The sequence below is a fragment of the Nesoenas mayeri genome, assembly GCF_963082525.1.
Source record: "Nesoenas mayeri genome assembly, chromosome: 1".
NCBI lineage: Eukaryota > Metazoa > Chordata > Aves > Columbiformes > Columbidae > Nesoenas > Nesoenas mayeri.
The window spans coordinates 78,457,070-79,033,785 of record NC_137541.1 but is presented as its reverse complement, the minus strand read 5'-3'; the positions used below and the strand labels follow the sequence as shown (position 1 = coordinate 79,033,785).

Sequence of the window (576,716 nt, the reverse complement as noted above, 5' to 3'; positions counted from 1 at the left end):
AAATATTTTATACTGGGAAACTACTCTGCCCTTGTGTAATTTTTTTCTATCTTTGATAAAGCAGTGGTTCAAGTTAGTGGTTCTTTCCTTTGTGAACTGATGAGAATTTGTGTGCATATTGCCTAGAGTAAGTCAAATCAACATACAACAAATATGACATCCCTAAACAGTGTTCCCTTCTCTCATTGTGATACGTTTCCTACACCAGAATTTTTATAGTATGTGAAATGTGAAGCAGATACTCAACATATAGTGGGTTTCAGTGTCACTTGAAGCAGAGGCTATGGGGGTGACTGATCCAGAGCCTGCATTCCTTGATTTAAGAGTCTCAATAACTTGTCATGCTCTGTTGCTTTTCATATGCCTCTCTATTTGTCATACCATTAATATTCATACTAAGAAATTTCCAATGAAAAAAACACATCATTTATCTTCTCTCCAATTTTTCTGCAATGCCATCAAATGCAATTTTTCTTCAAGTAACGCACATTGCTTAAAAAAAAAAAAAAAAAGTATATCTCTTTATGTTGCCATTGATTTCAAAAGAGATAAGGTCTTTTATTGAATTCACCATAGACTTGGGACTTCTGACATATAACACACACCCTTGAGTTCACAAAGGGACAAATACACCCCTGAGCAATGGGTTATCATAAATCTTACTACTGTATAAGTGTCTCATAAATCTTCAAAATAGGAATTTTCTTTTTACGAGGATGAATTTTGTCTAACTCAAAGTATACCTTGTAATAAATGTGGATGTTTGGAAAGGTCTTTAAACTATAATTACAGTTAAGAAGTTGAGAATAATGCAGATACAGATATTTCAACCCACTCTTTATTAATCAGTCATTACAATATGGACATATTAATGAAGTTCAAAATATCTTACCAGACCAGACGCTAGATGTTTCTGAGTGCCTAAGTGCAGATTTCCCATTGTTTCATGCATAGCCAGGATGAGTCACTTAAATTTTGTAGGGATGAAAAATGCACAATAGTATGCATAAGAATATTTTCTTTGTGTCTAGCATGGCAGCAGATATTAATTAGTTAATGTGTCGGCAGCTTTATAAGGTATAAGTAATAAACAAAAGTAGCTTCTGTGGAGTTCTTTCCTAAAGGTATAGAAAACCATGTCTCCTTCGGATTAATTTTATTTTCTCCATGTTGACATTTTAAATCTTAAAGGGCTGAAATTCAAGCTGTGTTTCTGGATTATGACTGGTCACAATCTGTAAGACTTGTTTATCTCTGATTATGCAAAATTAATTCTGATCCGATGTTTCTAGACAAACTGCTTGTGGAAACAAGATTTAAAATTTGATTTCCATTAGTATTTAAGCTTGAGATCAAAATTTGTGCTAAAGAAATTCAGATGCACAATTTTACATAGAAGCTGAATATGGGAGGATCACCAAGCTGGCTGGGAAAAAAAAAAAAAAAAAATCAGGTAAATATTTACATGAAATAATTAGACATTACTTACTCAGGTCTAACAGACAATTTAGAAACAAAAAGTATTGTCATGGATTTTATTATGCTCCAGTGTCACCTGGGGTTTTTGTTGTCAATTGTTTGTTTTTCTGAGGTTGGATTTATTTACATTCAAGCTAATTTGGGATCACAGAGCCACAGAATCATGAAGGCTGGAAAGGATCTCTTCAGATCATCTTGCCCAACCCTCTACTCAAACAGGGTCACATATGGCAGGTTGCTTAGGACCTTGCTTAATCAAGTTTTTAATATCTCCAGGGATGAAAACTCCACAGCCACTTTGGACAACATATCCCAGTATTTGATCACCCTCACAGTAAAAATGCTTTCTTGTCCTAACAGGGAATTTAACGTGTTTGAGTTTGTGCCCATTGCCTCTCATCCTGTCACTGGGCACTACTGAGAAACAATCTGGCTTAATCTTCCACATTCCATGTACTGGTGCCATTCCTCCTCAGGTGTCAGACTTGGCACTTCCCTGTGTAGAACTTCATGAGATTCCTGTTGGTCTGTTTCTACAGCCAGTCCAGGTCCCTCTGAACAGCAACACAACCACCTCGTGTATTGCTCATTCCTCTACTTTTCGTATTATATGAAAACTCACTGTGGGTGTACTCTGTCCCATCATCCAGGTCATTAAAGAAGTAGTTAAACTGTAAGGACACAGTATTGGCCCCTGAGATACACCACTGATGATTAGTTTCTGTCTGGACTTTCCATGGTTGATTACACTCTTCTGGGTACAGCTGTTCAGCCAGTTTTCAATCCACCTCACTGACACGTATCTAACCTGTGCTTCATCAGTTTGCCTATGGGTATGCTATGGGAGAGAGTGTCAAAAGCCTTACTGAAGTAAAAGTAAACAGCATCTGCTGCTCTTCTGTTATCCGCCAAGTTAGTCACCTCATTGTACTAGTCTATCAGGTTAGTCATGCGTGATTTTCCCTTTGTAAATCCATGCTGACTGCTGCTGATAACATTTATCTCCTTCATGTGTCTGAAAATGGTTTCCAGGATTATTTGCTCCATCACCTTCACAGAGATGGAGATGAGGCTGACCAGCTTGTAGTGCGTTGGATCCTCCTTCTTTCCCTTGTTGAAGATAGAGGTGACGTTTGTTTTCTTACGTTCCTCAGGAACCTCTTCCAATCACCATAACCTTTCAAAGATAATAAAGGAACAACATCAGCTAGTGCTCTCAGCTCTCATGGCTGCAGCCCATCAGGTCTCATGGATTCGTGTATGTCTAGTTTGTTTAAGTGTTCCCTAACCTCGCCCTCCTTGACTAAGGGCAAGTCTTTCTTGCTCCAGAAGTCCATTAAAATCAAGATAGAGCAGCATGCAGCCATTAATATTAAGACTTTTGATTTAATCTGATGGAGAATACATTTTTTTTTCTCATTAAAGTGATCCTGGAAGGTGCTAGGGATCCCAATTTCCTCTGGCAGTCCCTTGGCATCTGGATTCTCAATACCATTTTGTAGGATCAATCTCTACAGAATTGCTCAAGAATTTAATGTATAAACTTAAGAAAAGAACCTTGTGGATATGACGTACATTTTGTTTGTTATTTTAGGTCTCTATGCTTGATCTGATCTTCAAGGTCAGTGTTCTTTTCTCTTTTTTAGAATAAACAAATCTGTATCCTCCTTTGACCAGGACATCACATCTTGTGAAAGTATGTGTGACGGAGCTGCAGTTTACATTACAGCTGTTCCAGCAGTTGGTTCTGATAACCAATAGGAAAGGAGCATAGTGCTGTTCCCTGCCTGGATTTATGACTGTGCCTTCATCATTTCTGTAATTCTTTATTGCAGCAATGTTCTGGGAAAGTTTTTATCTGACTAGGGTAGGTGATAACACAGTGGTCACACCATTGTGAAAGAATGGTAACATTAATGCACAATTGGCAGGATTTGCAAGATGTTTTTATCCCTCAGCACCATATTAGTGCTCTTTAACAAGAACCTTCACATGGAAGGATACCCTTACACTATTCTAAAATTTCCATGGTAGGCTTTTAACAGAAATAATTTATGACAGTTATCCAGACAATCTATATATATGTATCAATATATTTATGTTGCAGTTTCTGTTTGTGATCTTTTTGTATCTTGTTTTATTACTCTTCTCTCACTTTTCAGTTGGTCCACTACGACTTTCTGGAGTTTTCCTACTGTGTGGTCCCCATGGACCAGAAAGCTCATCTAAAATCTTGGTCAGTAAATAGAATTTCTGGTGGGAAATGCAAAATTTCAGAAATTCCCAAAATTACAAAAAGTCACCTTTCATTGTGATTCATTGTTTAAACAAAGCATTTTATGTAAGGTTTAAAATAGTGGTGGCACCAAAGAAAACAAAATGACAGAGTCCAAACTATGTGCTTTCTTTAGAAAAGCCAAATAGGGATACCAAACCATAAGAAATTATCACATTTCATTTGAAGATTTTTTTAATGTTGAAAATAGACTGGATTTAGGACATTATTTTAATTTTAGTAATTTCTCCCTGGGAAATGGATCCTTCTTTTATTATCATTGTTATTTTATCAGCAGCAGCATTTGCACAGGTTTTTGCAGGATATTTTGTGTTCTGATGGTGAACAAGAAATGATAAGAAAAATTGTCTGTGTTTACAGAGAGTTTCATCCAAATTCTGTAGTCTGTTCTTCTCCACTTCTCTCAGCCATTTAAAAAAATTCTAGATATATTAACAGTAGGTCATTTCTATGGGATACTGCTGGGAAGAGCTGGCAATCTAAACAAAGAAGAGAAAGAGAGGAAGAAATGCAAATGTCACCATTTTACTAATGGAGTTATGATAAACACACTGAAGTCACTGATTAACTCTGTGACAGAGCCAGAAACTGAACCCTGTGACCCAGCTCCTGGCTTTAGCAAAATAATGCCATCTTTTAATAAGGAGGTTTGCCATAGGTGACAGTGAGTGGGAGCCAGTAAACCTAAACAACCTGCTGTTTATTTTTTTATGATGCTTACATCTTATAGCCGTAGCATCAATACTGAAATACACTTATAACGATTAGATTGAATAATGCTGTTCTCTCAGCCATAACCTCTTTACCATTTTGGATCATTTTATTTCCTTATTAAAGCACCTATATGATTTAGTACTCCCCCTGGACCTGCCAACCACCCCCCAAATATTCCTTGTCATGGTCTGACAAAAGTAATTAATGAAACACTGGTCCCTACTTCACATTGTAAATAGGTCTACTCCTCTACTTCAGAAAGTTACCGTTCTAGTGAAGCAATGAAAACTTCCGTCTATTGTTTGTAAACTGGAGGAGGCTAAATCATCTATTGCATTGTAAACAGCACTCACACACAAATATTCACATATGCTTCAAAAGAATTTGTGCTTTGTCTAGACTAAAATGAAGTCCCAGAGGTAATATCTGTACTGTGTGGGAAATAGTCTCCTGCAGGAAATTTATAGCCATTATTGTTTAAAAGAAATGAAAAATATACTATTAAATGTTTTTAACAAAAGCATTGAATTGTGTCATATTTTTCATCTGACTCCTAGCACTTCCAATTTACAGAAGTTATACATCCTGGACAAAGTTTTTAGTTCCTTCATAGGAACTAGTTTGACTAATTCCAGTATATTGTTTTGGTCACATTATAAAATGATTTCTTGAATATCATTTAATTTGAATTAATTGCTAACCTACACTGAAAATAATAGACTTTATAGCAAAGCCCAGAAAAAGCCATTCAGGAATAGCATCAGAAAATAGTAGAAATAATTATTTCGTAGAAATAATTATTTATTTCATTTATAATAACTATTCATAATAACTATTTATTTCATTTTGTTAATGAAACTCTTTAAGAGTTGTCCAAGAAATAACAGATTTGTCTTGAGAGGGGTCTTTTCCACCTTTACTTAGATGTGATTAAATGCTATAGGTGTAATGATGAAAACGGCAAAAGTCTGTCACTACAAATCCTGAGGCAACCATTCAGTTCTCGTCCTGGGCTGATACCTTCAGCCTCCTCATATGACCCTGCTGTGGCTGGGTGGGAGACTTGAAGGTCATCAGATATTATAAAAGTTATATGGTCCCTTGCACATTGTTTCCTATAGAAACTGTCATCGGTATGCTTAGCCTAATGAGTTTTCTCATCTTCATCTGTATAGAAAAGAGGAAATTCTGAAATGAAATTCAGGTTCCTCCTCGTTTTCTTCAATCAGAACTGAGCATAATGATTTTTTTTTTTTCCTGAGAAGAACAAAATATGCTTTCTCAACTTGATTGCTTTCTGAAAAAAATTAGAAATAATCCATTTCAACATGTCTTTTCCTCTACTTATCCCAGAGTCCTCAGCACACTTGGGGTGGTAGATCAAAAACCACTCTCTTACCTTTACTGTCCTTTCCTTTTCCAGCTATCCTTCCCTCTGAGGTCTCAGACAATGTTTCTATGGAGTTTGGGGTGATTATCAGCACGTGCACAATTTCTCTTTTGCTTTAGCTTCTTTGTCAGTAAAAGGAGCATAAAAACAGCTTGGCTGTTCCACAACAGCTGTGAGCCAAAGCTCATGCTTATAAAGCACATTAAGCTTGGTACATGCTAATGTCAGATAAGGGTAGGTTAGTGGTTGTTGTTTCTTTGGATTAATTGATAACAGAAATAATTGAAGATGAAGATAAAGTTTAACCCTTTGGACTTACGTAGGTTTGAGAGGCTGTATAATTTTAGTCCACTGACTCTTTCTGCTGAGGTGAATATTATCCCTAAGGAAAAACAAAACAAAAACAGAAAACAAACCCATCAATCAATCAATCAATTAAAACAAACAAACAAACAAAAAATCCAGCAGTAACACTATAGAGAAATCCTGTAATATGCAGGGAAAAGAAAAAAACTCCTATGTGCCCTTTAGATCCTCTGTGCCTTTCTCCTTAAGTCTGAATCCACTTTTCCTTTATAGGAGGCTGCCATTGAATTGCAAAAAGCTCAAGATACTTATGGTTATGCAGTTGCCACTTAAGGGCTGCAGGGAGTCAGACAGAAGCACTAAATTGCTTGCCTAGTGATTAGCCAAAGCTATCATTCAATGCATGGAGTTTGGACCAGGCAAGGGACTTATTTTAACTCTCTACTTGCAGAGATTCCTCATGGTATCTTTTTTACTGCATTTAAATCTTTTACTGTTATCTAGGTAGCTCACTGAAGCCCAGAGCAGCTTTTTTGTTGGGCTTTGAGGAGAGCTGGGAATTGTAGATCGGTGATGCAGATAGAACAGGGTATTTCACTGCAAAATATCTATCCAACAGCTATTCAACCTCTCTTGTTTAGTTAAACTAATAATTTAGAGATAACCATCAGGCATTTTTCAGTGAACCCCTCACTGAAACAATTGCATGTTTCATAGTTTCCAAAAGCTTCCACAAAGCCAGCAGATTTATGATTTAAAGAAAAACACCATATCACATTCAGCAGCTTGCAAAAATAAACTTCCTCCCAAACCTGACGTTCCCTGATCACAGTGTAAGCCTGTTTAAAGGGCAATTATTGCATAGGACCTTTGTAACTGTTTAGTTGAAAGTTGCTTGTTGTCTCAGTGAAGTGTTCACACTGAGTATCTACTTCTGTTTGCTCTTGTAATGCACTTGAGCTATGCTTACTCACAGCACTAAATGCAGATCATTGCGAATGGGTTGTGTAAAAGCTGACCTTTAGCAAAAAGGAAATAATCTTCAGCCCTTGAAGACTTAGAAACTTCCGCAGAAATTAATCATCACTTCTCTAGTAGGTCACCAGTCCTTTTGGCTTTGGATTATGCTTTTGGGACCGAGCCTTAATCTCACAGGGTCACAGTTCTTCCCACACACCACTCTTACTCTTGAGAAAAGTAACTGTGAGCAGTTCTGGAAAAGGGGCAGATTTTTTCCTCTCCAGGTACCCAACCCAGTCTCCCAGGTGGGAGTATCTCCATGATACTCCCATTTTTTTACTTAATGACTGAAAGTGACGTGAGGAAAATTCAGCATTAGGCCCAGCCCAGTATCTGGTTAGTGTGAAAACTTAATAGGGTCTTTACAGTCTTCTGCCTCTTCCTTATTAAAAAGAGATGTCCTTTCTTCTTTGCATAAATAATCTTCCTTTGCCTGATGCATGTACTTGTTAGTTATAGTCCCAGTGTTTCCCTGCCCCTTAGGGAACTAAGTCTACTTCCATCAAAAGATGGCAGCAATGTTTGAACTTGCTTATATGGGCTTGGCTAAAAATAAGAGTGCAAACAAAAATGCTTTCAATTGCTCACCGAATCATAGCCCGTAGAATGTTGCATAATACTTGGGAATATAACCACAGTAAAATCAGCAAGCTAGGAGATCTCTCAGAAAACAGAACTGGACTCTATTTCACTTATTCTCTGAGGTACCTTTAAAAATTTAGTTGTGTGATAAATGTGGTCAGGAATTATTTGTTGAAATGGTGAAATGGTTTATATGTGTGTTGGAAAGCGACATTTCATCAGAACCACAACTTTTTTTTTTTTTTTTTTTTTTTTTTTCTGAAATATTCCAGCTACAATAAAACTTTCAACAACACAAATTCTTTGAGTCCAAGGCAGAATTTGGTAGCACTAGAACTGGGGCTGGTAGCTGGGAATGCCTGCACTAGAAAAGTTGCTAGCCCAGAGGCTGCAGTGTTTGCATAAAATGAGAAAACTCATACTCATATTCGTGGCCTGATCAAGCATGAGTGTCCTAACTACTAATAGCTAGTCTACTATAGGTATCCATTTCTCTCTTGCTTTCACTGATGTAAACAAAAACAAATGAATGTACATGGCCCATAAACGTAGTTTAACTGGAAATTAAAACAGAATGTGCAGCAGTGAGAAGATGAATGTAGTGGAACGGCTTTGCAACAGGACTAGCAAAAATAGTAATATGCTAAGGCACAAATACTAATTTAGTTAACAGAGAACGTCATAAAGTTCTGTTTGTGAAGTGGATTATGTATATATTTTCCTACAATTGCAGAGATGGAATGAGATATGCCAGCAGGCCCATTCTAATAATGTATTTTTTAAAAGCCTCCTAAATTTTTGTCTTCATCTTACTGCATCATATGAGGACAGTTTTTGAGCTTAAGGTGAGATGGAACAATAGAACTGTTCGCTTTGTATGTCTATTGTATAGAGTTGTAAACTCAGGCTTCAGACAGGTGGTGAATTAGCCACCCAAATGGTAGCTCAGCCTGCTAACATCTGAATTTTGTGCATTTTCATGCAGTTGCATTCGTGGTTAAACTCGGTTTTCTTGAAGTACCAATGCCAAGATACAGGGAAGATGTGACAAAGAGCAGATGTGAGAGACAGAAATTATCAGCATGAGAATCCTGAGAAGCTTATAATGCTCTTCATTAGCATAAAAACTATTCAGTTTCTCTTTTCTGCCTATTTCTGGTCCAGAAAACCTGCAAAATTTTAAAAAGGAATGCATCATATTTTCAGCAGGAAAATCTGTGAAAACCTTGAAAGGCACAATTACAAATGCAGTAAGGGACATTATATTCTCTTTCTGTTCCTTTGAAATGAAAGGCAGAATTAAGAAGTTGTTATTTATGTATTGTGGCATTTTAGAGCTTCATAAAAATAATAGTTAAGTTAAAAAAGTTATGGTACAGTGGCTCCTACTGAACATAATTGTCTTCACAAGGCCAAAACTGACTCTAAAATTAAATTTAAGGTCCATCAATTTTAGTCTTCAAAGATAATATAAAATAAATTGAATTCTAAAAGAGTAATAATAGAAAATGACAGAAGGTTTGTTCTGTATTCTCAAAAAGCAAAAATCTTCTGAGAGAAGAAGAGTGTGAGAATTAGACAGCCTATTCTGATAGTGATGTGTTATGTGGAGTACTTGTTTTCAAACTAACACAGGAAAACACGAAGATTTACAATTAATTAATCTAAAATAGTTACACATACATCTTATGTGCTGAGTGGTTTGTCATTCACATTCTATAAAACTAAACAGTTTTAGCACCTAAAATGTTAACAGAATGAAATATCTGATAAGATGTACTAACAAACATTTATAGAAATGGGTACTGCATAAGGTGAATTTAGGTCTTGAATGAATAAAGTAACTATTAATGAGCTCTCATTTTTTCCTTCCACCTTTGAACACACGATGATATTATTCTAACAGGATACAAAAGAGCCCATTCCTTCTTACATGATTTATGGAAGGTCAGTACCAGTAATGTGTCCTAGTTGTATCATTTTTAGTTGACAGAAGAAAAATGTAAGATTTTTACCAAATCTTAATTTAACTTAACTATGTCCATAAAATACCCAGTGCCATGAACACAGCCATGTTATTAATTCCTCCCTCCTCCATAGTGCTCTCAACCAGCCAAAATCCTGCATTAAAGCCCTGACCTAATTGCTGCTATGCCTGGGAAGTTTGAATTTGATGGTAATTTTTCTAAGTTTCCTAATTTCCTAATTTTCCTAAACTGACTTTACCATCCTAACTTGGGCCACCTGAAAGTTAGGTCTCAGTGTAAGCTGGCTGTCCATGGTTCTAACTTTGTCAACAGAACAGAGAAAACAAAACAAAACAAAACAAACAAAAAACCTCAGCCAACAACAAACCCCACAAAACTTTCAGACGGTAATATCCTTGTATTATTTTACTACTTTAGGGATAGACTTAATTTCTCCATCTCTCTCTATTGGTCACACAAGGGGCCTAGATCAGTTATAACACTTCATGTGGGAGAGGTGTGCTGCTGCCAAAGCCGTGCTACTAAAATCCAAGATAGACCTTCTGGGGATACAGAGCTTTAATAGCAACTGCAGTCTTTGTGTTTACCTGAAAAGTACAGCTCTGGAAAACATGTGATGAGATTGAATCACTCTGAATATTGTTCTTTTATCTTCATTGTAATTTTTTCTAACCACAGCCTAGATTTTGGTTGTTCAGGCTGTCTTCTTGGGTCTTTTAGGAGAAACATAATCACCCAGTGCAGAATTACATTTCTTTCAGAGAGCTATTTCTTTGCTATTCCTAACATTGAAACAGACATTTGCTTTAATGAAAGCATCATAGTTATTGCTTCATGTGCCCCATTACGTGAGCAGTTTGGATTTCTTCTGCCTGTTAGGTCTCTGTGAAGTTCAAGATTTAAAGTGCAATTCTGAGAACGGTCAAGGACAGGTCTAAGTTTGGGTTCACTAATAATCTTGTTTCCTTGGGACTCCAACCTTCTTTAGATACTTCCTCATTTTACTTGAATTAATGCCTATTTCAATAACACTTAAAATAGATTATTCATTTTGGATTTTTCTGTACTTCTAAAGCCAGGGCGGGGGCGGGTAATCCTGAAATAGAAAAGGTGGTTGACACTGTGGTTTACCAGTTACACAACCAATGGTGGTAGCACTCAGAACTGAAAAAAGACACTACAGCCATGCATTAGAATGTGGTACCTTTAATCCTACTGTGGAACTTATTGGTTAGGGACAAGACATAAAGATTTCCCCAATTTGTCTTGGATAGCTGTTTATTTTTATTTTACTTTTTGTTGAATGTTGCAGAACCCTTCCTATTGAGATGAGGAAAGGAGTGTGTTTGAGAGAAAGGGCAATCGCAAGAGGATCATCTAGGGTTGGGAAATCTGTGCTCAATTTCCAATGCTGAAAGGCTTTATTGACTCAATGTGAGCACTTAGCTTTTCCTTGGATTGTTTCTGCACTTAGAAAATGAGCCCACTCCTGAACAGAGAGACTACATTAATCTTTGTGGGGTTCTCAGACATGGCACACTAAGCACCTGGATAAATGGCTGACAGCCAAGTCTAGGAAGCTTATTAATTGCTTTCTCTCAGCTCAGGTTTTTGGATTGCTTTGTGACCTTCTGCGTGGAAAGACAGCAACATATGTGATTTAACCATTAAGTTTTTAACTGTAAAATATAGGTTTGTTTATGACAGAGCTGTGATATTACTCAATGACAAAGAGATACTTCATTTTTCTGCTCTATTACCTTTCTTTACACAGCAGAATGAGTGTTGGTTACATGAAGATTTGAACAATACTGAGCAGAGACAAGATAGGAAGGAAACTGAAGAATTCTGTCAAGACTACCTTTCTGGGATGTGATCCCTCTTCCAAATCAAATTCATAGTGTGACATAGTTATGCATTAATTTCTGCAGAAAGTAGCAAAGCCAGCTTTTGACTGCCTTCTTACAAAGGCTTGCATTGAACTAGAACTCTTTCCAGCATAATTTTCCTTTCAAGGAAATCTATAATGCACATTTTCTTGACTAATTGCCTACTGTATTTTTGTATTTTTGTCTTACGCTAGCAACTGATTTGTTTCATTGAATACTTTGTTGGAGTTACTGTTCTACAGAAAAAAATCCCTGGACCTCATAGCAATACATAATCATGCTTCTGACACAGCCATTGCACTTTTAAAATGTAAGTGTTAACAAAACTAAAGAAACCAAAAATACCTGAAGTACCAGTTCTGGAGGTGAATCCTCACAGAAGTATTGCTACGATATAGGAAATCTGAAACTCCATTTTCATGCTAAACATTAACAGCAGCAACACAGTTACTGTTACTTTAAAATGTTGACAACGGCAATTGAGATGTAAGTTATATATAGGCTTCAACTTTTTGGGCTTTTGACCTTTTCAGTATTTGTTTGCCATTTCATTCTTCCACCTATAATCTGAAGATTTATGGCAGAGTAAGTTTATTAATCCTAACAACCGTATTCTCATTTGGAAGCTGGACCGACTGTCAGCAAACATCAAAAGAACTACTTGATGTTCAGGGGATACCTGTTAAAAGAGAAGGTTCATGCGTGACACTGAATTGCTAGAGTAAAACACTTTTATTGTGCTGCTTGATGGCAATTATCACTTGGGAACCTTGTAGGTCTCCCCAGACATTTTTTTCTGCATATGTCACGCATTTCAGTAAGGTCTTCATCTTTCATATTAATCAGAAGTGGATTTTAGATGTAGGTCTACAAGTCCTCCAAAGACAAAGAGTCTTTACAAAGTTGACTGAAGCTGGCTGATGTTGGTGAGTATGCCTCACATGCTATGGACCCAGTCCAAAACCCATTAAAGTCAACTATGATCTTTCCACTGGCTTCTGTGTATTTTGCCTCACATCCTTGGGGCAAAATACTACCATTGTGAGTCACATGAACGTATTTTGCCCCACAAGTAATTAAAATGTATTGAACTCCTGAGATGACTCATGAGATCAAAATGATAATCAAGGCAAGAGTGAGGAATCTGCAATGAATGTTGTCACTATCACTATATAGTCCATATTTTACACATATCCTTTGACTTCTGTGTTATTTTATGATCAGGAAGTAACGCATTTATTTTGGGTGTATCCTGCATACTTCTGTTTGTGAAGTGTGCATTTTTATAATATTTATTCACCAATGGAATTTGTGATATTTAGTTGAAGTTATATCTCTTTAAATTTTAAGCAGTTTTAGTGCAGAAATTCTATGACATTGCAAAGATGTATAAAATTTAGGGCACTAGAATTACAAGCAATACCATTGAAGTAAGTGGTCTGAGCTTCAAAAATATTCAGTCCTTTCAATACAAGGATAATAATTTAAATATTTGTGTTTGAATGCACCTTTTAAAAATTATATTTTTTTGATGAAGCTTAAGCATCTTGACAAGAAATAGTTTTAGACTTGACAGGCCATGGATTTTATGTTCCATTTATGTACAGGATTTCTAGGTGCCAAACCCTACTCTTAGAGAAATGAAAGTTGGTTATCATTGGTGCCAGCAATTCAAGTACTCATCTACATATTTTTCAATATTTGTATTGTTTAATTATGATGTTTATAAATAAACAGCTTAATGCAACACCAGCTGTGAAAAAAAACAGTGGGGAATGCTATCCACACTCTTTAGTAATATTATGCCAAGTGAAGTGTGCCTTATGTTTTCTCAGACTGCTTCAGAATGGCCTCCTAGGCAGACTGGATTATCCTACTTCCTAAGTGTCCCAAGTCACTGCCATCAACCTGACTCGTGCAGCCCTCTTACCTTGGATGCCTACCTGCCATCAAGGTGACTCCAGCATGGAACGGTGTTCCCAAGCTTGCTTAGGTCTTGGTGGTTTGCACAAGACTACTATGATTTGCAGTCCAGTGTGGGTGGCATGTGTGTCTCTGGGAGTACTTGAGCAGCTCTGCCCTTTACTCATGCTCATGTTTGGGAGAATCCATGCTGCACTGACACTTCTTGGCCACTGTGTATGCCTGCCTGCCAGAACATGCCATCCAATGAGTGTGAGCACAGCATCCAATAATAATATTCTATGATGTTGAAGAGCGTTTCCATTTCTGGTTATAAACAATTTGCCACAAAACTGAAAAGTACCTACTGTTCTTGGAACTTTTTTTTTTTCCTGCAAAATCATACTTCTTTAATCTTCCTAGGATTTTTCTCAGTTTGCTTTTTGGGAGTTTATTTGATTTATGGTTTTATTAATTTTCCAAGAACTTCTGCTAGTAGCATGATTTGCCTGTGTTTTTCCAAAAGGAAATGAGATCAAGAATGGTGCATGATGCCAATTTTCAAAATTTCATTAACAGCAGAGAAACGTTTCTTGGAGAAAAGTGGAGTTTTACCACCTGTGTTCTGAGTCTTGAAGATAGTTTTCTATTTCTTGGGCAAATATCTTCACAGCACTCCACCTCAATTTTCTTCTGCATAAAATGGGGATAATAATGCTTTATCCAGCCTAGAAAAACACAGTTGAAAGTACAAATGAAAAGCCTGATGATAGGAATGAAAGCTGTTCTATCTAAGCCAAATCTTGGAGCCTTGTTGAGGTTTTAACAAAGTAGCTTTTTATGTCCTGTTCATGATTCTCAAGAGCTTAAAAAACAAACAAACAAACAAACAAAAGGCAATAAAGCCAAACTGAATTTGACATAATCTCTCACACCCTTTTCACTTGGACAACACCTAAACTGTCAGCCAGAGTTTGCTTCCGTGCATGCTGAGCAAAAAATATTAAGCCATTATTGCTGGAGTCCCTAGAGGAGTAAACCATTTTTTATTGTAGTCTGTGAGAGTGTCCTCTCTGACATCCACTGAATTGGATGGGTTGGATTGAATTGTACAAGAAGAGAAGAAAAAAGGCAATCAAACCCCAAACTCAAATACCACATTACTCAGTGGAAATTTACTTCCAAATGTTTTCAGTATTTTCAGAGTTACCTTTGTTAAAGAACAACACTTGCTTCTTCCAGCCGGATAGTACAAAATGTCTCCTTGTACCAAGATAATGCTAGCAAAACTTTTCTTGACTAAAATATACTAGTTCTACTGTGGTTCTTTTTTTTTTTTTCTCTTAGGTTACAGTTATCCTTTTTAGAATTAACACAAGTCTCCTAATACAGGTAAAGAACAGAGTTCTGTTGTCTGTCTTAAAGCTGTGCCTTGAGTCTTCCACAAATTCAGGGAAAATGCAAGGATGGCTATAATCCAATATGGCTATGAGATATTTTGGAACTTTGATAGTGGCAAGAGATGGACTAGGGACTCACAGTGAAAGGATAGGTTTGTTAGCAAACTCCTCAACAGGACTATACTGACTTTATTAAGATAAACTAAAACAGATATTAATTTGAACCATCTCTAGCCTTAACAAAATAAAAGAAAGAAGATATGTTTTAGGGAGAGATAAAATCAAATTAGAAGATTGTGTGTAAAACATATATAATATAATGTTGACAAGCCTGAGCAAATGCACTGGAACATGAAATATAATCCAAAATGGATTTAACTGAGGTTCTGAAATTGAAGACTATAAAGCATATCTTGTAGTCTAACAGAAAAATCAATAGCTGTTTGAGTGTTTGGAACTATGTCATCCAAGTATTGATTTTAGAGAAGATAGTGAGGGTGTTACAACTCTCAAACTGCTAGAATTAATATTTAAGAAAATTACAGTAGACTAATTAATCTTAAAAACTATGTCAAAGAGATAGTTTTTCTTCCTGACACCACTAGCAACAAGGAAAATATGAACACAAGTGCTCGTCTTTCCATCACTAATCAGAGAGCTTTTCTTGTCTCTACTGGATTGGTTCACAAAGTGTCTTTTTAGAACAGGTTGTTTTGATTCCATTTTCTGCATATAAAACTTTCTTCTGTAAAATATATGTATGTTTGCATTGCTAGTTTATTATACTCCTGTTGCTGTTCTTAGTGGGCTTGTAATATTTACAGGGTGAAAAGAAGAGGGAACTTGTTTTTAGTACTATATTCTTTGTGTCATTTGACGCAGAATTAGGGAAGACTGATTTGGGTGTGAAAGTTGTGCATGACAGGTCTGAGATAACATACTGCTCTTATAGCCACAGGGAGAAAGCAGTGAGAAAATCCTTGGAGCTCTATATAAATAAAATCAGGATTTTGATGGCAATATATGGAAATTCACATTTTCTCTCCAGAATTTCTTTCTTCTATGAGTTTTGGAAGAAAGTCATGCAGGCAGTAATATCTTTTTTTCCATACCAATGGATCCCAAAACACCTTATAAAAGCACATCTATGTAGCAAAAAATATATGCTTCTGCATGGAATGCAACATAAGCTACACAGATAACTAGTGCAGAGCAAACTTGCAAATATAAGAATTTTTTTTTCTCCACCCTTTTTTTATCCTTATTAAAACAACCTACTTTATCAATGTACCACAGACATAACCAGAAGTGTTAAGGTTTGCCAATTACGTTTAAACAATGTAGGTTAAGCAGATACCTTGTTGTAGACGCTGCTATAACTGCTGACACTAAAGCAGTGTAACCGAGAAATTTATCAAGCCCTTTTTTACAGAGGTGTTTTTTTTTTTTTTATTCACTGTTATAAAATTGAGTAAGACACTTGTGAATTATGAATAATGGCATTAAAAATTGTGGATCTACATAGCTAGTACTTTAAGGGCTACCTCTACCATTAAGTCAGAAAGAATCTCCTTGAAAAAATACATTTAAGTCTAGCTAACGTTTCATAGGAAGCAGAGACTGTGTTATAGAGCTTTTTATATGGAACAGAACCTATTAAGCACCTCACGATGTGGACGCAATTCCAAATTAGATGAGCAGAAACTTCTTGATTTACTGGCAATGCTATTTTTCAATGCTACAACTAGTGGCCACCGTCATGGTTTAGAGCCAAAACAACGTTGAAGTTGTCCCACCCTGGTAATTTTCTAGCCTGGTTTTGGATTCAGTAACTTAGAATTCCACTTCTAGTAAAAAAAGCAAAACCAGCTTCTCTGTTCCTTCTTCATAGTACAACAGTATTGTCTTTCTGGAAAACATACTCTTGTATTTCAATGCTATATTAATGGAAAATGGCCAATAAAATAATCTTTTTAATCTGAATCATATCTCATTTTAAGAATCCACTAAAAAACAGTACACACTAATTCATTTTGGACTCCATGATGCATGCAAGATAGGGCAGAGTTGACCAGCTGCAGTGAGCCTACTGCTAAGCTTGGCCAATAGATTGCTCCATACTCCAAGCAGATGTTTCTCTTTTAGGGTAATGGAACTCTTGTGGACCATAGCCATTCCCAAGAGAAAACACCAACACAGCTGGAAGCTGGAAGGACTCATCTCAAGAACAGAAACAAGGTGCCAGCAGCATCAGCAGCAGTTTATTAAGAAAAATCCATAAATGGAACAGCACTTGTATTTTGTTTTAGCTTGTTGTTTTTGTTTGTTTGTTGTTGTTGTGTTTTTGGTGGTGGGTGGGGGAACAACAACAACAAACCACACAAAAAATCCCAAACCCAACCAACCAACCAACCAACACCACACACACACATATACACAAAAAACCAAAACTCAAATCCACAACCAATCAAAAAGCCAGATACCAAAAGCAAAACGACACCCATTTTCTTCTCTGCATAGCCCTCTTAGATGTAGCATTTATTTTTCCTATAACAATTGACTTTTGGATGAAAGAAGAGGAAATTAATCTACTGCTAATAGCTGTACTGTTCCTGTGTGCCAGTCACAAAATGGGAAGAGAGAACTGCATTTATGTAAATATTCATTTTATAATTCACACATCACAGATGATAATTGATATACTATAGCTATGTCCTAGTTTAAAGTAAGGAGAGCTTTATTATACTTCAAGAGCATAGACTGGATTTTATTTGAATCTTATACCAAAAGTACCTCTGCTAATATCAGTAAACTCATACTTGTTCATGTCAATGTAGAAAAGAGTAATGTTCATTATATTTGCTTTAGAGGATGAATGACAAAGAACAGACCTAGGCTTCTATATTAGACTTTGAATAAGAATTGTTTCCAGTTCCTGGAAACCTTTTCTTTTCTCTTGGGACTTGTACATCCATTTTTGTCCAGTCAATGGTACTTACGAAACATTAATTAATGCCAGGGTTTTTATCTTATGTAAATGTGACCTGAATTATTGGGAGTCAAGTTCCATAGAAAGGACATAAAAGACAGGGAAAATTGAGGTAGAGTGTGTCTTGCTCCACTGCTGTTTTCCAGAAGCAGTGGTAAAGGATTGAATCTCTTCTCTTGGTACTGCTGTTGAAGAAAATGTTATAAAATTCTAGGAAGTCTTTGGAACCAAAATATCTCTCTCTCTTTCTTTCTTTCTTTCTTTGTCTTTTACAGTATTTAACATAGTGTGGTCCAAACTCTACCTGGCTTCTATAATGCATACGTTGCCCCCTGGGGAGAAATGTTGGAGTGGAATTTTCTCTAATGGCAAGAAGACAAGAGTGAGGAGAAATAAAATGTTTGTATCAGAATACTCTTTTCAAAGTATTTAGGGAAGGTACAGCACCCAAGAAAACCTCACCACAGAATGGGAGCTGCTGCTCATTCCAGCAGTCCGGACTGGAACCGTTGGCCAACTTCTCTTTTTCTCTTGCCGTACATGTTGTTGTGCTTGTTAGAACTCAGATGTTTGGGTTCAGCTAATCAATCAGAGCTGCACTGTGTCTACCAGCAACATTTGTAAGCTACTTCATCCTGTTGAAAACTCTGCTATTGATGTTGAGGGAAGGAGTGGGGAAATAAGTAGTTTCCATTATAGTACTATTGAAGGGAAACGGCAAACAAAACAGTTCACTTTTCATTGGTTGCATAGAAGTGTTGGCTTTTAATAACATCTTCTTAAGATTATTTATGTAGTTTGTTTGCCATTATCCATATCAGTTCATGCCCTTTGTGTGTTTTAGATAACATTGTTCTACTTCCTTTGACTTAACATTTAGTGTGCTGTGAACTTGCCAACAGTCAGAGTAGTGCTGGGCTGCCTCTGTCTGATCACTTCCATAAGCTATTGATTAAGCAACCATTTATTATTTTAGATGGTAAATTCAGATTTCACACTGGAGGTCTCTGTAGCTACAATTGCAGGTTCTCTTTGCCTGTGTTTCTTCTGATTACATTTATATCTGGTACGTAAATGCTGAGAAATCTTTCTATAGTGAAAGCAAAGAACTCAGGCAAATCTTAGAATCCTTTCTGATGGATTCTGGGAGACTGTGCAATGATCAAATCTATAATTCCCTAAAGCCCATTCTTCTTCAGTTCTGAGATTTAGACTTGGCTTTTCCTAGAAAACTGGCCACACACATGAATTGTAATCAGAGCCAAATATCATCTGGCTGCTGTATGGTTCTCCAGCCATTCTTCATGCAGCATCCATGAAGATCATTCAATATACTGTTCAGAGCATGCCCTTGTGCATCGGTAATACTGCTGAAGAACTAGGACAGATCATGGGACACAATCACCTGAATCAAAAAAACATGTACACAAAAAAGCTCAAGAAACCATCTAATCCCAATCAAACTATCCTAGCTCTCCCTGCCTGCCTAAAAGTAAACTTTAAAAGTGCCTGCATCAAAGACAGAAGAGAGCTCTTCTCACAGAGATGATGGCCATCATGATGGCCTTTCTCCTCATTTCTGACTCCCCAGTCATTTGGGAGTCCAGGCTCCGGTACAGGATTACTATAATCCTTTAGAATTAGTGGAGATTAAGAAAGATATTTTTTGGTTTGGCTCTTTTTTTTTTTTTCCCCCTCCTTCTGGATCTCATACTGCTCATGAATCTGATAGGCAAATCATAATGGTGAGACTGCAGGAGTTTTACTTCTGACAGTGAGGCTCATGGCATTTTGTTTGTTTTTAATTTCTAGTGTTCTTAAATACTATTCTGAAGCCTAGACTTCAGTTTGTGTTACAAAACTACCTGCATCTACCAGAAGAAAAACAATCTTTGACCCAGAAATTCCTCTGATAAAGGTTTCCAAAAAAAGAAACAAAAGAGAAACAAATGACTCTTTCCAGAACCTCTGCCAAGAAAGGCTCAGATCAAGTTCTGTCAGAGAGACTACCCAAGAAGCTACTTGTCTCTTTTTTAGGACCAGAAAGGCAAACTATGGTGCTCCTGTGCAGTAAAAATCAAGAACAGTGGGGAAGCATTATTTGAGGCATTCTAGGTCATTGCCTCCCGATAGTCACCCCGACTCAAACAGCAGCCACTGCCATGCACCACAGCCAGCATGTGTTCCTCTGACTGTACTTTAGGCATGTGACACACCTGTCTGTTGTCTCTTGGTGTGCTGGAAAAAAGCAACTGTGAGCAACATACCTTTCCACTGGCAACACCCATCATCCATCTGAGACGATAGCTTAGGCAGGAGGCATTGCACTAGGACTGAATCCAGGGAACACGGGATAGCAGACTGGTGACACAGTGCTGGAGGAATGACATAAAAAGTGAGTGCCATCTGGCAGTTCAAATGTGGATCAGAGACCAATGTTGTTAGGAGTTGCATTCGTGCCCAAATGAGGAGCTCTGCTAGCACCTGTCATGAAACTAAGAAAGAAATGCAGCAGAGGGGGAATGTAGTGTCAAAGGCCATTAAAAGAATTTGGACAAGTCCACTGGGCTAGCTAGCAAGAGTGCTTGGGCAACAGATGACAACTGAAAAGAGGGAAAGTGTTACTTAATGTTTGTACAAACATACAATTGATCCACAGATGTATTTTCCCAAATCAATGCTGTGATCCTTTCCCCTTAATAAAATTGTAGGTATGCACGCAGAGCTTCTGAGCTCTTTATGCTCAAGGAAATGTGTTTGCTATTTCCTGTAGGCTGGGTGGTGTTTTGAACCAACAGTGCTGGTAATTTAAGAAAGAAACATAGATATGTGAATCTGACAATTTTCCTGCCAGGTACCCTTGGCAGAAGGATTATATTTCACCAATCTATTCCCATTGACACCTTTCCACTGCTCTTGCAGCCCTTCACTGGTTGCATCTATATTCTTTCAATAACAGGAATTCCTTGTCCTCAGCCTCAAGGCTCTTCACAGTTTTTTTCTTTGCTTGTATCTCTGCTGTTTCTGCCTCCTACCTCTTGTCCTCCATTCTTTAGGCTCATCTACTCCAGCTTGTCGATCATTGTCTGCTTTCCCTACATTGTTTTGCAGTTTCATGTTTTCTCCCACTTCTTGTGCAACACATCTGGGTCCCTCTTCAAAGTTTTCATCAAAAGTCTGCCCTTTTCTGCATTGCCAGTGTCTTGATCACTAGAGTCCTTCTGTAAGTGAAATGATGATCCTGTTTGCCCAGAACAGACTAAGTGCTTGATAGAGGAGACAACTGGGCAGTTTTACCTACTGTAAAACACCAACTCCATTTTCAGCTTTTTGGTATTAATAAAAGACACATAACACAAAGGACTGTGGTAACATATGGTGCTGCATGCTCCTGATTTTATTGAACTGGTCTGAATGTGAATACTCTGAAAGACAACAGAAGTTAACCTGAGATATGCTCTAGGGCTTTGTGATAATGGAGAGCCAGATTCATTTGTGGATTTCAAGAGAGAGTTTGCATTTACTTACTCATTAACTCCTCCCATTTCCTCCATCTATTCAGCAGAGAAAGCTGCTTTCTAAATCAATAGCTGCTAGATTTAAGATAGTTCATATAATAGTTCTGGAACAAAACAAATTTCATTTGTTTCAAATTGGAGTAATTCCCAGTTCTTACTGGTAAAAGGAATATATAGACATTCATACATACACAAAGATACATGCTAAGAGTTGCTCATGCAGTGGAGGAAGACTAGATGTAGAAGACTAAATGTGAAATATTGAATCAGAATAATTACATTATATTCATGAATTAATTTTTACATCAACAAAAAGTAGTAACCTCTCTAGAGGATGCTATTTCTTTACAGAATCACTGAAAAATGAACGTTCACATCAAAAAAGGAATGATTGTCTTCTGAGACATTTGGAAGATTTATACTTTAATGTACGCTTATACTACTTTACATTTTTATTTCCACTGTAATTTAGTTCAGGGCTAGAGTTGGGATTTGAAGAGCAGTGGTCAGATTCTGTTTCAGTTGAGTGTTTCAGCAACTACTGCTGCTGCTTTTCTCTTTAGCAGAGTTGTCATGGGTCTGAGTTAGACATCACTTTTTTGCCTTTCCCCTAGAAATCTCTCAGAAAAATTATCAAGGTGTTACATGCCTCTCTGACATCACATGCAATTGCTTTTTTTTTTTTTTTCTGCTTTGCCCTCGTGTCTTAATTCTGGAGGAGGACACCCAGCTCTACAGACAGCATCATCCAGCACAGAAATCCAGACTTTCTTGTCAGAGTACCTGCTTAAAAAGCCTTCCAACTCTGTAAGCCACAGTCCTTTCTCCAGAGGCTATGAGCATCCACCTTGCTCTTCACTGATTCCTGTTACTGTTCTCTGGCTTCATAAAGTAAATATACTTTTCAAACTGCAATTAGTAACATATAACTGACTCTCTGCCATGCCAGTTAGACAAAGTCACTAACAACTCCACCTCTACTGGTCCCCTCTTCTGCTGCTCTTCAGTATTATTCCTGTGCATTTCAATATGCCTCTTTTTTTTTTTTTTCTCTTAGAAAATGGCATGCCTTTCAGTGTCACTTATGCCAATATCCAGTTATCAAAACCTCATGTTAAACATACATTGTTTCTTGTCCTATCTACTTCACTTGAAAAGTTATTCCAGGATTTATTCCTTCCAACAGCTAGTACTGAGTAATTTATACCCTACATTTATTTGTAGCTGATATATACACTCACATTTCAATTTATTCTTTATCTTTAATGGCTTTTAATAGCAAAGTATTTACAGACATACCCCTTAAAATAACTTTTTGTTAACCTAAACAATTAAAGATTTTGCTATTTGCTTTTAAAATAGACTTTCTATTTCCTTGCTGATTCTAAAGGACTTTATCTGTACCTGTTCCAGTTTGAATTAGTACTTACTGAACATGAGTGACCATATATGGGAATTACTACTATATCTTAGTTTATTTATCTAGTAAATTCCAATTTCCCTTCAACCACCTTCAACTCATGTAATTTTCTCCTACAGCTACTGTTCCCCAGTATTCTCTCTCTCAGAGTGCCTTTACTGAGCAATTCCTGGTCTGATGGTTTTCTAAATGTACATCCTAACATCCAGATGTTATTTTTCTCTTTATTTTCAATGCCTACCTTAATCCTGCTTTTCTCTATTTTTCATTCATGTCTACTTCTATTAGATTTAACTCAATAATCAAATCAGGCTTTGAGGTGCAACAAAGTGGTTGCCAAAGATTCAGAGATTTCAGGTGGGGTGAATAAAGCTTAGTCCATTTGCAGTAGTGAATTAGTGTGCCTACACCTGGAAAATATCTAGTGGAGAATGAGTCTTTAAGAAGCTGATTTGGTAAAACAAAACACACTGCTTTTGAGCTTGTGTTAACTGTGAATTTTCAAATTGCTGTAACCTGTCCACATTTGGTGAATTTTCAGAGCATGAATAAAAGATCAATTTGAAGAGGTTTTTCCCTTTTAGTGTCAGAATTGCTTCCCCCAAGCATAAGAACATTTTTTATTTCTTGGAAAAAGGTAAGTAAACTGTCTTTATAAAGAATAAGTAGTCTCATTTTCTTATGCTCTAGTTTTTATCAATGATTGGGACATTTTGCCTGAAACCTTACATCTTCCCTTCCATTTAATTGAAAAAAAAACATCAGTTGGAGGAAGAAAATGATCCTGGAAACTCTAAACCAGAACAGTTAATTTAGTAACACTGTAAGTAATGGGAAACAATGTTCAGTGAACTTTAAAAGTACAGGTAGTTCCAATTTTACTTATAACAAGTTTTTTTTTTTTAACGTAAAATGTGTGTGCGTTTCATTAAATATGGTAAGCTGAAGTTCCTACTATTTTGCTATGTAATGATTATTGTATATTTAAATGCAAGAAATGTACTGAAACCTATGGGAAATCACAAGAGTACGCTAGCTCTCAAGGTCTTTCATTTTAATTAAACCACTTCCATAGGACATAATGGATAGTAAATTCTGGTGTAATTCATAAAACAATGTGTATTTTTAAAAATGATATCTTGTTAAAGCATAAACCTGGCGGAAAAAAAAAGAAGAATTTTGGCTTCCATTCTTGGGTCTGCAGTGGATTTCTGATGAATGAGGATAGTTTTTAGCTGTCTGTTTACATTTGCCTTATCTTTAAACACTTCTTTATAAGTAGTTCTTCTACTTTTTCTGTTTCTTAAAAATGCTTCTAGAGCTAGGATTGTTCCTTAAATAGACCTGTAGTAACCTGTATGTTTGCTGGTCCTACTTCTTCTCTTGACTCTTGGCAGAATTTTAAATGCTGCTTACAGCTAGCTTTTTCTAAACCTGTTCGGATTCCATATGACACCATGCTTGCCTTTAATTTTGGCTTAAAGCTGTCCTTCAAAAATGAACATAATCCATTGTTTGGGAATCACAGAAGTGATGCTATATTGTTTCTATGCTCCTTTGCTAGTCTGACGGAGGCAGCATGTATTTTGTACTTGCATAATGCTAGTGACTGGTATTAGTCTGTTCCTTCCTTCCAGACAATAGACAGACATTTCATTAATTCTCTACAGACTCTGTGAAACTTCAGATCGAGTTGTCATGATAATGTTTATTAACATAACTCTGTGGCATACGTTCCTGGAATGCTCAGCTGATTGCTGATCCCATAAATACATGTGTGTTACTTGTTGTGAGGTGCATGTTCCTGTTCAGTGTGTGCCAGGAATTAATGGGCTGGATGAAAGAGCTTTGTCCAACTGTTTCATCAGTTCTTAGATATATGTTGTTCAGTATGTTTATTTACAATTTATTCAGCACAACAGGTTCAAACAGATGCTATAGCAATCTGAGATCACAAGAAACTCCCTTCCGTCATCCTTCTGTAAGGATCTGCACGTTGATTTACCTCAACCAGAATGTCTGTAGTGCATGTGTCTTTAGTAAGATGTTCTTTTATAGTAAACTGGAGTAGATTAGCTCCAGTAGTCTGGAGTAGATTTAGAAACCAACAGTAAGAGAGAAGATGGTGAGTGACATACATGTTTTTCCATTTTGGCTTTTTAAACCTGACTGCTTAGATGTTTTGTTGTCTGTGCATGCCTGTTCCCTACTGATGAGACTTCCTTCAGGCAGCAAAGACTTCCATTAGGAAAGCAAAATCCATGGCTTGTTGAAACCGAGCTGTGTTGACCAAGCTGCTACAACATTATTTGCTTTTTCAGTAGATGTGTGAATCTCCTGTGGGCTCAGTGTCCTGCTTAACAAAAACATCTTGCTCCAAAATCATGTGCTTCAGTAAAACCAAAAAGGTGTAATGTTTATCTGAATGTTTCATCTGGTGCAATCCAAGCATTTAAGCTTCTCTTGCAAAAGAGCTTTCCTCCTCTCTCTTCCCAAGAAAAACTCAGGAACTATTGCATGAGTATTTTTAAGAATTATGAAAATACTAGAAAACAAGGGGGGAATTTCTTGGTTTACTGTAGTGCTTATACTACTACCCTAGAAGCTGGGATCTGTGGTTCTATTTCTACCTCTGTCCTGCTTCATATGCTCTTTTAATTCCTCAAGCCTTTGCTTTTCTTGTCACTTCTTTTTGTTGACCAAGATGGAAGACGTCATGGTCCCTACATGGAAATTCATGGTTCATCCACGCTTTTGAGTAATGAGTACATTTCTTTTCCTTCATATCAAAAGATGCAGGTTCAAAAAAGGCAGCAGGGATGATTGATTACCCAGCATCTGCCTGAAGAATGACTGAGTAATTCAGACTTCTTGACCCTGAAATAGACACAGTTTCTAAGAGAGAGACTATATGTTGACAGTGGTATCAAGACAGTTGATACAGGTTTATTATCTTCCATTTCAATTGAGTGGACTTATTAGGAGACCAGCTCAAAACAAAATGGGGTGGTTCCTCAGGAAACTGAGACCAGACCTGTGGAACTCTTTGAAAATGTATGTGGATGTGAGACATCTGTTTAACAAGGGAAGCCTGCAATAAGTGTTTAGAAGACTTAAATAAATCACATCAGGTTCAGGGAATAACCTGAGCTGAAACAGGTAGAGGTAGGAGGATAATTAGTGAGATTGTCATATAGCCTTCCTTTGCTCATTCTTCAGCTACTTATGGCTGTTCTTTGTTGCAGGATCTAAGTTTCCACAGACCTTTAGTCTCAACCAATATGGCGATTCTTTTATTTGCTCTATTTTTTAATAAGTGCAATATTGAGAACAGTTCTCTAATGTCAGAAATTATGGTCTTTTTCATACTTAACGATGACAATGTTATCTTGATAGCAACAACACTGTTGTGTCAGAAGAGACCTTGTTTCTCTTACGGCAGAGGACAGCTTGGACAAAAAGCATCCTTGGAAGTCATTCTAGTCCCCCTCTTATTTAAAAAAAAGACAAAACTCAACAATTAGAGGGAGCCTTCTGCTTTGCGTGCTAAGTGTATGTGGAAGCACAATGTATTCAGTATTACCTTACTAACACAAATGTTTGGTAGACAAAAACTTGATTCTCTAAGTATGTGTCTGCACCTTCATTTAGCCTGGGAGGAGGTAGATCAAAATGTACTGCCTAGATGTCTCAAGAGGTTTTACAGATTACCAGTTGATAATATAACTTGATAATGGGTCAGGAGGTGTTGCAAGCCACATAAAAACAACAACAACAAAACAAAAACAAAACAAAAACCACAAACAAAACAGAAACAACCAAACACACACACACAAACAAACAAAAAAACCCACAAAACCAAAAACACTTGAGAAAACAGCCATAGGCAACACCTAAAGTTTCTGATTAAGCTTTGGGCTATTTTAAATGTAATCTTGACATTGTCATTTAACAGCTGTAAATATCCCAAGTATTTTTGGTTTCTGCAGCTTTAAGAGTAAGCAGGAGTTATTGTAATATGGCCACAATTGCATATTGCCAATACATATGTAGTGGGTTGAAATCCTCAGGTGAGTGAAGTAAGCAGGAGAAGACTGATAGTCTCAAGCAGGTGAACAAATTAAGAATTATTGAAATCTTTGCAATTAAGTCATGTGGTTTTAGCTAAATCACGTGAAGAATGTGTTCTTTGGAGACATCAGAGTTGGCTGTGCCAGACTAACAAAGGTGTTTCCTGTTCAGAGTATTCTCAAGAAAGCAGTGCTACATGGAGATTTCTGGTCACACTTCAGTCATGTTGCTATTCTTCAGGAGGAAGAAGAAAAGATTAATTTGTGGTCAGTAATCTTGGTCCTCCTTTCTTCTCATGTTTTGCCTCGTATATCATCTTTAGGTGTTTCTCAAGAGGAGACACAAAGCTCTATGCTTATGCATGTTGTTTTGATACAGGTAGATGAAAGTTTCCATGTGCTTTTCCCCTAACTACTGACCTGTTAAAATAACTCTCCATTTTGAGTCAGATATTCTGGAGACAAAGCTGTTACCAACAAAGTTACTCTTCTGTTATCTCTTTTTCTTGGGATCTATTCCATGTTCTGAGGTGAGCTTACTTTGAGAGTGTGCTACAGTTGTATTACTTTTATCTGAAGTTGCTTTTAATATGTAATATGAACTAAAGCAAAATCTAGAAGCTGAAGTCCTCCTAGGTGAGCTCTCATGCAGACAAAAAGTAGTGCCAGCCTATAAGACCTCATAAGCTAAGTGTCAGATAAAAGGTGAAGGGTGAATGTGACAAGTATATGGCAAAGTGGGAATACCCTACAGTATGACACCTGTTTCAGTTCATATCAAATGCCAAGTAGGTAACCTGACTTATGTGTGGCTGAAGATCTCCTCTGAATGAGGATAGCTTGGGTGACATACAGATGCCACGGGAGATTGTCCTGTAATGTAAGTGGGTGAGTTTGACAAGTGAGCAGCCATGGTTTATCTACTAGTGAGAAAAGATAGGAGCTAGCAACTTTATATAGCTCATAATGTCCTGTAGGCTACAGATATGTCATGAAGTGTGCTAGAAATCAAGACTGGAATCTTGTACCTGATGCAGTTAATTCTTTTATTTTATTTTTCTGCTTCCAAATACCTTGAAACATAATTTGACCTGTTTTTTGCTAAAGGTTCAAATAAAAAATCATCCAAACTTGAAGAAAACATCCTAAAATAGATTCAAATGTATAGATGTCAGTTATACATTACACATTTCAGCAGAAATCACTTCAAGGTGCCATAAATTAAAAGCTAATTTTTCATTGTATTCTGTATCAGGAGGATAGGGACCATAGAAAGCACTATTACCTTACAATCTTGTACTATTAAGTGACTTTTATTAAGTTTCATTTTCTGAATTGAGTCTGAAGTACACACCCCCAACTACCTCAACCAAGTGAGACTGCAAGTTTGGGTAAATATCTAATAAGAAAAAACTTATTTCTATCTAGAGAAATTGTGTATACTACCTCCCATAGAAACTTGACTACTGAGTGAGAGTGGATTTGGTTTTAACTAAACTGGTTCAGGTCATTGTGTTTTCTAACAAAATAACTTGTGAGTCGTTTGGATGTTTTTGTTTGTTTCCTGAGTCTAAGGCAACTCTTGCAAACATATTGATATTAGCCTTACAGTGATTGAATCTAGGGAGCATTCAAAATCCCTTATGAATCCAAATTTCTAGTCCATTTCTCATTTAACTTTGTTATATTATACTTTGAGATGTAAATGGGCTGTAAGAGCTCTAGTCATGTGAGTTGAGTGTGCCTTCTCCAACAGAGCAGGAAGGGAGTGAGGGACACTGGTGGGCAATGGGCTACTGAGGCTCCGGACATAGAAAGCTACAGAGAGATACAGAAGATAGTGAGGCAAACTTGGAGGTGGAACACCAGAACTTCTAGATGGAACAAAGCTTAGCATAGCAAGAAAACAAGGCAACATTTAGTAATCAGAAGAAGAGGGATATGCATAAATTATAAAACATCACTCAGGTGAGAGACAGAGATGAGTCCAGCAGAAGAATCAGTACTCAGTGTTGTGCTGCTGCTATTCCTCAAGCAAATACATTCTTCCTTTTTCTCAGTTTTTTCATCTGATTGCTGGGTGCAAGCAAACTGCCTCTTACGGATATGTCTCTGAAGGTTCCTATTTTTATATATCTATAAAAGAAGGTAAAAGACATAATTGAAAGACTGAGCAACTGCTGTTACATGTTACTTAAGCCGTAATACTCTGCCATTGATAAGTGTTGTCAATATTGATGTACTCCAAAAACAGCTGTCTGAAAGCCAAAGTGTCAGGCTTCATTCTTATTAGAAGAAAACTAGGCTTTCAAATTTCTTAAGCTTCTTGGAACTGCTGGATTTTTTCTGTGTTTGTAAATTGGATCCACTTTATGGGGCTCTTAGGTCGTTTGCTTTTGTCATATTACCTTCTTTTGATTAACTACATTAGTAAGTAGTTTAAATCTGTGCTTAATTGAAAATAAGTTTTAAATTAAGCCATCCAAGTTGAATAAGTAACACTACACTACAGGTAGACAATGCAAAAAGACTCAAATATGAAGTGACGACTCATTGACTTTAAATTGGTTTTAATATAATTTTACAGAAATCTCATTTTTTTAAGCGGAATTTCCAACAAAAGTACGTTGACTTTTTAGCATTTTTAGAAGAGTCTGTTGATTTCTTCCTGTATTTTTAATATGTGCATGTGTATTGAAGACATTAAAAAGGACCACTATGCCTGTCTTTGAAAATGACTTTCAGGATATTGAAAAGAAAAAACATCTTCAAAGGCTTTTCAGTTACAGTTGTACATAGGAAATGTGAAAACACTTAAATCTTTGTAAAAATACACCTATTTTGAGCATTTCAGAAACTTTTCCTTTCTTCTGCCCCTCAAAACAGGATTTCGCTTGCTTTTTTCTAGTCAGCTGTTGCCATTTTTACATATTGCTGTTTCAGTACCTATGTATTAATGTCAGTTCTGTTTACTGTAGGGCTGTATGAAGCTGGCTGGTGCACAGGGACAATGACTGCTGGAGGGCAGCAATGACCCAGCCATTTTCTGGCAGCAGCAGGAGACATGAAGCCCTACCTGGAGCTCTGAAGTAGCTCTAATTATTGCTGGGCAGTAATGAGACAAGATGCTTCCAGGGTATGTAATTTCCAGTTTTATTCTAATACTGTAATTTGAAGCGCACTGGTCCAGAACCTGCAAAGTTGTGGCTGTGCCTGTCACATCCTGCTCTTTCTTCTCTCCTGGAGGTGAAAGCACCAAACCTCTGGAACAAGTAGGATATGTGTTTTAGCTAGGGAAGAATGAAATTATTTGGATAGAAAAGGAGCTAGAACTGAGCTTTTTAAATTGTGATTTTTTTGCAATTACTTTCCAAACAAGGGAAAAAGTAACTTCAGGTTACTGGCAGTCGAATAAGGTGCCATACCCCAATCTTCTTGGAAGTTCAGCATTCATCTCTGACTTGACATCATGAATCTCACCAGTGAGGCACTATCCAAAATGGTTAGCTTGTAAATGTGCTTGTGTGAAAAGGTGCGATTAAATATGGTTCACCCACTAGGGCAAGCAAAAGTGTTCCTGGATGAAAGGAAAATCAAACTAATGGTGGACAAGCACCTAGCAATTTCCTGTTTTGTACCTTAAAACCAGACACATTTTATTTCTTTTCTTAATGTCAGGATAATTATATGTTTCTGGAAGGCATGGTCTTCATAATGGGGACTTAAATTCTGATCTGAATTCATATTTAACAATTTCCACAGTCCAGTGGTAGTGGCTGCAAACTTTTAATTTGACATATTATAGAAAAAGGATGGAAACACAAATCCAGTTATTCCTAAAATTCATCAGGGTTCAGTTCTGTGTTTCAGAGTTGCAATTTCCTCTGGTCTACTGTAATGTAATGTAAGTAGAAAATGGAGTTGACAAGAGAGAGAGACCACTTGTTTTGTTTTCCTCCTCTTTGGTAACATTTTATTTTGTGCTCCTGTATTAGTATTAATATTAGTTCAAGGAGTCTTTCAGAACATAGTTTTATTATGTCATCTATTAATCAGTTAAGATGAATCAAAGCAGTATATTATTTCTTCTGGATTTCCAGTTTTTGCCTTCACTGCTTTACTTGTATGCATGTTATTATAGGCATCTAGTTTGAGTTAAGCATATGGTAGTTAAACATACATTTTCAAGTTTTGCAAATTAATTGAAATACTGGAGAACCAAGATGTTACTCAATCTGAGTGGAGTGTATTTGAAACTAATGTAAATGAACTGTAACACTGGCATTGCAATTGCTATAATCACTTCAATAGGTTTTCCTCTATCTTCAAAAAGTTCTTGAAACTTTTTTTCAGTAAAGACTGAGTCATCTGACATATTCTGAATACACTTTTCTTTTAATACTGAATATCAGAATTTATTTTTTTTTTTTCTTTTTTTGAGCAGGCAGTCCAGATGAAATATCCTATCATTTTGAGGGATTTTTTTTTTTTTTTCCTTCAATTCCATATTCAAACTTCTCTTCAGGGCTCTATGTTCATGATCAAACTAAAGAACTTCTTGGTCTTCATCTCAATTCTTTTTAGAAATGTTTGGGGTTTTTTCCAAGATTTTCAAGGTTGGACTGTAATTTCTTCAAATACTAACCATCTGGATCCACATGTAAGGACACTCTAAACAATGTGTGTGTAACAGTTACATTCACACCATCTTGAATTATTTAGGTGAATTTTGATAATTTATTTTTCTGTACTGTTTGCTTCTCTTTATAATAATCTCTAATGGAAGGTACAGCACTTAGCCTGTTATTTGTTCTTTCTTACCTAACTTCCAGACTTTACTGATTATATTCAGTTCAAGGGCAGCAGAAATAAGAGGTTCACCCATTTCCAAAGCAGCAGTGAAATTGTTCTGGTTTTGTTAAAAACAAAACCAGTTTCTCTTTTAGTGAATTTTTCTTTCAGCAAAGTTCTTCTTAGTAACTGCACTTTTCTGAATTTGGCTACAACGTTCTGGTAGACATAACAATGGAATGCAAGGTCGCTGATAAGGATGCACGTCCCGTAAGTGAGAGGGGCAAGGAGGAGTGAACTAAACAGGTAACTGAAACTGACCAGCTAAGTATTCCATCCCATTCCATCCACTTCATATAAAAGTGGAAGATCATGAGAGTCTAGTCTCTCTTCAACTACGGCCAGCATCTGGGGAAGACCCTGTCTGCTTTCCCCTCAACCTGAGGCCTAGTGACAGACCCTGCATCCTTGAATCCAGTTCCGGTTTGCTGCAGAGTACAGCCCAGGACTTCTGGGTGCCTGCCCTGCAGTTACTGGAGCAGTGCTGAGCTTTGCTGGGGAATTCAACATTGGTTTTGTATATTTTGTATTATCTTCTGTATTAGTAGCATTAGTAAAACATTTTTAAATTTTTCCAACTTGCAAGTCCCCTCTCTCTCTCTTTGCCTCTCCTTGCCCTTCTATTGCCTTTTCTTAGTGGGGAGCAGGGAGGGGCGTTAATAAAGCATCTGCCATGGTTTATTGTCGCCCTGCAATCAAACAGTGACAGAAACCTAAATAGGTTACTAATTCACTTTACCCCCCAGCTGCTCATTATAGTTATCCTTGCCTGGATAAAGTAAGAGGACTCCCTAACTTTCATTTTCAGACATCTTTTGGTCAAAATAATCAAGCTTGACTTAAACAGTGGGTCATTACTAACCCAACTCAGGAATGTGTTGCTAACGCCTATGGAATTCAGTGCCAGACTACTGTCCTGAGCTGGTATTTACTGTTTTATATGTAATTATATTCTTATTGGTGTTGATATTTGTCCTTTTGTCATGCCTGGGAGCATAAAAGAGAAGTCAGCAGTCTGCATGTAAATTACAGACAGTTCAGCAAGATATTCTAGGAATGAAAATTATTATAATTATTGTCGGTGTAATAATATACTACGACATGTTCCTTTTGAAGGGTGATGGTGATTCAGAGCACTGGGAAGAATAAGTCAAAAGAATTTTTTTTCCCCTTATCCAAACACAGTACTATGAATTTTACTCACAACTAGTTGCTTACTACAGAAGGGTGCGTACTATCTCTTCTTAATGTAAGTATAGCATCAATCTCTACTGCTCCCTGTTCTGCTATTCTACAATCTGGAAAACAAATTGTCAGGAAGGAGTTTTATATCATTAAGTGTTGGACTTTTGCAGCAGAAATAACCAAGTACAAATCTTAATTTGGTTATTCACACTGTATATTGCCAGTTGTAACTTTTGACAGTTACATAGTTTAACAAGCAATGTGAATGTACCAGTCTATGAGTCAATGTAACCAAAATAACTGTAGAAAGAACTACATGCAGTTTGAACTCTCAAATATGTAATTATTTTCACAGTTAAAATAATTTCAATATAGCCAAATAAATTTTTAAACACTTCATTTAGAAATACTTTTGCTGACCACAGTAACCACAGATTTTGAGACTTCAGAGCTTGCATAAAACATAGAGGAGACTTCATTTTATCTTGGATGATTATTTTTGAAAAGTGATATAAAAGCCAATTGTCTGCAGAGGTGACAAAATATTGTTTGTGGCTCACCTGCTCTTTATTAGAATAACTGAGCTTCTGACAGTGCCCAACCATGACAGCACAGTTTCTCTGATTTTACCTGGCTGCCAGCAATGTCTCTCCTTCTAGTAAAGTATAGTCATCTGTCAGAGATAGTTGTAAGAAAGCTAACTTGTCTTCATTATTGAATTCCTCATGTAACCTGAGCAGACTTGGAATATTTGGGAAGGGTGTAGGCACAGAGAGCTCATTTATCAGTAGTCTATTGAATTTAATTAGTGGTTGCTGATCTTTTTTTTTCAAATTATTCTATTTTTTTTCCCCCTACTTTTCTGATGATCACAGACTCATTTGCATTTTGACATCATATATGACCTACAATTTCTAAACTCTGTTGAAAATAAATTTCCATTGCTTCATCCTGGCAGAATAAAGACCTGCTTCACCTGTCTTCATGTATATTTTAATCTTAAAACATTATCTGTATGAATATTTTTTTGCTTAATTCACAGCAATACCACATCCACTTTGAGGTGAATGTCTGCTCTCAATAGTGTTACTTAAAAAAAAAAAGAAAAAATCAGTACTGTTGTGTTTGTATCATGCTGATTCCAAGGAAGTTGTTTTAGATGCAGAAGGGACATGTGTGGAAATTTTTGTAGCAGTACCATTCCCAGAACAAACATCAAAACTGCATTTTGTTTTTAGAGGGGATATAAATACAGCAGAAAAAAATGGCAACGACTTGTTCTGATCAAAATAACCTGCGGCTTTTTTGATTTGCGTGTTGTTGGTGGTGGTTTCTGAAAGCTGCAGCAGGTGAACGAGATGAGAAACAGCATGCAACAGTGAGGGTTTGCTTGAAATCAGGTGTTCACCAACCATTAGAGAAAGCATAGGTCAGGGGTGTCAAACTCATTTTCACCAGGGGCCACATGGCCTCACATTTGCCTTCAAAGGGCCGAATGTAATTTTAGGACTGTATAAATGCAGGGGTAGTTACATTTACACAGTCCTAAAATTACATTCAGCCCCTTCAAGGCAACCACAAGGACAATGTGGCCCTTGGTGAAAATGAGTTTGAGACCCCAGCAGAGGCCTTGCAAATAGTTTGCCCCACCCCCTACCTTTTTTTTTTTTCCTTCTCAACAGTCACATGCTTCAAGAGGAGCTGCTTTGTTGAACCGGGGCATTATCTGGATGTATTGTGGGTTTTTTTTGAAATGCTTCTGTTCTAAATTTCTATGCTACATTTCTAAATGCTTGACCATAAAGACAAGGAATTGAGGAAACTCTTCCTTTCAGACTTAAATATGTTCAAAACTTTCTGCTATGTTACCAATAATTAGTATCTTGACCAAAGTAAAGCCATTCTCATTCTTTGCAGGGCCTATAAGGTGTTCCTCAGCATACTTGTTCTCTGACCTGTTTACTCTTAAACTTCCCTCATGCTAGACCACCTTCAGCAGCATCTATTAAACAGTTATGACTATAAACTCTTTGCTATTTTAAAGGTGATGAACTTCATGACTCAAACTTTTCACCCAACATGTATGCTTCTGAAGATTTCTGTTTTTCCCGCCTTTTGAGTATTATGGTTTTCTGTTGGATGCAAAACAGCTGAGATACGTAACACAGATTTTTTGCAAGTTTCTAATACGATGACATTTAGTTAGGAGTACGCAAGATATAAATGAAGCAATAAGTTGAGATTTTGTATTTCTCTACTGGATTTTCTTTTTCCTTGATTTTCTCATTCATCCTCAAAAAAGGAAAATATGGTGTAGTGGCTTTGGTGGTGTGTGTTGCATTTTTGGTGGTTTTGGTTTTTTGTATTTTGTTTGGGGTTTTTTAATACAAATATTAAAAGGAAAAAGTTTCCCATAGATGCCTTTGGACGTCTTTAGGCTCTTGTGCTCAGATAAACTCATCTATTATTCAAAAAATCTATATCCATCTGTTCCTATTACATCACTTTTCTAATAACAGGAATCTTACGCAGCAGGTAATAGTATACAAAATCTTCCAAGAGCACCAATTTCACAATTTTTAGCCTAAACAATAGTAAGTACTTATTGTCCCATTGGGTTTAAAAAGGTTAATCTGTAATGATCCAAGGAAAAGCAATATAAATATTAGGATGCTGAAGAGCAGGTTTTTACTTTTGGGGTTTTTGGTTGGTTTGTTTGATTTGTTGTTGTTGGTTTTTTTTGGCTTGTTAGTTGGTGGCTTGTTGTTTTTAAGAAAAACATGGTGAACAGACATAACACCAGCTGCCTTAAGCAATAGTAAAGTTGGTTGTTTTTTTTAAAAAAAGTACCAAATCTGGACCAAAGCAGTTATGAGTGTGTAGTATTAATGACTGATACTCAGAATAATTAGTACAAGACTAGTTTCTATTTCTTTTTCTTCCATGTATTTGTTGCCTTCATATGTCTAGGAATAAGTTTTATGAGTAACAATTTATAGACTGTAAGACAGAGGAGACATGTAATATGGTCAACTAGACTTCTCCTGGGCATAGAATATCACTTACAAATATGTCTAGTGAAACTGAAGCTCATAGCTCTTGCTCACAGTTAATCAATTTTTTTCCTATATTTTGAGTCAAGATAGTGAACTCTGTTTTACTATGGCAGAAATGAGGCAGAGATGTGGAATGCCTGAACTCAGAATGAAAAAAAGTCCTCATCACAAGCTTAAATTGACTGTATTCTTTGCCAGGATACTAGCTCGAGTGTGATCCTGTCCATGCTTCAATTCTAAAGACCCTATTCATATATATTGATGACTACCTCAGAATCCTAGAAATCCTCTTCCTCCTTGCTTTTCCTTACAGATTGTCCAAGTCATCCATGATAGAATTCTCTAACCTACTCTTTACGAGTCCTCCATTTCTTTTGGTAAACTAGTCACGTACTTCACAGTCCTTACAGTTAGAAATCTTTATCGTTGTGTCAATGCTTAACTGCCCTTCCCAGCAATTTAAGCTCATTACTTCTTGCCCTGTTACAAAAGAAAAAAAATAAACAAACAAACAAACCAAACAATCCTAGCTTTTTTGTTTGTTTTGTTATTTTTTATATATTTGGATAACGTAGTTCATCTCAAACGTCTCTCAGATTTAAGTGCTTTGGTCACTGAATCTTTCCTTAGGGGCTGTGATTTCATCTGTTCTCACGGTGGCAATAAGAGCCTCTTTCACCATTGTTTCTTTGTGGTTGTATCTGCTACTAGCTTGCAGGTGCATAAAAGCATTATCAGAAAAGACTCAAGGCTGAATGTATGTAATATGCTGACGTCAATAATCCAGGCTGCAAAACAAACCTATAACCTGAAAAAAAAACCACAACAGAACAAGTCTATAAAAGCTGTGTAAGTAGAATCGGTTTCTCAGTGCTTGCATAATCCTTCCTCAAATACAGTAACCCCTGCAGCAGACCCACGTGGCTTGCTCAGCCTCTAGCTAGTCATACATGTTCAGACTTGACTCCTTCCTCATGTAAGGAGATGAAATAACTGTGCTCAAAGCGTGTCTTATTACCTTGCTGGATGCCCTGCTGAATGGATGTCCTTGCACTCCCTCAAGACAGTGACTGACTAACTCTCTTTGGCATGAGACAAATCAGCACCCAGTCCAGTTGCTGCCTTATGGATGTTTTCTGGTGTCTTCATGTCCACCCTGATCTTCTGTGACTGAGAATCTGTAATTATCTTTTACAAGACAGCTACCTTAGCCCTTGAAAACAAAAACTGTGCAGGAGGGGTTTTCCAGACCATCTAGTTCTTAAAAGCTACATTTGTTTTTCTCTTGGAGTGTGTGGTTTCAACATTCACTTTAAACCCACATCCCTGGGGCCTATCAATAAAAAGGGTGGGTCTCCCCCAACCCTAGCCACAGATCCTCCTTTGCATTGACTATGTCATCTGTATGGTGAACAAGATCATTGGACTGATCCTGTTGAAAATGAGTTCAGCAACAAAGTTAGCCATGAATTTTCTGCACAGTATCGTTTATGTTTTGCTGTGGGATGCCACAAGTACTATTGGAGGAATAAGGAATAAAGTGAGGCTGGAATGGAGTCAGTGCAGAGCAGCAGCCTGGACTTAAATTCACTGAAGTCACTGTGCATCACCATTCTTGGAGGAATCTGATTCTTATTAATCTCAGCTAGATCATGAAACATCATTCTTACCCGCTCACTAGAGTGCTGCCATGGGTTAGGCTTCCTTCTTCATCACACCTCTGTGTGATTGGTGTTCTCCATGCCATTTCCACATGCTGTTATACTATTAGCAGGGCACAACCCTCTTCTGCCTATGCCAGCACACCTGCAATGCTGGGAATGTTGTTTCAAATGTCTTTCTTGCCACTGTTCTGTATCCTTAAAAGCTGTTGCTTTTATGGGTTCATTTCTTTCCAGCTTGTCAATGTTTTTGTAGCTTATAACTGAGACAAAGCTTTAATGCAAAGCCAGGCAAGCTCAGGAAAAAAATAAAAGCAGCAGCTTAAGAGAAGGGGACACATGCACATCGTTACCTTTTTGGATACCAGCAAATTTCTCTATACCAAACCAGTTCTGCTGAACTGCTTCTGAAATGCTGTGTTTCAGCATGAGCTGCATTGTGTTCTGGATTTCATGGGACTCTTTTTTTTCAGAGCCAGGTAATTCAGTTAATGTTCATGTGTTGCCTTTCTAACACAATGTACTGTACAATAACATATGGTACTTTCCACCCTCGCTTTCCAAATAATTGCATTTCAAGAATCACCTTCTGCTTGCACTGGTAATAACAAAACCATGCTCAAGTCTTCTGCTGTATAATTTTTCTTAACAAAGTCCTCTTCCCATAAAATCTTATGTTGAAATATTCAACAACCTTATGAAACCATATGACTTCCCACCCATCAATTACTGCCTATCAGAAGTTGGCTCCCCTATTTAAAATTAGACCTTTAGACTATTTGGGGTTTATCTCACAATAAGCCTACAGATGAGAGATTCCTCCTTGACCCTGCAGCTGATTGTGAAACTGTCAGGAGAGATTTATGCACTTCAAGAAGGCATAAATCAGGTAGTTAATCATAATTAAACCTGTGGAAGTTAGACAGGAATCATTTAAAGGAACAAAACCAATCTAGCAGCCATTGCAGCTGCCCTTTTTGCAAATCCATTATTTGGAAAAAGATAAGCATCCGAGGAAAAATAAATGCCTTTTGCTTGAATGCACACAATTTCCAATACTAAGGTGGTTGCCTTGAAATGCCAGCTCTAAATAATTTAATTTGCTTTATTCAAAACATGAATTAGAGATGAGGAAAGGCTGGGGCGGGGGGGTGGTTGTTGTATGTGTGTTTGCTTTTATTTGTCGTTGTTGTTGTTTTAGTGTTGTGGTTTTGGCTATGGGGTTTTCTTGTTTGTTTTATTTTTCTTTTTAAGTCATAGAATAGTTTGGGTTGGAGAAGAACTTCAAAGGTCATCTAGTCTAGTCCAACCCCCTGCAATGAGCAGGGACATCTTCAACTACATCATGTTGCTCAGAGCTCCATCCAGCCTGGCCTTGAATGTCTCCAGGGATGGGGCTTCTACCACCTCTCTGGGCAACGTGGGCCAGTGTTTCACCACCCTCATTGTAAAAAATTTCTTTCTCATGTCTAGCCTGAATCTCCCCTCCTTCCATTTAAAACCTTGTCTTATCATAACAGGCCCTGATGAAGTCTGTACCCATGCTCCTTATAGGCCTCTTTTAAATACTTGAAGGCCACAATAAGGTCTCCCCAGAGCCTTCTCTTCTCCAGGTTGAACGAACCCAACTCTCTCAGTTTGTCCTCATAGAACAGGTACCTGCAAAGTTCCCTGTCCTGCCTGATCCTATAGAGATTATTGGAAGAGAAGGTTTTCTAGACTTCTAAAAATCAATAGATACAGGATTGAGTAAACACAGACCTAGGCTCAGAGGGGTTGTGGAAAATTCAAGCCTGAGTTTTCAGTTTGAAGCTGAAACTCTAAGTGTAAAACTTTCTATACTCGGAGACTTTTGAGTCCACCAGTAAGCTTGCTGGTAAACCCAGCCAGCACCTGGTATACTGGGCATTAAGGTGTATTCTGGGGTTACATTCACTTTTGACTAGGAAAAGGGGAACCTGAAACTTCCTCATGTTATGGAAGTGCCTTAAACACTGGACTTTCCTGCTATTGTTTTTCTTCTCTGTGCCTCTCATCCTGTCTCTTTCTGGGTTTTTAACTGGAAACTCAATTTTTCTTGATGCAATTTGCTTTATGTCTTGTAGTGTTTCATGAAAAGTTTTGCTCTTTATGTCAACAGTTTCTGGCAAAATAATTAATTTCATTAGAAAACTTGTGATCAAGCTGTAATTGGAACACTGCATCCCAGAGTGCTTCTATACAAAAAGAGAGAATGCATATTGCTGTGCTCTACTCCTTATGATTCTCAACTCTAATTAAAGATGCTTTGCCATCTGTGAAACAGTTGCAGCAAGAAATGTGAAGGCAACTACAGCTACAGTATAATAACTTCTAGCCTAAATGTTCTTTTAATGCTAGCTATTTTGTCTCCAGATGATTTGGGAATAAAATCCTTAGTGCAAATACTTTTAGGGCATGGCCATTTCTGACCTGTCTGGATTAGTGGTCTCTGTTGCTCTGAAAGTCAGATTAGATGATCACACTACTGCCTTCTTGTCATAGGCCCTATTGAACACTTAACCTTTCCCTTACCCTTTTCCTTTACTACTTTCAATGCACAAAATGAAGGCTTGACACTGCAAGAGCTCTGTGTGGAGCATCTCTTTGTCATCCCACTCTTTTTTGGGGTATACATTTTCAGATACCATTTCCCAGAAACTCTCTAGGGTAACAAAATATGTAGTGGAGGTCTACCATCCCAGGAGAATATGCTCAGCTACAACAGCTCTGATTTCACAGTATGCTTTACTTTTTTTGGAGAAAAGACCTATAGAACTGATAGGAATGGTTAAGGAAGGTGGCTAAATGTTGCTAAAGTGCTGCAGTTGTGTAGCACCACCCCCCAGACCCCAGAAAAACAAACAAACAAACAAAAAACCCCAAACAAACAAGCAAACAAAAACCACCAAAAAAAGCACAAACACCTAACTCACTCCCCCCTCCTTCCCCCCCCCCCAAAAAAAAAAAGGCAAATAATAATAACAACAACAAAAAGGCCAAGATTAAACAATATTTCATAAGGCCTCTGCCTTCTAAAATAAATTTGTTAGAGAAAAGTCATCCTCTTTAATTTCAGAGGGTGGCAGAAAAGCAAAGGTTTTCTGTGATGGTGTCCAGCAGATGGTGCTGAGGAAAGCAGAGGTTTCTTATTATACTTATAGAAACAAAAGTGGATGTTATTACTGGGTGTGCTTCTCCCCATTGTCCAATGCAATCTTCACTGCATCTGCTGCATGCATGCCAAGTGGCATGAAGAAATCTTCCTCAACCATCAGCCACCGGAAATGGAAAAATATAACTCTGTTCCCCAACTAGGTGTGTAACATTCTCTGGGGAAGATTTAGCACACAGTCATAGATCTTTGTCTACCGTAAAACTGCAAAGCCAGCCATAGGCATTTTGCAAAATGCATTCTGTGCTCTGAGAGATAGGGGTTGGACTAGACTAGCACAGCTATATTCCAAAAGCCATGATTTTGCCTTGCACAGATTTACCAGAAACAGAAAGGTTTCTGCCTTTGGCTTGCACTGACAATGATGTTATTAGCTAACTGTACAATACGTTACTGGCAGAGCCAAACAAGTAGATTAAAAAATTTGAAAGCACTTGTGACATCAAGGGATAGATGAAATCACCAAGACAATTGGATCATATTTGTAGCAGAAGATAACTTTACAAAATTATTAAATCCACAGGCCATTTTGGCTGCCTTGTTTATGTCCTATGCTTTAAAATATAGAGGCCAAAAATACTGGAAGCCTCTGCTGCTCAAAAAGTCAGCTTGAATAGTTGTCTAGGGCTATCAATTCTTCTCTGACAATAAACAGTATAAAGGCTTCAGTGTTCAATAAGATTTGGGATATGGAGTGTTTATAGACTTTGCTCCATAGAGGCTTGATCCAAACTACTTGGTGGAGAGGGGGTGGGTGATACACCCATATTTTCTTATAAGAACCGCTACTCTATTTGTACCCTGGCCATGGCTAGTCCTAATGGTTAATCACCTTCACTGGTTACCCAGTTATCTGGACATAGCAACCACATAAGTCTCATTTTATACCCTGAGAAAAAACAATCCAACCTACAGCAAAACTGGAGCTAGAGAGGAAAGGACAGAGGCCGCACAGAAGAAAGTTGAGCAACCTCATGGGAAAAGAAGCAAGCGTGAATCAGGTGAGGTTTGTGCCTTTAGGTAGTAAGATGCTGCCATGGAGGACTCAAAGAAGACAGTGGTGATGGTGGCAGGAGGTGGTCACTGCAGATATTACAGGCATTTGTTTGTGAATGATCAACCCATTTGGAGATCTTTCAGCAGGGCTTACATGCCTATTCTTTACTTGGATAGGAAATGTAAAGGTGGTGTCCTGGGGTCACAGTTAAGGCTGTCGTGTTAATTAGGGTTAGGACTTGTGAATTTGTGTTCAGTTCCCTGTTTCACCCAAATTCATTCTGTGATAAGCAAATGCTCTAACCTCCCTGTTTGTCACTTCCTTATCTGTAGTATACAGATAAAAGCCTCTGCATTATCTCGGCATGTTTTTAAATAAGTTGAAGAGTGGAAGGATCATTCCAGCAGTAGTAGGGGTTAGAATAAAACATGCTGCATATAATGGAGAATGGATACTCCCAGAGAGGGAGAAAAATATTGCCTTTTAGAAAGTAAATGCAATTATTAAAGTCTATGAAGGAAATCATCTGATGTTTGAAGATAAAACAGATTTTTCTTTCTTCATCTTGAGTCTCTGAAAATAATTTCTTTCTGATTCAACTGTTTACTGTCTAAGTATTAATGTCTTACTGTAGGCTTACCAGCTCTTATTTGCTTTGATATGGCTCTAACTGATAACACCACATCCTGTGTTAATTTGATTTGGAAGGAAAAGTATTGAATGGTTCCATTATGTAATTTGCAGAATAAAATTGTATCCATATCCTCACTGGATAACCGGAATGTTTAGCACCTTAATGCTAGGCTCAGCAAGCTGAAATATCAACACATACTATGCAACAAAGTTCAGTGAGGAGACTCCAGAACTAGTGCAGGCTACAATGTGGTGTGCTGTGCAGGGAAACTGGCTGGAGTCCCACAAATGTAGTTGCCACAGTAGTCCGGTAGACATCTGCACTAGTAAGTTCTGCCTTGCAATTACTGCTGTGTCTGTGTGTCTGATCGTTTTGCGTAATGTTGGTGGCTTCCTGTAGGAATAAATGTATGCACACAAGGAGACAACGTTGTAAAGGAGGACTAAGGCTGGGATCTGATGTGCTACAGACCTGTATGTAGGGGATGCAGTCCACACAGCACCCTAGATGTGTGCACTGCAGGGCAGGATACCTGGTGGGAACCTGTGCGCTCCATCAGTACTACAATGCCCATGAGCCCTGCCTTGCCTGGAAAGCTGTAACTGGCACTTATCCCAGAATGTGGAAGTATTATTTTACCTGGCCAATATCCACAGCTTAAGTGTAAAGCCCTCGTCTCCACCTTTATGGTAAAATATATTATTTGAAATTTCTCTTCACATTTGTTTAAAAGGTTAATGACACATAGATGGGGTATTGTCTTATCCATTAGGGTATCTTTTCTAAAAATACTGCATATTCAGTGATGTTTAACCATGTATACATGCAGCTGCTTGTATGTCAAATGAAAAATGAGTTTAGTATGTTGATAAAAGGCTTAAGAACCATCTATATATTTCAAACTAAAATGACAAAACAACTTGGCGTATTTTCCTAGCATGGTCACATGGTATTAAAAATGTTTTCTGGAGGAATTATTTTAAGCTATAAAATATTCTGTTTGTTTTTCCTATCTACTGAGATAACAGCAGAATGTTTTGTCTATGCATATCCAATCTTCATTAGCTGCTGGAAGATATAAAATTGATTCAAACCTCTTGGAACTTCAGCTCAAAACAGGCATAGTTTATAGTGCTTTGGTTGGGAAGTTTTTGAGAAAGGAGTTTACTTTAATAATAGCGGTGTTTGTCAGGTTTTTTTTTGTTTTACATTTTTGGTGTTCAGAATATACTTTGGACTATTTGCTGTTAGTAATTGTGTTACTTTTCTTTGGTTTTGTTTCCATCCATATGCGTAGGCCTCTTGCTCATAGCTGACCTTTTGGTGCTATTAATTAGTCTTATTGCTGGTGGTTATCTTTATTATGGTAAGACCTTGATGCCATTAAGGAATATGATTTTGTTTCATTAGATGTTGTATAAACAGAATAAGACAATCAATGGCTAGGGACTTCACAGGTTAAGTTTGCCAGAAAGCATAGCAGTGCAATAGATTATAATAAACAAGCAGAATAAACATCACATAGGGACAGTAGCTTTTTGATTTGGTTTATTTAATTTGACTTGGTTTATTTCATTTGTTTAAATCTTAAGGAACATGTTGCTCGGTAAAAATGGAAGGAGATCATTTGATTAGGAAAACAAACACTAGAGAAGATGTGGGAAGGGAAGCACTGAAGTGAACCCAGCAGGGAATAAGAGAAAGGGAAATAAGGCATGTAGATACACTAAAGGCTAAAGTGTCAAAGAGAAAGCTGGAGGAAAATAAGTAAACTGAAAACTAGACTAAAACTCCTGAAGATATCGTGAGCATATGATATTATCAGTTGGCATTGTACTTCTCAGTCTCCAGTTTAGATGCGTATTTTGTTTAGAAAGGCCTCTTGAGGTTTCTAATACCAACTTGCTTCACAGTGCTTGTGCAAATGCTGGTAGAGGGCTGCGTCCATTCTTGTACTGCTTGAGTAGTCCTCTGCTGGACCAGTGCTTCTAGGCTCTTGGCAATCTGCACAAGCTTAACAGCTATGGGGTTTTCTATTAAATATGAGGGACCAAACCAGCATAAACTGAACTTCACATCAGGAATAAAAAGGGAGCTTAAACTCACTTCTGTAATCTTCATCACCAGCTGAGGACCCTGATATCTGCAGTTTCTTCTGGTAAAGGAAAGGAGCTTTGCTCATCTGACTGTAAGAAAATAGATCTGTTTTCCATCATCTCTCATATTTCTGTGGTTGCTTTCCATGCCTCTTTTGTGAAAAATCTGGTCATGATAACATGAAAATTGTGTGAGTCCTTTGGCATTGGCAATGATTTCATTAGTACATTGGTTGGTCCCTATATTGATACGCATATGAATGTTTGGAAAAGTTAGTTATTTCCATATACAGTTTTTAGAGAGGAAATCGTAATCTGGAGTCTGGTCTCATATTGCTGCTTTTTTAATGTAGCTGAGCCTTTGCCATCTCCAAGTGACACTCATTACCTGGAGAACTTTCACATTGTTATTCACATAATAGTTAATACATAATTTGTTCCATGCTAAATAATCACCCTAAGGCATTTCTTAACTGACTGCAGTGAAGACATAAGTTATTTTTGTGGTAGTCACTCCATCATCATTACTTTTTTTGAGCAAAGACTTAAAGGAAAACAGTTAAATACATTTCCTGTCATAAACCTGAGATCTTGAGCCAGTACCTTAAAATACAAAAACAAGCCATTAAAAACTGCCCACAAACATGAAACAACTGTTTTAATTTGTTGCCAAAAACAGTTTATGAGATTAAGATAGATGACTGGCCTTCCTAAAGTTTGTGCTTCAAACTTTTTTCTGGTCTGTGGCTTGCTACATGGGATGCTTTTATGTCACTGGTTTAAGAGCCTGACCTTTAGTTACGAGAAATAAATATTTTTTTGTTGTTGTTCTGAATAGAACACAAAGCGAGTATAACTTCTTTTTTCACTGTGCTACCTTTAACTTAAAAACTCCAATACAGCTGAAATTACAAGATTCCTACAATCTACAGCAGTGTTACTGAATCCTCCCTTCTGTCTAGAAGGAATGTTGAGTATTGGCTGACTACACAGAGGGACCATTTCTACCCCGAGATCTGGTATCTTTAGTAATTGTTTGGCTACTCCTACAATGTTGTGAAAATGAACTTGTATTTGAAGAGGCCTCTGAGATGATCAGATGAAAAGCTCTGAATAAGTACAGAGTATAATTATTAGCCAATGTTTAACAAGAATTTATGATTACCATGCTGTCTACGTAAACAATATTCAATCTAGAGTTAACATAGAGTGAGGGCCAGTCACCCCACTTCACTACATGCTATCTTTTTTAGTTGCACTGAAACTCATAATATTTGATCTTTGTCTTCAGTTTGATGCTGCTCATTCTAAAACTCTTAAATAAGGCTACTTTGTTGATAAAACATTGTTTACGTAAATCTTGAAAACAGGCAGGAAAGAACTGCTTGATTTCAACAGCTACTTTTATGAGGGTGTTTTGGCAAACAGTCCTCATGTATTCAAGTATCAAAATTAATATGTTAGGGTAAAAACATCAACACAGAATTAACATGTTAGAGTAAAATTCAAAAGTTTCTTTAGGTTCTCCAAAGAAAATGGGTATTTAAGAGTAAAGCTCTGTAAGTTTGACATATTCATATACATTGTAGTACACACTGGATGAACCTCTCTTTCTGGCTTAAATTAGCAGTTCTTGAGTTTCTAAAGCATTTTGCTGCTTTGTGGTGTGTCCTTGTGGTGTGTGATTAGGAAGGAGACACTTTTGGTATTAGAACACCACAGGAACAGGCTATATGGCATATATCACTGGACAGTGGTCAAGTTAGAAATACTTTGGTTGAGGAATTTTTATCCAAAGAACCATACCAATATTTCTTGTGATTATTAGTGCTCCAAGTAGCATTGTGGATGCAATTCATGCACTTCATATTTTAAAAGAGGTATTTAAGATAATAAAATTCAGCAGGTAACAGAGGTACACTTTCAATGACATGAATGTCATGATTGCATGTGCGCATTAATTTTTCCATTCAATCTCACACAGAGTTGTTGCTCACTGTGTTTGTTCAAGATCTGTGTAATAGTTTTGATGGGAATAGAAACTTGATATGCCTTTCTGCTCCCTGTCAGAATTGACAGGCAGAAATTTATGCTTAAATGCCTATAAGTTCACTAAGATTTTCTCTGTATGCTACTTAAGCTGTTTTTTACCTCACTACTTGAGAAGGAAAAAAAAAATAATCTTTTAATACAGCTGGACAGGGGTTAGAGGGAAGAAAAAACTTGGAAAAAAAAAAGTGTTTTGAAGGCTTACAGAATCAAAGAGAATTCACTTGGTTTTGGTATTTCACAGTGTTTTCCAACTTCAGCATGTGCCTTCCTCTTTGCTTGAAACCTGTCTGATTTCCATTCAGAAGTTGCAGCTGCTTCTAATGTCTTTTGTTCACTTACATGTTCAAGCAATTCCAGCATACTATAAAGGAGAAGAAGGGAGAGGATGAGAGGAATATCTTGACAAACCGTAAGGCCTTGTCATAGCTTATCACAAAGTAAAAGGTATATTCCTGTGACGGTCATCCCATGGATGGTTAGAGCAGCAGCATCTCCGTGGGCTAACACGGCCCAGACCAGCTATGAATAGAAAGAACCTCTTCTCTCCCTAGTGCCAGCTAGATGCTAGATTTGTGATCATGGCATTTTACAGTCCAGCTCAGTTCAAACAGATTCTGTGCCAAACAGTAAGCAAAAAAAGCAAGCAAGCTTCTTCAGATAACAGCTCAGGCGATGTAAAAAATTAAATGATGAATTCATTATAAACAAAGAGACTTTGTGGCTGAAGTAAATATTGCTCCTGCATCAGGTCCCTTCCTATCTTCCCTGATAAATGAACTGGCATCGATTACTATATTACAAAGGCTTGATATTTTGCCCTTAGTTTATTCACTTATAGACAGAGGAAAGTCATGCTTTTTTCACTCAGCTGAAGACCTCCATCTCAGCTTTGTTTGAGTGAGGTCTGAGGAGCCAGGCACAATACAAAATGATTTATTATTTTTTTTTTTTTTTTTTAATTCAGTGTTCTCCCTTTTACCAGTTTGCTTTACAATGTGCATTTCAGACTAGATGATCTTTTGAGGTCCCTTCCAATCCCTAACATTCTGTGATTCTCAAAGAGAGAAACAAACATTAGTAGATAACACTCAAAGCATGGAATCCTCAGCTCTGGACATAGGCTGCAGATTTCCCAAGCATATCTGTATTTTCTTTGAACTTGAGGCACTAAAACTTTGTTAATCAATAGGTTATTAGGGTGGAGGATGGATTTTTTTTCTTTAATTGGGATTATTTTATCAAATCCAAAGACCTCTGGCTTTGTGCACTGAGGAAAAGAGGGGAAAAAAAAAATTAAAAAATTGTGCATGTCTGCATGGAGTAAAATTTTTAGTGACCACTGGGTGTGTTTGCCTACAAAGTGATGGTCTTTACTCTTGCAAGCTTACAGTCCAAACGAGGGAGAAGGAACAGCAGGAAATATGGCAAATGTAATGAAAGGTCCAAGTAAGAGCAGAGCAAAAGATTAAATAAAAAGAGCTTCCAAAAGAGCAAACATCTGTCTGTTACCAAACCTCTATTGCAATAACATCTTCAAAGGAGAAAAAGAGAAGGCCGTCTAGAGATCTGTTAGCTGCGTTTAAACAGCCTTTAAAGCATTAAAACCATTCAATTTACAAGCTTAAAAATAAGACAACCGTCTTCTTCCCAGGCCTGCTAATTCAGCTAGTAGCCTTGAGCAATGCTCTTTCATGTATTTATCAGTAGTAATGTGTTACCCTTGCTACCAGATTTGCTTTTGGTTGTGCTACTTCATGACTTTTAATTAGGGATCAACTGATTTTACTTAGCTTTAAGAATAAAAAAGTATCAACAAAGCTTCGCTTGCTTTCACTAAGGTTTGACTTTGTAGGACTAGCAAAATACAGTATAATATATTCAAAAGCTTTCATGGATGATTCAGAGCATACGTGACAGTCATGTTCTAAATAAATTGATACTGTATAAAGCTAAAGTTAGCTTCTATATCACACATAAATATCATCAGTAGAGGCTTGTTAACACCTCAAGGAGAGAAAGAGCCTGCATGCCCTGGAAGTAGTAGAGTTGCAATTGTGAATGTGCTGTTTTAGCTTCAGTGGTGGAGAACAGAGGAAGGAAGGTAAAGTCAGCTATATTTTTTTAATAAGATTTTATCGTGTACCAAACATCAGTCTGAATTCTTTGAAGGCAGTACTTTAGGTCTTTGAGGCAAATTTTCCTGCTTGTCTAGATACTGATTTTATATCGTAAACCACTTTTTTTTTTTTTTTCTTCTGAAGTAGTTTCCATATCTTTTTGAATTGGTCAGACCTTTCTGGCTTTTGCCTCTTAACATGGCTGTGCCAATTTCTGAGTTGTTGCTATTTTGGGGGGCTGCTATTATACCCTGAAAAATTTTGTTGGGCACTTTTTGGGAGTGAGTGGGCATAACTACTTTAGTTTCCTTCTGTGCAGTGAAACAGTCTTCTGCTTCCTGGGGCTTAGAAAGCTGTATCGGTTACAGGATTGGGAGTGTCTTCTGTCAGTGTAATGAAGTTGTACCTACAACCATGGTGGTTTAATGAAAGACAGGAGGTGATGATGGAATGAGTTACCCAGCCCACAGTATGTGGAGTCTGGGTACAGTCTGTTCCTATAGTCTCCACTAAAATCTACCGATTCATAACTTGAGGGACAAACAACATGTTGTGGTGGACTGAACTGTTCTTAGCACCTTCTTAGTTTTTCTCATGGTACTAGAACGTTAGTACTAAGCGTTATCTTCTTGAAGTTAGAAACTAGAACCAATTGAGTATTCCATATTTTTTTTTAAAATTTCTCTGCACCATCGATGAATTTTAGAGTAGCTGCTTATGCTCCTGTCTAGGAGGAGCAGCATACTGGTGCGTGATTCGTGTTTAAACCTCTACAGTGTGTTTTAGGAGCGTTAAAGTAAAAGATTGTGTTGATAAAGGTCTTTGAAACTTTAATAAGAGAAATTTAACCATTTCCTGGCAAAGTGAATGCTACTGCTGTGTGCTTCTAAGCTGCCAGGAGGTTTTGTTAAAGTGGGTGGTTTGTTTGTGTGTTTTGTCTAGAGGAATGGAAATAGAAGTAGGCCAGCAGATTAAGACCTGTGCTTGAAGGTATCCTTGATTTCCAACACCACCTACCCCCCAGTTAAGGAATTTTCCACTCTTTATTTCAGGTCTCTTCTTGATCTTAGAGGTGGGCTTCAGGATAAAAAGTATATATTTATAAATTTATAAAAAGGCTTCTTATAGTCATGCTAAGAAAGTTCATGAGTTCTGGCTGACTCATTATCAGAACTTTTACTGGGAGTCAGTAAAGGGGACAACTGATCAACAGTTGTGTCCATTTTTCTAAGATGTCTTTTGTTAGATGACAGAGCTAGTTAGGCTTGACTGAAGAAAAATTCCTGTGCAAGAAACTACAGGACCGAGTTCTTTTATAAGATATGCTGGTATAAATCTTGAGAAAGTCTGCTGACATCCAACAGTGACAATACAGTGGACTTCATATGGCGTTACACACGGTTTAGAATCACAGACGCCTTTGGACAAACAATCTATGCTTCAAGCTTTACTCTTGTGTATGTCTCTTCCAAATTGTTTGACTAATAAAAGACACTGGTTTAACTAAGCTACCTTTTGTTAATTAAGCAAAGGCTTATGCTGCAGTCATGTAGCCTTAATTGGCACAAAAGCTAGTGAAAAAAACCAAACATAACTACTAAGCTATTGTCCAGATTATTAAAGCCTTCCCAAAAAGATTTTGCCATTACTACTGTCCTTAGTTTTGTTAATTGCTTTAAAAATATTTACAGTGAGGGCAAATATTTTTAAGCATGCCAAAAAGTGTTTTATTAACATAATCATTTTTCACATGCTTATATGAAGAATATAATTTGCCAACATATGAGCATGTGAGAAATGAAACAGGAACATCTATTACTTATGTGCAATATGGCCAAACTAACTGTGAGAGTCATTGGTTTCCACTGTCTGATTACTCAGCCTTTATTTTCTGTGAGATGGGTTTATAGCCAGATGTGGGATATAGGAAGCCGCAATTATTGCTTCTTCATACATAGGCAGTTTCAAAGATGATCTTTTCTATGGGTTTTAAAATACTTTATCTGCATTTTGTGCTTTGAGCCCACCTTTCATTTCCAAAAGAAAACTTTGCATTGTGTGTGAACCAGTATGGCAGAGCCATAGCCATGAGCTTTTGCCTTACTGTGCTGCTTTGCCAATGCCTACTCCCAGTCTGAGACACCACAGACCTTCTATCTAGTATTTATACTTTTAATTATGGCAATAGACATTGTTAATCTTCAGCACTTTCACCTTTTTTTCAGGAACAGATAGATGTCACTTGGGGCAAAGGTAGCAGCAGCGCTTACTGGAGAAAATGACAACAGATGGCAGGGGCATATGTTGTGTAGGGGAAGACAGATGCACCTGGCCCATCCTCATCAGGACTGCATCATGAGGAATTTTAAAGCAAATGTAAAACAAAGATCCATGTATGAAGCCACTCCTTCATCAAAGCATGTGGCAATGCAGTGGACATGGAGGTTCTAAGGCATTCCATGAGACTTTCTGCCCATAAAGGTGCTGTTCGTGCACAGTAGGTAGAAGTGTGGAGAGGGTGTGGAAAAGGACTTGGTTTTGAAATAGAGGGCTCTATATATCTTTCACCAATTTAATACCAAGATACAGCACAGTACCCAGAGCGCCTGTGAGAAGAAGCAAATACTGGGCTGTCTGAAACAATTCCTGTGCCTGTGTACTCATCATTGTATACCCCAGCTCTTCCAAATCCTCTTCCACTTTCTCTAGAGGAATTGTCTGCTTCATACACTAAATAGCTTCCTGGCATCCCAGCCCCCTTCATCCCATCTCCTTTCAGACTTCCATTGTGCACCTTCCCTAGGCTTCCCTACACTGATGCCGTGTGCCACCTTCTCCAGTGCCATAACACGGTCTTTCTGGTTTTTACCTCTGCTTAGCCTTCATACAACTGTAATTGTGAGTGCACAGCCACTATCTGGTGTATGGGATTTGAGAACGGACTAGGGACCAGCTTTGCATTTTCCTAGGAAAAAATATCTTGTGGAAGAGTCTGTTTGCTAGGGCTTCTTCTGCAGGGAGAGCTTCTCACGCTTGGCTCAAGGCAGACATGATGGTCTGCCTGCAACCCTCTGAGTGGCCAAGCCTAAACGTTTCTTAGTAAGAGCATGTTTACTTTAAACAAACTTGAGATGAGACTTCTGGAAACTTGATTTTAATAAAAGCTAAAGGTTAGCTAGATATTTATAGGGGTACAGAGATGGTTTACTTTTTCCTACCTTTAAATGTTAAGGATAGTTAGTAGAGCAAAGTCTGTGCAGAAATTAATGGAGTGTATACATAAAATGGAAATGCTGTCAGAGCACATTTTTTCAGGCAATGTGAATACTACTGACGTAAAATGAAATTATCTTTTTTTCATTGCTGTGCTGTTATGAGTGCCTATGAGATTGTTGGAAAGTCAGAGATGAAGTTATGGGTACTTTTTGGAGGGCATGTACAAAGACTAGGTACAGATGATGTCATTTTCATGTTTATAAATCACTTCAATAGTCTTGAGTCAGAGGAGAAGTTTACTGAATGTAGTGCTATCTTTCATGTAAAATAGTATGCCTGTAGTCTACAGCTTTTAAGGATCTATTTTTTTTTTTTCTCCACTGTATATTGTAGAATTGTATTCTTTCCTAATATGGTGTCTGAGAGATGTTTTAAAAATAAATCATATTGACATCTGGATTTAATTATAAATTTCAAAGATAGGAACACATAGTTTATATAATATTTCTGCACAATGTTCATCTGAGTAGTACACGATGAAAACAAAGTTTATGAAATTTACATTAAGCAAGGAGCCCAAATACTTAAGTTTTCAAGAACTTGTATATTGATACGGAGAAAGGTCAAAATAGTGGTCTCTTGACATCAACAGCAAGCTCCTAATCCTCTAAAGAAATAAATCTGTGAGGCCTGTGCAATTTACTTGAGCTGGGGAGTGAATGCAATTTAGCTTTCCTTCATCATTTATTAGAGGATTTTGTGAGAGAGTAATAGAGAGAGTAGTTATAACACTGCTGAATTCTAAGACAGTATTGGTATACTGCTCATCTTTGGCCAGTAGTATTTCAACATGTTAGTTTTGCTGCTGCAAAAGCTCAGAAGGATTTCTATCTAAGGCTTTTTGGAGCTGGATCACTGCAGGATGACTGAAATACTTGACATAAGATTTGTTTCATGACTTTTACTGTAGTTTGGTTAAGTGGCAACAGAAGCTTGTCCTGAGATCAGAGCTCTGCCATGGTTGATATTCCAAAGTCTTGCAGGGACCAGCAAATGTAGGACACCAAGTACAGAAGAAGGGTTTATCTAGCATGGTCTCCTATAGTAGTATCCTTATAGCCAGACTAGTGAGATATAGATTGGGTAAGTAAACTATAAGCTGGGTGGAACATTGGCTGGACTGTTGGGCTCAAAGGGTCATGAATGCCAGCCACCAGTGACATCACTCAGGATTGATACGGGGGTCAAAATTTTAAAATATCTTTATGAATGACTAGGAAGCTCCAATTCAATATAAGAAAAAAAATTAAACCTTGAGGGTGATTAGACATTGCAACAGGGTCCTGGAGAGTTTATGGACTTTCCATCCTTGTAGATTGTCAAAACTTGACAGAACAAGGCCCTGACAAACCTGCCACAACTTGAATAGCAGGTTGGATTAAGTGGCCTCCAAGCATCCCTTCTCATCTGCGTGGTTTTGTGGTTCTCAGTGAGTGGGTAAAAGAAAATAAAATGCAAAACTCTAGGATTGTGACAATTATATAGACTGATTAGCACATGACATTCTTACACTTTTAATATCTATGTATTTCTCCTTTTTCACTAAGTAACGTGCATCCCAAAAACTGAGTTAGTGCTAGGGTGAGCTAGCTCTTGTCTAGGGTGTCTCTGCAACCACCATACAATAAAGCATGTTCCTGATGTACAGAATTTTTAATTCATTAAGTATATTTCCGTTACAAGCCATCAGTTAAAACATTTTTTCTTTACTGTAGATGTTTCTCCCAACTTCTCAAGTTCCTTTATACTTTCAACTTTATTCATTTATTTGCAGACCTGTCACCTTCTTTTATAAAGTTGTAGGCTCTAGGCACACTATTTTATGCAAAGTATTGTGATAGATTCAATAAACTTTTTCTTTAAGACTATCAAAATGATTTATCAGAAGACCCATGTGTCATACCTCCTAAAATATCCTGACAAATGGGATTCTTCCAATACTACAGTCTCCAGGGTGTCTCTAATGACTTCCTGAACGTAATCCAATGTATTGCAGGACTGTGAAGCATACTTTGTCTTCCTAATGTTACTGCTTCCAATATTTATCATCAGTTCAATTGCATTTTCAAAGTCCCTTCCAAGAGCCTTGTGATTTACATGAACATTACAGTTTTCTTTTATTTCAGGAGCTTCTGTCTTTTATAATAATGGATGAACTTAAAATACAGTTACGTAAAAAATATACAAGAAGAGAGAAGAAAGATGGGAATGGTGAATTGGCACATTCCTTCTATGCTTTTTTGAAGGAAACTTATGAGACTGAGGAAGCAAGGGACTGCTTGAGGCATTGTATCAGACAGCTGGAGGAGGGTGAAGGTGGAACATCTGGAAATGCACATATAGAATTCTGTTCCCCTGGAGAAAGGATTTGTCTAGCTAGAATAGGAAGAAGGAAAGAGGTGGGAAAGCAAAACAATGCAGAGAATGTAGAATGCTAGCCTGATCGTGGAAGCCTGGTGAAGCTGAAGAAGGAGAAGTAGATGTTAAGTTGGAGGTGGAATTCAGCAAGAGTAGCCCTAGTGATGGAGAACAGTAGAAAAAATTATTATTGAAACCCATAAGGCCCAAGGATAATCATGCTGATGAAAGCAGCTTGCAGATTTTAAATACTGTGGGCAATAATGTTTTTTGCTCTTGCTTACATGTTGGTGAAAATACAAAATTATTCTAGTAAATTTAGTATCATAAGATTCTGACACAAAGCCAATGTGAAGACACACTTGGATTGGTATAAATAGTGACAAACATACTGCTGAGACTGCCTTCTGCAGGTGTGCAATAGGTAATTTCACTGAAACATTCAACTGTCTTTATCGTAATACAGATCAACATAGTGGACGAAATTATTTTCCGTGGCCAATTAACTACATGAATAATCTGTAATTGCTTTAAAGACACTGGACTGAATGCTATTATTATGAAGAACTACAGTTGAAATGTATTGATTAGCTGATTCTGCATAATGTAACTGTTGAGCATGTCCAGAAATGGCTTAATCTGTTGCTATCCCATTGGTTTACTTTAGAAAACTTGGGGTTTGACTCTTCATTGGATGGGCATCTAGTCTTTAAAATTATAACAAGAGCAGTGAATTGTTCTCTATCATGCAGTCAAAATGGACAGTTAGTCATAGAGAGGACTGGGTGGAAGGGGAACAGTCCTCAAGATATAGTACAATGGAAGGTATAGTCCAGTGGACAGGGTTGAAGTGAGGCTGAAGTACAAGTTCCTTCATTTAAAAAAAAAAAAAAAAGACAACTCCAAGAAACAGCAATGAAGCTATTTAGACTATATTTTTACAAGGGTAGATGTGAGCCCTGATCATTATAATTGCTATGGGCTGTATTGGTTTTCACTGAAAAGAAAGCCTACCAAGATACTTATCAAACTTTGAATACCAAAGTGCTCTCCATGTTTCCAGTGACTGAATACTTGTTCTGCAAACTTATCAAGGCAAATCCTTCAAAACACAAATTAGTTCTCTTATTTGCGAGTTTTGTTTTTGGTTGTGTTTTGGGTTTTTTGTTTTTTTTTTGTTTTTTTTTTTTTTTTAATGAGATATTAATGAGATCTAATAAGATCATACCTCAAATTTCTTTAACAATTGGTTATGAACTGGAGGGGTGTCTGATGAGTTTTTATTTTAATTAAAGCACCAAATCTGCATTTCTGAAATTGTCATTGAGGTTGCTGGTGATATCTTCAGTGGCTGAAAGGAGTTTGATTATATTGAATAACATTCAAAGGTCAGTCTGCACCTGAGGTAATTTTTTTATCTGTTCGGAATATAAAAATATTTCAGCCAAGCTCAGCCTTCCCCTGCCTTATATGCATGAAGCTAATACATCACAAAGTTTTAAAATTTGATTTCCCTTCATTTTCCCAGTATATAGGATCCAAAAATGGCAGTTAGGATCTCTGAAAAAATACTGTCCTACAGTCTATAAGTCATTTAAAAAGCTGAGATCCAGCAGGATCTCAGTTTCTTCTGATTAATAAGGGACTGTCTGCTAAGACAGAGATTCTTAAAGCACTTAAAGTATTCTTTCATATTCTTAATTTTTATGTGTATAATTTAATCATTGTTAATATTGCATAACTCTTATTTCATACTTATAAAGTTCCTGCCTTATGCAGGAATTCAATAATATTGCACAATTAAATTGCTTTAAAATCTCAGCAAAACAGACACTGAAGAGTAATTCAGTAATGCCTATCTACATGCATGTGCACCTTCTACCTGATGTATTAAATGTGTCTTGCAAAGATTGTGTGGTTTGCCACCACTATGACTTACAATGGAAGCAGTACCCCTTTTTATTACCTTGATTCCTCTTTGCCAGTGCACTTCATAGCTACACAAGCACTACAAATCCTGGACTAGTAAAAAATAAAATAAAAAAAAGATCCATCCTGCATTTAGGAGAGGTGTCATGAACTTTAAACCAACTGAACTTCAGGGATCTGTGGACTCTCACATCTGCCTGAACAGCAGAATCATTGCACTTATTCTGGGGTTGTTATTCTCAATTTACACTGGTATGAGTAAAAAAAGTGGCTTGGGTGTTTTACCCGAATTCAAATTGAAAATAACCTCCTATGTGAAATAAAAATTCTGTGCTTGACTTTCATGTGGAAACAATTACCAACATAAAGAGAAGATAAAGAAGCAGGTGAGTGCAGCCAAATGCCACTACACTTTGCACATTTCTAATAAAGGAAATAGCCCCTTGACCAAAGGGATGGTAGCTGCCTTTTTTTTTTTTCAGTAGGAGTGCTACACCCATCAACATCTCTGGCAAATGGCAGCAAGTCTAAAACAAATAAACTTCAGTGGCAATTTCCTGACCTGGCTTTCTAATATCAAAATTGCAAGTGTCTAATTAAAGTCTCTCTAGAAATTAAGTAAATGGAAACACTAACATAATGGGCTCAGTATTGTGCTGAGCCTGGTTTTAACGAGGCTTTGTCTTCAGCAGAGATACAAAAATAAGGGCAGAATCTGCTCCATATTTGGAGACTCACATTCAGAAAGTGCACACAGCTGTTAGATGCTGGTATGTAAGAGAAATGAAGGAACTGGAAACATGGTAGTGATAAATCAGGATACACCCTTGTCTCTGAGAAATCCCAAAGTAGATACCTTAAAATGTGTTCAGTTTTGCCTTGTGATAGGTTCATTTTTCCACATAGTGGATAAAATACCTACAGGACATGGTGTGTTGCATTTATCCATTATATTGATTTTTAGCAAAGGTGATGGAAGGGATTGAAGTCTTTCATGTTCCTTTGGGTATTCTATGTACCCTGCAAATGTGTAACTGATATGTCCTGCTTTTATTTAGTGTGGTACCTACAGATTTACACTGGACTGTCGATTTAAAAAAAGAAAAATATACTTTTTTTTTTTAATTCACTAAACTTTTACCATCGTCACAGGAATTTCTATTTGACAAAGCATCATCTTTATTCAGTATATTATGATTTTAATTTTCTAGCAACAGGTTATCTATCTATCTATCTATATTTTTTAATCTCAACAATGAAAAAATATCTGGAGAGTCTGTAACTTGTATCCCATCTACTTTTCAATTGTTTCTGTTTGTATCCCATAAATATTTTGAATGCTTTTACCTAGCCTTTTGGAGGATGTTTGCAATCACTACATGATATTAAAGGGCTTTTGTCTGGAGATTGCAAAGGCTCAAGTGTGTCTAACTTTCATGTCAGCTTTTAGATACTTGACTTTGATTATACACAAATATGAAATAAAAAGAGTTTTTCCACTGGATTTCTAATTAAGTAGTGATATTTCTGCTGGCAGGAGGTGGATTATTTTATTTTCTTGCTGAAATGCTGGCAAACTTTTTTGTATGTTGAGGAGGTTTGGAGCAATAGAAAATATATAGTGAGAAAATTTGGCATTTAATTCCCTCCTGAACATGCTATTTTTAGTAACAACAAGAAATATAGCATAGGTAATAATTCAGCATATAATCACCTGTGAGGAAAAAAAAAAAACAACAAAAAACAAAAACCGAACTCTAATCTTTCCATTAGGTAGTGAAATTAATCAATAATTTTAAGTTCTTTTCAGGGTTGTTTCATTGGGGTGGGGTGGTTGTTTTGTTTGTTTGTGGTTTTTTGTTTGCTTGTAGTTTTGGTTTTGTGTTGTTGTTTTTTAACTAGCTGTAACGATTACACTCCTTTCAAAAATCTAGGAAGAAATAAAAGCATTTACCATATATCCATCCTTTATTTCTCAGTCCTTTGGAAAAAAATCAATCTTAAACCACTTGTACCCTTCTTTACTAAAATTTTCAGAAGAACAACAGATACACTGTTACATGGTGTGATGATTGCCATTCAGTGTGACTCAATAATTCTTTCTATTTTCCTGGAAAGATAAGTCAATACCTGCATGGACTTGCATAACATTATTGCACATCAGTGCAGTGTCAATAGAGGCAGGACAACAGTGAAAGACAAATCAACAAAATTGGGAATCATTGCTAATATGAGTATAAAGGGAGAAGAGTGAGAGCAGACTAAGAGTGGGCTTTGGGTGCTCTTTCAAGAATAATACCAAATAGATATGCCTCACCCTGACCAGTTTTTTCCAAAAATTAACTAAACTGCTAATAGATTGGGGGGAAATTAAAGGAAAGGTTACTCTATTTCTTCTGCTTCTATCTCTTCCATAATACGCAAGAAAAGAAAAATGGTTTAAAGATACTTGCTGCTTTTGTTGCTAGAATGTTTTGCTGTAGCTGAGGACTTCTGCTGTTGAACTGTTACATTTCTGTGCATTTCATTTTCCAGAGAGGAAATAAACTAACACAGTGATCATGACACCCCGGGTTGACCACAGCAAGCTTGCACTCCCGGTTCTAGACCCAAGAGCTATGTTTGAAGAGCTATGCTCCTTCTGGAAAGCTATAATAACTCAAGTCTTCCTTCTTTTTCACTATTTTTTGTGCTTTCCTACACAACCTTCTTGACATACTTCCCATGTATAGGGAAGTAGATATAGGGAAGAGATATGTTGAAGCTGTGCTTTCTCCTGCAGAGCACCACCTTTTCTCCTTTCTCTGATTCATGTGCTCACTAGAGTATCCCCGGTCTTTTGAACATTCACAAATGAGCTATGAGGGTAGGAGAGTTGAGACCAGCAATCCTCTCCAGAGCTTCTCTAACAGAGACATTCAATCATTACTTATAAAACTGTTTATTATTTTAGCTTGAAATTACAGAATGCTAGGATAACTAATAAGGCTGTTAATAATCCCAGCAACAGCAGATTTCAATTTCTGTAGTTTTGTTTATCTATGTCAGTATAGTTGGGCTTATGCTTTGTAAGATACAGCCTCTTAACACACTGCTTTATAAAAAAAAATAGAAAAATTAAAGCAATCATAGAATCATTTTGGTTGGAAGAGACCCTCAAGTTGATTGAGTCCAACCATTAACCTCACTCTGACACTAACTTGTGTCCCTAAGGACCTCATCTATGCATCTTTTAAACACCTCCAGGGATGGAGATTCCACCTCTTCCCTGGGCACCCTGTTCCAATGCTTGACAACCCTTTCCATGGATAAATTTTTCCCAATATCCAATCTAACACTTGAGGACATTTTCCCTCATCCTATCACTTTCTACTTGGGAGAAGAGACCAACACCCTCCATGTTACAACCTCCTTTCAGGGAGTTGTAGACAGCAATGAGGTCTCCCCTCAGCCTCCTTTTCTCCAGGCTAAACAGCCCCAGTTCCCTCAGACACTCCTCATCAGACTTGTGCTCCAGACCCTTCACCAGGTTCATTGCCCTTCTCTGAACTCTCTCCAGCACCTCAAGGTCTTTCCTGTAGTGAGGAGCCCAAAACTGAACACAGTATTCAAGGTGGGGCCTCACCAGTGCCGAGTGCAACTGCTTCTCTAGTCCTGCTGGCCACACTATTTTTGATGCATGCCAGAATGCTGTTTGCCTTTTGGCCACCTGGGCACACTACTTGCCCACGTTCAACCAACTGCCTATCAACACCGCCAGGTCAATTTCCACTGGTGAGCTTTCCAGCCACTCTTCCTCAAGCCCATAGCATTGCATGGCATTGTTGTGATCCAAGCGCAGCATGTGGCACTTGGCCTTGTTGAACATCATACAGTTGGACTCAGCCTAAAAATCCAGCTCTTCCAGATCCCTCTGTATGGCCTTCCTACCCTCAAGCCGATCAACACTCCCACCCAACTTGGTGTCATCTGCAAACTTACTGAGGGTGCACTCGATTACCTCATCCAGGTCACTGATAGATATTAAACATAACATGTTTTCTTGTCTGCAGATCTGTGTTCTAAGGCCACCTGACTTGTTTTGGATAGGTTTTCTGTTGCATCCAAACTACAGAAAAGCTGCTTGAATTCCCACTGGTTTGTTTCACTCAAAGTCCTATTAAGGGCAGAGGAAACACATCTTATATGTGAAGTTCATTGTTCATTTAGTTAAGTTCTTCACAGTCTAATCAAATACTTATTATTATCCAAGCTACTATTATAATAATACTTAGAGTTACAATTATATGCATATAATGCACAAGGAACCTCTATGGTATCTATCCTTTTCTCTGATACTATGCTTACCCTTCTACTGTTCCTCTGGGTCCTAGGGTTAAAGTCTTCAGTATGGCAAGGGTACAGGGCTTGTCAAGTGATCAACATCCCTTTACCAGGGGGAGGAAAAAGACAGGTTGTTTCTTCCTCCTTCTTTCAGTTTCCATATGTGTTCATTTTTATGTTTGTCAATATGCTCTACACCCTGATTTTTATTTCTATTGTTCTGCAGTTCCAGGTTGCATCCAGAATTACTGTATCTGTTTTATGTATATTGAGTCTTGTTCTATTTTACTCCCTAAAATGATTTTTGCCCAGTTCTTTAACCGACTGTGGAAGAGTGGTTTATAGCCTTGGAATTGTCCTGTACCCTTGTTCCTAGGACCCTGTACCTGTAACTTTTCCACACTGCTCCTCCTCTGCTATCATGCTGTGCCTATGTTCCTCCAGGAAGAGTTTTTGTGCTGGGGTGATTGATACTTAATTATTCATGAATAACTTTTTCTTACTACTGCTAATTACAAAAGTACATATAGTAATAAAAGCTGTCACACAACTGTACAATGCTAAACAAATGAAACAAACTGTTAATGGTCAATGGGTGTCGTGGTTTAACCCAAACTAGCAATACAACCATGATAGCTGTTCGAACATGCCCCTCCACATGCGCAAATAGGGGAGAAAATTGAAAGGGAAGGGAGAACCTAGGTTTGAGATAAACACAGTTTAAAAATAAAGTAAAGAATACTAATACACTACTAGTAAATATATATATATAAAATAGAAATGGAATATAAAATAAAAGATACTTAATGCAATTCCTCACAAACTCTTGTCTACACTGAGCAGCCAGTCCCAGGAAATATCACCTGGTCTGAACAGCTGATCCCAGAGAAAGAAAAAACAAAAAAAGGCAGAAAGACCCAGAGGCCTCTTCAAAATGGCAAAGCACCTAATTAAACATCCCAAACAGAACTCACCTGGCTCCCAGAAAAAGAGCGAAGAAGAATGTGAGACAGAGAAACCTGAAGATCCTGACTCTTCTTTAATATGAAGCATGATGCTAATGGGATGGAATACTCTCATTGCTCTGTCTGGATGTGTCAGTCAAGCTCTTCCCCATCTCTACCACCCTTCCTCAATGCCTCACACCTGTGGGCAGAGTGCTTAGAGTGTCCTTGGCTCTCAAACCAGAGCAATTAAGACCCCGTGACAGAGATAATGTTTTTATCTCTTGTTCTCAAACTGAGTCCGAATAATGACCGTGCTAACTATGAAAAAGAAAGGTTTCTAACTTCATGAAGAAAATTCACTCATTTTCAGCCAAACCAGCACGCTGGATTATTAGATAATTTCTATTACAAGCAAACAAGTGAAAGCAAAGCTCTAGATAACTCAAGACAAGTCCAGACAAAGCCTGAGAAGCCCTGAGGTGTGGGTGGTCCATATGATGCAAAACCTGCTGCCTGTTACAAGCATTGGCCATCAACATGTCTACTGGTCTGGCTAAGGCTCTGTCTAAGGCTCTGTCTAAGGCTCTGGGTGTTTAAGCACCTTCACTGGCACAACTTTCTAAGGGTTCTCCTTTGTGGTACCCTAAACCACCCCAGCGTCAGTGATGCCTGCTGCTGCATGTGACCCATTGCAGGGACATGGGACCTCTCTTCCCACAGAGTGGTCTGTCACCAGTGCCCCTGGACCTTGGTTCTCCTTCCTCTGATCTGTGCTTGCAAATCTTGCAAATTTTTCTGCCGTATGTGGGTATGTTTCTTGCTGCAACTGATTCAAGATCATTTTAGCCAAAGATTCAGAAGCTTTTTTCCCCCCTATATTTTCATCTAGGAGGACTGGTACTCCAAATGAAGACCACTTCATTTTGGTATAATAGGGTATGGCCATGCCATTTTAATAGAGCAGGCTCCGCAGTTTGTGTATGCTTTCAATGAGAGGTGAAGGTCAAGAGGATCCCCAAGACAAGTGGCATCTGTGAAATAATACCTCATTCCTCCCTTCTGGATGGAGATGTGAAAGTAAGACATCCTCTATTTTTTTTCTCTCTTCCTTTTTTTTCTTTTTATTTTTCCCCCTTCTTTACTTTTTGTCTGATGCTGTTATTTCCGTAGTCTTTGTATTGCTTTACTAGTTATTCATTGCTTCCTATTGGGACAGTGGACTTCAAAGCAGATTCTTCTGGATTCTTAAGGATTTGCGAAGGAATTACTTGGAACAGACTGCAGTTTTGGGATAGACAGAGGAAGTGGCTGCTGACAAAGCATACAAGTACCTGTAGCTATCAAAATTGCCACTACTTTTGGAAGTAAGCTTTTTTTTTTTTTTTAGAATATAACTATTTAAAGCTAGCTCCTGTTTTCAGTGTTGCAGGTGATAGATGAACATTATTTTCATTAGGACACAGGTCTAATTTCTCTCTAGTTAAATGATTAATTATTGTTTATTCGAAGAGCCAAAGAGCCAGGCTATATCAAAGGAGATGAGCATATGGCCCTTTTTCTAATTAGCTCAGTCACTATGCTCACTGTACACAAGAACTGATTCATAAAACAGGCAGTGGTGTTAAAGTGGTGTTATACTAGGCTTGCCAGCACAAGCACTTGTACCTTGCAACTCTAAAGGCAATTTTTTATCATGTTCTTACCTGGTTTATTTTTGATGTATTAAAATTTGACTTTTAATCTAGATAGTGTAATAATGATTGTAAACTGGAGAGTAGCAGCATATCACCTGGTTTGTTCAAATTCACACAGTTTTCCTAGTCTGCTGTGTTTATGCAGCCACTTTGGACTAAGAATGGGCTAAGAATGCCCCATCTGCATTAAATGGTTATTCTTATGAAATGTATTAATCAGAAGCCTGAGAAATGTACTATTTTGAGGTAAAAGGCAATTAGCAGAGAGGCAATCGTGTGAAGGAATGAAGAACAGATACCTATCTGTAAATTTGGTGCTATGACTCAACAGAAAAAGTTGGCTCTGCTGGGGTATGTAAGTGCAAAACGTGATTTATAGGATTGAAGTAATTAACAACTCATTTTCTGTTTTGAAAATACAATCAAAAAGGATCAAAGGATTAAAAATTTGGGAAATGGTATGCATGCTTCACCTGAGTCCTACTTAACTTTTATTAGTAGTATAAGACTGTGGAATGTGACAGGTTATGAGGAAGTAGGCAGTGTTAGAAAGACCTTTTGAATGGTAACTTCAAACATAGTCTCTTTTCTCTTTGGTTATCAGTCTATTTAGGCGTGTTATAAATAGCAAAGATAGATTGTTTGATACTTTCACTAGGAAAGAGTGGGGGCAGGACAGGGAAGTAATAAGTTATATGAGATACCAATCATATTTCCATCATCAGAAAATGACTCATGATTTGTAAAAGCCTTCTTTATACTAGAATACATCACTTAGAATTTTGTTTAAAAATTAAACAGAACATTGAACTTTTCAGCAGCTGTAAAATTCCTGGCCTGATTTCCAAGGGACATTCTATAAATAAAATATATATTTCAAAGCTTGAATTCTCTTCAGAAAAGCCTATAGGCAGCTTTGGTGCAATATTGTTTTTCAGCACAGCCTTATTAATTTGCCAGGTGAACAAAGCTTTTGCAAGGAAAGCAATGGGTAAAAAGTGTGTTTTGATTTGGCAAGTGAGAATAAGGCATCATGTGAAAACAAACATGCAAAAGAATAGGATCTCCGCAAAATCCAAAGCAAAATTTGTGCCAAGATTGCTGTTCTGAATAACAGTGTACAGCAGCACAGTGAGATTTTACTCAATTCACCACCTGTGAGTAATCCACTAAATAAAAGTATAAATTTCACAGTAAAGCCTGCAATGCTTTCAAACCCCTGCACATTAACAAGAAAATATTCAGTGCACAATTCAACATGATCTATGGGGAAAAAGGAAGGCTAGAAGATAATCCCTCTGTCACTTTTTTGTCACGCAGTCTATTTGCACATATTTACATAAAAGAACCAGTTTCTTTCCTGGTGCCTTTGCTGATGTGCAATATGACTATAATAGAGAGTGCATCACAGGCACTGGAGGGCAGAACTTAACTAGACACTAAAAAAAAGGAAAGTTCTTTCTAAAAAGGCTTTCCTAGCCTTTATAATTAAATTCTGGTGTCAGTGATAGAGGCTCATGATATCTTGGGAACTACCTTGGAGCCAACAGAGGCAGAAGACAGACACATCATGCAGTGCTTGGCAGGCTCTTTTACAGTAGGGACAGAAGACCAGAGCCCAGTAATATTTTTCTACTTATTATGTATGGATGGATATATATTTGTTTTATTATTTGCTTGTTTTAATTGCCTATGCTTAGCCCTTACAATGTATGACATCTGGTGTATCTCCTAACTTTAGTAATGAGTTTATCTGTGCCCTTTAATAAATGGGCCAGGTATGAATCCCTTGCCACATGGCACAATGTACTGTGGTTTGTGTCTGTCCACTTAAGCTCTCATCCTTCCTCATGCCCCCTGCCTCTGACTTCCCCAGAGAAGGTGGCTACATCCAGGCTGCAAACCATGAGCAGTGCCTCACATGAGCTAACCCCTGAACGAAGGCCAAGCACTGACTGGGAGAGTAAGCCTTGGAATGAGCCATAACTGCACCAGGGAAAATGCAAGATGGTACAGATTATTGTGGCCCAGCACTCAGTCTGTGTCCTGGTCTTGTTTTGTTTACTGGAATAGACAGAGTACATAGCCAAAGGGGTCAGGATGAGAGCACAGCACTGAATGTTTTTAGCACACTGGAGACATTTGCCCTGCTGGCCTTGGTAATGTTTTCTCATGCACCAATTCTGTGCATATGCTCAATCTCTTTCTTGCTTTCCCCGACTTGCACCCTACCTTTTCATGCACATCTGAAAGAGATGCCTGCAATTATACTTTGTCCTGATTGTACCCTCTAATAATTAGAAACTTCTTGAATTTTAACCTGCGAGGCTATATGAAGGTCAGGCACATCTGGTCTGGGAGCCCCAGTCACAGACTTGGAATGAAGGACTGAGGCTCTACCAGCCTTTAAAAAATAATGTTCCCAGGAATGTACAGGACAGTAGAAGGCTGCCTGCTACCCTGCCAAGGAGCCTGCAATAGTGTGTGCACTCCTGAGAACTTCTGCAGAAACTGCATGGTTTAATTTTTGACTTGGTTTGATCCCAAGGGAATACAGAGCTCTAACCCGGGCCACCCTGTGTTACACACCAGCAACTTTCCCACTGATGAGCAGTGTATGCCTTTGGGGTACAAAAATATGCTGTGGGCAAAAGTAAAGAGAACCTCGCTTGAGTGGAATAATTGTTATCACAAGTAATAATTTTCTCCTGTAGTATTTTCTCCTGTTAATGTAGCAGCAGCATGGGTAGTAACACCATCACAGAAGAGGAAGTGGTAGAAAGCATGGATTTACTATACAAGTGACTGAGGTGAACTATCTCTATTTCGTGTGAGTTCATGAAGTGAATAAAATGCTCCGCCAGTGATCTACGAATTCATGCCCTAGTGCCTTCCAGCAAGACAACAGCTCCCTAGTGTCCGAAACATTTTTTTCAAAATTCTGAGTAGGACCTAGAATCACTGAAGTGTTTGTAAACTTTCCCACACTAAATTCATCTCTCTGTTATGGTGGAAACCTAGTGGCATGGTAAGAATTACTTTCATGGTGTCCAGGGCTAGACTTTAAAAGCTGAGAGTACAGCTTGATTTAGGTCAGCAATCCTATGGGCACACATTGGTTAAGACATGCAACCCACTAGCACCATTTAGAAGAACTGTCAGTAAAAGGGTGTGCATGCTTGGAGGTTATTGTAGTTCTTTTTATAGTTCACAGAGCAATTAACTAAAGAGAAGTTGTCTTTTTTAACAGAATACCGTGGTGAGTTGTCTTAACCTGTCAAAATCCAGAACAAGGATCTGGAACACTAGGAAACAAACACAGGAACATGGACATAAAACTATGCAAGGGGGAGGAGGCATGCACCATCACAAACTCCTACACAGGAGAGTTGATCCTTCTCACATTGAGATCAAGGACAAACTGTCTACTGGATTTGAACCAAGAACTGGTTCAAAATTTAGATAATAAGAATATTTCCTTTTTATTTGCTTCTTTTATTGTTCTAGTGTTTATTGTTTTGCTCATTCAACAATCTATTGCATCCATTCTAAGAAGGTTTGTGTTGGTTTTTTTTCTTTTTTTTTCCAGGATGAGAGATGTCTTACATTCTTCAAGTGCAATTCATTTCTAATAAAATGCTCTGTGTTCCATATCAACCAATAACATTTACAGATTGTAAACCTGACAGATTTAACAGATTTATTCTTGTTTTTTATTAGTGTGAAGCTAAGATCGTGAGGTTAACATTTAGCATGCATTGGAGACTGAGCCACTCTTTCTGTGTCCATAACTTTGCTCTGTGGTGAATCTAAGCTGTAAAATAAATAAATAAATAAATAAATAAAACCACAAAAAAAAACCTGAACAAAAACCCACAAACCAACCAACCAAAACAAACAAACAAAAATCCCAATCAAACAGAAAAAAACCCCAAAAACAAATGCATAAACAACAATCAAACAGGAAAAGCAACTCTTTATTGAAGCAGCCAAGGTTTGAACAATTGTAGTTTTAATATTCAATACAATAAAGTGACAAGATGTAAAATATTCTGTATATTAACATTCAAAAAAAGCAAAAACTTAATAAGAAAGTATGGTGTAACTGAATATTTACTGGAAAACATATGGCTACCCCAGAAAATAGAGGTAGATGAGAACTATACAGAACAAGGTCGGTTAGTGCAAATTTTCATTATTTTCTTTATAGTGAATTATGACACCATGGACATGAGCAGCCACAGACTTGAGAAATGTCATAGGCTGGAACTGTGGGTGACTGGAGCTCCCAAGTTTCCTACCTGAGTCATGGGCAGAGAAGGGATTGCAAATGCACTGTTTCCTGATATTGATGGAAGGCAGATGGAAGTCTCCCATCAGTAAATTACTGTAACGTTGTGTCACAGTATGAAAATGAGTGAAATAATACTTTGTGTAAGCTCTTGAGCAGTTCTGTGCTGGACTATGGCATGGCTGGGGCAGAACCAGGGATAAATTAAATCCTTTTTATTTGCCTGATAAGAAGCTTTGGTTGTACCTATTGAAATATTACCTAAACCTCCCCAAAACTTGCAAACAAACAAAACCCCTTGTTGTTCAATTCCTGGTTAATGACTGAAACTGCTTTAAGTATTTACAGGAAGCTGTGATTGGATTCTCAAGGGATAATGCAAAGCTTATGACTATAAACTAAACACAGAATCTGATTGATCGTCCCAGTGTGGGAGTAGTGCAACTTACTATGAAAAGTCACATTAAGGGCTTTTTTTTTTTTTAATAAAAACAAACAAACAAAACTTTAATTAGAATTATATTTGTAGGTTCATTAAGAGGAATAGCAACAAAGTAACGTGGAATATAGGTTTTGATCCAGTATATGAATACACTGTTAATAACCCAGCCAGTTCTAGATGTCTTAACACTTGGGTTGACTGGCTGCCTATGTTTAATGTGACATATTTCCTATTTAACCCCCCTGTCACTTAAATGCCTGTTGATATGGGAAGAAGTTTAAGTCCTTTTGAAAACTGACTTTAGCGTAGCTCGGTTCCTATAAGTCTTTCTTCGATTTTTCTACAACACTCAAAATGTAAAGGAGTGGTTGTCTGATACTGGGATCATGTAGCAAAGCTTTTTAAGAAAGCAAGAAGTTCATGTTAACTTTTAAGGTTAATTCAGTGCACTTAATTCCACCTCCACAGGCATATCTAGAGAGCGAATAGACATGAATTAAGGAATTCAAATGACTTTGCCAGAAAATTCTATAGCTAGAGAAACTGACCTTTGTTGTTGGAAATAATTTGGTGGAAAGGTTAAAAATAGTAAGTTGGATCCAAACAAGCTCGCATTTGGATCCCAAGACTGCAACTTAGTTTCATGTCTAATGTTGGAGGTGGCAGGCAGGTGCCATGCTCAACCAGAGTGCTACAGCAGAAGGAACACCTTGGATGTGCACCAGTCATTACTTAAATCTTTATTTTCCTAAATAAAAGAATGAGTCTTGCTTACTGGCTAAGCCAGAAAAGTCAAACAAGAGCATATTTACCTGCCTGAGAACAGACAGATTTTTTTTCTTATGCTTTGAGGTGAACTTATGTGAGTAAAATAAGTTGTTGGGTTTTTTTTTCCCATAAATCATATAGCATGGGTTTGTATTTATCTCAGCAGAATGAGTCTAATTAGGTCCAGTATTGCCATAAGTTGATAATACAGAATTCTGGTCTAGAGCCAGTTAATGTTTACTGCAGACGTATCTCAAGACCCTTGTGGGCCTGCAAATATGGAGCTGCTGAGGTACTCTACAAAGCAATATACTTGTGTTCCTGGTGGAGTAAGTAAACTGTAATTTTAGATGTATTGGATTACTAGACATGCTTCATAGGTCAAGTCATGGAACAATGTCAGCTAAAGCCTCCCAACCGTGATTCTTGGTTCTCCATCTCTTTCTCTTTCACTAACTGGGTGAGAAAAAAAAAAAAAAAAAACAATAATTAAAAAAAAAATCTGGCAACCACAGTATAGAGAAGATTCTGGTTGACTTGTCATGAACAGTTCAGTGTCCTTTCCTTTTCTGCTATGTTTTTCTCATCTTCATATATTTCAAATATGCTAGCAGTTTTGCTACTTTGTAGCTCAGTTATGGATTATTCATCACACTTATTACTTACGTGGTTTCTTTGTCCTCAATTTAATTTGTATATTAAAATGGGTTTATTGCAATATGTGAGCATGTGTGCAAATTATGATTATTTTTAAAGTACTAGCAGCAATGCTTTTGTTAAGAATTTCAGATCCTGACAGCTTCCCCTAAAATGCTGAGTAGCAAGATTTCAATGTTCAGTTTGCATAGCAAACAAGACACAAGATGTGTTTCATTCCTAGAAGCTATTATTAACTCATCCTTTGTGTAACAGGGATTTGAATGAATATGAAAAATGTTCGAAAGTTAACAGACAATTCTGTATTTTTACAGATGTGTTAAATATTAAATATATATATCAAGGTGCTAAAAAAAAAATCTTAGTGTTGTGTACAACAATTTCTTAGAGCAGAGCCACAGGGAAACTGCTTCATCTTTTTCTTTTCTAGAAATTGGCAACATTTTTAAAACAGCTCTTTCACGTCAGCTCTGTACATAATTGTTCTGTTTTGGCTGGCTAGTATTATTTGCTGAAATACCACTTCTTATCTTCCATCTCTTTGCTGGCTTTTGTCCACTTTTCAGCTACTCCTCTGCATCTTCTGACTTGTTGGACTTCTTTCGGAGGCAATTTATAGTGCTTTAAATTGTCTTTATGTGCTGCCTGGTTTTGTTACTTTTTCTTAGTAGTATGTCCCACTCTTGTATTACTTAAGAGCTTTCAGATCTTTTTTTTTTTTTTTTTTTTTTTTTTTTGTGAAGGTGAAGGTGGCTCTCAGTGTGTTGCAACTATGTGGCTGTGATGAAGGAATAAAGTTATTTAGTTTGGATCCGTAGTTCTTAAGGCATTAATTACTTCAGATTTTCTTCTGATATGACAGAAAAGTTTCCATGTTTCCATTTCAAACTGGATGCCTTACTGTTTTCATTGTCACCATTCTATAATTTTTTGATGACACTAAGAACAAGAAATATCTCATACTTTATTTCTAGGAAAGAATATAGAAAGATGTGTCCTCATGAGGAATGATAGAGGACAGTAAAGGATTGTTGTAATTCTTCTTGCCCTTTTTTTTTTTTTCACCGCATTTCCATGAGTAATAAGTAAGGAGCAAAATTTTTTTTTTAAAAAAGCTGCTTTTAATAAGAACCTGGAATTACCCGTGTGTACTCCATCAAGGTTTTTATGATCTTCAAAACAGGGAATGCTTTTTGTTCCAGCTGAAGTCACATACCAGAGTGATGAGCATCAGAAACCCTAGAGAGACAGGAAGACAGATGTCCTATTAGGTTAAATTCTTTTCTTTGTGTTGACTTTTTCTGTAGAACATACCATGATGTGGCTTTAGCTACAGCTCTAATTTTTAAGAGTAAAAAAGAATCATTATTTCAGGCCATAGTCATATCGTCCTTTATTTTAATTTCTGGTCTTATATGTGTTGTAAAGCTCAACAAGACGATTTCTGTTGTGAGACCCAAGTACAACTTTATCATAGTGTATTAAAAAACATGATGATGGTTATTTGGTTAGCCACCAAATTTCCTTTCTCATGCTCTCGGTCTCAGATTACTAAACTATCATCTGGCATTCTCAGACATGCTAACTAATTGCCCTGTAGTAGACAAATAAAGAGCACGTTTTACAAGTAACGTGTGGGACTTACTAACTAATGTCAATTCATATGTTGCCTGGATACAGCTTTTATTTGTTTCTAGGATTATTTAATTAACCTCTTAATTGTAAAGTACAGAGAACTGAAGCATAAAGTCCAAAGTCCAGTAAATGGAAAAACTCAATAGACTGTAATGAACTTTGGCGCAGACACCTACTGCTGTAGTCATCAACTATATTGTAGTTGCAACATAAAAGATGAAAATTAAAAGGGTCTTAGGTGAAGTTGAAGGAGGCTGTGTGGAGGGGGAGGATGTCATTAGGCATGCCAGATTAATGCAAATGCATTTGTAAAGAGCATGGTTCAACATGTGTCATATAGAAGAGTTAGAGTGTTGAACAGCTGCTCAAATGAATGTTGTTAGTCTTTCTAATAGGTTAAGCATGAAGGTCCTGTGGAAGAAGAAATATAATGTTGTAATGGGTAGTGATCTATGCGTTCTTTATATTGGTCCTTCTTATGTTTTTGGAATGTAGGTTGCAGGAAATAATAGATGTCTGATATCAGCATGTAGTGTTCAATGAAGAGACAGAAGTACAGAAGGCATATAGGCAATGTTTAAAAGTGAGTCATGGCTCCCTCTCTGTAAGCTTCTAGAAACACATAGTGTAGAAATGCATCCGATGCCTGAGTTAATTGAGGAAGATGGCTAGGGCTGAGACCTCCACACTTAAAGATGTTGATCTGGGAAGAAGAGAATTCTTCATTCATTTGCCTTCAGGCTATGGTGAATTTCCATTCAAGAGGAGTAGGAGAAACAGAATGATAAATTGTCACATTTAAGGTATTGATAACACCAGCTAAAACATGAGTGTATCATCAAGCTGCACTAAGCTGCCTGTACAAGATGAGATGGGGTCATCAGTTGCTTTTTTTTCAAACTCAGAGGTACAAAAAGTCCACAGAAACTTAAATGTAGCCTGTCTAATACCCTCTTAAGCAGGTTTAGGGGAGATGAAAACACCATAATAGTAGTGTAGCATTCACTATGGTTGTGTCTGCCATACCTGGTTTGTGGTGAAATGAGGGAGTTTAGTGTTAAACATCTAATTTCAGCATTGCCATGAGTAAAAAGTAAGGAGTAAAAAAAAGTAATTGATAAAATGAACAGTGAACTGATGACTCAGTTTAAGAATATGGTGAAGGACCATTTTAGTAGATAGCAGAGATGAAAAAAATCTAAAGGAAGGCTTTACACATGCAATGGTGTGAAATAGCTATCCAAGCTATATTGTCATTTCCAAAGCACTGCTGCCACTTAGCCATACCTTGGTGTGTCTCGGAAGCCGGGTTTTTGTTATTCTTTTTCTCTATAAATGCACAGTGTTACATGAGACCAAGTGCCTTGCAAATCATCTATAGCTTAACTGAGATGTCAGATGCGAATTCATGGCATTACCTGGTTAGATTTACTTAATTTACTAAGCAGGGGGTGGGGCGGGGAAGAAGGGGGGATTTAAAAGAAAGGCTCCATGTACTGCCTTGACAATCTGGAGCCAAATATGATCCCATGAGTTATGATATGCAGAACTGCTGGATGGTAAAATTCCAAGTATAGTGTTCTAACTGTGTGGAAAAGGGAGAGATGACAACGGGCACTGAACCCATTCCAAGAGCGCTGAAAATCTGAAGGATAATGGATGCCTGGTGCCAGTAATGGAGAGGATGCAGAGATGAGGGCCAGGAATCAATAGGCACAGAGCTGGCAGCCTCTGTTCCCTGGGACTGGAAGCAGAGGCAACCCAGAGCAAAGTGAGCTTTTCCTCTTCTCTGGAGGCCTGACTGATGGCTTGCTGCCTCCTGTGCTCATCGTTGTAGGGACAAAGACTTTCCCATTGCTCAGTCTATTTTGAATGTGCAGCATGAATTAAGGCAGTGGGAACTTTATGCATGGCATGGATAGATGAGCTGCCTTCTCTGCAAAAGAGCCATCTGATGGGATATAAGGTCACTGTATTTGTTTTCCAAAATGTTTTTTTTTATAGAGGCGATGGTTTACTGACTATGAATACTTTCAAAGACCTGCTTAAACAAAAGCTGTGCTTTATCAGAAGCCAAAGGTTTGCATTTGCTGTACTGAATGGAATTTTCTACTGCCCTAGTCTGACTGGAATGGAAAATAAGATAAAATTTGCACATTTAAAAATGAGATTAAAAACCACATATTTTTTAGCAGTTAAAGTTAGATAGCTCTAGACATGCACACGTACGTGGGTTGAACACCATCTTTTTCTACACTATTCCAGAATTTTGTTCTCACACTAAATCCCTTCTGACTTGTTACAAGAGAGAGGCTCAACTCTTCTGCAGGGATGCCATAGATTTGATTCACAGTTTAACAGAGTTAAGGTGTTTAACGTACCACAGCTTAATAAGAAAAATAAAATCCTCAGGATGTTTATTTGAGTGTTATTTACCAGACTTTGTTTATACCAGTACTGAATCCATCTGATCCATTGGATTTTTTGAGATTATGTGCAGCTGAAATACTAAAGACTGAAGTCTTTCAGAAAGATGTTTCTTTACTTCAGTACAATCTGTCCCTAACCCAGCTCTTACAGACTTTTATGATAGCTACCTTGCAGCCTATTAGTCCTCCAGAAAAGCTGATCCAAGTTTTGTAACATCTTCTTTTTTTCCCCAGATGATTTTTTTAGAAGCCAAGAATTTCTCTATAAAATCTCTTTCTTGTCTCATTATTTCCTGGCGATTCTGAGTTGGTTCTTTGTTTCTTATTCCAAGAGTCTGGAATGCCAGAGTATTTCTCATTCAATTTTTGAGGAAGAGTTGTCTGGCTGTCACGTAAAAGTTTCAGTGTCCCATTCCAAAAATCCATAATAACTTTATTTAATATTTTAATACACCAGTGTTGCACTTAAAACAATATATCTAGTGTTTTTGTAACAGTGATGGCATGGCAATTTAATGGAAGTAAGGTATATAAGGATGTATTGCCTCCCTTTCTACAACTTCTTAGAAGAAAAATGAAAAGAAAATAAAATTAAGAAAATTGCTTCACACAGTGCTGCCTTGTGCAGCTATCCCTCAGTAAATGGAAGGATATATTTTTAACAAAATATTTTAGAAGAGTGCCAAGTCATTCCTAAAAGTCAGTTCCTGTCAGAAGTCCTCTTTTCACGTGTTTGTTGCCCTTCTTTTGCTCTTCTGAGCTTATTCAAATGATGAATAACTTTTATTCTTTTTTTTCTTTTTCTTTTTTCTAATTCTGTGTGAGTGATATTTAGTATACTCTAAGTATCCACATCAGGACACGGGAAAAAGTGGCACATAAAACTGGAAGACAGTATGTCCAAGACACATATTTCCATGGGAAAGAACATGTCCCTAATCCCCCTTTCCATCATCCAGTGCTTCAAGCAATTACGGCTGTCAGATTGCTGACCTGTAACAGGCATCTTTCTGTAAAACCTGAAGTGTGCAGGCATGGCACGCAATGTCCATTAAATACCTAGATGAATTCTGCAGAGATGCCCTTGTTCACCATCAAATAAAATGCAAGTCCCTGAATCCAATGTAGTTTAGAATCCTAGATACTTGTTGAAAAAACCCTCGCATTTTTTTTCTCATGGATTGACACAATGGAAGAGGTGTTAATATAACTTTGCTGTCAAGGGAATTTGCAATATGAAAGTGCTCCACAAGCACTTTCAACTTGCTTTTCTTTGGCCTTTCACCTTGAAACTCCAAATAATAAGATATTGAATAGAATAATGCTGGAACTTAAAAAAAAATAGCTAAGAAATGCACTGTCTTAAAAAGCAAACAAACAAAAAAAGACAACAACAAACATTCTGCCTGTCACTCTCTCCTTCACAAAAAACCCTCTGGACAAATCAAAAAGAAAATACTTTCCTCTGCCCATTTCAGGCTACAAACCAAACAATCCCTTTGCTTTTTATTTTGGTTAGCAGCTTGGACTCCCTTACTCCATAACTAACCTGAAAAAATATTATGCCTTAGATAATTTCAAGAGAACAAATTCCAAAACAAGCAAAGAAACAATAGACAACAATTTATTTCTCAAGGAAAGAAATTGGTAATTAATTATCCTTCTTAGAAGGATAGATAATCATTTGGAGGCCATTTCCTGATAAATCAAAGTACAATTTATATAGATTTTTAAGTCAGGAAGGAAAAAAGAAACCCATACACAGTAGTTTTGAACTAGCTTCAGCCCTACTGTGCTGTGTACACAGTGTAATAATATCCTTAGCAAAACAAGGACTAATTTATACAGCTCCGTGCTGCATAGGAACCCTGTAAATACTGGAATTTTACATAATGTAAAATTGTCGTGCTTTATAAAAAAGTATTACATACTTTTGCTACCAGGAATGAAGTTTTGTGGTTAGTAAAAATATTCACCTATAGACCTGTTGCTGGTGTTGAGAAATACTGACTTTTAGAATACTTGTTCAAGCTCAGATCCTTGCATATCTCCCACTAAGCAGAATGTGCAGAAAGTGATGGCAGTACTTCCAAGTGTGTTGACCCTTTCCAATTCCTTCTGCTGATCACTTGACATAGACACAACGAGTGTCTCCTGATGTCATGATTCCTTTGAAACAGAAGGGGAAATAAAAGCTTCCGTGGTAGCTCCAAGGCACAGCTCAAGCTGCCACTCTGAAGGACAGCAAGGTGCCGTCACTGAATCCCTGGGAGGAGTGCAGTTGTCCATACATACTGCAGCTTTTGCACAGGGATCCAGCCTGAGACTGGATATGTCCAAGTGTTTCCTGCATGTGATGACGATTTATAAGTTTTTGTGTCACTTGTTACCTTCTGAGAGCTTCTCTGGGAAGATCCAATCTTGTTAAATGCAACAGGGAAAAAGAACTCTGTGATGAAATAAAGAAGGTTTGCTAATCAGACTCAGTGACCATAGCAAATGCTGTGACTGGTAAAGAACAAGTTCAGGACTTTGGCAGCTCTCTTGGATCTGCAAATCTCTTGTTATTTTTGAGCGTGAAATGTCTATGGCTAAGAAGTTCCTCAGGAAGGCTTGTGCTTTTTGTTTGTCTGTCATATTGTCCCTTAAAACTCTAACTAGAAACCAAAGCTTTACAGCCCTGGTGCAAGGCTTGGTTGTCTCCAGGGGAATATACCAGAGGAGTTAGAAGTCTGAGGAGGAAGATTAGGTCCACTTGTTTGGGGATTCTAGGTGCACAGGACCCTTCTGTTGGAAGAGATGCCAGGCAGGAGGTCTCCAAAACAATGTACTTGAAGGCATATTTACCTGGATACATGCAAGCAGTCATGCATTCTTTTTACCTACGATTTGAGCCATCCAGGCACAATTTGGCTCGGAAGGCATTTAGTTAATCTGCTGTGTTACTGTGTATGCCAAAATACTCATTGGCTGGTATGCAGGGTTGCATTAACATTGCTGTCCCACTTCAGCACAGGACTGGTTTGCTTCCAACAGATGTGGACAGTCAGTACGACAAATATGTGAATGTATCACACCAACAAGAATGATCAGCCCATAGCAGAGGAAACTGGAAATCATTTCAAGTCCATGACTGGGGGGAGGATCAGACAGCACCTCTAAAAATCTTGGTACTTATTCAAGTTTCTTACCATAGATCTAGATGCCTTGTTTTGGGCTTCCTATCCCTGCTTAGGTTGTTTTCACTTCTCACCTGGATATCTACACTGTTTTTCATGAGCAGATCTTTCTGTTTGTCTCTAACTAGTATATTTTGCCTGATACTTAAACCAAAACAACTCTGCTATTGCAGTGAAAGAAAAGCGCATCACTGTTCCCAAGGGAATGTTTTCTTCCCATGATTGTAACAAGATACTTCTGAGTAAAAACTCAAAATAAGCTGTCTTTTTAATATGACACAGTGTCAGATTACACTTTCCTATCTAACACACTGCCTTACACCATCCTTCTTTCTTTTCCTTCCTGCCTGAATTGATCTGCCTCCTGTGATTTTTTTTGTCATTGGAAGTCTTCCTTTTCCTGACACTAAGTGTGAGATCACATGAAGTGTAAACATGACAGACAGAGCACCTAGTCTCAGCGTAGCGTGTTGCGAAGTGAGCATACTCTGTTGGGTAGCTCAGCTGTGTTTTTAAAAACATAAAAAATACAGAGTTTAAACATAAAATTGAAGAAGACCAGAACATTTCAAATTCATTTTTGTTGTGTTGCTTTTTGGCAGCTTTTTGGCCCCATCTTCAGGAAGAAAATGTGTGGTGAACCCAACTAGTTAGAAATACAGGGCGCTTTCACACAATGCATTGGGGACTGAATACAGAACCAATGAAGTTTTTTTCTTCTTCCATGGCATATTTGGGACCTGGGGAGTCAGGGTCTCTACTCAGTGCTTATGTCACACTACTGTCTTTATAAACATCAATAGGGAGAGATTCTGTGATTTGCGTCTGGTTCTGTAGTAGGCTGGTGACCCCTTAGAAATACCATCCCATTCCCACAGGGCCTGAAAGGGAGATCTTCACCCGATCTCCAGAGTGAGACTCTACATCCATGTGTGACAGGCTGTGTCTATATGAATGTTTTGTTTCCATATAGCAACTTATTGTATGACAGCAGAATCAAGTTGAGTACTGATGACTTGGGGCTGATGCTGGGTTTTCAGGACTAGAATGTGAACTGCAGTATGCATTCAACAGTAGACTAAGATACTGAAGTCAGAAGACGTTAGGTCTATTATAGCCCTCACTTGCAGTGCTATTTCGAAAATTACTTAGTTTTCCCTTATTTTCATTTTTTCAGCTGCTGAATAAGAACAATATTGTCTCAGTGTAAAGTGCTTTGATAGCTTCCAAATGGAATTTCTACGTACACTGTGGGTTTATTATAATACTGGACTTTGGATTTCACTCTAGGGAGAGTGCATTAATTGTGTAAAACAGACCAAAATTTAGCAATGCTAATGGAGCTCAATCTATTAAAAAAATCCGAAAGATGTCTTGGGACTTTGGACTGTTGTTCCTATACTTTTGAGCTGACTCAGAGATGACGATAAATCTGTTGTGCTCTTCAGATGCACGGTTGAACTTCATATGCTCTTAATTTTAAGTGTGAGTAAGCAGAGATGAACATTGTTACTGAAGAAGAGTGGGATGACAGGTCTGTGTCTTCTCTATGTTGGATCTGTATATGCTCATTTCTGTCCTTAGTCTTGTAAGCCACATGGAAAATCTATCCTCAGATGGGAGAGAGAACCAAGTGGATCTTTGTATATTGCTGCAGTATTTAAAATGCTGACAGGGATGTTCACTTGGATGAGTAAAGAGGTAACACTAGTTTGCTGTCTGCCCTCTAGCAGAGGATAGTTGTATCTGATAGATCAGGAAGAACTGAACAGGTGTCTCTAGCAGTGCTCAGGGAAAAGTTCAGAAGGACCAAGAAAGATGATCAGAAATTTTGAGTATCCTATCCTTTTGCAGTGAGATAAGAAGGGGAATGTGGGCAAGCATTCAGCCTGCAGCATGAACAAGCGTGAATGTCAAGAGTTTCCCATTGGCACAGAATGAAGAGAAAGTATTCACTGACTCCTGCAGACTCAGAGCTGAGGCACAGCAACCAGAGCATTGTTTCTGAGCAAGGACTTTGCAAAAATCATAGACTAAAATCCTCAGTCTGAATGCCTAGAGGCTCTGGCAAAACTTAGATCCTAAATCTGTGGCTCAGGTCTGTTTCTGAAACAATATCTACCTGCCTAAGTGAGCATTAAGCTGTTCCTAGATTTTTCTGCTTTGCTGTTTTCCTACATTATGGACAAAAATGCAAAGCTCCCACAAATAAGATCTTCATGAGTAACCTGAGATCTCAGAGTTGGAAGACATGGGAAGGAATTACAGTAGTCCCGAGGAAGGAAAATGACCCAATTCCAGAAAACAGTGATGCAGAGACAGACCATTTTGTTTAATTGAAGATGGGTAAATCTCTGACAGAATTGTTTCCAAACTTTGGAGGTCAATCCAGTTTATTTTGAAACCTTAAAAATTTTGATTAGAACAAGCATCACAGAAATCCTATGATCAGAGTATTTTAGGATTAGATGTTACGATAAGTGTTCACTTTTGAATCTTGTAATAGTAAACAGAGGAGAAGAGAGGAAGGCACCTAGCACTAGGAGTGCCTCATTTGATCCATTGTAGATACGTATTTAAAAATGAAATTAATCATACCTTAGAAAAAACTTTCCAAACAAAAGTCTAGATGAGTGTCACAAATATAGATATATGCATTTTTTACAGAATCATCCCACTGCAGATTGAGATAGAAATGGATTTTCTGTAGTGTTTTTTCATAGTTCAGCTTTTTGGACAGAACTTTCTCTCTGCCCCTCTCTCAACTGGTGAGTTGTTTTCTGAATGTTGACTGTGAAATAGAAGAATGCCTATAAAATCACTGGGAAAGGCAAACATATCAGAATCTATTCAAACAGGTCTCTAAAAATCAAATGAAATTTGTGCCTTCAAAAAATGTGTTGCTTTAATAGATATTCTAAAACTGGGATGTCTCTTGTTTACTTTAAGCATGTAGCTTTCAACAGACACTCTTCTACAACTCTATTAGCCATGAACAAGGCAACAGAGAGTTTAAAAATGTATAATACAGATGTTAGAATGCTGTGTGTGTTTCATCTCTATCTTCTAGGTAAATAAAATATGGAAATATTGAAATTGAAATTTCCTTTAATTTACAATTATCTGAAAAACACTGACCACTTGCATAGCAGAGAACCACTTAAAACCAGTCTAATTTGTTGAAGTGACAATTTTTAACTACAACTTCCCATACATGTACCCATTCATATTCTTTACTGACATTGATTTGTATGTCCACCTAGAAAATAGTACATTTTCCCCTCACATACCTCAGATACCAAAGACAATAAGCTATTGAAAAATAGCATGGGGTTGGTTTTTCTTTTTTTCCTAGTGGTACTTCCTCTATATGTGTGCTTCTAGGATTAGATCAGGACAAACTTGCTCCAAGGCAACTTTGTTTGACTTTGCATCTTTAACGTTATGTAATGTCAGTTCTGCATGTAATATACATCCTGCTGACAATCTGAGTACTTGCTGAGTAGCTCCCACACACTGGTCCCTGGCCAGTGAGTGAATGAGCCACTTTTTAATGCTTCAAACTCCTTAAAGCTCCCACTTTTTTCTCATCTTCCGAGGCGACGTAGCTAGCTGACAAGTAAGAGGTCTCAGCCTCTCTGTGGCATTCTTGCCAGCTGAGGGTTAGGTACAAGCAACGATTTATATTTTGTCAAAAGCAGAGAGGTGATTTTATGGTGTTTTGACACAAGTGTAAAAATGTGAAGTAATTCAGCTTTTGTTACTTGTGAAGCCAGGTTAAAAGCCCAGTAGGTGCTGCATGTCACTCTAGTAAGCGTCTGGTTGAAACTGAGGAGCATCCATCACCGCCCCAGTACAAGCATTGCGGCTTCACCCCCCTTCCAGATGGGAACAATCAGTACCATAGATTTATATATCCTGTTTAGTCTGTGTTTTTTCACCTCTGATTTCTTTTATCACTCCTATGTGCTCTCTGTGTTTCTGATAGCTGGGACATTTGTACATGTGTTGCCTATTATTTGAGAAGTTAAGTGGGAAAGAATCAGTCAGTCCTGGCTGAAAGGGAGACCTCCACACAGTATCCTTGTTGTGAATAAGTTCTTGTGGGGACTGTGTTCCCCTTGAGAAGAAGAGGAGGAGCAGGAAAATGATCTGTCAGGCTGCAGTGTTACCTGAGTGTTAGGGGGCAGATGGACAGGGGCAAGACTCAATCCTTTTGAGTTGAGTTTGATTTTGGAAGGACATTTGTCACACAGCCTTCAGTGGGTCTGACTGCCTCTGCCCACCTCCTGGGGCTCTCCCCACCTGTCCATGGCCCAGGACCCCATTTCAGCCCCTGCCCCAGTGACGCCACAGCAGCAGCAGTCTCTCAGTCCCCACAACCCTGCCTGGCCGTGGGGTCCCTGAGCTGGACCCACCCGGAGCCCCATAATCTGGCTTGTTGCAAGACCATCCCTAGGGATGTGCCTCATGCCCAGGACTGAATTTGGCCCTAGTGCCCTCCACTGTCCTGCTGTTGTCTGGGGTGGTGGGACAGACACTGGCTGCCAGGCCCATCCCAGGTGACCTGGGGGAGTCCCCACAGCTCCTGGACCCCAGGGACCCACTGGCTCCACCTGGCCTGAGCCATCTTTTTGACATTGGTGAATTAGCCACCATGAATGCAGGTGGGTAGGAAAGTCCTCTTGACCTGAGCACAGACCAGAGACATCCACTGCAATGAACTCATCCACAAATCCACTCATTTTATTATCGAAGGTCAAACAGGCTTGTCAAGTATGACTTACCCATGGTAAATCAATGCTGACTGCTCCTAGTCACTTTCCTCTCTCTGATCTGCTCAAAAGTGGTTTCCAAGAGGACTTAACCTATGATTTTTCGAAGGACTGAAGTGAAGCTGACGAGCCTATAGTTCCCTGAATCACTTGTTTCAGGTGAAGACTAGTGTGGATTAAGTTCTCTCAGCTAACCCCTGACTCAGCCTACACCCGCTGCTGGTATTTCCTTTCCTCCTCCAACCCTGTCTGCAGAGACCTGGAAGGTCTTGATGGCAGAGACTGGGACAGAGGAGGCAATATCTTTATTTACAGACTCTTTTTGAGTGTTTTGTTTTGATTTTTTTTTTAATCTCAACAATTCCTTTAACCTTCTTTTACACATCTGCATGTAAAAGAATTGCTGTGCTCACAGTAGCATTCTGAATTGGTTTAAAGGGATTTCAGAGCTTTGCCCATAATGTCATGGAAGTGTTTATATTGCAAACATTTTCTTATAGTGCACCTATTCCAGAGCCGCAATCCAAATTCTGCCGGTGGAAAATCTCTTTGATGCCTTCCAGACAGAAGTTGTTTGTAACTATACATTTCTATGTGTGCATTCAAATAATATGAAATATAAGATATTTTGAAAACAAAAGGTGATTTTAGAAGGTTTTTTTTTAAAAAAGATAGGATATATAGTCCTCAAGTATGTAGTTGCTGAAACATGTATCATGTCTTGTCTTCCTGTATATTCATACAGCACTTACCCTGATGAGCTGTTATTCCATTTAATGTCTTTGTTCTTTCCATATACTGGCATTAGATCATTGTTGTGTATGCGGGCACCTGTTCCAAATTACTTCTCATGACCTTAGTTAGGCTTTTTGAAAATTTGTATTGTTTTTTAGCCTCTATTGAGAATCAGATTCCTGTTAATTTGTCAGAAATTGCAGTTGTAAAGTTCCACACAGTAACAACTGCTGTAGCAGCTGTAAACAACATCCACTACTCTCATAATGTTCTTCAAGTTGCAATAAATTTGTTTCTCTGTTGCCTTAGTGTTTTAACTGTTTGAAATCAAGATTTTCAAGCAACCACCTCTTACTAAATCTTTGCCAAAAATTAGTGTAATAACTACTTTCTTAATGGTCAAAGAGTGCAGCCAAAACCAACAAACCTGTTCCCTGAAGGAAAACATGTACACATTGATATATACTGTAAAAACATGTTATCAACTATTTTCCTAAATAGCTTTGTGGTTTTTTTACTTACTTTAAAAATGCTAGGCTGAAAATTATCCTCTCTTTCCTTATCATGGGTAGTCACGTGTATGACCATGGGCACATCTTCAAAAACCTATGAGGTCCATATATGCTGACAGAAAAGAGGCTTATTAGTATTAGTCACTCACTTAATGAGCTTAACCCTGTTGGTTTCCTTCCTTTTGCACACAGCTCTGTCCTTGGAGTTAAGAGCAAATTTGGAATGGGAATCATGGAGGTCAACTTTTGATCATCCCTTCTTTTCTGTACATCAACCACTTTGCAGACTGTGGAAACTCAACTTTCAACACTTAAAATGCTAGAGATTTGCTGTGTCAGCAAAGAACAACACCAGTGGGGTTTTATGGTCCTTCCATCCCTCTTTACATTGCTCTGGTTTCTTTTGCCTATCCCCATTAGTGAGGGAGGAACCAAGGCCTGAATCACAGGACCCTTACTTCAGGCATAAGGAATGTGGTTTTCAAAGTTCAGCCAAGTATGAGCTAGCAAGATACAATGCTCTTCTAAATTGTAGACTTTCAGCCAGCAGCACCTTATTCCATCTATCTGTAGTGCTCAAAACAAAGCAGACCTGCTCTTTACTGGAGAATGAAGGAAATACTACAGAGCTACTGAAAGTACTGAAAACTTAGCAGAATTATACAGCATTTGTCTTTTGCTGCAATATTGTGTGAAGCTGAAGAGGAATGAACCTAACCTCTTGTGTAAACAAACGTTTCTGATAGAGTCAGCAGTAGCTTTATCTCCACTCTGATTAAAGAAACATTATCTTAGTAAATGTTTCTTGTTGATTGTACCAGTTTATAATCTTGCTCATCTAAGTATCAGAGTGCTTCAATGTTTCTTTCAAGCTCATCAACGAGGACGAATGCTAGGGAGTGAAGTAGGGTGGCCAAACTTTTGTGGGTTGAAGGTCAGTCTCATCTCTGCATCAGGCAAGATCATGGAGAAGATCCTCCTGGAAATTATACTAAGGCACATATGAAGTAAGAAGGTGATTTGTGACAGCCAACATGGCTTCACTAATGGCAAATGATGCCTTGCAAATGTGGCAGCCTTCTATGCTGGGGTTACAGCATGGGTGGATGAGGGAAGAGCAACTGACATTACCTACCTGCACTTGTGCGAAGCATTTGACATTGTCCCACATGACATCCTTCTCTCTCACTTGGTGAGATGAGGATTTGATGGATGGACCACTCTATGGATTAGGAATTGGCTGGATGGTCACAATCAGAGAGTTGCAGTAAACATTTCAATGTCCAAGTGGAGACCAGTGATGAGTGAGATTCCTCAGGGATCAGTATAGGGACCTGTTTAACATCTTTGTTGGTGACATTGACAGTGGGATTGAATGTACCCTAAGCAAGTTTGCCAACAACACCCAGCTGTGTGGTGTGGTCAACATGCTGCGGGGAAAGGATGTCATCCTGAGGGATCTCGACAAGCTTGAGAAGTGGGCCTGTGCAAACCTCATGACAATCATCAAAGCCAAATTCAAGGTCCTGCACATGGGTCAAGGCAATCCCAAGCACAAATACGGGATGGGAGATGAAGGGATTGAGAGCAGCCCTGTGGAGAAGCATTTTGGGGTGTTGATTGATAAGAAGCTCAACATGAGCCACCAATGTGCACTTGCAGCCCAGAAAACCAATCATATCTTGAGCTGCATCAAAAGGAGTGTGGCCAGCAGGTCAAGGGAGGTGACTCTGCCTCTCTGCTCTACTCCCATGAGACTCCACCTGGACTCCTGCATCCAGCTCTGGGGCCTCTAACATAAGGATATAGACCTGTTGAAGAGTCCAAAGGAGGACCATGAAGATGATGAGAGGTCTGGAACATCTCTCCTACAAAGACAGGCTGAGAGAGTTGGGGTTGTCCAGCCTGGAGAAGAGAAGGCTCCAGGGAGACCTAAGAAAGATCTACTAAGATCTAAGAAAGATATACTTCACTGTGAGGGTAGCAAGGCACTGGAAAAGATGTCCAGAGAATCTGTGGAAGCCCCATTCCTGAAAGTGTTCAAGGCCAGGATGGATGCGGCTCTGAGCAACATGATCTAGTGGAAGGTGGGTTGGAACTAGATGATCTTTAACGTCACTTCAAACCCAAAACAATCTGTGATTCTATGATACATTAGTTTAATTTGATTATCACTTGTCAGTACTTGATCATAGGTTACATATATTTCAAATCCAAATAACTAATCAGTAAGTTATTCTAAAGGACTCTGATTTCATTTCACTTAGACATGATTGCCAAACTCCAAGAGTATAACTTGCAACAAAGAGTATTTTCTTCTAGGAATTCTGGGGAATTACAGTAACTTTTCAAAATACTGCAGAAGAGTTACTACTGAGAAATTTGCTGGGAGATTAGAAATACAATGTGGTTTTGTACATTTACTGTGAAGCATGGTCAGCATCAACTTGGGGGTGGCAGTAATCCTTACTGGAGTACGGACTATGGTTATCTTTTCGTTAGCCTTCTGGTTTTATAATTCCTTTAAAAATGAATGCCCACATACTTGCTTACCCAGGAAGAGCAGTGTTTCACAGATAGATGTAAGAAGTTTGTTTCACATTAGCATTTGCTACATTTTATTTATATTTCTTTTCTCATTTGAGTCAAGGAGGATATGTTAAACAGCCTTTTGTTCAAGCTGATAACATATGGCGATTTAACTCTCTGTATTCCAGGATTTGTGCATCTATCATCTGATACCTATAAGACATAGTGTGTCTTTAGTTTATTAATTACAAAGGTCTTTCCATTTTTACATAACATCTGTCCTTTTGTCCTTTTTTTTTTTTAATCTTAAAAGAATATATTGTGCACACCTGTATTTTAAAACCAAGGTGTTTATACCCTTATATCACTGAGAATTCTTAAAAATAAATGTTTCCTGTGTGCATTACAGATTAGAGATAAAAATTACTAGGTAGCGAAAGCTGACAGTAAAATATTCAATTTTTAATAAAGGGTTTCTCTGATGGTGGCAGCAATTACAATGTTACGGTTAGGTATGTGGCAGGTTTTGGAAGTTTCAGACAAATTTCAGCTATGCTATTATTTGAGATATTTAGATTTCAGATTTTTTTTGTTTAGGATGATATACCCAACTGTATATTTTTCTTGGTGATTGGACCAAGTAAATATGAAATCAAAGTGATTTGTTACCATCTCAAGCTGTTGGTAAATAGCAGCAGAGGTATGGTGTGGAACAGATAGATGTTCTCACTTGTTTAGCAGGTGAGTAATTTCTCTGCAAATGGCAGGCTTCCAGCTCAGCTTTGTGACACTGCAGCATAGCATAGTGTACAGTGCAGAATACGGGTATCTATCTGCCTAGTTTACTGATAATATAATGAAAAGGAATAACCAGTTCATGGTCAAGAAAATGATAACCTAAATAGTGAAGAAAACCATAAAAAATATCTGAAGGTACCAGAGTTGGTGAGAAACAATGTGATGGACTACTACTAGTAAGATTTCCACTGAGAGATATTTGACTATGGTGTGTTGAATTATTAGCTAGCTAAATTAGTATTATCTTCAGATAATAATGTTTCACAGGAAAATGCATCCTGCTTGGAGGGGAAAATAAAAATCAGAATTCTTGTAGGTTTGCTCTTTTTATTAATAGCATTTTTATTGTAAGTTCTTTCTGGTTTTATTTTCTTATTTTGAATTTCATGGAGTAACAACAAATCTGCCCGTGTGTTTTTTCACACAGGACTTATTCCCAAAGTGATTAAACACAGGGCACTGCATTTCACTTCCTGCCTGTTAAAGTTTAATCCTTAGCCACTTAGTTGTTCTGTTACGTGCTTTGGACTACCGATACCATAAAGCTACATGGCATCTATTAAAATTAAATTGTAACAGACTGATAGAATATGTCTGAAACACCAGGCAGAGTTAAGACCTAGCATCTGTTAATGTGAATAATTACTGTCTCAGACACGTCTAACGTCTCTACTCACACTATTGGCCTCAGCTCAGTTGAAGGCCTACAGAGCTGAAAGGTAAACTGAACTGCTCCACAAGATGCTCTTGGGAACTGCTGTACTTTTGTGAGAGTTTCAGATGACACTGTTTATTGTTATTTGTTATTAAAACAAACAATCAAACCCAAACTCAACATATCTAGGAATAACCTGGAACATGGAAGATCAGAGGGGTCAAAAATCCCAACAAAGGAAATCAAGTTCAGAACTGAGTTGCTAAATCTGTGCAAATTGCGAAGGGCTCTGGTCACATATTCAAAGACGTGTACCTGCATACAAGAAGATACATTCAAAGTGAAATCTGGCAGAAATTATGGTAGTAGTTATTGGACTACACTGATACTTAGAATCTTAAAATAATTCATTACCAAAAAAAAAAAAAATCAAGTAAAATGTTATAGCATCTTTACAGCTTTAGCAGTCACAAAGGTGTTGGGCAAGGTATGCAAGCTAATAGACAGTATTAACTACAATGAACTGATGTGTGTTGAACTGAATGCTTAGAGATGTTATGCAAGTTGGACCATTTAGAAATACACAGCTTTTTCTTGTACTGGAAGGTCTATTTGAATCAGGACTTGAGAATACAGTTTAGTTTCCTGTTTTAAAGCCTGAAGATATTGGAATGGAAGTCCTGTCTTCCAGAGTTCTCCAAAAGGAAGCAGATTTTGATGATTTTTTTTTTCCTATTTAAAAGGATGTAACATGGAAACTTTATTTAATCGGAGTATACTGATACTTCCTCCCAAAGTGACAACTGTTGGGATGGCATTGCATGATAGTGCTCTCAGTGGCACTGATGCCAGTACTGAGCAGATACCATGTCTAGACAGTTGGAATGTTTGCTTTTGTTGTATTTCCAAAACTTGGTTAAGAATACCTGGCACATGTGCCAGATCTACAGTAGAGTGAAAGAACATTCTGGCAATTTGACTGCTTTTGTAGCAGGGTGATTTTGTGGCTTTTGTTGGCTGGTTCTACTTAAAATATTTTTTTTTTTTTTTTCTGAAGACTATTCTAGCAAGATATCCCTTCTACTATCAAAATCACAGCATTTGAGCAGCTGTGAACTTACCTAGAGCCTGGTACCCAAAGAGGTACCATTGAGGGTAGTTTGTTACATGATGCCTGTAACTGGCTAAAGGGTTTCTTTTAAAGATGTGTCCGATTATCCAAACCCTCTCAGGAATGAAGCAGCACATATTGCTGAGGACAAATTTGGAGTCCTGTTTCTCAGATTTCAGTCTTAAACTGAACTTTAAAGTGCACTCTGGACCCAAAGGAGGAGAAAAAAACTAATGATATAGTTCCCAGAGAGACACTTTTGAGCAAGATATGGATTCAAATGAGTTTTCTGTAGCTGAAGGTTTTCCTTCTAAACTGAATTGAAAGACAGTATTGCCTAATCCCAAGGAAAGTGGAGAGGAGGTTTGTTCATCAGGGTGAGTTTGTTTATTCTTTTGTTTGTTTTCTGTCATAAAGCTTAGTTATTCGGTTAGAATCCATCTTATGGAGTTATTAGGCATAATACGATATAAATAGAGACATGAAACCCAAGGTAGTAGGACAGAATATGGTAAAGGACACAATTTAAAGTTCAAACATGAAAGAAACAGTGATAAGATGCACCGCAAGATGCCACTGCAGAACCATACTAGGTACATTAAAGGGCAGGCTTTTTGAAACACAACAACAAGCTCTTTAAGTGGTGTAACTTTTTACGAAAGGCTGCTTGAAGTACCAGTTTGATGGAGAAGACAGAAGTAGAGCACTACAATGAGTTTGGTACAGCCACCAGCCAGCTCAGCTGAGTATGCATCGCCTATTGGAGTTCTTTTCTTTTCTACAGGACAGAATTTTATTATTGCTAAGCAGCTTAAATAAATTGGAAGTGAGGGAGCAACAGTGCCATGAAATAGCATCTGTAATAATTCTGATGTGCACTACCACTTCTATAAGCCTTCTACGTGTTAAGCAATCCAAACCGAATGTAGATATTCACATAGTAAAACTACTAAGAATAAGGAACGGCTGCTGATTTCATCTGAGTTTGCTGGTACAGACTCAGGACACCAGCATCCTGATGTCAAAAGAAGAGCTAGCTGGTTTCCGCAGCCATGGCAAACTTTTGGGAAATAGAAATCATATTACTGACAGTTGGAATTGTTTCTGCTTAAGCACAGATGCTTTTTATACAGTATTTATTTACAACTATTGATTTTTTTAATATTTGTTTAGGAATAATTAAAACATCAAGTTAGCACTTTCTTCATAAATATGTGTTTCCCTCAGCAGAATCTAGTTTTCAAGAACCTCACAGACTTGTGTAACACCATGTAACTAAATTGTTTACATGGCCAGCATTTTTAAGATCTCCAAATGCCATTTGGGGAAAACAAATAGTTCCTGAAATAACTCCAAAAATCCTTGAGCATCCTTTGCTTATAGATCCATAAGTCTCCCCATCCCTTCTAAAAATACAGACACCACAGTAAAACCTCTATAATGAAAATGCATTTTTTGTTGTTCCTATAGTAAGAGAGAAGGAAGGTACAGAGGAAACTCAGTCATCTTAAAGGTTGAACAACCCCGTTTCAACAGTGGGAGAATAAATAAAATAACAGTAGGCATTTATCAAAGTTGTTGTCTGGGCTTCATCTCCCAAGATATGCTCCATGCCATGAGTCTGCTTAATGTGCCTTACACTTTTGGTCCCCTGCATCTAGATCCAATTCGTAGATGTCAGCTTTTAGTACCCTAGCAGGAGGTAGCCAGATACAAATACTAACTTAGAAAGTGCTGTGCTACATCAGATCAGAAATATAAGTGAAGAAAACACTTTAGGTCAACTAAAAAACAAAGTAAAACAAAAAACACTGTTCATTTGTTGGTTAAAAGCAAAACAAGCAAACAAACAAATGAAACGAACAATAACCTTTTGGTTTTCCTCAAAATTTACTTTTTAAAAATGACTCACTGCAGAAAATTTCAGTTTTGGGGATATAACATTTATTGTTACAGGGGCTACTCAGAAGAACATTTCTGTCTGTTTTTTAAAATAGTATTCACCTCAAAAAGTAATTCTGTCTCTGATAATTGAGAGGTCCAGTAATATGTCTTGGGTAGTATAGCTAGTTGGTACCATTCCTACAGCAGAAGAAAGGTGGTTTTCATTAATTTTAGCTGACACAAAATTCATGCATGGCAAACCTAAAACCAGGAATCTGATGGATGGAAATACCCAACCTGATGGAAAATTTCAGTGGAATGAGAGGATGGTTAGATGTTCTACTATTTTTCTTTATTTTATATCCTAAGTGTGGATGTACCTTTTTTTTCAATATAAACGACAAGCCTTGACTGGATAAGCTTAATTTCAGTGAGAACAGCTACCTCTGTCTTTGAGAAAATAAAAGCAACACCAAAATGCACTTGCTCTCTAGATCTAACTAGTAGGACCCAAACAAGAGTTAATATTAAATGAGACTTTCAGCCATAAGGTAAACAGAAGTGAATATGCCTGTGTCATAATGAATATCTTAGTTATACTTGTGAAGCCCAAGTACGTATCTATTGTAGACACTATCTCATCTTACAGTGACTGTCTTAAGGGTTTCAGCAGACTATGTGGCTTAAGTGCAGTTGCAAGATGCATCATCAGGGTAATTTATAGCACGTATGTAGTGTTTATCAGAATATAAATATAAAAGATAAGACATTCATACAAAAGATAAAATACAGAGACAGTCAAGTAAGCTTTGCTGCCTGAAAGCTAAACAACTTCAAAGAGATATATTGTAAGGCAAGTAATTTCAGAATGCAATAAATGATAACCTGTTTTATGAAATAGTTTTAGACATCTCTCATCCCATTGCATTGACTTTCACTTGCCTAAGGAGCAGCTACTTTTTTATGCTGATATAACTTCACTAGTTTATTGGGAAAGATGAAGAAACACTGGTCAAATGAAAGGGAATTAGACACATTACAAGAGGGAAAAGTGAAATAACTGCATGTGCAATCATTTGATGTGTTTTCTGCAGAGAGGTGTTTTTGCTTTCTCTTTCATCCCTTCCTTTCTAATTCTTGAATGCCTTATTCTTTTTAGGAAGATGGCAGAAAGCATGTTGATTTTTTTTAAGTTAATTTTGACCAATAAGCAGTGCTTGGCACAAGATAGACAAAGGTGGCTTTGGCTAATTTATGAGCCTTTCAGCTTGATCCATGCTGTGGTTCCACAGGTGTTCACCTTCTGATAGTAGCAGAAAAGGAGAAACCTGATATACTGAGCAACAGCCACTTCCTCCTCCTCCTTTTAGAAAACTCAGCTTTCCTTCAGAGAACATGGCTGCAGTTGTTGCTCATGAAATCATTGCAGGATGTTGACAGTCAAGTGAGGTGCCATTTTATGCCAGTACTTCCTTACTCTTCAAGCTCGTGAGCAAATTTCAGTTGAGTTACTTGCACTTTGTTGCCCAGGTAATCTGAATGATAGTCCAGGGGTCACACAGATGGTGAGTTTGACCATTTAATATGTGTTTTTAAAGTCATGATGGTATCATTAGAGATGTTACTTATCTTATCTCTGACTTCAAGAGGACATTAATTTCTCACTCGGGAATATATAGTCAATGTGAAGTGTTTTCATTCTTCATGCCATGTAAGTGGGATTCTAGAGAACAGTATTCAAGAGGGTTGGTTTTTGTTTTTTTTTTTTTGTTGTTGTTGTATTCCTTACATGTGCTCTAATCATGTCTTTTATGGAAGATTCATTTTGCCTTCCTTTGCGTTTACACAATGGGACAGCTCCAAGGCCAGTAAGAATGATACTGAACAGTTAGTGGTTGAGATGTCATTCATCTATGGTTGAACCCATTGTTTGCTTTTTCAGATGGTTACATCCCAGTCTCTTGGGGAACATCTACCTATTCTTGATAGGCTGAAAATCATAACAAAATTGATTTTTTTTTTTTTTTCTCTATGATGAGGAGTGTTTCCTTGCATGTGTTTGTAGCTTGAGAATACAACCACATCTGCAGCTATTCTTGGGTGACAATGATCAAGCAGTGGCCAGGACAGCTTTCTTTCATTTGAATTTGGCTGCAGTTGGCATGTGGTCTTTACTTTTGGCTGCCAGATCCCAATGCCTTAGTCAAGCCTTTCTCATCTGAGAATCTGATTCTTGTAGACCTTTCTGTTTGGGACTGTCTTAAATATATTTGGAAGCAGATAGTTATTAGCTGAAATCTTTCCTGATTATTATGTCATTAAGTTTGCTAACTCAGATTTCAGCACATTCTGAGATGCTAGTCTTGCTCTCAAAGCTCCTATGTAATTTGATAATTGACTAAAATTCTGCATACTGGCTTAAGACAGAAATGTTAAAGTTGGAATTTCTTTGATTTGAGAGGACCTATGAGCATCTCTGGACTTTGGAAACCTTTTTGTTATCTCATGGGCTTTTTTCCCCTGTTAAAGACATCATCAACAATATTCAAGGAGAATATTTGCTGCTGCTGACTTACAGGAATATCAAATGTGTCCAGCACACAGGATAAATATTTGTACATCTTCTCTTGAACCTGGAGAACAGAAAGAGATAATTACAAAGGAAATTATGCTTTAAAATGCTTCTTGGAGTATAGCTTTAAAATTGGAATTATGCTTAGCATTCAGGTATGCAGCAGTCTCTTCTTCATTGTGGAGCATAGTCAATATAGGCAACAATATATGTATAGCTGTCACTGAGTTCAGTAGTACAGGATGTAGGACCCTATGAGTGGCCTTTGCTTTTCAAAGAACAGTTCTTTGTCACTTTTGACAGTCAGTCTTCGCTTTATAAGGAACAGACAGAAAAAGTCTGTGTGGAACAAAGTGTCTTTGAAGTGTACAGTTCCAGTTTGGGTTTTTTTGTTCTTTTTGTTTGCCAGTTCAAAACCAAATATCCTAAATCATGTCATAATTTCCTTTTCTGTAATATAGAAAAAGAAATAATAATAATGGACTTTTTGCTGTAAATTAAAATAAAAAAACAAATCTGATCTGAGACTGAAACCCCAGAACATCTGAGTTAAGATATATGTCTGACTTCAAGACTGTAGTTGGTCTCCACCTACAAAATAGGATGGTAAAGAAGCCTAAATGTAACTGTCACCCCCAGGCTTTGTAGGTGATTGGATCTGTCTCTGACTTGCACAGAACTGTAAATATACAACTTAGTAAATATGAAGGCCTACAGTTGCATCCAGGAAACCAGTTGCATGCAAAATTCAGTGAGGTTTAATTCTCAGCTTTGATCAGGGATAGAGGCCAGATTTTTTTTTTCATTTTATTCAAGTCTTACGTAAGTACACTTTCAGAAGCCTCACTGTCTGTATTTTGGAACTGAGTAGGGTCCTATTTTACTTTGCAGCTGGAGTGGAATTATTTCAGAAGGATGTCTGTTCTGGGTTTTGGCTTAGCTTAAGAGGCCACAGACTCAACCCGATGGCAATTCTCTGTGTGTCTGTAAAACAGTAACTTCCTAACATCACATCTGATATTTTTCAAAGCTTTAGGGATTGTTACAGATTTTGATAGCCAAAACCTTGTTGATTTCACTGAAAAACAATACAAGAAAATGGGAGACACGTGGAGCTTCTGCTTTCTCTCAAGTACAGCCACAGCTTCAGTCTTCTAAGTCACAGACCTACTTAATGGTTCCTACACAGCAGAGTAGAAATGTAATCTCCTTCTCACAGTCATTTCATGTATTATTATTCCGATGGACTGTCTCCTACAAAACTGGTGGTGGTGGGAGATGGAGAAGAAAGTGGGAGATGCCAGAAAGTGTGGAAGAGTTGATTGTGGAGTTAGAATATCCTAGTAGAGAGAGACAACAGCTCAAATACCAGCACGGACAGGAGGAGTGAACAGAAGCATGTAAAGCTAAGGAAGGTGATTGCTGTTATAGGAGACGAATGAGTTGCAAAAAAGCAAATTTCTCTGGCCCTTGTGGACCAGAAGAAAAGGAGATTCATCTGCCAAGAAAGAAGGAATACTGGGACAAGTTCAAGGCCAGTAAGGAGGTAGTAAGAGTAAGGGGTGGGAACTAGAGAGGAGTCTGCAACATCAGGAGTTTCTGTAAGGTGCACCTGGAGGATCCTGCTATGCCAGAGATGAACAGGTGCTGTGCTGCATGAGGGAGGACTTACTGCTGCAGAATGAGACAGTGCAAGCAAATGAGGAAAAACGTTGTGTATTAACTGGGACAGTAGAGGAGACAAATATATGGAAGACAGAGCACCTCTGGGAAGGGGAAAGGAGGCTTTGTAGCAAAGGTTGATTTGGACAGATGGGAAGTGTGGAGGAGAGGCCCGGGAGGACGGCAAGAAACCTCCATGGCATGCTGCAAGCTCGGCTTACAGAAGCTACAGAGTGTGACCCCCTCGTTAACTTTATTTCACAATGTTCCCTACATACTTTGTATGGCTTCCAAGTAATGCATGACATCAGCAATCTTAATAAAAACCACCTGCTTGGTACATTTTATGTTCAACTCTGTTAAACTTTCCTAGTTCAAAATATCCAGTGTTATCTGGAACAGCAGTATAATTAGTCGTCTCTAAATTAGCTGAGCTTTGTTAAATCATTTTTTTCCTTAAGTAGGAAAATGGGAATTTATATACTTTAGCTCTACATATTTGAAAAATCACCTTTCAGCTGTTCAGCTTTGTACACTGATAAACACGTATGTCAAAATTAATACCTGGTTCTCCTCTCAAACCTTGTCTGCTTGTAGCCATGCATGTTCATGACCTGTGTTTCAAGAATGAATGAATGACCTCTGTGCACTAGGGAGGTACAGGGTGTAAATGGCCATAGATCTAGTGGGAGGCAGGTTCAACACTCTCCAGAAAATCTCTTTAAGCTTCAGGAGTTCTGGAGTCTTTCAAGTCAGACAAGAAGCTATGTTTATACATCCCTCAGCACAAGGAAGAAGCTGCTGTGGGCCAGAGGTAATTAATACCAACAGTTTAGCTGCTTCAAGAAAATAAGTAGCATTAGAAATAATTGTTTAGCTTTCCACTATTGTTCTCCAAAAATCTCAGGTTGTGATGTTGCTATCTGTTAAATATTGGCTTAATATCTCTCAATACATAACAAAAGAGAAGAAAGACAACTTTTTTTCACTTGGCTACTTTGGAAAGTTTATAATAAATTTCTTTTTGCTGTGACAGAGGTTCACAAGGTTCTGAGTATGGAGACAGGGGCAGGTCTTTTTTAAGGAGTCTGAATTTTCATTGAAGAGTCACAGCCAGAAGTCAGAGCTCCTTCCTGTGGCTCCCTTGATCTCCAGTTTAATCTGTTATTAGTGACTGAGGAGTGTTTGCCTGAAGGGAGGTTTTCCATTTTGAGTGACCAGAGCCATTTGCGGGAGATTTTTGAATCTTTTTTATCAAAAAAGTCAGGCACAAGGCTGGATTCTGAAAACTTATTTTAAGACAAGGGAAGGGGTCATAACCTTGAGACTTTGCTGTTTAAATCAACATAACTTCTTTGGAGTCTAGCTAGGATAAATGAAAGGGCATGGGCTCTGATGGTTGTGTTGCAAAGTTTCCAGAGTGTTTTTTCTGAACATGCCAGAAAAAGATCTGCCTGAAGGGACACATGAATATGAGGGACATGAATAACTTTTTAACGTAGAAGTTCTGGGGTTTTTGAGAGGGAAGAACAGAAGGACTAAAAAGTGGATACCATAGAGACTGGTGGAGAGGAGGCAGCATGATGTTGACCTCTGGGCACCTTCAGTAGTGTGTGCAGCATGGCAGTGAAGTTGGGTGGTCTTCTGAGACTGCTGGGCCCTCCTTGAAATCTGCTGCCAGAGCTCAAAGCTTCAGGTACTGAAGTCCCTGTCCAAAGCTTAAAATAGGGGGCTCAGTCTGAAAGTAAAAAGTGGGTGAGATTCCATTTCCCCTGGTCTCCTTTGAATTATCTGCAGTGAGGAGGCAATGTCTCTCTCCCTGAGTGGAAATTTATTGTTCAAATCTTTTGAAAGAAATTGAGCAAATTGATCCTTCTTTACTCTTAATAGTCTGTAATTAATACTGCCCTCCTTTGCTGCCTTCTTGCAAATGTTCTTCTGAGGATGGACCACGAGGACCCTACCACACCTAGTACAAAACAAAAAAGGATTGTAAATCAATCCTTATGCACATGCTTTTTTATTTCTATCTTCACATTTCCCCCCTATTTTCACGTTTAGATATGGGTAGCTGTAGTGTAAAACGGAGGTATATATTTTTGTCTACGTAGGACATGAGAAAGGGCACAGTGCTCTCTGTTTCAGCAGCTGTTCTCAGAGACCAGTGTGCTAACCGTATTTATTTATTTGTGGGTTGTTTTGGTTAGGCTATTTTTTTTCCCCAGTATAACTAGTTGAAATTCTGCTGTAATCAGTGGACGTACTTATCCTTTCTTACACCAACAAAGAGATTGGCCCAAGAGAATTTCATGGATTATTCCCTTTTGACCTCTAAAGTCCCCAGGTTAAGATTTTTTCCTACATGGTTCTTCCATTATCATCTTGCTCTGAATGCATCCTCTTGGTATATGAAATAGCAGAAGTAGATACCACATTTTCTGAGGACATGAGCCATAACCCTCAGAAATGAATTTGCTGCTTCTCTAACCCAGAAGCAATTGAAGAAATTACATCTGGGTAAATAATACAAATATATTGTAGACAAAGAAAAACTGCAGATTTTGACAGCAACCGTAGTTTCTAATGCTTCCTTAACTTTCACTTACATGTATCTCAAGTGATGATTAACCAAATGAAATGTGCAAAATTGCCTATGTAAATCAGACTTTCATAAACAGGAATTATTTTAAAGTCTCATAAAGTGTTCCAACATTCATATCTAAACTTACTTACTTACTTTTGTGATACTAATAAATATTATGTATATCTCAAATTCTCAAATTTCTAGTAGTTTTGAAGGAAGAATTCTCATCTATTTGAAAACAGCATCTTTCTCTGTACAGGTTTACTCAAGCAAGAGTAACTGTGTTTCTTCTGAACAGCAGCAGAAATGTGTTTCTTGCTCCTAGATTAAAAAAATATCAAGTTGAAAAATGACTTCCTCTCTCCCTGCCGGTTCAAATTGTGAAGCTGGCTTGAAAAAACATTTTTTTTTTTCTTTCCTGTTTCTGGGTAATTATGATGCTCTGTGTTATGATCCTTCTTAAAAAATGAAAATGAGAAATGGTGGTCCTGTTGATTCCAGCTGTTCAGGCCTTAAGATAAACAACTATCATGCATATCACAATAGATGCTGAAAGCTAGTAACACAATGGAAAAAATGCAATCAGAAGCTGTGCAGAAATGCGCAAATGGAAAGAATAGCTTGAGGGCTGATAAAGTTTTTGCTGACTTTTCTTCTGGTGCCTGTCACATGACATCCACCAGCATCTAACGGAGAGAGCAAGAAGCAGCATATTCACCTATAGCAGCTGGGGCCTGCATGGTTACCTGACCTCACTGATTCTCTACTTTTAGGTCCCCAGAGATAAGTTAAGGGAGAAAAGCACTAATTAGTATATGAGTATACACCAGATCCTAGTGTATAGACACCTGTAAAATTGTTACTTAGGCACACCACTTTCAAGAATGGGACAGTAGCTTCTAAAATTTCTCATGAATCTTGTAGTGATGGTCTGGGTTCTGAGATTAAGTCTGCCAAAGCAAGAGATCTTCCACTTGCTGTGTATTTTCAGTGAGTACAGCTACTTGGGCTCTGCTACTCCTGTACTTTTACATAACAGGTTTGTTGCATAAAAGACTTCAAAGAAAAACCAACACAAACAGCAGTCCATGCAAATATTTCCCACTTCCAAGACAACAGAGTCTGAGGTTTTGAGCACATGCTTGTGCCCTTATTAAGATGAAGAGAATTCTGATTTGAGAAGACAAAAAGCTTGTGATCAAGCAAATACAGTCACAATAATAACAAAGGGAAACAGAAAATTACTGTCAGCATAATTATTTTGGGAGCCTCACTTCTCTGTCCTGTCCAGTGCTGCTTCTTTGTGATGCCCTTTACTTTAGGACAGAATACATAGTTCATTCTAACTGAAACCTATAGGTGTCATAATTTTATTAAGTAAATTTTTACTGTAATATTCAAAGGAACAAAACTACACAAAATGAATTTCGCAGTCCAGAATTTCTATGAAGTGGAAGTCAGTGCAAGCACTTCTGAATATTATCAAAATGGCTGTCCTTGAAGGATCACAGATATGAAGATTATTTGTATAATTTAGAAAGATACATAAAATGTGTGATAAGGTTTTAGTAATTCAGCATTGTTCCTGTTAGTAATTAACCCTACAAGCAGCACCAAAGATCACTGCAAAAGTCATTCAGTGGCTCTTCCTCTCGAACATGGAATTTCAAATAGATGATATGTAAATGTTCAATTGTTTATTGTTTGGCCTTTTATTATTATTAACATTGTGTTCCTTTCTGTTATGCTACCTATGATGAAGGTAGCACATGTAAATAAACCTAAGAAGAGATGGAGCTGGAGACAGCTTGTATACATCAGTGTTCATTTAAATTTATAAATGAACTGGTCGTTCATCTCAATTCCTTATTCTTCCTTCTTTTCTCCCCAGAGCAAAAGAGAGACGTATGCTTCCTGGCTGCCCTCATGAAGAGGGTAGATTATGTCATTCTAGTGGCCAGATGGCCAGACCACAAAATCCACTATGTCAGCCTTCACAGTCTCAGAATGGAAGCTCCCAGGAATTTTCAGAAGGTAACCTGAAGCTTTGCAGGAAGCACTTGTTTTATAGAGGCTATTATTCAATTGATACCCCTAGTAAGTGGCAGTTTCTCCAGTGTTCCTTATCTGTCAGTATAAAGGAACTGAATAACCCCACCAGTGTGCATGGCTGATACAGGAGCACACAAAGCAAGTGTGCTACAACCTAGAGCACAAGCATGTGCACCCCTGCTATCCTTAGACTGAATTTTGAATGCAACATTTGTTTTGGACTATCGTCCTACCAGGGTTAAATTTTGCTGTACATGGGTTTTATCCTGCCCTAACTCCTGTAATTCTTTTGTGTATATAGGGCAAGAACAACCACATTAAGAAATAAAATTAAATTCAGGAATTTCTTTTCCTTGAATCAGAGACACAGATAGAGAAAAAAGGTAAATGGAAATAAAGCACAGAGATGCAGTAGGAAATTGTTCTTACTATTCCTGTATGTGTCATTCTAGCTTGATTCCCTTAGATACCAGAGTGCATCTTCAGCCAGTATACAGAAACTCTGTTTCACTGACATCAGCCTTGTTCTATTGCTGTTAACTTACAAAGGCTTAAGGTTCAGTCACCTGGATTTGTTCGGCCCTCAATTTAACAATGGATTTTCCTCTCTTAAAATCCACTTGAGTGTTGGTATGAAGATGCTTTGGAAAGAAAGGCTTCTGACAGATCTTGTTTAGTTTAATCTACTGCCAAATTAGTTCTCTTTTTAAGGGAGATTTGTAAATTTTAATTATGGTATTTCTACAAAATCCTTGAAGTAAAGTACTAGTTTTATGCACTTTTTTTTTACTTTTCAAGAAGAAAGTAGTAGTTATGGCTCAACCACAGATCCTAAGATGTTTGTTCAAAAATATATATCCTAAGATTTCTGCAATCTAAATCCATATTTAATGAGTCTACAGTATGTGTTTTCTAATCTGTTTGCATTGCTGGTGATGTGTGACAGAAACACAGATTTGCTTAAGCTGTAAATGAAATCCATCCCTAAAAGTATAGGTGACAAGGCAGTGTTAGATTTAATTCCCATCGCATGAGTCACTTCATTTTCACCTCTCTTTACACTTGATTTGACACACTGATATTTTAAATGCATTATAAATTTAATCAAAAGCACCAAATAACGTACACATTGTTGAAATTACATCCAGGAAAACATCTGGGACTACAGAGTGGGAATTATTCTTGCATAAAAAAATAGAGATTCTGTACTTTACTAGATTAATTGAATAAACAAAAGGAACATTGAAGCTCCTCAGAAGCTTATAGGGAAGGTCAACTCACGGCATTTCCCAGATTGCAAAGCAGTGCATTGATCTTGGATAGACTTGTGTGTTTAAATAACTTCAAGGATGACTCCCTTGGACTGCTTCCTGTGCAGACTGGTGACATTGCCCAGATGAGATCAAGAGCACTAATGTTACATGAGAAGTCATTTGGAGTTATAAGTGTTGTCAGGTTTGGGAGGCTGAAGATTCAGCCTTGTAAATGTCATTCACACAGATATGTCTATTACCATTTGAATAACTGTAGTTTAGAAAGGAATAAGCTTTTGAAGTATGGTTGATAATATGGTTATTGATTTACTATCAGGATAGAATATCCTGAAGGTATATGAAGCTATGTTCTTTAGCTTCCTGTACAGTATATAATCTTCCTTATATTTACAAAAGGTACTCTCTTCAAATCAAGCTCCAAAAAAATTTTTATTTTCTGTCCAGATTTGCTCCATATGGAAAACATGCCAGACTATGATAATGGCAAGAAAAATCAGAACATATATAAGTTAAAAATTCTGTTCAGCTGACTAGATAATTTCAAGTAGTTCAGAACTGGCCTTCTCCACAATCCATTCTATGTTATTGATACATTTCTATTGATTTTTTTTTCAATGATTTAGACTTCAGAAGTAAAGACTGAAGAGATTAAAATCAATTGGAACAACATAATGAATATGTATAATTTTCTTTCTTGCTATGTGAGCAAAATTTTTAAGTTGAAAGCATCACAAATCTCATCCCTGACCTTGTTCAATAAATTTCACATGTGCACTGCATGTTGAAAGAAATAGATTGACAAGTTTATATAAAACAAAAGGTGGTAAAATTAATTGCAGCTGATATTAGAAAATTTTCCATTCATTGCTTATGAAACAGGTTATCACACTGGAAGAAAGCTATATTAAACATTTATGTTTCTGAGCAACTTCAACTGTACAAAATAAAAAACATAATCTGCCAATATATCTGACCAGGATTTTCTTAATTTCTTGCACTATAAGCCTTTTCTTGATTTGTCTTTTTCATTATTTCAGAAATAATTTATACTATCTCAGGTATGAATATTTACACGTAAATAAGGAAACAAATAGTAAGTCTTGAACTGGTATAAGTCAAGAGTAAGAGGTTTCTTCTCCCATAGTCTCTTACTCTACAGACTTCATTGTTGCAAGGTGGTTTCAGTGAATTCCTGTTTTGTGCCTTAGTCATAGACTACTTTGGATATACTTTAGGATATAACAAAATAAAATACCTAGGTCTTAAAATTATATACATGAAATGATTGCTACTCAGGAGCTGCTAACCTGGAGTTTCCATTTACCTTTTCTTTTATTATTAGGATCAGGTTCATGTAAGGTGAAAGAATTTGAATTTTTGGTACATGGAAGGTTGTTTCTGCAGAACAAACAGGTGAGCAACGACATACTCCTCCATAATGTATTACTGAAACCAGGTTACCAGAACTAAAACCAATTATGAAATCTGGGATGAAGAAATATTATAATTTAATGACATTTATTCTGTAAATTCATGTATTCTTTACCATCTTTCACGTAGCAGTCTCAGATTTGCCTTGCTCTAGCCTAAGCTGGAAGGTATATTTTGAAACAGGTCAGTCCCTCATTTTATTTGATGTGGCAATATTCAAACCTATTGCATTCAGCTCCAACTAGATACAAGGTATTCTTTTAAAAGGTGCTTATTGCTTTAGCTTGATCCGTTTTTCACAGAAGAGCAAACCGAGAAAAATCCAAGGTTCAGGTTTTCATCAGGTATGGAGTATTCTGTCTTTTTTTTTTTTTTTACTCAAACATGAATGAGCAACTTCTGTGACTATTTCAACAAAGTGCCTAAAAGCTGGAAAGTATTTGAAAACCAGACATTTGAAAAGCTTATAAACAAGTTCCACCTCCTACTGCTCTGATCTGCCACAAAGACTGAGGGCCAACATTTTCCCTTTCTTCCTCTTAGGTTAAGAAGAGATGTTGAAAACTATGTTCTTCGTATATAAGACTGAAAAGAAGGCCTGAATGAATAAATTGGATAGATGTGGCACCTTCAATTATGTAGATAAAATAAATAGCTATGTTCTGTAAAAGCACTATCAAATTACCAAGTACACAATGTGAAAATACTCTTGTAGAAATTAGCAGGTTCACAGCACCCATAGTAAGCTCAGGAGCTGTAAACCTGACATTTTCTATGGTTATGTGCTGACTTCATGCCCCTTTGATACTGAACAGCTTATGAGCTCTGTCTTTGTTTGGGTTATAAATGTTTTCCAAATCCTGAGATATTTGTTTAGTTTAATTTAGTCTCTAATAGTCTGATTGAAATGAGACAATGTAAAAAAAAGCTGTTGTTTTCACTGTAAGAATAAAGTGAGTATAATCAGATTTATTTGTTTGGGTTTCTGTTTATTCTCCTGCTTTGCAGAGGATTTTTCAGTGGAGGAAGCTTGCCTTTAAAACAGGAGAAGTCAGAAGTTATCCTTACATCTAGTTTAGAGAGAGATGAACGAGAAAAATGGATTCATTGAAGTCTGGCTAAGGACCTGGTTAAAATTCTGGCTTTCTCCAACAGTAGGGAATGTGTTCTATTACTCACTTTCTTGGATTAGATCTAACAAATCTGTCAAAGCAAAAATACAAGTTATTTCCTTCTTGCATTTGTAATACAGGCTGTTCTAAAGCTCATACAGAATTTGTGCCTCTGAAAAATTTCTTGCTAGAGTTGCAGTGTTTAGGGTGACAGTAAAAACCTAAAGTTCTCTCTGTTTCTGGAAAAGTAAGGATCTCATTACATTTTTGTTTGTTTGTTTTGGTTTAGGTGTGGCAGTCCGGGGGTACAGGGAAAATTCCATCTTGGTTAATTATGTTCTGTCTTTCCAATTGTCTGCAATTAGACACAGTCATTTCCTTTTCTTCCAGCTCTGTTTCTCACTGTGATGTTTATATGAGATATTAAACAGCTGCTTTCTTAAAGTCCAGAGGTAGATATATTTACAACACAGGTTAAGCAATTCCTGTTAATGCTCTGTACTCTAGAAGGTTGGGTTTGTTGTTTGTTTTTCATTTTGTTTGGCTTGTTGTTTTTTCTTTGTTTTGTTGTTTGCTTGTTTGGGGTTTTTTTTTGTTGTTTTGTTTGGGGGTTTTTGAATGTTTTTTATTCAACATCCTTTTGGGGAAGATGTAAACATCCTTTAGCAAGTTGTGCTTTTAACCTCTGAAAAAAACAGATGTAAAGGCTCATTTAATAAACAAAAATTACTTTGACACCTTTGGTTAAGAAAACAGGAAGCAAAGAGCGTCGCTGATGTATGCTGCACCTTACCAAATTGGGAGGAGCTGACTATGGACCTTGTTAAAGTATCAGTGTGGAGTCAGGCATTTTGGAGTGATCTATAATAGATGTAAGTAGGTTGTATGCAATTGGGAATATGCATTCTATGCAAGTTTGTGTTCATTATTACAGCATGACCTAGCTTTGACTCTGCATAGTCAATTAAAAGAAGAGCTAAGTCAAGTGAAAGAGGCTGTATCTGTGCATGGAGAAACTATCCATTCCTTCATTGTAGATTTTAAAACACTAACAGTAAGTGAGATTTTTTTTTTTTTTTAAATACAGCCTTATTAAGCTTGCAAAATGAAGAATCCATGAAGTAATTCCCTGTCTGCACCCTCCTGCATATGTAATTTTAATTCAGTCTTTTTGACATATATGAGGCCAGTTTTAATTATGACCCTGTACTCTTTTTCTGACAGGACACCTGCTTCATTTAGTGCACAAGATAGATGATTCTCATTTAATAATCTCATATTAACTTCATTCTTTGATGCCAAACTTTTGTTCCCCTTTAATAAAACCCTGTCTGAAAAGAGACTTAATTATTTCTCCTTTAGCTTTTACGGAAGTGCCCATCACTGAATGTCTGAGCACCGCATAGGCTTTCTTCTAGCTTCACACCAAGGTGAGTGGCTGATATGGTTTCCATTTTATGACTGGAAAAATGAAGTCCAAGGCAGACCTGAGTTCAAATGACACACTAGTTTTTATTATGGGAAGCCTGCATTTTTTGAGGTTTTTAGCTGTTATATTGGGATTTTATTATTTCAGTACCTAGCTCCTTGTATGAGTTGCAGCTAGGATTTTTTCAGAATCATACATTTGACATCCATAAAACCAAAACACAGTACTAATGGCTACTGCTAAAATTTATATTTTTAATGATTAGTCAGCCTTTGACAGCCACAGTCCTAAAATCCAGGTTTTGGTCAGCTTTCACCTGCCTTTTCTTCCTGCAGAACTCTGTTTCAATACCAGACCCAACCAAGAAACGATGTCCCAAGTGTATGAATATTTTCTTGAGCTTCAGGATTTTTTCATTCAAATCCAACCTAACACATCTTCCCTCCACCTTTTCCCCTAACATCCAGCAACTGCATTTTTTGCCCATCCAAAACTCAAGAATATTTCATTTCAGAAAGCAGAGGCTGTTTCCACAGCACAAACAGTTCAGTGTTTCAGAAGCAAATTATATTCTGCTTCTTCCCTGGCTCTCAGACTGAAGGATTATTGAAACACCAGAAATTCTTTCTCCTCAGTGGTCTACTCCATCATGTGGAAAGAACAGTTTCCCTGGCCAGCCCTGGTGTCTTTTCTCCCCTTCCTCCTATTGATCTATGATCCTTGCCCAGTCCTCTCTTTTCCTGCCCTGAAATCTCTTTTCTGTATTGCATTCTGTGGAAAGGCTACTTGCTCACAGGGCTGGAATAGAGAATGGGTGAGGGAAAAGAGACTACAGAGGACAACCTTCACACTTACCACCCAGGCACCCATCTTCCAGAAGCTGGAAATGCTGGTCATGTATTTCAAAATTTTGAGCGCTTCAAAACACTAAAATGACCTAAGAAAGTGCTACCTGGTTTTAGTTTTTTGGTTGTTTTTTTTTTTTTTTTGGTTGGTTCATTGGTGGGGCTTTTTAATTTTTTTTTGTTTGTTTTGGTTTGGTTTGGTTTTTTTCTTTGTGTTTTTGGGTTTTTTTAACAGATGAGGAGGGAAGAGAGTCAAGTACCAACAAATCTTTCTCTGACTTTGTACTTAGAGATGACAAAAATCATTTTGGCTAAAAATGTCCAAACAAATTCACCGTGAGGCATACCCTGAGCATGGGGAGCTTTAGTCTCAGTGGCTTCAGTTCTTTGTAACTTCCCTGGACTCAAAAAAAAATCGTATAAATCGGAAGTATTATGCAATCTTAATAATAGGCCATGTTACCAGTCTGCTCACAGCAAACTAGTCAGCATAGCTGAAATTCCTAGGTATGCTGTGGTTATTAAAAATGAGTTTTCTGTGACTTGCTGCTGGCCTTACAGTACATCATAAGTATATTAAAAAAAAAAATACACTTTTGCTCTTTAAACTTAACTTGATTTTCTGCAGCTTAGCCCAAACCATAGTGGGTCACATATTGCAAAACAAGTTTTAGTTGTAATTGGCTTCCTACTCCACCCCTATAAATGATCACTTTATTTTAAATGATGGTCTCTCTAAACTTGATGTTAGCAAAGATGTAACTATCACAGACTGACTTTTCATACAGATGAGACAACTTTGTTCTGGTTGTATAAAAAGTCTGAGGCAGTGGCCCTAGTGGTTGCTGTGAATAATTCAGGGATATAGTCTATAGATTTACTATCTAGAGGCATCAGTATCTAGTACTTTATTTTTTCCTGTGATGCAGATGGAATTCCCAAATAAAGCAGCCATTGAGATGAAATTAGTCTTCTGAAACAAGATCATAAATTTGCCAACACAGGTTTCAGACACAGATATTAAAAGCAAACTGAAATAATGACTGTGCCAGCAGTAACAGGGTCTGGTTTTTTTCTTGAGATTAGTAGAATGTAACTCAAAATAGTACTGAGTTGGTATTGTGGATACATACTGCGATACCCGATGACTGTTTACTTACCTTGATATCAGCAGTTTATTTGTCCTAGGGATAAATGAAGGCATAATTAACATGGATTTAACCAGCAGTGAAACATGTTTACTGGCTTTTTAGCTAGGTAAACAGCTGAATTCAGGCTCAGATTCTTCCACAGGCTTGACTTCCTACCGAAAGCTTAATTTAAATGACAGATTTCACCGCTTTTTGAAATTTGAGGTAGCCAAGCCAGGGTAAGCACCCACAAAGACAGGCATTCCTCCAGAAAAGACAAGATATGAAGCATATTCCTGCACAGTATGGTTGAAGTTTTGGAAACTATTCTTTTGGAGGATCAGTGAAAGAAGTTGCCATATCTCAGTCTCCTCTGAAGCTATAAGAAAAATATGGTTTCAGCCATATTCACTGTAGGCTGTTGATTTGTCTCAGCTACTGTATTTTGTTTTCTTGTTTCATACCATTCCCAGGGGCTATCAGAGTCTTTATTTTTTCTTCATCTTCTGTTTAGCAGAGATATTCTGGGACTTGTCTTGAACATGCCTGCTGTAAGAGTTCAAGGCAACTTTCGGAAACTTTTATGTGGCCATTTTTCAATTAATGAATCATATTAACAGATGCTGAGTTTTCTAAGTACATTTTCAGGAGAATATTCTATTTTCAGTGAGGCATCTCTGAAAAACAAGAAATATAAAAGAAGTTCCAGGCTCTGCCATTGATCTGCTGAAGACTTTGAGCCAGGTGTCTATTGTCTCAGTTCTCTCACTTGTAAAAGATGAACAATGGTATTTTTTACCCAGATATGTTACAGTATTGGGAAACCTATATGCAAAGTATCACATACTTGACAAAATGTCCTTTACTGTGGGGCAAAGAAGTACATGTTTCAATGTTTTATGTTTCATAAACAATACTGAAAGCTCTGCAAGGTACTGTTCATAGTACTGACCATCTATTCTTACTTCGTATTTATTCTAGGCCTTTTCTTTTTGATATTGGCTGTATTTCACTATGAGTTTTGCTGACATCTCCCATTTGTTGGAGGAATGTTGGTGCATATCTCTCTTTTACAGTTAGGTCCCGAAATAAAGAAATGAAGCTACTGTCAAAAAAAAAAAAAAAAAAAAAATAAAAAATAAATTGTATCATTTATGAGAGTAGAATAACATAGAATAACATTTTGTAAAATCACTTCCTTCTAGGTGATGACAGATTTCAGGGATTAAAAGTAAATACAAATTGTGTAATTCCATTTCCAGTCTTGCAATTCCTCCCATAATAATAGACTGATTACTCTCTTCATTTTAAGCTTCTCGGCCTATTTCTGAGCAGTGCTGAATATCCACTGCTTTCAAGGAAATCAGAGTTGCACATGTTCATTACCACTCTGAACTAAATGTCTAGAGCACAAAGCTATGTGATGTAGTCATGGATAAATAATAAATTACAACAGCAACCATGATGAGTTAGTCTATGCATTTTGTTTTACACTAATTAAGATAATTGGAAACATTTTTATGACTGTTCATTTAATGCAGACTTCTCTGTTAAGTAGCTGTACCACAAATCGCTATCTATACAATAGGGCAGAATAGCAATGACTAAATTTTATTCCATTCCCGGATGTTTTCACAATTGACACAAGCAGATGCAGTCTATTGCATTGGTCTTGAATTGAGTTCATTCTCATTTGTGGTTCTTCTGGATGCATTTTTGTAGAAGAGAAGAAACTTTTTATATTAAAACGTTTCATTATATGAAGTATAATGAGTATACTCTGTGAAGTATTGTGAGAGATTAGCTGTAAATTGCTGATAAAATGAGATTTTAAGGTAATGGGTAGCAAGGTATTGTCATGCAAGACAGCTTGGTTTACCAAGAGTTAGTACTACTTCATATGCAAAGGCTTTGCTTTATCCCTTCCAGAACTGGGGTCTGAGTTGCAAAGCTTTTAACTCTGGAGTTGAACTCCACTTAGGGTATAACATTGTCTGGATTCCGCATATGTTATGTCATACTTTTTTTTGTTTAAATCTGGACTAAGTTTTGTACTTTTTAGACACAGATAAAATCAAGCAAGTTCTGCGTAGCTCAGGCAAATGTTCCGCATATATTGCTGCTGAGCTGTATTGTCGTGGAAGAGTAAGCAGAACTCATCACTGTTTCTTTGTAGGTAACACTGACTTACGTGGTAATTCAAAGAGTTTACTGTCTACATTAGGAAGTAAAATATTTTTCAGTTTCTATATAATTAAATATAATATTTCTTGCATGAATAATTTGAGATTTAAGTTAAAATAATAGAAAATCAATTATGTGAGGGGAAAGAAGATTATCCTTTTTTTAAAAAAAAAAAACAGCTGGAGGAAAGGTATTTGTGTACTAAAAGGTCATATGCTATTTGACTACAGAACTATCAAAAATATTTTTAAGGTCTTGGGTTTGTTTTTAGTTTTGGGTTTGTTTTTTTTTTTCAGTAATCTTTTAAGAATCCTGATATTTTTCCTAGAATTGAATTTATTTCTGCACAGAAAGCAAGTGTCAAAGTCTGAAAGACAGGACTGCTGGGAATTTAGGTAAGCAAGCCACAAGTCTAGAACTGTTTCAGTCGTTAAGCAGTGAAAAGATACAACCAGCCATAAACTGGATGTGTTGAGAAAAAGCAAAAAGTTTATGAAAATTATGACCTCAAGTGTCTTCTGTCATTTAGGGTTAATCCTACTGAACTATCTGGTGCCCTTTTAATTGAACTAGAAGCCTGGCCAAATTTCAAATCTATGTCTCACATTACAGTTTCGTTGAAGTCTATAACCAAACAGCAAACCTGTGGGTCCTTTGTGAGGAGATCTTGGCACTGCACCATGGCTGTGTTCCTTTGCCAATTGTGGGGAACTCTATGGAGGCACTTTGAAAAATTGAGTTCAGTTGGAAAAAGTGCTAAGGGCTACGTATTCTCAATCTTTTTTCCAAGATTGGCCAAATTATTTTCCAGGGTGCAGAAAATTGTATAATTTCTTGTAGCAAGCAGTGGTAGTACTCTCTAGATTAAGAATACCTTTATTTCCTTTACAGAGTAAGTTTAGCAGAGCTGCAGTAAGTGCTCCTTGATGGTATATATTAAGGAAGGAGCCTCCCTCTAGCTGAGTCTGTGGGAGCTGCACTAGCCTCTTGTCTGCCAGAGACATTTATTTGCACATCTGACATGACATTAAAATGCCAATGAACACATTTTTATATATTTTGGAGCTTTTTATTGTTATCATAACTTCACATAGAATGAATGTAATTCTAGCTGGAGCTGAGCTCATTCAGCTGAAGTAGCATAACCTGTAGTTCACACTCTTTCCAGCTTCAGAAATTCAGAGCATCCATTTGGTGCTTAAAACCTGAGGATGCCTCTTGGACTGGTAGGTGCGCTGTGTCAGCTGTGTGCTGTTCTTCTTGCACCTGCACTTGTGGACATCACTGGATTCACAGTATGGCACTGCGATGCTACAAACCAAGTTCATGCACTGCAATGCTGATATGGGATTGATAATTGTTGTTAACAGTGAATTACACGAAGGCAGCAGCACAAGTTCAGTCTCCACTGCATCTCCTGTACAATGATGGCCTAGATTAAAATGTGCAATAGCACACGGCTGACATTAGCTATCTTGTGTTTTGTCAGTGTGCATATTTGGAAAATAACAGGAAAATCTCCTGCTGTGGGCTAATATGCTGGATCAATGGTGGCTATTGAACTTTCACTGAATATTAACTTCTACTGCACTTTGCAAACATACTTAGCAAAAGGTGATAATGCCAGCCTGAGCTATTGATTTAATGTAGATCTGCTACCACTTACAGCTGCTGGTTCTTCCTATAGAGAATGCCAGGCTAATGCTCTGATATACTTTTCGGTGTCATGGTGATGGGGACCTGTGAACTATTCTTTGTTTCATGTCAGGTGGTTTCATTTACCTTTCAGGATAAAGCCATCTTTTCCTAATGGTTGTAACTGTTAGCAACCTAGTATTGACTCTGTTTCATGCTGTGCCTCTTTTTTTTTGTAGTTTGAACCATCTTACAATGCTGATTAAGGGTCAAATTTAGCAGTCTCTTCCCATAAACTCCAGAGTAAGCCGTTTTGATATCAAGGGGATTGTTTGGATGTAACTAGTAGAATAATTTGATCCTGTACTCTTGCTCAAGAGAGAAGTCAAAAGGCTGAAGTCCACCTAAAGACTCATGTTATCAGAAATGCAAATAAAGGAGATGGGAGTCACAAAGCTGGGTCAGCATCTTGGGCACTCCCAGATGATGGCATGTGGAAATCCTAGACTGCACTTTTAGACACTGGATCCAGGAATGTCATAAATTAGTTAACTCAGTAGACTAGTGAGTTAAAATAACAGCTCTTTGCAGTGTGTGGGATCACAGCAGCATGAAGTTTTATTGAGATATTTCTTGTGCTCCACGCTAGAGAGGGTAGATAAGGCATCCTGTATTTTACCCAAGAAACTCGCTATGCAAATCCTGCACTCTTTTCCCATGAAGTACTTCCGATGACTGCAGTCCACTACTTTACATTTGAGTATTTATATATTTGAGTATTCAATGTCATTGTTTCATGGCATTTTATGTTGAAGTGTATTAACTCTGCAATATGATAGATGCATTTAATTAATAAATTAGTCTTAATCTTCATAATGTAGTAATAGTACTCACCACATATTTCCTGATTGTCTTCTCAAAGAAGTTGCGGTTTGAAATGAGTAGATCTACATTTTATTAAACCTGCAGAGATGTATTTGAAAATAATACTTTTTAAATGTCAGAGCACTTCAGTTATCTGGTTTACAATCCTCTCTGTTAGTGTGATAATGACTTTGAGGTACAGTGAAGCAACCTTTGAAAGCTGGTTCACTGGGACAGCTTCTAATAAAAGGTTCTGTGTCAATAAGCATTATATATCTGATAAGAGTCTGTGACTTGAAATACATGGAAAAGTGAAATGAACTGGTGTTCCTACTGATCATGATGTGCAAAGTCAGTACAAACTGCTGAAATATTGGATTGCAAAACAATATGCTCTTGGCAGTAAAAGTGCAAATTCAGTACAGCTTGATCACTACAGGGAAGTATAGAGCTGTGTGATAAAATTGACACTGTGTTTGAAGTCAGTTTCTGAGAAAGGTTTACAAAATCTGAAGGAAGTTTTAAAGTATTTTGTTTTCTTGTTACCTTTTTTTCTTAATGTTCTGAAATTATCATTCCTATGCTTTTTTATTTGCGCACTTCACCCCAGTGACAGTAGCAGCTAAGGAAGAAAGACCTGCTGAAGCCCAAAGGATTAAGGAAAGAGAGGGAGAGGCAATTCCCTTTTTTAGTGTGTTGGTGTCTTTTCTCAACACTAGTGGTGAATGTGAAAGCAATAAAGACTGAGAAGCTAAGAAGCTGGGATTTGAGAGAAGGAGCTACTTCCCATAAGGACAGTAAACACAGGAATGTACTGTCAGTGAAACTGCTGGAAGCAAAAAAACAAGTAGAATCAAGTTTAAAAAAACCCACATACACATCATTTTTTTTTTTTCTGTTTTTGTGAAGATACAGCATGATAAAAGCAGGACAGTGGACTTACAATTGGGAAAATAAAAAGAAAAAAAAATAAAGGCAAGCCAGAGGCTACATTTTGTCTATAAATTTCATATGTTCTTTCAGCCATTTTTAAGTGCTTTTAGCTCCTGTAAAACAATGGTCCAAAGGACTGAAGACTTTTCCATATTAGTGGAAACTTCACTGAAGTTAAAAGAACTTCAGTATGAAGTTCTTACTGAATGATTCATCATATTTGATCATTTTATTAGACCCTGAGAGGAGGAAAAAACTGTGAGTCTGATTGTTCTCTACTTTTTAATCCCCTAAAACAAGCAAAGCTTTCGCTACTTATCTAGCTCTACAAAAGATGGTGGCTATATCATGCTTCAGTGTGTAACCTGAAACTCTGTGATTTATGCTCTCAGTTATATGAGTATAAGGCACTGGCAGTACTGCTATTGCTCTAGTTCCTGGATCCTTGCTGTTTTCCTACTGGCTGCTATAATATAAATGGGGCTGGGCTAGCAAACTTGACTAGTAGTGACTATTCAGATAGCTGAAGAGACTTCAACCACAAAAAAGAGGGTGGCAGGCCTAGCCAGGCCTTGGACACACAACAGCACAGCTCCCTCAGCTTAGGAACAGAGATTTGTTCGTCCCGGGGAACTCCTCTCTTGAGAAAGCACTGCGGTCAACCTCCTGAATGGTGATGTTCACCTTTTGTTAGCAAATGTGCATTAATTTTCATGACTGTATGTCCCAATGCTCCCAGCATGTTGGTCCACATAAATAACAGCTGGTAGGATTAACATACAACCATGTCTGGCAGAAGTCTGATGTAGTAGCTTCAACAGGTCCAGCCTAGCTAACGGCCACAGGCAGAATTTGTTCTTTTTCTACCCTAGAGTGTTACGTGTCAAAAAGACATAAAAAAAAGGGAAATCAAGCATAGGAAAACCAAATAAACTTAATTCCCAACCCTCTTCGGCCACAGTTGCAGTCAGCTTTGCACAGTAATGTTAACTGATTTCCCTATGCCTGCAGGCATGTTACCTCCCCCAATTACTCTTTAAGAAAGAGAATTTGAATTGACTTTGCTGAGAGATGGACTTCCAGTTCCAGGAAGGAGATATGATGTTCTCCCAGCCCAAAAGGTTAAGGCTCTAATCCATCCCCTGGAGCTAAAACAAGACAAATATAAAACTTTCCCACTCCTTACAGAACATAATTATTGTCAGAATATTTTGAAATGAATAAAGATTACTGTTAAAAGTTTCCATTCACATGTCTTCCCTGTTGGCTTGGTTGCTGCCATTGTTCTGATTTTGAGAGTACAAGGATTCTGTAAAAACATCTTATTTGTCATGACACTAAAGAATTACTGCTATTCACGTCTTGGGGAAACACCATCCTCCTCCTCCTTGGCATGGTTGTAACAGTTACTGCGTTTGGACTCACTGCCAATCCTTCACCAAGATCCATCTAGGGCTGCTAAAAGTGCCCCATCTACCCAAAAAAGGGCAAACACTGCATGAATATGTGTATACATAGAAGTTCCTCTTTTGTTCCCTTTGTCTGTTACTTTGACTGAAAAACAGATTTATAAAGTCAGCTTAAAGAAGTTATAGAAGAAATTACTTTCTTCTTACACAGCATCTAAACATCATTCTGTGCACCTCTGGACTACATTTTTATTTAAGAACTTTTCTTTCTTGTTCCTGTGTTTAAGTTTTTCTGCCTTTTATACGATGGCACAAAGGATACTGAGGAAGTATCATGAATCAAAATCAAGTGTGGTTTGGCCATGTTCCTTTTAGGGACCCCATTATCATAATGTGTCTGGCCTTTTTACATAGCTAAATTACTCTGGTTTGAGTGGTGAGGAAAGAGTCCTGATGTGTTTTCACTGTCAAACTTTTCAGCGCCACAGAACATTTCTCACCAGAGGATCCTTGGAAAGAAAAATCCGTTGTTGCCATGTGGCTAGACTTTAGGCAACTCTTTACAGGAGGAGGCATATTAACAGAACTAGAGATTAAGTTTTTGTCTTTTGAATAACTGAATGCAGTCTCATAACATGATTTTATTGAAATATTTAATGTAACCCTATACAGCTGTTAGTTTATAAAAGGAGATAGAAATACAAGTCAAGCTAGCATAAGCAAAACTGAACTAAAACATGCCCGTAACTTGCAGCACTAAAACCTATTCTCTCAATGTCCTCTTCAAGCAAAAGCCATAAAGCTCTATCTAATCATTCTTATTGATGATTTAGTTTATGGATTAACCAGCCTGGTTGCTATTGGAATCAGTGTGCTTGCCAAATTCTTATGGTCTACTTCATCCACTGATAATGTTAGCAGATTTGTAATCAGATGGACTGAACTTTCAAGGCTATTTTCTATCGTGTAGATTAAAACCTGTGAACTAACCCCATCAGTCAGGCAGTTAAGTCTTCAGTGTATGGGAATGCAAATACATCTTTGAGCCCAGACTCCTGGGGCTGGGGAGAAAGTGAAATCCAAAGTGAAACTGCAGAGGAGTATCAAAGCTACTGCATTTTCAGGCCTAGATCCCCTCCTTAAGAAGACAGTAGTAGGAGATGGTAGTCTTATCAGTTGATCACCAGTCTCCAAATTCCAGGACTTTGTCTATCAAAACCAAAATCATAGTTTGGCAAAAGATAAGCTCATAATAAGCCAAATCTTTTGTTGCACTTCTTCCATGCACCCATCCTTGCTTTTTTTCTGGATTTATTTGTTAAGAAATGTGGAGTTTAATTTTAAACAGAAAAATGAGGGACAAACTTTTAGAAAACAGGTTGAGTTGTATTCTGCAGTTCTGACAAAGAAAAGTCAGACCTTAGTTTACCTTATATTTTAGTGGGGTGTTTGGCTGGCTGTGGAACTGACTGGCTCAGGGTCGGCCTTGAATCTTTGAGTAAAATTGCCTTGTAGGTATACCTTAACACTGTTTTTTCAAATAATTGTTTTAAATACTGTGAGGTTTAGTCAAAATAATGGATTTTTTTAATATCTGTCAGTATGCAAAGGATATTTCTAGCTTTATTTGTCCAAGAGCAAGAATTGTCAATTTAAGACAGTACGGATAACATGATACATTTTATTGAATCAGGGATAATTAATCTACTCTTTAGATAATAATACATCCAGAAAAGGATCTTCTGGGCCCTCAAGCTTGAATGTTCTAAAATATTTTTGTTCCAATAAGAATCATCACATATCTACCTCGTCTACTTAAACACATGTTCAAAATGATGGATTAGTGGCTATTTTGAGTGCATTTTTACTGTGTGGTTATCTTGATTCTCATTTAAGTTACGCAACTGTTTTCAAAGTCATAAACATGTACTCTTTATATGCCAAACTGAATCATAATCTCATTTCTCTCTCTGCTCTAGTTACACTTTTAAAAGTAGAGTTTAGACAGTTACAGAGTGTTGTATGAATGTGTTCTTGGTTTATTTTTACTATAGTTTATTTTTGTCAGTGAGATAAAATACTTTCAAGAAAATTAATCTTACACAGGAAAACAAGGTAAAAAATAGCTAAGAGCCTCTATAAAGTGATTATTATTGCAAGTGTGGTATCTGTGGAGACATACTATAGTGACCTTGGTGTAGATGTAAGATTGTGTTAACTATCACTGCAATTATCATCATGGCACGATTGATAACATTTGCAGATGCCAGCTTTTTAATTGTGGTCTTTTTATTGTTTGAATCACTAGTTAGCTGGATCTGTAGAGATACATAATAATAGATCTACCTTACTTGATCTACACATGATCTACAAGCCTAGTTCACATCAAATAGAGACTTAGGGCATAAGACAATTAGAGAGGCAGGAGTAAAATACAGGGGCTACTATGGCAGAAATGAATCCTTGGTTAGTACCCTGATACTTTTACATGGCAGTATTCCCAGGGACCAAGTTCTGAAGGGCATTTAGATAGCACCATTAAGGTGAATTAGATGTTTAAGTGCAGTTACAGACTGTGTCCTTCATGCACAAATACTCTCACTGAAGTAAGAGGACAGTATTGTCTACTGAATAGAAATTTAGTAATAATAGCAGGTCCTGTCCCTGAAGACCTAGCTGACAAATGCATGACGTGCAGGTCAACACTTAATATTATTATTTAATAGGAATGAAAAGTAAAATCACAGAATCACAGAATGTTAGGGATTGGAAGGGACCTTGAAAGATCATCTAGTCAAATATCCCTGACAGAGAAGGAACACCTAGATGAGGTTACACAGGAAGGCATCCAGGTGGGTTTTGAATGTCTCCAGAGAAGGAGACTCCACAACCTCCCTGGGCAGCCTGTTCCAGTGCTGTGTCACCCTCACTGTGTTCTAGTTTGTACCCATTGCCCCTTGTCCTGTCATTGGTTGTCACCAAGGACAGCCTGACTCTATCCTCATGACACTCACTCTTTACATACTTATAAACATTAATGAGGTCCCCCCTCAGTCTTTTCTTCTCCAAGCTAAAGAGCCCCAACTCCCTCAGCCTTTCCTCATAAGGGAGATGCTCCGCTCCCTTCATCATCTTTGTTGCCCTGCGCTGGACTCTCTCCAGTAGTTCCCTCCTGTCCTTCTTGAACTGAGGGGCCCAGAACTGGACACAATATTCCAGATGCGGTCTCAAAAATAGAGAACTTGTCAGTTTGGGTTCAGAGAGAGTATGCGCAAAGGATGCAAACCAGTCCCCATTGCACTAACAGGGAAAATGTAAGCAGCATTACCATTGCAATTTTTCTCAAGGTCTCACTGGGGGAGTAATTTGAAACTGCTGCCAGGCTGCTTTTGGAGCACTTCTAGATGGGGGCTGTCCAAGAGATGTGCTTCACCAAAGCATCTACCCTGCCAAGCCTGACCACTTTGTGGGCTGTGGCATCTGGCTCTAGGCCTTCTGGAAGAATGAAACTTGCGATGAGTTTTCGTCACTTCATCATCACAAAAGACACAACCCTGTGAAGTGAATGATATAAGGCTGTGAGACTTACTGAGGCCGTTATAAGGTACTTTTTTTTTCTCATCTGAGGACTTCAGAGTGTTTTATAAATCTGAAAGCTCCTCTGAAAAACAGTGACAGGTTGTAAAAGCTGGTTTCCTGCTAAAGGAGAAGAAAAAAATATAAAATCTGAGTATACACTATGCTGACTAAGCTATGGTTAGAAAAGAACAAGAAGCAGATAGATTCCCACTCTGCCCTTTTCCCCATTTTCCCCTCCCCCCTCCACCTTTTTTCCAAATTTCAGTGAAAATTGTAACGCTCTCTGGAAGCAACTCTACTCCAAGAACCTTGTGTGCCTGGAGAGATCCAGCGTTCTATACTGCTTTGCTTTTTGATAATGGAATCCTGAAGTATTTCTTCTGGTGTAAAAGTGTTTGAATAGCAAGAGATGTCTACCTCTAGAACAGTACTCTGGTAAATTCTGCAGTAGTATTTAATCTCTGACACCCTCAGAAGGTCCTTCCAATTTGTAATACACAATGATCACACAGTAAAACTCTGTAGCTTAACTGCATGTATGCTATGCAGGAGCGTTTGCTGGGAAGCAAAGAAGAAACAACTGAAGTTGTCAGGAGTACATGAAGCCAGCAGCAAAAATAAAACTCAGGGCAAAAAATTCAGGAATAATGCTAATGTTGCCTTGGATGTCCTAGGTCTCTTAAAGACCACGAGAGAATTAGAACTTAACCAAAACCAAAATGAAGCTGAGACCAGGTATGGCATGAGTAAGTGGGAAGTCTGCGATCAGCTACAGAGTTCCTGTTCAGCTGTCAAAATGCTCCTAGCAGAGAAGCGGGATCTCAACTGCTGAGCAAGAAGCCAAGTTTGAGAGGTGTAAGGAAAAACAACAGCTGCCACAAAGCTGCTAGTTTTGCTGTTATCGTCTATGTTGCTCACTTCTGGGCTTTAAATTAGGAACCCTTGGGACACCCCTACATCTGTGAGAAGGGAGCAGACACCGCAGCTGGATTTCTGCTTGGCGGCCTGAACATGCACGTCTTCTGTGAGACTAGGGAAGGGAGTCTGCCTGTAAAAGCTGCTACTTCCACCTACGTTTATTCTGGCTCCTTTCAGTTATCCATTCCTAGATAAATTCTTTCAAACGTGGTGCCAAAACTGCAAGGTACTGGTCAATTTTTGCAAGCTGCCTTAATGACTCACCTCATTTCTCAGATTACTGACAAAACAGGAAAGCAAAAAAACCAAAAAAGCCTAGTGAAGCATTTGGCAAGCCTGTACTGTCACTTTTGTGAATCAAAATCGCTCATTTTGGTGTCTGTCTTATTGTGTAGCAGTTTTTTGATAGTGGCTGTCAAGATAAATGTATGGCAGAGGCTTTGCTAAGTGCAAGGTGGTATTAACAGCAGTTAGGCCTACTGTGTCAGGAAGACACTGTTGCTGCAGATGCTTTCCTGGTGATAATAGCATAGTGACTCTGCCAGATACACAAACTGCTCAGGAGATGAGGTGTGAAACCATTTTGGAATTTCTAGTTAAGGCTGTAGGGTGTCCCCTGACATGACAGGGTTTGGGAGAGAATCCCAGAGGATACGAGTATGGAGTATCAGAGGCTGGTGGATCCACTGGGAAGCCCCAATGTACTAGGGTGTGATAGGGTGTATTAATGCACCCAGCAACCCTGGAGCACTCACAGCAGCCACTGTACCACCCCTGGCTTCAAAGCAAGGACCACTAGGGCTTCCCAGTCAATGTAGGGAAGCCACATTGTTTCTGTGGGATCTGCACAGTGTTGTGAAAGCCTGTCCCCAGTCAATCATTGGAAGAGCTGGGAGGTGCCTGTTTATGCCAAGTACCTTTAAATGCAGGGGTTTTTATAGAGAAGAATCCTTTGAGGATGAAAGGCAGTTCAATGGCTGCCTGTTGCAGATCTGGTCCCCTCATGTGTTTGCTGCGGATGGCTCCCATCACTCATTTTTCAGGCACAATTATTTCTGGTTGAGGTGGGCCTGTGAAACATGAGGCTGAACTCATAATGGATGTGGTTTGGGTTGAATTAGAGGGATTTACGTTGGTGACCAAAGTCCTGTCTGTAGACATAAATGAAAAGCTAGTCTTGAGCTCCCCTGTTGCTGACTATGGTAGCCTTTTTCTGTGAATATGTGCAGTAGAGGGCACTAGTATGTTAATTCGTATCTGGTTACACACCTTGTCTTCAGTGAGATTCTCCAATAATATAGTGAGGGCTAAAGGCTAATTAATACTAATTATGTGTTATTAAAATATATACTAGTCTTTGTTATAGAAATAGGTTCAATTATTCATAAGTGAATAATGGATCATCATCCATGTGTACAGCCTTCTGAACTTTAGGCTGAATTTCTACATAAAGCCCTGCTGACAAACGGGCATTTCGATGAGTTGGTATGAACACTTAGCTAGCTGCCACACCAAAACAGCAGATGAACTCTCAGCAAGTGGTGTGCGTACAATTTAATTAAGACAGCTGAGGAAAAGATTCTGCTAGGAAGAATGTTCCTGTATATAATTTTATCATGGCCTAGAGAGCAAAATAAATGGCAAAACACTACTGTATTCTTCCAGTAAGCATGCAAAACTTAGTAGTTATCAAAGATAAAGGATGTAGCTTACGGATGAGAATTCATAGTTTGCTTGATATACCTTTAATGAAGCATTCCAACAGAAGTCTCTGAAGCAGCAAATAGTTCAGTCAGGTTGCTTAGAAATCATGTCAGAAAGCTGGCTGCCAAAGGGAACTTGGAATATGATATAAAGCAATGTAGAGTGTGATACTCATCAATGGTTCACATCCAGCCCAATTCTTTGGTAACTGGGACTTATCATTTCCTCATGATGGCTCTGGATCTTTGTGAAATAGGTTTGCTAGCCTGTTTTGTTGTAAATATGCCCTGGTATGAACAATTCTGTAATGACCAACATTTCCTACACAGAAGTCAATAAGCAAATAAGCTAGTTAAAGTTCCTTCTCATAATAAGCTTCTGCAAGGACAGTGTTCAAAAGAATTCAGGCACTTCTCTCTTAAACGGATCCTTCTTGCCCACAATTGTAATATGGTGCTGATCTAGGATGGGGAAACGCTGTCCTTGGCTACTGCTCATTTCTAAGAAATAGCAGATATCAAGCTGGCACTTCTCTCAGGTATTGGAAGTAACTTGGTAAAACTGAGGGAAAAGATTAAGATTGGCACTTTGTAAATGTATAGGCAAAGAAAACAGAAAAAGGTCAGCTGGATTTTTCCAAGATCTCGTATATTTTGTTGCTTTATTTATTGAGCATTTCAATATCTTAATTTGTCTTCATAAATCTGTTATATACGTTAAAACCAATTATAGTTGCAGCAGTGTGGTTTTAGCAGAGGTTAATGTTTCAGATTGGGCAAATTTTCATTTTTCTTCTCTGCATCATGTAATAATATCCTTGAGTCCTTTCTTCCACTGTTTGTAGTAACTTTTTGTCATGTGAGGAGATACTAATTTAAATTCTGGGAGGAGAGGTCATTGTTTCAGTGAGTGATGATAAGGCCCTCAGCTTCAGTGTCCACAATTCTACACTCTAAACACACATATTGGAGTTTTCTTCGTCAGTGTGTGTGTCTTCACATATGTGTTCTCTTCTTCTCCATAATAGTCAGCAAAGAGAACTCTCATAATTCAGAGTAAAAGAGGAGTGATTAAGATTCATTATCCAGTTATGGATGAGAAATAAGACAAGGAATTTTCTTTCACACTGCAACCAAGAAAGACCAAACTAGCCCTTAGTTTTATTTCAATCCTTTGAATTCAGTGGGTCACATTTATAAGTGATACAACTCCAGGAAAAACACTTGGTGTAAACATGGGCAAAAATTTTGTGTTAATTTTGCCACACTTTCCAGTTAATCACAGAATCACAACAAATTCAACATAAAGTCTTTGTCCTCTGTCTGAATAGATGATGTCACCACATACAGCAGCTCAGACACTTTCTATATCTGAACAGTAAGAGGGGAACCAACATGTGCCTCAGGCAGGAGTGGAAGAAGGACCCTAGTGAGGGCCATGTCCTGCGTGAGGGAGCAGGAAGGAGAAATATGCATGTGTATAAGTGGAGGGAATGATGAAAGGCCTGTCTTGCCCAGCTAAAGGGTCAGTTTGGGCCACACCTTCTGGGTATTTTGAAAGAAAAACCCAGGCTCAATAGATTTTAAAATTGTCTTTGAGGATGTGAAAAAAAAAAAAAAAGAAGGTTGTTTTTGGATACAAATCTACACTTAAATCTACACTTTAAGAATCCAGAATTAAAAGAATAGAGGTGGACTACCAGGGAGAAATCACAGAAATATTCATGTCTCATCCTATGGCCAGGTCAACTTTGTCAACCCTTTCTTTTCATCACAATCACTAGTAATTTGAGCTGTTCATATAATTAGTCCATGATATATGCATACTTTGGAATAGAAAAACATTATGGATGGTTTAACTATGTTTATGATTAACTGTGATTAGCTAATAAACTATTTATGGCCTTTTTACTGTATTAGTTACAAAAGTCTCCCCTTAAAATATGTCCCAATGGACATCATAGTAAACATTGTAGTGTGTCATTCTAGCTCTTAAAAGAGAAAAATCGTGAAATAAGAAGCAATAAAGGGAACAACATAGTAATTTTGATACGTGTTTTTTGTTTCTATGGCTGACTAGTATGGCCACCAGAAAATCCTTTAACCTTTCTTGCTGCAGTAACAAGTCAAGATTACACATATCTATACCTGTCCTGAGCTTAATTCAGGTTAATGCATTTCTATAAAGTGCTTTGATCAGATTATTTAAATGCAAGACATGACTGAAGCAAAGTCTCCTCTTAATGTTAGATTTTCTTGTGCTAAGATGAATGTTGATAGAACCAAAAAAAAATGAGAAATACAGAAGCAACACTACACAACAGCCTGGAAAAATGTTCTGCACATTCCTTGTATGTTTTATCTTTCGTATTTTCCCCCAAGGAAATAAAAGTAAGATGTAATGTCAAAAAGTAGGGTATTTGGCCAATTTTTTTATAGAGGAAGAAAGCAAAACACCTTACTGAAAAGTAGGACAATTCTACCACAAGCAGGACAGCTTACTGCACATTAAATACCTTTGGATTACCCCTATTGTATCGTGCTTACTTTACACACACAATTAATTCCAGTGACTTCAAAGTGGGACTTCCCACATGAGCTACCCAAGGAAGATTTATCCCACATGATAAAGCTGGAATACCATATTAAGCAGGGTCAGATAGTGCACCCATCAGGAAAAGAATCTGGAGAACACCTTTAAGTGGGTGAGCTTCTGTAAAAAAACCAAAATGTCACTGGCACTTAGCCTAGAGATCAAATCAGATGAGAAAAACAGAGTGGATCGATGGTGTTGGAGCAGATTACACAGATGAAAATTTTAGATCTAAGCTAAATTTAATCTCAGAATAACTGCAAAACCTGTGAACTTTGTGTGCCTTTTAAAGTAAGCATGAGGATGAGATTATTTCAGTGTTGGCAAAGGGTGCAAAAGACACAGCATGATGGAGAATTTTTTTCTTAAATGCATTTTTTTTCTTAATGAATTGATTAATTTTTAATGTTCCAATGGCATTTTGAGGTCAGTGTTTGCAGAAGTCCTTCTCTAGAAAGCAATGGGTCTGTAAGTGTATCACATGCAGCCATATCATGTACATTCCATAAGGTAGGGTGTTTGAGTTGTTGGTTTTTGTCCTCAGAGGCTATGTGTGCATGGTGCAAGAGTATCACTCCTGGCTAGACCTACAAAGGAGCCAAGCTCCAGAGGAGAACCTAGAGCTTTGAGTTAGGCTTCTTAGCTCCTTACACTGCATATGGGGAGTTAGTTCATACAGCACAGGATTCACAGGGACCAGTGCCTTGAGAGTAGGTATTGCCTGAGCAGGAAATAGAAGTGGCTAGGGAAAGGATAACTCTTGAGTCCAGTTGCTCTTGGGAGCTTAATGCCACCCCAGTCTGCTGTGAGGTGCCCTGTCAACCTGGGATTTGCAGCCTCAAATTCTCATGGGTGTGGATTCTTAAATTGCTGTCAGGGAGTAGTGTAAGTGGGGCTGCCCCATGAGGAGGGGACAAGCTGGAAAGCAAGGGCAGCCCATGCACAGGCCGTGCCCTCGCTGACAAGTGAAGTCCCACAGGGCTGAATATGGAGGAGGACTGGTGACTGATAACGGAGTCATTGATAGTCTCAGGGATAGTAGGTGACGGACCAGATCCTGGTCCATCCAGGGAGTCAAAGTAGGAACAGCAGGAGATGGGACCAAAACAGGGATGGACACAGGCCACATGCTGCCTGGATAGATACAGGTGCTGTTGAGATTTCCAAATATAGATGAAGTCCTCGGTATACACCATAGCCCAAGTTAGCCACTTAAGAACTAGCAAAAACTCATGTATTTACAGACCTTTAGGCTCTTAAAGCAGTGGTTCCTATCATGTGGGTTATGGCCTACATGATGTAGGCTACAACTCAACCTAGAGGCTTAAGATGTGAATTTCATTTCTACATGATATTATTTTTAATGTTGATTAACAGGGTAAATAGAGAGCTCAGAGAGAAACAGAGTGGTTAAGTGAGAGCAATTGAAGCTGGTAAATTACTTGATATAAAACCTTGAAGGTTGCAGCAGGTAGTGTGGAAAAATCAGTCCTGCAATTGGTGCCCAAAGAGTATCTAAGTCCTGTTTAGTTGCCAGAGTCCTTATTTGGATATAAGTCCTATGCTCTGGGTCTCAGATCCCCATTTCTAAAATACCATAGTCAACAAAGCAATGCTATAGGTGATGCATATATAGTCTTTTACACAGTATCAGGACCTGAGGGCACTAATAGACCTTAATGAGTGGTGCAGTTGATATACCTGAGGGAAAGGAAGCCATCCAGAGGGACCTCGATAGGCTTGAGAAGTGAACCAAAGTGAACTTTATGAAGTTCAACAAAGCCAAGTGCAAAGTCCTGCACTTGAGTCAGAGCAATCACAAGTATCAGTACAGATTGGGTCGTGGATGGATTGAGAGCAGCAGTGCAGAGGACTTGGAGATATTGGTAGATGAAAAATTAGATATGAGACAACAGTGTGTGCTTGAAGCCCAAAAAGCCAATCCTAACCTGGGCTGCTCTGTTCTCATGAGACCTCCACCTGGAGTACTGCATCCAGCTCTGGGGTCCCTAGTGCAAGAAAGACACAAACTTCTTAGAGTGAGTCTGGAGGAGGTCCATGAAAATAATCAAAGGGCTGAAATGCCTTTCCTATGAAGAAAGGGTGAGAGAGTTGTTCAGCCTGCAGAAGAGGAGCCTCTGCAGAGATCTTATTGCAGCCTTTCAATACCTAAAGGGGGTTTATAAGGAAGATGGAGACTTTTTACCAGGGCCTGTAGTGATTTGAGTAAGAAATGCTTTACTATGAGGGTGGTGAGACACTGGAACAGGCTGCCCAGAGAAGCTGTGAATGCCCCATCCCTGGAAGTGTTCAAGGCCAGGTTGGATGGGGCATTGAGCAATGTGATCCAGTGAAAGATGTCGCTGCTCATGACAGAGGGGATGGACTATATAATCTTTAAAGTTCCGTTCCAACAAAAAACATTCTGTCATTCTATAAAGATTACAGTTTTTGTCATTCAGCTGACGTTTTATCTCCCCACAGCAAATCCTTTCACTAGCTTAGAAGCACAGGAGTTCTGATATTTGAAGCTCTACCTTTAACATCACCTTAGCTCTTCAAGGAATAAAGGCTGATCCCGATCCCGAGTTCTCCATTTACAAGAAAACATTAATAAGATGGCTCATGAACTGAAAATACCTATCTACAGATATCTCCAAAGAGAGTAAAACATGAAATGACACCTCTTCACAATCTTCTATGTGCTGAGTGAAGCTATCTTTGTCTAACAGGTAGGAAAATGGGGTATACCATGTATTAAGTGCTGAGACTATAGAGAGAAGCTAAATCAGATTCACAGCTTCCAGGTACTGTGCTCAAGCTACATTCATTTGCACACAAAAAAAAAAAAAAAAAAGAGAGAGAGAACAAGGATTAGATCCAAATCTTATAATTTATTCAGCTATACTGTCTACTAATGACTGAGAATATAAATGTTTGAAAGTCTCTATAAAAAAATTGCACAGATCTAGGGAACACATGGGTTACTTTTTTCAGTGTGAAACTGGGTACTTTAAAGGGGTAGTGAATGGAAAGCCAGGTAATTTTTAAGTCTAATTGTTCATTATAGTTCTTTGTTGACTCAATTTTAAATGGCTCTTTTTTATTAATTAACAGTAGAAGATTAAACTTAATGAATGTGTTCGTTAATAAAATACTGCTGAGCACTAAACCCATCCATTTCATATACTATTTTACTATGTACCACTGTAATAATACAGATATTTTAAATGTCTGTTAAAAGAACAGTAACTGAACTGAGCCAGACTACCAACATTCAGCAGTGCTATACTAAGTGAGAAATGGTTGACAACAGGCAAAACAGATGCAAAGAGAACTGGAGTTTGCATTAAAGCCAACTAATGGGCAAAGGACATTTAGAAACTCAACTGGAGGGATGATCAAGTGCCCTTAACATAACAAAAAGTGCTGAGGGGATGGATCTACTGCCAAAAGAATTCATCTGCATGTAGGTCACACCAGAGCTTTATGGACTGCCCCACTGTATACAAAGAGCCTGGTTATTGCCTGCTAACTCTCTGTGTTGAAAGCAGAAAGCCAGAAGAAAAATTTGGGTGCATTTTGCCAAGTGTATCATAACCCTCAAATTCTCCTTTGGATATAAAGAATCTCTCAAAGCTCTGAATTTAGACTAGTGTCTCAAGCCAGAGAGACTATTCTCTACATGTTTTTAATTCCTAAGGTTTACAATGAAATATGCGAGACCTCTCAATTGGCTTAGATGAAATCTGAGGAGCAGCATTTTATTTCCCTCAGTTTGTTATTTTATTTCCCTCGGTTTGTTTTTTTGGCTTTTTACACGTCTGAGTTCTTCATCTTGCAATCTCAATATTGTATTATTGTTCAATACAGCTAGAATGCTAAAGGTGGCTACAGAGATGCTATTGTGAAAAGAGGCACAATGCTTTGTAATATGGCATTGAATGGCTCTCTAGAACTTCTAGTTGAATAAATTTGAAAAAATTACTTTGGGAAAAGGGGCAGTTATTTTTTAAAAATGTATTTTTATTTTTTGTTTTTATCAACTGTTTTCTAAGAAGACAAAACTAGAAATTATTACAGACTTCTAAGAATAAGTGGGACAGTTGGAGTCTCTCCAGCAAAGAGCCAAACATTTGTCAGCTATCAGAAGGACTAATCTTCTTCAAATGTTTGAGGAAGTATGATCAAGATTAATTCTTTATTCTCCTTCCCAAAAGCTCTGTCTGTTTATCTGATGGGAAGGCTTCAAAGGGGTTATTCCACACAGTAGAGGAGACCTATTGGTCCAAATACTGTAATATCCCAAAAAGTCAAAGTTAGCATAAATGTAATGCAACTTTCTTCTTGTCCAAATGCTGTGGCTTCTGAGACAATGGAGCAGCTTCATCTAAGTATGAGGATTTCCACAACTCAGATAACATGATTGTGATCTCTGAAGTGCTGTAATGACACTGAAAATACTTTCCCCAGAATCAAATTACAATACATAAAATAGCTGGAGTTTTTTATGTAGATGTGGTTTTTACTTACAATTCTTTAAAATATTACCTTTTGTTTCTGCAATGTCTCATTCGAATTTAACTAAAATTGAAACATGCATGCATTATACAATGCTTATATTCATCCTTCTGCAAGTGAAAGATTATTCAGTATGCTATTTTATTTATTTAGATGAAGTCATTCTTACTCTGTTACTTTCAAGTTGATTTCTGTTCATATTACTGCACTTTTGCAATTAGTAACTTCTACTTCTTATGATTTTTTTCAAACACGAATGCATTCGTTAGGTCTTGTTTAGTTACTAGATGATCCAGCTGTGACTATTTAGTAAGGCATAAGCAGAGATTCAGTTTTAAGGGCGTTAATGGCTTGAAGAAATTAGAGAATTGTTCACTACAGCTCTAGTGAAGTTTTGGACCAGAGTTATTAAAATATTCACCGAAACAGGTTAATTTCTGCAAGCTGAAGTGTCAGGTATATCTAAATAAACAAATATTTAGGCTCAGACACCTCAGACTTTAAATCAAGTAACATCCCATGAGGACTTTGTGACTTCTAAAGGCTACACAAGTTTGTGTTTTGGTTTTTTTCTTTCAAATTTTAAACTTTCCTCATTAGTTTGTCCCTTCTGACCTTTGTATGATGAGGATGTTCAGGGGAAAAAAAAAAAAAAGTAGTTCAGCATGCAATGGTGAATGAAGAACTTGTAGCTGTCACTTCAGCAATTCCATTATCTGTTTATGCATTTTTAATTAGATAATTAAGCCATGTTTTCTGTACACACTAACTCTAATGACTATGATTGAAACTGTCATCTGCATCCTAACTGAGAAGTCACTAAAGCCCTTGAATGGACACAATAATTTCTCTGTAACCTCTGGAAAACCTTTCTTCTGCAAGTGTTTACCACCACTATTATTCTCTGCCTTTGTGGAGAGACTATGCAAAGTACATGTTGCATTTACTACCCTTTTGCTTGCCCTTTCATAACACAGAGTTGCTTGCTAAGCAGCTGCCAGTCTTTTTTCCACTATTTTATGTGTGTCCATCCACCTTGTAATTCTCTTCTTCCTTGAGCTGGGTCTCAAAGGAATTCCTTTCTGCAGATCATAGGAGAGGTTTGCATCTGTCTAAGAATAAAAACCACTGCCAAACATGCAAATTGCAAACAGGTGCCAAGATGTCTTGGTCTTTTCCAGCATGAGGGAGAGGTTCCCAGTACAGCAAAGAAGGATCATTATACAGAAGAAAAAGTAGGGTCTGTTGACAGAATCACAGTTCAAGTGCCATCAAATGTAGCTTATTCCCTTTCCTTCCCAGTCTTTTCTCTTTCACATGACTGCAGTTCAGGATTTCACTTTCAAATAAATATTTGGCACTTGTATCCAAAAGAGACAAACAAACATGCAGAGAAAATTTTGCCTAAGTGAACACTCCTATTCAAAATTCTGTGGCTAGATGAATGGATAAGTGACAACAGTGATGAATAAATAGTGCCTGGGCCTGCCAAAACCCAGCATTAGAAAGTATAAACAGAGCAGTACTGAAAACAGATGGATTCAGTTTAAGTTTTATCCCTTTTCAGTCAAGAGATGCTAATGAGGCAACTTCACTTTTTACCATGACCCTGACACATTGTGTGCTAACACCAGCAAGGAACTGGATGGACGCGGGGTCTGAGTGCCAGCACACAGCTGCCTTTCCACAAGACTCAGTAATTATTACCAAAACTACAAAAAAAGCATGAATTTTCCTGCTGAATAATGACAGCATTGAATCGCAATAGGCATCAGAGCTATGTAGTTCCAGTAATTAGGTATTTGCAAGAATTTGCATGGGATTCATTGCAGAAAGCTAAAATATGGGGATTTGTTTGCTGTAGGGGGAAAAGCGGAGGGTTGCTGAGATGAATTGAAATCTGGTAAGATTTTGCAAGCATGAGAACTGCTTTATCAAATCAGACCCATTGCCTCTTTACTTTGACAATTGCCAAAACTTGGTGGGTATCAGAAGCAGGTACAGTCTGTTCAGCAATTGGCAGCAATACAATATGGCAATTTTTCCTGAGGAAATCTTTCTTTTAACTCTTCCTCTTAGAATGCAAGTAACAAAGGTTGTTACAAAAAAAAAAAAAAAACTAAAGGTTATAGGAATTTCAATTTCCAAGTAGTTAAATCAAATTTTAAATATAATCAAGTTCTGCTTGAAATAAAACTCCAGTTTTGAAAAATGTGCATATTTAGGAAGCTCTGTTCCAAATACTCAACAGAATAATGTGTCTGGACCAAAAAAAAAAAAAAAAAAGAAAAAACATATTTGCTCCTCTGGACATGTGGATTTGGATACTGCTTCTAGAAGAAAATTACAAGAGAAATGACATCTCCAATGACAGCTGCTTAAAGTTCACAAAGGAACCGAGAGATGCTGTTGCCTCCTGCTGTTCTGCCTCTTATCTCTTCCCTTGCTGCACTTCTCCAACTCTGCCTCCTTCTCCCCTCTGCCTTTGATATTGTTTCCATTAGGAAGGAGAGTTGTTCACCTGTTTTCTCTATAGCTTTCTCCTTGCGTCATTGATGGTTCCAACAAAATTATTTGTATTTTTTTGAAAATTCTATTATACAGAAGTGATGTATCCAACCTGTGCTCCTAACAGATAGAATACCTTCTGATAGAAGTATGTAAAGTCACTTTTCACACATATTTTCCTTCCATGCTTTGTGAAAACTACTTCGGGCCTTTGATCCTGTTGTGGGAAGCTCATGGACAACCTGCCTATAATTATGACCTTCACAGCCAGCACCGGTGGGATCTGTGTTGAGACACCTGAGCTGGAATGTGTCTCACCTGTTGAAATAAGTATTTTACAGGTACATGAAAGGAAAAGGAAATATATAGCTGTAGAAAGTAAGGTTGTGGTTTTTTGTTGTTTTTTTTTTATTATTATTTTTTTAAAGAAAAGCCAAGAAAAAACCAAGCTTGTGACTTCTCAGCCAGCAGGGAAATCAAGTCATAATCCAAAAACGTTTAAAAACAAAAACCATTACCCATTACACTCCCTGATTTCTCTTCCACTTTTTGTGTGATGCAACTCATCTTCAATACGCTTGGTTATTTTACAAGTGTTGTTGTAAAGTAAAACATTCATATATGTATTTTTAAGTATATTTTTAAGTATATTTTTAAAGTATATTTTCTGTACAATAATTCTCTAGTACTATTATTGGTAAAGAAAGAATTTACCCTAATTCTTTGACTGCACTAGAGCAAGAGGCCTAAGGGCTTTTTCTGTACTGAGACTTATTTGGTGAAAGGAGTTTAGTAACATAATAAAGTTACTGCCTTCTGCTGTCATTTCTTAGGTAAGCTATCATCTAGTCGATTTGACCAAATTCCTGAAAGAGTTCTGATATTCTAGATAATCTCCTAATCAAATAGGGTAATGTTACTTATGTAATTTTCCTTATCCTGCAGGAGGGAACACATGTTTATTATTGTTCATTCCATGGAGATTTTGAAATCAAAATCATATCACAGTCCCATTTCCCATCCTTCCCTATCCTTGATTCACTTTTGTGTAGTCACCTGGAGAATGCCATCATACTTGTACTTTCTTACAAAGGAAATTGTGTTATTAAATATATATATAATTTGTTGACCAACAGCAGGGGCTTCATGAGATTGCAAAACAGCCATATACCATATTCATAACCACATGTGGTAAGTTTTCTTGATTGTTTTTGCAGCATTGTTGAATCAGGTGGCCCAATGGTTTTCCTTCGGCAAGGAGATGATAATGGTCATGGAAGGTGAGCAATTACTAAGTTTCCTGGGGACAGTCCAACCCCAGGGAATATTCACAATTTAAAGAAGCTATATTTGCCAGTACATATTTTTTTCTTAAACCTTTCTAACTTTGGCTATCACATGCAATAATAAATTGTATTCCCTGTTGTTCTCGTTCGGGGACTGTGTCTAATCCTGGAATTACTGGCATCTGTATATCATTTTAGTGGTAAATTACAGCTGGGATATGCTAACCCCAAAGTGTAAGAACTCCTAAATGACTGGAAGCTTCTTGGCACTTTAGAGTTGGTCTATAGTAATTAGTTTAGTCTTCATTCTCTTTTGCTAGTTTGTGTAAAATTTGTGTTATTTTCTTAGCACGAAAGCTGATTGTTTTCTCAACAGAAGAATGGTCTTCCTGGTGAAAATTAGATTTCAACTAAATCTCATTTTATATTAATTGCCTTTCCTCCCTGACAACTTCCTCTCTTTCTCCCCTGCCCCCAGTATTAGCAGAGAAATGATGGAAACGTGGAATATCAATTTTTCATTAACATTTCCATGGGGAAAATGTAATTTCCTGACCTGCTCCAACTTAATTTAAATTTCAAAACTCTTTTAACTACCAATTTGTCCAAAAAGATAATAAATAATATAAATACATTAATGGCTAAAATTCATTATCTCGTTTTAGATATCTTCTGCCCAGTTCTCTAACAACGCATTCTGTGATTGACTAACAAGAGACTAAACACAAGAAACACAAGAGTGTAACTCAGAGAAAAATCTCTGCTACTTATTTCGATCACTAGTGAATAAGATTAGAGTAACTATACATCTGTTAAAAGCTACTTCCCTTTAAAACAATAATGAATAATGACTTTGTCATTTGAAGGATGATGGGAATCCTGTAAAGAGGTTAGAAACTGACTTTATTTCTCCAAACAGATGGATTTCAGGGCTTATGCCCATGACATGTCTATCCAAGAAAAATAAAATTAGAGCTCTATTTAGACAAGGGCTAACATTTTAAATAGTAATCTAATATTCACATGCATCAGTGAATTTGGCCTTTGACTGCCATATTTTGTATTGTTCTGTTGATTTGTTTAATAGCAATTGTAGGTTAGCTTTGTTCACCATTGGAAACACATGTTTTCATAATTCTATACTGCTAGCTGGGAGTAGGATGAAAAAAATGGGCCACAGGACAGGCTTTCATTGGCTTCATTAAGAATATCACACACTTGAGAAACCCTAATGAAATTTAGGATAACTGTTCCAAATTGCCTTCCTCCTTGGAGATGTCTAAAATCTGGAAGTTTGGAAAGCTTCTGAAACTTCTCAACAAATAATATTTTGTAAGTGTTGAACTAAAATCTGAGGAATAACACTTAGAAGAAATAGAAACTAGAGGCTATTTTTAGCAGGTGATCCTTATTGTAACTTTATACATAAAGGACACATGATTCTATTTGTGTAGACATGGTGCTTAGGGACAAGGTTTAGTGGTGGACTTGGCAGTGGTAGGTTTACAGTTGAAGTCAATGATCTTAAAGCTTTTTTCCAACCTAAATAATTCTATGATTCCATAAAATAAGTCTTCCTGAAATCTGTAGGATCTATTTCCATAAAGTGCTGGGATGTTACACAGACAATAGCTAGCTCCACTTCCAGTGGTTCAAAATTATATTATACTTGGGTCAAAATAAATATTTCTTCTTATGTCACTTGTTCTATTCAGTATATATATTCTCCTTTAATGACTATTACCTGTTTATTAGTGGTTTTCAATAGATTATATTGCAAAAGACTTCTTCAAATAGCCATTGACTCCTAACTGAAAAATCTGTACCCTCTCTAGAGACAGAAGCAGAAACGACATTGTAAAAATGTGAAGTACCCCTATTATTTCACAAAATATACGTAAATTGGGTTCACAAATCCTGTTTCCCATTGTTCAGTTCTTTGTTGAGATTTTTTTCTTATATTTCCTAATATTCTTTTATAAGATCCAAATTATATGTAACACTTCAGAATGTGTCAATTTAAGAACACTAGCAATGCTGTCTCCGTCTAGAAAAAAATCAATTTTACAAGTGCCTAATTCTCACATTAACTAAGTATTTTCTGTCTAGAAAAGAGAAGATCTGAGTAAATTCAGAAGGCCTCAGCACTTCGGTGGAATATTGATTTCAGCATAGATCTCTGCCTGCATTATAATTTATTGTATGCATTTTATCTTTCTAAAACAGACCAGAAATAACTCCATCATCTTCCTAGCACTGATAATTATTCTGTGCTTACTTGCTTTTAATTTATGCATTTGTTCGCTCTCTGGGACCAGTCATAAACACCATAATTTTACAAGATTTTTATAATCAAAAGAGTCCCTTCCTTCTATATTATAAGCTTAAACAGTAATGGCAAACTGTTTCAAAATCAGCTTCTTGTTGTCTCTATGAAGATCCCTGAGTGCCTTATGGAGTTCTTATGAATCGCGGGCATGGGAAAAGAGTTTAATTAAAACATTTTTTCTTAATCTAAGAAATGAACCTCAGAATAGCCTTTGAGAACTTCTCAGAAACTAAATTTTCTGAGTCAAGATTCAACTTGGATTCTCCCATAAAGGAACCATTAAATGAACTAGTGAATTGAAAATGCATATAAAGTGACACGAAGTTTGACAACTTAGCAGGGTAATTCTGTTCTAATTTAGAAGAAAGCAACAGTCTAACTTCTTCATCTTCTTGAAACAGCGATAAGAGTCTAAATCTATTCACATCCTCCAAATACTCAGAAACCTTAATGAAAGTTATGCTAATCAATGAGTCAAACAAATAGCACCAACTGTGAAAGCAAACCTTAATAATATGCCCTTAATAATGTAAAAGATACGGTATAGCCAAACTGGATCACACAAGTTATAAATTCATTAGCTCATTCATCCTTTAAAAGTTGGGGTTTAAATTAGTAGTATAGATAATGCAGACCATCAGTGTGGTTTGTTTCATTTTGTGAAAGTCTAAATATCCTTGCTGCTCCATTTTCACTGAGGTCACAGTTTACACTTACGGAAATTGTAGCTGGAATGAGTTTTCCATATATAATCTACTAAGGTATAAATATACATGTATATATGTGTGTATATACATACATCTATGTGTATATATATGTATATATGTGAATATTTTTGTCTTGATCCAGTCAGGCATGTAGTTCAGTAAGCCTATCCATACACAGAAGTTCCATACATGTATTTGCAAGACAAGGAACAAAATATTGAAAGAATATGTTAAAAATTGAAAGGCCTATATGTTTTTTGGTTTATGCTTTATTGGATTTTGGCCAGTATCTGAAAAAGCATCTGTTTCATATAAAATACTAAGAGGCAAGAATGGTAATGCTGGCCATGTATCTGAAAAGCTTGTTTTATTTCAAGTAGCCAGGAGCAATGTCTTCCCTCCCTCTTCTCCGCATCATTTCTTTTTCAAAACTGGTTCTAAAAATAATTAGTTACTTATCAAATATGAAAATTATTAGATAATGTTATAATACCATATGTAAATGGCAAGATATTGCTATTATTCATTGTCAGTGAATGATAACAGCACATTTTAAGAGTATACAAATCACCTATGACTCAGTGCTGCAGTTTGTAGCAGCTTGATGAAGGCAAGATTCAGCACTTGTTTTTTTAAGTAATTATTCTCCTAATGTATGTAGTTGCCCTGAACAAGGCTATTCTTCCTTTGTGTCAAACATTTTCAGAAACATAACTTTTAATACGGGGAAAAAGAATTACACAAAAAAATTACACAAATTTCTTCCATTTAATAAAGTTCATAAGTAGTCTTACAAAATAATCTGTTGGGGATGTATGCCCCAAATATTGTGCTTAGAAACCTTTTCTTCATGAAAAGTGCAGGAAAAAATGGATGGTTTTATTGAGCTATAATTATATAATTTAAAGGTTTGTCTGAAAGAGAGGAATTGACTTCTTATCTTCATATTCATTTTCATATCTTAACTTCAAATATTCCTTTGCAGTCATAGCCCAAGAGCAGAAATTTAAGGCAACGAGTAAACGTGCTTGTGACCACATACTCAGGATGCAGCAATACGTTGGTTTTCTATTGTGCTGTAACAGTTGAGCACCACAGGGAAACTCAGGAATATTTCATGATGTGCTGTGATGTAAGAACTATTTTTATATCCTCAGTGGATTTCAATGTATTTGCAAGAAAAGAGTGCACTCTCTCACTCTTGTGTACACACACATTCTGTACGTTATCGGAATAAGATAGGAAAATATATTCAGATCCTTCTGAATTTTTAATTAAATGTGTTACTGACAACTCAAAAAAGCCAAAGAGGCTGCATAGGACATACCATCCTTCTCCATCCAGATCAGTATTTGAACTTACATGCAGACTTTTCTCTAAACTCTTAGGCTTTCTTGTTTTGAAGTGGGCTGAACATGACTTCATTAATGTTGGCATTAAACACATGGCTGAGGGGGTTGTTGGGTTTTGTTTTGTTTTGTTAGTCTTGAAAGACAACTTTCACTCTGACAGTAAATTCCAGTTTGGTAGTTGTATGGGAATACTGCAAGAATGGCGAGGAGGATCACTGTAAATATGCTCAAGCGACTGCAGCTGGGGTGTAGAAAAAACACATAGATCACACTAATTGTTTTACCGACCTTTTGTGCTTGACAAGTAGAACCTCTACATTAGATAATATAGGCCTGTGAGAAACTCTAAGGCACCTTATAATTATGCCTGAGCTTCTTGCTTTGTTGTGAGAAAGAGTGCAGTGGAAGGCTGCACGTGCTTGAAGCCCTAAAAAACAGGTGAGCTCAGCAGACCCAGTGATCTTCTACCAGGGCTGAATTCTGCAGCACCTATATCTCCGCTTGTGTCACCTCTGCCCAGGAGCTTAAGTGCTGTTTGGAGATCCCCCAGTAGCGAGGTAACTAAAATAAATTTGCTCTTTGCAATTGTATTAGTGGTCTCTGGTTGGTTGTTGCAACCTGCCTGCATTGGCTCACACAGTATAGTGAAGTTAAATTGTTTTACCAACCAAGACAGGTTGCTCCTGGGTAGGGGGTGGGGTCTCTTTGGCTTTGGTTGTTTGGGTTTTTTTGTTTTGATTTTTTTCTTTGGTAGCGATACATCAGTATTTTCTGAAAGTAGTGCTGCTTTGGAGCCTGGAACTCTACTTAATCATTTTAATTTTCACAGAGTTTTCTTTATTGCTTTTGCATTTGAAAGAAAGTAAAGATGTCAGATACCATCATAGCTGTAGCTGATCTCTAGGAATGTTTGTATTTCAGTCCCTAAAGGTAGATACCTAACAAGCATTGGCTGGGGACCTATATGGGTGTGTCATATCATCTGTAGACTTCATCATGTGAATACTAAGATTTTGTTGTTGTTGTTATTGTTGTTGTTGTTTGTGGTTTTTATTTGTTTCCTCTCTTTTTTTCACTTCATGGGACTTCAGCTTAAGTTGATGAAGTGCTGTAAATCTCACTTCGTGTTTTAAGGCACTAAGCCAAACAAATAATTTTTGTAAGATGAACCAAACCTGTAACAAAGAGAGAGAAGGAAATGAATAGGATAGGATAGGATAGGATAGGATAGGATAGGATAGGATAGGATAGGATAGGATAGGATAGAATAGAATAGAATAGAATAGAATAGAATAGAATAGAATAGAATAGAATAGAATAGAATAGAATAGAATCGTTTCAATTGGAAGAGACCATCAGGATCATCGAATCCAACCATAACCTAACCTAACTCTAGCACTAATCCATGTCCCTAAGAACCTGATCTAAACACCTTTTAAACACCTCCATGGATGGCAACTCCACCACTTCCCTTGGCAGCCTGTTCCAATGCCTGACAACCCTTTCCACAGAGAAATTTTTCTTAATATCCAATCTAAACCTTGCTTGGCACAATCTGAAGCCATTTCCTCTTATCCTATCACTTGCTATTTGGAGAAGAGACCAACACTCTCCATGCTACAACCTCCTTTCAGGTACTCCGTAAGACATAACTCATAAGACTTGTCCTCATCAGCTTTGTTGCCTTCCTCTGCACTCTCTCTAGTACCCCAATGTCTTACAATGAAGGGACCAAAACTGAACGCAGTATTCAAGGCAGGGCCTCACCAAGCCTTGAGGAGTTCTGTGCTTTCTCTCCTGATGCTGGCATCAGCCACAGAGGTACTATTAGAGCACCATAAAGCACCCCCAGAGCTAGAACTCATTCTCTTTTTTAATTAAAAACCAATGACTCCTTATTTATTTTTTTCTTACAACAATAATAATCTACTCTGTTACCTTCATCTTTCCAAACTTCATGTTCTCAAGAACAGAGTGAAGGTATTAGCATATTTTCTATGGAAAAGGAAAGCCTGTTTAACTGGGCTGAAAATCCATCTTTGAAAGAAGTTTCTTTCTCTGGATGTTTAAAGTTACAGATAGGTGCTCATCATAAAGGAAGGCAGCAGTATTTTTCTCATTAAATGTGATGATGTTTAGATGGCAGATGGCATCTTAGATATTTGTTCGTCTTCTTGGCTGAATCTCTTTCTGAAAAGGTAGTAGTGAGGGGATTATCCCTGTCCTTAGAGCCCCACATAAGGCAAGCATAATTTTTAGCCTTGATTTCAGAAATTGTACTGCAAGAGCAGCTTGCCATAATTCCTGTGTGTGCTGCTGCATTACAGCTTTATACAATATCATCTATCAGCTAAAATAACATGGGCCACATCAGCTACCAGGAGGGGAGGGAGGGGAGGGGAGAGGGAAATGGTGATCTGAAATGCAAATTGAAGCCTAGATTTTTGCTAGTTTTTTTAACCAAGCCAAGCTCAGCGTTGTAGGCTTTCTCCGTAGAAAAGCCAAGGGAGATAGTTTCCCTGAAAGGGACATTCAGAGCTGGAGTCTGATCTAGTCACTTAATTGTTGCTCAGAAGAACCTTCCTCTCCCCAATTCCAAGCTTGTTGGAGGATGTGCAGGAGATTAATCTCCCCAGGATAAAGTTATCCTTTGTGAGAATTTCATGACACCTTGCTGTTCATGACAATGGATGCTTCAAAGCTGCATAAGGCTCCACACACTGAACTTGGTTCACAACCCTCAGTCTGACCACGTTTGTGTGACAGCAGACGTGAACAGTAACGTGCTGCGTCTGTGTTTCATGAATGTCCTAAATCTGGGTTTAACAATGTTTGCTCGGGCACTGAAAAAGTCTGGGAATTTGATCTTGGCATGCACTTGAAGCCAAAAATATAGAGCAGCAAATGGGCATACGAAAGACCTGGCTGAAATTCACCCCTGTTATCCCAAATGTCACTCTGAACATTCTCAGAGACTTTTAGACTCCCGATAGACCCAGTCATGCCAGTGTATCTGAATGTAAGGAGCTGGACCTGTCAGAAGCAAGTCCCAGTAAGCATATCAATTCACTAGCTTTACAAATGTGATTCTTTAAAAGACTTTTGTCTTTGTATTATATATAATTTTTTGAGATTTAAACTTTGGATTAACACCTACTGTAATATCTGCCCTAACTACCTATATCCCATTACACATACCTGCAGTCATGCTTAGGAATGCAAATTACTGTTACTGGAGGGATATTTTAACTACCATAACTCAGTAAAACATATTCATTAAGTGGGAAACTGTGTCTAATTTCTGAGTGCTCTAGCAAAGTCTCCTCAGTTGTTCCATAAGACACTACAACAAAGATATCCAGAATATGGGTATACGTTTAAACTTTGTTTGCTCAAATGCTACATTTCACTTAAACTGGCCTTCAATCCACAGTAATCTCTTCAAAGTTTTCCTTTATACATTACAGTCAAAATAAAGGAAATTATATATGGTAGTAGACGCCAAATTCAACTTGCTAAACCATACCTACTGTGATGAGATAATAGTAAGAGCTAGACTAGTTAAGAGCTTGTCTTAAAAACACCTCTGATAGATCTAGGTAAGTTTTGACTATATTTCAGAGCTAGCTGCTGACTACAGGATGAAATCAAAACCACCTCACAATTCACAGTTCTGCTTGGCTTTAGGCTTAAAGCCAGTCCACGGACAGGAAGGGCTGAATGTTCCACTCCAGGATTTGTTCATCTCTTTCGGACCTGTAGAATACTGGAGAACAGTTATTTTCAGCAATGTCACTGAAAATGTTACTTTTCTCCCACACAAGGCACTGCTTTAAATAAGAAGTTCTTCTATAGTTATTGTCATATTGTTGTATTGCTAAAATACTCTATTCAAATATGAATGACATTGCAGTAAGTCCTCCAGGAGGAATACAGAGTTATGCTGCTATCAGAAAGACATCTGAGGAGAGGAAATCCGTGGAGTAGTGGGTCCTCTAGTCACAGCCTTCTCACATTTGCTGCTTTCCCCTTGTATGGATCTTCCATACATTTGGCCAGCATTGAACGAAGTCTGTTTCTTTGAAATATACAACTCTAGATTTTTTTTCTATTCTACATGGTTTTGAAAATGCATATAAGTTGTCAAATAGACTGCACTTCACCCAGATTTCAAGTAGCAATCTTTAAATGCTGCTGTGAATAGGATTTATGCAGCAGTGATAACCTAAACTTACGGTCCCCCTCAGACTGAAGGTTCTCAATATATTTTACAAACTCAAACTATAAATGCGGAAAACAGAAGTGAAAAATAAAGTGACAAAAACCACACCAATGCAGATATTAGTTACACAGCATGTAACTGCTGTGACATGGGAATTTATACTTCATAAACAATCAGAAATAGTTACAAGAGTTTTAAAACCAGCAAACGGTGAGACATTGACCATAGCTTTAGCAGAAAATTAATTTTTTGTATCAAAAGAATATCTAACATGACAAAACTAAGCTATTATCCACTAGTAATATTAATAATATTATTTAGTAAAGAGAGAAATTAACTAAATCACTGGAATACTTTACAAGGAATAAACCATGCATCATCCATGTGATGGCCACCAAATATTGGTGAACAAACTAATGTCTTATGTAGTGATTTTATATTGCACTGTATTTAAGAATGAAGATTTGTTCTTTGTTTTAAGCTTTCATTCTCCTGTTTTAGTCCCCTGTTAGTGTACCTTCTGTTTGAGGAAACCACATGTTTTAAATTAATCCTTTTTGTCTCTCTGCAACTGGAATTACCTAATACAGTTTTCTGCCTTCCCTGGTTCACCTCTCACATTCAGTACTCCAAAAGCCATTTAAGTTTCTTCCTCCTAGACTATCAGGATGGCCAGGGCTTTCCTGAAGTTGTAGGATGAGAAGGGATGGCTTGACTCCCAAACTCACTTGGTCATGAAGGTTCATTTAGCCACTAATGAACTGAAATGTGGGTGGAACCCCTGCTCATGTTGTTCTAAACCCAAGAAAAAGACTACAGAATTTTAAAACAATGATTAAGAGAAAGAAACATCACTCACTCTTTTAGGGTGAGATATTGCTGATTAGAGGTGGTGCAGCTAAAATTTTAGAAATGTTGTGGAAAAGTCAAAGCTGATTAAAACATTTTTTGAAACATGGCAGACCTGGCTCAGATTCTGAGTTTGTAGCAGTCCATGCTCTGTTTCACTTGATTCTGGTTACTTTCCACAAGGTACTGGGTATGTTCAGCATCTTCCAAATTTAATAGGATATTTTAAATAATGTAACAGACTAAATCCTAAATTTGGGGCTGTCATTTTGCATTCCATTTAGTTACACACTGAAATCTGCAATCTGAAAAAAAAATAAAAAATAAAAAAAATCATACAGTACTTTGTATGTCAGCATCTCTCCTGCTGGCTGGGTAAGCATGGGAACACTGCTGCTTCCTGCCTGCTGCCACTGTCACCTCTGCCCCACCAGGTTGCTACACAGGTACAGGAGTTGCAGTTACAACCCAGCTCCTATGTTCAGTCACCCTAGAAGAACTTCAGCTGGACGAATAATCTTCTCCACAAAGAGGCATCAGGTAGGAGATAAAACATGTCACGTCTTCTGATTAACTCTTCACAATGTTTGAGCAGAAATGGAAAATCAACCAAATCCTGAGCTCTTGAGAACCAGCTACCGGTGAGGTAAAACTCTGTGCTGGCAAGACTCTGTGTGTGCAACAGAAACGAAGATCAAACTAAGTAGTGCCAGTTATCTGTGCCTTATTGAGAACTTCTATAGAGGTGACAAACTTATAATAAAGCAAGCTTAAGGGAGGATATCTAAGCAATTTTCAGATTTTTAAGTAAGGCTAGAATACCCCCTAAATTTGTTTCAAAAATGGTTATTGAAGCAGTGCTAATTAATGAAGCATGATCCTGAGGAAAACGACTTCAGTCCATGGTGCATCTTTGTTTTTCCCTTATGTCACAGAAGCTTTCTCTTAATTATTCAGGCTTTTTCTTCCCTTAATCCTAAAGCAAAGAAATGGCCTTTGATGGTCTTTTCCCCTGAAACTTCTGGTTTTGCTCTTTTTTACTTTAAAAAAACAACAACAAAGACCTCTCCAAAAAACTAGTCCACCACAACTACTAGTAACAGTACTGGTAGATACTCCTTTGTTCATTTGGTTAAATTACACCTGTAAACAATTAAAACCAAGGTGTTTAAGGGATTGCCTCTCTCATTGGCATCCTTGTATGGGCAAGGATTGGCATCCTTGTATGGGCAATGCCTTCTGGGCATTGCTGTCTTGCTGGAGTATCTGCAGTGCAGCTGTTGACCACAGCAGCTGCCCTCAATAAATGGCTCAAGTTCTGCAAAGTGGCTCATCAACCTTCTCGTTGAGCAGAGCAAGAATCTGGTAGAGGCACAAGTGACTTTGGCTTGTAAGGCCATCCTCTAAGCCTTTCTTTGAATACGTGGAGTGGGGGATATGCCTGAGAAGTGAAGGGTAACATGGATAGGGATGTGCTGTTGTGGAGACTCTGAACGCAGCTCCAGCATCAGGTATCCCACAGTCAAGATCCAAGAGACTTCCCAAATTGGGACAAAAGTGTCTTTTTCCACCCAAAGGTAGATAGTTACAGGTCACAGAACTTGCACTTTGATCACTTAGTGATGTTTCATCAACTGAAAACAGAAAACAAAGAAGTCCTCATCTTTCACAGTAGAGTGAAAAAGCATGAACTCTGTCAGAACACATACCAACCAGACATTAACTTCATAAGTCTCATTTCTCTGCCTGTCACTGTTGCATCATCTAGGCATTTTCATTCATTCTGAGCTTTTGCTATTTTTATCCTAAAATGCCTCTCTGTGCAATTCAGTTGAGATATTCCCATTTTCAATAATACATTTGCCATAATGCTTTCCTTCCTCCTTCAGACATCTCTGAAATCAAGCACTGCAGTCTGCTGACATGTTGACAGTTTTGCATGAATTAATGAAAAAGGAGTTGGAAGTGGCTGACAAAGATTTCTTTCTTATTATTAAACTGACTGTGCACTCAAGTTGCTCTTCTGAAAAGAAAATGAAGAGTAGAAGAAACTGAAAAAAGTGTTTGAAATGTATGATTGAGAATACATACTTTTCCTCAAACTACAATATATAATTTTAAGAATCAAGGCGGCTGTCTGGAGGTGGAAATTCTTGCTCTAAATTGTAAGTAAGCAGGACTGCCTTACTGGTATTGCTGAATATGCTGAGAGAAAATGCAAAGGGATGATTTCAACACTGGGAAAAAACTAGGTCCAAAGTTGGTCATTTAATAGATAAGGGTTAACTTTTATTTAGTTCCTTTTGCCTAAAAAGAAAAATATACATCATCTTAGTAACAAAATACAAAGATACAAGATGTAAACATACCTGCTCAATATTTTCATATATATTTCTTCTGATAAAAAGCTAAAATTCACAAGCCTAAGTGATCCAAGTCGAGAAATGATACCTAATCTTTTCGAAGCAATGCACTGTGGAATGTTTTAAGTTAGTATATCATACAAGGTTTGAGCTCCCTTCATTTGCATGCACTCCTATTTCAGAACCATATTTCCTTTAACACTTCAGCCTTCCCTGTACATTCTGTGTTTGGCTTTGCACTCGCCTGATCTGTGGTAATAACCCCAGGCGAAGAGCACAAGGGGGGCCGGCTGCCAGCAGCAGAGGCCTGGCGCTGACTAGGCAAAGATTTGCATGGCACATGCCAGCTCAAACATGGACACTTCCTCTTTCTGTTTTCCTGCCTTTAGAGGCCAGCCAACCAAAGATGAAATTTCTCCATTCCTGGAACATCTGGCTTAGGCTATCAATGCTCATAATTATCCTCCCATTCCCAGCTCTCTGCAGGTGCAGGGAAGTGCAAGGCAGGTTCTCCAAGAACACAGCACTACGGTGGATAAATTCATCCATAAATCTTCGGTGAACACATGCCGTATGACTTAACATACATTTATATTTTTATAATTTATGCTGAGAAAGGGTCTCTCTGATAAAATGCCAGTTGGAATAATATTACATTATAAGGTTATGAAACCAAGGGCAAAATATCCAACTCTTTGTAAATTTAGGGCTTTGTACTGCCATCAAAAGCTGCATGTCAGCATCTTACACTGCCATATCACTTATGCCTTTACCTTCCACCCCTTATCCCTTTTCTAAACACAGGCTTTCCCTTCTCAGGCACTTATTTACCTTCACCCACTGTTCCTCCCTCGCCAAGCGACCGCTTGCTGTCTGTACCTTGTACAGTAACGCCAGGAAAACAGCCAGGTGCTGTTTTAGTCCACATTGGCTCTTAGGGGGGCTCTGACCCGTGAATGCTGTTGGAGCTGTGACCTGTTCCTTGCTCAGCTCAGCACGGCTTGCCTAAACAGATGGTGAGTAATGGCATGCAACGCCTACTTATCTTTCTGTGCCTCTCTCCATATGGTTCCTGTATTAGACCTTGGAACAAATTGAAGGAGTTAGTCTGACTAGGAAATGAATCCCACAAAGTTGCTGTTAAAAATTCTTGTGTTCTCGTACTGATATGAACAGCAGTGTCAGCAGTTTTAGATTTGAGATGGGAATATACAGGTCCATTGATTTTATTTGGGTTAAACACATCTGTACCATGCCTAAATCTTACTCTGTGCTGTGTAAGCCCGCAAGCCACTTAAGCACACATGTAGGTCTCTACGTTTCCCATTAAAATAGTCTCATGACAGGTGTGAGATCTTGCAGCACTAATATAATATCTGTACATGTTCTGATACTGCATAGGAATACATAGTCTTAGAAACGGAGAAGGTCACTTGCTCCTTTTGTTGGTGGTAGGAGAGATAGTATTTGAACACATGAAACAACATGATATTAAAATTGATGTGTTTATATTATCTCAGATCTAGTTATATCATCTTTATGCTTAAAAGGAAATGATTGAAAATGTCAAGATTTCAGAATTTAACAGTTTCAAAAGGAGCCCATAAAGGCTCATGAGTCTATCTGCCATTACAAGATGTAGCTTTCAGCCTCAAAGGTCAAAACAGTTTTATGGATATTTTTGACATATTTGTTTCTCGGTCACTTGGGATCAAATCCCAAAGAGGGAGCTACAACATGAGGGATGCACAAAACCCAAGAGACAGTGAGCAAGAAAGTGCGATCTTGCAGCAGCCCAGTAAAGAAGGAATACATCTGAGGGTAAGGAAAATGGGGAAAGCAAGTTTTGACTTCTTGTACCTTCTTTAGGGTTGGCTCATGGATTTTACATTGAAAAGTCACAAAATTAAAAGGCACAGTCAACTGGGTTTAATTTCCTTTCCTGACCCCAAACCTCTCATGCACCTTCACATATCCTGCCTCAATCACTAAGTCTGTAGTAAAAGCTGTGGAGGAGGCCATTCACCCCCCTCCCACCCTGGCATGAAATGAGGCCAACTTGCAAGAAATAATTAAGCATTCTTTGTCTTGAAAGACAGCAAAATTACCTATAAAACACTGACATATATACTATATACTACTGAAAAAAAATGTTGTTTACATCATTAGTATATGGCTAGAATTTATTTTCTAAATCAAGATAAAATAATAGAGATATCTCCCTCTTGAGAAGAGGCTCACACAGTACTGAAACAGCCTGCTCTGGTGTTGTGAGTCAGAGCAGTGGGTTGTGGAGTAATCTGAATTTCTGTTTGTGGGGTGGAGTCTGGCAGCCCAGGCTCTTGAACATGATATTATTACATTGATTCAGGACCCCACTGTATGGTTAATGTAGTCTGACCCAGCAATGGGTTGGTGGAATTTGAGAAGAGCCACAACCAAGTGCTGCCGGGAGCTTCTGCTTCCCCTTGCTACTCAGCATGGTTGTATATTGAGGCTTCCAGCCATACAAAGGTTTGGGTGTGCTGCTCAAGAGGCAAAGAAGCTAGTAACCATAAAAAGTAGGGGTACTTATGAAGGAATAGAGACATCTTTCCCTGCTCCAGTGGTTGCTTTATGTATTTTAAACACATTTTTATCTTATATTCAACATCTACATTACAAATCTTACATAAACCAGTCTCTGGAATAGGGGTTGGGATGAGGTGTCTCTGCCCCCCAGTGAATGTTCCTGCCACAAAGCTGCAGAATCGTACTTGTTGCTTCTCTCTTTTTGCCACAGACAAAAGAGAACAATTATTTATTTATGTCAAGCGAAACAGATTCTCCGACAAAGTTTGTGAGATTAATAAAATATTCCTTAGCCAGGAATATAAGCCATTTTTTTGAAGAATAAGAAGAATTTGCTACCCAGCACTCTGCATTTTGTGACTAGTGATTTTGGAAACCCTCTGCATGTGCCTACCACATGCTTCTGGGATACAGTTCCCCAGGCGATACAGGTGGAGGAACTGTGCTTGTGGATCCTGCCAGGCATGAATTACACATGGAGAATTCAGCTCTGCTGACACTGAAAGACTCCTAGACATGCCCAGAAGTGAAACATTAGGCACCTGTTTTAACATCAGAAGCAGAGGACTGTAGGGGTAGCTAAAGCATTTTTGGATGCAGACACCTTATTTGAACAATGTATTTGAAAATCCTACTTATTTACATCTTCAGATACCTATCTAACTGCAACAATTTAATTGCCAATCAATTTAAGCTCTTGTGCTTCTTGCATGTTATTTTAAGACTTTGCTCTTACAAGCTTTTCCACTCTAGAAGTAGCTTCGTAACGTGACTCAGAGGGAGGCTGCCATTAGTAAGTCATTAAGGACCTTGTAACTTTGTGTGCATTACATGTCAAGTGAGAATTATTTCAGTGAAATTAGTTACTTTTTTGGCTAATCAGTAGGACACGTATTTATTCTTAGAATCCCTTTACTCTAAGAGATTGGGTCATTTGCTAGGAATACACAGTTAAAACTTACTTTCAGCCCACATTTCTGTTTCTCAGTTATTTATGCAGAAACACATTTTGTTTGCCTTATGAGGAAAAGATGGTTTGAACATATCTGTCCCATTTCCTGGGGTGCCTTGTTAAGAGGTTGTGTAACACAGTTATAAATCACAAAACCAGGGAAAAAAAGCATAAAACTTAGTGTACATACAAAATTATTTTAAAGTAATAGTTGTTTGTGAGGTCTGGGACACAAGATAAAAAGGAACTGGCATGAAAGACACTACTGTCTATCAGTAAATATCACAGGGTTTTTCAGCGTCATCTCCCAGGACTGTCACAAAACAGGTTATGTTAAAGAGGAAAGCCAGCATCAGGATTGAAATTCCTGTCTGATGAATGTGTGACCTTCTTGCACCTTATGCAAGGTACTTTTAAGCATCAGAAAAAAAAAAAAAAAGGTTAAGAGAAAGTATCAAGGGAATACTTGGTCTCTACAGGGCCATATAGCTGGATACTATAGTGACATGAAAGCCCATGGGAAGTAGGGCTCCATCCTACAAACATTTATATAACCACTTAAATCTGTTGAATTGTTTGCTAATAAAATCATGCATATCTAGGGGTATTTGCATGTTAATGAAAAAAAGGAACAGTGCTAGAGTTAACCTTAACCTAGCTATCAGGAAACTAAACACCATTTGAAGCATCAAAAAAAACAGAGGGTCCTTTTCAAATTTGAACCAGAGCACCAAAGTATTTATAATTATTTCTTTTAAAAGGATTTGAATATTTGCTTTCAAAACTAGTACTTATAAAGTGATACTTCAGACAGCTTCAAAACTATAACATACATAATTTCTTTGGATATTTTTTCCTGAATGTACATATATGAGAGAGATACAAATTTATGGTATAATTATCTAATGTTAGCAAAAATTAGCAAATCATATTTCTGGGACAATCATTCTAATATTATTAATTCTGATTACTATCTAAAAAAAAAAAAAAAAGAGAGAGAGAGTGCTTGTGACTATATCATTATGTCATATTTCTTCAAAAATAACAAGATACTGCTAAAAATATTTGTGTTCTACCTACTTGTTGTGGTTTAACCCCAGCCAGCAACTAAGCACCACAAAGCTTCTCACTCATTTGCCCATGGTGGGATGGGGGAGATAATTGAAAGAGTAAAAATGAAAAAACTCATGGTTCGAGATTAAGACAGTTTTATAAGTAAAGCAAAAGCCACACATGTGAGCAAAGCAAAACAGGGAATTCGTTCACCACTTCCCAAGGGCAGGCAGGTGTTCAGCCATCTTCAGGACAGCAGGGCTCCATCACGTGTAACTGCTACTTGAGAAGACAAACACCATCACTCTGAATGTCCCTTCCTTCCTCCTTCTTCCTCCAAAATGACATCATATGGTACAGAATGTCCCTTTGGCCATTACAGGCCAACTGTCCTGCCTATGCCCATTTCCAGGTTCTTGTGCACCTGGCACAGCATGAGAAGCTGAAAAGTCCTTGACTACTACTTAGCAACAGCTAAAACATCACTGCATTAACATTATTCTAATTCTAAAAAGCAGCACTATACCAGCTACCAGGAAGAAAAATAACTCTATTCCCATCAAAACCAGGACACTACCACGACGGGCAAGACTCACAGCAGCGTCTTGGAGAGCCAGTCCTTGTGGACGAGGTTCAGTGCATGTCAGAGGGAATGGACCTCTTTCTGCCAAGCCCTGGGAGGAGAGAAGAGCTGCCCCCAGGGCCCTCACAGGGAAGTCGAGCTGTTTGGAAGGATTTCAGCGTGCCTCTGGTACACCTCATTTTCTTATAGCTCTACTTGCTCTATACTTGTCTGTATATGAAAGCTAAATGTGCATTGTTCCAGGAGAGTACGTTTTTAAGGTATTGTTTATATACATAGGCATAAGCACAGGTGTTTAATTTTCTGTAGACTAGCATCATCTTCAGTGTTGCAGTAAAAATCTAAGCAAAATGTGAAGTCTCAGTTGTGGTAAAACAGTATCACGCTTTGAAAACTAGTTTTCCCTCATGGGCATCATTGAACACCTTGCATTTTTAATAGCTGCTAAAATTATGTGTCAGTGACGAACATCCTGTGACTTCGTTGTAGTTAAAACTAGGTGGAGGTTTGCATTTAAAATTGGGAAGAAATCCCTGAATATGTTACTCCAACTTTGTAAGCAGATTGTGTTACCTTCACTGGGAATCCACCTGAGCACAACATTCAATACCTGTGTATTGACAAAACATACATAGACCAAAAAAAATACACAACAGCTACAAAAAATACCCCACAAGACGCTCCAGTCCCACCCTTTTCTTCCCCAAACCATAATTTTACTCTTTCATTACAGCATGATGGTTCTAACAAGCTAAAAGTAATCCATTAATTTCTGAATAGTATTTATTATGAAATATAAAGTCTGTACTTTCTTAAATGCCTCTAATGAGAGTGTAACAGAATTTCAGCGACTGAAAAGCTCACTTCTATACTTCAGCAACATCTGAATCACAGCCCACTGTTCACAATGTATGAATATTGTAGTTGTTTTCCTAATACAGTAATTGTAATTCTTTCTACACACACCACAATGAATGGCAATAGAAATTTTTATGAATGAGTAAATTTGATGAAGGTATTTGTCATCAAATGAATGTTCTCCACAATATAGGACTTCATTTTTGTTCATTAGATACCTCAGTCATCCTATTATGAAAAAAAAAAAAAAAAACAACCTTGAAAATGTGAATTACATGAAGCAGATGCAGTGTGGGTGTTGTGAGTATGCCTGCACTCAGCCCCAAAATAACATTATTTACTATCTCTCTGCTGAAAAATGGTTTAAAAATTAATCTAATTCATATGATAAATATGTTTCAATGCCACATTCACTATCAAAATCATTGAATTGGTGAGGCAATTCACATTATACAATCTTTTACTACCTAATAATCTGGATGCTTACTGAGTTACATGACAAATTTATCCTTTTCAAAACTTTAAATTGAATTTCGTGTGATATTCTTTATGAAATGCCACTGAAGGCAGAAAAATACTCAGTTTAAAAGTAGGCATATTTTTAAGTGCTCCAGTAGACAGACATCTGTAAATTTGTCATGCAACCTACTGGCCATCACCTAAACTTCTGAGGATTTAGATGGCTTAAACAGAGGTGATGTGAATTATTCATTAATGTTTGTAAAATAATTTGAGATTCTAACAGAGAAAAGTATCATTAAAGTTCAGAACATTGCCATTATGCATAGGTTTTAATCACAGTGTATTTCACAAATTAGGTAAACTTAACTGTATTCAGTTAACTAATATTCAGCAGAATTATAAAAATTCATATCCACATATCCACACATGTTGTGCAAGGTCGTAAGAAGATGAGAAAAGTTTAGTTACAAGGAAGAAAGAAGAGAGAAAAATTATCAAAATGCATGAATAATCACCTCCAGTATAGACCAAGAGTGATACAGGTAAAATGGGATGAATAAGTCATAGGGACCATCTCTATTTGTCTTTCCCCTGGCTCCGTGGCACTCTCTAGTATGACATGGTGTGGAATGTATTTGGTTTTCTCTATGGCTTCTTTACCCCCCAGAAGAGCCTTCAGCTTGATCACATCATTGCTGCATGATTTGGGACTTCCGTTTTGTCATATTACTTCTTGGAGGACAGTCCATGGAACCCATTATGGGATACAGCACTGTACGTTGTGGTTTCCCAGACCAGCTGTGGCCTTCTGACCGTGACCACAATCTAGCAGTGGTATAAGAAAAGACCGCGAGGAAGTGTGGACAAACAAAACAAATGGCAGTTGTGTGATCTGTATAGCTGGGCTAAGCAGCACCTTCATGAAATCTTTCCTCCTTAATGATCAGGAAAGCCATTTTTTCCCCATTTAGATCGAGAATCATGTATCCTGCATGGATCCTTCATGCAAAGTACCTTGAGTGAATTAGATAAGTGTACAACCTGCTGGACACAGTAATGAATAAAGGGCATTTCATCTTCTCCATTAATTTAGCATTTAACTTGGGATAAAAGATGTGTTGCTTTATCAAGAAATGACAGCAGAGCCCATGACTATTAAGGAAGAAGTGATTCTGAGACAGACAATTACATCTTAGGAAACTATCAGCTGTCCAGAACCTCTCTACATCTCATTCTCCCTGCTGTCCATCTCCTGCTCTTCATTATCCAGAGGAAGCTGCCTTTTTGCAGGTCAATCCATTTTGAATTTCTTATCTAATTGGACATTTACCTTTATTTTCTTTCAGACTTTTCTGTAATGGTAATTGTGAAACCTCCTCGGTTTGCCTCCTTTGAAGTCTCTAAGAAATTTCTACCATTGCCACACAAGATTGCTCTCCAAATGGAAAATAGTAGGGTATTGCTAGGTTTTCATTACAGCACGATCTTCTGCAAGTGGCAGTTTCTTTGGTGAATGGCTGATACTGCTCCAGTACATTCATACAATGACTTTATTGTATGTAATGGTTTCCATTTTATTTGGGTTACTATTGATGTCTGTTCATTATAAAGAGCCTGATTCTGGGAGTGCTGAAAAGCCTACATTGCCAGAACTTCAATGAAGTCTTGAGTTGTTCCCCATTTGCAGGGGTAGAATCTGCCTTCTCAGAATTTCTCTTTACTAGAGAAGGAAGACAGATTTTCAGGTGCCTGTAACTATGTGTTCAACATACTGTTTAAGAGGTACCTATCATCTGTAGACAGCTCAGTCTGGTGGAATCATTCATACCTCAAAGAAGGAACAGACACCAATGCCCTCCCCCAGTTCTTTTTTGTGTCTCTGCACAGGAAGTATCCTAAATGGTCAATATTTCTCATTTTCTGTGAAACTCACTTTAAGTTTGGCTCATCACCTACCACATTCTCCCACCTGATATTGATTTTGATTGAGATGCCAACATTACATGACTGCTGCCTTTTTGTTAAAGATCTTCACAACTTAAATGCTTAATACACCCTTAGATAATCACTAGATGAATAAGAGACAATTGCGTTGCTTAACTCAGAAACATGGAGAAGTAATTTTGATCAACTCCCACACAGTACAGCAAAGTTCAGCTTCCCATGTACTGTTCAATATACAACCTTGGTGCTCAGAAGAATGAGCTGGTAAGAGTCTGAGCCATGCTTCTGGGAAATCTAGAGGTTATCATGTTTGTGCTAGTTGTTGAAGTTGTTTTTGCAAGCCTTGGCTTTCATCATGTCATCTGAAAGCTCCCTGATATGGAAATCAGGCACCAGGAAAAATAATCAAAATTTGACTTTATTCTGTAAACTTTAGTGTAGAATGTGGCAGATGGCTTAAGGAGGTCTAGTCCATTCATGTGAGACTGAAAAGATGCTGTGTCTGGCTTAGAGTTGCCAGCTTCAGGCAAGCTCATCCACTGATGGGTCAAGCCCTGATCTTTGGTGAAGCCCAACACTCATAAACCTCTCTTTGGTAGCTGGGCTCACAGTAACCTCGGAGATGCAGGCAGGCAGAGATCAGAAATGTGTTTCAATCATTTAATAAGTTTGAAGTAGTCTTGGAAAAAAACCCTACTATTAGGCTCAAACCACTATTATAACAGCTATTACAAAGAGTCCAAGTTCCTTTACAGTAACCTAGAATCTGTCTAAATAAAAAATGCTGCTGCTTTTAATCTAAAGTCAATAATTCATGTTTTAGCTTAAGGAATTAAAAGAACATTAGACCATTATCTGCTTTGATCTGTGTAATTAATACACATTTAAAGGGGGTGTGCAGCAAGAAATAAAGGTAGGGTGTGTTTATTCCTCTACTTCTGTGTTTGTTTTTTTAATTTTTTAAAAAGTTTTTTATGATTCTATTTAAAGTGTCAATATTTCTGATATCAGTAAGTCTACTTGTAAAATAACAAAGTGGAGATAAATTAAGATGTAATTGAAAGCTACTTGGTACAAAGGATTAGGTCAAAGGTCTGGTCCATCTGAACTGCAACTGATACATGTGTTGCCATCCATTTTGCAGTATCAATTTATCTGCACTCTGTTTTGATGCATCTAGACTTAAAAAAATATCCAAGAGATGCATCTTATTTATAAAAATCTGAAAACTAATTAGGTGTCATATGTTTATTGCTATCTAGACCCTAGTTCTGCCTCTGAGATGGTGATGCTTGGGGTGGATGGAACGCAGCTATGTTTTTCTAGGTGTATATGGCAACCTGCTGATTGCTGTCTCACCAGAATAAACTGTAAACCTTCCCAGATGTTCTTAATCTGGACCCTTAACCTTTAAAAAAAGCCAGAGGCTTTCCATTCCTTGGAGCCAAACTTCACTAACAATATCTAGGCTGTTTTCAAACCAAGCTTCAAACATAAAAATGACTAATAAATCCATATTCCATAATAGTTAGGCTGGAAAACTATTATTTTAAAACATACTCAGTTTTTATGATCCATTTCTAGTAAAAATCCAAAACATGCTTCACTAATGCTACCATTTCAGATACTTAGATCCTGGATGATAGGCATGATATCCAGATAGATACACCAATAAATATGTAAAGGCTATAAATCTGTCTGAAATTAGTGATTTATGGATGTGAGAGGTGGAAGAGCGCTGGGAAATTCTGTTTTCTAATCTGTTCGTTTCCTGACTCTTAATGTTGTGTAACTTCACAGCTGGTGATGTATTTTTCTGTTGTTCATATTATTATATGCTGAATACATCACTCTACACCCTTCAGTGGGACCCAGGGCTTTAAGAATAAGGCCTTCATCTTGTATGGGCTTTCAGTCTGCACCTGATCCTACTCACGCAAAGAGCAATTTTTGGCCGCCCGGGATGGAGATAGCCCCCAGCACGCTGCGGATCTCGGCTGGAGGAGCCCTCTGGCCTGAGGGTGAGGCAAGTTTGGAGGAAGGAAGCAGCGGGGTTTGGATGGAACCGCAGCCCAGAAATTAGTAACGCTTTGGAGAACTGTAGCCCGCTGGCTTTGGGATTGCAGTGCGGGCTTCCCATTAAAACAACAACAATAATAGTAATAATCATTCATAAACATCCATCTTTCTGACTTTTTTACGGTCTCGTAATTGCCCCCCTCCCTGACAGGCGGATTTATGCCTTCGCCGCCAGCGCACGGTGCCGGAGAGTTCCGCCGCCCGGGTGGCACCGCAGGCTCCCGCGGGGCGGCAGCGGGGGGAACACGGGCTGCGCCCCGGCCCCAACCGGAGCCGCCGCGACCCTCGGGCGCAGAGTGCGGAGCCTCCCCCGCCCCACTCCGCGCTGGAGGCGAACGGGGCCGGCGCAGCCCGTCCCCGGCAGCCGGAACGGCCGTTTTTGAAAGTGGCAACCTCCCCTTCCCCGGCAGCCTGCTATGCTTCGTTATCGCCTCCAACACCCTCTCCCCTCCGCCGCTCTTTTTTGGTGTGGTCTCCTGTTCGGGTTTAGGTTTGCTTCTGGGCTTTCGGCAGCATCCTCTCCCGGCTGGGGGGGAGCTCTCATCACTTGTTTTTTTCCGTACAAAACTCAAGGACTATCCCGGCAGCATTCAGGCTGCTTTCCTTCTCTCTCTTCCCAAGCAGCTTCCCTTCAAAGTCCCTCCCGCTGATCTTTCTCTAGCCGTCCCGGCACAACTTCACAACTTCTGTCCCCAACTCCGCTGGCCTTTTATTTGCAATATTTTTCTGGGCGTTTTTGTTTTGTTTTGTTTTTCGTCATTCCTCCATCCCCGCGGTCCGCAACGACCGGTACACTCCTTCCCGGCGACCGCGGGGCACGGCCGGGACAACCGCGGGCCGGGCGCGGACCCGCCGGCGGGCAGCACTGCCCCTCCCTCCCTGCCTCCGCCAGGAGCGCCTGTGAGGGAGATGATGGCCTAGAAATTAAACAGCACTTCTGAGGTGGTACATCTGCCTCTCCCCCACTTACCCCTCCCCCCCTTTTCTTATACTGTTTAGGATTTCTCTGCGTCTCTGCCTCTCTTGCACTTTTAAAAAAAATCTCTAATTTACTACTCCCCCTCCAAGCCCGAGGGGGTCGCGGAGGGGGCGAGGCGCTCCCCAGCCCTTCATGTGCGGCGCTGAGCTCTCGGGGAGGAGGCGAGCGGGGGGCGAGCTCCGCGCTCCGCAGGAAATGCCGGCGCTGCGGCGGGGAGCGACCCCGGCCCGCCGCCCCCGCGGCTGCCCCCCGGCCGCGCGCCGCTGACGGCCGCCGGGGGGGTCACTCCCGGCCCCTGCCCGGCTGGGAGTAAGTCCAGCGAGGCCCGTCGGGGCCATGGCCGGCGGCGAGGCTCGGAGCCCGGGCTGCAGCGGCCGCTGCCCGCCGGCGGGGCTGCAGCCCGGCTCTCCGCGGGGCGGCGGCGGGGCGGCGGAGGGGCGACCGGCCTCCCGAACCGCGCTGTCGCCGCCGCGGGAGACCTGGCGCCGGCGGAAACTTTCCTCGGCGCTGTGCGCCGGCTCCCTCTCCGTGCTGCTGGCCCTGGTGGTGAGGCTGGTGCGGGGGGAGCGCGGCCGGGAGCTGGCGGCGGAGGGCGGCGCGGGGCCGCGGGGCTGGGGCTGGCTGCCCCCCGGCGCCGTGCCCCTGGGCCTGGCCGCCGCCTTCTTCGGCGCGGGCCGCTACCTGCTGCGCGGCGGCGTGCGGCCGCGGACGGCGGCGCTGCTGCTGGCCGCCTGCTGCGGGGGGGAAGCGGTGGCGCAGACGGCGCTGGCGGCGGGGGAGGATCACTTGCTCTCCCTCGCCGCCACGGGGGTGGTGCTGAGCTGCCTGGCCGCCGTGACATGGCTGGTGCTGAAGCTGAGGCAGGGCGTCCTCATGCTCGCCGTGACTAGCGCGGCCAGGACCACGTCCCTCGTCGCCTTGGAGAGGGTCCCGGCGTCCTGGCGGCCCTACCTGGCCTACCTGCTGGGGCTGCTGGGCATCCTCCTGGCCGGCTACTCTGACCGGCTCTGGCCCCCGCGGCGGGCCGCCCCGCTGGCGGAGCCTCCCGCCGCCCCCGCGGCCGCGGACGAAGCCCCGGTGCTCAGGCGGCGGCGACGGTCCAGCTCCATGATCTCCCCTGAGATGTCGGGCGGCGGCGGCGGCAGCAGCAGCAAGACCCACCGGCGAACCTCGCTGCCCTGCATCCCCCGGGAGCAGGTAGGGCAGGGGCAGGGGCGGACGGGTCCCAAACTTTGCTGCTGGCGGGTGGGAGCCCCGCCGGCGGCAGAGGCGCGGGCAGACGTAGCCTCCCGGTCGCTCCCCGGTGGAGGAGCTGAGCACGGTGCGGGCATTGCCCGGCTCCCCGCGGCGCGGAGAGCCCCGTGCGGCCGCCCCGGGACGGGGCTGGGACTGGTGGGAAGGGGGACTCCCCGGACCCAGCATGACTTGTCTCGGCTGAGGGCGACGGGGAGAGTGCTCGGGGTTTTCTTTCTTTTACAGCCATCACCGGCGCTTGCTTTTCTCAAAGCTGGCAGAAAGTTGCGTCGGGTGGTACCCGCCTGCTTCTCGGAGCTGGTGGGAACCTGCTCTCTACACAGCCCTAAGGTTTCCCAGCATCACTTACGAGCCTTGCTTTTTCAAACCTAGGGTTTCCCCGAAAGGTAGCTTAGCCCTATTAAACTTGCTTTAAGCTGTAAAGGTGTGCGTGCGTGAGCCAAGCAGCTTGTCCTCAGTGGGAGAAGTCCCTTATCAGGGCGACAGCGTGTCCTCTGGGGCTGGCCCGCACAGCGCGGTGCTCATCTTTGCACTTTGCCTTCCCAGGGCTGTTCCTGTGCGTGTAATCAATAGCTCCCGCTCTGCTGTGGTTGTGGGAACCGGTTCGAGGCACACGCGATTTATCTCAACTTTGTTTCCATTAAGAGGCGGTGATTTCAAGGGATGAGTGAGAACTTACTCTTTTAGCAGCGATGCGTTCTTTTGAATGTGCATCTCAAGAACAAAAAAAAGAAAAAGAAACAAGCAAACATCATTATCTTTACTGCACAGCTGTATAGAGTCTTGCCATGGACACACGGTTGGCTTAGTTCTGTGCTCGAAATGTTTTATCAGTTTTTTTTTTTAGATTTAAGATTGCCCCAGGAGGGAACAGTTCGATAGGTCGAGTGTAACTGAGTGTATTGAAAGTCAGTGCAACCCTCACCGAGCAGTGGAAGGGGAAACCTGGGGGAAAATAAGTGGCAAATGGCATTAAGCTTTCTTTTCCAATTAATATTGAAAATGTGTCTGTGCACTGTGGTCAACTGAAGCGTGTTGCCATACACCAAAGGTTTTCTTTCAGGTTGCTTGCTGGATAAGCAGCTAAGTATTTTCCAAGTGATGGCATCTAACCATATGGTGTGGGTGGCTAGTTTGTTTCTAGAAATGGTTTGATTACATCCCTATGTGGTTGGTTATGACATTTTGTGGAAGAGGGCCTGACAACTTTATATGCTTGAGGATTATTTTACAACAAATGCACTTATTTATTTAACGTTTTTGCTTAGATAAAATAAATATTTACCACAGTGTCCAGGCAAATACAGTGTGAAAAAGTAGACAGCAGACCCAGTTCTGACTTTAATAGGAACTGAGAGAGGGAGAAGGGTGTAAGAATAATTTGTAAATACAGTATCTAAGGCAAGAAATTAAAACTGTTTATACTTGGTGACGCTAGACATTTCTGATGGTTTCTTACAATAATCATTTTTAAGGTTTAAAACGTATTTCCAGTCACTCTCACACTTAAAATAAAAGCAGCTTTTCAGTTAACATCTGTAAATGCAATCATTTGGAGATAGGGCTCACTAGTTTGAGATCATGTCCTCTTTTCTTATGGAGGGAGTTACAACCATCTCTGTATACCAAGATGTCAAACTGGTGATGGATAACAAGGTAGCCTTCTTCCCTCTCAGTGGTGTGTTGCTTAGGGACATTGGTCAGCTTTGCCCCCAGCAATTCCCGCTTCCAAGCTGCGGAGCTGGAGTGGAGTTAGCTGGCAACTGTGAAGTTTACTCAATGCAGTTTTTTTGGCAAATTTGTCTTTCTTTTGTTCTCACTTGCTGTTAATCAATAGTGAAATCTGGTATTGCTTGTGCTGCTGCATGATAAGAAATGGATGACGACTTTTGAGTATGGGGAGACCTGTTGTCTTTCTTTTTTTTATAGCACAGTATGGCTGCATGTATATGCGACCCCCCCTCCTCCCTAAAAGCTGTCCTCTTAAATAAATGTTAGCCAGATAGAAAAATGGAAAAGCTGAAACAAAGCTCTCTGAGGGCCTTGAAGAAATGCTGGGAGAATTGGGACTCTGTTGCAGCAAAGTTTGTGTTTATAGCAAAAATCAGTTCCCTATAGACTTAAAGAAACCGTAGGTAAATGTTTCTGCGTTGGACAGTTTTTAAATATAACATGTTAAAAATAGAGATGAGGACTTTATAAACAAGACCAGGCCTTCTCTCACCCCCTGTATTTAAAAAAATATGCCCTGAATGTTTCTGATGTGAAAGATAGCTTGTTGATACATCTGGGAACTGCCAATAATTTTCATCAGGAAATAGGTCTACTTTACTGCTTTGAAATACGTGCTTTCATTTGGTGAATAACATTAAGTGAATTTTTAGAGATGTTTCCCATTACTTCTCACGTAATCTTTTCTGTTGCTGAGCATTTAATTAAGCTTTTATTTTTCCGGAGTGTGATTCCCTCCCCGTCTGTTTGTGATATGACATTCTGCAAAAGTCGGAGTTCCCGAATTTTTTTTTTCTTAGTCACACACATCTCATTTGTTAGCTGGATTTTTCCTTATTAGAACATGGAGTTGAATCTATGTGGTCTTGCAATCTAAAAGACAGTACTAGGAGCTGCAGACTAACATTACAGAGGTATTAGAATATTTAAAATTAAATGAAAAGTATGCTCTTTAAGCTGCTAGTCGGAGTAGCTGGAAATGCATATGTCACTAAATTATTCCCTCTTTAGAAGTGTCTCACCTTAGTTTCTAATCAGTTCCAAAAATAATTTAAAAAGAAAAGCTGCTTTATTAAATAAAACACCACCATCCAAAATCAAACACATCAAGATATAAGCTTTTTTTTGGTGCCAGAAGTGGTCTTTACTGGTTTTTCTTTTAATTCTGGTTTGTTTTTTTTTTTTGTGTGTGTGTGTGGTGGATTTTTTAAATATATGTTCTCTCTTTCTCAATTTTGGTAAATTCTTTGAATTAAAAGCTTCTAGTTTGGTGTGTGTGTAGATCTCATTGAGAAATGTGTGCTTTGTAATAGCCTGATCCTGCTCTCAGCTGAGCATTGTCTGCCTGTGATTTCATTAATGCCGGCTAAGGATGCTCAGCTCCTTGAGGGCTCACTCACCCAGATTTGAAAGAGGCAGCAGAGAGAAATTGTGAATGGATGTATAAGACAGTGAGTGAATGAACAAATGCACGTGCTGTTTTTGTTTTTTTTTTTTTTTCTTCTGGTAAATACACAACTACCTCCAGGATGATGGCTTTTGGAGTTTCTTCTCCATGTTTTTGCAAACACTTTAGTTTTCCCTAAAAGCATGGAGAAGGGGTCGGGACGGAGGGAATAGAAGTGTGTTTTGCGTTTCCCATTAAAATATTATATGGCCTTTGTGTTCTAGAGCTTGTCTCTCTGATCTGCGTGTCTTGATCTTGACATACGACAGTCTAAAGGGATGATTTCACCTTGGTGGGTAAAATACTCCACAGGAGATAGTAGCTGTACAATTTTAAACAGTGCCGAAGACTCAGGATTTTGCTTTTAAGCCTTGCTTGTTGTTTTGTTTGGGGGGAATGGGAAGCTTTCAGCTAGCTTAGATTTATTACAAGTGTGTGTTAAATGAGCTAGAGCCGCTGCTACAAGTAGTTCAAATGCTTAGCCTTTTTTTTTTATTTTGTCAGAAGACTGTCACAGGTACAGGACACCTCAGGGTCTGAAGTACTTTCCAGTTCCCAAGCTGGTGGGTGACACAGCATTGTATGAGAAGGCACTAGCGAGGTGCTGAGTCTTGCCCTGGTCCTCAGTGTTGCTGGTGGGCACCAGCAGGATGGAGGAGTTTCTCCTCTGGCTGCAAGGCCAGCACTGGCTCCATGTGCAAACTGCTGTCCGTGTCCTCTAGCTCCTGGGGCAGAGCATGTTTCTGCCCATTTCCCTTCCTTGTTTCTCTTGTGGGCACTTGGAGAAATAGAAAGCTTTTTGCCTCGCTGAGGGACACCTGAGGGTCTGTCACTTATTTTTAATCAGTTTGAGATTTGGTAGCTGTTCTGTGCTGCCACATCTTTCCCTGCCTGTTTCTCCTTTTAAAAAGCTATTTTTTCAGATCAACAACTTTGATGACAGACTCCTTTTGTCTTCCGTCTGCAGCAGAAGAGGGTTTTTTTGCTCGATTTGACCGTTTTTCGCAGGGTTCTAGGTGATGACTCTGCCTGTTCCCAGTCTGTAGCCTGGGAAAGTTGTGAGCCAGGACTGTCGTTATCACTGCCTGTCTGTGGAGTTGAGAAGACAATACTGTTAACAGTTCACATGGTCGAAGATATCTCTTCAGCAATAAGATCTAAGAAATGGAGGGGAAAAAATATTATTTTTTTTTCAAGGGAAGATGAAGGCTTTATCTGTTCTTCTCATTGTTTGACAGTGAGAGCTTTCTAAGTGCCAGGAATGCATTGCTTCGCCTCCTTTCCTGGGTCTCTATCATTCTGTTCAAAGAAAAGGGCAGCTGTACCCTTATCTTACAACCAATTTTCAATATTACGTATGCTGCCTCTGGCCTGAAAATAGGAGAGAACGGAGTGCAACGTACAGAGATTTAAAATTTTGGAGGGGAGAGGGCAGATTAATATCCAGATCTAGATCCAATATCTAGATTCTAGATCGAATATCTAGAACTTTTTGTATGTCAAAGTTCCTATTAGGCATGCAGTGTTATATACCACATACCTCCTGCTGCTAATAAGCATTATTGGGCTGTAATTACTCTGATAAGATTTGCTGGCATTACCATTTAGGTCACTAGAAACCAAGGAATACTGCGGAGTTATGTCATCTGGTGACTTGCTGAAACACGACTGTGTAAAATATTTCAGTAAGGCTCCAGGAAAAATCACCCGGGGATTCCAGACATAATACTTTATTTTCTTTTGCATGGCTTCATTTACGCAAACCTGCTCTACTTCGATTTTTTTTTCCTTTTTTTTTAAAAAAATATTTTTATTTTTAACCTTACAAAAATGTAAAAACTGCAGCTGCAACTCTCACGATTGATTTAGAATCTATTTTCGTCAATCGGTTAAATCAAGAAATTTATATTAGGGCACACTGGCAAAAAAAGTAAAATACAGTAGTGACTTTCTACTCTTTCTGCCTGAAGTGTGAAAATGCAAAGCTGGGGAACTGAAAGAAATCCTGTGTACGCTGGGTTGTCATGTTAATTAAATAAACAGCCAGAACAGTGACCCTGTGTATGAACTGTGTTTTGAGAAGCTTTTTGGGGGTTGGAGGGGAAAAACAGTGACACATGATGTTTTGGATGTTAACTGCGACATTTGTATGAATTTGTCCTGATCTGCTGTTACTGTGCTTGCATTCCAGCTCTTTTTTTGCAAGAGGCTGAGACACAGCTGTATTTTACAAATTGAAGGAATATGCTTGGGCTTTTTATTGCTTGGGCTTTTTTCTTTAAAAAGTAATATATAAAAAAAATTAAAATGTCCTGCCCTGGAACTGCAAAGGTTGCTGAAATCTGGTGCCTGCAAACTGCAGGGCTTGAGAGAGGGGTGAGCTGACTGCATCCTGTGTGGTTTGAGAATACAAAGAATGCTGCTGCAATTCAAGCTTTGAGACCGTTGCTGTGATTTGCTTAGATAATCTAATGGGAGATGTATTGTAGACTTGATGGATAAGGAAATAAATGTAAAGATCAGCTAACAAAATAGAAGTGTTTTTTCTTTGTGCAAGGTTTTTCTTCTCTGCTTGCTTTGAAAAAAGTTTCTTGATGAACCTTTCCTCAAAGTCCCTTCTGTGTTAGAATGCTGCTTGGAAATAAATGCCTATCCTTTGGACTCCATAATTTTTCAAGTTTTAGTGTGTATTTTGTGTTTTCTCTCTAGTCTTTTGTGTGTGTGTGTGTGTTTGGTTTGGTTTGGTTTGTTTTTGTTTTCCCCCTTCCCAGATTTAGCTTGCTGCAAGCCCTACTGCAAGTACAGCGGTAGCATCAGGAGTTCTGTGGAAAACAAAACCAAACAAACCAACCAAACAAAAAAGTTACGTCCGCCCAGGTTTTACGCTGTGGGGAATGTCAGTGTTTTCCTTTCTTTGGAGATTGAATGAGGTGGTGGGAGGAAGAACTGCTGTACTCCTTTATCAAGCTCTATCAAGATTTTCCTTTATGTTTTCTTTTTGGTTACAGAAAAGTTTGAGCTTCTTCTCCCTCTGTGTGGGAGCAATTGTTACAAGCCTCTTATGATGATTATGATTATGATGATGCTGATGCCGATACCGGCCCAGCGGCGGGAGGGGGCGGGGCCGGGGCCGGCGGGGCGCGCGCTGGCGGGGCCGGACCCCTAGAGGGCACGAGCGCCCCTCGCTGCGCGCGACCCCGCCCGCCACGTCGGTCACCGCCGTAATGAACAACATCTGTCCGTGGTACTTAACCCAGCCCGCCTTTTTATTTTACTGCGATTTTACTTTATTTTACTTTATTTTATTTTATTTTATTTTATTTTATTTTATTTTATTTTATTTTATTTTATTTATTTATTTTTTAACGGTTTGGTATCTTTCCCTGGCGATACCAGCGGCGTTGCCCGCTTCTTGTACGTCCTCCGGGGTTCAGTTTGCCAGCAGTGCGGCGCCATGAGGTAGGGGCAAACCAGCCAAGAGAAGGTTGTGCTGCTCTAGTCATTGGAAAAAGAGCGGTAGTAGGTTTTGGCCTTCAAAAAGGCAATTAAGAATTCAATTGGAGATCACGATACAAAGATGAAGCTGCCTCCAGATCTGTCAAGAATCCAGAAGAATAGGCTAAACCACCATTGCTTTATGTATTGTGGCACCTCATGGCTCTGTTCACACACACACAATGTCAGGGATTGGAAGGGACCTCGAAGGATCATCCAGTCCAATCCCCCTGCTGGAGCAGGAACACCTATGACTATGAATAAAAAGGGAAGCATCATGTGTAGATTGCAGCAGCAGAACGTGCTGATGAGACAAATGGTCCTCCGTTACTGCTGAATGTAGGAGGCAGCTGGATGTTTTCCTGATGTTGCCTTAAGGGTTGCCGAATGAAAGGTGAAACAAAAAGCACAGGAAGGTATTTGGTATAAGAGCTTGGTTGGTGAAATTACGTTGTTAATTTTGGAACCTCTCAGGGAAAAGACTCTATGTCAGCTGGCAGTGCTGGTCACTGAAAAAGTCTGGTTTTGTGTGTGTGTGAAGTATTATAGTGAAATTAGATTAGTGAAGCACTGATATGGAGTGTTGTGTTGAGTTTTGGTCAGCCACAGTGAGCAGTTGGGGTCTACACATATAGCCTGAACCTCTTATTATCACCTAAGAAGAGACTGGAAAATGTGTAACAATAGATCTGATTGAGGAGTACTGAATAGGCATTCTCCTAAAAATTGAAGAATAGCAGGGAATTTGGAAAAAAACCAAAAACAAACCAACACTTTAGTGTTAAACTTCTAGCAAGAAGCCTGGATGGGCAAGATATAAGTAAGCACTGATCATGGAATGTGTTGTCACAAGGTATGAGTAAAGCATTTCTAACATTGTTAGACATGTGTATTTATTATTTATTGAAGTTTAGAGGTTTCTTTTTCCAAGGAGGTTGAAGACTGGAAAACTGGCTTTATGTTTTTTTAGTCTGATACTAGTTAGGAAGAAATTTCCCACTTGTTTACTCTGTTGTGGTGTGCTTAAGTGAAATTACTGTTTTATCTGAAGTGTCCACTGACCAGGACCTATTACAGCATGGCTGTGTTCATAATTTTTACTACAATTAACTACTGAAAACAATTAGGGAGAAGATATTTATGAGCATCAAGACAGCTAAAGGCTCTCCCTCTACCCCTGCATGAGAGTGGAAAAAAACAAAACCTCCATGTATCAGAAATAGCTCAGACCATAGCTGAGGCCTGCTTGTCTAGCATCTCTAACCCTCCAGTGAAATATGCTGTGTTAAAGTGACTTATTTATATTTTGTGCTTCGTGGGTTGCTTAAGTTTGCTCTGTTTTGTAGTAAGAATTTATGCATTGGTTTGGATTTTAAAATAAAATAAATCCCTATTCTGCATCTTTATTTTTAATGGGATTTTTGTGTGCCTGACTGTAGGAGTGATGCTTTTCAGACATATTCAGGATGCTTTTCTGATGGTTGCTGAACTCCTGACACAAACCCTGGTGACAGTTTAAAAGCGACCATTCCTCAGACTGGTTGGTTCTCCTAGAAATATCTCAGCCTCATTAAAAGATGTGTAAAATATAGCTGTGGTGAAGTTTGATGGAAAGTGGTATTGCTTGCCGTGTTTTGAAGATCAGGTCACTGATGGCAATTTTGTTTATTTGGTTTTAGTTGTGGTTTTTTATGTTTTGTTTTGTCTTAAAGAACCTTTTCTTTAAGTAAAGTTGCAGACTCGTTTTCTTGGCATAAATTATTATAATGCAGGGGGAAGAATTATTAATCATCTCCAAAACTGAACATTGCTTATTCTGAGCAGCATCCTTTTGACGGATGTTTGACTAAATTTGTCCATGAGTGCATTTCTGAAATGAATTCCAGAAGAGGAAATAATTGAGTGTTTGAATGCCGAAGGTTGATTTTTTTTTTTTTTTTTTTTTAATTATTGTGCTTCCAGCAGGTTGCTGATACCTTGCTAATATCTCTGTGTCCACCAGCAATAACCAAAATTATTCCTCACCTTGAAGTACAGGTACTTTTGCTAGTCTTTTGCAATTACTTTTGCTATATGGTTTTAAATAAACCAATATATATTTGTATTTAATATAAAGGAGTGTAGGTAGAACATCAACGTGTTTTGTTACCTGTGTTACTTTGTCCTCAGCAAAAATATACACCCTAAATTTACCTTAAAATGAGAATGTGTGGCAGCTAAAGAGGCCGGAGTGGTGGGCAGTGAGCCCTGTGGTGGCCATGGAAGCCACTGGGGTGTCAGCCTGCAAAGGTGCCCTCACGGGCATTTGTGTTTGCGCTCTGACCAGCAATGGATGAGGCAGTTGGAAGTGGTGATGTATGGGTTGAGAGGTTACGTTCAAGCAATATTTTCTTCTATGAGCAGTAATTTAGATACGCTTGTCCAAGCTTTTTGTTGCCTGTGGAGTAAAACTTGTGAAAACTTGTCTATGTTCATGTATTAGATCTCAATTGGAATGGCAGCTGTAGAAGGGTACAGACCTCTGTGCAAAAGTGTAGACTAGAAAGGGCTGCATGAGCTTGTCTTACATGCTGCCCCCTCTTGTCCCTGTTATTGCAGTTTGAGTGCTTTTGTTACGAGATTCTTGCGTTTTCTCACTGTAGCCTGTTAGAGCTCACCAGCTTACTGATCTAACTTGGTCTTCCTTCCAGAATAGATTATGCAGCTTCATTTCCACCACACTCCCCAATGCAGGCAGGGCTATTTCTATATTGGTAATACTGAAATCCTTCCCCTGACAGTAGCTTGGCGAGTGGCAACAAAAGTGTTGGATGCATGTAGAGTTCTCAGGTGCATTTCACTTCACTTTTGTTGGTGATGCTAACCACAGGTTATTCTTGACAAGGTCTATTCACTGTATATTATGTTGATAAGGAACTTAGGTGTGTTTGGGTGCATTTATAATTGCAAGATAACTGATAAGATATTTTACATGTGGCTGTAGTTTTAGTGTGAGTCTGTAAGTGGGATTGTTACAGGAATACTTGAGCTGAGATGTAGCTCTGCATCTTGTGAGGCAATGAATACCTTTAACTTCTCCTGGAGGTCATTCAGTGATATTTTAAAATTTATATTGTGCAAGTCAAGGTTTGTTAAAAATGTTCTTTTTGTAGTGATTACTGATAATCTCCTTCCTGCCTCCGCTGACTTCAGTGGGAATTGAGAGTGCTCAGTCCTCCCAGGGTAACAGGCTGATCCTTTCAGTTGAATCATTAGTGCCGGAGGAGGGTGTGTTCCCATACACAAATCTGCAGATTGCTCCTTTTTTTAAAAAAAAAAAAAAAAAAAACAAGCTAACTGTTCTTTTTCTTATTTTAAAGTAAGTAATTCAAAGCTAACATTGGTTGTGCTGCTTGAAATGTGACCTGAGACTTTGTAGCATGTTTTTATAGATGTGTATGCACACACATACATCTTTATATGTAAATATCCATGTGTTTGTGTACATATACACAATCAAATTAGTGTTGTGTAGCCTAGAGGAATGAAATTCTTTGACTCTGACAACATAGTCTGCAGCCTGAGTTACATATGTCACTGTTCTTTCTTGATATTTAATAATATTTTTCGGATGTTTCTACAGGCGAGCATGTTTCTTAATATACCAACTTCGGTGCCCATTGCTTGAGTTTTAATTTATCTTAGTTTTAGTCTTTTCGTTTCTTGACTTGCAAACGCATACCAAGTTTTGCAAATTTTTTCTTCTTTTATTTGTAAATGTTTGAGTAGTGATTTTGATCAACAAATAAATACTTGTGTCTTACTAACACATGCTGTTCCAATATTCGAACTGGAACTTGGTGCTACAACTCTGTTCTAGAGGTGCAAAGTCATATAGGTGCTTTACATGATGCCTGGACTTACTTGCTGCTGGATTTAGCTATGATATGGAGCTCAGGTTTGTCTGGACAGGAGGAACTGATGAAGTCCCTGTGCAGCCTGAGCCAGTGTCCTTCTTGTGGGCACACATGGGGGCTGTTACAACCGTGGTAAGACCAGCTGAGATAAATAGTTGACGCGCATTTTTACAGATAAGGATGATGATCTTTAGCTGGTAAAACTTACTCTGTTATATGTAGTGTATATGTGATTGCTGCTATGTACCTATTCTCAAGGAAGCTGTGGACTAGTTAGTATTTGTTATTTATTAGGACAGTTCTGAAAATTCATTGATTACGACAGTTCCCTGAAATTTGCTGCTTTTCTGTTGATTCTGAATTCTGTATGAGGTGAAATGCTGCAACATAATTCATATGCCATTACTTTTTTTTTTTTTAAGACCAGCTTCATTCATATGCAAGTGCCGTTCTTAAATGAAGTCTTAATTGTCTACTGATTATACAAAACTGCAAATGAATAAACATTTTCTATTAAAGGATTTAATGCTGTACTTCCCGTGTGCTTGTGAGGAACTGAGCTGCGAGGAAGCCTCTGCCAGAGGTTCAGAGATTAAAAGGGGGATAAGGGTGTAAGGAGGGCCCTAACCTTTTCAGTGACAGACTTCTGGTCAGAGTTGAGAGAATTCATCTTTCCTCTGACTTGTGAAGAAGCAAACACGTTTAGTACTGCCTAGAAGCAGACAGGTATGCCAATAGATGTACACAGTTTGATTATTTTAGGCGGTGCTGGCTCTGTATGTGTTTCATTATAGACACTGTAGTGAGAATATGTCCAGTGGCAAAGGGGAATTATTGCCTGTGGCATACGGATACTGAAAACTGACTTCGGGGTTGCAGGATACAAAATGTTAGTTGTTACTAAGCTTGCTACGTTTGTGTCAAGCAGTATAGTAGAGGAGCACCTGATAATAGTGCAACAATTAGATGGATTGGGGTACCAGCACTAAAGCACATGTTCCAGCTTAAATTCCAAGCCTGTTGTTCCCTTTTGGCAACGCACATTTGGAGTCAGACAGCTGATAGGAAATACTAGGCACCAGAGCTTAACTGAAATGTAGGACATCTAAACCTAGCTTTCTGGGTACGTGTGATGTGGTGAGACAGAGGGAGAAGGCAAAGCAAAGTGTTTCTTGGAGAATTCTTGAACATTTTTAAGAGAAGTAGTAAAAACAGATTGTCTGTCTCCTTCCTCTTAAATCTACCTAATCTTTATTCCAGCTTTCTCTTCTACTGTGTGTGATGTATAAATTTAGTCCTAATATGAGTGATGTTCTTATTCAGGGTTGATGGATGGTGTATACTTGTGGACAGCGGTGACTGAGGCATAGATTCCATGTTTTTTTCCTTCCAATATTTTAGCTACCATCATCCTTGAATCTAGATTTTTTTTTTTCCTTTTGTATGACACATAGACCAGAGAGAAGATCCTTAAGATTACCTTAAGATATTCCTGACTTGGGCTGTGATCTGCCACTTGAGCAGACTTTTTGAAAACCCAGAATTTTGAAGTCTGTGTTCATGTCTGGACATGCTGTTGTGTGCAGATATTTAGATTTTATTATTCTTTTGGGAACTGCAACTGATCTGTGATCAAAAATGATAAAATTCTTGGCCATGTATTAGTATAACTCCTTAATGGAAGGGAGTTTGCAGCTGCAAATATATGTTTATTCCGTGTTCTGATTTGCTTTATATGTTGTCTCTTCTCAAATGAAAGTCGAAATACGATGCTGAGGAAAATGTTGATCTTTAAACCGAAGTCAGTGTATTGCAGAATTTACTGATATGCACTTAAAAAACCCAGCCCAAAAAGTCCTCAGCTAGTGGGAGCGGTGACAAAACATCTTCCTTTACAGTCATTCAGTGTACTCATGAGAACTTTGCCTACGGGCCTCTGGGTCTTTTATTTGTTTAAAGTTTTTAGGATTGAGATAAAAGTAACAATCAGATTGTTTTAATCGTTCATAATAGCAGTTAAGTAGATGAGAACTTAAGGCAGAAACTTGATAACCCAGAAAGGTGCTTTCTATCTTACCTATGATCTTAATGGATTGCTATCTATAATAGTGAATCGGTGTTTGTAAGCATAATTATGGCATACACTATCTTTTGAATGCTTGAATTTGCAATCTCAGATGGTTTTAATGAAATTTTTTATATGTAACTTCTTAGGTCTATGTAGGTTTTTTTTTTTCCCCCTAATAAAAAGCAAACTTAAGACAATTCTCATGATATTGATGCCCGCATGCTTTGATTTAACAGCTTCCTTAGTGCCACTCTAGTGAAATGTGATGAATGGTCAGATGTTCTTTTTTGATTTAGGAATGTTTACATCAATGAGCTAAATTATTCCTGAATTGTTCCCTATCTTCTAGCCCAGAAAATCTGAAACCTCTTTCCTCTCTCATGGAAGACAGGCCAAGGAAGTTAAGGGTGGGTTTTGGACGCTTGATTCTGCTTTCACGTTTAAGAAAGGTGGGTTAGATTTGTTTCAGGCTATGAGTGACACCCAAGAAACACTACAGTTTTGTGTGGTGATGTATTTTTTCCATAGCTCATCTCACTTATTTCCCTTCAACCAGATTCAAGAATATCTGATTATTTGCTTTGTTTTCCTTTGATTGATTTTGGTTTTGTTTCTTTGTTTTGGAGGGTGGATGTTTGTTTGCTGAGCCAGAGAGATCTGTCCATGAGTTTGAATCTACGGAGATGCCATCTCACATTTTAGGGGTTGATAGTGTTACCTGCCTCTAAATGCAAAAGCTTGAACGCAAAAATTTGTTGGTGTCTTGGAGGAAATTTCCATGCATCGATGAAAGATATGAAGATGCAGGGCTGTGATATGAAGATGAAGGGCTGGTAAAATAAATAGGAGAAGAATCAAAGAAAGGCAGTTTCAGATAATTACAGGTAAAATTTCCAGGAAGCATGTGAATTCTGTCCTAAGAATGTATATTAATTGGAGATAGATGCTCTCTGTTTTTGGTTTGTTAACACCAAAAAAAGAAATGCATTTAGTTGATTCCCACTGTTATTTCCCCTCTCCCTCTCTTTTTGGAGTCTCTTAATTCTAATGATATATATACATTTTTTAAATCCTTTGCTTTCCATAGACTGTAGTGGCCTTTCACCTTTTGGGACTGTTTGTTCCGAGCGATGGCTGGAGCGATAGTGAGGCTCGTGTGACATCATAAACATTTGTGTTGGCAATCCTTCCTCATAGAGGACTCTCAAATCTGACAGTGGTGAAGATGACTAAGTAGAGACAGATTTATGTGGAAATCTTATTAATACCCATAAAAGAGAGAATGAAGGCATAAGAAATTTGGCTCCAAATAAACAACCAAAAAATGCTCTGTTCTTAGAAGCATTTGGCGCAGCTCCATCGTGCCTTTTGTGGGAACTGGCTCTTTGTCTGGCCTAATCTTGACTTTATTTTTTTTCTCCCTCCCCCCCCCCCACCTCTTTTTAGAGATTACTGAAGACTTCCACTTTTCCCAAACTTTCTCACAGTAGAACAAAATTAATTTTCACTTTGGTAACGCACAAATCAGTTAATTATTTCAAAGACAATGTAAAACAGATGTCTTGCCTTGTTTCTCAGCAAAGATTTAACGGTAGCCTTGCTGTGAGATATTTTACTGCCACCAAATGTCCCTAAATGTTATATGGTGCTCATAATCAAAGCAGTTTACAAAGAAGGGGAAATGTTTGTCAGCTACAGCCATGATGGCTGGAAAGAAATTGTATCAGAGATGTGAAATCATAATTCAGTGTTCTGGTACTTGGATCTAAAATTTACTGAGACTTTTAAAGAGCAGGGTCTGAACTTCATAGCAGAGATCCGTCTGTCTGTAATGGGTTTTATGGTAGGTGGTTCTGGTGGAGTCACATTTTGATTCAGCTTTCTGGAAGCAGACCGTTAGCAACTAATGGAGCATTGTGTGTTTGTTCTGTCCTGTGTATATATTCATTTTATGCAGCCTGTAGCTCTGAGAGTCTCACAGTATTCCCTGCCATTCCTGTCAGGGCTCCCAAGTGCAGTGCCCTGCTTGGCACACCCGGCCCTCTTATTTCACATTTGCTGTTGGCAGCAGAAGTCCCTCTGTCGTACTGCTGGAAAGAAAACCTCTTTTGGTCTTAACTCATTTCAGCCCAGGGGGTAGTGAATATTGAAATGCATGTGCAACAACAGGAGAGAGAGCTCAGCGCCTGTTGGGAAAGGCTTGCCAGCGATCAGATGAAAGGGTCTTCATAGCAGTTTCAGTATTGGCCTTGGGAGAGGTGCCTGTGACACTCAGTGCGTGCTAAGACACGTGCTCTGGTCTGTGCAGCTGCAGTGGGGTTTTCTGCTTGGAAAATTCATCCTGATTTTTACTATGATATGTAGTATGTACAGGAAAAATTCCTTTATAAATTAAATACCTGCATGTGATCTTTGCATGTGGGCAGAGCCTTTCGTCCTGGAAATTATTTATAATATTCTGAACACTGTTTCTTCCCTGTTCCTGTTAAACGTGTAATTCAAGCAATTTCTGTTTTGTATCAGTGAGTGTCTTGTACTTTTTCCATGTGTGTATTATTTTTCCCAGCAAGTACGATATGCCGTGCTCTCTCCTGATGTGAGCACATACTGATTTGAAATAGGAAGCAATGAATTAGCTTTCAGGGCTGGCTTATTAACAAGATCTTATTCTTTATTTGTTTACTTTTGCTTCTTGAATGCATGTAGTTTCTAGGCCTGCTGTTAACACTGCCACTGGAATTGTAACCATTTCAGAAGAACAAAAATGAACAACAAAATGAAGATGAAAATAGGAAAGAATCCCTATCGGGGTTAGAAGATCATTTGTATCTTCTAATGTTTGCCAAGGTAAAAATCTTCACCATGAACTGTTGCTTATGGACCTGGAGAGGCAGCTCCCATGCATTGGTCTTTGGTCCCCTTCCCTCATCTGGTAGCAGTGGGAAGCATCCTGCATTGTGGGTGAGATTGATATCCTGCAAATGGCTTGTTGAGTTGTTATCTTGGATTTGAAGTCCCAGCGCTGTGCTCCTGTGGTGGTAACACTTACTGTGCTCCTCAGGTTCCTGAGATGGCATGGTTCTTCTTATTGACTTCTGGTAACAATTCAGATCTTCCATCTACAGTCATCTTCTAGTTCTGTTATTGCACTTTTGCATAATTTTGGAGAGCAGTAATGCTGCAAGAAAACAAGTTTCCCCAGGCCAGTAGGTATTATGAAGTGCCCTTGTCAGATGCTTCCAAACAGAGCTGCTAGCATTGAAATATTTTATTCCTTTGGTGTTTGGATATCAAATAGGAAATTGGTCTCCCCTCTGCTAATCTTGCTTAGCATTTGTATTGTTCTCCTTACTTTTAGAAAGTCCTCTGGACTTCTGGCTTGATGTTATGAGGTGTATCATGTATTCTACTTGTCCTGAGCTGGGTGGGCAGTAAGGGCATTTACCATCTCACAAGAATGAGTATTCTGTGATAGCTTTCATATTAAATGTTGCTGCAGAAAAGCTGTAGCTGCTAGTGTTCTTTCTTCTGGGCCAGAGACATGGTTAGAAAGTGGGTACTGAAACTGTTAGCTCTTTCTTAATGGTGAGCTTCTCTGGCCTGCTGCCTTCTGAGTTCAAATGTTGCTGTGTATCTCTGTAGGTTTCCAGGAAGCTGAAAGTGAGAGAAAGCCTGAGACCTCTTCCTGTCGGGTTGACTGTACCTTGTCGGCTGTACTTGAGGCAATTAAAATACTAAATCGAGTGAGTTGAATTAGTGCTGTTTTCTTCTTGTGTCCCATCTAACTTCCTTGCTTCAGCTGTGTGATTTGCCCGAGACCAGCTAGCTTCAGCTGGTGCAAAATGAGTGTGCAGAGGTATTGGGATAAAATCCGGTTTCAAAGGAAGCATGGCTCTGTCTTCCCTTGTTTGCCATGGAGGCCAAATGCATCACATCCGGTCTCTGCTGGATGAAGCCTGGAAGTCCAGAGTTCCCTCTGAATTCTTCTTGTACTTCAGAGCTCTATATATACAAACAACATTTGAGAGGGCTAGAGGGCGGGAATGGCTGTGAACAAAACCGGTGTCCTTTCTGATATGTCAGAAGATAGAGAAAATAATAGTGTGCTCCATGTCTGCTGGTAGCTGATTTCTTCTCATCCTGTTCATTTTATAGGAAAAGAAGGCTTGGTTGGATATCACTGTAAACTTTTCCAGCAATAATGGGAGTAGCGCACTGCAACAAGCTATCTAGGGAAATTTCATGTGTTTGCACAAGAGGTTCCTTTGGAATAGCCTTTTAGAGGGTTTTCCAAGTGCATCTAGGTATCTGCTTTTTCTTAGGCAAGTGTAGAAGTTGCTGATGATGCTTCCCCCCAGCCTGCACTCCACTGCCTACATGAGCTTGTGAGCTGCCTCCCCCAGCTGCTGGCCTGCATCCTCGTGCAGTGCCAGTTCTGCTCACTGTTGGGATATGGAGCCCAACCAGTAAGCCCTGTTTATGTTCCATTCTGTGCCCACTGTGCAATGTTAATGTTAGGCTGGAACCAGGAGCTTGCAGGCTAGGTGCCTGCCCTTACACAGGGTTGCTGAAGAGCAGATCAGATTTCTTGCAGGTCTTCTGCTGTTGCCTTTCTCTGTTTCAGGAGTTGCTATGCTGTTTGGTTTGCATTATCGAGTTGAGATTGGTGGCAGTGGGGTTTTTTTGTTGATTTTTTTTTTTTTTCATTTTCTTGCCCTTTAATTATAGCATTCCAGTCCCAGGTAGGCTCCTAATTGCTCTTCATCTTAGCCAAGCTACAAGTTGATTTATCAAGTCCACTTGTTAGCTTAATGCTTTTATGACTGCCAAAGAGTGCTCGGTGGTGTGAGATGAAGTGGCCAGGAGTTGTTAGGCTTTGTGTGTAGGGTGGTTCCTTAGCAGCCAGATAAGAGACAGCAGTTTGAAGGACACGACAGAGCACCAGAGGGCCAAACCTCCTGACCCTTGCTCGCGTGAGTTACCAGCATTGGGCTTGGGAGAGAACTGTAGGAGGAAGGGCCTGGGGATGTGTGCGTGTAGGGAACAGCATGTCCTGCGCTTTACACCCTGCCGGCCAGCCCAGTAGTTCTTGTCTGTTTGGCTTTTTAACATTCTTGTTGTCAGTTCTCGTTGTGTTTTTCTGTGTGTGGTTGTTGTTGTTGTTTCCTTTTTTGAAGTCACTTCAGTCTGAACTAACTGAATGGTTTTTAAAGGCTGTTAAAATCTCAGCATGCCAGCTGTAAAATTGCCTAATCAACTCCAGGAGATAATTTTTCCCAGGGGAAACCTTTGAATGCATTTACTGTCCATAGGAATAGATCAGATGCCTCCAGGTAACCTTCTGGGAAAGGGACTCTTGTTTTCAAAACCGTATCTACCTGCTTTGTTAAGATCTAAGTAACTGGTTAGTGGGACCTGTAATAAAAGTCCTCTTTTAAAGTTGTACTAGATCCTCTTGAAGAAAGCAAATAACTCTCTTGTTAATGTTGCTCGGCACAGAAATAAAGCAGCTGTTGTGATTGTCAGAGGCGTTAAGAAAAACTTTGAATCTGAAAGAGTTTCTCAACTTGATCAGTTGATGAAACTCAGTGGGCTGTGGCAGTGCGGTCTGGTTGTCTCCAGCTTCTCCTTGGATTCTGGAAAATGTGTTGAGTTTGGGCCTGAGAACTAGTTCAGAGTTGTATTTTAAGTGAGTAGGTGACACCTGTGGGGAGATGAGTTGTGACAAGAACTAAGATTTTCATAATTGCATGTGAAATGATAAAAAAGTGTGGTGAGTTTTGGTGTATTGAACTTAAAGAATAAATCTCTTCCTTCCTTTCTATGCTGAACTCCAAACTTCAACAGTGGAAATACAGGAGAATGTAATTTGGAAGTGATGCTGACCATATTGGTAGTTTAAAATGCCTGGCTAAAACTACTTCCATAGACTTCTATAGCTTTGAAATTGCAAAATTGAATAGCTCTGAATTACACTAAAGCTTCTTCAGATGTTTCAACTCCCTCTGCCCCTCCCTGAGCTGAGGAAACAGAAGGAAAAAACAAACAAACAAACAAACAAAAAACCCAACCCCAAAACCAACCGAACAGGCAATATTTTTCAGGCTTATGCTTCTCTTGTTTTGCCACTTCCACTTGTGAGCCTGTGGTGGCTGCAGGGCTGTTAATTGAATTACCTCCTCTGTACCTCTGGCTCTCCCCCTGGGCATAGGGCTCTGTGCAGTCTGACATCCTTGGGATCCTGGGCTGACAAGAGGGACTGTAGGGTCATGCCGTGGGCTCAGTAGTACAAATGCAAACAACACAGTTCAGGACCAGGATGATGTTATGTTGGAAATTTGATTGCAAAATGAAGTGTTCACATATAGAATAAATATGCATGTATATTTTTTATTGATGTGTGGGTACATGCAGGCCTATTAATAGATAAAAATAAGGGAAAGGGAGAGAGGAAATAAAGCACCGCAGCTGTGATTTATCAAGATTGACATGAAAACAAATATTATTCTAGTAATCAGAGGAAATTCTTTGTAAAGCATGTACAAGAAAGGTATTTTAACCCACCTCAACGATTTCCTGCCCAACTATATCCAAAGAAAATCAGACAGACTTCTCCCCCCGCCCCCTGCAAGGGTCACTTTTAAATAGCTATTTCTCCCCTCCTCCATTTCTGTTGACATTGAGGTTTTTGTTTGCTTTGGTTGTTTTTCTTTTCTCTTGTCAAATGCTTCTTACCTGATTTTTGACCTGATGTGTAAAACTGCATCTAAAAAATACAGCTGGGGGTTGGGGAAAGGGTTTGGTTCAGCGTTCAACTGCAAGATGTACTGAAGCTGAAGGAGAGAGACACGTGCATGCTGCCTCAGGCGTTTATGTGCCTGGCTGGCAGGATGCATCATCGCTTTTTCAGTGTGCTCTGCCAGCCTTCTCCTGATAGTGCTTCCACCAAGGACCATAAGGCTCAGCAACCTTGGTACGTTTGTCTGGTGTGCTCCATTTAGTGTTGGAAGAGGTGGTACGTCTCAGTCTGTTCTAGAAAATCGCTGCTGAGTTTGCCACAGCAGTTCGGGCAATGCACCAGCTTTTGTACAGTTGGTCAAAGGAGGTAAAAAGAGTAACTTTATCCTCTTTACATCATAACTGTTTCCCACTCTTAAACATCTGGACTCCTAACAATTGTGTGGGAGAAAAATGGTGAGGCACGATATGTAACCAGAGAAATGGAGATAAATGCTTTAAGTGAAGCCACCTGGAAAATGCCTGGTGGTCCAAGGGGGTAAATCTGGTGACACTTTGCATAGAACCCTGCGAGTCCCTTGCATGAAATTATTTTTATCTCTGTTATTAGAAAGGATTTTTCTAACTGTCTTTAATAACATTCCTGCTTCAGTTGTCTGTCAAAAATGGGAATCAAGGAAATGCAGCCAAAGGCCTTTATTAGGTGAAAAAGGGAAAAAAATGGAGAAGAAAAATAAAAGGAAAATACTACTGAAGTGGATGCTCTACTTTCTGCTGCCCAGAGAAGTTTCCCATTTCTTGTTGGCAAAAATACTATGAATCCCTTGTGCTAGTAAGTCTTCCTTCTCAATGTGTATTGCAAACCACAAACACACCATTTATCTGCAGGGAATGATATTAATAATTTGAAGAGTGACTAGAAATAAAAACAAATCTGGTTAACATCATCCATGATCTGACTTGATTAAAAAGAATTTTCCCCTTGAAAAACTATTCAAATGCTGTTTCTGAATGAAACTGTAGGTAATAACAATGGCTGATAATACAAGACAGAAAAGCATTTGCAAGAAGTGTAACCTTGAGCTGCTTTCTTGAGCATGTAGATTGGAAAAGAATGATAGATGAGGACTAAGCAAAAGGCTTTAGGCTGGGGCTTTTTATATTTTTCTCCTGTGATCTTCTTACATTTAATGATGAGATTGATATTTTTGAATGTTGGTTTATCTTCTACGTATATTGCAATAGGCTAAATTGTGGAGAGAGTGGAAAGACTGAGGGACAACTGTTTCTGTAGTGTTGAAATGCAGCTTTGGCTCCAGCATTTAAGGAGTCAGAGGTTTTTGCAGAAATCTGCGGTTAGGGGCATTTTCTGCTGCATCACAGGTGATCTGGTCTTACGAGGAGCCCAAGACATTTCTTTGGGTTCTTCCCAGATAACTAAAACCACACTGCAAGGGGGTGTGGGGCTTTTGGCTCCCTAATGCATATTCCCTGGATACAGCAGATTCTGCATGTGCCAGCACATCGCTTTGCTTGGCTGTTGAGCCGCGTGTGTCGGGAGGTGGGCAGAGTCCTGGTGAAAGCAGCCTTTTTGGAGCATGTTAGTTACCGAGCCTGGGTGGAAGGGAGGACAGGGAGGGAAAAGAGCTCAGTCATTTGCCTGTGTAGGAGTGGGAGTCAGCATGAAGGTAAAGGAAATGACTCTTGATGTGGGAACAGGTCAGGAAATTGCAGACAGGGACGGAATAGCTTTGGTGAACTGCGTCAGTAGGTTGCTTTTATTCAGCGTCCTGCACAGTCTTGGGACTAAATGTCAGTTTGGGACTTAGATTTCACATCAGTTCTTGCCTGTTTCTCAACTGGTTTTGGCAGTTTACGTTAAAGTATCTGCGACTTGCATTATAAATGGAATTAATGTGTCATTCCCCACGCCCCTCACCCCCCCCTTTTTTTTTAATCCATTTTGATCTTAAGTCAGCCTTGCTGTGAGAGACTTGAGGGAGGATATCAGAGGGCATGTGCACGTGATAACAGCTGACATGTGGGTCTCTGGTCTCACAGGGAGTTTGGAATTGCTCAAAATTGTGTAAGAAAATACGTCTCGATAGTGCAATGACTGTACAGAACTTTAGTGATGGGGGGGCAGGGAAGATTTTGCTCAGGAATGTTACAGTCTTTACAGACCAGCAGGTTTCCAGGACCTGATTCATTATCATTGTGTAATGCTGCAATATACAAGCGGGTGGGCTAACTCACTCAGGACAAGGTATAGACATCTCTAACATTGTGCTTCCTGGAGTGGTACAGACTTAAAAAGACATGGAAACCACACCTTGTGCCAGCCTCAGTTGAGGCCACTAGATCCATTCCTGATTGTATACCAGATGTGGAATGAAGCAATCAACCCCCAAAGTAGTGATGCTTTTAAAAGGCATAGGAAAACTTCAGCTGCATGAGGTTTCCAGCATGATGTCAGTATCTCCTACTTGTTTCTCTTTCTGGGCTGTAACTGAGCAAACTGCAGTTAAGGCACAGAAGACTATTTTATTGACTAAGGGACTAGTTTGTCCTAAAATTAAGTGTCTTTTGATATTCAGCTATTGATACTGATAGTTACAAAGTACTATTACCTCCCTTGGTAGGCTACAATCCATACTAAAAAGATGTGTGGCGACCACACTTCTTCAGTAAAGTGGTGGTAAGACCAGGAGGGATTTCAGGATGCATTTTTTACAGGAAGATTGAAATAAGTCTTTTTTCTTTCTGCAGTGCCATGCCTTGTTACAAAGAATGGCCAGAATCCTGGCTTCTCCCTTGTCTTGCCCTCAAATATTTGTATGCTGTAGGACACGCGAGTTCTCCAGGTCATGCTCAGTGGGGTGAAACCAGCCTGCAGCAGCACCTCGAGCATATCAGCGGCTGTGGCTGGTGCACACACACCCCCACACACACAAGTGCATCCTCGGCAGGAGGGAGCCCGCTCTGCTTCATGTGCTGCCTGCAGGCAACATCTTTCCTGAGGGTGCTGTTGGCGTGATGTCCCTCTGCTGTATCCTGCTTTGCTTACTTTGTGGCTAAAACCTTCTCTGCTGCTTGTTAAACGACAGTGAAGCCACCACTTTTGGTCTTTATTACTGTTGGTAAGTGCATTAAAATAGCTTGGAGGCCTGGCAGTAACCTTACAGCTGACATTTAAATCTGTCCTCTTTTTCTCCAAACCCGTTTTTCTTTTTACTAGCATAGAGGTCTGAATTATGTTTGGCTCATCCTGCCTCCTGGCTCCACAGATGCTGGTGAATGCTTTGGTGAAGATGTGGAACAATTCTTAAGGGTTACCCATGAGGTCCTTGATATAGTGGCTTTCTTGGGGTTGCAGGAGCAGCCAGTTTAAAATGAGTTGCTACTACTGCCTGTACTTGCTGAGCATCAAGGTGTTGATTTCACTGCTAATGCACAAGTATCTGTTCCATGATGTTTCATCTTCTAATAGAGATTTAATACTCTAAAATGCCCTGTCATTTGTCTCACCTTATTGGGTCAGGCACATAATGTCTTTCTTTTATGGTAGTGGATTATCTTGCTGACACTCTTGCATTTTCCATCAGCAGCCTAATGTGTGGATGCTCAGGTCCAGTGGTGTGGGTGGCAGCACACAAGCAGTTAACTGTGGCTCAGCTGTTCAGAGGTAACACCTAGTTCAGTCACCTCAGTTAACTTTGAAGCACATGGCAAATTTTGTGAAATTAATGGACTTGTACTCAAAACATTGCATACAAAGAAGAATTTTATGTTCCAGATGTTTTAAATTGCCTCTGTATTTATAAAAGTGATACTTAATCAAAGTAACTCTGAATAGTTTTTTGATGAAAACTGAAATTTATTTGGAATGTTTGTGTTGGGGAAAATGCTAGTAAAACTTTATTCTGCTTGATACAAATGATTTATTTCAAGAGCACTTTATGAATACATTTCTAGATTTTTACAGAATTAAAATGTAGGAAGAGGGTTCGGAAATACCTGGGAGTAGCTGTAGTGGGAAAAGTAGCTTGTCTATGTGGAGAATAACTGTTTGCTTATAGAAGGAATTGTGCTGTTATCTCAGGTGGGAGATGTACCTAACAAGCACTTAAAGGGCATCATTTGGAGCTGCTGATGATGCTGAGATTCCTGGTGACTTCCCTTCAAAATAAAAAGGCGTTTGTGCAGTCAAGCTAAAAAAAAAAAGAAAAAGTCCAGTGTTACTGAACAAATTCTTTTAATGTTTTGATATTTATGTAAGCAACAAAAACAGGGTAATGAGTTTACATGGAAATATTATTTTAAAGTGTTCTAGGTCTCCCTTTTAAATCCGTGACAAGCACCAAGTATCTGCAGAGTCTGGACTTGACTGACATCCTCGAGAGTGAGAAGCAACTGGGGGTGACATCAGCTCGTCTGCCTGCTAAGAGGTGCAGCCACTCTTTGGCTGCTTGGCCGAGAAATGGGAAGGAATAAGTAGTGATATAAATAGGTCAATGAAAGGCTTTAACTGCATAAGGAAGGCTGTTCTGTAAGCCTGGTGATTCTGTAAGTGGTGACCGTATTGTCTGCCACACCGGGAATTCTGCTGTTGCTGCTTGGTGAAGCGGAGGTGCCGTGGGGACCCGGGGAGCTCTGTCCACACTTCACTTGCTGAGTCTGTGCGACTGAGGAACTGGCGAGTTTGCACAGCAGTGGCGAGGTGGCGCCTGCCTGTGTGTGCAAAGAGTCCTTTGGCCACCTCAGGAGCTGAAATGTGAGGAGGTGCTGTAGAAGGGTCAGGGCAGGAGTCTGTGAAGCTGACTTCTGCTGATAGAATAATGTTCATGTATTGGTTTTTGGCTGAGATGTGGGCATTTTTTTTCCGTTCAGCTCTGTAAAGTGGTTTTGTTTTTTCTTTTTGTTTTTTCTTTTTTTTTTCTTAATAATAGGCATTGTTACCTTAGGTGGGTTAGCAGGTTTGATTTCATTTGCTCTTGAAGAGCAGTAATATGCCATACATCTTCCCTTCATGTTGAATTCCAGGGTTTGGTTTACTTTTTTTTTAATCTTTCAGCCACTGAAAGAACGATGCATGAAATTTTATGGGAAGTCACTTTTTACAGAGAGAGCCAAGTATCAGAGACGGAGGTTAAGTTTTTTCAGTTCTTCACTGCAGCATGTTTGATGTAGCCTTCTGCCTTTTGTTCTGTGCAGTGGTATAAAATCGAAGTGCAAGAAACCAAGGAAATGACAGCGGTGACTTGTGCAATAACAGGTCTGAAATCAAGCACCGCTACACTGCATGTTAGGACCTATTCATTCTTTTGCTCTTTCAGCCTTATTTTTCATAACCTTTCAGTTTATGCTAGATACCATGTTTCTTTCCCAAATAACCATGACATAAGTATTTAGGACCTTTACCATTTTTATGTAGACTAAAGTTTTCATGAATACCTAAAGCCTAAGCAACTTTACCCCCCTATTGGCTGTTCTTTTATGTGATCAATTTCTAGGCTGTTCAGGCAATTTCTTGATAACATTTTGCTCAAAGAATGAGTGATGTGTTGTGCATGGTTATAGCAATTTGGACAGTACTTACTTAATTCAGTTTCTTTGAGATGCAACATCTTCTGAGAGATAGCAAGAGATTGCTAACTGCCTTCTTTACTTCCATCAGAGATTCATTTCCGTTAGTCTTTTCATCTAGTATTAATACTTAAAAATAAGAGATAAATTTACTAATTTCAAAAGGGACTCTTGTGTAATTTCAGTGTCTGTACCTTCTGAAAGTCTATCTTGACTATTGAGTAACACCCTACATATGTCAAACTCTGTAATCAGAAGATTAAACAATTGCTACAATTAAATGGGAAAAGGTCTGAGAAATGAATGTAATTACTAACACATTTCCTGATGACGGGAGAGCTGTATTTTTACAATCGAAGAGGAAAAAAGAAGGCACTTTGTCAAGACTAAGCATTGCAAGATGGTCATGCAGCATCCAGAAAGCAGATATTTGAACAGGGGTAAAAATTGCAACTGCCAGAAAATGAATCAGCAACAACATCTGCATCATTCTCAAGATGGCAGATTGTTTCTAAGAACTTGCATACACTGGATATTTTTATAAGAAAACTCCTAGTGATCTTGGACACCCAGTTGTATAATTGTTTAATCTCTTCAGAACAGTTGGTATAAATATGCTGGTACATATAATGCTTCTTTGAACAATGGTAATTCTTACCTTTGCTTCTTGATTTTATAGTTTGAGTGTTTTGTTTGGGAGGAGATGTGCATGCCTGGAGGCTTTTTCTTTAAAACTAGTGTTTTTAAAGGACTACTACATATGTGGATTCTGTTAATAGGGAGTGTTACTGTGTAGGACAGTGATTTGTTGTGCAATCAGGATATTGTTTACTATCAAGGAAAAATAAATTGCCTTGATCAATTGGACAATTTGATCAATATATTATAGGAGTAAAAAATTCTATTTCTGTCTTAGAATTTGTTTTTGTAATGGCTGTATGTGTGACTTAAATCCTCCATGTTTTAAAGATGATGATTGTGCCATTGTTGTTTGACAGCCCCAAGGAAAATGATAAAAGCCATAAACAGTAGTTAATGTGCCCACCCCAAGTACCAAAACAGCAACATACAGGCAGTCACTGCCCAGCTTTTACTGGTTGTTGATCCTGAAGCTTTGTATTTCCCTGTACTTCATTTCTCACAGATAGGAATACAACACACGTTGTTCCTTGAACTGCATTGTGATAAGGTGCAGTCAGAAGTGTTGCCCTCTGCATGAGGGCAGTAAACCTGTTCATTCTGTCTTTGAGCATGAGGCTGCTGTTGTTTTGCTTGGTCTTGCTGCCGTGGCAGTAAATGCTGGTTTTACCACTGCCTAAATTAGGACAAAAACCAGAGACTCAGTTGTTCATACTTAACTTGTTGCTGAGGAGGCCTTTGCTGCCGTTTCCTGCAGAGCAGCTCTGCCTTACAGCTGTTTATGTTTATTCTGTGTTTCTTCTTGTGCAGACCAATCCATGTGGGCAGGACTGAAAGGTGCAGGTCCAGTCTGTTCTAAGATGAATAGGAGTTAGAGCAGAGTCTTGCTAAGGCAGGGGGTTGCATAGGTTTATGTTGGTAGAGAACTACAGATACAGGGCACTCTGACTGTAACCTCATTCCCAGCTTGCTCCAGTTAATCCCAGCGTGAAGTACTGCCTTTTTATTTATCACACTGGCTTTTCTCTCTCCTTCCCCTCTTCAGTTTCTACTGCTCCCCAGTCAGGATGACAGACCCCAGCTCCTCCCAGCCTCCAACCCCACATTCATATACTCAGCCTGGGGTTGCCTGGACTAGGCCGGCACGTCGCTCACTGGCTGCTTTTCAACTGTGGTCCAGAAGATTGTCATGTAAATAGTGTGACTTGGAACCAGTTCCATGTTTTTGGGTTTGCAGCACAAAAGAAGAGGTTGCTTGGATGTTCAGGTCATGAGCTTAAGGATGCTCTGGCAGGGGTCATGCTGGAACCTTGGGTGGCTGATACAGTGTCCCAAGAATTTTCTTGAAACACTTTTTTCTTCTTTTTTTTCCATCCCTGATTGGAAAAAACTTTTTCAATGGAAAAAGGTTAAATCATATTATTTTTTTCTAAACATGAAAACAGTGACATTTTCTTGATTTGCCAATGTTTGTCCTTTCCTTTCTGCCATCCTTAACCTCTTTCCTTGAAGACAGATGCAGAGGTTTCTGTAAAAGAGGGGGAACTGAAAAACAGATGAAAAGAACTTGTCAAAGCAAGCACTTTTTGTGAACTCGAATTAGTAGTAACTCTCTTTTTCTGTCCTCCAGAAGGCTTGTTGTTGTGTTGTTTCATGCCTGGGATTGCTGAGGGTGGAGGTCTGTAGAGCTGCTGTGAAAGGGCTGTGTGTGATAAGACTGGGAGGCACAGTGTCATAATTAACACTGTCAGAAAGTTGATTTGTTTTGTTTTTAATGTGACTAGTGTTGTATTTCCAGCATATTGTATTCATTTTCCTTTTATTGTGATCTGATAGTACACTCTGAGCTCAAACCAATTTTTTAATCCTGAAAATGCTCTCAAGTCAAATCTGGCTGTGGGAGTTTAGGCCTCTAGTAGTTTAGCGTTGCTTCACAGCTGGAAAAAGTTACTTTTTTTTCTATTAAAACAGGCATTAACTGGCTTTAGGAGACTTAGGATCTTTTTATCTTAAGAAACCTTCTCAATAATAGGAAGAGCTTAAATTGTGATGGTCTGCTAATCAAAATGAAGATGTCCTGCTTTATGGTGTTTCCAAAGCATTGAGTATAATGAAATACTATCACAGAATCACAATGTTAACAGAAACAGGATCTCCATTCTTTATGATACTCAATGAGAAAAGTTCTGAATTAAATGCATATGTGAAAGCTTTTGAATCCTTTGGTTGATTGCATGTTTAAAGTTTGATCCTTCAAGCAAATGGCTTGAAGGAATCATGAGCGCAGGATTGTTTCTGCCTTTCCTGTCTACAGCTTTCTGGAGGCTATGCATACATTGGCATAAAAATATTCCTGTAGCCTTCGGGTTTGTTTTTCCTCATCAAGTTTGTTGTGTGTAGCTCTCTTATGTGACATCTCATATGTCTATCCGAAAGTGGTATCTGACTGCAAGCTGATTTTAGTCTTTGCAAAAGCCATATTCAGGATGGTTAGACTTCTTGCAAAACGCGCAAGTGTGTGTGCTCCCCTGCTTACTCATTTCTGATTGCCCATTTCTTAAACAGCTTTTCTCCTTAAACAGTTTGCTGGTGCTCCTGTTTGGGGTTTCTGTTCTTGTTTGATTTTTTTTTCTTCTTCATGGAGAGTATAGAGTATTTAGGCAACATGTAGAAACATGTGAAGCTGGGAATACTTCTGGTTTTAGATATACATGTATACACGATGTGTAGAAATACATTTTGTACTTTATATGTAATATTATAATATTCAATTGCATTGATGTACATCCTGACATAAGGCTCTTTCATACCTGGGTACTTTGATATTTCCTCTTTGCTTGAGTTTGATTGCAGGTCACAGCATTAATTCTTTCTATGCTGACAGTTGGTCAAGGACTTTGAGAAGTGGAACTGAAGTAGGATCCTTTCCACACGCTATATTGTAATGAGAGGATGTATTTATCCAGTGGGAAACATGAAATAATGACCCCAGAACAACTACTTAGGCATCTCCAAGTCATACAACTAGCTTGTTATCCCTGTGGATTTATTTTTTTTTTTTTTTTTTTTTACTGCTTTGACTGGGCATTTGAAAGCATTGACTGTGAATCAAATGTATTAATTTTTGTTATATCCCCATCAGAAATTTGTAGGTCCTTACATTAAAGCATTCAGTAGCTCGGATTTTGTAGCAGGTTGGTGGTTTATTTTAACAAATGGCAGATTTTGCTCTCTAACTGGAAGATGCTAATATGTAAATGTACTTGGGTGGGAGGAGGATTTGTGTGTTCATTTTGGTTTTGAAGCTTGGAAGTGTATGCTTGCAATTAAGAATATGATATATTTTTATACTTGATTTGAATTACCACTTTGTTCTCTGGTGAAGAAACTCTATTCAAATCAGGAGTCAAACATCCCTCTTAATTATTCATCATGTTACAGTGATATTTAGAGGCCTTAAGAAGATCAAGATCACCTTGTACCTGACAGTATATACATGTTTTTAGGAGATGCCATCCTAATCTGATTCTTTTATTAAATATAGTGTAAATAAACAGTGATATAATGGGGCAAAGTCAAACTTCCTAACATGATTATTACCTCTGGCCTCTAACCTAGAGATATGCACACCTACCACTGGGGAAATAGAGTCTCATCTAATGTGAAGGGGAATCTACTCCCTCTTGTATGGTGGCTCCTCTCCCTGCGGCATTGTCTGTCTGTGGGTGACTGAAGCCCTGTGGGCTGAGCAGGGGTGACGCTGCTGATGGTGGTCTCTGTCACTGGTGCCCTTTCTGGGGCGCTTCCTTTCCTGCTCCCCTCCCAGAGAGAAACAGCGGGAGCCTTTCTGCTTGACGGGACTCAGAGGTTGTTAAACCGATTGAGTTTTAACTTCAGAGGTGTGTTGAATTTCCTCCTTCTCTGAGGCCAGTCAAGTTGGTTTACATATTATATGTCTTAGAAACCCTCTTTGTTTGTGATACTGTTTACCTACATCCCTTTCATTCCTGCAGAGGCAGCTGGGGCCGATTTGGGTTTCTCTCCCTGATGCCATGCTCACGTGCTGCCAGAGTCAACGCCGTTCACACCAGGCAGCCCATGGGGCTTCCCTTTGCGCTGCCGTGCTGAAGGATGTCCTTTTGTATCAGTACAGTGCTTAACCTATTATAAGCATTTGCTTGATGTGTGGTATTTCATTTTTATCTTACTAGTCACCTGTATATCAATGCAAACCTGGGTAATTTTTTTGTGTGTGATTTTTTTTACCTCTGTGTGTGATTTCTGAACTCTATTTTCAATAAATGGAAAAAGTATTTTGAAAAATAGTGAGTCAATTTAATTATGCTGCGTTCCTGCATCTTTTTTCTGCAATGGTAGTTGGACACCTTAATAATTTATTGTGCTATTCAAAGGACCCTGAATGTCAGAGGATGGGAATTGAGCACCACCTAAAAATCTAGGATCTTTTCAATATGTATATATTGGGGTGGGTAGATAGATTTAAAATCACAGACCATCAAATGTTCTTTTATTCTGCTCTTCCTGCTGGTATTTTGATTCATGTGATAACAGGTTTTCCATTAAAAGTGTTTATTTCTAGCCACAACTTCATAATGTGAGGTCCTTTACAATCCTTACACCTGCCTAAGTCTTTCTTGGGACAGATAAAAATGTTGGTGAAAATATAAATTTTGTTTCTTGTTCCTGAGATCTAAGTTGGTTGCAGCTGCTGGAGTTGCATGGCTCAAACCATGTGAGTCTAGCAGCTGGAGGGACCAGAGGTGTTGTAAATGCGAATGATGTTTATGTCCCTTTCAAGCATACATTTACAGTTGGTTATGTGTAGTTATGTAGTTCAGTAGGACTTGTGCTGACAAATACTTTTTTCAGGTTGCTTTTAATGGGCCCCTTGGTGATGAAGGTTTGGGTTTCTGCCAGTTAGTGTTGCTGTTGGCACAGTGGTATTCCTTTTCCAGATGGAAACTGTTGCCTGCTTCTTTTCTCCTGGAGGAGGTGGGCAGGAGGCTTGTATGTGCCACCAAGTCTGTCCTGAGGCCATGGGAGCTAAGGTCACTCCTGTAACTTTGAGTTGTGTGTCACAATCAGCTTTTCAGCTGGGAAGGAAACTTATATTTATTGCTGTCGTGCTTCTGAAACAAAGATTGAAAACGTAGAGAGATTTGCAAATGAACTTGGAAGAACAATTGGTTCACTTCACAAACTGTCCCAGAAGAAGTCTATATGCAGGAGGAGGAAGAAAATGAGAAGAAAAAAAGAAGAAAAATTAGAAAAAAAAAAAGAAGAAGAAAAAAATCTCCTCTAGCACTAGAGGAGATTTTCAAAGATCCCAGTTTGTGTATCGACACATCACTGGTGGCTGAGACATCTGTGAGCTCTCAGACTGAGCCTCTGAGCAGCTTTCCCAAGGAAGGGGTGGCAAGAGCCCTTTGCAGGCAACCTCATCTACTAGATAGCTTTGTGGGTGCTTCTCTCTCTCTGCCTGTGCTGCTACAGGTTGTCCCACATGAAAAATAGGCTCTTGGTCAGAGTTAGGTCTGGTCTAGTGGTCATGTTTCCTTGATGTCAGTGGTGTTGCATGTCTTTACCTCCATTATGAATTTCAGCTGTTGCATAGCACACTTCAGATACCTTAAATCCTGTTGTTCATATGTATCTATGAGCCTAGCACTGTGAAAGGCCCGCACTAGCTGTTGAATGTACTTCGACAAATGGGAAGAATAAAAGAATAGCAACAGAATAGCTTTTTGCTCCTTAGAGATCTGCCGTCATTTTCATCTCTCCCCTATATAAGACAGGTATGTTGCAACCTCCTAGAGAAGTGAGAAGATGTGCTATTGGTTGTCTAGATTGCTTGTGTCGGTTTTATGCTGTTGCTGCTACTACTACTATTTAGAAAATTGCCCCTCTTGGCAACCCCCGTCATGGAGCTTACGCATATTTCTGTTCAGCAAATGTCCTGGCTGTGCATTTTTACTGCTGTTGCCAAATTACTGTTTTCAGAACAGTTTCCCACACACGTGCAGTAGCTGACCAAATGTGAATAGCTGTATTAGGAATAAATAGGGTTCAAAAAATTCAAAGTTGTAAATAAATGTTTCTCTCTTTTTAATGCTCTTCCTTTACTGTCTGACTTGTAAATTCTGGCCTGTCATATACATGACAAACAAGAGGCCATTGAGGTATTGAAACTATAGCGTTAGATAAAGTATAATAGTAAAGAAAATGCAGGTTTCCAGCTATGCTCCTCCTAATACAGACTCCTTTATTTTTCAGTATCTTATGTATTTGACAACAGGACACCAATTTTATGTGCACTGCAATGTAGTGGAAGACTTCATTAGCTCTTGTAGTTCTTACTAGTTTGAAAGCATTCTATTCTCACCTCTTAATAAGAGAAAGAGAGGTTATGGATATTAGTTCAGGGTGGCTAGTGGTCTTTGTGCCTGTGAGCTTGCATACAGCAGTAATGCTGGGCAAAATGCTCTTGTGCTCCTAAAGCATCCTCCTCCATGGAGATCTGCTCTCTTTTGTGTCTCTTGTGAAATATCAATGGCTGCATTTTGTTGCTTGCTGGGCTGTAGGACACCCTTCTTTTGCTGAACTCATTAACCACCCTGTAATGTAAATTAAGGAATTTCTGGGTAGGGAATTGTGGAGTGTCTTTGTGAGCACACAGTGGCAATGCTGGAGGTGCTGGCTCTGTAGTAGGCCCATGGAGTTTGGTTGGGTTTATTTGTTTGTGAGTAGAAGGCTATAATGCTTTCATGCAGGTTTTGGCAGGAGGTCCATGTGTAACTGAATCCTGATACTGGTGACACCATCTGTAATGCTCTGTTTTGGTTGCCACCTGTGAAATACAACTGTGGTTGTTTTTTTGTTTTGTTTTGTTTCTTAATACTCGGTCTAACATAGGTCAAGACTGAGTAATTACAGTTTTACTGTCCAGAAAAAGAACTATTGCTAAAAAAAAAAAAAAAAAAGAATTACAAATGCAGGGGGTTTTTTCTCCCTTAAAAACTTGTAAATGCATTATATAAGAAATTCAAGTAGAAGTAGATCTGCTCAATACATGAGTGTAGCCATAGTAATCTTAGTGCCCACAGATCAAAGGAAGGAGTTTGGTGTTTAGTAGGCAGGAGTATAGATAAATTGACTCATAAAAATGCTGTAAGGTTTAATATTTTGGATGTTACTAAGCATTAATTTTTAGGGAATGTATGTGTGGCTAACATTTGATTTAGGGAAGACTGCTAAATCAGCCAGAAAGAAGTAAATCATATTTATAATCACATATGTCTTTAAAAAAGGTAGCAAGTGAATGACAGAAAATAGGGTGGATGTTATTGTAAGGAAAATTGGTAACTGTTTGTCTTTTTAGATACATATTAATAGTTTCCATAAAAGCTGGTATAATGGTGGAACAGGAAAAGGATACATCCTGTCAGCTTTAGGAGCTTGCATGTTGAATAATAAGTGGGTCTGGCTGAAAAATGAAGGCTATGCTAGATTGAATGATGAAGCCCTTTTCAGCTTCCCAAAATGCAGATGGGTCTTAAAATATCGAGCTTTTACATATCTGAAGTTCCTGAAGTTGCTCTATTCTCTGTCTGTGCTCGAGAAGGCGGGTGTATGAAGTGGAAGACACCTTGCTGCTTGCCCAGCGTGCCCGTGCTCTCCTCCCCACCCACCCGGGTGTTAGGCCAGGCTCTGGGTCTGGGCTCAGCACTGCGTACCAGCAGCTCTCTGACCCAGCTGCTCACGCACTCAGCTGGGTTGTGAGGCTTCACATTGAGGGGATTTGTTTGGTCCTATCAGAATACCTTTGGTATGCTCTGGAGATCTGGCTGTCAGCATCTTTGCTGTCTGCAAAATGAGGAAATGCTCATGGCAGGGAAGAAAGCCAGAAGTGTTAGTATTTTAAAGCGTGGGAGACTTATTTTATTTTTGTGTTGTATGCTTACTGCATGTAAGTGTGGATTGCAGCAGTCGATGGGATCCTACTGAGAGCCTGCCTGGCTTGTTCTCCTCATTTAGCTTTACATTTTCCATCCTTTACTTTTTGTGAGGGCTGTCCTGGCTGGCCAGACTTGCTCTAGGACCTGCCATTGAAGAAGTGAAATTTTAAATGAGCTTGCTGCAGGAAGGAAGGCTGGACGAGTGCTCCTCCAGGAACGCTCCAGACTCGCTGTTGGACTTCGCACCTACTTCTCCATGCAGCAATGTGCACGGTCTGACTTCCAAATCAGCTGTGCTTACTCATATTCTTTGCCTTGGACTAGAAGCTTCAGATATCGAGGAAAAGCTACGTGACTGAAGAGAAAATAAAAAGCACACAGATTTCCCACACTTCTGTATTTGGTTTCCTTGCCAGTGGCTGTCGCGTGAGATGTTGATACCGCTACACCCAGTCCTGCACAGTTGTGCCGACGCTGGATGTACTCCAGCTCGTTGAAGGAAATATTATTCTTTTTATCCCTTCCCTGAGGGTAAAAGTCCTTCCGTGGTCCATTTAATTACTGCAGGTTATTGTGATTGAAATTTCCACTATAAAGATGGGTGCCAGGAATCACAGCGTGGTTTCTTCTGGAAACTTGACCCTATGCTTACTGATTTTGCTGGCATATTTGGGTTGATCAGGAAGCCTTTTCCCCTCCTCCACTCTTACCTGCATAATTCTGTCAACAGAAGCTCAGGTGTAGCTGCACTTATTCCAAGCACGGAAGTCCTTTTGGTGCTGTTGCTAAACCTCCTGCAGAGTCTTCTGCCAAAGTAAGCTGCGTCTTGGCTAGGCAATGGCATTTACCTGTATGGCAAAACTAAACCATCAAATCCTTTCCAAGACCCTGAAGCAAGCACTCGGCACTTTCCTGGTGTGTGGATGAGATGAATGCAGTGTGAGCTCCAGTCTGGACTGAGTTTGTTAGCTGGAGCCGTAACTTGAACAGCCCTTTCCCATTGCAGCTAGGCAAAATGTCCCAAATGGGCTGTAAAATCCCTGTAGCTGATGTAGGGAAGATCGTGGAAGCTGCTTCACAGCTTCCAAAAGTTCAATTTGCATTTCCCTGGCCTCAAGCAGGTCGGGAGTAGGAGACCAATCTGCTGAGGTGGTTGCATGCAGGAAAGATTTTGTTCTGGAGAGCTATGCCAGCTTCACAGAGTTGGCAGGATATGTCAGTCTCTGTTGAGCCTGTATTGTCATGGGCTTGCTGTTATCGGTTCCTGAGCTAGCTAGTCATGTCTAGACGGTGGTGTAACAATATACCATAAATCATGCTCGGGATTTTTCCAGCCTCACACAGGAAACCTGGTGCTCTGCACAAAGCAAATGTCCATAGGCATAGTCACAACAAGACTGTGTTCCCGTGTGCTGTGATGGGTAACAAGTTCAGCACCTACAAGCATCTTAGCAGGTTATTGCTTGGAAGTAAAATAATTTTATTTTTGGATCAAGTAAATAATTTATTTCTAAATGTTGAGAATTTGCGTTTTACAGATGTGGATTTATAAGGGAGAAGGATCGGTTGGGGACGTAGCACCTTCATCCTCTACTGCAGTATTGGCATTGCTCCATTTTCCACCATGGTGTTGTAGCATGTCCCAAACTTCCACAGAGAGATCAGGTCTGCAGCAGGTAGCCTGTGCCTGCACTGGCATTGCCATTCCTTGATCTTACTCATACAATATGAGTCACAGGTCTCCTTTCCCTTCAGTGCCGCACCTCTCCTTAATCTAACATCCAAGACATTTAGTATTGCCAAGACTTAAAAATATTTCTGAGAATGGAAATCAGTTTTCTGACATTTGTGTGTAACTTATAGCCTCTTCAGCATCAAATAAGAAACAGCCTGAAGTTCTGTGGACTGTAATTTATCTTCTTTTTTAAAACCAGTTTAGTTTTGTTTGTTTTATTTTAAAAACTTGTTTGATTTCAGACCTCATTATTGGAGGCTCTAGAAATATCTTGTGAGTTGGAAGAGGAGAAAACTTTTGCCCAACTGGTTTTATAGTTAACAAAAGAATCTGAGATTTGGGTAATATTCAAAATAATTTCATAATTAGCGCAAAGCTCCAGTGCTTTTCCTTTCTGTTTGAGTTGAAATATGTGACCATGTTAGCCACCTCTACAGGAAAAATGACATAGAACTGCAGGGTTTATACTCTGATTCATCCTTCTTTCACACATGCCTAAAAGGTTTTGAAATCTGATAAGTGTTCAGGCCCTCTTTGGTAGCAATAAACAATTGCAATTAATACAGTCACGTGTACATGTCTTGACTTTTTGTTTACTCTTCTAAGCTCCCTTCAACCTTATCGTGGCTTCTGGCAAGAGAAGTGATCAGCACGTACCAGAGTACTGTGCTTTCTTGGTGCCCTCTGGCACGCCTGCTTTAACTGGAGGCTCGGCAGCATCCTTGGTGCAGGGACCACTGCAGGGAACCTGTGCCAATACCGGCGGGTTTCCAGAGACCAACAAGGAGGAGGCCAAGAAGGCTGTGCCAGCCAGCTCTCTTCCAGCCCAGTTTGCTCTTACCACTTCATGATTTATTTTATCTGTTTTTCTTCTGGTCTCTTTATAAAAAAACTTTGAGAAGGACAAGTTTCTTCCAAAGTGCATAAGGGTTTTGAAGAAGTGTAAGGATCCCAGCATCCCTTTGATGGGAATCCCAGGTGGGGTTTTCAGATTTTTTGTAGTCTGGTTCTCTGGAAACTCTAATCTTCAACCAAAATCTCTTCTCCCTGCACACTTTTCTTACTTTGGTACCACTGTGCAGTCCCTTCTGCTTCTGTAGCACTGCTGTAGGACCTCCTCATTCCCTCCTCCTTTTTGGGTTTCCTGTGCCATATATACTTTCCTGGGGAGGTAACCCTACAGGGAAGGTAACATCTCACCTTTAATCTGTTGTGTGGTGAGTGCTGATTAAGACATCAAGCTCTAGTGACTTGACCATGTTCCAGTATGTGTACATACGTTTGCACAACTGCAATTCTGTGTGTGTATTCCATTTTTTTTTCCATCTTCTTGGAAATAAATTATAATTGACTTTGCAAGCAAAAATGTCTACATTTTTATAATTTTTCCCCTCTTCTCTATGCCAAGTGTATCTTGGCTCTGCCCAGAGACCTGATTAAAAATGTCAGAACACACTTAGCAGTGTGCAATGGCTACATTTATAGCATCTGACTTGAATGTTTGTTTCAGTCTGGGTTGTAACAATCTGATTCTCAGACTGCCATTGACGTCAGTTTAATAGGAAAATTCAAATAGAACCTGTATTAGATTTTCACTATTAAGTTAACAATAAAAACTTTCTACAGATGCCTTACGTAGACAAGGCTGTTAACAGAAATATTACATTAATGAAAATCAGGCCTCCAGAAACGCAGAGACTAGCTTATTTTTTTAAAATAAATAATTTTGTTTTCCATGTCCTAGTTCACAAAAATATTTCCTTTTTAATAGTGCTAGTGGTTTAGAAGTTAAGTATTGGGAGGAGGCAGCTTTTGGCCATTTGCGGTCATGTTGCAAACCTCTTAGCTTTTCCAGAGCAGAAGAGCCCTTGCAAAAGTCCTCATTTAACTGATTTCATTGCTCCCAACCTCAGATTTCCCCCTTGGTTTCTGTGGCACACCATGTTTATCAATTCTTTCTTAACCTATTCAGTCGTGGTGCTCACGATACTGATACAAGATACAAGATAAGGAGAAGATACAAGATAAGTACAAGATACTGATATAACCAAAAGTACTCTGGAGGTACCAGCTCAGGTCATGACAAATCTGTTGGGGTTTGCACTATTTGTAGTGGTCACTAGTCCCTGCCTTGAGAAGTGTGCAGTGTACTTTAAGCAGATGGTGTAGTGAGGAAATTATGTTGTTGTCCTTTTAGAAGTGGATAAATTCTGATGTAGAGCAAGTAGGTGACATGTCCATACTTAAATCAGGAGCTCCAGGTGTGGACTTAGCAAGGGAGCCAAAGAGTATTTTGCCTCCCCTGTTAGCATTAATTAGCACTCTGTGAGACGTGAACATGATAAACCTTATCTTGCAGTCTTTATTAAAAGACTATTTCCCTAATCATAGAAAATTGACCTGGGGACTTCTGAAAGCTTGTTTAGTCTTTTTTCATCTTGGTGATAGGACTGACTCTGCCAAGCACGTTCCAAACTTATGTTTGTCTCAGTTAAGCTGCGGAAGCTCCAGCAACGGGCATTGTTTAGAGAACCTGTTCTAGCACTTCTGTGCTCATCTTCTACCAAGGATCCCCACTCGGCCAGCCAACATCTCCCAGCCTGCAAGCTTCCAGCAGGCATACAGGGCTGGTTGTCCCATCTTTCTAATGTATATGAAGGCTGTGGCCTTGTCTCTCCTTGGTCTTATCTTTCCTTAATGTATTTTTCTAGCTTTCACAGTTCTCTAGACTTGTGCAATCAGTTCGTAGAGTTTGGAAAATCATGGGAAACTTGCTTGCAGGGTAGGACTATGGAAGTGTAGGCCATTTCATTGCTTTTTGGAACAGCCTTACATATCAGTGTGGCCTTGACTGCACTTCACAGCAGCAAAAGATGGGGTTTCTGGGCTGCAGTTCGGTGATGAGTGTGCACCGTTTGATTTTTGAACTGCACTTAAGGTGTGTAGGGGGAACCAGCTTTCTTATTATTTATATGGCCTCTGATAGGGTGGTGAATCCTATTCAAAGTTAGAGCCTTGTGAAAGGCCTGGAAGGTTTGGCTTAGGCTTAAGGAATTGAAATTACTCCAGAAATACCTGAGTCATAGTTTGTTAGCTTCACAGTTCAATTGCTGCCCAAACAAAATTAGGTATACCATCTTACTAAGTTACAAAGTTTTGCAGGAGAACAGCTGGTTAAAATCTGATGACTTTGTTTTGGCAATTTAGGGTCCATGCGAGACTGGCCAATACTTAACATTCCTGTGTGCTAAGTGGTCTAGACAGATGGTACTTATCTGGGCATGTGCTCTTTGAAAAAATGAATCTCCTGATGGCCAGGGTTTCAGTTACCTCCATTTTTGTTGTTGTTGTTGAACACTACATGGGGATGGAAGCAGAGCAATGACAATGTCCACGCACATCACGTAAAACACAAATGTATTTCTGTCTTTTCTCTTAAACCTTTTAATAAAAATGAGTATTTTGAGGGTGAGAGGTAAAGGTGAAAAAATGAAAGAAAATGAACAGGGAGGAGGTTTGGAAGAAGAGAAGAGGCTTAGCTAATGACTATGCACATATGTCTTACTGCTTTAGTTCTCCCTTTATACATAAATAACTTGCCTCTTACCAATGTATTTAGCTAACATAGATGTAATTAAATAAGTGGTGATTAAGCTGCTCTTGTGCAGGGTAAGTGTATTTGTGCTAAGCACCTTTTAAACCAGAGAACTGCATCTGTGTGAAATTTGTCGTGATTTAACTCTTTGAGGAGAAGAATTGTAGCTCTGGGAGAATCGTTTGAGGCCCATATGCATTTTTGTCCCTAAAGATACATAGCCTTTATCTTACAGATAAAGTGGCTACCAAAATGGATGAGGGTGATTGAACATCATGTGCTGGGTTGCAGTGGCTGGTGTAGAGTGGTAGAATTTGAGCTATTTCTTTCTCAGTGCCAGGGGAAGGGCTCACTGATGTATCTTTTCCTCGCGGGGAGCATCTCACAGTCACAAGACACCCGTTCCTAATGAAACTGGTGGATCTCCAAAGCTCGCTTCCCCACAGCCTTGAGTAGAGTTAACAAAGGCTCTGCACACGTTTCTCTCCATAGTGAGGAGACCAAGGGAGATGTCCTGAAGGGGCCAGTCATGGTCCTCAGCAGGGATAGCAGGGGTCCCTGTGTCAGCTTTAAGAACGCAGGTACATGTGTCCTGTTATCCTGCAGGATAAAACTGCCTGTCATCCCCAGAGTGGATGCGGACACACTTAAGTGCCCAAGATGTCCATGTTACAAAGTAATGGAGCAGTGCCATACTGGCACCAGCTCGTTTCTATGGTAGGCTTTGAATCTTCTCCATTCCTTAACCAAAACACGGGCCCAGCCTAGCAAAGCACTATAATGCACCAGTGTATTTTCTTTTTAGTTTCAATTTGTGTTTGCCAGCTGAAATAATAATGCTTTTAAGACATAGCCGCGCTATGTTACTGTGGTTTAGGGATCTGTATTACTTCAGCTGTGTTAGGCAGGTACCCTTCACAAATGGGCACAATGGTTGCATTAACGTCTTTGTCATGGACTTTCAGTGTGTGGGAAGGGCAAATGAAGGGTGCTTTCTATCTGTCCTCTCTCCACCCCCTCTTGAGAGCCTGGAATTTCATGAGGTGTGTTTTGGATGAATGTAGACTTGCATAAACACTATTTTGCTTGTCTGCTGCGGAGATGACAATGTTCCATTGAAGTGTTTGACAGCCTGAAGTAACTGACGATTATTTCACGTGTGCAAGGTTTATCTCCATGGTACGCTGTGTGATGGCTCGGAAGTGACACCGACATTCAATGTGAATCTCATGTTCCTCCCATCAGCTGTCCTGGTAGCCTGCAATGTTTTAAAAACACTCCCTGGTTTTTATATCTGAACAGAGGCTCCCTGTTCAAAGTCACATTAGGTGACTTTGTGTTTCCTTACCTTTTTTTCATCCCCTGGCAGGACTGTATGAAAAAAGTACATCAGATGGAGGGCACTAGGGTTTTATATATTCATAAAAATAGAAACTAATGTTCTTAATTTTGACTACATTGGTTTACTGGAGATCTTGTGAAAGCTTGTGCATATTTATTTGAAAAGTTCGAAGGACCAACAGCACCTGTTAGTGTGACTTGGGGATTAATACAGTGTAGGTCTTTTGACACAGCCCTGCTGGAGTAGCCGAGTACTGTCTTCTTGTTGCTCACTTCTATTCCGTTTGCAGATTCCCATACAACTGTGTAGGTCAGTGTCCTTGAAATTGTTTTAAACATTTGTTAAGAAAGTATAATCATCTGTGCAGAACCCTCTGGTGATTTCATTTGCTTGTGTAGTTACACAGTCAAACTCTGATTTGTACTATTTGACTAGGGATGAGCTTTTATCTCAGGCATGTAATGCATGTGTTGCACAGGCACTTCAAATACAAACTGGCTACACAATTACTGGGGAGGAAATGAATGCTTACTGGGAAAGTGATTAATAGTGTATTTTCTGTAAAAGGCACAAATATCAAAAGATAGTTTGATGGCAAGTGGGGAAAATTGATTTTTGTCAGTTATATTATATTTAAAAAATCAAAACAAAACCCTAAACCCCCCCACTTTTCTCCTGTTTACCACTTACAGTAAAATGTGGGCTGATCTGTTTTCAGGTCAGGTTGGCTTTTTGATTTTCATGGTTAAGCATGGTGCTTTGCATTATAAAGTCAGAGACAAGCTGTAATACATTCAGTATCTCTGCCTCCTTTTACAAAGTTAATTCTTTGCATTTTTGGCAAATTGACTGTTCATTTGTCAGTGTCACCTTAATCTACAAAACAGATAGTGAGCAGCTCCTTCATCTACTTTTTCTCTTCTTTGTTTAAAGAAATAGAAGAAAAAGTGAAGAACAGTTTGCTGTGATGTTCTCTGAGTTTATCCATATTGTTGTCCATATTACAAATGTTGCTTTCTGTTTCTATAAGGTGGTATTAAGTATTTATGGTCAAAGGAACTTGTTAAGGCTGCAGGCATTGGCATGGTGTGATTTTCTTCTATACTGACAGGTGGAGTGCAAAATGCAGAGTTTATTAGTGAGCCAAATGCCTATTTTGAACGTGGCTGTGGATTTAACTTACTGTGCTTGGCATACTGGGGCTCTTCGAGGTTTGAGTTATCCCACCCTTAAATAATACCAAACAACTAAGAAATATTGCAGCTATTTAGACTGAAAATTAACTTCTCTCCTATTATCAGCTGAGATTTATTTTTCTGTTTAACTAGCTGGATCTTTTGTTCGTGAGAATTGGCATCCTGCTGCGGTATGGTATGTGTCCAGCGGTGGATGTGAACCTGCATTGTAATGTCAGGGCAGAGACGGCAGCCTGATTTATAATTGTACTGGGCAACTGTTGAGCTTTGTGCAGCTCAGGCAGCCCACAGAGGTTCAGGGATGGGTGACCTTGGGTTTCCCCTTTCCTCCTGCTGAAGTGAAGCTTGGGGCAGAGCCAAGGTGTGGGGGGCCGTGCCTGGTGCTGCCCTGGGGCTCCGTCACGGCACCACACGCCTGCTGCCTCACAGCTCCCTCCGGGCCCAGCCGCGGCCTGCGCAGGCGGCACTGGTTAAGCCCAATTTACACCACAAGTGTTTTATCAGCACGTTATTTTAATAATGCTGTTTTGCTCTGTGGAGAATGACGCAGTTGCATGTTTTTAATATTATCTGCAGCGAGCATATTGAGACCATTGTGTTTTTCTTCTTTTCCTCGTGCAGCCGGCTGACTACAGTGCTGTTTTCGTTCAGTGCAAAAGTCCGAATTGAAGGTGATATAATTTGACAGTTAAGGTTCCCCAGCTGCTGGTCACTGGTGAGCCATGAGCCACCTCAAAGCAGTTGGTGGAGGCGGCTGCTGGCCGGGTGCCTCCAAGCAGTGGTGGCTGCGTGGGCTGCGGGGACCTGCGCCTCCGTGGAGGTGGGTTCCCCTTTACTCTCGAGGTGGGTTCCCCTTCGCTCTCGGCAGCTGCTGCAGAGCCCCAGGCACAGCTGGGACCCATCGCATCTGCTGAGGACATGGCAGCGAGGGCGAGCACGTTGCCAAGAGCAGCTAGGCGTGAGCTGATGCTACATGAAAACTTTTGAGGAAGACAAGCCGTAGTACTCAGAATATTTGAGGTTACCAAAGGTTCTGTTACCCTGGGTAATGGCAGTAAAACACCACCTACCATCATGGAGGTCATTCTGCTTTATTCCCTTTTTTTCAGGATGGTAGCATACTTGCAGTAATTCCTAGGTGGTCTGTGTGTGTGTGTGTGTGGTGATGTCAGCAGCCTGGGGAATTACTTTTGCTGAAGTTTACATCTGCTGACTCATCTGTTTAAATAAGTTGATTCTTGATTTTCAGTGGGTAATAATTTTTTCCCCCTCATACAACGGTTGAGGAGAAAGCGATGGTTATGAGGTTTAGCAGGGGCTACCACATAACATGGTTCCCTTGCAGTCGTTCGACATACTGCATATTTTAATGGCTGCAATATACAGAAAGCCTCATTTTCATAGTTCTTCTTGGACCTGGTCCAGCTTTTACCGTGAAAGTACAATTCAGCAGAAGCCCTTTTAGAATATTTATTTATTTTTAGTATCCAAGAGTTCTGCATGTGGTATCCTGCATCCTCACAAGAAGAGTTGGAGCAGTGGTGCCTTGGCACTAATGAATGCCTTGATAGCACTGTTTGGGATTTTTTTTCCACTTTTTTTTTTTTTCGTTGAGTTACAGAAAGTAAAAGCACTCTCTGCTTTCCTGCTCTTAAAATCCAGTTTTGCTCTTCTATCTCTCCTCCCTACATCCTTTTGGAAATAAGAAGGAATGGTGTCTCTGGCAAAGAAACAGGTAGGATTTGGTTGGTAAGTGGAACTGATTTAATTAAATCTCCTTTTCAGCCTCACAATGCATTCCTTCAAGAAGGCAATGGAATAGAAATGTGGCTTCTGATTTTATTTTTTTTTACCCCTTTTCTTTCTCCCTCCCTGCAGTCAATGAGGATAAAGTGGCTTTCAAAAGAAAATGCTTTTTGATGGAATTTTCTCATGTGACTTTAAAAATAGGCTATGCTAAAATTTACGTCTAATTTTGATTAACCTCTCTTTGCGTCTCTGAAAATATTAGAACTTTATTGCATGCATAGCATTTGCTTTAGATGCATACCAGTGTAACAGTGAAGATTACAGATCTATTTAACACCACCTGAAACCTCACAAACATTGAGCAATACCAACACAAAATCACAGAAGTCTCTTTCCTATCCTAATTAGCTCATGCTCTTGTATTATTAGTTTTTCTCTGCCAGTGCACTTTGGTTTTGTTATCTTGGCAATTGCTTATGATACTAGCTTTACTCGGAAAACCTAGACTGGAAATTTTGTTGAAATGTTTTTTCTTTTTGAAGCCAAAGTCTTTTGCAAGATTCATCAGTTTTTATATTTTTTTTTTTTTTTTTGGAGGGGGAATGTGTTTGGAAGAGAGTTCTGAAGAAATTCGAAGAGAAAGTGCATGCACGTGAGTGTGTAGATGTGCAAATTGTGGTAGGCAGTTAAGGAACTGGCTTGAGATTTGGAAGACTTGGTTCAGCTTCCTGGTCTGTGGGGTACATAGTAATGTGGGATGGAAAACTATTCTCTGACCTTTGAGTTGGGTGGAGTAAAAACTCAATCAGTGGTTTCTTACTGCCAGGAGATTGCTCTGACTAATGGTTTGCTTTCTTGAACTGGAAAGCAGGGATTTTTTGTTTTCAGAATGAAGTTGTCACGCTGGGATCAGCTATAACTGTTAGGCAGAAAACCTGGTCTTGCAACAGATGGGGTGACTTGTGTGAATAAATCTGAAGGAACTAAACATAGGAATAAGACAGTCGTTTATAGTACTGATATAGTGTCAAAGAAATATGTGTACACACTGACACATGGGTAAATCTACACTGACTTCCTTACCAGAAGCAATGTAGCTTTTCGGTGACTGAGCAAATGAACCCTGTCTTACTCCTCAGTTGTATCATTTCAGGTATTTGAACTAGCTCTGCACTGCACTGCATCAGGTTGAGAAGACGTTGTCTTGGGTCTTACAATATTGTGCCTTTAACTATGTGCTTGTATATGACCATATTCAGAGGTGGAAAATTGATTGCCAATATCTTGTGCTGTCATACTTGCTGGAAAAGATGACTTCCCACTTAGTTTGCTGCTGTTTTGGTTGTTTATTGTTGCCCCAAGGAAACAGAGAGCTGCACTGCCTATGAATTGCTGTGAGTTCAGTGGAAAGTCGTATTCTCCAACGTAAGGTAGATTGAACAACCCTATGGCTGTGTTATGGCTCTGCTCCTTCATTATGCTGTACCTCACCCGTTTCCTACATATTTGCTTAGTTGAACATCTTTTTAATGCCAACCTAACTGTTAATTAACTTCTTGTCTTCACATCTCTGTGCAGGAGTGGATAGGTCAAGAGATTACACATACACGAAGTCAATGCACATGCTGAACATGCATAAGAAGTCCAGAGCAAAGTGGAACAGCTTGTTCTCTATTTTAGAATGGAGCAAGGGCAATGATTTACTCAGTGTCTGCAGTTTATAATAGTCTGCTCTCTAATCCATATTACTGCTTCAAAGAGGTAAAATTCGTTGTGCATAGATGTCTGACATGGTAAATTGAATGTTGACATTGTAAGAATCCTGACTCCAGTCTAATAATCTCAGTACACACCTTCCAACAGCATCAGGTTGGTTGTTTACTTAATGTCATGGTTTAACCTGAGCTAGCAATGTGACCATGATAGCTGTTCGCTCACTCCCCACTCCCCTACCCTTCAAATAGGGGAGAGAAAGGGAAGGGGTAGACTTGGATTGAGATAAACACAGTTTAATAAAATAACAAAATAGTAATACACTTCTAGTAAATATATATATATAATAGAAATAGAATATAAAATAAAAGATACTCAGTGCAGTTCCTCATGAACTCCATCCACACCAGTCCCAGGAAGCAGCACCTGGTCCTCAATGGCCAATTCCAGAGAGAGAAAAGAGAAAAAGGCAGAAAGGCTCAGAGGCCTCTGCAAAATGGCAGGTTAGCAAAAGGCTGAATTAAAGAACCTCCCAAACAGAACTCACCTGACACCAGCAAAGAGAGCAATAAAGTGAAGAAGCAAGAGAGAGAGAGACTGGAAGATCCTGACTCTCCTTAAATATGAAGCACAACGCTAATGGGTGGAATACTCTTATTGCTCACTCTGCATGTCAGTCAAGCTCTGCCCCACCCACACCCTCCTTCCTCGCTGCCTCACACCTGTGGACAGAGCACTCAGAGTGTCCTTGGCTCTCAGACCAGAGCAATTAAAAATATTAGCTCTGTGCTGGGGTGTTATCTGCTTGTTCTCAAACTAGTCCAAATAATGACTCTGCTAGCTATGAAAAATAGAGGTTTGTAACTGTATGAAGAAAATCAGCCCATTTTCAGTCAAGCCAGCACACTTAGAACTGCTGTAGATCACTGTTTTGTTTTGTTTTTTTTTTTCCTTACAACTAATAAGTCAAAGCATATTCCCTATGTGTGCATATTCCTGTATTGTGCAATACAGTGCATTTCTTTATTTGGGAAGTGGCCCTATGTAACTGCTGACTTTCTGAATGCTGTAGAACAGCTGTGCTAAACACAGCAAGGACTTTGTTTACTTGCACATTATTTATTCATTCATTCTTTTTTTTTTCCCATCCTTATGTGCACCTCCCCACCCCCGCCCTGTAATGGTGGTATACTTTTCTTTCTTTTTTATTTTTTTTTCCTGAAACTGCTTTGGTGGGGAATTCAGCCTCCCCTATGCAACACCACATTCAAGGGTTTCATGACTCATTTGTAGTTGGAATACCTACTGTGGCAGTATGAGGGGCTTGGGATGCAATAAGATGAATCACCATGACAAGCTCTATGTAAGAGCTGTTTGGTTGATGCTCCAATACAAGAGAATGCCAAATGAAACAATTCCTTCCTTCCTTCCTTTGGTCTGACAAGTCATTATCCTGAAGATGAAAGCAATTGATAGTTAATTCCTTAGACATGTAATAAAAAAGAAAAAAAAAAAAGGAGAAAGAAAAAGGAATTGAGGATGCTTCAAGAGTAGGTGCTTCTTTTTCTTTTTTTTTTCTATACTGTTTTTTGTGTTATGCAATCTATGTAGAAAAAAATAGGTAGGGTTAATGAGGGCTAGACTCGGCTTTAGCATTCAGGCTAAGATGAGCGTTCACAATAAATTTTTGGGGGAGTCATTAAGTGTTCTTGTAGGGGAAGTGGAGAAGATCTTTTTTAATAAGACTTCTTAAGAGGTTTTGTTCTGTGAGAAGACAGGGTTCCATCCTATTCTGTATAATTTTTCCAGCTGTAGTCAGTAGCATTTGATACTGCAGAGAAGGGAGAGAAACCTAGCAGCACAACTGAAAATGGCTGGATTTTTTTTTTGAAGCACCTCTGTGAACTGAGTAGGCCCAGTTCAGCCAGTCAGACTTCTGGGACTGCAGCGTAATGATGGGATCGCAGTGCACCTCTCCTCTCTTGCAAGAGTTAACCTATTTAGCTCACACAGTGGTCTGAGTGAATTTTGGTAGATGTTTCCATTACTGTTATACAGCTGTAGCATGCTTTGCTCAGCAAACATCATTAGAAAGTATTTTTTAATTAGCTGCATGCAATCTGTGTTTCAGTAGTGGGAGTTTAACTGAAAAATTAATTTGGCCAAGCTATGCTTATGCATAGCTTAATATGATAATACACATACTCCCTTGCTTGCACTTCATTCTGTCTTTCTCTCTCTCTTGCTTGTCTTTATTACTGGTGATCCTGTGTGGCTTATTGGGCTTCAAATCTGTAACTTGAGACTCCTGAAGCTGGAAACTGTTTAGAAAAAAATATGTTCTTTTTCTCAATGAAAATAAACACGTTAGAGCTGGATGAAGTTCTTTCATAACAACTAGGAAGAAAATAAGTTCTGACAACTAATATTACTCTTCTGATGGAGGAGATACAGCTGGCTGTCTTGCTAAGATGCTGTATGATGCGGTGCTTGTATTGTTCTTCAGTGCTACCATATATTAATAAAACTCACTGCATCATTACGGTACTATTCGGGTTCTAAAGGGCATTTTCAAAATCAAATAAACCCCATGAACCAGGTGATGAGACTTAAGACATAGCCAGAAAATAATTTGAAATAATCATTAAAAAGTAATGAAGTGATTTTTGAAGTATTTTTTTATTGAAATTAATGGTGTTGGTATTGCAGATAAAGCATTCTAGTGAATTCCCACAAAAATGCCCATAGAGAGTGAAGTAGCTTAATTCTGTGCCTGCCCATACATTTATTGTTGGTATTGATTAGGTAGTAGGTACAAACCTGAAGATGAGCTGTGGCCTGGTCCCTTTGTTCTGGGGCAACATAAATGTATTATTACCTTTTTTATATTTTATCTAAAAAGTTTTGTGATCCTAGACCCATGTCTCTCCCTCTCATCTGCAGCATGGTCCCAACTAACCCATAAACGATTTTACATCTTCTTATGTGCATGGGAGAGAAAATTGACTCATCAAATGAATGGTCACTTTCAGTAAAGCTACAGAAGAATGGGCCCTATAATCTATCACTTTTATCAGGAATAGTTCAATTCTGAAAAAAATTGTTGTTGAAATGAAATCATTGCAGAATAAAAGCCACCAAGGATTTAGCAGTTAGGAAACTAGCTTAAAAGAATCATCAGCCTTTTTTAAAAAACGGTATTTTTTTATCCTCTGCTGGTGTCTGAGCATTTAAGGAACTTGCAAGTCATGTTTTCAACCTTTTAAAATTTATTTATTTATTCTCCACTAGCATGAGAACTTGAGATATCTTTTAAAATAAACAAGACAAAAATCCTGCAACTGAAACCCTTAGATTCTCATGAAGTCTTATGGTTCCAGCAGCTGGAGCTTTTGGAATAAAAAAGGAACCTTGTAATAATAGTCACCCCACCCAAATGGGTTAATGTCTGGACTTCCATGGGATTACAGTTAAGTGTAAGATATGGTAATGGGAGCAAGGTCATGAGCTGAGTTCCCATTACAAATGCTTATTCAGACAGACAAAAATTCAAGTAAGGGAGTGCAAAGGAAGTGGGCAATGTTAGGATGTGTTAGGTTTGGAGAAATTCTTTATTTGGTTGTTGTCATTCCTTTCCTTTCTTCTTAATGTCTTTGCTTTTACATCAGCATTGCACTTCTGATTCGCTGTGTTGCAATTGCCTTTCTTTGCTTTTAGGAGTAGGAAAGTGTATAGATTACATAGCCTCTAAACCCAAAGGATCTTTTCTTTCTGCATCTGTTCTGTCTTCTGCAAATCAAGCTTGTTCTTATGATCTTCAGGGACTTGAGGGGGTGGGGTGGAACATGCTTTCAGGTATTCCAGAAGGTCTGTAGAGCTCTCATGGTTGGGATGCAGAAGGAAAATGGAGAACAGATTCTTGCTGCAGTGGTGGTGGTTCCCGTGTTTGTTTTCTAAGGCAAGCATTTGGTTTCAGTAGTTTCTGGAGGTTTTTTTGGTCTATGTCAGGAGCCACTGGAGAACTGGTTCTGAAATATCCTTGATGAACACATCTCTGCCAACTGAATTTCCATTCCGTTCATAACCCACAGCTCTTCTGCTTCCCAGTGCCAAGGACCGCCATGAGCCACTACCCTGAGGTGGCTCAGGTCTCTTTTGTTGTTGTTTTTGTTTTGTTTTCTTTTGTTTTTTCTTTCTTTTATTTTTTTTTTTTTTGTTTTTTCCTCCAGTAGTGTTGTCTTAGCATGATAAAGGGAAAAGATAGTTCAAAATTGCTCTGTGTTAAACTTGATAAAAGAGATACCTATGCCTAGTCATGGCTTTTGCACTTTTTAATTAAATGAACAACAAAAAAATCAGTCTGTAGGTTGTCACCCAGAAATACTACATGACTAAACTTGCTGTTGATTTCTTACAAATTGCAGCATGTATCAGAGATGTAGGTTAGTCGCAATTGTTTAAGCACAACTTGTTAACCCTCTTTGATGTTCTGAGTTTGGGACATAAAATACTATGGCATATAGCCCATAGGGATGCTCAGAAATGTTAACCAGTTGTGGACCCAGTTAGCGCAATAGCAGGTGGCTGAAATGGCAGCTGCAGTTAGGACTTGTAGTAGAGGGCTGCATGGTGCAAGTAGTTTATTGGCACTTGTTGTCCTGAGGATCATATCGTGGGGTCCTTAAGGAACACATCAAAGTAACTGAAAACTGATTAGCTATTTATGTGGGAGAAAAGAGTGAGTGAGCAGCAAGGGGGCTGAGTTGGAGAGGTGAATATTATGTTTAAGTGTAACTTGCTTTTACTTGGTCTCAGTGGTGACAGACAACAGCCAGCCTGTGATTAAAACCTGGCAGGGCAGCCCTATGGCTCCTTCCCCCACCTCCTTTGAGGTAGCTCCCTGTTGCTCTGCTTGTCTTTCTGGCCCTTTCGCTTCCCCTGTTTCAAAGTCTTGCCAGGAATAGCACATTTTATATGATGCCAAATGTATAAATTCCTCAGACCACTTGGTCTGAGAGGAATGTACTAATGGTGTGGCTGACTGAGTTTTAATCTGGGATGTTTTTAATTTTCAGACCATGTTAATTTATTTTAATCTGCAAATTACACAATTTGTTTCAATTCTCCTATTTATTGCTTCTTTTAATACTTATTTGCTTTTTTTTTTTCCTTGAAACAATTAACTCTTTCTAGTCTGCAGTCACACTTCCATTTTCTATCATTGATAACTGATGAAGGAGCTGTGTAATGCAGTAGACTGTGAATGCCCTTGAGATGGGAAGATCAATGTGTGTTGTCTGGTTGGTTTGTGTCACACATAATTTTTATTCCAGCAGGTGTTTACTAAACATCCAACTGGGGCTCATCTCCATATTATTAGCACCTATTTACATGCTGTGTGATTCTGTGATTCAGAAGTGCTCTGTTCTGTGGGGTGAGATTTGGTTTTTTTTTTCTGTTTTATGGCTCTCTTTGCTGGAAAAAGGAGGTAGACTCCAAGCTGAAGGAGTGAAGGAGCATTCTGTGGTATTTTTATTTTTCATTGACAAAAGGTCTAGTTTTGGCAATTTCCTTTTAGTATATTCAAAGATTTGTATTATACACTAATGCCATAGACATCACCTGTTATCACTGCAGTATCTAATTCTAGGATGAAGCAACTGACTTTACTGACGGAAACTTCAACCCTAGTTACTTGCAGAGTCTCAAACTGAACAGGAGAGAATAGCTGTCTGTGTGCCTCCCTCTAAGCCCTCAGCAAAGAATTTCCCTTTCTGGAAAAGCTTTTGACCATATTGAAGTTCTGCATCCTTCTCTTACATAGTTTTTGCCTGTGTCAACTCATTTCACACAAACATATTTGCTTTTTAATTATGGTTTCTTCCCAGTAGCTGTCTTGTCTTCCTGCCTGCTGCAACAGGAAAGTATGACTGTGACAAAACTTCCACTGTGATGCCATTAGCAGGTCTATGATGCAGCTGCACCAATAAAGAACAATTAGTCAATCAGACAGCACTTTTATTAAAAAGTGCTGGAAACCTGGATGCGCAGACTGCGTGGGTCCATGCCCTCCCAAGGACAGGCTGAACAGCCCCGCTGCTCCAGCAGCCACAACGGCATCGTTGGAAAGGGAGTTGCTATCTGAACAGTGGGGCTGGCTGTAGCAATATGTGCAGGAACAAACCCAGAAATATGGGCAGTAGTGAATTTATCATTCACTTCAAGGGCTGGTGTAAGCACAGGCAGTAAATAGCTGGAATTGCAAGAGACTTCTAGAGTAGCTGTAAGTCAAGGAGCTTCACAGAAGGGAGATGAATGAATCTTTGGTTCCTACATGTCAGTTCGATTTTTGTGCTGCCTTAGTGTTTTATCACACATGTAGTTGGATGGGGTCTTTTTTTTCCTTCTTCTTCTTCTTTTTGAATAGGCCCTTCTCCAACTCTTGATTTAGTCTCAACTCTGTTTAAATTCTTTCTCAGAAATGAGAAGATCTTTTGCTGGTTTTAGCCTTTGCAGACTGCTGACTACTTGTTGATGTAGAGGCTGCCTGCTGGGTGCCAGCACAGGCCTCATACTGGCTGGTGAAGAGAGACAAGCTCTGCTTTGTTCTGTGAGTTTTCAAACCTCACCACCAATATGGTGGGCAGATGGCAGAAACACAAGCCCTGTGTAAATGAAACCACGGTGCTCGTTGTGAGAAGGGTTGGGAGATGGAGAGCTGATGGCCTGTTAGGAGGAGCGGTCTGCCGAAGGGCAGCGAAAGCCTGGTGTCCTGAAGTGTACCGCAAAAGATGGAGGAGGCGTCAAAGTTTTCCGAAATCAGCTAATTGTGACAGAAACTTTGACCAAACCCATCACAGATCAGTTGAATGTAATGAAAAGCAGGGCCATCACTATGCCTCCAGTTATGCCAAGGGAGGATGAAATTTATATTATTGTCCTCTCTAATCACATATCCTGTTCCTGTAATGATGCTCTTGATGGGGCCATTATCATAGGTGAGTAAAACAATGTTGCCTGTGCTTTTGCCCTGCAGAAATTGCCTGTTTACAATACATGGAAGATTTAGTACAGCACGTTTTGACCTTGCACGTAAGGTAATTATGTAAATGCCTCCGTGGCGCCTGTTTAAATGCATTTCTGTGCTGTTTGAGTTCTGTGGATGGACTAACTCATTCTAGTCTTCATCAGATGACAATTCAAAGGGAGAAACACACCATTGGCAGTAGGACAGGGCAGGCAGTATGTTTGGAAAAACGTATGCTCGTCTCGGTTATGGTTGCCCCTCTGGCAAGTTGTACCAGTTTGGGGGCTGGCGAAGGTTTTCTTGTCATTTTTCTCACTGGAGAATTCTAAGATGACTTGTCCATGTATATAGTGTTTTTATATATAAATACATCAACATGGGAGCAGTGGTGGTAAGAAAGAGTATGCAAGTTACGTCCTTTTGTTTTCAGAGACTTCAGGCCAACCCCTTGCCTCTGGAGGCTGGGAGCATATGTGTTTAAAGAATTGGCTCAAGTAAAGCTAACACTAAATTCCTTGAGTGCTTGCTATAGCTCTCTCAAAAATCAGCATCACTCAACTGATAATACAGCATTAAAGCAATACTAGTCTTAAAAGTTTGCATGCTAGAAAGAAGATGGTAAGATTTTGTGTGGTGGAGCTGCCTAATGACTCCCCTTGGGACAGGCTGTTGTCCTTCTAAACTGAGAAGTGGGAGTAGACGGATTTTTATCCCTGGACCTTAAACTGTTAGTGTCCAAGTCACAGTATGCTGCCCTAGGGCAAATTCTTTGTCATTTAAAGCAGGGCAGTTTGTTTGAAGTTGTACTGATACATGCTGTACAAACAATTGTTTTGACTGTGTAATTTTTTTCTTGCTCTTCTTTTCTGTTTGGGCAGCTAGACCCAAAAGCTGAAACTGGAACAAGGCCCCAGAGTTAACAAAGCCTGAGTCGATTACTTTATTTCTACCACCATTTTTGTTTTTGCCTCCCTCACCTCCATAATTAAGTTAGATCAAGGTGAAATCAAAGAGGAAAAGATGTTGTCATTTATTATCTTCTTGAAGACAAACATGGGATAGTCATATCCCACTCTCACCATGCTCACAAAAAAAAAAAAAAAAAGAAAGAAAAAAAGAAAAGAAAAGAGAAAGAAAAGTATTGGGTCAACTTAGCAGGACTGTTTTACCTCTTTCATTGTTTGTGCTCTTCTGTATGGAACTTCATGCTGTAATACAGCAATTTACACTGTGACAGAAAGTGTTCAGAAGCCCTGTTTTGAGTAAATGTTTAACTTTTGTTAAATGCTGTATTGTTCTAGCCAAACAGCAGTACAAACATGTCACCATTTGGTGCCTTTCCAGTATGCATGTCTTGTTCTTCTGTGATGCTTTGGCTAAACTTGAATGAAATCAAGGTACATTAGGTACCCATCTGAAGATAGGCGTGGAAGTCAGCCAACTCTCTTCATAGTCAGGTTCATCCTTGGTGTAAGATTCTCACTGCTCATGGAGGAATGAACTTGTCCTGCTCTTGCTAGTTGTGTTTGAGAACATGCACATTTTTCTGGATGTGGTCCCATTTGTCTGGGAACATCTCTCTTGTCCATAAGTCTGTGATTAGTAGTGATACCATCATATTGTTTTCTCTTCTCTCCAGATAAGACCAGAAGGGTGGAGTGTCTAGGTGATAATCGTGATTGAAATATTGCTTTGGTAGTCAAAGGCTGAGATGGGCAGTGTAGAATTGCGAGTGTCTCAGAATGTGTGGGGAAGAGCTCTGATTAAGCAGATTAGCAGAACTGAGTTGCATTTGAAGAGTAGAAAGAGAAAGTAGTCATACTTTAGAGACCATAAAATAGAGCTACTATTTCAGGAAAGGGAGACTGTTTGGTCTAGCCGGTGGTTGCCTCTAAAAATACATTAAATATCATCCGAGTCAAAAACAAAAGACAAGGCTATATGCATATTTAGCAAAAGGAGAAAATTAACCACCAAGCATCTTGGCTTTTGGAACATCTCACTGTAGGTGGAAAACATGGTTATCCTCCATGTCTGTCAATATTTCCCATGACAAACTTGATTAGAGTAAGTCAGCAACTGTGAGCCCAAAAGTACATTCTAGACCTGGCAGGAAATGTGTGAGAATAACTGTGATACAGAGGTTTCTGCCATCGTTTTTCCCTTTCTGCTGTCACGCTGTTGCTTCTCATTTTCTGGAAGAAGCATGTTCATGAGCAGAAGTCATAGTAACCCCTTAGAGCAAATAGCTTGATCATGAAGCACAAGATTGTGTACTCACAAAAATGGACAGATCTATGCTTTAAGCCAAAGTTATTTGGTATGTTTAAACAATGCCCTGAATATGGAAAATACTGTATTTCTGGCTGACTAATTGTGCACTGGTGGCAGAAATGAGCTCTCCCCAAAAGAGGGCAGGACTGGCTGAAAACAAGACAGTATAGATGAGAACCTGCAGCATATTCACCCAGTACAAACAAGTAATGTAGGGAAAATAATTATGGAAATTCCAGCAAAATTCTATCTCAGAGATTTATTTTTTGTATTACTGGATGCTTGTTATTTGAACAAATGAAACAGTGCTTCAGGGAGGACATTTTTTTTAAAAAAAAAAAAAGTCTTAAGTGTGGTTTCTGTAAAATGCAAATTTCAGCAGCATCAGACATTTTTAAGCAATACTGCAAAGTTGTCTGGAAGAGATTTACCTTTTGCTCAAGAAGTTAAAGCAAGCAAAATCTTTCACAGCTTGCATTTTCCTAGGAATTTGGTGGTGAATGATCCACGTTAGTAATCCAAACCTTACACTTCTGCAGCACTGTAAATACAACTAGAACAGGGTACTCTTTTAAGTTAGGACATTTTTATTTTAGGCTTTTTTCCTCATGAAAGTAGGGCTGTGTAAGCATTGGTAACACGCATATGAGTACAGTATAATGAAAAATGTCTCATGCTCCTTGCTGTCCTTTGAGTCTGGTGGTGGAGGTTGGGTGGGGGAGTGGATTTATCCAGTTGTTGCATCACCAGCACGTGGCTAGTGCAGGTGTAACGTGCTCTTGAGTACACAGTCTGAACGTGTTTTGCATCTGAATTTGTCTAGTGGTTTGCTGAGGGCTTCAGGTACGTACTTCAGACTTTCTTCCTAATATAATAAATTAATGTGTTGTTTATGATTCTAACTGGTGGGCCTCTCTTAGCGTGTTGGGCGCTTTCTATAGTTCATTTTTGCTTCTATATGGAAAAATATTTTTAGGCATGATTTCGGTTTGATCAAATGAACATCCGGTACTGCTTAAAGAAAAGTCATCCCCTCCCCTTATCCTCACTCCTTTTTCTCAAATATTAATGTACTACTGCATTATCGATTTCAGCATTGCTTTTTCTTTTCATTAGAAGCAAAAGGTCATTACCACTAGGTGATGGCACTTCTCAATATAAAAATGTATTTATAACATGCTACATAATAAACAATATCTAAAACACTCTGGGACCATCTAATTACTTAGACAGTATGTAAACAGATAGACATCTTAACGAAAACCTCTAAACCAGACATTCAAAACCAGTGGGGCTATAAATCTGAAGGAAAATGTTTCTTTAGGAAAAAAGCGTTTTATACTGAAGCTTAAGATGATAAACTTGTGTGTGTATTTTCCAGTCCAAATCAGTTTTGGTCTGGCCATAGTCATTGTTTTCCTGGCAGGGGCTGGATCACAGTGATTGGTTTCACTGTTTGGGAATTCCCAACAAGACAAGCTCCTCAGTCCCATGCCCGTGTAATGGAAACCACTCTTGGTTTTGTTGTGGGTATCCACCTATGAATGCATAAAGAAGGGTATGTATGTGTGAGAGTTATTGCTCAAATCTAGGGAAAGTTGTCCCCAGGAACTTGACATGTATCACTGAACCTGCTGGTCTTCCCCTCGCTGCAAATGCCACGCGTGACTCTTTGATCTTGTATTTATTAACATAAATGTGCTACCTACACCTAATCAATGACCAAGGCACTTGAGCCTTTCTGCTGCAGTAACCCACTTTAACATACAGAATAAATTGGTGGTGCCCATTCATCCTCTTCAAGGAGGGGGCTGGAGAACAGGAAGAAGCAATGGTGATTTTGCTGCCTTAGCACACTTGTGGGAATAACTCAGGTGATTAACTCGATATGGGAGTTTTTGTTTCTTAAACTTGCCTTTATTCTACTTAAAATTATTTATTTTTTTTTTTTTACTGTCTTTCACTGTCTCTGAAAGTCACATAATGTTCCAGTGTGTGGCCTGGTAAGCATGTTTTTGGGCAAGCAGAAGTGGGCCTTTAATGATTTTTTTCTAGCTGGAAGAGTAACAGTGAAACTGAGCTGCAGCTTTGCATACGTGGTTTCTGCAATTAAGGGCTGCAGCTGTTCTACTTTTTCTGTCTCTGTGACGCAAATCAAAGCGCAGCAATGGTATTGCCTGAGGGAAGAGAGTAAGCTACTTGCTTGCTTCCCCATGTTGATAACTAAGCAGTGATGACAAGAAACTGGGGCAAAGGAAAGTTCAAAAGCAGAATCTGAATATTATAAATGATTAAAGAAACACAGGTGCCTCTTGTTCGGTGCAAAAGGGAAAGAAAAATGTGCGAATGTCAGAAGAAATAATCAACTACCCAAAGGAAAATATGTAGGGCAAACTATGTTGAGCAACTTTTCTGTTGCTAAAAGGAATTCTGACACGTACAGTAGCTGGAGTCTGTATACTATCAAATATGTTTGAGTCAGCCTCATTTTAAACATTATTTTTTTTCCTAGTGAATTCAACCTTAAGAACCTTGATTCTCTCTCACTTTCTCCTGTGAGTCCCTTTTTCACATGTTTAGATATCAGCCTGAATTATGAGTTCCTATTGTGTATCCTTGTGCTCTTCTTCCATCCATAACTTTCAGAATGTCCTCCACAGGTGGAAAACATAGGGAAAGAGAGGTACTGAGAGCATGAGTAGCATTATTGTTCTGAGGTCACGCAGCTAATGGAGGAGAGGGTTCAAGTGTCCTGATGCCTTGAATCACAACCCTATTGCTTTCTCCACTAACTTCTAAATTGATTTTTGTGGCCATCCCAAGTTTATGGATTTGTTTGCTTCTGTTGTCTAAACTGAAATTCATAGGTGTTTTATTAAAGATTGATTTTGTGAGTTTGAGGCTAGAGCTTCCTTCAGGCACCAAAGTTGACTAAACAGTGAATGCAAATTTCTGCCAGGTGAGCTAGTGAAGTCCTTTCTGCTGATTGTTGCCTTCTGCGCACCCCAGCCCTGGCAGCTGGCAGCTCTGCAGAACATGAGGGATTGAGGACTAAGGCATCCAAGACTCTGCTCAGGACTTCCCTTGCTCTCCTGTCTCACGTCAGCTCTGTCCATCCCTACTTTGTTTCTAGTCTCCACTGCCTTCCAGTGCTGTTCCTTCACCCTGAGCAAGTGGGGAGAGAAGTCTGGTTTTCTGCCCCTGTCCATTGCACTCTCCACCATGTCTGCATTCCCTTCTCGTTTCTTTTGTTTCTTGTCTCCTGTGTTCTCAGTCCCGTTCATCCTCCTCTATTTTATCTCCCAGTGCCAGTATCCATACTTCTTTTGCCTTGTAGCGATTCTCATGTTTTTGTATCCTCCTCTCTAAGCTTTCCCCACCTTTTTCTCCCAGATAAAGAAAACAGTTGTCCCTTTATGTGCTTTCTGTAACTGACTGTATATTGTGCTTAGGATAGAGAGGGAAGCAAACTCTGTTTTAATGCATAGTCCAAGATTTACCTTGCCTACCCAAGTGTTAGTCTTTTGGAGCACCTCATGTATTTCAGTTCCATGCTCTGGAGCCAGTCAAGTGTGGGTGAGATCTTAGCAGCAGTCTTGAATTCTTTGATGGGTCTCTTTAATAGTAATTTTGAGGTACTGTACTTTCATTAGCTTATAACTTGGCCAGTTTGGGGGTGCCTGTGAGTGGGATAGCAAATGACATGTCTCTGATACTATAGCCTGCTCCAAACTCTCAAATTCATGATCTGAAACAAGACCTAAGAGAAAGTAGATTCTGTTTTTCGCATGGGTAAAATAATGTGTTTTTCTGTTTCAGCCACTCATATACATAATCTCAGGCCAAATAATGAAGAATCAAATGGTGCAGACACAATTTAAAATGAATTGTGTCATGGAAAGTGTTGGGCCACTTTAAAGTTGATGCTGCTAGCCCTGCCAGTACTACAGTTGCTGTGAGTCAAGTACGGAATTGAGTCAAGGCTTTTTCTTCCACTGGTACTTGCATCAGCAAAACCCACATGCTATAATATGAAACAAATCCAAGGCTGGGATTTAAGTTTTTCTTTGTTTTTTTTTTTTTTAGCTCCAGCTTCATTTTTTCAGCCAAGGCAAAAAATAGATGTTAGGTTTGAACAATTACGATCAGTCTAACTAGTTTACAGTACTTGACTTAAAATAAAGAAATTGTTTAGAAACATGTTCATATGTTTGCTACTAACAATTTTATTGGTAATAAAGAGGCTTGTTGACTCGTTTGCTGGGTATGGGATTTATGTCTTGGTTTTCATGGCTGGAGGCTAGGGGAGTATGAGTGCTTTATAATCGTACTTTTTGTCAAGATGAATCTTTTGTGCATCTTTTAGGCAAGATGAACAAATGTACTCAGGAGCTTTTCAGTCATTTGAATGTTATTGGGTAGCCCACAAATTACTTACCCACACTTGTAGTTATTCTTCAGTCCTAAAGCATTTAAAGTTTTTACGTATGGGATCCCTTCGCTGTAAATTCAATTTCCTCAGGCTGATGCAAAAAGGCTGTATGAATTATGCAGTTTCTCATTTTGATAGGTGGTGGCTCGACTTACTGTGTTGTGATACGAGCATATTTTCACCAATCTTGTCTTTTAATGTAATTTTTATTCTCACATGTTGTGTAGGATGATAAGGGAACCATTCCTTTCTCTTTTATCTAGTTGTAACCATAATGAGAAGTGAAATTAGGACTGAAGATCAAGCATTTTTAGAACTACCTCTCTTTGTGAGGAGAAGGTGGAACTTCAAAATCTGCTGGATACTGAGTATTTATTAATGATATTTTCCAATATTTGTTTCCCATCAGTTCTGCTGTCTCCAAATTAATGAAGCAATAAATACTCTTTAACCTTATTAGGGCAAATCAAGATCGAGCCTTACAGTTTCTGCTGTAAAATGCTTTAATATAAACTTCAAAAGCAATATTAAAATTCATTAATGATTTCTTAAAGCAGATTGATGTGCTAGGGAGCTTCACAGAAAAAAATACCTACATGAGATGCATGCACTGCTAGCCTGATTTCAATAAATTTTAAAACTTTTTCCTGCTGTTTATAGTTATGATAATTGAGTGTTAAAGACTTTCTACAGAGTCTGATGCTGACTCTCCTTCTTTATTACTTCCTGCTTCTAATCACCCTTGAACTGGATTCATCTCTACCACAGACATATTATTTAGCATGAAAAGACCTTGCTACTATTTGTAGGATTTTCCAGGGCTTTGGTACCTATTCGTCAGCAGACAGACTGGCTTTTTGCGGTTGTATTTTTTGCAGCCGGCTTATTAAATGTCACTGAATGTGGAGTTCTCAAAGGACACATGTGCTTTCCATTTCTTCGTGAGGACTAAGTTGTTGCCATGTCAGTCACAATCTCGCTTTTCTCTGATAGTGCTGTCCATGTGCAGCTTTCAGCTTCATCTCTGGGATACTTTAGGGCTGCACAAATAATTGTCAAGATTTACACCTTGTCATGTTGGAGATACCCATATTTATTATTGGTATTATTTTGAAAAACTTTTTCCAGTGTGTCTGGAGTGCTGCTGAAGTGCAGAACCACAGCTTGTACTCTGCAGGCACCATGTACATCAGCACCTGGCTGGGCTGCCAGAGCTGGGCTGTGGCATGTTTATACTTCTTGAAGCTGCTCTATGGAAAATTAGCAGAACTTGATAAAATGATTCAGTCTAACTCAGTAAAAAGAATGGATTAAATTAATTCAAGACCTTGAGAAATGTTTAAGGAGAAAAAAGCAGGAAAGCAAAGGAATTATAAATGGTTTTATAAGTTGTCTAGCCAAAGGCATTTGTAGACCTTCCACTTTGTATTCAGCTTTATGTAAAGTTCTCTCCATTTTGTTAATAGGAAAAGAACAAATATTTTTTTTACCTGGTCTTGCAACAATACTTAGGGCAGAGTGCTGGTTTGACTGAAAGTGAATTAATTTGCCTTCATTCAGTTAGAAACCTTTATTTTTCTTAGCTAGCATGGTCATTTTGTGGATTTAATTTGCAAACAAGAGATAACACCCTGGACAGAGTTAACGTTTCATTGTTGTCTGCCAAGGACTTTTTCTGAGTGCTCTGCCCACAGGTGTGAGGCAGTGAGGAAGGTGGGCACAGATGGGGCAGAGCTTGACTGATATTCAGACTGAGCAGTAAGAGTATTCCACTCCATTGGCATCATGCTTCATACTTAAGGAGGTCTCCAGATAGGATTTTTCAGAGCAGGGCTGGGGACACGTTATGGGGAGTTCTGTTTGGGAGTTTCTTTAGTTCGTCCTTTTGCCATCCTGCTATTTGCAGAGGCCTCTGGGCCTTTCTGCCTTTTCTCTCTCTGGAACTGGCTGTTCGGGACCAGAAGCAGCTTCCTAGGACTGGTTGCTCAGTACGGACAGAGATTGTGAGGAATTCCATTGAGTATCTTTTATTTTATATTCTATTTCCATTTTATATATATTATTAGTAGTAGTGTATTAATGTTATTTTATTAAACTGCATCTATATCAATCCACAAGTTTCTCCGTTCCCTTTTGATTCTCTCCACTATTTGGGAGTGGGATTTGGGGGAGTTGACTGAGCAGCTATTGTGGTTATATCGCTAGCTCAGGTTAAACCACGGCAGGTAGATATCCTCATTCTGCAAACCTACACAATCACATTTTAAGTTTGTAAGTGATTTACCCATTTTGTGAAGATAAGACTTTGTCTTCTAAATAACTTGGAGATACTGCTTGAAAGCCTTTTCCGATGCATGAGTAAAGGCTTAAACAAATCAAGATTTGTCCACTGTTTGTGAAAATGTTTGATCTACATTCGGAGTATAAAACTGTAATTTGGTCCTCTGGATCATTTATTGGAGAAGGTTAGGTCTTAGATTTGTAGAAGAAATATTCCCATGCTTGCAGTTCAAACTTGCTCTAAACAAATGTAAAAAGACAGTTATATCTTCTGAGAAATGAGTGAGTTTTAAATGTATAATGAAATCTGTGTTAGTTTTAAAGGATTTTAAATAAATTCCAGTGACTTACTAAAGGGAAAAGTTTCTTACCTCCCCCCTGCCCCTTGCTTCTTCCTCCTCTGACAGGTTCCCCAACCTGTTTGAAAAATTCCTGTAAATAGGAACTACAGTAAAATAGTTCTTGTAACTTCCGAATAAGAGGAAGAGTCCTCTCTTGGCTTTCAAAATCACTGAAATTTGTATTCATTAAACTCTTGGATGTAGGAATGATTCTCATCAGTATTCCAGTAGAGTCATGGTCAGGTACAACTTCATGACATGTCAATTAGACAACTGCATCAAACACTGCTAAACAACATAAACTACATGTGAGATGCCGGCCTCTAGTAGAGGTGGCAATAGTTGAAAAGAAAATGCTATAGAAGATGTCACTGCAGCCTCCTGGTTAACTGGCAGATATTTTCTTGCAGTCTTATTTCAGCTTTGGTGTTACCCTATAAGGAGACCTCCCTTAAGGCATCCCACTTCTCTGTGTTTGTGCCCATGTAATCTCACATTTGGAACATAGCACTGATACCCAGATCTGATTTTTATGGACTGCTGTGAGAATCACTTTCAGGTTTGTACATTTGATACCAGAGGGCATGGAAGGGGGCAGAAGACTGCCTCTCAGATGTACCTCCTCAAAAAGAAATCTAGGAAAGATGAGAGTAGTTAAATCCTGTTCTCAGTGGTTCAAAAGTATTAGCGTTTCTATTCAGTCCAGCTGGGGTGCTGAGTGGGAGTTCACTGAGTTAACAGTGAACTACTGGAAATAACCATGTCAGTCTGCAAAGATATTGGATACTTTTTTTTTTTTGTTCAGCTTTATATATGATAACTAGCAGAATGTACATCTTCCATACTATGAGTAGTGTTACCTCTGTTGTGTTGATATGTTTATATGTTTTCATCACCAAGCGCATGCCACTGCTAATTGTAATGGAGATTTAGGACAATCTTTGCACCTTGCAGCAAAAGCAATTGCTCTTAGTCCTGACTATGGTATCTTCTCTTTGGAAATCCAAGCAGTTGCATTAGTCAGCACAAATGATCACTTGTGTGCTTGTTATCATAGGCATTTGCATAGTATTTTTCCAAATTTGGGACTTCAAATACTCGGCATCTCTTCAGATTCAGTCTAATAGAAGCAGGGAAAATTTGAATGCTAAAATGCCCCATTTTCTAAATCTATATCTGATTGTGTATGTTTTCAAAATAACTGTGCTTTTGTGGTTTTTGTTTTTTGTTTTTTGTTTTTTGTTTTTTGTTTTTTTTAATGTGAACTGCAGTTAAACTTGTTTTTTTTCCATTACTTTCAATGGTATTTAACTTTCAGATTTTGTTTGTTTCCTTTTTCCTCTTAGATAAACTTACGGGCAAGAACTTAGGGTTCCACTCCTTTCTTTTTACCTAATGTAAATGTTAAAATATTGTCACAGGAGTAACCAGCATTAGTTCTTTTTCCCCATGCTTGCTGTTTGACCACTTAAAACATATGATTTATGACCCTTCAGCCTCACTAACTAAATGGCTTGGTGGACTCGTTATGGAATCATCTGTGATTTCTTACCTGCCTGTATGAGACTGTTTTTTACGGTGACTGGAAAGGAAAGATGAAACCTGGCAGGAATCATAACTACTATAGTAGTGCATCTTGTGTATTACATCTGGTATAAACATATTGGATAAACAGTGAGCATGGGAGGGAAGATGTTTCAACTTTTTTTTTATCTTTCCCCTGCTAGTGACAGCTCTTTACTGGCCTATGGCTATTTTAAAAATATTGTTATTCTATTCTGTATTTGTATTATTGTAGTTCTCTTTTGTCCTTAAAACTAGGATTAAAAATACCCAACCGTATTCAGAAAGTGGCTCTTGGAAACCGTTTTTCTATAACTTGCACAGCTTTGGTGACTTTAGAAGGCCCAGGCCAATGGATCTAGAGGTGCAGGCACACCTTGTCTTGGTGTTGTGGTCACCTTCATGAGGGGCCTTAGCACCCGGGTTTAATTTCTATTGACTTCAATGAAAGGTACTCAGGAGAACAGATGCAGAGGGCCTTTCAATTGGGCTCCACATCTTTACAGAGAGAAAGAATATTTGTATGTTTTAGTGAGCATAACATCTTCAGCTTTCACCTTCTCATCTTTTCCTCCTCTGTTAACCGATTTCTCTTTTCCACTGTCTGTTGTCAGTAATGAGGGAGATTATTTTGGTTTAGGGGCAATGTTAATTGCATGTTTTAAGTAATTTTGCAGCTGGACATAAGCCATTTTCCCATGTCAACCACACTACTTGTATATGTACGTAGCTGAAAGGAAATTGGTCATGTGAAGGTGTACATTAAGATAAACAAGAATACAAGAGCTGTACTTCGTAAGCCATGCTAGGATATTACTGCAAGATTTTTGTGCTTATTAAATGCAGCAACCAAAACATTCATCTCTGACTTGAGTGTCTCTATTAAGCTCAAAATAAGTGAAGCATTAGATATATTAAGTACAAAATAAGAGAGGCAGTCAAAAGAGACAATGGTGTAGAAAATGTAATCTAGTGTATTCCCCCCCCCGCCAAATGTGTTGATTTTAAATTCATTCATAGAGCTTCATAGCTCATTTCCAGTTCCTCATAATTATCAAATGAGCTCTGCATAGGAGCAGACAACGGTAATCAGACAGTCGATTATTTACTAGTTCCTCTGCTTGCATTTGCATCTGTTTTCATTTGCAATATTACAAGAAATTTGAGAGGACTCACAAAGTGTGGAAGCAAAATGAGATGAAGATTTAGTTTGGCTTTCCTTTTTCATTGCCCCCAATAAATATATTTTAATGTTTGCTCCCAGATGTACGTTTGCAGGTGGGGAGAGAGAGGCGGACACGCAGAATTTCTCCTGATGATTTCCACCTAATGAGAAAACTCAGTGTGCAACAAAGCACTCAGCATGGAAAAAGCTTTGGAGTGCACCGACTGTCCCTTTCGTAGTGACACGCTGGCCCCCCTTACATTGATAGTTAACAGAAGTGAACGAATACACATGGCTTTTGTAATACAATGATAAATTGGTGGACAGTTGGACCATGATGGCTTCAGGAGTTACGTGTTTGCTATCAGTGCCCCAAGGCCATTTATGTTCTGTGTCAGTGGGGTGCATCTGAATACCATATGTCACAAAGACTAATGTCCTCACTCTTCCTTCTAATGGGCACGGCAGACACTGCGTGCTTGGAAATTTCCGTGCCTGCCTCCGACTTAAACAGTAACAGGGCCAGCTAATTGTGTATGCTGTTAAACACCAGAGCTGCTCACTTGAAAGTTGGACCCTGGCAATTAATGAGAACCATTAAAGGGGTGAACAGCAAATAAAAAACAAAAACAAAATCCATTTTTTTTCCTGACACAGGGTGTGGTGTTAGCAAATTAGACAGGCTGTTGTTCAGACTGATTGCTGCTTCACTGTTAGGGGAGAGGTACAGGTTAGGGATGGGGATGGAACTGTCATGATTTTTTAAGGCTACCAGATGATACTTTAGGCACTTGTTTTCAGAGACTGATCCAGGACAACATTTCAGAGAATGACGTTTCATTCTTAATAGGGACTGAGAAACTGAAGTGTTAAAAATATACAGTGGTGTGCAAAATCCGCTCTTGGCAAGAGGTTAGGTTGCAATATGTGTACTTTAAAGATGAGGGATCCTGGTGCAATACGTGTATGAGTAAGCAAAATGTTCCGGAGTGAGGCTTTCGGGTGAGCGCTGTGTCGCACATACAGGGTGGAGTTGATTACAGTGATGCACTCCAGTTTTAGTGAATTTTGGAATGAATTCATTTCTAAATTGACAATAAAGTTGTGCTGTTACCTGTGATTCTGTTGGCTTTCCTTGGCTTCCAGTCTTGCTTAGTGTAACAGATTTAATGGACTTCAAAGTGAAAAGAACTGTTTCATAATTTATTTCAGATGCTGGATGTTCTGGAAATGCCTGTGTTCAACTGTTGAGCCACCAGGACTGTAAATCATGAGAAAATGGCAGCAATGCAAAGAATAAAACATATTGGTTACCCATACATTTCATCTGTCTTTTTGTGAGTGTCATGAAAAGGCCATCTATACAGCAACTGCTATGACCAGAATGACTCTGTGACATAGATGGGACTTTCATCCATTGACACTCATCCTTCTATTCGAATGTATTGCTAAACAAAGGCAGGGGAGTAGGTTTCTGGAGCAGAAAATGACTGATATTTGTCCTTTAACCAGAGAAGCTAAAAGCTGTGAGGACAGGGAATCGTCCATGTAAATGGAAAGAGCAGAAACCAGCTGGAAAAAGAGGTGTTCGTTTCCAAACCAGGTCAAATGTAAAAAAGCTCACATTACATAGTCTTACGTACTTGCTTGTATGTGCTAAACCATTTAGGATTTTTAGAGCATATTTAGCATGCAGGAGAGAGGTTCCAATGTTCAGTACCTGTATTTGCTGAATGCTTGAGCACATAATCACACAGTATTAGTAGGAATGGCCAAAAATGCACATATATTAGATATGCTAGAATTAAAACTCTAATGACTCTGGAAGATTTGAACAATGTTATACATTTCTTACAAAACTTGGTGGTTTTGGAACAGTCTTTTCCTTGGGATGTAAACTCACAGTTTAGTGAACTTAATTTTCAGAGCATTCTAGCAATGCGATGTGGTAGAATCCGAGTCCGCTTCTTTTGCTACCTTTTTTTACAGCTGACTTTCAAATCTTATCTGATTCACTACCATGCATTTATGCTTTATATTGTTTCTTTCTCTTTCTTACTCTTCAAAGCATCTTCTAGCTTTAAAGCTTCTTCAGACCTCAAGTGATGTAGATCTTCATCCCCCCCATTACAGCTGATTAAAACAAAGGGAGAAGTTAAATGACCTGGTCAGTGTTATGCAGTGAATCAGTGCTGCAACTGGGAATGGGAGAGAGGGGCCTTTCTCATGAACTTGTGTTAACCATTAGGCTGCTGATGGTGAGCTATGGAATGAGACACTATGAAAGTGCGTTCCTGGTATTTCTAGTTTTGCGTGTTTGTTTGGTTTGGTTTGGTGTTTGTTTTGGTTTGGTTTGGTTTTGTGTGGTTTTGGTTTTGTTTTGTTGTTGTTGTTTTTCTTTCCCCCTGTAATGATGGGCGCTTTCGCGTTCCTAGTCTGTGGCTTCTTAGTCCCTAAATGAGTTTTAGGGTGCTAAAGACAAGCTGTGCTGCTGGACTGGACATCAGAGGTGGATGATGTATGGGAAGAAGGTGGCAGAAGTCTAACCATCTCCTAGATGCTACATTGTGGGTCCAAAGTAAGGGCTTTATAGCATGAGACTAAAAGGTTTCCTATTTAAATACTAGATGACGGTAATGTTTTTCCTTGTAGGTGTGATCTTGTATTTGAGCTAGTAATCTTGTGGGGTAAGTGGTATGTGCTGGAAAGCTTTGTTACTGGTTTCAGTCCAGCAAAGGTGGCATGAAGAATTCATGGTTGCTGGGCAGGCTATGGTCCACAATTTACAGAGCCTGTGGCCACATTTCAGTCCTTTTTCCTGCTGCTGTTTGATTTTGCTCTGGGGAGTGTACGTGAATGTGTGGCTTGCCGAACATTTTTGAAGGACCCAGGCAGCCCTCAGCCCGTGACCTTCCCTGGGGAGATGTGAGGAGCAGAAGGGGGTGTGATGTGCCAAAGCTGATTGCAGATCTGGAGAGTAAACCCTTCATCCTCCCTGGTTGCTGAGGAACAGAATTTGTACAGTGTGTCATGAATTTGTGTGTTTACGCAGGAGCCCTGAATTGGGAGGCTGATACTGAGGTGGCATAAAGCACAACCCTTGTCTCTTTTAGGTAGTTTGTCACCTTACTCCCAAACCTTCTGGCTTAAACTGGGAAAAAATTCATGTAAATATCCTGAATTCTAGTCTTCCCATTATTCTCAACATATCCTATCTGAGGATGCTTCACATTGAAAATATTATTGTTTTAAATAATATATTGCCTGATTTTAACTTTTTCTCTATTTTTTTGAGGGAGAGGTATTGTGGGGGTTTTTTTCCTTCATTCAGTCTAACCCTGCCTCTTGTCATAAATGGCATTTCATGTAATGGGTGCACTGATTACTCCATGGCACACATCTGCTAAAGGATGCCTTTGAAAGTCAGGCTAATTTGCTGAGTAAGTGGCAGATTTCTGATTGCAATCTCTTTTCAATACAGATGACTTAAACAAGACTTTAATCCTCTTTTTTTTTTTTTCTTTTTTTCCTCCAAACCTTGGGTTTTCTTGTTTGCCTGTTGGGTTTTTTTTGTTTGTTTGGTTGGTTGGTTGGTTGCTTTTTTTCGTCTCTGTCCTCATCCCCCTACTCTAATTTTTCCTGCTCTCTAGGTACCCTTCGGTTTCTGTCTCTTCATAAACAGTTATCAAACATGATTGCTAGCAACTTTGGTGTAGTGCAGTTGGCACATAACATTGACACAATTAGGAACTCAAAAGCCATGCTAAATGCAATTACAGGATTATATAGTCCACTCTGGATTCAAAACATAAACTACCTGTGCTGGATTCTAAATTCCAAATAAAAATGGCAATTTTGGAAACAGCTGTCAGAGAAATGCTTAGCTAAATATTTTTAATTATTTCTGGAGAGGTTTGTGTGGAAAGGAGTGTCCTGTCTCTCTGGGTGTTATGCCTGCATCTCTGTGTCAGATGCGTGCATAAGGGCAGACAGACTCAGTATGACACAGACTCAGTATGACATGATTGTATACTCTAATAAATGTCAAACGTTAAGCTCCACCTCCAACCCCCCACACCCCTCTTTTTTTTTTAATACACAAGACAAAATGTTTTAGTAGCTCTTAGGCTGAATCCGTGCTACAAACTTTCAGAATTTAGGGATGGAACTTTATTTTCTCCTTTATTAACACCTACAAACCTCTGTATTCGTGTAGCTGTCACAGCTAAAACTGCTTTTATTTAACAAAAGCCTGTTTCACTGCACAAACTGGTCATAAACTGTGTGAACCAAAGCACCTTCTGGTGTCTGGGAGCTGCACTAGAAGGCTTTGCTGGTACAGTTGGAGCATCAGATCTCAACTGGCCTTTTTTAGCACTTTGCAAGCCTTATTTTCAAAGAGGGTAGGTATGGGTAGTTGGAGAAACTTAGAGAAAGGTGGTAACTTATTCACCTTTCAGTGTAAGTAAATGATAATGGCCCAAATGGAAGCTGGGTCTTTTACCTAATGCTGTGACCACCACATCACACAGCCTACATATATAAATTTATTTGTATTTCACACATATGTGTAAAATATGTAAAATGTTTCTTCTGAAGATCTGCTTGACCAGGCAAAACTATTGCTGTATATGGGTACAGAGAAATAGAGTTGACAATAAAGAGAACTGAAGACTGGGCAGAGCTTCCTACCTTTACTTTTGCAAATCTGCAGTAGCCACTGGAACATTCCTTTGGCCTGATATTGCAAGTGCTCTGCCAGTGATGCAGTACTGATTTCGGACACAGCTGCATCCTAGAGGAGAGGCCTCTGAGACTGCCTCATGCTCTTACTGGTGCACTGGAGTTAGTGCTGAGATGGGGTGTTTGGCAGCAGGAAATAACTATTTCTGAAATACAGGTACAGTTAGGTTAAACTGATCTCTTACTTGCTTATCACAAGAACTACAGATGGAGAAAACCTTGAGATTTTCATTATACTCTGTTTTTTCTTTATGACAACTAGCAATCTGTTTTTTAAAGAAGAGTGACTAGAAATATGGTTCATCAGGTACTTGTATGTTTTCATTCCTGGCCACTTTATAAAGAACAAGTTGAAAGCTCTGTATTGTTTTTTGTACTTTCTTATGGGTTTATTTTGAAGGTTTTTTTCCATTGTACTTCTATTTTTTCCTTTTTCCCATAATAAAGTTTGAATTTGGAAGTGTGTATGAATTTGAAGTAGCAGAGTTAATGATCATCTTGTCTCGCTTTCTAAAATAGTGCAAAGCACTGAGTCACTTCTTGCCACTAATAAGTTGCGTCATTTTGCCAGGATCAGAATGTTCCAGTCTCAAAGCAAATAGTTTTAACAGTGAAAAACCAGTCGTTAGCCTATATATGTGTGCGTGTATATATATACACCCACGCTGTCCCTCTAATATGTCTTCTTATCCAAAGATGATGATTGATCCTACTATGTGGAGGGCAATGAATTAAAAATCACCATTTCTTTTTGCTTTACCTCTGCCTTCAGTTTCAGCAAAGGAGGACATAAAAACAATTCAAATAGCAGTGTTTTCAAAGGTGATGTTTATAAGAATGAATGAGGAAAAATGAGGGGAGATTCTATGGAAAAAAAGAAAAAAAGAGGCAATACTGAGCTTGTCAGATTACCTTTTTATGGTGATTTTAATTCCAACATGTTGGATGCATCATGTTTTATATCCAGTCTTGAGGTGATTTCTGTCATAATCGTGAATTCTGTTGCAACGCTCTTGAGGTAAATTCTGAAAAACGCCACGTGTGTTACTCCTTCTGGGTGTGTGCAGATGTTTGCGGTGCTGAGCATTTGATATGTTGATTTTGCAGACTCAAATGGGAATGAGAAGCACCATTTTTGCGCTGTTCATCTTCTTGTGCTTTGCCAGCAAACCAGGCACATTTTGCCATCAGAGTTTCGTCAGGTTAAGTCAACGTTAGTGTTTCAGTGGCCCCACTGGTAGGAATTTTCCCTCAGATGGGACCTGCAGCCAGAGAGGCTCAGGTGCTGGAGGAGGCCAGGAGGGGCTGGGGCAGCTGGGGCTGAGGCAGGGGTTGGCAGTTGCCCAGAGATGGTTTAATCTCAGTCCTTGTGCTAAACCCCTGGCAGGGACTCTGAAGTGCCAGCACACCAAATCTCATCTGAGAGGAGTCAATTTGTAGGGCTTTGGGAGCCTGGATCTTACTGCACAGAAACAGTCGGACCCCAGGACTTCTGTGGCTTTGTTCCCAATGTCTTTGGCGATGCTGATGTGAGCCTTATTCTGTTTCTACTTTTTTGCCCCTGGCTGAACAGAAAAGATAAATGGTCTGTGTAACAGAGAAAAACACCAAACTGCGATGCTGAGATAATTGCTAATAACAAATGAAGGAGTTTTTTAATTTGCTGTTTCAAATCATCTTAACAACTGATGGGTTATGATTATTAATGAATTAGCAGGACGGTCTCCAATAGCAATTCTCATTATGACAGTGTTGAGAGAGGATGAATGTTGAAAAATTAATGGAGCAGCAGGTTGCAGAGGATGTCAGTGGTAGCTTTGGAGAACAGGAGCTGGGCAAGAGGGCAGAGGTTGGTGTTTGTGAGGTTACTGGAAGTCTTGTACCATTGAGATACATGCTGACAGGTTCGGTAGCTAACATTAATGGTACTTTCTACTTACGGAGACAAACAAAACAAAACAAACAAAAACCCATAAAAAGACATCTGACTTGTATAGCAGGATCATAACAGGGTGGCTAGTGACCCATTCCTTTAAGAAGATAGTCTAAATGCTGTGTTTCAAAGGAGGTTACAGTGGTTATTAGTACAAACATTTAGTATGAGGGAGAAGAGAATACAGGTATCTTTTTTCCACCTGTAATAATTTGATAAGATAAAATAGTGAGCAGTGGGTTTAAAAACCTCTCAATTTAGATAGAGACTTACTGTGTGATAAAGTTCCATGGCCACAGAATGGGTGACAGCAGGTAAGGAACAATGCTTTTATTTAAACACCCTTGCTTTCTTAGCTTGGCTTGTGTGGTATTTGCCTGAAACTCGCACAAACTGTCTGTTCAAAGTTCATAAGGTACAGCCTCCCCCCATTTTTTTCCAGCCCAGCATGTACTACCTGTACCTATAATCCATGTATGGAAAAGTAATTTAGTGGTATATTTCTTCACTGTGATGTCTTGAACAGCTGAGCTGCCTGGATCAGCAACAAATTGTCGTTCTTTGTGGATCAAGGTAAGAGAAGTCCAAAGGGAATGTGGCCTCTGAGGTGCAGGACTTGTACAGCTGTTTGGGGTCATTAGAGGTCGTACATGCCTGATGTCTTCCAGCAGAGCATCATCTCGCTGTCCACAGGAGCTAGAAGGTGTTGGGTCTGCTCCAGCACAATTGGTCTTTTGCATCGATGCTCTATGTAAGTGCCTTATAAAAGCCTTCAACGGTAGCTGCCTTAGCTGGGAAAATTGGACAGCAAATCTCAAAACAAACACATAAAGTTTTGATAGAAAAGAAATACGATTCCACTTTTCCAACCAGATGTTGTGAATTATTGTGATAGTCACACAGGAACAAACCTTTACGTTGAGGTGTATATACCTGTTAGTGTTAAACAGTCTGCATATATTGTTTTTTGTTTCCCTTTTCGAGGAGATTTGTTTTCTGGTACATTTCTCAAGCTTTTCCTAGCCTAATGTTGCTGGAAATTTTCCTTTAAAATGAAAGCAGATACTTCCCTATTGTTACCTTGCAGTAGACATCTGGACTTCTAGGTGAAAATAGGAAATATCAAGACATTTAGGGTAGAACTGTGACAACTGGTCATACTACGAGTGGTTCCATGCAGAAGTAAAGAACCCGAACCGTGTGTTGAATTATCTAACTAAATGGAAATGTGTAATATTTATTCTTAACTACTTAAATGATTTGAAAATAGGTACAAGTTCTGCATAATTTGTGTCCATGTGTTTCACTATGTCCCCTAAGAGCTTTTGAGCCCATTGGCTATTTGTGTCCAAAGTTCTCAGAGGATATTGTGAGGTGAAAGGAACTTACTTCCTACAAGTTAGGTAAAAAAGGTGGCTGGGTGAAGGAGAGAGAAAAAGGGGCTTGATTCAATTCCCTCCCTTTCATGACCAAGGGGGAAAACCTAAGATGACCTCAGCTTGAACTTCACATGAGAACGTCTTAATGGGGCAGCCATATACGTGTACTGTGATCATGGAGTTGAGCTTGGGCTTTGCTGCTGGTACAGAACAGATACAAGAGTTGCAGACAGGTTTCCTTAGGGAAGCACTCTCTCTCAGCATTGGGGGAAACTACTTGCCCAGGCTGAAATGGTATGATGAGAGGTAGAAAACTGGGTCCTGGTTCTGAAACAGAATGGTATTTGGGAACAGTGAAGTTGTGCGGAATTCCATGTAGCTGTTACTGAATTATCAGGAAGTACTTGCGGTGTTATCATTATAGTGGATATACACACTTGACCAAAAAATATTTGGGTTTAGAGAGTATCCTTTTAGTGTGTTTGTGGCAAAGTGCAGGAAGTTATTTATTGTACAGCTGGTTTAAATTGAAACTTTTGAACATAATGGGACAACTCTTCTTCTCCTCCCATCCCCCTCCTTAACTTTTCATGCAAGAGCACATTTTCCGTGACTCCTTTATTGTTTGAACATCAGGATATTGCATAAGCCTCTCTTGGGGAAAACAGAATATGCACAAGCAGAAAATGACCTATGCCCACCCACAAGGGCTATTAAATACAGCTCCACATATAGCATCAATAATGAAGAACATTAGAGGGGGGAATAAAGTGTGGGCATTTGCATGTTCTAATTAGTGGAGGCGGCAGTATTCAGATCCAGGTTCTCACGCTACTTTCTGTAATGACTTATCTGCACGTCCACGGGTATATCTCCTAACCTCTTTGTTCCTCTCTCTCCTGCTTTGAAATAGAGCTTTCCTTTCTTCTCATGGTAAAGTGCAGTGGGCAGAGAAGGAGAGGATGGAGAAGTTCAGTTCAGGGTGGTTTTGTTGTTGTTTGTTTAATTCCTTTGCCTATAGAAACTTAGAAGAAGTCAATAAAGAAAAATGCAAATAAATAGGCTAATCTGTTACACAGCTTTGGCAAATTACACAGTTCACTTTGGAGAAGTAGCTTTGGTGGCAGTATCATATGACAGGCTTCGTCCTAGACAAGAAAAGATTAACGCTTGGTAAATTTATGTAACTGCTACTGAGGGCGAGCACTCCTGGGTCACCCTGCATCGCTGTCAAAACAATCTGGAGTTTTGAGCATTGCACAAATTGAGGAAACACAGTCCTGTGCTCTGTGATCTCCGGTTCAGTGTTGCGGTTGAAGTCAGTGGCCCAGTTCATTTGAATGTCAAGACAAATACCTTAGGGTTTTTCAGAATCGGAGATTAAATTTGCAAAGTATTTCACAGACTGCTTGTACTTAAGTTTCCCTTCTGTGCCTGAAAAGCCACCACCTCTGGGTTGAATGAAACTATTCTTGAAGAGCCTGTAGCCACGCTGGAGGTATGCAGGACAGGATGAGCAGGCTGTGGCCTCTGATCTCACTATGGCCAGGCCATTGGAGAAGGTGAAAAAACAAACATGAGCTTTTCATCTAGATGTGCATGTGCTTTGAATCTCTAAGAGGAAGAAAACCTGGGACCTCTGCTGCGTGGTCATAAATGTAGAATTAGCCTCTCACATGTCTTACGTGTTTTCACATCAGTAGCACATGAAGGCGGAGCTGCCACTGTATCATGTTGGAAGCAGCAGTGTGGTGGTGGAGGGGAGCTCAAGTTTAGTTTGGTCTCTTCTGGCAGGAAACCAGATCCGATGGGTAATGAGAGGTCTTTTTGGTTTCTCTCTAATCCCCTGTCCTTGTCACTGTTCTGGAGAGCAGTGAGACATCTGTTGGTCCACAGAGCAAAAGAAGAGCACATTGCACCCTTTGTAACCTTCAGAAAAGAAAGAGGGGAGCAACAAATAAACACAGTGGTGATTACACTCCAAAGGCTCATTTCTTTTCAAGTGCAAATGAAGGAGATCCATTACCAATAAGCCCGGACACCTGCATAGCACAGGAAAGGGCATACTTACCCCATTGTGGGAATCGGCACAGATAGTGAATATCAACAGGCACTTCATTTATTTTGTGTCTAGGTTCAGGAGGGAAAACAGACCTTTTAAAAGTCAATGTCTGTTTGCAACATTATCATATCCTATTGAAGAACATCAGTTGACAAACTGAGGGAAATTTGTCTCTTCCTCTTTTTTGAAAGGTATTGCTCTTAAGAGAAATCTGACTGTGGGGGGCAGAAAGAGGAGCAGCTCTGACAGAATCTGGTACTACAAATCATTTACTCGAGATAAAACTTTGATAAGCATTATGGAGAAATCACCTTACTGTTTTATTGTTCCAGTTATTGTGATCTGGCACTCTGTGTTTATTGTCCCTGCAGTTAAAGTTTATGGAAGTTCCTCAAAGGGATGGCCTTGAATCTGAGACTTAATGATTGCTCCCTCTACTGGTATTACAGCTTCTAATTGGAGCAGTTTATATTAAATTCACTTTCATTGCATAAATAGTCACATACAACCTGCACATATCAGACTGCAAATCTACTGCTACGAAACTACAGTGTTAAAAGCCAAAAAACTCTATGACAAAACTCAGGAGAGGAGTTTGAAAATCTTGCAATAATAAATGTTCCAGGATTATTTATTTAAGTAAATAATGCTTACTTAAAAAAAAAAAAAAATCTTCCGGATTTGTTTATTTCAAGCTCTTCACACATGTCCCTCGCAGGGCTAGGGGCTGGTGGGTTTAGTTTGATTTGGTTTTCTCCTCCGAGTAAAAGGCAGTTTTAGGCAGTTCTGAGATTGCCACTGCTGAGTATTTTTGAGCGAGAAACGTAGCTATTGCAAGACTTGTTGTAGACCTGCAAGCACTGAAAGTTGAACAAAATAAGAAATTTTCAGCTTGATCTCAGGTTGCATTTTGGGACCAAGGAGTTGCAGACCTGAGTTTCATTGGAGCGGTGATTATTCAGGGAATGGAGCAGCTCTTCATGAGACCTGTCTGCATCCATATATGATGGAAGGTGCCTCATGTCAACTGGCAGCAGATTAGGAAATAAGAGGTTTAAAAACAAATTGCATTCTGCCTCATTCAAACTGAACAAGGTTTGTCAATGTGAGGGAAGCCTAAAAAAATCTAAGTAGATTAAAGGTCTTCAGTTACGAAATTACTGCAAAAGAAGTGTGAACACTGGCATTTCTGTCTTCCAGCACTGGTTGAATTTTTGAAGGTGTAGAGCCTATGGCAGTCTCTGTGAAAGGTCATACAAAAGTGTGAGCATGCTGTGCTTTCAGACATCATGGTGTGTTCAGCTGGCAGAGTTCCCTTCCCAGTCTCCTCTAATAAGGCTTGCTTGGAATACTGTAGTTCTGGTCTTACTTGCTTTTAGTCTGGATTTTGTTAATATTACCAGTACAGAAGAACTATAGCAGCTTCTTTCGCTTCTCCTTATATTTCTGCTGAGGTTGTAAAGTGTTGTGTTAAGGCAGGGCTCAAAAATTTGCTAATTTTACTTCCCATATTTCCTTTTTTTTTTTTTTTGACTGCTTTGATGGTAAGCTTTTATGGGGCACACCAAGTCTTTATCTCTGCCAAGCACATGCTGTACACCTTGTACATTAGTGACAATCATTAACTTGCAAACATTGTAAAAAATGTTATCTTCAACACAGATAGGTGAGCAGTCAGAAGGATGGAAACACTGCAAAAGAATGTTTTAAGTAGGTCATTGATAATCCTTTCTATGGGCATGATTGAGTAAAACACTGAATACTTTGGCCTTGAACCAGAAGAGCTCTTAACTGTGAGTGTCGAGCCCAGAAGTAAAAAGTGAAGGCCTGCAGTGATTTCAGTGAGGTTTGTTTCCCTGCTGACACTTGAGCACCCTCTTTGTGTGGCTTTCTAGAATGTGTCCTCTCTTGGGTAGAGCCCATTGAGGAACAGGATGGGAAATTGCAAGCCCTCTCCTCAGCTCTGAGCTCTATTTGCCTTTCTGATATTATGCTGTCCTCCGTTTTGCATATTCTAAATGGACTTCTTGCTTTGCTCCCATGTCCTAACTTGAATGAATCCATCCTGGAAGTGGTGAAACAGTTTGGTGTTTGCAGACGGAGGACTCATTCCTGGTCATGCTTCCGTGGAGTTCCACAAAGAGGGAGGTTGTGCCAGATGTTTACTGACATGTCCTTCTGGTAGGTCAGGGGATCTTCCTGTGTGCTCAATCTGTACCGAAGTTACTCATTCCCAGGTGCTTTCTTAACAGCATTCCTGTCATTTGTGAGCTCATAGCTACCTATATTTGCTTTCTCCATTTAAAAACATGAGAGGTTGAACATTTAGATTTTGCCACTTATTCTTTCTTTAAAAATAAATTATTTTTGCTATAATGTGTACTAGTCAGCTCATTGAAAAAAAATAAAATCAGATTTCCATGGTAGATTTGTCTTTTGGTTTGTTGTGATAGCATATGATTTGTATCACTGTACATGTAACTAAACAACAATTAAGTATGGAGTTTCTTATTCTAGGAATAAATGGACTCAGAAGTATCTAGAGGACTGGAAACTTAATGGGAGACAAAGAAACAAATACAGTAGGCAACAGTGAAAAACCTCCTTCCTGTTTTCATAATTTTATTATTTGTTCAGTAATGGAAACATGATGTGGGTAAGTTTCCCAGAAAATCTCCAGTTTCCTCAGACTTCCTGTGAGGTAACTCATAGACTTGTCAAAATCTGACCTATTTTCACTCTGCTGTTTACGTGTAGTCCTAAGTTTCTTCTCAGTCAAAGAAGTTATTTAGCTTTAAAACCTGATGTATTTAAAAAAAAAAAGAAGAAGAAATAAAGTTGGACTTACTAAGTTCATTGCTTGAATAAAGTAAACCTACCATGAACAGCATACTGTTTGGTTTAATTTTGTATGTATATAAAACAGACATAAGAAACAATTGTAACTCAGTTACCTCTTTTCAGTGAAGTACTTTAGCGAACCAAATAATCTGATGACTTAAAAAGAAAAGAAAAATTACTTATTTTCGGGGAGTTCTTTGTGTCTTAGTGTCAGTGATTAGTAATATGTGAGAAGTCCAAAGTGTCCTAACTCTAAAGCTACAGTTTCCTAAGAGAAGACAGAGGCACTCAGTGAAAAAGAGAAGACTAAATCCCTTAGTGAATAACTGGTAATTTATCTAAGTATTCTCCTCAGTAAGTGTTTGATATTTTTCCATAGCCATGAGTTGGCACTCTTTGGTCTGACTGTACAAAACATTTTTCAACATGCTGAACACAACACATGGCTGGGTGCAGAGCTGGAAGCCTCTAGCTGGGATTCTGCCGGCATGCGAGGCAAACAATAGTTTCCACTGGAAAATGTAAGCAAACCAAAGGTGAGAAAAATAGATGAAGAACAGATTTTTGTTGCTGTTGAAAGCTTCTGAAATTGGGTGTTTAACTACTTAGGTCAGGCTTGTATTCCTTCATTTGATTGTAGCAAGTTGATGTTGATTATATGAATGGATTTAGGATTAGAGTCAGCTGCTTTAGAATATGTATTTTATAACTATGTATTAGGAGGTTGGGTAAGATGTCCTCCTGACATCCCTGCCAGTGTGAATTGTTCTGTGATCTCATGAGCTATTAACTGCTTGTATTTGAAGCACTAAGAAGGTCTTTTGATGGCTGCTAAAAGAGGTAAATAGGACTCTTTACTGGTGCTTTCATTACAGCAAAACACTTGAAAGTTGTGTGCCTTCTCTCTTAGTACCCCTGTACTGCAAGTGTTACTACTTTGTGACTGGTTAGTTCAGTAGGCCACTGGTGGATCTCTTCTTTCCAGAGCTTAGACCTACTCACCCATTAGTGTCGCCTTTAGCCTGCCAAAAGAACCTGCTCCTTCCTCTTAGAAGAGTAATAAAGAGGAATGTGTTGCAGACATCTATGTCAGAAAACTTGCTTGTGAAAACCACTGCACCTTCTCATTTTATTGTGAATTGGAGATTCTCTAGAAAAGGTAGTTTGAGGGTGTATTTTCTAGAGCGTGCTGCAAGTGGAGAATACAAAGAAGAAAACGTAGAATGAAAGCAGACAAGGTTCTAGTTGTTTTGATGACAACTGAAATGGCAATCAATAGTTTTGTTTTTTTCCATTATTAAAATGTGTACTCTAAGGGCTGTCGTATAAACATGTGATATAAGGGAGTCTGTAAGCTACATCTGTTAGATCCAGCGGCTCAAAAAGGCAGAACTGGTAATTGATTTTGCATGTGTTTTTATTTTTTTTGGAAGGCAGGGCTGAAATAGCTCCCTTAGCTCTTTGTATGTAGGTTAAATGTGTTTGAGTGGGTCCCTGGACTCTTTTGTGCTTGCCAGTGATTTTGCGGAACGTTATGGAAGCGGGAGAGGCAGTTGTGTGAATTAAGGCTTAAATGAAGAGCAGGGATAAGAGAGAGACTCGTGTTATCAAGACAATTACTTCTTACAAATGGACCCCAGTGATGTCAAGTAATAAATTCTGGGGTATTTTTTTCCACTCAGTGTTGATGCTGTTTGATAAGTAGACAACGTAAGTGGAACGTAACAGTAAAAGCACACAGCAGATTACAGCAGAATTTGTGGACACTAGAGATCCTACGTCATGATTCCCTGGGAGTGATGGGTTCTCCTTTCCTTCCTCCTTACACTTTATCTAATCTGAACTGAAATAAAATCAGAGGTGTGAAATCTGCACTGTTTTCTGTAAACTCTGAAAGCCATTCAGTTAACTGTCCAGGTGGTATTTTGGTCTGACACCTCTCAACCATACTGGTGTCTCTGGCTCATGTGCCCATTTCAGCGTGCAGCCACAGGAAAGGAAAGAAAATACATGTCTCTTGAAGAGAAGCTGGAAGAAAAGCTGTATTTCAAAGTATCTGGCGAGATTACTAGAAACAGTTGAACACAATGGGCTTGATAGCATACTTGTAAACCACACATTTGAAGACTTGTTGCTTCATGTTGGACAACTGGAGGTCTGGCAAACTAAATGCCCAAGAGAATAAATAGGACAAGACTATGAGATTTGATCAACATTTGATATTTTTTTCTTTGTACTACAAGGTTGCATGTCTTCATGTTTTTTTGTGTTTTTTTTTTTTTTAATTAATCTGTTCATATAAATAAAAATTATTGCAGTACATGAAGTATATCATCTTTATACTGGACTCATTTTTCCTCTGCCTATAGATATAAATAGAATAATGACGTCTTACTCTCTGGGCTCTGTGCATCATTCATACAGCACATCTCCTTTCTAGGTCACAAAGCTTCCCTCCACACACACTTTTTTGTTAAACACCGTGAACAGTGCTCAAGAACACAGAATTTTTTGCAGCTGAAAGCAGTGCCTCATTGCAGGATGGCAGTGGGGTGAAAAATAATGAAATATAAATTTGATTCAGAATTTTAAGATATCCTAATTTCAGTAAAAATATGCTTACTCTTATGAGTGACTCAAATAGTTGACAGTAAGTTTGAGGGGTCTATTTAATTTTATTTTTCCTGTGGTGGTTCTTGGGAAGTTTTACTGAAGGGTGTGGTAGATATTACACAAGAGCAATGACTATATGGCAGAGTTGTCTTCAAAGTGAATTTCATGAGGAAATCATGATACTAACTTTCATTTCATATAATCAGAACACAAATATGCTCGTGTGATTCCAGTGCAGTTGATGGGATTTTGGTAGCTGAGAACTGGGTTTGCTGATGAGTATCTACCAGTTGCATCCTTGTGGGTCTCCACACTGACCAGAGAAACAGGTCTGTGGTTTCCTGGCCCTTCCTCTGCATTGGCTGCTCCATATCCAGCAGAAATAGTCAGGTTTATAGGAGGCTGTTGGCATTTCTCCAAGTGAGAGATTAAGTTACTCTGAGACCTCTTTTTGTGAGTACTTTGTAATAAAGTTGTTCCAGTATGAATATTTTCTCCTGTGCTTCGCATTGACATCTGATTCTTCTTAGAGCAAGGCGCTGGACTGCATGACCTTGGGAAGTCCCTTCTGATCAAAATTATTCTGTGATGCTTTTGTATAGGCAAGCTGGTGTTGCCCAAATAGGATGGGAGCACTATGTGTGCCTTAAGCACTTATGAACAAAGCACAGTGATGCAGAATTCTGTACTCTGAGACAAAAAGCTGAAAATCTTATTCAGTCATCTTGTCCACATCTTTTAGGAAGGTAAATGGGATCTGGTTTTAACCAGTGGGTTAGAGCCAGCTGGGGACCAGACTGTTCTGCTGCATCTGCTGAAAGGAGATTGAAGTAGTGGTGGGATTTCAAAGGCATCAGTTTTACATTAAAAGTGTTTCTTTGAGTTGTGTGGTGCCACTTTGGTACAAGATCTAGATGGTAATTTTCAGCACAGAATATTTTTCTGTATCACAATATGCTTGAAAAGTGATTTATAACTTGTTAAGTACTTGTAGCCTTGTAGTTGTTTTTGTTTGGTTGGTTGGTTGGGGTTTTTTTGTTGTTTTTTGTTTTGTTTTGTTTTGTTTTGTTTTGTTTTGTTTTTAATTGACTCGCTTTCCCAAAGAAGTCATTTTTAGATATCAGCATTTTTAGTAGTTGATTACTTTTTTTATCTCCTCCCCCTTCCATCCCCATGCTAGCTGCAGGGCAAAGTAATTTAATTGTGGTTTCTAAACAGATATACTTGGAAGAAGAGAATTAGCCAGAAATAACACATCAAAAGGCGTTTGCTGTTTTGTTATGTCTTTATTGGGCAGCATCATTTTCCGTTTCCTGTTCCTCATTTGTCAGCTGAAAACTTCTTCAGGTGTCCTTTTAGAGGTGTGCCATTTTGGGCAACTGGTAGAGATAAGCAAGAAAAGTTGTGCCTGTCTCATTTCCTTTTTTAGCAGGAAACCAATGTGAATATACATTTGCCTAAGTAAAAGAGCAGCAGTTCTAAAGCAAGGTCTTGACACACAAACATTGTGGTGACGTACAAAGACTAATATATGTACACACAGAAAAATGTCCATGTTGTCTTTTATTCCCCCAGGGTCTAAAGGAAAAAAAACTCTGCTTGTTACCATGGTCACTGTTTATAATGGTAGAATTTGCTGAAAGTTGCCACGCTGCGCTTCCTTTAGCTTGATGCTGCAAAACTCTCTCTATCTTTTAAATTCTGTTAGAGTTTTGCTCCAAAAGAAAACAGATATTGGTTTGTACAGGATATAAACCAGGATTTGGCGTGTATTTTTTCTAACAACTATTTCAGTGACGTAGGATCATAATATGAGCGCAGGCTTTATCCTTAAGAGGAAACCATTGTGGTGATTCGGTGGCAAATACTCTAAGGGAATCGGCAAAATACTCTTATGATTTCTGCTAACCGAAAGGAAACCACAAATCAGTCTGTCTTGGGTAGTTCCTGTGATTTTTCTCATACCAAGAGCTGATGCCTTTTTTTCCCTCTTCCTCTGATGCTACAGCTACTTCACTTGGACAGCTTCATGCCTGCAAACCAAGCATTCATGTTGGCTTATGTGAGAAGCCAGTTTCTGCAGATACTCTTTGGTTTATTGGAAAGTTATCTGATCCTTGGCTTTTCATCTTCCTCAGTAAATCTACAGGTCAAGATGGTTCCTTTTTTATTGTATTTGCATAGACTTGGAGACTTGTGACATTTCCAGGGATTCTGAAGCAACAACTATTTTATTTTATTTTATTTTATTTTATTTTATTTTATTTTATTTTATTTTAATCCTATCTCCACAGTTTTTAATGTTATTTCTTTCAGCAACACTTCAGCTATTTAATACAAAGCTTCTTAGGCTATGTATTACAGTGATATGATACTGTCTTGTTTAACACAGACATCTAAATACCTGACCAGTGTAGATGGCTGGACCTTATTATCTAATATGAAGTGTTTTCCAGATGGCTTTGATGGACCAGGTAATTTGCACATTAAGGGATGATTTGAACTGCATTTTGGAGAGTTTATGTGAGGAGGTGATTCTACCTGTGGTTAAAAGATGAGCCACAGATTTTGTTGGTGGATCTGCTCTGGGCCATCCGGAGTTGGAAAACCTGGGAGATTCAGCCACTCCTGTGAAACCGAAAAAAAAAAAAGCAGCTCTTGACCTGTAGAAATGATTGCTGATGTTTTGTTATTGCCCTTGAGTGCCAAAACTAAGGATAGCAGTGTTCAATCTGAGGACTCATTTGTATTCTCAATCTTTCCATGTACCTCTCTCCACCTAGAAAAAGCCTTGTTGTCAGGATTACACTAGTGGCTTTGCTTTCACTGAGTGACAGGCCTGGTTGTGGGGTTTTACTGTTTTTCTTATGAAGTACACTGGAAGGATGGATTATTTAACTGTTTTTATTCACCCATGCTGAGTTTGAAGGCAAGCAAAAATCCCATCATCTTCCTCCTTTGGAGGTGCCTTGGCTGTCCATTTTCTTTTCTCTCCCAGAAGAGGGATTTTCTGCTTACAAACTGGATTTCACAATCACAGAATCCATTTTCCAGATGTTCGAGTATAGTCTTTCCTAATGTTTCAAGTGCATTAACAAAAAAGCAAAAAAGTGATTCACCTAAACTCGTGTATGAGTTATTATATCCGTAGTACAAGCAAGCAAGTTTTTATTGTAAAAAGGAATTTATTTGTTACTTAATCAAGTTCTAACTTTTCCATCCAATGGAGAACATGCATGCTTCTTTTTATTTTGAAGAGTGAAAATAATTTTGAAAGCTGCATGGATTACTAGGTAAAACGCTGCAATGAAGTGGAATTGACTTTGCAGCTGATACTGCATTTATAAAGAAGTGTGAGGCTTTGTTTGTAACAAAGTAGAGACAAATATATTTCCCAAATGAAGATACCTTGCTGCTTCTTTCCCTTACTAGCTTGTGGTGGGTTTTGGTGGTTTTTGTTTTGGGCTTGTGCTGGTTTTTGTGTTGGTTTTCTAAAACTATGATTTTCAAAGTGCTTAACTGGCTGTGGTTTCATAGTTACTTTAAGTTAATCTTGTTAAGTTCAGGTGGCCGTTGATGGAGGAATACTGCTTCCTCACCATTTTTCTCCATTTTATACCAGTACTGCTATTAAATCAGTTGCACAGTAAGCTGTCGGGAAATAATCCTGCTGAAAACATAATTTTTTAAAATATTTTTTGCCCTTGATCGGTTTAATTTTTGTCACCAGCCTAAAACTGAGCTGGATTTATATACTCACAAGACAGCACCTGTGTTCATTAGGGCACATTTTATCATTACAGCATGTCAGCAGGCTCTGCCTGTTGATACACAGACAAGTGTTTAGTGATAGACCATTGACTTCCCGCATGGCCATTATATTTAAGGCTTGCTCCTGCCTTGGTTTTTATGTAATTCCTTGAACTTGAGATGAATCTTACATTCTTTCAGGGAGGTATTTTTCATCTAGATCATCTTAACAGTTCAGTTTTCATTGTGGCTCTACAAAGACTTCTATGTTGGAAAGGAGAACTGATAGACTGCTCTAAGAGGACTGAACTGAGAGTTAGGAGTCCCCTAAATTAGGTTTTTGGGTTTTTTTTCAGGGAAGCAAATGCATGCCATGCTGTTGGTGCACATATTGCTATTTGGGGAACTTCATTTCTTCACCCTCCCCAGTCTGCCTCCCACTGGCTGTCAGGGAGGGTAAGGGATATGGTTGGGTGCTCAGCGTTCATGAGAACTGTCTTACTTGTACTCTAATGATACTTAAATGTAATATGCTGCAGGTCAAATTTTGGACGTTGTGAAGTGCATCCTGTTTCTCTAACCAAAGACCATAAGCATTCAGAAAACCTACATAAATTGTGGGTTTAGCGCCTGTAGCTTTCATTTTTGGATGTGAGGGGGTCTCATTTTTCTTTCTGCTTTTTGCCTTTTTTTTTTCCTTTGACTGAAATCCCTTGTTTGTCACTGAAATGGAAAAAGCAAGAAATGCAAAATCCTATATCCTGCTGGCACTGCTTTCCTGTTGAAGTACCGTCACATAAAGCCTTATGCTTATGTTTGCATGCCTGCTACTTCCTCACCATTGTACTTGGTGTGACTCTTTTAATCTTTCATGAACATGGAATTTCAGGCTATTAAGGGTAAAAAATACTGCTCTGTGGAGTGTTTCAAATTAAAGTAGCAACATGAGGGACAGTAACATGAACAGTGTGGAAAAGCATGGTTAATATCACTGGTCTAACTTGTTGCTGAGTCAAGCCTGATACACTCCTTTTTCCATTTGGTTGTTGCATACATACCTTGTAATCAAGGTATTTTGTAGGGGATTTGCAAAGATATAGTCTTAGAAACTCCCAAAGAAATCTAAACAGTCAAGAGATATCCTAAGAAAGTGCATGAGAGACTGTGAATTAAGCTAATGCCAAATGAGATGCTTTTCTCTCTTCCTATTTACTCTCTTAAAGAGAGCACTTGAGTGCCTGTGTATTCACGACTGGTTTGCCATGTCATGACTCAGTTACTGCACTGGAACTTGGCTCAGTGGTTGCAGGAAACTGTTCTGTATGTTTCTATTTTAGCAAGATCCAGCGAGTCATCTAGATGTCATTACTGTATTTAGAACTGGGTGGACAATGGAAGATGAACTTTTGTTGGTCCATTTCACTATTAGGATGGAGTATTTATAATTGGGCGCAAAAGGTGTGAACCTGTACTCCTGCTGCAGCCAGCATGACCCTTCCCAGGGAGCGTCGGCTTTGGCTGGATTCCAGGGGAGAGCTGTGCCCTCCCAGGCAGCAGTCTGGTGAGAGAGAGTCCTCTACCAAGCCAGAAGAGTAAGTGGAAGCAGCTGTGAAGCCCTGTCCTGTCAGACACTTCTGCCAGTCACCTAGCTCTTATGGGGCTCCCACCACAGTGTCCACATACAGAAAACCATACAGAACAAGGAAAACAAACTTGGTTCTCTTCCTCCAAAATTAATAGAATAGTTTGAGTTGGAAGTGACCTGCAAAGGTCATCTAGTCCACTGCAGTGAGCAGGGACATATTCTACTAGATCAGGTTGCTTAGAGCCCCATCCAGCCTCGCCTTGAATGTCTCCAGGGATGGGGCATCTACCGCCTCTCTGGGCAACCTGGACCACTGTTTTACCATCCTCATTGTGAAAAAATTTCTTTATCATGTCTAGCCTGAATCTCCTCTCCATTAGTTTAAAACCATTACCCCTTATTGTGACAGGCCCTGCTAAAAAGTCTGTCCCCATCTTTCTGATGGGCCACTTTTAAGTACTGGAAGGCCAAAATAAGGTCTCCTGGAGCCTCCTCCAGGCTGAACAACCCCAAGTCTCTCAGTCTGCCCTCACGGGAGAAGTGTTCCATCCCTCTGATAATCTTGGTGATCTCCTCTAGACCACCTCCAGTGGGTCCATGTCTTTCCTGTGCTGAGGACTTCAGAGCTGGATGCAAGACTCCAGGTGGGTTCTCACCAGAGTGGAGCAGAGGGGCAGAATCACCTCCCTTGGCCTCCTGGCCATGGTCCTTTTGATACAGCCTAAGATATGATTTTCTTTTCTAAAATTCAGGGTCCTGACTTTACTCTTTCCCTGTCCCACATCCCTCAGAGCTCCAAACTCCACCAGTGCATGATCACTGCAGCCCAGGGTGCCTCCAATCTTGACGTCACCCAATAGCTCGCTTGCATTGGTGACCATCAGGTCCAGTATTCCATCTCCCCTGGCAGGGCTGTCTATTTCCTGGCTTAAGAAGTTATCCTCAAAGCACTCCAGGAGTTTCCTGGATTGCCTGCAGCTTGCCATGCTACTTCTCCAGCAGTTGTTGGGGTGGTTGAAGTCCCCCCGCAGTTCAAGAGCCTGTGAACACGATGCCTCCTGTAGATGGAGTAAGAAGGCTTCATCAACAGTCTCCTCCTGATTGGGTGGCCTGTAGTAGACACCAACCACAAGGTTTCCTTTGTTGCCTTTGTCTCTGATTTTTACCCATAGGCATCCAACCTGCTCGTGGCTATTCTTCAGAGACAGCTCTTCACACTCTATCCATCTCTTGATGTAGAGTGCAATGCCTGCACTGTTCCTTCCTCGCCTGTCCCTTCTGAGCAGCCTGTAGCCATTGATAGCCACACTCAAGTAATTTGATCCATCCCACCAAGTTTCAGTAGTGGCCATGAGGTTGTAGCTTTCTAGCAGCACGATGGCTTCCAGCTCCTTCTGTTTGTTGCCCGTGCTGCGTGCATTGGTGTAGAGGCACTTCAGCTGGACTCTTAGCCACATCAGCTTCTTAGAGGAACACTCCTTAAATCCATTGAAGTATTTCACCAGTGTTTTCCTGTTTGTTCTGTTTCCTCAGGAGCCCTTGGCTTATCTCTGTAAGACTTCAGGTATGCTCCAGTATGGCAAACATGTTTCAGGGCCACTGGCTGAGGGTTTTTCTTTCTACGGGCATCTTTCCTTATGAACCAGATATCTTACTGGATGAAAATTATTTTTATTTCTCCCTCAAAATATAAAGAGAGGCGTCATAACTAAGCAAAGGGTAGGACTTGAATGGCTGTCCCTCAACTTGTGTTGTATTGCTCTTCCCTTTTTGGTGGGGCAGGAGATTTTGCCTGGCTTTCCAGGTAGGACCCACAAATGATGATGATGCTTTACTTTAAAATATTTCCAACCTATGAGATAATGAAATGCAACCCAGTTCTGGTTGAATCCTGAAGAAAAAGGCAGACAGATACAAAACAAGGTGTATAATAGACTTGAGTCTCCGTTTTCAACTCCTGAGTAGAGCAGTGTTGTTTTCTACATTCAGAAAAATCTTCAGCTGCCATGTTGCTGCTTCGTTTGGACTCTGGTTGCTTTGACTAACTTAGTGGCAATGAAACAAGAGAGATTTTTGTTGTATGTGAAGGAAAAAAAAAGGCTTTCTCTTACTCCTATCCATATTAACCAGATTCTTTTCTATACCTTGCTCCAAGGGATAAAAGGGATTACATCGAAGCACAGAAGAGGTCCATTAATTAGGTTTTTGTAGAATTTCAGTATTTCATGCCTTCTCAAGATATTAGAGTTTCAAATGTGTAATCTTTCACTGCTTGCTATTGTAATAGAAATTTGAACATGGTATTAAGGAAAAACAATAAAAAATTACCAATAAATCTTTACAGAATTAATTTGTCAGTTACTAAAAATTTTGTTGAAAACAATGAAACTTGATAGTTTGTCTTTAGCAATTAGAGACAAACATGCAGGAACTTGCTTCTTCTTAATTTCAATATTTTTATTTTTTGAAACCAGATTGATTACTAAATTTTCTTAGCCATGGGCAGATGTACTTTGTATTCTACTCTAGAAGATACAGCTTAAAGAAAAAAAATATCCTTTTTGTGGTAGCTAAATAGCAAATATTCTTCTGAATGTGAACATAGTCTCCTGTTCATAGCTACTACTTGCATGATGGCTTGAGTGTTCCAGGTGAAGACATCCAGGAGACCCAACTATTGTGGTTAGAAACTCCTATAAATATTTACAATAGGCTGTTGGGAAGCAGGGTCAGCTGCATTAACTACTATTTAATAGTCCTGTCTGTTAGTTTTTGAGTTCCTAAAATTATGCTAATTCTGTTATTTTTTTTTATATGCAGAAATAGAAGTAGAATTTTATTTGGTCAAGGGAAACAAGCTTGAAAGTTTGAGGTGAGTTCTAGTTTGCCTGGAAGAACCTTGATAATGGGGAGCTACCATCACCTGACTCAGTGCCTGTGTTTGTATTTTTTTCAGGATATTTGGTGTAGCTGCAACAATAAAACCAACAAAAGCACACAGTAAAACAAAACTGAGTTTATTTTGGCTTGGGCTTGGCTAGACATTTACTGCAAGTGAATTTTTTTATCTGACTCTGCCAGCTTTAAGTTTACCAGTGAACAAGAGTCTGTAATTGTTTTAAGCTGTGGTTTGATGGATGTGTTTTTTAAAAGAAATACTCAAAATTATGCTGTGTAATGTATCCTAAATCAACTAAAATGGCGTTCTTTGTGATTGTTATAGCAAAAAAAAGGCCAAGAAATGCAGAACCTGTTATGTTTTTTTTGGTAGACTGCGAGTTACTAGATTTCAATATTCTGTACTTACTTTGTGTTTTCTTCTATTTTTTTTTTCCTGTCCTGAGCAATGGAAAATAATCCCAGTGCATCAAAAAATTAAAACAAATATATATATATATGCTCTTAAACGTTATTGTGCAGAAATTAGATCGGGAAAACATTTGCGTAAGTAAGTGCATCTGGTTTTCAGCAAGATCCATATTTGTAGCCATTTAGGGACACAGTCATGTCCCTAGGTCATGTGTTCTACAGCCAGTGTTATATGAGAAAATAATATCAAATTCCACTTGTATGTACTTTTGGTCATGTGAGGATATTTTTAAGAATTCTGTATTATAACAGATTCCAAAAAAGTGCTTTTAGTGGACGTAGATATCAACACACTGTTGTTTTATCTTTTGGCTTACTAGCCTGGTTAAAATACAACTTCCCAATGATCAGATGTGCTGTACTTCATTTTATGTCTTTTCTATAAACAATGGGACTTCTAAATCAATATCTGATAAGTAAGAAAGCTTGTAATATTTCTTCTTGTGGAAAACTTGTAATTAAGAATTTTGCATTGTACAACTAGAAGGTTTTTTGGAAGTATATTTTAAAGTTGTTCCTGCTTTCTTGTATTTTGGGAATAAATTTGGTCTTACGGCAGATATTTAAAAGAAATCAATTTCCTTGCCGGATGATGAGTTAGTTCAGGTAAGCTTTACCACAGTTTTCTTCACTGAACTGAATATGATGACTCTTTTAAAGCCAGTTCTTAAGTACTGTGTTAATACATACATGTACTCCAATACAGACGGAATATTGATGCCACATATGTAAAATACAGGCATATATAACTGTCAGCATATTGTATTTCTAGTAGGTGAAGCCCCTTAAGAAACATAAGCAATTGAATGGTATATTAATAATAATAGATAATAATAGATAAAGACAAAGCCAAATGTTGAATTGCAAGAGGGTTAAACATATTTAGATTATCTATTTAAAATATGCTTTCTTATGTATTGACTGTGAGGATTTGGTAACGCTTAGCACCATGTTGGATGTCTCTTACACTGCTTTTTTACACTGTCATCCTGGTTACCCTGTTACTGACCTTTTAATTAGTTTGTGTGAATCTGTTATATGTGGTTGTTCAGAACAATACATAAGCCTTGGTTATCTCTGACGGAATGACTTGGTGAACCAGGCAGCATAGGTGGTGCTTCGTTATACCTCTCACCATTTTGTGCTCTTTCCCAGTGGGACTACAGCAGGGCTGCAGAGGTCCTTTCATTGCCCTAATACAGCTGTTTGTACACTCTTTCTTCTAGAAGAAAATAGTTGAAGAAGCAATGTTATCATTTTTAAATGATTTGTGCTGCTCTTTTGTGGCAGTTTGCCTTCTCAGGCCATCGTCCCTGATGAGAAGTGCATGCGTGGTTTGGTGAATGCATTCCTAGTTTGGCTGAAGAGATCCCAATAGGTTCCCAATGACACATGTAGGCAAGGCAGTTTTTGTGAGGTCTGTGCTTTGTGAATTAAACTAAGAGGTAAGTTGAACAGCTACAGGTTTCTTTGTACATGATCCAAAAGGTGAGTCTTAATGCTCAGCAGCACCAGTTCACCCATTGGCTTTCCTGATCTCGCAGAGTTAAGATTCACGGTCTGAAAGCCCACTAGTCTTGGGCTCTACTTGACTGCATCTATAGGACCAGAAGAGATGCATAATCTTGCTACTTCAAAGAGTATTGATGTCTAAACTTAACTTCTAGCACCCATCCAATTCATTAACTATTTTGTATTCTGCAACCATGAGATGCAAAGGGGAGAGCAACTTCTCAGCACTGCTCCTTTATGTACTTCCTGCAGGGCTTTTGCTGCAATGTTTCTTTGGCATCAGAGTATTTGTTCTGACTTTAAAGCCAGAAGCTGGTGCTGCTCTGCAGGACTGTGGAGAGAAGCTGAAACTGTTTGTGTGGGGCTGGAAAGCTCTGGGAGGGCAGTTCTGGGCTTCCACAGCTCAGTGGCTGTGAAACGTGCTCCTCTCCGACAACCACATCAGAACTTTTCCTTTTCATCTTTGCTAAATAAAAAACCCTAGCCTCCTCCCGGTTTCAGGCAGTCTTTGGCACACTGGACTGCTTTTTATTTGTGGTTTTATGCTGGTTCTGACTGGGGCACTCTTTATTGCTCTGTGGTTCTAGCAATCAAATTTCAGCTTGTTCTGTTGGCAAATGCTTGAGGCACAACAGAAATTTCCTGTATCTGTGAACAGGAGTATGTTCCTTTCCTTTATTTCTTAAACCTTTGGGATGATTTTCCAGATCTCCAGACTTGAGTGGTTCACATGTCCATTCTGTATGTATATGTTGATTCATTTTATCTTTTTGCTTGCCATAAATAATATTTCTGTGTGTCTAGCACCACTTAGCAGTGTTTTGATTTAAGCTTTCTTTATTCCTAAAGGAGAAGCTATAAAGCTCACTTCCAAACTGTGAGGTGGGGAAGGATGATGATCGAAGAAAATGTGAAACTGTAAAGATGTTGATGAGGTAAAGGCTGTACATGCATTCATGTTAGTTAGGAAAGTATTGCAGAATATAATAATTCTTTCCTGTTAGGTCCACACTCTAAGTCAGAAAACATGGTAACATCCATGATGTCTTTTGTTCTCAAGTAAAAAATTTAGAACTTCACTGTATATCTGCTGATATAGAAATGAATGAATATTTTCTGGCTTAATGACTGGGCCTTTTTTTGGTCCTCAGTTTAGAAAGATTTGTAAACTTGCATGTACCATGTTGCTCCCTTAAGTCAGGAGGAGTTTCTTGTGGTAAGGAGAGGTGTGCAAGTGCAGTGTTGGCTGCAGGAACAGCACTTGGGAAGGAAATTGCTGTATGCATCTTTGCAAGTTCACCAGAGCAGTATTCAGTACAAGTAATCACAAAAGTATTTTTTGTCAGCAAAATGTTGTAATGCTGTGTACTTCTGGCTGGAGTAAGCAGTGGCATTTTTAAAAGATATGTAGGATGTGGATCTTATTTGAGGATCAGTAAGGGTTGATGTTTTTATAGCTATTTGCAGATTTTGCAAACTGTATTTTGCAGGATTGGGATGAGATTGTGAAATTGCTTAGAAAGGATACGCTCAAAGTAAACAGCACAACACACTTGGGTTATACACATTAATAGAAATACTTAACTGATTGAAAAGACCTCTGCATTGTGTAATAGTAATAATATGTTACATTCCAAGATCCCAAGGCGTGTTACGGTCATTAATTAACTGGGAACAATAACTTCCTTTGATGACAAGTAGTGTTTCCTCCTGATGAGGCACAGAGGATTAGATGCCTATCTAAAAGCAAAAACATACTGTTCTTAAAAGATACTTTTAAAAGTGCCTAGTTTTTTCCTTTTCTATTCTCTTTCATTTATGAGTGTATATCACATCACCTTTGTGTTTGCTTAATTGTATCCTACTTTTTCTCTGCCTTGGTGATAGCAGAGCTTTCCTAGTTGGGCAGAAGAATATTCTGCTGTTGTGGATGGAAATTCAGTATAATGTTGTTTTAATGAAAAATTGGAAGCAGACACTATTCTAAAGAGTGATTTTTCATGGAAAACATATTTTTTTGTCTTCTTATAAGAACACTTTAAAAGTTCTTTTTTAATATATATGTGTGTCTTTATTAGCACATAGTGGCTTTTAGCCTGAATGAAGGATGTCAATGGAAGTAGAAGCATATAGTGCAACATTAAAAAAACCCAACTGATTAAGGTTTTGTTGAGAAGGGATAGATGATATCCTTTCTTCCAGCATACTGTTATGCTGTCTTTTGTCCCATGTGCCCCCAAATCTAGTCCTTCTTTCTAAGCAACATAAAGTTTAGCTAAGCAGACAAAATGTTGTGTGTTGGATGTAGGTGTTCAGTTCTCATGATAATGTGGGCTGGTCTCACAAGCAGGAAGGGGTCAACGCTGTGCAGCAAGAGGAAACCCGCTGCAGTTCCACATTCCCTCCTCTCTGCAGAGGACAGATGGTTCTCATGATTTACTTATTATTAATAGCCCTTCATGGGATGCTGGAGGAATGTTCCAGCTGAGGAAAGCCAGTGTAGTAACACCACGAATCAGTGTGCCAGACTGATTCCTTCGCTTCCCAGGGAAAAAAAAATAAAAATGCAATCAGTAAGTTGTTCTGGTTTAGACTGGATAAAACAACGGCTGCTCCTGGGGCTGATAAAGTTTGGATGCCCCTTTAATAAGGCCTGTTTGAAAATCTGTTTTTTCAAATTATGTCCAAATACTCCCTGTGAGCTTCCAGTCCCACCCTTCTCTCCGGTGCTGAGCCCTACGCAGTTATGCAATGCGGCTTGTGAAAGCTGCCTGCTCATCATCCCTAGGAGACATCAACCTGGATGTCAGAGGGCCAGGGCGGTGTTGCTTTTCACATCCTTTTAGCTGTTTGTGAACAAATCCCTCTGAAAACTGCCTGTTCTGTGAGGGATTAATAAGAAGGAGTTATTGTTGTTGCTGGTTTTTTTTTTTGTTTTTTTGTTTTTTTTTTAATTCTCCTCCCCCTGCTGCCTCCCTCCCTTCAGAACCAATCACTAAGCTCTCCTTTTGATGCAGGATTTCGTGAGAACTGATAATTGAAATGGGTTGATCTTAATAAGGGATGCCTTCACTAAATAGGCTGTTGCCAACTGAGTTGTTCATCCAAGGTCAAATAAGTGAAGTACTAGAATATGTTGAGTGATCCATCTCACATCATACTGATGTTAACACATACTAACAAAGGAATTAAACTTGGAAAGCCTAGTTACTAGCTACTGATGTACATAGTTAGCTTAGTAAAAACAAAGACCAAAACACTCTTACTCCAGAAAAACAAATAAACTTCAGTGCTGTCCTCCTTTCAATCAGGAATGAATTTAGTTGACTGGAACTTTGTGAGGAAGTCTGAAGTCAGGTCCAAAGCTAAGATGTGGATCTTAAAACCACTCACAGAAGTTACATTACATTTTCAGCTCTTTTCAAAGCTCTTTGTAGTGAGCAGGCAGTTTATTTAGGTCCTGTATTATCTCCCTTCTCTAGAAAGTTGAGTTGGTTAATGAACCCCTCCTCACAGAGGGGTGTTTTCCTCTCCTTTGTGGCACTTCCTGTATGTGACAAACCAAATTACAGCAGAGATAGAAGAGATGTCTATTCTGAACCTCTCTGGTTTCCACTTATGTCTGTTGTCTCTCAGCCTCTGGCCATGCTTCACTGTGAAGAGCTTGTCTTCATTCTCTGGCTTCATTCCCTTGTAGGCACAGGCAGGCCACTGTTAGGACCACCAAATCCATCTCTTCCCCAGGGTGACCTGTCTGGGTCCCTCTGGGTGACAGCCCCTGCCCACAAGTGTACTGAACTATCTTCCCCTCTTCTGCTCCTCCACAAAGTTCTGTCATCTGCAAACTTGATAATGCTCTCCATCGTTTCCTTCAGGTGATGCATAAAGTGATATCACGCCTGCCAGTTCTCCCCAATTATGAGAGAGAGTTAGCCCTGCCTTTGGGGAATCTGAAAGAAACTATATCCCGAGCTTTCATGAGCACAGCAGGGAAAGAGGCAGAGTGGATTTGAAATATGCCTTTCAAATTAGTAATTTTTCCTCTTTTTTTTTTTGTATTCTCTAATACACTAGTTACTTCCCTATACATGCATAGAGCAAGATTTGCAATGAATATGATATCTTAAAAAGCCAGATAGGATGGGAAAGATTGTGTACCAAGACTTGTTTGCTTTTAGATTCTGCCCTAGATTTGCTATAGACATATGAAAAAGCAAGTGATGTGATGATTAGAACAGTTAAACTGAGATAATAGAGCAAGTCTCTAGAAATAAATTAGTTTGAAATGAATATTATCAAAACATAAAACTATCAGCCCTTACCAGTAATTAATTCTTATCCCCGAATGTTATTGTTTGCAACCTTTGAGTTCAATATCATAGGTATCATCATTGAGTTGATGCTAGGGTAGCCAGATATATTGCACTTCTGACTCCTTGGAATTAAAAAAAACCCTGAGGTTAGGGTGTCTGAATAGGATTGGTGGAGCATAGCTATGTACTGCTGCAGTACACTTATTTTAATACTCAGTAGATTTAGGACTGATTTAACAAATTATAAAGTACTAGCTACTGGAATTTGAGTCGCTGATGGCCTACAGATACTGTGAGCACAACCTGTATCAGCAGGAAACACTTCTGCTTAGGATTGTTCTGAGGGGCATGTTTGGAAAAGAAAATTCATGGAAGCATCAGAAATAGGTGTGTATTGGAGGTGATGGGGGAAATACACTGTTATATCTTCTTCGAGACTCTAAAATCAAGTGTTTGAGTTTCAGCTGTGACACTGGGAGTTTGCGTTATAAAATCTTTACATATAATTTTGCACATTAATTGATAGCTTCTGGCTCATGAAGGTTTTGGGACTGGATCATTCTGGCCCTTGGAGAGACCATGCTTTCTCCATGTCAAGACTGAGGTAATTGGGGCATGCTATGACAGGATTGCAAGCTTGTAGTGCAATTTGACTTTATTTTTTCATGCGACACATTACCTTTACAAAACTAGCAAAACCTTTACTTCTTTTTTTCCTCACGTGTCTGTCTCATATAAGTAATAGTTCTTTTATTTTTGTGGAGAAAAATTTTAAAAAAAGTCTTCTTAGGCACAGAATAGAGAGAGAGAAGCAAGAGAGGCAGGCATGAGTACTACTCCAGAAACTACCTTTTCTTTTCCTTGGAGTTTTTTATGGAGAACATGCATGTGTCTTGACTTCTAGTTTCTGGAGAACACAACTGGGACTGGGGAAATCTGGTTTGTTTTCAACCCTCACAAGACTTTGATGTGACAGTGGGCAAGATGTTCGGGATGAGATTCACAAGAGTGTTGAAGGGCTTTGTAAATAGCTCTATAGACCTTACTGGGCTCTCCACAAAGGGCTTGCTCTTAGTGTGCCATGGGTGTTTGTGTCGTCTGAAGGCAGTGTTATATTTTTGTCTGAAGTACCTGTTATCCTTAAAGTGAGTTCTTCTTGCTATACTCTAAGTGGCTTCCCAGGAGCTTTCTAGTTCCCTTTCTATGTTAGCGATGTCTGTGTCTTCAGCATTGAAATATTAAGCACCATTATAATTTTCATTGCTTTCTTTTTAGTCACCACAGTTAAATCAGTTCCCCATCATAAATGGCTGCTTTGCATGTGAGAGACTAGAACCTGCTGAACTCCTTGAAGTCATTCTGTGACTTACCCTTTAGCATGTAGCTTGCTCTTTTGGGCGATTAGACAGAAGGAGCGGAGTCATTACCTACTACTGTTTTCTCATGTAGCTGTTTCCTGACTTGTTGTGTGCTTCTTTTAAGATGCCTATTTTTACTTCTCATCTTTGTAATCCTCATTTTCCACCACTTCTCTTTTCCTTACCCAATAAGGGCTCTGCCTCCTTCCTTATTTTCTGCCAAGACATGTTTCTACTCTTTTCCTACAGCTTCTTGCTATCTGAAAACTTTCCCTCACTGGTTATCTCCATGCATATTTACATGCTTATTTTGTGTGTTTACTGATTTGTCCTTTCCATTGCAGGGGTTTTACTGAAGTACATAATCTATTATCCTCTTTTCCCAATAGCAACCTGTCTTGTAATGATAATGACTGAGAGTTGAAAGGTTAGAATTGCAGAGAAATGAGACAAATTATCTGGTCAAAAGGCAAACGCCATCATGAAGGCGATATATGTAAAGTTTCTACATGTGGATATTTAAAATAATATTTTTCTCCCATTTAATTTACCCTATGTCCTTTTAGTTAAACACTATTTAAAAATAATGCTAATTTTAGATTTCTAAATACTTGCTAGGTATGGGAGTGATACAATCTTTTTGGTTTCAAACTTTGAAAGATGATTGCTTGGGTCTTTTGCTTGGAAAGAAGTTTTATGTGCAAGTTTGGTGGATTTTAGTAATGATATTAATGTTTGCTTTCTTTCCTCTTGTGTTCTTGAAAATGGGGAATCTGTGAACAAATGAATTTAGGAGCTTAAAAAAAGGATGGGTGAACTTAAATGAAGGGCCAGCACAAAATGAGAGTCAACACCAAAGGGAGGGAGCATTTAGCAGCTCTTGCTGATGTTAATATGAATTCACAGACTCAGGGAAAACTGTTTGGCATCCACGTGTGTTTTGTTTGTTGGTGGGGTGCTGTCGTCCTTCCAAAATCCTTTACCTAAGCCTACACTTAAATGCAAAGAGTTTCTTATTCTTGACTCCTGAATCTTAAATATAAGCGTGAAGTATCTTCAGGAGTCACAAGTCTTAATTTTCCAGATGCATACTGTAATTGGTTGGGCTTGTTGTTATCCTCTTCTTGGAATGTATGCAGCTGACTGATTCTACAGGATTTTGATGCTTTCTAGGTAATTACAGTGAAATTTATCTAGAGCCGTGAGTTTTAAATTGGACTATATATAGTGAGCATTTTCCTATAAATTTTGATTGACTAGTTGAAGTATTTAAAATCTGTTTTGAAATAAAGACCTCAGATATTTATATGATTGGTGGTAGGTTAAAGACAGATGTAAGACATAAATTTGCTGGTTATGTGTTGTCTGCATTGATTTCAACTGAAATTATTATGCTGATGTGGAAGAACAGACATATATCTAAGTGGAGTATGCCATAACAGTTTTGTGGTGTAATGGAGCAGTTCTGTAAAACTGTCTTCACTGCTCTGAAGGGACAAGAACTGTGTTGTCAAATAATGGAATAAATGTGCTATTCTTTATCCTGTCCTGGTTTCTCACTGAAGTCAATTTCTGAAGTATGTTCTTATATTCTTTTGGGATGGAAAATTCTTCCATTCTTCTGCATTATGAATAACAGATCACTTGGAAGCCTACTTTAAAAAAAAAATAAATAAAAAAAAAATATATCTATACACACACACACACACACACACATATATATATATATACCTAGACTTGTTCTATCATTTCCTTTTTCTGGCATTTAAGGACGTTGCTCCATTCTCTCATGACCATGGTCTTACTGTGACACCTTTGCACCTTCAGGTCTTTGCTCATGTTTCAGAATGCCTGTCACTTTGTTTTTCCATAAGGTGGAGAAACAGTTACTCTAAGATGCACTCAGCCACCCACATTTTTCTTCTGTAATGAATTGCCTGTTAACTTAGTTTGACTTGAAACTCAAGGTGTCGTGAGAGTTTGTGACCAATTATGTGATGCTCCACTTGTGCTTTCTAAAGATAAACCTCTTCTCTTAGAAAAATCAACAGAAATAATGATTTCAAAGACAGCAAATTCAGGCAGAAGATCAAAAGTGTTCAGGAATACTCAAGCAATCAAGGACTGCTGCAGTTACTTGTGTTTTACCTTTAGCAGAGTTTAAGTGTCTTGCACATAAGGCAGAATTGTTGGGGATGAAGTCCAAGAGGCCCAAATCATGTTTCTTGTTCCTCCCATCTCAGAAACATATATTCCTTCCCTCTCTGCCCTATTCTAACGAAGCGAGCAACTGCATGGGCATGCCTGTTGGTCTTGCTTGTGCTTAAATCCATGTTAGCCTCATATGCAAACTACTTGGTCTTTAGTTAAGCACAAAAAGCACAATACGGAAGAAGTTCTGAACTTCAGCATGGTCTCCTTGCTTCCTCACCCCCTGCATAGGCAGACTGGTAGATCACATTGATGGCCCATCTGAGCCTTGCATTTTGCACCCATACATAATTCTACTGTTGGATATGTAGCAGTAACAGATGCTGAGCAAACAAATCAGTGTGACTCCTTCCTGTGAAAGCCTGATGATGCATGTTCAAAGGCATTGTGAAATTTGTGGTTGCGCAGATTCGTGTCAGGGAAGCCACTACAGCTCAGCCTTGTCTCCGCTAATGGACAGAAGCACTGTAAGTAGACATTGGTTCCTGTAATGTTAACCCTTCCGTTTGAGCAGTTGTTGGTAATTCTAGCTAAATTTTTGCAATGGGTACTACTGAGTGTTCTACCTCCCTAGCAGCAGATTTATTTTTAAATAATAGTGTTACTAATGATTTTATCTAGAAAACTTAATTCTGAAAACATTTAACTTTATACTAAGTAACAAAGTAGCTTAAAGAGCTTCCATACAACATATTTTCTAGAATGTTTTTCCCCCCTGTACTCTAACCTAATGGGGCAGGGGGGGAAGATTCTAGCCAAGATTCTAGCCAAGGCCTAGCTTGGCTTCAAGAACAAAAGTGCATCTTACACTGCTGTGAGTTATTCTTAAATTGCTGTATATACATGTTCATTTGATCCCTGTCTGCTTGACTTAATTAAAACACTGGGAATGTTTGTTCAGTAGATAAGAACATTTCTGGGAGTTATTCAAATTAGTAAGTACTCTGCTTTCTGTCATTAAATATCTTTCCCCCATCCCTCTTTTTCTATTCCTCACAGTATGTAGCGATAAGTGATATATGACTATAAAATAATAAGTTAGGTCACAGATGGTTGAAGATAAAACCTTTAAATGAACGCTGAATCTCTTCACTGTTCATGTTGAACATTTTGGTGTGGGGTGTTTCTTTTTGCTTTTTGTTCCATTTTACATACAGCTTTCATCTGTTCACTTTTTTAATAGCAGCCATGACTAAATGTCCTGCTGGCTTGTTTTCCTCTTTTCCTGTGGCATAATTTGCAGCAAGAGCTGATGGTGATCATGTAGAGGTGTTTTTGCAAATATCAGGCACACAGTAGCTGTCTCATGGGCTGTTTTAGTCATCCAGTTTGCCAGGAGTCATTCTGCTTCTGAGAGGTGCTACATGTTTTACAATGAGGGTGACAAAACACTGACCCAGGTTGCCCAAAGAAGTGATAGATGCTCCATCCCTGGAGACATTCCAGGCCAGACTGGACGGGGCTCTGAGCAACCTGATCTAGTTGAAGATGTCCCTGCTCATTGCAAGGGGGTTGGACTTAGATGACCTTTGAAGGTTGCTTCCAACCCAAACTGTTATATGATTCTATGTTTCATGTTTCTAATAAAATCCATGAGAGAGATTTAAAATCTTTATTTGCAAACACAACCTTCTTGCTTGCCACTCCTTTCTACAATTTTCTGAATATTTAAATTGTGTGTAAACCTGACTAATGTGTAATGAGCCCAGTGCATACTCTCATTCCTCATTGAATTGGTATTTTTGCCTTGTCTTCTGAACTGCTCTTGCTTTTTTAACAACATCGAGACTTTGGCTCTAGGAACGTTATGACTTCTGTCTCTTTTATCAGAAACTTTGGATCTTGAATGAGCACAACAATTTTTTTGGAAAGGAAAGTCATGTGAACTGGAATGACAATGATACAAGAAGTTATCTACTACCCAACTAACCAGAACAGCATATTTACTTTTTTGAGTTAACATTAGCTCTCCAGGCTGTCGTGAGAACATTTGCTTAAGCTTATGGCTTCAGGATGTTTATAGGTTCTTGCAAGATCAAGGTCTTGGTGGTGCATTCATGCTGCAGGGCAGATGATGAGGTGTCTGTTGTCATGCTGACTAAGTGAATTCATTTCACTTAATTTTAGCTTTGGTCAAATTGTAGAATGTCTAGAAACTGTATTTCAATATAGTAATAGCCATTGGAACAGGCTAAATAATGTTAAAATAGTAGATCAAGTATTTTGATTGTTGTATATTACCATTTGCTCTTCAGAGTATATTTTTACTTGATATTTTTCCATCCCCTTTATTTGAAACATTCAGCAAGTGCTCATATTTTTCTTTTTCTGAAATTTTAGTATTGCAACTGTGGAATTTTTTTTGGTCTTTTAGGGCTGAATGGCTTGATGTTTTACCTGTCCCTGTAAGGCATCCAGTTGCTCAGCCTATGCAAGGAAAAACATTATTTAATGTATCCTTATCACCACCTGAATATCAATTGTAAATGGAAAAGACTGCTGTATCATTTTCTTTCCTTTTTCTAGTAGTTATTTTTAAAATTTAATTGGAAAGAAAAAAAACAGATTTGAAGGGCTTCCTACATTTCATAAGTGATCCTTTGTTTCAAAAGGTTAATAGGCTTATGGAAATGCCTGCTACTTACAAAATATGCAGGGCCTAGTGACCAAATATTTAAGGTTTCTACCATTCATTTCATACTTGGTGGCTTGGCATAGACCAAAGGCTACAATTTAATTTGTTCATGTGAGTTTTATGAATTCAGAGCTAATTTGTAAAAATCCACTGTTCTTACCAAGGTTACTGTCTAAAATGTTTCATAAACTATATATATTTTTTTTTTTCATTTTTTTTTTTTTCTGGGAGGCATGTTTTCATTAATCTATACTGTCTATTGAAAAGCATATCAACAACAAGGAAATACAGATTTGTTCCAAGTAGGCAGAACCTGGGGGATGTATGTCAGCATTTTCCATTACTTTTCTCTTTGTCATATTCAAGATCAGTAAGTGTACACGATCTGGTCCCTCAACTGGGTTTCTCAGGTCTTTGCAGAGTTGGCTATGTGCCCCTCACTTTTGCAGCTTGTTCCCCACTATCAGATCACTGTTATTTGGTGCATTATTTCATGTTCTCCAGTAATATTGGCTTCCTTGAGAAAGATTTAAGAGCTAGATTTCATATATCCACACACACACACTTACAGTATTTTGACAAACAGAGACAAGAGGTTTGAAGTGATTAATTAGCTGTTGATGTAAGAGAATTATCTCCTCAAAATTTCGTTGTTGCTTTGTAGCGTTTATGGAAAACTGAGTTTAAGTAGTGGTTGTCATATGCTACTTTATGGATAATTTCTGTGGGATTTCTTAATTCGACAAATGCGCAAGGCTACAAAATGCTGTAGGAAAAAATAACAATACTATATTATTTGAAGGATAGTATGTGATATTTACTCAAATCTGTCTCTGTGGAGTGTAATTTAGGCCATCACTTTCTCATTTGCTGTACAACTTAGCTTTCTCCCTATGCATTTAACTGAAAAATAACTGCCATTGTTTTAATTACCCTCCCAAAAAAGAAAAAAAAAATAATTTCCTTGAAAATTTTCTTGAAAAAAAAAATTCTCTTGAAAGTACAAATAATTATCATTGTGTGGTCTGGGAGTACCTTTGCTAGGCAGTGCTAAAATACGTTGTGCTACCTCACAAGAAATTTTTAACAGGGAGAGATTATACCAGGTAATCTCACATATGGAAGAGGGAATGGTCAGTAGGTCAAGAGAGGTCCTCCTTCCCCTCTAGTCTGCCCTGGTGAGACGACACCTGGAATATTGTGTCCAGTTCTGGGGCCCTCAGTTCAAGAAGGACAGGGAACTGCTGGAGTGAGTCCAGCACAGAGCAACAAAGATGATGAAGGGAGTGGAGCATCTCCCTTATGAGGAAAGGCTGAGGGAGCCTGGGGTCTTTAGCTTGGAGGAGACTGAGGGGTGACCTCATTAATGTTTACAAATATATAAAGGGTGAGTGTCACGAGGATGTAGCCAGGCTCTTCTTGGTGACAGCCAATGATAGGACAGGTGGCAATGGGTTCAAACTGGAACACAGGAGGTTCCACTTAAATTTGAGAAGAAACTTCTTCTTAGTAAAGGTGACAGAACACTGGAACAGGCTGCCCAGGGAGGTTGTGGAGTCTCCTTCTCTGGAGACATTCAAAACCTGCCTGGACACCTTCCTGTGTAACCTCATCTAGGTGGTCCTGCTCTGGCAGGGGGATTGGACTAGATGATCTTTTGAAGTCCCTTCCAGTCCCTAATACTCCGTGATTCCGTGAAAATGCAAAGCTTTCTTCTTGTGCTTCAAGCTTGACCTAAGCATAGTGTGACTGTTGCTCAAAAGACAGGGTACTCTCCATTGCCTCTGTAGTCCTCAACAATTTATCTGCATTGGAGTGGCCAACCAGATTTGGTCAGTGAGCACTAAACATGGGTGGCACACGTGTAGGACATCCTGGCACACAACCAGGATGGCCTTGTATCAAGCTGTTAAGGCAGCCAGTCACCATCAGAAAAATCTCCTGTATTAAGTGAACAGAATAGTTTGCTGAAATTTAAATGGTTTGTTTATCTAGTGGAAGTTTCTAAGGGTCTTTTGTGGAAATGATATGCAGGACCCAGCAGGATAACCAGCACTGAGCAATGTGGATCAATGTAGCAGCTTCTGCATCTGGTAAGGACTTTCAGCTGGCTCATTTCTCAGCTTTTCCTCATTCTGAACATTGCATGCACTCATGCTTTCATCCTTGTATTTTTCCTGTTCAGTCATTTCTACATACAGCTGTGTACGCTGGATAATACCACATTGTTTCCGATGGCTTTATTTTCGCTGAAGATTTTCTTTTTTCTTCGTTTGAACTGTGTTTCAAAACTGCAAGGCTGTGTAATACCATTGATGAAGCTGAATAATTGGAGAGGGGGAGGACGAGGGAGGAGGATAGCTGTACAGGTGTAGATGTATGGGAAGATTACTCTAGAAAGCAAGAACTGCAGAGGACTTGGCTGGCGTAGCAGAAGTGCTGAGGTTATGTGGAGAGCAGAGGAAGCAGCCAGCCTGAGATGAGTGCAAGTTTGCAGCAAGGGAATAGAAAGAGAGCAGATCTACGAAATATGTTGGATGACATCCATAGAGAGCTTTACAAACCAAGAAAGATATTACTTATTCTGGGTCAGGTTTCTTTCCACGCAGATGTTGTGTTAGCTCTTGCATTGTCATTATCTTGGACCTCTTAAGTGTGACTAATATTGCACAAATTTCAGATCTTCTTTTCGTCTCCGTGCATGCTCAAATGCAAATAAGCCTCAAAAAGCTTTCTGTATTGCTTGTCCTTCCACTACCCTGAAGTAAAGCTTTGAAATAACTTCCTCTACTGGATTTTAAAAGATTAAATAGTGTATGAATTATCTTTCATTTACAAATCAAAACTAACTTATATGCTTTGCAGTTCCAAGTACAGAACTGTAAAAAATCCAAGTGTTTTTTTCTGCTGCTTTGTATGATAAGAAGAAGGAGAGTGATTTCTGAGCTTCCTTGTTGTTTGTGATCGCTGCTTTAACTCTGCTATGGGTTAAAGGGACTGTGTCTGGGAAGAGGCTGTCGACGTGACTATATAAACTCTGTGATAATGCCTCATAAACGCCAGCTCCGTGAAGACACCCAAATGTTTCTGTTTCCTTTGAAAAACGTAGTCTGGTTCACTTTGGTTTGTGTTCTGTTCCTGTGTTTCTCTGTCATTCCTTTCTCTCCTAGCAACAGCTAGTTTGGGAAGTGGCTTTTGATGTTGTGTGGTATTTAGACAATGTGTATCCAATGCCATGATCAAACCTGGCTTAACGTAACTAGCCAGAGTTGCAAGCATATGGTAATGTCCTTAAAGAATTAAACTAAAGCCTTAGGGACTGGGCAAAGAGTCTTTCCAGAAGAGCAAGGATCTGTCAACAGAATTGCAGCCCATATGTAATTCTTACAAATCTGAGAGCGGGAAATACCAATGCTTATTAGACCATGCATTAAATATCATTGAACAGATGTTCAGAGAGCCTTTCATTCATAGTGCTGTTAGCAATGAATGAGGTATTATGCTCCCATTCTACATTCTTAAGTGAAGTGTAAAGGTATGTTTGGAAAGGAGAAATAGTGTGAAGTGCACCCTCCTGCCATTCATGCTCCAAGACAGTTTTTTGTTCTCCAGTATTTAAAATTAATTACACTGGAAATAAGTATTTAACAATGCAGTCTCAAGTTGCACAGAATATGAAGTTATACAGTGAGTATTGTTTGTTTGTTTTCAATAAAATATATATAAATCTCTCATGTGGCAGAGAGGATTTTTCAGAAACAACAGTTTTGAGATCTAGCCTTACCATTTCCAAAGGGCCATATTATCTTTGTTCTCAGGGTCCCTTCCATATTTGTTTCTTTTGAAGAGTTCAGAAGGTTGCAAGGAATATTAGGTGTGCTATTTTCCTAAATCCCATTCAGAAAACTTCTGCTAGTCTCCTTTACTTTCTTTTTTTCTCATTTCTCTACTTGTTTGCATAAATGTCAATTACTTTATGGAGTTTCTTGTTTCTCTCTACTGATTATAGAGGATTCTTGGCTGTCTGACTTAATCTAATCCTGATGCTTAGTTAGCTCAGCTTGTGTGAAAGGATATCACTTGAGGTTCCTGTTAAAGGTTACACAGGAGAACTGTGGTTTTCCCATGGGACACTTGGAGGCATAGTGTACTGACAAAAGCCCAGGTGCATGTATCTCAGACTTCAGCCTATTTGTGAGCCTATTCGTAGCATTGACCTTACGATGTACAGATAATAAATGTATTGCGTTATGTGTGAGCTTCTTGGTCTCTCTCAACTACGGTGGTCCGAGTTTAACAAGAAAAAATAATGTTTGGTTTAAAAAAAAAAGGGGGGGGGAGTGGGCCGGGAAGGCAAAAGAGTCTTGGAAAGTAGCACAAAACAGCATTCTTGAGAACTACATCCAGACTCCCAGGCTTGGGAAAAGATCTCCCTGGAGGCTGGAATCTGCCATATCTGCCTGTCAGAGAGCTCTTGCACCATCCTCTTAGATTGCTGATACCAGCTGGTTGAGGAACACTGAACTAAAATGCTAATGAACCATTCAGTGTCAAGCCCTTGCCAGATCTGTGGCTTCCAGAGGCTCCCAACATGGAGGAACTTAGCATTTAAAGGTATTACCTTTTTTGGTATCAGTTGCCAAAGAATGGTGTAAAATGTCTATATTTTGGACCTCAATAGAGTGAAAAAAATACATTAAGAGAAAAATGTAATTTTGAGACATCCTCATTGATCTGCCACCATCTTATATTCTTCTTTAAGTTCCACTTCATGCCTCCTCTTGGAGTTCAAAGGTGTGTGTAAAGGGAGAGTGTTAAATCAACAGCAGGTAGGATAGAAGGCATGTCAAAGGCTTCCTGGTTTATTCCTTTTTTTTTTTAATAATTTAGTTGACTTGCTTGCTATGTTTTTTATCTAAGTCACAAAGACTTTTGATATCCTTTTGTAAATGATTATGCCTCTGCTTATTTTGTTTTCTCTTTAGAAGAAAAGTATAAGAAAACAAGTTACTAAGTTGTCTGTGTGTTGGGTTGAATTGGACCAGATGACTTCCAAAGGACCTTCCAACCTAAGTTATTCTATCATTATAAAATATTTTAATTTAAGATTCTTGTTGTCTTTTTAGCTTCCCTCTCTGTAGTTTCCCCATGCAGCACTTTTGCATGAAGCCGTTTTGGAACACAAGATGAGCTGTCTTTTCGTGTTCCTCTGGTTTTTGTATGTTGGCATAATGAGCGGTGTGTGCATAGTTCTGGAAGTCAAGCCTTTCAGACTCCTGTGTCATCTTAGTAGCATTTACTGACTTATGCAAAGAAAAGTACAATCAATGGAGTAGTACGTCCCTTCTGTCGCCCCATCAACCAAACCCATTGCTGTGTTCTGTAAAACAGATCTGTAGCTCAAAGTAGGAAATTCTCAGGAGCTTCCTGAATTCTGCTTCTGTACTTCTGAGTTCAATATTTCATACTATATCCTGTAACACAGAAATGCTCATTACCACCAAGTGGCATGTTCATTATGAAAGTGCCTTCTTAATGGGGAGCAAAGACTCAAGAAAAGTCAGAGGACTAACATGATTAAAATAGTTTCACCCAAAGAATTAAAGATGACAAGAGGAAGAATTCTAGAAATATCAATCTAAGCTAGTTAAAGAATTTGTCAGACCTTATTTCAGAACAGAATTTGTCATCTGTGCTTAGATGTTAAATTATGTTTCAGTTTTTAAAAATAATAAAATATGCTAACAAAAAATACATTTGAAACTTTATTTTGTGATAAATCTGCTCTTGGGTTTAATTTGAAATGGTGCTGTTTCTTGGCCTAGGGTGATTTCTGCTCCCTCCTTTATTTTAACTGGGCCGCCAAACCAGAGAATTTCATTACTCGTTTAGCTCTGCTTTTGAGCTCTTAACATGCTTAAGTTAACCATATAATTGGACATTTCAGAATGCCAAGCAGATTTATTCATTACTAAGACTATTACCCTGTTTCACCAACAAATTACATCAAACTTAGGGTTCAGAAATCATGTACTGTTTGCTGAGACCATGTTTCATTTGAAGCTGGGAAAAAATACACTAAATCGGGAAGGAAAGGGGGAATCACGAGGACAAGAGAGCAGGCTGACAAATAACCATCTGGATCATCTTGCTTTCAGTGGATACTGGATAGTCATCTTAAAATCTTAGGTCTGGAAAGGATACTTGGTGTGATCTGTTCCAATTCTTCCCTATCATGGTCAAGCATGTTATGCATTCCTCTTCATAAACAAAACAAGTTTCTAATTCCAGACTTACTGAAAAAGTATGGAACTCTGCAAGCATTGTAATGCTTTCAGTATTTTCTCGACACTTTCCTTGAAACTTTATTTCTTTTTGCTTCAATAAGAGTTTTTATCTGGCAATGGTTAGTCCTTATCTTTTCATCTGTGTATGGTTAATCCTTTGGTGGGAGGTACTCATCAGGCTATGTGTTAAATTCCACTAATTTGTCTTATGCCAACAGAAATTACTATGGCTTTGTCTGTTTGTTATTATTTAAGAGTAATTGCTTTTTTTTTTAAGGTCTGTTTTATGTTCTTTCTGTTGTGAATTCAATGGAAAGAATGTCTCGGGGGCAAAGGGAAAACATGTCAAATGGCAGGAATCACAGAGCATGCGGTCTCAGATTGTGACACTGGTGGTCTCAAACGTGACTAACAGCTTTTTGCTTTTATTTTGATAAAACCATTAAAAAGCCAGCCGTGTTCTAAAACGACACCAAAAGATGGCAGCTGACCAGGTTGTCCTTGAAATGCATGAATGGGCTGGTGGGGGTTTCGGCCATCGTCCTCTGTCTGGACGATGAGAGTGTGACCCTGTGCCAGGCTCCCCCAAGTCTGCGAGATGCCAAAGCCTTGAGGACTGAAATTAAACAACAACCCAAGTAAACGTAACAAAGAGAGCTTGAAAATCTTCCCTAGGAGTTTTCAAATGGCTCACGTGCTGGTCCAAATGTACTGTTGATGCAATGTTATTGGAAGTGGGAATTTTGTACCTTCAAGGGATTGCTGCCACTGCTTATAAAGCATGTGTGTTGGATGAAGTGGGCTGATGATGAAGGTCCACAATCTTATCACGCTGCTTGGAATGGCTGAACCCAGTTCTACCTGTGTGGACCTGCGCTGTATTAAACTTTATTTTTAAATGTGTATGTCCTTAATAAATAATTTTATTCTAAGGTTGATAGACAAAGATGATTAAAAAAATCATCTGTAACATTCCAGTGATGGTAATGGTTTGTGTCTGTTCACTAAGTCAAAGAGTTAGCTGAGGTTGAATCCAGTATACATTTTACTGTTTACCTCTTAACTGCCTTCTTCTGCCTATTTTCAGATTTCTCCTAGATTCCTCTTCAAGGCAAAGACTGTTTCTTGTCTTCATAAAAAGAATTACATCTTTTTTCAAGAATTCTAGACTCTAGCTCATTCCTCACAGTCACATTGAAATACTCATTTTTTTTGCAATGTGTCTAAAATTGCTATTGATCTGACAAGCCGGTTTTTGTCCCAGGACAAACCATATTCCTTTCTGAAAAATAATGTTATTGATTAGATAAGCAGTTGTTTGTGAGTATATGTGCTATACATCTATCCAGTCTCCATTCTCAGTATTTCAGTTGTAAGTTGTTGGGTTTTTATTTGGCAAATGGAGTTTGTTTAATTTGCAAAGGTAGCAAATGCATTTAGGATGGATCTGTGTGTTTGAAAGAGATCCCAAAGTGAACGGAGGAGCAGCTATGGTGATCTAAGGATGTAAAAGGACTTGTGCATCCTAGAGAGCGCCCAGCTTGTAGGCTTGCTTGTTTCTTTATTGAACACCTGCACTGCATCAGATCATCCAGTTAAAAAAGTGTGTATCATTTCCTACCTCTGTTTCTGGAGCACCGTGGAAATGGTGTTCTTCTGAAAGCTGTCATGTGTTGGAAAAGCAATTTTGAAACCTCTTCTGGTACCTTGTGGTATGAAGAATACTTTAAGAAGTTAACTAGTTCTTACGTTTGCATGTCTGACTTACTGTCTTGTGTTTTTAAAAAGGGGAAAAAAGAAAAATGAGGAGACCTACTTCTGAGGTCTGTGGGTTGAACTTGGGGAATGTTTGAACTGAGCACAATAATGTGAGCCTTAATTTTGTAGCCAACATGTTCGTCAATTCAGAATACGAACATATGGAACTGTTATTCTTTGTGCTGTCTGTGCAGTTCTGATGTAACTTTTAATAGAAAGCAAGTTGTTCACTTTCCCCTTGATCCAGAAGGGGCTCTGTATAACATCAAATTTGCTCGTATCTTCTGGCATATTTGTTAGTGAATCTTCTGAATCTAGCTACTGCTGCTCTGGTGTTTAAATGCGGTAATCCATTTTACAAAGTAATGATGTGTGTCCACATACTAGAGAACAGAACAGAGCTCAGACTTGGCATTGAGCCCTGATGTTACTCACTTTTGTTCCCCTCATCCCACCTGATCTTTTCCAGGACTTCACCTAGTGGTGCTTTTGGGTTTCCGTGTTTTGAAACTACTTGATCACCTGGTTTTGGCAGCCTTATACACAATTATGCACAATTATTTGTATGGTTCTGAGTAAACACTGAGACTCTTTTCCCTAGCCTTTGTTCCTGAGAGGTGTTTGGTGGAGGATTGGTTAAAAAAAAAAGAGAGAAAAAAATTGTTTTGACTGATATTCACTGTAATCCTTAAAAATTTCTAGGTTTTAATTTGGGGCCAGATGTGAGCACATCGTGTATTTATTTTTTGGCTAGCAGGACAAGGTGTGTGTTTGGAAAAGGCTTCAGATTACACAGAGGCTGCGTGGACCACTGGCTTCAGCAGATGGAACTGCTTAACAGATACTCACCCCTGCTCTGTCTTCCTCCTTAAAAGGTTTTTGCCTGTTGATGGCCAGCATTTAGATAGTCATATTTTTAAATCTCTCGTGTAAAGCCGAAAAATAATACAACAGATACCATAATCTGTGTCACCTTCTTCCACCCTTCTGCAATAATGTTGAATGTAAGACCAAAAAGCTGTTCATTGATAAAATCTTTCAAGAGCAGGGGTCAGTTGTCCATTTCCTGAGCCACGCATAGCTCTGTTGAGAATACTGTTTTTCTCAGGAACAATCCTTCCTTTTTGTAATCTCTGTTCTATTTTCCATATGCTGTCCCTGGATTATTTCCAGGGAAGAAAAGAAACCATCAAAAAAACTCTGACCAAACCAAAACCACCAGATCTCACCCAGCTTCAGTACTGTTGCAGCATCTGTTCTCAGACTCATATGTAAGTACCTTTATAAGGGGCGATTGACATACAGTTACCGTACACTCACATGTCAAAGCTCCAATTTCTTCCTCTTGTAAACCGTTTTAGATTTGCAGTAGCTTTAGGGTCAGCTGGCTTGATTAAGAACAACAGAATTTGGTCTTGGCTTGTGCATCTGTAACTTTTAATCTTGAAACATATTTTATTCATTTTAGAGTGTAGTCTTGCAAACAAATACTTTTTCACTTCCATCACTTACAGGTTTTATTTGAACTAAATTCTATTACAACAAATAAATATAAACAATATTTCTGCATAACGCTTTTTATCTTATGATAGCAAAACACGTTACAAACCCCGAATCCTCAAGTTTTTGTTTTGTAGAATTGCTGTACTGGAAAGCCAGGAGACAGTGGAGCATAGTTTGAAATCTTTATCCAATTATGTGTAAAGCTGGCATTCATGCTGCTCCACCATCAAGAAGATAGTCAGCCTGGAGTCTGAGAAAGAGAAGTGCTGGGGAGATAAGTCATATTTTAGGGGAATGGGAGGACTCTGAGAAACAGGATATGACACAGAGGCCATGGGAAAAACTAAAATCTCCTCCTTTGCCACAAACCCAGATGCTCGTGCTAAAGCTGTAGCATTGTAGGCCTTGGTGAGATGGGCTCCGTGTAGGCTTAAGAACAGCTATGAAGAGCACCTGGCATGTGAGAGCCTTAAACAGCATGCTCATATGTATGGTCAACACTTAGTATATGATAAAATAGAATCCAAATAATTATTATTAAAGATTGGCAAAAGCAGCTGCTTGTAGAAGCCAGGACAGTCACAAAAATGAGTAATTTTATGCTGAGAGAAGATTTGGGCCTGGAACAAAACACTGGGGATCTAAGGAGGAGCCCTTAGTGTTGCTAATAAATATCCACTTAGGCACATTTGTCACTCATGTTTCTGAAAGTTTTGTGGCTGGATGAAAAGAATGTGCTTTTATTTCTTGAGCAGCTGTGCTTTTAAATGGGTGCAGCTGTACCACAGTGGCCATTGACACCAATTGCTTTGTGATTTAGTGTATTGGTTGTAGTGGGTAAGCATAGCCAATCAAGTAGTGTTGTTGGTTTGGATTTTTTTTTGTTTGTTTGTTTTTTTAAACTGAGAAGTGAGGAAAATCTTGTGAAATAGCTGAAGTGTTTTAGGCTGGGGCAGACACGACTGCAGTGTATCTGTGATGTTGCTGTGAGAGCCATTGAGGGATACGGAGGTCGATTATCGTTTGCTATTAGCCGAAGCACAGCTCTGCCGGAGCTGCTGCTGTTCCAGCGAGGGCATGACCTGCCACATGCAACGTGGAAGTCATTTGAAAGATTTCCTATGGCAAGAGCAACACTGCAGTTATGTAGTGAAGCTTTTTTGTCAGAAGTATGTGAAAACAGGAGCTGTGAACTTGCAGGCAATCCAGAGATGAAATTTTTTCGTATTTCACTCCAGAAGGGTTTTTAAAAAAAGTTTAATGTAATGCTGTGTGGCATTTTTTGATGGGACTGAGACTGCATGTCTGTTTTGAAGGAAATTTTTTTTTTTTTAAAACCATCCCATTATAACAGTGAATTTCCTAAATTCACAACCATAGGGAGAGTACAAGTTTTAATCTTGGCTCTGCTGACTCTTTGCTGAGTATACTTGGAAAAGACCTTCTGTCTTTCTGTTGTAGGGATAAATTTTTAAATGTCTACAAAAAGTTGTAGAAGTATATGCTAAGGTATTTCAGCATAATCATTTGTAAGTATTCCTGGAGTTCTAAATCCTTATCCTAAGGACATTTTGCAAAAGTGAAAATCATTGCTGCTACTCAACTTCTCTAAAACTGAGGTGAAATATCAGGAGGTAGATTTTGTTTAGAGAAGTTGCTTTTTTATATAAATGACTACAATTTCTAGAAGATAAGTAATGCCACCAATTATGCATGTCAGTTACTTTGTGTGCCATCTTTAAATATCTGATTTTCTGTGTAAATAATACAGATGTCACTCCAAATAAAGCCATACCATTGCACTGTTTTTCTTGAATGAAGATGCCCAATTATTTTCCCTTTCCTCATCCAACAAGCAAACAAAAGCCTGTCTTTTAATCTGTTAGGCAGTTTTATTTGCCCTGGAGAGAATGGTAAAGGTCTTAGCATTCTATCAGTTTCTCAAATCCAGGTGGCCATGTAGATGAGAGAAATACACATTATGTTTGGAGGCAGTAGAGGAGAAGAAGGACCATTGGGAACGCACGGCTTACCAGACAGCAGAGAATCCACAGGCGAGTGGGGTTTTCAGTGGACCCATGGCACAGACTTCAGTAGGTGCTTGGGTTACACTCTGCAGTGAAGGCAACAGACACTTGTGAGTCAAACACAAGGAGAATCCTTGTTCCTTGTTCAGTGGGACCCAGACAGGTTTGACCTGTGATTGCATTTCATAATGCATCAGGCTTTCTAGCTCCAGTGCTTCTTTTAAAAATGTTTGAGCTCATAATTTTCTCATGGAAGCAACTTTCTGCAGGGCTCACGTGCTTGGAGATGCTACTTTATCCATTTGAGCTCAGGAAATGCTACTTGGTGGTTTTGTGATGCTATTCTGTTTGGTGTTTTGTTTTTGGTGTGGGTGGTGGTTGTTGTTGCTTTTTTTTTTTTTTAATCACACATGTGTCCAACTAAACTTCAAGTTAGATTACATTTAGATTTCTTACTCTGCTTTAAAGAGTCATTTTAAATGAAAGCGTGAACCAAATACTAGACTCGTTTACCTTGTTTGTTTGCACAGGGATTTTGATTAATAGGTGTATTTTTAAAGGAGAAAATTGAACTAAGCCTGATTTGTTTTCTGGGCTGTCGCTTACTCATGGAGCTGGAACTGACAAACCTTTCAGTTTATTGTGGCCCTGAGAGATGCTTTGGAGACGTCACTGCTTAGCAAGTGCCAGTGGCACAACCTTGCGAATGCTTTCAGTAGCTGATAAGTCATCTTGTGTCCCATAATGTTTCCTGTCACAGCCACACAGATTTTAGTACTGAAAAGAACTAAGGAACTGATCAGGCATGTTGGGCAGATTGTTTATTTTCAAGTGAGGGGTTTTCCTGCCTTTTTTGGGGGGGACGGATGGAGGTTTTTTGTGTTTGGGTTTTGCTTTTTTTGTTTGGTTTGGGTTTTTTGGGAGGTTGTTTGTTTATTAATATTTGAAGTTGTTTTGTACTCCATTAGACATTGCTCTTGGAAAGTTTTGGGGGGGTATCTTGTTGCTTTTATTTTGTTTTTGTTTGTTTGTTAGTTTGTTTCAATTTTCTCACTTTTATTTAATTCCTATTTGAAATAACATGTATGAAATTTCCTGTACTATACTAGGACTAGGCAAGCTGCTTACTGGTTGATTAATATTGATTAATATAGATTCATTGATTAAACCACTGAAGCCAACTGGAGTTAGTTTAATTTGTTACAAGACGGTGTCTGCACTACTGTGGTTCAATGGGTAGATAATATAGCAATCTTCTCCTGGATGGGTCTATTTTCCCCTCAGCCATTAATGTTTAACTTATCTGAAATTCCCAGAATTGCTTGTGTGGTGATTTAAATTCTACTAAGGATTATAAAAGCTGAAAATGTTGAGGTCCGCTTGCTTTTTGATTGCATTTATAATAAGGTGGAAACTTTCCCTTACACAAATATCCATTCTTCCTTTTGCCTGAAGAGAACCCCACTAAGGACAGGTAAATGTCTTTGGAAATTCAGAATAGCAACACTTTTAAAAATAATTTGAAGAAATATTTGATGTTTTTGTGACCAACAATGTGTTCATGAACATGCCTTACAAGTGGCACTGTTTTAGATAACTCATACTTTAAAGGGTGCAACACCTGAAGGCAGAGGCTTTAAATTAATTAGATACACCTATCAAGAGAATGTACTATTTTGATGTGTTCGTGAGCATCCCAGTGTGACCTGGGTTGTCTCATTGGTTCCTTTTTTCTAACATTATGTAAACCAGGATGATACTGATCTTTGAATACGGTATATTGAGTGCATACTGAGAAAGTAAGCAATACACAGTGAGGTTAGTAAATATGAGTGAATACAGCATATACTTCCTCCATAACTACTGCGGTGTTGAGATCCATAGGTCCTATATGGACACAGGTATTTCAGTGGTATAAATTGATGTTGTGCTGTCAGAGGCTCGTTGTGGAAAATACAAAGCTGTACCATATTTATTATTTTATAATTGTCTGGATATTAAAGACTACTGAAAATCAATATATATCTAGTTGTTTTAGGGAGGAAGGGAGTTTGGTAGATCTGAAACTTTTCCCAAAGCCAGTGAAGTGGTATGTAACATAATTAAAACCATCCATTTTCAGAGTACTGCTTTGATTTTATCATGCAGTATTAATAGATTATTCCAGGTTAAATCTAATCATGTCATCCTTATCAGGCATCCAGTTCACCTCATTTTTACTCTGGCCATGACTCTCAGGGTCTTGGGTCCCACCATATGCAAGAGCTTCTGTCTCCCAAACCAGTGTTTAAATAATTTCGCCTGTTCTATGAAATGACTGAAACAGATGTCCTGCTTTGGCTGCCGTCCCTGTTCCCTTATGCCGCCTTTTTTTTCGTTCCCTTATTACAAAGCAGCTATGGCAGTTGCTACTTTTCTGTTTAGTCCTGTATTCTGAATATTTATCCTTCCGCTGCAGTCTCACCCAAAACTTTGTATAATAGTTTCAAGTCCCTGTAGATGCTCTTCAGAGGTGAACTCCATCTGAAGTCCATGTTCTGAGTGAGTAATCAGGCATTGTTTTACTTCTTCTTGTTGTTGTTTTTGCTTCATGTTGAACAGCTGAGACTGATACCTTGTTTGTCCTTTACAATAATTTATTTTTGATCCACTGACAACACTAGTGGATTATAGGAGGCTTCATTCAGCTGGACAGCAGCTTTGGCACAGTAGGGTTATGTGTTTATGTTAAAGTGGTAAGCCTATATAAATGCAGAAAAAAATGAGTTTGCTGTATTATTCTCTCTCTTCATATATACACACCAGTGTCTGGCATTCAGCTGTTGGATTAATTTCTGCTCTTTCTTGTGAGGATGGATGCCACTTGGTTGCTTCTGTTCCTGGCCCTGTTTCAATAGCGTCTGTTCTGCAGTGTATGGGAGGGCATGTGTTTTTTTGTGGCATGAGGAAACAAGGCAGGCTCCAAGGTTTTGAGGTGGGGGGCTTTAAAACATGCTTGCTGTCCAGTCTCCAGCTGGAATAAAGTAGTAAATTAAATGTCAAATACATTAAGTAGTCAAAAAATAAAATTGCTAAGGAAAGAAAATAACTTGTAATTAAGTTCCATAAACCATTAATAATTCTGAGTATCACAAATATTTTAATTCACCAGTCTTACTATAAATCATTTCAGCCGCAGCCTGAAGTCTGTAGAAACTACCTGAGTTGTGGCCTAGGGAATGTTTGTGACTCAGGGAGAATGTTTCCAGCCTGTTTCTCTTGGGAATATAGAATATTCCCTCCTTTTTTGTTTTTGGATCACTGAGTGGACCCATATCGTAAACAACACATGCTTCTATCATTAATGGTATTTTAGGCAGAAAACTGTATTGGAAGCTTTTCGCTTCAGAGGGCACAAGAGTGGAAGCCTGAAGGAAGCACTGCTGTGCCAGTCATATGTGGGTTTAAAAACAAAACAATCTCAGCCCCTCTCCCCCCAGCCCTGACCTCTTCAATAGGTTATATCACCACATATCTGTTTATTTCTAATGGCTCTTTTAAATGACAACTTCATAAACTGAAGTATCCAAAACAAAGGCCATGAAGTTTACTTTGGCCATCTCAAGTAAATTTTCCTAATCTAAACATCAGCAGTGCCTTTCATAAATCAGTCCAATGACGTCATCCTTTCAATTAGTGAAGTCGGTATTTGTGCTCTGGTCTCAAAAGCTATTTGACCAGTTAATGTTTTCAGGTTCTGTAGTAGTCCAGACTTCTCACCAGCCGCAATTCTCAGTAATGTGCTTGAAGTTGGAACACATTTATCAATAATTGCCACTTTTTAAGTGCAGTTAGCAGACAGTGATTAATTGCTAACCTTCTTTATTGTCTACCAGGAATAACAAGCATCATCTGTAGTCTTTGAAACTGTTCATAAGACATCTTGCATTTCTTGTTGCTGGGGGATACGGGCATCTGGGAGGAGGAAAAGAAGAAAAAAATATTGGGCAGGTTGTGTTTCCAAGAAAGGTAAAATGAGGTATTGGTAGAGCTGAGACTGAATCATCTATTGGCCTGAGTGTGCTAGTTTGTTTTGTTTCCCAGTAAGTATTTGAGGTAAAGGGCTACTTCAAGAACATCTTCAGTCTTCCTTTCCCTTCCGTTTCCATGTGCAGGTTGGAGGGGTCAAGCCTGTGCTGACAGGGAGGTTGCCTGTTATGTTGAGGTGGGGAACAGTTCAGTTACAGCGTATCTTTTTCTGTGGATGAAAATGGTTCCACTGCATGCCACAGAAACAAGAGAGAGTTTCATTCTGATAAGGTTTTTTAGCAAAACCCACCAACTGCCAAGAAACAGTCAAGCAGAGCAACAGTATTCTTTCTCTTAATCGCACCTTCCTCTCCCTATGTGGAAATAACAATAAGGGCTGACATGAGCTGAAAAAAGCCAGGAAATTTAGAGCCAAGGCTTAACTCCTATCCTTAGCTCACCCTAGCAACACATCTAGGCATTGCAACACAGATGCTATGTAAGGTCACTTACTAGCAGCTCTGAAACATCAACTATGATTGAATTTCCGTAAAGAGGAACCAAAAATTATCTTAAACACACAAACTATTCCATATGTGTGTGTATGATATATGGTTTTGTTTATGTTAATAAAGAGACTTGCACCAGTAAGTGGTTACATGCTTGGCTTGAAATGTGCAAATGCTTGAAACCTCACTCTATGAATCACTTTCTTTCACTGTCCTTTGAAGCAACCTGAGCTTGGGTTCCCATGATACTATTTCTGTTCTTCAGCTTTCTACACACAGCAGTCTTTCAACAGACTTGCTGCTGCCTGTCCTTGCTATGGCTTGGCTTGCTGATAGCAGGAATGGAAGCTTTGTGAGCGAGACAGTCCCTTTTCCATTTCTTTTTCCCCGCCTTATTTCTGAGACAAGTTAGAAGCCATGATATTAACAGTGCCATTGGTCTACAAGACAGGCTGAAAGTGTAGCATCACTGAAGCCTGAGTGTAATTTTAAGGGAGGTAGTATTTAAGCTAGCTGGAACAGGTTCAGGAAATGCAGTAATACACCATTACCTTTCCTGGTGACATCCTTGTAGGTCTCAGCCTATTTCAATGGCATGCTTTTTGCTTCCTGCTTGCCCATTAACGTGTGGCCATCACCGAAGCTTAGCTGTGAATTGACCACAGACTTGCTTGAGAATGTGGAAACTTTGCCTTAATGTTCTGTAGGAAATTTTCTAAGTCCTAGGGCTTATGCTTAAATTGCTGAACTGATCATCTTCCTCTTTGGTTTGTCTTCAACCAAATGAGCAGAGAACTGGGAATGGGAGTGTGTGAGCATCACATCTGTTGCTGAAACTCATAATTAGAGTATGTGCGCTCTTTTTTCAGTGTAAATTAAAGCGATTTCTGTGAGCTTGAGTAAGAAAGAGAAATGCATTCGAGCTGGAGATGTCTCTTAGTCTCGTTGTTGAGACATTTGTACAGTGTCCCTCTGCACTAAGCATTTTGCCTTACTGCGTTGATAGCTTTAAGTCACAGTTTAGCCCTGATCAAATGAGCTTAATGGTTATTTTTCTATAGGTTGAGGGCATTTTTTATGATTTTTGCAGTTGACTGTGTGAGTTTCTTTTTTTGGGAATGTGAGAAGAGTTGTCTTGTAAGGGATTTAGAGAATCAGTTTGAGGGGACACAGGATGACTTTAAAGGGTCCGTTTTGGTTGCTTTTTCAAGAACATTCCTTTTAGGGGTATTGTAGAAGGCAAAATGAAACATATTTTAAAATAATTTCCTCATATATCAATATTAATGGCCATCCAGACAATGATGAAATAATTTTATTTTTCCTGAAGTACCTCAAAAGCTTCATAATTCAGTGAAGACAATTTCTCATCAGAATTTCGCACAAGTCTTCCTTGTGAACAGTATTTTCATTAGATGTTTTATGGGACAACTTCCAGTTTTATAAAATAAGAGATTATTTTGCTTAGGAATGGTTCACTTCAGGGAGTTTTTCTGTCTGCTGAATTATATAGCATCATAGAATCTTTTTGGTTGGAAAAGACCTTTATGATCATCAAGTTCAACTCTAAACCTAGCACTGCCAAGTCCGTCACTAAACCATGTCCCTACGTGCCATGTCTACATTTCTTTTAAATATTTCCAGAGATGGTGACTCCATCACTTTCCTGGACAGCCTGTTCCAATGCCTGACAGCCTTTTCTGTGAAGAATTTTTCCTAATATCCAATCTAAACCACCCTGACGCAACTTGAGACTACTTCCTCTTGTCCTGTCACTTGTAACTTGTTACCTACATGCTACAGCCTCCTTCCAGACAGTTGTAGAGAGTGATAAGGTCTCCCCTCAGCCTCCTTTTCTCCAGGCTAAACAGCCCCAGTTCCCTCAGCTGCTCCTCCTAAGACTGGTGCTCCAGACCCCTCACCAGCTTCTTTGCTCTTCTTAGCACATGCTTGAGCACCTCAGTGTCTTTCTTGTAATGAGGGGCCCAAAACTAAATACAGTATTCAAGGTGCAGCAATGATGATCTCAGTCAAGGGATAGTGATGTGGAAATATTAATTTGGTGGTTTGGTCCTTGAAGACAGAATCTCCATTCCTCATATAACTTGTTTGAGATTACAGGGCTGCAGAGTTGTTACAGTCATCTTGAGAGAAGGCCGGGGGTAGAGTGCTTGCTGATAACCTAATGGTAGCAAAGCCTGGTGACTATTCAAGAATCTGTAAAGAAACAGAAGACTGAATGATTTCTGGAATGTGATGAATTCAACAAGGAGAGCCTGTGTATTTTTCTGACAGGCTGAAAGACCAGATTCATGTATTATCTGGTAACTATAGTAGATAACTGGTTTATCAGTTGCAGTATTACTGACTCTGTCTGACCATGCCTTTATCTCTCTAGTGCTACCGGTTGCAGAGCAAGTACCTTTTTTCATCCTTTGTGCAGCAGCTTCTCATGTCTCTGAAGGGAAAGCTTTATCATTTCACGTGGGTCACTTGAGCATGCCAAGGTCAGCATGTGGGAGGAGCGGAGTCTGAGTGTTGAGGTTTGCTTTGTGCAAATAGAAACAGGCAGCAAAGGGGAAACTGTGTCTCTGGAAACCAGTATTAAAAACATTCCAAGAGGTATTTTTACAAGCTAAATCAAAGACATAAAAATAATACAAAAAGTAACTTAAGCTTGGGAAGCTGATTAAATGGAATTTGTTTGGAGTTTGCTACCTCAGTTTGGGGTGAAAGTGGATAAATTGGCCTGCACACAGGTGAGGCAAGGTAGCCTGGAATAACTGCATTCCAGTAAAACAGAACAAAGATGGCCTTTCAGATGGAAGAGCTAAACTTGTCACATATTTGTGAGCTGTATGGTTTTCCTTTGGCTCTTTTGTTGAGAGGAAATGATTAACATGACGAGCACTGATTTCCCAGGCCTACTGAGAATACTGTGTTGGTAGATACATCTGCCTGTCCCATGTTCTGCTGGCATTACTTGAGTTACAGGCACTAACTTGAGTTATAAATCCTAAAGGGAACAACCTCTGCCACCTCTACATGTTGTATGAGGTGAAACCGTACAGAAGGAGACTTTTCTGGTCAGTCTGGGACTGATCCTAAAATCAGAAGACACAAGAACATGGCACAGAAAGATGCTCTGATCTGTAGAAAGTGAAGGTGGGAACCATCTGGATGATTTTTACGTATGTAGGAATCTGCATCTGCATGCGTCCTGGAAAAAGTGAAGAAGTTGACTTGGATATAAGAAGTTGTGATATGTAGTGTGTGGATTTTGATAATTCAGCAACAGCCACAGTCTGAGAAAGCTGAATGAAGTGAAATGAAATAGTGTGTGGCTAACTCCTGTCTAAAACTTGATAGCGTAGGCTGTATCTTCAGGGAACAAATTTTCATCAGTCCGATTTATATGCTCAATTAAATATGGATATTTTTTCAAGGAAGTGATCTGAGCCAATCTAATCATACAGTTTTTGATGAAAATATAATTTCTGAATGGTGCTCCGGGGTGAATTTTTTGGAAATCCATTTTGTCTAAAAAAGCTAGGGACTTTCAAAAAATCCTTTTGAGAGGCTGAAATATGCCTAAAACTTAATTTTCAATTCTATGCATAGTAATTGGTATAGAGCTACACATGGTACATAGAATGGTTTCTAGGGACTGTAATTTTGATGAATTAGAATAATTACTTATACCTTCCTTCAAGAATGCAACTTTTTAACAGGCATAAAAGACACAGCATTTCTGAGACTTCCATGATATCACAAGCATATTTGCCACAGGTGCTGTGTTCTTCCTTTTCTGCAGCAGTGTCAGGAGAACTACAGGTAGCAGTACCATGTGTCTGCATGTGTAACAGTAGCCAGTAGGTCAAATGGAATTTAGTACATCTAGGCATAGCTTTCTAGGAAGCCTGTGATCAGTGATAGACATGGCAACTAGACTGGCTTCTGGTAGCAAAGGGTCTTTATTTAATTTTACCATCTGGGAGAAAAAGTCTGAAAGCAGAAGTTCTTCTTTAGATATATATCCTACTTGAAGCTTATTCTTCTTACCTAAGCTTATGCAAGAACTTTCCTCATTAGAAATGAGAGTTCATGTGTGCAGGAGACACAAGGCGTCTTACCAGTAACAACTTCAGTTTTCCCTCTAGATTTTTTAGCTTTGACCTTGGTCAGGAAGCCTTGTAAGTTGCAGTTTCCCTGACTTGTGCTATGCAAAGCCATTTTGCGCATACCTGGAGGTTTTTTAGGCTCTTTCCAGGAGTACACTGCTGCCTCTGTGACTCATGACAGCCCCTAGCAATAGGGCAGGAAAGAATAGGGAAATCTGTTCTAGAGCCTTAGTTCCATCTTCATCTTCTTTGTTTTACTTTTTTTTTCCAACTGCCCAAAGCAGTTGCTGCAGTAGACATCCCAATACTCAGTGTTGGTTGAAGAGGATGGCCAGTTGTCATCACTGAGAGTGGCGTGGGGTGCTGTAGCCTGAGGAATGGAAGGCTGGGGAATTGGGGCTGGTAGCAAGAGCCTGACCCGGTTGTGCCTATCAGGTTGCCCAGGAAGGTGGTGAGGGCCAGGCAGACATAGCACAGGAGGTGTGGGCAAAACGGTGCCTGCAGCTTGATCCTGTGCGCCCGTCGGCTGAGCTCGCACACCTTGATGGCTCCAGAGGGGCTGGTACAGGAACAGCTCCAGGTGGACTCACTCAAACCTGTTGTGTTTACTAACTCAGTAACTCAACCCCCTTACCGAGAGCTGTGCTGCCTGTTGCTCAAGTGTGAACCCCAAAAAGTAGCTCTGGGTCTGCCTGACAAATAATTCTGTAGTATTATTCAGGAAACAGCTTTCTGAAGAGCCATCTCTAGTGTCCCTCCATCTGGGGCACTACTGACCTGCAACCCAGAAAAAGCCTCCAAAGGATGGCTGAAACTCAGTTGTTTTCACGTATCAGTAAATGGATGGTATGATCCCCTTTGATGCCAACTCAATTTGGTTTAGGCATGAGTTACCTTAATCAAACCTTGCAAAAGTATTATATTCCATGAAATTAAATATTTTTCAAATGCTTTTCTGTCTTATTTTTTCAAGTGTTACATAGACCAAGAGAACCTCAGTAAGGTTGCATGACCAAGTGTTTGTCTTGCCTTTTTAAACCAAATCCATGTCACTCTTCACAAAAGAAACTTTAGATATCCTTACCCTGGTGCATGTGAACATGAAAGGTTTATAGCATAGGAGAAGTTTTAAGGCAATTATTCATTCCTGATCTGCTGATGTTTAAAAAAAAAAAAAAAAGAAAACAACAACAAAAAAAACCACAGCGTGGAACTGATAGAGAAGTAGTAACTTTTCTTTTTTTTTTTTCTTTCTTTTGTTCACATCAGCAGTTATGTTCTTTAGCATATATGTTATTCAACTCTGTTAGAACATACAGCATTCAAGTTTCAAATTGAAAGCTTGAAGTTAAGGGTATAGGATTGTTCTAAAAATGAAAATATGTTAGTGTTGGAGTATACTTTAGGCAAACATTAGCAAGGTTCATAATAGAAAATGTCCAAGTCCACAATAGTACAGGAAAAAAGCTTCACCTTATTGTGTGAAAGCAAATGTAGTAGTCTGGTATTTCAGAATATGTTCTGTTTTGAAGGGGAAGTATTGAATGTCTGAATAGCTAATAATGTCAAAGTGCTATATGGTAACTATCTAAAATGTTAGCAGTCTTATTCATTGATAAAGTAGTCAGTGCCCTTTATAATACTTAAATTTTTGTACCATGCAGTTATTTTTTCCATTATTAGATTACGTTGTTTAACCTTATTAATTTGCCTTTGCCTTTTGCTGAGAACTAGGGAATAATATTCTGGTTTTCATCGGCATTAGAATCCTCAGTGCTACAGGCAGAGCAACTGGGGAGCCCTCAGCTCTTTAAAAGGATGGCCTGTGGTGGTTGTGCCTTTCAGGCAGACCCAAAAGTTCTCAAATGCGTTTCCTATGGTACACACAATTGTCTTTGAAACACTAAGGAAGGAGAAACTAGATCTGAACAGGTGCAAGAGAGAAGTGTGAAAAAGAGTCACAGAATGGCTGGGGTTGAAAGGGACCTCTGGAAATCATCTAGTCCAACCCACCTGCTAAAGCAGGTTCACCCAGAGCAGATCGCACAGGAATGTGTCCAGGTGGGTTTTGAATGTCTCCAGAGAAGGAGACTCCAAAAATTCTCTGGGCAGCCTGTTCCAGTGCTCTGGCACCCTCAAAGTAAAGAAGTTTCTCTTCATGTGTAGATGGAACCTCTTATGCTTCAGTCTGTGCCTGTTGCCCATCATCCTATAGTTGGGTGTCACTGAAAAGAGTCTGGTCCCATCCTCTTGACATCCACCCTTGAGATATTTATAAACATTTATGAGATCCTCTCTCAGGCTTCCCTTCTCCAGGCTGAACAGACTCAGCTCTCTCAGTCTCTCAGATAGAAGATGGAAAATAAATAGAAATATTTCTGTGGTAAAACTCAGGAAATGTGCTGTTGAGAAGATGGTAAATTCTTCATCAAATTTAGAGGTGAAATGCGGCAATATTGCCATGGCTGCACTTTCGTCGCAGCCATATAAGTGAAATGAGAGGTGTTTAAGGCTCTTAGGAGTGCAAAATTGATCAGAAACTCACTTTTTGCAGCTTGTGGACATTGACTGCATGAGTACAAAGACTTGTTACATCTTCATGTTGAATTACGGAGTGGTTTTAATCTTTTAATCTTTAATCATTATATTTGTTAAGATCACAAATGTGTGGTAGTGTAATTGTTAATTGAAATAAGAGTGTTTCTGCTGAACCAGGAAATTTCAGGTGACATATGTACTCTCAATGATTCTCTAGATTGTGCCCCCCTGTTTTCACTTCTTAGGATAATATTAAATAAGAGAATCTGCCTTTTTTTGCCACCCACCAATCTCATTGTTCTGGGAAACAGGCTTTAACCTGCTGGGAGGCTTTAACACTGCAAGACCAAGGAGGGGGCATACATTGGTCACCAAAGAACAGACACTGTTGGCACCTTTATTTTAAGCCATAATACTAATGAACATGAAGGGCAATCCGTTCAGCTTGTTGGATACTTACTATGTTAGCTGTCCATCAGCTTCTGGGGATAAAACCTAAAGATTCTTTATCTTGTCCCTCCCATGATGATAAAGGTCTAAATTTTTAAAAGATGCTGATGCAGAATTACCATTTTCTTGTCTGAGAATTCAAGAGCTTAATTTCATTATTGCATATTCTTTTTTCTTTTTTTTTTTTTTTTGTGAGTGACCCTTTTCCATTCAGGACAGTTGGATTAGTTAGGATTATTAAACTCAGTGATGAGGATCTCTGAAATTGCTATGATAAGGGACTCATGTGCATAGTTGGTCTTCATCTGGCTCTGTAGAAGGCTTTTAAATTTATAATCTAATTTCTCAAGCATTCATAACCATCTATTTATACATAATTTAGAGGTCTGTCAGATCTCCAAAATTACCCTATTAAATTATTGGAGCTAACTTTTAATACAGTTCGTAATTAGTTACTTGTTCCAGTGGGGAATTAAAATCAAGCTGTTAGCCTGTACATTTTCATTGAAGAACAAAAAGCTGTGGCTAATTGTTGTGATGGTGTGGGACTGCTGACTGACTCATGATTCAAGAAGGGAACTATTTGAAATATAATCTCGTAGGACCAAAGCTGTGTATTGCATCCATGTTGTGGACTTAACAGCAAATGATTCCTTCCTGGTCTGGAATTACTGCTTAATTGTTTTTCAGGTCATAGACACTGCACTAATACCTACAAAGTAATTTAAAATTGAATGCCATTTTACCTACTGTTTCTTGAATGCTATGTTTTAGTACAATGTGATATAAAGTAGACACTATGAGAAGAACAGCCGTTAGTGATATATTGAGAACAATGGGAACATGTATGGTTCGGAAGCTTCAATCTTTCCCAAATTAAATTCACTTGACCGAAAGCAGAGTGTTACAGTGAAATCTCAAAGGCACTGTATCAGCTCATTCCAAGCTGCTGCAGTTAACAGACTATACATTTGGCTTGTAATCCTACTGATGATATACACAGTGGTCATCATTGCAATAGAGACTAGAACAAGAGTGTCACTGTTATGGTGAGCGTTAGTCTGCATGTCTGACTTCTTTCTTGGCATCTTCTCTTCCCCTCTTCCCCTCTTCCCCTCTTCCCCTCTTCCCCTCTTCCTTTCTTCCCCTCTTCCCCTCTTCCCCTCTTCCCCTCTTCCTCTCTTCCCCTCTTCCTCTCCTGTCTTGTCTCTTCTTTCTCGTCTTCCTTTTCTTTAGCCTCTCAATTTCATTTCTTCACTGTACCCTATCAATAGCACTGATCAATTGGTTTCTAACTTTGAAATAATTGGTATCATAACTGTCTAAGTGGCACACACTGATCTTGATAAAACAAAGTTTTTCTTATGAAGATAAGGAATCAGTTTAATAAAAATTCCCAGGTGATTTCTGACCTGCTGGACAAAAATTAAGTGCATGTTTCAATACTAAAGACAAAAAGAGAAAACAGGGAAAAAAAAAAGAAAAGCAGAGAGAAACTGGAAGAGCTTCTTTTCACATAAGCATATTAATTAAATGCATAAGCATATTAATTTAATGAGAGGGGGGTTCCATTAAAAGAAACTGTAGATGACTATAAGCAATATTGCCTGGGATAAGCACCTGACCTAGTAAGTAATTTTAACAGATTAATATTGAAGCCATTATTTATCTCAAGAAGAGCAAGCAGAGTTGGGCTACATCCTTGTATAAGTGTTATGTACTTGTTCTGAGATCCTGTATAGGGGAAGGGTATTTACCCAAAGTCTTTATGCAACAGATAAAGAAGAAAATAATGTAGAATATATTATGATGAATGTCAGCTCTGTTTTACACAGCTGCATAAGAGGACACAAAGGCAGTTAAAGTGGCTTTTATTTCAGGAGGTGGAGAACACAACTAGAAGAGAAACTTCTCAAGTTTGACTACAACCAATAGGAAGAAATGATTGAGTATGCCCAGGTGGGAAAACAGCATGAGTGAAAATGAAGGATAGCAAAGTAAAAATAATTAATCATGTGTTTGTGTGTGTATGTACCTATGTATATATGCATATGTACAGGACATGGAAACTGAATCAAGGAGCTAAGGGCAAATAGGGAAATGTACTGAAAGTATCTATGGAGAAAACCAGAAAACCTAAGCCAAAAAGTAAGAGTAAACCAGCAAGGTACACACAAAATAACAAGGGGTCATCATATTTAAGTGTTCAGAGGAAGACTAAAGAGTCAATCCAGTTTTTCATGGAAAGGGGAAGCATATGATAGACACCAATATTTTTGAAATTCACTCTTGAGTGTCTAGCAGCTATCTTTATGGAAAAGGTCAGTTGTGTGGAAGATGGCTGACACAATTAATGTGATGAGACCACAGATGACAGGAATATACGAGTAAGGTTAGAAAACATTCAGGTATTTGGGGGTAGTCTTGACTTGATTAATTTCATGTTAGTACATGTAAAGAGTTGGTAGCCAACGTCTTGGAGGTGTTAGTAGCCATATTTGAGAGAAGATGTGAGACAGACCTGTAGATTAGTGTTAGAATCTATTTTTGAAGAGCGAGAAAGTAGATGAGGTAGGATATTTTAGACATTTAGTTCTCAATAAAACACTGAAGCAAGTAGTTGAATTACGTTTAAACACGTAAAAGAAAAAAAAAAGGAAGAAAATAGCAATTGGTGATGGTTAGTATTTTCACTAGCAAGCTGAAAGATGGACTTCAGGGAATGTTCATTAAATAGGAAGATCCCATGGAGCTAAGACAGACTGTCACTATCTTGCAGAACAGGTTTAAATTTCAAAATTTATCTGGGGAAGTTGCAGTTGCAGTCTGGGAAATGAACTGCAGCTGAGCTTGCTAAATTTAGATCACTGTAGCTAGACTATCCAAAGGAGGATGGGGAACAACTTGCTTGGAGCAGCTATTTAGAAAAAAGATTTGGGTTTGTTGTGGATCACAGCCCGCACTTGAAAAGCAATGTTATGTGTTGTGAAAAAGGCTAGTGCCATAACGAATACCTAAATTAAACTATAGTGTCAGTAAGACAGATCACATAACCTTTCTACTTTGCTTTGAAATTCTTTGGCTTCAGATTGGGCTATTTCTAATTTTGGGCCTCACGCTCCAGGAAAGATATGAACCCACGTCCAGAGGACAGTACTTAAAATGACTGGAGATAAAGAAAACATGACCTCTGAAGAAAGATTGACAGGATTTGAGCTGAGTCAAAAACAGCTGTAGGAGTAACATGAGTCTTTAAAAGGCTCTCCCAAAGAGGAAAGAATAATCTATTGCGTAAATTAGTAGAGAATAGGATTACTTGTACTGGCACTGGAAGCAGGGCTGTCAAACAAGGGTAACTGGGTATCTGTCAGGAATGTCATCAGCGTAAGTCATCCTGACTCAAGGCAGCATATGACCTCAGGTAACTTAGAGATTCCTTCCAGTTTTCATTTGATTCAGCAGTGATCATACTCTGACCGCAGCATAATAGCGTAACTTGACAATCGTGACCACAGAATCTGATTCCAGTTGATAGTTTGTAGCTTGCTTTTTCTCTTCTCAATTCATAAATGGGTCTTGAGTTTTGCTAGAGAAATAGATGGGGCAGGGAGGGGTGGTTGAGAGAAGAATTATGACACTTTTCCACTTGAAATGGACCTGCTGCTTTCCACTTCTACATTTACTGGCAATTTGTAGCTTACTTTGGGCTTTTGCAATAGTTGTGCACATAGCTGTTTTGATGGCCAAAGTCTAAAATTCTTTATATTGGGATTTCAGTCTCCAGATCAAAGCTGATTTGGGAAGAACACGCTTGTGCATACAGATGCAACTCATCAAATTCATAAGTGTACTTCATTTTGTCTTTTTGATCAATGCAAATGATTTGTAGTTTGACCATTTTGAAGTTTGCTTTAGGGTGAAGTTTGCTGTAACAGCTGCATTAAAAGTGTACCGATGAGCGTTTTCATGTTAATTAGAACTTGATGGAGGAAGTAGGATCCACTCTCTGCAGTGAAGTTAAAAATTGGGAAGAGAGACCAAACTCACCAGGTGAAGTTTTAGAAGCAGCTGTTCGAGAAACAAAAGGAGAAAGTACTGCAGGAATGAGAACTGCAGTAGATAAGAATATCACTAACATTTCTGATTAAAACTTCTGAAACACTAGTCCCTGCTAAGGTTCCATTGGGCCATTATGTCTCTTTCTTTTTTTTTTTTTTCTTTCCCTGTATCTTCTTTACTGCTTTATTTCTATCACATCGACCATTAGCTATATATGCTTTTTTTTTTTTTTTTAGCTAGAATTCTGAAACTGTGAATGCAAGGGTGAGTAATTTCATTGACACGAAGAGCTCAATACCTTACAAAAATTTAAAGATGTGCTATGATTTTTAATTCCTTATATAAAGCAATCATCAAAATGTGGTTACCGTATGTATTGATTTTTAGGCTTTAATTTAGAAATGCCCTTCTGTTATTAGGGCAGGGGAAGTCATTAGTGTCTGACTTCCTCTGTTCATCATTTAGAAGGATGTTGGGTTTAGAAGGATGTAGGGAGTGTCAGATGTGATATTTTTTAATGACATAAATATGTGCTATTTCTCTGAATGTCTTCTTAATCCTTGTTTTTAAGAAAAGTGCCACAAGACAGTGAGGCATAAGGTTGTCATCTGTTGCTTTACTTCACAGCTCAGTAGAGCAAGCAAATGTTCTACACTTCTGCAGTTTTTAGGGCTCATTAGTTGAAATGGTGAGCACTGTATTCATTACCACATTTGCTTTACAAAAAGAGAGTAGAAAGAAAATTGCTCATTGCTTTGAAAGCCAGCATATGATAAATTTGCCACAGCCAAGGCTGACCAGGTCTCTGCTGCCAGTTATATGTGGCAGTGTTCGATTTCTTACCAGTTTAGCAGTTGAAAGAGTTGTCATTTTTCTTATGTTGGTATCACAATACAGAGGTTAATTGAAAGTGCCTGAGACACTCCTGTGCACCCACAGAATCGCCAGCTCTTTTGTATCTTCTGTAATGTAAAGTGGAACAGTAACATTTTTTAAGATTTTCAAGCATGAAAGTTAGCAGGCCTCTTGTGTTACTTTGGAGATCTACGCATCACGAGAGAGACGGATGGACAGCGGCACAGGCCTGCTTGCAACAAGACTGGCGAAGCCAGAGCAAGTTTGTACAGCTGCGCTTTCATCACTTTGTCCCGTACCTGTTAGACAGAGGGCATTTTGGGGAAGTGTCACGGGTTGGGTTCCTGTCTGCTGAGTTCTCATCACCTCTGATTAGGTCAGGGCTCTTGACTGGAGCCAGTGTGACTGCAGCTTTGGCATTTACTGATGCGGAGACCTTTGTGTTCCGAGCTGCGCAGGGCTGGCAGGGAGCACTGGCTTTGGATGGACTGGTGTGTCTGGATGGCGAAGCACCGTGCAGGAGCACAGCTGTGCTGTGGGAAGCAGCGTCACTGTACCCTGAGCAGCCACTAATTAGCCTGGACATTGCACCACACTGACGTGGCAAGGCAGCTTCCCCTAGCTGAGCAGGCTCCCGTAGCCTTGCACAGCGTTGTAATTACGTGGTGTAGACTTAGCTAACCTGTTTTGCAGAAGCCCCCGAACAGTTATCACACAAGGAGCGATTTTGGCTGCTATTGACCTGGGATAGATTTGACCTGATATGTGTGAGCTAACAAGTTCCATATCCTATTTCCAGAGGTTTTGCATTCTTGGATGTATAGTGTAATAGTTATTATTAATTAATTTGATTACCAATACAATATCTGAGCCTTCTATTGAAACTGACAAACCTTATAAGACTTGTAGGATTTCATGTTGTGGACTAGCTTGGTCTTTCGGAGTAAGTGTTTCTTCTGCATTTGCAATAACTGGCAGATCTCCTTCTTAAAGGAGAAGAGAAAAAGCATATTGCCATTGAAATGAATACTTCAGGAATGAATTATGTTTTGGTGGGAAATGTTCTAATCTGTCTCTGCTTTTATGTTGCTCATTGTACGTGTCCTTCCATATATTCTATTGTATTTGCACTTATTTTCAGTGCCATATAACAGGGCCATATGTAGGTATGAGTGCTTTTCTCTTCCTAAGCCTCTGCTAATTCGTATGCGCTTGCCCGTGAATACACACACACAGACAGAGCCCTCTGATCATCTAGCTGCGTGCAGGAAGATCAGTGAAATTCTGATGGGTTGTTGTATTAAAGCACTTCTTTATTTTCTTTATGATGTAATACAATTTATTAATCCAGCAAATCTTTGATACTCCAGCTTGTTGGCACCACAGTCCAGTATTAAGATGTCACCCAATCAGATTTGAAAATTATTCATTTTTTAGGTTTTCTTTTTTTTCCTTATAAACTAGACTTTTTAAAAAGTTTATTTCTGTTGGCCTTATTTCATTTAGAAGAGCTGCTGTACTTCTGAACATGTTAGTACTGGAAATCAGGGATGCTGAGTCCTTATTGCTGCCTGTCAGATACATCTGTCTGTCGCTGCTTATTAAGTGCCTGCAACAGCTCTATCAGTTATGGGGCAAACCTTACTTGGCCACTTAAAAGCTATATGTCAACACTTTGGTGTTAGGCATATCAACATGATGTTCTCAGATGCTGTCGGAAAGGGAAAGTAGCAGTGATCCATATAACGTGCTAAGCAGATCTGAGCCTTCTCCAGTGTAGTGACTGGCTCCCTGCTTGCCACCTGCCTCCACCCTCTTGCACCTCCCACCCCAAAATAAAGAAGTTGTTGAAGAGTTGTCTGTCTCTGTTAGTAGTCACACAACCATCAGTTTCCTTTCTGGTGGTCCCCAGCATCTGTCTTAAGTTTGTTTGTGAGTTAGCCTGGCAAAATGGAGTCCAACTTCATCTGTATGTACAAAAGTAGACGTGCCTGCCTAGCAAGCTCTGCTTATCATTTGTAGCAAGCAAATAGTATGGAGTTGGCCCCATCCTGGGATGTCATCTGCTAAGGGAAAAAGAGTAACTGGTTGGTGTTAAAGATGAATGTGTCACAGGTTGTGCTGTAGACAGGGGAAGACTCTTGAAAAGAGTTTTATAGACAAGGCATGTCCTGTTGGGTTGCAGGCACAAGTCCATAATTGTTCAGTTCCAGCTATGGTTCTTGATACCTTGTGATTGTAAAGGTGGGATTTGTCTGGCAAAATGAACAGCATTTGTGCTGTCCACCAAGGCATATTTCATGGTGGGTGGAGAGAAAAGGCATTTCTGTCAAAAAAGTCATATGTCTTGCTTTGTGACGTGCTTCATCTCACTGTGAAGAGATGATGTGGAAACATGCCTGACACTCTCCATTTGACATATGAAAACAAGCTTTCAGGAAGTAGCTTGCATCTGGATGTCTACACCATACATGTCTACAGGTAGGAACGATTAACTCCTTCCAGAGTTACCAATCAATAGGCATGTCTAAATAACATGTCACCTCCTGATGGCTGGAAGTTCTTCAGGTCCCATCTGGTCACATCATAATCTGGCTTCAGTTATTCACTCCCTGACTTCTCAGCTGCGTTGCAATGCTACAGTTAGTCTTGGAAACAAAATGTCTTATGTTTTGGAAGGTTTAGATCATTCAAATGATTACAGTCCATCTTGTCAGCAACATGCAGTGCCGTAAAGGTGTTAGACCTTTTTTCTGTCTTCACACTGGCTTTCAATGGAGCATTGAATTAGAATATTGCTCTTAGTATCCAAGATGATAATTGATTCGGATTTGGAGTACCTAAAATGCCTCAAAATCTGATCTATGGATTACTGCTGGCCTGTCGAATCTTTCTGTGAGAAAGGTAATGTGGGTCTGTGCTGAGAGCAAGTTCCTGTTGGTATTTAGACTGACAGTAGAATATATTTATGGATGACCAGTGATGACCTCTCTCCTTTACTTGTAATAAGAAGTATACTACATCGCCCATGTTGTTTCCATGATGTTGGGATGTGCCTGTTGGATTTAGAAAAAAATATCTGTACCAAAACAGTGCGTGTACCATTGTGGTGTCATACATTGTATTAAAAACTACAGTGGCATCACAAAACAAAGCTTTAAGAATTATTTGAGGTTCTTGATGCATAGGCTTCAATTGATGATTTCAGAAGCTCTATTTATGTTGTTTGGTATGCAGAAAGAAATCATTTATCAGGTTCTATTGCTACTTCATATATAAGAAAGCACTGTTTCATGGAGAAGACTTGGGGGAAAAAACATTTAGTAAGTGGAATCTGAGTTTAGAGATACGGTGTAAAGGAACTAAACATTGTGCAACATGATCCGAGGACATGGAAGGCTCAGGAGATAGCCATGTTGCAACTGCTGTAGATCATAATTTCTTTCTTTTAAGATTGACAGGTGTTTTGCTATATAAGATAAAGAATGTTGACATGTTTGCAGGTGTCCACCTTCTGCAGAAGGAATCCAGCCAACCGTCAGACTGTGCCTGACTAAAAGTTAAATGAGCTGACCTTTCCCTTCTGGATTCCACCATTTTGAGGAGATGATTTACATGACAATTGTGCAGCTCAGTGGTATCCACCATGTGATTCTTTTTACTAGGCAGTCCAGAAGACCAGACACTAACTGGGTACCAAGGCTGTTCTGCAATTTTGTTGAGATTGGGACACAGAGTGATGTTTGCTCATTATTCAGAGATATCAGTTTATGAAGTTACAACCACTCATCTGTTCCTCATTCCTCCCTCAACTGAGACACAAAGTGTCAGAGAGTTCTGTTGCATTTTAGTAGGAAGAAAAGCAGATTTTTACCTGGGTTTGACAGTGCACTAAAAGAAACTGCATTTGTCTTTCCTTTGCCTTGAGGCATGAGCAAAGTGGCTTGTATCTGCAAAATATCATTATAACTTCTTGTAGTCTTCTGTTAGATGAGTGGCAATGATTTTATTGGCTGTTAAATCGTCTATATCTCACTGGGGTTTGGATATCAGTCCATACCAAGAGAGCCACAGATAGTCACTTGGCTTGGACTTTGCCAGGGAGAGATCCAGACAGATAGTTTTGGTGTTTGTTTGTTTTTCTCTTGGTAGGTAGGATTTGAAATGGGTATTGCTGATAGTTGATCTCAGGTAATGTGGGAATAAAAAACTGAATGGAATGAAGCTGGAGTAGATGTCATCAGTGGAAAATACCTAGAATAATGATATACACAAAGAAAGCTTCACCTGTATTTTGTCAAATGGTGAGCTGTTCTGATCCTACACATCTCTGCATGTAACACTGCATGGAAAAAGGCAGAAGCGATAGTCCGTAGCCCAAGCCTTTGCTATGTTATACTGTACCTGCTGTAGGAGAGGCATTCTTTGGGGAGATGCAGAACCCTTGGATGCAGATTGTCTCCTTGCTTGGGTGCTATAATACTAAAGCAGTATGGCCATATTCTCAGAAGAAGCACCTGGGAGCACAAATGCATTACAGTTTGCTCTGCAAGCTGAGTGTGTTCTGGAAGCTAGGAAGGTAGATGGAGCTGTGATGCCAGATTGAGCACTTGCCTTCTTCCTTTACTGTGATTGCATTTGGTTTTCAAATTAAAGTATTTCCTCCAGATTCATGGTAAGACAAGTCCAAAACTGTGATTGAGTGCAGAGCTGAGGGCTGTAGGCTGGAAACCAGGTGTTTTGCTTGATGAATAGTTGGTGTGCTTTTCTTGTTTTCTTGCATATTGGGAGTAGGAGGAAAAGAGATTCATTTTGGCTTACTGGTTTTCTTTTGCTTTGTAGCATAAGAAACTCTTTAATTTAAAAGGATAGATTTTCGTTGGACTATGTCCTTAGTCCAATACTGTTAAACAGCGCTCAGCCTTATGGCTACCTGTTCTTCCACAAAGTCTTTTTTGTTGTATAGGTGACATGGTTAAGTCAGATACTGTCACCTTTTTTGTCTTCTCAAGAAAATTAATTCTTTGACAGTTGTCACAAATATGGTATCAGTCAGTTCTGGTATGTTCAGTCAAAGCACTCTGGTGTTAGTAGTAGGCAAGATCCTGTGAATCATGATACATTAATGAGGACAAAAGCAGCAACTTACCCTTTTCAGCAGTCCATTAGCGCTGTTGACTGATTAGCTCAAAAGGCAACCCTAGTTCCAGGGAAATGAGTCAAGGCCAGACCCTGAGTCATCACTGCAGCCGCCCGGCCGTGGGGCTCACCACCAGCCCGCTGTCCTTGCAAGAGTGTAGCTGGCCAGCTGGTGGAAGTGATCCTTCCCTCCAGGGATCCCAAGGTATCCCGTGACGTGTTGTCTGTGCTTTCCTCCTGTGCCAAGCAGGTGTTGAGTGGAGGGGCCACCAGGGCTGAGAGGAGAGGCTGAGGAGCTGCCTGTGACCTCTTTGTTGCCTTCAGATTACCTAAAAGGGAATTATAGGGAAGGTCAGGCCAGGTTTTTCACCAAGATGAGCGTTTGTAAGTCCAGAGGCAATCAGTAGAGCAAGAGAAAGTCAATTAAATAGAAGAATTTTTCATAGCAAGAGTAGTTAAACACCAGAAAAACAGTGCCCAGAAAGGCTGTGGCACATCTACCCAGGGGATGGAAAGTTCACCTCAACCAACACCCTGAGTTAATCTAACATTGATGTGAATCTTGCTTTGAACAGGCACATGGACTATATGATCTCACAAGGTCCTTGTCAACTTAAATCATTAGTGATTCAAAATTAATTAATCCAAACTGAGATTTACTCATAGTGTTTTGATTGTACTGGTTTGGTAAAGAACTCTGGGCGTTCTAAGCTGGATGGCTTCTTCCCTAGATTTGGAGATCAAGATTTTTATTTGCTTTCATGGAAAATCAAAACCAAATTTTCAGGAAGTGAGACTGTAAAAGTCTGAAAGGTGCAGGTTTGGGCTTTGGCTTCAGACTATGACCAAATGCTGCAATGTTTCTTCTGTTTGGGAGTGTGTGTCCTCACTGTTGATCTGTGGCAGTGATGTGCCAGCTCCTCTTCCAGTATTTGTCATCATGCATGCTAACCCCAAATTTGTAGCTTGCCCTGTGGGGCTTTGTGGGTGCATATTTTTTTGCAGCGGTATCTGAAAAGCCAAATGCCAAGGGAACATCTCTCTGTCTGTCTAGGATGTTATTGCAATAACACAGATGGTAAAATGTATTAGACACATGTAGCAAGTTTATCAGGCTCTATGAAACTAGGAAGGTTTGGTTTTTTTTTTCCTAGTTCCTTGTATCGCACGTGTCGTTATGTACTCCCAGCCTTTTTACTCATGAATCCCGGATGTTGTTCCTTCTGACAAAAATGACAAGCTACATTTAATAATAATTTTTTTAAAAAACAAGTATACTACTTTTGAGGTTCTTCTTTCTTTTATGTGACTTGTTTCTTTAGCAAGTAGTATTTAGAAACGCTGCTTGAGCAATCTAGAAATTTGCAGACATATTTGCTTGCTTGCAAGAAACACAAGGTTGTCACAGGTTTGTCCTCTTTCAGGAGGTTGGTAGTCTTGCTGCTTCCACGTCTCCCCTTCACTTTCCTCTCAGGGGCTTTGTTCTTTTACATTTCTTGAATATTGAGTTTTTGTTTTTTCCTGTCATTAGGCTGGCTTACCTCAAGGAAAAGCTCAGACTCTGCCAGGGAGAGGATCAAAGAGGTCAATTATAAATGAAAGGTAGGGGAAGGAGGGATATTTTCCTGTCTTACTTCATCATTTTCACTGATGGAGTCTGCAGAAGCAGAACAGTCTGGTGCTTGTAATACTTGGGGAAGGCTGTGTTTTCTGAGCTCATTATGGAAGGGAGCCAGCGAGAGAGCTGGAGAAGTGAACAGGCTGCCCACATGTTTAGAACGGGCTGAGAAGCTGCTTCAGGTTCTTATTTCCCAATCCCTGCCCACAAAAAGGAGGGAAGGGAGGAGGTTTCTCCTGTTCTTTTGTGAAGGGGAAAAAAAAAATAATGGAAAATGAGAGAGGGATGGGAAGAATCTGCTTTTTTCCTGCTCCTCCAGGGACTGGTGCTAGATAGAGCATTTGAGGAAGAAAATGCCATGTTTGGATTTTCAAATACTTGAATTTCAACTGTGCTGTTGGCCTCAGAAAATTGTAAGGAAGTCCAAAAGAAACAGTCTTCCTCTCCAAAGAGGTTCAGCTTGCATCATGTAGGTTCCTTTGCTTGTAGAGTCGTATTTAGTGATGTAATGAAAAAAAATGTGGAAGTGGTGCCTTTCAAATCTCACTCGAAACCAACTTCAGGCCTGGGCAAAAGAAATAAATGGCTTTTATAGCCTGCATTTGTCACAGTGTATATTAAAGTAAAAAACATTCAGCTTTATCTTGATTTGGTTTGATAAATTCTCTTTTGTCCCCCCAAACTAGAGAGGGAAGAAAAATGTTGACTTTGGAAAGTATGACTGCTCCTCACAGGAGAGGTACTGATGTGTGGTTGGATGCTTTGGATTCTTTTCTGGTTTTTGTGGTTTTTTTTGTTTTTTTTTTTTTTCTTCTTTTTTTCTTTTTTTCTTTTTTTCTTTTTTTTAAAAATTTTTTAAGTTTTTTTTATTTTCCCCACTAGCACAAGGCAATTTGCTGGGAAAACCTTAAAAAACAGTCTTTAGAAGCTTACTGTAGTGGCAGCTCTGCAGTACTCACCTGCCTACTGCAGCCTCTCTTGAGGGTCTGATGCAGGAAGATGCTGTGTCTTCAGCATGGAGACATTTAAAGAATTTCAGTGTTTCTCCAACAAATTCATAATTGCTAGGAGTCAAGACCTTTTGTATCTATTACAGAGTCTTGTCATTGCTCCATGTAAGGAAATAATTCTGGGTGGCCTCTCCTGAGCAAGTTAGCAGTTTTGTGGAATTTACTGCAACTTGCATTAAAATGTACAAGCTGACTGTAGCAACCTAGATGTGACTTCTGTGCCATCACTCTGTTGTCAAAAGTTACTGCTTAATTTATTTTTACTACTTCAAGCTGTCCAAAGCAGAGTGGAAAGGAAGCTGGAGCTTTAAATAACATTGCAGCAAAAAGAGAGATATTTGTTCACCATTCCTGTTCTCTGCTGCTTGCGAGAATTTGGCCCAGGTGGGGATGGAGGAGGGACAGGCAGGACAGATTTTTGCCCAGTCTCTGCACTGTCTTTCCTCACCTTTCGAGAAGAGGCGTGTGGGCTTCTGCCCTGGCTTCAGCTACGAGTGGCAAGTTGGAGGCCACAATGAGGACCAAGCGGTTGGCTTGTCCTGCTGCTCCTCAGCTCCTTGTCTCAAAGGCAGACCTTTCTCCCTCTCCTCATGTTCATTGTTCTCTGTCCCCCATGAGGAGCGACATCTCAGAGGAGACAAGGTGGTTGTTGGCTCATCAGCCACCAAAGGACCTCCTGAAATCAGGAAAAAGTGCTGCCTGTCCTCGAGGCTCCTCACATAGCGCTCTCTGTCCTTTGTCCAGCTTGAATGTTTTTCCTTGTTTCCTTCTTTCTTTGAGAGAAAGAGATGGGGACATAACTAGAATTTGAACACGGGTCCCCCTTTTGTATCAAAAAGGAGGAAGCAATTGTATTTTGGACTTTGTAAGTCTCCCTTAGTCAGATGTTTCTCCTAACAAGGTGATCATATGTGTGGTTGTTATGGCAGTAACCATGTTTGTCATGTCCCCTTCCACTCTGAAAAGCAATTATTACTATGTGACACTTGTCTTTCTCATATGCACTTTCTGATTTTTAAATCTGACCACTTTATTGATACTAGTGGAAGTTATGTCCACCCCTGAGCTCTTGAGACCTGCCAACTTCAGTAGGTTCGGACGCAACAGCTTTAGCAGCCTCTGCATCAGAGGAGCCATGACCTTGGGACAGAGTTGTTGTGCCCATGACGTAAAGGAGGAGCTGTGAGCACAGCATATCAGGAAGGATGCTGGCATGGGACCAGGCGAGTGGAAGGCAGCACTGGTGGAGCGGCCGAGTCTGTTTGATGGGGAAGGGATTGACTTAGTCTGAAGCACTGATGTTTCTGTATCTACAGTCTTGAGTGAGCCAGCAAAATTGTACAGCGTTCAATTTAACTGTTTTGTTTTGGAGCAAGGAGAGCGAGGTAATTAAAAAAAAAAAAAGAGCTTATAGTAAGCATATATTTTCTGCTAAATGTGCATTGGTATATAGAATTAGTCTTTGAAGACCAGTACAAAGTAAAATCTGGTATGAATGCAACTCCAGGAGCTTTTTATGGATTAAAAAAAAAAAAAAAATCTTTTTGGGATATAAAAATGTTAATATTTTAAAATGGATTTCTTCTTGTTGACCAGGTCACTAGAGCTACTGTAAGCAGCAGGGCTGCTGTAGGAAGGTTTTGTGTTTCAATATAAAGATCCTCTTTGTGATTAGTTATTTTGATGTTTTGCAGCTTTCCTTGTTGGAACTCAAACATGTAAATATTCATCCTTACAGACTTGTTTGCTAGAGGGAAAAAAAAATTAACTCTGAATGAGGAGGGAAAAGTCATTTGTCTGAGGGCTTAAAAAGCAAATTGACTTAGAGACCTTTCATTTTTACAGTCTCTGTGAACTCAGCTGATTGCTGCTGTACCAGTTGGACTTCGGATTTTCATTCCCTTTCTCTTTCCCCTGACCTGAGCACAAACATCAACATCATCCATTTAAGTAGACAATCTGATAAAGCAGCAGCCTAAGACACAAGTTCCCGCTCATCCTCAGCCAGATTTCATTGTAACGTTGTTTCTCACTTACTTTTTTCTTTCCTCCGAAATGAAGCAAATTACATAGAAGCACCAATAACTAAAAAACAGCATGTCAAAAAAATCCATCTGGAAGAACACTGATGAAAACTCGAGTTTACAGATTACTAGGTTAAAGAACAAGGTCTCAGGAAAATCGACTGTTAGCAAAGCAATATTGGACTTAAATGAGGAATACATTTAGAAACTAGGAGAGGTGTTTAACTTTTTTGTTTCTTCTTAAAGACATGTAGTTACCCAAGCTTAAGATTGAAAGGTTGGTTTCTTCTTTCAGATGGAGACTAATGTTTCTGCAGGATTGGGTAAATGGAAACTGTCTTGTGTAACTGAAAAAAAAAAATAAATCTGTGCCTGAAATGATTTTTGATTATACTTTAAAGAGTCACAGTTTCTAAGCCCATACACTCTGGATGATTTCACTTGCTGCATCTTTTACATATTCATGAAACTTAAAGCAGAAATGAAGACAGATCTCACTTTTCTGACTGTATATCTCATAGAACTCCACTGAAAAACATTTTAAAAGGATTTATTGAGTTTTCAGAAATAAGGAGAAAGCTAAAATGATGGTAGCCTGTATGAGCTTAACTGGCCTGTGTTCTATTATCTCCCTAATGTTTGCCTTGTGTCCTAAGCCTTTAAAATAATATACATCTCTTATCCATCTCTGTGTATTTCTTTTCCTATAACTTCCTTGATAAGGTCATTGCACAGAACAAACCGGTGCTGGGTGTAAATCTGTGCTCTCTACAGAGGCAAGGAGTATTTTCTTAGATCACATTTTTGAGGATACCAGAATGCGTTTAGAGAATGAGTCAGGAGATTGCAGAAGGGAAAATATCAGTGTTAAGGTAGGTGAATGGTGCCCTAGAGTGCTGACTTTTTGTGCAGTTCTACGTAATTTGTTTAAAATCCAGATTCTTATAAGTGAGTTCCTGTTTTTATGATTGCTTGACTCTTTATCTTGTTTACTGGTTGCTTTTAGAGATCAGTGGGAACTGTATTGAATATGGAAAGTATTATATAACATGAAAAATGCTCAGAAATAGGCCTTGGTTTTCATATACCATACCTTTCAAATCAGTAGATGTATTTGACCTGACACTCTTTGTCTTAGCTCTCTCTTGCTTAAGTAAGTCTTATTCAAATAAGTATTTCTTAAGCTTTCAGATACTGTGGTGATGAATGTTAAAAGCTTCCAGAATAAAAGGACAAGAGAATTTCTGTAGCTTAGAGTTAAGAAATTTCAATGCTAGATATACTGAAGGAAATGCAGCTGCTCATTCAAAAGCATTTGTAGGCAGCACCCTTTCTGTGTGCCAAATGAGAAAGGACCCTGCAATGCAATACTTTGTCGCCACTTTGTTAAGCTCTGTGCTGTGTAATAGAAGAAAGAATGATGTAAAATTGGACTTCAAAGTTAAGGATCTCCTTGTGGATTTTTGTTTGCTTGCAGCCTTTTTTTTTTTTTTTTTTTTCTTTCCTAAGGCTTTCATTATTCAGGTGAACCAGTAATTCAGCAGGATTGCATTTCTGACTGCCTTCTGGCGATAAGAGGGTTGTGTGTCCTAGTCCAAGTTTGAAAGGTGTGTGTGCTCTGTGGGATGGACGCTTTGCCACATTGCTCCCAAGTCTCACTGCTCTTGACACATCCTGTGTCTTTTCCCTGGCTCGGATTTCTAATCCTTGTTCACAGCCCCTGGCGTGTTCTCACCGTTGGGGAGTTTCACCAGTAGCATGTTTTGTTGAAGACCCCAGTCTACATGTCCGTTCCCTGTCCGGTTGTGTCCCTCTGTTCCTGGTGGCTCGCCATCTCATTCACTCCATCAGTTCCCACTGTGACCTGGCTTATCCCGGCTGCTTGCTGAGAACCACCATGGGTCTCTAACTCCCCCATGCCCCTATTCATGGATACTGCAGATTTTTTTTCCCAGGATTGTTCCCCATCCCATCCAGTTCCCCATGACCTTACCACTTTGCTGTCACTTGCTGCAGACGTAGTGTCACTCTGGAGCTGAGCCACTCAGCTTTCACAGCAGAAGGCAATGGGACGATTTACCCCTCTGCTTCCTTATTTTACCAAGGAGATAAGACTGTTTAGTCTCCTTCTCAAAAGTGTTTAAAAATCTGTGAAGAAGCAGTTCAGCAGTCTGTAAGCACAAAGCACCACTGTTAATGAATGGAATAAGATAAAAATGGAGTTCATGATGGTAGGCTGAGCCAAATGCTCAGGCAATTTTCCACCAAGGTGCAGGGAGTCTTTCAAGCCTTTTTAGTGCTGAGCATCACTGCAGAAATCTAGCAGTCCTTTTCTTTGATGTGTTGGCCCCTGAAAATAAACACCATAGGCTTTGAGGAAGTCAATTCAGCCACAGTTTGGTGTCTCCCAACATTTGTTTTCCTCAGTGGAGGATGCAGTACTGTGCGTTCCCAGCCCTGCGGAACCTGTGCGCTGCCATCTGCCTCTGCTGCCATCTGCTCCCCTGAGCTTGCTGCAGCCAGAGACCGTACATGCCCTTTCCAATGGGTGAGGCGTAGCGACAGGGACATTGTCTATCCTAATGCCAGGGTAGCATTTCTCTGGAGGAGCAGGGAGAAAGGTGGAGTTTTGCTGGTTTTACTGTGTCTCTATACCTGTTGGGCACTTGCAGCATTTGAGGGTAGTCTTCATGGAATTTGGCTGCCTGCATGCTGAGTAGAAAAGGCCTTGTAGCAGAGACAGCAGGTGCTGCATATGCAAGGTGATTTTTGTTTTTTCTTACTGGCATATCTTTTATTTTAAATATAACAGCTCTTCATTTTTTCAGTGTATCAGCAAAATTCTTTTGGCACACGGCTGTGTAACATTGCTTGACTGCACAGCAGCAATTCTTCAAAGGAGCTAGGGGATTTTGGTTTGCTTTTGATTTTTCCTCCCCCATGCATCTGAGTAGGACTTCAGAGCTGCATGAGGTCATGCCTCTGTTTTCTCCAGGTCTTTATTTTTTTCTTGATAAATAATGTATAAATAAACTTCGGCGATATGTCTAAGTAGGCAATAGTGTGCACCCACAATTTCTTAGCTCTGTATGTGTGCACACGTGTGTGTGTAGATACATATTTAAAAAACAAACAAACAAACAAACATACATATATATATCATGCAAGCTCCTCGAAGAATCCCTTCAAAATAGTGTTAGGCAATTTTTGCTGCAAGAGTTAAACATTTGAAGAGTAGAGTCCCATGCATGGTTCTCATGGGCCTATTTTTAGTTTCTCTTATGGGAAGAATGGCAAAAAATAGACTAGGACCGTGACTTTGGATTTAGTGCACATAATGTTTATAGGTTAGTTGACAGGAGCGTGTGCGTGTGTATGTACCAGAGGACTTTAGTATTACACTTCCTGTACATTCATTAACAGGACTCCCGGCAGAGCTACTGTAGTTTCAGCAGTCATAATACTAATTTTAACGTGCTGCTCTGAAATGCGTCATAGCACTGAAGTGCTATTTGCAGCCTTGATTAGGGATTACTGACCTGAAAGATCTGTATTTCTCCAGTGAGAGGCTTTCTTGAATTCACAAATATCTCTCTGGATTTGCCCAGAGTGCTTTGTTCCTCTACCTCTCTTCCCTCCTACAGAAGCTGCAGATGGGGGGGATGCTCAGGGTTCTGTTGCACTTATGCAGATGATGCATTTATAGCCTGAAAGTACTGGGGCTGAATCTTTTAGGTGTACATAATTTTGAAGAAAAGAAAATGATTTGAAAGAGTCTTTCAGAATATTTCAGTTCTGTGGTTGTTACTTTCACCTTCTGCTGTCCTGATTTTCTAAGTTTTGTTTGGCATGATGGGCTCAGTCTGGAAGGCTAACATTTTCTAAGTGTAAACTGCAGTTTTCATATGGCTATGTGACTCCAAGACTCAGAGCTCTTAAAGCACACTGTGCTCTTAGGCGCATTTTCAAATCATGGCTGTACAGGGATCAGGTGAGAGACAGGGACCTGCTGTCTTTTGTCTGAAAAGAAAAAAAGGGGAATGAAAAAGCCAACCAAACAACAACAACCATTTAAATGTTGAAAATTTTAGCAAACTAAGTCTTGTAGCTATTAAACTTTCCACGGAAATACCTGTCTCGTATTTTCCAATGACTTTCCATTGCAGCTGTTTCCTTACTAAATAAAATACCCTGCCTTATTAGTGACTTTCTAGCATTTCAGGGAAAAAAAAAAAAAAAGAAAAAGACAAAAGGCTTAGCTTCCTGTGGACTTCACACATTGTACAGAGTTTAAAACCTTTAAAAGCATAGGGTAATACTGAAGTAAAAAGCTTCCTATCCCCCAAACCAGATGGAAAGGAAAGAAAATGCCCCAGCTTCATGTGGAGCAAGAGTCAAAAATGTTTCAAGAGTGCCCCCTTCCCTTTCAGTTTTACACCTACAGAATACCTGCATTTAAAACCAAAAATCCTTGAAATGTTGCCTGAACTGGAAATGAACAATTAAAAGCTCCAGCCTTTGTTATTCATCACTTATTGGGCAGTTACATGGCAGCTTTGCTGTCTACAGTGCATGAGTTTGCTGGCATGGCTCTGAATCGGCTGCACGGGACCAGGTTGTTCAATGCTCAGTCCATTGGCCATTAAATGAGCAAATTATTCCAGCGGCAAATTTCTACCTTGCCCTCGTTTTTCCACCCATCTCTGTCATTCTCTGTTTATAGGAAAGGGAGTGAGGAGGAAAGGCAAATATTTCCTTGCCTCCAAAGGCTGCAGGCAGATGGAAGAGATGTGCTGGTCACTCCAGTCACAGCTCCAGATTAGGTCCTTTGCCTTTTTCAATTTCCCTGTTGCGAGTGTTTCTACTCCGTGGTTCCAACACCATAAAACCACGCAGATTTGAAAAGCCATTTTCCCTACAATTAGTGGATACGATTCAAAACCAGACAAAAACATTACGGAGAGCCACATCGGGGGGATAAATTGTGAGGGTGAGGTAGCAGTTCTTCTTTCAAAAAAACAGGCTTCATCAGGCAGCCAGCTCCGTTTCTACTCAGATAAATGCCTACACCCGCTGCATCACAAGCATGGCCTGTCTTTCATTTGCATTTTATAAATGCATGAAATATTTGAAATAGGTTGCAAAAACTGATGACTGGCCTGTTAGAACTGCAGAGTTATTCCACATAATGAGTCACAGAACAAGAGTAGGGGGAATAAAAATATCTTTCAGCGGTCTTCATCTAAATACATGTATTTCATTTCCCCTCTTCTCCTAAGTGTAAAAACAGCAGGAAGGCCCCAGAGCCCCTCAGAGCAGAAAAGCAAGTTAGAAAGCCCAGCTTTCAACGTGCTGGTGAGGAGACAAAATCTCAGAGCTCCAAGCCTGATGTGCTGTTTCCTCCCTCCCCCCTCCTCTCCTCTACGCCAACCTACATTTCTTGGCTCCCACCAGCTCCGAGGCTGTTGGGGTTGTGACGTAAATGACTCGCAGTAAGTGACCCCCGTGGCAAACCTGTAAAACATTATACGGCATGAATAAGAAGTCTCTTATTAGGTCTGCAGCTGGCGAGATGCAGACATATGGCAGCAAGGATGTTTTGGAAGAAAGGCACGGCTTGACAAAGAACCCAGTCTCCCGATAAAGGTTTATACTGGCACTTTCCTGTGTTTATAATACCAAATGCCAGGGGCATGGCCTCTTTTTTCATCATATTGTTGTTTAACTTTTTTTTTTTTTTTTAAAAAAAAACCCTAATCAGCCCTTAGGTTGAGGATTCTGAGAAGCAGAAATTTGATCTCAATATTATTTTTTCCTTAGATTTCTCTGACTGGAGTTATCCTGTTGTAACTGCCTAGACTCAAATCTGTTTCATATATAAAATGACTGAAGATTGTCAGGAGCAATTGTTTCTCTTATGAGAAGGAAGTTTTATTTTTGAAAACATTCTCAGAATAGACTCAGTATTGCCCAGGTTTCTTTGGTAGGTTTGTTGTTTTTTTTTCTCTTCGTTATGTAGATATTCAAGCTTGTTTGCTTGTTTGCTTTTCCCTATGTTAGTTTACTATTACGAGATAGTATGAGCATGGTTGTTTTTAAGGAGGGTTGCTATTTGAGTGTGTTTTTAAAACCACCTTCCCTTGCAGCCTAACAATCTCAATAATATGCTTTCTGTAGATCTAGGCATCTACTCTGTGATTTAGGAGCTGCACAATGATGCTGTTCCTCTATAAGTTTCTGTGATAACTGCTGCTTTAAATGATCGTCCTTGACCTTTATTAGTTTTTCAGGCTGATTGATTAGTTAAATCCATGTTTACAATGGTAGCCAGAGAGATTTTTGGTCGAGTGTAGCTGCTGATCTGGAGTTTTGTTATTTACAGGACAGTAACCCTTGGGATCTCCAGTTGGGGATCTGGCCCTGTTGTTCTAGAAGCTGTTTAAAAGCAGGACAGAAAGATGCTTGCTTCTGCCCCAGAGAACTTGCAGTCAAGCTGAGTTTTGGCTTGAGGAAAGTTTTACCTTGAACTGTTTCAACACCACCTGGCCCCCATGTGATACGCAGAGTATACAAGCATAGACCACATGTTGGGAAATTCTTCTTCTAAAATGCAGTGAGTTGTTTTTCTGGCTTTTTACAGCTGTGTTCAGTGACAAAGCGACTCTTTGGCTACTGAAGGCTGAGCTGTTGGTGCTGTACTGACTGCATCCTCTGAGGGCTATACAAATTCTCCAGGAGCATGTGGTCACATTGGTGCAGCTTTTTAGCAGTCAAGAGTTTTCTGGACAATGCACCATGTGAGAATGAAACTGAAAATAAATAGTTATAGCTTAGGAGAGATGCTAATAAAAGAAAAAAAAAAAAAAGTCAGAGCTAAAAAGAAGTCTGGGTGCTGCTTTTTGCTTTTCCTGACTCCTCAAGATAAGAATTAACCTCTTGTCTCATACCTTCTCTGTATCTTGGGTTCCCATAGTTAAATCTATGGCTATCTGAAATACACACACAAAATATGCATTCAGAAAAATCCTTGGCAGTAAAATATCTTTTTTTTAATTGTTGTATTTTAGTTTCTTTACCTTTATCTTCCTTGTGGTAGAAACAGAGCCTGCATAGTGATAAAGGACTTAACAGTTTTCAAGTTGCATTAAAGCTGCTTTGTTTCACTGTGCTTTCTGATGAAATTGCTGAGTTGATGAGGACATTATTTCAAATCCTGGTTCATCACAAGTGACACTCAGAATGCTTTTAATCTTCTTTTTTTTGAAACAAGTGGGATACCTTGTGCAAGCTGTGGAGAACCCAGAGTGAAAGGCGGAACTGCCGGGTGTGCAGAGTGTGGGTGATGCCTTACGCAGCCCATGAACCAAGCAGGCAGCTGTATACAACTGAGTCACTGTGCAATCGCTTCTTGGAATTTTTCTTAACAGAGTAATTTCTATCTAGTTAAGTTGAACCATTACTGTCTTCAAGCTAGTTTCTATCCTGCCAGTGAGACAGGCTTTTTCTTTTGGTGCAGGCCAGGATCTGACCAAAATAATGAATTAACTCCACCCTAGTGAAGCTAGTCCTGTGGGTCTGTTTTGCTCTAAAGTGAAGCTACTGCTTACTGTTGTTCCCACAGGGACTTGGGGACAATTAGAGGAGATTGGCGAAAAAGAATAGAGGAACTAAATTGGCCAATTAATCACTGTCTCTTGCTTGGTTGCTTAATTTAGGGATGTATTTTGCATCCCTTGGTAGCAATGTGGCCTTTAAAAAAAAGAAAAAGTGAGCACTTTTCTGTTCACTGAGCAGTTAGATATATCAACTAGATAAAAGGGTGAGCTGTATGCACTGTCCTTCCTCATATTTTATTGACTTCTTGAGAGCAAAAGCAAAAGGCTCACCATGGCCTGGCATGCCCAGTGTCATCCCTGTTGGATCATGGAGATTTGGTTCAGCCTGGGGTTTTCTGTAAGTATTATTTAGTAATTCTCTCTTTCTGCAGAATTGCTCTCCATTGTGATTAAATGCAGGTAGGTATCTATAAGATGAAGATTAATTAACAGCCTGGGAGTTGGAAGACTCTCCATTGTCTTATGAAGAGCTGGAAAGGATTTTTCTTCCTGGATGAGTTTACCTCCCTGCCCAAACGCTTCATCCCCCTGCCCCACCTTAATCAGAGAGGGGGGTCCATGCTTTTCTGCTGGACATCTTTACAACCTGGTACTCGTCTGCATGTTTGTATTAGAGCCACTGTTGTGTCCAGCCAGGTGAAGAGCTCACATCTGCGCAGGGTGGGCTGGCACTAAGCTGGGTAGCTGCGTTATCAGAAGTGTGTGAGGTACACAGGATGTGTTTGACTCGAAGTCAGTATAGAAGCAGCATTATAAAGGCTTTCTGCTGATATCTGTAAAAGTGAAATTCCTCCCTGGCATCCTGGACCTATGACTCCCCCACACAAAGCAAAACAAAAACAACCATCTGCATGCCATGTTCTTAGCACATTTCTGGTTTGGGTTTGTTGTTTGCTTGGTATTTTTTTCCTTCCTTCCTTCTTCCAAGAAGGTTGACATCCTCCTTCCAACCTCCTCCTACTAGGAAATTAACTTAGAAGGTAATGAAAATTAAAGGCTCCTCCAGGAGTTATATTCAGTTATATTCTGCCCTGCCCTAGCTGTGAAAACAAAAGGGAAGGAATCTATTTTAGACCCAGGTCCCCAGGCAGAGTTGGGTCTGCACACAGGAGGATGCACAGATGATGCTGTCCTGGCAGAAAATGGCTGTCAAGGTGGGAATCAGAAATAGGGGAACATGCAGATGTAATTCCAAAGTTGTTTTGTACCATGTAGTTGTGACGTGACAGGCAGTGCCAGCTTGCAAGCTGAAGTGCCTGTGCTATGCTTCAGAGTGGTTTAAGTTTTCACCCCTGGTCTAGCTTGCTTTTGAGCACACATTACTTGTTAGTTGTCTGAGCTCCAAGGGTATTCCCTTCTCTCCCTCTGCCTCCCATTAAATACCAAGATTACAGCAAATTGTTGGCCTAGATACAGCTTGCTGTGCTCCCCAGGTAGCGGATCAGACTCTGACCTCATTCTGTCTTTGGTCTCTGACGTCTACATCCTGTGAAGTCTGCCGGGTCCTTCGTCCTTATGGCTTTGCTCTTTATAAGTGTTTCTTTACCACTCTGCGCCCAGGAAGCCATTTTGCTGGGCATGAGCATGGCTCTCCAGCAGCTCACATGGAGCTTGACTTGCTCCTGTTTACCAGGTCCCCAGGACTTCTGGGCTACTCTGGGGTGATCCAGACCTGAAAACAGAGGAGGAAGGACACCAGGCCTCAGCGTCATGGGATTTCCTAGAGCCTAAGCGCTCACAGCCATGTGGGGCATCAGGCTGCCTGGTGAGCTGCTATCGGCTCCTGGTCAGGAAGCTCTCCTGGCTCCCTCGCCCCTGCACTCTCCCATCTGTGCACCTTGTGCCTCTTGAGCTTAGAAGGATGGACTGGTCTGTAAGGTCAGAAAAATTGGCCTCTCTTTCTAAATGGAGTGCCACCCCAAAACCTGATTTTCAAGGAGGAATGTGGAGGCATTTCAGGAAAGATTTCCAAATGCAGCTTGCTGCCTTTCCCCCCAGCCATCCCCCCCCGCCCCCCCAAGCAGAAGCAGCCTGAATATTTTGAGAAACTCTGTGAATGAAGTTTCTTTACCACAACAGCCGAAAGGCTGACTTGGGTCAGTAAACCCTTTAGAGCTTGAAGCAGTGGTGGGAATTTTTTTCCCTAGGTTGTTGGAGTTTTGGTTGGTTTGTTTTGGTGTGGTTTGTTTGGTTTGGTTTTTGTTTTTTGTTTGGTTTTTTTTTTAGCTTTTAATTTCATCACTCTATAGTAAAACAAAGCTGAAATGCTGTTCTCCCTAGATATTGAAACATGAGGTTCTGATGCCTTATGAATATCATCTTTCTCCCTTTCAGTAATTGCATCCAAAATGAAATCTTCAGAAAATTTAGTTCTTGAAGTGTTTCAGTTTTGAAGAAACCTGGTTTTAATTCTTGCAGTCATATCAACTAGTTAGGTTATTTGTTTATATGCAGATGCTCTTTGCATTCTGGGGACGAGGAATTAGTCTGTACGTCTACAAGATGCTTTCTGTCAGTCTGAGAGCACTTTTAAATAAATAATCAGAAGTCTATTTCATTGAATAAAATAAATTTTAAAAAGTTAATCCAAACCCTCACGTATCAGTATGTGAGGACATTTGAACTGTGGTATCCACATAGCACATTTTTTACTCTCATGCTCTTCAAATAAAGACTTAGCATATATTTGTGCAGCAAGACAGTAGGAATTTTCATGCTAATCTGTACTGTTGCAATAGCAGATATTTAGTTGGTGGATAAGCTACTGGGTACATTTTCACATGCTTTCTGACCTTTCTGATGCTGGCATTGCCTACTCTTCTTAAGTGGCAACTGAGATAATTTGGCTCTTGAGATAAAGAAGGAGAGATAAAGTTATTTTCAGCAATCGCTTGCTTTAGTTCTGGCATTTTGTTCTGTCCTGCCCATCTTCCTGGCAGAGTGGAAGGATGCAGCTTGTTTATTATGTTTTACCATATCTACTGTGCTGGCTTTTGATACCGGGCAGACCTGAGGTTTGCCCTTTGGCAGCTTTCCCACCAACGCAGGGACAGCTCTCTGCATTCTGGAGATCACGGATCAGCCATGAATCCTCAGTTTTCAATCCTTGTATTTAATTTTGCCCCCTTCACAGCCATGGTAGTTAGAAGACTCCTTTCTCTCTTAGAGGAAATTTTGGGGTTTTGGGGGGTGTTGAGGGGGGGGGGACACTGGTTATTTTTTGCTTGGTTGCTTTTTCTTGTTTGTTTTGGTTTGGTTTTTTTGTGGTTTGTTGTTGTTTTTATATATATTATTTCTTGTCTCCTTTTCTTTTCCTACAATTCAGATTCCGGGAACTGAAATTTCTAAGAAAACTTGAAATGCTGTGAGAAATGTTACCACTTCAGATCTAATCTGTACAACTGCAGAAAATCAGCGTGTGTGTCTTCCATAAGTTAGAATAAGAGTTTTTAGTACTGATGTCTAAGGAGCTTCCAAATGTTTCCAGCTTATGATTAGCTATGTGTGTAGGTACTACCTGTATTTCCATCCTCTTATTTCTGGATCCCGTGTATTTAATATGATGGAAGATACTGGTAGCATTGTGCATATGGAGGCTGACCCCCACTTTTTAGTCACAGGGCCAACACAGTGCGTCATTACAAGCTTTTGGTGGGGTGTTGCCTGGGAGCCCCTGTTCTCCTCTGCGGCTGTCTCTTCCTCAGGTTTGCACTCCAGGCTGACCCTGAGAAGGGCATTTTCTCTCCACTGCAAAATACTCGTTTCTGTGTGGTTCCTTGGTAAGAACTGAATTTTTCTCTCATCAAACTGGCTACACATGGGCAGCTCTTCAGTCCACCCTGAACTTCCTGACTTTCTCATTAGCCGCCACCAGGTGTTTTAGCATGAACGGTCTTCCTCTGAAAACAAACGAAAACACGGGTTCCAGGACCACACTGCGTGTGTTAGGGGGAGTGAGGCGGATGTGTGGGAAGAAAAGGATTAGGTTAGGAAAAATATTTAGGATATATACATTTTTATTTGTGTTCTATATTTAGGTATGAGAAGGGAAGTTTGTTTTTTTATTTCCTTCTGCAGTTCTCTCAAGCTCATAAAGCATCTGTTTCTCAGCCTCTGTCTCTCTTGCCTGAACCGAGTTTGTTAGTGGCCCTGGTTCCCCTTTAAGGAGAGTTTGTCCTGATAAAGGGATCTATTGAGAGGGCCAAAGGTGCACAGGTACTTGACATTCAACATGCAAACTGCTTATCTCCTGACAGTGTATTTGTGGAAATGTGGGTCTTGACACTAGTAAACTAGGTAAACTGCAATTATCTCTGATATCTCTTTCTGAAAAAGGAGTTGCACAGTAAAATGGAAGTGGAAGAATGAAAATACTCTCCAACTCATGGAGTTCTTGTGTTGAACACTTTCATGCCAGAGTTGCCTCATGCACTTATCTTGATGAATAGATCAGCAAGCTTCATGACAAAGCTTTTTTTACTCATGGCATTTTGGCTCTTCATCCCTTGCTCTCGCTGTTCATCTCTGCATCTCTGTGAGGAGCTGACATGAACCCAATGTCTTTAAAGCTCAGGGAAGATTCAGGTCTGGGGCACAGCTCTTGGTGTTTCACTTTGTTCAAGTCATCTTCTTTAGCTAACGTCCTTCTGACTGAGTAAAGAGGCTTGCAGGATGCCTGGGTGTTTGGCCACAGATACAGGGGAAAAACTTTCACTGTTTTTGATCTTTGAGGTTTCCTATCTTTCCTGTTTTACTTTAATGCTTTCTTAAAAAGGAAGGTTGTTGATATTTGAAGCCTGTCCCCTTTCTGATGTTTAGAGGGCTGAGCAGTTCATTTTCAGAAACAGCGATAAGATCTCCTGGCAGCTGAAAACAAGAATAATTCTGTTCCCTGGTGTATGCCTTCAACTCCCACAAAAAAGAATTTGGACATAAATAGTTGATCAAAATGAAACCTATGGTCTGATCCCATGAACTGAAGATATTTAGTTTGTATTCCCAGTTTGGCATTACCATGCTGGGTAAATGCCTCAGTTCTACGTCTGTGAAAAGGAGATAAATCATTTTTTTTTTTCTCATAAAGGTCTTGTCTGACTTAACAAGTTGGTGTATGGTGCTCTGGAAATAAGTGCTTTAGAAGTGGTAGCTACTAAAATTTCTCTGACTTGCAGCTGATACATGATAGCAGAGAGACACTCAAAGCCATCTTACAGAGATTCAGACTGTGTTTAAGTCTGTCTCCCAGAAGACGAGGCTGGTTCCAAGCCCTAAGAGGAAAAACAAAGGACAACATCCAGGCCACGTTGAATTGATGAAAATGTTGTTAGCATTAGGGGATCAGGATTGTGTCTGTAATCAATACAGATCTGGAGATCTCTTTTTCATAGTCATAGGACCAGATCCACACAGCTGTTTGTTTTGGTGGCTACTACCTACTAAAATAACACTTCTGCTGAATCAAGATAGCACTTTTACACAAGTTGAACGTAAGAAGATGGAAGAAAAATATTTGGGACACAGGAAAAGGGAACTTCAATTACTTTTTCAGCAAAAAAGGAAGGGGCTGAAGACATCACAATTAGATTAATAGAAGAGAAAGCTCTTATTTCTGATGGACTGCTGAACAGCTTGTCATAAGAAGAAGAAATATTACTTTTTGATGAAGATTGTTTTAGAAGTATATTTCAGCAACATGGAAAGTTAAATTATGCAAGGAGTAAAATTCTAGGGAAAAAAAGGACTAATGGTGGACGGGGAAGCAGTTTCTTACATAAAAGAAAACAAATTTCAGAACTTTCTATTTTGAATGGATGGACCTTTTGGACATGCAACTTTTTTTAACCACAAAAATGGTACTTAATTTTGTTGAAACCTGCTTCTGAAGGGCAGATAATTCAAACTGACATATTTTCGATGCAAGATTCTTCTACCAAAGAATATTTCAGCAGCTTTCCTGTGCCTCAGTTTAACTGAACCAAAACTGGGGTCCTGAAACAGTGATTCTGTGTGTGAGATGAGGCAGCTGCATGTCTCTCAAGCCTGTTCCTTCAAGGTCCACCTTTCCAGAACAGGCTCCTCTCCCCTCTGCCCTGCTCCGCCTTTCTCCTTCTCACTCTAAAATGCCACCTGGTCTCTCCATTTGCACTGCGACACCTCTGGATAGCGTATATTCTGTGCACCCTTTACACCACGATAGAGGTGACACTTTTTGTGGGGTCTGGTTTTGCTGTTAGCAGTGCTGTGACGCTATGGAAATATGTCTTGAGTGACCATCTGGAATTAAATGTTGGCAGACAACATTGCAGGGGAATGTATTTTATTGTATCCCTCTAAGACAACATGTGTGGTTTTATTACTTTAAAAATAAAATCTCAGAAACAAAGCTTTTAAAGAGCCGTACTGGTTTGAAAGACGGGATTTTAAATCATGGAAAAACACGCAAGCATTGTGAAATATCTCTTTTTACTTTGACTTCTAGAAATCTCCACTGAAAGTATTCCCTTTGGAGGGGATGAAGTGAACTGCCGATTCCCCCTTGTATAGCACAAGCCCGGAATTCATCTTCCTGGCTTTTGCCTGTTTATATCCAGCATCTCTGCAATCCAGATGGGGAAAAGCACATGTGACAGCATGTGTGTGTGATTTGGAGCAGCAGATGGGTGCGAATGACAAACTGTTGCCTGTGTAGGCACCTACCTAGAGATTACTCACAGTCCTGCCTCTGTGTGTTGTTGTTCTGTTCCTATGCAGCGTTATCGAACAGGGCACTCTCAGACATCCCGCGTCTGAAGCTTTGTCTAACTTGACACAGATCCTGTGCAGGCATCCAGATTTCAGTACCTTTCAGTACTGATGTCCGTTCCTGATGTGCCATCCCATCTAAGGAAGCACTGACCGTATTAAAAATCGTGGAGGGAGAAAAGCAAGGTGGGATTGACTTTATATTTGAACTCTTTCATAAAGACAGATCCCGCTTCAGTGTCTTTTTGTTCCCTGTCACCTTCTATTTGAGCGGCCTTTCCCTTTTCTGCTCTTGCTCTGAATGTGTTCTGCATAAAGAGAAAAGTGATGGAAAGTGAAGTCTACTGAGAGCAGAGAGGACGGTGTTTCTGTTGCAGTCTCTACACCTATAGCTTTTGATATTCTCACTGCATAGGCACGCTGTTATCAACTGGTACAGAATTTCACACATTGTCTTGACAGCATGACTGCAATGAAAATGATGCCATTTCCAGTGGCGGGGAACTTTATGACCCAAATGTATTTTTGACTGCATTTCAGCTGGACTGTCGCTTAAAATTGTAGGACAAGGAAATCTAGAATGTGTTACTTGCTTCCTTGAACTAGTCCCTTTTGAGTCGGCAGGGTCGCCAATGCTGTGGTTGTGCATGCACAGCTATTTGCTAGGTTAGGAATGCAGTTAGAACAAAGTTTGGTGTCTGACTCATGGCAGTCATTTAAAATCCACAAGTTCTGTAATTTCTCTACATGTTAGTCTTGCCAGCTCTGCTGTAAGGCCTGAGTGGGGTACCAAAGGGGAAGCCTCACTCTGCCAGCATTCTGAGCTCTGCTCATTTCGTAGAGCCAGCAAAGCACCGAAGTTTGATGCCTGTGGTCCCATAAATTTGAGGTAGATAATCAACTCCTACTGCTGTCTGGCTGAAACACGTATTCTGGGGCCAGGAATTTGCATGTAAATGTCAGTGTGAAATTATCATGGTGAATTTTCTGTGACAGTTGTTTTCGTTTTAAACCATGCGGTTACAAGGATGACTAGGAAAGATCCCCAGTTTGCTGCTGGATAGACATCTGAGCGCCCTGCCAAGGATGCTTGGAGGAGATGCGGGAACTGGGCTGCTTGGGGAAGGGGTGGGTGAAATGTGTCGTGCTGGAAGAAGATCACTGAACTGATTTAATTAGTTCTGTTTCAGAGGATTCATTTTTGCTCGGGTCACTGCTACATTCATCTATTTGCTTTTTTCCCCCCTCTTAGCAATAGACAAATGCAGGGTGATAATTAATTTGGCAGGTTGATTGAGATTGGGTGGCAGAGAGGGGAGTTTTCCTGGATGAGTGATGAAGCGTTGCTGGTTGAGCTTAAAGTGAATAGTCTGAAATAGAAAGTAGTTAGTATAAAATCCCCCCAAGGGTGCATTTAAACTGAATCTACTTTGAGTTTTGACATTGAGGTTTTTTAGTAAGCTACCGGGCTCCACAGTGTAATTTTAGGACATTTGCTAGCTGGGATCTAGCTGTTGAAATGTCAGGGCTATTCTTCTGCATTGTGAAACCTCAAAACTGGGAAAAGAGGGTGTTAATGAAAGATGTAGTTTGTTTGTGTGGGTGTCAGTGAGCTTTGGCAGAGCGATGCTCTTTTCCAGGCCAGTTCTGGGAGCTGAGGCTTCACCTGACCAGCCACAGTGCTGCTCTCACGATGGGAGGTCAGCCTGCTCTGTGCACTAGCATGAGGGAGGCCAAATTCTCAGTATCTTAAGACTTTCATTATTAAATCTCAGCTATCCCTCAGTGTGCTGCCATTAAAGTTACTGTGTTTCAGGAAAATTAGCTGTTGAAACTGTAAGAAATTATATTTCTGGCTTTCTGCCCCTCTGCATTTTAGCCTCACCAAGGGCTGATTCCTGTAATCACTGTGTTTAGTGTTTCACACCAGGTGGACATTAAGATGCCATATTAAAAAAGACAAGTTGTGTGGGATTTTTTTGTGGAGTTGTTTATTTGTTTGTTTGTTTTTTTCAGTAAGTGGCTATGGTAGCAGAAGAGGTCTGATTTCCTCAAACCACTGCATTCTGATGCTTACAGAATTTCCAGTTTTGGGGGGCAATAGCACTGCAACCTTTATTTAACTTCTCTGATGGAGAGGTTGGGGGTTTGCTCTCCCACTCTCTACCCCCTTCCTTTTTATAAGTGGCTCTTTGATCTCGTGAAAGGTTTTGAGTTGACAGCTATGACGAAGTGCCACCTTGCATGCACAAGGGAAGTACAAGGGGGACACAAGCAAGTCACGCTTCTCCCTACCCGCAGAGGAACCACTTCTGAAGGTTAAATGTCTGGTGAAACCTTCATGCTTACTCAGTCCTAAGGGTGGTGGTGTTGTTTTGTTTTGTTTTTTTCTGCTGAGGCTGCCAGTAAGGATGCCAATTTGACAAAAGATTTTTCATTTGTGGCATTTTGTTTGTTTCATTAGTTGTTTTTTTTATGTGAGGTAGAACCTTATCCACTGGGAATTGAGTTGGGAAATTCGTATTTTTATGCAGACTACCAGAGAGCGGTCAGCTCTTAGACTAATGCACTTATTAAACTAATTGGACTAAGTTGCCTTCCGTGTGGCATTTCATGTTTCGTGTTAGTATTGTGGGTGATTCACCTAAAATCAGAGCTTGACTGAAAAATCCCTTAAAAGTTTTCCTATTCTTTCAGTGGGTTTTTAATTGCTATGTGAAAAGACATGCCCTGCATCTTCAAGGAACTAATTTATTTGGAAGCAGAGAGCCTCTTGTGCACTGATAGCCAGCTGAAAAGAGCACTTATCATATTTGAGGCTAGTATTGGCTAACAACAGAGAGTGCAAACACCATATATAATATCTCTGAAAAGATGGAAAGTGAGATGAAAAATTATGCACTAAAGAGAAAACAGTATTGGTAACACACATTGCAGAGCAGTTTTGTTTTGTTGGGTTTTTTTGCTTGTTTTTGTAGAAGTCTTTAGACTCCTTCATAAAATAAATAATAGGCTTTAGATAGCTAAACGGTCTTTCAGACTGCTGACTTTGCCTGCTGCAGTAGCTAGCTAGTTTATCAAGCCTGTGCCAGGCTTGGTATTGTGACTGCTGTTCTTAATGCAGAGTTAATGATTCCCAATGGAAAAAAGTAAATAAGCTTTCTGACTTTTTCTAGGAACTTAATTACACCAGAATGGACTTGACTGTGTAGCTTGGAAATACAGGGACTTAATGTGTCTACTTTGAATAGGAAGCAAAGTTTAAATAGTTTGGTGGTTTTGGTGGTTTTTTGTTTGTTTGTTTGTTTTTTTTTTTTGGTTTTTGTTTTTGTTTTTTGCTTTTTAACAATCTATTTTTGTTCTTTTGTCAACTTGCTGATAGATTTAGGAGTCTTGATGTTGCTATGTTGCCCCAGCATCCTCATATCAAGGAATCTTCTTCTGTGGGTTACTGTATGTAAATTATGGCCATGGCTGAGAGGATATCAGAGTATCTGTGCCCACATTTTTTATCTCATCAGTATGGATACCTTTTTTCTAGGGCTCTGGTTTTCATGATTATGCTCAGAATGGGCAAGTGAGTAAATGGAAAATGTGGTGAGCACTTTTGCTTGTTGAATACTAATCCACAGGATCAACATGCCTATTATTAATCCACCAGATAGGTTTAAGGGGATAAAAAAATCTATTTATGATCAGTTTAATTGTTTTATTAGTTTATTATGGAAATCTTGTAAATACCCAGATTAAGATAAGACCTTTGCTGAAAGAAATCTACTCCACATTAGCAAGTAGCTCTTTGTGTGGTGTCCATCCTTGCTAATCACTGAAGAGTAACAGTTGCTTTTCTCAAAAAACAAGCAAACAGGCAAACAAAACAAATCAGTCCTTCCCTATATTTTACTACAGCTCTGGCTCCAAAACCTGTTGTTTAAAATCCTATTTGATGTGTGAAAGATTAATAGGGACCTGGGAAATTTGATGGTAGGACTGAAAATAATAGAAACCTGTAGGGATTTGTTTTACTACTATCATCTGTTTAAGAAGTTGTGACAAAAACTTACATAAATCCAGATACAGGGTGTGGAGGTGGATATTCCCCTGTCTTTTATTTTTCCCACCTACATTTTTTTTTTAAATTTCACAGTACCATCACACTAAGTTAAACCTGCTCATTTCAAGAAGTGGCACGGAGCAAGGGGCACAACAGTTTTCCATGAACCCACTGCTGCCGATTTGCTGTATCATACGTCTTTATGCCTCCTGCCCCTGTGCAAGGGAGCCAGGATCCCTGAAGAAGTCAGATGCAGTTTATTGTCTGGAAATATTCTAAAAGGTCATATGCTGCCATGAGAAAAGTCCTCAAAAATGTAGTCCCTCTTGCTGTCTCAACCGGCGCCAGATATGATCTCATTCCTTTTATTCCTTTGGAGCGGAGTCCCTGGTTAAGTGCTTGGGACGATTTCTTTGCTGTGCCTGTGGGACAGTCAACTGCTGGTGCCTTTTGGGTTGTCCTCTCATCCCACAGCACCTGTTCCCATCCTCTCAGCCTTACCTCACTGAGTGCCCTATTTTCTCCATTCTCTTCTGCCACAGCAGCTCAGTATCATGTTCACTGTCTCAACGGTCTATCTGTCTGATATATATATATATATATATATATATAATGTTTTTCCCCAGTTTTGTGTAGCCTCTGGCAGTGCTGTGGTTTGTTGCTTGACCTGCCAGCCAGGCTGTGAGAGGGCTGTCAGGGTTAAGGAGTCATCTGCCCCTGCAGCTTCCAGCTTTACCACGGTACCAGCTTCAGAAGGCTTAACTCCATCCCCGCATGGGATCATTCTGCAGGAAACCATTCACTGCAGCTCCTCTCCAGACCCATCATTCTACCTCGCATCCCCCACCTCCAGTTTAAAGCCATGCCAAGTTTCTAAGCATTTCTGCCTGTGCCTCTATTTAAAAATCTCACGTCTGCCTCCAGCTGTTGTCCAGCAGCCCACAGATCTTTGAAACAACTTATTTGATTAGGAAGCAGCTTAAAGGCTCTAACACCCACCCCCCCTGGTTTATTCATTTAGTTAGTTTATTGTGGTGGGTTTATTTTGTTTTGGTTTTTTAACCAGTCTTAGAATGGGGGCTGACCTTGTTGATTTGCAGGGCTCTAACTCATTGGGAGTGTTTGGATGGAGAGTTTCCTCCCCAGTAATTGCCCGGCCAGAGGCCTCAATGGGGCAAGCGTGCAGCTCACACATCTGGCTGAACAGCATGGCTCTGACATCTCGTGCTTTAAGCTGACCCTGGGAGCTGGCGAGTGGTTGTGGAAAAGGGATTGTTTTTCCAAATACTGGAGCACTTTGCTGTCTGTGTGTCATAGCCTACATGTGCCTGTGTATGATCACACTCACCACACAGCAAGCAAGGCATCTCTGACACCTTGGATGTGCACAGGGCCAGTTGCACCTGTGCCATTTGATGGAGAAGGGTGGTCAGTGCAGCCATGCAGTTGCTCCCCCATTATGAGCATCTGGCAGTGCTGAATCTCGGAAACTACAGCCCGCTTACCTTCTTCTGCTGATGGTGTCCACACCAAAACTGCACTACTTAAGTCAGTCAACTGGGTAAATCACCTCGTTAATCTTGATTACCATGAAAGTGCAGGGAACAGTCTATCAAAGAGAAGGTTTCCTACTCAAAATAGCATGTGCAAAAAAACCTTGTTAGTTTCTGCATGACCTGACTCCTGCATATTTGTGTTTCTTCTATTAAGTAATCAAGAAAATAATTTGTGCTTTTTTGTTACTGAAAAATAAATTTATCAAGAACATTTTGTGCCTACGTGCTGGTAACAAACAGCTTCTTCTTACCAGTGGAAATATGATCCTGACTGAAGCATAGCTAATACCCATTCAGTCAGAGAATATGTATCATACTGTGCCCCATTCAGCACAAGCTGTAAGGAGGCAGTGTCAAGGAACTCAACAGTGAGACACTGTTCCACATCCTCAACATGCCTATTCAACTAAATCTCTTCCAAGGAGGGAAGATGTTATGCTCATGTTTAAATATAGGCTCTGCTGTTTTGGCAAAGGTTGAAACCAGGTGCCAACCAGATTGGATGCTCCTTTCTAGCTCTACTGGGCACTGATTCCTACATCTCCTAAAACTGCTAGCTACCAGCCAGACAAAACTTCCCAGAACCTCATTGGTAATTATGTTTTGCTGCTACTAAATGCTCTAAGTCCTCACAGGAGAGGCAGAAAGACATTTTTGCAGGTGCTTAATTGTTTGGGGCAGCTCAAGGTATCCTATTCATGCATCACATGAAGCCAGTGAGTGGAAGCAAAGTCCTGACACACGCATTTGGACTATGTGAATCTGCTTCAGTCTGTTTGAATCCCATTTACTAGCTTTGGTGAGTTATGATTGATTTAGCTCACCTTTGTCATCACCATCTAATTATTTTTATAACTATAAAAATGTTCTGTATGTGTAAAAATATATCTAAATAAAATTCCAGAGTTGTAGACTATAAACTGAATAGAATTAAAACAGACTATGAATAGATGTAAACTCTTTGATTAAACACTAAGAATAACGGCTTCATTGGTCCTGTTAGGTACTTACCATGAAAAGATCTGCTCATTCCCTCTAATGAAACTGTTCTCACTGTTTTACTTGTTTAAGTAAAGAAAACCCTGTGATTTCAAAATGTTCCTGCATTCTGCTACTGAGGACTCCCTCCCTTTCCTAAGAATATACATGGGACTGCTCATATTCTAAACGTAGGGTTTTTTTCCCCACTTGTGCCAAGTTGTCGAGGTCCTTATAATAAGATGATGCCTTTTCTATTTCTGTGAGTTGTTTTTTGGGTTGTTGGTTTGGTTTTTTGTTTGTTTGGTTTTTTCACCCATGGCATAGTTAGCAGTAGTGCTGGTTCAGAGGTCCCAAAATAAAAAACCCAGACCAGAAAAGATGATAGAACTGGAAAACAAGACTTAGAAATAGATAAAAAGGTTTGAATTGTCATTCTTTACTTTCTGTCTTTTTGTTCATTTAGATCTTTTATGGTATGTGTGGGTAACATTTTCCTGCAATCCTCTAATGCTGAGGAGGCTTAGAATTATGGTTTACAAATTTTAGTGAAAGTTGACATTATTATGTAATCATTTAATTAAATCACAAAATGGGAGAAGAACTCCATTTAGAGAGGTGAGAGCTGAAGACGCTATTTTTTAAATGTCTTTGTTCTACTTCGGCATTAGTATCTCAGATAAGTAATGTAGGCAGTCCCTTATATGCCATGCCTTACTCCTTTGCAGGTATCATTGCATTAGTGAACATCTGGTTTACATTTAAAATTTGGTTTTAGAACCATGGGGCCTGGAGACTTCATAGTGTTTATAGTGAAAGCCTGAGTTTTAAAGCACAGGCTACCACCCTACAGAGCCCCTTTCCATTTCTCGTTTTCTCCCTGCAATTGTGATTTTGGTGTTAGGGTCTTCTCCATTCCTGCCCCCTCTTCCATTCACCGTCTTCAAACTCAGCTGGGCTGCGGGAGGCTGTTTCCCCTGGAGACCTATTAGTCAATTAGTAGAGTAGAGCGAGCCAGTTGACTTTAGCAAAGCCCATGTTTCTGTGCACTCTTGAACATGAAAGAGTTGTTCTTGATGCTGAAAGCTGCCTTCATCCTTAAGTGTTAAAACTGTCAGAGCTGGTTTGCCAGGGCAGTTGTAGATGAAATGTAAAGTAGATACTTTCCTTCTGAGAAAAACTTCACGCATAGAAGCCATGTGGGAGTTTGGTTTTATCCCTCCTTTGCTGCTGCTGGTCTGCTCAGCCTCAGTAGCGTGGTCAGTAACAATGATAAGGGAAAGTGATTGGATGGTGTGAGGCTGTTTACCTTTCCTCTGTACCAAATTGCTTCATAGTAGTTTCAGAACTGATGGAGTTTGCAACAAACCCTTCTGTTAGGAATAAACATAAAACCCTCTACTTCCAAATGCATTTTTATATCTGTATGTTTTCATGCATGCACCAATTATTTTTTCTTTTTTCTTTTTCTTTTTTTTTTTCTGATTTCAGAGGATTTACTCAGACTCAAGTGGATTTATGCAGACTCTCTATGTTTCTGACTGATTCTGATTGTGTTGTTTTGGGGTGTTTGGGTTTGTTTGTTTGTTTTAATACTGTTTTCTCTATCTTTTGATTTCTATAAAGCTTGCGGAAATTTTGATTTCCAGATAGCCTGGTAGGTCAGGCATACTTGCTTTCCTCGTTTCCTGCATATTGTAGTCCAACACTTAGTATTTGTCCATTCAAAGAAAATCTTTCTAAGGTTCAGAAGTAATGTAACACAGTGTGGTTTGTTTAGCTAAAGGGTGTTATATCCAGGCAATCATCCCTGTGTAGGATGTTAGATTGCAGATGCCAAGAACAATCTAGCATGAGATGAAAATTGTTTTCTAGATTGTGAGGAAGAAACACTTTTTAAACCCAAGTAACATTCAGTAGGTTATAAAAATGGTAGGAAAAGGTTGGTTTCACATGATCGTGCATTTTACTACCGTGCTTGAAAACTGCCTAGTATTGGTAAGGTGTCTTAGTATCCTGGAGCTTTTCTTTTTCTTCCTCACGCTCACCATTATAGCAGGTGATAACGACAGGGTTAAAGTCAGTAGAGCATCCTGGCATAGAGAGAACAATGATGTTGAAATTATTTTACACTAGGAGCAATGGATCCCTCAGCAAAAATACAAACATGGCTGATTCCACAAAGGCCTGTTTGTAGAGAAATGGAATGAAATGTGGGTTGTGTAATTTGCTGTGAGGAGTTAGCAGTTTGTTAATGAAGTGTGCCAGAATAAGCAAGGGGTCACTTTGTTGGTTCCAATGCGTTCATGACTGGTTGCTTCATTGGTGACTTTGGCCTCTCTTCAGTAGGTGATTTTGATAGCTAAATGCTGAGAAATGGAGCAAGGACAAGTTTTTGCAGCCTTTGGACTAATTTCTCACTGTAGGGTTACCTGTTGCTGCAGCATCCAACTGGTGGAGTGCCCCAGGATGGGCAGCACCTGGTAGAGGAGCAGGGCCAGAGGTGGGGGATATGGCTGAAAGGCCAGGAAGCCTTGGAGGAGGAGGAGCAGAGCCAGGGCAGACTGTGGGGGTAAGAACCCAGGAAAGCACTCTGGGCACTGAAAAGCTCTATATGGGGGTGTGAAGCACCACAGGATCACAGAATGTTAGGGATTGGAAGGGACCTCGAAAGATCACCTAGTCCAGTCCCCCTGCCGGAGCAGCAACATCCAGATGAGGTTACACAGGAATGTGTCCGAGCAGGTTTTGAATGTCTGCAGAGAAGGAGACTCCACAACCTCCCTGGGCAGCCTGTTCCAGTGCTCTGGCACGCTCATCATGAAGAAGTTTCTTCTCATATTTAAGTGGAACCTCCTGTGTTCCAGTTTGTACCCATTGCCCCTTGTCCTAATATTGGTTGTCACCAAGAACAGCCTGGCTCCATCCTTGTGACACTCACCCTTTACATATTAATAAACATTAATGAGGCCACCCCTCAGTCTCCTCTTCTCCAAGCTAAAGAGACACAGCTCCTTCAACCTTTCTTCATAAGGGAGATGCTCCACTCCCTTAATCATCTTAATTGCCCTGCGCTCAACTCTCTCCAGCAGTTCCCTGTCCTTCTTGAACTGAGGGGCCCAGAACTGGACACAATATTCCAGATGTGGTCTCACCAGGGCAGAGTAGAGGGGGAGGGGAACCTCTCTTGACCTACTAACCACCCCCCCTTCTAATACACCCCAGGATGCCATTGACCTTCTTGGCCACAAGGGCACAGCGGTTGGTAACTAGGGAACAGGGTGGGCAAACTATGCCTGAAGGAGAATGAATGTTTGAGGAGTGGATCAGGGCTTGAAGATTGGTAGTGGTCACAAATAACCACCCCTGACACACATCAGTCTGGTTGCCTGGGGCTGGCTGGACTGGGAGCATCCCGACATTTGGTGTACCTCCTCTAATGGGAATGAGAACTCCAACTCTTAATTGCGTTGCTTATTTTTGGTGGCAGAAGTAAAGCAACCCTTTGCTTTTCTGCAAATTGTGGATTCAGTGAGGGTGGGAGAATGACAAACCTGGTAGTGGGATCTCATACTAACACTTGTTTTTGAGGGTATGTTATGTGCTGCCAAATGTCTATAGAACCTGTAGAACCACAGTAACCATAGCCAGACCTGCAACATTAATCCTTTTTTCTTAACTGTGAAATAACAGGCATATTTTTTGTGGTAATTTCACTGGTAGGAAGTTGTAGGTAAAGAAATCCCTTGTTACGCTGGGAATCGCAGATGATCAGGCTCGTGCTAAATTAATTTTTCTATAGTCCAGTAAATTAAGAAAGCAAGCACCACTTTCCCACAAGGCAACAGGGGCTGAGGAGTTAAAACTGAAGAGGTTTTCTTGGTTCAGAGTGGCAGGAGCCAGGGAGGAAGCACAGGTTCTGAGGATTTTGGCAGAGGTTCTATGAAGCACATAACCTTGGGTAGATGCATCTCTTGGTAGCTTTTGCATGCCCGTTATTTACTGAGAGGCCAGCTTTCATAAACATGAAACCTCAGTTTCATACAGTAGTGAGCAAACATAACAGAATGGAGAAACAAACAGGGAAATCTGACACAACTAGTGTTTCCACTAACAGTATATGGAAAATGGAAATAATTACAGTAAAATGAGGGGGTCAGTTGTGAGGCTGTCTCAGGTACAAAAATGTTGTGACATTTCTGATCTTTGATGCTTATTTGCCTGTGAAGTTTGTCTCCAGTTGTGAAGGTAGGTAATCATAAGTAATAATTTAAGGAAATGAAGGGGCCCTTGGAGAAGGAAAGAATATGAAGGAACAGTTGATGGAGAAGCTAAAGATTTTATGAGATGTCGGTGGCTTTTCTCATTTTTCGAAGTAATTTTGATCTGTTGTCCTGGGATGCGTGTTTCAAAAGCACGTTCTGCATTAAACTTAGGTTGTAAATCTCATTGCCTACCTCTGATGCGAGAGAAGACATTTTATTCGGGGAAAAAAAGAGCAAGAAAGTGTTCGTGACTGTAAGTCATTACATGTCACATTAACCGTCGTATCTTTCATTCACATATTTTTATATTTGTGTTAAACTATGCTGATGTGAGTAAGAAAAAGCATTACCCAGAAGAGATCCCTGAGTAGCTGTAAAAGGCAGCCAGCTCCCAGGCTGGAACAGGCGCCAGCCGAACACTCAGGTGCAGGATGAGCAGCAGCAGCGCCTGGTGAGCTGCACAGCCCAGGCACTCCCTGATGCTTCCCAGGGGCTTTGGGCAGGTGTGAGGAAAGCTTTATTGTCAGCAGTTTACATTTACCCATAATCTTTGGATACATAAAGCCTGCTGGGTATTCCCTCTCCTCTTTTTTTTGTTCCCCACCATGACATACATGGAAAGCGCTGCTGTGTGCAAACTGTATGTTGCTAAGAGACTGAGTGCCTGTGTTAGCAGACAGTTATGAGCCACAATAGCAAAATTATGGGAGAAGGGAAATGATTTTTTTATGGAGTCCATCTGTACTGTCCCATATCTGACCACTTGTCTCACAACGCGATCTCCTGTATGGTTGCGTGGAGGATTTGAGAGCTGAATTTGGGCCATAATTAATGCTTGTATTCTCTTTATCTTGAGGAGCTGTGTACCGTCACAGATTTTATTTTCCACAAAAACCCATCAGCTCTGAACTCTCTTTCTCTTTGCTTTCCTCTGCAATGTGATGACACAAACCTGTTTTCCTTTAGAAGGGTACAACTCTGCTTCTTATTACATTGAGAATAATTCAGTGGTGAGACAGAATTAAAGTTGTCACTAACTTTCATACCTGGTGTAAAAATGTGCATTGCTATTTAATCGAATATCCCCTTGTTTTGGTAATCTCCTTATTGATTATATCAGTTCCCCTTTTGCCAGATCAGTATTCAATATTTGGCTAAAGCTGAGTCTATGGCAGTGGGAATTTTATTGGCATGAGCAGTATTGTGATGCTGGATGTGTTTTGACACGGAATGTAAAGGTACAAAGTTATAGTAGCAACTCACAAGTCTTCTCACCCTCATTATGAAGCTAAAAGTTGCGTGAAATAAATCGCAAAAGCAAACTTGTTTTTTCAAAGAAAATGTTTAATGGATATGAAAGTGTGAGTGTTTCGATTAAAGGTAATCAGTGCACTTTCTCACCTGTGCTTTTCTTTGTTTTTCAGCTCATGGGGCATTCTGAATGGGATCACAAACGAGGACCCAGAGGCTCACAGGTCAGTTGCTCAGTATTTTGTGTTTGGTTTTGTCTTTTTGTATGTTTCAGGTATTCCAGCAAGTTTTCCATTCAAAACTGGCAAAGTTGTTCATTTGGTTAATATTTGCAGGGTTGAATCAATGCAAACAAGCATAAAACCCGTGACAGCTTTTGTTAATATAATTTTTGAGCTGTAATCCATACTGTTGATCCAGACAGATCTAAGTCATCCAACAGAAAGTTTCTTTCAATAGCAGGGAGATGAATTATAGATGTATTGGGAAAGCATTTCTTACTTAGCTGTCACCATTAGGATATCAAAGGAATACAGTTTCAAATAATGTGTGTGTGCTTTCTACAGTTTTTTCTTTAAAACCTAACAAACTTGTAAAACTTCGACATCTCTCTCACCTTGTTCAATAATAAAGGGATTATTGGTGTTAGAAGTGTGTGATGAGGTGCAGGAAAGCCTTATGTAGCTACTGATTTGTTCTTGACATGTCGTTGAAAAGAAGTTATGCTAGTAGTGTTAGTGGCATCGTGCTGACACATTTTTTAATTATCTGTAAAATTAGAGTTGCTGCAAATGAGACATTGCTACCAACACTGATGTTCAGGAGTTTTCCTGCTTGGGAAAAGTACTTTTTCCCATCTGGTGTTGAAATTACATAAATATATTATTAGGGCTTCTCTATTTTGGAATTGCTTTTCCTTCAGGTGAAGAGTTTTTGTACGAATATGGACATCTATGTCTAAATCTATAATAAACAGGCTCTACTGCTGTGGAGCTACCTGTTGCTTGCAACCTTAATTTCAGTAGGGTAGTTCCTAACCTAACCTTCATACTCACACATGTAAAATCACTGGAGTACCTGCCCTTGTAGCCAAGAAGGCCAGTAGCATCCTGGGGTGTATTAAAAGGGGGGTGGTTAGTAGGTTGAGAGGGGTTTTCCTCCCCCTCTGCTCTGCCCTGGTGAGACCACATCTGGAATATTGTGTCCAGTTCTGGGCCCCTCAGTTCCAGAAGGACAGGGAACTGCTGGAGAGAGTCCAGCGCAGGGCAACGAAGATTATGAAGGGAGTGGAGCATCTCCCTTATGAGGAAAGGCTGAGGGAGCAGGGTCTCTTGAGCTTGGAGAAGAGGAGACTGAGGGGTGACCTCATTAATATTTATCAATATGTAAAGGGTGAGTGTCACGAGGATGGAGCCAGGCTGTTCTTGGTGACAACCAATATTAGGACAAGGGGCAATGGGTACAAACTGGAACACAGGAGGTTCCACTTAAATATGAAAAGAAACTTCTTCTCAGTGAGGGTGCCAGAGCACTGGAACAGGCTGCCCAGGGGGGTTGTGGAGTCTCCTTCTCTGCAGACATTCAAAACCCGCCTGGACACATTCCTGTGTAACCTCATCTAGGTGTTCCTGCTCCGGCAGGGGGATTGGACTGGATGATCTATCGAGGTCCCTTCCAATCCCTAAGATTCTGTGATTCTTTAAAATATCAGATGTTAATTAGGAAGCTGCTACTTATTTTAGCAGACAAGTTTTACTATTTTAAATGCAGAATTCATTTACTAAGTTTTAGTGGTTTTTTCCCCTTATTTTTGCAGAATTCTAGATTTTTTTCCAAAGTTTTCTAAGTTTCTGTCTTGCATTTCATTTCAAAACTATCTTGAAATTTGCAAGATATTCATTAAACAGCTTAGGAAGGACTGCAGTGCTGATTTTTTTAGGTAACAGTCTATCATTTCAAAAATATTAAAAAAAACCACTACCACCACCACCAACAACAACAACAAACAAACAGAAAACAGAAAGCACAATAGTTTTCAGTGGAAACTAAGGAATTTTCAGAGATCAGGGAAATCCTATCCAGTCAAGTGAGACCTGTTCAGTACAAAATCTCTCCTGCCTCATCTGATGTGCTAGTTGATCGTGTTATGTCCTTCTGTCCAAAGAGCGGAAGGTAAACTGGACTGTAAGCTACTGTTGAGGGGAAGGTAGTCTCTTGAAGGACTCTTAAAGTGACTTAAACTTCTTAAAATTTTCTAACATTGCAAATCTTTAATCTGATTTTTGTGTGCATATGAAAACTTGAGTAGTCTTTCGTATGCTCTGAACCATGCACCAGAGTCCTAATGCTTTGCCTATGACAGCAAAATATTTAGAGGCTGCTCTGTAGAGTTCATATGAAGTCTGCACTGATGTTACATCAGAGATGGAGGCTTAAGTCCTGTGTAAGTCCTCATGCCTGATGCATCCTGTTGGCTGTGTGCCTCCATGCTTAAAGGGATTTATGGTGCCAGCTGGACATTTTTGAAGGTTTACAGCCAGCCAATAAGAAACGTTAGAGAAAGGGATTTAGGTGTAAGGTAAGTGGTATCAATCTGGCCCAAATAGATTTTAAATTAAAAGGTAAAATGGCTGAAGTTGACTATCAAAAAGATACCTTACTGCAGGAAATCAGAGTGGGGCTGTTTAATAGGTGCCTTTTGAGTTTTCTGAAATAGTGAACTCACAGGATGAAATAGTTGCTGAGTAATTTGTTAATTATTTGTTCTCATGAGGCTATGGTTGCTTCCAAGGAGGGTTCCAGAGAAATTAATGGATTGTCTAGTTACTCTCTTTTGTCCCTTCCTGAGAATAAGGAGGGCTTTCACGGCATAGCCTGATTTCAAAGGAAGAGGTCTCATGGACATTAACTCATTTGCTGCAAATGCCCATGTATATGGAGTGCAAGTAAAACCATTTGTTGGGTACTGCTAGGGAAGCTCGTACTTGGGAAAATTAGATAACTAGTTACTCAAAAATAGATTAAATTCTCTGGATTTCATTAGAGGCTGAGGAGGAGGTAATTGTAAGAAGATAACTCACTGTAAATGTAAAATTTTTCTCTGTCTTTGAGAGTGGTTTTGTTCTTTCTCTGTGTGATGTTTTATATACTCTGCCACCATTTCGTATTAAAAAAAAAAAGGGGTGAAGGGAAGTTCAGTGGAATTCTCCACAGGTCAGCCTGCAGACATTTGAACCTTTTCTGAAGAATATTGTTGAATTATTGAAAACACACTATTCTAGAAAACTATGTATCAGATTTTCCTGTAGAAGACACTCCTGCTGATTATTTTTTTCCTTAGGCAGAATGTCTTTATTTTTGCATATTTCATTAAAAAAAAAAAAAAGCACCCTGAGACTGTGTTCAAAACCGGAGAAAATCTGCATATGTAGGGTCTCCTTGATAGAGCAGTGAGGTGTTTCCTCCTAAATCCATCTAAAAAGAAGTGCATAGTTTTGATCAAGTCCATCCTCTGAGCAATCTTTTATTTCATTTGTGCTGTGCACAGATGTTCTACAAAGCTTCTAGAGAGCTAATTATTATAAATCTTGTAAGAACCTTGTAAAACTAACAATGAGCATATACCACAGAAATGTTTAGTATCTCGAATAGGATAGGAAAAGCAAATGACCCAAGTTCTCTGATTACTGTGTGGTATCAGAGTGTCCAGTCACAAGAAACAAGGAAGAAAAGTTTCATTAGGGGGAAGAAAATAAACCTCAGTTATTGCACCATGGCCTTAGACTCTCTCTTTTACACAGCTCTAAAAACTGTCTTTGACAGGAATAAGTTTGAATTTGATTTGACTAATTCCTCAAAAGGTTGGAAGTTTAGGAGGATCCGATATTTGCATGTAATATAAAAAACATGCCGATTTTTGTCCTTAATAAATGTACCCTTTATTAAACAAGGCCTTGCTTAAAAATTAGGATGAGTAATCTGTTAGGTACGCTTCTCCTTCAAAACCAATGCATCAGCTGTTTAAAGATGGGCTGGCAAGTGTGTGCAGGATCTGTCACACGGTTGTCTATGGTGTTTCCCAAGGTCCATGAGGCTTTCCTCCAGCAGAGAAAAGGCACTTGGCGGGAGAGGTCTCTCCTGTCCAGTGGTAACCTGTGCTGCTCAGGCAAGCGGCGAGAGGGAAGGAAGGGGTTTAAGCTTGTGTTAATGGGAGCTTGTTTATTAATCACCCATGGTCTTTTAATTTTTATGCAGTAAAGTGAAGAAAATGGGAAGACAGATCTTAGGAAGCCACCTGTGCATGTGAATGTTAACAATGTCACTTGAGAGAAAAGCAAGTGGAACCACCAGTTTTCCATAATGTAAAACTAAAACCCACATATAAACCCATAAAATTATTCTACCAAGACTCATTAAACAAAACTAATTCTGTCAATTTTTTTTTTAAGAAGTTTTCTATGGCATGTGTTGAAGCATGAGAGGAAACTATTACAGTGCACGTCATGCTTCTTGATGACCCACTTGGAAAATATGTTCTTTTTCTGCTTGTGGGAGTTAAATGCAAAGTGAAGTAGTTACCAGCACTGATGGATGTCATACGAAATACACTGAGGCTTATGGAATTTCTGTTTGCAGGAGTTTGTCTCCTGATAAGCATCTGCAATTCGATAGAATGTAAATGGGACAAGTAAAAAGCAATCTTTACAATATTTAACTTGCTCCTGGCTTCCACACCAACGCCTCACTCAACTTTATTACGCATTACATGCATCTATATCTATATGTATATGTATGTTGTAGGATTATTTATCTTTTAAAATAATTTTACTGTCAAAGCTGCTGTAATTAGAGTGAATTAGGTTGCCTTACAAAGAGCAGATGAGTTCCTGGCTACCTACCTCTTCTTCTTTTTTCTTTTTTTTTTCCCCTCCCCCTCTTTTTTTTTTTTTTTTTAAAATCTCCGAAGGTTAGCACTCCCTGATGTAAATGCTTCATGCAGAGAACTCACTCTCTGGATTTTAAATCATTCAGAAAGTGCAAAGTTAATTTCATTATGTTCCATGCTGTTCTGGTTTTGTCTGGGATAGAGTTAATTTTCCTCCTGGTTGCTGGTGCAGTGCTGAGGTTAAACCACAACACATGCTTAATTTTTAAAATGAATACATGTTAGGATTTAGCCAGGAAACTTCAAAATTGAGTTCCAAGTTAAAGAATTTCTAAATGTTTAGGAATATTTCATCTGCCTGAAGAAATCTCTCAAATAACAGATGCAGTGTGTAAAACCACATCATCTTGCGTGAGGGGAAAATATTCATATCCATTTCTACTATCAGTACATGCTACAAGAAAATGTGACTAGCAGAATTCATCTTTGGCATATTATCCCTCTGTAGAAAAGATGTGCAAACTGTATTTTAATTATTCTACTTATATATTATACTTGATACTTCTAATATATTTCAGGTGGAACCCATGACATGCTTTGTGCACACATTTTTACACGGGAACTTGGATGTGTGGGAGTTATTTGTTGCTCTGTCATCAAGCCTTGTTTGGCTTGCCGAGGATGTAGGCGTAGCCCCAGGATACAGTGGAACTGAGTGGTCGTCTCTCCAACATTTTAAAAGGATGATAATCGGGAGAGAAACACAGGGGTCCAGTCTTTTTAATTCTCTTTAAATATAAAAGCTCTCCATCATATATCTGAGGTGCTTCGTTTCACCCCTCCAGTTCCTAAGCAACAGCTATTTTCAGATTGAGTGCGTCTGGTGTTGTCTACCTACTCCATGCATTTTGCGAGGTAATTCGTCAGTGAAAGCTAGGCTTTTCACTGCCTCCCTTTGTCATGGCATGATAAGGAGACGGATGCTTTAGAGAAACGGAAGAAGATTGGGTGTGACTGATCTCAACCTTGCAGCTTGCAAAAATCGTGTGCACACCGGGGAGCTCTGCCGTCTACAGCAATGAAGCACTGGAGTCAGAAATAAGGTTCTTGATATTGGTTTGGGAGAAGACTTTTTCTCGAGTGTGGAAAGACCTCTAGAGCAGATTCAAAATCATGAGCCGGAAATCTCTGTACTTGCTGAAGCGTAGGTGGGAGTCGATTCCCGCTACTGACCAGGTACTGTGCTCTGGTGATCTGTTGTGTCACTGTCTTCCCATGCAATGCCACTGTAAAGAGATTCATGGTGATTTAACAGTGGTCGTCGGGGTCCTCTGCATGCAGTGAGAATCAGCTTATCATTACTTGTTGTTTCCATGATAAATAGTGCAAAATATTGGCAAAGCTGATGTTGCAAGAGCATGTACTTGTGACTGTGGAGGTGCCATGACAGCCCACTAATGGAGACTTAAGTAACGGACAGAATCTCCCTGTCTCAAAAATGAGACTTTTTTTAAAGGCTTTAGGAGTATTTTAAACCGAGTGGCTAAGGAAAATTGTAGTCTACTGCTGATGGGTTCTTTGGTGCGTATCTTTGTTGCATTTCATATCTTACGTGTGTGTGTGTATGTATGTATGAAATCACTGATCACAAGTACATGCAATGCATTGGCAGAACCTCAGCTTTTTCAGCATCATCTAGGTTGATGCATCATTACAAATATGCTAACAAGTATGAGAGTGAAACAGATGTGAATGATATAGAGCAGACGTAACAGAAAAGTTGTGGGATGCTGTTTGGAGCAAGGATCTTCACCATAATTCCGACTAAGATGTGGTGAATGGGAGTACAATTAGTAAATTTCCTGCTTCTTGCTCCAGGCAATTCAGAGCTCTGCAATCTTTTTTGGCAATATCTGACTTGGGATGTAAAGGCACTAAAAGAAATCATTCTAGAAATAATATTGAAGGGAAAGTGGAGGTAGTAGCTTATTACATATTCCAACTCAGTTTTCTGCTTATGAAGTGGTTGGCTATGAAGGGATGCCTTTATCTATGGGAAAGAAGCAATTTGGGAGAAAATTCTTCAACAGAAAAAAGGATGAACTACAATAATACTTCCCAGTTTTTGAGAAGGATCCTCCTGTACCCTTTCAATTGAGAGATGGAAGGGAAGGGCAGATTGCATGCCATATTTTACAGGGTTGTAAACTTTTAAAGCCAGATTTGACCACTGTGAACATCTAGAGATCTCGGACATATTACTAGTCAAAAAATACCATGGTGTCACAAACAGGCCTATGTTTTCTAGTTAAATAAGAATATGCCTTTTAAATATATCCAGTCTTATTTTAAATGTTTTAAGTGAATAATAGTCCACTGTATTCTCTGGGAAAGTTTTTCTGGTTTTTAAATGTTGTCTTTTTTTAACGTAATGCCTTCTCTTTTGACTTCTTCTAATCTTCCACCATATCAATTTGCTACAGCTTTAAATGCCCAATTTAAAAAGTCCTCTTTCAGAAATATTTTTTGTTGCTGAACAGATACCCAGATTATTCTTCTCCTTTGGTTTGCTACCATTTAAACTAGCTGAAATACTTAATTTCAAAGGAATCAGTTTCTCTGGTAATTCACAATAAAAAAGTTACAATAAAAATAATAAGAGATTGTTGATGGATAGAATTTCATTGCATTGAAGCTGAATTGACCCAGTTCAGTCAGACATTCTTAAATCTCCTGGTAAAGAAGAGTAAATAAATGCTCTGTTAGGAAGCTGAATCATTCGTCATTGTGTTTCTGTTAAGATGTAGAAACACTAATGTCATTTCCAAGGAAAGCTCTTATTTCAGCCTCACTTTTTCAGTGTTTCCTTTTCCTTTTATGTTTCCTAACCCTGATGTTGCATTGCATCTTACTGTGTTGCAGTAATATGTGTTCCTTACCTTGGTGTGAGGTGTGCTTGAGTGCACTAAGCTGTGTATCCTTTCCCTCATCAACCCCTCAGTGCTGCTGGAGGGTTTTAAAAGAGAAAAGAAAATTTCCCAGACGTATCTACCAGTTTGGGCGTAAGCGAGACTCAATATGTGACACACGTAGATGGAGTTGACTTGAGCGGAGCGTGAATCCATAAGGATTGTTTGAAGGTAAACTAAGGGAGGGAAGATGATGTTCAGCTTCAAAGCCACAGATATTTCTCTGGCTCTTCGCACTTCTCCTTACTCTGAGTGGCACAGGTGGAGAGGGGCTGCTCTGCTTGTTCTTCCCCCGCTCAAGAGTGCCTTATTGGAAAATGCAGTGATTGTGGAAGATGACAACCACAAAAAAGCAACTTCTTGAGCATTTTAGGCTGATCCTGTTCACACAGTTATGATACAAAAATAATAGCTCCGGCTTTTGGTGCAAGTTTGTTATTTAGTCCTTAAAGGGATGCACTAGAACGCTGAGGAAATGATACTGCATTTCGATAGTCAAGTAGTAACACTATAATATTTCTCTATTCAGGCAAGATTAAAGATATTTAAGTTAAGAAAACCTCTCCAAAATTGCTTACTGTGTTACCTTTTTGTTTTTCTTTTTTCTTTTTTTTTTTTTTTTAACTAAAGGAAGGAAATAAAATGGAATTCTGAAAGTGGGATTTTTGGTTTGATCTTGTTTCTAAATTAAAATAATTTGGCAGATCTGACTTTTAAAGCCATGGGAACTGTAAGTCTGAAGTCTGATATTCTATTTGAACATATTTTGTATCTTTTAGAAGTCATTATGTGATTTTTATTCCTCATTTTACACACTTTACGTCAAATCAAATGAAACCAAGAACAGCGAGCAGGCTGAGAAGGAGGGATGGAGAAAAAAGAAGAGTAATTACAATGGCTATAGACAATATTGTTGGGGGTTCTGTTGTTTGTTTGTTTGTTTTGGGGGAGTTTATATAATTTTCTTTTTGATCAGTTGAGCATCATTTACACTCACAGACACTATATCACAAAAGTCTCTGTGTTTTCTGTGGTCTGGTGCAACAAGGGAATTTTTTTGTGGGTTTTTGGCTTTTTGTGCATGTGAAAGAATGAGGCAATTGGTTTCAAGTGTGAACCCTGAATTATGTCTTTTTGGTTTTGGTTGATGAGAAACACCGTACCTAGCTACATCTTTTTATATGTGGGAGAGCCTGATCTCGTGGGTGTTTTGCATGGATAAACTGAAGCAAAATTATGATTAATTCTGCATTATATATTAACGTCTATTCAACAAACCACATTATCTCTTGGTGCTTGAATCTTGAATTCTCAATAATTTCGGAAGGAGCTACCTTTATAGATCTAAGGAAAGAATTTATGAATGCTTTTCTTTCTTGTCCTTCCAGCTGTTCAGATTGCCTGAAAATCATTTTGAAGTTTCACTACAGGTTTGGGGGGAAGTTCTCTGTTGGTTTTATTTGATGTATGTGCCTGAGGATCTTGTTTCTTGGACTGATCCTAATTTTTTATCCCTGATAGCTACAGCTGAGAATGACTTCAGCGAATGGATATGCACGTGAAGTGCTGTGGTAACCAAATGAGCCAAAGGTGATGAGGTGTTAAATATTTGCTGTAAGGATGTTGAGTAAATTCCCTTTAGATTTCACAGGCCATAGTCTTTGAGCATAGAAGTTGTATTTGATACCAGTCCTAAGACAGGAAAAGATCTTCACTCATTAGCCCATGATGTAAACTTCTAATTGTTTCATTGGTGCGTGTGAATTTAAAAAGTAGGAACTAGATTTATACAACAATAGAAAACCCAAATAACCTAGTAATTGATATACAGTTTTACATAGCCCAGGATTGTTCAAAGGAATGTACTGTGAAGGTAAAAAACTGCATCAGTAATATTTCTGTAGTGAAAAATGCATGCCTGTAGCAGTAAAAACCATGCTAATACTCTCTGTACCATTAAGTCACCAGTTTAGATTTTGATGGATTTGTGTAAATCTCATGAAGTGACACCTCTCTTACCTGCCAGCCATATACAGTGCAGCTATGCCTAAGGCAGCTTGCATGGACAGTGCAATATCCTATTCCTTACCATTGATCTGGTAGATGGGAGAAACTCCCATAGCCTACAATCTGTGCAGGGTGCTAAACTGAAAATAAATTGATTCAAATTTTACTTGAGTCATAATCCTGTAAAATGATAAATCCAAGGATTTTCCAAGAGAGAGCTTGATATATTGTTACATCATGCAGCAACCATATTTTCACTGTGTTTCTGCATGACCTAATTTTGATGGATTAAAGCTGGTGTAAAGAAATGGAAAATGGAAGAGGTTCCCTTTGTCAGGATTGGGAACTGTGTTTTCAACTTTTTTTTTTTTTTTTTTTAAAGTAATGGCTTGCTTAGCCACAGACCTTTTTTACTAGCTGCATCTTGCCTTTCTGCTCTGAATCATCCTCACTTGTAACCCCTACACATCCGTGAGGATCCATACGTCATATCTGATATCTTTATGAGAAGGCTGGATATCATGTGATTTATTTTTCTCTCAGACGTCCATTAAATTCAGACTTTACTGCTGTTCAGCTGCCCCCGCATCCAGCAGCCTGACAGGAGTATGGCCAGAGCCAGCTTCGCTGGGAACTTCATGCTGAGGAAGTACAAGCCTCTGGAACACAGCAGTTCTTGCGTCTTATCAGCAGGTGTGAATGCATTGGTGGGGATGTTTGTATAGGGAAGAGCCATGGTGGAGGCTGGCTTACAAGCAGGACAGTGTAAGGAACTTGCATGATAACCCTCAGTGCAGCAAGGATTCTTGGTATGTGCAAAGGTCATGAAGCTCTTCATAGAGAAGAGGATGAAGCTATGGTTATGGGTGAGGAGGCCTCGGAGGAGTCAGTGTGGGACTGTGTAGGTCTCCCTGGCTCGCAGATTGCCTAGGGATTAGGAAAATGTCCAATAGAGACAGGATCAGCTGGAGCAAGAAGTTCCTTTTCCTTTCAAGTGCCTGTGTCGGGTGGGTTGTGCCTGGTTATTCCTTTTGCACAGCCTGTCTCCCAGGCAGGCTACAGCATGTGCTGGGAGCCCTACTCACCATGGCACCACCACCACCGCAGCATGTGCTCTCTTGAAGAGGTTTCAGTGGCAGAATAATAAATACGCACAACTGTGGAGAGGCAAGGCAAGACAAGGTAGAGGTAATATACTGCTTTGTGTCATGGCATTTACTTAGAGGAAGTGTATGGCAGCTGTCAGTCAGACTGCTGCTGGAGCAGCAGTATCAGTGACCACAGAAGCTCAGCAGAAGCCCCCAGCTCCTCCTGCATCTCCAGCTTATTCAAATCCGTGCACCCAGGTGTTAGAGCCTTCTCATTCATTGCTTGTCTCTGCCCCCATCTTCACATTAGAAAGCCTCTGCCCAAAGCAGAGTTCCTGCTGGAACATGTCAAAAGAGTGGTCCTTGTATCTAACCTTATCCTTCTTATTATACTTGAAAACAGCTTAAAAAATGTATTTCCTGTTAAGTATGTTTTTGTGGTTTTCCACAGTCATTCATTGTTAATAGTACCTTACTTTATCCTTTCATGCAGCAAACAAGTTTTCAAAGCTTTAGTGGCAGAGCAAATATTTGTGGAGTTTGGGATGTTAGGAGGAAGCAGCCTCATGGGAGGGTAGTAGTTCGATCAGAATATGGAGCTGAGGGTGGGCTTTTGCAGAGCAGGCAAGATGCAGAAAGCCGAGACTGGGATTAAGATATGATCTATAAAATACTTCCTTGCTTTCTAATGCAGCAAATAAGTGGTGTAATGCAGAAAGCTATCTCAAAGAAATAATCTGCCTCAGATTTGGCCTTGCTTCTCATAGAGGTGAGGAGTGGCACCACAGGTACTAGCTGTGACTGTGAGACCTTTTCTATTTGTCTCCTAGGCTTTCTACCCTGCTGCTCTAATGAACGTCCAGGAGGGGAGCAGGGTTGTAATGAGCTTGGCACCTGAAAGAGACTACTGTGGTTTGCTGATATACCACCACCACTGCTCAGGAGATAACCAGAGGGGTTTTACAAGTACTCAGGATTGTCAGAATGTGCATTTAGGCCAGGGAGCCAATGTTTCCAAAGTGCAAGAAAGAGAGCCCAGATCATTTCAGAAGGATGAGCAGCGGAAATACACTTGTGGTCTTTCATGGTTTTCGTCAGGGAAGAGCAGGGGCGGGCAATCTCAGTGCTGTACATCCTTCCACGCTGGCAAATGGCAATGAAATGTCTGTAGTGATTCACAAGAGCCTGAAGTGTGATAAATTGCACTTTGTGTTGATGTAGATCTGTAAGAGGCTAGAAGCTGGCAGGACAGAAGACAGGATAAGTCTCGCTGGCAGTTGTGATATAGATGACGCAGGGAAACCTCCTGCAACCTGCCATATCCATCACAGGATGGAGAAAAACCTTTTAAATGGTGTCAGCCACTCTGTGAATCAGCTTCTCCACCCCAAAATACTTTGCAGTGGGAGAGAAGTAGATTAGAAGCTTGATAATGATGGACCTCTTAAGACTCAGTCACTCTGTTATGTCAGTATTCTTCATAGTTAAGCAGGAGCTCAACACAGATTTCCAGAAGTACTGCCTTTCTTCTTGAAAACCTTTCTCTACCATTAATCCTCCCAGGTTTGTAGTGCAACTCTTGCTGCTAGTCGGGCAGTCCAGTTGTGTGACATAGAACAGGAGCTGGCTGATGATACACAACCTAAATTCTGTTTTACTTTATTCAGTGAGCAAGTTCCAGTTCAGAAAGGTTGTGATTTGTAGGTTCATAGGCATGCTGCAGTTCAGTGAAGTTTGGAAAAGGAATCAGCACTGGAATGCAAACGGCAGTCTGAAGTCACATCCTGGTGAAATGATTCCTTGAAGCAGCACATTTAGAGAATAAGCAGTTAGGCAGTATGACATTTGACTTAGTATTTTGAAAAGCAGAGATAGTGGAAGAAGCTGAAATGCAGTCTGCTTTTTGGTGGGTTTTTTGTTGTTTATTTTTTGTTTGTTTGGGTTTTTTTTCCCCAAACATTGCTGTAGGCTGGAGAGTGCATATCTACTTCTGTGGTGCAGATATAGATTGATTATGACAATTGAATTGAGAGGACAAGATTATGAACTGTCATCATTTGGCGCAGAGAAAGCTGATCTCTTTCTCTGGGGTGATCAGACTCCTGAAATACCCCTTAACCTCCCTGCATTTCTCATCACCACAGTGTATCTTTATGGTGCAGCAGTTTTCATTTTTTTGGGTTTTGTTACTGTTTTTTATAGAATGCAAGTTTGCTGGCTACAGCTTATATTTCTCAATTGCTTCTTTAAAATTCCTTTGAAGCAGTTCAGAGACTTATGCTCTTCAGGTTAAAAAACATCAGCTAAGAGATTTTGTTCATGTGCACTTTTTTAGCTTTCCAGTTTCAAACTCTTAGGAAAAATGCTTAGAGCATCAGTTCCACTTGTGTGTTGGGTTTGGGGGGGGTTGAAGTGTATTGACATCTGACAGTTGAAGTTGCTGGTCATCTTTAAGTACCCATTGAGAAATTTGTAGACTTTCAGAGACTTTGATCATGCTGAAATTCAAGTCTTCTGCTTTAGTACAAGCAAAGCTATCTGCAGGTTTTCAGATAGCAAATTCTTCAAATTTCCAAAATTTGGGCATCCACTTGCCAATCTCTGAAACAAAACCTACACTGAGATTATTCGGAGTCCAGAGCAGTGCCCCTCAAAGAGATTAGTAGTAGGTGATTAGTAAAACAGTGTCCCTTAGTCTTCTGGAAATGGCTTTGCTGGATAAAAGTTTCTGAATACAAGCGAAGAGTTGCAAGGGGAAATGTCAGTGCAAATTTGAAGTTTTGCAAAAATATAAGCATCTGAAAACAGGATCTTATGAAAGGAAGTGATGGCCAGCATAATAATGGGTGATACAGCTAGCTTCTTTGTAATGAAAAAAACCTACCACATTGTGTAGCACTGTGGCTTTTGTGATGATAAAAGACTGAATTTCAGCTCCTCCCAACTATCAAAACCTTAAAATTGTGATACAAGGTGCTCTTTCAATTTTCAGCAACATCTTAAATTTAACTTATTGCATATGTGTGTTTCAAGTATTTGTCACCTACCCGAAGAAATTGTTGAACACAAGCATTATAGATTTTTTGCTTCCTGTTTTCAGAGATGAACCCAGTTACAGAATCAACTTGATGAAATATACTTCTTTTTTTACTGAATAATGATTATGCCCAGTCTTCAGCCAGGATGTTTCCACTGGTGTGTTAATAGTAGCATTGCTGGAGGATGTGGGCTGCTCTAACCTTCCTTACAGAGTTTCCACAATGCTGTTAGTAGCAGAAGATGTCGTCAGGAACAAGGACAAAATGAGCTGACTGATTTCACTCTATAATGGAAACTTTGGTTTGATAGCAATTTTATTATTAGTTTGTTGGGTTGGGGGGGAGAGAGGAGAGGGGTGGGTTTTTTAGTTTTCCTTTTTTTCTTTTTTCCTGTGCTTTGTGTCCATACTGGGGAAGACATGTATGCTGTAATTGCTGCTCTCTGGGATAGTTTTAAAGAATAAATAAGTGAAAGTATTTCCTATTGTTCCTTCCTTACAAGAACACATGCTGAACTCTCTAGTAGCTCATTTTATGAGTTTCCCAGTGGAAAAGCTCACAGCTGATCAGCTCTGTTCCCACCAGCAGATGTTCTTTTTCTGTTTGACTTTAGTAGTGAGCCATAATTTTGTTCTGTGTCTGATGGATCAGTGTTCAAAATTTCAAAATGAATTATTGGAGCAGCCTCCTGAGATTTTGGAATAAGCCAGAGCTGGAGTAAATCTTAAAGTCAAGTCATAAAAAATAAAATTTAATGTTGGGTTGGATTTTATAGATCAAAGGTTCATTGTGTAATGGGTCTGCATTGCTCAATTTTCAATTCCTGAATAACCTTGAATGTTATAAGAGAGCAGTATGGATTCTTGCAGTCCATAAAGGAAGTCTGGAGATTATCAGACCTGAATGTAGAGTTCATAATTATTGAGTTACTGCGCTTTATGCAGGACTGAAAAAGCTATTTGTTATAGTGAATAGACAAGCCCATACAGGAGAGGTAGAGGCATCAGTTATTGAACTGCAAAAAAGTTAAAAAAAAATAGCATGAAAAAATTATCTTTGTTAGTGATCTGAATGATGGGCAGAGTGAATGTGTAGATGATGCAGAACTGGGAGTAGGAGCCGTGGAGCTTCATTCTCAGAAATTTTCAAAACTCAGCTTGATACGGTTCTGAGCAACCTGCTTTAGCTGTCGCTGCTTTGATCAGGGGAGCTGGACTGGACAATCTCTAGAGGTCATTTCCTACCCTCAGCCCTTCTGTGGTTCTATGTCCCATGTCATGGGGTGCTGTTTTTCCCCCTCAACTACAGGAAGTTTTTTTTCACTAAATTTAGTAGCTAAAAGCTACTGATGAGGTGCATTAGTGCTACCAGATACTAGTCTCTGCTAATATTCACAGATTTGGTGATAAACAGTATTACCAAGCATGTCCTTCTGAGAGTGTGGTGCCAGAGCGTACCATTTTGTGATGCTTGCAGATCATAATGTCTTAACTGGCATCCTCATTGGTGCTGGTAAAAGGGATAGAAAGAGTCCAGAGAGAAGAATTGAGTCATTTTCTACTAATTCTTTGCAAGACAGGGAGCGAGCAAGGGACGCAGTGTTAGTGATCCTGTCCTGCTCACTGAGGTATGGAAGCAGAAGATGAGCTTTTAGAGTTGTAAAGACTCGTTCTTTCCATATCCCAGCCCAACCAGTAGCTGGAAGACACGTGGCAGTAGCAGATGTTTGCCTTTTCATTTTCCCTACACCTCTCCCAACACGCATACAAGAACTGGGAGGAGGGAGAAAAAATAGATGGGGAATGGGAGCCAGAAAAAAAGCTTTCCAAACAGAGCAAGAGCTTTATTAAAAACTGGCTACCAAGATAGTGATTTAAAACATGTAATCCGTTTTCAGAATACATGGATAGAATTTTGGTAGAAACCCAGATAACCTTTCTTTCTGTTTCCATTAACTTCGCTTCTGAAGCACAAGAGCTCACTTCTCTAAAAATGAGCTCTGAAAATAAGTAAATGTCATTTGTTAATGCTGTCTATTATTCTTCTGGTACCTGACAGACAAACGATTTTAATTTTTCTGTTCTGTATGGCTTTGTAAGCTCATATGCTGTTCTCACATACATGCTGTTAGCTTCGAGTAAACCCCACACATATGGCATTTTCAGTTTTCACATCCAGGATAGGGGAACCTGAAGCTACAAAGTTGAGTGATGGATGTGATAGAAATGTAGAATAGCAATAAGCTTTTTGTGTGTCATGGACTAATTTTTATAAGTGTTTAAAAATAATAACTCTCTGCATATAGAGACTGTGCTTTAGGACTCCTGGAGGGATTTATGTGCTTGCTTCTTTTAAATTAACAGTTGGAGTTGAGAGAACAATCTGTGAATAATTATTTTATATTAAGTTCTTCATTAAGATGCAGAAAAGGAAGTGAGGATAGTTGACAAGACAATCTGGAGTAGTACTTTCTATTCCTTACAACTCTGTGGGGTGTGAGAGTGATGAATAGATAAATTCCATGATAAGGATCTTAAAAGATCAATGTTGCCTTTGAGACAGTGCTGTTTCAGAATGGTGATTGTTTCTGGGATTTTGATGTGGTTGCATTCTCATCACAGAAGCAGGCTCTGGACAAAATCACACTAGATTTTGATTCATTTCTGTCCAGATAAGAGTTGTTAGAAAGTATGATTGTACGTGTGTTGTCTGTGTGTAACTGCCACCTCCTATCTAACAAGGAGAGACTTTCTTTTTGGAGCTAGTACCATTATTAGCATTGATGATGAGTACAGCTTGATGTTGGTGGAGAAGCAACACAAGGCACAGTGTCTCCTTCAGCAAAGGACACAGTGCAGATAGATATCACCTCAGTTGTGATAGCATGCTTAAGCTAGAGCAGAAAAGGGCATGCTGTACACTCTATTTTTTTTTTGTTGAAGAACGAGTAGAACATAGAAGAGGAGGAAAAGTCAAAACTGAAATTGAGGTGCCTTAAGAGGGGTGCAAACCAGTAAGACAAACTACCTTGTCTTGTACCAGACACATTTTCTGGAGTAAATTTCATAATCTTGTGACATGGAGTATCCCGTTGGCTTTGGGACTGCATAGACAGCACCTTTCTTTTAAGATTGTCATACTCCTTCTCTACCCCACCACCCCCCCAACACTGAGTCTTAGAGTTGGGAAAAAGAAATTGGAGAAGTTATGCAACTGGATGTTGGATTCCTGAGATGCTCGAGGTCCTAGGGATGTGCTATTTTTGTTGCTGCAGGCATTTAAAAAAATGTACTTCCAACATTTTGTTTTGGAATTATTGCTGGAGTTCTGAAGTCCAGGAATTTTTAGCAACTCCTCACCATGGGAGCAGAAAGAAACAAATCCAAGATATTTTAATATGGCACACACAGTTCTGTTGTTGCCAAAGGGAAGTGTTCTACTTAAATGTCAAGAGTATGTTAGCAACAGCTGACTTGAGAGAAGTGATTTGGTGATCCTAATCCGATTTCTAATGGTCAGTTGTCTTTTACTGAAAACTCTACCTTGGTCTTTCAGTGCTTGGGAGGTGTTTGTTGTGTCATGGATATGTAACCTGCACTCTTCTCATTTCTTCTAGTCAGGCTTTTCAGAGTCCTTGTAGTAGTGTAGATGAACCTTCCTTTGTCAACATCTCTTTCATGTGCTCTAGAGGGAACCACTCGAGGTGGCAATCGCATAAAGGCACAGCACAATTTCTGAGTCAGACTTTTCTTCTGGTGATATTTGGAGGTGCACCTCATATTTTTCTTCACCTCCTGATCTCAGCTGCTGGGGACATAAATAAGCAGTACTCCTTTAACTAGTGTGGTTCTCCCTGTAATGGCACTTGATCTCATTTGGAGTATTTTTCTCTGTTTTCCTGACACTTGCTTGATCATCCCTCGCAGTATGAAGCTAAGTACTTAGAACCTGTCCCACGCCTATTCCCTGCCATGTTGGAGAAACACTAATGACATCAAAGGACGTTTTTGTCCGTTACTATGAAACTGCAATGTAACTTAGTCTCATCTATAAGTTTCTTATACTACCGTAAAATCTTCTATGCATATTGATCCTGGGCCTGTTTTAAATGCTGAATTTTGGCTCAGTAATACATGACAGTTATTTTTCCAGCTATTACTTCAGGGACCCCAACATGACTACTTCAACTCTAATGCCAGCCCGGTCCTTTATGACATGTCCTGTGTACTACTGGCATCTCAGCTGCCAGATGTTTTCAGCTGACCAGAGTGCGTGTCCGCTCTCACTAACTCTTCCTCAACACCGCATTTGATTATATTCTTCTGTATGCTTAATTTACTGTATTAGGGCCTGTCTCTCTCTTCTTTTTTTTTTTTTCCTGTTTCTTCAGAAAGGTTCTAATGCCTCTTTTTGACTCATGAGAAGCCTTGTATAGAGACCTCAAACCTATGCTTCATCCTAATTCCCTTTCTAGCTTCCTTTGTATCATCTTTGGCTCTGTGTAGGCCCCTGAACCCAAGCAAGGTTGCCTTAACCTTGACAAACTTTTTTTTTCCTTTTGCAACATTTCTAATATGGAACTTCTCCAAACCACAAAATGTGGTCTGGGTTCTCAGTATTTAAACCTTAGTCCATGCAACGTCTGTTGCTTTGATCTTTACCCTTTTTAGTTAAGGACAAAAATCTTCCAATTGTTCCTGTTACTCCTGTCCATCTGTTACTACTAATGATCTGATCTGCTCTCATCAGAGCCTATCTATACCTTTCAGTTTTTAATCTTATATCTAAACTCAACTCTTTCATTGTGCCATTTGACAGTGTCATAGCCTAGTGACTCTCTCTGAACAAGGAAAACAAAAGCAGACTCTCTCAGACTTCTTTATAACTTCATTTTGTTTCTGTTGATCTTTAGTATTTGTTTGTTTGGTTGTTTTTTGCTGTTCGTTTTTAATTTTTTGTTGCTATTATGTTTTGTAAGCCAAATCCTATGGCCTTTATTATAACACCTGTTACCTTACATGAGAATATTGATAGTTTACAGGCCAAAAATTGGCTCTTTTTTGGCTTTTTTAGTACTATAGCTTTTTTTTTTTTTTTTTTTTAAACTCAGGTGACTGAAAATGCTCATCTCTGCAACAGGCCTTTCACAGAAACATCATAACAGATGATGGGAACATGTTTTTACTGTTTTCTGCATTTTTTTTTTGGCTTGCCACCTAGAGAACAAAGCAAATTTGGCATTGCTGTTTCAGTTTATAAAAATAGAGTCTTTGTCAATTTCATGTGATTTGACTTTTTTTGCCTTCTTTCCATTAAAAATTCACTAATTGATGAATATTTATTTTCTTTTATTATATCATGATTCGTTAATGAGGATGAATGGATTAAATTTACTGGTGGGGATGCAATCATAAATAGGAGTAGGTGGTGAAAAACCGAGGTAGGATTGCCACTGTGTCTAGGGGTATGGAATAGGCTGCTCTGTGTGTAATGTGCTCTGGATGCCTTAGCGGGTTGTTACCTGATTTTTGAATTCCTGGCAGCCGGAAATATTGCTCAGTGAGAGTTGCCATCCAGGTGATGCCTTAATTTGTTATGTCTGTATGAGGATATTATATTAACATGATTTTTGCATAAGTGCAAGAAAATGACTCACTGCCTTCTACTCTCTGCTAGCATCTAGAATATGGTCCATACCAATGTATCCAAATTTTGTGCTCTGAGTATGCTGTGGGGATAGGAAGGGTTTGGGGGGATAGCAGCCCATTTTGTGGGTTTCTGCTGATGCCAGGATGCTGGAGCACTTGCTGCATAATCAGTTTTCAAAACTAAACTTGGCAGAAAACTGCCCTGTCCCGTGTCAGTGGATTCATCTCTTCAGCTGCTGTTGCTGCACACAGGTTTGTTTTCTGGGCTCAGTAACTGTCAGAAGACTTCTCAATTATTTAACGTGGATGAGAGTGTTGGGAGACCTTGACGTCACCATTTGCGTCATTTTGTCCACTTCATGGCTCTGTGGTTTGAGTTTTGAGGCCACATGTAAAACTTTTACTGATATTCTCCTGTGCTAGCTTTCCCGCTGCAAGAGACAAGATTTTTTTTCCATGTTCCATGCTTAATGCACTGTAGAAGGAAGAAAAAGGAGGGAATTGGCAGTATTTACATTTGAGTTAATGAGCAAGGACAATTTTCCAATGCTGCTTCCTGCTAGCAAGAGAACAGTATGTAATCCTTTCATAAACCTAATCCAGGCTCTTATCTTACTGTTACTGCGCTTCCTTTTTTTCCCAAATTCTCCTCTAGTAGCAAGGAACAGTCTTCTAACTGTTTTTATTTATGTCCATTCTATTTGTTACAGTCCAACATTATCCTGTAGCATAAACCAACTCCCCATCTATGTTATTTTAAAGAGCAATCATATCCCCTCTCAGCCATCACTCTGTTACCTTAGAGTTTGCTTTTTCTAGTCTTCCCATAGGTTATTTTCTTCCCTCCTGTAAAGGCTCTTTTCTGCATTTGTTTTAGTTAAGTTGAATTCAACTTTCTTTATACATTGGATAGAAATTAGAGTTCACCTAGGTATCTGGGTAAAACTAAAAAAAAAAAAAAAAAAAAAAAAAAAAAAGTATAAATCTTATTTTTTAATCCTGATGTAATGCACAAGCCACTTAGTTCAACTTCAGATCATGAAGTTTTTCCTCTGTGTGGTATTCCAAGACACATCTAATCTGCACTTTGTTCAATGGCATAAAACTTTCCTGCACCTAGCGAAAAGGCTTTGTGTGCTTTATCTAAGCATTATATTTTCTTCTTGTGACTGGATCACATAGATGCCTTGTATTTGTTCTTGAACTGAATAGTGAACATGATCTTGACTATCTAGAATGGCGAATCTTTGCATTTGGGCTGATTGAAAGCTCTTATTGCCAGTCCCCAGGAGTATAGCCTTTAGCTACATTACTGAATGGTGCCAGTTTCTAGCCCTCCGCCCCAATTTAGTTTTTTGTTATGATGTTCCAGTTCTCTGTTGTGTGAGCAGTGTCTTTGAGCGCTGTTATCAGCAAGTCTCATGCTGACTGTACTTCTTGTGAAGTCTCACTGGTAAGAATTAATTTATCATCTTTCCTAAGATTGACCTGGCCTTTGAGAAATTAAAAAAATGATCTCTCTGCAGTCCACACTGACACATCCTCATAGTTGATTCCTCAGAGTTTTTGTCAGTAGTTTCCTCAGCAGCCAGACTAAGAGTTTCCCATCTGATGTTGGTGACAGCACCACAGTTGTGAAAAATATCATGTGTGATGGCAGTGAGGAAGAGGATGGAGGTCCCTGACATTGAGTCTGTCTCTGCTGCCTGGAGGACTGGAGTGACAGGAGCAAATGTCATGCAATTGCATACAGGTTATGTTTTTGAGTGACAAATCATAGAAATGTATGGTCCAAACTGGGAGGTCAACGTGCTGTATGTAGTGTGTGTGATGAGCAAAGAGCAAGGCAGAGGTTGAGCTAAATGTATGTAGTGACTATTTTGTATAATGTGTATGGATGGTGAAGAGTCATAGTGTTCTTGGACATTTTAAGAACAAGAATTCTTTAATTATAAGAGAGATATATATGATAATTAGCCAATAGGAAAAGGATATAAAGTTGGCAAAACTGCAAAAGAAGGTAGTATTGTGATTGCCATGTTTACATTTTGTAATTCAATTCTAGATAAAAAGGAAGCAGGAAGAATCCCAGTCCTAGATATAAAGAACTGAGTTTTCATGGTCTTTTCCCCCCGTAAAGTTGTGCTTTATTGAGTTACATGAAAAAATCGTTGAAGAAGAAAGCAGGAGGAATATTCCATCTTGCATAAAGGGACAGAAAAACAGAAGCCTTATCCAGAACAAATAACCATAGGAAGTTGAGTAAATTGCCAGTCATCTGTCTCCCCTTGATTATCTGATATATTTGATCAGTTAAAGAGGACTCTACTGCTTAAATGCAATCAAGAAGTGCATTTTCTTGGGTTATATTTCTTATTACAACTTTGGTGTCAGTCTCGTGATTGGGAACTTACCCTGATATGCTAAGATATGTTCTCTTTTCTCTGTCTAGTGTTTAAAGGGAAGGCAGGTGACACTTTCAGTTCTCAGCTGCTGAATGGCACAAACTGATGACTGCAGTCAAATAACTGCAGTGCCTTCTAACCCAGAACAAGTTGGGAGCCTGGGTTAGGAAGTGTTCCCCACTGAGCTCCGTGTGCTGATTTGGGGAGCTGGTGGTGTCAGATGCAAAGTCTTTCTTTTGGCAGATGCTCTCCAAGGCATTTCTGGCAGAGGCTCAGCCAGAGAATGACAAGACTTCATGCTTACGATGTCTCCTGACCTCATACGGTAACAGCCCGTAACATACACTTTGTGTATCTAAGAAAGGGTGTTAGATCCCATCCCTTTCTCAGATGCGTGTGCTGTCAGATATTGTGGGACAAATCAGTTCAGTGCAGCTTTTTTTTGTGCTCTGCTGTCAAGCTGGAGTTTCTTCAGATTTGAAGGTTTTGTGTATAATATTTAAATAATATATTTTCCATAGGTTTATGGATAGACTGTATATGTAGCCATGTGGGATGGATGTGGGTGTATGCTGCATTTTAAAAACCATCTTATATAATGCAAAAAATATTTTAAAACATGAGGAAATGTGTCATGTCATTGTTACAAAAATCTTACTTCTGTTGCTTATTACTTGGATCTGATCTATCAGACAAATCTGCTCTGGAGAACCAATTACAGCTTTGGTGCATGTTGTGCTGGGTTGTTTGGTTGAAGAACTGGCCATTGAGAAAGCAGAAGTGGCATCTGTGCAGAGCCTGTCTTTTCTGCTCTGGAAATGACTTCCTGACCATGAAACACGTCTGCACTGCAGGATTTTAAAACAAATTCCTACTTGTTGTTTGCTCCCTGATAATCAGTCCTGTGGAGAAGTGCAGATAGGTCTGTAGCTCCAGGTCTTCCGGCTCTTCAGCTGTTGCATGACTCCTTTCTTAGTTTGAGCAGTTTTCTGAGGAGTAATGGCATTGTTAATTTTTTAAGTGATTTTCTGTTGATTGAATGATTTTATTATCTTTTAGAAGGCAAGGCAGAAAGTGCTAATTAGGAAAGAACAAGTGTTCCCTTTTGACACATGGAGTGAGTCTTGATGAAGGAGAGCAGCTAGGCAGCACTTCTAGTGTAAATGTAATCATTTAGGTTTAGATGGCTTCCAATTACAACTTAATCTAAATGGGTTGCTCTACAGGCAGAAAATTAATTAAACCTAATTAGTCAGTAATGTTTCACATCTCATAGACACCCTCATTCCCTAATTCTTATCACTACTGTAAATCCTCTAAGAATCAGCTGGACAGCTAAGGGTATGGGTGGGGTGGCCAGGCCAGTGATTACCTACCCTACCCACTCTGACCTCATGTTGAAGCCTCGCCCTGTCCACTTTGGAGGTCATACCAAGCACTACCTCTTACGAAAACTGATGGTCATATAAAGGAATCTTGTCAGAACTGAAATACATTTGGCTTTTATTTTCCTGTCAAGACTTAGTTGAGTGATGAAGAGGTTTCAGCTGCTTCATTAAAAGGCTTCTGAGGGATGGACAAAAGAGGTGTTCTACTTTATTGAGTTTATCTTGGCAAAATACTGCCAATGTATAAAAAGAGAAGGTGATATGTGAGACATTTTGTATTGATTAGACTGATTATATTTCCAGCTAAAGCATTTCTTAGCCTGTTCGGCTAATCTCTTTGGTTGCTCTGTGTCCAAGTTTGTTGACATGTAGGAGCATACAGTAGTTCCAAGAGTGCTCATTAATTGTGGATTAGCACTTATCTGTAATTATTCTCATGTTTACTTCCCTGATTGAGTGTAAAATGAACAATATACTTGGTAGCATTCATATAAAATACACAAATTAAAGAACAGGATCATAAGTCTTTCAGAAGAAGTTTTGCACTTTCCAGTAGGAGGACAACTGAAAGAATACATCTCTTTTTGATACAGACACATCATTAGTTGCTGCCACAGCAGATACAGATTTCCTTTGGCATTCCCACTGAAATGAGATCACTCTGTTTTTTGATAAAATTAATACAATTACATTAACATTAAAGAGAACAAAAGGACCATGTGACCGCAGTAAGAGGCAAAACAGATTTCAAAGCAGATATCATCTTTTGCTTGGCTTAAATGCTGCTGGGCTCCTTGTAGGCGTGGAATTAGGTACTGAATCTTTAGATAAAGTATAAGTCTTCATAACTAGATTATTTTATTAGAAATTGAAATAAAATGTTTTTAACTGTTTTCAAAGAGGGTTTGTGATCTGACAGAGATTCTGAATGCTTAGATGTTCACTGTCATTGTGGGGTCTGTTGGGTTTGGGGGGTGGCAGCGGAGGGCATTGGAAGGGTTTCCTGCTTACAATAGATGCAGTACAGAAGAATCTGTTCCTCTGCCTCAAGTTTGATTTCTCCCACCTCTGATTTGCTCAGCGTACCTACAGATGACAGTACCTAGTCACCACTTGAGTTTTGGGTATGGGTTTGTGGGTTTGGAGTGGTTTTTTTGTTGTTGCTTCTGTTTTGGTGTTTTTTTGGTTTGTTGTTGTTGTTTTGAGTTTAGTTTTGGGTTTTTGTTTGTTTTTTGTTTGTTTGGAGGTGGTTTTGGCTTGTTGTTGTGGTTTTTTTTAGTTAAAGACTTCCAAACAGTGTAAAATTTCATTATGAATATAACTAAATAACAGGGGAGAAGGTGCACAACAAAAGAACTGAGCTGGTGCACTAGTAATTGTAAGATTAAAGGGTACTTCTAGTGTGGCATCTTTGTTTCTTTCCTAACGTATCAAAGTCGACCTGGTTTGGGAAGACTGTTGGTTTTGGCAGCACACTGATGTGTGCAAACTAGCAAACTAGCTTTGGTATTGGGAGCAGTTAAGCCTATACCGAATCGGGCAAATGTCCTCAATAACATATCCCATTTCTCAGCTCACTTGGCTTGTCTGCTTTTAGTAACTGAGAGATCTTTCCTACTTAGTTTTGGTATCCCTGTACCACACTCCATAAACATTGCAGTTAAACCACCAAGCATTTGTGTTTTATGGCAAGTGTCAGTGGCCCTCACTTTCTGTAACTGCTAGGCTATTTACTTACCCTCTGTATTTCGTTTTTTTCCTTGCTTTATCTCTGAGACAGTTGGAAAAAAATCACTAAAATACAATTATTTTAATGTGAGGAAGACACCAGGTGCAGTGGGTGTAGTTCAGAGAAGACAGAGCAAATATCATCTCAAAAACAAACAAAAAACCTCACCCCAACAGAGGCAAAACCAAAAAAACAGCACGATTTGGCAAAGTAAGTGCAGAGGCCTCAAGTTACAGAGAGAAAAGGCTGTTTCTGTCATTCCACATCAAAAACAAAGCGTGTGTGTGAGCTTCTGAGCAGCTGGAGTAGCAGGGAGACACAGGGAGGCAGCGTAAACCTGCCCCAGCGCCTCGGGCCCAGGGTCGTGGCTTGGTGGAAACTCCATCTTCATGCTGATTGACATAAACACTTTCCCTCTTGCTTGTGATCAAAGTGTCTTCTCTTTGCGCTGTAACGAAATAGTTTGATACCATACAATGTGGAAACTCCACGTCTCTAAACACCCTGTGCAGAAAACTGCACCGGTCAGGTTGTTTTTCTGGTCTCCTGCCCTGTCAGCTACTGCCTCAGCACCAGCTAAATGTGCAGCTCATGTCAGAAGTGACAGCTCCTTGAAAAGTGCTCCTGACCCAACTGGCCTGCTTTCTCCTTTTGCATTCTCTTGCCTGGACACGAAAAAAAGAAGTCCTCAGAACTAGTGAACCAGACTTAATCCTGCCTATAATCTATTACCAACGCTGCCTCTGTAGCCAGCTGCAGAGTGTTTATCACCAAGGAAGCTGTGGAAGCAGAAAGAAAGCTGCCTTTGATTTACCAGGCTCAGATGACGTAGCAAAGTTGTCAGGAAAATCATTTAAGGACCTCTTAACTGACCAGAGTAATTGAGTTTGTAGCAAACTAGGAATGGTATGATGTCGTTTTGGCACTGCTCTTTTTCCCGTGGTAGATGTGTTGTAACCCTTTTTGGAGAGTGTCCGTGTTTTGCATATCAATGTGCTAATCAAGTTTTAGGTAAACGAAGACACAAAAAACTTAGTGCTTCTGTACTTTTCTTAAAAATCTCAGTTCCAGCTGCATGCACAAATATTTTTCTTGTCTGTAAGTCTTCTTCGCCGTAACTGAATTTGTGAAGCACAGAATAATTTTCCTTGTGTTGTTTGTTTGGATTATTTTTTTCTGCATTATTTCAGAGGGGAAGAAATGCCAAAGAATTTGTGCGCTTGCATGTGTTATGAGTCAGTGACTGAACGCATGTTTTATTCATCTCCTTGTTTTCAGAATGGAGATATCGCAGCTCCCAGCAGGCATGACTCAGGTGAATCTGTGCCACTGCCGAAGTGCTCTGCTGGTTCATTGCAAACCTTTTGCCCGATCTGACTGCACTCCTCTTTGAAGTTACTGTGTAGCTTGTTTTTTGAAATGTTTATACTACTTCTGGAGCTTTCCCCTACCCTCCCCACCCCCCCCAAAAAAAAAGAAAAGAAAAGAAAAAAAAGGCTGAAGTAGAAAGCAACCAAGACCAAGAAGGAGGTAATGGTGAGACAAGAAACACTATTTTGCACAGGAGCCTGGATAGAAATGGAAGAGGAAAAAGAACGATTATATGTCCCCCATCTCCCTGCCAGTTTGGGATTCATCTCTGTGGGTTATCCCATGCCACTCTCCAGTGAGACAGCAGTGGAAGCGAGCAGCATAGCTGTCAGGTGTCTTCCACCCCCTTCTTATTCTCTTAGCTTGAATATAAATATTTTGAAGGTTAATTCACTTAATTTCACACACTGATTTTAACAAGAAACCCAGGTTCGTGGGCTTCAGTGTAAATCATTAGAATGCCAAATAACTGAGGTTAGATTTTTGAATGGTTGTTTATGCCAACAATTTATAAGAGCGGAGGAAATAAAGCTTTTTTGAACAGCTTTCCTAACAGAAAGTGTGACTTAAGCCAACAGAAATGTGCAAATACATAGCTTAGTGCCAAAACTGCCTTACACGAATTAGATTTATTATACACCAGACAGAAAGAAATTCAAACATTCACTTCAACCCTCATTCTGTGTCAAGATTTTAGTATGGGGGGGTGCAATGCATGCAAGATAAACTGCTTGGGAAATTAAACTTTGGAAGAACCCCCCGACCCGTGACATTTTTTGCACTCAGGCTCATGTGATCTCCTGTCATTAGAGTGTGGATGAACTTCCCGAACCCTGACATTGCAACTCTGCTCAGTGTCACAGCTACAGTATGTCAAATTCGTAACAAAATAAACCTCTCACCGGAAATGGCTTCACTTTGAAGTTCACAAGCTTGCTCTAGTCTTGGTTTTAAAAAAGCAGTATCATATATCAAATACACTGAAAAGTTATTTCAAGCTACTTTTCTATGATAAAGCACTATGGTTTGGCCACTGCTCTAAGTGCAGATGTATTCATTGCATTCCAGGCTTTGCTTTATTTTATTTATGGCTTGCTCTCTTTTTATTTTTAATAAGTGTTGGTAAAATTCGTCACTTTGCTCCACACTAAAGACTTCAACACAATGGTAAGTTAAATGTAAAACTCTTCACAATAATATGTGTGCTAGATTGGCTAGCACAGCTGAGAACGTGGGTTAGCAAAAAGGCAAGTTCACAAATGTGAACTAGCAACCCTTTGTGAGAAATAATTTTGTTTTGATAAAGTCAGAAAGTTAAAGCAGTAATGGCAGAGCTCAGCTACAAGTCTAGTGTTTCTTCATAAGCTAGTGCTGGATGTGGTAACAGAGCCTTTACTTGCAGTGTCCCCTGTTTGGTGAGAAACTTGACTGTAAGCACAGTTATAGTTTGAAGACTGCACATGGTTTCGCAATTATCTTGAAATCCTTTCTGTCTCTCTCTGTGGTAATAGTAAAACTGTGGCTAAAGAGAGGTTTTAGTTACTTACCTTATTGATGTACACTGCCAGCAGTCAAAAGTATGTTCCCTTGAAAAAAATTGTAATTGTACACACACGTCCTTAGGTTCTAAAGGATGATGCAAAGGTGTTAAAGGACCTTAGCATGAGAACCAAATTGGGTAGTACCATAATGAATTAACTCACTAATGAAGTAAACACCTACTTTAAACTTGGTAGATTTGAACTTGTGTTACTCATTTTTTCCTCTTTGGCATCTTTTTGGAGAGGGTAACATGATTGTCCCTTGATGATCCACAACTTTAAATGGCTATTAATGTCAGTAATGTAGTCAAATGACCTGTAATTTCTCACTGTCATTCACCCTAGTACAAAGATTTTATCTAGACCCTTTGTCATTTTTATTCTTCCCAGGACAATAAAGTTTTTGCACTTTTAGTCTAGTGGAAAGGTTTAATTAGATTGTCTTTAAAGTGCGAGCATAGCATCTGCATTGTAAACCTTTTGTTGAATTTCTGACTGTGCTTTATAGCGTTGTCATAAAACTCAGTGAAACTGGCCTCTGATGAGGATGCCTGGCCTTCGGGGGAAGCCAGCGCGGGCTCTAAGGGACCCTTGCATGGACCTTATAAGCATGGTGTTTTCTGCTTCACAAATGTAATGAAAGGGGGACCTTGCAAGCATTTTAGCCGCCAGCACATGAGGCCAGAATTTGAATGTTTGACCTTCCATCGCTGGGTCTGCGGTGGCTGCCCACATTGTGTCCAGGCCACATTCTTTCCACTGCCAGAGGTGTTTACGGCACTATCAGCTGTGAACTGGGAAACGCAAGAGCTCTTGGCAAGGGGTTGGCACACAAATAGGGAGAGAGGGGCCATCTCAAATGCTGTGACCGCATGGACGTCCTTGGGTTTATATTAACTTTGCAATGAACAGTTCGGTATTAAATTCAGGAGTCTGAAAACATTTTTTAAAAGCCTTTCAGTTTATCTTAACTTCAGTTAAGGTAGTTATTCTGAGTCTGCAAGAATTAGACTAATGCAGGTAAAGCAAGGCCTGACTCCTGGCCACCTCACATGAGCAGAGGCCGTGCAAGAAATTGAAGCAATTAATGTAAAATTGGGGCTGTGTTTGTATGCCATTATCAGCAGATCAACTGAATTACTACCCACAAGGCCTCCTAGCTCAGAGAAGTCCCTCAGGGTGGCCAGTCACCTGTCAACCTGCTGTGCTGGATTTATTCCAGTAAAGGCTGGACTGGAACTTCCTGGCTCAGGCTGGACCTTGATGGGTTGTAGTTTGCTCAGCTTTAGTCTCCAAACTGAAATATGGAAGGATCTCCAAGAGACAGCAGCTCCTCTGGGAGGGCAGCGAAGGGGCAAGTGACTTCCTCACGGCCTGAGTATTTACTTCACATGGGCCAATAGTTTTGCATATTCCAGTAGTTGGAACAGTAGATGAGTTGTCCCAAACAAAGTCTCAGGTGTGCCTGGTAGGGGAAAGTATAACACCTATTAGAGAGAGAAATTACTTGCTTGGAAAGCAGAGCAGTTTAACTGGAAAACAGGAAATAATAGGAAATGTTATCCATACACGAATAAACAAATATTTGTAAAGGAGAATCTGCAAGTGACACTGGTTTCCTCCCACACTACTTACTGTTGTCAAAGTGACAGGCTCGCTTTGAAAAGTTACATTTCATGTATGCCTATTACAGTGAATGTCAGTGTCTGAATAATACTCACAAAGCTTGAAAACAGGATTCATTTCAGAATTCCAAATTTTGGCTATCTGGACTTTGTTTTAATTAGAAGGTGAAAGTTTATTAGAGTGGAGCTTCTGAGGGTCTCCCTAGGAAGTGTCACAATAGCCATTTCTCCTCTAGCTGAGGAGCTCCAGAATCTGCAAGGGCTTCAGAAGGTGAAACTCACACACTTGTTATATGGACACAGGAAGGCTAACTTTCTTTTGAATGAAAGGTTGGAATGGATGGAGGGGCATCTTGATGCTTTCGAAGATAACATAATCCTCTGGATGACCATTTAGGTACAGGGGTTGTGTTTCTCATGAGTTCATTGTAGTATTAGCCAGGGACCAGTGAAAGAAGGCATGAAGATTTCTAATTTATTGCTCTACTAGAGATTGCTCTAAGCAGAATCACTGAGTGGGATTTAGTCATGAAGTCCGAAAATTGTTTATATTTAAAACAGATGTGAGATGATGCAGACCTGAGAGATAGGAAGAGAATTCAGAAAATCTCTGTCTTGTCTGTCACCTTTGTAGCTTTAAGTTTATTCTCCTACAGCTTCAAGTGGAGGCTTAATACCCATAAAATTATGAGAAGATGGTTTTGTTGTTTATGTATTTTATGGAGTCAATAAATAAATGTTAAGCCAAAGTGATTACACCTGAAATGGCAGCAGGGAAATAGCTATGTCTCCTCCATCCTCTGATTCATTCCTGTGTCAGGATTTACGACTAAGTCAATTAAACACATGCTTTCCTCATAATTGCCCATGTGCCAGCAGAAAGTAGTCAGTTGTTGGGGGTTTTGTTCATTCCTGGGTTGTCTGCCTGAGAACATAGGGATTTGGGGAGAAACCGTGGAATTACCCATAAATTTTCTTAATTGAATTGAGCGTAAGCTTTCAAGCTTAAGATTTGAGCAAGGAAAACTTTCCAGTTTCCAGGCAGAGCTGTCTCATTGCAGTTATTTACACAGTGCTGCTTTGACGTCCTGCTAAAAAATTACACTGAGGCAGAGATTAGGAATTCAAAGGGCGGTTTTGTAAGCAAAAATCCTTCGGTTTCATTCAGTAAGAAGAGATGTGGTAAAGGAGGGAGAAAGGGGGAGAGTGAGCAGGATAAAAAAAAAGGACTGTTACTTCACGCAGGTTTGCATGCGTCAGTCAGTGAGACATTAATGCTGTAGAGCCTTATGCTTTATGTTACACCGCTTCAGTGGGACAGCTTAGAGCATGTAACATATGTGGCCCTAGATGGCAGGTTAGCCTCCTCCCTCCATCTCTCCCTCCTCATCTTTGCCCATCTTGCGTGGTTCTGGGTCCTAATCTTTTGAGAAATATTATTGGGGGGATTGAGTTTCTTTCACAAAGCTACTATAAAATTTCTCATCCCTTATTAAAAGGAACTCAGAAGCTACTCAATTCAGGGTTTAAATGTGGCACATGGAGGACACATCTATCCTTTTAATGTTTGTTTTAGGGTGGTGTACTGTTGCCCTTTTCTGCATTTTTATGTGAATTGTTAACAGAGATCAGAAATAGCTGACAAAGTCTTTACTAACAGCAAAATGTACTTTAATACAAAAAGATGCCTGCTTAGTCTACACGCACGTATATTGATAATACTATTTTAGCTCATCATGGAAAAGATAACTTACATTGTGGAGTTAAAATTTTGGCATTTTACATGAATATTTGGGGTTATTTCTGTGCCCCATGGCATGTAATACTTAAAATCAATATTGTGCCTTCTATTAAATATGATATAAAATTAGTAGCTGTAGCTTATATTATTCTCCCTGCAGGATTTGAACATAAATTGTACAGCATCATAGGTCATTTATCTCTTGTCATCGTGGAATATTTGTGTGAGATTTTACTTAAAATAGTACAGAATTTCTTTCATTGTGTTCCAGATTGACGTGCAAGAAATCTAGTCAAAGTAGCCAAATGAGTGTTACATCTGGCATACCCTACAGTTACTGGTGTGTTGATGAAAGTTTTCTTTCTTCATACTGAAAGGTTTGTTCCTCACATACAAACTTTCAGCAACCTGACAGAGTGACAAGGCAAAATAGCAGTGAGGATGCTTGGATGTTGCTTGATGCTTGGTAGCAGTTCCTGAAACTGGGGTGCAAGGGAACCCATGGCTGCTCAGCAGTATAAAATAGAGGCAAGAGCATACAGTTGCTTTCTCTGTGTGCTTTGGGACTTGTCGGTGAAGAGGGAGCACCACAAGGTGACAGACTCCCGCTTTCTGCCAGATCAGGGATTAGATGCAGTGTTCTTCGTTACTCTGTGTGCTCACAGCTGTTCCCCTTCCCTAACAGAAGTGAAACCTTCTTCTGAAAGAGACTTAAGCAGTTATTTTGGAAACCTTCAGTAGCTTAAGGAGGGCAAGAGAGACCCCTTTTTTCAAGCAGGTCCATGTAGGCAAGAGCGGGAGAAGACAGTGCATTTGCCTGCGCTGCTTCCCACGGAATTACGGGTCTCCAGGCTGACAGCGCTGCTGCAGGTTTTTAGTAATACCAGCCTGAAGTGCACACACACAGTGGAGGGCTCTGCATTCCTCCCCCCCCGCCCCTCCACCCAAGGCTTTTGATTTTTTGGGGGAGGTGGCGGTTGTTTTTCTGTGCCTGCTGACGTCAACAAAATTGCCAGATGGCATTTCAATGCTTTGCAAAGAGACAGGAGCCTTTTATTAGTGGGGTCACGTGGATCCTGTTCATTTACATTCCCAGAAGTGGTCTAAAGCTTTTGCTCACTGTAGAGGCAAAGAGTGCTCTGCACCTTTCAGAGACCCAGAGGGGCCTTCTGTAGGATGCTGTTACCTTAAGTGGGTCCTATAAGAGGTACACATAGGTGAAGGTTTTGCTACACACTACCAAATATTAAAAACCTCCAGATGGTTGTGCTTTGCAGAGGTTCTGTGTTTTGTTTTGTTTTTGCGTTTGGTTGTTGTTTTTTTGTTGGTTTGGATTTTTTTTTGTTGTTGTTGTTGGTTGGTTGGTTTCATTGTTTGTTGTTGTAGGTTTTTCTTGGTTTTTGTTTTTGTTTTTTTCTTCGTGGAAAGAATATTTTTGTGAATTTAGGGCAATAAATAAACCTAGGGCTTAGCTCTTAGTCTCTCAGATCCAGGTGACTCAGTAGCGTGCAGAACAAACATGCAAGTCCAACACTGTGAGCTATCTCAGTTTGCATTTTGAAGCTCTCAGATTCTAACATTAGAGCTGGACTGTGATGTGATCAATGCATTCAAATGGAATGTAGTCCCATTATACCCCTGAACAGATAACTGGGAACTCACTACCAGATGCACAAGATTAAACCAATTTACTTTGCTGTGCTTGACCCATCCCTGCAGCAGCTGGGCAGGGGACATGGCAATGCTTGAAGGCCAGGACCATCTCTTACTGATGTGGTAACTCCGACAGTAGCCTTTGTCTGGCAGCTAATCCAGATGAGGAAGAGCTTGTGATTAGATTTTCAGTGGACTAAGACGTTAGAGAAGTGATCCTGGATGAACCTGCAAAGCCTGCAGATGGATTTGGGAGAAGGAAAAGCCGTACTTCAGAATTGGGGAGCACGAGGCAGTGGAACCTAGGCAGGTTATGAAACTGGTCCTTGGACTAGTTTCTCAGGTCAAAGGGAGGAGAAATGCATTTCTGTCTGAGAACGAAAGGTGGGAGCACTTCTTATTTTTCCCTGGAGCAAATGCAAGGTACCTTGGATGGAGCACATGTATTGATGCATAACAGAGGCTAAGTAGTCTAGTTTTGGCTCCTACATCACAATTTAAAACTAAAATGCTCCTAAACCTAAATGAGATTACCACAGGATGTGCAATAATCTTGGCTCACAAACTAGCTTTTAATACATTACTATGCCCCTGTGGTGCCTCCTTGCTCAGAGTACACTGCAGTGACAAAGACATGCGTAAGTTACCAAGGGCCATCTGTCTGCAAAAAAACATGGGACAACATAACCCTATGATCTTTCCAAGTGTGAATATTTTATGGCTTAACAAAGTGCTATTGAAAAGCATGAAACAAGCAGCATCACATACTCCCCTTTGCTGCTTGATAAGCCATATGTTAATATTGCTTACCCTTGTCTTACCAGTTTTCCAGCTGTATGACATACACAAAGTTCTGGTGATTTATCATGGTATTCTGTGTATGTTAAGTGTTGCTGCAATTCACATGGTGTTAAGTGGTTACAGAAGAACACACAAATAAATGTAATGAATTATTGGACTCTTTAAATTTGGTACCATTATATCCATGACTAGGAAGTGAAGAAATTACTTTAAGCTGGCTCAAAGCAGTCTGGTTGATGTTGCGGAATACGAAGAGTAATAACCAGCTTGACCCTGCTTTTGTAACTCCATTCTTCAGCTGGGGGAAGAAAGAGTACAGTTTCTTTAGGGCTGGCGTCTTAGGGAAATGTATTGCTCGCGCTGTGCTCCGATACTTAATTTAATTTCACAGGGGAATAGTGACTGGCGTTCACATCGTGATTCACATATCATGGAACAGGAAGCAGGCTGTCAGCTTCTAGGGAGCTGAACGGGGGGAGAGTTGCTTAGAGGAAAACAAAAATCTGTTTTGTGAGGGAATTCGGCTCGTGAGCACAGCGATCAGACCAGTTCTGCTCTGACTCCCACTGAAGGTAGAAGAGTCACTCTGCAGATAAATTTGTCCCGCAATAAATTTGTAGTCTCGAGTGCGGATGAATCGTTTAGTGGATTAAACAAAAAACAAAACGAAACAACAACAACAACAAAAGAACACTCTTTTCTATCCAGATTAAGGTGTTTTTGAGACTTCAGTTTGAATGTGCCTTTTCTGTACTTCCATCCCAAATTGTCTGTATTCTGGATTTTCTTCCTCTATAGCTTGTACCTAATTGCAAACGTGTTGCTGAATACTTGGCATTGTTTTGTAAATCACTTCAACAAATTGAAAGAACGCATGCTTACACCAACATGCACATGTAAACATCGTCTTGTATGTGTGTGTGTGCTGATATTTCATTATTAGCATTTTTCACAATATTCTTTTATTTTCTCTCTTCTGTTATTATTTGTATGTGGATACTCTCAGCAGCCTTATTTAAAAAAAAAATTACCAACCACATCTAGGGAATATTTTCATACTAACCACTGCATAATTTTTGAGGGAATTCATCATCTTCAACAGCTCTGGTGGCAGATGATAGATAGAAATTAAAAATGGAGAGAAGAGGGGCGTGTGTATGTTTTCCTTATATGTTTGATTTATTTCTCTGAAAGAAATTCTGCTTTCTTATTACAGTTGTCAGGCACTGCATGTAGTGTTGAGAAGTTTTGTGTTCCTAGAGAAATGTCTGTAATCCTTCTGCTACTAATACTTTACTGTGAGGTTCCATTCAAAAGTTATGAGATTCCGTCCATCTCTCCCAGATACAGTAATTTCTTTGCTGTTTGTACAAGATTTTCAAGATCATTGGAAAGAATGCAAACAGCGAGAGACTACTGGACTAATATATAAAAGACATGGGTGAAGATCTTTTTCCTCCCAACTTGATGGTAGCATTTCATGTGTACAGCAGTTACGGTCTCAGTTTGAAGGAAGAATAGTGCCACCTGGTGATCCCCGGAATAGGCTTTTCTCCATCTAAAACCACACGATCCTAATGCACTGTATTAAAATTTCTCCTCAGTTGTACCATTGCTGTTACATTATAACTTTCCTGAAGCACCGACTCACTTCAAGCATTTACCGAGCATTAATTAACCTAGGTAGTGTGCCCATTTATGGAAGTACTTGTGCTCCAGCCTTGAATATGCATTCAAACCAGCTGGTCTGTAATTTTCTCAGTGGCATCCATGCAGTGAAACTCTCATCCGCTTTTCCTGTTGTGATTTTTCACTTCTGCAGCTGGATATCCTCATAGCTGTGCTGCGTAACCCCCTCTCCTGCCCTCTCCCCTTTTCCTGTGCCGTTGACCCCGTGAGACACTGGCGGACCATCCGGGAGGCAGTAACCCTTAGAAAGTGGAGTGACATTTTGGACTTTCTTCCTCCATCCCTCTGGGAACTCCCAGTCTGCACCACTTGGTTCTGCTTCCAGCAGAAGACCTGCGCTCTGATCTCCTTTCTCGTTAAGTTCTTGTCAGTAATGAAGGGCTGGCATCCCAGTCATCACTGGTGCTGCCACTGCCTGAGGGGAAGCAGAGTTCAGCCCAATGCTCTGGAGCCCTGCGGGGTTTTGCATTGCTGTCAGCCTGGCGGAGGGAGAAAAGGCTGTATTACTTAAAAGGTGGATTCATAAATTGTTTATACAGATTGAAACGAACATGATTTTACAAGCAAAAATAGTTAGTGTGTTTTTAGAGGTCTGCCACTGGACAGGCTTTAATTTAAAACACTGTATTCTGTGCACTTGGTGAAACATCTTTAAATGGTTCTCATTTAGGCTGATGACTTAAAACAGAATAGAAACCCCTAAATTTTATGTAGAGTCAGAACATGATTTTATCTTTTTTATCTGGTTACTAAATACACCCAAATCCACACAAATGAGGCTTCAGAGTTAAATCTGAAGTCCTATTTGTAACTTGTCTGTTTGTTTTTAGCTGGCACAGGCTCATATGGTTCTCTTTATACACAAAGGATTAGCTAGTCTTTAGAGACAGCTTTTGATTTGCATTTTCTTCTCTGTTTAAAAAAAAGGCCAACTAAATGTTAATTCCTTTATTTCCAATTAATTCCCTTCCCCTCATTTAAAATGAGCTATTAACATGTTTAAGTGTGAAGTATTTTACTACGGCTCTGTATAAAATTAGATCATTATGGAGTTAGTTGCGGTTTAAAGGCATATTTGTGTCATGTCAGAGAAATCCCATCCTAATTGAAGGCATCTTTCCTAAAAAGCAGAACAAAGTGGGACCTCATCACACTGCCTTCTTGTGCCACCTTGATTTTATTGACAGGAAATCAAACACATTTGTTTGATCTGTCAGTGAAGATAGAAAAGGCAAGTAGATAAGGTGTTGTGCATATTTAATTTGGTGGGAAATTTAGTTTTGCAGTAATATATAGAATATTTCAGCTTTACTCTCTGCCACAATTGTAGCTTGCCACAAAAGATGAAATGGATGCAAATAAATCTATATTCAGATTAAGGTCTGGCTTCACATTACTGGCAAAATGCCAATGTTTTGCATGGAGTGGGCATTACCGGTATACATTCTCTGTTCTGTATTAGCATTTTGCTAGGAATGACAGTAATTAAAAGAATAAATAATTTAACTGAATTAGTTCTTCTTACTAGAGAAGATTGCTTCCTAATGTTATTGCCAAAAATCTCACCAAATGCATTAGGAACAGAAGAGGGGAATACAGAGAGAATTGATCAATATCTTTTGTTAGTTAGCTAGTGAGTTAGTTTTAGTAGGATAAATAGGGTATCTGAGGCCACTTGCAACACTCAGATTGAAGCACTCAGGGAAATAATACAGAAGTAGGAAAACTGAATCCATATGCTTCATCAGCTGATTTGTCAGAGCACCGTATGGCAAACAATTTTGCTTGTGGTCTGTTTCAATTTGTTAACAAATATGTTTACATAAAACATTGCAATGAGAGATGCATACGGCTCTTCAACAAGGTCAGTGGTATGAAGTCAAGAGCTTCCTTGTGATTAAAGCAGCCTTTTATCTTTGTTGTTCTGTGTTTAACCTCCCAAAGTTAAATTGACTACGGGAGGGAGACCTTTAACTTCAAAACCCTGCATCAGGTCACCAGTGTTAACAAACCTGAATCTTGAAGGCATCTGCAGGTTTAATTCATTATGGATCAGTCAACAAGGAGCCTCTGACTACAGGAGACACGCTAAGCCTCTGCAGAAGTCTGATGCAGCAAATAAAGCAGATGTTGGCACTAAGCTGTTCTGCAGAAGAAGTCATAACCTTTTTGAAAACATTAAGTAGCTTTGTTTCAGCATTTTCAAAGTGAAGATGTAAGTTTTGTAAAGCTTACTTGACTTCTTCTTCCTGTGTTTTAATAAAAATGCTTTAAAATTACTGAAGCAGAGCCAAAATGAGCCCTTTCACTTGCCAGAAATTCCAAACCAAATCATTTTTCTGTCAGGGTACAAAATATTTTTGGTGTTTTTCTAAAGTTGTCAATATAGTGAGGATCCTTGAGTTACTTAGTTTGAACCACTGTTTCTTGCTTGTGAGTACAGCGCTGTTCTCTGTATAAGAGGGCCCTATGGCAAATTCATGTGATTAGAAGTGTAATCAGAAACTAGCTAAATAATATGTCCACTGATTAACAGGAGTTGAAGTAGCAAGACTTTATACTGATATGTCTTTTAAAGTGGCTCGCTTTCAGTGTTAGAAGATATATTTGTATGTTGATTCTGCTTTTCTATACCTCGTTTTAAAAATTCAGAGCAGCCTTTTAACCCATGTGCCAGAAAATGTGAACTTCTGAATGGCTTTAATGCACAGTTTCCAGCTATTCTGAAACTGGCCCTTGTTGTGCCTTCCTCCTTGATTTCAATTTGCCGTTATGTCTTCCTCCTCTCCAAACTCTGGTCCTGCCTTTCTGCATTCTTAGTACATCCCCATACTCCTCCACACTTCTAAACATTTCCATGCATCTACATATTTCTCTGTGTTGTTCTTGCCTTCAAGGGCAGCTCAAACCCTGTGCTGATACTGATACCGCCTGGTGGTAGCTGGTGGTTGGGTTTGGCACTGGACCTCTCTCCGAACACTGTCGGGCTTCACCCTCGGGAGCTGGTGCCAGGGTTGTACGTGGCGTGCCAGCTGGCCAGGCAGCACAGGGCACTCTCTGTGTTGTTGACCATCTTGGCAGAGCTTGCCCAGTCTGTGATTGATCATTTTGTTGTTGAAGAGATGAAATGTTTCGTTATTTATATACCTGTTTGTGCATGTGTCCAGGCAGATGTACCTTATCATTTGTCTGAAAAGTTATAACTGTCGGTGCTGCAGGTGACTTACCCCTTGTGCAGTGCTGCTCGTTTTGTGTTGATCCTGCAGTCATGTAGGACTTCATAGTTATTTTATAGCAGCACTGTCGCAGCATGTGTTTCTTAATTGTTGGCAGAGGTACCCATAGCATTTCAGACCTTTGGCTTTAAAAGGCCAGAGTGTCAGTACCAGTCTTATGTCTGCTGTGTCAGATAGTTTGTGTACTAAGAAAGAAGTGATGATTTAAGTGGGCTGCATTCACTTGTTCTCTTTTAAGTCTGATTTCAGTGTTTCTTTTCTCACATTTCAGTAAGAGTCCTAGTGATAGAGTTTCAGTGGGTCATCTTGTCTCTCCAAATTCAAGGCAACCTACTCCACTCGCTGGTATAAAGAGTTTCTATTCACTGGTGCATCATCACACATTTCTTACCGGAGTAAATTCAGATGAGCCACTGAAGTTCAGCTTCACGAGGGGATTTAACATTTTAAATAAACACGTGTAATCCATAGTTGAATTTTTTTTTCGTAATTCCTATGTCCAAACAGGAAATCTAAGTCACTGTAGAAATAGAAATCATTGTCTAGTTGGGTTACCAGCGTAAGCACCAATGTTTCATGTTCTGTGTCTGTTTTTCGGTCCCTGTGGTTGTGTTGCCTTTTGTAAATGAGAAGCTGATGCTGTTAGCTGTAGATGTGAATTTGAATCCAAGCTTTCCAAAAACACAGAATTGTTTGACCCTCATCAAGAAGAGAAGACCCTGAGCCAGATGGTCAGAGTTCAGTATGGTGAGATATTGGTGATGCAGAAGTACAGATTGGATCAATCTCTAATTACAATTGAGAAGCAGCCAGCATGCCATGATTAGGGGTATTGTTTGCATTTTCTCTTTTTCTGAAATGCGAGTCAAGAACTGCTCACAACCTAAAAGCCACAAGTTGGAAGTAAGACTTTCCTTAGATTAAAACTGCACAAGACAAATCAGTTACTTGCTTCTTGAAAGAAAACAGTGATTGTTAAAATTTGTTAGAATGTCTTAGAGCCTTTAACATCCAGTTGATAGATGATAAGCCAGAACAACAGAGGCTGAAAATGGCCATCTTTTGCAGCCATTGGCTTGTTGTTCTGGTCATCTCTATACCTTGTACCTCAATGGGCAAATATTTTTCTTATGTGTGACAGCAAAGGCAAAATAAGCCTATAGTATAAACTAACCTAGTGTGTCTTTAAGTTGATCCTTGCAGATCAAGGATGAAGTAGGTTGGAAGCAGTCCTCAGGGCTTGCTGGTCTGTCAGCTTAGATCTGTGCTAAGTGAAAAAAATAATCTTAATATCATAGAAGACACATAGAAGACAGGGGTTTTTTTCTTGTATATTAATTACTGTTTCTCTCTGTTTTGATCTTCATTGAAGTGTCTGCCTACAAGTAATCTAGGAGAGGTGGGGGATTTTCACATACAGTGCATGCTTAATGTGCCTTTTGCAGGTCCTGGCTTTAGATGTTGAAGTAGCTTGTACTCCAGAGAAATTACAGCTCTGCGTCACTGATGATGAAGGATTTGGGTGCTGCAAGTCCCTAAGGCTACAGTTGCTTTTCTTGAATGAGTCATAATATAAGAATCCAAAGCCAAGTCTTAAAGAAAATATGAATAATTCTTTTCACAGAGGAATTAATTAGTGACATAAAGTCATGAGAGAGAGAGGAGGAGGCATCTGTAACACTAGATAGTTATTAACTGTTATTAGTGGGAACACTTTAAATCAGGAGAACTAAAATACTGCTTACCACAAGGTCTGATGGAGAAGGAAAAAGGTGTTAAAATTTGGCCAATTTGATTGCAGTGAGGCAGTCATTTGACTTTCATGAACACAGGATTTATCCTTTTCAAAGGTGCAGACTATCTCTGCCTGCCTTTGACTTCAATGAAAGCATGTTCTAAAAAATAGGCCACTAAAAATCATTGGTCTTCTTGGTCACCTGGACTTTCATGAGATTTTGCTGCTCCTGTTCCTACGGCATATGCAAAACACAGCCCAAGACACACATCTGCCTCCTGCTGTCATTTCCAAATCCCTGTCATAATTGCAATAAGAACAGACTGAACTTTGAAGACACTATATCTGCAGCTTCACTTATGATTATTTCCTAGATTCTAATTCTCTTTTTATTCTGGTTTTCACGACTCAGTGAACAGTTCTTAAAACCTCACAGAGTTTCTTTTTTTTTAGTTTATTCCACTGCTGGCAACTCCCTTCTAGTATTTAAACATACATTTGACACTCTCTGTAGCAATTCTTCATTCCACTCCCTCTCAATCTTTTGTCTTAATTTAGAGGCTGCGTTTATTTGCTTTATGTTTTTAGTGAAATTTAGTAATGCTTTTCTGCTTAATACTGTTAAACACTTCTTAGTGAAGAACTGTAGTCGATGAGAAGATTTAGATTGGATAGTTTTGATAAGTATTTCTGCAGCTTCTCACTAATTCCAATGTCACTTGTCAAGTTGCATCTCAAAAGAGTCTGAGAAATTTTGAAAGGGAGAAAATATGGCAATATATGATTCCTTTGACTTTGTTCTAGTGTAACTGAGACTGTCACGTTGAAAACGTGGGGGGATTAGTTAGTACGCGAGAGGCAGAATGGTGATTATTGCTTTCAATTGATCTTTTTTTTAACTCCTGCTGTGTATTTGACTGCTCTGTTTTAGTTCACTGTAGAATTAAAATAACTCCCCGTGCTAAGCAGGCAGTTGGGATATTCGAGCTGTAAACTCAAATGGGTAAAATCACCAGGTGTTAATAGATGGCACATCCTCCGCTGTGTGTGCACCCAGCATCCTGCCCCTGCTGGGTCCCAGCTGGTGTTACTTCATCTCAAGTTGAGACTGAAGACAGTTGTCACTGTTTTCTTTGCATGAACGTAAACTATCAGCTTCAAGCTACCAATTTGTGACCATCTGATGTACAAATTGAAGAACAATAGTGCAAGACAATTGAGGACAGTCTCTGAGGTACAGAATTGTTTTCCTCAGTCTGTGTTATTCAAAGCAGATTTGAGCCCCATTTAGAATTTAATTTTTCCCATCTGCTGTGTTTTAAAGAAAAGTAGTAATTTTTAAAGTTCTGAGTTTAGTCAGAGCAAAGTCTACTTTTTAAATAATAAGCCCTGATTGTTCGTGACTGCAGTGATCTGCTCTATGTTGTCAAGTAGTTCTTCAGGCCAGGATAGTCATGATAGTTTAAGATTTTTAGGCAGCCAAATTGCACAGAAAGTACTTTGTAACTGGGTGACTGGGTCCCCAAGGCTCTGCCGAGAACATCAAACATCAGTATCAGAGTTTCCACAAGGTTTCCAAGCTGCGATGGGCGGCTCTTGGCCAGGAAGTTCACCCTGTGCTCTTGCCTCCTTCCAGGAGCTGCCTTCCCTGGATCTTCTTGCGGGATGCTTTTTGCAGAAGGTCACCAAAAGTCTCTGAGTATCTTGATTTGAACCGGGATTTCCCCAGGAGCCCAAGGCAGAGCACATGTACAACTGGTTCCAGTTTGCCCCTTGTTGATCTTGCATGCTGCTGGGCAACAACCCTCTGTCCCTTTGCCCTGTGCTTTCAAGGGTTTTCCAGCAGCAGCCGAGATATTTGTGCTCTGCTGTGGCAAGAAGAAATGTGGAAAATTAGGTACTCCCTTATGTCAGCACCAGTGGAGTTACTTAATTTGAGGTCCTTTATGTCAGATATAGATGGTACATAATTCTGCTGTGTTGGGTTACGTCCAGTACTTGCATCCACATGGGTGAAGACTTTCCTAGTCTTGAAGGTCTTGAATCTTACCAAATCTAATCATCCTACCACTTGAGATGATTTCTGCATCTACCTTGTTTTTGTTGTTGTTGTTTCTTGGTTGTCAACCACCGCAAAGAGATTTTATTTTGGTTCACTTAACAAATCTGGAAAAGATTGATAAGTGACCTGAAAGCAAGAACTGATAGTTTCCCTTCAAAGTTACAGATGGCACCAAAGCTGCTTAGGACTAAAATGTATTCTGTGTTTCTCTTTTTCTCCTTTTTGTAAATTCATAGTGCTTATCTGTGAAAACCTTGAAGCCATGCTTTCCTAAGGGCACATGAGTTTGCCTATTGAGTATGATATGAGAAAGAATCTCTTGCATATTTTTTTTTTAATGTAGATGTCTTTGCTAAAGCTGTGAGACAGATTTCTCTCTGAGCAGCTATGGCCCATCCAGGGAGATGCTCACTCAAGCCTGGGCATTGAAGAGAGGAGCAATCACAGTGTTGTTATCAGTGCTAACGATTACTGTGACATCGCCACTCAACAAGAGGGAAGAATAATTGTGGTGTGAGCCTGAGCTGCAGACTGACAGTGCAGTTTGGATTCAATGTGATCCTGTGCCCCATGGGATGTTGAGCACCGTGCACAAGGCCACATGGGCAGCAGGTGGAGGTGCACACAGCGTCCTCAGGAAGTTTGGTGGCTGGTTTCTGACAACCCATAGAGGTCACACAAGGCTAGCTTTGGTTTTGTTTTTCCCAGATGCTATATAACTAAATCTGCTCACATCAGGACAGGGAAAGCAAAAGGCTTTACCGCACCTTCAGTGCCTGCTGCAGATTAAATGGTATCAGTTTACTAAGAATTTTTAGCATGGATGAAACACTCAGTGTTCTTGTAAATGTCTGAACAATCTTTCTGAAATAATTCACCCCAGACAAATACCTGGCATGGGCTGTTTCAGTCTGAGCTCTTTGGCTGACAAAGATATCACGAACTGCAAGGTCCTGTAATGGAAGAAGTTTAGTCAGATGTAGCTATGAGCTTTGTGAATGGTGTCACCTAAGGCAGAAGTGCAGGATGTGGCAATGGCGACTGCAGCCCCAGAGTTTGCTATAAATGGTGTTACATTCCACAGATCTTATAAGAGAAAAAAAAAAAAGGCATTTCTTCCTCAAATCAGTGCTTCTTTCTGAAAAGCTCTAAATATGTTCAAAGTTTGTGTTTTTCTGAATAGATTAAATGTTAGAGCCATTTTAAAAGTGCATTGCTTTCATCCTGATTTTCTGGATAAAATAGGCTTATGTGATCATTCTGAAAATTTCAAGAAAATTTGGCAAATGTGAGGAAGTATCAGAGACAATTATCTTCCTAGAAATTTTATGGCAACCTATAGGATGCCAGAGGAAGGTCCAAATTAGTGGACTTGCTTGCTAGTATACCTGGCAGTTCAAGACAGTGAGAGATTACAGAGAGACAGACGTAAAAAACATAAAAACCTGCCCATCAGAGTGCAGTTTGGCCCCCAGCACAGCTGCCTCCTGCTGACTGTCATTGCAATACAGTGTGTGCTGAGGGGACAAAAACGTTTAACCCTTAAGTGAGCCCATTTTATTGGATCCTCTCTTTGCAGAACTACTTATAAAACTTTCTCCTGGCTGTACTGTGGTCCTTGGAGCCCCTCCAGCATCTTGCTGGCTACAGACACACTGCATCTGTTAGCTTTCACACCTTCTGTTCTGCAGATCAGAGTTCAATGTCATCGTTACCCGGAAGGGCTGCTTTGTTATGATGATGCCATCTCAAATGCCATGTTTATGGCTCGCAGAAGATCTAGAGTCTTCCCTGATTATGGGCTCCTCCTTTTGTGCTTCAGTGTCTGGTTTGTGGTTATGTGGCTCTGAGTGCTTTAAAGAATCAACAGCAAAATCAGTGATTACATTGATGATTAGGAAATGTTTCCTTTGATCAACATGCTGAGACAAAGGGAAGGTGCTACATTCATCCTTAACAAAGAACAGAGCTTGGGGTTGGTCCGTCACCAGAGAGCAGTGGAAATGCTGTGCTTCATTAAGGTGGAGAAAAGATTCTCATAAATGTACTATTTACTCTCCAGAGAAGAGAGAAAACCTAAAATCTTGTGACAGTACAAAATAAGAGTAAAATAAAAATAAGAAGTCTGGGTAAGACCCCAGTTCTGCAGGTTTAAATACAGAAAAATGAAATGTCAAAGAATTGTACGCACACTTTTCTTTTTCCTTAGTCATTCAGTGAAAGGTGGAGTAGTTAAGTCTGTGGCGCCTTTAAAATGATTCATTATTTCCATAGAAGCCAATTCATGTTTATCCTTCAAATCGCTCTGTGGACATTAAAATAATGGAGAATTATATTTGCTTTTAATTTTGTTTCCAGACAGCTTGGCCTGAGCATTCATGATGTGACTTGGAAACTATATCAAATTGTGATTTATTGTTGCTCGTAATTGTGTGAAGATTGAAGATACACTGGATGCTGCTCTTTTCTCTTTCTTTCCTCCTCGCCTCCCCCATTCTTTCACTTACAGCGTGTTCTTGAGTGTAATGTGGTGAAAAGCCAACATCTCGGTGCTCTTCCTTGCACAAACCACAGCAAATGAAGATTTTATTTTTTGCCTAACATGAAGCTGTGTGAAATGAATTGTGGTTTGTGTTTGATAACTATTTGGGTTTTTTTTTTTCTTCTTTTTTTCTTTTTTTTATTATGCTTAAGTTTTGACTATTTATATGTTTTCATGTTAATCGTCTTTTCTTTTAGGGTGGAGAAAGAGCAGTATTTTAAGCTGGATGAGTTCAGTTTTATGAGAATCATATGCAAAACACCATTGAGGGAGGGGAAGGCTTTTATTTGCAGTAAGGCATCTATTAAGTATAAGGATGTCAAATCTGCTTCATAGGTAGGTCAGCTGTTTCTTAACCAGGTTCAACTCATAAACTAAATTTATCTATCAGGTCTTACGGATAAAAGGAATTTTTTATTCCTATTTTCCTAAATGTTTTTTGCTGGACAGTTTTCTCCGCTTTTTCCCCTAGTGAGTAAAAAGCTATTCTTAGATATTTATGCATAATGTAATGTAATAGAAGAAAATGAATGTGATTTTGTGAAATGTAGTCTGAAAGCCTACAGAAGGTTATGCAAATTTTGAGTGTTTGTTTTTTTTTTCTAGTCATGTTACAGAATCCAAACCACGCTATTCAAACCTAAAAATGTGAAGTGTTCATTAAAATTTGCCAGAATATTGTTTTTATATTGCATTTAAGAGGCTTCCTTGAATATAAGTTTCCTACATGGAAAAAGTTTGTCTATTTGACAGTGGGACGTGCTACTTGTGATTTGGTCCTGTACATGGAAGCTTTCTTGCCAATTGCCAGTAAGCCCCTGCCCATGGAAGCTTAGGTGATTGCAGAGTTGGTGCTGTGAACTATGCACACCTGTCCCTGGTTTCTAATGCATCCTTCTGTGATCTGGCCAGCTTATTTTTCATGTGAACTCTTTAGGTGAAAACTTTTTCTTTTATTTCTGTACACTAAAAAAAAGGAACAAATCCCAAAAACATACAGAAAGTGTATTTGAGTCCAGTTAGGAGTTCCAGGTGGTACCCCAGCCTAAACCACCCACTTTAATGCCAGTTTAAAATAAAAGAAGTGGGGGGAGGTAAGGCAAGAAAAAAAACAGCTGTTTTTCAACATTTTAAGGCGTTTATTTTGTTCCTTACCTTAGTTATCAATGAGTATGTTTAGTTGATCCAGCTTTGCTTTTCTTTCCAGCCTCTTTGCTTTCTCATTCTCATGACCTAGAACGCCTCCGTTTTAGTCACTGTCTGACATGGCTTAAATCAGTGGGAATGAAGTCACAATGTGAACAGTAGGCGAATCTTCTCCAAAATTTCTGGGAGGAAACTGCATTCACAGTTATTGGCATGGATTGGTAAACGAATACTGACCAGTGTGAAATTAAATTCACCTTAGCTTAGCTCTTCAGGTTTTTTTGTTTAGTTTTGTTTTGTTTTATCAAGTTAGTTGTTCATTAGCGTTGATTGCAAACATGCCTCTATTCCCAAGTATCCGGCCTTTGGGTTTCAGTGAGTAAAGTAGTTTGGAAAGAAGCCAGATCAGTTAATGCAGAGGCTATGCACGTTAGTAGAAAACTACTTACAAAGCCTGAGCATGGATTTCAGACACAGTTTTACCCTAAAAAAAGACTGCGTGTATGCATGTGTATGTATACACATATATACAATTACATCAATCTAAAATTTTCAGCAATTTGCTGTCCTATATAAAACTTTATCTTGTTTTACATCACCATATGTATTTTATAAAAAATTCCAGGTTTCATTGTCCTTTAGGGAAATGCATTTTAGTTTACTTTCTAACGATTTGCAAAGCATACACAGTTCTCTACTGTTTTGTAGTAGAGAATACAAAAAATAAATATTTTTAAATGTTTTCATGCAATTTGTAACTAGTTTTAGAAAATAATTACTTTAATACCTGTAATTTTATCTAGTCAGAGTAGTCTGATAGTACTCTAAATTCATCTTGAGACAGACAAAATATTCAAACTGCTTGAGAAAGAAACTTATCCTGTGTATAAGTTCTCTGTGATTAAATTACAGCGTGCAAACTGTACCAGTTTAGGATGTGGTGTTAATGTGCTGGAATCGGTGGATTAGAGCGCTGTTTACCTTCTTCTTCTTCTTTCTTTGAGAGGAATTTAAGCTTGGGCTGTTCTCTTTTTATATATGCTCTCATTCTAAGAATTCTGAGGCTTAGACATAGTTCAAACAATAAGTATGATATACATGAGTGCCGTTTAAAGCAGCTTACTACAGCGCAGTAGATGTCTCTGAGATACCTTGTACTGGGCTGTCACTTGGAATTATTGTGCAATGCAGTAAGTCCCATTGCACAAATTGGCAACTGTGGCTGTTTTATGGTGACTCCGGCCGGTCTGTGCTGGTTGCATATCCTCATGTCTCGTCACAGCCCTGGTGAGGGGTGCTCAGCGTGCACCCTCACCTCCTTACAGGCATGGAGCTGAGCTCTCTGGGCATGCTGTGCTCCCCAAGGGCAATGGGGGTAGCTGAGTGGGTTTCATGTGAGGGGTCAGGTGAAAGCGTTGGATCTGCAGGTAGTGTCCTTTTGATCAAAGATGCAAAAGGTCCTGCCACCTTGCTGTATGAAGAGCACATTGTGCAGAGAGGGCGAGGTGGTATCATCTGTGCCATTGCCAAGCTCTGGAAGCTAAGCTTTTCCCAGGTGCAGGGCACTCTTCCAAAGAGAAAATCCCTTCGTTTTCACTGGTTTGCTCTGGTGGGGCATGGGCTGCAGTAGCATTACCATGTTATGGTTATGTGTGTGAGCCCTTAAGTCGATTTGAGCGCAGACTGTCCTTTGCGGTGAGGTGCAGGCACAGCTCAGCGGGGAGGATGCAGACCCGATGTGTGGTGTCCCCATTCCTGGGCCACGTGGCCTCAGCACCAGCTCCTCACATAACAGCACAGCCTGGCCTTTGAATCAGACCCATCTGCTGAGTCGAGACAAGGGTCACCAAGACATAACAGGGCCATGTGGCAGAAGTACACCATGGAGAAGAGAAGGGCTTTCCCTCTCCCTCCCCCACTTGGTACTAATCATGCAGAACAATGCTGGCTGCTTTGCAAAATATTAGTACTGCTGTACAAAATCTGGGCCTCTGCTTACGGCCCGCTGAGTCAGACTTGTTTACTTCATTGAAGTATTAATCTCTGTCTCTGATCGGCAGTCAACAACTCCAGGCTCCAGGCTTAATAGAATTTCAAACTGTAGATTATGCAGTTTTGCTGAAAATATGAGGCTTCTATTGCACTTTGAATTATGTATTCTCCCTTATTCCCCTTTGGTCTGTTTTTCAGCGTTGAGGTTAAGATAGATAATTAATTCCTCCCATCCCAAGCCTTGTCTTTTAATTTAAGAATTTTCTTTAGCATCTGCCAGAACCTTCTGCATGCACTTCTGAGATGTTAAGCAATGAAAAAGCCATTAAATGAACTTCAGCCGTTTTTTTTTTCAGTAGGGTGAAATAGCACTTCAGTATATCAAACAGTTTCTGGTTTCTTTTCTTTGGTATCATGACAAAGACAAGAAATGAGGGAAGAGGAGGCTGATTTTCTGTTTCTATGAGAGGATGGTGAGTGAGGAGGCCTGTCTTCTGGTCCTACAGGTTACCTCTGTGTTAACAAGAAGCTGGACATGAGGAGTGTATCAGTGGAGCAAAACAGCTATTCCCAAGGGCCTGATGGCCATATATTTGTTCTGGTGGGCCGTAGGCTGCAGCAGTGTTACTGTGTGTTACATGTATACGTACCTATGTACCATATATTGCCCTACTGGGTTTCAGGACAAATGGTACTTGGAGCTGCTGAATGTCAGGAAGTTCTGGAGAATCTCAAAGATGCATTTATGGGTCAACCCTCTTGTGCATGCACTGCAAACCTGGTGCTACAGCTGTGTTAGATTACCTGTGTGCACGATGGATGGACTACCTGTATGAAGACAGTTTGCCTGGACCACAGTTGGCTTGCAGTGTGTGATTTATAGATCTATTATATACATGTACTGGGTAGGATGTGTAAGATTCGCCAGTGATATGAACTGCTACTTGGTATTATTTCTGCTTACACATCACTCCAGTTAATAATTCTTCCAAATGATCGATATATATTTCAAATCCAAGGGAAAGTAAGGACCACCTGAACTGGTCTTACAAATCTGTAATTATTCTCATCTCTTCTGTCTGAATAAAATATAGATTGTACAATCCACTTTTTAGTCCATTTCAGTTTTGGTGTAGCTGCCCAATATGCAGTTGCTTGGAGAAGAGTGTTGTTGCTACCATATCACAATGCTATAATTTAATAGCATGGAGTTATTTTAAAAATCTCAGTGTATGCTTGTTCATCTAAGCATAAGCATTGAACATTAGTTGTTCTAGATGCCTCTGTAGTTAATAGAAAGGCACCTCTCAAGAGAGACCCCTCCCATCCTAATTTATGTCTCTGAAATTATTTGTGCAAATAGCCCCTGGCCATTGACTATCTCTCTGTAGGGAGCCTGGACAATTCATTCAGATGGGATAATTCAGCTGCAGATGGTGAAAGCTGGAAAAACAGATATGATGAAATTCCAAACTCTTTGCATACTGTGAGCATTATGGCTGATGATCAATTTAGTCAGCATGATTCTCGTTATTTAAAGAGATATTTCATGTTATTATTTTTCCACTTGGTGGGTAACCACTTTAGCAAAAATTGCGGAGGGAGTTCCCCATAGCTTTAGATACTGTTTCACAGGTTATTCACTCCAGTTGTCTTATATGTATTATTTTTCTCTTCTTTAGTCTTCTGGTACCAGTATCACAGTGGATATTGCTGTCATGGGAGAAGCACACGGGCTCATTACAGACCTTCTAGCAGATCCGTCGCTGCCCCCCAATGTGTGTACTTCACTGAGAACAGTGAGCAACCTGCTTAATACGCAGTTAACCTTCCAGGCCATCCACAAGCCACGGGTGAACCCTTTGGTGTCCTTCAGTGAGAACTACACCTGCTCCGACTCAGAGGAATGTCCGGAGAAAGGAGAGAAACTAGCTATTCCCAAGGTGAGTACTGGATCCTGTCCATCATCTTATAACTCAGCTCTCCCTAATGGGGCAGCACTGGACTAGTGGGATGTTTCCCTCTACTTTTTGCTTGTTTGCTTCAGATTCACATCTTATGCACTAATCATACTGTACTATTAAAAGGACAGCTAAGTAGGCTGTTGGTTTTGTAGTGAGAAAATTCCTGTGTGTCCTTCAACTCGTGGACAGGTTAACTTTGGTTCAGGCATGTTTAGAAGATGATGTTGGACACAGGGTAGTTCACATAGGTGGTGTGCATATTTCTTCACAGGTGTTGGCTGGAGCTTAAGAGAGAAGACACGATGGGGAGCAGGGCAAGCAAAAGTCTTTTGGCATCCAGACTCACAAGTCTGTCCCATTACTTCTCACAAAGATATTCCATTCCCACTCAAAAGATTTGAGCAAGTGCATATGGGGTGACTATTCTGGTCCATTAACAGTAGGAAATTAAGTAGTAAATTGAGGGACCTTTTTACCTACTTTGAACAGTGGATTTTGAAATTCTTTATGAATTTCAGTCTTGTCTTCCATCCCTTAGCTAGAGGTGTGAAACCTATAGAAGTAAGTGAAAAAGTCTGTTGATGACCTCCAGGTGCAATGGACCAAGTTTAAAATGTTGTATATCAAACAAACAAAAAATATCAGCAGAATACTTAGTATGACAAATATTGTGAGCTCATGAGAAATAGTCTTAAGAAGAAAAAGAAGACTGAACAAAAAAAGTATATGTTACTGCCTTGACAGATTACTTTATGAATGCTCGGGAATCCAACAGGCAATAACTGCTGCTAACCACTCACGTTTAGTAAGTGAGAAACCAGAAAGAACACGTCAGCTTTGAAGCAGTTTGAATTGTAGGTTCATTGCTAATTAGCTGTCCTGTAAGGCTTACGTTTCACTTTTGAAACTAAACTGAAATACTTTTGTCCTGCAATTTCCCTTGTAAAATTAAATATAGGCAGAGGACATTGCACAGGCGAATGCTTTAGCAGTTCACATGGCACAGCCAGCATTCATGCCAGCATTTCCCGTCATCTGAATTATAACACTTGTGACTCTTTCGTTAATGTATTTTAGTGTGATGATAATTATTACCCTGTTTGCCTTTGTAGCAGCTGTATGTATGAAATGGATGTTCACAGGTTGTTAAGCACGTTTTCCAGTTTATTCTAGAGTACATGTCTATAATGGCTGTACTCTAGGCTCTGAGTGGAAAAGTTACATGGAGGAACACTGCCATCACATGAGCAAGCACAGAGAACAGATACCAGTTTACTGTTGCATAATACCTAGTGAGGAGAAGAGAAATGAAGGATGAAGAAATGAGTTAATGCTACAGAGGACTAATTTGACTGAAGAATTCAGTGACCTAAATGTATTACGGTTCATAAAATAGTTTGCAGTACTTTATTTAAGTGTCTAAATATAGTTTTAGGGTCTTTATGTTAAGCATCTGACACTGAGCATTTTGGGTAATATAGTTGTTAACATATCTATCTGTAAGTTTGAACTTCAGAACCACAAGTATCTTCCATCTCACATCTCTTAACCCTCTGGCAAAGTCAAAGCTCTCCCTCACAGAGATATATTTATTGTAGCTCTTAACTATAAGCACTTCACAAGAACTACAAGGGAAACATCTTAGAAAACGATAGCATCTGCAATAGCAAATCTGGATCTGCAAAAACTTGGTCATCATCCTTTATTTTCACTGTCTGCCTTCAAAACTTTAGAAAAACAATGTGAGTAGTATTAATGGAGAGAAGGAAGAGTCAGGTGAAAGAAAAATGCAGGGTGGCCAAGAAAAATCTGCCATGAACCATGATGCTTTCTGTAAGCTTTTCAGGAGACATCACACCCCTGAGCATGAAAGTTTTATTTCAGTGGGTGATCTTTGGATTGGGTAGATATAACAGGAAAAAAAGTTGAAGCTCCCCTTCTGTTATTTTTCTTATAGCCTTTCTTGTCTTAAATCTCTGATTGTGAGCATCCATGACAGTTTATATCATAAAACAGCTGAGGTTGAAAGTATATCTGGAGATCGTGTAGTCCAGTTTGGAGATCGCTTAGTCCAGTCCTTCAGCTCATGGAAGCTGAGCCTGGAGCAGGTTTCTCTAGACTCAACCTAAAGCAGGTTGCTCAGGAGAGTGTCCATTTGGGTTTTGAGTATCTGCATGGATGTAGGCTCCACAGCCTTTCTGGGTAACCTTTTTTAGTGTTCAATCATCCTCACAGTAAAAAATATTTTATTACATTTCAATGAAATTTCTTGTATTTCAATTCATGCCCCATTGCCTCTTGTCCTGTCACTGGACACCACTGGAAAGAGCCTGGGCATATTTTTTTTTTACACCTTTCCTTCAGGTGTTTATATACATTGATAAGATCACCCCTGAGCCTTTTTTACTCCAGGCTGAGGAATCCCAGGTCTCTTCAGCCTTTCCTTTTATGACAGGTTCTCCAGTCCCTCAGTCACCTTTGTGGCCCTGATGACTCACTTAAGTGCCTTTTGCCACATCATATAGAACCAAAATTTTTGAAGAGCACAATCAACATTGGCTGACTCCAGTGAGAGCTCCAGCTGTTGCATATCTGTGGCTGTGGGGCTGTGGAAATATACCTTCTTTTAAACTTGAAATAGGGAGGATGGTCCAGACACTCCAAGTGTTTAAAGCACTAAGTGTGTCTGAACGGAAGGTAGGCACCATAATACCAGATAACTCATTAGGTGTTCTCAGGCAGAATTAATCAAATGAAGATGTTTTTCTTCTGCATGTTTAAAGTGTTTGTAACCCTGTATAAACTCTAAGCAACTGATTTCTTTCTAGCGCTTACGGAGAAGTTTGCCTCCAGGGCTGCTGAGACGAGTGTCCTCAACTTGGACCACCACAACATCAGCCACGGGATTACCTACACTGGAGCCAGCTCCAGTGAGAAGGGATCGCAGTGCCAGCATCAAACCTCATGAATCATCTTCATCCAGGTTACAAGTTACCTCCACTGTCTTTTGTGTCTGTCTCTTCGGGCAGATTTCTTTGGTTCTGTGTGATGATGTCCCTGATATAAAAATGCTGACTTCAGAGTATGTTAGAACTACTTCTTCATGTTTCTGTAAATTGTGTTGCCAAGGAAATGGTATTACCAATTTTAGTCAGCTTATGCTAAAACTATTCCTATTATTGTGAAGCAAAAACATTTATGCTAGAAAAGTGCAGAACTACACAATAAAATTGGAAACAAGGTAAGATATGTGGTTAAAGTCTTCTTGGTATACAACAGTTTCCTCCCTGGGTATTGCCCAGCCAAGAAACAATTCTAACAAGTAACCCAGCTGTTGAACATCACTTCTAAGAACACACATAGTTATGTGATCCTGCCATTAAACCAGTTCATAAAGCGCTTCTCCATCCTCTAGATACTAACTTGCATAACACAAACCCTGATTTCAAATGGACCATCCTAAAATACACGATTTTGTGCTTTTCTGTCCATAGAAATGGAGTATCATATGATGATGCAGCACTGTACACACTCTGCATCCCAGGTGCACACTTAATTGTAGAATATAACAAGTGCCTAGGGCTCCCTGAACAAACTCATGCGAATGCAGTACCAGCAATAGATGGTAAATAGAACACATTGGTTTAAATAGTCAAAACATGATTTAGTAGAGAGAAGTTAAGCCTCTAAGTATATTTGTTACCATTGGGAAAATAAAAAGGAAAAAAAAAAAAAGGTGTGATCTAAGAGTAAAATTAAAAAGGAAGATTTCCTGATAGAGGTTAAAAGCAAAGTTGAAAATGAAATGGACAGTGTAAATTTCTCTTACAGGATGGTTGCCATACTTTCCCTTAATTTTAAGCACTGCAGTGGAGCACTTCTTTCCTTGTGACCACAGAGTTTAGCTACTTGGATTCAGAATCCTCACTGTTCCATCCTTAATCCTAACTGTCTCATCTAATTAAAAGGCTTTTCCTAATTTGCCACAAGAAGCGGATAAACACAGCTGCTTTCTTGGGGTGCAGACTGACTGCCCACTTCTATTTATTACGTATTTATTTACTTATTCATTTAAGATGCTTCATATTTTCAAGAGCTATGGAAGCACGTAATGGTGCTGGAAGTGTCACAACTACACAACAATAATTAATAAAGCCTTGAAATGGATTTCAGCAAAATCTCTGGAGGAATTGTACACTAAAAAGAGTCTGTGACATAACGCAATGTTACCTTCATATAGTGTTGTAGAAACAGAAGACTAGATCTACAAAGAGGTTTGCGTAGGCTGAGGTACCTACCTACTCAATTTTGTGCCCAAATAGAAGTTTAGTTCCAATTTCCTAAAGCATGTCCGTCAAAGTCTTTCAAAGTTACCCAGAAGCACAAGAGACAGGGTTTTTTTTCTGGCTATATTCCCTTACGATTTACTATATCAGTTAGGTATTCCCTGCTCACTCTTACCCATTCTCTGTTTCCCAGAGCCTGATACTTGAGCCAGTATCATGAAATACATAGGCCTCCCATGACAGGGAGAGAGGTTGTGTCTGCTCACCTGCTTACAGCCAGCAGCTGACTGTTTTAGAGTATTTGCAGAGAGCTACCTTAATAAAGTTTCTTCTCTGCCTGAGGGTATTCAGACCTAGGCACCTCACATTTTGGGACTTCCATGCTATGAGAAAGCCTGAGGTGAGTTGCATTTGGCCCCTCACGAGGGCTGTGGCAGATAATCCAGTAGCAACCAGTGAAACAAGGAGCTGAATGGCTCTTAGTCTTGTGGTAAGGGTGCTTCTCTGTGAGAAGAGAGGCTTGGGTCCCAGGCACTGTTAACTATGGTATGTTTCATAGCTGTTTGAACAGGATTTTCTCCTTTCTGGTTCCGTGAATATTTTTCTATTCTAGTCAGAAAGGAGCAGAGCCTTCAAAGGAAGGGTGGAGGGCAGCCAGTTTTCCAGTGTGGTAGTTATGGTGCCACTCTATGAGAACAAATTTCAGGTCCCCTCCCCACTTCAGCAAGGGCCGTGATCTTGGAGAGGAGGAGTGTGGAGACATGCTTTGCTATGGGGGAAGGAAGAGCAGAGCAAAAGCACCAAATTCAATAAAGAGAATTCAGAGCCATGATATCAGAAGGCTCAAAAGTTTTTTCTGCAGTTCAAAGTTTGGTGCCAGTAGTGGAGAAAAAGGTAGAACCTGAAAAGCCCCAACATCCCTAGAGTTTGCTGTTGGATAGCTTGGGTGAATGCAGCCCCGGACAGCTGCTTTGGTCGCCCTTTCTTCCAGACACGTAAACCTTTCCCATAGAGGAGGCTCTTGTGCAGGGAGCATAGGTGCTCAAGGCAGCCTGCAGAGTACACACCAAGTGTCTGGTGCAAGAAAAATACACGGTTAGCCAAAGTTCACTTTGTGAGGAGTCCCATATATATCCATAAAAGTAAATATGAAGAAGTTATAACCAAATGGAAATGTTATTCAGTCACCAGCCTTTGGTTCCCAGGCTGCATTTGATTTACGCTGTTGATCCGAGACTCTCACATAGTATGTAAGCATCCTAAGATGGGAATCAGAGGGAGAAGGAGAGCAATTAAATATTATTGTTGGTCTTGTTCTACCGTTGTTATATAACTCTACATGATGAGCCAACTAAGCAGGCTATCCATTCTTCCTATATTCATGTCGCCAATTGTATAATTATAGCTCTGTCAAGCCTCCCAGCCTACTGTTTGCCATTCTTATTTTACAGTAGGAGAAACAACGTGTATTCCAGATAGGGGAAAAATGAATCCTATAAGTCTGACTTTAAAAATTTTGGCAGACCAATACAGCTTTGCTTTCAAGGAAAATAATTTTGAACTGAAGGAGAAAAAAAATCTTGATTATCTGCCACTTTCCCTGTACATAATTCAAGCGGGCCACAGGTCACAGAGAAAGGAGCATTTCATGGCTTGAAGGATAGGAGAGGGGAAATGACTCTGGAATTACCCTGTGGCAGATTCTTCAGTTAAAACATGTTCCTCACATTCTCGGACAGTACCTCTAGATCTCTGTAATCAAATATTTGCAAAAATCCCCTTCAGTCTTTGTTTAAGATTAGTAAACCTGCATTCTTCTGTCCACATGTCACTGAACTGGTAAGATGTGGTCCTCTTATAGCTTCAAATAATTTGGGAAAAGTAATAGAGTTTCCATATTCCTTCCCTCAGTCACGTACATATCCAGTGGTTCTTCCTTAAGAAGTCAAAGGATGTGGTTTGGGGATTATGGTTTGGTTTGGTTTTGGTTTACTTTACAGTGGCCCAATGTGTTATATTCTTCCTGTCAATTAAGAAGCAAACCCACAAAACAAAACAAACAAAATAATTTGAGAAACAGCTGGACTCTTTCTTTGTCTCACTTCATCATGGATTATAGGAATTTGGGCCAACAAAGACACCCAGCTAATATTTTTTAATATAGTGCTTGCTCTTCCAAAACAATAAGGTGTTTGTAGAACTAAGACAAGGTTACGTGCTTTTTTTTTCCAGAACACTTTGTTTTTTTCAAGTTGGTTGTTTTTGTCTTGCTTTATCAAGTTCAGCTGGGGCTAGAGTGCTTTAAAAGGCTATCTTCTGCCTTGCATGTCATCTCATCACTTGGATGTAAGACTATGAGGAGAAATGGGGAGCCTGAACAGCCTAATGGATCTGTCCAGAGAAGTCATAGGCCTCATGATAAGAATGAATGATGTGACCTTGTAAGAAGCTGACATTTGACGAGTGTCATTCAGGAAAACAATGATAAATACAGTTCTGCTTTACAGAACTGTTTGGCCATTTCTGGTACGCAGAAATTATAAATATATAAAAGCACGTGCCCTTCTGCTGTAAAGGACAGGCATGTGTTCCCCACACACACAGACACATGCACCCTATTTTCCTCGACTGAGTTTCTCTTGGATCAGTGACCAATGTCTTGAGGGTCTGTCAACAGGATTATTTTTTTTTGAGATGCAGCATGTGTTTGAATTGGCTAGAGCATGCAGCACTTTGCCCAGAGAAGAGGCACGCCACCAGCAAGAGCAATACAGGGCTCTTCCGAGCCTCTTCCAGTCTCCCAATGAGCTCCTCTGGTACCCAAAGTGATACTGGGTATCTGCCTGGCATGGGTAGCAGAGGAGTCAAGGAGGATGACTTTTCATTTACACTGAGAACTTTGGACTGTTGTAAGGAGGAGTTAAAACAGACTATAGATTTGCCTTGATTTCAAGTCAGTTTTTGAGCCTCTTTGTACTGTCAGAACCACATAATGAAGATGTCTTCATATAAATAAAGTGAAAAAGCCTCAGCACTGAAGGAAGTCCGGCTTTAGAGTATCTGCATTATAAATATTTTTACAGAATACAATACTGAGTGCCTCACAAATAGCAGTTCATCCAGCAGATAGATGCTGTTGTCCTCGTCAGATTTTGTGCTGTCCCAGTATCACATACGTCTTGCTGTGGCTTGTAACTTCTTAAGAGCTGCCATTTAGGCTTTCTGCTGTCTCGAACGATGTTTGTTTGTTCTCTGTTTTTGCAGCGCTGATTCTTGGAACAGTTCAATTCTGATGACAATCACAAAGAGCAGGTCCTTCTCCACCTCCTACGCTATGTCTTCTACCAACCACCTGAATGCCAAAAGGCAGAGCCGGCAAGGTGAGTGGATGTCTGTGGCTCCATCAGTCTTGCTCAGCTGCTTGCCTGTGACTAGCACGTGCAGCTGCTTTTGGTCTCTATCCAATCTGTGTCTTTTCTTATTTTTCCATCAATATAAATATAATTATTTCCTTTGTTGAAAAGAAAACTCAACAGTGGCTTAAAATATTATAGCTCATAGTGATGCCACTGAAAATGTTTTGACTTTTATGATTTATAGAGTTTAGTCATGACATGATGTGGCAGATGTGATACTAAATCATGTTGTGATTTATATTCATGTAGTTCCCTTGACTACAAATGGGCTAAGAACAGTGTTTTCTATAACATTAGTTAAATTAACTGTCTATGTATTTTGCCTGAGATTTCTTGAAGCACAGTCTCCATAATGCCATTCAGAGCTGTAGGCAGCAACTGACCTTTCTTAAGCAAACATATCCAAGACACAGCCATTGTAACTCAGAGGTCTATCTCTGTATATTCGTTATTGAGAAAGTCCAGCTAGTTCTTACTGCATATTAGAGATGAGAAATATGGGGGAGTTTTACTCAGTAAGTATAGCCTTTAAAGAAACTACTCCTGTTTTAACTGAGGAAAAGAAGTTAAGAAGGTGTCTTCTTATTTGATAATGAAATATGGACTATGACAGCCATGGATCAGTCTTAGTTCACAGTAATGTGGTTCTCATCCCTGTACAAATGCAGGATAAGTAATGTTTGGCCATGCTCTAACCTGTAATTAAAAATGATCACAAGGCCTTCCTTTTTTAAATCACCTGTTTGGGTGATTTTTTTTTTCCAAACATGGGATAATGTTGAGACAATGTTATTTGAAGATATTGACCACCCAGACATCAGATGGAAATTGATAGGTGCCTGAGGCCTGACATTGGAAAAGTCAGAGAACTGAAACTTAAGAGATGACTTTGAAGATATGACTGCACAATTATTCTGCATATCTAGCACTGTCACATCTCATCTCCTTTTCAAACTGAAGAGTTTATTTAATCTCCTCTTTTACAGAAACTGCTTTGTTATACCACAGTATTAAGTAACACAATATTATCTTAAAAGATAATAGGCACATAGGCAAATGAATAGAATTGAAACTGGAAAATGATGGGAGATATAGTATTAAGAATCCAGGCATTTGTTTTCGAAAAAAATAAATCCAACGTGAACCTGTGATTTTCAGAGATTAACCCATTAAGTTGAAAAGGGGGATTGTCTGTGTGTGTAATTTTTATACACTGAAAATGACACTTACCAACCCTATCAGTTAGGTTTACAGTTAGTCTCTTCTGCTTCCAGAAAGTGTTAATAGTCATCTCTGTTGGCCAACAGCACGAGCTCCCCAATGATGAAGAGAGAGCTCCGCTCCATCACAAGGAATCCCTAGGGGCACTGATTCACATGAGTAAAAATTTTGGCTTAGCATTTTATGTAGAAGACTGATATTTTGATGGTTTAGACTGTTTGCAAAAATGTACTTTTAATTGTAATTTGATTTTGTGTTCCAACTAAAGAATTGCATCAATTTACATTAGTTAATACAAATTAGACTTTTATATGCTAGCTCCATGGGCAATATATAATAATTCTTCATAGAAATTAATCTAGAGAAATCTGTAAATCTCTAAATTTACAAAACGTGTCTTTAATTATACATAAAGAATTAGGATTTTAATATACTTCTAGCTATACCTATTTTGGCAAAATTCTGAGGTAAACTCAAGTGTTTTCATATGTAATTTCACATCACATTGAAGTTACTGTTTTACTTCTTCAACATAGCACGTGTGTAAAATTTCTGGAGGCCCTAAGCAGATGGATGAACTTGAAAATTCTCCCTGTATTGTTCATTTTCTTTTATGCTGATTGTTCAAAATTCCTTGCTGTAGCAAGATATGTTTTCTCTTGCTTTTTCTAATAAGTGGTGAAATGTCTAATTGTTGAAAGTAGGTTTGCATTTTCCTAGTAAATTTATTTTTGGTTACTTGCCCTGGCAAATTGCTCTTCTAAAACAAACATAACCAAAAATATTTTGAGAGATAGAAGCCCAAACTAGCAGTAGGAAGTCAGATGTCATTAGAAACAGTATTGTGAAAATTGCTGTTTAAATTCCCAGGCTTGCTTTAAATTACTGATAGATGACCATATATATTGTATTCTCTAATGGTCACAAAGATTACCTGGTAAAATATAGCTCCAAGATAGATAATAATCCAACTCAATCCCCTGTGCAACTAATATGTTTTTAAAGACATATTTTTGTTATATGGAAAGCAGGCATCTCAATGGATCAGTAAATGTGAAACAGAGGCTTTCTGTATTTTAAAGCAATTTCCATATGTCATGGCCATCTGATAACTTTTTAATTATTCTATAGGCTGTAGGTTTCTGATCTCAAGAATAGCATAATATCCTAGTTGCAGTTATTGAATTAACACGGTAATACATACCACATGTTTGCTGAAGAAATACCCTTATCAAAATGTAGGAGATGCTGGATATCTCAAAATTATAGTGTAGTAACTGTCAGAGATTATTTTTGACTCTTGGATTGTCAACAGTAAATAATACTTTAACCTCATATCACAGTAAGTTGTTATCAGGAAAAACCACTGGAACCGTACACATATATACTGCAAGGTTTTTATTTCATAAACTTAGATCAACATAGTGCCTTATTCTAAGATAATTTTTGTGTCTGAACTGCATTTTAGATACTGGGCACAGTTCAAACATAGAACCAGTTAAAATTCCCAAGCTCTTTATGTCATTTGGCTTTGAAGATGAACATGGTAAGTGAACTAGGGCTGAGTTCCTACAAACTTCAGAACAAAGCTCAGGAGGTTAAGTCAATTTACTTGCATTTCCTTTTTAGATTCTCTTTGCCCCCCTGCACTATATTGTGAATGGGACCTTTTTGTCTGAGACTAGAAAACATAAAGTGGATTCAAAGAGAAAGGGGAACTTCGTCTCAAACGCTGTACTGGCTGATGAATTTCATCTTGGCAGTGTTGCTTAGACAGAGTTGGGGACAGAGAGAAATACGTCTTGCCAGTGTTCTTATGTGTGGATCTTGGCGGTTTCTCATACACTAGCTCAGGAGTAGAATACCATGTACAGGTGATGGTCACAAGTCTCCCATAGTGAGCAGCAGATATTGAAAACTAAACTCAAGCTGCACAAGATGGAGGCATGGCACAATAAGTGCAGTATTTTGTATTTCTGTAATGTATGACTACTAAATATTGCACTTTTTTTGTTTATTTCTAGTCTTCACACATGTCGAAATTCAAATTTGTTGGGAATGTGTGTAAGCCTTTCTTGTTCCTGCTTTACAGATGGAGACAGCGAAGCAACAAGAAATTGGATATGGGTCTGGGAACTGCCTGTTTGGAGTTTGGTGTCTCTGTCGATTGCTAGGACATGTTGATACCCATAATCGTGCCACTAATGCATGCCTTTGATTTCATGCCTGTCAGTTAGTGCATCCTACTCAACAGGGAGAATACGTTTCATATTTTGGGCCAGATCTTCAGCATGTAGAAGTGGCTGATATTAATGGAGTTTCATCTCTCTGTGACACCCGTGGGCTTGGCTCAGAGTGGAGGAGGGTTTTCTCTTTCCTTTTGGAAGCTGTGCTGGTACCTGCGCATCTCGAGAGGACTGTTTCTGCCCAGTGAACTCATATAACCATCTGCCACTTCTGCTAATTGACAAGACTCTTCTCTTCTTTTGCCAGGTGTCCCGCAAAATATCTCACCTCTCACCTCCCCGTGCCATTCACCGATTCAGGGGACGCCTGCCACAAGTCCTACTGGAAAGTCAACTTCCGCATCATTTCCAGACTCTACAGATACTGACACCAAGCAAGGCTTAAAGCCACACAAAGTCTTAACTGCCACTCAGAGTGCACCTAGCCTGTCAGATCCTATTATCAGCCCCTCTGTCATCTGCCGCAGGTAAGATAATAATTTGATATGCGTTGGAATCCTTTCACATTGTTCTTGCAAACAATCTCTTTTGGCCCACATGAAAGTTTTTGTGATTTGTCATTGTATTGTGTATTGATATTTCACCATATCTAAGCAGTTGATAGTACACGAGTAACTGTGTAGATTGATGCTGCAAAATGCTTTAATGTGCAAGATGTTTAGTTAAATTTACAGCTTTTACTCATGTCAGATGTGCAGTCTGATTCATAAATAAATTCTTTGTCAATACCTTGCAGATTCAAATGTTGGATTTCATGTTAACAGCTTCTCATGCCTTTAACACGAGTAGTCACTTTCAGGTCATGGGCCAAGCCTTTCACAAGAGGCACCTGATGTTTGATAGAAAAATCTGACTGCTAAGGATTAAAAACTGCTGGCCTGTAGCCTTCTGATAAAGGTGTTCCAACAGTGCCTGAAGACTATATCATTTTCAGTTCTCGCTCTCAGAAGGAGTGGATCCTGCCCTCCCTATGGCAAAGTCGGATTATGTAGCACTGGGATTTTTTTCGGAAACGAGCTGCAGCAGAGTTCTTCCTCCTGCAGAGAGTTACAGTAACACAGGTTAATTTCATGCTTTAAAGTAGCCCATTATTAGATAACGCAGGCCTGCTCTGCAAAATCAGCATTTTAGAAAAAAAGTTGTTCTGTTTATCTTCTTGAAGAGGATTCAGTTGCTAAGTTAGATTATTGCAGTTTGCAGTATGTGTCCAGTTCAGCATAGTGGGAAACACTGGTATTTAGAATCCTGTTCCAGTGCAGTTTCAAGGTTACCTTGCTCATTAGATGTTACTTTTGGTCACAGTAGTGACTTGTGATTGTTGGCTAGAGAGCAAAAAGCACATCAAATCAATGTGATGGGTTAAATGCTTGACTATCTTTGGAAACAGTTTTTAGTTTCTGGTGTCAGTTGCATGACTTCAGATGTGTCTCGATATGCGAGGTGCAGGGCTTGGAAGTGGGTGTGAGAAAGTCAAAACTGAGATTCTGAGTTTACTCAAGGGAGTGATACTCACTGGAGTTCGGCCTAGAGTCCTGGTGGGCTTTTAAGGCATAATTAGGGGGCTAAATAGAAACCAAGTGCCTTTCAAAGTTTTTCAAAGGTATTGCAAGACAGGGACTTGGCACTGATTAATTTGAAAAGAAAACTGTATTACACATAAGAAATATACCATAAATGTGCTGCTGTCTGATTAAACTGTGCCTTTATTACTGCTTCAACAAAATATTAGTAGTAACAACTAGTAACAATTATCACTGGAAGCCTTCCATTAAAGAGAACAGTTAAGAATTGCATAAAAAAATGTCGAAAAAAGTAATCCATGTAAGATTGTTTTGGATGCCAATGAAAGATATTTTCTTGTTATGTGTAGACTTTGATTTTAATGTACTCATTGGTAAAATGCTCATTAGCTTTTATGCTGCTACTGTCTTATGTGATCTACGTAGGTTGAATAATACATTTAGGTTCTTAATTTCCTTGTTTTCAAATGCTTGGACTGCATAAGCAATACAAATAGTTACATTGCCAGCACATAGGCTTTGTTGATTGTTTGAAACAAACACATTATTTAAAATATTATGATGTAATGACTGTTAATAGAATTTGCATCAACTGTTAATAAGTCAGTGTCCTTTTAACGTCCATTGAAAAATCATAAGCACTGTCATATTTCTAGCCATTCATATGTAGAGATGTCATATCCACAGATACAAGATGAACCAGCAGCGTATAAATAATGTACCCCTTAGTAATGTAAGCACAATTTTAAAAAAAAAAAAAAAAAAGGACATTAGATGGCTAAGACAAGCTGAGAGAGTTACATTAAAAAACACTGGAAATAAATCTTGTAATGTTTGAGCTTTCACATTGTAGATTGCTAGTTTTCATGGTATGCAATCTCCTACATTTACTGCCAAAAAACCTGCCCTGCTAGGAAATGATACAAAGTCAGCAAACCTCTGCTACCACCAAACCAATCCCTCCTCCAACAACAAAAGAGAGAACATTAACTCCTGATGGGTTCAGTGCTTTAAATCAGATCCACCCAGACAGGGGCATCAAGATAGCAATTTTACCAGGCGATGCTGTTAAAATAAGTTGTAAATAATCATTTTTATTCTGCTTAGTGAATGAAGCAGGAATCCTGTGGAAAAAATCTTAATCCTGTGATCAGAAAGCATATTGTGTTGTAATGCCTGTGCATGAAAGGGATTGAGTTAAAGTTGCATGAGCATGTTTACTTCTGACATAGAGCAGATTTCAAGTGTTACACAGGGCAACTTAGGAATTTTTTTTTTAATATAGCGTTTTATGTGGACCATACATATTGAATCAGTGTGAGTTTGCATATGTTCTGGAAATAAAGAGGTGCACTCATAATGATGCAAGCCCTTGTAGCGTTACAATCAATCAAAGGCTTTCTTTCTCTATTACTTTTAAATTTTGGCTTGTTAGCATTGGCCTTATGGAAACCACAGAGAATGCAGAACAGAGAAATTAATACAGTTTTTCATCTGGTTTATAAACCAGAGTGATACAAGATTTATTCAGTTTGCTATGCACTACAAGTGTCATTGTATACAGATTTGTATTTTTATTTTAAATTCTTTCAGGATTTCATTATGTTCGCAGGGCATACCAAGCTCCAGAAAATGTTTTGGATGACCCAGTCAAAAGCCATCAGGCATAGGAGTTCAGCCAATTTTTTTATGGTGTACTTACATTGGTGCAAAGTTTCTACTACAAAATTAGACCAATCAAAATACTTGTGTAATAGATGCTTTGCAAAGCCTGACATATAAAGGATATGCCACAAATACTGACTCAAACCAGAGGAAAAAAAGTTAAAAGGACAGTTTTTCATGGACAAATTTGATGTAAAGCTCTTAAATGAGGTTTCAGATTTTTGAAGTTCCCTCATTTTTTGATGATATATCATTGTTCCTTCAGGTCCTAGGCTCAGTCATATTGGGATATTGTAATGTGAACTGTTCCAGCTGGTATTGAATTAACATTTAGGGCTTAAAGGGAGTCACAAACAAGGAATAAAGTATTTTAATGAAAGGGAAGAGATAATCATATTGAAAGATCATGATGTTGTGATCCCTCCCACAATATCTTTATGTTCTGGGAATGATAAAGCAAACTCATGTCTTCTTGTTTCATGGCTAAATGTCTGGATGCCAGATCACTTCCCCTCATTCTGTCCACAATGCCCCTTGGTTCTGATGTACTTGGTATGTTGTCACAAAAGTAATGGCAAATACCTTTTTGCAGTATTAGGGAGGAATGCATTTAAGTTTGAAGCAAGAAAAGGAGAGTAAATCCACATCATGACTGGGTTCAGATTGCATTATATAAGATTATATGGCACTCTGGCAATTTTTCATCATTTTAATTCATGTTTGTAGTACAGCTTTAATACAAAACTAGGGAGGGTTTATGTACTGATAAAGAATAAAAAATTCATTTAGAAAAAGAAATCACATGGTATAGGTTTCCTGTTGGCTACACAAATTTATTGGTACTGGCCGGTTAATCCACAGTCTTTTTGTATTTTTGTCCTTTTATATTCCTGACTTCCAATAAAACTTCAGCTCATTGCTCTAATTTTGTCTTGAGAAAGCACCCTGTACCATAGTTAACACTGTGTGACATAATCTTATGCTGTCAGCAGGAAATCATGTTACGTTAAACTATCTAACGCACATTGTTCTTTATATTGTGCATGTTTCTTGATGTTGTATTTCAGCTGTGGGAGACCCTATAACCAAATAGAGGCTGGTGATGGGACACTAGATAGAAGCGATGGTACCACACACACCCTGAACAGAGCAGGTAATTCTTCATCCATCAAAAACTCCTCATTCTTTAAAAGTAATTCACTGAAAGGGCAGATATGCCTGTTTCTCATAAAAGGAGAATGTATGTAGGTGAGACCATACAAGTTGTCTTTTGAGGCTCCTTTCCTTTTTGTTTGTACAACATGTGCAAAATGCTAATGAAGAACAGAGTTAAAAAATAAAGAAAATACAGTTTCCCTCATCTAACCTAGTCAGCTCAAATAAAGGTCCTCAAAATTTTTCTCACTCTCCAATCCCTGATCCCATGTTTTACACTCTGCAGGGTATATGCTTTAATGCCTTTGGACAGATTGTCTGCCTTTGGCCCCAGCCAAGCAGCACATATGTATTATGAGTCAGAGATCCTGTTGCTATTATTCAGAAGGTCACAGGATGACTTTCATGCAATCCTTGCTGTTCACACAACAAGCTTTGTGATTTGTGTTTTAGATGATCCTGCGCAAGCCACTTCTGACTATGAGACCAACAACAGTGATAGCAGCGATATTGTACAAAATGATGATGAGACAGATTGCTCCAAAGAGCAGACACGGAAGGGATCCGTCTGTAGGACATACGCACCTGAGACCATCATTCTGCATCCGCTGATACCGCCTGAGGTAGCTTGATTAAGTTCCACTTGCACAGTAGACTGAGTGTATAGTGATACTAGGGAAAAACAACAGCAACAAAAAACAACACAACAGGAACCCCAAGCTCACACACACACACAAAATCCAAAACCCCTAGAGCTGTGTAAAGACTGTGACCATGTTTTTAAGCAACAATTATATCAGACTTCTACTTGCAGTAGGAAGGACTGACTATGAAGAATTGAAAGGACCCACTGAAATGTGTGAGAACTACTAAGCCTTGACCACTTGTGAAACACTAACCAACTATTTTGATGAATAAATATAAGCTTATGGGTCTGGCATGAGGCACTTCTGAAATGTTTGGCTTCAGTGCTAGTGTTGCCTTTAAAGGGAGTAGATTGGAAGGAAGAGAAGTTATCTTCTCAGACTACCAGCATGATATATAGACTTCCTGTTCAGCCACTCCAGCTTCTCCATGGCCTTGCAATTGTGGCTAATATTTACAGTGGTCCTTATTTTAAAATAAATTTTCACTTGCCTGAGGGCTACTGATGTTGTTCTATGTCTTGAACGTAAGAACATTGCATATACTGAGAGAAGGCATTTTTCTTGAGATATTTTGGTGTTTACTTGTTTGCAGTTTCTTAGTAATAATGAAATTCAAGGGAAGTATACAGGGAGAAATGTGAAAGGAAGGACACAACCTGTCTTTTATTTGCAAACCTTAAAAAACAAGTAGGTTTCAGTTTAAGAAGTACGAGTCTTCCCTTGAATCATGCTCGGTTAGCCATGTTACATTATAATGAATGAGTCCTGATGCAGAAGTATAATTGAAGCTGAACGTTTTTTCATCTATACTGCAGCAAATTTTACAATGAAGAAGACAGACTCCCTTAGAAATGAATGAATGATTCCCATGAATGAAGGGATGAATGTGTCTCATGGTTCAGAGACTGATGTTTCATATATTCATATATTTTTATTCATTCAAGTGAAACAAATTATGAAGGAGAGTGACTAGCTGCAGGGCTGGTAGAAATGAGGACATCTCTGCTGAGCTGAGTAAAGTACCATCGGCTTACAGATGATGCCAGTATGACTTTAATTTTTTAAGAGCATAAATGTTAGCGTGAGATGCTTCACAGAACTAACATTTCTCTTTATTCTGATTTCTGGCATAGGACAAGCCTATACTTGCTCCTGAGCCTCTGATTATGGATAACTTGGATCCCCTGATGGAGCAGCTAAATAGTTGGAACTTCCCAATCTTTGATTTGGTGGAAAAAATCGGAAAGAAATGTGGTCGAATTCTCAGTCAGGTAGGAAGGTTATCTTGTCTGTGATGACTCTCTAGGTTACTGGTAGATTCAGACAAAGTAATATTAACACCCATGACCTTTATAACCCGATCATCCACTGAATTGTGATTGCTGCTGCCTCATTCAAAGCTGACAATATGAATTCCTCATTACATTCCTTCTAAATTGCTGCTTTTTAACATATAAATTGTGAAATGAAAAAACAAACATCACCAATGAGTTTATTTAAACCTTTCTGAATATTCTCTTCTATCTGCAGGAGGTGCTGACACCCCTTTGTGAGTTCTTTGTGAAAGAATTTCTCATGGGGTTCAGCATGGGAGAGCTAAAGAGTAAATATACTCAGTTGATGGAGGTACTTTTTTTATACTGGACACTCCAGTCAGGCTGTGCAAGACAGCAAGATTTAAGGAACTGGGGAAAAAAATAGCCCTGATATTTCCTCATGTTTAAAGAGTCAGCACTTTGTTAGTAAGTTCGTTTCACTATTACACAAGGAAGACTAATTTACTAATAATCAGGATATAAGAGCTTACTAGTCTTTCTTTAAACTATAGGTTTTCCATTCCCTCCTGTAAGTTGAATGCAGATGCAGACACATCCCATCTCTACCCAGCACAATTGATGTCACTTGCAGAATCACTCTCTTGGCTGAACTTTCTGCTCTGTTGTGCCCCTTTTTCTGGCACACTGACAAATCAGCCATTTTTTCTTACAGAAGCATTGAGGTTTCTTAAACAAGAAAGGCAAGTAATTATATTTAGGGATGGGAGGAAAAAACCCCAAGGCCATCTGGCTGATTTAGTATCACTTTACAAAGCATTATGTAGTGGTGAGTGCAAGAAAGAAGAGATTATATTAATTGGTATAATGCGGGACAATTAACACCCCTGTCCCAAAGACAGATGTTTGTTTGTCAGGCAGATCTTAGTGCAACAAGCTCCAGAGAATGCTGTATCAAATCTTGGTTCCTTGGGGGTTAACTATTATTCAGTTACATTCAATTATCTGGTGTTGAACCAGAAAAACCACAGCATGAATTCATATTTATTCTGTGGTCTGCTTTTTGTTCTTCTGTAGGTTGGCAAGGAACATCTCTGTTTAACCAGCCTGCCAGCTCTCTAGGTTAATTTTAGAGAAAGAGGCAAACTATGGCTGGATGTGGATATTGAGATAAATTTGATGTTTGGTGATCATTGAGACAATTTTGCGATAGATAATGAGTGTGAGATTAAAATGCTCTTCTAGATCATTGGTCATGTTGTTTTCTAATAGCAAAGCACATTACAGAATGATAAATGAAACATAAGAAAAAACAGAGCTTTTTCAAAAACGTATAAACAACAGTTTGGATGAGCCAAAATTTGTTCTGGTTTTACATGGGTATCTCTTTACCAAGTTGTATGGAGTTCTGTGCCTCCCTCAACTGTCAGTAAAGCTCCACGCTCTGTTTTCCAGCATCTGCTTTTTGCACAGGTTCTGAGCGTATTATGTATTTTGCAGCACCACAAAATGAGACCTGTGAAATAAAATAGAGGTTTAATAAATAATATTTGTGATCAAAATTCAACTTTTTCTATAACAGCTGTTCGTAATAACTCCCACTCCCTAAGAGCAGAATGTAGCAAGTTCAACCTTGTTCATGGAATACAGTTCTTTTAGGTCTTTCTCCCACCTGCTCAGATGTTCCTAAGAAAATTATTTTCAGAAATAAGGCAGCTAAAATAAATAAATCTTTTTCTCCAGCCAAATGTATTGTCTTTTTCTTGTATAATTTTTAAATTCTGGGATATTATAAACAAAGGAAAACAAAAGCTCTACTAATTTATTCTCTGTATTTTGCCATTACATGGACTCATCCATTAAAAATAAGTAAATTAAAAAGCTGAATTAACTATGTTTGCCTTGCTATGTTAAATTTATGAGATGGAACAAAGCGGAGTTGACACGTGCCTCTAGGGAAGCATTCAGCTTATAAAGCAAATGCTGGCTTAGCATTTTGGAAGCTGCTTGAGATGTCTGTTTCTTCTTTTTGGAATGTTAAATTGATTTAGACATATAAAAAGATCCCAAACTAGTCAGCGGCCATAAAAGCATCTGTGCAAAGTACAGTGGAAAGCACTCTAAAGCACTAACAAATATGCATAATAGGGGTTAGAGGGGAATTTACATACAAGTCTCTCTTCAGAAAGCAACAGCAAAACTCTCCAACTGAGCTGATGCTTCACAACAGGCCATAAAGCTAGATAATATCTTCAGTCACACTTAACACTCTTCTTACAGCTCCTGTAAAATGAAAATTTGTGGAAGAGAAACTCATTTGCTTTGGAAAGCAAATAAAGTGAAAAAGAATAGACTAAAGTCAAGGTCTCTCTCTGGCTTTTATTACCGATCCCATAGAGCTGTGAAATGCGGGTGGTGCTCTTGTGCTCTCAGTACACGAGCATCATTGAGACAGAGTAGCGTCATTGCAATGGGTGGTGCCAAGCAGAAGGTTTGACCATCTCATCATCAGTCACAGCTCCTGCAGAGAGGGACTGCAGCCACGATACAAGGGAACGAGGGAAAATCTGTCCTTGAGGGATGGGGTATTCCCGGGATCGTCATAGTGGCCCTTGTGAGGAGTCATGTTTGTCAGAGTTGGAGACCACGTGCCAACAACTTAAAACACACGTTTGCAGAAAGCAAATGCAAGAAATAAAAAAGGAATGCAAGAGGGTTTCCTGCACACAGTGAGTAGGGAACCGCCAAGCTAGGGAACCCTTTTGTTCTCTGATAAGACCCATCTGTGTGTGTCTGCAACACCCAGGAGAGGAGCGACATGTGAATAACGATCCTCATCCCCAAAAAACCTTCCATTAGGAATCATTTGGGGGAAGCATTTGTCCTTTTTCTGGCAGCGCCACCAGAAGTATCTGAGTTATAAAAAATTCATTCAGGCATTAGCAGTGGTTGCAGAGACAAGCAGGAGACGGGGGCAGGAGGATAGAGGCAGCATGGAGCACCCACTGCCAAGTGCCTGGCAGCTGCCGGCGTTTCCCTGGGCTTGTCCCTGGCAGCTGGGACCCCATGCTCGACCCCTGGGACCATCACTGCCGGGGGCTCGTGAAGCAGCATGTGGTTTGGGGAGCAACAATTTTAAAATATAGAAGTGTGTAAAAACGGTTAATCCAGAGAAATGGATAAACAAAATTGCACAATTGTGGTTTTGTTTGGTTTGGGGTTTTTTTGTGGGGTTTTTTAGTTTGGTTGGTTTGGTTTTGGTGGGGTTGTTTGGTTTTGCTTGTTTTGTTTATTTATTTGGGGCTTTGTTTACTTGTTTACTTTTAATGAAAGAATTCAATTATTTGACTTTCTGAAAGACTTGAATGCCCCTTTTTTTCCTCTTTCTGAGCTGCCCTTACCCCTTCCTCTTCCCCATTTGTTAAGAAAGAGAAACAGAAAGAAAATATTACAAAAATGTCTGAATGACTTGCTTGGCTGTGCTTTCTAATGACCACAGAAAATAATGCCATTTTACTCCAGGTCATGGAGAAGAGCTGTCATTCCTTTCCATCACAGGCAGCTTCACTTCTTTTCAACTGCTGTGGAATTCCACACAGCCCTCCAGTCCAAGGAGGAGGAAAAACACGCTTTTAGAACATGCTGTATTCAAGATACCCGTCCAGTATTGGTAGTATAGACCAGTAAGATTTCATCCTGCAGAACAATATTTCTTTATGCTTCCTCTTTTTAGCCAGGGATATGTTGCTGGAAATATGAAGCTCACCATTTAGTGATTGAGGACTAGAGTGTCAAATACGTCATCTCTCTGTAGCTAAAAGTTTGGATCCCGCCTGATTTATTTCAGTTGTAGTTCCAGATAGATAAACAGAATTCTATGCAGTTTCTAATCCAAATTATGCATTAAGTCACTCTCTTCATTCTGCCTCTGTGCAGGAGGTTCCCATGGGGTTTTCAGATAGTGAAGTTTTGCCTTCCACAGGCCCTGCCTTTTATTCTAAGCTTGTGTCTTCCAAAGCACTGTATATAATTCAGTAGTTCCTTAGTTCCTTTGCTACAAAGAGCTTTTTGCTTTAGGGCCAACATCCATGGCCACAAAGCAAAATTACCACCAGCAATGACTCTTCTAACTGCATTGCTAGTGACACTAATACAGTTATGATGGGAACAGAGGTAAGAGATGGGGCCACCAGCAGAACCCCAGCTGTTAGATACCTGTCATTAGAGGGGCATCCCAAGTCATGTCAGACACCTCACTCAACCTGTCTCTGCAGTATCGCTGCCTGTTGCAATGCTTTGCCAGAGAGTGAGGTCACATGCAGATTTTTCCTGGTAGGCAATGACTAGAAGGGGAGGTGGGAGTAAGGAGGCAGTATCATTGAGGCTGCAAATTCATGTCCTTTTTTATTATTCTTACTGTAAAAATCCACAGTTGCAGGACATTTGAAGTTTCTGTTTATTAAACCTTAGATGCATCTCCCAGGTCTCAATTTATATGCACAATCTAGGGAAAGAAATAGGTGTGGATAGCTGTTTGATTTACATTGAGGAGTAAAACACAAAACATAACTTGTAGCAATTTCTTATCAGAATAGCACTCATCATTCCAAATGTGCTTCAAATTGCTTAGCTCTAGGCACATCATTACCAGACAGATGGCATCAAAAGGACAGAATTTAGCTAACAGCAGTAAATAAATAAAGAAGCTGAAAGGCTTCAGGATCCAATTTGTGAAAGAAGTGAAAAGGTCAGGCAGCAATTTTACACTGTCCCATTGTTCTGTATGTGAAGTTCAAACTTGTCTTCCAAAGCGTCCATTTTGTAGGTGCTGCTGTCTACATTTCACAGAATCACAGAATGGTTAGGATTGGAGGGGACCTCTGGAGATCATCTAGTCCAACCCACCTGCCAAAGCAGGTTCACCAGGAGCAGATCACACAGGAAGGTGTCCAAGCAGGTTTTGAATGTCTCCAGAGAAGGAGACTCCACAGCCTCTCTGGGCAGCCTGTTCCAGTGCTCTGGCACCCTCACTGAGAAGAAGTTTCTTCTCATATTCAGATGAAACCTCCTATGCTTCAGTCTGTGCCTGTTGCCTCTCATCCTATTGTTGGGCACCACTGAAGAGTCTGGTCCCATCCTCTTGACATCTACCCTTGAGATATTTATAAACATTTATGAGATCCCCTCTCAGCCTTCTCTTCTCCAGGCTGAACAGACCCAGTTCTTTCCGTTTTTCCTCATAAGAAAGGTGCTCTGGGCCTCTAATCATCTTTGTAGCCTGACACTGAACTCCCTCTAATAATTCCTTGTTCTTCTTAAACTGGGGAGCCCAGAACTGGACACAGTGCTCCAGATGTGGCCTCACCAGGGCAGAGTAGAGAGGACGAGAACCTCCCTCGACCTGCTGGTCACACTCTTCCTTATGCACCCCACTCGTCTCTACCAAACACCCCCCTCATTGATCCATTACATTCTCCCTTCCAGTAGATCTTCTCCTGTGTCTACAGTCATCTTTCCGTGTAGGAATGCTTGGAGCAGCTTTGCTTCCTAAGCTGCTTGCTGCCTCCCTCTGAAATCCCATGGAAGTCATTTTTGCCATTTCACTTCCCAAGTAGGGGAGAGGGAGAGGAAATAATGCATGGCATCCAAATGGTCCTCTCCTTTTGTTATTCCTTCATCTGTTCCCCCTTTTCCTGGGAACTGATTTTAGTCATGGGTGCTCCTTGGAGAAGTTTGTAGGTAAATTTTTCCCAAAACACTGAAGACCCCTGGGTATCTTCCTTTATATGTGGATGTTCCTGAGGTGCCTGCAAAATTTGGGGGATCCATATGCCTGAAAGGAAAAAAAAGGACATCTGGAAAAGTGTAATGAAGGACTAATAGCTCATCTGTTTGGCTATGTAACCACATCCATATGGAAATGCAAATAGCTGCAGGTATAGCTGGATCAAATGTACTTGAGAAAATACTATCAGGAATACAGGTTTTCATGGGGTAATTTGACAGTTATGTTTATATCTAATTTTTAGAGGATGGTGGTTTGGTTTCTTTTTCAGGTATCATACAGGCTTTTTGAAGACATGGGGCTGTTTGAAACCTTTAAAATACCAGTGAGGGAATTTATGAACTACTTTCATGCCTTGGAATGTGGATACCGAGAGATACCTTGTAAGTAAAAATTCCCAGCAGAAAACAGTGTTTCGCTAAAGTTTTGAGTATATTCCGCACACTTAGTTATGGAAGCCTTTCTTCTCTCATAGTAGCTACCTTTTCTCTTCTGCTACATTGCTAATAAATGGATGGCTCTCTAGTAATAGGCTGGTGTTGAACCACAGCCTCATTTGTCTTTTTTTCATTGCATTTAGCATCTCATGTTGTTTCATTCATGGCAAATTCTGTGCAAGCCTGAAACCATATAAAGCTACTACAGGTACAAAGAACTGTTTCTTGATGATGCAAGTATACCCCAATGCCCTGACCAGAAGTTATTGAACCATTTCCCCCCGATAAGCAAGCTGTATTTTTACACACTAGCAGTGCTATGCTACCAAAGGAGATGAGCTTTGTAAACCAGAAAAAAGTATGCCAAGTAGATAAGTGCATCCTGTTCTTCTGCAACTGCAGCTCAGCTGATATTTTTCAGTGTGAATCATTTATTCACTGAAAAACCTGCTTTCAGTCATCCCCAAAGTATTTACTAATTCAAATAAAATTTACCAAACTGCTTCAACTACAAAAGAATTTTTCTTTTCCAGGATGAGGGAGCCAGTTATTAAGTCTTTTAGCTGATGAATAGCCCTTGTGTTGAGCAAAGTAGAACACCCTGTTTTCTCCTGCCTCCCGAAAAAATGTCTGAAACATTGGTTTAATAAGTCATATAGTCTTTCTCTCAAAGCATTAAATACCAATTGGAACAGATACAGTCAGAGAGAGTGAAGGAAAGCTACCTCAAATGCCTTCCAGCCACGTGGTTCAAACTCTCTTCTGGGAAAGTGAGAGACCAAATTCCAAATCTTGCCTTGGTTTGAATCTGAGCAGGGATTTGAAGCAGCAGATTATAGCCTGAAGGGGTTATAGGTGGCTGTCCCATAGTCTGTCCATCCTATTGGAGCCATTCCTCTGGTTTTTTTAACTGCTTTGCTATTTATAGAGTCTTGGGATATTTTTTTTTTTTGGTCTAGCCCTTCATTTCCTTGTTTTTTCTTATGTTGTTTCATTTTAGTAAAGCAGAATATTTTTTTTTAATACAAAATTAATATACCTTCCAGTTTTTTCATTTCTGCGAAGGGGCAAAAGCTGAAGCAACTTGTTTGGGCTTAACCACTTTTTTCTTTTGATTGCTGAACTGAAAAAATGGGTTATTCAAACAAAAGAATGGTGACTGTCCCAATTGGATTAAGTCAGCCTCACAAGAGGCTCTCCCAAGCTTTACTCCTGAGAAGAGCATTTAGACCCTCAATGCAGGAGTGTCCTCTAGGTTTTGCATGGGGACATCAGTGTCTCTGGAAAAATGTTCTCAGTACTTCGAGGAAGGCAGAGAAGATGAGACTCCTTCCTTATTTTACTCTCTACTTAAAAATTATCCATTCCTGTGCTGCTTACTGTTTTACTGTTCAGAATTTCACACAGCAGTCACTAACAAGTTATTTATATATTTTAGATCAGATTTATATATTATAATTATATATATACTATATATACACCAATTATTATTAATATAATTAAAGGGAGGGTCACAGGGAAGACAAAGGAAACAAAAGAGGAAAGTGATGGGTAAATACAGGGTCTAAGGAGCATGACATCATGCACGTGTTTAGTGAGTAAGCAAAGCGATTCCAAATTATGGCTACGATAAACCTTTGTGTGGCCTTGAAGGATCTGGTGACTTTTATCTCCCATTTCTGCAAAGAGAGCCTGTAGCAAGCCAAATTGCTGGACACAAGGCCTGAACTCTTTATCTCTGGCCAGAAAACTGCGGAAAGAACCTGGTTTAACTCTGTGGTGTACGCCTATATCAGGTTTAATATTTTGCAGTGCAGCTGCTAGCATGGTACCTAAATTTGCTCAAGAAGAGTCAGATAAGCGTTGCCTGTCTTATATTTAGAAACTGGGTGAAATCTGGCTGAACTGGATGAGTTTTTCCCGGTTATTTCATTTGAATCAGAGGTTAACAGTGCATTTAACAAGCAAAAGATGACCACTGGAGTAAAGGATTGGAGCTGGTAGCACAGATCAGTCTCCTTGTTTAACATTTTCTTTGCAGCGTTTCCTACATTGCAGCTGCCTCTTCCTCACTGCTGTTTTTTTTCTTTCTGGAGTAGTGTGAGACATAGCATTGAATGCCATTGAAAGTGCTTCAGCTTTAATGAAAAAAAAAAAAAAAGAGCTTTTACAGAATACAGGTGTTTTTCATGTTTGTTTCTCTCTGCTCGATTGACTGCCAGATGGTACCCACTAGATGGTGCTGATTTCCCTCTGTTGGAAAAACTCTTCATCTTTAATAGCTGGGTCACTTGCTTTGTATCACAGATCACAACCGAATCCATGCAACTGATGTTCTGCATGCCGTTTGGTACCTTACTACTCAGCCCATCCCAGGACTCCCGACTGTGGTTAATGATCATGGGTCAGCAAGTGATTCAGGTATATATAAATGTGCAAATATATACGCTGTGTTTTTAAAGTTCTTGTCATTAAATTTTTTGTTAGAAGGTCAGCAGTTGGGGATTGTGTGCAGTACTTGTTTTTATATAGACTTTTAATTTCAGTAGCAGATTGGATGTTGAAGGTGTTAAGGTATGTTTGTGTAGCTCTGAAGATAATGGAATTGGTCCTCCAAAACCCAATACTTCACATCTAATGATGCGTGAATGCATGTCTTTGTGGTCACCCATAACAACAGATGGTTGTAACCTTTTCATTTATACAATATCTTTTTTTTTTTTTTCCTAGGAAAACTGAATTAGTAGTGCTTTTCAAAGCAGCTTCAGAAGCAGTTTAGATTTTTAAATCCTCAAACCCTGCATTGATTTTCTATTACAAAACCACTGGGACACGGTAGTGCCGTGCACTTGCCACTGCTTGGCTGTCATTAAGTCTTCCTTCGACTTTCCTCACTGGCTCCAAAGAAGGAGACTTGTTACCATTTTGCAAGTAGTTTGCAAGACCACTCATCTGCTGGTTTATGATTTTTCTTTACAGGAAACTGTTCTCATTGCAGCTTTATATTAACTTCTCCAGGTTCAGTTGTAGCAGCTAGAAGACCTGTCTATATTTCATGGGAGTTACTGGAAAAGCAGGAATTAGTGCTGCAGAAACCAATTCCACTTCTGCTTTTGTTGGTGCTGCTTGTGTGGCATATACCATTTGTGAAACTCTTCAGGATGTTTTGATGGGGTGGAAAACGTTTTTATTCCTGGAAGATTTTATTAGCAAGGATTGCTGGAGACTTTATAGGTGAAGTGAAATGGGTGGAATGAAAGGGCTGGAGTTTTGGAGCCTTTTGCTGTTTGTTATTTGAAAGACATTGATGCATTGAAGCAGATTGAATTAGCAAAGCATCTCACTCAGTATCTGTCTGTGACAGGCATGTTCAAGTTGCTTCAAAAAGAGGCTGTCAAAAGAATCAGCAAAGATTTGAAGTCTAGACCTTTGGATTGGAAAACATAACACCGTAATTGATTTCATAAATATTAGTTCATGGCTTTGACCGTTAGTGTGTCATAGATTACTCTATATGGTGAAGCAATTAGAGGAAGGAATGGAAAGATCCGGTTACCCACGAAGCTACAGCGTGGCTGTGAATCCATGGCTTGTTGCTAGCAACTTACATAGTTTGAGAACAGGCTTGGCTGGAAGATGCCCAGGTGGGATCAGAATTTGTTCCTTTTCAATTGTGTACCTTATTGCACTGAATCATGTGCACAGTATCAGAAATCATTGAGTCAGGATGTGCTTACTGTTGTATTATGTATAGTAAACTGGCTTCTTCTCTTCCTGCTTTGTTGCTTCTATCTGTTTCAGTAAGACACTGAAAAAGTGTTAAGGATTTTTTGTTTATTTATTTATTTCTGCTCAGATTCTGACAGTGGAATCACTCACGGCCACATGGGTTATGTGTTTTCAAAGACATACACCCCTACAGATGACAGCTATGGATGCCTCGCTGGCAACATCCCTGCCCTTGAACTGATGGCTCTTTATGTAGCTGCAGCCATGCATGATTATGATCACCCAGGAAGGACCAATGCCTTTTTGGTAGCAACGAGTGCTCCTCAGGTAAATAAATCTTTGCCAGCATTGCTGTTAAGTTTGGAAGGTCTTGGGTAACAGCCTCTCTTTGCCAGCAGTGTCTGCGGCTTCTATTAAGTACAAGGGGTGTGTGGAAAATAATCTGAGTTTTACAAATGAAGAATTGAGTCCTAGCTAAGGTTACACAGAAGTTGCTGCCAATGCTGGGAGCTGAATTCAGCAATTCTGAGTCTTAATTGGCTTAATTATGAGATCATCTCTCCTTACTTTACATAGCTGACCTGCCTGGCAGCATACTGTTCTGAAAAACATTTCTATGGGCTGGAAAAAAAAAAAAAAGATAGCTTAATGGTGAGAAGACAGGCAGGGATGCAGAAATTCTAGATTTACTCCCCAGCTTGGATCCAGCCTTTCTGTCTCATCCAGAGCAAGTGACCTGTACTTGCTCTGTATCAGTTTCTGTCTATAAACTGAAACCAATACTTCCCATCCTTGCAACAACATCTTTCTGTGACTGAGAACTTCGATACTCTGGCCAGGTAAATAGATTAATAGAAAACGTATGCTATCCTTAAATCTGTTTATATGGAACGAGTGCTATAACTTTGTGGTTATAAAAATCAAGAAGGGAAATTAGATTATTAGCCTTGATGTATTGTTCCTGTTTTGAAAATAAATTAATGTGAAAAACTTAAGTCCTCCTTTTTATGTTTTTGGTTTTTGATTTTGGTCTGCTGTTCATTTTTTTTTTATTTGTTTGTGTTTCTTTTTTTTTAATCTGATGTCACCCGAAGTTTGCAGAACTTGAATTTGGCATCTAGGTATTTTCTTCTTTTTCACAAGAAGCAGTATCAGCATTCAATAATTAAAGTGTTGATGTATTAAAAATTTGCTTTCAGGACTCAGGCATGTGTAGCAGAATATATCTGTCTCAAGTACTTACTCTGCACTTAGACAAGATGGACTGTAAAGCTGAGTTGTTTCAGCAACCTGTTCTCTGAGTTAAAGAATAGATTCTCTACTTCAGGATAGGATTGAATTTTTTCACCTCTAGATGACAAAAAAAAGTATAATTTAAGTGAAAAGCCATGGGAACGTATATGTATATATTTGTGTAAAAAGTTACAAAATTTGTGTGTATTTTACATGTAAGCATATTTCCAAAAACTTTTATTTCCATAAACCAAATTGTCAAAAGACTGAATGCTGCTGAAGTGGAGATTTCCTGGATGGTTGTTGTCCCCTAAAGTCCATGTTCTAGATCATTCTTTAGTTCCTGATTGGAACTGCTATCACTATGAGTATCATGCATGTTGTTTTGGTAAAGATTTAACCAATTTTGGATTGTAGCATTGAGCAACCGATTAGGCTGCATGTGTATTGTCAGGTTGCAAACTGGAATTTCACTTGTTTGGAATCTATCCAATATGGACAGAATTACCCAGTACAAACACCAAACACAATAATTCCTGTTAGTGAGGTTAATTCTGAGAAACAGAGAAGCACAAACATAGATTATATTAGTCATTATTTTGTGTCTGGAAACAGAATAATCTGTTGTCATATAATACAGTTCAGTCAGGAGCCAAAGAACCTTGAGTATGAAAGACCTAGGTTTTCCAAATCGGTCTTCCAATAAATCTTTGCCATCACAATTCAAGTATTTGCTATTAATCCTGCCAAGATCATATATTTATAGTTCAGGAAGTTCTTTAAAAAAAAAAAAAGTATTCAACCAAACCTCATCCACACTCACACATCATCCCAATGACATTCTCATTTCTGCATTGTGATGTTTCTTTTGCTAAGAGGTTCCTCAGCGTTCAGCTGCCCACATTGCTTTTGCAGGCGGTGCTGTACAACGACCGCTCCGTCCTGGAGAACCACCACGCTGCTGCTGCCTGGAACCTTTTCATGTCCAGGCCAGAGTACAACTTCCTGGTCAACCTCGACCACGTGGAGTTCAAGCATTTCCGCTTCCTCGTCATTGAGGCAATTTTGGCTACTGATCTGAAGAAACACTTTGATTTTGTTGCCAAATTCAATGCCAAGGTAAGAAGATTGGTTCGGGGTTCTGGTGGATGGTCAGAAAAGATTGTGGGGCTTGATAGCATCACAGTGAAAAAGCTAGAAAGGCTGCTGTGTCACTCTTTCTTCTGAATGTCCTTTTGGCTGCTGTAAAACATGTTTTTGAATACTAATCTGGCACTTATGTTCCTTTTTACTTATTTACATTTAGTGGCACAACTGCTTAGTCTTTTCAGAAAATGGTTTAAGGCTAAGGATATTATGGACTATTTGAATGTAAATCCCTATGACATCCTACTTTTCAATACTATTTACTGTTCACTGGCACTTTGGATCTATTAGCAGAGCACTCAGGGAAAAAAATCAAAGGTGTTATCAAGTTTCCATAATGGCTAAAAATATTTAATGTGAATTTGTATTGGTTTAATCGTACTGTTACTGTGGCAAAGCACAGAAATCATAACAATTTTGAAATTGTAATTTCAAATGCAATGAAAGCATGATCTTTTTCTCCTACTTTGTTTCAAATGGGTAAACCCCAAAGAAAGGTCACTAAAGATCTTTCTTGCATGCTTCGTTCCGTGAGTATAAAATCACAACCCTGGGAAACCATTCTCAGAAATTACTGTACAGTTTCAACCTAATTTATTGGAAATCACCACCTATCAAGTTACTTTATTAAACTTCATCATCCCTCAGAGCTGGTGGCATGTCACCTAGATGATACCTGCCTTTGGAGCTGTTACTCCCTTCTTGTTCCTGGTGAGAAACACAACAAGCACAATGTGTTTCTCATCCAGGACTAGGACATCCCAGCTGTTTTGGTGACATAGATAGAATGTTTTCTTGTGGTATTGCTTAGGATGGGCTTATATCCTGAAATTTTGAAGCCTCCAGATCTATGACTGGTTTTGGTTTCCATTTCCCTGTAACATCTCTCTCATTGTTAGGCTTTAAGAAGCTATAAAGAAGCACCTTAAATTATGGTCTGGGATAGACAGAGAACTGATCTATAGATGCTTAAAAGTCTGAACTCCTTCTGCACCTCTGCTAGTCATGTCCCAAAACCTCTGGTAATAGCAGAGGGATTTCTTTATGTCTTAATTTTGAACTCTGGAATCATTTTGACCTGCCTAATTTCCTCTTAGAGTATTGAACAGTATTGACAGATTCTCATACATCAGGGTTACAATGACAATAAGGCATGGGCAATTTAGCCTGTCTGAAGACATCCTTTGAATTTGACAGTTTGGACCAACACCTTCTGTGAACGTAAGTAGGGAATGAAAAAAGACAGACTAAACCAGTGATTACTGTGGTTTTGTCACAGAGATGAACTGTCTTAACTGTGGAAGAGGACAAGCTTGACCAAAGCAGTAGATGTAAATTGTGGATATGGAAAACTAAATTTGTCTTAAATCTATCAGGCTGGACAACAGTAGGTGTAACCACTGTTGTAACCAAGCAAGGTGATACCTGAGACACTGCAGATAAATAGGAGAACAGTCTGATATGTCACGTGCTGTCAGCTCGCTATAGATTTCCAAGGACCTCTGTTAACCTCCTTCTCTCTCCTTGTTGCTTGAATAGTCAAATGGTCATGCATGGAATAAAAAGTGGAGGAAAAAGTGAAAATACTAACCAGTGCTTGTGTCTGAGTCTGGATTTCCCAGTGTAATCTCTACCTTAAAAAGAGACTATTAAGTTTAGTCAGCAAAAACTCTTTTGTACCAGTGTGATCTCAGAGACCAGACCTGACATGTTTGTGTATGAGTGGAGGTGCTGCAACTGATAAAATTAGCTCTAAATGCTCATGTTATTGTTTGGGTTGCTGAACTGTATATTGTATAATACATGTAGTATATTGAGGCTACAGGCAGAGAGACCCTTCTGTACAGAAACCAGTGTAAACACACATAGCGTGAGCATCCTCCTACCAGAAAAGCTTGCAGTCTGGAAAGTACCTAGAAATACTGAAGGAAGTTCACTGTCTGATGCTTTGATGATATCAATGCATTGGATCATTTACCGTTCTATGATATTAGTTATATTGGATCATGTACACCAAAAGCAAAGCCCTCACCATCTGAGGCCCAGTGCTGTATGGGGCAGGGGACCTGCTGACAGGGGACGTTGAAGTTTCGTCTAGTCATAGCACAATAACTTTCTACCCATTTATATAACTATTGCAAGCTTGACAATTAAAGCTGTGTTTGAAGGAGGAATTTGAATTTTGAAAACCAAGTGGACAGTAGAAGACAGCCGCTCTCACACCAGGAGATATTCTGGGAGAAAAGGCTGAGGTAGGAAAATGTGACTAATGTCAGTAAGGGTTGGTACCACTGACCGTTTGGAGATGTAAAAGGCTGCAGTCCTCAACACTTTCTCAGCCTCAGTCTTTGTGACTAAGACCTGGCTTCAGGAATCCCACACCCCTGAGATGTGAGAGAAAGTCTGGAGTGGTGAAGACTTAGTGAATGGTGTCAGGTTAGAGAGCACTTAGCCAAACTGGATATACACAAGTCCATGGGACATGATGGGATGCAGCCATGTGTATAAACACTTCATAGGGAGAGTAAAGCAGATGGAGCCAGACTCTTCTCAGCAGTATCCTGTGACAAGAGACAATGGACACAAAGTGAAATACAGGAATCCCCATTTAAAAATAAGAAATAACGTGTTTACTGTGAGAGTAAACTGTGAGGGTTGTACATTGGAAGAGGTTGCCCAGAGAGGCTGTGAAGTGTCCCTACTTGTAGATATTCAAACCCAACCAGACATGATCCTGAGCAGCCTGTTCTAGCTGGTCCTGCCTTGAGCATGAGTATTTGAGTAGATGAGCTCCAAAGGTGTCTTCCAACCTCAACCTTTCTGTGATTCATTGAAGGTTACCCTTTCATTTTAGAGCAGTTGATACCACATTTTATTGTGGGAGGTATGGGAAAAACAGAGACAAGAAAAAAGATAGGGAATACTGTCACACATACTTATCTAAAATATGGAAATAAACCTTTTACATCTGTCTGCGCACTGGAATTATATCAGCATGGCATTTGGTGAAAATTTACCTTTGTACACAAATTAGGTAGCAGCTTCTTGGAAAATGTCGTGGAAAGGTTACATTTGTTTGTTTTCCTAGAAAATGCTTTCAAACAGGCATATCATATCCTAAGTATTAATTTCTCATAATTTATCTCTGTGTTCATTATTTTTCATTTATTTTTCTTTTTACAGATTGATCTAAAGCTGATTGTAAATTCCAGCCTTGGGCTAGCTCACCTGATTACACCTGTGATTTGGTTAAATAGCTAAATAACACTGTCAGATGTCCCAGGGCAGAATTTCCACTGTGAGCGTATTATTTTTTTCAAGATTACTGTCACGGTTTTCCTTTTTCTTTCTGCTAGGTAAATGATGATGTTGGAATTGACTGGACTAATGAGAACGACCGCTTGCTGGTTTGCCAAATGTGCATCAAACTGGCTGATATAAATGGGCCTGCAAAATGCAAAGATTTGCATCTGCAGTGGACAGAAGGCATTGTCAATGAGTTTTATGAACAGGTAAATCAATGCACATCCAAAGCGGGGCCTGCTGGTTATATGTCTTGTTTTAAACACTCCTACAGCATGCTAGTGCTGGTGATAAGACAAAATCACAAAGAACAGGGGTGAAGGGGATGGCTACAATTACACTCGTCCAACCTTTTGCTGGATCAGTGAAAGTACATTTGTCACTGATGTGTCACTGATGTTCTGATGTGTCCTCAAAGACCTCTGATGATGGGGTTTCTACAGGCTTAGTTGTTCCTGTCTGGCACTATCCTTACAGTGGACATGTTGAACAAGTGTTCCTTTCCTCTTTTTTTTCCTATTGGCAGTCGTCGTGTCTTCCTTTCAGTCTTCTTTGGTGCAAACTGTCTTTTCATCCTTCCTTCTTTCTATGTCTTTCGAAGACATCTGATGGTTCTGTCTGCAGTGACTCTAGGTGGCTTAAACTTGTATTGACATATGATCTCCAAAACTACACACAACCTGCTTATTGAGATGATTTAAACAGAGCAGAGGGATTATTTTCACTTCCCTGCGGGCCGTGTCTCTCTTCACACACACAGAACCTTCATGTACTGAGCACAACTGTAGCATTGACTTCCAGTTTGTCATAGACTAACCATATCTACTTCCTGCACGTTGATCCTAATGCATACTTTATTTTTTAAGACAACACTTTTGGCTTTCAGAAGGTTTGTCAGCACAACTGCACTAATTATGCAAGGCTCAGCTGATAGTAGTGCGAGGAAGGACAGCCACAGATTGATTTTCAAAGACCTGGGAATACAGCCAGGCACCAGTCCTCTCCTGCCAGGTGTAAGGGAGCCCTTAATTGAACCTTTTCTCATAATAACCTATTTAGTCCTGCTGAGTACAGAGGACAGAGCTGTTCCCACACCATTCATAGAATCACAGAATGTTAGGGATTGGAAGGGACCTCAAAAGATCATCTAGTCCAATCCCCCTCCCAGAGCAGGAACACCTAGATTAGGTTACACAGGAAGGCGTCCAGGCGGGTTTTGAATGTCTCCAGGGAAGGAGACTCCACAACCCGCCCTGAGCAGCCTGTTCCAGTGCTCTGGCACTGTGAAGAAATTTATTCTCATATTTAAATGGAATCTCCTGTGTCCCACTTTGTACCCATTGCCCCTTGTCCTATCATTGGTTGTCACCGAGAAGAGCCTGGCTCCATCCTCATGACACTCACTCTTTACATATTGTCAAACATTAATGAGGTCACCCCTCAGTCTCCTCTTCTCCAAGTTAATGAGACCCAGCTCCCTCAGCCTTTCCTCATAAGGGAGATGCTCCACTCCCCTAATCATCTTTGTTGCCATGCGCTGGACTCTCTCCAGCAGTTCCCTGTCCTTCTGGAACTGAGGGGCCCAGAACTGGACACAATATTCCAGATGTGGTCTCACCAGGGCAGAGTAGAGGGGAAGGAGGACCTCTCTCGACCTAGTAACCCTTCTAATACACCCCAGGATGCCATTGGCCTTCCTGGCCACAAGGGCACAGTGCTGGTTCATGGTCATCCTGCTGTCCACCAGGATCCCCAGGTCTCTTTCCCCTACACTGCACTCTGATAGGTCATTCCCCAACCTGTTCTGGAACCTGGGGGTTCAAAATACATTTCCAATCAGGAAACTCTGTTTCCTGATTGGGAACATATTTTGAATTTGCTGGTTAAACTAAACTCCACATCCTGTCTTTTTGAGAGGAAGCAAGCAGGCTTAATCACTGAACCAGACGCCCCACAGACTTCTCAGGGAATTTGTGCAGTTAACTTGAAGTCACAGGCTAATCCCTTTTGAAGCCTTTTCATCTTCCCTTTTAGTTTACTGTGCTTTCAGTTTGGAAAAAAAAAAAAACAAAAACAAACAAACAAACAAAAAACAAACAAAAAACAAACACAAAAAAACCAAAAACCAAAACAAAACAAAAAAAAAACCAACGCACACACATTAAAAAAAAACCCAAACAGGATTTGCTGCTGCTTCTGGTGTATTTGAAGTAATGGGAAAAAGGACAAAGTTCAGACATTGACCTGAAGCTCCTTCATTTATTTGAGATCTCCTGAGAAAAAGAAATAACAATGCATATACTATGTTTATAGCTGATTCCATTTTTCTTTTAATTTTTTCTTAAAGAAAGAGCGGTCAGCCTTTATCTCCCAAATTTTCTCTCAGCAAATGCTTTTCTTCATGTTTGTCTATTCTCTTTACAACTCTCAAAGAAATGGTACTTCACTTAATTCTGGTGATGATCATAGCTTATGTGGGTGACTACTGTGTGCAAACAAGACCTGTTAATCAGATATATGATATGACTCTCTCTTAATCCAACATAACTCATGTCATAAGGCAGCAAGTGCTCCAATACATTAATATCGTCAAAGTATTGGATATTGAGCTTTGGATCAGGCTTGGGAAGAACACATATGGGAGGTTACTGCGTTATCTGTTCCACAGTAGGAATCGGAGTTATTTTCTATCAGTCAGAAAAGCGTGCTACTAATGTTTTCATGCTCTTGGAAGCTGCTTCAAAGGACTGTTGGAGATTATCTTTTTTATAATCCTGTAATTTAAAAGGAAAAAGAAAAAAAACAACCAAAACCCACCACCACCACAACAACAACAACAACAAACAAAAAACCACCACATTTGAGATTTACCCTCTCTGCAAATATTGATGCAAAATAACACATGGTGTTATCTTTGTTAATGGCATTCCTTTTGGCATGCGGATTGTGGACAAATGTATTTGAACTCCTGGCTTGCAAATTGCAGGAGGTCAGATAGTAAGATATTAAGATTTTTGGGGGTTTGTTTGTGTTTTAACAGATGTTTATTCACTGTATTGAGAAATCAGTACATCCTGGTGGGTTCCTGTTTCATTTTTTTTTGCATAACAGGAGTTGCCATGCTAGCAGGATACTGATGAGATTGAAAACGAAGAACATTTTCTTCTTAGGACTTAACCTTTGGCATTAACATGGATAAGCTAGATACTCAGTTTATTTAACCTAGGTTAAAATCTGATTTTCTTTAATGTAATGTGCTATGAGAGGTGTATCAAACCATCTTCACCATGCTTTTGATCATCAGATTTTTTTTTTTGAGAAGAGGAAAGTCTTCATTTTTCTAATTTCTAAAAAGGAGAATTTTATGGGAAGTTTGAATTTCCATAGAATTTTTATCAAAAAGCATACATATGTACGTTTGACCTAAGCTGTGAAAATAATGAAATATGTTTCTTGGATTTTCTTTAATAAACACCAATTCCTTTGAAGAATTTAACACCTGTGTAAATGAAAGCTCCTTATTAAAAACATGTTGCATAGAACATTCAAAATCCTGTGTCATATTGTTACAGTATGTTTCCTTTCCTTCCCTATGCATGTTCAGCATATTTATTTGAAGACAAGTTAGGTATATTAAAAAGAATCAAAAAATGCACTTTGAGATGTTTAACATAATAAATCAACTTTTAATGGAACATGAATAAAAACATGTAAACATTTCAGTAGTCACCTTTCTTACCACTACTAATGGCTCACAACAAGGAAATCTCAGATGTGTTACTGTAAAGAAGAGCAACATGCCAGCTCTTCTTAATTTGCTTGCTATTTCAAGAATGGATGGCATGGTTTTTTTATCACTAATATTTTTTGTTTAATGATTGAACATAACATTTTGGGGTGGGTAAACAGTGAAATAAAACAATTAACAAAACACAAAGAAATGAGAAATTTATCATACATGCTTCAAAATTTAACTCTCTTTCTTTGGACTTCCCAAATATGAACAGGGTGTTGACTAGATACATTGTCCATGACTTTTGGAAAATATAGGTTACAAGGAGATAAATTTGGGCAGTATGTAACATAATGGAAACTAAAAATTTCTCTCCAAATTCTGATCTGTATTCTCAAGTATAGTTCTCTGTATTGTATTAAAACATTAATTTACAAATCAGACTTTATTAGGGAGATTAGATTTGGGGGGGTGACATCCAGTGTTGACATGTCTACTCAGCTGAAAACTTGCTAATGTCACTAGAAGCTTTGCTGTGTTAGAGACTAATGAGTTTATTGGATTTTGTTCTGCAAGAAAGTTTAACCTTTTTTTACATCATAAGAGGAGAGAGAGAAAAGTCTTCCTATACCCCCCTTATCTCTGCTTTCCTGAAGAAAAGCTAGTAAAAATCTTTATGGGAAAGATTTACTGTTTCTGAGTAATGCCTGCTTTCATAGGGATCATTCTAATATTCCCAGGAAAACAAATTATTATCACCCAAATCCAAGAGGAATTCTCCATGTCAAGATATGTATAATTAAGACAAAATTTGTAAGAAAACCTGATCAATGACAGAGCCCTTTCTTGTAGCAGTTCAGTCTTGTTCCCTGCAAACAGATGGCTGGCTGCAAGGTGATTGTGAGCTAACAATCACAAAATCAGGAGGAATTTGTGAAAATAAAGTGAAGAAAGGAAGAAAATAATGATTTTCGAAGTTTCACACAGTGTAAAGTACAGGACCAGGGCAGTGGGTGTCATCTTGCAGAGTCATCAACTAACATCTTTGTTAAACTCACACTATCAGTAGTGGGTCCTCTTACAAGAAAAGAGCTGTAACTTCGATTAACTGCCTGATATGATGGCATTGTAGCAATGTCATGCTGGCATGCTATGGAAGTGGCGTTAGAGTTGAATTATTTTTCTTTCATCATTTCTAATTAGTTTGATGTGCACTACTCCTTTTCGTGACATGGTTTTGTTTCATTTACTTCAGAGAAATTACTGCTATTTTTCATCTCCAGGGTGATGAAGAGGCTAGCCTGGGCTTGCCAATCAGCCCTTTCATGGATCGCTCTGCTCCTCAGCTGGCACACCTCCAGGAATCTTTCATCACTCACATTGTGGGACCACTATGTAACTCCTATGACTCAGCGGGGCTGATGCCAGGAAAATGGATAGAAGATAGTGATGAATCAGGAGACACTGATGAGCACGAAGAGGAAGAAACAGCAGAAATGGAAACTTGTGAAAATGCTGAATCCAGTAAGTTGTTCACACTTATATTTTTCATCAGAGTAAATTCTGTCTTGTGAGCAATATTGTAAAAGCATAGAGACCATGAGCTGGTCAGGTTCAGTCTGGGCCTTGCCAGAGTCAGAAGGATTCAGTGCTGTCCTTGGTGAAGCTGACATGTAGCCAGTTACATTGGAAATGGAGCCACTCCATCGTTTCAGGACTGGTTTGCCTTGCTGTTCATATCTACTACTCATTTCTGCCTTCAGTTGAGGTTTCTGGTGGTGGATCACGTGTCTGTGCATGAGGGCTTTTTAGGCTATTCCAGCACTGATGTTATAGTAGACTGCAACAATTTCAGATGAAGAAAGGATGGTTAGGAGAAGATTTTGTTGAGGAAGACACTCATCATTTTCATGAGTTAGCATAATGTACAGGAATAATAGAACAAGGCTCTGAGATGCTGATGCAATAAATGTTTTTAGTAAGGGAAGTATTTTAATGCAAAAGTTTTCAAGTTAGCATGTGAGAAGGAGCGGGGAGAGAATTGTTGCTGAGCATCACTGTGTTGTGTGCTGGCAGCTGTGTTCCTTGACCCTTCCAGCTAATTGGTAACTAAAGCTGATAGTCTCCTGCCTCTCCTCCAGAAGAGCAACAGTGCCAGTTTTTGTCATATGGAGAACACCACTTTTTACCTTACAGGGAGATCTCAAGAACTTGTTGGAAGAGATTTTTAAGAGAAAAGGCTTCAAGACACAAAATCTGTCTTTTACCAGTTTAATCCTGCATGTATAGCCTTTTCTTCTCTTTTGTATCCTTCTTCCCTTTGAATTTCCTACTACCGTTTTTTTATTTCCTTCTTCCACATCATCTTTCTCTCCCTCCCTTGTATCTAATCATTCTAGAAAGCACCAGATTTAAGTGCACTAGTGAAGTACTGACACATAGCTTTTTCTCTAGCAGCCTCACTTTTTCTGTTCTTAGACACACACTTTCATGCTCTACTGAGTATCATCCCCATTTGCTGTTGGGAAAGCTGAGAAGTAGAAAGATGTGATGGTTGCAATAACTGATGTCAGGGCATGAAACTAAAATCTACATCTCCTGACATGCAGAATTGACCTTTATGTCTAGTAAGATCCAGGGGTGTGCAGTTTGTATTTAAGAAATCATTGCTGCTGTTCATACGCACACAATTGCATGTAAGTTTAGCAGGTTCACATGCACAAAAATTGTTGTTGAGAACAGCAAGCATTACATAATATAGCACAACTGCTTTATTTTAGCACCTTATGATCTATTAGCTCTATAATAGCATGCGGAGCCACATGTTTCTGTGGCAGATGGGCGTTTCTGGAACTGTCTACTAGGGGGAAACCTGGTGCAGTTGTTAACCAACGTAGAACCCAATGCACTGAAACCAACACTGCTGTTTGAAAAAGTAAGATGGAGGATGTTCTCATTTATCTATCGCAGTGCTTAACTTTCTTTGAAATCCTTACTCTACTTTCTCCTCATTTCTGTATTCACTTATCTTCTGTAACACTGCTAGTCAGAGTCAGCAATGCTGATTTCGGGATAAAAGCACAGATCATTATTAACCCTTGTCACATCGAAAACAGACCATTTTTTGTTGTCTTCTGTTTTCTTTTTTACTTTCGACTTCATGACAGTAATTAACTATTCAACCTGGTGGATTTAAGCTCTTTATATTTTCCAAAACCTTAAAAATGAATGTACCAGAAGTTTTGAAATGTCCAAGTTCTTCCTTCTTTCTTCTTACCAAGTATGGAGTGCTCATCTTCTCAGTCATACCAACAAACTAACACAAGGTGTTTTGTTTTGATTCCCTAAATTCTCTGTGACTGTGTGGATCTGAGTCAGGCATTTGTGGCTTGTTTTATGACTATATAGGGGTCTTACAGGTCATTAGAAATGTATACCTATGATCAACACAATTTTGGATGTTCTAAACTTCATCTGTGAAACAAAAGGTTGAGATGTCAGATGCATAGATACTATGAGTTGTGTAGATGTTGGTGAAGTTCTCTTTCTTGATGAAAATGCCTTTTAGTCTGGTGGAAATATAATTGTGGCAGAAACCACTTCACCTGGGTCCTGATAATTCACTGAAGCGGTTGAGATAGATTTAAGAATTATAAAACCTTAAGGTGGCTTTAAATCATTTTCGTTACTAAACAGAAACATGTAATTCCCCCAAAGTTCTGATGCAAGTATAAGAATTAAACAGTCTCAGTCTTCAGTGATTCAGGCCAATTTTAACATCACAGCGAGTGCTCATTGGTATCTGAAGAGAGCAGCAAGATGCAGGGTCACCCGGGAAACCCAGGAGAGAATGTCCTGCTGCGGCATTGGCAGGGTAGGAACTTCTTATTAATGCTAAATCTGAAGGTTCCCCATAGGGAACCAAGGGCTTTCTAATGAAGGATTGAGTTGGATTTGGTCTACTCTCAGTGAAAAGCTCTTTGTTTCCAGTTCAAAAGCTTCAAGGGCTAAACGTTTTGGATCCTGACACAGGCATACTTTAGGCAACTTGCAAGTACTAATCCACGCAAATTTATTTGGTACAAAACATTCCTCTATGTCACTTTCTTTAAAAAATAAATCGGCAGTTGTCTTTGGAGGGGCTATTATTTCAGTTCTGCGACTGCCATTGCCACTATTAATGACCAGGAAAAATTTTCAAGCTTTGTGCTGTTGACGAGTTAACAATCTGCATTGAACAGACTATATTGACACAGAAAAAAGCACACTTCAGACAGCAGGAAACTTCTAGTGCAACTGTGTCAGGAGCCATGAGAACTACCAGTGGCAAAAACATTTTATAGGTTAACAGTACACGACTAATACTTCAAAAGCAAATCCAAGAAAGCTCCCTGATATTATTTGGCTATATGACTAATTCTTCAGTGGTCAGACTCTGTCACTGAAACAACGTTGTGCAAAGGTTTTAAGGTCATCACAACTGAGATGGTGGAGTGCAAAATCTCTGACTTTGAAAAGAGAACATAAGAATAGATTCCCTCCTTTGATTATTAATGCTTGCTCATTCATTATCTGTCTACAGCACAAATCAGGGGTAAAATGTGGAGAGAACAAAATCAGGACTTTTTTTCTAGGGCAATTGTAAGGAATCCTTTGCAGCAGGGGGAGAGGACCCACAGAATTCAATGGTGAGTTATGGAGTAGGTCGATCAGAGTCTTTAAGTACTTGATATAAAGAAATTAACATAAACAGCTCAGCAACGTGTTTTACGCATAATCATTCAAGCACTAGGTGTCTGTGTGAGCTTCTTTCCCAGAGGTCTGGAGAGGCATGACTTTCTGAATTTTAAGACTCTCTAAGTTTGTGGGTTTAAAAATCTGTGCAATTCCTATATGTCATAGTACACCCTGTCTGCTTCCTACATCTTCAGTCCGTTTTCCTTCTTCCCTTGTAATAAAAAGTACATTAATGTCACATGGTATTTTGCAGGAAAGAAGTTCAAAAGGAGAAAAATCTACTGTCAGATCACTCAACACCTGCTTCAGAACCATAAAATGTGGAAGACAGTAATTGAAGAGGAGGAGAGGTTAGCTGGGACAGAGAAGCAAGGCGCAGAGCAATCCACGCTGCACCAATCTTCAGAACAAATCCAGGCCATCAGGGAAGAGGAGGAGGAAAAGGGGAAGCCCAAGAGGGATGAAGAGGAGAACGCAACTGTAGAACCGAACCAATGACAATATTCACAGCAGTATTTTAAGACAGATTGACTCGTGCACAGACTCTTTCTCAAGCCAGCACAGCATTTAGACACAACACTGTAGAAGTATGGGATAATGCGCCTACAGCTGTTTAATTTGTTTCTCTTTCCTTTTTATGGTGAGGTACATTGTTTAAACTCCTGTGCTCAAGGAAGCTTTCACACTGCAACACCGGCTTTTACAGACTTTCTTAAAAAAAAAATGTAGGGGTGGGTGGAATTATATGAATATATATATATAGCCAGGGTTATTGGCTGCGCACTTCAGCAAAATGCATTTAATGATACATTATGGTCACTGTGATATTTACAGAAGAAAGTCATCTAAGGAAATGCTGCTTCTAAAGCACATTTGCAGTTAACAGTAAGGTACCAGTTTAAGTAGCTTTTGCTCTTAATTCTGAGGGATAAAAGTTCCAAAGCTTTTTATGAATGCTGACGTATCCTGCCAACATATACGTGTGTGTGTGAAAAGGTGTTTGCAAGTGTGAGTGGATGTAACGTGATATAGCATAGTTTGGGTTTTTATTACAATAGCTGTAGCACATGTCCCGATACACAACAGCGAACAGAAGGCCTGAATTTTAGAGGATTCGTGACCACGGTGGAACAGGAGACCATTCTGAGGTTCTTTGCGTTCCCTGTAGCCCTCCAATCCCAGTTTGCACTCCAGCTGCAGGCAGCAGCCTTTCAGCAGGGGCTGTGGTGGCCTGGGCTGCTGGCCTGGCCCCATCCGGCTGCGCAGGCTCTTCCTCCTCTTCTTCCTCTTCTTCCTCCTTCTCCTCAGCACATCCCAGACTGCTGGCGAAAGGGACGTGCCAGGAAATTTATTTTCCAGAGAGGTTACAAGGGACTGTGTATGATGCCGACCTGTTCCCCTTGCATGGACCTGGCCCTCTGTGTCCTTCTGAGTGTGTGAGTGGCTGCGTGGGGCAGAGCGCGTGTTTGGGCAGGAGAGAGGAGAGAGCAAATGTCTGTGTGTGCGCTTGGAAACTAGAGGCACGTGGCCACCTTCCTACCTTAACCTTGTGCCTCAGTGCATCAGTGGCCAAATACATCATTTAAGAATGAAGCTAAACCACCATCTACTGAGAGCAAACAAGGGTAGTGTGGGAGCCATGCCCGTCCACAAATGATGCATTAGGAGCAGAGTGGGGGGGACAGGTGCCAGTCCTGCATCGGCTGGCACTCCTATGTCTCAGCAACTGCTCACATGAGCTTCGGAGAACTTGTTTTTTCAGTGTGAGGTGCTGGATGGGAGCAGTTTGTTGCTGGCCTTCTCTTTAGAAGCAGCGTGTTTGATCTCACCAATACACTTTTTTTTTTTTTTCTTTTTTCTTTATTAAGAGAAAGGAAAAGATCGGGCCTATAAGAAGAAGAGGTCTTCTTTTGTTTTTCTGTTTATTTGTTTTCTCTGTTGTTTATGCTGTGAGCCAAATGTCTATTTAAAAGGTTGGATATTCACTTTCAATATTTTATTTCACAATATTATATTTGTCAATTATTAGCTATCTAGATGTAAATATGGAAAAATTTTTATGGGTTCCTGTAGATAATGATATCTTTAAGAAAAAAAAAAAAAAAGGCAAGAGTTTTTTGTAAAGCTAATTTTTTAAAAAATAAATACAAAAACATTTTTATACAGCGTAGCCATTTCCAAACCCAACAAATGAAGTCTTGAGGAATTTGTATAGACCCTTCTGGGAAGCCAGTGGTCTACAGGATCAAGGCTTTAGCATATTAATTCTCTTTGGGGCTGGCAGCACAAACCAGTACCACAAAATTTAGAGGTTTGTTCCCACAAAAGTAATTATATAAAGTTCAGTATCTCTCAAAAATTATTTGAATACATATGCTTTTTATATTTTGATCCTGCAGCCCCTTGCCAAGAAAAGGATTGATTGTGTGAGTAAAAATGCTTGTGAAAGGAAGAGTTTGTAGAAGTCCTTTGTATATTAAATTTCTGACATTGCATCCCTCAATTTTTACTATAGTTGTTCATCCACAATGTTTCATGGTCCTATTGATACCTGCCCAAAAATGTTGGAAAACTTTCTCACTCAAAGCCAATCAGCATGTGTGTTATCACCTCAGAGTTTGGTTTTTTCTTTGCATTTTACTTTCTCAGAGGTTTTTTTGCCTGATATCATCCCATCCTACTCTCACCAGTAGAGAAGGTGTTTGCTGTTTGGCAGAGTGACTCCAGAGCATAGCTCTGAATGCTCTTATCAGCAGAAATATTTAGTAAATGGTTTTCAATGAAATCACAGAAGCAAAAATCCAAATTGCACTATTGTTTTAAAGGGAAAGGATATAGCAGAATTCATTCAAAAGGAAAAAAATATGTCTTCAAGATCTCAGCTAGTCTCCACCAATTCCAGCTTGCACTGTTCTCACACCTCTTTAGTCACTTTGATTAATCGTTAGGGGTTTTCTTGTACAAGTGATATGCATACCTTATAATATGTGAAGAATTTAATATGCCTCATTCTGACCTTTAAAAATTAAACTTATAGAGATTATTTAAAATATCACATCTCGAAGCACTTTTTTTGCCATTTTCAGTGCATGATCACTGGGATTGGATATTTTATCGTGATTTCTATGTTGTGCTTGCTAGAAGAAAATGAAAATAAATTATTGCAGAAAGTGTTAGTGGGTGCTCAGGTGATAAAATTACAAAGAGGCATTCAAAAATGAGGCCAAATCCTGCAAATGGAGTTCCACATATTCCTCTAAGCAGGCAGGCGCAGGGCTGAACCAAGAAAAATTATCCTAAAAATGTGCTGAAATGGAATTATTATATTTTTCCTAGTCATCATTTTTCGTTGCCATTGGGTAAAATGAGTGTCAGCTTTTAATTTGTTAAGCTTGCTTTCTGTAGTGCCAATGCAGCTGTCACAAATTGGTGCTGCATTGCTACACAAGCCTGATTGTGGGTGCAGTTTGATTAACTCAGGTCTTTTCCAGTGAAGGAATTGCTGACAGGCTTAAAATCATAATGACTGTCGATTTTATCCCATCGGGAAGGAATACCGGTGAAGAAGCTAAAGTAGCTGCAAGTGGGTAACTGGGTAAGGGGTCAGGATTTTGGCACTCCAAATAGTTAGTAATAGGATGCAGTTTCTGCAGGTGTCCCCTCCTTATGAATCTGATTTTCAGTCTTTGAAGTACATTTCTGGCAGGCAATGATCAGGGAGTTTCCCAGGCCAGCTTAAATACAACACCAAAAAAAAAGTACTACAGAGAATTTATATCAAACATGTGAATACCGATTTTTTTTTGCTTTGGGTTTTTTGTAGTAGATAATGAAACAGACAATATTTTAGGGGGTTTTGTAATCATTTCTAGTCCAAAGGAGACAAAACATTTTAACCTGCAGTTGCAACAACATTTTGGAGGCTACACCTTTGGTGTTGCAAACCCCAAATAAACCACAGCCTGTGCAATATTTTGGGGAAAAAAATAAAGGAAGAAGAATTGTATTCTCTCAGCAAAGTGCTCAGCTTTCAGGTGGGAAGTTTTCAATGTTGATATGGGTTTCTGGTACGTCCAGTATGCAAAGAGATTTATTAAATACTAGAAAAAGCAAGCGCCCTCTAAACAGTGTGTTTTGCAGTTAAGAAAAATCACTTTTCGGTTCTTTAAAAATAGGGAGAGAAGAGCTGAACTATTTTTTCAAATTGGATTTTTTTTTCTCCACTGTAATGTTGCTTGGCAGCTGATCCTGTTCCCTTCTAGTCTAGAAGTTTGCCATTCCCTCAAACAGGAGGCTTTTTGCACTGATTGCAGCTCCCAGTGTAGTGAGAAGAGCACTGTCCATCACACAGCAATCACATGTAAACCATTTTGTCCCCATATTTCCTGTTTGCTTGATAGTCGCGTGCTGTTTACCATGGAACATAGCTTCTCATTATGCTTGTGTTGCGGAAGAGACACGTTTAAGTAAAGAGTGAGAAAGTTCCAAACTACTTATTTTATTACTCTTTCTTATAGGGACGAGTCTGAGACTTTGGTTTCCAAGAACCCAAAAATGCCCATGTCTAGAAGTAATAATTTCCACCTTGTTCAAAGGGCCATAGTTCACTATTTATGCTCTAATTCTTGAGGGGATCTGGCGTTTCTTGGTTCGAGCCACAGTACAGAGCATGTTGACACTCATCTCTGAAAATCAGCAGCCTCCAGTTGAAAGACAGTGTTTGATGTGATGCTGCAAGTCATGCATTAGAAGTGAGTTGCAAGAATCTACTAAGAAAAAAGGGATTCTCCTGTGCTCTTGGCAGCATTTTGAACGGTCCTTCTCTGTGAGTGTAATCCTTTACAGAAAGCTGAGGAAATGGCAGTGTGTCACCAAGGGCCTCCCCTGTGACCTTGTGCAGGGTGCTGGCTCTCAAAGCATAGGTCACATTCTGGCTGTAAATGGTTCCCAGGGCGGGTGTAATTTGGGAAAGTATTTGTTAACAATGCAAGGATGGTTGTTCATCAATTTTTACCCTGATGTCAGGTGTGAATGTCTCTGCATCTTCATCAAGTTAAAATCCAAGATTGCAATTGCTTAGGACCTTTTCAATAGATGCATTTGGGACTTCTGCCCTTAGTGCACTACTGTTAGAAGTTCTGGGGATCCTGATCATCTGAATTTGGAAGGAAGTCTGTAAAGGTTCAGATAGATGCTTCTAAAAGTACAATTTGGCATCTAAGAAAATTCTGTACCCAGCTCCATTTTTATGCTTGCCATGCAGGACATTAAGATTATCTGTTTTCTTTAGAAAGTTCTCCTAAATTTCTGTCTAGTTTTTACATACTAATTTTTTTTTTCTGAAATTCTGTCCCCATCTTTCTTTCTTCTTTATGAAACTCCCCAGAAAGTAGAATGCAGCGTGGAGAAGGGAGGGATCTTGCCAAACAGAGCATCAGTCCGTGGCACAGCTCACGAGGACTGCCCAGCCTGTGCCCCTGTCCAGGAGCATTTGCACCCAGTGCCGTGCCCAGGCTACTGAGCTCTGAGCTGAGTAGGTGTGGGGTAGTTGGCAGTTTAGATATTTGGCAGCCTCAGCCCCACCAGCTTTTAGTGGGACTTGTGATCTTTGAGAATTTTATCAATTTTCAAAATGAACCTTAGGCACTTTTGGAAGTTTTGCCATAAGTATGATGCAGCAAAACGTTTGTGCTTGGTCACAGGTACTTGTGCAAAGTCTCAGTAATTATCTGGCACATCCTGCTTGGTCTGCATGATGTGGTCCTATGCTGCTGATAGTGAGGGCTTTGTTGTTGAAGAAGATGGTTGCAGGTTTGAGCTCACCCTCTCACTGACTTTCCACAGGCACAGATATGCCGATTGGTGTGAGCCTGGGCACCCCAACAAACCCAGTTGTGCCCAGGGCTGCGATCCAGAGAAAGTACAAGGTGCCTGACCAGCAAATGCCCTGGGGAGATGCACCAACTGATTCAAGTGTGGGAGAGGCAATGCAGATGTGCTGTGGATCATTCTAGAGCTGAGCCATCTGATGGACATAGTGATCAATAGGTTGGGAGGGCAGCAATGACAGAATATGGCTTTTCTTTCTCTGAAAGAGTACTTTTGACTGTTGGATAACGTGTAGTTCATAAAAACATGTAATATTTGCTATTACTTTTGCAAGTACTGTCATGGTTGAGGCGTTGCAGCATTACACATTTAAGGAAGAAAGCTTTCAATTTAAGGATGAGTACGAGAATTTTGTGAGCATCCTGCGGTATCATGGGCAGAAGATCAGATCAAGGCACGTGCCCAGAGCAGAGAACGTGCCTCCCCAGGTCTGCTGCAGGCCCTGCAGCTGGGGGGCAGGCACAGGGGGCCACTTGCTCTTCCCAGTCTCAGGCCTGGGCACTGGCCCGAGAACTCAGGTGTTCCTCAGCAGGCAGCACAGCGCTGGTGTGGTTAGTCCTCAAGCCGATGGGGTTGTGGACATACAGGGAGGAAGTTGAACTGGCAATTCGTAGAGAGGAGAAAAGCAAATTGCAGTCCAGCGTGAAACTGACTTTATGTAACGCACTTATTTTTCCTTTTGTTTCAAAAGCAAATGTAATCCCACCGGAATGAAGTAACCATGGAGTTTCTGGGGGTTTAGTTACTGTTTGATGTTGCAGCATTGGTGAAAATGCATTAAAGAGAATTGTTCCCATTAGCTAGGGTGGGGAATTTTTTATTTTTTTTTTCATATTTTTAGGTGAATCAACGAATAAGAATGTTGAGGCCTCCTGAAGAAAATGTTTCTGAACAAATGGGGGAATAATTGAAATTAGGCAACAGCTGCTTTAAGCAATCATTGGAAGAGCTAGCAAAAATATTGATTATTGGAGCCAAACTTTGAATTAGGGCAAAATAGCACAAGTACTTTTGAGAGCAACTTAATATGATAAATCTTCCTTTGAATTCCATCACATTTAGCAAAACAACATTCCTCTGGAGGTAAATCAAAGCAGGGTTTTAGCCCCTGCTGTGGTAGTTATTGAATCCCAGTGTTGGAGGGAGTAGTGCGAGAGTTATCCTCCTTTTACATCCTAATTATGATTTATTCAGAGGCCATTAGTGGGATTTTCCTGGCAGGCAGGTGTTCTCTTGATTAAAAATACATTGTGCCTCCTCAGTAAAACACAGATGCCCGTGTGAGCACCTGCCTGAATTCCTAGGGCAATACAAGCTCCTCAGGAGCCTGTGGGCACAAGAGTGCAGGTGTATATTTGAAGAGCCCATTTTCACAATGGCTAAAATGGGGCAAAAGCTCAAGCTAGTTAACAATACTTCTTTAATAAAATTGAAACAACAGTAAGCATTGGGCAGTTTGAAAGCTTGCCAGTGTCACTTGATGTGTATGCAAAAATTTCCCAGAGTGCTTGCACATGTAAAACTATTCCTTCTGGAAAGCGATGAGTTCAGGTAAAACCAACTGGCCTTGGCTGTGGTCTGTCGAGCTTGAAGATTTGGTCAACCAAGAAGAATTTTTGACTGAAGTAGTTTCATATATTTTAGTTGAGCTTTTCAGGTGGCTAGTCTGAGCCAGTTTTTTCTTACTTCTGAAGCCATGCTTGCTGTATGTCTGAGGTGTGGAAATGGGGAAACAGGTGAGACTTGTTCTGCTGTGGATGGCTTATGGCATCTGTGCACACCAAGGAGCACCGCTGAAATCTGCAGGTGTGCAAAGTAGTGTGTCCCAGCAGCGAGTTAGATGGGGAAACCCAAATATTTCACTTTTCTGTGTGTGTGGAAGCACAAGAGCAGGTATAAAGGACTTTGCCACAGCTGCAGACCATGTATCCTTTCATGATTGAATTCTCTTGTCCTGATTAAAACAAACAAACAAACATAAAAATCAGATCAAATAAGGAAAAGACAGCGTGTGCTGTGGCCCTCAGGCTCGCAGAGGGGCTGGGCTACCACAGTTGCCTGCAAATGGCCTGGGGTCCCAGGAAGGAACTGGAAGGAGGTAAAGAACAAACGCCGAATTTCAGAGGGCTGTTCTCAAAGTAGCCAGAGAAATACCTTAGAGTAATGTACGCCCATTGAATACCCACCTCGCTGTGGTTTGCTCACAGCAGTAGCCCCAAGGCAATGGGATTAGATGCTCTGGTTTTCAACGCCATCTTCCTTTACTACAGCAAACACAAACATTGAATATGAATTAGCAATTGCTCATTGATTTTAAATATTTATTTAAAGGACATTGAAGAGGTTTTGTGGGTTTTGTTATTGTTTTTTCTCCCTTGGCCCTAGTAGTTTTCCCTCCATGCTTTCACGAAAGAAAAGGAAAATAAAGAAAAAGGTCTGTAATCTTTGTAATCTGATCAGAGAGAAAAGAGTGAGGGGTTTGCCTTGTGTGTGCATGCTGCTTAGGGCAGAAAGCCTGTCACCTGTTAAAGCTATCCTTCCTTCTCAAAATTCCTGCCTGATTCTGACACATGATGGAAATATATTTGAATGCAAAACTTTCATTTCTAGATATTTGTAAACCTTAATACAGTAGTGCAGATGGTATCCTAAGAGATCAAAGACAACGTTAATAACTGCTATGTGGTGTTGATTATATTTTTAGTATTTCAACCATGTCAACATACATTTGGTCATTACTTTTCTGAAGTTAAGTCATCTTTTCTTGAGTAATTGATATAAGATGTTTGCATGATGGAGAGTAATTTAATTTCACTTTTAAAAAGATGTGATTCATACTGTAGGTTATGTTTGTTCAATAGATTAATATTTTCACTGACAGATGGCAGTTCTTTTTTTCTTTGTAATGCTTTTTGATAGAAGGACATTTTCCAACAGAAACACATTTTGTAATCTTTGCCTCTAGTTGTGGAAGTAGTACCTTTCAAAAATAATTGCTTTCCAATACAGTTTGGCCATCAGGGTAACAATATGCAAGTACATATATCACATACGAGATGTGATTAAAATAAAAAAAAAAATAAAATCCCATTTTGTTGAAAGTATTCAAGAAATTAATCTTGCAAGGTCAAAACCCTTTCTGAGTAAAAATTTGGGGTGTGTCAATCTAATTGAAGCACTTGATCCCCCACCAGATTTTGGGGCCAAATCATACAAATTTTGTATTTTCAAATTCACATAAGGCTAACCGAAGTTTTTTTACTTCAGAAAACACTGAGGAATTTGGTCACCTTACATCCTATCCTAAGAGGTTTGACTCCTGGCCTGTGCCCTCCGGGCACTACGCCTCAGACTCAGCTCTAGTAGCAAGTTTCTGCAGTTCACCCATGTACTTCAAAATTAATCCCTCTTGATTTTTTCACTTCAAAAGATGCAGGGGAAGGGGGAGGAATGTGATTTTATATGACTCTATTTGAAAAGGGTTTTGTGTACCTTTATAATTCTTTTGAAGCAATATTTTAAAACATAACTGCCAGCCAAAGTGGCAATGCAGAAAAGTGCCATCTTGTTCAGGATTTCTACACGCCAGTTTTTAACACAGTGTTCTTTTCACTAAGTACTACATACATTAATTTATATTTATATATTGTCAATATTGTTGTAACCAAGCTTCTCCTTTTTAAACACTTCAGGAACAAGGCCTTGTATTTTTAGGTGATTTTCTTAAACAGAATAATTCTTTTCCTTTCACTAGTATCTTGCACTTGATACATGTAGCAATACCTAATATATTCTCTTCACAAGTATTTGTTAAGTGATTTAGTTAATGGCTGATAAATGTTTTGTACAAAATAGATTCTGTACAGGAAAAAAATCTTTTAGATAAACATTATTTATTTTTACTGTTTTGTAAGTTAGACACTATAATGAAGCTCCTTTTTCCCAGAATTACTGGAAGTGCCTCTTGGTAAAATGTATTATACAGTAAATATGTATTCAAAATTATTAGAAATACTTGTCACAAAATGAACAATGTGGATGTTGCAATGTGAAGACAAATGTACAACATAAATATAATTCTGTGGTATCCTGTTTGCTGTGTTTCTTTTTTCCTTTACTGAACAAATTTGCTTTTGGTGCCCAGCTTCCAGTGTAAGCAGGAGACTGCAAATGACCTGTAGCTGCTTGAAACTCTGATTCAAATCCAGTAAAACTGCTGTATAACGATTACCATTTTATCTGCTGGCCCTGCTTCATATGTGTTAGTGACCCATGCTCACATTTATTGGTATCCCTTTATCTGCAACTTTTACCACCAGAATTCTGCACTTTATTTTGGATCACTAATAAATCCCATGTTAAATGCTGTGTGACTCAGCCAATCTGTGGAAGGCCTCGTTATAAACATCCTTCTTTAATGATGGCAAATATTCCAACATCCGTCATCTGTGTTCTTTTCAACCCAATTAATATGGACCATACTGACTGAATGTGGTCTGTATTACATGGCACTATTCAGCCGTAGTGATGCAGGGTGACTCATGCTCCCAGAGAAAATGAAATGTGTTATGTTAACAGTGTTTTCCTTATTAATCACAGAAGTAATCTGTTAAAGTGAGATCAGTAAGTGAAATCAGTTTTCTTGCAATTATATTGGTAAGTATACTGTCATTCTTCAGTTAAAGATTCTGCTAGTTATGTGGGCTAGGATTGACATCTAGCTATTTTCTTTGCTCATTGTTTCTAATTTTTAGAAAAGGTGTCTTACAGCTGTCTTAAATTTTCCCAATTTTTTAAGTTTTATTACCTACTTTCATCAAAGCTCTGGAGAGCTCTTCAGCCAACTCATTTGAAATGGCTGCATACAAATTATCTGGATCAACTTCATATTCAAAGCCTCTTTTCCTACGGGTTAAAAATGAACAGATTTCAAGATATGGAAAAGGCACACATCTAGCTGTCAGTTTGGAAGTCCCACTGGTTTATTTGTTCTCTGGCTTAAATTCTGAATGGCAAAAATAATGTAAGGAACTTTGGACCAGGCAGTGCTTATGGAAGGTATTAGTTGGGATTATTGCCAGTAAAATGTAAAATATAGTTGTACATGTTCTAAGGGAGCTGCTCATAAGCCTGCAGCTAGTCTGTCCCAAACACTTAATAACTCCCAAGCATGGAATTATTTGATCCAGAGATTCACAGCTGCCCACAGAAAAGCATACAACTGGAGTGATGAAGGAAACTTCTTTTCTTTCAGTACTCATCACAAAGAGAAAGGCCTACCAAGGTAAAAAAAAACGCACTTGTCTTTGAAAACCACCAAACTGCCTCTGGAGCTCTACAAACAGGTTCCCATGGGAAGAGATGAGCAGTAAAGCACAGAGCAGAAACAGTCAATCTGCTAATGAGACCACACATGAGCACGCCTCTCCTGGGGTTCTGCTAAAACATAAAGGAGGCCATGATGCACGGTCAGTAGCAGCTCAATTAAATTTTGCGTTTGCCAGGTGTTCGAATTACTCTCAATTGTCCAGGCAAATCCGCTTCCCTAAAACCACTTAAAATGTTTCACTAAAAATAGAAATCTCAGAGAACTCTTGGCATTCTGTTTAGCAGTGCTTTCTTTAATGCTTCTTCAATTATCTCACCTAAGTCCTGTGGAAATTGGCATTATCCCTCAATGCCACCATGGGCTCCCTGGATATCATGGGTGATTCCTGTAGGGATAGAAGAGCAAATGACTTTGACAGTCAGATGCATAACTTCCAGGTGCCACACTGACTGCTGGGTCTGTAGTTCTGGGGTAGAAGACATCTCACACAATCCAAGGGAGATTTTTAACCACTCCACACCGGGATCCCAAAACCCGGATGTGCCGTGCTGAACAGCTTCACAGCCAAAGGGTGATAATAACATTGCCTTAATTCACGAGCCACAAAAGAAAATGTGCAAGTTTCAAGTTTTACCTAAGGTTTTGATGGCTTCCGTGACACCCAGTCCAGACTTCTAGTTTTAATCACTAAATAACCCAGCATGGATGGGATTGTAATGCTTTGGAAGTTTAATACAGATAAAAGGTTGCTACAACATCTGCTTGTCCGCAGCCAGGAAATGCAAAGCAGAAGGCTCCTGTTTGATCTACACGTTGGCTTCATTTACAGTGACTTGCATTGTTGCTGGTAAATGACTTCCCCTCACAATCCTTTGCACTTGTCAATTGTTACTACTGTGTTTGCCAATCATATTCAAATTCAAAACAAATTCATCACCTTCTGTATAATAAACTCTACTTTTAAATTATTTACACCTTATCTTTCCACATTTCTAGCCAAAATATTTGAGTTTAAACCTAGCTCAAAGAACTTATCTGCATTACAGAAAGTGCTATGCGATTTTATTAAGATTAATGGTATTAATCCTTAGTGGCTGGACAAATTCCAGTTTCTTTTATTACATTATTCTAAATCAAAATTCTCCTCAAAGCTCCAGTGGTTACAAATGGTTCCTGCCCTGAGGAACAGTGTTGTGCCACTAGATCTCTCATTTCTCCTTTTTGTTTTACCCCCTCAGAGCTGGGTTTCACAGGGCCCATTGGGACATTTGCAAAGCGTGGTGCAATATGAATATACTTGTTTCTTCTCCTGAAAATTTGAGTCAAAGTCTGCATGGGTCCATAATTTGTTTTGGTTTGGTTTTCACTAATCATTCAGGAAGGAAAACTTCCTAGCTCTTTTGCCTGATCAGTTACCTTCTGCTGATGCTTTCAGGATTATCTACAGACATTGAGCACGCTCCCATACATTACCTCGGGCAGCCAGCATAGGCAATATGAATAGAAAAGGTGGTATTGTTCTATGTACAGGGTGCAATAAATGCTAAATTTACTCCAACTGCTAATTTTGAAGGTTTTTCTTCCTGAGGTTTCATGACAGGGGCTGAAAATCAGAATGTCAGGAATAATTTTATGAGCACCTCAGCGCAATGAGACTCCTGAAATAGACCCATGGATATTCCAAGAACACATTAGCTGGCCCAAAAAAGAGAACATTTTTCTATTGCTTTTGCTATTCTTTGATAAAAAAAAAACCCTGTTCTTTGAGGCTAGATCTAGAAGTCCCTAGTTGTACAAGGAAGTACTATCCTCAAGCCTGAATTTTTCACTACAATCCCTACGTGCTTCTGACAGCCGAAGTGTATTGCTTGTCTCTGGTTCTTTGATATGGAAAAGATATGCAAGGTTTGTTCCCACAGTGGGTTTCCTACTTGTTCATGTTCTTAACAAGTATCTTCTTAGGACTGGCAACAAAAAGAAGAGGAAAGCTAATTCCAAGATATAATGTGTCCATAGCAATAGAGGAGTACAGCTAAAGCAATTAAAATGATATAGGCAGTAAAACTGGATTTCTGTAAACATTAACTGTAAACATCTTCACTGTATCTGCTTGTTAGTGACTCCAAACTACAGATTTACCCAGGAATCACAGCAAGTAGAAATACAATTTTTTTATAAATTATGAAAGTTTAATTGTATTGATGTTTAACTACTCAGAGACATTTCTTGGGAAGAAACAGCTGCTTCCAAGCTGTCATGCTTTTCTTAGTTGCCTTTATTCTGGCAGCTGCATTTCCATACTCCAGAATGGAGAGATGCCTGGAGCATCCTGCTCTCTGGACAAGGATTCAAGAGGTCTGTATCTGTTTGAGTTTTTGCTGAGCTCTGTGCAGATTTCCTTCATGACCTTCAGTGAACATGGTTTCAATTCCTCTTCTTCAAATGCAAGTATTACCTACTATTTATCCAGCTCTCTCAGTCTTGTCTCCTGCATCTTAGCTCCTGCACTGAGCTCTCCAGGTGTTTAGGAGACCATTGCAGTACAAGGAGTCTGGGCCACAAGCAGTCGCTGCGATGACTGTCTCTCCTTCTCTCCGAGTTGTTTCAGGCACAGCAGAGCAGCTCAGGGTTGGAGTATTTGTGTACTAACATAAATAAAACAGTAAAGGAGCATTTGGCCAGATGTTGATTGGAGTAGTTGAGGACTCATTCTACTGAGAGTTTCTACGTAGCTTTGCAATGCAGTATTAAGGCTTCAGACCATAGAAATTATATAAATTCAGACTTTAAGATTATATGATATATCAAAATCCCATTTATAAGTTTTTTTAAAAGTCATTTTTTCCCCTGTATCAGATAAATCAAATGTTTCTTTGCAGCTGTTATGCGTTTATTCTGATTTCAGTGTAAAGTTTATCTTTGCAAGGAAGCCCTTATGATTCAAGTAATTCTGTTGGAATATGTTTTTTAAAAATATCCTTTACGAAGGAAAATGTTTCATGCTTCTGAATAATGGGGTTTTATTTGAGACTTTACAAGGTTAGCATTAGCTCATGAATTGTGCTTGACAAAGAAGCAGCCAGATCTGCTGCTGTTGGATGGTTTAAAGACCACCCAACAAAGGTGCGGTGCTCTTAGTGTATTGATACATCTATGAATCAAGATTACTCTTGTCACGGCTATTCACTATGTCTAGACTAGGCTTTGTAAATGTAATTAGTTTAAACCTGTGCTTTAGAAATGAAGGTGGTCTGGCTTCTAATTTCCTGTAACTAATATGAAGCAGGAATGCAAAGAAAATAGAAACAGATCTTGAGGAACAAGCTTTAGTCTGGTTCTTTGTCCTGTAGCTGCTTTAAAGGCTTTGTTTCAATTATCAAATATGGATATGTAAGTCAGCAATTTCTTTTAGGACTATGGGAAAGCAAAACTTTCTTGTCTGATTGATTGTCTAACAAACTTCCAATGAGTTTTCGGTCATTAATAGTGCTTGGGAAGGGCTCTGCTGTGGTAAACACTGAAAAGTGACACACAAGAAGTGTCGTGTCCTGTATTGAAACTGGTAGTCATTCTTTTCCCCTGTCCCAGTTCTTGTTAGTATGTTTATTAGACGATGTGCTGCATCGCCTTCCCATGAGATATATAGCCTGGGAAACTAATAAATCCCTACCTGGATGAGGCTTTCTTCTCTTCCAGATGAACACACTGAGTTTTAGTGAGGATCTTGTATTCATCTATTTTGAGCATCTGGAAAAGGATTGTAGTTTGGACATAAATATGACCATTTCTGAGGAAATGCTATAATTAGCTTATAAAGGAATGGTAATGCTCTTTTGGAAGGTGTAAGGAAACTATCCATAATGGAAAATACCTCCGGGCTGGTTTTGATGAAGTTCCAGGTAAGATATTATTTACACATTGAAAGAAATCAGAGAAGGCTCTATAAAGAAATTCCAGTGAAAGCCCAACTGCGACAGCAAGTTGATCCAGGAAAGATGAAAAGATTGTACTGAATCTTGTGAACTTCATTCTTCAAAGCATTGTTTCATCTTAAACTGGAGAAACCACTTCTTTTGTTATTTTTCTGTAAGGGTAGGGGACCATTGCATGGTGTTCATTGACATGATTTGTAGCATGATGATGTCTCAGAGGATTATGTGGAAGAGATTTATATAAAGAATTGATGATTCTGAACCTGAACCTCACCTATTTTAAAAGACAGTATGGTGAAGGCTACCAGTGGCAGAAAAACTAGAGCCTGTGTCAGAAATCATTGGAGGACACAAGGTCAGCAATGATATTAAAGGTCAGGCAAAACTAGTACAGATCCCGTATTGTGTAAACTCATTTTTCCTAATAATTGAAGGAGCTAGGCTGGAAGCTGTTCTCTGAAGGGGGCTGAATAAACTCATTATCACTAATTCTCCTAATCACTAATTCCCATGGACTATTAGGCACCCTGATATCTCTTAGAAAAGGGGAAAAGAGATTTCCAAGTTTCAAAACCTAACAAGTAAGGATGTAAGACACATTAAAGTACAAAACGTGAATTATGTGCAGAGTAATAAAGTTCCAGCCGCATTAAGAATCCCAAATGGAGATATGATGAAGGAATGGATAATAATTTATATTAACTCCAGGAAAGTAGAATCCTGCTCCAAAGCACTGTGTTTGGCACCGTACCGTTTTGACTGCCAGTGTGGTTTTAGCTGCCATGGGAACATACCCCACTGCACAGGGTGGGAGGGAGCAAGAAGGAGAAAGGAAGAAGAATTTACAGTGTTAATACCTTCTCTGTTTGTGTAACTAAATCTCACAGGTTAGCAGAACACCCAGGGTTTATAGCCTCTCTCACTTCAGATGACTACACTGGGAACTAGGCAAGCTCTTCACCACTACAAAAACTTGCAAATTAACATTGCCTTTTCAGTAGCAATGACCTTGTGACAGGAAAAACACGAGGTCATGAGAGTGAAGGTTGCAAAATTTTCCTTTCATTGTGGCAAAGGATTTGACTGACTCTCCTGTGCAATTCTGTCTTCGCCTTTAATGGGTCTTTTCATTCTGGTTTTACATCGTGTTGATGGAGACTTTGCCCTGGGGCTTTTGGGGAGCAGGGCGTACAGGGCATACTGAGAGAGACCAGTGTCTGGATGGGAAAGCTTTGTGAATTGCCTGTTCACCCTACATCCTATCTCTCCCACACACCCTGATTCTTTTTTTTTCTGGTCCATTTCCCCTTGAAGTCTTTCATTTTCTGGGAATGAACAATTAAGATCAGGTTTTTTGGGGCTGTTTTGGGGATTTTGTTTGTTTGTTCGTGGGGTGTTTTTTGTTTTCTTTTTGGTTGGTTGGTTTTTGTTTGTGGTTCTGGTTTGATTTGGTTTTTGTTGTTGTTTTTTTTTTTTTCTCTTTCCACAAAACTTTGCCACATCCCCATCAAACAAAGTGCATTACAAAGAAAAATGCCCCATGTGGGTTTAGATGCTCTTCAGGATTTCCAGCTAGGGCACCCAGCCTCTTTGCTTTACCCTTGTGCCCAGTGTCCTGGAGTGGCTAGGAGGGGAGAAAGGAAGAAAATATGAGGAGGTGGGGTGCAGGATGGGAGGGGAGATGAATATCAAGTGCTCAGGCAAAACACGAGACAAAAGTTCCCCCACCCCTATGCTTTTTCCTTTCTTTACCTCCAGTATCAGATGTATCGTCCCTAGACGGGGTTATTTCTAAGAGTTGCTTTTCCCCTCCAGTTTTTTCCACTTCTAAGTTGGGACTAGGATGTGTGTGTGTATGTATGGGTATGGGTATGGGTAAGCAATAGAGGGAGCTTACCTACGAAAACTGGTAGGCACCATCTCTGGGGATTTCTGCTGCCAGGTAAGATTTGGCTTTTCTTCTACTCTTTGTTGAGCCACCTTTTAGAGAAGATGTCCTTTAGCTGGGTTCTTTAGTGAACAGTCTCTGTACTGGTGTCCTGTGTCCAACTATTCTAGCAAGTGCAGCTCCTGTGCCTGCGGGCTGACACACAATGAAGGCATGTTAAGGAGGCTTACTGCAAAGCGGAGGAGTTTCTAGTGGGGGGAAGGACTTTTTCTTCTTTTTTTTTCATTGCCTGAAGTTTGAATGAGTGGAGGCACACATTGGGAACTGCCTGGCGGTATCTCAGCCCACTGCATGCATGCTTGGGGACGGGCTCATACTTGGACCTGACCGTGGGGCACAGCCCCACACGCCAGCCCTTGGGAGGGTGAGTGCCACTGCCGCCCAAGCTGTGTCACGGTGAGTTACCTGGTGTGCTTTCGGAGAGACAGAAAGCTTGACTGCCAGAGAGGGCTCGCACAGCTTGGCCAGCTGGAGCCAGGAATGTGAAGGAGGGGTTGGAGCCCCAGTGACAGGCAGGGAGAAGGTATGAGCATGGCCAGCAGCTGTCCTGCAGGCAGAGTGTCACCCTCCTGGACTTAGCTGTCAAAGGGGTGATGAAATTTGTAAGGTTCCCTTCAGTCCAGGGCACTCACTTTGGTGTCTTTCTGTTAGAATGACTAGTGATCAAATTCTGCCCACTATTTCAGTATTCCCACAAAAGGCAATTTCATGGTGGAACTTTGATTCTTCCTAAATGTGGTGGCAAAACACCATGTTCTTCCCTCCTTTTTCTTCAGAGAGACTAAAATATCCCTGGTTTGGATGGCTCCTGCCAAAAGAACCTCTGGTCTGTACATCTATTTTGGGGAAGATGGTGCAGAATACATTAACAGAATTAGACTCTGTTTTCACTTATGTAGCTACTCTTCCTTGACTATCATGGAGTAGAGTATCTTTTTTAGAACAGAAAACTGCCTTATACAGAGCTTTCTTCGATGGCTTCCTTTCTTAGTCTCTGATAAAATTTACAAAAGGGATTTAGAAGACCTAATCCATGGAAAATTCATTGATCGTCTTCAGAGAGCCTTGAAGATTTCAGACTGCTTTGCAAGCTTCAGAAGATGCTACCTGTAATTAGGAAATACTGCTTAGATAGTATTTGGTTGAAGGATAATTCACTGTCTATGTACACACATATGACTGTTTATGCTTTGGAACACTTATTTCTCTTCTTCCCATATAGTTATTTACTTATATAGGAACTGAGTATCTTTACTGCCAGAAAACCTACATTTTGGAAGATTCTGTGTAGATATAATAACAATGACTTGCTAAAACCAGTGAATATGTTTTTTATAATTGCAAGCATTATGTGGTAACGATACATACTTAAAAAACCAATCAAACCTAAATCTAAATCTTCTGCCAAGGTAACTGGTTGCTCAGGTCTTATTTTTAAATTATTAGTGAGTAGACAGAATGCACTTTACCCATATAACATCCTTTCGGTTAAGAGTTTGTCCTCCAATAGATCTGTCTTTAAATTTGTGTGTCTGTGCATATGCATCCAAGCATAGACACTTCTGCAGTCATACATGTTAGATCATGATTATATACAATCTCAACTGTGTGCATGCACACACATACACATATATACAGGGAGAGATGCATGCAGGCTGATAGATACAGAAGTCTTGAATTTAACACTGCAACCATTAGAGGTTGAATTTGGCCCAGAGTGTGTCAGTGGTGATGGGATGACTAGACATGACAGAAAATATAGAACAAAGCTAACCTTTCATTATCATCTGCCAAACTGGTCCAGTAGCCTGACCTCAGTGAAATGTGCCACTACTTCAGATTTCATTTTGCTGGGATTCCTGCCATGTCTGGGAAGGAAGAGCTGAGGCAGACGATCTGTCCTCATATTTCATGGCACTGGAGAAATAAAGTATCCAAGATATGGCAAAAATCTAAGGCTGTCACTATACTCAAGTCAGTAAGAGACCATCCTTACCAGTCAGCTATCTGCTTCTGTAAAACCAGAGCCATCTCTGACCTCCAAATGCAGCTGGCAGTGTATTATGAATGCTCCCAGTAAAACACCAATGGCACCAAAAGTATTTGAGAAGCATAGGACAGGTTTGTGATTAGAGTGAAACAGTCATATTTATGCTCGTTGCACAAAAGAGGAAAGGTTAAAGCTAGAATTGCAGTGGGCTGTGGTACCACTGGGCACACTGCTCTGCTCCCTGTCTTGTGTTAACAGTTTCCCTCAGAGGCACCATCAGCGCAACCAAACTGATGATCTGAGATACACGGTTGCAGGTTGCTCCAAGCCAGGAAACTACTGATCTCATTAAAGCTATGCCATAGAACAATTTGGGATACAGTAAACCTGTGAAATTTGTATGGCAGTCAGTCCTTCCTAGCATGTTTCCATTTACCAGACAGAGTATGATAAGAAACTGTAATAATTTTTATAGTGTAATACTTTTTTTTTAATACCACTGAGTATAATTTTTGTTTAAGCACCGCTGTCCATTTGAGAATTGTACCAACTCAGTGTAGCATGAACTTGTATGCTGCTGCCAAGCATCGGTGTGTCATAGTCCATCCCTAACCCTCCATGGCATATTTTTTTAATCAACCCTGCACATGCGGTGCAGTGGAGGAGATCATGCAAGCCCCCTGCTCCTCTCCTGGACCTTTTGAAGTTGGAAGCTGCTTTGCTCAAACATAAGTAAAATTCACTTCATCTGTGTTACAGATGTTTTCTTTTCCTTTTATTTATTTTATTTTATTTTATTTTATTTTATTTTATTTTATTTTATTTTGTTTTGTTTTGTTTTGTTTTGTTTTGTTTTGTTTTATTATTTTTATTGCTACAATAGTAATATGAAGAGTATTGCAAACCATTGCAAACCTTAAGCTAAAGGCTGTTTCATATGCCTACATGGCAGCATACCTTAGGTGAGTGCCATACCCATGATCACAAATTTGGATGAATTTAAACTGATATGAGTGCTGAGGTGCACACTGGTCATTCTCCACTGTACAAGTTCAGCAGTGAGGCACAGAGAGAAAATGTGACTTTCACAAAATTGAAAGAAAATCAGCAGCAGAGCAAGAATACTTTGGAAGTTTTCTGCAGCAAGACCAAACAATTCTTCTTGTACTGTTTTTTGTTTTTAAATGAAATGCATTACAGTCCCACTCAGGGCAGTGTCAAATGCAAGTATTTCTCATATGTAGTCAATAGCTTTTATTTCATCTGATACCATGGAGAGATCTTAGTGAAAATGTTGTTACCACAGCCACAATCTTTTTGCTTTGCCTGTATATTAGCAGAGCCCAGGCAACTATTAGTCTGAACAAATCTTATCATCTAGATATACTTTTGTTATTTTTACACACATTTCTGGAAGCCACGTATGTACTGCACAGACCCTTGGGAAGCCGTGAATGCACATGTATGTACATTCATACATACATATAAATAAAGCTATATGTATTTTAAATTCATGTAAGATCTGTGTCTTTAGACAAACAAGAATAAGAACTTCTCCTATTCATATTTTCAGCCAGCAGTTCTATAAAACATAGTGCTGTTTAAAAGTGAACACAGAAGCTGATTTCATAAATATTTTCAGATCTGATTTAGAGATTGAAATTAAGAACAAAGTACTGCAGTGTGCAAGTAGAGATTTAAGAATTAGTGATATATTTTGTTCTCAAAGTGCAGTATTTATGTTTTTCTTTACTTCTTTGTATTTACCTGCAAAGCAGCAAATTCACATTTTCCCTGTAACAATTGACCACTGAGCCCTAAAGTCCTATCTAAAATGGTAAAGGGAACTAAACCTCTTTATTCTTGTGTAAACTCATTAGCTGACATCAGACAATTAGAGCAAATGTTTCAATCTCATTAATGGGGCTAGATTTCCTTTGATCTAATTATTTAATGTCCCAGATATATGGGAAAGAAGAGATCAGCTCTGAGAAATCTCTGCAGACATGGTCACATTTAGAAATGTGAACTTACTTATAGGCTCCAGAAATATTGTTTAAAATGTTAACAAACCTCATTTAGTCTGCCAGTAATGCTCGCTCAAATGTTTAATGAAATCACATCGGTGATAGCTGGAGAATGAAGACGAAGACTGTCCTCTGAGTATGATTTAATCTTCGTTATTATAGGCAAGTGCATAGTAAATTTCCATAATTAAACATCCAGTGCACTGGTCAGATTCTGTTATCCAGTTTGATAACTGCTGTTGTACGGAAAACAGTACAGGGGTGTTTCTGTCACGTGATGAGCTTTTGAGGCTGAGCTAATACGATGCCCTTTTAAAATGTTCTCCATGTTTTCTATTTAGAAGTAGATGATATCATCATGGAGATTTCATCAAAAGAAAATGCTCAGTTTTTCTCAAACAACACGATCCTGCCTGTTGACCGATCTTCATTCAAATCTGAATCTTCTGCTTCCAAGGAAAAACAGTCATGTTGTGGAGGTATAAAGGTAGAGTAAGTGGTTTTGAATATTCTAGTAGAGACTTTAAAAACCTCTTATATTTTTTTGTGAACTAACCCTTTTTTGCTTCTGATTATGTCTTGATGAGTCAGTATGAAATTTTAAAAAATATTTCTAAGTCACAAAAAAGTCTGATTCAGATCTGTATTTGCCTAATGTTTGGCAATGTTCAAATGAAACATGTTGGTTGAGGCTTGCGTGTCTTCAAGGGTCAGCCTGAAAGGTCACTATATCCTTGTTATTGTATGACCCTATTTTCCCAAATTTAAGAACGGAGTATCAGCAGACACTTAGCGCAGGCAGCTGTTAGTACAGATTGCTTTTGTAAGATTGTAGCCATGGTAGTGTTCTGGGCTCTGAAAAATATTTGAATTATGGTCCATGTATTTTGAGTGCCATTTTATTAAAGTATTGTTGCAATATTCCTGATTTGAGAGAGCACTGCATGAAGTGGCTTTGAAATGAAACTGTAGAAGTATCACCACTGTATCTGTGTTTCTCTCACTGATGAGAAGTACCTCCTCGAGGCAATGGAAGCTCCCAGCATTAAGCCTCATCTTGTAGCTGTACCTACCTGCTGGTAGGACCACTGCACCTTGGAGGAGCATTCCTCCCTTGATGGGACACCACGGTATAGGATGCAGCATGATGCTTTGCCTACTGTCTCTACCTACTTTCCAAAGCCAGGCTGGAAAACGCTGACACTCTCATGGATGAGATCTCAATAAGTCACCATATAATGGTGAGATGAGATTATCATCTGAGTTATATAGAAAATTAATCTTTGGCCTTACCCAGTTCATTTCGTCTTGCACATATTTCTGTTGTTTTTCTTCCCACACACATACACACATATATCTACTTCCACATACTAGTCCAGATCACAGTGCAGTCAATGACTTCAGCAACAGTTGACCTGAAGTCCATAATTATGCAAAGCACTTAAGATGTTGTGGGATTGAGTCTGACAACTACTATAAAATATTTTGATTCCTGAATATTCACTTTGACTTTGTCTGATCTTTTAAAGGCCCAGAAATGGAGTCCTCTTTTGAAACAGAAGATGAATTGCATTAATTAAATTCATAGCATAAAAATAATTCTATAATTGTTCCTTCATTTACTGCAACAGTAAACCAAGTCCCTCATTGAATAAAACTTCCAGCACAGATTAGCCAGTCAGGAATCAGCTTGTTAGCTCTGAAAATGGAAAAGCAATAATATTTCAGTTCAGTTTCTGTTCAAAAAATTTCTGGCTTCTGGGAATCCAAACAGATATGATTAACCTATTCCGGTAGAGACTAAGAAAACCTCTTTTTTGGTGAACTCTTTTTTAGTTCTGATTATGTCTTGATGAGTCAGCATGAAATTATTGTTTTTCCTAGGTCACAAACAGTCTGTTTCAGATCTGTATTTGCCTAACATGTCACCAAAACAATCTGTAGATTCAACAGGTTGTTTATACCACCTATCAGCCTTCTCATATGTTAAGATTGCCTTTATTAACCAGAAAGATGGGGTGAAATTTTTACTTACAGTCATTGACAAACCACAGGAGAACGTAAAATCGTGTAACTTTCTGTCCCAAGTCTAAAGCAGGAGTGTTTTTCTACCATTGCACATGGTCTCTGTTTCTCTCCTGGGACAGTTGCAAACCCAATAGAAAAACTTGTGCCAAAGAGAGACAGAGACTTTTGAAGTTCTGGTTTGTCCTGTATGATTTTCCTGTGAAAAAAAATTCATTTGCTTTCATATTGCTATGTAAAATCCAAAGGCAGAAAATGTAAAATACTATGGTGATCTTTTTACTAGAAAGCTTTTTTAGAGCCCTCACTGTGGGAAACAGCCAAATACTGTTTATTTACCCACAAGTGTTTCCAAAGGAAGAAGAACCAGCACTGGATAAAATGAAGTGTGTTGAATATGACACAAACATGTATTTGAACCTTAACATGAGAATTTGCATTCAACAGTGATGCCAGTGTTATTACCAATGTGCCTTGTCAAATGAGATGTTGTAAGGACTGTTGCACTGGAGGTGAGTACATTGCTGCAGAGCACCTGCTTACTGAAAGCGTGATTGCTCAAAGAGCAGGCCTAAGGTCTAGGACAAGGGTCTAGACCTCTCTTTTTATGAAACATTACTTTGTCTTTTAATTTCTGGTTTCAGGTTTGGCTTTTTTTTTTTAAACATCTTTTACAAAGAGCACCCCTATATATTCAGTCAACACAACCTGTATCTGGAGTTAGAAAGCAATGTTGTGCTTTCCATGACCAATCGCATGGTGCCTGAGTATCCCTGGAGCTTTCAAACTTTGTAAGGCTGCTTTTACTGAAGGCAAATATATGCAATAACTCTGCAGGAGTGAAACAGTTGATACTAAGGACCCTGCATTCCCTCTGTGTTCATTTCGAAGTGGGGAGTTACTTTGAACCAGCTCCAGACTTGTTCCAGAGACTGAAGAGCCATTAGCTGTTGAAGTGAATGTAGTGCCTTCTGGAGTACATATTTCAGTTTAATTTTGTATAAAAGGGATTCAGTCTGCACATTTGCTGTATGCACCAGAGCACAGTGAAGGGTGTAGGAGTTTCATTTCCAAAGCCCACTCCTGATTCAGACTAACACACTAAAACATACATAGCAATAACTAAGAGAAAACAACTGCCTCTACAAAATAGAAAAATGCAAGAAGGTTCTCCCTCAGCAAAATGCAGCATGCACTCGAAAGAAAAATCTCTGTATTAGAGCAGACAAAAGATCTGGTGGGGAAAGGATGAGCCTAGAAGAGAATTGCCTGGGAAGTCACTGTTCAAGTCATGGGGCCACGTCACAGGTGACAGAGACAACTTGCTCGTGGCCACCCTGGACTTCAGTGGGAACAGCTTGCCAGAGCAGGGCTCAAAATTCCATCTGATTGCAAAAGCCCATGTTAAATAATGCCCAAACAGCAACACAGCTCTCTGCTAAGCCACACTTTACATTTACTCTTATAGTTATTGTTGTAAGATACCCCCTCCTTAGAGATATCAGGAGGGTGATGCACGTCTCTGTCCTTCAAAACATCAGTAACTTTGGCAAATACCTGAAGCTAGCAGTGGTTGATAGCAAGTTCAGTTTATATCATTATTGCTTGTAAGAAATGGATAAATTGGCAATCTAGCATGTTTCATAAAAGTGGGAAAAATATTGACACAGTTATTTGGGAAAGAAAGAGTCGGGAATGTAAAAACTGTTTAAAAATAATTAAACAAGCTTTCTGTACTGCTTGGTTTTAATCACTGTCCATTTCTTTCACAGATATTTCTTGGCGCATTGTCTTTCGTTTATTTTGCTAAAGCACTGTCAGGAAGTTATCTAAAAAGTACTATTACACAAATAGAAAGAAGATTTGACATCCCTTCCTCTTTGGTTGGTGTTATTGATGGCAGTTTTGAAATTGGTATGTGCTGTAGAAACCTTTTTTTTTCAGAAAAAAAAAAAAAAAAGTGACTCAATTTGTTGTGAAAAACCATTGTATGAATTTCCTTAAAGCATTAAAACTGAGCAAGATTTAAAACTGAGCAAGATTCATCTATTAAAAATCAACACGACTGTTGGTATGACTGCATTGGATAGGATAGAGTTGCTAATACAAGGAATTCAACATAGACCTAAATATGTTGTAAAAGCTTAGTGACTGGCTAATAAATACTAATAGAAATTTTGACAGTTGAATGAGAGCTTATCTGCAGAGATTTCTGCTTTCTCTCTCCTTTTGTCAGCAATCCACCTTCCCTACAAGTGTTCACCCTTTGTGATTCTTTAAGCTGCAAGAGTACAAACTTCTAACTGTAATCTATGTTCATTTTCCAGTCCATCCCCTTCCCTCTTTTCTAAGCTTTCCAGTGTGACACTGTCTCTTGTGATTTCAAATCACTGAATTTATCTCATGGGTGTTCCATGGACTGTGGTATTCTTGGGAATGAAATCTTAGCCTAAGTGTATAAAGCTCTGTTTGACTCCCTCTTTTCCTGCTTTCCTGGTTATTTGTTCTCTTCAACTGGCACAGTCATTCTGCTCTTTTCCAGCTGCTCATCTAAAGTTTATGGTTTTCTCATCACAGAAGGCATTGCACTCCTGTAAGAATGCCCAGAAAGAGAGCAAAACACCATCCCCATGCAGTCAGCCCTCTCCCCTTAAATTGTTGCCTACGCCACACACTAGAAATCGTTATCTTAGGGAATCTCTTATCAACAAACCCTAAAACTCAGTTTTCCTTTTGTACTCTCAAAGGGAACCTCCTAATCATAATTCTTGTAAGCTACTTTGGAGCGAAGCTTCACAGGCCAAGAATAATTGGAACAGGCTGCTTAATTATGTCAGCTGGAACATTCCTAATTGCAATGCCCCAGTTCTTCATGGGACGGTAAGTGTGAAGTGGTTGGTATATTCCAACTGGGCTATACACAATGAATTTTAGCTCACTAAAATATTTAGGCATTGATTGTGAAGATACCCATAGAAATAGGCACATGTGGACATGGTTACTCAATTCAATATTTTTTGCAAAAAGACTTACTAATGTAGAGCAAATAATGTAACATATATGCTAGTCTCAGTTGTAATCAACTCATCATTTTATTAGTCTGTGATCTTGGTCAGCCACATTTTTACATGGTTTAACAATTGTTGAAGCTGCTTCAGCAATTAAGTGATGACTAAACTCAGGAAGACAATCTGAGTAACAAACACCAGCCAGCCTATACACCCGTTGTCTGAATCTCTCTATGTACAGATTCAGGCATCACAACAAAGTCCCTGTTTATCTGAAATACATTGCTGCGACACAAAGAGAACCAAAGGGACCGTTCTCATGTACTATCGCAATGTAAACCAAGTTCCATCTATGCACAGTAAATCATCATTGGCAAAACTGATTGCTGATGAAATTTGCATTTAAGTGCTATGGGCCTATCTTCCATGGCAGCAACAGATCTGTTTGCTTTTTTCTTATATGTTGGAAAAGTAAAAAGCAACTTTTTGGTTTATAAACAGATATCGCTATGAAAGATTCCATTCCACAATCAATTCGACTGTTAACATCTCCCCATGTCTGCAAGATAAAAACCAAACTCCAACCTCAGTCTGGGAAAAATCTCAAGCAAAACTAAATGCAGGTGAGAACTATCTCTGTTAAATATTGTAATAAACACACTGCAATACATCAAAAGGCTCCCAAACTCTCAAGCAATAATTTATTAGAATGCAAAAAAGTAGTAAATAGGAATCTTTCCAACAGAAAAGCCAGATTTACCGGCTGAGGCAAATTTATTAAAACTAAATAAATAACGGCCACTGCCCATAGCCAATATGTTTGTTTTCAGGCTGCAGCCTCCAGCCTTACTGTCTCCTCCAGCAACTTTCTGCACCTTCGTGGCTTGCAGGAACACCAGACAAACTCTCATGGGGACCTTGGAATATCATGGTCTTCTCTCTGCCAGGAAATATTGTTTGGATCCTCATTCGACTGGAAATAGCCGCTTGGGTCTCCCAGCCTGCAGATCTCCAGTTCTTGTTTCCCTCCCTGCCTGCTGACCCCAATGCACATACCAGAAAGGTGTCTCCCCCTTGGGTGTGTTGAGCTTCCCAAGTCTTCTTCCTTGATGCCCGGCCATTAACAAGGTCTAAGTGAACAAATCAAACCCCATCCGTCACAAATCACATGTGTGCTTGCACATGTGGCCGGTAGTGCTCACTATTGTCATTGTTTCCCAAATCTTTCCATTACAAAATCCCAATTTTGGTCAGAAGGAAGTGAAAAAGGTTTCTAAAATAGGATGAGATGACAAATGTGTAAAACTGGCCAACCTCTAATACCTTTGGCTGAAGCAGTTCATGCTAAACATGTGTCCACCTCAAGCTGATTTGGTTAAAATTGCCATTTCCACAAAATGTTTTTCACAGTTTTCATATTGATTTTCCAACATCAGAAACATTTTAGAAGTCATGTGCATTCAGTGTCAAAATGTAGTAAAACCCACATCATTGTTGTCTCTCTTATGATGTACCCAGGATGTGAAAAGGAAGCAGGCTCTTCCATGTGGATCTATGTTTTACTGGGAAATCTTTTGCGTGGAATAGGTGAAACTCCTATCCAGCCTTTGGGAATTACATACATTGATGATCATGCCATTGAAGAGAATGCTGCCTTATACATTGGTAAAATAAATAATGATTATTTTTTCCTAATAGATTTTTCTCCAGAGGAAACAGAGTCTTTCTGAATAATGGAATGAATGTTATTGAATTAAAGTGCCCTGGTTGTTTTGTTTGCATAATTTCTAATATTAAAGTTTATTTAACAGTCAGGTACACTCAAGAGACCTAGTTTCCTTTTAATTATACCAGCACAGTTCCATTATCTTAATTTGAGGAAAAATTTGGCCTTAGATTCCTGCTGTTACCCAAATTTTCCTAATTCTTCCTGATGTGGACTGCTGAGCCTCTGTGCACATTCAGTTCTCTGGAAAGTGATAAAAAACATGTGCTATTTTAAGCACTTAGAATAGAATTTCAGCAGGCACTCAAAACTTTCCCTCCGGACTCATGTGGAATTATAAACGATAATGCTGAGGCTATGAAAAGTTGTCACTGTTTTCTTATTGTGTTCATTGCCTGAAGATCTCTGCACATTCACCTGAAATATTACCAAAAAGTCCTTCCCCATCAGCATCTTGTCTTGGCAAGATTCCAGTGTGGCAAAAGGCAAAACCTCATGCTCCCAGATTTTCAGATCAATTTTGAAAACTCAAAATACTCAGAAGTTTGGCTGAGGGTATATTGAAACCTATTAATACTGGGTACCAAACCAAAGCGATTTTTCAGTCTATTCAGGGCCCAGTACCACTTAAAGTAATCAATTAACTTAAATAATTGACACTTGCTTTCCAGTTACTTTAATCTAGTCTGCTAAAGAGTTGCTAGCAATTGTAGATTGGTGTTACTATTGAGTTCAGGACATTAAGTCCCCTGACTTCTTTTACATTGGGCTCAATTTCATGCTTTAATTGGATGATACCAAAAATCTCAAAGTCCCAGCGTAGTGGGGGAAATTTTATTTTTGGCTTTCTTCTTTTTGAAAATGTTCTGACCTTTGTAATTAATGTGCCAGAGAGCGAATGTTGGTTCCATATTTTAAGACTGCATCACTTGTTACCTATCATAGGTCATGCTTTGTTAGGTACAGCAAGAATCAACACTCTGTTTAACTCAGAAGCATAACAGTGCCCTGTTTTCTATTGCAGGCTGCGTACAGACAGTTGCAATCATAGGGCCAATATTTGGCTTTCTTCTAGGATCCCTGTGTGCCAAACTTTATGTTGACATTGGCTTTGTAGATCTGGGTAAGTCAGAAAACTCAGGTTTAAAAAAAATTCAGCCAGGCTCCAACATACCTATTCTAGGCCAAAAGCTATCTAGTTATCTTCTAGGCATAATGGGCTGGCGGGGTAGAATGGACATTTTATAAAAGGATGAGAGCAGTGCAGCGTGCCATGCAGAAAAGTCTAGCAGGAAGGATAGATATGGAGGAAGTAGGAAGCCTGACTCTTGCTCAGCCTCAGCAGATCTGCAGCTGGTGACCCCCAGGAGATGCCCTGGTGAGGAGGCTTGGCAGGGAGCAGCAGGCACCCCAAGGAGGCAGAACTGAAGCTCAGGATCCTGCCAAGAGGTATATGTGTGCACTTCATAGTACACTGTTGTTGCCTGGAAAAGAGGTCTTGCATTGGGTACGAGGGCTCCTGATTTCATTCCTCTCAAGAAAACACCTTCCAACCCATTTTCCCTGGCTCTTTTGAGTGGAACAACCCAGCCAGCAGCAAGAGCCTGGTCACCTGCACTACCCCATGTCCTGGTCCTTGCAGCCTCTCTGGGGACGTGTGAGTGGCAAGGTTGGGTACCCCCTGGTGACAGTGGGAAGGCTGCTGCTGTGTCACAGGAATCAGCAAGTCCATATTGCCGCCCCACAATTGTTCCTGCAACACTGAGAGAGAAACACAAGGCACAGCCAAACCTGGCAAGGGCAGGGGTGGATTCCCCTGGAGAAAGTCCCTCCCAAATCACCTCTCTTGTTATCAGCAAACATTCCCAAAAACTATTTGTTTCTTTCTCCTTTTTTTTTTTTTTTTTTTTTACTTTCTCCAGACAGTGTAACGATAACTCACAAGGATGTGCAGTGGGTGGGAGCCTGGTGGCTGGGTTACTTAATCGCAGGTGTGATTAGTGTTCTGGCCGGCATCCCATTCTGGTTCCTGCCAAGGCACCTCCCAAAACCAGAGAGCAGAAAGGACTCCAGTACCTCTTCCGAGCAGTCAAAGTTCATCACTGAGGATAACAAGGACCAACACAACTCTTATCAACAACAAGTGAAGATGACCGAGATGGCAAAAGGCAAGTCACTAGAGTTCTTTCCTCTTAGCAGCTTTTATACCTTAAAAGCTTATACCTTCTCAGACCATATTTTAGTGGCCTCAGAATTGCTGTTTTCCATCAAGCGTCACTCTCCACCTAACCACAAAACACACACAAAAAGGGTCTCTTCGTAGTTCCCTGGATCTGCTCTTGCACACAGAACTTCTCCAGCTGAGATTTGTAAAATTATGCTAGTGGCCCAGCAAATATCATGAGACTGCAAAAATTTTTAATTCACAGATAATGATTGTTGCACAAATGCGGATAAAAAAATCTCAGTTTTTGCTAAACCTTTTTCTTTGAGGTGATTTTTTAGAAAAACATGCAAAATCTGATCAGTGTAAGGATGGGCACAGACTAGGTACAGTATTTTAGGAGGCTAAGTGGATTTAGACACGAGCTGTTTTGCACAATTGCATTTCCTTGGCCCTACTTTGCGAAAATAATTTCCCTCACTACTTGAATCTGTAATTCAATATGTCTGTGCTTACTGTCAGCTGTGCTGAACACCCTATGCCCAAAAAATCAAGCAAAAAGATGCTGTGGCTGTTTAGGACACATAGAAACCAAATCAGTCCTGGTTTACGATCGAAAGAAGATATTTAAACCAAGAGATCTTTTCTGGGATATTAATGCTTAGTATTTTGCCCCACTGATCCCCCATACAGAAATGGGAGAGCTCTTAGGAGCATCATAGAACTTCATGGATTCCTTCTGAAATGTTCTGCAGTCCTTTGGAAGGTGCAAACACATTGCAAAGCATTATTCACAGCAGTTACTGTCTCTCTAGCCTGGTTGTCATTTCTGTCATTTTGTCTTGCAGACTTCCTGCCATCACTGAAGAACCTCTTTGGGAATCCAGTTTACATTTTGTATTTGTGTGCAAGTATCATTCAGTTCAATTCTTTAATTGGCATGGTGACATATAAGCCAAAGTATATTGAGCAACAGTATGGACAAACATCTTCAAAAACTAATTTTGTTATAGGTAAAGTTATATCTGCTTCTTGATCTCTTAAAAATGGACATTTTAGGAGTGGCATATATATACATCTACAGAAAATTGGAATTTTAGGATACTTTTGTTTCTTCTCCTTCCTTGTCTGGCCCTAAGTAGTAGTTCACAAAAGGTAAGTTATTTCATTCCTGCTTTAGCACTAGTTAGCTCTGAGTTTATCTACGCTAGAATAACTATGAAAGATTACATTATTTCATACCTTATTTCCCTTATTTTACCAGAAATTTGAAAAATAATGTATGTACACCACAGGAGAATAATTGAAAAGATAATTAATTTTTAAATACTTTATAAAAATTTGTCATGAGACAGATCTGTTCCCTTGCTGACTTCACATTTATTTCAACAAAATGATGATCAATTCGGTGAGTGCTAAAGGACTGATCATAAAATAGCTGTGATATTGTCAGTGATTTCTTACTTTCTGAGGAATTTGGTGTTAAATAAAAGGAAGTCAAAGTTATATCACTGATCACAACATAAATGTGCTAAAAACATAACACTATCTCAGTGCAACACTGGTGGAGGAATAACAGGTATTTCTACCCTAACCTTACCTAAGAGCCTTTCTCTGTGATGAAGTTAGTCTCCCAAGCCCTCCTGTACAGCACAAGAGAGAGACATGGTTTCTACCTTTGGGTACGGAGGTGGCTATTTTTGGAGATGTCTTCAGGATAGTGAACTTCACTGCCCAGTTGCTGAACCTGCATGCAGGTTTGGGTTCAGCTCCTGAGGTGCTGGGACTCAATAGCATTACACAGCAAAGAGACATATCTATCCAATACAGAGGGAACTGCCTGTTCCAGAGCAGCATTTGTTGCACAGCAACAGAGGTATATATATCTGCTGAAAAGCTGTATTGATCCTTTGTGCTATGTTAATTCCTTAAAGATAGAAGCTGGAATTTCCTGGCATGAAACTCCTCCAAGTAAGGAGAAATCTTCTAGCCTAGTCAATGGCCAGAGAAAGTCCAGGAAACAATCGCTACATTCAGTACAGTACTTCTAATTGTATTTAAAGATTTTCTGGAGCTAAGCTTTCAGGTATGTGCAAACTGAGTGAGGCTTAAGATCCATCTGATTTCACAAAGCACAGGCACAATATGCAACAGAGAATGTGTGATTCCTGGGCTACGGAAGGATGCTGGCTGAGTGGTCATCCCTGCAATAAGAACTAGGAGGGTCTATTTTTCTTTCCCTACCTCATTTTTTTTTTTTTTTTTTTCTGTGTGTGTGTGTGCAAAAACAAAGCAATTTCTAACACAATCTCTCTGACAGATATCCAGATTGTCAGAGCAATCTGAAGCACTCTAAAAAAAATCAGCTGCAGGTCATGAGAGGGTATTTTTCAGCAGTTGCAACCCAAGGGATAAGCAAGAAAGTAAAAAAGCTCCTGCTGTGTATGTATGATTTTCCATAAATATACACACTTTGCTTCCCTTCTCCCATTTCCCTCACCATGATGCCAGTATCAAGCAATGGACTTAGACTGTCACGAACAAAACGGGTTTATAGGAATGGGCAGGCAGAGTGTGAGTCCTCTATGGAGCATCACATGACTCCCAGTTCCAATCCCAGTCCCCTCCTATAAGCAAAAGAGAACAGGAAACCCTGTTGTATAGTGACTCTTAATTTACATATGCCACATTTTGGATGCTGCTTCTAAATCCCCTGAAATAAAATTTTCATGTATGTGCAGAGCGAAAAATGCTGCCCCAGTGAAGCTTCCTGAACCTTGTCAGTAACTGAACTGGGCTCATGTACTCAGCCTAGACACGACTCCTGGGTTTGTTATATAAAATAAGGCATTTTCTAAAATCAGACATAGCTACTAGCATCTCTTCTGAGCACTGATTTTTTTCCTTGTGTACAGGTAGATCAAACACTGACTTGAGTCAGAAATGTAAGAGATCCCAGTACATCTCCTAGTAGGCAGATTAGACTTTAATGTTGTAAATTGGTGATTTATTCCAAGTCATTTGAAATCATATTATAATACCTCCAGTCCCCTGAACAGACTTCTGAAACATCATCTGCCATATGAATGCACGTATGTGTTGGTACTTGCTTGGGTTTTGTGTGCTCACTCAACTCAGCACCGCTTGGTGTCAGCATGAATTAAAAGCTGCAAACCTCATATACAGCCCTGTGCAAGGGGAGAATTTAATGTGCTGGGACTGGCTGGTAAAGCTGGGAAAATAATTTTCAGTAACAATGAAACCAGGAAAGGGCACCTTGCTTGACTGTGCAGTATCAGTCACGGTGATTTCTATTTATATCTTTTCTGCACATACTGAACACGAGGGGGTTTTTGATCTTGTTGTCCATATCTGTCAATATGGACACTGCTTTGAGCAAAGCTGTCCAGGTAAGGATTAATGGCCACCCAGTTTTTCTTGTTTCCTTCAATGTTCTTTCACTTGATTGCCTGAAGCCATCAATTATCTAAACCTTATATATAAAATCTCTCTGTCAAAGGACTAGCAAAGAAATATTTCCCTAGGAGAAAGTTTTTAAAAGCAGTCCCAGCACCTTTTTAGGAACAATCAAAGTCCAGACAAATAAAATGTCCTGACTGAAGATCTTTCATATTTTGTTGCTTCATGTTATTGCTGCTGCTGTTTTTCTGGCTGAGGAAAACAGTACATGGATCTGGAGTTTTCATTAATACAATTTTTTCTGTTTGATTTCAGGTCTTATCAACATTCCTGCTGTTGCCTTTGGCATATTGTCTGGGGGACTGATCATGAAAAAATTCAGAATCAGTGTTTTAGGGGCTGCAAAACTCTCCCTGGGATCATCTTTCTTTGGTTACCTTCTGCTTCTCTCATTGTTTGCGATGGGCTGTGAGAACTCGGATGTGGCCGGACTGACCGTGTCGTACCATGGGTATGCTGGGAAGGGCACGCTTCAGTATAAAGTGCTGTTGCAAACCCAACTTTTTCCTCATTTTATTCCACAAAGTATACATTGTTGAAAAGAGAATGACTGACCTAAATATGCTTCCCAGAAATTTGATTTAAAGCGGTGGAAACGGCTCCATCTATTCCAGCAGGCATTGTGTCAGAACCCGTTCATGACTGTTGCCTTCAGCCCAGAAGGGTTTATACCACAAGTGCAGATTATTTTTTCTGATTACTTTCTAATTATCTTTGCCATGGGACCCATCCTTTGAGCCTAGAGATTTCTGGAAATATGAGGAGCTCAGTAGGAGGGGTGAGATTCAATTAATTCTTCCTTGACTCTGTGCGCTGCTGAAAAACTCATGGCTTTTAATAGCTTCTGAACCCAAAACTTAAGGATTAATGGATTAACCATGATTTAGCCATTACATTAACTGTGAGGTACGCCAGAGGCTAGGACTTTGTGGTCACTTTTGCCCATGCTATTACTCTGTAAAGCTCACTTTTAAGTAGGAGTTTCCAGCACCGACTCCACAGCAGCCCCAGGAGCTGCTCCTCTGTTGACTTCAGCAGATGGCTACAGCTAGCAGATAGCTGTCGTGCAAGGTATCAGACCCTCCGTTTGTATGAATCCCATTCTGATCATTTCCTCACTAACTTCTACAGTGGTCATTTCCCATGAATAGCTCAGTCCCTTCTTTCCCATCAGAGTAATCAAACTGTTATGTCTGGTTTTGTTAAAATTGCACCAAGTCTCAGATAACTAAAATCTTAGAAAATCTGAGAAAATGCATGAATAGACATTTTTAGCTGTCCCCCTTAATAAAGTAGCTACTATCTCACAGTAGGTGGTGTGATATTGTGAAAAGCTTTTGATAACACAGTAAAAATAATTTACACTGCTGCATGGCTGTGAAGAGGCAACACCTTAATGGACTTCAGATAGCAGGGCTGATCAGGTGTGCCTGGCAGAGCATAACCCATGATTTGATGATGATTTATTCCACATATGCTAGAAAACATCATTGCAATTTCTCTTTTTCTGCAGAACTAAATGGACAACTGATTATGAGCAGGCCCTGTTTTCAGAGTGCAACTCGGGCTGCGCATGTTCCAAGAACGACTGGGACCCCATCTGCGGGGAAAATGGAGTTACCTACATTTCTGCTTGTCTTGCTGGCTGCCAGGCATTCAATGGCAGTGGGAAAAACACTGTAAGACAACCTTTCATTTCCAAATGTGATGTGGTAGTTTTTTCTAATAAGAACAGTTCTGTCAGAGCAAGGGGATTAAAATTGAGTAAGGCAGGTCCTCTCCAGGCCTAAGCCCCTTGGGTTTTTTTTAGTGATTGGCCACCCACATTTAAAACTCTCAATTGCTCTTTCCAGCAGAAATCCCAAGCAGAGAATATAGGAGGGTTGTTTTCTTTTCTAGCTGTTGGCTACCAAAACTGTTTAAAAAAACCCACTAAATACATTCATCAACAGTAGATGCTTCTTTATAAATTTCTCCTCTAATGAACAAGACTTTTCCTTTTGAAAAAAAAACTTTTCCAGTTGGATTTAAACTTTTGTCTGCCTGGAAAAGCATGATGTGCAATTCCTGAACATCCACTTCTCAGCAGTTCAGGTTATCATACACTTCTGCCTGCTGTCTTCCAGGTATTTTTTAACTGCAGCTGTGTAGGAACCTTGGAATCTCCTTCACGAAGCTCCTCAGCTGTGGTGGGACCATGTCAAAAAGGAAATGAGTGTCCAAAAATGTTTCTGTATTTTCTAGTAATATCAGTTATCACTTCATATACTTTGTCAGTAGGTGGCACACCTGGATACATACTGCTTCTAAGGTAAGAAGCAATTCCTATTAGCATTGCCAATATTTTTCAGGGTATTTTGACATGTGTAACTGGGTCTCCCTCCCCCTCTAGTATTGTGAAATATTTTCAGCTACACAAAGTGGCTTTTAAAATATATATACATATATATATAAATATACATATATATATATATTTACTATTGAAAGGCATCCTCACAATTTGACAATGAGTTTTCTACCTTTGGAGCAACAATGTGCTTATAATTATCTCTACCAGCAATACCTTTCTGGTTTTAAACATCCAAAATACAGGAGAACTGGTTATCATTTATAACAAGTTCCACTTCCCTGAATGTCTTTTACATTACCAGAATGGTGTTAAATGACCTCCATGAAATGGAAATTAGCTCTGCATGTGCCATTGTGTGCACATGTATGCTTATAGGTAGCCAGTTTTCCTCATTTGCTGTGGATACAGATGCACAGCTGCACAGAGGTGATCTAACCCGAATCCTCTATAAACCCTCAACTCTTCTCATGTAGTCCGTTTTATTATTCCATATAATTGTTTGAGCCCAGATTTCTCTCTTCAAACCAAAGATAGATTTAGCATGAGGTTTTTTTTCTTTCATAATAATCATGCGTTTATTAAATGCTTGTCCCAAGGGATTGTTCCAATATGTATCCAACTACTGGAACTGTTTGTCCATCACCAAGGGTAATCTTTTAAGCTAATTTTAGAAAGTGCAAAAGCAATATAACACTTGCAGGGATTAATCTGGATTTTTGTCAGCTTCTTGCAATTTTTGGATTCAAAATGCTCCTCTGCTCTGTTTTGGAAAGCTTTCTTTCTCAGTTCCTATTTCCAAATTATTTCCAGATGGGTACATTTTACTTCTCAAACAAAACAACAGTAACTGCAGTTAAACTAATCTTTATTAGTTGTGTTTTCTTACCCCAAAATTCTCTTTGTTTTTGAATGAAATTCTCTGGAACAGGCCCTGTCTCATTGCCAGTCTCTTCATAACACATGGAAAAAGCCAGTACTAGAACTGACGGAGCAAAGGCTATATGGAAACCCCTAAATAAAGAAATGTGGCTTCAGCTGTGGTTCCAGCACAGTCCTTGAACCAGAAGTAATATTCACATAGAGACTTTCAGAAATTGTTGAGGGTCCTTCTCCACTGCCCTCTACAAACAATACCAGTGCGGTATACGCCTTAGACCATGTAAGCTGCACATCTTTCTCCACCCACCTTGTAGGGTTACCGTTGAGTACTGCAAAAACACATGACCTCTCTCTCTCTCCAAGGAGTCACTCCAAGAAGAACAATCATATTATAATCCATTTTAGACAATTTTTACTGAAGCTTATGTACCACTGAAACTGTCCATGCACCAAGACGAGCATGATTCATGAGTGGAGAGCTTGTAGCAAAGCCTTCAGGATTTCTACCAAATTGCCCTCTCTGGTTGCTTGTGACAGCAGGATTTTTTTGGTATATAAATATGGGCACAAGGCTATGCAGGGATGGAGTTTCCTTCCTCTTTGTCTTCACATGATGTCCCCCTTCTATCCATAAAACATAGGTCAGAAAATGTACAGGTATGATACCACACAGGGCCTCAAAACCATCTCGGCCATGCTCAACCTCCTGCTTTCCATCTTGTCTCCACTGCAAAAGTGTCTGGGAGGAGATGTTCGTATCTGAACACCTACAAATTTGTATCACACACAGTTCCCTGCACTTCTCATTCCTAAGAACTTTCTCTCAGGGGGCTTAATGTTTGATGGATTTATTTAGAAAAGCTTAGAGACATTTTCAATAACAATACTAAAACATTTTGGTATACGAAATCAGCAAAACAGTGTTATTGGTTCTGCTCCAGAGATTTTATTTCTGTTGAAAATCATTTTACTTTGCAAGCCATTTAATTGAAACTGAGAAGTTATGTGTTTTTCTGCTGGATTGAAGACACGCAGATCTGATGCGCAGCTAAATAATACGTATTTCTGTAAGTTAAATCCCACTCCCCCCTTTTTTTTCTCTGCAAATGACCTGTGGGCACAATTCCACTTTAAGCTCATGCTTGCTTTTCTGAAATTCGTCACTGATTGGCTTTCCCTGAAAATCTGTTTTAACTGAAAGTGTCCTTCTGTTGCCAGAAAGAAAATAAATGCTCTTTGAAAACAGGCCTGAGGTCAAGTTGCAGACTTCATGAAGTATTTTTTCAAATTATCTGTTTTAAAAATTATTCAATATTCAGTCAGCTCTGATAAGATTCTGGTACTTAAGTGAGCTGATGTTTTTAGATGAGCAGATATTGTTGCACCTGCCATGGAGCATAAATACAATTAAATCTCTAAATGCCTGTAAGATTTAGTGACATTTACTTCAGTGGTTACACAACTGTAATCACTGAAATATACGTACAGCTGGTGACGAAGTCATTTGCTGAAATATGTTTTTAGTGGTATTAGACTAATTACAGTTGCCAAGGAACTTGAGAAAGCCCTGAAGTTTTGGAGAAAAAAACCCGCAATTCAGATAGCTGTTGTTCAAACACAAGCTATGAATAGCAGGTGATTAGGCAGTGAGAAGGAAGTCTCAGATCTCCTTGAGAGATTTGGCTCTTACTCAGGATCTCAAACAGCTCGTTTCCGTGCAAAGACAATACAAATGTTCACACTTTTTTTTCATCTAAAGGAGAAGATATTGTTTTGCATTATATAAGTCCTATGGAGCACATAATTGTTTTTATTTTCCACTTTTTGCATTCTATATCCTCACATTTGGTTAAAAGGACTTCTAGGCTGAGGTGTGCTTGTGTAACGTTTATCTGATAGAAAGGTAAAACACTGTTTTTCCAGCTCAAAATCATGTTACATTCATGCCTGCATACACGACAGTGACTGCATAAACCACACTTTGCACACTATGACAGACTGTATGATGATAATCCATGATTCTCAGTAGAGAATGAAGCACTCAGATTACAAAATGGGATGCACACAACAATTTCTTGACCATGGCACTTCTGTGTTGTTTTCCATATATGTCCTTAACGTCCTTTTCCATTTTCACAAAATTAAAAGAAGATTACCTGAACATTGTTTACAATATGGGTTCTTAGTGCTGCTCTGGCAGCTACATTGGGAAATAATATAACATCACTGGTGGGGAACAAGAGAGCTAGTTCTGCAATGTCTTTATTATTTTTTAAAATACGTCCTCAACTACATGAATTTCTGCAGAAGCTGAGTCCATCCTGATTCAGAGCACATAGACTGGACATACAAAGTGCTATTTTTATCCATAGTGCCAACTGAATTTCAGCTCATATTTTTCTTTTTATATTGAATAGAATGACTGTGACAACAAGGAGTTTTATCAATTACTATAATGACACCCATGTGTTACCCCACATATCAAGCATGTTCCAGTTTAATCATGTGACTGAGATTACTCGTGCTAAGACTAAAGCGTGTGCTCAAGTTCTTGCTGAATTAAGTACTGCAATAGTCAGGCTGATACATGCTGAATGAAATAGCACACTTAAATGGTCAGTGAGGTTAGCAGCAGCAGAGTCCTACTAATTTGAGTGGTTTCATATGTACACTGCTGCTGGTATGGATGTGAAAGGCCCTTGTTCTCCTGCCCACCACCTTCACCCTCCTGGAAGAGGCAGGATGATGACCCACAGCTGGAGCAGGGCCGATCTGGAACTAGGAAGACTGATGTCTGTGCTGGGTCCCTACTGCAAGCTCAGAAAAGTACAAAATAGAAATGATCTGTTCTGTCAGAGAATGGCTTGGCAGATTCACCTTTACAGAAGGTGTGATCCTCATCCTAAATACAGTACAATGAAAACCGAGTGCCTAAATACCTTGTACTAACCTGGGTTATGGTCCACAATTTAAAAGTGTGTTTAACTGAATAAGACTATCCAAGGACGCACAGTTTCAGAACCAATTTTCTTGTCCTGCATTAGAAACAACTAAGTACTGGTATTACCATCACCTTCTTAAAAAGTGATATTGAATATAGATGTTCAGAATTCCTAGGTGCAGTTCTGATTTTATCACATTATTTCCATATTTCTGTAATCCTGGTAAAGTCAGTGTCAGTACAGAGTAAAAAAAAATCACATTTCTTTCCTTCCTCTTGCTTTCTGCTTGTGTTCAAATTATCCACAGTCAATCACTTATTTATATTTAACACCATTTTGAAATTTTATTTTTAGATGCATTAAACCACACTTGAAATCATTTGCACTTGGTATCTATACCCTGGCAATCAGAGTACTTGGTAAGTCCAGTTGTACTCTTGGGTCTATTTTAGTACACTCCTAACTAATCGTTTATCCTGGAATGAAACTTTTTAAAAGAACGGTGTCTAACTGTCAGGTTAATATTACATGATTAAAAAACAAAATAGGAAAAGGATTGAAAAAAGGAAGCAGCTTCGTATATATACAGTTTAACTGTGTCTTAGATATAATAAAAATGTACACTGCTAAAGTACATAGAGGTGACAGGTGATCCTTTGGACTATGAAGTTAACATCAAAATTACTTCTCATCTATCCTTATTCAACAAAAAGCATAATAGAACCACTACGGCTCAGAATTTGTGATCATTTTTTCATGCATATTTTCATTAGTTTCTAAGAGGATTAATATAAGTACATATGTGCCTGAGGGTAGGGTTCACTGCAGCCTTGTGGTAGAGCCACCTTTAAGTTTTCTCTAAAATCAAGGGTACCCTGAGGTATCAATGGACTGAAAACTCCAAAATGCTCTATGTCTTCATGGAAAAGGCAATAATTAGCAAGAAGCAAGTCATGTGTTTAAATAGAGCATACTTAGGTGAACTGGATGAGTCAGGTGAAAGGACATCAAAACAAGCTGTTGACTGCTTTCTCACACCTGTACGCCAGGATTTTCTGTCCGGCAACCAGGGGTGATTCCCCAGGTTGCACAAAGTCCAGGCTTTTCCTTTCCAACACCCACAAGCAATGCAGTAGGTTTGCCCTTGCCATAGCAGAATCTCTGGATACTTGTAGCCCACTGCAGGCTCCCAGCCTCCCACTTCTCATGCCCCAGCCAACACATAGGACACCCCCAACCCCCAGCTGAACAATTCCAATCACTCTCAAGAAAGGAGAAGTATCTCCTTTTTCTTTTTTTTTTCTTTTATCCCAGAGGAGTCATGCAAGGTCAAGAAAACCAAGCCATGGCCAGCACTCCTCCTGACTTCCACTGCCTTTTTGATGTTGAGCTGCATTTCCTCCCCACCCCGATTCCCCACAGGGAGGAAAGGGCGGTGTGTGCCTGGGCAGCACAAGGCACAATTTCTCAAACCGGCAAACGTTATGGAAGTGTTATTGCTGTTTCAGGGTACTATTTAATGTTCTACAAGAACACGTCTCTAGATCAGAATGGGTCACCCTGGAAAGTAACCTTCTTGCATCTATTCATTTGTTAAATACACCCAGCAGGAATTCCAGCCCCAGTGTATTATGGAGTGGCCATAGATACAACTTGCCTGAAATGGGGAAGCAGAAGATGTGGGGGAAGAGGAGCATGCAGACTCTACGACTCCAGAGTACTCAGGTAAACACTCTTCTCCATTCGTTCTTCCACCTGTGTTAAGTACCTCTACATCTGGCACTGGTAGAAGAATTTCTGTCAGAAAACTTAAATGAAACATTTGATGCCAAATGAGTCTGACTAGCAATATTGATTATAATGCTCAAGTTTTAGCATTCTCTTTTGGTTTGGTCTCTTCAAAGTGTGTGTGTGGAGTATTTTATTTCACTATCAAGTGGAAATATTGAAGTCACTTGGGTTTTCATCCCAAAAAATATTCAGTTAAACCTCAATTTTATGCTAAAGCTTCCCCTATTTTTTAACAACCCTGCTAAGAGAGAGAGTGTATAAGTAAATAAGTTAATAAGTAAAAGGGCTGTTAAACCTCGTTATTGCTCCATATTGGAGCTGGACCACAAAAAGGAAGGGAAGGTTGCCACAAAGCATGCTTGGCTTAACTAGAAGTTCAAGCAGAATGTTGTCTTTATCAATTTATTTCTAAAGGAGAGTAATTATCTGAACAGCAATCATGAAAGGCATTACCAGAAATGGAGAATGGAACAAATGTAAAAGGAAAATGAGAGAACAGGTTGCCCTTCCTCCCACCCTCAGGAAAAAACATGAGGAGAGGGTACATCTTGTTTTGAAATTTGAAGAAAAGAACAAAAGCTCAGTTGGGATTCATTGTTAATAAAGAATAATGCTGTGATTGTTGCTGCTGTTGTTACTGTCATTATGCCTGTAAAGCAAAAATAGCATCAAATGGTCTTGGTATCACTGATACTGTTTATGAGGCAACCAAAAATAAATTAATTACCCTAGAAATATTCATATTATTCTCACTGAAGTACATTGGGATGGAGGAGGTCAGTCAGTGCCTGAGATGCATTCTTGGCCAAAGACCACACAATACCTGACCTTGGTGAGCAATCAAACTCTCACCTTCAGGGTCATTGCCTTGCTTGAAGAGCTTTCTTACTCAGACATACCACATGAAAATACGAATGTGTCCTTGATGCCTTCTAGCCATGTGTTGCCTTTGAAACAGACTCTGATCAATCATTTCTCTCTCAGGTATGTGTACCTGGGGCTGACTTTGGTGTTGGGCATGGTGTCCATTTTCTTCAGCGTTGCTGTCCTTTGGGTTCTCCGGAAAAGGTCTTCTCCACAAGATGAGACTCTCTCAGCCAATGGGGAGAGAGGCACCTGTGGGACAAAGAGCAGGAAAGATAACTTTGTCAATAATGATCATTTAATTCAGACAGCTTACTGGCCAGAAAAGGAGACTAGACTTTAGGAAGACTGAGATCTCCACTGTGACTTTACCCAGTGAGTGGTGGTTCCAGGCAAAAATTCATGATCAGTGAAGCAGTATATTAGCATCCACCCCAAAAATGGTCACCTTCATGTAATATTCACTGTAAAAGACAAACATTTTACCACATGTACAGCTCTGAAAACACTACTCACCATTTGTCCTGCCAAGCCAGTGCCACTCAAGTGAGGGGATTTTTTATGGCCAGGGAGGTGCAGCTTGGTCCCTTGCCAAGAAGCCGTTCCTATGGCTGCTCCTCAGCTCCATTCTTCCTCTTCAAGTTGCAACAGCCACTGCTGCCCCTCAGCTTCCTTCTGTGTGTGAGGGGTAGTAGGGAGGCTGCGATGCAGCCTTCTCTACCATGTTACCAGCCTAAGAGTAGCTGGTGCAAGAAACACAACTTGGCAACCTGAAAGGTGTGGGGTTGTTCTGCACATGGCTCGCCCTCGCAAATGGTGTGGCACAGGGCAAGAGGAAGGTGGTTTGCTGGAAGTACAAATCTGCAACAGGCCCTGGGCATCTCGTGAATTCAACCCATAACACTTAAGACATCAAATGTTGTGGTTAGGGATTCTTCTTCAAGTAGCTCTGTTACAGCACAGCAATAACAGCAATGAAAGTTGTCATTGAAGTCAAAGAGACCATGAGAGCATTATCCAAAGGAAACTGGAATAAAAATAGAGCTTTTTTAGATTTCCAGCAGTTTCTTGCTATTTGCTAGTACTCAGTTTACTGAATAATACCATGCATTTTATGCAATGTAATAACATCGTGATACAAGATACATATGATTTATTAAAAAAAAAAATAAAAAAACAAACTGTGAAAAAACAGCTTGGGAACAATAAAATTAGTTCAAAGACCAGGTGATTTGGGTTTTTTCTTTTAATTTATTGTATTTGCTACCTGAAACTGAGATTTGTATAGTAGTATCTTTTGGTATATACTTTTTTGAAGTTTGACAACATTTGGTATTAAATACACTTAGGATGAGGAGTAAAATGGACACCTGTTTAACATGGAGCAAAATTTCAAGAACGCTTGCACTGAAAAAAATTATGACAATACCGCTCCAAATGATGTCTTTTAAGGAAACTAGAATTTTAGAGCACATGATCAAAGATAGGCTTCACACTTCATCATAATATTGGCATCTCAGCAGTGACAGTAGGTACCCTCCTGCCTACCTGGGCTCACAGGTCAGAGGCAGATGCGGAACCTCTCCTGTGGGATGCATGAGAATGGACAGATGTATAAGAATGGCATTTACTTAGCTTTATCAATGATAAATTCTTACACTGTGCCATTAGAGAAGTAGCTAATCCTTTCAGTAGGAATACCAAGAAGCGGACATTGCTTAAGCATCAAATATCTGCAGAAGGTAAGGATTTAAAGCCATCACTGGAGAAAATGCAGTTGTCAGAGGAAGGATCAGCACCACCTACCATTTGCCGCATGGGTGGGTGTTTAGACAGTGGCCTGGAATATGGGAGACACAGTCTCCTGTCCCAGGTCTTTGTCCTCCCAGATGGGTGTCAGAGCCTGCAGGCACTGGGGTACTAGACAGCTGTGGCTGTTCACTTTGCCTTATATAACTGGATATTGAACTAAACAAACAAAACTAAAATAATTAGAAGATTTGTGAATATGTAACTGAAGCATTACATCTAGGATGAATCACAAAAATTGGCATTCCACTCTCAGGTCTCATTTATACTGCATCATCATAAAAAACAGCAAAAACTGCCAAACTACATCCGTATCCAGAGAGTAAGAGATACTTGAAGCCTTCCATAGCCTCCTTGGTAGGACACTGAGCTACCACATTCAGTGAGAGAAAGGGACAACCCAACTTAAGCATACACTGGAATAAAAAAGGAGGGATATCTGCAGTTCACTCAATGCCTGATGTGTGTGTGTGTCAAATAAATGGGGATGATTCCTAATGTGCATATCAGTCCCAGAAGGGTTTATGGCAGGGACACTGCTGCTCAGCAATGCTGAAGCAGTCACGGTGGCAGTTCTGTACAGGCCCAGTAGCAAGATGGCCAGGAAAATTCACTGGCTTATAGCACCAAGAAAGAAATCAAGAGAAATAAACACATCCTACTCTAATTCAGAAACAGGAAAACAATCAATTTATTGGTTTATCACCTAAGCTTATGTACTTAAGCTTGTACTTAGTGAATAATTCTTTTAAAACATGGGCTTTTCTTCCATACTCTGTTGTCTTTACACATGAAAGGAAGAGGAATACTCTAAAAGAATTTGCTTCAATCAGCCTTATCTTCATTATGATTTTAAAATAATCAGTCTTTTCCTCTCACCCTTTGGCAATGATAATGTTTTAAGTCACCAAACAGACGTACTCCATTCCCACTTTGAAATATTTTAAAGTCTGCTATTTATTTTAGTAGTTCAAGTAGTAATGTGGATGCATGAATGAGTGTCTGACTAGGGGTGCATATTTTGCACTTGTTATAGTAGATGAACATATCGTCTCAGTACTAAGAGATTGGGACCTGTTAGGTCCTTCCTATCAGAATTCTTCATCTTAAACTAAATGTGCAAGTGGTAATGTCTCACAGAGATCTACAAGTTTGGGGTGTTTTTCTTTTCTTTTTAGAATTAGAGATATTAAACCACAATTGAGAGACTGCAAAGAAGCAAATACCTTTCATTTTCAAAGGTGAGAATGTTAAAATAATTGGCTGAGGAGATTTACCAACCACTGATGTCAGCCTTTGAAGCCAGAGTGGGATTCACAACCTTGTTAAGAAGTACCCACAGGGTGTACGCCATATAAAAATGGTATTCATATGTTTTCACCTTGTAGCAAGGACCCTAATTGGCACATACGGGAGAAGGCAAGGGTACCAAGCAATGCCACATGATGGGACATGCAACCAGGCCTGGGGACATAAGCCACATTTTCCCTTCTACTTCCCAGCAAAAAATGCAATTCCCAAATGACATTATATATCTTACTTATAAGCACATCATTTCTAATCATGTCAGGAGGGAAATACAGAGGAATTCTAACAAAAAAATGAGGCAAAACGATTAGGTCAATAGACTGTGGGAACAATGCATTTGATCTGTACCTCATGGACTCCCAGCATTTGAGAGGAAAGACACGTCAGTATGAGATGAAGCATCTTCAGGTCACAGATGGTAGAACAGTTACTCAGTCCTTGTGCCACTGTTAAATTGCTATATACGATCCTGTAATCTGAGGGAATTGCCAAATAACAGAGAGCAAATGGTGTGAATGTATCAGAAATAATACATAGGCTGAATAATTATAGGTTGCTTCCTTGATATGCTCAAGACAGTAAAACTGATGTATGAAACAATTACTGTAGCATTTTTAAATATCAGCATGATTACTGTCATCTGAGAGAAAACATTGACATTACCACTTTGGCAGGTTTGACTGTTGATGACACAACACAATTTAATAGTTTGAAACATTTATCTTAATTCTGCATAATATTGAAAGAAAGAAGTTTATTCTCTCTAGAAGCTATAAAGTGCATACTACATAGATTTGCAAGCAGCTAAGTCACATGAGTATTTTAAAAGTATTTGTAAATAGAGAAGCATTATTGATAATCATGAGAAATATGAAGAGAGTACACTTGTTTAACAGAAGAAGAGCATACAAAAATATTGAAAACTAGCAAGTACAGCATAAATGAACAAAGGTAATGTTTAATCTCATTTCATGAATAGTAGAGTTATGGGAATGGAAGTTTACACAGATTTAAGCAGTGACTAGGTGAAGAGAAAAAATGTATTGAAGACCCTTTAAAGTGTCAAGACCACATCAGACAGTCCCAGGTCAACCAAAAAAAAAAAGAAAAAGTCCCTGGAGAGTGAAAGAGTATATGAGAAAGTGTGGTTATGCACAAGACTACAAAGAAGATCAATAGCAAGGGAGATAGTAGAGGGGAAGTTCAAAGTAAAGGAGCTGGCTTTTCACACAACAGATGTGGGACTTGAGAAATCCTCTCAGAGAAATTTTGTATACCTATGTTCATATGGAGACAGGGTAGTTATAGAAAAGAAAATGCTGTGTCAGTCATTAGGTGCTTGCCTTTGCCTCCTGGTTCTACTCAAGACTTCTTTGTCTTTTTGAAACTTATTGGCCATTGGGAGAGCAGTAGACATCTTATATGTACTGCTGACCCTCAGTTTCTCCAAGTAACCTTCCTTGGCTACTTTGTTTCAGGTCTCTGAGGACATCAATGGCCCAACTGTCTCCCCTGGAACCCACTGTCACCTCTGCTCATGGGCCCTAGAGGCCCATTGCAGCTCTAGTTATGCTGACGCAGTCTTGATCTGAGCCATTTTTGAGGTTTGCATGTGCTGAGCCCTCTCTCTCATTCTTCCTGAATTATTGTCTAGGTTTTCAGGATGCTCCTAGGGCCTGACTTCTTAACTTTGCTTGATGCAAAGTGGCCTGGGGCTGGGACCAGTGCCTGTTGCTGTCTCAGCTCTACTGACTCTGACCAGCTTTTGAGTGCACAGCCTGCACTGGGTTGGCCCTCAGCTGCCAACTTGTGCCTTCTTGTAGAGCAGCCCCTGTCAGCAAGAGCCTTTGGGCTACAAGGATCATAGGTCTGGTTCAAGTTGGTTGTTTCTTCTTGCACACTGAAGCATCTTCATCTAGCACTAATCAATATCTGAAAGAAAGTCCATAGTTGTCATGAAAATTATGAAAGCAGTTTAAAGATGGGCCCCTTTAATGTTGATTTAGAGTGCTCATTAAAATGACCTTACTTAAGCAACATGTGATTAATATCATCAGGAGGCTGGCTAACCAACAGCTCATCAAAGATTAATACAGTTCATTGAATGGAATAAATAAGGAAAGGATTTAGTGGAGAGCATGCAGAGCACATTCTCACAGCTTGATGGTGACCAGGTCAGGAAACTTCCTGTCATGGCTGTTGAGCAAGGTAACTTTGAAAGGTTGTTGCACATGGTGATAACCAGAACCCAGCCTTGATCCAGCGATGCTGGCACATCTAGAAGAAGATGATGAGAAATGGGGATGGGTTTAGAAAAAAACCCTGTGAAAGTGCTATGCAGTCTGTTTAGTTCTGCAGACAGAGGTAGACCATGTTCCAGTGTCCAGAAATAGAACAGGACAAAACTACATTAGAAATAAGATACTTTTTTCTTTTTTTTACTAGAACAACAGCCTTTGAGATGTTATAGGTTTTTCTGTCACATTTTGTCTTTAAATCAAGGCTTGACAAGTTTTGTAGAAGATCTGCTCTAGTGTAACAAGACAGGTGAACAGCTTAGTGAAGTTGTGCTGTATATAATGCCAGGTATTCAATTACTTGAAACATAATATTTTTTTTCTGTCTTTATATCTCAGATAATATTCCAGGCCATGCAAAGATAATGGGGCTTTTGCCCCAAGGATTTCGCCCAAAGTATTAATTTCATCCCTGTTATGCTATCATGCAGCACACATTTGGACTAGCTCCTACAAAGATCTAAATACTCTCACATGCCAATGATTTGCACACTTTCAATTCTGTGCCTAAAATAACAAATCCAAACCAAGTTGCTCATTAAGACTTCATGCCAAGAGAAGCTGTACAATCAGCATTAAAGACTACCCTTTGTATTTTAAATAGAAAAATAATAGATATCATTAAAACAGCATGTCCTGGTCTACTTTTTGCCAGATAGATACATGATGCAAAGCAATGACAAAATTATCAATGAGTTCTTATGAAAGACAAAAGGTCCACTGAGAAGTGGAAGGACAAGTCACTAGCTGAGAAGGTGACACCAAATCAGCTTGTCAGCATGCTTTTATTTCTTCTTAGCTCTACAACAAAATCTGAAACTGGATGCGCTGCAACAGGAGCACCAAGAACCCTTTTCCATTCTTGTAAAGTTGTTTTACGTTCTCAGGATTCCTGTAGTAGCTTAATATTTGCTTAAATGTATACCATCCCTTTTACTTAGTTTGTTAACTAAGTGTTAAATTTTAAAATACATTGATTTTCTTTATTTAGGGATTAGTGACTCAAGAATAAAAAGGGCTCTAACCAAAGCTGCCTACTGCAGTTGGCCCCTGCCTGGTCGACTGCTCCCTGCTACTGCTGGCTCACCCCTTGCAAACTGGTGCCTTGGCAGCCACTTCTTCTGGTGGGAGTCTGCTGCCACCTTCTGCCTGGAGGAGTCTGCAACCACCTCCTGCGGTAAAGGTGAATCTTAGTGTGGCTTTTGTAAGGGTTGTTTTTAGTCTCAGGAGTAATCAGCAATTACTGATATCTCAGTGTTCTTAATAAGGGGATTTTTACAAATGTAATCCAGTTGTTTTGTTTTGTTTTGTTTTTTTTTCCCGTGAGTGTAAGTCACAGTCATATAGGAAGGCTTGGATAAGAAAAAGATGAGGTATGTCTTTTTTGTGTGTGAGACCACAGTCTTTGAATTGACTTCAGTAGTTTCCCATTTCCCATTCTGGTACTTTTGATCAACAGTTCTTGGTTCAAGAAGTCAACTTTGAATGTGAATGCTTCAACAGAGAGGGTGGACGACAGCAATCTGAATATAGAAAAATTCTTCTCATCCATACAGAAAGCAAAGAATAAAAGACATTTTGATTCCTGAAAAGTTATAAATTAATGGCATACACAGGACTAGGAAAAAAATGGGGACAAATTGCTGTGTATTCCTACATTACAATGAAGAAACCAAAGGAATACTTTTTACACTTTTACTATATAAAAGTGACACTTTTTCTACAGGTTCTACTACTTCCAAATTACAGAGTATATTTAGCTCCATGACTTTTCTGGGAAAAAAAAAAAAAGACCTTGGATAGGTCTGCTAATGAATCTGAAGATAACCTGAAAATGAAACCTTGGGAACGTAATACTCTGTCAAAAAACATAGTAAAATAAGAGGGAATACTTATCTTGACATAGTCAGAGCATAATAGTGGAGCTTGTGACACACCTTTGAAGAAGGATGAGGACAGAAGTGTCAGTGTGCATCCTTGGGAGAACATCAGTAATGACATGCATTATCAGAAGTACAATATGTCATCCTGTAATAAAGAGCAATATACAAGGTCCAAGATGCCTATCTTGTGACTAGAAAATGTCAATCATTGTATAAGAAGCCTGCTGAAGTGGATGGTTGATGCTCTATGCCACAACAGAAGATGAAGTATCACCACCTCTCAGAAGAAGAGGCCCACATCTGTTGTAGGACCATGAGTTTCGACCTCTTGCATGTGGTTTATGCTACATACATGATCATCTGACTGCAAAGATATGCTTGATTCTTTTAGAGAAGTTCTAGGGAGCAGAGGTGTTTGTTTTGTTTTGTTTGGTTTTGTTTTGTTCTGTTTAATTCGTACCTTAGTCTGATGGAAGAAATCATCATGTAACAACATAGTTTTTGTCTGCAACAGCAAATGAAACCCGCCTTAACCATGTTAATTATCACTTAGTCATGGAAAACTAAAAATATTCTGCACAAGAAGTTACAAATAAAAGGAATCAATACAATACCAAAAGAACTTTATGGAAGATTATGGAACAAGTTATCCTTGAAGCCATTATTAGGCACACAACAGACTGGTGACTGGGAGCAGCCAGCCTGGATTTATCAAAGGCAAATCAAGGCCTGACTAAGATGGTTGCCTTCCATGACTGGATGACTAGTCTGGTGGACAACAGCAGAGCAGTACATGTTGTTTATTGGGGTTTTAGCAATACCTGTGTTACGGACTCCCTTATTATCCTGGTAGCTTATCCACTATAGGGTGGGTAGAAAACTAGATCTGAAATTGTGATCAGCAATTCAAATCTGAGCAGCTGGTGGCCAGTTGCTAGTGATGTTCCTCAGCTGTCAACACTGGGGTTGATAATGTACAACATTCATTAATTGTTTGGAGAATAGGACTGGAAGTGCTCTCAGTAAGTTCACATATGACATCAAACTGAGGAAAGGACCAGGTCATGTGCTGGAAGGCAGAATGGCAGAGGAGGCTTGATGAGGATGGAGAAACAGGCTGACAGGAACTCATAAAGTTCAGTAAAGGAAAATATAAAGCGTTGCACCTGGGATACAATTAATCTATCCACGGAATATGTCAATGTAGTCAGCTAGACAGAAAAGAGTTGTGCACAAAAGGACCTTTGGTTCTTGGTGGATGGTGAGTTAAACATGAGACGGTAGTGCACCTTTGAGCCTACAAGGCTAACTGAATATTAGGCTACAGTTATTAAAGACAAGAAGATTTGGAAAAGTGATTCTTTCCCTCTGCTCGGTATTTGTCAGGCTGCATTTGGAACATTGTGTCTAGTTTGAGGCTCTCCAGAACAAGACAGATATTGACAAACTGTATCAAGCTGAGTGAATGATGGACCTTATTGTGTTCTTCAGACTCTTCCCTGTGCACAGGTGATGCACAGCAAAAAGGTGAGAGGCAATGGACACTAATTGCAGCAAAGGAGATTGCAATTATACATACATCTACATATACATATACAACTTGTTTATGATGAGAGTGGTGAGACACTGGACCAGGTGCCAATGGATACTGTGGAACCTCTGTCCTTGCAGATTTCCATCCAAAACTCAACTTGATCAGACCTGAGCAAGACCAACAAACTTTTTTAGTTAGTCCTGGTTTTAGTGCAGAGGATGAGCTGCAGTTTCCATCTCTATTCTGAATTATACTGTGATTATAAGACTTTCTCTAAGCTTTTCTCTAAGATTACTTTCTTTCACAAGTCAGCCCAAACTTCAATGAAGCCAAGAGTTAAGACTCATCTATTTTAGGTTTCTCAGCTAAGAACCAGTTTGTCTCTTTAGTTTTCATTACTGTTATTAGAAGTATAAATATATTATGCATTACATTCCAGCTTCAACTTTTTGAAATAACAGCAAGGGCACAAAGTTGGATGGAAGAGTTAAACAGAGAACACTCTGGATATCATAGATGTTGCGGTTGAGACGGACAAACGACATGGACCAGGTTCTTTCAAGATGAAAGTAATAGATGCAATTTATTGCTACAAGTGCATTTTTATACCATTCTACCAGTTCATGTGTCTTTTCACTATTGGTTACAAGTTACAGCACTAACATCTCATTGGTTAATTTTTCTATCATCCATGTTATTCTTCTATCCCCTTCTCTCTCACGGGTACATCTCTCCTCTCTCCGGATACTCCTTTACTCCCATCCTTCTCAAGGGTAAATCTTAATATCTCAAGGCTGATCTCTACTCTCATATTTTCTGTCAAGGATTCCACAGACCCGCTGCAGTTTCCCACACATAGAGGTAGAAAAAAAAAAAAAAAGAAAAAAAAAAAAGAAAAGAAAAAGAAAAAGAAAAGGAACTTGAGAATGGTGAAATAGGAGTGGAATACAATGTTAAATAGAAAGTTGCATGTTTGATGGTCAAAAAATTTTTAGAAGACCCTGAGCATACCTGTTAATTGTAGATAATGAGGAACCACCCTTTAATTTCTGAAAATGCTATATGTAAGCTTAGAATGCATCAAACAAGTCTAGAGATAAGGAATAGTTAATATTTCAAGACATGGCACTGGTGAGATTGCACCTGGAGTATTGTATACATTTTTAGCCAGTTAATTGATGAAATATGGATCCATATAGAAAGCACTGTAGCCAAGGGTTCTGAGGATGTGCTACAGAATTGAGAGATCCTATTTTTCAAGGAATTATTAAGTATGATTAGCTTGTTTACCTAGCTAAACTGGTTGAAAAACCGTGCTTTCTTCATTAATGACCAAGGTTGAGTCCTAAGGATCAGATTGAGAGGAATAGGTTTTAAAGTAAAAGGACCCTGTCCATTCAAAACCAGAATATAATTTGATCATGACTGGAAATCAAAATAAGGTTGCTGTGTATCAGAAGACCAATCTTTTGCAGTAGCCTTAGAAATGGAGGGAGTGGAAGACAATGCAATTCTTATTTTCTTCAAGGCAGGGCTTGGTCTTTTTTACAAAAGGCGCAGACTGGATTTGTGATCTGGATTCCTCCTGCATCCTTATTTTGTAATTTTACTAATACTTGCGGTTTAATCGCATTCACATACAGCTTTGGAGTGACTACTGTTTTCTTGATTATGATGTCTCTTGTTATAGGAAGCTAAAGGGAACTCTCTGAGAGTCAGAAAAGTCATAAAAAGTGCAAGGTATCACTGATAACAGTATTGAAGGCAAAATTTAACTAAGATTATCCAAAGGTCAGCATTATTAAGTAGGTTGTAATTGTTCACAGACAGTAAAAGTATGGGTGTGGTGACAGTGTTGGCAGGGATGGGTGCATTGACAAGGAATGGCACATTTTGGTGTAATATCCAGGCAGACAGTAGTCAGAGTTCACAAACTTTAAGAATTACTTCCCTTTTACTACAATCACCCTCAGGAATCAGGCATAATCCACAAAAAGAGCAAAGTCAAATAAAATACTTCTCACAAAACCAGCTCAGTTTTCCGTGAACTAGAGCTGTGAGTAGGTAAAGGGCAGCTCCAAAGTACACAGAGCCCCAATATACTTTCACACTGGGTTTGCCTGTGCTGTTAATAGCACTGACCTATAAATCTGAACAGTCTTCTAAGCATGCATGTTTCTTGGACATCCAGGTTGTTCAATATGGCTAAGACATTTTATTTTCTCTTCTTAGAAGTCCTTGGCCACTTCTAGCAGGTTCTAGATGAAAAGACTTTAGCCATAGACTATGAAAATAAATGGCAGGAAGGTGTGAACTATTATAATCTTGACAAGCTCAGGGGAAAAAATGTGTTTCACAAGAGCATACAGAAGGAACAAACTTGCACGTTTTCTACCTGATTAATTTTTGACCACTGTGGATAAACATGTATTTTGGGACCTTTAACAGAGGGCAGAACTGGGAGGAGACAAGATTAAAACTGCCTAAACCATAGTTTGTGCTGGAAGTTAATGATTCTTCTACCAAGTACCAGCACAGACTTGCTTAAGGAGAGAATTCTCTGAATTTGGAACATGTGGTAGTTGTGGATACCGAACCTAGGTAGGAACCTCTTTAATATTATTTTTGTCTTAACCTTAAAATGTTGCCATTTAGTGTTTGCAGCTAATGAGCATTACCTGTGTAGTACTAGTTGTGTTTCCTGTGACTAAAACACCAGTAACATTCCTGTTGTGTCAATGGCTTTAATGACGGCATCATATTTTTGTATGTGCACATCTGGACAGTAAGCATCATATGCCATGAGAAATGCAAACAGCATTTAGACCTGCACACCATTGTGATATTCTTTTTTTGTATTACGTTAACTTTAAAAGTCCTATTTAAAACTCTCTATATATATTTTAAAGTCTATAAGACAATTGGATTAGCACTGCAATTAGATTAAATCAGGATGGTTCCATGAATTACTGTATGAAATCTGGCTCTTGATTTGCAATATGGTAGTCTATTGGATGATGGTAGAGCCCCTGAGCTTACAACTGTGGTGAGAAACAGCACAAGGACTTACAGTGTCTGGGTTGGATTCTGAAAATTCCTCAAACATCATTGTATTTTTCTGCGCAGTAAACCATTGTCTTGACCTTTGTAAACTAATTACTGGTTATTCATGCTAAGGTATTTAAATTTATGCTTTTATTCATTATAATTTGCATATAATTTGGGTGTAGAAAACCAAGCTTGAATATTTTTAGTGTTGATTAAGGAATAGACCTACCTAACAAGCACAGAGTTAGGCCATGGCTCCTACGAGGTCATACACCCTGAAGCACTGAAGAAGTCTGTGTCTATCCTTCCCAAGGCTGGCTGCTGTACTCTGAAATAGATTCACAAGGTGCCACAGTCTTTCCATGATGCTATGAAAGCTTTCAGCTCCCACCAACACAGATGATCCACACTGATTATTAGTTACAACCCTTGATCTTTCCCCACTCAAAGTGTTTCCCAGGAGGGACTATACCAAGCACAAGACCAAACAAGTGTAACTAGCTGTTTGTCAGATGTTCATGGGTATGATGCAAAAATGAAATGGAAGATCATTTGCTTCCATTCTCACAATATGGCTTTGGGAGATTTCTTTTTCTTTTTCTTTTTCTTTTTCTTTTTTTTTTTCTCTTACGCTTGCATTTGGGAAGAGGATTGTTTTCATCCCTCAGGAAGGGTGATTTTTGTTTAGTTTGAGTGACTACCTAGACAATGTCAGTATGTTATGTGACTGACCTCATCGTCCTGCTAATGCAACTATCTCAGGTCATTACTACAGCAGAATGGCTTGTGCAGACAAAACATAATGGTTTTAGGGAAGCCATATAACAGAATGATCATATTTGGTGCCAAAAGTTTCATACTTTCCCTTTGTTTGTAACCAGATCCTTGGTTTACTAAGCATGGAAAAAACCATTAATGAAATAAATCTAAAATAGCAACATTATCAATACTTGAAACCGTCAGGCTCAAGAACTAATGTATGTTGAAATCAATTATGGATCGTCCTTGTATCTTTTTTTCTAATCTTCCTGTGTTCTGGCATTTCCACAGCCCTAATCTCTCCAGTCTTCAGCAGAGTTGCATGTAGGTCAGGGTCAACTGAGGATGAGAAAACATGCTGCCAGCAGCTCCAACTGTTGACCCTTGAACATATCTCACTTTAACATTTCTCCAGCACAGGTTGCATCATCTTTTCGCATCCTGCCGCCCATCCTGCCCTTCCCCAGCAAAAGTACCACCATCTTCAGTAGCACCTTTGCAAAGCGATGATAAGATATGTCATTCACCACTTACAGGAGCTGGTCATCTCCACTCTTGCCTCAGGGTCCTTCCCTTGGATTGCAGGAGAAGCTCCATATTGACAATGCTGAGCCAGCTACCTACCACCTTCTAGCTGCTTCTGCCACCTTCTAGCTGCCTTCACACTTTTCTGTGCACATCAAGTAGCCTTTACCCCACAGCAGATGAATTTTACCTAATTTTTCTTCTTTCTCTATTTTTTTTTTCCAGTTCTTTTTCTTGCCTGGTACCCTAACCTCTATCTCTAGATGTCTTTTTCACTATTTGCCTCTAACTGGTTAGTCTGCTCTTTGATACTCCCTGCTTGCACTTTCAATCTGACTGTCCTCCCCTCTTGTTCCTTCACAGTCTTTCTCTGAAACATTTACTGGGATAGCCTGCTAATATCTGAACTTCTTCAGTTACATGTATGGATACCTAACTGCTTTTCTTTTTTCTTTGACTCTCATTTCTATCTTCATGTTTCTCAGCCTTCACTCCTTCTCTCCATATATTAAGAATCTAAGTCACGTTATACCTTCCAAAAAAAAGACGCTTCTTTAGGCCTTTGGACTGCAATTACGTGCCAACCAGCATCTTATCGCAGTCCTTTCTGTATCATATTAACAGAGAGAAATTGATATTTTCAGGTTACACAGGGACAGATAAATTTCAGAGAACCAGATGCTGAAAAGTATTTGTGTACTAACTTTTCCTGAGCACTAAAAATCTCATTTCACAAGCATCTGTTGGTATTTGTGCAGACTTGAGGAAATCCCTTCCTCTGCTTCTTGTTCCTATCTGTCTGAGGAACCAAGGGAAAGGAAAAGCTATTTTTCATCCAGAATTTAAGCCTAAGAAAGTCCTAAATTGTTTAAATGTCTGTTTATGTTTTTGTCTTAAACACTCTGAGGTATTACTGCTCTTCAATCTAAGTGAAGAAAAATGTTCTTCACCATCATGCATTGGAGCAAGGCCTACCCTTTAAATGCTCTGACAAGTGTCACTCTGACATTAGGCCTGTAGCAGAGCAATTTGCAACTGTGGATGGACTTTTTCCAGCTTTGGAAACGTTCATCTAACTTTTTTCAGCTCCATTCAAGCATGGAAAAGCTCTCTTTGTATGATTTCCCCCTCCCCCACCACTTTTTCGCCCTTTTCTCAATTGAGGAGGCTACTATGAAAGGTGAAATAAATCTGTTCCTGTGGGCTACGATTTCTGAGCTCTGGTTTGGAGTAATTAGTTTCAATACTTCCATCTCTTTTGTATGTCAAGATCTGCAGATCTGAAGAGGGTTTGTTTCAAGTAACCCATTTTTTCCGAGGGGCTCTGCATGGGTATCTGGATCTTCCTTCAGAAATCTGTTGTGTTTGTATTTGGAGTTGCACAAACGGGCAAGTGTTTTCGGTCTTTAAATAAACTTTGAAAATAGATACATAAACTTCCCTTACAGCTATTCACTGAAGTATTATCTTTAATTGCTTACTTATGTCTCAGAAATAGAGTTTTAAATATTGAGAAAAGAAGAAATGAAGTATTGTACTATTCATTGTAATAAAACCAGATTCAACTTAATTATGAAACAGGGCTTTCAACAATAAAAATACATTGTATTAAAGAGAGGGAAAGATTTTTCCTCTGTGGCTACAAGTTGTTCTCTTCCCAGGGGAACTGGAGCGGCTCTGCTGAACTGCTGAGTTGCAGATGATTTCATGCATCAGGGGATATAGACAGCACTCTGCAAACCCTGTATACTACTGCGAGAAGAAAAAACACACAACCTCCTTATAGGAGGTCAAGTAGCTAAAATAATCAATTATTTTGTCAATAAGAATTGATTTAAACAAACCAATGTGAAGGAGTAAGTTGAATGGGTGGCTCGGTGTTACTACAGAGAACTTATGAAAATAGTGGTTGGGTTCTAAGCCACGTGGCCTACAAATTCAGAGCTTCACTAGAACTCCCTGTGATTCAGCACTGATGCTTTGTTGACCCTTGTAGTTTATTTTTAGACAGGGACTTTGTCTCTTACTTTTTTTCGTGGAAATTATCTTTTTAGCATTAAAAGTCATTCTAGACTGAAAAAAGGAAGTGGAGACGAATGGAAAGCAGCGGGGAGAGTGAAGATCGCTTCATTTGAAAATAAATATGTCAAAACAATATACCTCAGAATTTAAACAAATACACACTTTGAAACACCCAAGTCATTGAGCCAAATCCTTTCCAATGAAAATATTTTGTTTCAGCATTTTTCTGTAACTATTTTTCATCAGAAACTCTATTTTGGAACACTTGCTTTTGTATTTACTATTGTTTTCTCTTGGTTTCAGATTGCTCAGTGAAGAAATCAGCCATGATGATGGAAACTGAATCGAGCAATATTGAGGACTCCAATCAGGAAGTAGAACCTGCCCAGATTTTGGATGATGAAGCAAAAAAGAATCTACCAGTCAAAAAGAAGACTACCTGTTGCACTGGCTTGAAGGTTTGGTGCCTTATCAATACCACCACAAATTGCCGTTGTCATATGTTAAGAAATGTTGTTCAAGATGTGACATGTTGGATTACTTCATTCATGTTCCCTCTATCTTTTCTGGAATAGAATACACACTGGAGGTACGGGGAAGGATTGTATCTTGTCTTTGTCCTAAAGAAACCAAAAAGTCCCGATATAACGTATTTACTCTCAAGTTACTCACAGGTAGATCCTCTCTGTTGACCACTGGAGAGAGATAGCAAACTCCAGTGGAAGACTTGAAGCATCCCAAAATAGGTGGCTATAATACACTGTTGTCTGCAGGCTGCTATCATCACCCATTCTAGTAGGGCAAAAATAAGGTGAGGTAAATTGTGTTCTAAAGCTTTTATCTAATCCAGGGCTGTAGGTGAAACAGTCCACTGATTCCCACATACATCCAAGCTTTCCGGAGCACACAAGAAGAACTGGCGGAACAAAGCAAGTAAACTAATGAGAATTTTGCTTTCATGTTGAAGTCTTAGTATTTATTGCTTCTGGCTGAGCTGCAAATACTACAAGGGCAAGATTTCTTTTGACAAGGACGTCCTTGGGTTCATGTTTTGACTACTTTTTCAGCCAACTTCATCTCAGGTTAAATTCCATAGGCTCAGTGGAGTTGCAATCAGGAACACATTTCTCTCTATCAAAGATCTGTAAAATGAAAGATTAATGGCAAAAAATAGGTAATTGCAAGCCTGTATGACTCATATTTGCCACCTTATACACCCACAAAAATAGAATTTCATCTCTCTGGGAGACTCACAGGACTAACTCTGCATCATGTACGTGGGCAATACTCCACGACTGTGGATCTATGTCTTACTTTATGGCAATCAGAGTTTAATGGATACCATACCTTGGAAGTAGCAAAACACAAACTGTTATTCTCTCTTACCTTCCTATAAAATGTTCCATGGTTTACCTGGGGATTGCTTTTTCAAACCCAAAATACCCAAATCATTTTTATTTGTGTTTTCATGCTTATCATCTGTTTGTTATTTCAGCCAAAAACCCTTAGATCACTGTTGACATAAGTCAAGAAAGGTGGTTCTCATAGATGTTTTGCCAACTGAGATCAGGAAATACAAAACATATCAGGACAAAACCCACACTTGTGAGATTTTTATATTCATTCTTAGACAAAAAGATAATAAATTTACCTATTTTCAAGCTTTTGCTTCCAGGATTGGCTTAATTCCTTACCATAGACAGTATTGCAAAGTCTAAATCTGTATTTACCTTTGTTTATTTACCCAACATTGTGCTGTATTGGAACTTTTACCCTGCGAGAATTAAGTCTATTTGTTTTTTAAACTCTGTTGAAATAGTTGGATAATATTTAAACAAAGTTTAACTTTTTATGAAATATATCTTTATTTGTAAAAGCCATAACTTCTGCTGATGGAAGCAACTATAAAATTATAAAGAATATAAAGCCTTCCCTTATTAAGTATATGATATACAACCAACATAGTGATGACCCACACATTTCAAAATATATCATCTGAGACAGAGATGAGCTTGATTATTCTGTACCACCTTTCACATACTGGGGTATCATAAAAAGTTGTGTAAAGCTTTTATTTTGATGCCATTGCAATCTATATGTTTGAGTTAGAACCAGTTACAAATTGGCCTAAAATAAGTGACATGTGGCCCAAGCAGAAGATAATTGGGCTAAGATTAATTTTAGGTTGGACTAGTACCAGTAAATCTTCCTTGATTATGTATTTTACCTCTGGCAAACTTTACATTTCTGCAACATCTAGAAATCCCACCATTCTGGCTACCCAACACCAGGCCTCAGCTTTTTGATAAATTCAGCATCAGGATGTCAGTAAGGTAAGTGGTCCCCAATAAGTTGCTTGCCAAATTGAAGATCCTTGCTCCATAGGATTTCTGCTTTGGAAAACCTCTGGCCACAAACACAGGGAAGATCAGGCTTTCTGGTCATTAAGATGGCTGTTGCAAACCTGAACCCTAAAGCAAGCTGCCATTCTCAATGCAGAACCCAGCACCAGCCCTCTCCTGCAGGAAAAGCCAGAGCAGGAGCAGACAGTGTTGAGAGACCACCCTGGCACTCTGTAGTGTTAAGGTACAAGAAGATTCGCACACAACCTTGTTGCTACAATTTGAGTAACAAGCGTATACCATAATGACAAGTTTCCCTGTCTCCGCCTCTCATTTTCTGTCTCAATCTTTCCCCAGGCATTTCTTGCTGCTTTGTCATTCAGCTACTTGAGTAAAGCGTTGTCTGGTACTATTATGAAAAGTTCCATCACTCAGATTGAACGAAGGTTTGACCTGACATCATCTACTGTTGGTTTCATTGATGGAAGCTTTGAGATAGGTAATTGATATTCTGTAGCATGCAGAAAGTTGTTCAAAGAAATACAAGGCACAACAGCTGGCACAAATTTTGGTTCATTACTTTCTAGGTAACTTGCTGGTGATTGCATTTGTAAGCTACTTTGGAGCTAAACTTCACAGGCCCAGAATAATAGCTGTTGGATGCTTTACTATGGCTGTGGGAAGTATTTTAACTGCAATGCCTCATTTCTTCATGGGATAGTAAGTACTAATCAAGATTCATTTGTGCAACTTAACATTGGAATTGGATACTGCTCTCTGTTTTTTAATGTAACTTGGTATGTTTTAAGTCTTAGATTTCCAAAGACCTATAGAGCCTCACCTCGATGTGCAGTGAATCATGCTTGATACACACGTCACTACCTGGCTGGAAAAATATGGCTTCTCTGTAGTAAAAGTTCAACTTCTCAAAAAAACAGGAAAATTACAGTTCTTTAGTTTTCAGTCAGACTTGTTCAGAAAGAGGTAAAGAGGGAGATGATTTTATAAAATCATTAGAATTTATTTTTTCAGGAGGAAACACCTATGAAAATCTTACAAAAACTCAAGTTTCAACCAAAACATATTGTGCTTTGAAAATCTTCAACCATACTGCTATGCTGCTGTTATTGCTTTAATGAATTATATACTCTTCCTGAATGGCAAACTATAAGAATATCTTATGGGAAAACCAGTGTTAACCTGCTAACCTAAGAATGTGGCATCATTTGTTGCTAATAGAGATGCTAGGATCATGCAGGCAGGAAAGTCAATTATGAACCACAGTCAAATTATGAGGAACACAGAATATGATTTCCAGAATAAGTTTGTGCCATTTTGAACAGGATCTCAAAGCTCTGAGGGGGCAACTTCATATTGAGTGACATCTCTACCTGAAGTATGACTTTACAGTAACACGTAACTCTCATGTAAAATCAGGGATTCAGAGCTTACTTAGTGAAGTAGCCAACCGACAAAGATACTCATAAGAAGACATCCCACTCCTTGAAAGAACAAACCAGATCCTTGTTGTGTGAGACATTTTGCTCTCCTGTGGCAAACAGCTGCTCCTCACACAAAGCGGCCTTTCAGCTTCACGCAGAGCCTGTGGATGGATCAGTGCTGGTAGAACTGGTCCCAGGGCTTTTCACGTTCCAAATGCACATGACTGGTTAAACTGATTTTTCCATGGCTGGTTAAGCTAATTTTTATTCACCTTCTCCAGGATTAGAGAATTACTGCCTGCTGCTTATATGTGACACTGTTTCTAGCCATAGCTTTGATACAGTGATAGCATATAGAGTAAGACATATTTCTGTTGCTCTCTTAAATGTGTTAGAATAATTTTAGTTACACTACTGTAAAAAGTAAACCAAGGAATCCTTTTTATCACAATGCTGCATCTTGTGCTAGCATCAGACTTCTGTTTTCCACTGCTTAGGCCAAACTACATATCTTGCTCATCTACACTGGGAAACTCATACAGTTTCTCATGAACCTGGGCCTGAATTTTTATGAAGAAACTGTACTACACCATCTCTCCTGATGAATGCTCTTTGTTTCAACCTGAAAAATAACCCCGTCTGGTCTAACAGAGGCAGCCCACTTCCTAGAAGCAGAATGTGTGCTTTACCGTGTTGTTCTGCCTAAGCCAATTGTACTTTGCACCTCGGCAGGGCCCATATCCAGGAAAAGGACCATGCTAAAAGAGCTGAACAGCTTCCAGCACCTGAGCTGCTCAGCTGCCTCCCCACATCATTGCCATGCTCTTTGTAAATAGAGCTGAAGAGTACCTTTTAGTCAATAAATTTATCCACACCCTATTTTACAACATTTCTTTCTGAAGCCAATGCCACTTATCAGGCAAACAGGTACCACCTGAGGCTCCCCCACCACCTCAAAATAGATATCTAAGAGGAAAAGGGGGACTTACACTCACAAGATTCTTCTTTTTCTCCTTGATTCTGTCAGCATAGGGAGCTTACTTGGACCTACATTTTGACACTGACAGTTCTAATCCTATCTGAATTACTTTCAAAAGCACTTTTGAATTCTCCAGCTTAAAATGTTTTATCTTCTAGGCAAATCATTCTAACTTTTATTTGTTCTTCATTTTAGTGGTTTGAGTTTACAAAATGTGCTTACATAATCTTCTTTTTTGCTCCTTCACTAGTACTTCATATTGATATTTAAAAAGAGATACCTTTCTTTTTAAGGAAACAGCAACCCAGTGGTTCCTGCCCTATTATGCTAGTTTTTCCCTGGTGAGCACTGCTTCTAAACTTACTATTATGTATTTTCAGTTATAAGTATGAGACAGCATCACATACAGCTTCTTCAGCCAACATAACTTCAAGCCTGAATCCTTGTTCCCTACATCAAGATGTGAATGAAACCTTGTTGGAAGTCTCCCAAGCAGGTAAGGAGCTGCAAGGGTTAGTACAAATATAGGAGCCAGTTTTATCCTTGTTTACAAGTGGAGTAAATAATTGTTTCATGCAAGATGCTCAGTTAGATTCTAACTTCAGTCTCTACCTGTCTGGGAGCATTGCCAACACTTAAATGCACTTTGTTCATCCCATTTGAAGAGCAAAGATCCATCAAACACAAATTATAAGGATCCAGATCCCCAGTTCCCTATGTTCCCACCTCTGAATTACAATAAAATCACCCAGGACCTGGAGCTGGGTATATGGAAGAGATAGTGTGACATAGAACTGCACAGAGTTAACTGGAAATAAATGGAGATTTCTGTGATCTTCTGTGTAATATGAAATGCGGATGTTTTATGTGTTTATGGGACCTAGGCAAAGACAATCCAAGCTGTGCCCCAGAAACCATCTCAAACTTTTCAAGTTAAAGATATATGTTGTATGCCAGGTAATATATTTATGACAATATCAATCTGCCATATTTTTTTTTACATGGGCATATTTCCTGATGGATGATACCTATCTGTATTTTTAGAAACCACATACAATGGAGGTGGAGGAGAGAGTTGTTAAAATATTATTAAAAGGTATAATGAGGTTGAAGGCCTTTCATTAATCTTCCATAAGGAAAATGCTGTTTATAACTTAAATATTAAACTATAATATTTTCATGTGCCAAATTTCCTGTGGTTTGTCACTGTTTCACATTAAACTATTCTATTAGAAAGATGTAAACTCTCATCTGCAGGCTGTGAGAAGGAACCATCATCATATATGTGGATATATATCTTACTGGGAAACATGTTACGTGGAATTGGTGAGACACCAATAACACCATTGGGCATCTCTTATCTTGATGATTTTGCTAAAGAAGAGGATGTTCCTGTATATGTAGGTAATCTCAACATGAGGTAAACTGAGACATTTGTAGTACAAAAGGTTGATCATCCTCTGCCCAAGAAAACTTTCAGTCATTAGAATGTACTAGCATCTGCTTCATTATATTTTCAGCATGTTTGCACACAATAGCCATGTTGGGCCCAATGTTTGGTTTCCTGTTGGGATCTTTATGTGCAAGACTGTACGTGGATATTGGATCTGTGGATTTAGGTAAGCAAAACAGAGGAAAAGTGAAAGTAAGCTAATATTTGTTTGTAACAGGTTCCTCTACACAGTTGCATAAATTTAATCATACTACATTGCTATGATTTAATTTATATTTATTTCATTGATTTTACTGTATACATAATTAAACTTTTATTAAATTACTGGAAGATTTTAGGTCAAAGGCAGAATTAGACAGGGAACATGTTTAGAATTGTGGTTTAGGATTAAAGGATTGAAATACATGTTTAAACTTAAAAGGTAGTACCAAGAATTCCAACAGACCCAGGCTATTTTACTAAATTGGGATCCTAGTGAAAGGATTCTGCTGGGTTAACAGGTTTACAGTTTGGGTGGATTACCCACACCTTCAGCTGAGTGTTTTACGTTATTTATAATTTGTATAATGTTTGTAGTACATTAGACACTTTTTGACAGCCATTGCTTATTTAGATGAAAAGAAAACACATGTATGTATTCACACCTGTGAAATGCCAAAGGGGCTGGACAATCCCCATAGGCAGTGACTGTTGTCCTTCATCCTGTTCCCTTTCAGTGGAAGAGGCAGCAGCCATCTCTGAGATGGTGTTTCCTGGCCAAGCCACCTCCCCACCCTCTGGACCAGCATGATGGGGAGTGAGGCAGTGCAGACTGGGGACGGCTTTTTCAGGAAAAGACCCACTGTAGCAGCAGTAGTGCTGATCTTGTTTTACTAGCAGGACAAAGAAGCTTTCAGATCTTCAGGATCCTGTAGTTAGATAGATGAACCGTTTTGTCTTTGGCGATTGTTAAGCCAATATCTGATTTTACTGAAGCATAAGGACAGTGAGCTGGTTCTGGTCAGTGAAAAGTATAATAGTGTTGATCCACCACCAAATATGCCAGCAGGCAACAATAATAGAAATACAACAAACTACTCTCGTCTTCCTTGCAACACAAAGTTTAAAGCCACGGCTAATCTCATCAATGCCACAGAGAATGCCCATATGCTTAATAGCAACCTACACAGTTTAGGTTAGCAGAGGATGGTCTCAGTAGAAATTTATCAGCCTTTAGGTCTGCCTGCCACCCCTTTTGGTTTCCTAATTGTTGGATAAGGGTCTCCGTGTTGCCATGTATACCACAAAATGTCAGTCAGCATAAGATGTAGAAAGGCAAATGAAACTTAACATAATTTAGGGTGCTAGTCCTGATGCCTTCACTGCGTGAACGGTCTCTCATCAGATGATTATCGTCACTACTGGAAGTCAGACACTGTAAAATGTAGCTGTTTTAGGAGATAAAGGGTGGGAAGGTTCAACTTCTTCATTTAAGTAACTTGTATCTGTTTCTCTCAATTCTAGGAAGCATCACTATCACGCCACAGGATTCCCGCTGGGTGGGTGCGTGGTGGCTCGGTTTTTTAATAGGTGGAGTAACCAATTTCCTAGCTGCTATTCCATTTTGTTTCCTGCCAAAGAGTCTGAAAAAGCCAGAGGAAGCAAATAATGACAAAATTTCATATGGTCTCTTGGAAAACATGGGTGCCACAGGAAAGAAACTTACTTCTTCAAAACCCAAAACAATGAAGTGGTCAGTAATACTGAAAGGCAAGTGTTTCACATGTTGTATTAATGGGAGAAGCAATAGACACAACATACAGTGGGAATGTCATAGTTTTGCAAAATATTTTGGCTCCCCTGCATTTCAGTCTAAACTAGTTAGTGACCCCCAGAAAAGAAGGGGTCCTCTAAAGATTATTAGAAGTCAAAGAGCTGCGAGATTCTATATGCATCACCTGCAATCCGTCATTGCCTGAGTGGCACCTGACTCTAAAATTTTGTGCTAGAAGAAATTTGAATAGTGGAAAGGTTGTTTCTGTATCAGGAACTAAATAAAATATTAGAAGGCTCCTTTTGTAATGTGAGAAGCCAAATTATTAATCTGATCATCACACAGCTCATGGAGATTCTGAAGCACTTTGCTGCTTGAAGAAAATACAGCAGGCTTGAATGTCAGCTCTGGTTGTGCAGTCCTTAAGCTAAGAGAGGGGTGGAAGAGATGGCTTTGCATCATTAGTCAAATTCTTCTGTCTTTGTTCAGATCCCAGTGGAAGACATTGGGCATCTCTACAAAGGCAGCTCTCACTCAGACTTGGACCTGTGAGAATAATTATGTAAGCTGAAAGAAGTCCTTGTTGTGTGGAGTCCTTTAGTCTTCATGTGCAAATCTCACTAGAGTACCCAGGCCTTAACCCATAATTCTGTCTTCTTCTAGAATTCTCTACCAGTGTCTCAGACTTTGCTGTTTTCCAATAATGTGATTTTGCTTTCAGATACTCACATGAAGGTCAGGATGACTTGGACTTGGACAGCTGAGAGGATTTTGCCCTAGATTTTATAGATTATTCACCAGTAATCATGCCATGCATCTTTCAAAGCCAACTCATATATCCCTTTCTTTCAGATTTCTGTACCTCCCTGAAAAAAGTATTGGGTAATCGAATGTACTTTGCATTTTTGTGTTGCTCACTGTTGCAGTTCAATAGCTTTGTTGGTTTCTTGACTTACAAACCAAAGTACATGGAACAGCAGTATGGACAATCTACATCTAAATCTAATTTTCTAATAGGTGAGTTACACAGTGAAATAACTGCTTATGCTATAAGCAGTGCATGGGGATGAGTTCTGACATAATTTTTCTGTGCAGAATTCCTTGCAGAACAAAGTGACATAAATGATGGTCTATCCTGAACTTGAGTTAAATTAAAACTTCATACAAACTACAGTTTTGGTGCCTACAGGAGCAGAATAAATAATACAATACAATATAATATAATTAATATACCAAGGGCAATGAATGTGTTGTGTGCCTGTTGCTGCAACATTTATCAAGTGCCTTGCAATGGAATTGGGTTTTGAGGGTTAAGTACTTCAAAAATAACACGTGCCAGCCAGGGATTAGGCTGAGCACAAACCCGCCTACAGTCGTCATAACAGAATGTAAAGCTTCCAGGGACCTCAAGCTGAGGACAGACTTTAAGTCTTAAGTCTGTTGTGACTCTTCTATTTCAACATTTTCCCTTCTTTAATCTCTTTCAGGTTTGACATCCTTACCTCCTGTAGGTCTTGGGCTATTCCTAGGAGGGCTCATAATGAAAAAGTACAAAATGAACATCATTGTAGCAACTAAATTTGCATTTATCATGTCATTTTTGGCCTATGCCTGCTCTCTATTGCACTTTTTTGTTGGCTGTGAGAACTACATGGTAGCAGGAATGACAGTGTCCTATGAAGGGTGAGTATTAAATGAAGAGTATGTTTTTCTCCATAGCAGCAATACTTAAAAAAATGTACTATGACATCAAGACTGAAAGACTAACAAGCTTTTTCAATACTTAAGAGAAAGTGAACACTACCACATGTTATTGTGGTAGCTTTGTTAGTCAGCAGAGTGACAGCCTGCCAAACCACAACACTGGTTAAAGACTAATTAGAAATACATTAGCAAAATTACGTTATTACCAATGTAGGTTGTTTGGCTGTGTGGAGGGTGGTATTGCTGTTTCACACTGTGCTATGTCTACAGCAGAAGCAATTCTCTAGTGAAGTGTATCCAGCAAAAAGGTGAAGCAGCCATAACAGAGAGGACTTGAAGCATATCCTGTGTAAAATGCATAAAGACTGAAACATCCTCAACTCTCAGCCTGCTGTAAACCAAAACGAAGCTTTTATGCCTACTGAAGATGCTCTCTCCTCTCAGGAGAGAACCAGGTTTTAAAAGTTACAGGCTGTTACTTTTTTTCTTGGAGTGAGTGAAGATACCAGGACAGGGAATGCATGCTAGGACCAGGCTATCCAAGGGTCCCAGCAAGATACCATAGCATATGGGTTGTCACTGCCTCATGTCCAGCCTGCTCAGAGTACCTCATGTCTAATGTGAACCTGTCTGCATCTCCCATAGTTCACAGTTCACAGTTCATTTATTAAGCTATATTGGTTCACAGCTGAAAATGTGGAACTGGAGAGGCAGGATGACGAGGATGTTTATATTTGTTGGAACCTGAGGACTAATTGTTTCTTGTCCTGTACTCTGCTACGTTTACACTAGAATGCAAATACTGGACCAGGGAATATGCTTAGTAAGCACTGAGATGAAGCAGATGGCAAGCACATAAACTTAATTAATCCAAAAAGGAGATGAGGGAAGACATTAATCTTCGTTAAAGATCTCAATACCCAAAGGATGTCTGAAAGTACAAGGGAATACTGCATTATCCATATCCTCTAAGAGTTAGACTAGGCTCTAAGAGAGGAGTATTTTTTACTATGGATACCTGGAAATCTAGTTTCTGTCACTGGTGCGTTTTTACTAACAGCTAAAGATGTACTTGATAAGACTTGCTATCTCTACATTCAATTAGGAGTTACGTGACCTTTCAAAGACTTTCTTATTTTCCTTTTTCTTTTCTATCTACACCTGCCAGCTAAAATTAGTAGAAGCATTTTTATTTGTTTTAAAATTCTTTATAATCTCATAGTTACTTTAATATCAATGCAAGTAGGATGGAATCTCAAACCAACAGATCAGTAGAGATTCAGCTATGAAAATGCATGTCCTGGCCATATGAGGTGGGTTTCAGGACAGCAATACTGTCACACAGAAGTCGTTACACTGATCTCAGCACTGAATTAAAAATTTCTTAACTTCCAAGCAAACCCATTCCGTACCAAGAAAATACTGTATTTTCTGAATGCAACTCTGACTGCAAATGTGCCTCCAATGTGTGGGATCCCGTGTGCGGAGACAATGGAATCACTTATGTTTCGGCATGTCTAGCTGGGTGCACAGCTTCGGTGGGACATGGAAAGAACACAGTAAGACCCTGCTTCAATTTATGTGTTTTTCTACTACCTTGTAATCTGTGTAACATCAGGAATTTTGTAGTATAATTCATTTAAGGAAAACCTAAGTTATTGGGGACCAGTCAGTAAAGTATTTATGATTTCTGGCTACAAACAGTATGGAAGACAGAGATTTCTCTGAGTTACTGCACATTAAGCAAAAAGCTTGTTGTAGACATTAATTTTCATATTTGGTAGGCTGAACACAAGAGGGTGAAATGAACAAATCAACGTGGTTGCATGTTGCCTGAGGGTTGTCCATGGCTTACCTTTCACAAACCTCATTTTGGCTGCCCTGAGGTTTTAGCCGACAGTTGAAGTAAACTAAGAGAGTATAGTATCTGCCCTGATACTGATCATTAATGTCTAAGCATGAAGACTGACTTGAGGGGAGGCAGCTTGTTTCCTCCATCCGAGACTCTGGGATGCCAGGATACTGCTTATTTTTCTTGCTGACTGATCTCTGCTCAGCACAGAGTGCTGGGGATAATACACAGTCACAGAAAGAAAGCTCCCGTCCATGGATATAAACATTCTTTGGACTGTGTCATTCCCATGTTTTGTGATGCCAGATGATCACTCCAGAAAATACATGGTCTGAAGGTGTCTCTTGCACTCAGTTTTCCCTCCAACAGATTTTTCTCTGTGGCTGTTGTTTCTCTGCTGTCTACAGATATCTTCTCCAAAAGACATTCTTTGCTTAAAGTCTTAAGTTGGAATGCAAGGGAGCAGGGCTCAACAGCATCCATGACAATGGGTCTACTATCTCCCACACAAGTCTGCCTCTACAGAGGTTAAGGTTTGTGGTTCACATTTCCCCTTACCTCAGCACATCCTCAAGCCCCTGAAGCCCTGGTTAAGAGCTATTGCTCCTGAGGTATCAGTACAACTTCTGCTGATCTCAGGGCTCTGCATGAACTGTATCTAAACAGGTATCTGCTGCTAAAGGCCGTGAGGTACTTTTGATGGATCAGCATTAGAAGAGAGGGACCTGTGATTTAGGTACTTTCCACAGAGACAAGTCAGTTAGCAGGTGGTGTAACCTAGTAGCAAAAGGCACAGTTCCTTGAGCCTTACATCACACTAATTGTTTTACTGACCTTGTATGCTTGATGAGTAGAACCTCTATGTTAGATAACATAGGCCTGTGAGAAACTCTAGACAATTTATCACTATGTCTGAGATTCCTGCTTTGTTGTGAAAAAGAGCAAGAGGACGCACCTGCCTTGAAATACAGGCGAGCACAGGCAGCCCAGTGATCTTCTTACCAGGGCTGAACGGCTGCAGCGCCTGCGTCCCCACTTGTGTCACCTCTGCTTGGGAGCTTAGGTGATACTTTGGAGATCTCCCAGTAGAGACGTAACTAAAATAAAACTTGCGCTTTGCAAACGTGTTTGTGGCCTCTGTCTCTTCTTGCTACATGCCTGCATTGGTTCACACACCTACCAAATCTGCTTTGTGTCTTCCAGGTCTTCCATAACTGCAGCTGTCTTCAAACCAGCAGTTTGTGGACGGGAAATAACTCTGCCACCTTGGGGCAATGTCCAAAAAGTGAAGATTGTTCAATGAAGTTTATTTATTATACAGTAATACAAGTCATAGGAGGCTTTTGTTATGCATTGGGAGGCACCCCAGCGTACATGATTATGTTTAGGTAAGTAAATCTAACACTGTACTGAAGGTTGAGGCTTTTCAATGAGGGGATCAAAATTATGTTTATGTTTCTCTCTTTCACTTAGGAAAAAAGACTTTCTTGCAGCATAACATGCTTGCTTTAAAGATTTTTGTCATTTCCCATTTGGTTTTAGCTCTTAGCACAAACCTTACTTTGCTGCTGTCTGTAAGTTGGTTCTAGTGTGTTGCTTTCAACTAACTGTAAAATGGTTTCTCTTACACCTGTCATACAGCCAGGTTTTCCAGAACACATCCTCTCTCTCTGCTTGGATACTCTGGCTGTATGGATTTTGAAAATTGAATGCATTTTTCCAGATTTCTGGATGTGGTGTTGCCCTAACAGATTATGCTTATCAGACATCTGGAAATTCAAGATATCTGAGAGCTCAGTCTGAGGCTCTTATGTTCATGTCTGTCAAGGTACACAGGTGCATTAGTGCAAAATTCAATGGTTGTCCTAAGGGCATTATGTTTCCCTAAATAAGCATGGAAAACAGAATGCAAACCCCCTCCCTTCCTCATCTCTGTGAGACGTCTTTCTGAGTGTTGACCATGTTAGTATTTGTAAGGAGATGGCAGAGGCTGAATATATAATGGATTCAAGATCAATGTCCATTTCTGATGTCTGGAGTGTGTTTTTCAACGAAACAGGTGGGCATATTGCCAGATGGCTTTGTGTAGTTCAAGATATGGCATTGTATAATGGAATGTCATCAGAGAATAGAAAAATGACACAATAATGAAGCAACTTGCAAGATTTTTGTCTTCAAGTAATGTGATATTTTCCATGAAGTTAGTAAGGTATATTCCATCAAATGAGGAAAATGTATGCCAGGAGTTAAGGCAGTTGGAGAGCCCTTTTCTACAAGACTGAGATAGACTGTGATTCTGACTTTAGAATTTCACTTGTTTAATTATGTTTAGTGAATAGACAACCCAGGAGCTATGTGATGGGGAAAAAAAAAATCTTCATTAACATTTTCTATACCACTTCAAGTGTTTTCAGCAGACATAGAAAGGACACTCCTTTCAAAGCTCGGCTTTCTAATATTAAGGGTATTAGATTCAAGGTAATTAATGACATTTTGATAGGTCTATCTAAGCACTAGATAGGAAAACACTTCATATTTATCCCTCTTTCTTTCAGATGCGTTCAGCCAGAGCTGAAATCTCTTGCAGTTGGTCTATATACACTCGTCATGAGAGTGCTAGGTAAGAGAAATCATTCTGACTGAGATGCTTGTTCGTATAGCTTTAAATGACACCATGTCCCGCCTGGACATGTTCCTGTGTGACCTCACCTAGGTGTTCCTGCTCCAGCAGGGGGATTGGACTAGATGATCTTTTGAGGTCCCTTCCAATCCCAAACATACTGTGATACTGTGGTGCTGTGATACAATGCAATGACCATTTGTATATCAGATGTGTCCTTGAAACAGCTGTTAAGATCTTCAGAAGCAGCCCAGGATCTATTTTTTTCCTGAAGGTCCAATATTCAGGCAGGAGTTCATTGGGAAACTAGCTAAGACAATTCTGAAAATTGACCTACTGATTAAATGGTGATGCAGTTTAGGAACCTGGCATTCCAAAATGGGAAGAGTTTCTAAGCGAAATTAAAGTATTATCTTGAATTTCTAGACAACACTGTAAGGTTTCAAATTTATGATTCAATCAATAGCTGAGACACAATGCTGCAAGTAAGATCAAAAAGACATGCCCTAGTAGGACTTCATTCAACTCTAATACAACTCTGGTCATAGCAGTGTTTTCTCCATGTTGAAACTTAACTTCCCTGTTAGATGAAAGCTTAGATTTCAATACCCCTTAAACATGCTGCAGTGCTGATGATTAAGATGCCTAGGCAGGCAAGAAACAAGAAACCCCTTCTCTCCTTTTGTTTTCGGTGTCAATGTAATAGGAATACCTGCATTTCAGAAATGTAGGGAAATGTTTGTGAAGAGACCAGCCACTTGGGTTTACTATGAAGCCTAAAAAAATGAACAGTCACTTACAAATGTCTACAATCAGAGCTAGTTTTGGGCTGTAGTCTCTACTCAGGATTGTGATGGGACATTTTGAGATAGGAAGGTGTATCCACACTTTGTCCCCTTCTACCTCTGTCACCAGACAATGGAGGGGCAGAATTTCTCCCTCAGCCACCAGGACAAGCAATGCCAATGGGATTCTTGGATTCAGTGGGATTCAGCCATAGAAAATTTAAAAAGGAAAACAAAAAAAAGCATTACGAAAAAAAGTGCTGACCCATTTCTATAGGCTTCTGCTTCAGCACATTGAGCCAGCGTACTCTTCCCATTGCACAAAGGGGTAGAGGGACTGTCACTGATTCAAAAAAGTTGACATTTCTCTTCAGTGACTCGGAGATCAAATCTGATGTGCCCCCATTTTCTCTAAGAAACCTCCAAAATGAGCATTTCTCTAATCATACCCTGACTATAGCACTGATGATTGTAAGACACAGGCCTCTATAGGCAGATTGTTGAGTTTAGAGTCTCACAAGAGCTCTAAGGTAAAACGGGCTGAAAGTAAACCTATTTTTACAAAATAGATTGTTTCCTATATAAGAATGCAGCATGGTCCTGTAGGAACAAAGCTAATGTGAAAAATGGCCCAGTACATTCTAAAACCTGGATTCCTCTGAAGTTAATACTTTCCTTTACTTCAGCAAGGCTAGGATTTTGTTGCAAGTCTGCCATGTTATGCGGTGAAGCCTAAATTCATACCTGGCCAAGTCACACTAAGGATTTCAGTTGCATTACCCTCATTCAGGCAGAAGGGACTATCAGCCAGTGTGCATAATGTAGGCTCTGCATAGAAGAGGGAGCTATGCACCAGGTCAGTGCTCCAAACGCACAACCAGTCCAGGTGTCCCTTGCAGGATCTTAGCATGCACTGGAAGCCACAGTGACTCTCCAAGCTGTGCTTGAGAAACCAGTGGACATGACTATGAGCCTGATCAAACCCATCAGACCACATCTGGGGACTGATGATCCCAATGGTACAGAGAGGGTGTCCCATCTTAGAGTTACTCTTATAAAAGAAAGGAAAAACTCCCCACAGTTCAATCCACCTATTGCCACTATTGCAGCATGTAACTTGCCACAAAGAAAATGTAAAACTGATTTCTAAAAAGATGTCTTTTCCTGTGATATTGCTTGTTTCCTTGCAGCTGGGATTCCAGCACCAGTTTATTTCGGTGCGCTGATTGACAAGACATGCTTGAAATGGGGAAGCACAAGCTGTGGGCAGCGAGGTGCTTGCAGGTTATATAATTCCGATGCATACAGGTAAGGCAAACTGGGGCACAAAAACCCTCATGCGTTTCCTCTTCATGGACATTTATGCTTTTTTTCTGTTATACTGTAGTGTGTGAGGCCACTGATCAAAAATTATGGTCAGATATTAACTCTGGAGTCAGATTTAAGTCCGTCCTGATTCCTGAAACTGAGAAATGTTATGATCAAATCTTAAACTCTTAATTTTTTTAGTCAGTTTTTACATAGTGCAAAAATAATTTAGTATCAATGACTAAGATTTCTGGAATTAATTACATATTTTTCATATCCTTTGAGTAAATTTAAAAGACCCAGCATCATATGATTGACCATCAAGAGGAAACCCACATTTACCTTATTTGTAGGTTAGTTTGTTCATACTGGCAAGAATGTTAACTTTGTGCATTGGCTACATTTGAGAGAAAAATAAATAAAATGATATCATACTGAGCATCTGAAGGTATTGGTTAAGCACAAACATTGTCAATCTCCAGCAGAAATATTCCAGACATTTTTCTCAGTTTCACCCAAACCTTGGCCACTTCTGATACATTTTTTTATTTTTACATACAATAGTCCACTCTGGAGATCTCAATGTACTTCTAGCCCTAAAAAAATCTAAGGCCTTAAAGTGATCCCCAAAAGGGAAGATGATGGAAGCATCTCTGTCTTTGCAAGCAAAAATAATATTATCAGTTCTTTAACAGAAATTTTTTACAAGTAAAAATGTCCAGTTTGTGATACCATTTACAAAGAATGAGTTTTTCTGTTTTCCCCTAAGCTTTTTTGTTATATATGTGATCCTTAAAAGACATTAAAGAGATTTTCTTCCATGTCTTTGAAAACTTTGATGCCTGGCACTATCTTCTATGCTCTGTCTCCACAGGTATGTCTACCTTGGTTTATCAGCAGTGTTAAGAGGTCCTTCCTACTTAATTTTCATCGTTTTTTATATATTGTTAAAGAAACACTTTGAAAATAAGAACTCCAGGCCTATAGAGAATGGAGGAAGAGAAGATGCTCCTATGAATAAAGAAGATAATTGCAAGATCAAAGAACGCTTGCCAGGTTCTTCTGGTGCAGAGAATGAATCATGTATTTAGAAAGCCATTTAGACCACTGTTCCATGAGTTAGGACAGCTTCTCTTAGAAACAACTTTCACTATGTTATGAATAACTAAATAATAAATAATAACTCTGTTCAGCAAGTAAAACTAATAGCAAACCTGTGATCAACAACAAGAAAAACTAACATACAAGTATGAAAGTGCCTTATGTGTACCTGGTTACCAACAACAGTCAGAGCAAGTTGTATGAACTGAACTGAATTCTCAACAAATAAAGGAAAACCTCCCATGGCATTTCCAATAAAGCCAGTCAGCGATTTTTAAAGGGTTCAGGGATAGCTGCTGGCAGGACAGCCACATGCCAAAGGCCCACAAAGTGTGATGCTGATCCTTTAAACAGATCGATGAAGTAGACTGCTGCAGGAATGACAAGCTCAAGGCTAACAGCAGTTCTTTTATTTCATTAAATTCAATCAGAACTCACAGTAAACCCAAAGCCTATAAGAAAAATATTTTCTCCTTGTCTAAACAAATCAAGACAACAATCTTCCATCACAAAATTGACAAAAGCAGTGTTTTTCCAAGAAGCATTTTATATTAGCTCAGCTGAAAATTTCATTCCTACTTGAAACTAAAAATACATTGCCATAAAGGAAATAATTGTTTTTTAAAATCTCTGGCTTGTAGAATTTTATTAAAAACTCATCTTCTTTCGTTAGCTGGCTATGAAACAAAATAAATATTCTTAATTTTGTAGTGATGTTGTTTTCAAAGCAAAATCCATCCAACATATGCTCGTGTCTTGATTGCTATTCCCTATGTTGCCCAGCAGAGGACACTCAAACAACAACGCTACCCCTATGACTACTGCAAATACTCGATATGTTTGTCGTTCAGTCTTTATTGTTCTGGGGGAAGTTCATCATCAGTCAAGCAAAACACTCATCTGTATTTTCATGCACCTTAAAACTTTCTCAGCTCAAGCCTTTAGCTCATATATTCAAAGTTGCTTTTGTGTATTTGTGGGTTTGTGTTCATCATATTTGCGTCACTCGGAGCTTGACAACCATTGTTACTTTAAATAAAAAGATGTGTACTTGGATACCATTTCACAACAGTGATTGAATTACCCAGTTGATACTTTAAAATAGATGTTCAAAGCTTAGTGGGATATGGTGCAAAATGCTGAGTTGTTCTGAAATAAGCATTGTTTGTCATGACAGTCAGCAGCGTTGCAGCAGCTCAAGGGAAAAGAATGGGATCTTTTTACCCAAATAAAGTGATAGTTCATGGAGACAGAGATTCTCCATCTAGCAAAACTGATAAAACTCTTTGCTTGGTCTTGTCCTACAATTGCATTTGCAAATGTTTTGACGTATCCAGATACAGCCATAGCATTGACCTTTGGACCTAAAGGAATTGATCATCTTATCTAACTATGGAACTCAGGAGTGAGTTTTGGCAGGGAAAGTAGTTGCAACTCTCTAGTTTTGCTTGTCTCTCATCTGCTTTGCCCAACTGATATTTTATTAACACATCTTGGTGCATATATGATTTCCTACGGTGACTTTCAAGCCAGGAGTTTGGGAGGGATATTTTTAATCCAAAATCTGTGATCTTTAAAAATACATTATATGTGACAAAATATACTAGTTCTAACTGAAAAGAAGACCTGATTCCAGATGACAGATTATGAGAATTATGCACAAAGAATCAACAATGCCAGAAAAAGGTGTTATGGTCTGCAGCAAATTTAGGAAGATATTATTCCAGGCTCATGAGGTCAAGGAGGTGTCAATAAACTGGCATCTTTGGATACAGAGAGGAAGGCTGGCACAAGAAGGTCATAACCTGCTTATCAAAGGGTTTTTCCCCTTTCTTGTGGAAAAAGTATTTCCAGCCAGACTCAGGAGTAAAGTCCAAATGCCTTTGGGTGCCACAGCAGCTCAGCATCTGCAATAGAAAGAGAGAGAGAGAACAATACTTGGATTTGTTGCCAGCTTTGAAAAAGATTGTGGTCTTCCCTTCATCACTAAAAACCTGCAACTATAGGTCATGGATCTGTGGTGGAAGCAGAGAAAACAGATCAAATTATTTTATCTCCTAGTGGAACTCTGTAATTAATGTTTGTGCTGCTGTTGTGTCCTAAGAGCCCTTGCTGCATGAGAAGCACTGTGCACACACACACACACACATATACATCCACATCACAAGATGTCGATCCCTACTGCAAGATGCATGCATTTGAGGCAGGGCAAGATATATATATTTTCAAGCAGGAAATCAGAAAGAAATTAGGACGAGTGCTGCTAAGCATGTTCAGGAGAGATTTGAAGAAGACTCGAGAGATAATTTTGAGCACCTCTACAATTCTGGGAGGAAGGCTTAGATCCTTTCTTCACTGTTGTTTCTGAGGGGAGAACAATTACTCGGCAGAAAAATGTACATGAATGTGTTTCAGCAATAATCTGTCACTGCAGCCACAGTTTTTACTCTTTAAGTAAAATTAAATGCCTACATCTACTCTTATACCCACTACTGTAAATATACCCATAGCTCCCTTTGCTTAACTCTTTGGAAAGGCAGACTGCTTTCATTCAGGTGCCTCCCTTTATGTACTGAAATTTTGAACATTAGGAGCAATGCCTCTAAACTCAAAGAGACAGAGTTTACAACTCTCAAAACTGCAAGTCAATGCAGCAGTCGGGGCGGGGGGCGGGGGGGGGGGGGGAGCCTTTGATTTCTTTGGGTGTTTGTTATGTTTTTTCCCTGAATAGGTAGAATTTCTTGGCAAATAGTGTGAGAAAAAAGCTTCTATTTTTCACACTTAAAATGCCCACAGTGTGTGCTCTGTTGGATTAGGGTTGCAGACCTGACCAGAGGTGGACCACTGATGTGTCCTACTCACTTCAAGGGTAGATGTTTCATATGTTGTCAGATCTCTCAAGACTTTCAAAAAGTGAATGTCAGATTGTTTACTACATTCAGCTGGAATTGTAGCAGTTACTCATTATTTTTAAAGATACTTGCCAGTGGTCAGTAATAGCACTAGTTAGTTTTCTTAGTGTACCTCCTTGTGAATGCTTTCTAGAATTCCTTACTTTCCTTACTTCCTCACACACTAAATACCTGCAAGTATTTACTTGCAAAAGCTCCTTAGTCTCCAATTATTCATACTTCTTTTTTCTACTTGAAAACAGATTTTGAAAGAGAATTCAATAGCTGATTCATTTCTGAATCATCATTAATTTCAGCCCACTAGTCCTTTTTTAATCCTCATTTTAATACCTGGGATTTAAAGTTGTTTGTTGTTTTCATTGACTTCAGGAATGCATTGAGTTGGTTGAAAAGAAGTATGGAGCAAAAAAAAAATTCTTTTCCCATCCGAGTCTCATAACTGCCATTATTCCAGCCCTGTTTGACAAATCCTCCAGGGCTATAAGAAATTCAACAGCTAGTTCTCCAGGTCATCCAAACATCAGCAGGTCTAGAAGACCTGCCATTGGATGAGTTGTCATTATCTCTCTATTGCTGACATTAATCAGCAAGGGATGCAGTTCCCTAGCTTGCAGTCAATTTGAACTTGCAATAAATGTCAACATTGGTGTTCACTGGCATTCACTGGCAACCAACAGCAGACAATGCAGTGAACAAGCAGATTCCTATTGTTCCTGAAAAGCTTCAAGAAGACCGGAAGTTTCAAAAAATGTAAAACTGCAGAAAAAAACTGCCTTAGCAGCAGACACTTATGGGTAGATGGGTGGGAAAACATTCAAAATAAGACTAAAAATTTCTCCAATTAATGTACTACCTAAATTATTTTATCTCCTAAACCAGTTGATTTGGCAAAAACAGTTATCATAATACAGTGCAGAGAGTACATGTGGGAAGGCTTTGAAAGACAGCAGCTCTTAAGTGTTATTTTGAAAGTTGAATTAAGAAGGAAAAGAGAAAATACATGGGAATACAGGGAACAGGATTGGTTACAGCAACCAAACTAAATTGTCTAGTTCAACTTACGGCATTAACGAAGAAAACCTGCAAATAATGCGGCCCAGTTGATCCAAAAAGGGAACCTCTGGGTAGGAACTGCATGCAATGCTACTATTGTTAGTGTTGATGCAGGAATGAATTCCTGCACTGTGCAATTTCAAGTTGAAGAAGGAGAAAAATATTTAAGGAGTTACTTTCCTACTTGCAATCATGTCTTTCCAAGTTGCTGCAAGTTACCTTCTACAGTGAGAGCTCAATGATGAGCATTAGGTATTTTTGTTCATTTCTGGCTCTCCAGTATTTCTCTCAGATGATATCTTCTGGATTCTACAGAAACAAATGGAAATAATGGTATTTCCACTACAGTTTCCATTAGTATCTTCAGATCTTAGATCAGTCTCTATCAACACTATGTAGTCAGAGGAGAATGGAGCAAAACCGAGCTGGAAATAACTGTTACATTACACATATGCATCTGAATGGTCTGACAGGAGAAGGAGTGGTATTTATCTTTCAAAACTTCACTGTTACTGTCACACATGAAATCAAGGTAGTAATTTTTTAGACACACTCAAATTGAACAGACTGCCTTGGTGTTTGAGATGTCTGTATTCACTTCCTTGTTCTGTTACAGTCTTATTTCTTTGGTCAAGGAATGCAAGTTTGGGCATGCTAGATAAAAAAGCATTTTTCTAAAGCACTTATTAGGTAAATTCATAAGCCAAGCTTAGTCAAAAGTTTTTATTTCAGATTACTTTATAATGGCATCCCAATGGATGCAAGCTCTAAAAAGCTTAACTCATGTTCAATAATGAAACAGTACTGTGTAAATGCTTTGAACACTTCAATTTTAATGACTTGGATCACAGTAAACCTGCAAGAAATGAAGTGAGTCAGGAGATGTTTCCTACTCTAAAAAGATATAGCCCCAAAAACTGAAATGTTATGTTCTTTGTTAATAGTTGAGTTGCTCTCTCATTCTAGATGAGCCTTCCATGTCTGGAAAAGATACTGTAGCTTATAAGTGTTTTGGAAATGTAATTTTATCTGTAGTCCCCACCCTTTCATTTCTTGATCCAAGAGTAGTTTTTGCCTGGAGATAACAGCTCTACCACTGGAAGTTTAGCTTAAATTCCTTTAGCTTTGAATGGCAGTAGTTATGAACATATCTTTGCCTTCCAGGTTTCAGCAAAGGTTTTTGTCAGTGCAAACACTGCCTAGAAACTGTTTCGGATTTGTAAAGCCCATGCAAAGGTGTCTTCTTCATCACTGTAATCTGTGGCAGCTGGACCCAGTAGGTCAAGCGTACCCAGCTGTGGCCATACCTTTAACTGCAGTGTAAATATCCTCTTTTTTCATATATTACTGTTAAATAACTTTGTGACTAAGTAATTTTACTGATCAAAATAAGGTAAGGTATTTGCAGGCTAAAGCAAATCAGGGGGAGGTAAACATCTATTATATTCAGAGGGGTTGAAGCTGTTTGCATGCTGGCTCTAAAATGACACTTTAAAAATTCCTAAAAACTATAAGTTCAAATGTGTTTGAGATGTTCTGATTATTTTTTTTTTTCTTAATGCATTATTGAGGAATCCAGTGCTAGATTTTTGGAGAATGTTGGGTAATAATGCTTTTCAGCTCAAAATTGTTACCTAAATTACCTAAAATAGGGCAACTGAAAATGGAACTCTCTCTTTAAACTCAGGTTCTGCTTTTGAATGTACAGATCAACACTTTTAAGCATCGATAAGAAACTTCTTCGCAGTCTCCTAAAGCCATATTCTTCTCTTTGGTTTAAATTTTGTTATAACTGGCCACGACAGTCTTGTAGGATTCATGCCTTCTGCTGGATATGAAGAACAAAATTCTGTAGAGAAATCTATCTATCTGCCATATTTAGGAGATGGTTTTCTCACCCATGTGTCTGCAGCTTTAAAAAAGGTTGAAGAAATCAATACATAAAACCCATCAGGATGTCTTGGGTATTTCAGGTCACATCACCATTATTATTACTATAACCTGTTGTTAGTACTGGAGTAACATTTCAGGTCTCCTTGGTCTTGCCAGGTTAGGTCAGGACTTGAGCACAAACTCTATGATTATATACATCTCTAAGGTATTTAACTCTAGCCTAAGGAGAGACCAAGGGTGTCTGGCTTTCTGTGGAAGGAAACTCCAGTAGAGATGGAGTTCATCCTGAAGCTGTACATATATATATACACGTGTATATATATATATATATATATATATACACAACCAACTCAAGCCGTGACTCCTATCTGTGGCAGGGAGGCTGCTGTGCTGGCAGGAGCAGCCCATGGGATGCAGGGAAGGCGACAAGCATGTTTGGGCTCTTCCACTGTTCATTATGAACCATCACCTCATGCAGGGCCACCTCACAGCTCCAATGTCACCGTGTGAGCCAGGCCAGATACCCACTTGCGTTATCAGAGAGACACATCCTGAGGGAAGCAGTGAGCAGGGCCACCAGAAGCTTCAGGGGTCAAGCCACGGCTTTCTCCCAGTAGGCTGCATGTGGACTCTCTGCAGGAATGTTCAGCAGCCATGGCTGAAGATATATTGAGCCACCTAAACATGGGATATTCCTGAAAGATGCCTTCTGGCCTCATCTGAAACTGCATTAATACTTCTCCTGTGAAAATGCTATCTAAGCTATAGAGTGGTGTAACAATAGATGTATAAGAAATCCAAGTCGGAGACCTAGTATAACGCTAATTTTAGAGATATGACCTAATACATGGAATCAGTGTTCTATCAATGAGATGATAAGAAAATAAATACATGTTCAAATGAGATTAATTCAATTAATATTTTTGCAGATAACAGGAAAAGCACTCATTCCGTTATGCAGCAATATGTGCTGCTGAGAAACCTGAAACTCTGATTGTTTCTTACCTGTTGATTTTGGAGAAGAAAATGCTACTTTTTTTTATAAACACCTGACAATGTAACGCAGTTGAGGAGATGAATTATTTAGGTATGACAGTCACTGACTCAGAATGTCTCTGGTTCAAGATGAAGATCTGTTCTAATAATTTTAGACATACTTATCAGATTTTTCCCTCCATCATGTAAGTCTTATTCTGATGAAATCTCGAGGATTCCATGAGAATACTTTGTTTCCAGCTGTATTTCCCTTGTAACAATTTCTGTATAGCCTCACTTCTAAGTTTATTCCACCAATCTACTGAAATCTGCTGGCCTGTTGCTTCCTGGTAACCTTGATCACTAGGGACTTACTATATTAGTTTTCCCCCCCACTGAATACGGTAAGCACTTTATAGTGCCTTTAGAAGACCTAAGAAAAAAAGCAGCACTGCAGTCCCACTGAAAATAAAGCCCAGGCTTTCTGCTTCCATTCCCACACCACAACCACTAGGCTATGTACCAGAGGCACTCAAAAAGCAGTCTGTTCTCCCAGCATGGGGCATGGGCGGGTGGCTTCGTAGGAGGCTCTTTCTTAACCATGAGCTTCAACCTCTTGGGCTTCCCAGTCTTTCTGGGTGGCTCCTTCATTTCAGATGTGCCAGTGGAAGTCAACCCCTGCCTTAAGCAGCTCATCCCATGGTGCAGGAACTAAAGTGGGACCATAAGAGCAGTGACACCATGGTTGGTCTCAGAAGAGACCCAGTTTACCACACATGCAACACACAGCCTGTCCAAACCCACACAATAACTCCACTGTGCTGCACTTTGTTGTGCAATGGATGCCATGCCCAGGCGTCATGGCTTAACCCCAGATGGCAACCAGGAGTGTGCAGCTGCTCACTCACTCCCCCATACCAAATGGCATGGCGGAGAGAATCAAAGGGGGAAAAAGAACTCATGGGGTGACATAAGAAGAGTTTAATAGGACAGCAAATGAAAATATAGCAGTAATAATAATAGTAAGAATAATAGAATGTACAGAACAAGCAATACACAGTGCAATTGCTCACCACGTGTGACACCGACAGCCCATCCGCTCCTGAGCTGTGATATTTGCCCGCTAGCTAACTCCAGTTTATATACTGAGCATGATGTCATATGGTAGGGAATACCCCCTTTGGCCAGCTTGAGTCAACTGTCCTGGCTTTGCTCCCTCCCAGTTTCTTGTGCACCTGCCAGAGCATGGGAAGCTGAAAAGTCCTTGACTACCTGGCAACAACAAAAACATCAGTGTATTATCAACGTTCTTCTCATACTAAATCCAAACCAGAGCACTCTACTAGCTACTAGAAAGAAAATTAACTGTATCCCAGCTGAAAACAGGACACCAGGTTTTGTTTGATGCTTAAGAGTCCTGACTGCATGAGGGAGAAACTGTGTCCCAAATTGCTTAACCTGAGACTGCAACATTGTTTTTTCAGATATAAGCTAAGGGCTACCATTTCCTTGCTGGTGCATTAGGAAGGGCTTGGACTCAAGAATCCATCCTGTCTGTAATGCAGATCTGTCCAAAGAGATGGCCAAACACCTTAGGAGACATACAGCACACTTGCATGTTTCCCATGGCCACTCTCCACCCTCCACATCCATGGACATACACAAACAAATAATTTACCTTCTCTAAAAAGCTGGCTCTGCCCTTACAGACCACTTCCATATTACTGCAGAAGGGTCTCATGAAGGAACATTCTCAGCCTCAAAATTCAGGTGCACCTGTAGCAGGATTTTTTTGTTTTTTCTTCTTGTCTGACTTGAACTGTGATTAAGTTATGCTTTAGTAGCTCAGAATAAAAATATGAATTAATTAGAAAATAAGATATGTAAGTAATAGAGAAAGCGACGTGATTCAGATATTAAGTTTCAGCTAGAAAGAATTTTGACCATATTTCAAACTAGAGGTAGGCAAAATGACAATATATTCCATAGTGAAAAAATGGTAGACTAAATCTAATGTTACCTTTCTGCTATATTGTTAAAATAGTTGAAAAGCTTTAAATTCAATTTGACAGTCTGAAGGTTTTTGTTTTTGTTTTTTTTTTCATTTACAACAGCTAGTACTTTATTCCAAATTTATCTTTGTGCCAGGACAGACAGGACTTGTTGATGATGGGGACACAAAACTCATAGGTCAGTTCAGCCTTTGTAGGGTACATGATCCTAATGTGTACAGAAGACTGTGGGTTTAGGGTTGCTGAGGTTTTTTTGTCTTTGATAAACAACTAGAAAATGTCATAAAAACAGGTAGTCATAGGTCATTATGTCTGGTTGATTATATATCCAAAAGCAAAGGAATGCCAAATAACTGCAGAGTTTTCTGGTATAAAGCTCTGTCTTCCATATGTATTCTGACAGAATGACTTTGATAATGCCATTAAAGGGCTTTATGATAGCCTCAAAAAAGAGCTAGGTAAACACAAGGCTCATGACCTTAAACCTCCCACAGTCTGATAAAAATTCACTTATTTGGCTATTTGTTCATTGGTTTCAGTGTAATTACCATGATTTATAGTCCACCAAGTTGTCTGTAATGATCCCTTTTTGTTGTCTTTTGACTAAAGAAGCACGCCTGACTAAAAAAGCATGTCTGACTTGGTGTACTTGCAAATTTGCCTCCAAAATAGCTTTTCTGGTTATCAGTTTCTTTTGCTACACTATAATACAACAGTCTTCTCTTCCTTTCTGGAGGATCTTCCCAGTGATGGTGCTCAGAGATGTCAAAGCCAGCTCTGAGCCTGCTAACACAGCTGTCACAGAGGACAAAGATACCAGTTCTGATCCCAGAATCAGTAATGAGGCTTTGCAATCAAACCAGAGTCCCAGAGGCCTCTCTGCCTCTGTGTTTGCTGAAACCTTGCCTCTGGGGCAGAAGGACTTAAAAGGAAGAACGTCCTTATTTCTTCCCTATTTTTAGAGGCAAAGGGATAAACAACTTCTGGAAAATGCGACTCAGGTGACCACCTATTTAGTTTTTTGTATATTTTGTGCCAGTTGCATGTTGAAGGACAAATTATTTCCTTGAATAAACTAAGAGTGCTTAGACTTGCATACAAGAAACAGGACATGTTGAAAATGTAGGCGAGTGATACAGCCTTGGCATTGGGAGTACAGAGTCTCATTTAATACTACCTGTGGCAGTGCTTATGCTATTATCGATTTGTGACTGTTATGAAGAATGATGTTAAGTCTTATTTGTTTGAAAGAGCTCGCTTTACGAAGTTGCATCTGAGGTAAATATCTGGACATGAATCATCAGATCTGACCAGAATCTCATTTCTAGTCTGACATCAATTATCAACACACATTTGATAAAACATTACCTCCCAGGAAAATCAAGCAATAGGTGCAAAAGATGCTCCCATTAAAAAAAAAAAAAAAAAAAAGTCTGTAATATAAAAAGCAATATACAGAAATAAATACCCAGACAACAGAAGTAAAACGGAAATGATGTTAGCATGAGTCACCCGAGTTTCTAGAACTGCCAATATATTTATTCAATGTTAAAAAACTGTTTGCAGAAACAGAAAGACAAATCATGATTTTCTCTGTGTTAAATTCTTGGGGTTTCTGGAACTTCAATTTTTCTTTAATTGTTTGCAGACCTAGGTGCAATATTGATATCATCTGTACTAGAGAAGCTTTCATACCTGTTCCATTATAACCCTCACTACTTCCCCATATCCGCTAGCAGTTTATAATCAGAGCTGTGATTCTAAAAAACAGTGTCTAAATGTGTGGGTCATTTTCATTAAGTGATAAAATGCAAACAACTCCATCCCCAAGGCCAGGATATGAAGAACTTGCTTTCAATGAGTACCACATCAACCATTTCCACATTCCTGTTCTTGTGCTTACACAGGGCAGACAGTGGAAAAAAGTCAGAAGATCATTTAATATGGGGAGTCCCTCTCTTTAGCCCTCTGATCTGGTACTTTCTCAGATAAAAGGTGGTAGATTTTCTTATATTAGTGCAGTGCTCTCTTCCATATCCCAAGGAAGTTTAAGATTAAGAAAGTAAGGTTGTTTCCTAGTTTTAGGCTTCTGCACAGGACCGCAGGGATCAGAGTTAACCTTCAGAAAAGAAAGGAAAATGGCTGTGATGATGGAGAGAAAACCTGCAGTGATCTTACTAGGCATGTTTGCTCCCATTGAGAAGCTACATCATGAGTGATATCAATGAAATATCAGACATCAAGTATTTTTAGAGATGTTCTTCCAAGTAATGACTGCCGGAAGAGTCTTTTATTGAAGATTATCTCTGTGCTAGGCTGTGCATGGAAAGCTGTGGATTTGCAAGCTTTCAGCACTGTATTCAAGGCTTACTGGAGGTTCCTTAAACAAGAAAGTAAATCTATATACATGTATTATAAATGCAGTGGTCATTAGGATAAAAATAACCACATAAGCACAGGCACACACACGAAAAAAATAAAAGAAACTTAAACACCTATCACTTTATTGCATCAGTTCAGAGTAATTTTACTCAAACCCAACACTGAGATGTGCTGCAAAATTAATACACCTCTTTTTTTGTTTGTTTGCAGTCCATTTTGATTGTTTAATGTGTTCAAGCCGAACTCCAGAGTCATCATTCAGTTCTTGTTCAGAGAGTGCTCACTGACAGCCCTGGGGCTCTTGTTTGAGCAAGGGCCATGGGACTCAGTTGGGAACAAACTGCTCTGGTCATGAACCACACAGCAAAGGCCATCAGAGCAACCACGCAAGTGTAACTCGATCGGCCATTGAGAGCTGTAGGACCAAATACAGAGCAAGAGGACTTGAAATAAAGTTGGTTAAAAATGGAAAAGAAGCTTATTGTAGATTTCTTCTTTTTAATTTTTCAAGCATAAACAAATTTATGACACTTGAAAAATTTTGGCTAGTCTTTCTGTTGGTCTAGAAAGCAACTGAGAACAAGAGATTAGTAAAATTCCCTAAAATTTTGAAAACCTTTCCCCCCTATTGTTTCAGATGAGGAGAGAAAGAGGATAGGGTAAAGCAAATTAAAAATCAATGTTTCAAGGATATTTCTTTGAACACCCAAAATGTAAACTAGCTGTTGAAGTCAGTAATTAGACTCCTGTTGTGCTTAGAAAAATTGAAACGTAGTTAAAGTTATGAGATGACCCCTTTTTTACATACAAGTTTCCTCACTCTCTTCTGATGTTCTTGCACTGGGAAGGATTTCTTTTTTATTGTCAATAGCTGCTTCTTTGCTGGTTGATCTTTCTGTATTTTTAGTATCTGTTGTCTCTTTGCCATCTAGTTTGAAGCGTTTCATTATTAAAACAGAGATCACTATGTATAAGAGACAGCATCCTGCCCGTAGTCCTGCAATGAGGCCAAGATAGACATTTCTAGGAGGAAAAAAAAAAAAAAGTGATAAAATATTTTTATATTAATAAAGTTTGCCAATTCTGAGTGAAACCAAGTAAGACATCAAGTACACCTTGGCAAAACTATCTATTCTCAATGAGATATTTCTCCACATTTTGAGAAATAACAGACAATCTCATGATATTTAGCCCCGGGCAGGTTCTATCATAATCAGGTCCTATACTCCCAGTAGAAATGTCATCTGTCTGAAGACTTCTTCCATTCAGCAGTCTGTATTTTAGGGCTGGAATAGTGGAAGCTGCACCAGCCGGGGCTTTTTGCCTGTTGTCCCAGCCTTCCCTCAACCACCCACTGGCAGCACTTGATGCTCCTGGCCCCAGCTCTCCATGCACCACCACTCACACAGAATCACAGAATGTTAGGGATTGGAAGGGACCTCAAAAGATCATCTAGTCCAATCCCCCTGCTGGAGCAGGAACACCTAGATGAGGTTACACAGGAATGTGTCCAGGAGGGTTTCGAATGTCTCCAGAGAATGAGACTCCACAACCCCCCTGGGCAGCCTGTTCCAGTCACCCTCACATTGAAGAAGTTTCTTCTCATATTTAAGTGGAACATCCTATGTTCCAGTTTGCACCCACTGCCCCTTGTCTTATCATTGGTTGTCGCTGAGAAGAGCCTGGCTCCATCCTCGTGACACTCACTCTTGAGATATTTATAAACATTAATGAAGCCACCCTTCAGTCTCCCCACTCATTTGGGTACCCTCTCCAAGTGGATTTTGTGAGCGGTCTTATACATTAGAAAGCAGAGAAATTAAGGATGAGGAAGAGCATCTTTAATGCTACAATCACTCCATGTTTGTTCAGTCTCCCACAAAGTCAAGGCATTCAGTGCACTAATGTTTCAATAACGGAACCATCTCTGGACATGTAAGGCAGTGTACTGCAATGTCATACATCAAACTGAATAAAAATTATTGGGTTTATTTGATCTATTAAGGCCTCATCAAAATAAGGAGTTTTGGTGTTCTTAGTGTCCTAATCAGTCAACTGAGAGTTGTCGTGGGCAAAGTTACGCCTTCGTCCTTGGTGCCCAAAGCTGCCTTAGAAGCCAAATGCATAACCCCTTACTGAAGATTTCAGCTTACCTGAATGCTTTTGTGTCATACACCCGGCAAGATCCAGATCCCCCACAATTTTTTGTCCCCCATTTCAAGCAGGTCTCATCTATCAAGGCACCAAAATAAATAGGAGCTGGGAGTCCTCCTGCAAAGAAAATTCTTGTTATATGATCTCAGACATGAAGATCTCAACATTTAATGTCATGGTAAAGAAATGAGGAAATGAATCTCAGGGTTTCTGAATTATGGCTGCATAAAACGGGACTAAACATCCACCTCCAGCTTTGAGTCTCCAAGTTAGTGAAAATATTTAAGCAAATACCTGAAGGGAGCTGAAAGAATAGAACATTATAGCATTATTATATTCAGCAAGGGAAATGTTAATAATTCTACTTTAATGGCATTTTTATTAAAATTCTAACTTCTGTTTTTTAAAGAAAAAAACGTAATAAACATTTCTTTTTCAGACCCTGGTGTTGAATTATGTGCCATTACACATTAATATTTATGTATACCAATGTATTAATAATATCCAGGTGTGACGTGACAGTTCGCCATTAAAAATTGTTAGCTGAGTTTAAAGAGCTGAAATTAGGTACTTGCTCAAAACCAACTAGGTAGTAAGTGTATTACTTATGTAGTACTGAAAGAATTCCTTTTAGACAGCCATAATGCTTTAATATAATTAGTAAGCTATTTCAGGGATAATGTGAAGTTTTGTGAAGAAAACTATTTCATAAAAGCACAAGGTTGATTCTGTGCAGTTAAAATATGGAGTTAGGAGAGAGATCCAAATGACTACTTGGGCTTGTCTGCATAGGGAAGATTTCAAAAATCAGCAAATAAATGAAGATAAGGCAATGTTTGCTAGAGGCAGGGCACACTACCTGTCTGAAAACCTGAGTGATTATTTATTGCAGTTAAACACAAGAAAGAAAATAGTAGACAAAGTACATGGCAGCTCTAAGTGAGAAATTGCCAGCAACAGGGAGCATAGGTGTTAAGGATATCAAGACTGATCAAGCTCAGGTAGTTGTGTCCACGAATAAAAAAAAAATAAAAAATTCCTTCCTCTATCTGGTTCCCTTGCTGCAGAGAAAAAATATTGAGATAATCATAATGTGTAATTACATACCAGGAAACATGTACCAAGCTCTAGAAATATTTTGAAACGCATAGTCTGCTTACAAATAATAATTTTGAAAAAATTATCTTGCTTTCATCTGGAGCAAAGGCTAGCCTGGGTCTATCTTTTTGACCACCTACTTAAATCCCACAAAGAAATGAAGTTTTACCTAGTATTCTACCACATAAAGTTTCAATTCCAACAGCAAATGATTTCAGGTCTGGTGAAACAGTTCTAAAAAAGGAAACAAAAACATTACATTGTTTTGGAGAACAATAGAAATATGTAGCTGTAGCCATCCAGTGAACATCTGAACGTGCCCCATTGCAAAGGTATTATGGCCTACCCAGCATAGCTCACTCAATTTGTAATTGAAAACATTCACCACAGTAAAAGTTCAGATGTAGAGCCTCCTTCCATTGACTTCAACTCTCATTGGAATAAATGGGAGATTCTGCAGAAACTGACCTTGAACCCAAGGAGAAAGATTGTAAAGACTTCTGGGAGAGGATGCACAGGAAACTTAAAGTAAACCTACTAAAAGTAGGCAGTTCATGTCCATAAGTTAAGCTCCAAGAGGCTGCCTTGCTTTAGAAGAGGCAATACTGTGCAGTGGTGAACAGAAGCAACAAGGGTGTGCAGGCCTTGCTAGCTACATAGAGGTAAAATCCACCTCTGCCTCTAACATTTTGCAGAGAGACAGTGAATGTGAGTTACCTGGCTACAAAAGCATCTCATTCCTACCAGTTGAGAAACAGCCCATCTCCATCAGATGAACTGGAAGAATTCACATAAAGCAGAGGGGTGTACTGAACTGGCGCAGAGGGAGGAGGCAGACTTGCTATGGCCACACTATTTCCTGAACGGGAGTCTAAACATCAGAATATTGTCTTTTCAGCATTAGCGTGAAAGGCTTCTGATTATACACATTACTATTCCGAAAACATTTTCCAGCAAAGTTAGTTTTGTCCTTAATCCAGGTATGTGGTAAGAACAGCTGCACTTAGAAATATTTCAGAAGAATCAGCAGCTTAGGAAAAAGAGTTATCTAGCCACGTGTACTGACTACTGAAGATTGCAATTCACCCATGAGCATGACTGGAAAGAAACTTCCATGCAAAAGGCACAGAACACTGTTTTTTCTTCTGAGTTTAAAATAGCAGCACTTCTTTACAACTGAAGGAATAAAAATGTAAAAATTACTGATGCTGACATAGTTCTGTTCATACCAGTTTGACAAAATGGGAGTATCAGGCTTCTCACAACACAGAAAACATTCTGAGGCAACAAAACTTAACAAAGGTGTTTTTCTCCTCAGTAATGTGAACAGTACAGTCACCTTGGATATGGCTTAGCACCACATTTTGTTTCAAGTTCATTGCTGTGTTATAAACATCCCTGTCATTGGAAGTGAAAACTAATGTTTAGGATGAGCATAAGGCCCACCCATTTCATCACCAAAGTATCTATTCAGCCTTGAATTGGAATTAAATCGGTGGACAGGCATTTGGCTGTGCCTCTGAAAAGAGCTGGATTTCAGACTACAGGCAAAGACTCAGATACGCAATTTGATCAGCATGCCGTTCCTCACAATAGGAATTAAATAGTAGACACCATACTCTGTTTCTCTTTCCCTAAGCTTTATGGTCAAGGTAAGGTAAAGTATTTCACCTAAACATAATCATGTATGTAGGAGTGCCTCCTAAGACTAAAATAAATGCACACGCAGTCTGTAATGCTAAAAAGTAGGGAAATGCTTTGGTACAGCTTTCTCTTTGGCATTGTCCCAAAACTGCAGAGGAATTGCCAAGTCCATGCCCTTGTCCTTCCACACAGCTGCAATTATGAAACACCTGAAAGGAAAAGATGAGAAGAAGAATTTATTTCATCAGAAGTCAGTGGCATAAAACTATTTTAGTAGCTATATTTTTCACTCGCCATAACAAGCAGTCTGTTGTTTACACTGAAAGAACCTCCCTAATCATCTTTGCAGACTGGTGACCAAGTTCATCGGTATGCTTCAGACGCTTTGAGCTGCTCCAGAGACACAAAGCAACTGTGACTCTAGTTTCAGCCGTGCCATTTCTAGGACAGAAGGTGCTCTGTTTAAAATGGGCCCAAGCTACAAAATTCAGACATGAACTGTTATCCAGCCATTCTGCTCAGGCATCCTATGAAGTAAATGAGTAACAATAAAAATACAGAAGTGGACCCAGCAATGCAATCATGCATATCTATCATTATCTGTCTAAAACACCATTTGATGCTGGATTGAGGGAGGGCTATTTCATAGCCTTTGAAGTTAGCAGGAAACATGGGTTTGAAAGCCAGTTCCCCTGGGCGAAGCAAGAGAATGTTGTCGGGATATAAGGATATAAGCTTGAAAACGTTGCCTGTCTCTTTCAGTATGGTTACAGTAAGACAATTCTGCTTCTGCCAGAAGACATTACCATTTTCACACACTTCTGCAAACTTACTGTTTTTAATGGTATTGCCCAGGTAGGGTTGTTTGGAGTACTGGAAATGGCTTTGCTGCTGATACATTGAACAAAATGACCTCTTGGCCATTCAATTTAGAGTTATGACTTGCTTGTTTGAGCTATGGCAGCTCAGGAAAGCAGGGTATTCCAGTGTGATCTGTAACAGTTTGTGAAACCAGCACTCACAATTTTACACAGGTCTGCTGCACATGAGTCGACACTATGGAATTTTGCTAGTATAACAACCAGACTAGTGAAGGTTTCCTAAGGCAAAGGCCTCTTAGCTGTATTGTACCTACGCGGTAAGAGATCTACTGAGAAACTTAAAACCAAATTTATGGTCATTTTGCTGAGAAGAAAATAAATTACAAACCAAATTGAAATAAAAGCATTCAAGAAACATAAGCCAATAGTCTGAGACTTTCATGTCTTTCCTGAATAGATTACTTGTCTCACCCCGACAGTTTTAAAAATCTTCCTTGCAAACTTGCACTCATGCTGTTTCTACTACAAGGTTAAATCATACAGAATGGACATTTGAGTCTACAGGACTTCTTAATCACAAAGCCAAAACACTAACAGATGGAGAAATCTAGCTATGTGTATGATCACCTATCCACCTATATATTTACCATGTTCTTTCCTGTCCCTGTTGATGATTTACATCCCGCAAAACAGGCTGTCATGTAAGTGATCCCATTATCCCCACATACAGGGTCCCACTGATCCAGCTTGCAGCCGCAGTCAGCATTGCAACTGGCCATGAAGTTGTTTTTAGGAAAGGAAAGATGTTTTAATCTGGAGGAAAACAGGAAAAAAGTAAAAAAAAAAAAAAAAAAAAATAAATTAAAAAAAAAATCAGACATGAATAGTCAAACAAAATATTAGAGGGTACGCAGGAAAACCATGGAGAAAGTTTAGCAATAAACAGGGACAGGTAACTGGGACAGGTAACTGCTACCATCCAATAGACTGTGCAGTTGTCATATGGAGACTGGGCTAATTTCAGCTAAACCAAAGCTCCATTGAGATTTTTTTCATCAAGATTTTTTCATTTTTGTGGATTGTTGCTGAAAAGGCATGGAACTCACAAACTTGATATTCTTGGCTGGGAGGGAATATTTGGTATTTTTCATTTGAAAGTTCAACCCAAGAAAAAGAAAATCATACCTAGAATCTCTCATACCTTGTAGACTGGCCATGCTTTTCGGTAGCAGCAGATATCATACCATATCTGGGTGACATAGAACTACAGCAACAAGATGTCCTTAACATTTTTTTTCACTGGATCAGAGCTGGTTAGTAGTGACGAAAGGTGCATGAGCCTTAGTGAGAAGTGCTACTTTTGTCTCAGCTCTGACAGTTTTCAGCAGCAGCCCTGCACCTGGGACAGGCTTGAGCCCCATTTCTCATCCGATCTCATTTCTTGTTATGTATTATCATGGACTTCCATAGCTTTCACCTTTACCAACATATCTGTAAGAAACATCAACCTCAAGCCCCAATGAGCTAAACTAAGTGGGTGACAACTATCACTGAGAATCTAAAAAGTGGCCAGCAACTCTGAGGGCACGGTAGTTGGGCTCAATTATCAGAAAGTGTTAGGAGTCTACCATCTACAAATCACCCCTACCTTGAAGTGACTCACTAATAAAAAGGAAAAGTGTTCAAAACTTGCCTTTTCTTCTTCCACACCCCTCCATCCAAAACATACTTCAAGGGGGTGTGTTTTTAGGCATTTCTCCTAAGTCTTTTAGCAGGGAAAAAAAATGGGGGGCTAGCCCTTGATGGGCTGTTGCTCATCTTCAAACTACAAATTGTTAAACAGATATAACAGTATGTGACTTGCTTAACCAGAACAATCCCAGCACATGCTAAATTCTCTAGTCCCAGTTCTCTTGGACAAACTGTAATTGCTCTTTTAGTATTTGCTGTCTGGACATTTCTTCTTATTTTTAATTCACTCTACAGCACCAGATGTTGCACTCAACCATACTTAACTCCACTGCACAAACTTCTGACATCGTTTATGTAACTAACCTCAAAGATGAACTGGGTTTTAGGTTTGCCAAGACAACTTTGGTATTTCCCTGAACATAGGCTCAGTTTCAGAAACACAGGACTGAGTTGCTCTCTGAACTGAAAATCACAAACCCTGCTGGATTTGGTTTAATCCCTTAAAATCCCTTGAAATTTGTTGGACCAGGCTGAATTAAATTTAAACAGTAGGCAATTGTGGCATTCTGCTGGGATCAGCAAAATGTTCTCAAGAAAGCATGACCATGGTCCTGGTAAGGGAGGGAGATTGTCTGTTTGGGCAACACACACTCCTGATGTGACCACTTTCTACCTCACAGCTGAGAAAATGGACCCAGTCAGGTCAGCAGCTCCAGAAACGAAGGCAGGCTGGTAACTCCCCATGCAGGCTGATAAAGACTGATCAAGTATATTGTCCCTTCTAGGGGAAAAGCCATTGGAGGACTACGGGGAAGCCACTTCCAACACTGTTTTTACTTCCCACTCTCTACCTGTTAGCAGAATAACAGTTTTAAATAAAGGCTTTGAAATAAAATGTAAAAATTTAAACCGCCTGTGATAAATTTTGTATTAATTAATGATTTATAGAATACAGAGGTATATTTTCAATATCCAGCAATAAACAATTTAGAAAAAGAAATGTCTAGTTTAAGTGAAATTTCAAAAGCAAAATTGGGGTATTCTGCCCATCATCAACACTAGGTGTCTTTTCAGCCTGACAAGTCTATCTCCAAATCAAGGTTTTTCTTGTGTGTATCAGCACCAAGGGAGCGGTAAAATTACACAATCACAATAGCTCCATTGCAGCTGAAACCACGCTGATTGACACTAGCAGATTATGTAATACAAGCCAGTCTCAATGAAAAATGTTGTCTTTAAACAGACACATACAGTTTTTTTCATGCAAAAGGATATATCACTATGCTACAGTAAATCAACAGAGAAGCCATGTTTCAGAACTCATGCAAATTAAAATCCAAATGTTTCCAAGAGTAGAAGGTTTGAAGTACAGATGAGATAACAAATCCAGATTAGGTTGTGACTAGAGGAATGCAGGTGCATGCATCATGTTCTGCACAGTACAGGAAGCAACAATGACAAATGACACTATCAACACAAACCTAAGCGGATACAAACCCAGAGTAGGGCGCTGTCAATCCAGCTACCTGGAGCACCTCACAACTGCATGTAAAGTACAAGAGGTTTAACAAATACGCTACTATAAAGGTGATACATGCAAACTTTGCCATTTCGGTTATGCGAAGTTTGAATTTCTTGATCAGAAAGCCTCCTAGAAACATCCCCATTATTGTGATTGGTAGAAGTATCACACCTGCAAATAGAAAGTAACAAAAATGTTAAATGCTGTTACTTGCATTGACCCTTTTTGGAATAAGTATCTGGCTCTCACAGTTTCCAAAATATCAGAAACTGACCTTTTTTCAGACTGGCCCTTTGAGGTTCTAAGAATTTTTATTACCTTTAAGTAATTTTGCTTACTTCCTCATTTTCTTTCAAGTCATGTTACAACTATAAAAAGCTTATTTCCTAGATATTCCTCGCCTTTTTATTAAAGTGTTTGTATTCATACTGATGTAATAAAACCTATACCAGTGCCTGTTAGAAACTAAAGTAAATGAGATAAATGTGTGCTTCTTCATGGGTGCTTCTTCATCTATATTAAAATGTTCAACATTTTGAAAGTTTAAAAAAAAAATCTCCAAAACAGAACATGAAAGGAAGCAGCATCTGTTTTTGCACTGGATTCCATTTTACTCTGAGAGTGAATCATTGAAAGATTTTTGTTTAGATTTAATCTGTTCAGCATTTCACAAAATCCAGCCCAAATACTTACATGCTAAATAGAGACATTTTACATGGTTATATCTTAAGGGGTTTACCTTTCTCTGTGGTTTTGTTTGGTTGGTTGGTTGGTTTGTTTGTGTGGGTTTTGGGGGTCATTTTATTTTTGTAAAACTTTCCCTGAATAAAAAAAAAAAAAGATAGGAAAAAGTTCTTCCCACATTTGCTCCTGAACCACAGCAAAGCAGGCCGCCTTCAGATTAAAGTCACAGAATACCAGTTATTCAAATATCCTGGTTTTCTTGCCAGGTTATCAGACCATGTTAATCACTGTAAGATTAATAAAATTTCGGCATTCTTTTTTTTTGTAGAACACTAGAAAGAACTTATTTTTGAGGGAACTTCCAAATAGAAGTGCTTTGAGCTGAATGAAATTACTCAAAATTTTACATTTTGGTTTCTAATTGCTGATGAAAATTGCATTTGCAATAAAAACTAAAGAACATTTATACTAAGATATTACTCTGAAAAGGAAAATCACACATTTCATTAGACTTTTTTCTAATTTTTTTTTTCTTTTAGTTGTTACTTAGTTACAGTGCTGTGTGGTTTTTGTTCACTAAGATACATTCGTAACACAAATCTCAATCTTTGAAAAAAACTTCAGCCAAAAAAACCCCACCTAGTTCTAATAATCCTCTAGCTCTCTAAATTAGGAACATCAGGAAAATTAGCATTAAAATTAACATCAATTTTCAAATTATAGTAGGAAAATACAATTTTTTTAACCAAAAAACTTCATAGAAATTCCTCTAACAAGGAAGGCAAAATACCAAAGAAAAGCTTCCTTTTTGACAGTGGAATTTAAAAGGACAGGTACTTACCAATTAGAAAGATGGCTTTTGCCACTGATACATTAAATTGTTGCTCCATAAACTTTGTCTCATAGGTTATCACCCCAACAAGAGAATTGTACTGCAGAATAGTGAGGAAGATGAACACCAGGAAAATTGGATTTCCAAACAACTTCTTCAGAGCTGGGAGGAAATCTGAAATGGAGAGGTATATGCTGTACACCTTGCTAAACACAGAGAAAAGTTTTTTTGACATGCTTTAGAGAATAAAACTAACTTTGATTTAATTACTGGCTCTATTGCAGGTTACAGTTCTTTGCCTATCAAAATATGCGCTTGTCCAAGTGAGAGTTTTTGCTGTTGCCAACACGTGAGTTACAGAAGCAGGAAGGCTGAATGTCATGCTAGATGCTGGATTGGGAATCAGAAATCCTTTTATTATTTTCAGGACTATTCATCAGAGCCACTAAGGCTTGCAATGCTGATCCTAAATGCCTGTATACAAAAGGGCCCCTAGGGGAGCATTAAGACTCTATAATGCACCCAATGAAAAGTTTGGTGCCTAAAGCAGGAGCCTTCACAAATCGTATGAGAGCCCTGCATGAGGGTGATATTGAGAGAAAGGGAGCACCTGACCCAGGAAAAGGCCAAAACCTTTCCTGAGACCCTTGATATCTAAGTCTATAAAATTAAAGTGAAGACAAAAACCTATATTTAGCCTGTAGTCTGGTGGTTAGCACACCTATCTAAAAAATGAGAGTTCAAAATACTTCATGGGAAGTGTCCTAGTCACTGAGGATAGAACGTGCATGCACACATCCAAATAAAACCTTTGGCGGACTGAGCCTCGTGTGTAGTTGGGTCTGATATTGCCTATACAAGATCAATTTAAGCATTACTGAGCTCAAACACAGGAGCCATGAATTCACTCAAACCCCTGCAACAGCTCTTGTAGTACAGCTCAAAGTGAATTCATCCAAAAGAATTCACATGCAAACATCTGAGCAATAATGTTTTACCTTTTACTGCCTCTGAGAAATCTAACTGTGGCTGAACTGGGAAGTCTGTTTTACAGTGATCTCCTTGAACAGGCAAATGACTAATCTTCATTTTTTCGTTCTGTCCTTCTTTTGGTAAGGAGGAAGGCAGAAACCAGAAAGGCAATGAAGCAATGAAGTTGACTCCTCCACAAATGAGCAATCCAAGCCACCAGGCACCAACCCAACGGGTATCCTTAGGATTTATGCTTATGGCATCTATAAAATACAGAAAGACAGGAAAATAGATTAAATATCACAATTATAATATTTATTTTTAATTTAACTAACGATACTACAGTTATCTGTGTATTTATTATTTAAAGACCAGAACAGAGGTGATTCATGTTTCTCATGAGGAATTGAAATGCAGCTTGTATCAAATCAGTCCCATGCAATCAAAAATAGAAGTCTACATTTAGACCCCTGGTGCCATTTCCTTGCCACAATTTTCTAAGACTTTCTGTGGGAATAAGTGACAGCAAGAGGGCCCTTCCACATGAAAAAAAACAATTTCTCTTTCTCAATTTCCTGCTGCCTCCTCCTTATTCCATCCCCAAACTCAACAGTTTTTCCTTGAAATTCCTCAATTTTTCTCTGGGATTAGAAGTGTTTTTAACAATGAAATGAGTTTCATACAAATCTCTGCTGAATGCTTTTTAAGAGAACATAATTTTTGCCAGGTGTTGAAAGTGTCCATGAGCAAAGACCTTTCTCTAGCTTTTCATTTGCTCATTTGTTCTCAAATGCACAACAAGTGTATCAAGTGTGTGTATAGGTATAAAAGTAGGTATTATACAGAATGTTTCTGCAGCAGGCATAGGGGTCTTGCATCACGGGCTATTCCAGTCACACTGCATGCAGCAGATATTAAAATGTCATTAATACTAGCTTTTGAGTAGGAAAAGCTCTCTAGAGAGCCCCCCTTTTTGGAGAAGTAAGCTGGGAAGGTGCTTGTTAGCATGCAGGTTTCTGCTGACCCGTCAGCTAACGCACCACCCCATGGTCTCTTACCGATATCCACAACACCGATATCAACCCAGAGGCTGGCACAGAAAGATCCCAGCAGGAAGCCCAGGGTCGGCCCGAACATACCTGAGGATCTCACCAAACCTGTAAGAGAAGGGAGGCAGCAGGGGAGAGTGAGGAAAATGTTCCATGGACAAGCATGCCTGCTCCTCTGTGGGCAGGGGAAGGAGAAAGGAAGGAGAAAGCAGAAAAAGGGCACAGGCTGTGGGAAGATGTCTACTCTGAAGCTTCTGACTAGCAAGAAGATAAGCAGTAAACTGCCAGTGCACTATCTGCAATGTGGAAGCAGACGACTTCATCCACACAGGGCTTTGCTGAAGGGAGCATGGTCTCATGTGGACTGCTGCATTCGTTTCATTGGCAAGATCAGTGTCTTGGAGGGAACAGGGAAGAGAATAACACTGCAAGAATTTTTATCCCTCCTTCTCCCTATTCCCTCAGATTTTTGTAGCTACTTCGTTGAGCTTGTGGCAGTTAACTCGTGAACATACAACTCTAGGCTCATTGGAGGTATCATAAATCTACCTGCAACTCTATTTGAAGCTTGCATGATATTCTGTGATTGTAGAAGTCAGGACTTTCCCCTGTACTTTATGTTCAGGTCCCTAGTTTTATTTTAAGTAGCAGTATTTGATCTGATGATGTGCAGATAAGAAGGCACACCTTTGCAGTTTGAAGTCACATTAGGATGACAGAGACAACAGAAGTGTGTAGACATGGAATTAGGTACAGGACCATGAGGATATTTTCAGTAGGCAACAAGGAGATATAAGTGTGTCTGTGTGTGAACACAGTTCATTAGACAGAATCTTTGTTGATTCATTCAGCACCAGAATGAGCAAATCGAGTAACTGCTGTATTAATATGTACTTATGTGTCTACTAAAAAAAAAAATAAATCAAGAAATCTAGTGATCAAGTAACGACCTCTTTAAAATCAGTTTTCAGTTTTGTTACTGGCCTCACTAAGGCTTCCATTTCCCACTTTGCCTCTGCTTATAAAGGAGAGAGCATGGGATCAGAATAAGGTAGGATGCTCATATGAGCAAAAGAATAAGCTGTGAAGGCTAGCAGAAACCTAGGAAGCTAGACCTCCATTTTGCTGATTGAGTATGTAAATAGAGTGTAATTTGATTTTGGTGACCACTGTTGGCAATCAACATAAAATAAAAATATCCTCAAAATAATTTCAGTGTAGGCACTCACTTTCCCTTGTCACTTGTGTTGATCTGTTGAAGTTTAGTGACAGAGGGTAAAAGTTTCAAAAAAAGTTCAGTGATACGTATTTCTAAATTCTAGCATGGAACTGCCATTTGAAGTTGCAGAAGGCTTAATTTTATTTTATTGGAAAAAAAAAAGGAATTATTGATCAAGTGCCTGTCAATTCTTGCCCACGTTCAGTGCTATGCTCTGTAAATCCTACTGCGTTCTTCTACTGCAGAGATTTTTCTCCTGTTAGTTTTGCAAACTCTCTTCTGAATACAGTAATCACTTATCTTATGATCAAGGACTTCTATAAGAAATTCATAGAGCATAATTTAACCATATGATTTTTCAGTTTTGCTTCATTGGTCTAATTGCATATCACTTTCATTTAGTTCTCTCGTTTTACTTCACTGGAAAATCTGGCCTTTTAGACCAAATTCTGATGCTTCCAAAGTGACTGGCTTCTGCAGAATCACGATTTTGACACTAGAAGTCAGGAATTAGCTCTTTATGTTTATCAATTAGCCTAAAGCAGGACTCACTATTCAGAACTCTGCAAGATCACCTCCAAGCTTCAAGTACACAGTAGCAAATTTCTAAAATAAAGAGACAAAATACAGCACACTCATACCAATGGCCTTGTATGGTGTATGTAGTATATTTCTTTAAGATACCATAAGCTATCAGATAAACTAAGAAGGATATGTGTAGTTTTTAAATTAAATTTCATACCTGCATTCTCTTTGAATTCAGTAATAACTTCACTTAGATTGTATTGTGATAAAACCAAGTAAGTTCACTGTAGTATTTCCTTATTCTATTTTCCTTTTTAATAATTATAGTTCGTCATTAACAAACAGACTAAACCACAAACAGTTAATCGTGGAGACTTATCAGTTAATCAGTTTCTGCATATTGACATAGCTCAGCCAACCCTTATATTGATCAGTAATTTAGCACGTAACAGGTATTAAAATTTACAACACACATTGGCCTCAGATACGTTTCCATTGAAGCCGTGGTTTCACTAGTGATAAGATTATATGCTAGTGGTAAACTCAGTGATGAAATTTCATTCATTAAAAGCTTCTAATAAAATAAGTCACCACAACAAAGCTACCATCCTGTATTAAATTCTGTAAGATGGCTTGAAAACAGGCTGATTTTTCCTTTTCTGTTCCTTCTTATTATAATTCTGGTTTTATTGCTGTCAAAAAGTATTTTAATGCTGTATTCCATTGATACTTTAAAAAAGCTGTCCCTGCTTCAATATAAGGTATGTTCTTAATGGAACACCTAAGGGCAGGAGAAAAAAAAAAGACAGGAAGGTGAAACTTCTGGCTCAGAGTCAAATAACGAGAACAGTAGACAAAATTCAACAGAAAGGATTGACTGAAGTTTTTTCGTTATAGGACTTTTTAATTATTATTTTATAAAAATGCTGATTATAATTTGATTCAGAAGAGCAGTAAAGTTGCTCAAGAAAAGGAATTTCAGATCTATGGAAAAGATAATTTCAACATCCACTTCTTTTTTTTGGAAATTTGGTGGGTCCATCAAAGGACTAAAATATTTTAATGGAATTATAGACTGAAAATTACTATTCAGAATGTTAAAATGAAATATTTTAATAATCTGTAAACAAAATGCCTTGTCTCGTTGCATGACCTAAACAAATTTTCATTTTGGTTGAGTCCATATTATTCTCTCTGCCAGCTTTATATTTTTAATTTCACTTCTCCAATAGCTCACAATTCATCACAATCTCTCCCAGATCAGATTCTGACAAGAAAAAAGTCTCAGCTGAACTTTTACAAATACCTTTAATTAGAAGCTCAGAGGTGATTACAAATATTTTGGATAACTGGTAAGTGGAACTTTTGTTTTTGTCAGCTCCCTTCACAAGACTTCCATTTTCTTCAACCTGCAGATTTCCTCATCCCCAAATGAAGACATTTACAATGGCCTTACCTAGCAGCATTACTCACTGAGCTTATCCTGAAACTCTTCCTATCTCTATGATGGGTTCAACTTCACCAAGTTTACTTCAGGCAGCAGTTTTGAGCTCCCTCAACCACACAAACACTTCATGCTATTAAATCAGTTCGGCAAGAAAATAATTAGCTTGGGTGCAAGTCTTTCTGTCTTGGGCAACAGGCTATGTTTCATCAAAACAACAACAAAATGCCAATTAGAAGAGATTTGTTACAACACCCTGGCAAGTGTTTGGTTTTTCCTTTAGTAGCTAGTGACTTCAAAAAGCTTTCATCAGGAAGTATTCTGCATGTAAAAGTCAAAAGTCAGGTAAAGATTCTGTAACATGTTTACATTGTTGTCATTAAGAATGATTCTCTTATTTGTGCAATAGTGATTAGGAAGAATTTATTCTCTGAAGCTGTGGTACTGAAGATGATGTGCCAGATAAACAGAGACGATTTCTCATTTTGGAGAAATGAGTATTTGATTATGCTTCTCTTCAACAGAGAAAACTGGCACATGAGGCAGAAGCCACCTGAGGAAAGCAAAAGGAGTATCTGAGAAATATCCTTCAAAAATAAACCTGAGATCTCTTTTGCACTGCTTTTTTCTCTGCATGACTCAAAGTTACCCAGAGTAGAGCAGATAGATTTTTTTTTTTTGTGAGTATTTGCTTGGCTACAGAAATGTTAAAGAAAAGAATGTTTAGCATAAAAATCACTCATTTGCGCATTACCTATGTAAAATGCTGAGTTTTCTTCTTTAGAAAAATCATCAATATATGAAACCCCCAATGGCATAACTGGTGCTTCCCCAATTCCACGTAAAAGGTTCCCAAACAACACAAAGAGCCACAGATAGGAATTTGTTGTTTTCTCACATCCTGCAGGTCATAAACATTTACATTTCTGTGAATGTAATTCTGAGAATACTTTATTGCAACAGAAAAATGGCATAAAATATGTTTTTTAAAAAAATCATTTTATGGTGGGTTTGTACATATCATGGTTTCTAACAGGGGTTTTACTGCTTCCCAATGAAAGAGGGTATAAAATATGGGGACAAGCAGAAGAAGGGAACCCAGTATCAGAGCCTTTGCTTACCAAAATTTTTCATTGCACTGGGTGTTTCTGTAGCATCTGTAACTGGACGGCTCACAGACAGTCCTGGGGAGCAAGCTGATACACTCATAGAAGAGTTGTCCACAGTAACAGTTATCCTTTCATAATTATAACTGGAAAACAACTATGTAAAATACAACTGACACGTGAAAGACTCTGCTTTGCAGGAAATGTGTATGAGCCTCATGTTCATACATGTTCATTCCTGTTACATGAAGGCAAAGTGGAGGGGCAACCCATTTCAAGTGCTTTCACTTAAAAAAACCCAAAAAGATAAGCATCTTCATATATTTTTCAAAATGCTCTGACCATTCTAACCCAAATATTTTCTTAAGCTAAAGAGAAAAAAAGCTGCTTCCAGGGCTTAAAGTTTGTTCTTTTAGACTGAAGGACAGAGGCAGAATCCTTCCACATCTTTTCACATAAGTCAATGCTGATGTTTTTCTCTGCTGGCACTCATTTCTTACCTACGTGACAGACATGTAACATAGAGATTTCTGTGTTAGTTTAAAATTACCTAACAAACTACTAGTAACCTATCTGTGTCTATAAAGAGATTAACATAGGCTGCAAAACATGTGCCAGTTTGTCTGTATTTAGGCAGCCAGCTACTACAGCAAATCTGCTAAGTATATTGAAGCCAGCTTGAGTACATTCATGCTGCATTGGCATAAACGGAGACCAGATATTCCCTCTGACTGTGAAATCAAGTGGTAAACTTTAATATCGTGATGGATGATGGTGAGGTCCCCATGGCCACTGGGTTTTACTCAGTGTTGTGGAGAACGCACAATCATCAGAATTTGGCCATATGTTTGAGTTAAATCAGAGATTTCCATAGCTTCTGGCTTGTGCTGTTCCCTGCAGTGCAGGTTCCGTGCTATTTCACAAGCAGAGCAGTGACTGTGGCCACTTTCCATACCATGGTCCCCAGATATAATTCTTTCCATAGCCCCCTTGTCACAGGTGTCGATCTTGGAGCTAAAGAAGATGCACAAATATATTTTAATTTTTGAGGGACAGAGGGGGTTTATTTACAATTACTATTCAGTAAGAATGCCGAAGGATTGGAGAGGCGTGAACTGCTTCTGACAGCTATGTAAGCACTAAAGCTTAGATGTGAAGGGTTATTTAGCTATTTAACTCTTCCTGAGTTCACTGGAGATAGATACAGATTTTGATAATGTTAAAGAGCTTAGCACGAATAGCCACTATAGAGAAAGAAACATCTTCCATCAAGGTCTCATTACAGTACATTTAAGTATATAAAAAGGAGAATAGCTAAAAACTACATGTGTGTAGATACATATCTATTCCAGGCAAAGAGTTCAACCCACTTTATCTCTAATTATGTATAAATTCTGTATAAATCTTGGGTTTCTCTTCTACTTACCTGTAGAAAGAGGTAAGCTTTCAGAGAGGAAATCAGCAAGTCAGTACTAAAAATCCAACTATCAAAACCTTCCTGTTATCTGGAAGAAACTACTATTGTCAAGCTTGCAAATTGGGTGTATGATTAAAAAATACTTCATATGGCCAAGTTCAACTAGTGCACAATGTGAAAACTCTCCATATTTACCGTCCCATTAGGAACTGAGGTATCACTGACAAAAATGCTCCTAAGGACATGATGAGACATCCAACACCAATTACTTTTGGTCGATGAACTCTTGGTCCAAGGTAGCTCACCAACACCATTACCATTAAGTTGCCTGCATCAACAGGAGAGAGAAACAGCAAGATTACAAAAAGAGAGTATTTTTAAGGAAAAAATGTATTAAGAAGAAGCACTTATCCACTTTCCAAACAAAAAAGTATACATACCTATCTCAAAGCTGCCATCAATAATGCCAAAAATTGATGATGAGATTTCAAATCTCCTTTCAATTTGACTAGACATGCTTTTCATGTAGCTTCCAGAAAATCCTTTGGCAAAAAAAGAAAAAGCTAGGGCTCCAAGAAATATCTGAAAAGAGAAAATAACTGAGCTTGTAAAGAAACAATATTTTTATCATGGTTGCATGCAACCTACACAAGAAACACAAAAATCAAGTGCTTTGCTTTCTAATTCTCTGTGAAGAGATCCTTCCTATTGTTTTCATTAAAACAGAAGATTTTACTTTACCTTTCAGGATGATCTCTAAAGCCTCTTCTACTTCAAAGAAAAAGAAAGTTGGCCCTGACTGTGTGCACCTTCTATCTTTCTACCACATACTGTTTTAGCTGTTTCTTTCCTTGGGGAAAATTTGCATTACTGGTTCATTACTGGTACTGTTATTACAGCATATCTTATTTCTCTTCCTTCTCCTGTACTAAAAACATAGATTAAAAGGTAAAGCTGCAACTACTGCTATGACTATAGTATACCTCTAAACAATCCAATAGTAAAATATGGCTTCAGTTTTTAACTGCTGAACATATTTATTGACTTCTATGTGCTTGGCATCACAATCTAGAGCATTGTTTCCAACACGTGTAATATCAAAGAGTGTCATGCAGAACTAACTGAATTATGATAGAACTACAAATTGTCATTTTCAGTACTCCAGAGAAAATATGTGGTGAGGGCTCCTCTCCATACCTTTAGCTTTGAACAATTATGGCACACACCCTTGACAGGAACTGCACTGTCATCTGTGTCCTGGAAGAGTGACTTGTCTTTAAGCTGGCCAGCAGTGACTGACCTGTCCATGGTTTTCCTTCTCCAGATCTTATATGTAGGTCTTCCTGTTTGGAAAACATAACTACAGTTAACTATTATTTGCATAAGAATAAAGGTTTCAATGTTTTTTCAGACATACTACATGGTGAGACACTACTTGAGATGTCTACGCCTTTTCTCAGGAAGGATGTTCACATGTTCAAAGTATCATTGTAATGAGTTAAGGACTAGTGCACTTGCTTTGTGAAATCTGCTTTCTAAAGGACTTCAGGGCCTTCTTTGATAGAGGGAAAATTTAGAGGCAATGTGCTGACAGTTTTTAGAAATCTCTGCAGAGAACCAAAGTCCCTAGGAAGCTGGAGGCTAAGACAGTGTGTCAGAGAAACATCTTCACCATGTTTGAATAAATTCTTATATTCTTTTTTAAATATCCACTTTTGATCACTGTTCAAGGCTGGATGGATCTTTGGTATGATCCAATAGGATCCTGGTAATATGTTATATTTATGAGGATTTTCTCTGTGTAATCTATGAATTCACAGAAATATTGGACACTACTCTGTACCATTCTGTCAACATTCCTGTGAGTAACGTTATTTATTGGATAAACATTTGTAGAATTGGACCACAAATGATGACTGAGGAGAAAATAGAGGGAGAGATACAGTAGGTTAAGGTGTATTAGGGAAAAAGAGGGCACTGATTTAAAGAAACAAATAATTACTATCTTTAAGTCCACAAGTCTGCACAGGTTCCTGCAAGACAGATGAAATACGCAGCTATCTTAATGTGGCTGCCAAAGTTCTCCATTTTAAAATTGGCTCTAATCTAAGGAGTCAGCTACACTAGTTGATGTAGATGAAGCTGATCGTGGAAACCAGCTAATAGAGAGAGATCTGGAATAACAACAAGTCAAAAAGAGCTATTGCCAAGTTCCTCTGCTGGAAAACTGATGCAGTAGTACTGAAATCAATGAGTTAGCTCTGATATACACTGGCACACGTATTAAAGGAATATAGTAGAACTTACGCCAAGAAATTGGCCTGTAACATTTCCACCCCAAAACACTGGAATCTTAGCTATCCCAATTTGTTTAATTCCTCCAGGAACTTCTCAAAGTTACCTTCCTGCTGACCCATGAGCAGAAGCTATTTAAGTATCGCAAGAGATTTGCAACACCAGGGGCTGTAGCAGGGTCCTGGGCTAACCCACAGATGTTGCTCAGTTCCACTGGAGAACTCATTTCTCCAAGCAAGATGCCCAGGAGCAACCTGGACTGCCTGAGAAACATCCACCCATGCCCAGAAAGGACAACACTCTTCTAACCACCAAACAGCTCCCCCAAAGTTATTCCTAATGATTGTGATAGGGACTAATGTGTAATAAAGAGATATAAAGCCTCATAAGCACTCTAACGTTTATTCTGCAGTTTTTAGTTCCAAATCCCACTCCAGTAGGATCCACCAAAATTTACTATGAAAAGCAGACACATATATTTCAGATTGATCCACATAAGAAATTTCTAAAGAGACCTAGTCTTCCTTAGATCACCCTCAGCAGGTCACAAATAAAAAAAAAAAAAAAGAAAAAAAAAAGAAAAAAAAAGAAAAAAATAAGTTATACATAAATAAAGTACAGCGAATTCTGATCTACTCAAATCTTTACAGGATGGGAGCTGAAAGAGTTCTCTAAAGCAAATATATTCATATATTCTTTATTGATTTGCATTTTTTTGAGGATTAACTCTGTGAAACATCGGACTCTGTTAAATAAACAGTATTTAAATCAGTGACATGGTTTTCTTTCCACAATATTTAATGTTATGCTGCTGGGTTAATTATCTACCTTAAACTTACAGAAAATGTTAAATTGTATAAACACTTATCTTGTGCCTAATGAAACAACGTTTTCCATAACCACTCTATAAAAATATGAACTTTGGCAAACCAGCAAATCATTGACACCAGTCATATTTAAAATTACATTGAGCAAGAAAAATAATACAAGATTTCATTTATGACCATTAAAAAAAAAATGAAGTAATGGTAACTAATAGTTTTTGTACAGAGGGACAAAACATCCCACTGTCCGCAGTTCTTATCCCTTAAAAAAATATCTAATTTGCAGAATTGTATCTTTGTACTTTACATAAACTCTTTCAAGTTTAGTGACACTGAGATGTACACAAAGCCTAGTCTGTCCTGCACTAGCACCTAAAAATTAAACCAACAAAAAAACTAAGAAACAAATGGAAAGAAGCAGGAAGGTAGAGCAGGGAGACACAGCGAGAGGCAGAGAGAGAGAACTTACTTTGTGTCACTGCGGTGTCAGGCGGTTTCTTTCCCGTGCCCAAGGGCTTTCAGGCTTGAAGCCAGCACAACGTCACAGCAAAAGTGCTGCCTACTCCAAGAAGTGCAGCACTCCACCACATTTTTTTAAACCTTGAATTTCCTTCTTATGGTGATTGCAAAACTTTCCCACAATCACTGATACAAAAGCTTTGCAAAAGAAGGCAGGTTTCTAGTGGTATTATTTTGGCAGCCTACCTGCAAGCCTGTTAGTGGTGCCAGCCTCTCCCGGAAGGAACAACTTGTTTTTTTCATTCTTTCTTTTTTTCTCTTTTTTTTTTTTCCTTAAAGTCTAAAAACTAAAGCTGCTTTAAGCACCTTTCCAAAGGGCACTCGCTACCATCCACCCAACAGCCATGGAGTGATTCAGCTCACGTACAAGACCCCTGAGAAGGCAGGATCAGTTTTTCTAAGCATTTTACCTGCAGCCTCAGTAACTTGAACTTCTTGGTGTCTTTGATGAGGGTCAGCAAAGATACTAAGGGATGGTCTAGCTCCTCAAAGGGCATGAATTGTGTACTGATATCTGCCAGGGTCCTCTGTGTCACAACCCCAATGCAGAGGTGCAAGAGGGCTAACCTCGCAGAGACCTAAAGAGAAGCAGATGCCCTCAGGAAATCACAGCCTCCATCAGACCCTCTGCCTATTATAAATCAGAATTATTTAACACAACTGCAAGCAGTTCCTGCAGATGCCAATAGGAGATCTGGGATGACACAGCCATCCCTCCAAGCTGACTACTGATGGGCCAAACAAATAGAGTGAACCTATTACCCACAGCTAGCCCAGCTCTCATGTCCTAACCAACCACAAGTAGAAAATCAGCTGTAACATCTAACAGGGCACATACAGAGTGCAAACCTACGTAATCTGTGTCCTCTATAGAGCAGAACTCCCCAGTGCAAGAGAAGATTCTGACATAGAAGTCATTCCAGGCATTATCAAGAGTCTCAATAAAAGGTTTTGGTCATTTGGTTGCCTGTAACAGCACAGTGCTCGCTTTTGCAGAAACTAGCATTACAAAATCAGACTCAAGTATAATTAAAGGACCATTCTACTGATTTCTAAATATAGAAAAAAAGAGGTTTACGACTCAACTTCAGGAACTCTGGAAACAAAAAGCATTGTTCCAACATCCTTTCTTTCCAGTGACAGGTAAACTGAAATTCAAACTTTGACAAAGTTGGTATTAAAAGTCTTGATTAGCTTTTTCTGTATAAAAATACATTAAGAGATTTGCTAAAGATTAAATTAACTCAATGAAATACATGGAAATGTATTATTTAGTCATGAAATCTGAAAGAAATAGTAAACTTGCTAAGTCCATAAATATAGAAGTTCTCACATTCCACTGAAGCCTGGTAGTTAACTGCAGATGATCATTTTATCTGCCATATTCACACTCTGTATTGGATTTTGCTTGATGGAATTTTGCACATCTTACTGTGATGATTATATATTTTATATATATATATATATATACATATATATACACTCTTCATTTAAAGTTTCGGTTCTTCCATTTTGCCAGCAGGACTCTATCCTGTCACCAGATGCTCAGTGAGAAAATCATAACACAGTTCACTTCTACCATTTAGTAAGAATATATGCAACACAGAAAAATGCTATTTTCTGCAATGGTTTTAATTGCAATGTTCCTGCATTAGTCTTTAAATGCTAACTTGTTTTTTCATTAGTTTAGTTTCAACACAAGGGAAAAACATACCTATTGAAACTCTCTCTTAAAATAACTCAGAATACAGGAAATGCAATCTAACCTGTTCTTCAGAGGAACTGATCCTTCTCATACTTTTACTTCAGTGAAAAAGAGTTATCTTTGCTTAGTTCTTAACATCTTAATTATTATTTAAAATAAAATCTTTTAAATGCTTAGATTCATTCACCAGAATATCACCAGAATAAATCAGAATTTGCTTCATCTGATAATTTCAAATTTACCCATATTAAACCCTGCATTTGGACTACTTTTAACGACAATGATCGCGCAAAGTTTGAGGAAAAACATGTATGAACATTAGCAATGGGTCCCCTATTTATCATTGCTGTGAGCCTGTCACCAGGTAGAAGAACAGAAGTCTGTTGGAAAGGTAACTGCAAGCCCATTGTCTATCAGGAAAGAAGGTGGAGTGCAGTTCTCAAGATGAGACACCCAGAAAAATCCCATCAGCACTTCTGTAAACATATTTTGAAGTTGAATACAAAGAGTTTTATCTAGAGAGGGCATGACACTTCTTGTAAGTGTTGCACAGATGACAGGGTACATTTATGAGGCAGGACTGCATGGATTCAGTACAGACACGTCCAGATGAGACAGTCAGTTTCTCTTTATAGTTCAAGGAAGAAAAAGAAGCATTTCCAGAGGTGTGAGTTGTCTTGTCTATTTTAGATACTTACTGTAGATATGAGATGAAATGAGCTCCAGGTATGGCTTTGAGAGAAGATTAGCCAGCAAGATCAGCTTTTGACAACAAAAAGTCAGGGGAGATGAATCCCACCATAAAAGCTTTCAGTGCTCCCATAAAAATAGTCTTCCATAGCTTTTGCAAACTGACCTCCAGTATCTGCAACAGCATTTGCCACTGTGCCTGTCCATGCAACTTGGTTGTGATATGGCAGGTGCTAACAGATGAGGAAAAGGGCCCTTGCTATGGAAGGGCAGTCCTGGGGAGGCAAACCGCAGCTGCTGGATCCCAGCCAGCCCACTTGCACATGCTGGCAGTGAGCAGCATCAGCAGCTCACATCAATCAGCACCTCTCCACAAGCCACAACGTGGGATGTTGTGTCAGCCACCAGCCTGACAGCCGGCTGTAGGTTGGCCTTGCCCACTGGGGAACCTGTTCTGCGAGGCCTGTGGTAACATGGAAACTCAAAAACAGGAGAGCAGGTCACCAACAAGGATGTGTTTGTTGTTGCTGATGAAGTGTTCCTGATTTCCACATGACCCAATGCTGTCTGTCTGGGGCAGGCTCGCAGCAGCAGGCACTCAGACGTGGGTACAAGAGTCCCCTGCAAATGGCTCTAATGGAGGAAGCTGCCTCCCGAGCCCGTTCAGGTGCTGTGCTACGTAGCACCACCAGCCATGCTCCCAAGGCAGGACACGGTGTCCCTGACATGATGCGCTTGGCTGGCTGCACATCAACATCCTCACTCTAGTGTGTTGTGAACCACATCAAATGGGTGCATGATATTCCACAGAGGAGGAGAAGTAAGGACATTCAGAGCAAGCAGGTTTACATTCCCGTGCTCAGCCAGCTTGTTTCCCCAGGTGGTTGTTTTGTCTGGCAGCCACTTAAGAAACTGCAGATGTTTTAGGCTTGGCCTCCTGCCACACAGAGGTAAACCAGGTGGCAACTCCCGCTCAGAAGGCTGCGTGTGGGGAGCTGCATCTTGTTCATCAGTGGAGGAAGTGTTGTGCAAGGGGAACCCACTTGTCATCGCTTTAGTTGCACTCGGTTGTGCTGATTGAGCTTTAAAGCCAAACAGAGCCCCAGCCAGAAGCAGCACAATCCCAAATGTCAACCCAGCAACCAAAAGATCACGTGGCAGTGCCGTGTCAGGGCTGATGTGGCTGCAAGGCCAAAGGCTCAGGGAGTCAGTCTGCAAGTCACATCGTGGGCTTTCTCAGGAGTAAGTGATAGCGGAGTGAAGAGGAACATGAATTCTGATAGATTGCTGAAGTGTGGAAGGACAACATGTGAAAGAAGAGGGGAAAAAAATGTTAATCCTCTGCCTCAAAAAGAAAAATGCTTTTAGAAGCATGATTTGTACATAAGGTGTTCAGCCTTTTTCTTGACACTGATTTTAATCTCTGGAAATGTGCACAGAGAATCTGGGGTTGCTATGCTAAGATGTCATGTGACCTTATTTTAGTAATTCCAGCCTCCTTAGGTCCCAAAGAGAACTGATAAAAGACAAAGATACAACTGGTACAATCATTTCAGAGTGTTCTTCTATGAGAATTTTCTCTTGTAGAACTTGATTTGGCAACTGTTCACAGGTCTCCTGCAAAATTGGTGCAATCTAACTCTGCAGTAAGGGAATTTTCTTCCCAAGGATGAGGCTACACTGAGTACTTACATGTAAAACCTCAAATAATAGAAGTAGTCGAGGAGGAGTGTTACTGATGTCTTCAAATTGTGACAGATATTACATGTGTGTTCATATAGGAATCAATACTATTAACCTTGGAGGAAGAGATATTAAAAATTATTTTAAGTCATATAATTTCTTGCTAAGATGGGCTGTATGTGCCTTTGAACTTAGATATAATGTGTGCTTGAATTAATTAGTCTTCTGAAAAAGAAAAAGGTATGTCAAAAAACCAGTTTTTTGTCAATGGCTGAATCTCCAGTACATGCTGGATCAATATTTTAACCTGAATAAAGGAATCATTGTCTAGCTACACTCTACGCTTAAAAACAAAACATGACGTGACGTTTGGGATAGCCCAAACAAACATACTGGGGATGTTTTCAAAGCTTCAAAGTAAAAGTCTAAATGTCACTGACAACCTTCAGAAGAGGGTGCCCACATTCAATACAGGCCATTGGAAATCACCTTTTAAAAGTATTTTGTGTGGAAGTTGTATTAAAAATGAACCTAAGAAACTGAAGGTGAAAATTGGCTCCTAAAGGTCACAGCCTTTGTGCAGCAGAAAGTTTGCTTTACAAGAAAGTAAAGAAGTAACTCTATGGTGGAATACAACCCAAAATAAGTCGACTTCAAGTATGCCAGTACCAATGTGTTTCTCAGGCCATGATCTCTGCTGTCCCCTCTAAGCTCCAGCTCCAGGTGGGAGCTGCCCACTGCCTGTGCCACCTCTGTGGGAGTGCAAAATGCACCTGAGCCCGAGGGCAAGGAGGAACGAGCCTCCAAGTACCAGGGAGCAGACTGGGGAGTGTGGTTCTGCCTTGATGGGCAGAGGGACAGTGAATTCAAGGACCTTAGGAGAGAAGCCCTGTTCTTGTAAATAGTTAATTCTGGGCAATTCCAGTAACAAGCCTGCACATGGAGTGCCTTTTCAATCCCATCTCCCTGTGGGTGGCAACCTAAAAGCACAGTAGAATTTGTCTGCTGGCAAAACTAGTGCAAATCCCCTGGATTCCAGCAAATTTGACCAAAGGCATGAGAAGAACTCTTTGGAGCACTATGATGTACCTGCACCACTTTCATCTTACAACGTGGTTGGTATATAAATTCCAGCTAATTCTCACATTCAAAGTACACTAATAACTTGTGGTATTGTAAAGTTATTCTCAAATACTTTTCACTCTCTCTTTGGTGTGAAATGTAGGAGGAACATCTCAATACTGATTTGTTTGTACATTACATTGTTATAAACTTGCCTCCACCTTTTTTTAACATGAAGAAACCTTAAAGCACTTTCATATGAAAGACTATAATTACTTATGCAATGTGGGAGGGGCGGGTGTGTCCTACTAAATGATGTTTTAAAAGTAATTAAAATAAACTTTCAGACTTTCTACTTTCATTTAAAATGTGCTAGATGTGGGAAGCTTCTAGGAAAACATTTCCTATTTTTTCCCTGGATCAGTATTTCTCACTTGCAGTTCCAAGGAAGGCTGTTTTTCTCATGGCTACTTTTGGAAACAATATTTTATGTAGAGTTTTGCTGTTTAATGACATTATGCATTAAGTACTTTTAAAGTACTAGTTGCAGTAATTGGTTTTAATGGAGCTGAAATTTTACATGAGGAGCATCTAAAGCAAGCATACTGTGAACTATGACTAAAATGACTGTACAGCATAATCTCCAGCAAACATCCAATGGGATTATTTTTCCTCTGCTAAGGAAAGTAAAGGTATCTTCCTCTATAATCTGTAAGACCAGTCATAGGGAACATCAGTGATATAACTGTAAACATTAAAAAGGTAGTATACTCACTAGTTTGGTGCTCCACTCCAGGCAGTGGCATGGTGACCTATACTTCTTTTTTTTTGTTTTTATATTATTGTTGGCTTTGGAGGTGCTGAAAAGGAAAAACAAAAGACCCTGAAACTACTTTCTGCCATTCAGTTTCCCAGTGCCAATGATAACACAGTTTAAAAAAAAACCTGATCTCTTCTTTCTATTTTGTAAATGGCACAAATTCTAGAAAAATCTCAAAGGAAAAAAATGCATACAGTATAACATCAAAATGTAGAAAGATCTTGGTTAAATCAATACTGGAAGACTTCTTTCAAGGCAAAAAAAAAAGCAGTGTGTCAGTCAAGAACCAGTTTTCAGAACAAAAGGATGTTTGTTAGATGAGCATCACATGAATTTTATGCATTCTTTGGACAAACTATAAGGTGCTCAGTATACAAGGAAGGTACGGGCTTACTTTAGGGAGCTTAACAAAAACAAGTATCTGAAGAATGTAAAAACATCAATGAGAAAAAATTAATACGAAATTGGTTTAGAAACTCTATATTAAAAGAACAAATTAACGCAACAGGGTATCTGTGACATATTGGGAAAAATTCCAAGACAGTAAAATTAACAGAGTATAAAACAATCCCCAAAGAAGTAATGGAAGCCATGCCATCTATATTTTAAAATTAGACTTGATAAACATTAATAAATATGTGCCAAGAAATAATATTTTATTGGCAGTAGAGAATGTAATTAATTTACCATAGTGCATTTATAAAATCAGAAGAGCTAAGCCAACTCAGTTAGGATTAGAATTAGAGGTCTAGGTCACTAATTCATTCCCATCTGCTCATTCACCATCACTGCCTGTGTTCTCCAGCATGAACAAGTTTAAACAGGCAGTAGTTTAAACCACATTTGATATTGCACGGGTTCCCATTTGCAGCTTGCAGTGCAATTGTTTACACCTAAGACAGATGCACCAGATGCTCTTCTCCCTGCCATGGTGCAGATGTCAGCCACAGCACACTCTGCTTATTGCCCTCCCTTTCTAGTTACCACAAGCCACACTTTTTTATGACACAGAGATATCTGCCAAGCCAAAACCTTTGGGAACTAGGGTTTTTGTCTCAAGCAAAGCCCAGGTTGCACTGGAGCTATGCAAGGATCCCACTGGTGCTGCAATCTGAGGGGACCAAGGCCAACCCATCTCACTGTAGGACATGCTGGCATCTGCCAAAGCCTCTAGAGAGAAACAGAGGTGTGTACCTGGTTACAAAGTCAAAAGCAAAAAAGAAAAAGGTTGCCAAGCACATTATTATAACTTGCACAATCCTCTAGGCTGATGCATGTTTCCTTCCATAGAGTTGTCTGGATTATGGGATTATTCCAGCATACATTGCACTTGCTAAATGTTCTGCATGGGTATTAATCCCTGGTTTATGACTGACTGCCTACAGTCTGATCCCTACAGCAATTCCTATCTTCTGCCTGTCATCCTGTACTGCATAAATGCTGAGTGAGGGCCACTGCATATCCTGGAGTTATCTGTATCCCTCCTGACCCTCCTGGTACCTCTTCTCCTGCCTGTTTGGTTTTTTAAACTAAAGGCATATCCAGACTAACCTTCCTGTCACTTTATTTAAAGAAGATATTGCTTAATGAGTTTGGAGCACTGATGGCTCAGCTGTCATTTTTGGGCATTCAGGCCTCTGAATTTCACAGAGTAATTCCCTATCAGTCATCTCCACATCTGGAAGACTGATTGAGCTGCAACCCAGTTGTGTGAAAACACACATATCAGAAAAGTGTGAGTAAAAAAAGGTATCAGTTATACCAGCTACACTGAATGATTGCAATAGCTCACCCTCAGTACTAAAGCCACCTAAATATATGGCAGAAGGGTTCCTTTGTGATATGGATTTTTTGGGGGATTTATCAGCCCATAGTACTGAAGCAAAACAGGCTTCCCACACCTACCACACTCTTCATCTCTCCAGACATTTACTGAAGTCATAATTCTTTTTTAACAAAATCACTGTGTGCTGCCATGGAAGTGTGTGGTAGCAAGTTCACAATGTTCATACAGAAATAAAATTTGGAGAAACCTAAGCTCATCTCTACATTAGCCTTTGCTAATAAAAGAAAAAACTAAACTGGACCTAAAGGTCTGTGATTGTGAGGAAAGTTCAACTACATCCAACCTCTACTGCTCAGGCTTTGTCTGACCTGAAAACACAGCATGATAAATTAACAGAGAAAGCTGGAAACAATGAGTAGTTTTGTGTTTGGTTTATTTGAACTTAGAAATAACTTCTCTAGCACCCAAGACAACATTTCAGACTCCTACATATAAATAAGTAAAATGAAAAGAGAAATCCCTTGGCAAACTCTGTTAAATTGTAATTCCTGAAAAATAACTGAGAGCATAAACAATAAAAGTTGTCTATGTGTCTGTGTGCATGCTTATGTATATATGTACATATACCTTTTATAGGAATAATCCTGCAAGCTTCTGGTCACAGGAGGAAGTAAGTCACAAACCTGCAGCAGCAGCAACATTAAAAATGCTGCTATCCTATTATTCAGATTCACCAGGAGGAACATTCAGAGTTATAATGAAGTATGAGGTAGAAAAGTATAGAAGGAGGGGGAGGGGGGGGCAGGAAGGCAAAAAAGCAGGGATCATGCTCTCTTGGAATATTTTTAAATTCTGGAAATTTCTGCAGAAACTTAAGCCTTTATACACAGAAGCTTTCTTGAGATTAGTTTGCTACCTACAAAAGAAAAAAATCATCATGTGCCAGACAGCTGCAGTTGCTTGCACTCTGGCCTTCCAAAGAGCTGCCTGGAAACAATAGTAACAGCAAAGGTACAGCATGAACTGGACAACTTTGTGTTTCATTAACCTCACATGAGAAGTTTGATTTTTTCAGAGCCTGTTTTGGAACGATTAAAGTAATAACATTATAAGCTAGGGAGCTTTTACAGGGGTTCAAGACCTTTTATAGAAGCCACATCTTTGTAATGAACTTTTTCTTTTACACCACCATTTTCCACCTGTAATTGGCTTTCTGCCCTGCAAGTGGGGACCTTCCTCAAACACTGCCCAAGCTATGAGGATCCAGCAAGCTGCCACCTACAGTTGTGTGCATGTCTGCCCTGAACTAACCACGTTTGCACTCCCTAAGTACCTCTCTTGGAAAGAAACAGGTACACATCAACTTGCTTCTGGCATGGAGGTACCCAATGGGCTCCTCTTGAAGGTAAACTGGGCATTGTGACACCTAAGATTTCACCTTCTAAAGGGATCTACTATTTTTTGTCCTGTGATTTAAGAAATCTGTGCCCTTGACTCCCCGAACAAAGCGAGAGAGCGGCAATTAGCTGGTCATGTTCCACATTCTCAGAGCAAGTCCTAAACAATGAAAGTTGAAAATCCCAACCAGCATAACTGGGAACACTTTATGCCTTACTAAGAAAGGAAAAGATTAACAACAATTCTGTAAAAAAAAGGCAGTAGTAGCCAAGAACTTGTTGCTGGATATATCCAGTTTTTATCGCATGACCAAACTTACATAAAGCAATTTGGCTTTTTTGCATACCAAATCCCACCCCAGGTATGCTCATGGTGTTCCTCTCTTCACATCCACAGGCTGAATTAGCTCCTGTACACTGAGGCTTGCTTGGATGAGAAGAGCCTGTAGGGAGGAGTTACCTGCAAAAACTCAACTTGAGACAGAATACAGAACACAGATACAGAACACAGATACAGAATACAGATACAGTATCAGCCTTCTGTTTGCTGTAATTGAAAAGGCTGGAAAAAAAAAAGTGAACTGCCCATAATACTTGTTCAAAACTGTAATGCTCATGTGTTCAGAGCTACACACGTTAACATAGTATGTTTGTATCACAAACAAAAAACCAGCATCCTTATCATAAATCAGACAGTTACACCCTCAGCCAAATCCTTGTGTAATGATGCGGCTTTGGTCAACACATCTTCCCTTATACCCACTGATTAAAATCAACTTGCCAGGCAACATTTTTTCCTCCCAAATGAGTAATTTCCTGAAAAAAAAAAAAAAAAAAATCATAGCTCGAACAATATGCATAATAAGAAGTTTTTAATCATGCATCAATAATAGGTTTCAATCCTTAAAAGTGAGAAGCAGTGGTTAAACAATGAAGTTTATACAAGACCCAGAATTTCTTAGGATTTACATAAAACTGCTAATAATTACTTGTAAAATATCAACAGACTTGGAAAGAAAGTAGATGATGAAATTAAAAGTTGATACAGGAAAAATAATGTAAATAGTAAAAACAAACAAAACCCCACATACAACCACCACACAGATGTGCTTCTTAAAAAGCATTGCCATGAGATACTGAAGGCTTTATTTTTATTTCTTTGAAAATGATGGCTCAGGACCAGACCATGGTCAAAAAAATCCAATAGAGCATCAGGTATCATTACAAAAGGCACTGTGTACAAAATGCCAGATGAAGACGTGTGCGCAGTTTGAGTACCATTACCTTTAAAATATCTTCAGGATGGTTGCACTGGTCACATTGCCAGTAAAACACCAAGTGTCTTTATCTCCGTGTCTGGCAGCATCTGCATCCAGGCACCAGCACCTAGCTCCCCCCTTGGTAGGCTTAAGGATTAAAATTCAACTCATGGGCACCCTTCACTGAGTTGAAACTTCATTGACAAAGAAACGTGGTTGATTTTATTATGATAACCATATGCTTGGCTCTCAGACACTCAGAAGATAAACTTACCACACATTTTTATTAATTTTATATTGGACTTCTTCTACTCAAATATTCATATACTACTGCTTGATAAAAAACTTTACACCTACTGTTACCTCTATTGGCATTATTTGATTTGTGGCTTGTGCTACCCACAATGCTGTTGCAAGTCTCAGTGCTTGAAACATCAGACAAGGATCAGCCCAGATTGTCAAGCACAGTGAATATCATCTGAGTACCTACTGTAACCTACAGCAAGCAGCTTCTGTTCAAGTGAGTGTGACAACAGGGTCAGTTTGGGGCTCAGTCTTTGAATGTCCCATGTCATCTACTTAAACAATGAACTTCATTAAGACCACACATTTTTAAGTTAAGCACATGCTTAAATGCTTTGCTGAATCAGGGTCAGCATACTCAAAACTTGGAAGGATCAAGTCTAAAGTTTGGCTTTACATTTGAAGGAATAGCTCCAAGACTATTATTTTAACCTCCCAACCTAATCCCAGGAATGTCTGTTGTACCAGACATGGCATACCATAAAGATTTTATGACAATTACTTTGGAATGACCTGCACTCTCCATTTCCTGGTTTTGCTCTGGAGAAGCAATGTTCCCACCATAGGCTTATGCCAAGGAGCCTCTCTACCATTCCATCACCCAGCTAGCACTATGCTGATAAACAGACTGAGTAGCAGGCTAATGATTTAAAAGTGTCTGGTGAAGGTGGTCTGTTTCATTGCTACATTCTGAAGCAGATGAACTGGAACAATTAAAAAGAAAGTTAAAGTATCTACTAAAATGCTAAATTTAAACTTGAAAACTTTCCTATCTGCTTCCTTCTATTTCAAAATACAGTAAGTTAACTAGACCTTACTCTTTGGCAGTGGCCCATTTAAACAGCACAGATTTGCCTACCTAACAAAGCCCTTTTGTTTCCTACAGCTGTGAAACTTCAGTGCACTGTAACTTGTCACATTTCCCAGGTTACCTTGGCACCGAACTGTGACTAAATGCCTGCAAAAGATTTTAACTCTAGCTATGGAAGAATATAATACCTGTAAGGAAGAATGATGGCTTTCAGTAAGTGGTCCATGGTAGTAAGAACAATACTGAAAATCAGCTGTGCTTCAAATGTTCACGGAACTTCTGGAAAACCTGTCGCTTCATAGAGAACTGCACTCTCTGCTCTGCTCTGACACAAGCTGCATCATGTTTGCTTATTGTTTTATTCCCCTTCCTCACTTTATACCTGTTCAGCTCTATCATCCAGTGCAAAGGGAGGAAGGAACTGTAACATATCTTTTCAAAAGAACTAATTGTGAGGATCTCCTGTATTTGAAAAAACTTTAAATTCTGGAGCTGAGTTCTTACAATGTGGGAAGAAATGGATCTTTTGTCATTGATTTCATGGTGGCAAGAAGCAAATCCAAGCATATACACATAAGGTGTTACTAAGACACCTTAAAGTAAAACAGAATATAACTTAACTAATGTAACTACTTTAGGGAAATATCCTTCCCTTTTTTCCATAGCTGCAGACGGTCTCAGATGGATAAAACAGGAGTAGGTCTGCATCATACAGATTAAATGGGTAGGAAACATTTGTAAGTGCTGGAGCATTGGTCTATAATGTAGTTCCAGAAGCTCCCTTCATTCCTTATGCAGAAGGGAGTAATAATCAGGAGGGTTGTTTTTTTATTATTTCCAACAGCTGTAATTAAAAGGCTTGAGAAGTTATTGCATGGTCACCTGCAGACAGACCTAAATACAAGGCAGTTCCAGTCTAGAAGCTAAACATGGATGCACTATATTCAATCAAAGATACACTTGGTGTGACCTATACCCTTATCATCAGGGGTTTCTGCATGTTTTGTTTTTGTTTTTTCCCTGAGACATTCTGAGTCTTTTCCTGAGATACTTAAGCCATCCTAGGGCAACAGCTCACTGTCAGCAAACCCCAAATGGATACTACATTCATTGTAGTATCACGTCTGAGAGAAATAAAAGTTGGACAAAGATCAGGAAGAGCACATGGATGATTATGGTTATGTACCATTCAAAAATAATTTGACAAGACATGAGAAGGTATACAATTTAGCAGACAGCAATATGATAGGCAAAATGCTCACAAGTATAATTCTATCATACTCAATGTATGAGTTATTCCCCTCTTGAGTGAATGCAACTGAAGTAACAAATCCTGATACTTTTCCTTGTCCATGCTCTATTTACACCTTAAAACATTTCCATAATAATGCATTTTTAATTATTTTTTCTTTCTTCCTTTTTTTTTTTTTTGTTTTAAATTTATTATTGTTACCACAGCACCCAGGCTATGTCATAAACCAGGCTGCCAATATATTGACCACCTACACCAGGGGTGTCAAACTCATTTTCACCGGGGGCCATATCAGCCTCGTGGTTGCCTTCAAAGGGCATGTAGGAGTAGTTACATTTATACAGTCCTAAAATTACATTCAGCCCTTTGAAGGCATCCACGAGGCTGATGTGGTCCTTGGTGAAAATGAGTTTGACATCCCTGATCTACTCTGTGCAAAATAACAAACAGCCCCTGCCGGAAAGGACTAATAGTATAATTAAATAACCTTATGGAAAAGTCAGGCCCAAAGAAGTTACAAATCCTGTCTGCAGTCAATGAGAGATGCTATGGTGGAAGCCATTGGAGAATTACAGCTTGAAATCTGTCATCACTGGAGTCAGTTGCAAAACTGTCCGTATCTTCAGTGAAACCAGGACTGAAAACATATGTTTCTTCTTCATAGACCTTTGCTCAGACAACTCAAATCCATCATGTCATAAGTTTTCATATGTCTACTCCTTGTTCTTTTGCACCAAACATATTTTTCCTATAACCTCTGTTTATGAACTGATACTTATATAATATAATTAGGGTACAACTAGATGTAATTCTATTAATCTCTGTCTAAGTGTTCACTACTTAAAGTATGAAATCTTTTACAAGGATATATCCAAAATTTATACTGCAAGGATTTTTCACAATATGTCCTGCTTTGAAATGCTATTTCAATGCTGCTTGTACTTTATCCTGCATTTCTACTGGTGCATTCAGTAAGACTTGTTTTTCAGATTTAAGTTTCTTCTTTAAAATTAGGAGAACTAGTGCACTTGGGATATAGGACACTCCACGTAATACTGCTGGCAGGCCAAGATAGAGCCACCTGAAATAAAGGATGCATGTCATTAAATTTATAATTAATTTAAAAATATCAAAACTATTCAGCATACATTGTTTCATGACAGTTGCCCAGCTGCTCTAAAGGTTGTGCCCTGATCCTTTTGGATCTCATAAAAGAGGAATTAATATGAGAATGGAGAATATGTCAGGTTCAGCGAAATGGCTATTTACGTCACTCAGGTTCAGGCAACTAATTTAGCCAGTGAAGGTAGCCAACTGATACCCTTGTGGCTTTCTCCTCAGGGGGAGGAGACAGCCCTGAAAAGGGCAGCTCAGACCACCTGAGTAAAACTTCTGGGCATTCATGAGCTGTGATTCTTCTTCCAAACCATCCTCAACACAGTATTAAAAGATATCAGCCTAAGACCATTAGTTCAACAAGACTTTTGTTGAAAATTGCCACAGTGCTCCTTGAAGGACTACAAAAGCATGAAGCACAGTATGCCAGGCCAATTTCCTACTTAGGTAACCATATCTTATCTATAAATTTCTCCTATATTTGAATTCAAGTACTATTTCAACCATTTTCTGCTCAAATATATTGCATAGTCAGCCATTAAACATCTGACATTTTTCTGACAAGGGCTTACTGCTTTAATTTTTTTTTAATCAGAATTCAGTGTTTTAAGGTCTGTTCTGATGAAAGGCCACTAGTGAATGTAATTATGGCACCAAACATTTCTGTTTAAAAGATGTTCCAACATCTGTGGCAAACATTCCACTTGACAAATAAGGCCAATGCCAAAGTGTCGTGTCAAATCTCTAACTCAGGAGCAGTTTGTCTACTAGGAAAAGATAAAGACCATACAATTATATCTCTTTGTTTGTAATAAAACAGTAGGAAGGAGAAATGAAAATAAAGTAGAAAATATACCTGTATGTGACAATGTCATACATCCTACATGCTCCTTCTCCACCACAAGTCACGGTACCCCACTTCAAGCAAGTAGTATCTATCAAGGCTCCAAAATAAATGGGAGATGGAATTCCAGCTACAAAGGATATTAGCAACATTTTTGTGAATAGCGTACTTTTTCTAATTAGCAGATACACTAATAGAATCTATGCTATTTCTCACCTACTCCATCTGTCCTGTCCTCTTGCAGCATGAACTAGGTTCTCTGTATTTCTTATGTTCTTTTCTTCCTTATCTACTTACCCTCAACAAAGATTTTCTTTCCTGTTGCCTGTTTAGTGATATATACATGCTACAATATGGACTGTGATTCCTATTCAAAATTCAATGTTTCATCAGTGAGAGTGAGTGTTGTGTTCAATAAACATATAACAAGAGTGAAGGAATGCAAAATGCCGTTCAAACAGCAGATATAGTCACCCTATTACCTAGTATAAAAAAATGCAAACTGAAAGCCATTCTAATTTGTCATGCTGACTAGATCTGTAAAAAACCACCAAATTCTTCCTGATCAAAGGCACTCTGTGGAATTGCACTCCTGTGCCACACCCACAGCCCTGATGTGATCCTTATCTAACCCTAGATCAGACCTAACTGTGCTTCTGAAGTGTGTTAGAGCTTTTCTTACCAAATACTCTTGAAGCTAGTCCATGGATACCCATTCCAAATGACTTTTCTTCAGGCTTTAGAGACCTATATGATAATTACATTGTACATAAATTATTAGAGGTGACATTAATACAAAATGTTTACCTTTTTTTTTTTTTTTTCAAACTCTTAATCACAATAGGCCCAAACCATTCTAATTAGAGTGCTGGTTGAAAGAGTTGATTATCCTTGTTAGGCGAAGTTTACTGGAGTTCCTTAACTAAGACTGCCAAATCACAAAAGAAAAAGCTATTGTCCCAGTATGTTTCACTTGGACTGGGGCCAGCAAAAAGTGCAAGACAGTTGTGTCTTAATCAATGTCATGTTGATGGGATCAATAAACACATGGGTATCACACACATCTCAATATCTCAGTGCACTGACTCAGCAGTCCTACACTAATTCAGAGTACAGCTGATAGCCAGAAGTAACAACTGGTTGTGAAGCTGGCACAACACTAAACCTTAACACAACACAGAAATAACATAAGATCTTTCTATTCTTCCTCCTTCGATACACAAACTAACACACTTTTAATTCCTGTGGGTGTTTGACTTCAGAATAAAAAGTTCAGTAGATTTCTTAAGAGTATTTTACTGTACCTTATTAAGACCATGTACCCAGGCATGGCTGCTAAGGAATAAATGAAGCTGCAGACTAATGACAATACTAAAAAATAATGAAGCATCTTGTCACAGTGTTCTCCTCCATCACACTGGCCCAGAACTGCAGAGACATTTTGAGATGAAAACCCTGAGGCTGCAACACAGGTGCAGTTTTCAAATACCTGTCAAAAGAGTATTTTAATCACACAGACTTGTCAAAACTCACAGATTGAGTGTGAAACTCGCACAGTTGACACCTAGCTTACTCTCTCCTGCACTTGAGCATGTTACACATGTGCAGCACTGCACTGCAGACCCTCTCCCAGTCTGCCAGGCACAGGTCCAACCATTGCCTATATGAGACACGTAGAGTTAGCAGGAGAGAGCTGTGATCCTGTTATGCAGCTGGGACTGTGCCTCTGCGTCCTTGCAGAAGCTGTGATTAAGAGAGCCCTCATATTTCCCAGCTCAGCCTGGTTATGTGGTCTTTCCAGTGCCAATAGGCCTGACCCACCTTTTCATAATCTAGCGTGTGGTCTTTCATATGCCAAAAGAGAAGAAACCAGAGATGTTTGGTTGAGGCTGGGTTGCAATTTTCTCACTCAAACACATGCTTCTAATAAAATCATTGAGCTATTGCCAGAAGAAGGGCTTTCAAATGTAAGTCAAGGTGAACAAGGGCATCAGTGTCTGGCTCTTACTATCATCATCTAATATTTCTCTAAAATATTTGTAAAGTACAGGGGCTTTCTCAAATCTGTATAATTTGAGGTTTTATTTAATTGATTATTTTTAATGAGTTTCGGTCTAATTAGAACTTATCATTTTTAATGAAAAATGTATTATTAATTAAGATCATAAAAGTTCTACAATACCTGGTTACTTGTTTAAATCTATACGTCAAAAGAGATCATTAAGTCCATGCTATAGAATTTCATTTTGGCTGAAATGTTCTTGTGTACTCAGGTTACCAAGTGGCAACACCTTGAGAAGAATTTCTCACTCCATTTTGAGCTTTTAAGATTCCTTTAATTATTAGAAGAAAAGGAGGCTTCTTCATTATACTGTTTAATTTAAACTTAAACTAATTTTCATATTTAGTTTGGAATTTATGTTGCCATTCAATGAATTTGTCCAACTCTGTTTATCACCTTATACGTATGGATGTTTCCCACCCTATATTGATATCGATATTTCTCACCTATCATACTTCACAGTTATGGCACAGTAAAATGTATGCATTACCATACTTTTTCCAGTTCCTCTTGAGGCTTTACACCCAGCAAGACAAGGTGATACATAAGTGATTCCATTGTTGCCACAAACAGGGTCCCATATTTTCAGTGGACAATCACAATCCATGTTGCAGCCAGCAAGTAGAGTATTTTCTTCATATGAAACTTGCTCTATTCTGAAATAGATTTAGAAGATTAATAAATGGTTCAGTAATTAAATACCTACAGTAACTCTTTGCAATGCTTACGATTCTACTCTAGCTCAAGTGTTGATCCAGGTCTTAATCCTACATGCTCCTATCCTGGAGTCATTAATTTCTATATTTCTACAGGATATTATATTGTAATATATTATATTATATTATATTATATTATATTAATCATATTATATTTATATTATCAATTCATAGATAGGTATGCATACCCTACAGTATTTTTCACATCTATGGCATGTATGTTCTTGATTGTCTATAAGCATTACATCTATACCTATATGTGCATTTTATAAACACACAATCCCTCCCAATGATTAATGGCAACCTTCAAATCATGAAACTGTGGATGAAATACCCTCTGATAACTTGATGGCAATCAAATTCCAGTAAACCTGTGTGATATAAAGAGGTTTGTCCCTCTGTAATTCTGATTTTGCATTCATGTATGCCTAACTTGATCAACAACTTTTTATTTTTACCCTCAGTTACATTACTTGAATATATGATTAGATGAGTAAAAGAATTAATATGGACATGCAATTGCATGAGTCTTGATGTTAATGTTTTTTGAATACACTTTATTGTTTAAAACAGTTGCTGGTTTGACTGAAATCTAGTTAATTTTCCTTCATGCAGTTAGAAAACTTTCTTTTTTATAGCTAGCATGGTCATTATTTGGACTTAGTTTGAGAACAAGAGATAACACTCTTGGGCAGAGTCAATGTTTTTAATTGTTCTGGTCTGAGAGCCAAGAATGGTTGGGAGTGCTCTGTCCACAGGTGTGAGGCAGCGGGGAAGGAGGGCATGGATGGGGCAGAGCTTCACTGACAGCCAGAGTGGTCAATGGGAATATTCCATTCCATTAGCGTCACACTGCATATTTAAGCTGTTGGGATCTTCTGGTTAACTTTTTTCTCATTTGGTCAAAGCTGGGATGCAGACCCCTTGTGGGGAGTTCTCTCTGGGGGTTTCTTTGGTTTGGCCTTTTGTCATCCTGCTATTTGCAGAGGCCTCTGGGCCTTTCTGCCTTTTTATCTCTTTTTTTTTTTCTCTGGGATCAGCTGTTCAGAACCAGGTGCTGCTGCCTGGGACTGGCTGCTGAGTGCCAATGGAGATTGTGAGGAATTGCATTATCTTTTATTTTATGTTCTGTTTGTATTTTGTATCTATATTTACTAGTAGTATATTAGTATTTTGTTATTTTATTAAACTGTGTTTATCTCAATCTAAGTTTCTCCCTTCCCTTGTTTTTCTCCCTTATTCAGGAGTGAGGGAGTGGCTATCTTGGTTATATTGCTAGCTTGGGATAGCAGAAGATAGACCTACTCTCTCATGTAAGTAAAAAGCATTGGGAATTTAGATCATTAAACTAAAATATTGCAAAGCTATTAAATCTCTGTCTGATCCTTGACAAAAAAAAATAATTTCAGTGTCTTAAGAGTGAAGTCCTCTTGTGTCTTAAAGATCGTACCCTTTGTAGGAAACTGTTAGGCCAGCAACTGGTGAAGTATCACAGACAGTCCAATAGGCAGCAAAGTAGAGAAGATATTCCAGTAAAGATACCCAAAATGCTATGTTCGCAGCCTGATAGATATTCATCTTGAATTTCTTCATTAGTAAGCCTCCAAAAAAATACCCAATGCATATAACCGGTAAGTTGTAAACACCTATTTAAAAAAGTGAAACTTTCATGTTAAAATAAAGGAGATAAACAAAGCTACTCATAAGGGAAGGCTGTGTTTGGCAAAGACTCACATAGTGCCTGTGACTGAATAATATAACCACATTCAGAAATGGATCTCCACTAGTTCTCTTGCACATCCAAAACCTCTGCCAAAGCCAGCGGGGGGGAGGGGAGGGGAGGGATAGGGGAGGGGAGGGGAGGGGAGGGGAGGGGAGGGGAGGGGAGGGGAGGGGAGGGGAGGGGAGGAAGAGGGAGAGGGAGAGGGAGCGGGAGAGGGAGAGGGAGAGGGAGAGGGAGAGGGAGAGGGAGAGGGAGAGGGAGAGGGAGAGGGAGAGGGAGAGGGAGAGGGAGAGGAGAAGAGCTGGGTTTCAATACAGCCTTTGTAGCTGAGAGAGAAAATCAACAGGAAGATAAGCTAGTGGAGCACATCTTGGTGCACATTCAGCATCCCAAAAAGGAGGAACTGACTTTCAGTGTTGTTACAAGATTACTAAACATGCCTTCATGATTATTTGCTGTTTCATACTTTAATGAAGTAAAGACTGACTCAGAGATGTTTAGGAAGTAGTTTCACAGAAGCATCATATGGTTTGGTTAGCTTTGCTCAAGGCAATGCTGTTTCTCCAGCAATATTTGACTGTGGGTGGGCATATAGAATGTGATCAAAAGGGAAGACTATTAAACCTGAATTTGGATCCTCCCAATGTACCATATATTTCAATACAGAAAAATGTCTGAAAAACAGCTCAGCAGTGCACTGTCAATGCAACACATATGAGATGTATGATAGTTACATGCCTTCTGATGCTCAGCTTGGAAACACTGGTAACAGAGCAATAGTAATACTCAAAAGGTCTGGGACATACTGTGTGGCAGTTTTTAAAGAAAACAGTGCAGCTACTGTGCAAGATGAGCACTGAGTTAAGGAAAAGAAGCAAGATGATTCTTCTATAATGATTAAATAAATTCTAGTCTAATTAAGTTGCTAGAGTTAAACAAGGGAACAATGAGAATATAAGACATGATAAAGTGGAACCATAGAAAGACTCCTACAGTTTCAGGATATTTGCTCTGTGCTACAACTACTTGCCATTATCATTTCCTAGTGCATGAACATCTTGTTCTCACTCATTAAAAAAAAAAAAAAAAAAAAGACAAGCTAATAAAGAAGAGATTAAAAAAAAAAAGACAGCTATTTGGTCAGTGCTTTCCTTCAATGAAGTTCTGCATAGGTAAATTAGCATAACCTCTTTGAGATCAGTGGTACAAGTTTCGTATCAGCTGAACTTTCTGGGCCAATTCAAAAGATGGGAAGTAGATTATAAAATTCTGCACAGAAAAATACAAGATGCTTAGCAGAAAATGCATTTTCATTTAGAAACGCTTTGTAGTGTGCAATCTGTCATTTATAGAAGCATTTGATCTTAGTATATATATGTATATGTATACATGTGCACAGGAATATATATATAAAAATAGGGAGAATTTGCCTAGAGACATCTTTATTTGGTATAACAGAACAGAGCAAAATGCAAACGTACCAATTAGAAAGATGGCATCTGATGCAGATTTTCCAAACTGTTGTTCCAAGTATTTGGGCATGAAGGATATCATGCCATTGAAGGCATTGAACTGTAACACAGTTATGCATATAAATAACATATAAACTGAGTTGCAAAACAGAGCCTTGAGGAACGGGATGAAATCTGGAATGAAATAATGTAACGTGTTAGTGCGATGCTTCATGAAATTAATCACTCAGTGCTCAATGTGGCTGAGAGGGTAAGAGAAAAACAGAAATGGTCCTTAACTGGGTCAGATGTTGAAAATATGAGCTCTGAAGGGATTCTGGGGTACTAGGACCCACAGTCTGAGCTAAGAAACTTTTCTCACCAGAACAAGCCTTTATTGATGGATTCAGTTAAGGCTACATGGCAGCAGAGAAAGATGCCATGTTTATCACAATGAAGTTGCAATATCACTCTGAGCATGGTGAATTTGCAGGACTCAGCTTGAAACACCACGGAGAGGTGTTACTTTCTGAAGATAAAGATCCTGTCAAGTTGTCCTGAGCTGGCTATACAGAATCATGAGACTGCTCCGAAGAACATAGCCTTTGATATATTTTATCCATTTACATTCCCAACTAGTACAAAAAACTGAAGGAAAAAAACAGCTTCCTGCAAATGTAGAGATCTGAAAGACCACAGATGTGAATGTTGCCAACAGTAATACAAATAAATTTAGGTCAAATAGATCCTTGTTCAACAGCCATTAAATATTTATGAGAGACTTAAGCACCTGTCAATTCCCTTTTGTGGCTTTAAGTTTGACTCAAGGAATGCACAAGATTTGTGCTGGTTTTCTGCTTTTTTGCCCAGTGAATGTGGGGTAGAAGCAGCTAGTATCTGCAATATGTCCACATCTCACTGAGGTGTTGAAATTCTTCACCAGATTTCAGTACATTAACCCTCTAGCAGGAAGAAAAGATCCAGATCTGCATACACCTGAAATGCATGAAGGGGAAAGGAGTGAATTCATACCCTGGATCTATGCAATTAGCTTTCTTCCTCTGCAAGGAGCCGTTCTAGACCCCTGTGCAAATCCTTTGAACTACAGAGAGATGAAAAACAGAACATGCATTTCATACCTTGGACACACCTTTACTTAAAAAAATATACAGACATAGTTCACATCTTAAGGACTAAATTAAGGAAATAACATACAATGTAACTTGCCTTTAGCAATTTCATACATGGTCTGTTTGGCTTCATTTGTATCATTTTCTTGCAGTGTTACTAGACTATTTTTACTGGTGTCCTCAGGTTCCTTGGTTTCTCCTTCTTTCACAAGTGACTTGGGCAAAAACCAAAAAGGTATTCCTGCAAGAAGGTTCAGTGATGCACAAATCAAAATACCCAGCCACCAGGCTCCAACCCAGCGGGCATCAGTAGCTGTTATGGTAATGTCCTCTATTGAGAAAAAAAAAAAAAAAAAAAAAAAAGAGAAAATTTTTTATATTAATTCAGAAACATTCTTTGCTGTCACTGTGTGTTTTCATAGTCATCCCTGACATGTGATATATTAAAAGCCTTTTAAAGATTGTTAAAATGAGACTGATGGAAGAGAATAGTCTTCAGTCTTCTTTTCCAGTGTTGCTAATTTTCTGGTTAATTTCAGTGTTTTGCATTAAATTAATTCTAGTCCTTTCCTGTGTTAAGGCGAATGACACAATTGTTCATCAAATAATTTATATGCAGATTCATTTCTGTATGCGTGAATTCAGGCCTTTTATTGAATTTAATATTATACACAGATTTTTCATTCTAAAAGAAACACCAACAGACTCAGACAAACTTAAGACACCTCATGTTAGCAAGAAAACATCTTTTAGTGTTGATCAATACACCATCATGCCTACTGATTTAGATGTAAGATTTCATATATTCATCCATTACCTGCATCTACTGATCCCAGATCAACAAACAGTTGTGCACAGAATGATGCCAACAATAAACCAAGGAAGGGACCAGCTACGGTTGCTACCTGTAGACATCCTAAAGTATGAAAAGGACAAACCGTACTAAATTAGAACCTGGACATCAGAATTTCCCTGGAGTTATTATATATGTTTAAGACAGCTCTGCTGAATAAGCATTTGCACCTAAAAATGGACTCATTTCAACAAGTTAATCTCTAGTTACATTACAACATTATTATTTTGATGAGGCAATAATGTCTGCCTTTTCCTTTACTAGTCTGAAGTGAGTGATGATAACCCTCTTTGGCTTTCGTTTATATGTGTGTGTTTGGGGATGGGAGTTATCACAATAGGGTAGGTTTACCCAGGTAGAAAGGTGAATTCTCTGCTTTGGCAAAATCCTCCAAATATGAAATGCCTAAAGGCATGATGGGAGTTTCACCCATTCCTCGTACTATGTTTCCAACCATCACAAATATCCATAGCAAGGATCCAGGCTCTTTTTCACATTCTGTGAATAAAATAAGAAGCCAGAATTAATGTTTTAATTCCAACTCTTAATTGAATTCTAGAGACAAAGACTTGACTTAACTTCGGTTGGTAGGTCTGTCCTGTAAAACAGAGAAATAAGTAGTTGCGATATTTGAAAGACTTCAGAACTGAAAGAAGCTGTTGTACTTGCTGGAGTAGTTTAAATTCCTTCCCTTTCCATTGCCCAATCACCTGGCAGTCCAGCTATGACTTAGGCCCTTCCCTTTACCCATTTCCCTCATAAAAACTGCCATTTTCATGTCAGTGAAGAGAAGACAACCCCTGAACATAAGTGATGAAGGGATGAAAAATCATGCCTGACTAACCTGATCACCTTCTGTTATACAACAAAGTAAGTGTTTTTTACCTGCACCTCAGCAAAGCATTTGCCACTGTTTCTCATAGCCTTCTTCTAGACAAATTGATGAGATATTGACTGAATGGACAGTCTGAAAGATGGGTGGGAAATTGGCTCACACGCATGGTGATCAAAGGCTTTTACTTGGGTTGGCAGCTTGTCACAGGTGAGGTCCCTCTGGGACTGATACTGGTCCCCATGCTATTCAATACCATCATAAATGATCTGGATGATGGGATTTAAAGCACTGTCAAAAAGTTTGCTGATGACACCAAACAGGGTGGTAAGGTGGACACTTCAGGAACAAGAGCCATCTTACAGAGAGACCTGGACAGTCTGGAAGAGTGGGCTAGCAAAAACAGTATGAGCGTCTTTGAAATTCAGGAGTCTCTTGCAACGATTCAGGTAATTGTTGCATAAAGCCCATACATTGTCATTTGATTAAAAGAATATTGTCTGAAATAAACCAGAAGAGTTCCCGATTTCACAGTGAGGTGTCATCATTTGCTTACAAGAAAGCCATGTCAATGCAAAGATGTGGTGGCATTCTACCTTTGCATAGAATGAGATTTCTGAGCTTTCCAGCTTTTTTTGCTTTGATTCACACTGCTAGTTTCTGGTTTACTAATGTTCAAAAGTTTGCAGAAAAGCACATTGAGAGCAAATTGGTTTGTGTCTAAATCATTGGCTGTTTGCCAGTATCTTCAAACAACACTCTGTACAACAGTCCTCACCAACTGGAAACCCCAGCGTAGACCCTTACCTCAAAGTTCTGTTCTCTAGCACTACAGATTTTTGCCTTGCATATCAATGACCTCCCTCTCCAGAACTTTCATCTGTCCTGATGCTACTTGTTCAGGTATTGAATTTCTGGTTTGGGACATCTTGAGGACAATGCAGATTCTGATTTAGCAAATAATATACAAATTCTACCGTAATAGGCACCTGTCACCAAATGTAACAGAAGGGTTTTCTACCTCCATCGTACTCTGCAACTCAGAAGATAAGTGTTCCCCTGAGCAGCCACCCACTGGAACATAGCCTGCAATCTGCCCGTCTGGGTAGTGCTCTGAGGAAGTGTCTGACTATCCATGACCTTTCTATAATTCTCAAGCAAAATCAAGATCCACAATAATGTATCTGGCCAGCCTGCTGAATCTATCTGGGGATCTAGCTCTCATTTAGTCACAGTTATGCTGCCCTCCTGCATAACTCAGCAGAAGAATGCTGTGCTGGAGCACAATCCTGTTTGTCCCATATCAAGACAGTTATATCAGAAACTATTATGACCTTTAGTGCTTTCTTCCTCTCCCTGACCTTGGATTTCTTCATCCCATGCAGTCTGCTTCAGATTCCACTGTTGTCTGTGACCCACTTTGTCATGCTGAGACTTCTCAGTGCTGATTTATTAACAAATAAATGCTGGCTTTGTTAGCAGCAACTGATGGCTTTCCAAATGAAAGCATTACTGTTCAGAGATCAAGCCAGGATCTCCTCTGTCAAGGTCAGATTGTTGTCAGTAAACATGAGTGAAGCAATCCGCATGCAGATGTGATCAAATTCAAACCAGTTTTTGTATCACACAAGAGAGGGGCTCATAAGTACGAATGTCACAGTTTTGCTTGTCCATAAACTAATAGGGAAACAATCACCTTATCCAGATATAGTCATAGGCTTGAGGACCTGTGCTTAGTTGCTTCTGAGTTCTCTGACTTCATAGTACTTACTTTATATGCAGATCGCTAGTGCACATACATTTTTCAGTCTCCCAGCTAAGTTTCAGCCCAGTTTAAACTATTTTCTCTTTTCTCTAAAAAGAAGTGAGATCCACTTTTTTGCTCTATTTCTACTTCTCATTCTTTTATTTCTTGTGTGGTAGCACAAAATAGCATCCTGATGCCTTTTACCCATTGTCCAAATATATTTCCCACCTCCTTACAGTATTTCAAGTCAAAACCAGAAACTTCTCTGAGAATAACCTGGTGTTACATTTCACCAGAGCGAACTGACAGGGATGTTCACTGAGCTGTTCAGATACTATGAAAACTTTATGAAAAATAGCTACAGCTCTGGAGACACAGACTAAAGAAAAAAGGACAGGAAATTTTATGACCACTAGCTTTTAAGCTTGCAAGTAGTACTGATCTAAAGCAGAACCCTGAAGTAATTGCTAATGAGAATAAAATCCTATTTACTTAAAAACTATAAAAACTGAGGAAAAAGTATTAGTAGACATAGGAAGAGTCATACCTGTTGATGGTTCCTCTGTAGGTAAAGACAATAAGGTTTGATTAACAAAGCACAGAGGCATGACTGAAAAATTATCCTGTGATGAAATACTGCTTTCAATATGATATCTGTTTGAATCAGAGAAAAGCATGTATAGGTTAAGAAGAAATACATTAGAAATATCCAATAAATCTGTACTTTGGTAAAGAACTACCGATAAGAAGGGTTTGTAGCTATAGGAAGAAGGAAACCCACATCACAAGTTAAATGAGCCTCAGTAACATCAGGCTAGGAACAAAGGAACTGTAACACGGAATCAACCCAGTGTTTTACCCAGACTGTTATCTAGCCCCTAATATAATATTGTAACAGATGCTTCAGGAGAAGATGATGAAACAACCTAATGAAACACCCTGTATCACCTTCTCTCCTACTCTTCTTACATTCTAACCCCCTTTACACCCTGAGCAGAGAGTGCCACCAAGGCTGGCAGTCATATCACGTTGGGCATGACAAGATGAGAGGATTTTCTTTTCTCGAAAGATATTCCACTGATTGAAATATAGGCAAGCCTAAATTAGTATTTTGTTAAGACAAGCAAAAACGGAAAGGGGAAGGGGAGAGGGGAGAGGGGGAAGGGAAGGGAAGGGAAGGGAAGGGAAGGGAAGGGAAGGGAAGGGAAGGGAAGGGAAGGGAAGGGAAGGGAAGGGAAGGGAAGGGAAGGGAAGGGAAGGGAAGGGAAGGGAAGGGAAGGGAAGGGAAGGGAAGGGAAGGGAAGGGAAGGGAAGGGAAGGGAAGGGAAGGGAAGGGAAGGGAAGGTGCCCAGCAGAGGGGTGACTTTCCCTCAGGAAGTGATGGCTGACTTTTGAAGCAATCTCAGGAACAGAACAAAACAAAACGAAACAGGCTACTCTACAATTATCATACCCATGCTCAGCAATGTCTCTCTCAATAAGCAATATTATTTCAATGGCAAAAGTTATGGATTAAGGCAAGGTAAGGATCACAGAAGCTGCTGTGAGGTAAGCAAAATACTCACCTTCCAAACAGGAAATGAGGAAGTGATATCAAAAGACATCCAAGTGACATAATTGTGCAGCCCAAAGCAATTATTCTGGGTCTGTGAAGCTTAGCTCCAAAGTAACTCACAAATGCTATCAGCAGTAAGTTGCCTGCAAAAAGAACCGGGTTCATATTTACAAACCAAAGCATCCTTCAAAAGATGTAAAGTGCAATGCAAATTTGAGTAGATCTTGTTAGCTCAACATCTGGTACTTCTCTTGTCTTGTAAAAACTGTAACTAGACAGGGAACTGCCTAGATGATGAAGTAATTCCTTTCTATCTGTGACCTTTTTCTGGAAGAGTTACATCACGTGGAAAGAACGTGAAAATAGAAGACAGAATGCAGAAGAGATCATGGTGGAAAAGATTTTTGACTGCATCTATGTAGAGAAAAAAATTCCCACAATTTCACATAGACACCAGGCCCAGGTGCTGCAGAATAATTGCTGTTTTAGGATGTTATTCTCCTACGATATTTGGTTTTGCAAAGTGTGGGAAAATACAGAAGCATATGTGCAAGTGGTTCTGTACCAAAAATAATAAACACAAGATGATATACAGAGAAAAAGGGAATAATAAATTAATATCAATTTCAGTAGTAGTTTGAGAGGAATAAAAAAGTACAGATTTTTGTACCTAATATCATTTAAAAATACGAATGTGCTAAAAATCTTCATTCTCTTCTCCTCCACTTACACTTCACATCAGCTGAATTTCTCTACTCTTCATTTATTGATATGCAACTAGGAAAAGAATCAAGCTTCATGTTATGAATCAGGCCTCATAAAAATAATAATTTAGTAATCATACACCTACTAATTTTGTAATCGTTTTGTCAAAAGAACAAAATCGTGTCTCTGAGTGATGAGCATCATGCTCTGAAAGAAGATAACATCTTTTTTTATGTATGATTGCTAGACAGGCTATATTGAACCAGTGGTTTGAATGACACTTGAGGATGTACAATTACATGGTCTTAATAAGTTCCTTACATCTGTCACATACACTGACTCTTAATAATTTAAAATATTAATATGATTATTCACAGTTATTTTACCTCCTTGGAGATACGAATACCACAAGTGGTTACAGAAAAGTGCATATGAGAGGATAATTTATTTAAAATAATAAGCCATTTACACACCACATCATTAATCTTGGCCACTTCTTATTTCTTAAAGTCTCCTCCTTAGCAAAAGCAAGAATATATTCTGCATATTCTTTCTCTATCATAACTTGAGCTGCCCCATCAGGCTGCTTTGCAGGCAGCAGCACAATGTTGACAGTAATTTCTTCTTCTTGCACATATGGGAGACCAGGAAAAGGGGTAGAAGGAGCATTGTCTCCCCTCCCCATCAGTATATGAGCCTGTGCATACCATTTCCTCAGCTGAGCCAGGGATAATAAAGATTCATATTGTGACTTTAAGGATATGGAACACATTCTCTGAGGATCTTTATTCAGATGTGTCTGTAGCTATCAGGCCTTTTGTTTGCGTTTTTTTTTTTGAATGACATGACACAAGCTTGTCACTGATAGGCAAGGTAAGGGTCAATAAAAGCAGAATTGGAAACTTTCTTTACAGTTGTACAGATACAAAATCTTTAGATACTACTGAGTTTGCATAAGGAGACTATCCACTCCAACCAGCTGTGTGGTTATTGATTAAATGAACTGTAAAATGATAAATTTGAGCTTAAATTCAAACAAAATGTATAACATATTTCTGTTTTGTTCAGAAAGATTCAATACAAAGCTCATAAACTAGTTCTATTTTGTTAGTTGCTTTGTCCTGTCTTACAATAGTGCAAAAATCAGCTGAACCAGCTTTTAATGCTAAACGTCTTAATTTAAGCTGTCGTGTTAGTTTCCAAGACACTAAATATGTGAATACCAGTTGAATTGGCAGGATAAAGTTGGTTACTATCGTCACCACACAGTAATTGACAGATTGCTATGGACAGGAAAGTTATTAATACATGTTCAACCCACATATTATATTTTCAAATAATAAGAAATATTAAAATGAGTAATTACCAATTTCAAAGCTTCCATTAATGATGCCCACTAAAGAAGCCGGAATATTAAATTGCTTCTCTATCTGTGTGTACATGCTGTTCATGTAAGCACCAGACATCGTTTTACCCAGATACGCAAGTGATAGTGCCAGCAGAAATACCTAGGAAGGAAAGAGGAGAATGTATAGAGAATTCAGAATTATATCTTTAGAAATATTCTGCGTTTATTTCCCCCATCAAAGATGAGCTTCCAGGTGAAACAAGTGAACAGTTCTGTTCCACCTACGTATCTGTAAATCCCATCATCTATCCTTGTCCACAGAGTTATGGCTTCACTAAACCAAAAAAAAAAAATAAAAATTTTAAAAAATATTTTTAGTTCTTCACCTTTGATCAAGACCACCTTCAGAAACCTTAAGCCCCATTTCCCCAGCCAAGACAGGCACAGCACATCCTCTCCCACCGAGTGTCTGCTGCAAGATTGCCATCTGCAGGACTGCATAACGCCTGCAGCCAGACCAGTGTGCAAAGCTCTTTGCGTCCTTTGCTCTTCTGAGTGACAAACTACTTGAAGAATTAAGATCGTTTTCTTTGATCAAATTACTTCATCGAGTATGTACTCTCCCATCTCAGTAGAGCTCAAGAGCCCAGAACAAGTCATTTCAAACAGGAGCAAATAGTGTGTCCTTTTTACAAGAATCTAGTTAACAGTAAAAAAAATAAAGATGAATATATGCAATAGTATTCAAATGCCTTTAACTTCAGCATTCTTAATAAAAAATATTTATGAAATATCAATAGTATTTTAAAATACATCTGCTGCAAATGCGAAAAGTCATAAGTAATGTATTTGGGCTTTGAATTACTACTAAACCCAAGCTATTTTACAACCTTTTATTGAGCTTCTTGACAGCTTGAATAGTCTAGTTTACACCAACAGCTCATTTTTACTGCTATATCACAGTCCATAAGGCTCATTTCACAGGTTTAAGAAGGAATGGTAAACATTACACAAATTCAGAGGTGGAGCTTCAAAGGGGCAATCAAACATATAGCTCCAACACATCACAGAGTGTAAAGTACAGGGACACGAAAAGCAACACATGATTGTTTAGAAACTTGCTTGACCTCAGTTAAGACATTAAAGGTAAGGAAAGAGAGCTTATTCATTCATTTAGTCTAAACTGTAACTTCTACCAAACCACTATAAGTGCAAGCAATTACAGTTGTGTATTCATACAAAATTGCTAAAATATTTATGTACCTTCAGCTTGGAAAGGCAGCAGAATTTGTCCCCTGCATGTGGCTTCTCAGCGTCCTTCATGTTGCCTTTTTTAAATTGATCCCGATGTCTGAGTCTGTCCAATGACCCTTTTACAAGACAAAAGAAAAAAGAAAAATTGTTTCCCCATGTTTGCAAAACAATCAGATTCCTTCTAAGCTATTTGATATTTGAGCATCTTCCTTAAACAATTGCAGACTGGATTCCAACAAAAAGTACAAGCCTATACACTTTATTCTAATCAAGAAAATTTGACATGTGAATGTCAACAATGTAACAGCTAGATATTTCTCATCAAATGCGGAATGCTGTCAGCAGCGTACAACCAGTGAGCAAAGAACAGGGAAAGAAACATTCTGAGACCAAGCTAGTTCATCTGTAATACAGCTTTTCGGTCTTCCTCACAAGCCCTTGGTAGTCACCACTGTGGGAGACAGGACTACCAAGATGTATATGTTTGACTGACGTACACCTGTCTCCATGGCCTTTATTCACTATGCCTGTCCTTCCTAGACATAAAAAGGACATTGAGTTCTGCTCTGCATGTTCTATTGAGCCCTCCCCACTTCCACTGGCATCAAGGTAAACTTGCTAATTTTCATTGAAACTGTATTGGAGACTAATATCTTGGCACTAAAATTAGAAGGAGAAAAAATAAAACCAAACTCACTAGATCAAATTAAGTTCTAAATGGAAACAAACCAGACCTTGTTCTGCTTCCTCTCCCAAGACTGGAAAAAAAACATCCCTCTTTATTTGTCTGACTGCTTTTAGTCATCTCCATCTCGAGGGTTAGAGCTTCTGATAGTGCTAAGCCACCTGCTTTCTTACACATCTTTCATATTTGCCAAAAACGTGTACAAAGAAGGAGCAATATATTCTAGGAGCCTGGAATGTACTTACTTGTAAAAGCCCTTGCACATCTGAGGGTTAGCATGAGGACTTAAACAGGGAGAACACCAGTTTAAAGATTTCTCTATAAGGATTGCCATAAATGCATCATTAAATCAAGTTACTCAATACAGTTACCTCTGTCTGTTGGAGTAAGCTGAAGAAAACCAGGACAAGTCAGAGCCCTACCTTACAGTCAGGATGAATATGGGTGAATTTCCTCTTTTCCGTCTCAGATACACTTTTCAAGTGTGATCTTGTGGCACCTGCTCTTCTCTGTGTTTTCTACTTCACGGAGCCATGGTTGGAAGCAAGTTGAATTGCCTTTCACATTCTTCAACCCAACACTGCCCCAGGCAATCTCTTCAAACACTAATTTCTACAACTATGTTAATCTTCTCAAATGTGCTTATTAACTAACTTGATTTCTAGCAAATTCATGGTTATTAACTCCTTCCACAGCTACCTCTTCATTTTCAGTCTCTAAAAGTATATATTATTATAGCATTCCTGGAAATATTTACTTTACAATGAAGTGTAGGAAGTCTGCAACTCAGAAAATTAACTATTATATATAAATAATTTGCATTTCTGATTTGCTTAAAGATGCTTACACAAACTGTGTTGAATCACAGCACTAAACTGTGCTTATACAGCTATGTGCTTTCTTTGCAATCTGGTATAAAAGTTTATACCTCAGGGAATCATTTATGCTTGATCTTAATACTTCTTTATTCAGACTGTAGCCCACCTGTGATGCCAAATGATGAGCAAGAGAACAAAGATTGCAGTCCCTGATATCTGTCCTCTTCTGCTCCCAGTAGCTGGCAGTGGGATTCTGTCCCTCACTATACCAGTCCCTGCATTTCACTAACATACACAGGGAACATCATCTGGGTAATTACAGGTTTTCTTTTCTGGTGCTAAAAGAAACCTGCCAGCAACCTCTGCCCGCGTTTCTCTTAGGCCATCAGAAACATCACACCGTCCCTCATAAAACTGCAGGTAACAAAATGGCAATGTTTGCCTCTATTTACCTTCCCTCAAAGTATAAATCATCATAGAAGAAAATGCATTTCAATCCATTTGTTACTGGGAAGATCACTGAGGTTATAAATTGAATAACAAAATAAACAGAATTATTATTTCCAGCTGTGTTCCTGAGGGTCCTATCCCCAGCTTTAAAATATTTTTGTGGTCACACTTGGTTAATTGGAGCTGAAGCCAGCACAGACTAAGAGCCTAGATTATCAGAGATGTAGATGCATAATTCACTCAGCTCAGGTGCATTTAAATCCAGGTTAAAACACAGACTACCATTTCTGTGCCTAAAGATGAACCAATAGTGTTCCTACTCCCTTCTCCCATCTCCCTGCTCTCCATTGTGCATTCTTCTTGTTTCACCTTTCTTCCACACTTGGAATCTCAAGGCTCTTCTGCAAACTCATTAAACAGGCAGAAATGTAATGCAGCAAAAAGATTACTTTCCAAGTAGTGAGCTGATCTGGCCCACAGAATGGTTCAACAAGTGCCAGACCCACGTGAGCAAAAGAGCAGGAAAGTAAAGCCAAGAACGTGATAAGAGAAAGTAGGGTTGAAAGCAGAGTAGGAAAGGATGGAGAGTGAAATCTGCCCATTTGAGCACTAGTGATGTGTTACGTCACCTCAAATATTTGTGGAACTACAGTCTCAAGCCCTAACCTAAGCTGCCCAAGCCAGCACTAAACACAACTGGCCTCTTAGAATCAGCACAGCTATAAAGAAATTATCTCCTTCAGTGACCATCAATCAGTATCTTTTTAGCCAACAGCAAGAGGAGAGGAAGTAGTAAATTATGCTACTAGGTTATTCACTTTGTGACTAAGTTTTGTAACAAGCCACTTGAGGAATTTATGCAGGCCAGGTGAAACTATGTATTTATGGGAAAAAATTACCCCTGGGTTCTGGCTAACATACCAAACACCTACACTTGAATCCTGCTCATAAGCCTCCAATGTCCACTGAAATTTCAGGGAGGAGGTCACTTGAATCCCTCTTTACAGGATATTACTCCTTTCCCTTCTGCACTGAGTTTGGAACATATTTATAGCAGGCTAGGTTAGTTAGCAGTAACATCACAGTTGCCAATTCCAGCCATCACCACTACCAGACTACATTTCCACAGGCAACCAGAAAGACAGACAAGGGATCAGAAGAGTTGTTTCTAGAAGACAACCACTTTACACAGTGCACAAAGAACTAAAGCACATGGTGTGGGCAGTTTTAGTACAGGCTACCCCTACAAAGCAGATGCATGAAGTACAGCTGAGGTAATTTGGGCTGGATGAGGTTGGATTAAAAACAAAGCAGATACATCCTGTGTGGATCAAAACAGGCATATCCAGTGAGGCTGATGACGGTAGGTGGGTTAGCATCAAGAGGCACAAGTCTGGACCCCTTTGTCCTGCACAAACCCATAAATACATTTTTCAGTTTTAAACTACATTTCACCTTAGCTAACCAATAAAAAAGAGGGAAAAAAGCACACAAATATCTGGATTTAAATGTCTAGGAAGCAATATTCTGCAAGTTCCAAGGTGACATCCAATTTTCAATGTAAAATGCATCTTCCATTTAGCTCAGGTTAGTCATATGGATAAACTGATAAGTCCTTGTTTTGTTTACAAACAGGATTAAAAATCACATGAGGTAACCAAGCAGAGGGCAATTATAGTGTCAGAATTTTTGGCTACTTTATTTTTCCTGATGCAAAAAGCATTTTGAAATCCTGTTTTACTAGGCACAGTTCAAACTGTTACTCAAATGCAATTACACTAATATTGGACTGAGACAAAGGAAAATATTTTAATGGCAAAAGAATTAGGTACTTACGGTTTTGAAAAGGCTTTCAGAACAAATGACTGATATTGTCCACTTAAACTTTGACCTTTATTCTAAATCGTTGAAAATTAACCCAAGTATACTTACTGCAGAATTTGTGGTTTTGCCAAATTATTTCAGCTGTGCATTTTAGAGTATTCACTCTGATGCGAAAGGCGCAGGCTGAGTTCTTCATTAGAAAATAATTAAGCCCATCTCTTTCCCTTCCCCACCAAAACCGGCCAGGATCTGCGGTGGTGCCAGAACCCTGAGGATGAAGTGCTGAACCTCCTGCACACTGAAGATGTCTGGAGAGTGCTCACAAGCAAGAAAGCAACTTCAAGAGTACATGTAACTGTGTAAATTTACAGGTTAAATGGTGCCCTAGCAAAGTCTGACACTGGGTTAGACTGGAAGTGGGGAATTAATTTGTATTTCTCACATCTTGAGGGGGTGTTTAAGCCCTGAATTAGTGGATGGAAAGCAGTACAGGCGTAATCATTGGCCTCTTCTTGCTGTGTTGGAATGATTTGAAAGAAAGCATAGCCCTTCCCAGTTGATATCAATCACTCAGAGGCTCAACAGTAAGGCAGAACTAGGTCTGAACCAAAAGTGGAGAAAATTACCTCAGCCACTGAAGCACAGAGGCATAATATCATTCTCTTCAGCATCCCCAGTTGCTGGTCTTCAGCGTTTCTTCTCAGTGTAACAGCCTTTCTGGATCTGCTTTCAAAGTATCCAAGTTTAACTCACCTACTATATAACTGGGGTGCTGTTAATTCCAGAAAGGAGCAAAGATCCTAATAATTAGGCACTGCAACATTCACTAAGAGAACCCTTTTGTTTGGGACTTTTGTTGAATGATGATGGTTCACCATGCAAAACTGAAAGATAAAGAAGGTGCCTACAGTCAGAGACCTGCTGTGGTTGTCCTACAGGCTGTGTGCTGCTGGTTACTGATTACTGACATTACAAAATCAGAAAGTAGTTTGACCAAGTATAAATCGTTCTAGCTAATGAGACAAAATGAGATTATGACTTTGATCACAGAATCACAGAATGTTAGGGATTGGAAGGGACCTCAAAAGATCATCTAGTCCAATCCCCCTGCTGGAGCAGGAACACCCAGATGATGTTACACAGGAAGGCGTCCAGGTGGGTTTTGAATGTCTCCAGAGAAGGAGACTCCACAACCTCCCTGGGCAGCCTGTTCCAGTGCTCTGGCACCCTCACTGAGAAGTTTCTTCTCAAATTTAAGTGGAACCTTTTGTGTTCCAGTTTGAACCCATTACCCCTTGTCCTATCATTGGTTGTCACTGAGAAGAGCCTGGCTCCATCCTCGTGACACTCATCCTTTATATATCTGTAAACATTAATAAGGTCACCCCTCAGTCTTCTCTTCTCCAAGCTAAAGAGACCCAGCTCCTTCAGCCTTTCCTCATAAGGGAGATCAAATTGAGTAGACCTCAGCTTTAAGAATAAATAGATACCACTTCAAGTACTAATGCTGAAGTAGGTTTCATCTGTGACTTTAAGTCTCTTGGGAACACTTGTGTTTGCCTCTGTCACAGGATCAACTGTTAATGCACAGGAAAAGTCTAAACGCAAGGTCTAAAAAGCATGATGAGGGTGGGATTGGGATTAATGAAAGCCTGGTTTAAAGCACAGCCTCCAAGGCAGCATTTCTCAGCTTTCTCAGGAAGCACCCAGCCTTCCTGACAAATTTCCATAGACTGCCACATATGCTGTTGTGGTCAGGCTGCTGGGAGTGGGAAATAACTGACTGGCAAGGTACGTGGCTTTTTTGTTACACAGTGTGTTTTTATCTCACAAACTTACAACTCTGCTGCTGTACTGAAAAACACTTTGATGTGTTTCATCATGCCCACTGATGTCTTACAGACCTTTGGTGGCTGAGGATCCTGGCCTGCTCAGTGCTGCACCAGAGCATGAGGTAGGGCATTTTTTACCTCTAATTTCTTATAATAGATGTTCACAATTGTAACTTTCTGAGAGCACACCTTCTCAGTTCCCACACACTGGAAAATTTCTCAAGTAAAAATCTATTAACATGCTTCCAATAGGTGAAAAGCTTCATGCTCCCCCAGAAAATATGCGTTTCATAAGAGCTATTGCACTGTTTTCTGTTCTTGCTTCACCATGGTCTCCAAATCACACCTGACGGCTGTCTGTACTGGGATTTTGCTCATGCAGTTTAAGTAGAAACAGAAATTCTGCTTCTATATTTTACTTCCTTTAACTAAAATCTGAGATAAAGTCTTATTTCTCACTAAGTATTTTGAGTTTTCTTGCATTTCATGTTTTCTCCACTTATCCATTGCCACTTCTGGAAAATTGAAGAATCCTCTGGCAAAATATTAAGAAAATATAAAGACAGTGGTTGGTCTGAGTTGGGCCACATACTGCTTCGTGTTCACAGAAGACAATACAATGAAAAAGCAATAGCAAACAGAGGTGGAAAATAGCTGAGTGTAAAGCTGCTTTACCTCCATGTGGCCATCCTTGTTTCCCTTAAAAAAAAACAGCTAAAGGTGGAGAGGGAAGAGGATACTGCCCACCAAAATGGCAGTTGTTCAGCAGTGTATGTCAATAGCAATGTAGTATTCGTTCAGATGTAAATTGGCTTTTCTCCTTAACCCATACAACGTGCACCAGCCATCTGTGTGTGACTAAGCCTTGTTCTATGTGGGAAAGAAATCTCAGTGTCATTAGAGCACTACCCTTGATTTTGCGTTAAAAATAACTTCAGTATTCTAATTGGAAAAGTTACCTATGGAAATCTGACTGCAAGCAGCTGATCACGAGATTTGGCTAGGAGAATGCACAGGGAATTTGGTACATTTATATTTATCTTAACTGATTAGGAACTAGAACTGTAGATCTCAGTTTAGCTCTTTTTTACCCTGTGTTTTGCTATTACAATGATTTACCAGTCCTATCTTCTTTCTCTCTCACCCCATCCATTTTTTTAATGATTCATCTCATAACTATTTTTACAATGTATTCTACATAAATTTTAATCCATGCCTATTTGGGAAGAGGAGAAGCCATGGTTTTGTCTACAGAGATCCCTGTTTTCAAATCTCCTTATCCATCCTAATTATTTAAAAGTGAGCTTCTGAGATGCATGCAAGTATTTTCAGTATCTACGGGAAATAAAAGCCATTGTCTTGGTTTTAATTAATTATTAAATAATCAGCCATTAAATAAACCTTGAGATAGAAAGTCATAGTAACAACACATACAGGACTGTAATTCTACAACCTTAGTATGATTATTTAGTTCAACAATAATTTCTGCTCAGGGTGAGTAAGGTTGAAGATTCAGACACAGCAAATAAATAACAAAAATCAGAAAGCAGAAATTCCAGTCAAATAAATATCTCCTTATAGCAGGCACTTAACAACTTGCTTTAAATACTTATTTCCATACCAGAAAAAAATAACCCATGTGGCAGTTTAACTGATTTATAGTTTGTGCCTGCTATCATATGATTTTCTAGCTCCACTTTAGACAACTTTGCTTTTAAAATGTCATCATTAATAATGTACATTTTAGAAACTGAAGACAAATAAGTGCCCTCTTTCATCTTGAAAATAAAAAATAATTAAGGGGGGGAAGAAGAAGGGAAAAAAAAAAAAAAACCCACACCAAAATTATAGTTATAAAAGCTGAAGTACCTCTTCAGGATGATGGTTTTAATCACTATGTGCCATCAGCTTATCTGAACTGACTTTTGAAATTTAAACACCTATTTCCAAAGGTTCACATTACCAGTTACAGAATATTTACTCTTCTTATACATAACACTCAGTTTTGGTCAGTTTGTATTAGCAAGGTGCCTTAAAGTATGAATTGATGTGCTGAACATGCACAGAAGTCAGAATTCAAAAGACTTTCACTTATTGATGTGCTTAAGTATGAACTGAGTTTCTCTTTAAAAGCAAAATTAAGAAGTAAATGTTTCTAGGACATGTTTCCTCAGACACAGAGACACAGATAAAAACACACACACTAACAAGAGTTTTCCCAAGGACTGTCTGCATTCCAAAACCTCCCTGGTGTTCTGTTTTTCTGTAGCACCATGAGAAAGGAAGTACTATTGGAATTATATCAATCTTTATTTCATGGAGAAAGTGTCTTAGGTACTTCTGCTTAGAAAAGAACAACGGCTGGTATCCAAACATTTGGCTCCACAGTCCTGGAGGAAGGAAAAAAGCTTTTTACACGGATAAGGAAAGAAATTATTTCTATGAAAATAGTGTTTTCCCAGAGAAAAACATTAGACTGAAAATACATTTCTTTTAGTTTTTAGCTGTCAGAGAGTGCTGGGTGGTTTTGTTGTGTTTGTTTGGTGGTTTGTTTTGGTTTGAGTTTTTTTCCCCAGGCTTTTTGGAAGCTGAAGGTTACTGGTGAAACATTTTTGGAGTAAGTGTGTGTTCTCAATCTTAAAGTAGGTAATTGTGGCCTACTTGTGTGGTTTGTGTGCATAAAAGAATGCCTGAATGAATACACCTGTAAGGCCCATATCTAGGCACTTAATGACTTCTGTGAATTTTCAGTGTTTGGATGTGTTTAGGTGATTTCTCCTAAAGGCCATATTTGCACCATATTCACCCCTTCCTGCATTATCAGGCCACCACTTGAGACAGTGAGATGAGAGGAATTTTTTCTGTCTGGATAGATTTTGTTTGAGGGATACTCTAAACATTCCAATGCTTCAGTATAAGGAAAATACCTTGAGAGAGTCAAGTATTTGTATAAAACGAGATATACACTATTCTCAGCAAGAAGATTGCTTGAAGATCCTCATCTAGAGTCTCACAATGGGTATTAGAGAGAGTCAGATATTTCCAGAGAGTAATTTATCCCATCTCAAGACAGCTGTCTAAAATAAGTGGGAGGAAACAGTCTCTGGAGGTGCTGCTTTCTTCCCTTTGATTTGTAAGTCTAGAGAGTTAGCTTAGTCTAGCTAGCTAACTTTCAGACAGATAAAAATCAGGTCAGATGACATCTGCCCTGTTTATCTCTCCTTATGTCATTCTAGATCTACTCATCTTGGCCAAGGAACAAAAAAGCCTGTCATACAGCAGCTCCCATCCTAAGGTCAGGACCCCCTTATAACCGCTTATGCAAGCTCACAGGAAATTCAAATGAATAAATGGTGTTCTAAGGGAAATCAGTACAAGTTCTCAGTAAAAAAAAATGCAGAATTGATGTACAATTATTGGTCCTGATCTAAATGTTATATGTAATGATGAGTTACATACCAAAAATACAGAAGTCACTTCTGGCCTCACTCTAAATGCATGATTTTGGAAACACTGAGGACTAAGTAGCTCTTTCCCAGCACTGCAGTTGTAAACAAACACAAATGTAACTAATTCAGTAAAGGCTGGAAAGATGAGCTATGTATCGACAGAACTGAGCACTACAGCAACAATCATGGGTTGCACATCCCACAGGACATAGTGTGGCAATCCAGGTAAGGAGGTTATGACACAGATTTGGTTTACTGTGATTTCTCCCATTGGTTCAGAGCTGGACCACCATCCAAGCAATGTTTAAAACCATTTTCTTTCTCAGCTGCATCTGCTGAGATCTCCTTTTGTACTGCAGGCTTATCAGGAGACACAAGGGAGCTTAAAATTTTACTGCTCACTAGCGCTGATTGGGATGGTGGCTGTGGGGAGCTGTGATAGTTGAAGAGCTGTGCAGCTCCCAGTCAAATGGAGGCTAATGGAGAGAATTCCTAACAAGAACAACACAGGATTTTCTTCTCAGGTTTGTGCCCTGGTCTGGCTTTGCACTCCAAAAGCTTCACTGCAAAGTTAAACCTTCAAACAGATCAGCAAAACTGAGTCTAGAAACCTCAAAAGACAGACCCTTTCACAACATTTTCTCTCCTTTCAGCTCCTCATAGAGGTCACAATATCTGCACAAAGCCAAAAACTCCTCTGAAGGTATTTTGGGAACCTACTCTCTCAGAGGACGGAGGGGAAGGATGCAAAATAAAGAAAGATGTAATAATTCAACTGACTCTGTTCTAATAAAAAATGTATTTATTCTGGCAGTGGTTATACTAGACTGAGGTAAAACATGGGAAGTCACAAGGTCTCCTTGTACTGACCAGTGAAAAGACTAATAGGTAAGAGCTTGATCTACACAAGCCAGGTCAGCTCTGTGCATCCACTTTAACTCATCTTCATCTCACTTTTTCCCCTGTAACACAATAACAATAAATAGTAATTTATAGCAAGCATTTAGATTCATATATTGGAGATAATATTGTCTACATGCAAAACATTGATTGTTGTCTGTTTTCATAAAAATTTATTTATTTAAACTAGAGAGGATGTCATAACAGTTTCTCTCTTAAGAAAGCAATTTATCACATTGATTTCCACCTGTATGATCTGGAGATTTTGCTTTTGTTTTAACAAAGAAGGTTCATATTTTCCAGCCTTTTAGCAAACTTTATAAAGACATAAAATTCTTTATTCTTTGCAAAATTTGCCGCAAGTTTGGAAGACATTCTGTTACAAAAAATTCTATTTTTAAATGTTAGAAAACATAAATGTTTCAATTGTCAAAACAGCTACTCCAAAAAAATTACCTATGTAAAATAGAATATGAAAACCTAATGTTATACTTCCGGGTGGTACCTCATTTTTAAAGTACAAAGGGATTTGTTGTGTGTTCAGGTTGTTAGCTATCCACTAACAAGGCATATTGTTTCATGAACATACTTTAAGAAAAGTTAAAGGAACAAATGTACTGCAGGTTGACTGGCAGTTCAAAGGCTTCACAGTCTCTCTGGAGTCTTTTCCTCTAAAAAAATGACATTAACTATGATTCATCAATCAGTGGTTTATGTAACCTGATAGCATTTCACTTTCTCTATCCATCAAGTCCCCAAGTGTTTTGGTGTGTGATAATATGCTTTGTGTGCAGAGATATCATCAGGCTAGATACTGGTTATTAGAAAATGTTTAAAGGTGATACTTCTGGCCTTTCTAGGTACACTTTATGTAGGGATCTCTTCTAAGACAAAACAGTCCTAAAAGCTGTGAAACATCTGAGCGGAAGCTCCAGGAACACAGGCAAATGCAGCCCTACTGCACTTCTCTTTGAAGGGCTACCTTATTTTGCAGCCACATGAGCCAACATACCATTAATAAGTTAATTTATGTTTTATGGTATTGTCAATGTAAATCTTCCTACGTAAACTAGTACACTGCATTTGCCCTCAGTGAAAAATTATTACTAACATGACTGATTCTTAGTTCAGCACAACTCCTCTTTTTAAACAGCAGAGTAAATGCCGCTATTAATAGCAGAGCTGTCAAGACAGCATCATCTAAAAGACTCAGAGTGTTTCAAGACAAAGCCAGATTGTCATTCTCCTGCTGCAGTTTGCAGAGGGAAAAAAAAAAAAAAAAAAGACTGAAAGTGAGATAGTTTAAAAGAAAACTTAGTTAAAACTTATGCACTGGATCAGGTAGGAAGGGCTGTGTAGATTTTATATCTATATGTGTATATATATAGAGAGAGATATTTATATATACATGATTCTGTGTAGATCTATTTTGAAAACCAGCACTTTATCTTGCTGGTGAATGGTTCCATTTGGTCTGTACTGACTAGCGATTCATCTCCACTGAAATAAGTCTGGGGAGCATGGAGGGTGGTTCCTGGTCTCACTGTATCTTCTACAGAAGTCTTTGCTTTTTATCAAATGTTGCGGTGGGGAAGACGGGGTGGAGAGTTCTCACAGTTACACTTAGTAAATCAGAAACTTCTACACAGACCTAATTCTTTAATGTCTTTTTTCCCTTACGGGAGCATTCAGGGAGACCTCAATCTGCACATTCAGCAGCAACATAGTCACCCTGGACTCCTCAGTAAGGAGACCTATGCTGTGAGCCAGGATGCAAATTTACAATGCACTGACTGTAAGCAGATAATCCAAGAAAGTGCCACAGACTTCCTTTTAGCAAAATCATTTGTTCTGCTTTAAAATACATGAGTCCACACGTTATTAGACTCCATATATTATTGTTGTAGTGGTATGCATATGTTACAGGAATATATTTGAAAGCTGAATACCTGTTCATAGATGAATTCTCATAGACAGTGATTATAGAGAATGTCCATAACAGGAAGGAATGGATGCCTTAGGTTACCATAAAGGAAGAAGTGTGGTCCTAGTTCACATTATCTAGTTACCATTAGCACTGTCTAGAGCCCTTGTAAGTGACATTGGTAACCAAAGGAGAGTTCTACTTATACTTCTGGAAGCAGGTTGCAGAGACAGGGAAAAATAAAATCAATAATCTAAACCTTCCGTTGTATTCAAAGGTAAATTGTTGGATGCAAGTCAGTAGATGCCAGGCAAATAAAGCTATATAAATTGTAAGTAGGAATGGCATTAGGAACTATAACTCATCAGTCCACTGTGCTGTCAACTCTGACTTTGGTGATCTAAACATGGGGTTCATTCCCCTTGCTTGGGAGTGTCCCAGCTACAGGAGCTGATTCAGCACAAACTCTGCTGCGCTCATTCTCCAAGCAATCATTTGCAGCAGCTCTGTGAGGCTACGTAACTGTTTCATCAATGGTGTGAGCTCAGTAGCATAATACATCATAAAGCCAGATTTAAGATATCTTTAAGATACCTTCTGCTGCTTCTTCCACATTACTTCCACGGGTTTAACATGAGTTTTGGGATCAACGAGAAGAGCTTTTTGAGCTTTTATCAGTGCTGAAATGGCCCACACCAAATAAAAGTAACAAAGAAAGTTATGCTAGAAAAGCATATTTGATAAAACAATATTTAAACAAAGCAAACACACATAGCTTGTGATAACAGTAGCAAATTGCAACTCCATGCACCAGAAAATAGAAACATTGTCATATTCATCAACATGGTACCAAGCAAGAAATACTGGAAAGAGAGCATTACAGACAAATTTTTCAGACTTTGACATCCAAATGTAAAATCTTATGGAGCAATCCAGGTTCCTAATCATAGGTGTCTAGTGTAATTTTAGACTCCCTCTGATGTTCCGCTTAGCCTGCAGTTGCTACAACAGTGTCCTACTAGCCAGGTTCATGCATGTCAGTCATGGATATCCTAGGACATTTAAAATGATAGCATAAAACTAAGTTTAGGCACTTGATTTACTCCTCTAATTTCAGATTTGGCCAATTGAACACAAGGCACTTAGACTTTTTCAGAGGTACTGACGATTTCAATGAAACCTTTTTTTATACTTTGTTTTTGTTTCAGAGCCTGATTCAGACTTACCTAAAAGGAATCAAAGGCTAATAAAGTTGTCATAAAAATTAAACAGTTTTGTCAGATCACATGAAACATTCTGCTCAACTCATGTAACAGCTACAAGCAGTGACACATGGGCCACTTGGTTTCATTACTGGTAATAGCTACACTGACACATATTAAAGCTGTTGTTTGTATGATTTCTGGTTTATTTAAAAAAAATAAATAAGCTTATTTCAGATTAATGCCTACAGCTTTTCCTTTTCTGTTTTGATGCAACAGGCAAACAAAACAATGAGTTATTCACACTAGTTCCTGGTAACTGAGCAACAATGTAGTTTACTGGAGACATCTACCTTGCACAAGAGAACAGCATCTGGTAAAGTGCATGCAACAAGTATTATGGCTTTTTGTCACTCTCATAAATGGGAAAGAGACATACATTACCAAAAGTCTTAATGTGTGTTGTTAATGTTATTCAGCAATTGTGGAACTCAGAAATTGAAAGGAAGCCAGACTCCACAACCCCCCTGGGCAGCCTGTTTCAGTGCTCTGTCACCCTCTCCGTGAAGAAGTTTCTTCTCAAATTTAAGTGGAATCCCTTGTGTTCCAGTTTATACACATTGTCCCTTGTCTTATCATTGGTTATCACCGAGAAGAGCCTGGCAAATCTTTTCATATGGACTTACACACCAGTATAAACATGTAAAATTACAATGTAACTCCTCAGAATAGATTGGTTGTGGGTTTCTTTGCTGAGAATATTTGATTTCTTCCTTAGGCTGCTAACATTTGTTATGCACAATAACTAAGGGTTTTTTTCTAAGATCAAGGTTAAGGAACTTTGTCAGTGATAAAAATAGTTTTCTAACTGCTACATTGCATGGTGCTAATTGCACACTACTTAATGCCAGGTTCCTGAAATTTGAATTATTAATAGTTCTGTTATCAGAGAGATTCCACAATCTCATATTTCACTCTTGTTTGTGTGATAAAACACTAATTCTGCTTAAGAGAGCTTGTAAGAGGAGCCACAATGCCTTGATTTTGCTAACATTACATCTGAATAATAGCCGGATAGACTTCTTGCTGACTCTGCCAAAAGGTGGCTCGGGACATAGCAAATTGCCCTGGGACATCACGAGCCCAGTTTTATTTCTATAATGCACTGAAGAATCACCCTTTTTCTTCTTCCCTCAAAGCACTAGAAGCTCCCCAAGGCCACTTGCAGGACAGCTGGAATTAGGATTTCTTACCAATATTTCTTTGAAAAGCCTGTTTCCCTTTTCTTATGCCAACCTATAGCTTGATTCCAGATTGACATAACAACCATTCACTTAGATGCTTTAAAATTCAACTGATTCCGAATACCCAGTCCAATCTTCTAACATCTCAGATGCAAACTACTTCTCATCTATCCAGTGCTTCTTAGGAGTTGAAACCACAGGAGCTTGCCTCTTCACAAGAGCTGAGCACATTCAGCACTACTGAGTGTAAGTGTCACACAGATCTCTTCCCACCCCAGAAGAAGTGTACTAAGGCATTCAAGTTCAAGATTCAAGCTGTGAATTTTGGCAGGTGTCAATCAACAGCCAGATTATTTGCATAATTGTGGTTTTTTAGCGTAATTCTATCTCTCTAAAATGGATCTAATCATGCCGTCATTTCAGGGAACTGGAAGTGCTGCAGTGAAAATAACACCAGAATGTTATTTCATTGTAGGCAAATGCTACAATGAAAATAATAACAGAAGACTCTTTGGAGATATAAAGTTGTTTCAGATGTTGCAGAGAACATGCTGTTATAGTTAAGATAAAACAACACTACACATACTTCTATTACACCGTGACTGTCTATCCAGGGAAGGACGACAAGAAGCTGCAGGCAAAAAAAAAACAACATATGATTGTAGCATTAAAAACAGTGAAGAAAATATCCAGAAGCAGCATCTCATTTAAAAAAAAAAAAAAAAAAAAAAGAAAAAAAAGAAATAATTTCAAAAAGTGCATTGTGTCACTTGCTAGAATCTTACTGGCAGACTAAGATATTGTATCAGGTTAAGAGGCTACTATCCCAGCTAAAAATTCCTACTGTATTCAACTCATGCAGCACAGATGCCTGAAGAGAGACAGCACTAGAATTTTAACCATTTCAGTGAAAATCTGGTGTTACAAACTAAACTGGCAAAGGCAGTGGCTTCCGGTACTTGGAATTGAAGCAGTTATGAACTATTTAATGTTCTGTGGCGATATGGAAGATACATATGATAACTTCTTATCATAGACAACTTTGCCTGAGCTTTTAAGTCAGCATCTGAACCTCCATAAATAAATGAAATACCTGTTTTCCAAAGGCTTTTAGTCACTTAAAGACAACTAATAACACAGGGAAACAAAACAAAGCAAAAAAATTAAAAAAAAAAAAGGTGCTTTGCCTAATTCACACTGAAATCAGGAAAAATTAGTTCTAATCTGTATCCTTGGAAATTTGCAATCAGGTAATTTACTAACATAGAATTTATTCTATTAAAAGCTATGTACTTTTCTCTGAACCAAACTGTGTGCCCACTAGAGAAATAAAATTGTGCAAACAGTCTTAATTCTGGCATTTCCTAGCTCTTCAGTTCTAGTCTTTGCCTTCTTAAGAATATTAATTGACACAATTTTCATGCATAACAGAGAAGCTAACAGTGTTAGTAAAACATAAGATTTTACATTAATAATGCTAGAATTTTCATTCATATTTATACTTAGCTGAAAAGTGTACATGATTTCTACCTTGTTACCCTGAATGATCACCCTATCTGTCAATTTAAATAATTTTGTCTCTCTTCTTATTTGTCATACAGCTTTTATCCCTTCAAACATTTTTTTTTTCCGTTTTGATCATTATATACTTCTACAGCAAACCTCCACAACTTTAACCCTTTTCTCTTTTCCAAGGTATCTGTTCCCTTATATTTCAGTTACTGGTGATCTAGTGTTTCATTTAATCTGCCTTTCTTTATAACTTTTGTTACCTTATTTAGCCCTTGAAAACTCCCCCAGGGAATATTACCTCAGCGTCTTATCAGAACTGTAAGATTGAGGCTACTGTTCTGATGTGCAATATGCTATTACAGCATCTTCACGATGGCATCCTGAATATACCAGGTTAATATTTACCGATGTGCTAATGTAATAGTGACCTATCTGCCTCTGCTCCTCTCTGGGGTACTTTCTATCTATAGGGATGGGAATTAATGACAGTCTCTGTGCGCTGCCTGATGTCAGAGCTGAGAAAGGTGTGAAGGGTATATAAGAGCCGTATTACTTGTCAGCAAGGAAGGGGGAAAAGGGATACTCCAGAGCTGGATGCAAGCGTGGAATTGTTGCATGCACCCCTCTTGCTAACACTGGAGTGCTTCTTCAGTTAGCTACCTGACCACCGAAAGGTAAACAATTTCCCTTTTTTACTTACTTAAGATGCAGCGCAACAGATGTGTTTTCAGGAAAGCACAATGATTCTCATTATTAATCAATGGCATTTTTCAGCAACAGGTTAAGATAACTTCAAGATAAATTACACCTGGGACCAGAGTTTGAGATTGAGACATGTCAGAAATTGCAAACTGGAGATATGGGAAAGGATTGAAACTACTAGATGGAAAATGAACATTTACTCTCGAGAGCTATCTGTCTGAAACTGTGTTGTGTCACGTAACTTAGGGGGATCATTTTTTTACTCTAGCTGCTGCTGATTTAGGACTCACTGGGCATCAGTAATAGGATATGCTGAAGAGTGTTTGGGTTTGCTTTCAGTTTTGAATCATTATTCCTTTCAGAAAGTTTGGAAGCAAAGATGTGCAACCTAAAGCTGTCAATTTTCTTCATTGCACTTTCTGTCACTCTGAGCTGTTTGGAATCTACACCTATTGAGAAGTGAGTAATAAAAAAATCATACTTATTTCTTTTTAGGAGAAAACATGTTCAGATTATTGCATGAATTGCTTTTGCTTTCATGTCTCAGATAATATCAGCAAAAATAGAACTATTCAATTTCACAAGGTATTTAGTTGTTTAGAGATTACTGTCTGTGGCTGATGATCTATCTGATGGTACTTCCAGGAGACAAGGATGGATATTGCCAGCAATGTCACAGAATACACTCTCAAGACTTAATGAGGAAATGCCAGAACATCCAGCAGCAAAGACAAAAAGGTATTGATTTTGTTTGTTTCTTTTAGTCATATCAGTTAAGATTAAATTATGAAGTAAACTTCATGTCAGTGATATTCTGTTATTGAGACTCTGTGTCTGTTGTTTATTCTCAAAAAGAGCTTGAAATACCCTTCTTCTTATAAATAGAGCCATTCTGTAAGCATAAAGATCAAAGCATTCAGAGCAGAAAGTGAAATCCACAGAAAAAAAAATTTGCAAATCATTTAACCACTTTACAATTATAGTGCTTTCATAAAAAAGAAAGGCTACAAATACATTACCTTCAGAATAAATGAGTCTTTTAAAAGGGCTTTCTTATTTAAATTTGTCACATTTTCAAGCCTAAAGGGGAAAAATACCCTTCTTAAAAACACTGATGCTCTGCTAGAATTGAATTATTTTTAAACCTATTTCCTGTAAGTAAGTAATACTTCATTACAGAGTTAAATATCAACTTAATCAGGGGAAGAGGAAAATAAGCCATTGGCTTTGATAAAATTTAATGAGTCTGAAATGGATTATGTTTACAAATCTATAAATCCAATTACAGGTAACTTTTTAAATTAATAAAATAGCATTTTGAAAAGTATTTGCAATTTGTACTAACAGATAAACAGCACTGAACTATTCTGTTGGTTGGGCTTTGGGGTGAATTTCTTTCAATGATAATTCTGTTACACATAGATTGAGTTACTATATGTGTCTGTAGAGTTGCTCATTCTTTTCTCTCCAAATTTATATTAAAAAAAAAATGTTATATGACAATTTGGTTATCTCCCAAAATATTTTTGTAATGGAGACTAATTTCCAACATTTTTACACCTGTTACTTTTTTTAAAAAAATGTAATACTCAGATGTAAGGCACCACCTTTATGAGTGTGGTATGCCTTATCTGCTTTTCTGAGGCCTTGGTTCACAACCTCTCACTGGGCGAACTGTCTCACTGAAGCACATATTCAATTAAAAGCTACAGATCAGAGAGCTAACAGGTATCATGGGGTCAGTCAGGCTAGACATCAGCTAGAAATCTAGTATCTTCCTGTAAGGACAGGAGTTTTAGATTTGTAGTGTCAGGGCCTGATTTTGTAGCCTTAGTAAAAAAGAGAATTCTGCCATCACAAAGAAATTGGGATTTCCATGAGAACCAGTTGCTGTTGGAACCTCATAGTTTAAAGGCTTGATTAAACTCTTTTTAAATCAATATAAATACCCATGGAAACCTAAGAGAAGCTATAATCAAGACCTATCCAAACATTGCCTTTAAATACAATTACATACTTAAAATATTAAATGTTTAGAAATTGCTGACTGTTAGTCAAAGAAGAACCAGTATAATACAGACACTTCTCTCACAAATGCTGCACATTTAGATTCTTAGATTAATACAAATATTTCTAAAATAATAGATAACATTTTAGATAACAGATTTAGTAAATTTATGTACTTATTGGTAACTGCTCAGAGTTTGAAACTAGGAAATTGTCACTTCACAGTAAATTTTTGCTGCAAACTGTTGTCTACCTCATGGCACATTAACATGAAGAAAACCAAGAAAAACAACAATAACTCAATATGCAATCTCAGCGAGCATTTCTGTCTGAAGAAACTGATTAAAAAGAAATAAATAAATAACATGCTACATTAGTTCTACAGAGAGTTCTGTAAATGGCCTGTTGGTTCAGACCATAAAATGTTCTTTTTAGATATTGATTCTTCCATAGACATTCTTTAAAGTCTCATCCAGCAAATTATTATCTCCTACCACAACACCACTTTCAAGTTGCTGGTGTTTCAACAAAGATGTGGCTGCTTTTCAGTAGTGTAGAGATTTTAGACAGAGCAAAATCCTGATTAGTAGTGAAGTCAGCAGAAGTTGGCAATTCCTGCCACCTCTCATGATATGTGATGTAATTGGGAGAAAGAGTGTCTGGGCTCAATCCACTTGATGTGGACTGGAAGGTTACTGTTTACTTGAGTGAGAGCAGGATGTGACTCTTTTGTGGGAACAAAATAACTAAGTGATGTTAGTGATAGTCATCATGTTAGTAATCCTCATGATATCAGCAAGAGCTCTAAATAGATTTAGAAGTTCAGCTTAAAGCTAAACATTTAGTCATTGTTTTCACTTACTGTCTTAACAATACTATCATTACAGGTTTTCTAGATGTCATAAACTGCTATGCAGAATATAAATAAAAATGACACATGACTGTTAAGGTCTTTGCATTAAAATAACTCCCATCATTAAAACTGATAATAGCATACAGCACAAGATTTTTTTTCAGGTACCAGGTAGGTGGTAGGAAGATGGTAATGTTCCTGTATTTGTGCACATATTCAAAGAACTCCCACATTAGCACAGCCCAAATGCCTATTAGAAGTGGCACACTTGATTGCTCATCATTTGACTTAATCTTGGCTCTTTTCGTGTTACCTTAGTAGTCACCATCTGGAGAAACGGAAATGCAACACCGCTACATGTGTGACACAACGCTTGGCCGACTTTTTAGTTCGTTCCAGCAACAACATCGGAGCAATTTATTCACCTACAAATGTGGGGTCCAATACATACGGAAAGAGGGACACAGTTGGGTTTTTAAGCAGAGAACCCCAAAACAATGCACAGCTTTAAAGTATTAAAATGAATACTGAGCTTCAGTAAGAGCTTAGTTTTTAATGTATCAATAGCCTCTTGGTCATTTATTATTTGTAGAGTCTTAACAGTGCCTTGTTCTCTGTGTGTATGTGTGGGTATGTGATTTATGTTCATCTTTTCACTATGCATGTACAATGACATGCATAGGCTACTGTTTCAACTCCATTAAGAACTCCAGAAACTTGCTTGTCTAATTCCTTTGTAAAAAAAAAAAAAAAAATAAAGATATCACAATAATAAATGGAAATGTAATTGCAACAGGGTTTTTTATTGTTATTAAAAGGTTGAAAAAAGATAACCATGATGTGTATGTCTTTATAGTTGCAGTTCAGTAAGAGAAAGAAATTATTTTAATTAAGACCAACAAAAATCAGAATACTAGCAGAAGTCCTAATGGAAGTAGAACAGATGAATCTTTTGGTTTTGAAACACTTACAGTGTTTATTTTGTACACTGAAGGAAGAAATAGATAAGATGGCTGCATTGAGCATATGATTATACCAGTTAATTGACTGGTCTCTTTCTACCTCAACACACATTAAGCAAGTAGAAGTAGTCTTGCAGCCCAGATTTCCAGATGTACAGTGTATGGAATTTTAAGAATTTACAGTTCTTACTTTAAGATGGTATCAGTAAAATGTAAGCATAATGAACATATGAACAAAAGAAAACTCAGTTAACAAGCTGGCAGAAACACCTGTCCTTGGGCATTCCTATGCTTGAACTAGAGTAACAAAGGGAAGAGAAATTAAAAAAAAAAAAAAAAAAAAAAAAAAAGAAGAGCAGTTCAAACATCAAAACATATCATAGAGACAGGGTAAATTTGCCAACTGGCATGCTTACATTGCTACCAAAATCCAAGAGAACTAGTTTAGAGATCAGCAGATCTTAATGGTAATTTGATGGTGTTAATTTCTCCTACCTCAAGCCAGTATCAGTGCAAACTTAATAAACATGTTTGTTCCTTTAAATTGTTAAGAAAACTTTCATAGAGATGACATCCTATACCACAGCAATGGCTGCTTTGTCCATCATTTTCTCAGTCAAGAGTTCACTATCATCTGAAAAACATTATTGTCCAAACATGAAAAACATTCAGCAGAAGCTTAGTACTGAAGAAGCAAATGAACTCTTAATAGTTGCCTTTGGTTGATTGGTTTCTGTTATAAAGTATGCCTCAAAATATGAACATTTTTGCTAAGTTTAATGTTAAATTATAAATTCCCTCCATTTCACAAACAGTACATGGGAATAAAAATTATTGCACAGAATTTCTGCTGTAAAAGTGTTACTGATTACTCTCTTTGTTGAGGAAAGTTTCAACCATCATTAATGTTCTATTGGTACTTATTCTGAATTTTATTGAGAAAATCACTCAGATGGTATTAAACTTGTCTAATATTTCTGCTACCTTGAAATGCTTTACATTTAAGTTACTTTTGAGACAAGTTGTATTGTACACCCATTGTGGCTTCATTTGTTTTTCAGACAGAATATTTACTTTTCAGAAAAGAAACAAGAAGGTGAGAAGGGTAGCTCTGAAGTGTCACTGTGACCCTGTTTGTACAGAGGAGCAACCAGGTGGAGTCTTCACTGTGGGTGGATGCCAGTTTCTATGCTTATCCCAACCTGAAATACATACAATGCTTCACCCATTAGCTTTTGCTCTTTAAGCTACCATTTGACAAATCTAAACAACGCACAGACTGTCTATGCACAGGTTCAGTGGAACTGTGTTCATTATTCTCTGCCTTATGTACCCCTGAACCTGATGGATTTGATACTAACATCTATTTAATATGTTTGCCCTATATAGTAAATACTGAAAAATATTACTCATCTTCCAAATCAGTAGAACAACAGAGAGGAGTAAGAGACGTATCAATAGTTCAGAGGAGGACCATCTATCTCACTTATCTTTAGCTGCTTCTTGTCTAGCCAGTTGTCAGTGCTCTCCTGCTATTTGGTGGAGAAGGACAGCTGCTCCCAATTCATCCCAGCTTAGGCAATTATTTTAGGATGGGATGAATCACACTCATGAAGTTGCCTCCATTCCCTCATTGATGATAGAGAGTGCCAAGACAATTACCTGAAAATGGGCAGTTAACTTTAAGATAACTAGAGTTAGGTGACAGAATCCCACCTGCAGTTGGTATGAACTATTCAACCTTGAAAAAAAAATATACATATATTTATATTTTTATATATATATACATATATATACACACAGAGAGAGAAATTTTGGGACAAAAGAACAAATAAACAAAATCAAACAACAACCACCTCAGGCTCCAAATCATCAGAGGCATCAGCTCTCATATTCTGAATACATTAGTTGATTCATCAGTTGGAGCATCTTGAGAAACTGCCTACACTAAGACTTGTTTCCCCATTTCCCCATAGATACCCTGGAGAACACAATTCTGCTACCCTGCTGTGTAGTTAATCATTGACTGCACTTAGAACCCTTAGATAGTAAGGATCTAGTCATGGTAAGCCTGATTATAAGCACAGTCCTGAAAGAATGAGCAAGGAAAAGATTGGATTTTAAAAGAAGAAAAAAAAAAAACCAAAAACAGAAGACTGTTTTTGAACCCTAATTAACATGAACCCTAATTAAATAACAAAAATTAAGTTCCTCTATGCATTTTTAAAAATCCCAATATGTATTTATCTTGCATCTTTATAGATATAAATATTTTTTGAGAGTCACGTCTTAAATAGCTTTTGTTCTTTTTCAGTTCATCTGGATACCCTATGTCTTTCAGAGAATATGCAACAACAAAAAAAAATATGAAAGAGGAAAACCAAGACAATGTGATAAACACAGCTATATTCTCTTTAAAAAAATATATATATAAAATCTCTGGTTTTTAGTATCTTCTATTGAGTTGTTTTTAAAAGGAACAGTATAGGGACATAATATTTAATTTCACTAAGTGAGAGGGGGAATACTATAAGTCATCAAACAAGCAAAAGGAATGTAAAAGAAAAAAGAAAAGCTGGTATGAACGTGAAGAATGTTTTAAATGGAGTATTGAGCCCTAGGGTCTAATATTTCTCAGGAATTATGACAGCTTCATAAAAGACAGAATTTATTTTTTTCCTGATGAATAGAGTTGAGGTAATAATTTATTTCACTTTTGAAAGCCTGGGCTCAAACTAAGAAAGGACACCATATTCATGCAATATAAAATGCACTTTGATTGAATAGTAAAATTTGAATGGTTTCAATTTTTATTAAGAAAATATAAATATTTTTCAAATAAATAAGACTCTTGGTGAGAGCTTTAAACACTAGATTGGCAAAGATTCCATTCACTTTCAACAAGATAGTATTATTAGCAAGTCTGGATTTTACTGAACGGTTTTCTAAAACTATTTGAAAGTTAATACATTGATATTATGAATAAAATAAATTTCCTATAATGCACTATTGAATACCTTCAGTAGCTGCCATCTTCACTTTCTAGAATTATGCTGGGTTTGATTCAATTAGCTCACTTACAAATATAGTTTGACAGTTACGGTAGACTCTTTTTGTTCAGAGTTACAGGGTTAAGTAATTTTGTTGTCAAGCTTCATTATCTTATAGAAAAGGGACTGTTCTCCATTGCTTTTGCAATGCAACTAGCAAAAAGCTATGGTTAGGTATGACACATCTCCTTGCCGTATACCAAATATAAAAAATAATGGTTGAAGTAACATGAAACAGAATCTTTCTATGGAATGTGACAACTTATGTTTGAATCATCTCACTGTTTCCTCTATTCTTCCATGCTCAGCAAAGAATCTACACTGAAAAATGAAATATTTTTGTGGAGCTGTGTAAGGTTCAATAATCAGAGTCAAACTCAGACCTGGAGCCCACCATTTATACTAAGCTTCAATTTAGCAACAAAGCCACCCAAAATCTGGATTCTCTACCAATTAGAAAAGCTGTTTTCCAGCTTCAATTCTATGAAAGCTATATATCCTTAATTAGATACAGTTAAGTGTTTCTCTAACTAAACCCTACCTTCAAATTAAAATGTAAAAAAATTCTCAAGCTAGGAATCATATATGCCATCAGAAGTTGAAAGTCATGACATCAGAAGCTCACTAAAGAATGAGACGATGATAAGACAATAGTTGAAAGTGCTGTTCATTATGCAACACATTTTATCCTTGAATGCTAAAACATCTGAACAAAAAGAACACATTCATGTGCATTTTAATCTAACAATAGGGCTGATTTGAGTAATAATTATGCAATGAAGTCACTATTTCCTGGAAATGCTTTTATAAATACAAAATAAGTTTAATTATTCAAATTAGGAATCTCAGACCTTCACCTACTTTAACAACATTTTTCCTCTACCTTAAAATACTCTTTTTTTTAATCCAGCATTAGAGGCAGGGAAACTGTTTCTTATAGGCTATTTTACAATAACCTTACTATAAATTATTACTGTACAAGTAGCCTGAGATCTGCTGCACAACAAATGGTGACACCAAGGGTAATAGAAACTGATTGAATTGAATTTCTTTAGTCCCAAGTTTTGATTAGTGCATCATCTATGTGGTGTGGTTTTTTTTCAATTTGATATTCAAAAGGAGTGAAAATACTGGGATGTATTGAAATAATTGGAGTTGTACTAAATAGATCATTACATGTGTGAACTGAAATAGCTGGAATAATTTTGGAATCAAATGCTACTCAATACAATTAAAATATGATTAAAAACAGAAGCTGCTTATTATTTACACTGTTAACACAGGCAGACCACTTTATTCAAGCAGAATAATCCTTATTCATTAAGCAGTCCCTTTGGAAGTGGTCAAAGTGGGACTTGCCTCCACTAAGGGCATTTTATAAAAATTTAATCAGTCTGTGATTTTCAGTCCAGCAGTGAAGAAGCTGAGCTACTCAACTCTCAGAATATGGGTCATTTTTAAACACCATTCTGGGATGAGCTCATTACTGTGTTGCATATAGAGCTAGCCACGTAACAGAGGAAATTTTTGTTAAATTTTTTGTTGGTTTGGTTTGGGGGTGTTTGTTTGTTTGTTTTACAGGGGGAGGGGGGAAGGGGCAAATAATGTCAAGGTTGCACAATACTTCAATCATTTGTCCAAGATCAGTACGCAAATGGTAGCAATTTTTTGTTTCTAAATTGTCTGCAGCGTTACTACACAGAAAGGAGAGAGAAAAACTAAGATTCTGGGACAGTATATTCTTTCTTTCAGAGAAAATACAGATTTGAAGCAGACTTAGAGAGTGGGAGATGTGTGAGTGGATCTCAGGAGGAAAGACTGCCCCACTGCTCTAAGCACCACTTCAGATTTCAAGATGACCACATAGTGGTACTAAAGAGATCAGAAGGTGCTACCTACACTATAACAAAGATTTTCACATCCAGAGCAAGTTAGTAGGACCAACACTTTCTGGTCCTGTTTTGGACACAGTGCTTTAAGACACTGTTGGAGCAAGCAGCCATCTCCTGTGCTTCTTGGGAGCTGCCGACTTCCTAACCAATCTCAAAAATTAGGATAGCTCCCCAGCATGTGGTGCTTCAGGCATCTGCATGCAGCACATCCCCTGGGGCTGGTTTTGTTAAACTGGATTCAGACATCCTGCAAATTTCTAGGAGGAGACATCGGTGTTGCTTGCAACTGCAGGAGAAGGTGGAAATGTGCACAACGGGGCTAGCAGAGCCTGTGGCAGCCACAGTACGTCATCTGTTTTTTCCTAACTTCTCCTTTGTTTTTCTGAGATTAACCCTGCATATCCTTCCTTTTTGACACAAACCTATTGAGCGAAGGCTTTCTAAAAGCACTATTCTTGAACCCATAGTTCCTTGTTGTTAACTCACTTTTTTTTTTTTTTAAAGAAAACCCTTTCCCAAATTGAAAAGTAAAGTTGCCACTAATTTTTCCCAAAAGTTTTCTTCCTAGTATATTACAGCTTATTTTATTACAGCCTTTCCTGAGACCCTTTGCACCCACTCCACTTGCTAACATGAAGCCAGAGAATGTAAACAGTAAAGAAACCAAGCATGGTGCTACAATTTATTTCTGGAAGCGAAAAAGTTTGTGTTTTTCTCATTACTCATTCAGTGTTTTCTCAGCTCGAATCCAGGCAAATGAAGCACAGCACTGACGGCATCACTACCAGTTCTGTAAGCATGAACACACTGAGGGAGCCTAATGTAGCATAAAGCTACCAGACAATGACATCTGGGATGAAGTGATTGCAGGAGAAGTCTGCTTCATCCTAAAACTCTTCCTCTTCATTCCACACCTTAGCAGTGTAAGTTGTGTGAATCACCACTCACAGCAGTGAACAAAAGTAATTAAAAACCCAACTCTTTCCACATTTTTTACATTAAACAATTGGCACGGGAGATTAATGACTCTGCAAAATGATTTCCATCACCCTCAGTATTGCTTTCAGATGGTTCAGCCTTGATGTCTGAAAGGAAGCTGCCCACATAACCATCCATTGCCCAGTTCAAAAGGAATCTGCACGAAAGTTCCAACAGTGGTTTTCCAGAACAGTGTGCTGCAAAACTGACTCCATAAAATCAAGAGAGAAATCACCATCCCTAGCAGGGTATACACATGTTCAGGTGTCATTCTGGCAGACACAATGATTCTGCCACATTTTTCCTCTCCCTTAGGGGATGCTGAACTAAACACAGAGGCCCAGCTGTCATCTTCTTGCACTTCCCTAATTTCACCACTCTTTTGCACCCCAGAACCTTCAGCAAAGATACTGCCCCACAAATCATCGTAAATAGGGTTTGTGCTACAGAACTTCCCAACAGTTTTTCCAAAAAGATCACTCCCACTGTAAGGGATGTTTCCTTTCTCATTCCAGAGCACAACATGGGAGAACTTGGACTAAAAATGCCTTCCTCTGTCCTGCTGGAGGTTACAGGCTGAGACTCTAGGAATGGCTGCTTGAACCAGGAGTCCTACCACAGGCAAACCGCCTCTTTTTAGGCACCGCTACTTTCCAGCACGGCTTTTGTTCCAGTTCAGTTTTGTTTGTTTATTTGTTTCTATTCCCCTTCTTCTTGTCTTTGAAAATTCTGAAAGGAGAGGGGAGGAGAAGAAAAAGGAAAAAAAAAAAAAAAGAAGAAGAAAAAAAACCCCACAGAAATAATTGCTTTGAAAACAGTACAACACAATCAGCATAAGCAGCCAGAGGAAAAGATATCTGAATGTTTTTCAAGGCTGTAGACAGACACAGATTTAAACAAACAACAGACTCAGCCTCTCAGTCACAAGGAGAGGGTGACTTGAATGCTATGCAAAAACAACATGGATTCATCTAATGACCACACAAGGCAATGTGAGACAGGAGAATTTTCCAACACCAAGGTAAAAAAACCCAAAACCTTGAAACGAAATGGTACATACATTTTTGTCACTTACAAAAAAAAAAAGTCTTGCTTAAAATTTGCAGAGACTTTCAGAGACTTACATGAAAGCCTTCAACCTTAACAAATCTGTTCTCTCCTCCAAAAATTTTTCACCACATATTCAGGTACCTGTTTCATAATACATTTAGTGAACTAGAGAGCAAACCTCATTTCTGATGTGATTTTTCAGAAAAGAAACATTTTTGTTAAGATCACTATCAAATCTGGCAGTACAAAACCTGACTAGAATAAGAAACACTGGTAAACTAGGAAATAACTTCTGAGTCAACTTCAAAATCCAAAAACAGTGGGGTTTCAGAACTCTTACAGGACTAATAAGAGCAAAACTGAAACTTTGTGGAAGTTCTGCAGCAAGGCAGCAGCAACAATCCTT

At 39.1% G+C, this 576,716-nt stretch overlaps 4 protein-coding genes across 4 annotated transcripts; 3 read left to right on the top strand and 1 right to left on the bottom strand.

Annotated features, from left to right (window-relative positions):
- Positions 1-153,595: 153,595 nt before the first annotated feature.
- On the top strand, positions 153,596-411,458 carry PDE3A (phosphodiesterase 3A; the record flags this gene model as incomplete). The annotated part of the gene is made up of 16 exons (XM_080363582.1): positions 153,596-154,456; positions 319,346-319,396; positions 369,146-369,406; positions 372,256-372,410; positions 376,978-377,093; positions 380,844-381,063; positions 384,849-384,934; positions 385,390-385,559; positions 386,717-386,854; positions 392,914-393,025; positions 395,387-395,500; positions 396,936-397,135; positions 398,957-399,160; positions 402,544-402,699; positions 407,507-407,747; positions 411,214-411,458. The coding sequence occupies 16 exons, from the start codon at positions 153,596-153,598 to the stop codon at positions 411,456-411,458; spliced, it is 3,330 nt and encodes a 1,109-aa protein (XP_080219708.1).
- A 20,975-nt stretch (positions 411,459-432,433) lies between these two features.
- LOC308039918 (uncharacterized protein) lies at positions 432,434-485,818 on the top strand (the record flags this gene model as incomplete). Its single annotated transcript, XM_080343667.1, has 28 exons — positions 432,434-432,562; positions 435,873-436,014; positions 436,848-436,980; positions 437,610-437,731; positions 438,627-438,773; positions 439,859-439,957; positions 440,757-441,002; positions 441,847-442,011; positions 444,734-444,929; positions 445,992-446,157; positions 446,605-446,789; positions 451,004-451,068; positions 452,257-452,374; positions 454,976-455,124; positions 468,793-468,947; positions 471,189-471,330; positions 471,419-471,551; positions 473,633-473,748; positions 474,510-474,656; positions 474,773-474,871; positions 476,209-476,454; positions 477,311-477,475; positions 477,946-478,141; positions 479,559-479,721; positions 481,218-481,402; positions 482,570-482,634; positions 484,610-484,727; positions 485,602-485,818. The coding sequence occupies 28 exons, from the start codon at positions 432,434-432,436 to the stop codon at positions 485,816-485,818; spliced, it is 4,209 nt and encodes a 1,402-aa protein (XP_080199793.1).
- Positions 485,819-497,855: 12,037 nt separating this feature from the next.
- LOC308039840 (uncharacterized protein) lies at positions 497,856-549,045 on the bottom strand (the record flags this gene model as incomplete). The annotated part of the gene is made up of 27 exons (XM_080343547.1): positions 497,856-498,078; positions 499,209-499,326; positions 500,477-500,541; positions 501,979-502,160; positions 503,420-503,585; positions 505,962-506,157; positions 507,512-507,676; positions 508,501-508,737; positions 509,533-509,631; positions 513,466-513,612; positions 513,833-513,963; positions 515,430-515,562; positions 515,675-515,816; positions 532,583-532,721; positions 533,613-533,730; positions 534,283-534,347; positions 534,905-535,089; positions 536,153-536,318; positions 537,829-538,024; positions 539,583-539,747; positions 540,768-541,013; positions 541,500-541,598; positions 541,887-542,033; positions 544,662-544,768; positions 545,680-545,812; positions 547,741-547,882; positions 548,986-549,045. The coding sequence occupies 27 exons, from the start codon at positions 549,043-549,045 to the stop codon at positions 497,856-497,858; spliced, it is 3,972 nt and encodes a 1,323-aa protein (XP_080199673.1).
- A 16,852-nt stretch (positions 549,046-565,897) lies between these two features.
- On the top strand, positions 565,898-568,889 carry IAPP (islet amyloid polypeptide; the record flags this gene model as incomplete). Its single annotated transcript, XM_080343412.1, has 3 exons — positions 565,898-565,977; positions 566,122-566,256; positions 568,700-568,889. 3 exons carry the CDS (start codon positions 565,898-565,900, stop codon positions 568,887-568,889), a joined length of 405 nt encoding a protein of 134 aa, XP_080199538.1.
- Between the last annotated feature and the right edge of the window lie 7,827 nt (positions 568,890-576,716).